The 466521-nt window shown below is 40.0% G+C and overlaps 3 protein-coding genes and 1 pseudogene across 13 annotated transcripts; 3 read left to right on the plus strand and 1 right to left on the minus strand.

The window, feature by feature from the left end:
- The first annotated feature begins 2784 nt into the window (after window positions 1–2784).
- On the plus strand, window positions 2785–44853 carry CCDC169 (coiled-coil domain containing 169). 3 transcript variants are annotated; one of them, XM_069467336.1, is made up of 8 exons: window positions 2842–2924; window positions 4184–4263; window positions 12300–12410; window positions 12493–12533; window positions 29357–29455; window positions 29696–29749; window positions 34845–34921; window positions 44346–44445. In XM_069467336.1, exons 1-8 carry the CDS (start codon window positions 2842–2844, stop codon window positions 44443–44445), a joined length of 645 nt encoding a protein of 214 aa, XP_069323437.1. The 3 variants fall into 3 exon arrangements, with proteins under 3 accessions (XP_069323438.1, XP_069323439.1, XP_069323437.1); XM_069467337.1 differs by lacking the exon at window positions 4184–4263 and having other exon boundaries at window positions 2785–2924; window positions 44346–44853; XM_069467338.1 differs by lacking the exon at window positions 4184–4263 and having other exon boundaries at window positions 2785–2924; window positions 12497–12533; window positions 44346–44853.
- Window positions 44854–56244: 11391 nt separating this feature from the next.
- On the plus strand, window positions 56245–102387 carry SOHLH2 (spermatogenesis and oogenesis specific basic helix-loop-helix 2). The gene is made up of 12 exons (XM_069466954.1): window positions 56245–56292; window positions 56384–56626; window positions 68975–69186; window positions 77320–77381; window positions 77462–77566; window positions 81044–81143; window positions 83167–83277; window positions 96784–96931; window positions 97090–97181; window positions 97838–97959; window positions 100584–100837; window positions 102367–102387. Exons 1-12 carry the CDS (start codon window positions 56245–56247, stop codon window positions 102385–102387), a joined length of 1518 nt encoding a protein of 505 aa, XP_069323055.1.
- Window positions 102388–140618: 38231 nt separating this feature from the next.
- LOC138382471 (histone-lysine N-methyltransferase SETMAR-like) lies at window positions 140619–145495 on the minus strand (annotated as a pseudogene).
- Window positions 145496–150585: 5090 nt separating this feature from the next.
- On the plus strand, window positions 150586–452511 carry DCLK1 (doublecortin like kinase 1). Of its 9 annotated transcripts, XM_069467341.1 has the most exons (17): window positions 150586–150961; window positions 165728–166074; window positions 297843–297942; window positions 365148–365264; window positions 379824–379918; window positions 395583–395667; window positions 398215–398323; window positions 405161–405218; window positions 405716–405835; window positions 409638–409784; window positions 419815–419948; window positions 421389–421466; window positions 421834–421930; window positions 424384–424464; window positions 434586–434699; window positions 439715–439788; window positions 452347–452404. In XM_069467341.1, exons 1-17 carry the CDS (start codon window positions 150586–150588, stop codon window positions 452402–452404), a joined length of 2190 nt encoding a protein of 729 aa, XP_069323442.1. The 9 variants fall into 9 exon arrangements, with proteins under 9 accessions (XP_069323442.1, XP_069323441.1, XP_069323449.1 ...); XM_069467340.1 differs by lacking the exon at window positions 439715–439788 and having other exon boundaries at window positions 452347–452511; XM_069467343.1 differs by lacking the exons at window positions 150586–150961; window positions 165728–166074; window positions 297843–297942; window positions 365148–365264 and adding an exon at window positions 378876–378894.
- The last annotated feature ends 14010 nt before the right edge of the window (window positions 452512–466521 follow it).

The following is a 466521-nucleotide window of genomic DNA, read 5'->3' on the forward strand; positions in this document are numbered from 1 at the left end:
TTGGGAACTGAAAGGATAGGAGGTTTTGGCAGACAGTAGTTTTTGAATATAAGGTGTCTAAGGTAAGGCCACACTCTGTGACAACAACATTGAGAGTATGGCTGTGGAAGTGGGTGGAGTGGAGATGAAAGTGATGAGAGTTGTGAGTTGAAGGGCAAGGTTGTAGGACAGGCTCAGCCATCTGGAAGTCCAATCGCAAAGAGTATGGCAAAACTTGCGGTGGAAAGGCACTTTTGTTGTCAAAGTCAGTAGACAAGCAGTAACTATGAAGTCTCTGGGTGAGGCAAAGAGGAAGAGTAGGTGGTGTCACACCAAGAAGGTATGTGGAACTTGGAATGGTGGCTCCTGCCTGTACTGCCAGCAACTCAGGAGGCTGAGGTGGGAGGATGTCTTGAGCCCATGCATTCAAGGCTGCAGTGAGCTATGACTGTGCCATTGCACTCCAGCCTGGGTGACAGTGAGAACCCCATCTCTGAGACATAAAAAACATATAAATTTTAAAAAATCAGGCATGTGGATCAGGGGAGTGGGTTTTTTTTTTTTACATGCAGTGCAAAAGCAGTAATTTGGAAGTACCATTAGATGTGGACACAATTCTTAACCCTCCTGACCCGAAGGAGCAGGAGTTTCTACAGAGGAACCAGAGAACAAAACACTGATTCTTGGCTTTTAACATTTCAGGGGCTATGGTTTAGATGTGTATCAGAAAGACTTGAAAGAATCTATAATACATGACTACCCCTCTACCCATCCCCAGCTCACTTCCACTCCACCTCCCAATGAGGAAAGAAGAACTAAGAACTCTGGCTGGGGAAGAAGGGAGGAAGTACAAGAGCAGAGAATACACACTGGAGACTGACAGTCACCAATAGGAGACTGACATGAATTCTTTAGTATTATACTTCTCTTTTCAATTAAACTGTAGGTTCATTGAAAGCAGTGAATATATTTATCATCTTACACATCATTTTGTACACAATAAATTATCCTTACTTGCTATTAGTTGAACTGATTCTGTTAGGTAGATAGGGATTCTGGGTCTCCTAGGGATGAAAGTGGGTGCTGCTGCTATTCACCCCTGCCCAATGGGCTTTCAGAGAGGCTCATGGGAGATCTGCATGTGCAGTAGGACTCAGGTCATGCAACTCCCAACTGTCCAATCAAAGTGGTTCCATGGTGAAGTCTGAGTCACTAGGGAGGTCCCAATCCAGGCACTATAAAACAAGGTGCACACCATGACCAGGCCTCTTTGCCCTTCTTTTGGCTCTCCCTTTGCTGCAACAATGGGTCCGGTAGTCACCTGTGGCATATGTATCACATTCTGTTAACCTATGTCTTGCTCTTGCCCTATAATCCTATCTTTCTCTCCTCAATAAACCTCATTTTCGTGCTTGCCTTACTTTGGTGTATCTGGTCATTCTTCGACCATGAGTGTGCCAGGAACCAACATTTCAGACTAAAACCTGAGAATTCGTAATGCTTCAAATTATCTCTTGCCTACAAATCTGGGTGATTCCTTTGGATATTAAACACGCTATCAGTCTAATATGCTATTACATTTCTGTTCTATTCAAACAAGTGAATTCCAAATTGTTCCCGTGCTTAAAGCCTTCCCTGGTACAAAGATTCTCTAAATTTCCTGATTCTCTTTTCTCTGTCAAAACCTACTTTCTAATGGAAGACTTTCTTTAGCTCCAGCATCTATCTTGCCAATCATTTTAAGGTTTATTTTCTACAAACTTTAAAGCAACCATAGATCCCCAATTTTTGCTATCAGTTTCTAATATTTTTCCCATAATTATCACTTTTCCAAAAATATTTGGTAAGCAGCAACCAATTAAGCATTTCACCAAATGTGCTTTTTATTTTTGAAAGATTTCCCTTCTATAGGCATATATTAATAATATGTTTACTGACTTCTAAGAGCCACTCTTCTCAGCACTAGAGATGAAACAAAAGAAAGGAATTAACCAAACAGAACACTTGTGCCAATTTCTGCCAGAAAACATGGTCCATACGCACACTTCTCAAATTAATTCAGGAAAATGTACTAGAGAAGTCATTAAGGTAAACGAAGTGAATCTTTCTACTCCAAGATGGATGGGGGAGCAGGGCGAGGGATATTAATACAGAGATGTATCGGGAGTAGAATGCAAATTTTGTGATTGAAAATATAAGGAAATTTCAAGTTGCAGAGGGCAACTTTGACATATGTCATGAACAGTACACAGATTCCAAAAAGAGTAACCTGGACTGGCGACTCAGAAGTCTTCATGTGTTCAGGCAGTACCTTTGTAAGCCCAGTTCTTTCTCCTTCTACACTCCCAACCAGAGCATCTCCTGCGCATTCAACTGAAGCAAAGAAAGGCGCAGCCACTCTTGGATCCAGCATTTCCCCGGTAAGGGCTAAGAGTAAAGGAGACTTCGGGCACCGGGCAGTGTTTAGGAAAGCAACCAAGGCCAACAGGCGGCAAGAAAAAGGCGATGGATATTCTCGACCGCCTTACACTCAGCTACGCAGCCCGAGCACATCCCTCCTGGCTGTGCAGAGCAAGATACGTCCCCTCCACCTTGTGAGAGGGCCGTTCTCCAGGGGTTCCCCGGGACAGAGAGCACACTCTTTCTGTTCTGGCAGCCCTGTCCCCTGCAGTAGGCAGGTGACGCCTTATGACGTCACCGCGCGCCGCGGCGGGCCAGACGCGGGAGCCGGCGACTGTGAGGTAGTTCGCCATGGCGACGGCTTATAACAACACTTTCTCCTTCTTCGCTTCTAGTTGTTTCTTCGTCGTCTGCTCTAAGCTGTTTTGAGGGGAAGGACACGGAAGTCTCTGACTTGACACTATGGGGGAAGGAAAGGGCGACAACTTCGACGGTGTGAGCACCGACCGTCTTAAAATGGAGTTGCTGGAAGAAATCCACTTGAAGTGAGTCGGAGGGCGGCGCGCGCGCCCCCGCGCGGTGTGGGGACCCGTCCGCACCCCGGGAGGCCTCACCTGCGGCAGCGCCAGGGCCAGCGGCGGCTCGTGCCGCTCCTGGCAAAAGCCACTGAGCTCGATGTGAGACTGGGCGACTTCCAAAAATAGTTATTTTATGCGAAAGATTCATTTGACTCTTTGGCTAATTAAACCTTTGATATTATAAATAGGCTGGTTTTGAGGTAGGGTGTTCTGCCGATAGGATCAAGTCAAATAGAGTGCGTCATGTCCATATACTGTAATGTACTTTTTAGGATACTTCCAACCCCACCCATAGGCCCCATGAGAATTAGACAATCCCGTGTGTCCCATTAGCATCCTATGTTTTCCTCTACTGTAGCTCCAATCACACTATTTCAATTGCCTATTTCTTTTTCATGTACCAAACTATAAACATTCTGAGGACAGGTTCTGTGTATCCCCTGAGGAAGGGTAAGAGCAAGTACGTTAGAAGAATCCTGCATAAATTCAAATCCCATCTCTTATCACTCAGTAACTATATGATCTTGGACAAGTTAATTAACTTCTTTAAGCCTCAGTTGTCTCAACCCTAAGATTGGTATACAAATAGTTACACCTCCTGTGGTTATTCCCAGGATGGAGTGAAATGTACTGTAAAGCACTTAGCACTGGCTTGTAATAAGCATTCCGTGGACTTTTGCTGCTGCGATTGCTATTTTTCTGTTCACTTGTTCACTGTAATATTTTTCAGCACTTAGCACAATGGCTTGAACATAATAGGCATGCAAAAATATTTATTGAATAGATGATTCTGTCATCATGATTAAATTAATGTGCTATTTACTGATGTCCTAAAGAGTTAACATTTTTTATTAGTGTTTTTTTTCTCTTTGTTTCATTTTGTCAGTTATTGCCTATTGCCCTAGCTATTCCTTTCTATAATAATTTGAAGCTCCTAATTTGCTGCATTCTGAAAAACCAGATAACCAACTCCTTTGGGATCATATTTAAGTTGAGAGTAAAGAGTTTCCAGTGGTTGCCTGGGGGGATTTGAGGTTTAGTGCACATTTGCATCCTTCTGGAATGGGCTAATCAGAAGCTTTCATTTGCCTGATTCCTGATTCTCAACCATGCCTTCAATAAATGATGTTTCATAATTGTTCCTGAAGTAGTGGGGGATTACATATTATCTTTCTTTTGTTATTTTTAATTGAGTCATAATTAACAAAAATTATTTTTAATAACAGGGATATAGTGCAACTCTCGATGCTTGAAATAAGACACAAGATAGCAGAACTGGAAGCCAAACTCAATAATGACAATGAAGGTATATAAGTAGATATTTATATATGTGATTCCTGTGTAATTATCTATTTTACCAAGATACCTATAGTGCATTAAATCTCATATATTGAATAATAGTACCAAGATTTCAGTGTTGCTTTTTTTGGTGGCATTAATAATAATTTTTCATACAGGTTTTAAAACTGATATTTCAGAATGTTAAACCTAGTACTATTTAATTATTTTTCTATGTTACAAATTCAAAATGTTTGTCAATTAGCAAAACCTTTGTTACATGACATAAATATATTATTTCCTTAGTAAATAATAAAATATCACTAGTTTTCTATTCAACTCAAGTCATACCCTTCACATCTTAACTTCTGGATTTAAGGTATAACTTTAAAATCCTTATCTAGGTTTTGGCTGTTTGTTTGTATGAGGAGAATGTGTGTGGGGAGGCCAGGGTGTTGCATAAACACACATCACACACATACACACTCATAAATTCCTAAAATTTTTAATGTATGCAGGATACCAATTCATTCCACAAATATTGATTGAGACCCTCCCATCTGTCAACATTTTGAATGGAAGTCCTTTCTTTTCCTGGTTCTAAAGAGATTCATGACTACTGGAAGAAAGTGTCAAACCAAAACATGAATAGGAGAAGTGATACCAGTTCTATGTAACGAGAACCTAATACAACATAGGTGAGCTAATAAAGACAGATTTTCCAGAAGAAGCAGTGCTTGAACTGAATGCTAAAGAACAGTAGGAGTTTATTAGGGTTATGGGAGTGGGCTTGGTTCTTAAACCCATTTATTCTCTTCCTCTATTGGGGAGCCATGAACCAAAAGGATTAGTAGCCAAAGGGGAAATTAAATGCCACTTTCTTTAAGTACCCAATGCTTTGTTTAAGCTTGATTGGAGAGTACTGCTTTGTCCCAAGGCTAAAGTAGCTTCCTATATCTGTATATCTATATCTTAAATATAACTGGCTCTGTAGGGGTAGATTCTGGATGTACTTAACCAAGTAGTTGCATTGGCAGGATGGCTGGAATTTCCTCATCTACTCAGTTACAGAAAAAACAGAAGGCATGCTCACAGGTACACATGCAATGCAGTAACTACGTCCACTGGTAAAATGTAGCTCAATAAGTCTTACTATCAACAGTTCTTCTCATGGGGAGGAGGTAGTATGTGAATACAAAGAGAAAAGGTCACAATGGTAGGAGAGAAAGTTCTTTCCTCAGTGGGCCAAAGGTAAGGCCTAAGGGGAAGGTCAGAAACATTTACCCCTTCCTTAACTTTAACTAAAGCCAAGAACTGTGTCAGGTGAGGTAGTTATTATTATTCCTATTTATGGAAAAGTGATATTCCGGAATTTAAATAACTTCTAAGGCTACATAGTCAAGGAGTGGCAAAGCCATGATTTGATCCTAGATCATCTATCTACCATTACTACTATTACTACTACAATTGCCATCTACCACATCAGCACTCAAAACTTTTGGTTGTCTACTGCTGCATAACAAAGTACCCTATAGTTTAGGAGCTTAAAACAATAAATTATCTCACAATTCTGTGGCTTAACTGAGTTGGTTTGCCTGCATGGTTCTTGATTGGGGTCCTCATTTGGTTGCAATCAAGTGTTATCTGAGGCTCAGAGATCTGAAGCTTCAACTCAGCTGGTTATTATTCCAAGATGACTCACTCGCATGGCTGGCATCTGATACTGGCTGTTGACTGGATCCCAGCTGGGACTGCCTGTTAGAAATGCCTCTTGTACCTTTTGCTTTTCACAGCATGGTAGCTGGGTTCCAAGAAGATGTATCCTAAGAGCAAGCATTCCAAAAAGCACAAGTAGAAACTTCCAGGCCAATTAAGGGCTACTCCCAGAACTGGCACAGGGTTATATCCACTGTATTCTGTTGGTTAAAATAGTCACAGATTCAACAGAGTGGAGAAATAGACTCTGCTTTTCAAGGTCACATTACATAACAGCATATGGGATGGGAAATTTTACCATGGTCATCTTTGGAGAGTACAGTCTGCCACAGGGGCATTAAACATAAAGCCATTTGGGGAGAACGCTATGTAATTGATAAAGATGGAGAAAGAATATGATAGGACATGAGATTAAGGCTTATGAAAGAGGTAAATCAAGAGTCTTGAAATATGACGCTAATGAATTTTCATTTATCTTGAAGGCAACAGGGCAATATTAAAGGAGTTTTAAAATAAATTTACCATTGTTTTAACATTACAAAAGAAGTACATGCACATGTGACAACTATGGATACACTCACTGTTTAGATAATTCTTCACATTTTCCACTTTCCTCAAACCTCCACCACCTCTCCCTGCCATTTTGTCAGCTAATGAGCTTTCCCTCATTTTTCTAAGAGAAACAGAGAAGCAATCAGAAGAGGATTCCACGTTTCCACCAACAAAGCTACCACCTACCTGTGTCTTTCCACATCTTCTTCCCTCTTATTCCTATGGATGGTCTGTCCTTATTCTTACCTTTTCCCCTTGTGCAGTAGATCCTATCTACTCTCACCTACTCAAGGATATCACTCTAGCCCTGGTCCCCTCTCTTTCCTGTACCATCTGTTTTCCCTGCTCCACTGGATCATTCTCAAGAACAAATGAAAAACCTCTTTTGGCCCCACCTTTCCCCTTCAACTCTCATCCTTTTCACTGCCCCATGTACAGCTAAAGAGTACTTTTTGATTTCCACTCTTTCTCATCTGCTTATTCTTATTTAATCAGGCTCATAACTGGATTAACATTTAGGTGAAACAGCAAACACAACCAACTCCAAAAAGCTTCACATTCCCATAGTAGCCTCTTGAAGTTCTTTAGGATTCACAGGAAACTATCTATGGAAAAAGTGGCTTTATGTTTTGATTTGAATTTTATCATCACAAATTTTAGTGACAAGACAAGAAAGAGAATGTTCAGGTGACTTTTTTGTAAAAGTGAGAAGAGTCAGTATTTGTGTAGAGCTTTAAGTGCATTTTTAAAAATTGAAAACACAATTATCCTTTGAAAAAGTATTATTACCTCCATTTTTATAAATTAAAAAATTGAGACAAGAAAATATATATGACCATATATCTGTCATGGATAAAGAAGGCTTTTCTTAGTTTAAGAGTAATAAAAGAAATCACTGAGGGAATTATATTTAGGTTTGACTTCAGAAAAAGTAACTTCCCTTTGATTAAAAAAAGGCACATATGAGAATCAAAAACAGCAATCTGGGAAAGATATTAGTAGCCAAGATGATGGACAAAAGGTCTATATTTTCACTACATCTATATCTTCTGCAATTCAATTAGGAAACACTAAGTTTCCAATAGATAAATATGAGTAGAACATAAAGAGACAATTCATGAGTATGGAAAAATAGCTTGTCCTTTAGCTAAAGAAATTTGATACAAACTTTGTTTCCTATCAAAGAAGAGATTTTTTCAAAGAGTGAAACAGGCACTTTATATATTACTGCTACCTCTTTGAAAATCACTTCTAGAATAAATTCCTTATAGTGATGATGATGATGAAAATGACAATGAAAACAATTTTTATAGCATTTTCTGTGTGTTCTGTAGTGTACTAAGCATTTTACATGTTTTACTGAATCTTCCCAATATCCTATAAGATAGGAACTTTAATTATTCTTATTTTACAGATGAGAAATTGAAGCACAAAAAAGGTAAGAACTTGCTCTGAATCACATAGATAAGCTAGTAAGTGGTTGAGACATGATACTTTGTACCAATATGTCCCCTCCCTTTTTGACATGTTGATATTTTCATGCTGTTCTCACTGCTTGAAAACCTTTTTCACCTTTTCTGACTTGGATCGGGGGTCATTTCCCTCAAGAAGCATTTTATAACCTTTTTTCAACTTTGATCTCCCCATCCCTAATTTCTTTCCACCACCTTCCAGATTGGTTGTCTGGAAGGTATTTCGCAGCATTTACTTAACAAAAATTTTTCTGAAATGTTCTGGCTGTATGTCTTTTTCTCTTGACTAGTCCTACTGCTGATTGACAGCTGAGACTACGTCTATTTCAGTTTTGTATCCCTAGTGCATAGTACAGTGCCACATTAGACTTTTTCCTTTCCTTATTAAAAACATTTTCTTCTTTCACAAAGTCTTTTCAAATTAACATAACTTCATTTCTGTAATCATTATAAATATAGTGACCAACAATTAAAACTCAAATGTTGCCAATATGGTGATATTAAGAGGTGAGGACTTTAAGAGGTGATTATGCTATGAAGGTTCCTTTTTCCTTAATGGGATTAGGGCCCTTATAAAAGAGGTTTCATAAAGCATTCAGTTAGCTTGCCCTTCTACCTTCTGCCACATAAAGACATAGCAAGAAGGCTCTTATCAGACAAATGCATGGTACCTTGATCTTGGACTTCCCAGCCCCCAGAACTGTGATAAATAAATTCTGCTCTTTGTAAATTACCGAGTCTCAGGTATTTTGTTATAGCAGCACAAATGGACTAAGACATATTATAGTCAATTTCCAACCAATTCAACTGTGGTTTTTTTTTTAACACTTTAAAATGTCTTACTTGGCATTGTTGTTTGGTGGGGCTTTTTTGTCTGTTTGTTAACATTGCTATTTGTCTTTGGTAAAATAAAAACTAAAAATAAAAATTCTTATCTAAAAGATAGGGATTCACCTAATTTCCTCCTGCTTTATGAACCTCCCCTTCAAAGGTCAATTCATGGAATTTTTCAATTTTTTGTTTGATTTTATTTTTCATTGTATTGTTCCTAGCCAAGGTCCCTCTATAAGATTATAAAACAATTTGTTTTTTTCTTTAAAATGTGCAATGCCTGTTTCTTGGGGGTTTTTTTGTTTGCTTTTAGAGTTGCTGCAGGAGTGATGGCTTCATGGGGTTATTGCTGAGAGTATTTTTTTCTGTTTTCCCCCTCTAAGATCCACAAATGTTTCTGATAAATGTTTATACTCACAACCTGTATTTTAAGTAATGGATTTTTGTAAGTGTATCTAAGACCTTGTTAGGTTGACTTGGCATGCTCAAGGTAAGGGATCATGTTTTTTGGTGTCAGGTTTATTGTAGCAATCTCAAGGTTAACACCACGTCTCATACTTGGACTGATTTCCTATAGTTCTGAACTACCTGTGGTATCAAGTCTATTCCAGAAACTTGCTATTTCTAATGATCAGTGTTATTTCCAGTTGAAAACATAATTTAAACATTATTGTATTTTAAAGACAGATGATGAATGTCGCAAAGATTACAAACCTTAGTATTTTCAGCACTTTTGTGTTATCACAGAATAAAGTGTGGTAAGGAAAGTAAAACTCAGTGGTCCATTTTTAGAAAAAGGAAACAGTTGATAATTAGGAAGTTGACCCGTTTTATGGGAGCCAATGCTGTTTTCTGAAAAGGAAACAAAAATTTGCTTAATCTCCAGTTTTGTGGAACTCCGTCCACTTGCTGAGAATTCAGAAATTCCCACACATTCACCTTATTAGTATTCGCCATGTAAGTCAGTCATGACTGCAGGTTTTGGTGAGTTATATACTCTTCATTTTTATGCAATTGCAAATAAGTGTCTTTTAATTAATGAATTGTTAACAACATACACATTATCTGACTGGGGTTAGGGACATAATTAACTTGGAATGAATAAGTGGCATTAATTTATTTGATAGCTCTCTTGTCATTTTCTGTCATTTGTGGGCTCAGTTACTTAATGCCTCCTAAGATTTCTCTAAAGCAGGTTCTTCTGTTTTATGTGTATCCCTCCTCATTGTAATTTATCAAAACAGCAATGCATTCTCAGATCAACTTTGGCAATGCAGCAATAATTAGTACAGGTCAGATAGATTTGATGTAGAAATGAACTATTTGCAAAATATCAAAGATATGCCAATTTAAAACTCTGGAAATCAGTCTCAGTGATTACCTATTGCCTAGATAGCTTAAGAGCAGATTATTCTTTGCTATGAACTCTGATTAATTTGTATTCTTTATTAGGAAGTTGACCTTTTATAGCTACCCAGGGGCTGACTTATCTCTTAAGCACAGTAGGCACATTATGTAGGGTTCATGATAATTTTAGAAGGCTATGAGTTATTTTAATTTCTTTTAAAATCAGAAGAAAAAAATAAATATGATCAGGCTGGATTACATTTGTCTTATACCAACACAGTAATAAAATAGAATTTTTAATAATTTTTTTATGGAGGAAAGGGCCCACAAAGGCGAAAGTGCCTAGAGCCCATGAAACTCATAAGGCTGCCTTACAGCAACCTAAGATAATTTTCTTCCCATTTTTTATGTACACTACTGTTTTTAAATTTTCTCCTTAATTCAGCAGTCCATATGCCTTTCTCTTTGTTCTTTTGTCTTCTGTAGTCTGTATTCATCTGTGTACATTGAAGGATTTACACATTTGAGTATATATTTGGAGATCAGTTCACCACATTGAGGAACATGTTGATGCCGTTACCTCTAAGACCTTGTACTCATTAACATTAGTATATACTTTTATGCTATTTGGCTTATCTCTATTTGATGATTTTTAGGTTAATAATATATAAAGTAAAATGGGATCAAAAGTTATAAATTGCACTCAGGTATGCCAAAAATAAATTGCATTTTTTAATTTTTTTTTTTTTTTTGTAATCATTCTCATCTTGCTCTGAATCCTCTATTCCCATAGTGGTAAAGGGAATACAATGACAAAGACTTCGGCTAGCCAGTTGTAGAGATGATTCCATCTATTTGGGCTCTATGGTATCTTACGGATAAATGTTCAGTCTTTCAGTGCTTCTCCTTTCTTGTTCCCTAAAACATTTGAATTAATGACTTTCAGTTTCAGTTTGGGAGGGTATTATTTGGGCCCGTTTCTTTCTTTTTCTTTTTCTTTCTTCTTCTTTTTTTTTTTTTTCCCAGTAGGGTCTTGCTATATTGCCCAGGCTGGTCTCGAGCTCCTGGGCTCAAAGGATATTCTCTCCTCAGCCTTCTGAGTAGCTGGGACTACAAGCACATACCACCATGCCCATCCAACCTCTTTCTTTGGTAGGCCACATTTGTGTAGAGATGAGGGTGTAAGGGAACCCTGTGACAGGGTTGAGGAAGTTGGCAGTGGTGTGTGTAGTTATTCTCTCCTTTGACTCCTCCATCAACTATAATGTACCAGAAATTATCTCAAGATATGTAAAAAGCATTTAAAGCCAAAAAAGAAGCTGTCTTTTTTCTCTCTACAAAGCCTGACTTTCAAGACTCAAAAAAACTTAGCTTTGGGTTTTGAAGCTGAACAAAGACTTTCAATTCTAGGCTGTATTTTTCCTTTCTCCCAGACATAAGATAAGTGCTTTGGCTTTAATAGCCAAAGGGATTTAGCGAAAGAAAACTACATAAGGTTCAGAGAAAATGCCTGAGAAGACAGCTAAATGTGCACAATGTTACCTTAGCTTAGCAGTTAAGAGGATATGATTTCAAAGTCAGAAAAAACTGGGTTTAAACTCCAGTTCCCCCATTTATTAGTTTTAGTCATCTTAAGAATGTTATTTGACATCTCTGAGCCTGGGTTTTCTCATCTGTAAAACAGTTAACTAACTTTTTTAAAATGAGAATTAAATTAATTAATATTTAATATATGTAAAGCATTGTATGCTTTACACATGGCAAACTTGAACATGATATTAGATAGAAGATTAGTACTGTTTGGGATGTATATATGGATATTTCAAGTTCCAAGGGAAGGAACATGTTCCTGATATTCTCTGTAATGGAATTCATTATAAGAATACATGAGGAAGTAAAGGATAAAAGGGGGTGGGAGTAAGGAAGAACCAGAATCCCAATAGTTGTGGTGAAGCCTGGCTGTGTGGTAGCCTGAGTGTGGGTCTAGTCTAGTCCCTGCAATCTGGAAAATCCTGTCTAACATAGAAATACATACTTACTAATTATTTCCTTCTAGTTCATCTGTATTGCTAATGAAGTCAAGTACAATAATGAATAAATGAGAGGTAATGAGGTGGTCTTGATCTTTTTCCCCCTTTTTACTAAGGCTGTGAATGGAAAACCCGTTATGAGACACAGCTTGAACTGAATGATCAACTAGAAAAGCAAATTGTTTCTCTCAAAGAGAAAATGGCAAAAATTCGTGGCAATCCTTCAGGTACACAAGCAATCGTATGCGTGTTTTATAAGTTGAGTTAAAACTGATAAAATATCAATTGCTCATATCTGTTTCATTGTAGATAGACTATCTGCTATTCGTGTCTATGAACAAATGCCAGTGGTGAGTAAAAAATGGTTAAACAAACAAAAAAAAAGTTGAAGAAAATTATGTACCTTTCCCCCTCAACCCCCAGACATACGCCAAACAAAAGTTAAAAGACTGTGGCAAGGTCTAAATAAAATATTTTATACAGGGGAGCTGTTTCTTGCATATGAGGAATCCTGTAATAAGATTGTCAACTTAATCTCCCCTGTATAAAGCTGGGCAGGTATTCTGGTGTAGGTAAAAACAAACAAACAAAATTGAAGAAAAGGAATCTCAGTAGTCAAGCTGGGTGGAAACCTGAATGTATCTTTTCCTTGCAACCCTAAGGAGCCTGTTTAACAAGGAAATATATCTTCTACATATCTAAAAACATTCTTATTCTAGTTCCTCTGTAATATACGTATACCCATGTACATATGTACACACAATACTCACATACACGCACATCTATATACATAAACACACTCACACATAAAATATGTATAAAATGCAATAGGGAACCCATAAAATTACCCTGCAAGAAACATGAAACCTCATTAGGCTGAGCTATCTACTTTTTTTTCTGGTTGCCCTTAGTGATATCTTTTCCCTCTTTTAAGAGTTCATTTTAAACCCTAATAAATTACTTAAAATTTATATGTTTTGTACTTTACAAAGCACATTCATTTGCTTTTCATTCATTCAAATATTTATCCTTTAAAATGTAGAGAAGGTCCAAAGCATGGCTTATGTTGGGTTCAAAGCATGCTTAGAAGTAGCCTTTTCCTCAGAACTCTTGCTGAATTTTTATTTTAAGAATACTCAGAAAAACATGGAAATATTATGAAAAACCAAGCGTACTTTTTATAAAAATGAAAATATAATACTCAGCTGAATTGATAGGACTTAATATCATAATAATGTCTTTAATTAAATATACATAGTATACAAATTAAATTTATGTGCCTTATCTTAGTTTTGCAACAACCCTGTAAAATAAAATTTAATATTATTCCCTTTAATGCAAGTGACACTAAGCTTAAAAGAGGGGAAGTGGTTTGCTCAGGCTCACACAATCTAGAGATGTGGAACCAGATTCTCTCCCTCTGACAAAGCCTGCACCCATTTAACTATACTCTGCTAGACTAACAGCCCTTCTATACTGCTTATCAGAAATAACAACAAATAGTTTTTGAATGGCTATAGGTAGAGTACTAAGTTGACAGCTATAATGAGGACCTGAGCATTTATGAATATTGCTCTTTAAATAACTGCAAACCTTTAGTGAAAAATATAAAGAAATATTGCATTTTTGCTAATAATGAATCAAGGAAAAATAAGTTGGTTTTTTTTTTTTTTTTGCATATCTCTCTGTTATTTTTAGCCCAGAAATATCCTTATTTCTATATATTGGAAAGTCAGGAAAATATATATATATATATATTTTTTTTTTAATTGGAAAACCTATAAAGTGTTTTTTCCCTCCCCTTCTTTCTTAGAGTAATATCCCCCTCTTGTGGCATTTAGAAATTGTTGCTAGGGCTATTTTAAGCTTAGTGCCTTTTCTTAATTACAGGTAGAATTTTAATATTACCTACAGAACATAAAGTATAAAATACTACCTATAAAATTTAAAATATTCTGGCTACCTGCTTCTTGTTAACCCAGCCCCAGTCTTAGCTCAAGAAATTGGGTATCACTAGTCTCATGGAGAATAGCAACAAGTGCTGGCATGATATGGTAAAATGCTATATAGCATATCTAAGGAGGAGCATTTAATTGGTTTTCTGCCTATTCCCTGAGACTCTGTAACATATTCATGTTGGCAAAAAATACATTTATTTTCCTTAATGGATTTGTGTTCTTCTTGAAGAAAATGTGATTCTCTGAGAGGTTTAGATCCAGAGGCAGAAAATTATATTTCTTTTCAGTAAAAGACTGAAGAAATATTAGAACAACCAAGAGTGGGGCCACAGACCAAGCAGAAAGGAAAGAGAATGAAAGTTCGGCATACATAGAACTGGTCCTCTATTCTGTAGGCAGATGCCTTGCACAGTATTTGAGTTTTCTCAAACAGTGGAATCCAGGAGGGGTTTGTCTGAGCAGCAGGGATTAGAAATCTAGCCAAGGGTTTTGGTGATGGAAATATTCAAATACCGAGCAAAAAGCACTGGGATCCAAGAATCCTATATCCAGTCAAGACACTTCTCTTATCTAATGATATAAGATGTACTAAGTCTTATTCTTTGATATAAAGAACAATATTTATGAAATTCAGACATATAATATTGTTATAATGCAAATAAATTTTTGGTTTCCTGTTAAACTGATAATTAGAGAAAAGGGCTTAAATTCATTGTTTTTTGTGGGATAGAGTATGAATTTGAATACTATTTGTAAATTTCCTGAAGTTTTATCCTTGTAGTGGGTTGCTTAATCTTTAGGAGTAACCTATGTAGACATACTTATGAAATTGATGTTATGAAATTGATACTAACTTTGAGTAACTTCAAACTGCAGGTTTGCTTATGGGTAACAAAAAGGATGGACACTACTTGTTGACCAGTATATTTGTAACATTTTAAAATGCTATTTGAAAAAGTATATTAAATGTTAAGTTATTTTCAAACCAGGTCATTAAAGTGGACTTGATTTTAATATTTTTGGAAAAATTAGTCACTCAAGTGATATTAAAGCTCTGATCTTTGTTCTGAAATAGACTAGCTTGGAGCCTTCAACCTAGTTTTTGAGATTCACTTTTCTCCTTTAAGGTAGTATAGATTATATAATATCTTGAAAGTATCTTTCAGTAGTATAATTTGTTAAAATTTAATTTTACGGTGATGTATTAGTTAAGGTCTGTATTTGGCTGCACATAAAAGAAAGGTTTAAACAGGTAAGGGTGTTTTTGTTTTTTTTTCAATGTGACAGGAAGTATTAGCAGTTTGCCATCCAGGGTTGGTGCAGCAGCTCTATAATGCCTTCGGGAATCCAGGCTCTTCCTGAGTTTCCACTCTGCCATCCTTTTGTGAGTGGCTTTTGTTCCCATGCTTGTAAGATGGCTGCTTCACCTTCTCACCTGCTTCACATTCTCATTTAAAGAAAGAAGTAGGTGAAAGGATATAGGGCCAAGGAGAAGACCAGTCAGGTCTACTTCCTTTCAAGAGTTTTCCAAGATGCTGCACCCAGCAATTTCCCTTTGCATCTCATTGGTTAGAACTATATCATATGGCCACCTTCATTTGAAAGAGAGTCTGGGAAATGTAGTGTTACTGAGCATAAATAGGAAGAAGAGGAGAATGGATATTGGGTATGCAATTAGCTCTATCTGCCACACAAGGTCATTTAAAGTATTGAGTAGTATTTCATTTCAAAGTAATATGTATTCAGTTGATATTATTTGGAAAATAAAAGGCAAAGAAAAAGAATATCATAAAGTCAAACATATCTACTGTTGACAGTTTATTTTTTAAGTAATTTTTGTATGTATATGTGTTGACAAAAAGAACAACCCAGCCAGGTGTGGTGACTCACACCTGTAATCCTAACACTCTGGGAGGCTGAGGTGGGAGGATCGCATGAGGTCCAGAGTTCAAGACCAGCCTGAGCAAGAGCAAGACCACAAAAAAGGATTGCACTTAGTTTTTGTTGTTGTTTAAAATATAATTGTAACCTTACTGCATGAACAATTTTGAATCTCATACTAATAGAACAATCACTTATTTCTTATGTTTTCTTCAGGCACATTTTTAAATGTTACATGATATTCTATTGTGTTGGAATGTCAATGTTCAATAATGTTTCTCTATAATTGATATTTTAGGTTATTTCTGGTTTTAATTTTGAGTAAAACAAAACCCACGGAGTCTATTATGGCAAACAACCATATACTGTAGTATTCACAAATCTTCAGATCTTTGTCACTGTTTTACTTTAAATGTTTTAATAAAAACAAATTATAGAGTTGAGGTCCATTTTGTTCCCCTCCCTGTCTCCCTCCTTTGGTTCTTTATAGGCAAGTACTATCATGGATTTGATATGTCATTCCAGTTTATTTTTTAATATCTTTACACATATATTATGTGTCTAAAAATGCTTATAAAAAGTATCATACTGTACATATTCTTCTACTTGTTATTTCATTCTATCCATATTAATACATAAGGATCTAGTAAATCTTACCTGTTTAATATTTCATTATACATGTATATCTCAATATATTCATTACCCTTTTTACATACATTGAGGAGTTTTCAAAATTTCACTGTAACAAGCATTGCCACAGTGAACATCCTTATACATGTCTCCCAGTACAAAGTGTTCCTCCAGGCTTCGCAAACTTTTCTGTAGAGGGCTAGATAGTAAATATTTTCAGCTTTATAGCCATATGATATCTGTTGATCTCTGTTGCAGCTTTTCAATCCTGCCACTGTGCAAAAGGATCCATACACAATACCTCATAGGTGGGCTATATTCTAAAAAATCTTGGTTTACAAAAACAGGAAGTGTCTGGATTTGGTCTTTAGGCTTACTTTTCTGGCCCCTGCTTTAGGGAAGTGGTCCTTAAACTTTGTTGAGTAACAGAATCACCTAGGGTACTTCATAAAGTACAAAGGCTGAGCCCTATCCTTCAACCAGCTTACCATTCCCGTGTTCTTTATTAACCCTCTAGGTAATTCTGATGTACAACAAAGTTTGAGAACCATTTCTATAAACATACATCTTATTAGAAATGGAATTTGGCAGTAGGGGGTGGAGTGCAGGATCTTGCTATGTTGCCCAGGCTGGTCTGGAACTCCTGGCCTCAAGCAATCCTACCTCAGCCTCCTGAGTGGCAGGGACTACAGGGCTACTAAACAGCCAGCCTGGAAGTAAAATTTTTTTATTTCAAAATAAATTAATTAAGTGGGTAAAAGTGTTTTTGTTACAAGGTAATCTTATATAATGCTTAAGTCAGAGCTTTTGGTGTGCGTGTCACCAGAATAGTGTTCATTGTACCCAATAGGTAAGTTTTTATCCCACACCCACCCTCCCACCCAGAAGTAGAATTTTTAAATCATGGAATATGTACATTTTCAAATTTTCAAGTAATGATAAAGTCCGTCTGGATCAATCTATCTAAAGATACCCCAGATCTATAATTAGTTCAGTATGTCTGGAATGAATAGGAGTAGTGATGGGAAATAAGGCTGGAAATTTATGCAGGAACTAGATCATAAAGGATTTTGTATTTGTGTTAGGGAGTGTGAATGTTTTTTAATATGTGATAAGAGGCTATTGAAGTATTTTATATAGAGTTTAAAGGCTGCCCCCACCACCTCCCATTCCTATGGAGAAAAGATTCCTCAGGGGCAGGTTAGAATGGAGGCAGAGAAACCAGTTAGGATGATTTTGCCATAGTCTAGGTAAGCGAAGGTGAGTTTTTAGCTTGAGCAGTGTTATATAGGGATGGAGCTGAGGAGACAGATTAAAGATATATTTGGGAATGAGGATTTCATGAATACTTGGATGCTAGGGTGAGACTGGGAAAGAATTTAAGGACAATTGAGGGGTTTGGTTCAATAACTTTGTGGATTACAATGAACAAGACTATAGAAATCAGAACTAGTTGGGATGTTAAGAAATGGTGAGTTTAGTTTTGTTTGTGTGTTTTACACAGATGATACTGGTCAGGAAGCAACTGGAAATAATTTCAGACTATGGAAAGTTGTATCTCTGAAAATAGAGGTCATGGAGTCATGAGTGTCTCTTGAAGTCATGAAAGTACAAGAGATTGTGCAAGAAAATAATATATAGTATGAAAAACAGGATTGACGATGGAAGGCTGGGGAATAATAACATTTAAGGTGTTAGCCAAGGAGGTGATTTGGTGAAGATAATTGAGAAGAAAAAATATTAAGAAAGGATGATGGGGACAACTGGAAGAGTGGTATCACAGAAGCCAAAGAAGGAGAAGGTTTTATAAATGTTCAATAGAAGAATGTTCTGCAAGAAAATTTTACTTGAGGGTAGGATACAGCACATGGTCCAAAGTTCAGGCAAATTATTCAAAAATGAAGAAAATACACAAGTGCCAATTAGAGGCCAGGGACATTGGAAGAAGAGGTAGTGTAGTAGAAAAGTAGGGGTGAGAAAATGGAGTGAATGTAACCCTACCTTACCTAGAAACATAGCTTTTGGAATCAGACTGTCCTGGTTCAAATTCAAACTATGGAACACTGAGGAAATTATTTCATCTCTTTCAGGTTTAATTTCCTAATCTGTAAACTGGAGTTAATTAAGCACTCTTGCAAGGTTGTCATGATTATTAGTGACAGATTAAAAAAAAATTGTGTAGTACTGTGTTAGTTCCCTTCCTGTCTTCCCTTGATAAAAGAGAAGTAAAACTTTATTAAGACATATCTGTTGTGAAATTAGCTGTAATCCATTGTAAGGAATAAGAGCAAGGCCCAAAGACGTGCAATCTGTTTTCACTCAGTAGGCTGTGCTGTTATGTAAGCTGCGAAACTTCTTGTACCTTTTCAAAACTGTAATATAATAGAATTTCATGGTTCTTAGTACCTTTCCAGAAAGCAGGGGCTTCAGCAGGTATTTAACACTCTTAATTTAAAAAAAAAACATAGAACCTTTACTTCTCTTGGGCTAGCTGGGTGTACATTTTCTACCATCTTCTGTTTGCATTCACAAGAAAAAGGACCTAGCACTTACCTAACATTCTTTCCAAGAATTTCCAGGTGTGCTCAGCAAAGACCTGTAGACATTCACCAGAAGACTAAAATCTTTAAGGATTCCAAATAACTAAAAGTTCAGGCTAATTAGGTTTGGTTGTCTCTGATGAGCATTAGCTATTTTTCAGGTTCTGGCTTGGTTTCTTCGTTAATCTCTGGTTAGGATACAAAGCTGAGGATTCCACTAAGCTCTTTATCAGAACCCAATGGCTCTGAGTGTGCAGCCGGTGGATGGTTACCCAACAATATTTTGAGTAGTATTTCAGTGCTTTACTGTCACTACTAGCATATGGTAGTGCATGTCTTCTTTCTTAGAGTGGCTTATTTAGGCCGGCGGCAGCTCAGAGGCTATGACATTGTGCCATAAACAGAAAAGACAATTGGCCAGTCTACTTCCCTACTCCCCTGTGCTGTCCAATACCACCGTGTCCTTAGTTGCTGTTTGATAAACAGAGTGGCGGTTCTTCCACTTTCAAACTGTATAGGAATCACGTGGAGCATTTATTGAAAGTATGAATTCTGGGTCTTACCCCCAGAAATCCTCATTTGGTAAGGCCTGGGTGTTTATGTTGTTGTTGCTTTTTGGCAGGCATCTCAATAGGCCCTACTGCAGAGCACAATTTGAGATCAACAAATTTAGGGGATCTATATCCCTCAGAGAAAGATGTGCAAGATAGCCTCTCTGTGACAAGAGTTACTATAAAGTTTCTATAAGCAAGCACTACCATACCCCTGCAGTCAACTCTGTTTCTTGACTCATTTTGTAACTCCAAAGTCATAAAACTGATTACTGCCATTTTTGTCTGCCTGTGATTTTCCTGTCAGTGCACTCTCCCTTGTCCTACTACATCCAGACAGCTTTGATCCTTTAGGGAAATCTCTCACCGGTGCATACGCTCTGACAGTCAGATGGATCCCGCTCCTAAATCCCACAAGACTGGCTGGTGGTGGGAGGCCTGGGGGAGAAGGTGTATAATAAAAACAGAGAAACATTGTTGAGGAAAATATTTAGTTTCACCTCAAAAGTTCTCTGGAAAATTCTTGATCAATTCATAGGAAGACAATTTGCTGAAGTCCAAATTCTTGAATATGTTCTTAACAATCTAATTTTATTGGTAGCATTTTAAGGAATATTTAATTTGTTAAAAACCTAAGATCCATGGAAATGGCTTAGCATTTAGTATCATCATTGAAAAATATATTCAGAAAAAGAATATGTTTAAGTTGTAAGTTCACATATATAAGGATTCTTTCTAAAGCAAGTTTTTAGTAAACTAGTAAATTTGGAATCCGAGGTAAATTGGTCTGTCTGCAAATTAATCCTTTGATGAATTGACTTTTTGAAATTACAATTTTTGGCTATTTTTCTAGCTTCCCTTCTGACATAGGTTTTAGCTTTCCATAGGACAAACAAAAAGAACCTCTCCTTGCCCTGCTTAACAGGAGAAGCTTGAAGGAAGAGACGGTTTTAAGTCTCAGGAAAATTCTTTTTAACCATTGGGCCATTTTCTTTATCACACACCTGGCACTTCAGAGAAACAAGTCTCTCCTCTCTATTATTCTGTACTTTGGTCCATTTTATGTTCCACACTCTGACGTCTAGTCTTATTACTCACTGACCTACTCTATCTTTTCTTCATCCTGATGCCCCATACCATTTTCCCGACTGTGATATTTATTGCTCTCCATTATTATGATTTAGAAATCTTTTAGTTGTGCAGCCTTATGGACATCCAGCCCAATTTGAGTCTTCCTGGGACTCATTACCTCACTGCGCACCCAATTAGTCATGCTCCCACTGGGCTCACTCTGGTGGTTTCCACCTTCAGAACATTCTTAGAAATTTTGTTTTAAAGGTCGTAAGTATACATTTTAGAACCTGATAACCAGGCGTTAAAATTAATGACCCTAGAGCACTATTGACACCCATAAGTATATATACATGCATGTATATGTGTATAGATGTGTGTGTATATATTTAAAATATTGAAGTGGTTAAAGTGGTATATGAATCAATCGTATGGTGAAAGGATTAGTGAAAGGATCTTGGATTCTCAAGAGTGTGGCATAAACACAGCGAGAAGTAAAATCCCCGCTGGCCATCTGGCTGCTGGTAGATATGTAGAATCAGAGACTGCCTCCCGGTGTTTTGTCACAGACCTCACTGGGTTTATGTTATCTCCAAGATCAGAACGGTCAATTAGGAGACAGGTGTTTTCAAATCAGAGAGAGAAAAGTGGAATAGGTTTTATATATAAATCTAATAACAGTGCTGTCCACAAGGGGGCATTTGGTATTTAAGTATGCAGAAGGCTGTGTTCTTTCATTGTTGCAGTTGCCTTTATGGAAAACTACTGTATATCTAGGAGCTGTGATTAACTAAATTGTTTTCTCATGATTTTCTTTTGTAAGCATTCAATGTAGTGATTTTTTTTTTACTTTAGTTTTGTGTGTGTGTTTGTGTGTGTGTGTGTGTGTGTGTGTGTGTTTTAGCAATTACCATTTGTTTAAAAAAGAACAGGTAGCTAGCTAATAGAGCTTCCTTTCTGCTTGGGATAAAGGTGAGGGCCTTTTTTTTTTTTTTAACCTAAATATATTTTACTTCAGGAATGGAAGTAATATCCTGAAATTTCGTACTCTTACTCACCCTGTTCTTTCAATCTACTCTTAGAAAATGACCTTTTAAAAGCAAATTAAAACAAGAATGTAGGTGAAATATGATACTGCTTGGAATGTCAAGAACTGATTAGTATCCAAAACAAAACAGCTCTTTCATGATAGTAGAAGAATTATATTTTTGCCTGTGATTTTTTTGTTGTTGTTAATGTCAAGTAGAGTTTTCAATTTAGCCTACGGCTTCAGTTTGTCTTTCCAGGCTGAAGTTTTCTCGTATGTGACCATTAATTATATTATCAGCTAAAAGCAGCTCCTTGGGAAGATCAAGGACATTAACTTATGGGTCTTCTAGTGAAGTGGAAGTGATGAAATCAGAAGGTCTGTTCCTCTGATAAAATTGTTTTTAAAATATTTAGTTTATTTTGTAGTCAGTTAAAGAATCAAAATCTAGAATGAACCTTAAAATTATTTTACTACAATTTTATAATTTTTAAGAATTTCTGATAGGTATATTTTATAAATGGATAATCACAAATATGTTGTTGCTAATACTCCAGAATATTTAACGACTAGTGTAGTTTTTGCAAAATTTGTAATATATTCTTATCTGCTCCCCAGGATAATTTATTTTTATGCTGGTCTTATTCCCATGAGATGCCACAATGAACCATCCTAATTTCCGGAGTTATAGTATACTTTCAAAGCATAGTGTGTCTGAAAGTCAACTCATAGGAAGCAGGTACCGGGAATGAGAGTGAGGTAGGTAGGTCCCAGGAATTCTGGGCCATACCAGCTAGAACTGCTTGTGGGGGAAGTGCTCAGGCTAACCAGAGAAGATAAAATACTTTGTGTCTCTATGCTGAGCCTGGAGGGAATGAACAATCACAGAGCTGGGAGGCAGAGTGTTATGTTAGAGGCTGGAAGAAGAAATCAAGGTGTTAGGAGATGGTAATGAAGAAAACCACAGGACAAGACACAGGGACCGCAGCTGAAGTTGTTAAAACATTTTCCACATGGTACCAATAAAATTTGTAAAATTAGTACATTAGAAAATTTTTAAAAAATAAAATTGATGGAATTTGTAACTCAAATAACAGGGCAGGTTTTTAACAATCTCAAATTTGTTCTATTTTAGAATTCATAGTGTTTGAGTATAGAATTATCCAAGAAATATTGAAGTAGTAGTATGAATATGCTTTTGAAGCTGTCCTTAATTGGAATGGTTCTTATTTTAGTCAAGACTACTTTGGTTTTGAAACTAATAAGGGAAGTAGTATGTGTCTGGAGCCTCAGCTCTTTTAGGAACCTTCTTTTCAGATGACTACCACAGTTAATTATTTGGTGTGTTCACTCTTACATGCCCCTGTCTCATAAACCCATATGCTTTTTCTCATGTACAAAATTTCTAAAGTAATTCCACCTAACCAAATTCAAATAGCCCATGTAAAATTGGAAAATCAGTCTTGGTGTCATTAAAATTTTTTTTTATTAAGGTACAATTTGTGTGAGTAAAATCATAGTGTTAATTTTGGTAAAGTTGAGTTTGAAGTGTCAAAAAATGTTAAGAATAGGCACTTAGGGCACTATTTTTAGTTTTGGATGTGATATTTGTTAGCAGAGAAATGATAGTTGATAATTAAAGTAAATGGGTAAGGAGAATAGGGAAGGAAATCTCAGCAGGTAGGAGATTTGGGTAACTCATCTCTGAAGTAAAAGCCATCATAGTGTAGAAGACCGAAACTTCCAAAATTGTTCCCTTTGCCAGACCAAAATAGTAAATCACAAACACTCTCTTGCCCAGGGAAGACAGTAGGGATTAGTATCACAATTAAAGACCTAAAAGATGCAAGGGTACAGGTGCGTATCACAGCTCTGCTTAATTTGCCAATCTGACCCCTGGAGAAACCGGATGTGTCTTGGAGAAAAACTATATGTTGATGCAGACTTAACCAATTAATTGTTAGCCTCAATTACAGCTGCTTTGCCAGATGTATCACTGCTAGAGCAGATTAATAAGGCTTCACATACAGGGTACATATTCATTGATTTGGAGAATGCATTCATTCCATTCCAGTTAGAAAAGAGGATCAAAACCAGTTTCTGACTCCCAGATTCAGCTCCAACATGTATAGAGCTTTGAAGTCATCAATCCTGTCATTATAGCAAGAAAAAGTGCACGAATTGAAAATCAATAACTTTTCTTGGGTCCATTATAGAAATCTGGATAAACAGACAAATGTAGGCAGTCACAACCAAGATCTGCTTACCTGGCACAGAAGCTGCTGGAACTGTGAACCAGTAGGAACACTTAAATGATAATTTTGATGAATTCTGGGAGGGAAAATAGGCATATCCATTATAAAACTTGTAGACTTCAACACCTCAGTCAGTAATTGATAGATCAAGCAGGCAGAAGATCAGTAATGACATAGTTGACCTGAACAGAACTATCGGGCAACTTGATCTAATTGACATTTATAGAATATTCCATCCAACACCACCAGAACACAGATTCTTCTCAAGCTCACATCTAGCATTCGCCAGCTTAGGCCACATTCTGGTGCCCTCATTAGACTCTCAGCTTCATGAGGACAGGGCTGGAGTCGTAATTCTCACTGTTGGTATCCTTAGCACAACACCTGACACATAAGGACACATAAGAGGTGCTTGATGAATATTTTTTGAATAAATGAATGAATAATTGTAAAATTAGCCTACAAGAAAAGGAATCTAGTCAGGATGGGAATAGCAGCAAGATACCATCTAATCATAAAGAAAAGTACAGGTATATGAAGACTTTTTAAGCCTCAAAAGTTAGAACTGCAAATTCACACCAATAAATAGCAGAAAACGTCCTCTGTCCTAGAGCATGCCATTTGATTAATATTCCTAAACCCCTGTTTTCATCATGTCACTTTTTTAATAACTTGGAATAGCTCCCAATGCTTAGACCCCTGAGCCTAACATTTTAAATCTTCTGTAATACAACCAAATTCTTCCCTAGCTATCTTACCTTCCCTCTTACATGTTGCTCAAGTATTTTGCATCAGCTCTATCACTGCCATTAAGCAATCATTTCTGATTCAAGCCTATGATCAATGTGTGGCTCCTTTCAGCCTCTTTTTTCCCCCATCCAAATCCTTCCCAATTAGGGGACCCTGTATGCTCACATTGATCTACCTCTTTTTAAAACTAGTGAGGTATTTATTGCCTATTTTTCACATATTGGCATTTAATCATATACTGCCTTGAATTTTAACTGCTATCTTATATGTACATTTTTTGTATGGGCTCCTAGGGTTTTGGATCACATCTCATTCAGGTCATCTTTAATGTAAAAATAATTCATATTCCAGTAGGTTATTTGTAAGCTAACTTCTTTTAGAACTTAAAGGGCATTTCCCATGGAAACAACATTTAAAAGGGTTAGATTCTCTTTTACATCTATAAATGTATTTAACAAATTATGTAACTGATCCATATTACTATGGTAGCCTAAGCTTGGAATTGTTGGAGCAAAATTTCATGCAGCAGAATTTTGAACTACTTTCATCACTCCCTATCAAAAGCTCTTCATACTTGAGCAGTTTATTTCATAAGGGCTTAATTTTTGATAAAATAGGTTAGCCTCTTACATATGTTTGGTTTTATTGATTTTTTTCTGGAGCAAGTTTGAGTTTGGCAGAAAGGAACTGAAAGCCATTCATGATGCTAGTACATAATTAATTTTCAAAGAAGAATAATGCCTGCTTAAGAAATATCACCCAATTACGTTTTAACAGGAATGTTAATCAACTATGCATAGTGGGGAATCAACACTTCTAAGGGATTTGTTTTATCACTGGTATTATTTTGAGAGACCAGAACTTGCCCTGTTTCAGCTGACCTAATTATTCTCCTAATACAATTTTTAAAATTCTAATAATTATTAATAAGTATCTATGAGAGAATAAGTAAAGTGTTTAGAGAATTAGCTGTGTTTCAGGAAAGTATGAGCTCTAAAATATCTTGCAGTTTTGTTTTGTGGAGATTAAATCAGCTGCTTCAATTTTTCTTTGAATGATTCTTTTAATAGATTTAGTGACCTAGATCATGACCAACATAATTGAGATAATTTGACTTGAAGATTTTTTCTTTAATTTGCAAGAAATTGAGAAATAATTGGAGTTACTGAAAGTTATCAACTATTAGTTTTAGGATTAAAATTCTAAACCAAATGGCTATAATACATTATTGCTCTGGCCTCTGGCTAGTCCTCTTCTTTTCTACTCTCCTACCAATATATCAGGGAACTTAACTGTAAACAATTCAATGAATGCTATAGCCTCACAATTCTTTGAACTTCTTAATTTAGTAATGCCCCTCCTCCCCTGATCTCAGCAACCCAGATACCATGGCCAAACCCTAGGCTAACAACTCCTTTGTAGAGGACACCTTTATTTGGCTTGATTAGCATTCCATCTGCCTTTTTCTAAAACAGAACTCCCCTTCTTCTGAAAATTGTATTTTCTCCCCACTTTTAATCATACATTTAATACCAGAAGAGTTTTCACTGCCTTATATGTCTACAGAACTCATTAGTCCAGAGGTGAGGACCTTACATAGACTGGCCAACTACAGTATCTCTTCTCTACTCACCCCCACCAAAGTTGATTGATTCAGAGCTGGGCACAGATACATAGTTCAGGAAACCAAGCCCAACATAGACTGGCTAACTACCGTATCTCTTCTCTACTCACCTCCACCAAAATTGATTGATTCAGAGCTGGGCACAGATAGATAGTTCAGGAAACTAAGCCCACTAACTCTAAACCTATGGTGAGATGGTCCTTTTATGCAGAGTGCAGAGCCCAGAAATTTCTTCAGTAAGAATAGTTCTTTAAGGTCACTATATTGGGCTATCCAGTATTCACCAAGCCTCTAGCCACATTTTTCCTTTCATTTGGGGAAGAGAATCTTCAGGATTTCATGATTGAAGGATTGAGCCACAATTAAGAGCATGTTTGAAGCAAGACTTGAATTCCTAGCTGTAAAGGCTAGTAGCACCTTCATTTACTTAGGTATTGAAACTAATCTTTGTGTAATTTCCACTCATCTCCTTTTTGTCTGAGGATGAGATCACATACTTCCCCAAAGGCTGTGTATTTGGTAATCTGGACACTATGATGTCCAGAAGTGTTGGTGGCAGAGGAGATTTAAATGTCAACATAAGTAACTTCTGGATGATAGATTTGAGTTAGGCAGGGTCAAGCATTTCTGGGCAGTACTAGGGGGTGGACAGTTATTCCTCTATATGAACTTTCTAAAAAATGTTCTGATTATGAAAGTCTCCCAGGAGGGGCCCCTGTTAATGGTTTTCCAAGAGTATAAGAAGGAACTAAAAAGTGTGAGATGGTTAAACAACTCAGACCTAAGCAGGTTTAGAGTAAATTGGCACCTGGGTCTATTGCACTAAAACCAGCTGATGAATTTACCTGAAGCCACAGATCTGCATTAAGTTCCAATGGCAAGTTCCCAATGGCATGTGCCAATGTTCAGTTCTGTGATCATGGGGCAGGGGCTCTGGAGACAAGTCTGGCCATAAAGAATCCAGCTTTCCTATAGAATGGACACAATTTGTCTTCTAGCGGAAGTATGAATTCCCTTTGTTACAAAGGTTCAGCCTTATGCCCAGCCATTCTGCTTTCACCTCGTATACTTTGAGCCACTACTTATGGTAGACTGCCAGTCTTGGATATCAACCAGTTGATTGTCCAGCCAGGCCCTGCTGAAACAGAGTGGTAAGCTTAATCTTTTGCCTTAAGGAAATCTTTGGGTAAAAAACCATCCTTCCCTCTCAGAACTGATAGATTACCAAAATATGTTGCTGGCTGAGGCACTGTGGTAGGAAAGGTAAAACTGTATCAGGAACACACATCAGGATGAGTAGTTGCTCTTTCTAGGGTGGAAGGCCTTTTATATAATCAACTTGGCACTAAGCAGTTGGTTGATTTCCTTGAAGGATGGTACCATATCAGCGGTTCATGTTAGTGTCTCTTGCTGGCAGGTCAGGCCTTGAGCAGCAGCAATACTAGATCAATCTTGGTGGGAAGGAACCCATGCTGTTGAGCCAATGAAAAGTCCCCATCTCAGCCACTGTAGTTGCTCTGTTTGTGAACTTATTGTCCAAGTAGTGGAGTGACGAAGGGCAGAAGATGGATGATAATCTCCTGGTCAAGTCTCTGTCCTACTCGGTTTAATGCCTCTTCTGTAATAGGTGCTTTCTGGTGAGAATTGCTATGCAATACAGAGATCTTACCCTTTGTTTCTACTTTTATAGGGCCATCCACATTCCTCTTCCCCAGACCTCCTTGTCCCGCAATCATCATGTCTGTACAGATTTCTGCCCTCAGTAACATGTTGGCCAGGTAGAGGGATTATAAGAGTCTTGAAAGCTTTTCTACATTTCTATATGTGGGACCCAGGAAACTGCACATATAGGTCCTCTCTCAAAAGCTAACCAGATGGGGTAGAAGGCTCTTAGGAAAAGTAGCATTCAGAAAACAAAGTTCTGCAATTTGTAAGGGAGAAAAAAAGAAAAAATATATAATCAGGAAAATGAGATTACTCATCAAGCCGCAGAAGTGAGAGAAGTAGAGTGGTAGAACAGGCAATAAAGTTGATAACCAGGAGAATTGTGAAAATATTACAGAACACAATAATTCTGGATATTAAGACCCAGATATCCCTCATCACAAATATCTGATGCTTTTTTACATAAGCATTTGCTTATATTTATTTCACTAATGCTGGAAACTAGTATAACTCAGGATGAAAGATATGAATTATACATTTTAATTATATACTTCTCTAATAATTTATAATTATGTATATGTTCAATATTATTGGTGGGATTCAAAATAATTCACTTTATACCCTCCTTTTTATGAAAAAGGTGCCATAAACTTTTTCCTCTATTTGGATACCTGTTCCATCCTGTTCTTGTAGCTCTCTAGATTAATTTTCACCAGGAAGTAAAAATTGACTTAAATTGTACAGTTAGCAATAAGACATACTCTTTAAATGTCTTTGCTGGTACCTCTTTTTTTACAATGGTAGTGATAATATGAACACATATATAGTAATTGTATACATGTGTGGCCTTTGGAGTCATTTTACCTGGGTTCCAATTCCATCTCTACCATTTATTGTCTGCATAACTTCGGGCCAATTAAATAGCCTCTATAAGCTACAATTTTCTCTACAGTAAAATGGAAATAAATTTATTAACCATCTCAAGTTGTAATAAGGATTAAATGAAATAATCTATGAAAAGCATTTAGTACAATACATGGTATATTGTTAGAGTTCATTAAATATTGTGATTATTACTATTACTTAAAAAGTACACATTATAGAATTATGAAATCATAAGATGTTAGGTATAAAAGGCATTTGCTAGTGAAGAATTGATGGTCATTCTTATTGTTGTTTAGAACATGAGTACATATAAACGTTTACTGTTTATACTTTCAGGAATCCTTAAATGCATTACTTAAACAGCTAGAAAAAGAAAAAAGGAGTCTTGAAAATCAAGTGAAAGACTATGCATTTAGACTGGAACAAGAATCAAAGGTTTGTTTTTATTCTATACTAAATGATTCCTTTGAAACTGCCATTATTTCTTGTGTTATCTACAAAACTACTATATAATTATCATAAAATGCTTACAAAACTATTTCCTACACTATTTTAAAAAAACACAATAGAGACATAAACCTGAACTTACTAATAGTCTTGCTAGTATTACTAATCTCTTATGTTGTATTCTTTACTTTTACTTTTTTACTTTTACTTTTCTTTGCTTTCATGTAGGCTTACCACAAGACCAACAATGAACGCCGTACATACCTGGCTGAAATGTCTCAGGTAACTTTTTTTTCCTCCAAATTCTAAGAGTTTGTTCTTACTGTAAATTATGTTTTTTTACTTTTCTAGGCTTTTTTTTGGTTTGGTAGAGAAGCAGATGTTGCAATTATGGGAGAAAAGGTACTAAGTTTCTAAATGTGAAGGGTGGAAAGGAAAACATAACTTTTATAAAGAGGTAAAAAGAGATAAAAGTTTCCCAAACTAAGAGGTTATTTTGCATATTTGCTTCCTTAGTTATCCCTTTAGTTTGATCCATAATTGCTAGAATTTAAAGAGTTAAGCTGCTATCCCTCTGCTATCATGAAATTCAAGGCACTTCACTTCATTATTATTTGTGGAAACGTCTAAGATCAGAATTGCTATTGGTAGAAAGTGTGTACTTAAAAATACAGGATAGGAAAATGATCAGTAAATTATGAAAGATGTACATATTTTCCAGTTTTTCATTTGCCTTTCAATTTTATTTATGATATCATTGGTACTACAGAGTTTTTGTTTTTATGTTGTCAGAGCTATCTTTTACTTATGATTTCTAGTGTCAGAGTTAGAAAGACCATGTTCATCTTAATGTTTCATAACATTCACCATATCTTCTTTTATATTTATATGGCGTAATATTTGACATTTAAATATTTAATCTGTATTAACATTATTTTGGTATATGTTTTAAGATTAGGATGTAAATTTAGTTTTTGATGTGTGTTATCCAAATGGAAGTGTCCAAAGAGCAATAGATATATGAATCTCAGGAAAAAAATAAAGACTGAAGATAAAGATTTGGAAATTATTAGCATATAGATAGTAAGTTAAGTCATGAGAATGAAAGAAATGCATCAGGGAGAATATACAAGGTGAAAAGAAAAAATAGTCTGGGACATAGCTCTGAAGAGCTTCAATAGTGATAGTCAAGGGAAGAAGAGCCAAAAAGAGGCTTGGAGTTCTCAAAACATAGCCAGATTAGACAAGGAGGTAGAAGATTTTGAGGATGAGCTTGACATAAAGGGTAATCTGCTAATCACTGATCTAGAGTATCTAGAGAGGTCAATGAAGGGTGGAAAGGAAGGGAGTTAGGTTTGGGGATTGCAGCTGATAAGGGAATGTACAGAAAAATTTCAGAAAGTAAATCAGGGCTACAGTGGGTAAAGGGCTTGGACTTGTAGTATTGACTTAAGTAATTAGGAAATTGAGACAAGATAGGATCAGTCCTTGTAGTCTCTTGTCCACATAATAGGCAATCAGTTCAAGCTTCACGGTCCTTGTTATTAGGTTAGCAGTACTGTTTCCTCCTGCAGCAGAGGCCCGATACCTTTCTGCAGACTACATACTTGGAATATGCTCCTTCTGCCACATGCCAATTCCGCTTCCTTCAAGGTCTAGCACATGTTATGAGGCCATGACATGATGAAATGATGAACAGACTACCGACTGTAGAGCCATTGCAAGTTTGAATTTGAATCCCAGCTCTGCACCTACTGCTGTGTAACCTTTCAGGCCTTAATTTCTTTCCTCACCACTAAAAAAGAAATATCAGTATCTTAAGCGGTTTTGTGAGCGTTTAAAGGTATAATGTGTATGAATTGCTGCGTGAAATGCCTGGCACATAATAGGTTCTAAATTCCAGTAAATGGCGAACATTACTGTCCTGTTTTTCTTCCCTGATCTCCCTGGCCCCTCTCTCTGTGGCAAAGGCATCAGAATTTCTACTTGCCTGACCCTTCCTCCTGGTCCCTTCATGCTGGTATATTTGTTTGCTTCACTCAGCGGTAGGTTCCTCCCTGAGGTCAGACAGGGCACCTCATTCTTTCTATTCCCTTACACTTAGTACAAAGAGTGGCATATAGAAAATGTTCAAAACAATTTACTGAACATAATACAGAAATTTATATCGATAATAAGCCCAAATTATTAAGAAAAAGGTGACATATAAAACATTGTTGGATTGTTTTTGCCCTCAAAGCATTCATTTACCTTTGTTTATCTGAAAAATTCATTTAGGTGAAATAATCCTACTCTCTGACTATACAGGATCACTGAACATGCAGTAAAAGCCTATTTTAACAGCTTCCCAGGAAGATGTTAATCCTGTCCCCAGTATAAATGTTAATAAGGATTTTCACTCTGGAGTGAATTGTTAATCTTTATAGTGAAAGACGGTTCTGACCATGAGGATACTACGGTGACTGGAAAGGTTAATGGATGATTTGCAGTTCCGTCCATGCTGAATACATAAATAATTGATTCTTTGGTAGATAACTAGAGCTATTTGCTGAGTCTGCTGTTTATACTTCCGCTGCTGTCTCTGTGGCTTTGTCTCACTCTCAATTCGCTGTTTTGACTGAAGAGTTCCCCCATCTCAGGAATCTTCTGATTTGCACAATATGGTATGGGCGTTGCTTTTTCTGAATACACAGGTACACTAAATTACTTAAAAGTCAGGCTGAAAGCCTAACTAGAGCTTGTTGCAACACATAATAAACTTAAATTTTAGCTTCTCTTCCTGTAAACACAGAATTTTAGCAGTGGCTCTGAGATATCGTTGAATATAATGTTTTTAGCTTACAGTTAGGAATCTAAAGCTGTTCTGTTTCATTGTTGGGGAGTTCTAATTGTTAGACATATTAAAGCATCATATGATGCTCCTTATTCTCTTTTCTTGAAAATTCTTTAATTTAGTTCGATCCTCTGAAGAACAGAGAGCAAGTCTACACTCCTTCTTTTTTTTTTTTTTTTTGAGACAGAGTCTCACTCTGTTGCCCAGGCTAGAGTGAGTGCCGTGGTGTCAGCCTAGCTCACAGCAACCTCAAACTCCTGAGCTCAAGCGATCCTCCTGTCTCAGCCTCCCGAGTAGCTGGGACTACAGGCATGCACCACCATGCCCGGCTAATTTTTTCTATATATATTTTTAGCTGTCCATATAATTTCTTTCTATTTTTAGTAGAGATGGGGTCTCGCTCTTGCTCAGGCTGGTCTTGAACTCCTGAGCTCAAACGATCCACCCACCTCGGCCTCCCAGAGTGCTAGGATTACAGGCGTGAGCCACCGCGCCCGGCCTACACTCCTTCTACATGATAGTTTTTCAAAGATTTATAAACAACTCTCAGTTTTCCCATAGTTTTTTTTTTTGTTTGTTTTGTTTTTTCTTAGCTAAAATATTAAGTTACATTAGCCATTCCTCATGACATATGTTCCAGACTGCCCAGGTATTTCCACTGCCTTTCTGGAGAACTCTTTTTTGTTAGTGTTCATTTAAACATGGAGCTCCCAGGTTTAAATTTAGTACTTAAGATATAATCTCAACAGCATAGCTATCAAAGTCTTGTCTCCACCACACCAATTTTTCTTCTCTGTTGCCTTAGTGATCATTCTGAAATACATATATTATGGTATTTTTTCCTGTTAAAAATCTTCAGTTTGCATTTCCCAAAGGATCACAGCAAAACTCCTTTCCAACATGGCTGTGTGTGTCTCTGCAGCCTTATCCCTCCCTGCTAACGTAGTATACTGCAGCTAGACCAAATGCTATGGGCAATTCCTGAATATATCATGCTGCTTTATACCTGAGGTCCTTGCTGTTCCTTCTACTTAGAATATCCTTTCTCTATTTCTTCCATGTGAAGCCCCGCCCATATCCTGAATTAATTACATCTCCTGTATGCTTACAAAGCACCTGTGCAATCCTCTATCAAGGCACTTAATTATAGTCATCTGTTTATTTTGCTGTTTCCCCAATTGAACCATGACTTATTTGTCTTTGTACCCCAATGCCTAATGTAGTGGTGGCACATATTAGATAATAACTACTGCTGAATGAATGAATGAATTTCATCTTCTGTTCAGTGCACTCAAACCTGTCACTTAGCAAATGATCTGTTATTTGAGCTCAGAAAGAAAAAGAGTCTATAAGTTATACAATCCAATTGTCCTCCTTTTTACCTTCAAATTTATTCATATTTTTACCTGCCATTCCTGTTCTTCTTCCTGTCTTAAAGAAAAAGTCCCAGACTTCTTCCCAAGTCCACCCACTGCCTCTAGGGCTCACTTAATAATTATTTCATCTTAAATTTTTAATCTCTTTTTTATTGGCTATGGCTTATCCTCCTTTGCTTGCAACGTGCCCGACTCTTCCACCAAAACAAAAACAAACTGTTGTTTTACCCCAAGTGTCCTCATAAAACTACTACCTTGCTTTCTTTTCCTGAGCCAAACTTCATGAAAGAGTGAATATACTCACTGCCTTTGCTTTTCCCTCCTTGACCTCTTTTCATCTCGCTTTTGACCCCACCATTGTACTCTGGTCCATTTTATCTCTTAATAGCCAAATACAATGACTCCTCTTCAAGCCTCCTGGTATTAGAGGTCTCTAAGGCATTTTACACTGTGACTATGCTCACTGCTTTGAATACTGCCCCTCCCCCACTTGATTACCGTGCCAGTATTTTTTCCTGGGTTTTCCTCTTGTTTAAATGATGGCCTTGTTTATCTTTGATGATTCTTCTATCCCTTAAAAGTTGCTTTTCCAAGTTTATATCATTGATTCTCTGTGCCCTTAATGAATGATTCATTCACTTGTGGCTTCAATTGCCATCTCTGAGGCCAGCAGCCTCAGTTGTTCTGAATTGCAGATTATATTTACACCAACCACAAGAAGTCTCTACTTTTATATTCGAGAAAAATTTCAAAATAGACAAAAATGAGAATATTACCGTATCTTTCTATTTCTGCCTCAACATATCTACAACTTCTGTTTTCTTATCTACCCCAAGGCAGGCTGTATGTATTATGTATTAATATATTTATTGTCTACTACAAAAACTTTTAATGATCTATACCATATGGATGGTATGGTTTTTACAGTATTATTCATATTTATTTTAAAAATCATATGGACTGTGGGGCTGAGATAGGGAAATTTCCAGAATCTTTAAAAGCTTGATAATACTGGACAAGGCCAGAATTTTCCATTTTCTTCAGCTTCTCTTATACGTGCTCCTAAAGGACCCGGTTAAGGAAGAGATAATTAAGAATTGACTATTCCTCTTATCTCTGAAATCAATTATGAAATAAGTGAATAAACACTCAAATTTTTATATTTCAGGTCTCTGGCTCATATCAAGTTTCTAAAAGGCAACAGATGGATCAACTGCCTAGAATGAAAGAGAATCTAGTGAAAACGTAAGTCTAGCTATATCTTTTTTTTCTAATTAATTATATTTGCATATGAATGCTACTGACAAACAGGTGTCCATTATATTTTAGAAGTTGAACTTCTAGATTTTATAGCAACAATATAAAATAGCAGATGGTAAGAAAACTTAAAGAAGTTTGTGATCTCTATCGAGTGTAAACACTTTTATTATATCCCAGAAACATTTTTGGTCTTCAAACATGATACGATCTTATTTTTTAAACTAAAATAATACTATGCCAGAGAAGAGCTTAAAACTAGACTATTAACAACAATATAAATGTAGGCATACCTTAGAGATATTGTGGGTTCAGTTCCAGACTACCAGAGTAAAGTGAATATTGCAATAAAGCAAGTCAGATGATTGTTTTTATTTCCCAGTGCATATAAAAGTTATGTTTAGGCTAGAAGCAGTGGCTCACGCCTGTAATCCCAGCACTTGGGAGGCCAAGGCAGGAGGATCACTTGAGCCCAGGAGTTCAAGACCAGCCTGGGTAACATAGCAAGACCCTGTCTCTACAAAAAATTTTTTACAAAATTAACCAGGTGTGGTGGAGTGCACCTATAGTCCCAGCTATTGGGGAGGTTGAGGTGTGAAGATTTCTTGAGCCCAGGAGTTTGAGGCTACAGTGAGCTATGATCACATCACTACACTCTAGCCTGGGAGACAGAGAAAGATCCTGTCTCTAAAAAAAAGAAAATAAAAATTATGTTTACATAATATTGTAGTCTGTTAAGTATGCAATTACATCATGTCCAAAAAAACCATGTACATATCTTAAAAAATACATTATTGCTAAAAAGTGCTAATGATCATCTGAACTTTTTAGGTGAGACATATCTTTTTGTTGGTGGAGGGTTTTGTCCTGATGTTGATGGATGCTGACTGATCATGGTGGTGGTTGCTGAAGCTTGGGGTGACTGTGGCAATTTCCTAAAATAAGACAACAATGAAGTTTTCTGCATTGACTGACTCTTCCTTTCATGAAAGATTTCTCTGTAGCACTAGAACTTCTTTCAAAATTGGAGTCAATCTTCTCAACCTCTGCCTCTGCTTTATCAGCTAAGTTTATGTAATCTTCTAAGTCCTTTGTTGTCCTGTCAACAGTGTCCACAGTGTCTTCACCAGGAGTAGATTCCATCTCAAGAGACCACTTTCTTTGCTCATCCATAAGAAGCAAAGTTTTTATCCATTCAAGTTTGATCATGAAATTGCAGCAATTCAGTCACATCTGTAGGCTCCATTTCTAATTCTAATTGTCTTGTTATTTCCACCACATCTGTAGTTACTTCCCTTACTGAATTCTTGAACCCCTCAAAGTCATCCATGAAGATTGCAATCAACTTCCAAACTCCTATTAACATTTCTATTTTGACCACCTTCTATGAATCATGAATGTTTTTAATGGCATCCAGAATGTTGAATCCTTTCCAGAAGGTTTTCAATTTATCTCGCTCAGATCCATCAGAGGAATCACTATCTATGGCAGCTATAACCTTAAAAAATGTATTTATTAAATAATAAGACTTGAAAAATTGAAATTACTTCTTGATCCATGGCCTGCAGAATGGATGTTGTGTTAGCAGGCATGAAAACAACATTAATCTTCTTGTACATCTCCATCAGAGCTTTTGGATGACCACGTACATTGTCAATGAGCAGTAACATTTTGAAAGGATTCTTTTTTTCTGAGAAGTAGGTTTTAAAAGTGGCCTTAAAATATTCAGCTAACCACACTGTAAACGGTTGTGCTGTCATCCAGGCTTTGTTGTTCCATTTAGAGAACATAGGCAGAGTATATTTAGTATAATTCTTAAGGGCCCTAGGATTTTCAGAGTGGTAAATGTATATACTGGCTTCAACTTAAAGTCACCCATTGCATTAGCCCCTAACAAGATAGTCAGCCTGTCCTTTGAATGTTTGAAGCCAGACATTGACTTCTCCTTTCTAGCTTTGAAAGTCCTAGATGGCATCTTCTTCCAATAGAAAGATGTTTTGTCTACATTGAAAATCTGTTTTTTAGTGTAGCCACTTTCATCAATTATCTTAGCTAGACCTTCTGGATAATTTGCTGCATCTTCTACATCACTTGTTGCTTTACCTTACACTTTTATGTCATGGAGATTGTTTCTTTCTTAAAATTCATGAACCAACCTCTGCTAGCTTCAAACATTTCTTCTGTAGCTTCCTTACCTCTCTCATCCTTCATAGACTTGAAGAGAGTTAGAGCCTTCTCTGGATTAGGTTTTGGCTTAAGGGAATGTTGTGGCTAGTTTGATCTTCTATCTAGGCCACTAAAACTTTTCTCTGTATCAGCAATAACAGTATTTTCCTTTCTTATCATTCTTGTGTCCCTTGGAGTAGTACTTTTAATTTCCTTCAAGAACTTTTCCTTCATGTTTAAAACTTGTCTAACTGGTTGGCTCGAGAGGCCTAGCTTTCTGCCTTATCTTGGTTTTTGACATGACTTCCTCACTAAGCTTTCTCACTAGCTTTTGACTTAAAGTGAGAGAAGTGCAACTCTTCCTTTCATTTGAACACTCAGAGGTCACTGTAGGGTTATTAATTGACCTAATTTCAATATGTGTTTTAGGGAATAGGGAGGCCCAAGAAAGATGGGTGAACGGACTATCAGTGTAGCAATCAAAACACACACGAACTTACTAAGTTTGCCATCTTATATGAGCACAGTTTGTGGTGGGTGCTCCAAAACAATTATAATAGTAACATCAAAGGTTTCTAAGCACCATAAAACATATAATAATGATGAAAATGTTTGCAATATTATGAATATTACCAAAATATGACACAGAGACACAAAGTGAGCACATGCTGTTGGAAAAATGGCACTGGTAGACTTGCTCAACACAGGGTTGTCACAGACCTTCAATTTGTAAGAAATGTGGTATCTGTGAAGAGCAATAAAGTGAAGTGCAATAAAACAAAGTATGCTTGTGCAATTAAAGTGTCAGCCTTACCCTTTTTAGTGAGGAAATATGTTCATTGGAGTGGACACTAAAATAAATATAGATGACAGTGCAGTTTAAACTATATTTTCCTATGTAAACAAAACCACTTTAGGATAGATAAAGAACAGAGGAATGTTTCATGGGTTGAGAAGGTTATATCTACACACAATTTTTCCTGGTCCTGTACTAAGTACAGAAGAATTCCTCACATAATCCTTGTCTCATGTAACCTTATCCCATGTAGGGGAATATTCATATGTAACTTAACACTATAAAAATTGAACCAAGATATAAATTAGTTTATAAATCAGAGAATCCTTTCCAAATATAGGTCAAGGCAAGAGGCACTTGAGCATATGCAATATAGAAAAATTCATTGGTGTAGATTAATGATGTAGCAACATTTTGTCTAATATTTGGCTGGAAGAATAAAATTGTATTCTTTCTTGAATAGTCATAAATGCTTTAAATTATAATTCATTATCTTTATACATTTTCATCATTGGAAATATAATGTAGTTTAAATATTAAATTCTGATAAAGGGCTTCCCTGTAAAGCTTATCATACCACTATGTCAGGTATGATAGTGGTCACATGACCACTCCCATGTTCAATGATTTGCTAGAAGGATTCACAGGGATTAGCATCTATTTGTATTAGTGGCTAAGATGTATTACAGCAAAAGAATACAAAGCAAAATCAACAAAGTCAAAAGGTACATGCGACAAAAGTCTGAGAAAACTAGGTGCAAGCTTCCGAAAGTCCTTTCCAAGTATATTCACATAAGACACACTTAATTCCACCAGCAATGATTTGCAATAAGTGTTGTGACAGCACATGAAGTTATATCTATTATACCAGGAAAGCTCATTTGATACTTAGCACTCAAGGTTTTTATTGGGAGCATATCAGGTAGGCATCCTCTGCCTACATATAGCAAAATTCCAGACTCCTGGTGATCAGTATAAACCATATTGTTTGTACAAACAGTATAGGCGTAATCATTCTTATTATTTAGGGAAAGTTTTATATCAATGTAAAGAACTGTCTACCAGTAAGTTCCCAGACACCAGCCAAGGGCTAACCTTGCAAGCAGGCTTTGCTAAGGACAGCAGTCTCAAGCCTGCTATGTAACTCCTTTCTGCACAATCACGCTGAATAATTTTTCTTTTGTTTTGATATTTATCTTCCAGTTCAAACCTCTTTTTAAAAGATATTACCTCTCTCGTTCAAATTTGCTTAAATAGTAAAGGAGGAAATATTTTGAAAATAAAAATAAAACTTCTTCAATCTAATTAAATATTAACACATACAAACATATATATCACTAGACTGTAAGTCCATGAAAGTAGTTTGGTTTTCCATTGAATACTATTGTGAGTTGGATCTCTCAGGAGTAGACTCTGAAATGGAAATCAACATGCAGGAAGTTTATTAGTGAACGTTCTTAGGATTGGCACCTGTGGGAGAAGGGAAGGAACCAGGTTTAGATAGAGGGAGTAGGGCCATAGTGGAGCCGCAGTCTCACATACCAATCTGATTCATCCATGACCCAAGTGGGGGCTTTTTCTTCCTCTGGTGGAATAATCCAGACCCTTATGCCTGTGGAATCTGAGTCCCTGTTTATCCTGTCTTTTCCAGGCCATTGCTAAGGTACTTGGCCACTTACTGTCAAAATTGGGCAAGTTAGTACTAAAGGACACTGAAGTATAATGGATTACCCAGGTGCCAAACTCATTCCTCCTTGACCCCTGATATAGCAGCCGCCGTGTATCACACTGATGATCAGTTTCTCTGTGGGGCCCTCTATGCCATAGGTCTGAATGGAGCTTGAGGTGTTGGTGCATAGAGATGGACAACATGATGTAGGGTACCTGCTCATTCAGCTGGTTTGTGCCTCCAGCACTGTTCATGCTTGATCCCAGATCTGTCACTTCCATATCTGATGAAGCTTAATGTTGAATCCAGTGCCTAGCATAAATTGGTGTTTAATAATTTTTGAATGAATTCATGAGTAAATGAATGGTCAAATGGGCAAAAAAACCTCTTCACTTTCTGAAACTATAAATAATCCAAATAACTCATCTAATAGGAACATTTCTATATACCTGTAATCTTCCAAATTAGCTATATGTAATTAGTACTACCTTAAAATTGTTTTTTTGAATTAGTGACTTACCTCTAGAAGTATTCTTCTTTTATTGATGATTCAAATTGAGTTTTAAAACCAAGTTTTTGTGTTAGGTACCTACAGAATAGGATATCCAAATGGCCAATGGACATATAAAAGATACTCAACACCATTACTAATTAGCAGAATGCAAATTAAAACTATGAGATACAACCACAAATTTTAAAGATTGATGATTTCAAGTGTTGTCAAGGATGTACAGGAATAGGGGAATCTCATGCACTCATGGTAAATTTATACAACCACTTTGGAGTACTGTTTAGCATTACTCCCTGTATTTAGCTGATCATACACCTTCTCTAGGACCCACTAATTCTACTCCTAGTTATACACCTAACAGGATGGTGTATACATTTACACCAGAAGACCTGTACAAGAATGTTCATGACAGGTTTATTCATACCAGTCCCAAATTGAAAACCATCTAAATGTCCATCAGTTGTACAATGGATAAAAGCTATATATATATATGCATAATAACAAAATAAAAACAAATATACTATAGTTCATACAACATTATGGATGATTTTCACAGCATTGGGTGAAAGAGGTCAGAAATAAAAGAATATATACAATATGATTCCATTCATATAAAGACTAAAGACAGGCAAAACTAAACTGTGGTGTCAAAGACAGGATAGTAATTACCAATGGGAAGGAGAAAGGAAACAATAATTGGGCAGGACATGAGGGGGTCTTCCAGTATGATGGCAATATTCTTTTTATTGACCTGGGTGCTGGTTATAAGAGTATTTGTTTTATTATAATTCATGGAATGGTGCATTTATGTTTTGTGCACTTTTAATCAAGTTTTAGTGACTTTTAATGTTTATTTTGGTTGGTATTCTCATATGTGCTAATGTTAAAATATTGACTTATGCAGTTTTTCTAATGTTAAAATAAATCAGAGCATTAGAAAATACCCATTTAAATGTGAAATTATATTTAAAAATCTAGCAAATAGGGATAGTTCCCGATTGAATACTAGCTATTATTTTCCTACTATGGCCCAAAATGTACAAGATTTCTATACTGCCATTGAAAGATATAATATATTCTACAGATCTTTACATATACTTATTTGAAAAAAGGCTCTTTAAGAAAAATAGAAGAAATAGCCTCTTTAGGTTGAGTTTTGAAAATTGCCCAAAAATGCCTAGACCAGTTAATAAGTAACTTTATTGACAGTGACCCATGGCATGTGTTAACTATGAAAAATCATATTCCTGAAAGCAAGGAGTTCAAAGCTGGTACTACAGCAGTGGTTCCTAAAAGTAGCAAACTGTAAGGTTATTTTTTTCTTTAGTGCAAAGCCTCATTTTTTTCTGCTTATGAAGAGTTTTAAAGTAATTAAAGGCCCTAGAGGAAAAAAATAACAAAGTAGTCCTTAGTGCCCTGGAATAAAAGAACCTGAGGGAAATTGATTCTAGGACTCATTAAGAGACAGATTGTTAGGGGAGCCTCCTTTGTATTAAAAAAAAAAAAAAAAAAAGAAGCTAGAGTATAAAAAACACAACCAAAATATGCAGCATTAAGGGAATAATTCAGTAAACTATGATGGTATTATGAAGTTGCAAAAATTACGTTCCAGGAGAATACATAACTGACATAGAAAAATGCTTACCTATATATAAGTAAAAATTATAATACAAAATAGTATATTGAGATTATGGAAGAATTATTTTTATACCTTTTAGTATTTTATGTAAGAATATATGTACTTTATAATCGTTTTAAATAACTTTATATTAAAAGAGAAAAACTCTTCTGTTCTTTTGATACCTCCCTTCGGAGGATGGGCTCAAAGGCACACTCCAAATCATGATTTGGGTGTGGCAAAGTCATAACTTGTATCCAAAATGTTTGTAACCCCATAATATCCTGAAATAAATAAATAAATAATAATAAAAGAGAAAAATTAAGAGAAAGTCCATCTACCAGATAGACTATGGAAATCCTCAAGTCAAAATAGCAATGTAAATATTTTTCTAAGTAATTCTGTACAGTATTTTTAAAAAATAGTAGTCCCCCCTTATCCGAGGGGGATACATTCCAAGACCACCAATGGATGCCTGAAACCATGGAAAAGTACTGAATTGGAATTATATACTATTAATGTGTTCTTTCCTATACATACATACCTATGATAAAATTTAATTTATAAATTAGGCATATGGAGAGATTAATAATAAACTAGAACAATTATAACAATATACTATAATAAAGGTTATGTGAATGTGGTCTCTCTCTCTCTGTCACTCAAAATATCTTCTTGTACTGTACTCACCTATTTTTGGACCACAGTTGACCACGGGTAATTGAAACCACAGAAAGTGAAACCATGGATAAGGCAGACTACTGCGAATGAAAATTTGTACTGGCTTTGGAGCAGACAGACAAATCAATTTTTGCCTCTACCACTTATTATTTAATGTAGCTTTAAGTAACCACTCTCAGGCTCAGTTTACTCACCTATAAACTAGGAATGATGAAACCCAAATAGAATGGTTGGTATGAGAATTAAAGATTATTGAAAAATCCCTAGTTCAATAAACATTAGCTATTATCATTACCATTCAATGTATAGTACTTTATTGAATATAAAGAATCAGCAAAGTGACAAAGTATCAATAGAAAAATACATATGACAATAATTTGAAATACAAGTGACAAATCTACAACACTGTTATGCTAACATAATCTTGCAAAAGGCTTAGCCATTATCATTTATTTAAAAACCACAATACTCAGGAGTGTAAAATGGTTTCCAAATTTTGTTCGCCATGATTGATAGACCTAGTGTACCCACATATAACTGAAACAATTCATGAAGCAACACTTACCCTTACTATGTGTGATGCATACTGATACCTCCTTTTCTTTTCATATGTTCTTTTTCCTTTCCTGTTCTGTTTCCTTTCATGTTATTTTTATATTGCTATTGTAATTCACCAAATCAATCCACTAATGAGTTTCATTCTACTGTTTGAAAAACGTGCTCTAAAATACATCTAGGAGAGTAAACATATCTTAACAGTGAAGTACCTCAGCTTTGTGATTAGTGTCATCATGTCAGTTAGATCTTTTAGAAAGGGGTCATATTTAGGAAGCTACTTAAAACATTCTTAAAGTAATAGAAGAGCATTTAGTATAGTAAACAATATTTATAATGAACTAACTATTAATTAAATATGATATAATTGAATGATTTTGGTTAATTCCATATTCCACCAGGGGAAGAAATTATTCTTAAACATTGTTAATTAACTAAAAAACATTTTAACAGGAAGTGGTTTATTCCCAAAGCACATTTTTAAAATATTTTTATTGAGATATAATTCACATACCAAAAAATTCACCCTTTTAAAGTGTAAAACAATGATTTTTAGTATATTCACAAGGTTGCACAACCATACCACTAATTCTAGAACATTTTATCACCCCAAAAAGAAACCCTATATTAATTACCAGTCACTTACCTTCCCCCAGACCCCTTGCAATCATTAATCTGCTTTCCGTCTCCATGGATTTCTCTATTCTTGTTATTTCGAATACAGTCATGTGTCCCTTAACGATGGGAATACTTTCTGAGAAATGTGTTACTAGGCAATTTTGTCATTGTGTGAACATCACAGAATGTACTTACATAACCCTAGATGGTACAGCCTACTGCACACCTAGGATATATGGTATAGCCTAATTGTTCCTAGGCTACAAACCCGTTCAGCATGTTACTGTACTGAATACTGTGGCAATTGTAACAGAATAGTATTTGTGTATCTAAACATATATAAACATAGAACAGGTACAGTAAAAATACAGTACTATAATCATATGGGAAGACCATTGTATATGTAGTCTGTTGTTGACCGAAATAATGTTATGTGGCACATGACTATAAATGGAAGCATACAGTATGTGAACTTGTGTGTCTGACAAGTCTCAGGGCAAGTATCAGAATGGTCCATTTCCTTTTTAGATAAACCTGATGGGCTGCTTCCCAGTCTTTGGACTATCTACCCTTGACTTGTATGCCTCTGTAGCTGTGGTGAGATGATATGGTATAATATATGGCTGCCTAAGATTGCACTGTAAACAAAAAATATGCACAGGAAGATTTTCATGTGAAAGACTGTGGACCGGGCGAACTAGGTACATCTTATAGTTCTCCCTATGTGGCATATAATGTTTCTGTTGCACATACACAATGGTGACTCAAAAATCATGATTAACACTTATTTTATTTCAGGGGAAAATATAATCCAGTTAATCAGAAGATAATGAATGCCAAGAGAGGACCAGTAAGAAAGATTACAAGATCAAACCATCTTCCAAAACTCAATCCATGATTCCAGAACTCGTGGATTTCTATTTCTTTTTTTTTCCATCTATAATATTCAACTTTTAAAGTTAATGTTCAACACATTTTCCAGGAAATGAAATAGATAAGAAAGAACAGCCAAACTTCTTTTTAGATCCTTTTCCAGAAGTTTGTTCCTTTGTATGCATAATGTAATTTTCTCTAGTGACCCTAAAATATCTAATAGAAGTGTTTATGATTTTTGAAATATCCTAGGAAGCCTGAAGGTTCGCATTACACTTGCTTTTAATAATATATGCATGTTCTGCTCTGATAGTAACATTGCTATTATATTTGGTTTCTAGTTGGCTGTTAGCTAAAAATGTAAGTTCATGAAAACTTTTTGTTATTTCAGGCTCTATCATGCTCAGTTTTTTTAAACCTCAGGTTTAAACAACTTGAACAATTTTAAAATTTGACTTGAAATATCATGGTATTGTGAAAACAACCCTCAATCACGAATCAGCTGCTTATGATCCGCACTCTGCCATGAATGTAGGAGATCTAGGGCGAGTCCCTCTATCTCATCTTGATTTCCCACACCTGTAAAATGACTGCGGCACACTATGCAATTTCTAAGTTTTCTTACCATTCTGGAAAACCAGTGCTTATTTAATCACAAGGTCCTGCTACTTAGCCCATGGTAACTTAACCCATGGTAACTTAAGTCATTTTGTGATGTTTATTAATTTGTAATGATAGCCTAGTCCTTTGGACCAAATTTTGCAAGTGTTCACAATACTCAAGTCCAGAAGTGGAGACAGAATGAGGATAAGAGAGGGGTTCTTTTTAAACATTTATAAAATTTATTGAATTCTCCTATTCATATTTAGACTGTTTTTGTCATTTAGATGATTTTTGTAACTCTCACCTAGGTCTGGAACATACAAATAACTTATTTACCCACTTTAAAAAGTGAAATTATTGGACTTTAAATTTGCAGAAATTACTCAAAGATAATATAATTTCCAGCTAATGGTGTTCTTACCTTATCTCTGGCACTAAATCTAAATTCCTTTCAGTATCACCAATAATGAGTACCAAATGCATTTCTCTAATTACCCCTCTAGATGTTTACTTTCTTTCTTTAAGGAAGAAAGCATAAATTTCATGTAGCCAAAAAATTCTTTTATGTGACTTTAAAATGTGATGCAGAAAAATATAAAGTAACTTTCTGTAAATTATTCTACATTGGAACTGGAAATATTTTCTTCTGTTCTTAAGCCAACTACAGATATTTAGGTACCTTGACTCATATTATTGGTCAAATATGAGATTTTTCTGCTTTATACCATCTTAGCATTAGAAGAAAATTAATAATTTAAATATTAGTAATAATTATAATTATCAATGAAACATAAACAAGTTTATTTCTTTCATACAGAGGTAAGACATTGTGGGAACTGGACTAAGGAACATTTAAAGTTATCTCAATCACTGGGATGGAATATTAATTGAACACCTTATCACAGGGATTCTATCACATTTAAGTTTTAGTTCTGCAGGACCTACCTTGGGATACTTCTCAGATGTCAGAAACTGCCTATCTCAAACAGAAGGTTGGGATGTTGGTGGGATAGTATACAGAACTAAAATGGGAGACTCTAAGCTCTATGTTCTAATATCAGTTTTGCCACTTTTAAGCTTATTTTGAGGAAATAGCTTTTCATTGCCTCAGTTTTATTGTTTATAAAGTTGGGAATATTTATCCTAACTCTGCCCTCGGGATTGCTGTGCAGATAAAGGGTACTTACCACATATTTATTTGTTTACTTCTGTATGCTATACTTCCCTCTAAAATGGATGTGAGTTAACTTTGACTAAATATAGAGGTATAAAAACAATGCCTACAAAATAAAAGCTAAAATTTGGTAAGAATTCCCAACTAAGAAAGGCTCTAGCTTTAAGCTTTCCAGTGGCCTGTGCAAAGAAAGAATGAGTTATATACCTCTCATTTTTATTTTTTGGTAGAAGGAAAATGTATGTAGAGAAAAAGTTTTATCTAGTTTTAAGCTCTGAAGGTAACTTGTAATGTGAGGTTTGATAAGAAAATGCAATTATTTATTGTAATAACTGGAGCAAAAATGACAGTTTGGAAATCTTTATTTTGTTTGATACTCAAATATGTGTTGATATCAATATTTTTTATTAGAAAGTTCAGAATTCATAAAGCAAAAATCAGTAAAACAATATTTAATGTATTTCAGAATTTAAAATGTCTAAATATACTACCAAATGTCAAGAAAAACCATTTACAAAAACAAATGTTGGTATAAATAAAAAGACAGGTAATAGTGAGTATGGTGAGGATGTGGAGAAGCCAGAACCCTCATGCGTTACTGGCAGGATGTAAAATGGTACAGCCACTTTGGAAAACTGTCACTTCCTCAAAAGGTTAAACATAGTTACCATATAACACAGCATCTCCACTCTTATGTATACACCCAAGAGAAATGGAAACCTACATCCACATAAAAACATATACATGAAGGTTTTTAGTACCATTATTAAAATAGCCAAAAAATAGACATAGCCCAAATATCCATCAACTTACAAATGAACAAAGTGTGGTGTATCTAAACAAAGGATATTATTTGGCAATAAAAAGGTATGAAATGATGATATATGCTACAACATGGATAAACCTTGGAAACATTATTGTAAGTGAAAGAATATGATCACAAAAGACCACAGATTACATAGTTCTGTTTATATGCAATGTCCAAATAGGCAAATCCATAGAGACAAAAAGTGAATTAGTAGTTGCCTAGGGTTAGGGGTGAGGGGAAGGGTTGGTGGTGGACAGTGACTGCTAATGGGTAGAAGGTTTCTTTTTGGTGTGATGAAAATGTTCCAAACTTGATAGTGACAGCTGCATAACTCTGTGTATATAATAAAAAACTATTGAATTGTATACTTTACTGGGTTAATTTTATGTTTTGTGATTGCTACCTCAATATAGCTTTTATAAAAATGTGTTAAATATACATTAATGTTTTAATATGTATTAGATAAATTTTAATGAAGCATTAATTGATCCTTTTCTGAAAATATGATCTTAAAAATTAAATGCATCATCACAAGTGCCATTATTGGGTCAAGAGCATATTTTTTAGCAGAATTTTTCAACTAAGAATTTTTCCCAGGTACTATATTCGTCAGAACAATAATGAAGAGATAGTTATATGCTAATTCCCAATATTTTCCTTTGACTTCTTTAACTTTGAACAGTCCATCTCCTGCTTAATAACCTTGTGCGGATATTTATAAAACACTTTTTGATTTTTGACTGGGACTATATTTTTTTTAAAAATTTATAAAGAGCTATATAGTTTTTGTTCTAAATAAAGTATTTCTATGTTTTCATCCTCTTCATTAGTTTTATCATGTATATCTGGAGATTACAAAGCAGAGCCACCTATATAAATTTTAGTACTATTATGTTCATGTTTTACTAGATAAAAATTCTTTATTTGGGACCAAGAATTATTCTTGCAACAGAAGTTTATCAGTAACACTATTTCGTTGCTTTTTGCTCAGTGTGCAAGTAAAGACTTGTCTAGACTTGTAGATTATATGTCTTTTATTCATAAATTAAATGAGTTTAGATACTTATTCAATATATAAATAATTTACATTTTTGATTTTAAATACCAGAATAACACAATTATGACAAAAACAATGCTGGGATTTTGCTATATAAAAAGAGTACAGTGGCCGGGCGCGGTGGCTCACGCCTGTAATCCTAGCACTCTGGGAGGCCGAGGCGGGTGGATGGCTCGAGGTCAGGAGTTCGAGACCAGCCTGAGCAAGAGTGAGACCCCGTCTCTACTAAAAATAGAAAGAAATTATATGGACAACTAAAATATATATATACAAAAAAATTAGCCGGGCATGGTGGCACATGCCTGTAGTCCCAGCTACTCGGGAGGCTGAGACAGGAGGATCGCTTAAGCCCAGGAGTTTGAGGTTGCTGTGAGCTAGGCTGACGCCACGGCACTCACTCTAGCCCGGGCAACAGAGTGAGACTCTGTCTCAAAAAAAAAAAAAAAAAAGAGTACAGTATACCAGGATACTAAAAACTGGTTTTAAAATCACTAAACATGATTGAGATATGAAAAAGTACCATTAAAATAATAAAGCACTACATAAATATGAGATCACATCATTATTGACAGTAGGGCACTATTTTTATAAGAAGCTAATATCCGAATTAGAAAAATCTTGAATTTTAGAGTCCTTTTAACTTTTTAAAAGCAATTTCATATTTACTATCTTAGTTGTAGAAATACCAAAAGTGTTATTGTTTGGAGAACTACCCAACAGTAAGTTATCATCACTGAAATTGTTTATGCAGAAACTAGGTGACCCTTTGTCAGGGATATTACAGGATTCCTGCAATGGTGAAAGTCTGGATTTAATGACTGCCAGAATGCTAAGAATCTGTGATTCCCTATACGTTGATTGCACCATATGGGCTGTGTGTGTGTGTGTGTGTGTGTGTGGTGTGTAAACAGGCTGTAAATATGGGCTTTCAAAAACATTGTTTTACCATTAGCTAATAACTAACAAAATTAGGTGTAATATTATTAATATTAGTGTGGTTTTGTGTTTATATTGCAGTGTTCATTGAGCTTCTTGTATTTGTTGCTTTTAAGTGTTCAAATTTGGAAAAATTTTGGCCATTTTTATATTATTTTTCTGCCCCCTCATCTCCTTCTGGGACTTTAATTACAACCTGTGGCAGACTATTTGATTCTTTCTTTTTTATATCTTCTATCTTTCTCACTGTATTTATGTTTCTTTTAAATTGAATATGGATATATTAGCTGTTTTAACATGCTTATTTGCTAATTCCATGATTTCTGTAATCTCTCAGTTTGTTTCTAGTGACAGATTTTCCTCCTGTTTATGGGTCTCATTTTCAATGGCTTGTCATATCTACTAATTTTTTATTGGATACTTGGCATTGGTGAATTCACATTGTTGGTTATAGATTTTGTTGAGTTTTGTTCTCATAGGCAGTTAAGTTACTTGCAGTTCAGTTTAATCTTTTTGAGCCTTTGTTAGGATAGGTATAGAGTAATCTTTACCCTAGAGATAGTAGCACCATTACTAAGGCATAGCTATTGTGGGATTGCTAGTAAATTCTATGAGTGATCAGCTAGGACATTCAACTCTGGCTGGTTGGAGCTTGAATGCCTCCCAGGCTTGTGTGGGCACTTTGCCTGGTCTTATAGAGCTTCCCTCTAAGCTTGTGTGTCTTAGTATCCAGCCAACACTCAAGGGGTCCCTATGTAGATTTCCGGAGTTCTGTTTTTGCTGTCCCTTCGCTCTCTGGTACTCTGCTCTGCAACTTCAGCCTCCTGAACTCCAGCTTCTGTCTTCTTGACCATGTGAAACTACCATGCTTTTGCTTGGGATCCCCCACCCTACTCTGAGGTCTGTAATGTACCTCCAGGCAGAAATCTAGAATCATGGATAAGGCTCACTTCATTTCTCTCAGGGATCACAGTCTTAAGGGATGTGTTGCTCAATGTCTGCAGTTGTTTCATATATTTTTGTCCAGTTTTCTATTTCTTCACAGCAAGAAGCTACATCTTTCCCCTGTTACTACTCTCAAGGCCAGAAGTAAAGCATCCATCCATTTAATCTTAAAGTGTCAAAAAAAAAAAAAAAAAAAGCAAAGCAAATGTTTTAGAAATCCAATATAAAAATCCATTTTGCTTTGCATCTATAACATCTCTTTATGTTATCACCTAAATATGTTTTTCTCACTGTAATCACTGAAATTTGCACTGGATAAAATGACTGTATGGGGCTTTGTCTTGTCTTCTCTGGTGAGGAGGTAAGTATATTTGGAGAAGAAAGAGCAAAAGGGTACTTGATGATCAAATTGATGGACTCTGACGAAGACCGTTACTATACACTCACCAGACTGTTTCCTCTTTCTGTGGAACACAGAAGTAGGCTACATTTCACATGGGTGAAGCACTTTGCTTACTAGTATGTAGTGCGCGTACTACTTTATGTAGTGATATATGTGTGAAACACTCTGTTTAGTAGTGTGTGGTACGTATGCTACTGTGTTTAGAGATATAGGTGTGAAACACAGTGTGCAGCTAGTTGTGACCCCGTAACTGACCTCAGGCCAATATAACCAAGGCATAAATGATATATGTCATTTCTGTGACTGGCCCATAAAAACATCCCAGGTGATCCTCTTTGGTTGTGCTCTTTTTCTTTCGTATAAACTTGTTTTATGGGTGGAGGTAGAGGGTATAGAAGCAAGACCTTAGGCGAAAATGTATCCACAAGGCAGAAGAAACTTGGGTCCCTGAATCACTGTGTGTAGCAGATCTATTCTTCTCACTTTGCCATCCCTCATCTGATTGTGGTGTAAGTGAAAAGCAAATCCTTTTGTATATATCTATATATGTTAAACCACCAAGATTTAGGTTTTACTGGCTGAAGCAATTAGCCTATGCTAACTTATATTGTATCAAACAATGTTTTTAGTAAGGCTTACAGCTATTTTGGTTTTCTTCAGTAAATATCTATCTTTGCAACTACACTAAGACATATTCAGCTATTCATTGATAGTGATGACCCCTGGCCTGCTTGCATCACTGAGTCAGACTCGAGATATTTTTAAATTGATTCTAACTCAGTACATTTTCAAGTCTTATGAACATAACTGTTATAGAACAATGATTTTTTTTAACTAAACAGAATTAGTGCATTTCTATCCATGTCTTTCTAGGAATGCTGCTCTTTTAAGCCTTAGTATAAATGCTATAGAATCTGATAGCCAAATATGGGCTGGGCCTAAACAGCTGTGGAATAAGCAGTCAGTGTCTGAGCAGGGAAGGACACCCACAGTAACTTTCACTCAGAAACAGAAGAATGCACAGCATCACTGGTCCATAGCCTTTATGGAATCCCACTGGGCAGACATGGTGAAAGCCCTCTTCCCTGGGAATGGGCTAGGTTCCTTGAGTAGGCTCTGATTCTGCTTCCTGGGAGGAATGTTTTTGTCCATTTTTCTCAGTGGCCTCTGGCTATACTCTATGGGAGTTTCTTCCTTTTCAGTCTAATTGCTCACATTTGAAGTAGATGTTGGTTGTTATGCCCTCCTTGGGGAAGCACAGCTTTCAGAGCTCATTTTCTGTTTGAACAAACTTAGGTGTCTGGAGGCAGCTTACAGTTCAGTCAAAGGCTTTTTAATCCTAGTTTATAGCTCCTTGGATAATATAATTCCATCAAAATGGTAGTAAGTTCCATGTATAATAATCATAATTCCAGAGCATGATTTGTTTCTTTGGCCCATACCTGTTGCTACCTAATGGCAGCTTCTATGCAGGTATTTAAATAATAGGGTGGTGTGAAGTTAACACCCATCATCTGACCTTTGCCACAAGTCTCAGTCTTAGTGGTCTTTTGTGGCTCAAAACCCTTCCTAGTCTTTTCTCCTTCTTTTTGGGGTCTGTAAGTAGTCAGCTTTTCTAACCTTTCAATGCCCTTCAATGCCCCAAATTTCTAGATTCTCCCTTAGATTCTCTCTATTCTCTTTCGTTTCTCCTTACAAACTAGTTAAATATATCACGAGCTTGTCTTTTTCTTCTGCCTTATCAAAGGTGGCCAATAACAGCCAGCACACATTATTATTTTTTTTTAATATCTTTTTCTTAACTGCAGACTTAGTAAGCACTTGGCCTGCTGTGGCATAACAGGGATCTCCAGGCCTCCAACCTCCCATATCTGTTTCTGTGCCTCCCACTACAGACCTGCTGAGTTAATGTCACAAATTTTAATATTTTGTTAAGGAAGCACCTAAGTTCAAGTTATCAATCTTTGCATTATGACTGTAAAAACAACTCTGAGATCTCAGAGGCTTAACATAAAGGGTTCCTTTCTTTCTCATGGCACAATTCATTCTAGTTTCCACATTGAGAAGTAAAAGTGAATAATAGTCTTTATCTCTGGGGAGAGAGAGAGGGAAATGGGAGTGAGACACACACATAAGGTGTTTAAAAATTATTGGTAGTGCCTGTTAGGTTGAGTAGTAGGTACATATACATCCATATTATTAAACATATAATAAATGTACTTTTTGTTGTGTATGAAATTTTTTAAAATAAAAAAATGAAAATTACTCCAGCTGACTTTTAAATGTTAGTATACACAAAAGTATTCCAAAGGAAAGTGTAAAGGACATTTTTTCTACTCCACCTTCACATACAAGAAAATTCTCCCCTTTAAGATTGCCTGACTCTGCTGTAGAAATTCCTCGTGTCTTCAAGTCCACTGTCATTGTGGTTAAAGGAAAATGAGCTACTTTATGTGATCTCCTCAGGCAATAGAGCTATAACCAGTGACTCCAGGGGAGCTGCTTCTAATGGTTCTCCTTGGGGGAGTGCCCTCAAAATGAATCCCCGAGGCAATGTCTAGCCCTGCTCCAGACCTTATGTTTATAGCCCCTTCCACAGTTAATAGTGTCACTTTGGTTTAGTTCCACATTCCCTACTACAGACTATAGTTAAATGAGGTAGGTTTAGTAAAAGTAAATGTTGGTTTTGAAAGTGAGTTAGTATTAATATATTGGATGATGATATATTGTCATCTTATTGCAATCTGTTGCAGGGCATCATTAGAAGTTGGTAATATTGACCTTTATCACTGCCTAAAGCCAATGGTTTCTAACTTTGAGAAAAACATGTATTTATTATTACCTTCCTTACACTAGACATTAGGATTATGAAGTCTAGTAAAACAGTTTCTGTCTTACCATGCCACTAAAATAGAGTTATAATTGTTGAGCAGAGGTATGAGATGGTATCTTAGTCTGTTCAAGGTGCAATGACAAAATACTACAGACTGAATATCTTATAAACAACAGAAATTTATTTCTCACAGTTCTGGAGGATGTGAAGTCCAAGATCAAGGCACCAGCAGATTCAATGTCTGGGTAGGGCCCACTTCCTGGTTCATAGATAGCATCTTCTTGTTGTGTCCTCACATGGTGGAAGGGGTGAGAGACCTCTCTTGGACTTCTTTTATAAGGGCACTGATACCATTTATGAGGGTTCCTCCCTCTTGACCTAATCACCTTCCAAAGATCCCAGATCCCATCTCCTAATATCATCACCTTGGGGTTAGGATTTCAACATATGAATTTTGGAGGGATACAAATATTTAATCTTTTGCAGATGGAATTAGGAGTACTTTGAAATTTTTCCTGTTGTCTTTTCAGATTAACCACAAAAGGAAAAGTGTGAGTCAGCATGTTGTCTGGGAAAATCCTAAGCCAGGACCAATGAGAATGTTCAGGAGTAAGTGTGCAAACCTTAGACAATGCAGCTGTCAGAAAGGTATTTTCAGGTTAGGAGGAAGGAGAGGCAGAAAGGAGGCATGCAAGCAGCAGGGGTCCTGGCCTCTTTGATGCAGAGATAGATAATTCCACAGGAAACGTTTTTAGGCTGAGGTCAGAACCAAAGGATAAATGACTTAGCAGCCCGGGAGGATCAAAGGAAATATCCAGGGCAGTTCCCAAATCAATGATCTGTGCTCACAGAGGTGTGATGGCAAATGCCATCCTTTAGGACAGCTCAGGGCCTCTTTAGGCTATAGGCGATTTATCCCACCAACACCACAGTTCCAAAGAAAGGAATTATTCTATTTCGCTGTGCAGATCTTACACTGGTGACTGTTGGGGAGACCTCAGGCCACTATTAAGGAATAGAAACTAGTCATGTGATGATGTTAAAAGCTAAGTCTAAAAAGCAAGATTGGGACAAGATAATTGGGGCCCTAATGCCACACTGAGGAATAAAACTTAGCTGTAATAAGCAGAGGAGCCCTTATATATTTTTAAATAGGGAAAGGACACAACTGAAACTGAGCTTTCCTTCCCCCCGTGCCACCACCCAACACAGTTTATACCGGTTCCAGCTTTGAGATACTGAGTTTGTCATTTTGGTGTGTGCAATATTTTTTTTCCTTTCCCCAACTCTTTTTCTTTCCACTACGTGAGATCCAAAAAATGTGAAAGATGGCAAAGAAATTAAATGACTTATATTCTGTTATAATTTGGAGGGTTTATAGTAGGGTTTCTCAACCTCAGCACAAATGCCATTTTGGGCCAGATAATCCTCTGTTGTAGAGGGCTGTCCTGGGCATTGTAGGATGTTTAGCAGCGTCCCTAAACTCTACCATGGAGAAGCCAATACACCCCCCCAGTTGTGACAATGAAAAATGTCCTCAGACACTGCCAAATGTCTCTTGGAGGGCAAAATCCCCCCAGGGAGAGCCATTGCTTTTATAGTAGATGACTGTACATTTGCAAAGTAAGCTTTTTTTTTTTTTTTTTAAAGGAGATTGTACATAGAAATATCTAAGTTGATATTTATGAAGCTTGGACTCATTCTGGATGCAGGAGAAATTTATTATCTTTTTTTTTTTCTTCCTCCAACACTGTAGTGATGACTTCCTTTCACATAATCTCAGGGGCATTTTTCACTCAAAAAAATGACTGTTTTAGTTTCAACAATGTCTTTGTCATTATTAGCATCAGACTTGCTAGATTTCTGGAGCAATGGAAACCTGGTTACCATTCAGGAAGACAATACCCAGAGCTGCTTCAATTCACACCCTATCCCAATGCCTGTGCATGACTCCACCTTTTTCCTATGTTGCTGCAAACCAACAGACACCGATCTAGATGTCAGTTCCCGATTAATCAGAAAAGCAACAAGGGTGAAATTCATTAAAATCTATTCACAAAATCTATTAAAATGTGTATATTTGCTTCCAAAAGTAATGCAGAATGATCCCCATCAGAAATTTATCTGCACCTTTTCTTTCCATCAAAATAGTAGAGAACCACAGCAACATTTCTTCATCCTTTCATAATCTAAATCAGGCCCCCAGAACATAGCACCAGCTGCCAGAAGCCAGGCTTGCCCAGGGACCACCTGCTGTGGTGGTTCCCTAGAGCACTTCTGAGATGCTCAAGTGACAGCAAGTGTCTACACAAATCCAAGGTAACCACCACACTTCCAGTAATGGAAAAGTCACAGTACAGTAGTAAAGAAAGACAAAAAGAAGGATCCTCTACAGGTCCCAATACTCAATAGATTTCAATAAAATGTCCAGTGAAGGTTGAATAAAGGGGTTTACATAGCCACAGCCACTACAAGGTTTCTTTATTGCTTCACGTTCTTAGTTGAGGAAATGGGGACAATATTTGTTAAATCATAGGACAAAATTAAGTGCTAAAATTTTTAATTTCTCGGTGGTTTGGAAAGAAAGCACCACAACAGTACTCACCTTCCCTATCCTCAACGTATGTCTGTCTAGAAAAGAGGGAAAAACCTCAAGTGTTTGCTAATACTTAATATTTGAACTTGAAAGACTGCCCATAAGAAAAGACTTCTTAAAGTTTGCAGACCAGCTCTAGGGGAGGTCTTGCTCCCCCTTTCTCCAGGCGGAGGGCCAGTGGCAGCTCCTCCTGAGGCCTCATGTTGCGAGAGCTGCCCTGGGAGGGAACCTGACGTGGGCAGGGTGCTCATGACACAGTCTCCTAGGGGCCCAAGGGCAGCTTCCAGGCCCTGGCCCGGGTCACGCGGGACCCCGCGGGCAGCCCGCTGCTCCCCCGCGGCAGGGCCACTTTAAGGGCGGCCGGGCGTGCGCGCCCCAGCTGCGGCCTGTAGCCATTAGCGGCCGGACGCGGCGCTGCGAGCTCCCCCGCGGGGAGGCCGTCCCAGGACCGGCACGTGTGCAACGGGCCATGGCGGCCTCAATTACCTGCCAGGAGCCCGGCCGGATCTCGGGCCAGGTAAGGGGCGGAGGAGGAGGAAGGGGAGGCAGCTGCGTTTATAGCCGCGCCGGCCCGCCCGGTTGTCCCCTCCGCCGTCAACGTGGGCCAGGGAGTCTCGTTCAGGGGACCGCGAGGTGGCGGCGCGAATGGCCAGGTCCAGGGCGCGAGGCCATCACCGCCGGGTGCCCAGAGCTGGGCAAGCGCGGCCCCTGATTCCGAGGGCGCCCCTGGTGCTGCCCGTCCTCGGCGCCCCGAGGTTGGGGACAGGGCAGATTTAGCTTTGGAAAGGACACCGAGGAAGAAAGTGGACTCAAAAGCCTTTCGTAAAGAAACCCCTCTCCTAGGTCTTAACGTTTGTGAAATTTAAAATCCTTTTTCAATTAGAAGGTCGCTTGTAGAGCAACCTAAGAGCAAAGTTTAGTAGACACTTTGGGGCTGGTGGCAGGACAATATGTGAATAACGTTGCTCTTAGTTTTAACGTAGGAAAGTTGCTATGTTAAGTTGTTGCCTTTGTGCGCCGTCTCTGCACAACTCGGCGTGCTCTTTCCCAGTTTGTGCACCTGCGTGGCGTCCCAAAGTGCCTGTCCTCAAGCTTGTGCCCAAACAGGCGGGAAAGGGACGTCCGCTCCACATGTCCGCCACTTCCATGGAAATTAAAAAGCCCACTGGTCTCTCTTAAAAGCACCTTATTTTTCATCCTCGGGGCGAAGCACAAAATCAGTTTTGTGACTGCTTTTGTTAAAAGTGAAAGGTGGCGATTACCCCACCAGGAAGAAAGCATAAGTGAGACCTCCCCATCCCAGAAAGCAAAGCCAGCTAATGTTGGCTTTCCTCTATTTCCCGTATCTTGATAAGTAGGAGAGGGCAGCCTTTTGTGCTGAGTGACGTTTTGTTACCCCTCAGAAAGCACGTATACTTAATCTCGCACTTAAGAACAAGCTTTCTGAAATGGAATTACCCTTTTGAAGTGGACCCTTTTAACAGATTTTAATTTTTTCTAGAGGACCCTATTTAAACTCCAAAAAAAAAAAAAAGGTATTTTATGATGCAGGATTAGCCAACGCTGCACAAAATGCAATTCTAAATATCTGATTATTTAGCAATGCGCAAATAATTATGGTTTCCCACCCTTAAGAGAGTGTGAAGCCCCAACTGACCCCCTTGTGTGCCTTTGTGAGGAGAGCTGCTTGCTCAGTTCTGCTGGAGCTGTATAAATCCCGTGACTCCTGGGGAAACTGCAGGCCTCTGACTGCAGGGTGAGAGCCTCAGCCCATGCAGCTGCTCCCGGTGATAAGAGTGACATAAATAACAACTCACTAAAATGTGGGAGTGATTTGCTTTAAGCACTTCAGCACCTGCTGTTACTAATTAAGGGTTTAGCCTGCCACCGATTGCAAATGGAAATCCAGTGTTTTTCAAATTGTAGAGACTAGAGTGCCCTGAGTGTTACTGTGATCACAGAAATCAAACGGAGTGGATGAAGATGTTGGTGATAATGATGTCAAGTTATAAAAACTGCCCACACTTAAAGAATATGTACCGAGGTGTTAATAGGGCTTACTCTGAGTGGTGGATTTATAGATGCTTTTTAATTTCCCTTGAGGCTTTTTTGAGTTTTTCCTGTATTTCCCAATGCATACACACTGCTTTTGTTTAAAAAGGTGCATAAGCAATTCAAATAGAAAGGAGATCTTCCATCAAATGAAGTCTAGCGTTGCTCCAAATTGTGGTGCTCACAGGTGAAAATCTTAGAGGTACTAAAAGGCAGTTTTCCAGGCAGAATATACTAGAAACTTTTATTCCTTTTTAAAAATTCTTATCAGTAGATCCTCATAGCCTGTGTTCATATTACATTGTCAACAAGATATTTTTTAACTGAATATTTAGATTTATGTTGTTTATAAGCTATTCAGTTAATTGCAGTTACTTTGGGATAGTGGACTTGAGCGGTGTTCTAATTCGTCTAATTAACTTTCTGAATATGCTGTGGCACTGATTTTGTAAGATAGGGAAAGAAGCCTTTGATAAGAGATCAAATTAATTCTTTTTGGAGCTTCTTTATGTCATGTCCTTTCTGTGCCATGGTGCAAAAATTTCAGACTCCTGTGCAGAACGGTGAGTTAATGGGGCTTGTTTTTCCCTCCTCCCTTTTCCACATCCAGCTTCCTACCTCCTCTCAGATTTCTCCCCTCTCCACAGTACCCATGTTCTGCCCTTTTCTCCACAAGGCTGAGAAATTCTGGGGATGTTGGGAGCTGAGCCTCTCAGGGGAACGGTACAGTCAGAATACCAGCTGCTAGCTAGGAAAAGGTTCAAGTTAGGCAGCTGATTTCTGTTATTCTAAAACTTAACCTTTCACTCTGCAGTAGGCCCCATTTCCTGACCTCTGTGACTCAGCCAATGCAGAGATCAATTCAATTCAGAGCTGTTTTTACGGCCCAGCATGGACACATTTTCCCCTCTAATTCCACCTCTCCCTTTACCCCTCCCCTGTCAGGTTGATTTGATATTGTCTCTGGGGTTTTTTTTGTGCTCAGGTGTAGTATTTCTTGAGACAACATGTCAATAACTACCACCTAGAAGGAATTGTACAACCCCTTCTCTTTATAACAATCTTGTTATCCTCCAGACAGGGATCACCTAAGTGTCTTATTCAAAGCCACTAATGTGTGGCTGAACTTAGTGACAGACTCTGGTCTCTCTGCTTCAAAAACCTTTGCTTCCCTTCCCGCTGCATTAAGCTGTTGAAAAAGTATCAGTAACAGGACTGAGGCTCATGCACTATTCTTTCTGTTTTCCAAGGATTGAAAGCCATGCTTTCTTATCAGCAGAGAAAAGGGCTATTAGAATATAAGTCCCATGAGGGCAGGGACCTTGTCTGTTTGTCCTAGCACCCAGCACTGTGTCTGCCCTGTAGAAGCGGATCAATAAATATCTAGGGAAAGAATAAATAAAACATATTTAAGCAGATGCATAAAGTGGCAGGATGTTTTAAAATAAAAAGAAAATCGACTTTTCTAATAGAAATATATACAGATTTATAGCTCAGGACACCCTGGTTTATACCTGTTATTTTAGTGTGGTTATTAATACCACACCCTTTCATTATCAAAAGTGTCTCAGTTTGGAAGATAGATTATGTGGTCACCCTGCCTGTATAAAATAGGTTATTTTTGGATATTCACAGGTTGCTTCAATTAATCAGGTTAATTAAAAAACTTATGATCACTTGTTAATGACTGTTTCAGTGCTTGGCTTGGGGTTCATGAAGGAATATATTGGTATAGGCGAAACCATGCGCTACAGCGCGGAGATTTGCAAACAGTCTGCAATCAGAGCGTCACAGTGGCTTAGAGTCCCACGTTGCTCCTAAAGTGCTACTGGAAATGAGGAATGTGCATAAAATAAAAAGGAAACATACTATCAGGGCCCCAACACTCTCTCCTGTAGAAATTCCAAATTTCAGAGGGTACTTAAAAGTGTTCAGTGCTGTCTTCTTAGAATGTAGAGAATTTCAGGGAAGCAGAGGGAAATAAGGTTGTAGAGGTAGGTTGATATCAGGCTATGAAAGGCCAAGCTAAGGAGTTTAAATTTTTATCCTGTTTAAAGCGGGATGGGGCAGGTGAGGGAGATTGGCTCATGATGGTGAATTGAGCACACATGTGAACCTCGCTGTCCACCCCAAACTCCATAGCTGGAGCTACTTTGAAATTGTGACGATGCCTTCCGCAGGTAAATATCATGGAAAAATAACAAGGTGGGTATTCCAAATTAAAAGAACCAAGAGACCTAACAACCAAATGCAGTGCATAGTCCTTAACGGGATCTTGGTTCAAACAAAGCAGGTTCTCTCTGAACGTTAAAGAAATCTACAGGAAAAACTTGAAATTAGGAAAGCAGATGAGATCAAATTACTATTAAAACAAAAATAGAAAAACTACAGTTTAAAAGACACAAAGAAATGCAGAGGAAAAACAATTTTAGTGATAGTTCAGGCTCAATGCTAGCAGAAACAAAGATGAAAGTGGCCCAAAAGGTGCTCACCTGGTTTGAATTAGTTGAATACAGAATACCTGGGCCTGGTGGGCCCCTGGATTTACCTCGGACTCTCCCAGCTCACTCCTATTAGAGCAGAAGCAGTGGCACTTTTAACTTTGGGATAAACCCCAGGAACTGCTCTCTGAGGACAATGAACTATACATGGCATGAGGGCTGCTGGTGTGGGTAATTTCCAGACCTCTAAAACTGAGATGGAGGAGAAAAGGAAAGTAGTTCTTCTCAGGAGGAAAATAAACTAATGTGCTTGTTTTTCAGAGTAAAGCCCCCAGCTTGATTTTGATAAGTAGCTTACTCCAGCCTCTCTGCTCTCCAGCCTCTGCTTCCACCCATCCTGCTCATGCACACCAAACCTGTAGTCAGTTATCCCATTAAAGCAGTGGTCCTGCACCGGGGACCGGTTTCATGGAAGAATTTTTTGGGATGGTTTCAGGATGATTCAAGCACATTACATTTATTATGCAGTCAAACCTCTGCGAATGATAATGTGTATTTGCAGCTACTCTCTGGTGCTAGCATCACTGCATCAGCTCCAGTGCAGATCACCAGGCATTAGATTCTCATAAGGAGCACGCAACCTACATCCCTCCCATGTGCAGTTTACAGCAGGGTTTGTGCTCCTGAGAGGATCTAATTCCCCCATTGATCTGACAGGAGGCGGAGCTTATGCAGTGATGTGTGCGATAGGGAGCAGCTGTAAATACAGATGAAGCTTTGCTAGCTGGCCTGCCGCTCCGCTCCTGCTATGCAGCCTGGTTCCTAACAGGCCATGGACTGGACTGGTACTGACTGGTCTGTAGCCTGGGACTTGGGGACTGCAGCATTAAAGGAAGTGGCTATCAGGGAAATACCATCCTAACTGTGGGGGAAACTGCTTATTCACATCTACTTAGTCCTTGATTCATATTTATGTTTGGATAACCAAGCACTGCCTCACATTAGCAGAACTAGACACAAATGGACAGATAGAACAATTATTCCAGAGACATATTGTTAAGGTACTATAGTCTGAATGTTTGTGCCCCCCTCCACCAAATTCATATGTTGAAATCCTAACCCCTAAGATAATGGTGTTAGGATGTGGAACCTTTGGGAGGTGAGTAGCTCTTGAGGGAGGAGCCCTCATGAATGGGATTAGTGAGACACCTCAATCCTTCTGTCAAGTGAGGACACGGGGGGGGGGGGGGGGGGGCGGGGAGAAATTGTCATCTGTGAACCAGAAATTGTGCTCTCACCAGACACTGAATCTGCCAGCACCTTGATCTTGGACTTTCTAACCTCCAAACTGTGAAAAATAAATTGCCATTGTTTATAAGCCACCCAGTTTATGGTGTTTTGTTATAGCAGCCTGCATGAAGTAGGACATAAAGGAATAGAAAAAAAAACCCTTTTAAAATTCTAGTTTGTATCCTTAAAGAGGATATCACATCCCCAAAAATAGCTGGTTATGAAAAATTATGGAAAAAGATAAATCTTAGAAATTAGCAGTTCATAGTATATTAAATTGTAAAAATCATTAAAAGGACTGAAGACTGAACAAGTGATCTGGAAAATAAGGAAGTCTCTTAAAGAGAAGTTGAGACATGAAGGATCAATTTAGGATGTCCAACATCTAGGAGAAGATTTACAAGGAAAGACAAAGACAGCAGAGAGGAGGAAATAATCAAAGAAATAACAGAAGAAAATTTTTGGAGCCAAAGATCCATTAGGGGCCAAGTAGGAGGAATAAGGTCCATACTCAAACACATCCTGGAGAACCTTCAGAACCCAGAGGATAAAGAGAAAAGCACCCAAGGAAAAACAAAGCAGCTTCTCTTTTTATCAGCAACTCTGGACCCTAGAAGAGAAATTCAGAGACTAAGTGATTTTGACCTTCGAAGTATTTGCCAGCTAAAACCAGCCCTGAATTGTGAGAGCACGATGAAGATGCTTTCAGACATGCTAAGACTCTCTTTGATGCTACCAGACAGAATTTCCTGAACCTGTATTGCAGTTCAATAAAATGAATCCAAGAAACAAGCAAATATGAGATGTAAGAAACCATAGGAATCAGAGAAAAAAATCATTAAGTATAAATGTTAATGAAAACATATAAAAACTTAATAATGGTTGGAACTAAAATTCCAAATATTCACATCATGAGACATGCATAGGGGGTCAGGGTATGGGTAAAGGGAGACCTGTTAAGGATGCTACCTTGTTTGGAGAGAAGCTATAGATTTAGACTACCTCTGTATCTTAATTGAAAATGGCTACCTATGCTTATTAAAAATTAAGTACTTCCCAGCCTCCAGTGGCCAAGTTGGAGTAATTTGGGTAATAAAATAAGCAATAGTGTTCGATTATAACCCAAAGAATAAAATAAATATCCATAAGTCCATACTAATATAAATAAATGATTGACTAAATAAATAGGGAGAAGGGACAAATCTTCCTTACATAAGAATTCCAAATAATAAGTGTAGAAGGAAGGAAGGAAATAAAAAAAAAAAATCACCTTTGGAATGTCACAGTAATAATTGCTGCAGACAAGAGCCACTGATGAAGTTAAAGGGCATAACTTTAAGGAGAAGTGGAATATTTGCATAGCCTCAAAGTATCTCCCCCAACATATTTATTAGTGTGATGGTTTTAACATACATTCATTGTTTGCCATTCCTCCTTCCAAGTGGTGGTGCTTGAGTCCCCTTCCATTGAGTGTGGCTGGGTGACTACCTTCTGAAAAGAGTGTGAAAAGGAAAAAATAGTGACTTTACAGTGGAGAAACCTTGCAGACACATCTTAATCAAGTGACCAAGGTGAACGTCCCTGGGAATATCTCGGTGGTGTCTGACATCATGAGAAGGGTACTTTGTGTCTATGGTATTCTTCCCAAAATCCATAGTCCCATTCTAATTATGAGAAAAATATCAGACAAATACCTCACCAGCATTCTTCAAAAGTGAGGAAAAACTGAGAAACCACTGCAAACTTGAGGATACTAGGAGACATCAGGACTAAGTATAACCTGCTATTGTAGATGGGACCCTGGGACAGAAAAAAAACATTAGTGGAAAAGCTGATGAATCCAAATAAAATCTGTAGTTTAGCTAGTAGTATCATACCAATGTTAATTGCTTAGGGTTTTTTTAAAAATTATTTTTAATTACTATGGGTATAAAATAGTTGTATGTATTTATAAAGTAGGGTTTCCTTTATTGTGGTAAAAAAAAAAAAACTCCTCGATTTCTTAGTTTTGATAAAAGTAGCATGGTTGTGTAAGATGTTAATAGTCAGGGAAGCTGCATGAAGTATACATGAGAACTCACCATACCCTCTTTTGCAACTCTTCTGTAAATCAAATTCACTAAAAATAAAAAACTTAAGGCAACTAACCACTTAAAGAATAGAAGTAAGGGATTTTACTTCCAAAGCATTGTAGGACCAGCAGGGTAGAAAAAGGAAAATTTGATCAGCCTAACAGAAGACACGGAAAAAACAAAAAAAATGACAGTAAATAGGAAACCTAAAATAATAAATGAATAAGGCCATTTTACATTAAATTGTAAGTGTTTACAATTCATATTAGCTAATTAATTATATTACATTAATGACATTAGTTTAATGACATTAGTGTATTAGCTAATGTCATTAATGTAATTACTTAAATTCATGCATTAAAAACAAAGCTCAGGGCAGGGTGCAGTGGCTCATGCCTGTAATCCTAGCACTTTGGGGAGCTGAGGTGGGAAAATTGCTTGAGACCAGGAGTTGGAGAGCAGCCTGAGCAACGTAGTGAGTCCCCATCTCTACAAAAAAAAAAAAAAAAAAAATTAGCCAAGCGTGGTGGCTCACACCTGTAGTCTCAGCTACTCTGGAAGCTGAGGCAGGAGGATCGCTGAAACCCAAGAGTTTGAGGTTGCAGTGACCTATGATGATGCCACTGCACTCTTAACTTGGGTGACAGAGTGAGACCCTATCTCAAAAAACCAAAAACCAACCAAACAAAAAGCTCAGATTGTGGAAAAAACCCTGTAAATTCAATCATATGCTATTTACAAAAGTCATACAAAATCAAAATGATATAGAAGTTTCAAAATAAAGGGATATGAAAAACTAACAGCTGTATAGCAGAAAAAAAAATTTCAGGTGAAAAGCATTCAAAGGGGCAAGGAGGTATATTTCACATATAGTGTTCTATGTAATTATCAGCATATAATATATAATATTTAATAATATATAAACATAGATCAGTATATAGTATGTTGTTAAATGTTATATATGTGAATTATATAATTATCATGAACCTTTATGTACCTAACTCCTAATTATAAATAGAGCCTTTAGTTAGAGAAATTGATGAATTGATAAAATCATAATTAGAGATATTTTAACACACCTCTGTCATAAACTGAAAGATCAAGTAGACCTAACATAAGTAAGAAAACAATTAACAAGTTTGCTCTAAAAGATATATAGAGCTTTAAGCCCAACAGAAACTAAGCATTGTTTTCAATTACCCATGGGACATTAACAAAAATTTGCTATGTGTTAGGCTATGAAGAAGATGTCAACAAATTCTAAAACGTAGACATTGTGCAGAACACATTAACTGTTGACAACATGCTAAAATAAGAAACAAGCAACTAATGTATAGCCAAAAAATTTAAAAAGCAAAAACACACTCTCCTCTTAGTAATTGAAAACAACTTTATGTAGGTGTTTATATGACTTTCAGGTTAAAATTCAAAGATAAACTGAAATTATAAACTATTTAGCAATGAATGAACATGAACACACTATATATCAAAATCTGTGAGGTACAGTAAAGTGCCATTTGGAGGAAAATATATATTCAACTATGCTGTCCAATAGAACTTTCTGCAACGATGAAAATGTTCTATTAATATAATTAAGCTGATAATGGTAGCCACTTACCACATGTGGATATTGGGCACTTGAAATGTAGCTAGTGAACTGAATTTCAAATTTCATATTTTAATTAACATAAGTTTAAATTTAAGTAGCCAGATGTAGCTACTATATTAGACCACATAGTTCTATAATCAAGCACTGTAAGATAAAAGAGAAAAAATTAAATATTAATTTTTAAAAAGCAAGAGGAGCTCAATGACAATATTATATATACGTTAAAACTGATACATTTGAAAATATAAATGGATTTTTTAAAACTTACATGAACAAAATTCACTTAAGTAGAAAACTTAAATTTACCAGTAATCAATAAGGAACTGTAAAAGGGAGTCTAAGACCTATCTCTATAAATGTCTTCAGGATCAGACTTTATAAATGGGTTTTACCTAAACTTCAAGAAGCAGATAATTTCTGTGTTTTATGAACTATTCAAGACCATAGAGTAATATTGAATCTTTCTATTTTATTCTTCAAGGCTGGCATAACCCTGATACCCAAACCAGATAAGACAATACAATAAAAAATTTGTAATCAGTTTCACTTATGAACATAGATGCAAAAATCTAAAAATGAATAAACTGAGTTCGTTATACATTATAATGGTTTATCCCAGCAATGCAATGATAACTTGACATTAGGAAATCTACTAATGTAATTCACTACCTAACAGATTAAAGAATAAAAAATAATAATATTCATATTGAAAAAATGCTTGATAAATTTTAACACACATTTCTGATTTAAAATTTTTGGCCTCCAAATAAAAGAAACTTTTTAATTTGATAAAGGATATTGATCAGAAACTTTCATTAAATACCATATTTAGTGGTAAAAATATTTGAAATATTCCCACTAAAGTCAGGAACAAGGCAAGAATGCTGTCACTTTTGCTATTCACCAATGTTTTAGATGTTTTCGCCAGTGCTTTAAGATCAATAAAAGGCATGAATTCTGGAAACAGACAAAAATGTCATTTTTTGAAGATAGTACGATTGTCTACCTAGGAAATTGAGAAGAATCAAATATATTGGAACTAAATAAAAAGTACCAAAAGTAGATTATTTGAAGCAAGTTCCTTCTACAGAAATGAATAGCACTTTATATATCAGCTATAATCAACAGCCCTTCTATATGTCAGCTCAAATCAGAAAATGAGCAAGAAAAGATATCCCCTTCACAGTGACCTCCAGATGTTGGAATATCTGGGTATAAATATATGAGGACACATACGATATCTATTTGAGAGTCTATAAAACTAAAAAACATAGAAGACCCAGATTCTCTGAGAGTCATACCTACTAAATAGGGAGATTTAGTACAGCAGTGATATTCCCTAATTAACTGTTAAATGCAACCAAATCAAAACTTTGACAGCCTTTGACAAGTGGATGCCAAATTCTGTCAGAAAAGAAATTGTGGGAAAATATTTAAGAACCAAATTGAAAAATAACAAAGAAGGAACCATGTGCTCTATCAAATATCAAAACACACTATACAGAGCTAGTAATTAAACAGTGTGATATTAACCAGGTATAGGTAAATAGATCCATGGATCAGAATGAAGTCCAGAAACACACATACACACTCACACACAAAGGTAACATCTGAAAACAGAGAAGTTTAGTCAATAATGCTATTGGGGCAATTAGCTCTGCATTTGAAAAAATGAAATCAGATATTTACTCATGTTAATTACCAAATACTAGATGGGATAAAAAGCTAAATGTAAAAAATAAAATTATAAAAGCATTAGGATATACTCTCATAGCATATTTTAACATAAACAGAGATGGCTTTGAAAGCAAGACAAAATTCACCAAAGCCATAAAGAAAATAGTAGATTTACTATTCAATATCAAACACTATGAGTGACAAGAGACTTGATAATCAAAATTAAAGGCCAAGTAACAGACTGGAAAAAAATAGTTGACTAATATCCAGAATATATAAACTCCTACAGAGAAAAAAGAAACCACAAATAGGAAGGTGGACAAAGGTAATAAATGGACACCGTGCAACAATGGAAGGTGCAGATTGCCACTGAAATGAAAAGACACTCAACTTCACCATTAATTAGAAAAATGACAATGAAAAGGAAAATTAAGAGGTATTTTTCAATATTGGCAAAATTGTAAAAAGATTAAGAATAATCAGTCTTATTAAAAGTGAGGAAATTGGTATTCAAATATACTATTGGTGGAGATGTAAACTTTTGTATCTTTTGGGAAGAACAATGTAAGTTGAAAAACAAGCAAAAGCTTTCTGATCTTCTAGTTTTTCTTCTAGGGTATATGCTTATTTGCACAAAGATATATTTACATAGGTGTTCATCACAGCATTATAATAACATCATGCTCCAACATTAAGAGAATGGCTTAATCAACTATTATAATATTGGAAATGAGGAAGACTGGATCGAGATGACAGATGAGCACATCCACCCCAGATCCCAAAAAATAATAGAAACCATATTTTTATGAGAATAACTCTATACCATCCTGGAAGATGAGAATGTTTCCAGTGAAACAGAATTTTTAAGGAATTGTTAAACTATATTGTTAAGTGAAAGCAACTCACTGTTTAAAAGTGTAATATCACATTGATGAAAAAAGCTATCTATGGCTATTTTATATGTTTGACATAAAAATTGTCTGGAAGGATACACACCAAACTGTTGACAGTGGTGGCTTCTAGAGAGGGGATTGTGGATTCAGATGTGAGAGATGATAAAGGAAGATTTACTTTTTTAAAAAAAAGAAATAAGGAAGAAAATTAGAAGGTGAGCAGATAGAAGTATAGAAGCTTTGCTTAAACTCTTGCTAGTTTCTTGCACCTCACCTGTTCTTTTCTGCAGCCCTTGAGGAATCAGGCTGAAGGAGGAGGGACACTCCAGGGGGTAAGAGGGCCACCTGTGCCAGCACTCTGCCCTGCGGAGTTGCCTCTTGGGCAGGCTGCCTCTCTCTTTGTACGAGTCTTCCTGGCTCCTTCAGCCACTTCTTTTGGCTTCAACTCTGGCCAACTCCCAGGTTTTTTTCCTCTTGGGGATCTGTCTATGGCCTGGCATTTCCAGTTGTTTTCCATCTGTTTCCATTGATTCAAGCATCCCCATTCTTTGGCATTTTTAGTGGGTTGAGTTCATTAGCTGTAGGGAATAAAACACAGAAATAAAAGGTGAAGATGGAAATTCTATTTTTCCTAATTGTACTGAAAAATACTCCCAAATGGAAATAAAGAACCCTTTTGGCTCCTAAGACTGGGATTTGAATAGCCTATATATTCCACTCAGACTTTATTTGAGCATTTCTTAGGATTTAGGGATTTAGATCTTTCTTTGTTCTCTGGAATGTGTGTTTCACCAAAATAAATTGTGTGGCAGAGTCACCAGTTTGGTTCTCTCAGCAGTAAACAGACTTTCCAGCAGGAAAACTGGGTCATAAGAATTCTGTCTATTGTTTAATAGGACAAGAGAGAAATTCACAGGAAAACCACAGTAGAAGAGCACTGGTTGGCAAAACTTTAAAAAATAACATGACCTTCAGATCCGTAGGCGCTGAGGATATGCAATTAATAGTTTCTGTCCTTGATGTTCTTATAGTCGACCGTCCACTCTGGCTATAGAATCGGTCATTGTGTTATATGTAAGCTTTACTTATTTTATCCTCTCATGTATGCCATTTTTTCTGTGCCTAGATATTAATTATGTGGTGCTATGGCTTCCTTCTCTTTCAGGCAAAAATAGAATTCTTATTAGTCGGAGATGTCACTGTTCACTACCTGGCTGATGCAGTCCAGAAAGTCTTCTCAAATGTGGCAGAAGTCACCGTCACCACTAGCGATGTGAAGAAGGCAGCAGCGCTTTTGGATGACTGCCCATTCAACGTGGTTTTCCTGAAGATGACTTCTTTAAGTGCTGAGGAGCTAGAAACTGTGAGGTTAATTAGGTAAACTTCAAAAACCTTGACTCTGTATCTTTAGATTATTAATGTTTTTTTTAAAAAAAACCTATTTCTATAAAAATCCTTAAAAGATAACATATTCCTGCTTAAAAAATTTTTATTTTTAAAATTCTTGGGCAGAATCTCTATATGTTTTTATTGCCAGTTTGACATACTGTTATAAGAAATTATCATTTGAACTTGAAAAGCAATAAGTATGGGTGAGAATGAAGTGACTTGGTCATAAAAATGAATTGGTCATAGAAATTTACTTGGTATATGATGCTTGCATTATCCCCATACATGCTCCTTTTTAATTACTACATCATTAAAATAGTGCATCTTTTCAGAGTTCATTGATTGTTACAGCAGTACTAAAGCAGGTGAATGAACACTCTTTGCTCTTTGTCGTGTTAGCTATGGACTGGGGTGTCTCTTGGAGCCATGAGGCCTCTGGATCCACTGAGTCCAGACACTACCACCTCCAGTGTTTTTGTTCAGTCTTGTAGCTCCGTAGTCCTGCTTCCTTGTCACCCACTCCAGCTCTAGAGAATTGGAGTCCAGTGGTGGGACAGTTAGGTTCTTCTTCCCTGCTTGACTGTATCAGATTTTGAGCTGTATAGGATGTGTTTGAACAGGGTTAGATCAGAACAGATTTGTTCCTTTTCTGTAAAACACTTGATAGAGAGAGTGGAATGGTAGATAATATTGGAACATATGAGAGCTTGTTAAAATTATATGACAGACCTTTCTATGCTAAAAGAGAAAGTTCAGAGACAATATTGTGATCCTTGAATAAAGGAGCAGGCAAATGATGTTAGGGGAAAAGAAAGGTTGGAATGAAAAGAAGCCCAAGCCATTGAGTCACTTGTTAAACAGAGACAGACAGGTAGACACTACCCCTGGGGTTTCCTAGAACAGTTCATCTTCTGCATTTCTTTCGGCTTTATACTAGGGATGCAGACTCTAGACAAACCAGGAAAACTGTCTACGTCAAAGTGGGTTTCACTTCCAGAACATGTTGTGAACTATCCTCCCGAGAATATGCCTATTTTATTACATACAATCTAGAGTTCTCCTGTTGAGGACTCATCGTAAGTTTTCATTTATATCATATTTTTAAATTTTTACAATAGCTGTATGAGACTGGTGGAACAGGGTTTCATCTTCCTTACTTGACACATGAGAAACCTGGGGCTGAAGTGACTTGCCTGAGACCACATGGCGTGTTTGTACAAAACTCAGACTCGAACTCTTTACTCTCCCCTTCATGCGCTTTCTAGAAGTGTGTAATTACTTGACTTTTGTATTGAACCTCTTTTTCACCTCCGGGGTTCAGTATAGGCCAAGCTCAGTGTAAACAAACGTAGACATGCTTTTGGGGGAACATTGGACAGATCAGTACAGCTGGTCTCTTTCTTTATTCCAAGAGTAGGATCCTGGCTGTGCCTCTCTGAATGGAGTAAAGCTTTGTACTTGCTCATTATCAAAGCTAAAGTTTGACCAGGATAAGAATAAAGTTCCGTTTAAGAACCAGCTTTATGTTTAGTTGCAGTTATTAAAACCTAGGAGGTTAAAGGAGAGAATTTCCTGTTACTTGTGTGGATTTTCCTCACTGCAGCTTTTATTGCTCCGAATAACAGAGCTTAAGACTTCTGAGCAGAGAAAAGAAGGTAGATGAAGGTACTAAGTGTACAGATATGCAGATGGTGGTTCTATTATTTTCCTTTAAAAGCATTTGTTTGAAAAGGAAAAAAAGGGTAATTTGTAGAGTACACCTGGATTTGTTTTTCTTGTTTGTCTCTTGTTGCACTATTCCAATATCCAGCATGTGTCTTGACAAACAGCAGGTATTAGCTTCCTTGCTGGAGTCGTGAGTGAGTGTGGTATGGATGAGTGGGAGAAATGCCATTCTGGGGCAGACACTGAGTTCTAGCTTTTGTGTTCCTCTCTGAAAAAGGGACAGAGTTTTTTTTGTGGAAGCTTTGCTTCGTGATGCTGGCTTCAGAGGCTAGGAACGTTTCTGAAATTCCCTTTCCTGCCCTCAGCACTGTTATGAGTTTATGATTAATGAGTTATTTAAATCCTTATGCAAGACATTTATAGTTTTCACCTGTAGTTTTTCTTAGGGTAATAAGTCCTCTACATGTTATGCCCCATTTATAAGGCATTTAAACTGTCATCTTTCCTAAAGCACGGTATCCTTTGAGTGTTGGCTAACATTTAATGACCAAACCAAAATGCAAAGTCTGGTTGAGCTTTTCGTCTGCTGTATTTTAGATTTTTCCCCTTAGATCTTTGTTGTATTTTTGTAATATCTCAAAATCTGGATAGGTTTAGGAAAATGTACAACTACTTACCTAACCCTTCTCTCTCTGGGAGCTTTGTGTCGACTGCCAGTGAATGAGGGATTTACCGTAGAATGAAAGTATCTGTATTTATTTTCAGTATTAAAGTGCCTGATCACAAATATGTAGGTCTGTAAGGCATCATTGAAAATAAGAATGAACTTTAGCCTATTAGCTGTAATATTAGATTTTAGAATAAAATGAAAGCAGCCTCCTTAAAAGATTCTTAAATTTATTCTTACAGAACTATGTCTTAAGCTTGGTACTAACCGTTGATCAACTTTAATCATTTATAAAATATTGGTACTTTACAGACTGACATTCTCAGGAATTATGGCACTTCTCAGTTATAGGTTAGTGTTCTTGATAGTTCTCCCTAATTAGTTTTCATTTCATGAATGTATTGAAAGAATATATTTTTATTGAGCAGATGAACTCAAACTTACCCAGTGGTAAAATATTTTAAGATAATCTTAGGATTCATTTGCTTGGCTCCAGAATTCCAGCGATATTTCACTCTTAGCTTATGTCAGTTCTCAAAATTGAGCCACACTCAAAGGGCAGATGCTTGATCATTCAGACACGTCCTGACACTTTATCTTCCGAAGGCAGGTAGGGAAAGTTGAAATATGTTTCAAACTCATCAACAATATATGGATCCAATATATGGAGTTCTGATTTTCCTTTCCATGAAATGGAGTTCTCAAAATTTGCAGTTCTCAAAGTTCTCAAGTTCTCAGTTCTCAAGTTCTCTGCAGTTCTCAAAATTTCATGATTCTCATGAGCTCAGAGCAGTTTAGCAATGGGCAAGGAATGCATGATGTGTTTCCATCTGCTTAGTCTACAAATCAAGTTTAGATCTGATTTCATTTTTCCCCATGTAGTTTCATCAATTAACTTATCACTTCACTAAGAAAACTCAATCTTGTGAGCCACAGAGATCTAACACGTTGTTCTTTTGTGTTTCCCAAAACATCCTTGACTTGATAATGTAACTCAGTAAATCTTACTATTATTGGTTTGCATGACTTAGTCCTCTGAATATTTGACGATAAATACAACAACAACAAAACATCTAAATAGTTTTACTAAAAACTTTCTCCTGGAAATTGGTGGTGGGTGTGAATAGGAACTGAGGAAGATTCTAGATCTTTGTAATTTCTCGCACCTAACATGGTGAATGTTGCAACAGGAACTCTTCTGTGCAGCAGCAAAGCGGGAGCAGGGCATGCCAGCCTTCACTGTTGTCCAGAATAAACCATCAGGGTATTATTACATTTTACTGCAGGTGCGCTATAAATAGTACGTGAACTCAATATTTCTTTATTTATAAGTAAAAGTCTTGATTTTCTTACTGAAAGAGGATATTTTAATTAATTAAGTAATTAACAAAGAACATTATTTGTTACAAGTCCCAAAGAGGCCATGCCAGGTTAGTTTGGCTGCATTAAGCCCATGAACAGAATAATGGATAACTGTACTCAAAAGGCCACAACCCAAAGATGACACTGGCTTTTGTTCCTGAAGTCCTTATGGCTCTACAGGAAGTAGGATTAGAAGTTTCTCCTGGCTTCATAGAAATTATAAGACCCCTTTGGCCATGTTAGATGATAGCTTTCAGAGGGCAGGACTTTCCTGAGACCCTTTGGTAAGCAGATTGTCAGAGTGTACAACTTGGCTCAAAGCACATTTATGTGATCTTTTGGATTTTTCAGCTACCAGAGACCAGAACTAGGGGTAGGGGCAAGACAGAGGGTGAGGGTGGGCACTGCTGCAGTCTGAGCTGATGGCTGGCTCCAGTTCCATAGAGCATTGAAGGGAAGGAGGCATAGGAATGGAACGTAGAGTATCGGTGTCCAATCTCATATTTGAGGTATAGTCTTAGGAAATATCATGACATTTAAACAGTATAATCTGTGAAAGAAGAAGAGAAAAGAATTCTCCCCAAATGAATTGCAGAAGTTTAAAAGACAAGAGACTTTAGTTGAGAGGATCTGAGAACCTGCAGTTTGATTTTGGCATATGGAAGATGAAGTGGTATCAGTTGGGGTGGGAAAAAGAGACTTTTGTTTTATTTTTGCGTTGCTTAGTTTTGTTTCAAGGAACATTCATTCATTAGAAAGCAAACATTTTCTTGTTGATCCTGGAAACTACAAACTCTTTTAGCATATTGATTTGTAGAGAATGTGAATGAGCGGCGAAGCTTAAGACCAGAGTGCTGGATTCTGGGAACTATATCGATCCTAGAGTCCCTATGCAGCAGGGGGTGTGTATTGGTAATTGATTCTGTTCCAGTGACAAAAGTCCAAGAATTCCAACTCTGTCTGCTGTAAAGCTTGACATTTGGAAGTCATCAGGGCATATAAATCCATATATCCAAATCTAATATACTTTAGTGTCTGTGAAATCAATTTGTATAATTTTTCAAAAATGGACATAAGATGATTTCTAAAAGTACCTTTTCGTCTCCTTTAATTCTAGAGTACTTTAACTTAAGAGAATTTACTTTTTTATAAATCTGTAAAGTACTTTTTAACAGTTAGACTAAGCCACCCAATAATTTTCTTTCAGTGGTCCTATCTATTCAGTCCATTTTCACCTTCCACCTGTCTTTCCTCATCCTGTTTTCCATATCTCCGTTATATTCCACACTTTCTCGTCACTTAAAAAGTATGTATGGGCCGGGTGCAGTGTCTCACACCTGTAATCCCAGCACTCTGGCAGGCCGAGGTGGGAGAATCCCTTGAGGTCAGGAGTTCAAAACCAGCCCGAGCAAGAGGAGACCCGTCTTTACTAAAATTAGGAAAAATTAGCCGGGCGTGGTGGTATGCGCCTGTAGTCCCAGCTACTCAGGAAGGTGAGGCAGGAGGATCGTTTGAGCCCAGGAGTTGGAGGTTGCAGTGAGCTATGATGATGCCACGGCACTCTAGCCCAGGCAATAGAGCAAGACTCTGTCTTAAAAAAAAAAAAAAAAAAAAAATACATATATATATATATATATACACACACACACACACACACACACACACAGGTACATACATACACATACTTGAAGGCCAGGTGCTGTAGCTCACACCTATAATCCAGCACTTTGGGAGGCCTTCACCAGAGGATCACTTAAGGCCAGGAGTTCAAGACCAGCCTGAGCAACACAATAAGACCCCATCTCTACAAAAAATAAAAAAATTAGATGGGTATGGTGACTACTTGGGAAGCTGAGGCAGCAGGATCGCTGGATCCCAGGAGTTCGAGGCTGCAGTGAGTATGATTATGCCACTGCACTCCAGCCTGGGTAACAGGGTAAGACCCTGTCTCTAAGAAAAAAAAAGTATATATACATATGTATATATATGTATATGAGAAATGCTTACATCATGGCAGACGTCATTCCGATCATTCCCACTGTGCCACCACGCCCCACCACACCAGTGTACTGATACGCCATCCTTGCCTCCACATTCAGCTGGCCCTCGCTCCCACATGTCTATATTTCTGCCGGAGCTTTGCATTAACTCATAGAAACTGTATATTCTTCCCTTTCTTCTCTTCCAGCCCAAACTCAAAATTCCTAGGACAGAACCAAACCTGAATAGACCTCAATTGGGTGAATGTCACATTTTAGTAATAATCCTACTAGTCTGAAGTAATTAACTTAGTAAAGATTCTGAATTCTTTATTTTTAGAGAAGATTCTCAGGTATGCCTGCTTTCTCTACCATCAGCTGTTTCCTGAATAACTGCCATATAGTCTCCTCAATCCATAGGCGGCAGAATGGTCTTTCTCAAATGCAACTATAATCATGTTCCTCCCAAGCTTGATAGCTTCCTGGTATCCATTTTAATTCAATTCCAACTCTTTCCTTTGGCCTAAAAGGCCTCCCTACCTCTCTGGTCTCATCTCATGCTTTTCTCTCTCAGAGGCTCTGTGCTAGAGCCACCGTGGACATCTTGCACTTCCTCAAACTCACCTTGTTCTCTGCTACCGCAGGGCTTGTGTATGTGCTGTTCCCTTGGCCCAGAATGTTCCTTGCTGCATGTCTGCTTTCTGCCCTCCCCCTCTTTGCAGCCCTTCAGGTGACTAACCCCTTGCTGGCCGCAGAGGCCAGTCTGCTGGAAGCCTCCCTGCGGAGGCACGTGCTCCTGTTGGCCCTGTCTGTGGCTTTCCTTCACAGCACTGGACACATACCGGCCACATGTTCATTTAATGTCTTTCCTCCCCAGGGACCTTGTCCATCTGTTCACCGTGATACCCCTGCAGCCTCACACAGAGCCTAGCACATAGTCTGGCACATAGTAGGCTCTCTGTATACGTGACTCAGATGTATAAATTATATATAATTAGTTTAAAATATAGAATAGTATATCCTTACTTTCAAATGCATATATAAGATAAACTAACAGTATTATGTAGTAGGGGTTCTTGTTTTAATGAATAAATAATAATCATATATAACCACATACTAATAATGATGTTCCTAGTATCTAAGAATATTTGTTTTTCTGGTAGTTTTAACCGTTCTCTTTAAAGTCTGGTTCACAGTCATATTCTCCTTGGAAAACATTTCATTTTGCCTAATGCCAAGGCTTAGTATCCATCAGATTATTAGAAATTCTGACTTACTGTACTCCTGAGCTTAGTTAACTGTAATGCCACAATTTTTTTTAAATAAAAGTTTTATTTTGAAAAATTTTAAGCATATGAAGGTAGAGAGTATAATGAACTTCCAGGTACCCATAATGCACTTTCATCAGCTACCAACATCTGGCCCTTGTTTCGTCTCTGCCCTCCCAGCCCTGGTGGATCATTGTAAAGCAAATCTAAGACACCATTTCATTTCATCCATAAAAACTTTAATAGGTGCCTGTCCAAGATAAGGACTCTTTAAAAAATAATCATGATACCAATATAATACCTGAAAATTAATAACAATTCCTTAATATAATCAAATATCCAGTATTCAAATTTTCCTGCTTAGCCTATGTTTTTTTTCTTTTATTTCTGAGTTAATGCAAATCAGGATTCAACTTTCCCTTCTATCTTTTTTTTTCTTTTTGTCTTTTAAATTATATATATATTTTAAAAGAAGTCGTTTGTCTTATAGAATTTCCCATGTTCTAGAATATGCTGATTTCTTTTCTATAGTGTTCTTTAAAATGTTCTGTTTTCCCCAAATTTCTTGTAAACTGATAATTAGATGAAAAATTTGGATAAGGTTTAGGCTTTTTTATTTTTTATTTATTTTTTTTTTTGAGACAGAGTCTCACTCTGTTGCCCGGGCTAGAGTGAGTGCCGTGGCGTCAGCCTAGCTCACAGCAACCTCAAACTCCTGGGCTTAAGCAATCCTACTGCCTCAGCCTCCCGAGTAGCTGGGACTACAGGCATGCGCCACCATGCCCGGCTAATTTTTTGTATATATATATTTTAGTTGTCCATATAATTTCTTTCTATTTTTAGTAGAGAGGGGGTCTCACTCTTGCTCAGGCTGGTCTCGAATTCCTGACCTCGAGCGATCCACCCGCCTCGGCCTCCCAGAGTGCTAGGATTACAGGCGTGAGCCACTGCGCCCGGCCGGCTTTTTTATTTTTTTTTTAATAAAAAGTGGTACATCTTTTTCCTCACTGATTTGAAGTGCTACTTTTACTAAATTTTCATATTAATGATACCATTTTAAATTCTAAAGAAATAAAGAAAAGCACTGTAGTTTAGTGCCTTCTAAACTAAATTCTTGAATTCTAATTTTTTGAATGAGGATTTTCCTTCATTTTAACATTTTTTTTTTTTTCCTTCTCAGATTTGGCAAGAAGAAAAACACACATTTGCTGTTTGTTTTTATAATCCCTGAAAATTTCAAAGGTATGTGCCTGTTGGATATAGTATTTGTTTTTTCTCCAACTAGAAATCATGAGGTCAGTATTTAATACAAAGATTCTTAGGTTGTATTTCAGGGCATGGAGCTGATATTACTTTAATAGAACCACTGACAATGGAAAAAATGAACATTGTGGTAACATACTGGAAAACATATTTGTCAAATACTGGTGAGTAAAAACTAAATTTCCAAATATTTGAAAATTCTAATTAAAATTCTGTGAAAACTGTGTACATTTTTAAATTGCTTTTCCACTTATACTTTTTATCTACTGAGGATTAACTGTTTGCTATGTGCTGTAAAGAACATGTAATCTTTCTTAATTATAGTCTGAAGAAAATAAATTTAAATAAAAAGAGAAATATATGTTCTTTACTTGTAACTAAAAAAATTAACATCTTCAGAGGTTTAAATGTGTTACACAAGGGCAAATACAGTGTCATGGTGGGCATAAGGTTGTGTATTTATTTTCTTTGGTAGCAGGATTGTGTTACTATTTTTTGAGGGGAGGAGGGTAGTCTAGCTACCATAATTTCTTTGTCATTAAAATGGAATTAATCATGCTGTGTCATTGTATGATTATCTAAAAGCCAAGGGCATGGACCTTGAATTGTATAGTACTTTCTGCTTTACAAAACACTTGCATGTAAATTCTTTTGCTTCTTTAAGTTAATAAGGTGGTTGTCCTTTCTGTTTTTGTCACAGAAAATTAGTGTCAATGCTTCAATTAGACCTCACATTTCTAAACTCTTAACCTGTTGCATTATGCATATCACTAGCATCTGAACACTTAATTAAATTAGCTTTAATTTGGCTCGTAAGAGGACAGGCTCCAATTTCTGAAATTACATTTTATTGGAATCATTATTGGTCAGTGACTACTTTTGGTCTTTCTAGGCCTGGGATACTAAGCTAGGAAATATGGTATTAGGTCATCAAGTATGAAATGTCCGATTTCAAATCAAAAGTTTAGTTTACTATATCTCAAACAAGCAGTACAATTAATCAACGTATGTACCTAAACTGTCAACACAGTTTTGCCGTCTTAATGGTAGCTTGTTTATGCCAGCAGCAAAGAAGCCTGGAGAGCAAGCAGTGATGAAATCAAGAAAGGCGTTTTCGGCCGGGCGCGGTGGCTCACGCCTGTAATCCTAGCACTCTGGGAGGCCAAGGCGGGTGGATGTCTCGAGGTCAGGAGTTCGAGACCAGCCTGAACAAGAGCGAGACCCCCGTCTCTCCTAAAAATAGAAAGAAATTATCTGGCCAACTGAAAATATATATAGAAAAAATTAGCCGGGCATGGTGGCGCATGCCTGTAGTCCCAGCTACTTAGGAACCTGAGGCTGTAGGATCACTAGAGCCTGGGAGTTTGAGGTTGCTGTGAGCTAGGCTGACGCCACGGCACTCACTCTTGCCCGGGCAACAGAGTGAGACTCTGTCTCAAAAAAAAAAAAAAAAAAAAAAAAGAAAGGCATTTTCCACAGCTTGTTGAGAATTGAATATTTTTCCTTGCAAGAAGTGGTCCAAAGCCTGGAAGAAGTGATAGTCAGTTGGTGCAAGGTCTGGTGAATACGGTGGATGACAGAGAGTGTTTAAATCCAGCCTCTGTAGTCTGAGCAGCGTTGTTTGTCTGACGTGGTTGAGCATTGTCTTGCAAGAGGATTGGCCTGTCTCTGTTGATCAATCTTGGCTGCTTAATTGCAACCACTCTCTTCATTTCATCCAACTGGTTGCAGTAGACATCTGCTGTAATGGATTGACCAGGTTTCATGAAGCTATAGTGGACAATACCAGTGCTGGACCACCAAACAGACACCATTAGCATTTTTGATGAATATTCAGTTTTGGACTGTGTTTCAGTGCTTCATCTTGATCCAGCCATTGTGCCAAATGCTTGTGATTGTCAGAAAAAATCCATTTTTCATCACATGTAACAATACGGGATAGAAATGGTTCACCTTTATGTTGTGACAGCAAAGAAAGGCAAGCTTCAAGACGATTTCTCTTCTGATGCTCATTTAATTCATGCAGTACCCATCTATTCAGCTTCTTTACCTTGCCCATTTGTTTCACATGGTCCAATATCATTGGAACGGTAACATCAAACTTTGTTGCTAGTTCACACATAGGTTGAGATGGATTCACTTCCACTACAGCTTTCAGCTCATCATTATCCACCTTGGTCTCAGGTCACCCATGTGGCTCATTTTCAAGATTAAAATCACCAGAACGGAACTTCTCAAACCATCCATGTACTGTGCGTTCATTAGCCACATCCTACCCAAGCATTTCATTGATATTTCGAGCTGTTTGCACTGCATTGGTTCCATGTAAGAACTCATATTCAAAAATAACACGAATTGTTTACTTATCCATGGTTTCACAAAAGTTGCTCTGAAAAGAAAAATTGAAAGATAATCACAAGCTAAAACATGCATTTGAAAGAATGAGGATGTACCTTCACAATAAAAAAAAAATAAGTGTCAAAGTGAAATGTCAGACATATCAACTGTCAAACTTAGTATGTAAGGAAATCATACATTCCATACTTAATAATCTAATAAAATCTAGATCTTAAATGGGGAGATGTTGGCCACAGGGTACCGAGTTTCAATTGTGTAAGATGAATAAATTCTGGAGCTCTAATATACGATAGTGTGACTATGATTAATACTGTTTTGTGTACTTGAAATTTGCTAAGAGGGTGGATGATAAGTGTTCTTACCACAAAAAAAGTGGTAACTATGTGAGGTGATAAATGTGTTATTAACTTGATTGTAGTGATTATTTCACAATGGGTATGTATATCAACTCAAGTTGTACACTTAAATAGACACATTTTATACCTCAGTCAAGCTGGAAAAACATTTTTTAAAAAATTAAGATACTATTTTTCTTAAAATGAGCCTAAAGGATACTTTCAGGATTATCCTGTGTGAGCTCAGATTCCCGATGACACAGGATTCAATACACCCCTCCTTTTTTTTATGTTCTTTTTTAATATTCAGATGAGTGAATCTGTTTTATAACATTCCAGTGGCTCCCACCCCCTGCAGTTTTAAAGTTCTTCCTGGAAATGGCTAGCCATGGTGACCAAGGGCTTTTGCAACCTCTTCTTATTTGGATCTTGGTGGACACAGAGCAGCTGCTCCTCACCTGTCCACCCCCTTCTGCTGGTCATGACCATGTCTGCTTCCAGTCCAGTTGTCTCATCTTAGAGGGTGAGCAGCTGCAAAAAATAAATAATAACAATAATTCAGATGCCATATTTTGATGATGCAGCTGCTATTGAAGACTCATGCATATTTTGTGTCTCTTGACATTTACCTATAAATAGGAGCTTGACAAATAAACTCAGTTGAATGTGTTTTCAGCATACCTGTCGCTAAGCTACTAGAATCTGTTTGAAAGAGGGTATCTTGGGGTAAATAGTATATAGTATTTTAGTTGTTGCTTTCTAACCTAGGTGGTTTTATACTTCACAGGCTGGAATCTATAAATTGCTTTCTATTTTAAAAATACTGCTCTGTAAGATCTATTGAGTAAAAGGTGACAACTGCTTTAAGGATTGGGGTTGTATGTTTGATTGGCATCATCCCCAGGGGTAATTTTAGAATTAACATGGTGCCTCTTTTAAATTTTTCAGTTAAAAATGAAAATGATATGAGCCTTGAAGAACCTGGATTGCTCCTGCAGAGTTCTTGCAGTAAACCCTTGGAATATTTTTCTACTGATCTATTTGCCTGGTTAGTTTTTTTGTACCTTTTCATAATGGTAATATTTACTGTGTGTATTTCATTAAAAATATTTCTAGGCTGGGTATGATGGTTCACACCTGTAATCCCAGCACACTTTGGGAGGCTGAGGTGGGAGAATCCCTTGAGTATAGGAGTTCGAGACCAGCCTGGGAAACATAGCCAGACCTTGTCTTTAAAACAAAATTTAAAAATTAGCTGAACATAGTGGTACATGCCTGTGGTCCCAGCTACTCGGGAGGTTGAGGCAGGAGGATCGCTTATGCCCAGGAGTTGAAAGTTACAGTGAGCTATGATTGCACCCCTGCACTCCAGCCTGGGCGACAGAGTGAGACCTTGTCTCTAAATTGTGGAACACTAGCACAAGTGCTGGGAGTGACGTGAAAGAAAGAAGAGGCTATTTTGTGGAAGAGAGATGCAGCATTTTCTGTATTTCCAAATCCTGAGCTGGCACCCATGGGCACACAGTACAGAAGTATTCAACACAATACAAGGAGGCACTTCACAAACAATTTCATCTGCCCACAGGGAAGCACGCTGAAGTAGTTAAGTTCCCCATCACTAGGGAATTTTATCAGTGTTAAGGTAGAGTCTGGGTTATCACTAATCAAAATTAAAAAAATGGCAGTGGTATTCAGACTTTTCTAAAACAGTGGATTCCTTTCTTCAAGCAAAAATTTTATAGGGAGCCCCCAATATTTCAACAGACAAGAGCAGCCTCGCCTGTTATCTACCTATCACTCAGCTTCTTCCTGTTGTCTTTCTCGAAGTCATGAACCTATCCCTCCAATTACTGAAAACTTCTACTAAAAAAGGATTTAGAGTTTCTTTTACATACCTCATGTAGCTTTTAGAGTAGCTCGCTGGTACACAAGGCGAGGTTTAGTGTATCTCTCCGTGTCTGTCTGTCTCATAGACACAGGCATTCAAACTTGCATTAGATATAAGGCAATTGAACTGGGGACCAGACCCTTCTAATGCCAGCATTGTATGCTTATAAAAACTCACTTTTCATGGATTTCTTCCCTTTAAGCTGATTTCCAAGGAGGCTTTAAATAGAGCATAGGGCTACAAAGAATGCTGAGGACATGGGTACTGATGATGGTGAGAATTTTGAGTCAGTCACTTCCGGAATCTGTAGAATGTGGCCACCTACTATTTTGAACAAGGAAGGGACTTGGCAGCCAGTACGTGTGGTTAAACCAAAGATGAGCTCACTTAGGTAGTGCAGAAATAGCAGCAGCTTTCTTGGTCTTATTTTAACCTTAAAGAGACTTACTGAATTAAACCTTATCTGGGATATGAGGTTAGGAAGGGTTTTGGAAGGTTTCATGGTTTTCTTATATTACTTGCAACTGCTTTTCGATCTCTACTCATCTGGAATATTTCTGTCTTTCCTCAGAATCCTGCCACTGTAAATAAAAGTAAATTTTCAAATCAAGTTACGCCCCTTAGAATAAAAGGAATAGGGTTAGTTTGCAAGTTTTTTAGATTAATAGTTTTTTAAAAAATCAATCAAAATGCCTGAGGAAGTCCTAGAAAAATAGTAGAGCCAGAATATGTCCATTAAATGACCAATTTTGAAATGGAGGGAAGCTTCTCTTTACTGATCAAGGTGGATAGGGTGTATCTTGGCCTTCTAATCCTTTATGCTTTTTTCCTGTAATATACCTTTCCTTCTGATCGGTAGATACAGTCATATAATTTGATATAGATATAACAAATGGGGTCAGGATGTTTTAGTCCTGCGTGTATCTATTATTACTTAATAGTATATTTTAGAATTTTGATCGCTCATTGAATTTATGATGATTTTGATAATATCTTCTTTTGAAATTTTGAAACAAACATTCTGCACCAAATGTATAAGATAACATACTTTGATATTTATTGCCACTTTATATGAAGCAAGAGACTTAGAAAAGTGCTCTTTGAGTGGTATATTGATGCTTATTGTTTAATATTGCCTGACAATTTTCCTCTTTAATGTAGCATGATTTTCTCTTGTTTCTAGCTCTGAATCTCTAAGAAATGACAATGGGCTTGAATTAAAGTCTCCTTTGTCAGAGTTCGAGAAAACCAAACAGATTTCTCTTCTTCATTCAAGCAAGGAAAAACTGAGAAGGTGAATTTTAATACAGCCCTTTTTAAACATTATTCCTTTGAAAGGAGAAATTACTTTCATAAATTTTGTAATTTTTTTGGTAATATTATTAAAACTAGTTAACTAAAACTAGTTAATCTGACAATCAAATAGATGCCACTCACTCGTTCAGTCATTCATTCAACAAACAGCTCTGAGTCTGCACTGGGTGCCAAAGTATGTTTGGAGAATTGAAATAAAAAAATAAATCCCTGCCTTTAAAGGCATTCTCAGTCTAGTGTTCAGACAGACTTCTAAGAAGGCTACTAAATAGAAAATTATGTTTTAATATATGTCATGATGAGAACACAGAGTAAGGACACTGGAAACTGGGAAAGGTATCTGAGACAGAATAAGGGGACAGAGAAGGTTTTTTGAGAAGGCAATAGCTAAATTGAGCTTTCAACAAAAAGTTGCTATTAATTTGGTTTAGAAATCAAGGAAGGACATTTTATACGGAAGGAGTAATAGGTACAGACGCTGGAAGTATCAAAGAGTACAGGGACACTTCCATATGGTTGGCTGTCAGGACACAGGTGGGAAGGGGCCAGAGATGAGAGGTAGTAGATAAAGGCTGGTATGTCGTGCTGTGGAATTTGAATTGCAACCTGGACCGTCGGGGAACCACTAAAGGATTTTAGCAAAGGAGTGATATGATGAGATTTAAACCTTAGAAGGAACACTGTCACAGGATGTAATAGATTGAATTGAATGCGGAGGCCAGAGAAGTCTGCAATAAGAAACGATGAGATCCTGAGTTGTCGTGTTAGGAATAGGATAGAGAGGGATAGGCCAATTCTAGATGTATTGACTGGGTAGGAGCAGTATGAGCGTGACTGAAGGAGGAGTGAAGCGTAACTCCCAAGGGGACAAGGAAGGATGATAGCTCGGCAGTGTGAGGGGTGTGGGTTAATGTGCTTTTGTTTTCATCCTTGTTGAGTTTGAATACCTCCAGGTTTAGATGGAGTGTGGAGTTGGCCCTTTGATTCTAGAAGGTCTAGGCTAGAAGTACAGACTTAGAGGTGTCAGGGCACAGCATCTATTTGAAGCAATGGATGGTAGGGATGGATGCATAATAACGGCGGAAAACATGTAGGAAAATGACGAGTGGAGAAGCGAACCTTAGGAAAATTTCAGTATTTAAGGTCCAGGCAGCAGGGAGGGAATCAGGGAGAAAGAGTTACTAGGGGGATAAGATTACCAAGAGGGAGCGGGATAGAGGAGACCAGGGGAGAGGCATTTCCTAAAGGAACGGGGCACAGGAGTACAATGTAGTGCGGAGATTAAGTACAGTAAGAACTAATCGTTCGTTGCCTGTTTGTATCTAGCCAGGCCTAAATGTCACTGATCTGGCAAAAATCATTTGATTGGTATGGTTAGGGAAGAAGGAAGCACCACAGCAGAAAGATGGGAAGTGAAAGGTGGGAACATAGGTGAAAGGAAGGAGCAGATGAAGGTGTGAGTTATTTAAAAGAGGACTAAGGGCAAAGTGAGAAATTTTGATTAGACTGGACCAGACTTGAGCATGTGTATGTTTACATTACAAAAGCAAACAGCTTGGAGAGAGAAGTGTATTAAAGATATTCATGTTCTGGTTATCTGTGGCTGCCTAAAAAATGAAAAGAAAATTTACTGGCTTGAAACAACCACCATTTTATTGTGTTTCATGATTTTATGGGTTAGCAGTTTGAGCAGAGCTCAGCCAGACAATTCCGCTGCCTACATGACATTAACTAAGGTCACTCAGTAGTCTTCAAGCTGGCGGATGCTACAGTCGGGAGGGTCCAAGACCTCACATGTCTGCAGCCTTTGCAGGGATGGTTGGAAAACTGAGCTCCGACTACCGCACTGAAGCTTCTCCAGGATGGTAGTTTTAGGGTTGTTGGACTTCTTATGTGGTAGCTTAGGGTTCCTGGAGAGAAGGTTCCATGAGACGGGAAGTGTCTTCTGCCATGTGCTGTTGGTCAAAGCAGTGGCAGAGCCCACCCAGACCCCAGGGAGAGGGGACATAGACCCCACCTCTCAGTGGGAGGAATGTCAAAGAATTTTAATCCCCCACAGCTGCTGAGGGGTGTTAGTGGAGTTCGCAGGGTTAGCACCCCTGAGGAGGCAGAAGGCAGTGGGGTCCAGAACCAGGTGGGAGACACCTCTTCCACTGCAAAGGGAGGGGGGGAGTCAAGGCTCAGTGTGGGTGCAGATGAGGTTTCTGATGGGGCTGGGCAGGGGGAGGAGTTGAGCAAGTTCCGTGCTGAATGGCCTCAATTATCTGCTGAAGGCGAGTGGGAAGATGGTGGGCCTTACGGTTTGATGAGGTGGGATGGTGGATAGGCCAGTCTGGCCCAAAAGGGCTTCACCCACATGACTGCTGCCTAGGCCGGGTCAAGAGTTAGAGCCCCCTGGCCAGTGCTGTCCCATAGGTTTCACTTATCTGAAGCAACATGAGAAAAATACTGTGCAATATGTATTTTTCAAGCTAGAATTTATATCTCAAGATATAAATTGTATTCTCCATACTTTATTTGTTGTTAGAATCATGGTGATGTTAGTATATGGTTCCAATGGAATGATATTGGGAGACATCTGTTCATTATTTTTCATGTCCAGATCTAATGTTGGGAATCTCTTGTTGGTCCCCCAAGGTTATGTGTTAGTTTTGTTTTTTTAATTTTAATGGTTGATGAAAATAAAAATCTAAGAACCACTCATCTAGGACACTAAAAAGATGCGGCATTATTTGAAGGACTAGAAATCTTTGTTTCCCAAAAAGAAAAGCTGTGACAAGGACCCCCCCCCCCCCCACTTCCTCTTTAGATTTGCTTGGAAGATACCAGAAGGTAAACAAGCCATCTCTAATCGGTTTTTGCCTTTCCTTCTTCTTACTGCTTCTGCTTGTGCCCCTGAACCTGAAAATGGTTACTTCTAGACTAACCTTTTTGCTCCTCCTCCCCCTGCTTTACATATAGTTTTAGGGGGTTTTATTTTGTTTTTAAGCAGCTCAGGGAAACATGCTGTTTGCTAATGTTAAGAAAATGATAGTTCTGGCTGATGGTTTTGAGTATTTGCATGTGGGATTTTTTTTTTTTTTTTTTTTTTTTGAGACAAAGTCTCTCTCTGTCGCCCTTGCTGTAGTGCAGTGGCATCATCACAGCTCACTGCAACCTCAAACTCTTGGGCCCAAGAGATCCTCCTACCTTAGCCTCCAGAGTAGCTGGGACTCCAGTTGTATGCCACCACGCCTGGCTAATCTTTCTATTTTTAGTAGAGACTGGTCTCTTGCTCAGGCTGGTATCAAACTCCTGAGCTCAATCAATCCTCCTGCCTTAGCCTCCCAGAGTACTATGATTACAGCTATGAGCACTGTGCCTGGCCAGGAATTTTTTTCTATATAACAACTCCAATACCCCTGTTTTCATTAGAAGAACAGATTAATAAAAATTAGCTAACTAATTCTTATATTCCTGGTGAAATACCTTTCATTGTATTTTTAAAAATGCATAAACGTGTTTTTATGGTGCACGGTATGTACTTTTCTAAATAATACCGTCCTTTTTTGTGCGTGCCCATGAGACTGACATGATGGTGGTTTAATAATTTTCAGGGTGTCTGCTCACTTGGAAAAAAGTGAAAGTGAGCTTTGCCATACTCTCCCACAGATGAAGGCTTTTCCAGCACTGGCAAGTCTTAAAAATTCAAGGAAGATAGAACAGGAAGTTCTCAGAGGGTCCAAAGTTGTGTCTGGCCCAGAGACCTCTCCCTCTGAGTCCTTGTTTGCTTGAGACACATTTGTACAGAGGAGAGACCCAAGTAGACATCCTTGCCTTGTTCTAATCTTGGAGGGAAAGTGTTACCATTACATAAGATATAAGATCTAGGTTTTTGTCCATGCCTTTCATCAGCTTAAGAAAATTCCCTTCTAGTCCTAATTCAGGTTTTTATCATGAATAGATATAAAATTTTGTCTGTTTTTTTCCTGTATCTATTAAGATGATTATATGATTTTTTTCTATTTTCTGCTAATGTGGTGATTACATTTATTTTTTAAAATGCTAAACTCTACTTTGTCCTGATGTATTGTCCTTTTACTTTATTGCTGGTTTAGATTTGCTAATATTTTGTTAACAATTTTTATATCTGCGGTTATGAAGGCTGTTGGTCTATAGTTTTTATAAAGTCTAATTTCTGTATCAGGGAAATGCTGACCTCATAAAATGAAATGCAAAGTCTTCTCTTCTGTTTTCTGAAAGAGTTTGTGTAGGAATAATATATTTGATAGAATTCAACAATGAAGTCATCTAGGCTTCGAATTTTCTCTGTGGGAAGGTTTAAATTACAAACTCAATTTCTTTAATGATTATAGAACTCAGTATTTTATTTTCTCCTATGTCAGTTTGAGTTAATTTATGTCTTTCAAGAAATTTGTCCATTTAATCTAAGTTGTCAGATTTATCGAACAACTTTGTAATACTCTTTTATTATCATTTTAATGTATTTAGATCTGCAGCGATGGCTTCTTTCATTCTTGATATTGATAATTTGGGTTTTTCTGTTAGTCTAGCAAAAGGTTTTTCAGTTTTACTGATTCTCTCTGTTGTTTGCCCATTTTATATTTCATTGATTTCTGTTTTAAGAGGGTCTCACTCTGTGGCTCAGGCTGGAATGCAATGGCACGATCATAGCTCACTGTATCCTCAAAGTCCTGGCCTCAAGCGATCCTCCTGCCTGGGCCTCCCAAAGTGCTGCGATTATGGGCGTGAGCCACCGTACCCGGCCTACTTTGTTCTTTTTATCTGTCTTCTTAGGTAGAAACTTAGATAATTGATTTTAACTTTTTCTTCTATAAGCATTTAAAACTAAAAATTTCTCTTTATAAAAGTTTTTCTCTAAGCAATGCTTTGGCTGCATCTCATAAATTTTGATATATTTTCACTGAAATATGAATCATTAAGTTCAAAATATTTTCTCATATCCCTTGTGATTTTTTTTCTTTTACCAGTGAAGCATGTAACTTAATTTCCACATGTTTGGAGATTTTTCAAGTACTGATTTATAATTTAATTATGTTGTCATCTGAGAATATACTCTGTAAGGTTTCTATCATTTGATACTTCTGAGACTTGTTTTATGGCCCAAAGTATAGTCTCTCTTGATTAATGTTCCATGTGCATTTGCAAAAAATGTATAGTCTGCTATTTTGGGTTGTGGTGTTGTATAAATATTAATTAGGTGGAATTGGTTGATAGTGTTTTTCATATATTCTGTACTCTTACTGATTTTTTTGAGGGTTAAATTCTTCAGTGATAACTGTAGATTTGTCTATTTTTCCCTTTATTTCTGACAGTTTTTGGTTCATGTATTTTGAAACTTTGTTGTTAGATGCCTGTCTTCTTGTTGAATTCACCCATTTATCATTAGGAAATGATAATGCTAATTTATCTATTCTAGTACTCCTTATCTTAAAATCTACTTTGATATTAATATAGCTTTCTTATGATTAGTATTTGCATGGTTTTCTTGTAACCTGTATATGTCATTATATTTAAAGAGCATCTCTTGTAAACAGCATGTAGTTGAATCTTATTTTTATTTTTTATTTGCCCATTTCTTACAATCTCTGTTGCTCAGTTGTTTAGTCCATCTACATATAATTACTGTTAAGTTTGATTTTAGGTTTATAATTTTTCTATTTGTTTTCACTAGTCAAATCTATTTTCTTTTACGTTTTTTTTTCTCATTTTCTGTCTTCTTTTGAATTTATCAAGTATACTTCAGCATTCCTTTTTATCTCTTCTATTGCCTTTTTAGTGAAAACTATTTGTTTTATTGGTTGCTTTAGGGATTCTAATATGCATCCTTAACTTTTAGTCTACCTTGAATATTATGGTATTAAGGGTATAAATACCCTTAGAATACAACAGTATATTTCCATTTGCCTTCTTCCATTTTTTATTATTGTTGTCATACATTTTCACATGTGTTAAAACTCTGCATTGTCATTAGTTTTGCTTTAAACAGGAACCTATTGCTTTAGTTATCTATTACTTTCTAACAAATTACCCCAAAGTTTGGTGCCTTCAAACAACACCCTATTTATCGTATCTCACAATTGAACAAGTCATCAATTTGGGCAGAGCTGTGCTCTGTGATTCTTCTCTACATGGTCTTAACTGTGGTCACTCCATGGTGTTCAGCAAATGGCCTGTCTGGAGAGTCCGGCACAGCTTCGTCTGCATGTATGGTCTTCTGATGGGGATGGCTGGAGGCTGTGCTCAAATGGTCTGCTCTCTGCCCTGTGGTCTCATCACCTCTCCCCATGGTCTCTCCAGCAAGCAAGGCAGACCTGTCACGTGAGACCAGGGTTCTGTGAGACCAGTGTTGAAGCTCTGTTTTCCAAAATGCTAGTCCCAGAACTTTCATAGAGTCACTTCTCCAGATATCTTTTGTTTAAAGCAGGGACAGGCCAGGAGAGATTCAATGGGAAGGGGAAATAGACCCTAACTCTTCATTGGAGAAATGATAAATAATTTTCAGTCACTTCAATCTGTAACTGTTCTTTTTTTAAACTCAAATTTTAGATTTTTTTTCTTAACTGTTTACAAGGTTATTTGTGAGTTGCAAAACTTCTCTCTCCATGAATTTCCTTGTATTACCATGTTTTACTCCTGTTTTCTCCCACTCAGTCGAGGCTGCTACGGAGAGACAGAAAGCACCAGGGCACTTTTTTCCTTGCATCTGTAGGGAAATCTTAGCAGCAAATAATGCTGCTCTAGGCCTGTCACATATATGCAGCCTCTTGGCTTTTAAAATGTTAATAAATTAGAAAACTACTTTTATGTATGCCACCATATTTATCATGTCTTATGCCCTTCACTTCTTTGTGTAAATCATACTTCCATCATATATTGTTTCTCAACAGCAAATAGTGAGATAAAGACATTTTCACATAAAAGATAACTTAGAGATTTTGACACCAGCAGATCTGCAGGGTAAGAAAGCTGAAGGAAATTCTTCAGGTTGAAGGGAAATTATGCCAGTGAAAACTTGGATTGCTGGGAAGGACTAAACAGTATCAGAAATGATAAATATGTGAATAAATATTTTAAAACAGACATTTTTCTTTTTAATTTATTTAAAATGCTTAACAGTATTATAAGCAAAAAGTATAGCATTGTATTGTGGAATTTGTAATATGTGTTTAATGTACATAGGACAACTATAACATAAAGAATGAGTGGGATAAATGTACTTACGTGACTGCAGCATTTATACACTTTAGGTGATGTCATAAAATATTGACCCTAGACTTTGCAAAGTTCATATATTTATATATGAATATATATGAACTATATACAATTTTGAAATATATATTATATATATATATATTATTTTAATCCCTGGAGCAAACTAAAGAGATACATAGAATGCCTAGCTGTGAAGCCAAGTGATAAATTAAAATTAGATTTTAAAAAACATTCAAAAAGAAGGCAGGAAAGGAGGAACAGAAGAACAAAAAAGTCAGAGACAACAGGAGAAAAAAATTGTAAAATAATAGACCTTTATCCAACTATATCCAACTTACAGGCAGAAATTTTCAGAATAAACAAAAACTAAGACTGGTATATTTGCTGTCCATAAGAGACAAACTTTAAATATAAAGACATAATAAAGTAATAGAAAAACATCCACTGTGGAAACAATAAGTGTGAGAAGATCAGATTGGCTATGTTAATATCAAATAAAGTGTTCTTGAAGACAAATGGTATCATTGAGGTAAAGAGGGGTATTTCATAATGAGAGCAGTGAGTGTCAACTTATCTCAATGATATAAAAATCACAAAGAGCATGTGATTATAATGGAGCTTCGAAGTATTCGGATCAAAAATTTACAGAATTAAAGGGACAAATATAGACAATTCTACACCCATTATTGGAGATTTAACACCTCTCTCTCAGCAATTTATATAACTAGACACCAAAAAATCAGTAAGATATGGAGATGCAAACAGTATTAACCACCTTGATATAATGGATATTTGTAGAACACTACACCCAACAATTGCAGCAGAATACTCCTTCTTTTCAAGGCCATATGGTGCATTCACTTATACTGTACACCGGGAGATATAAGAAGTCTCAATACATTTAAAAGGGTTTAATTCATAAAGAGCATGTCCCTGACCTCAATTAAATTAGAAATCAGTAAAAATAAGATTTAAAGGGAAGCCCCAGGTATATGGAAATTTAAAAAAACACTTCTAAATAAATCCATGGGTAAAAGAAAAAAAATGACAAGAAAAATTAGAAAATATTTCAAAATGAATGATTATGAGAATAGACTATGTCAAAATTTGTGGGATGAAAGTAAAGCAAAATTTAGGGAAAACACTGTGGCTTTAAATGCTTATATTAGAAAAGGCAAAGGGTCTAAAAATCAGTGATATGAGGTTCCATCTTAGCTAGAAAAAGTAACAACAACAACAACAAAAACCCAACGTAAGTAGGGAGGTTGGAAGGAGCCTAGGAGAGAAAATAAACACAGTTTGTCAATATCATGAATGAAAATGGGGTTATTAATATAGATCCTATAAATGTAAAAAGTGTATTTTGAACAATTTCAGGCCAATAAATCCAACAGTTTAGACGAAATGGACAAATTCTTGAAAAACAATTTGCCAAAACTGACACCAGATGAAGCAGAAAATATGAATAGTCCTAATAGTCCTATGTATTAAAGAAATTGGATTTGCTATCAAAAACCTTATCAGAGAGAAAAATACCACATCCATATGGTTTTACCAATGAATTTTATCAAGCATTTAAAGAAGTAAACCAATCTTAAACAAATTCTTATAGAAAATGGAAGAGGGAACACTTCCTAACCCCTTTCATGAGGCCAGCATAACCCTAAACCTAACAAAAACATTATAAAAAAAGAAAATTACAGACCAATATCCCTCATGAACATAAGGACAAAAATATGTAACATAATTTTAGAAAATTCCAAAAATACATAAAGACACAGTGTATCATGACCATATCAGGTTTATCTTAGGAAAGCAAGGCTGGTATCATATAACATTCAAAAAGCAAACAATGAAATTCACCATGTTAACAGAATAAAGAGAAAAACTATATGATTGACAGATTAAGAAAAATTACTTGACAACATTCAATATCCTTTCAGGATTAAAACCTTTCAGTAAATAGATATGGAAGAGAACCTTCTCAGTCTATGAAAGGGCATGTATAAAAAACTTCTAGCTAACATTATGTTTAATGATGAAATTCTGACTGTTCCTTAAGAAGGTCAGAACCAAAATAAGAGTGCCCAATCTTACCATTTCTATTCATCATCTAAATAATCTTACCATTACAGTTAGGCATGATAAATAATAGATAAACAGATTAGAAAGGAAGAAGGAAACCCCTCTTACTTGTAGATGGCATGATTGTGTATAAAGTCCTAAGACATTTACAAAACAACTGCTAGAACCAAAAAATGAATATAGCAGGGTTGCAGAATATAAGGTCAATGTGCAAAAATCAATTGTATTTTATTAACAGCAAACAATTGTAAAATAAAAATTTTAAAAGTATGACATTTATAATAGAATAGCCTTAGAATACTTAGGAGCAAATATGCAAAAAGACACAAAAGATCTGTATATTAATCATTCAAAATGTTGCTATGAGAAATTAAAAACTAAATCATGCATTATATCATAATCATGAATTAAAAGATTCACTATTGTTAAGATGTCAGTTCTCACCAAATTGAAATATGACTATATTTGAATCCAAATCAAATCCCAGCAAGTTGACAAGATGATTTAAAAATGTGTGAAAAGGACTTAGAATATCCAAAACAATCTTGCAAAAGTATAAGAAAGTTGGAGGCTTAAACCATGTGACTTAAAGACTTATAAAGCTACAATCATCAGTATGTAACTGGCATAAAGATTGACAAATAGACCAATAGAACACAATAGCCCAGTACTGGATCTACATATTTATGGTCATTTGATTTTCAACAAAAGCACCAAAGCAAACATTTGGGTGAAAAAAAAGCCTTTTTAATAATTGGTGTTGGAACAACTAGATATCCATACAGAAAAATAATTTACCCCGCCCATTACCTCACACCATATAAAAAATTAATTCAAGATGGAGCATGGTCAGAGCTATACTATAAAGCTAAAATTATGAAGCGTCTGGGATGGCACTGTTTGGTCAAATTTTCTACAGTGTTAGAATTGCTTATATCTGCATCATCCAATACAGTAGCCACTAATAACACGTAGTTATTGAGTGTTTGAGATGTGGCTATTACAACTTAAGAAAATGAATTTTAAATTAAATTTATTTTTAATTTATATTTAAATAGACTCAGGTAGATAATGGCTATGGTATTGGACAATACAGTTCTACAAGAAGACAGTAGAACATCATCATGAGGTGAAGGTAGGCAGATGTTCTTTAGAGAGGAAAACAATAACCATAAAAGAGAGTAAATAAATTACATTTATCAAAATTTAAAACTTTTGCTATCAAAGGACACCTTTAAGAAAATAGACAAGCCAGAGACTGGGAAGAAAGATTTGTCAAACAGATATCTAACAAAAACTAGTATCCAGGATATGTAAAGAACTCCAAAAGCTCAGTATAAAATACCAGCAATTGAATTAGAATGTAGGCAAAATGTTTGAGCAGACACTTCACAAAGGAAGCTATACAAGTGCCCAGTAAGCACAGGAAAAAGTGCTCAACGTCCTTAGTTGTCAGGAATTTGCAAATTACAACATATACATATATACTATAAAGGCCAAAATGCTACAATTAAAACTACTGATAATATTAAATATTGTCAAAGATTTGGAAGAACAAGAAGTCTCATACATTGATGGTAAAATGATGCTACTTTGGTAAAAGTTCTGCCAGAAACCCATCATTTCTATTCCTGGTTATTTACCCAAGAAAAATTAAAACATGAATTCACAAAAAGATGTCAAGGATGATCTAGCAGCCTTATTTATAATGACCCAAAACTGGAAACAGCCCAGTGTTCATCAGTAAGTGAATGGATAAATAAACTATAGCATATTTACGCTATGGAACACTATCGCTCAATAAAAAGGAACCAACTACTGATACAGGCAGCCACATGGATAAATCCCAGAACCTCATTCCGAGTGAAAGAAGCCCTGCAAAAGAACACATGCTGTAAGATTTGATTTGTATCAAATAAATATAAATCAAATTTATATTTGAGGACAGGCAAAAGTAATGTGGGATGGAAAAATGTCAAAAATGTAGCTGCCCTGTGGGCCCGGGGGATGGGATTAACTGGGAAGGCACACAAAGGACTTTCTGGGGTTGTGACGATGTTGATTAGGGTTTATGTTACACAGTTTTATTTGTCCAAACTCACAGAATGGGACCCGTAAGATTTGTACATTTTATCTTATGTAACTTTTACTTGAAAATAAAATAATTTGAACTCGAGCTAATGATGTTTTTAGGGGTATAGTGTATTGAAGTCTACAACTTACTCTGATGTGTTCAAGTGGGTTGATGTAAGATCAGGAGATGATACGTATGCAATCAAGCAAATAGATTGACCATCCTTCATCTAAAAATCCAAAATCTGAAATGCTCCAAAATCTGAAACTTTTTGAGCACCAGCGTGAGAGAGTGACACCTTTTCTTGCTGATGCTTCAATGTATGCAAACTTTGTTTCACACACAAAATTACTAAAAATACTGTATAAAATGACCTTTGGGCTATGTATATAAAGTATATATGAAACATAAATGAATTTTCTGTGAAGCTTTGAGTCCCATCCCAAGATATTTCCTTATATATGTGCAAATATCCCCAAATCCAAAAACGTCTGAGATGTAAAACATTTTGGTCCCAAGCATTTTGGGCAAGGGATGCTCAACCTGTGGAATAAATGTTAATTGTAGTGGACTCTCAACTTTTCTGTATGTTTGAACATTTTCCTACTGTTGAAAAAGATGTTCAATAGGATTTTTCATTATGAAAGTGACATATACCTAGCAAAAATATTTGGAAAATATAGAAAATGAAAGGAATAAAAATTATTCATAGTCCAGACAACCAGAAATAACTATTACTTGATGTTTTTGCCTTCAGTCTTTTTTTATGCTTCGTTTTTCCTTTGCTTAATGACTGCAGTTATATTTTACACGCTGTTACGTACCCAATTGTTGTCCAGTAAGCTTTATAACATATCACTTCCACTGCCAGATGATATTGTACTACACTACTATACTATAGCTTACTTAAGGCATTCTCCTATATCGTGTGTTTGGGTTGTTTTCCATGTTTTACTAATGTACTGCCGTAATGAGTGTCTGTGTACAAAAAGTTGGCTCTTTGTTTTAGATTATCTCCTTAGGATAGATCTTTGTAAGTGGAAGTACTATTCCAAAGAGAAGAGTTTCAAAGCCCTTCGTACACTTTGTCAAATTGTTGACTCTTCCACCCTTTCTTTCCAGAATAGTTCCTGAGACACTTCCGCGGAACCCACAGAGCTCCTCAAAGCTCAATGAGAACACCACTGATATAGAATATTTGAGTTATTCACTGGCTATATGTCAAACTGTATGTTTGGTTTAATTTCTCTGCCATTCTGAGGTTTAGAGAGGTTTAGTAGTTTGCCTAAGGTCCCAAGCTAGTAGCCAGCAGAGCCGCCGTTCCACCCCATATATGTCAAGGCAGCATCCAGCACCAAACAGGTGCTTGATAATGTTTATGAAATGAGCCCATGAATGAATGAAGACACCAGGGGCTTAAATCAATTAGATCTACATTGCCTATCTATTTCCCTTCAGAGCTATGAAAGACTTAGGTTAGTGTCTGATACTAGCCTGGGTGTTGTTCTCGTTTGCATGCTGGTTTATTCGTTCTGTCTCTACCTCTTGTAAAGGAAGCAGCTTTCTGATTTTCCCTTGGCTCCAGAGCGACATGTAAAGCCGGTCTGTTACAAGATGCTAATGGAAATGCAGTCCAGTTCCTAGTGTCTTGAAGTTCTTGACTGCTCTTTGCTGTCTAGGTTTCTAGTGTGAACCACAAAAGGATTGATATATAGCGTGCGATTCTCTTCACCAAAGGGCAGAGTGGTCTGTTGGTTTCCATAGGCGGCAGTGGGCAGGGGGAGGCGTGTTTGCCTCTAGTGTCAGGGCATCCTTGCGCTGCAGCAGGCCTGGGGCCAGCAGCTGGGGCTGCCGTCAGCACACAGCTCCTGGTGCGGCAGTATGAGTGGGCGCCCAGGAAGTTGTGATTCCCGGGGCTGTGAGGGCCTCTCTGGCTTGTGGGGACACAGCTTTTCTCCGAAACAGAGACTAGACTGGGGAGGGTGGGGGCAGTCCTTTACAAACATACCCAGGGGGAAGGGTTGTTTGTCCTTGGATACAAGGAAAAGAATGAGACTAATTACTCCTTATTTGTTACAATTCTCTGTCCAGAGAAAGAATCAAGTATTGCTGTGAGCAGCTGCGCATTCTCTTGCCGTTTGTAAAGGGGAGGAAGAATGATGCGGCTTCTGTTCTTGAGGCAACAGTTGATTACGTGAAATACATCACAGAGCAAATCCCTCCAGCCGTCATGGACCAGGTATTTGACTCTTAAAGCCTTGAATTTTATCCTTATATACAATGCTTTAATGCTACAGTTTTCTTTTTATTTTTCTGTAATTGGAAATGTATGTGTCTTTGTATATCTGTAAAAGTATCTATATCTATCTAAATATATTTCTATCTCCATGTTTTCAGATTGCAGAAGTACTCCAGAGCAATAGGAGGTTTTCTAAGAAACAGCAAATGCCCATCCACCTGTCTCTCCCAGGCACCATCCTGGCACAAAGGTACGATGAGGCCTCTTGTGAATCTGGAGTCTGCTTGTTGTTTTCCTCCAATGCCGATGCTAGATGTGTAGACAGAAACTGAACCCATCCTCAGTGAAAAGTTCAGAGATTTATTAAGGATCGGTGAACTCTCCCCAGGGCTGACGTGTATCACTTCATTCCAGCGATAAACATGTATAATATTCCATCATTTGACTCACCCTCACTTCTCCTTTTGTTATTTCTGAGGATCTTAAAATGGAGCTTGGCTGCCTGTGACTGTAGTGACCATGGCAATCCCAGCAGGGGCACAAGGGACTCCAGTGTTCCTCTGCCTGGGAGGTTTACAGGCCCTGGAATACTCCAGCCCCATTTCAATGAGTGATCCTTAAAGCATCTCACTAGTGCAAAATGGTGACGTGCCAAGTGATCGCTTCCTTATGTGAATTGAATAGAATCCGTAAACACAGAGAAACTATAGAAGAAAAGCACGTCATTCATTCCTGCACATCCTGGGTCATGTTCAACTCTTTGTTCATATGTAAATAATCCATAGTTGAGGCTCTGTCAGTGTGTTTTAGAAGTTGAATGATGAAAGAGTACTTGAACTCAGCAATGTTCATATTGTCTTCCTTGCAAAATATACAAAGTATTTTTTTCTTTTCTTTCCTTTCAAGGGAAAACAATGTGTTGACAAGCACTTACTCACCTGTGAGGGGAATCCAATTCCTGGCTAACAAGTGCGTGAATATGTATTCTGTTCCTGCCGCAGGGGCCTCCCTAGATGAAGCTGTGAGAGGTGAGCTCTGCCTAACACCTGTGCCACTTATGCTTGGGCCTGCGTGGCTGCCCCCTGCACCCCTGGGCTGCTGTGCATTCCTGCAAGCTGCCATAACCTCCCCCCATAAACATAACGAAGGGGACTCTGCTGGATTTGTCTTCATTGCCCCTACCCACTTTCTAATATCCTTTACTTGGACGTTTTGTTTGTTTATTGCCTATCTTCTCCTATTAGAGTGTCAATTCCATGAAAGCCAGGATTTATTTATTTATTTATTTATTTGCCTGTTTTATTCATTGCTGTGTTTCTAGTACCAAGAACAATGACCAACACACAGTAGGGGCTCAAGAAATCTCATCATATGAACATTCATCACAAAACAAATGTTTACCCACTGGCAGGCATTTTTGTTATACGTGTCATAGAAGCCTAGGCATGCCCACATACTTGTAGAAATAAGAAGGTGGAAAAAAATAGAGCCAGGGAAAAGAACACAGCTACCAGTTTGTGAGTTTTAGTATTCCTGAAGGCTACTCCCCTTGGAGAAACCATGAAGGTATGAACCTCCTAACCTGAAAGTTAGATGCAAGATGACAGGGGCTCAGGTCTCCCTTCTGGCAACTGTCCCCCGAGGGGTTCTGCTCTCACACCACACTCCTCTGTGCCGGAATGTGCTTCCCCTCACTCCCTGGTTAGCTCCACGTCTATCCCCAAGTTCTCAGCTTAAATGTTCCTGCCTCAAACATGGGGACACAAGGGTGAACAAGACGCAGTTCTTGTTCTTACAGAGCTTACAAATTAGTGGCAGAGGGGTTGCAAAAGCAAAATACGGTTCACGTGGTACTTTAAGTGCTGTCGTGGAGGTACTGTGCATTTGTAGGGATGTAGTGGAAGCCATGGAAATCAATGGGGATGGTGTCCACGGGCAAAAGAGAATGGGGTCCAAAATAGAACCCAGTCCTCCTTGTTCATATCATCAAACAAGCCTCAGCGAGCTCTATTAGTCAGTTTAGACTTTTCTCCTGACTTAGGGGAAAGGAGATGAGAGTAGAAAAGAGTTGCCACGAGCCATGGTTAATCTACTTAAAGTAGCTGTGGCTGAATGTGACATGGAATGATTAAATCAGCCCAGATTAAGTCAGATAGAGGTCAGGCCAGAGGCATATGCCTGTCAGTGTTATTTCTTGCACATACAATACTATTTATATCCTGCAAAGTCTCTGAAACACTCTTTTCATGGCAGCGTAGTGAGCTCAGGCCTTTCTGTGCCCCAGCACCTGTGGCATTGCACCTCAGGAGACCGCTCTCGGGACACACGGATATACTAGGACCGTAGACTTAGGGCGTGATCAGACCGGAGGAGACCTTGAAGGTCATTAAGGTCAATGAGTCAAAATCCCCATTTTAATTGTGTTTAAATACATTTTTGCATTTGAAAAGCAATGCTGATCCTTTACTAACCGGGCTAAGATAATCACTGTGTTCATTTTTTATGCATTTCCTTTCAAGTCTTTTTCCAGGTACATTTTTCTAAATCATAGTGGAAATCCCATTTTGTCTCCTGATGTGGGGTCTTAAATATTTTAATTTGTTGTTATGTAGCCCTCATCACCATTTTAATGGTTTTAATAGTTTTTCAGATGATTTATAGAGTGATTTTCTTAGCCATCTTCCAGTTGCTACGTTTAGCATTTCCAGGTTGGGGCAAGAGTGGTTTTATAGGTCATGTGATAGGAAATACTTTCCCATATGTAGGATTTTCTGTATTTTAGACTATTCCTTGGGCTGGATTCCTGGGAGTGTGTGATGAATGAGTTAGAGAACAGAGAACATGAGTGTATGGATAGCTTCTGATGCACGTTGCCAAATTGTTTTTGAAAGAGAACTGGAAGAGTGGTCATCGGTTAAGTCTTCCAAATTTCACTTTCACCACCCACATCAGAAAGTTGAAGGCTAAAGAAGTTAAATGACCAGCCAAGGTCCTGAGATTTCTGTGCTAAGCCTGACCTGTGACACAGATGTGTTTAGACTTCATCAGCTTGACTTTTGTGTTCTTTTTCATAAATCTCTGTGCACATTTGCTTAAATTATTTTTCACAAACATTTCAGATACATTTGTATTTAAAGTGGACATAAAATTATATCATTTAACTTTCATTATTATTAATGTCCAGAAGAAAATAAATATTTACAGTATTACTTGAGATGATATTGTTAGCATTGTATATTTCAAATTTTTTTCTTCTAGTTACGTGCAGACTATAGATATGTAATGATATAACCTACTTCAGTGATAGAAAATCAACCAAACTTTATTTTCGACTGAATGGAATTGTTCTTGCTTCATAGGAATGGTCAATTTTGTTTATGCTAAAAGCCAAACACACATATCAGAAGCCACAGAGATCTGCTGCTTCTCTAAAATCTTTTAATGACACACAAACACTAATTTATAGTGTATGCATTGCACTAAATGTCACTATTAAAAAGTTTGCTTTGTTTTCCATCAGCATTTGAGTGTAACAGTAGTACAGATTTGTAACGTGAAGAAATGAGATAGAGGACAATTTATTTCAAATATAGTAGTTTGGAGTTATAGAATTGTGCAGACTGACAGATACTTGTTTTCTTTCTTATTAAAGGTCAGTCCGCCTCCACTGCAGAGAATGCTGTTGGTGATCTGTATAAAGCTTGCATTCCCAGTGCAGCTCTCTCTCTGAATTCCTTCCATGTCAGATATTATTCTAAAGTCATCCCTTCCTATGATGCAGCTGCCGTAACAAATCAGAACATCTCAATTCATTTACCTTCAGCTGTGCCCAAAGTCTCACAGTTCCTTCCTCAGCACTGCAATTCTGTGTTGGGCCAGACGTGCACAACACATCCCAACTGTCTGGTAAGTCTTCAGGGCTCCACGGATCAGATCGGGCTCTTTCGCGCCAGCTGGCAGGGGCCCCAGACTCGCATTTTGTTGTTATTCATTTATTTATTTTGCATTTTGTTGTTAATACTCTGGTCGGAAGACTGGGACCTAGGACCAGAGCTGGTTTCTAAGTTACTCTTCCCCGATGAGTGAGAAGGAGGTGCAGTTAGCGCGGGCTCTCACTCCCCGTGCTGCAGAGCTGGTATCTGGATGTCCAGAATCAGTGCGTCTGGATGCAGCTCTGCTAGCTTGACCTTAAGTGACCAGATGGAACCTGATTTCCTCTGGAGCTGATTGCCCCTCCCTTCTACCCCCAGCTTCTGCTCAGAGCTTCTGTAATGCCACCTCCCATTTCACCATCATCCTAGACCGGCTCCGTGACCGGCTGCTGCTTATCTTCAGGCCGGCAGCAACTCTCCTACTATCTCAGAACCTGTTCTTCCCATCCCCAGCCAGGCTGATTTCAGATACCAGAGGTCCTCCTACTGCAGGTATTCACTGAGCACCCCTGATATTCCGGCATTGTGGTAAGAATGTGGTGTGTAAAGATAGATATGATCTCTGCCCCTATGAAGCTTTAGGGTCATGGGGATGCAGACAGAGAAGCAGGCCATCTCAATATGGATGGGAGCAGGTAGGAGCAGCACCGCACCATGTGTGATACCATCTAGACTCGGGAGCAGGCAGAGACTGCTGGTACCCTGGAGAGCACTGTCTGTGCCAAGATCTAAAGACTAAGAACCAGCCTGGGAGAGGGGTTAGGAGCCAGGGGTATGGGGGGCAGAGCACTCCCAGCAGATGGAATAAGTGGTGTCTGCATTTTTTTTGGAAGAACTGTCTAGTTCCAGAGGAAGACTCAAACCGGACTGGCCTGCTTAAAATGGACTTCTGATAACTTTAATATGGTGGCTGATACTTTTGCATTTTGTTAATAGCTAACATGTTTTGGGTACACAATAAGTAATGTGCCAAATACTCCGTGCACCTAATGTGGATGATCCAATGAATCCCTGAAGCAATCCTTTGAGGGTAGATACTGTTATGATTGCCACGTGACATCTCTAAAATGGGAATAATAGTGACCTTCCCAAAAAAGACTCATGAGAAAAAATATTCTAAAGAGAAACTATAATTTACAAAGAAATGTTAAAATGTGAAGTGTCTACAGATGTAGTAATGTTGCTAATGATCATCTATATTCCAACAGGAAGACCAGGGTAAATGAAAGAAAGGATGACAAAATTCTTCTTTTTTTTTTATTGTTTACCTATACTTACTTTGTGTGATTTTTGTTGGAGAATTGTTGTAAGATAGTAATTACTTTTAATAACACTAAATAATACATATTTTAAAACCTGTAGGTTTATTCACCTGAAGATTACACATGGTTTTACACATCATTTACTATTGTTTTAGGACACAGAATATATACTTGTGATATTATGAGTAAGAACAGACCAGGATTCAATTAACATATATATATATATTTTTCTTTTCTACAGCAACAGTTTTGGGCATATTAATAGCACATGTTTGCAATTCACACTCTAGACCACCTACTGGGCACAGTTTGACAATATAGGAAAAGTAGAACAAAGAATGATTTTGAAAGCTCCACCCAGAGACCTAATATCAAAAGAGTTGGCATTGTCTGACTTCTGATAAGTGTGCTCACAGCTTCTGCAGATGGAAAGACCAGCAGCAAAAGAGCCGGCCACACACTCTCCCTCATCTTCATACGCACTTGGATCTCCCCCAACCAGACAGAAACGGCCTCCGTGACCTACACTCTTTGTTCTCCAAAAATATTCCACAATTTATGAAAAAAATGTACGCTCTAAAGAAGATCCATGTAGACTCGATAAAGTGGTGAGATCGGGAAGGTGATACCTTGTCACTGAGTACAGATATTGCAGCTTGATTCTTATTTTTAGTATCCCTGTGAATTACTGTCACTTATTTCTAGGTGGTATCTTTTCCAAATTTGACATTTTAGGGAGTTTCCTTCTTTATTCACCACCCAAACTAAGATATATAGAGAGATGCTGAAAGAGGTGTTTACCTGCTCACTTGACTACTAAGGAATAAACTGATGTGTGTTTGCATTTCACGATCCCCTGAGTGGAAATGATAGCTAATAGGTAAATTTTTCTTTCTGGATCTTTAGTTGCAGACTAGCAGGGCCTTGCTTTCTTTGTTTTTCATGTCTTCCTCCCTATGGGTATTAGAAAAGACTATTGAAAATAAGGGGAGAAAAATGTTTGTTTTATATTTCACTGAAATGTTCTTATGTATATGTTTTATTATTAAAGAAAATACTCAGTTTTGACCCCGAAATTGGTAATCCATGTTTGTTTTGTTTAATAAATATATGTTCCCACTTTTAGTAGTACCATGTAGGGAATTTAATTTCCTCGAGTTTTATTTGAGAAGCTTAAAAATTCCTGTAGGCATAGCCTAATTTTCATGTCAAATTGTATAACTTTTCTTTGAGGATGCCAAAAGGACGAAACCTGTGGATGTTTGACATACTTTATAAAGAAACTGGAAGTTTCCACCTGAGGTTCTATGCTTATTATCACACACAGGTGCTTTGTTCTTCATTCTCTTGCCTTTAGGGTAATTGTTTTGACATTGGAAGAGAACCTGTTGAGGTATTTTGGGTACTGGGACCGGCTGCGTTTGTTCCCAGCTGGTCTTAATTGCTGCTGGGGCTCTTGCTGGTATTGGAGTTGCCCTGTATCTAGGCGTGGCCTGGGAGAGAAGCCTGGGGCTGGGAATTCTGCAGCAGAGGATGCCTAGAGCCAGCTCTGTACTTGGTGCTCTCTCGGTCCCCTCTTCTTTTCAACATAAAGAGGAGGCTACCAGATCCATTGTCAAAGTCCTGTTTTTTTCAAGGCCAGTTCCCATGATCCTGAACTTCATGTAAGTTTCCAAATTTGTTTCTAAATATGAGAATTTCATCTTTAATAAATTATCCTTTTCCAAGTAAGCTAGCTGTCAGCCAAGGAGGAAAGGTGAATTGGGCTTCAGCTTGTAGAAAAAGAGCAGGATTTTCTTTGTAAAATTAAGTTGGCTGGTCCCGAGACAGTTGCAGCGTTACGGTCACAGTGAAAAAGATGCAAGGAGCTTGTCTGGGAAGGATGACAGCCTGTAGGTTTCACACAGATGGTAGCAGAATTAGCAGGACATGGTAGATAATCCGATATAGGGGTTGTGAGGAAGGGCAAAGAGAGAATGACACCCAGGTTCCTGGCTTTGGCAGCTAGGTGGACAGTATCGACATTCACTGAGAGAAGGCAAAGAAAAGGGCATGTGGAGTGTTGGCACTAGAATGTGACAGCTTTACTTGGGGACATGTTGCATTTGAGGTGTTTGTGGGATATCTTTGTGGAAGTAGCAAAAATATATTCAGGTGTTGTAGCACAGGCAGGAGATACGGATGAGAGAGATGTGGTTTGGGGCGTCGTCAGCACCGGGGTGGGAATGCTGAAGGGAGATTCCAGCGTTATGATGGCAGTGGCCCTGGTGACCCAGAGGGACCTTGCAAGCCTGCAGTTCTGTCATCCTGTATAAGGCATCATAGGTTACTGGGCCAGGCTCCTGATGACGCATGGCATCGCACACTACCAGAGATTCAAGGTACGCGGGTAAGACCCTCAAAGGCAGAGGGTACAAGCTGCCAGGGCAGCTGTTTGTTGACTGGCTGTTTTTTGAATTGTGGGAAATTAAACTTCTCTGAATGCCTGGCTTCCGAAAAGTTCAAAACATAGGCAATACTGGATCTGTTTCTAGTAGGGCAAAATGGCAGCACAGTCTCAGGCTAAGGGGTCCCTACTCCTTCCTGTGGGGCATCAGCTTCCCTTTGTTCACTGTCCCCACCCAGCCGGCCTCATTCACTGACGTTACCCCCTGGTCCCTGTCGGTATTCCAGTTTGACTCCAAAAGGGGCATTGTTTCTCCTATATAAGGAAATCACTTCAGGATTGGGGTGGGGGGGGGGGATGTTAAAATGCAGATGCCCAGGCCATGCCCACGGGGTCAGATCTGGTAGACTTGATTTGCTGGTACCCGGGAATCCATTTAACAAACATTGCCAAGTATGTTTGCTGGTATCTGATTATCCCTCTTAAAAACTGATGCAGAGGCCAGGTGTGGTGGCTCACACCAGTAATTCTAGCACTCTGGGAGGCCAAGGTGGGAGGATCACTTGAGGTCAGGAGTTCGAGACCAGCCTGAGCAAGAGCGAGACCCATGTCTACAAAAAATAGAAAAATTAGCTGGGCGTGGTGGTGCGTGCCTGTAGTCCCAGCTACTAGGGAGGCTGAGGCAGGAGGATCACTTGAGCCCAAGAGTTGGAGGTTGCAGTGAGCTATGATGACGCTATTGCACTCTGGCCCAGACAACAGAGCAAGACTGTGTCTCAAAACAAAACAAAACAGATGCAGATACCCATGGGGGCAGGACAGATACAGACTAAAACCACCCATCATTGCTTTCCAAACCTGACAGTGCAGCGGAAACATTTGTAGGTTTTTTTTTTAAAACCATACATTTCAAGACTCTCTCCCAGAGATTTAGATTCCATAGGTCTAGAATGGGGCCCAGTACTCTGCATAGGATGATTCTGCTGCTCAGCTGGTTCTGTGAGCCCCTGTCGATTGCCGGCGCGCCAGTCAAGCACCTGCTAAGGGCTGACGTCAGGAGGTGAGGCAGGAGACGCAGCCCTCCCCAGCCTAGCCAGGTGAGGATGGAGAGAATAAGGACTCCCAGGCCGATCAATTAGGAAAGGTTTTGCTGAGGTGTGGGTTCTGGAAACTGCTCTGGTAGGTTAGGAAGCTAAATAGATAGCACAGTCATGGGGAAATGCAAAGGTGGGAGGGACCCAGCAAGTTTTGAGCAGGTGTACCTAAGGACAGGGACAGCCAGGAACGTGAGGTGGGTTTGACTCACCCTAGTTTCTCTACATGGCAGTGGAAACTGCATGAAAGGAAGTGCTTTGAATTTTTATTAAATCTTCCATATTTTATAAAATTACTCTAAACAGAATGCCTCTTTTGCAAAACAATGAACATTGGAAAAGATCTGTTGTTTCTCCGAATGGCATTGACATAACGAAATCTTGAGACCAGAACCTGAGCCTCTGGGTATTTTTCTAGCCACCCATCAGCCACGCCTCTGGCTTTCTCCTTTCTTCTGTGTGTCTCCCTGTTACAGGGAAGGAGGAAGCAGGAAGCCAATGGATCACCCTGATTAATCGGGTATCAAGAGCTGATTTCATCACCATGGTAACATGATACTCCCATGGAAGGCAGAGAAACCTCTTATCTTTGTATTTTTCAGGATTTTTTTACATCCTAGAATAATATTCTTTCTGAAAACAAAAAATAGATTACATCCACATACGCATATAATAATATAATATCCTAGATGCTGCTGAATTTTTCTTTCCTGGCTCTAGTAAAAATATTTTTCATTTTTGCTCAAAGTAAAGATTTCTGGAAGTCAGATTATAAAATGGAAGGGTTTAAGTGCTGCTGGGAGAAACTTCAAGGAAATATACTTCTAAAATGCACAGATCAACTTGTTCTGAAAAGTGTCTGCTAGACCGTGTATCCCAAGACGTCTTTGCAAACAGATTTTCCCTTCTACTTGTTTCTCCCCAACTAGTCTTAAGGCTGTGTGAGGGTGTTAGGAGTGGTGTATCTTAGAAAACACTGAATTCTTCCTCCTCTCAGCCTGTCCCAGGCTATTTCCTTGTGTCCTTCAAAACAATAGCCAAGTGGACTGATGAGACCCAATAACAGAGCTCAACATTGCAAGCACCTTGCAGATTATTTTCCCCACAGTCCTGAAGTAGGACTCAATTTTGAACTAGAAACTATTGAAAAGCCAAAAATCTTTCCCATAGCCATGTGTATATTAGGGGAGGTTCACAGAAACAAGAATAAACTTACTGATATCCTTCCCAACTGCTTTGGGCTAATACTGGTTCTCTCACCTGTTGGTATTCTAATACTCCTGAATCTTTTGTTTATAGAACATTAAGTAACGGGTGAAAAACCTGTAAGATTCACATCCCTGGGGGTAATTACTTGTTTCTTTAATATTTGTAGATTTTATTTGCTATAATTAAAAAGAAGGCCAATGCATTTTTATCTTGTAATGGAGAACTATAATTGAACTACCCTTTTGTGACATTTAACTGGTAAATTAATGATTTTAAATATCTCACTAAAGGAGACATTCTAGACTTTTTCTTTTTTTTTTTTTTCAGTGCAATAGGAAGTTCTACTCTTTTATAGGGTTAGAAGGTCAGGAGCTGGATGAAAATGCCCCTAAACTGTTGATAGAGTTAAGGAAAGGGAGGAGAGCTGAGATATCAATTAAACTACTTTTTTTTCTTTAGAAGCAGAAAATAGTGTTTGGAAAAATTTGAATATGAGCATATTGTCATGACATAAAGGAACTTTTTAAAGGGTTCTTAATCCTAATCTTACGCAACTGAGAAACTGCTACAGGATTTACTCGGAGCTCAGAATAATACTCCCTGGCTTTCTTGTGAGCGTCATGTGAGAATAATTGTACTCGAGGAAGGGAATTCCTTTCTTGACCGCCATTGCCCTCACCCTATGAAGCAAGCCATGAGTTTCAATATAAATATTATTACTGGCCACAAGACTTCCCAGCTCCTTTTTAAAAAAACTTAGCCAAAGAATTTGACTGACAGAGAATGTTTTTATACTTAGTATCACTATCAATTCTCCCTAAAATGAGAAACCTGACAAAGGATGCAATAAAATGCTGCTCCCGGGGGCGGGCTAATGTCAGCACAGGGGCAGTTACAGGGAGATCATGTTAAGGGATTTGCACTTAGAACCTTGGCTCTGGTCCAGCCAAGGCTGGGAAAAATACTCCGGCTCTCTATCCTGGCAGCTAATGATAAATCCGCTTTGCAACGAGGCACGTCCACTGGCCTGGCGTGCAGAGGTGAATGTCAAGGTCCTTGTATAAATGGTTTGCTTGTTGAGGCCCAAAATAGTTTATGTAAAGGAGGCGCTTAACCAGCATTTTATCACAGGTTAACTGCATTAGAGAAATTGGGTTAAAATGTTAAATCTCAGCTGCTAGGATAGGCTTTGTGTCATTTGGGTATTTCCTTCAAATGCTAATGAAAGCTCAAGAATACTAATCAGATCCCACTGGCAAAGCCAAGCCAATCATGGCAGGCTTCCAGCTGAAAATTATTTTTCACTGTCTACCCTTGGACATTCTGCTACCCCTTAAACAAAGGCAAGGCAAAGCCATTGGCGATCGTGTTCCTCCCATGCCCAGTATTGGCCTCCCCCAGCATGTCCCTGATACTGCTCTTTATGTTTCCCAGGCCCTTACCTTTGTAACAGATACACTTTTGCCTCCACCTCCTCAATGTCTGATGCTTGAACAGACACTACCTGTTCACTGCTCAGCTCTGGGCACTGATTACCTTACACACTGGCCTCAAGCAGCAGCTTCACATTTTGGAAAGAATGTAGGTTGGGAAGTCAGAATGCTGTCAACAGAGCCTAGCTCTACCACCTATTAGTTGCATATATTTGGGTAAATTACAGGCCTTCTTGCATTTGCTTCCTCTTCTTTAAGATGGGGGTAATAATATTCATTTACTTATTCAAATGTGAGGGATCGAAGCTAATGTTTGTCAAAGTTCCTGGCACGTAGTAGACCTTTGCCAAACCGTCACTGCTATTCTTATCTTGCCACCTTCCCTTCCTGCAGCCTGTCTACTCACCAAGACATGGTCTGCACAGAGGAAAAAGAATCACAGTCTCAATGTCATTTTATGCCACTCTTCCCAGCTCTGTAGGGACCCACACAGTGAGGGTGTTTGGGTTCCTAGGGGACGTAGGGGGTTTCTCCAGGCTGATTCAGCTACTTGGCTGCTGCTGTTGTGTAGGCAGAGATTTAATTGGGGTTTCACTAAGCACCTTTAACAGGGGAGATAAGGTCTAGGGAGTAAAAGGAATGTGCAAGAGAGTCATACTCAGGAAGACCCAGAGACTCTTGGCTTTACAGCTGAGGAGGGGTGATGGGCCCTGGAGAGTGGGTCAGTGGATGGAGGGCTCAGTCCCTGTGGTTGAAAATTGTTGGTGTCAAAGTAGGTAGAAGGATGAGATGTGAGGATCAGATGGGGGTCACAGCAGATGCAGCAGTGAGAGAGTGGAGTACTCAGACTAGTGGGTGTGGAGGGGGATACTGTCACTGGTGTGACCATGGGAGTGGAGTGTTCCTTCTCCTTTGTGGAAAAGGGAAGTGCGGTCATACAAGGTTATGGAGAGAACACAAAATCCCATAACCACAGCAAGGCTCATCTGTCCAGCACTCTCAGCAGTTGGGAATCCCATCCATAATAACATTCCAGAAGACAGATACTTGAAGCATATACTTCAATGATTTTGATAGAATTCTTACTGATGGACAGTTTACCAGAAGTTTCAATGATATTACTAAAGGAGATTTTACTTGAATAGAATAAATACATGTGCAGAGAAAGAAATGGCATGAGAGATTGATAGAATATGCGAGCACTTTAAGGAAGAGTATAATATCGGTCAGTATTTTCAAAGATCAGCTATTTCCAGAGAGTTCCAAAGTCTTCAGAAAGTAATAAATTTGTATTTTTATGACAGAGATAGGAAGGAGACCCTAATTATTTGCCGATCACTTGCCTTTTTCTAGTCAAGTAGGACCTTAATGTATTAAAGACACAGAAACACACTGAGAGACTCAGATCAGAGTAACCCCAGACACAGAGTTCAGAACTGTGGAGTGAGTGTGAAGTACTTGATGTGCTGAGAAGGAAAAAGGGAAAGTCTTCAGACTGATGGAGTGTGACAGGATCCAGATGAGCCCTCTTCTTGAGTTGAATTGTAAGTACTTTTTAAACTAGGGAGGATAAAGTTAGCATTTCAAGTATGTTAGGGGAAAGCAGATTATTCCAGAAACAGCAACGGGAAAGCAAGTTACAAGAAAAAAAACAGAAGTAAAGCTTCATTCCTACCTCACCCAGCAAAATACTATAAAATCGTCAAAGAAAACAGATGTATATTGTTATAAATCTGACATGGTAACTTCTTTTAAAGAATGACAATGAAACCCAGACCCATACGATTAAACGCCCCCCTATATTTTCAATTAACATGACTGGCACATGGCTCATTTCCCAAACATGCAAAGAGCTCTTCAAATCAATAAGGAAAAGACAAGCAACCAGAGAGAAGAACAGGCCAAGGTCATGAACAGCATTTTATAAAGAAGAAACACAAAGAAAATAAATATATGAAAAGATGTTTACAGTAATAACTGATAAAACAATGAGCTATTTTTCACCTACTGGATTTGACAAAGATTGTGTACTGTGACACAGTGTTGGTAAGGGAGCAAGGGAAAACTACCATGCATATGGATAGGAATTTAAATTTGCATCAATTATTTGGCAACATCCATCAAGATTTTAAATGTACATACCCTTAATTCCATGAGTCCATATCTAAGAATTCATTATGAGTTCAGGACCTCTCTTCCTTGAGAGGTAAATGAAAGCCACAAAGAAAACCATTGATTTTTCCTCGCCGTGCCAACACAGTCTGCTCCACCACTGTAAGCTGAAACCAATCCCCAAAGAGGATATAGTTAGAAATGGTTGCCCACCTTCCCCTAAAAGGCCATGGGGACTAGTCCCTTCACTGTTTCCATGCCTGTCTAATTCTCTCACCACCAGAAGTCAAAGGTTCTCATGGCCATCCCATAACTCCATTGGTGAACATCTATCTGGGACCCAATCTCCCACCTGCCCTGAACCCAAACACTTCTCTGGAATTCAGTTAGCAACAGCAAAATCCTTTGTGCCCTGCTCCTTTCCTGGCTCATCCTCCACTCCCAGATTGGGTTTTGTCCCCTCTTGACTACTCAAGGACATTCCTCGAGCAACTGTCCCCTGTCCCTTTTGAACACTGGGCAGGCCCTTTATATAGGACCGATTCCAGAACACAGTAATCATGCTTTAATATCTCCCACCTAAACAAACAAAACCACCTATCAAGAATGCAGCCATGGAAAGAGTGAATGAGAGACTTCCAGCAGCCTACATGCCCACTGTGGAATCATGCAATCCTGGCCATAAGGAGCTCCTCGACCCTCCCAACCACTGAAACTAACATAGGGAGGTGCGGGGAGACTGTGGCACAGAACTGCTTCAGGAAGGGAGCTCGTGCCGGGCCCCACACTTTTTCTGAGACCTAACTGGCTGCAGCAAGGTGCCATTTTCAAACTTAGCCTTTGGCAAACTACACACTGTCCTGGGGCCCAGCAGTGCCAGGACAGAGGTGTTAGGGAAACTTGGGCTGTCGCTGCTGGGACTGGAGCATGAACTGGGAGTGCTCCTGCAGCTGGGGCTAAGAAGCGAATGACGTGTACGCTGTAGCTGCCAGTACCGGAAAACAAGTGCTGCCAGATTGAGACTGGGACATGAGCGGGGTGGTGGGTGGGGGGAGATTTGCCACTGGGACTTGATAATGAGCTGGATAGGGGCTCCTGCAGCCTGCGCTGGGGTGCCAACTAGGCGCAAGCTACTGCTGCCAGGACTGGGGCATGAGAGGGATGTGTGTTCCCCACCCACCAGCCTAGACTGTGGCAACCAAGGCAGGCCCCACCCTCGCCAGTCGTGGGGCCTCAGTGCAATTTCCACCACCCCTCACCTGACCATTCCACCTGGGAATTGAGGATCCAACCACCTGCCTCCAACCACCATGGCTGGTGCCTGCTGTCATGACTGGGGGGCCTGTGCACAAGCATGCCCAGCCTGGCTTCACCCCTCCCCTTTAAGACAGAGCACATAGCCTGGAGTCTTGGGGATTGAGCAACCCAATCCATCACCTTGGGCATCTGAGCACTTCACCTGGGGTTGGTCCTAAACTCACTACCATCCTATCTGGCATGTACCTGCAAGTGGCACCTGTAGGCCTGGAGACTGGATTGCCCTGCCCGTCACAGCCACTGCCAACATCAATGCACACTGCTTGGGACCTAGAGAATTGTCTTACCACTGGTATTGCCATCACCCATGCTACACTGGCTGCCCAAGGCCCAAGAACTCATCCACCTGACTGGTCCACTACCAGCATCTGAGCAAGCCACCTGAAGGCATAACTATCAGCCTGGCAGTAACCACCAACACAGGTACCAGTGTACACTATCCTGGGGCACAAATATAGTCACACCCAGCATACTACTGCCACCACTGGGGCCTGAAGACTTGCCCACCTGGCATCCCAGTCCCCAGCACCACCTCACCACAGCCTCCACTAATAAGCACACCCTAAGCCACTGAAGAAATCACAGATACCACTAATGCTATTTATAGCCAAAGAAACCATACAGAGACTACACTACTACATGCACCTGGAGTCAAAGCCAAAGTTCTCTACTGAACCAACACCACAGACACATGTAAAGGAAAAAATACTTTCCTGTGAAAGTAAATTCAAACATAGGAAGAAGTGATTATTACACCAGAAGCACAGATATCAACCTAAGGACACAGAAAATATAAAAAAGCAAAGCAATATGACACCTCCAAAAGAACACAATAATTCTCCAGCAGTAGATCTTAATCAAAAAGAAAATTTTGAAATGCCAGGTAAAGAATTCAAAATATTTATTTTAATAAAGTTCAGTGAGATACAATAGAATTCTGAAAAATAATACAAAGAAATCAGAAAAACAATCCAATATGAGTAAGAAATTTACCAAAGAGATAGCTATTTAAAAAAAGAACCAAATAGAAATTCTGGAACTAAACAATTCATTGAAGGAAATAGAAACTACATTTGAAAACTTCAACAATAGACTAGATCAGGCAGAAGAAAGAATCTTAGAGATAGAAGACAGGTCTTTTGAAATAATTCAGTCAGACAAAAGTAAAGAAAAATGAATAAAAAAGAATGAGCAAAGCCTTTGTGACATTTGGAACAACATACGGTGACCAAATACTCAAATTTTCAGCATCCCCAGGGACAAAGAGAAAAAGAAAGAGTTAGAAAACCTATTTAATTAAACAATAGATGAAAACTTCCCAAGCCTAGCAGGAGATTTAGACATTCAGATACAGGAGGCTCAGCAGTCCCAGGCAGATACAATGCCAAAAGTTCTTCTCCATGGCACATTATAGTCAGAATGTCTAACATCAACGTGAAAGAGCGAATCCTGAAAACAGCAAGAGAAAAGTGTCTAGTCATCTATAAAGCAAGCCCCATCAGATTAACAGCATATTTCTTAGCAGAAACCTTACAAGCCAGAAGAGAATGGGATAATATATTCAAAGTGCTAAAAGGAAAAAAAAAAAATAACCCACCACCGAAGAATACTATATACAGCAAAATTATCCTTTATAAATTAAGGAGAAATAAAATCTTTCCCAGACAAGAAAATGCTGAGGGAATTCATTACTACCAGACTGGCCTTATAAGAAATTCTCAAGGGAGTCCTAAACCTGGAAGCACAAGTATGACATTTACCATCATGAAAATACATGAAAGTATAAAACTCACTGGTAAAGCAATCACACAAAGAAGGAAGAGAAAGAACTCAAATGGTACCACTACAGAAATCCACCAAACCACAACTACAAACAATAAGAGAAAACAAAAAGACCAAAGAATATATAAAATAACCAGAAAGCAATTAATAATATGACAGGAACAAAGGCTCATATATCAATAATAACCTTGAACATAAAAGCAAATTAAATACTCTACTTAACAGATATAGAATAGCTGAATGTAAAAAAAAAAAAAAAAAAAGGAAAGAAAAAAAAAGCCATGATCCAATGATATGCTTACAAGGAACTCATCTTACCAGTAAAGACACACATAGACTGAAAGCAAAGGGTTGAAAAAAGATTTTCCATGCAAATGGAAACCAAAAGTAAGCAGGAATAACTATATTTATATTAGATATTAATAAAACAGACTTTAAGTGAAAAATAGTAAAAAAAAAAAAAAAAGGCAAAGGAGGTCATTATATAATGATAAAGGGATCAATCCAGCAAGAGGATATAATAATTCTAAATGTATATGCACCCAACACTGGAGCACCTAGATTCATAAAGCAAATATCACTAGATCTAAAGAGAGAGATAGACTGTAATACAATAATAGTGGGGGACTTCAATACTCCATGCTCAACGTTAGATCATCTAGACAGAAAATCAACAAAGAAACAGTAAATTTAGACTAGACTTTAGACCAAATGGACCAAACAGACATTTACAGAACATTCTATCTGACAGCTGCAAAATATATTTTCTTTTCATCAGTATGTGAAACATTCTCCAGGATAGGACATATGTTAAGCCACAAAATAAGTCTCAACAAATTTTTAAAAATAGAAATCATATCAAGGTCTTCTCAGACAGCAGTAAAATAAAACCAGAATTCAATACCAAGAGGAACTCTGAAAATTACACAAATACATGGAAATTAAACAACATGCTACTGAATGACCATTGAGTCAAGAAAGAAATTAAGGTGGAAATCAAAACATTTCTTGAAGCAAATTAAAATGGAAACACAACATACCTACAAAATACTGATGAAAGAAATTGAAGATGATGCAAACAAAAACAAAAACATCCCATGCTCATGGGTCAGAAGAATTAATATCATTAAAATAACCATATTGCCCAAAGCAATCTACATATTCAATTGAATCCCTATCAAAATACCGATGTCATTCTTCACAGAATTAGAAAAAAATAATCTTAAAATTTATATCAAACCAAAAAAGAGTCTGAAAAGCCAAAGCAATCTTGAGCAAAAAGAACAAAGCTGGAGACATCCCATTACCTGACTTCAAACTATATTACAAGGCTACAGTAGCCAAAACAGCATAAGGGTGGTGTAAAAATAGACACATAAACCAACGGAATAGAAGAGAGAAACCAGAAATAAAGCCACATACTTACAGCCACCTGATCTTTGACAAAGCAGACAAGAACTTACACTGTGGAAAGGGTACTCTATTCAATAAATGATGAAGGAAAATTGGATAGTCACATGCAGAAGAGTGAAAGTGGACCCCTGCCTCTCACCATATACAAAAACTAACTCAAAATGGATTAAAGTTTTAAACTTAAGACCTGAAACTATGAAAATGCTGGAAAAACCTAGGGAAAACTCTTCTGGACATTCATCTAGACAAATAATTTATGACTAAGACCTCAAAAGCACAGGCAACAAAAACAAAAATAGACAAGTGGGACTTAATTAAAAAGCTTCTGCACAGCAAAAGAAATAATCAACACAGTGAACAGACAACCTATTGAATGGGAGAAAGTGTTTTCAAACTATTCATTTGACAGGAGGCTAATATCCAGAACATACAAGGAACTTGAAAAAAAATAATCCCATTAAAAAGTTGGCAAAGGATATGAATAGACATTTCTCAAAAGAAGACATACGAATGGCAAACAGGTATATGAAAGGCTGCTCAATGTCACTAATCATCAGAGAAATACAAATCAAAACCACAATGAGATTTCATCTTATTCCATGAACAATGTACCCACTGTGGAAAACATTTTGGAGATTTCTCAAAAAACAAAAATAGAACTACCATTGAATCCAGCAATCCCACTACTAGGTATCTACCTAAAGGAAAATAAATCAATATATCAAAGAAATACCTGTACTTATTGCAGCACTATTCACTGTAGCAAAGATGTGGAATCAACCCAAGTGTCCATCAATGGATGAGTGGATTTAAAAAAGTGGTATATATACACAACAGAATACTATTTAGCCATATAAAAGAATAAAATCATGTCATTTGAAGCAATGTGGATAGAACTGGAGGTCATCATATTAAGTGCAATAAGCCAGGCACAAAAAGACAAACATTGCATATTTTCACTTATATATGGGAACTAAAACATTTGATCATGAGGAGGTAGAGAGCTGAAAGAGAACAGAGGAAGGGTGAGTGAGGCAGGGGGAGGGAGAGGGTGAAAAGAAGTGGGTTAAAGGGTACAAACATACAGTGATATAGAAGAAATAAATTGAACGTTGGACAGCAGAGTAGGGTGACTGTAGTTAACAAATATGTATTGTACTCAGGTGATGGACACTCTAAACACCCTGACTTGATCACTATGCATCATATACAAAATTTTACATGTCCCCCATATTTCCATACAAATAAAAAATAATAATAAATTTTAAAAAGAAACAAATAGAACCAAAAATCCTCTTTTGACTCCATCTCACTTCCTTCCAATTACCACTCCATTTCTCTGTTCTCCTTTAGAGCAAAACTCCTTGCAAGCATTGCTTTAGGCATGTTTTCTTCACTTTCTCACTTCCCATTCTGTCTCCTATAAGTGATTCACTGAAATGTAATTAACCAGCTGGAAGGTGCACAAATTATAGGTATACAACTCAATGAATTATCACAAAGTGAACACACTACGTACCAGCACCCAGCTCAAGAAATAAAACACTGTCCACACCCTGGAAACCTAGTTCCTTCTGCTGACTACTACCACTCCTTCCTCCCCAAAGACTACCACTATTATTCCTTTCAACACAGTACACTATTTTGCCGCATATATTTTTGTGTGCATGATTTCTTTCGCCCAACATTATGTTTGTGAGATTCATTCAAGTTGTTACACATTGCAGGGGCCAGAACACACAATATAAGGACCTTTTCATTTTTTTTTTTCTGCATGAAATGAAGCCCTGGGGAGGTTTTTAACAGAGGAGTGACATGATATGATCTTTGCATTAAAGGTTCACTTGGCTGCTACCTTGAGAATAGACTGGGTAGAGGTGAAGGCAGAGAGTCTCCGTAGGAGGCTATTGCAATAATCCAATCACAGCATTAAACTCTCCGGCTTTAAAAAGAAAAGGCATTTTAGGTCAGTCCCTCGGTGGAACTAAATCAAAGCAATAATAAACCAAGCTCGGTGTTGGAGCTGCAATAATTAGGCCAGCTATCACAATTTAGGCCCAGAAAATAATTAACACCTTCACAACAAAAATAGCCTTTGGAAACAACTGTAATTTTTAAAATTAAGATAGGATAATTTATGGCTGAGAATAAATAGACGCTTCACTGTTTTGAAACCTTGGGTCCCTAAAGTAATAATACTTCATCAAACAGAAAGCATACTCAAGGCCAGAAAATCAAAATAATTTCAGCTCCAAGGGAGAAGGACAGGGTAGGAATGACTCATCAAAAGTGGGCTGATAGGTAGTGGAAAACCTATGGATTGATTGCCTGGATATAAATAATTGGAGATGACAGTAACGCACCATGCACCTGCCAGGTTTTGCTGTACTGTTTACATTGCTCCTTGCTATTCTTAGCACTTGTGACATCACAAAGACTTGTTTTCTTGGTGACAAGTGATTTTACATGATTCGGCTGAAACCAAAGATTATATGTGGTTGGGTTTTCATCTATGACTGCACATTGCTCTTGGTCCTGAGAATTCCAAGCTTTTGAAATGAAAGTTTTAACATTTTTGCTCATCCACATACTCAGTTTTGTGTTGCTTTTTACAGCACTCTGGGCAGAAAATGGGGCTGGAAGTTGGTGGATTCTAAATCTAGAAGCATGACAAATAATGCCAGACCACTGCTCTATTCAATTCTGTAATCTGTCTAGGGCAGTTAACACTGATGGATATTTTTGTGGGGAAGCCTGGTTATCTCACAGAAGGTCAGTGTCAAAAGATTAGAGTCATATTAAATGTAATCTTGCTTATGGACCAGTTAAAGGGCTATTACTAATGCATTTATTTGGGCATCTTGTTTTAGCCTACTTTACTTTCAGCTTCTACCACCTTTGAAGAAATGTTCCCCTTTGGACCAAAGTTTTTCAAAAGCGTTTATGCCTGTCTCCAATTACTTTCTCAAATTCTCTTTTGAACCCACTCCAACAGGCTTTTGTCCCCAATACAGTCTTGTCAAGGCAACCAAAAATCTGCACATTGCTGTCTTTACACCACCCACTCAGAATGTTTATTTTTTCTACCAACCTTCTGAAGATAATTTCTTTGCCTGTATCTTCTGACCAAAAAGAAAAAAAGAAAAAAAAAAAAGTGATTCAAATGAGAGTTTGGAGCCAGGCTAGAAGTGAAGACAATAGTGCAAGAACTTTGGAGTCAGACAGACAGACATAAATTGAAATCCAACCTGCATCATTTACCAGCAGGTGACCGTGAGCAGGTTCCTTTACCCCTCTATGCCTCAGTTTCCGAATCGGTGAAAATAAAGAGTTAATAGAACCTGCCTTGCAAGATTGTGGGAAAATTAAATGAGAGAATGGGCCTGGTAGGGACTGTTCATTATGTGTTAGCTGCTATTAGCCTTGTTGTTGATGTTGTTAATGTTGTTGTTCTAGTCTGAAGCCAATGGGGGCAGATAAGTTTTGTGCCAGTCGATTCCCTCCCACAAATCCTCCTGGGTAAGCAGCTGCCTCTGCCTCTGCCTCTTCCTCAGGCTGCTTTGTTTGACTTCCTGTCTGCTCAAGGCATAAATCAATAACTTTGACAATAGCCACTGTTCCTGCCATGTGCCATGCGGCGGAGGAAAGGGATTTAGGAGAGGAGGTGATCACTGAAAAGAGTAGTGTTCAGCCAGTCTATAAACTCAGACCCCCATGGATGTTGGAAATGCTGGCATTAAATTGCCCTTTGTCTCTTTACATCTGGAATCCCTAACAAAATTGTAAGCTCTGCAAAGACAGGGACAACATCCTCTGTTTCTTCTGAGCCCCTCCACACTGCTATCCTTAGGCAGCTAAGCCTGCAGCCCCCAATTTGTTTTTCTGCCAGTTCATAAAAATGGATGCCATTCATACCAGCAGTCACTCCCGTGGGGATGCCCCAGGTTCGGTGAAATTCCCAACACACGAGCAGCAATTCCAGCCTATTCTCTCTCTAGAACACAAGGGAGAATCACAATAATATAGGGATACAGTTTAGCTTGCTCCAATTCACTAATAATCTGCCAGCTTATCTTTATTGTTAGTAATAAGTTACTTTTGACACTTGACACTGTTCTCCTTCACCATTTTTTCATGCACTATTTGAACAAGCCATCATCAAACAGTGATGCCCGGGAGCTACTAGGAGATGTGTATCGCGTTTTCCAGCCAGTGTTATGGGGCCTTTATTTTCAGCTTGGCCCTCCTGCAGGAGCAGAAGGTTTCTTGCCGAAAAGGACTTAAAGGTCTCTTCCTTTCTCTTCCTATGCAGGTTAGCAGATCAAAATCTGCGTAGAAAACAGGAAATAATTGCTCAGGTGAGAGCAGTGATTTTCAATGGCTGGCATCCAAGATAAAAAGGATGTTCCCAATGTTTTGATAGAACCTGACCACTTCACTCCAGCTGCACGGTACCCATCCTCACCCAGGTTACTGTAACGGCCTCCTAACCAGTCTTCTGGCTTCTTCCCTTGCCCCTCTACAATCTTTTTGTTTCACACAGTAGACAGAGTGGTCTTTTGAATATTTAAATGAGATCATGTCATTTCTTTGCAAAGCTCTGATGGCCTCTCATCTCATTCAGTGGAAACCAAACTCTTTAGGAGTCTACAACACCTTTTATGACCTTGATCCTTGCAGCCTATCCAACATCATCCCCAAAACTCTTCCCCTTCCTCACTTGGCTTCACTCCCAGTGGTCACCTGGGTATTCCTTGAACAAGCCTACCTCAGGGCCTTTGCATGTGCAGTTCTTTCCATATGAAGTATAATATTTTCTTCCAGAAATCTGCTTGCCTAACTTATTCATTCAGGTTGTTGCTCAAAGGCTCATTACAAAAGAAGCCTTACCCTTCTTTATGGGCAACTTGATCACCGGCGCCTGCTCCAGCAGTCAATGCCTGGGAGCAAATTGGCAATGTCCAACTCTGCAAAATTTCCGAAAGGTTTTTTTTTAAGGACATAAAATGGAAAATTTACGTCTCAGAAGTCAAACTTTTTGTTCATTATCCTCTGCACACGGCTGCATTTCCATTACAAGCTCCTCTTCCCTTGTTTTAAAGAATGGGTAAGTGGGGGACTTTGGGGATTTAAATCTATTTTTAACATGGGTATACGTTTTTGTAACTATTGTTTTTTACATTGGCACGGATTGTATTTTATCGGCTCTTAGTTCCAGAGACCCTTAATTACAGAAAGCTGCCTGGGGAAGCACAAAACCAAGGCAACTGTATTGATGAGAAAGAAAAAAGCAAATTAATAGACCTAAAGACTTGGAGTCTAAGATAATCATGAAAAGCTTCCCCCCACCCCCAACTTCTTCAAAACATAGGTTGGTGCAATGTTAGGTGGAGTCAGGGAAGTCGTAACTCATTTTGACTATTTAAACCCCCAAAGCTATTTATTTATGAGGCTTGGATATTTTATATTCACCTAATTCAATCACGCGGTGAAAATCATGCTCGGGTGTGAATTCCGGCATGAAAATATGCATCCCTGTATTGTGTTCGCACAGACCTTTGCATCTCAAGGGGAGTGGGCAGGGCCGGGGAGTCTGCAGAGCGCGTTCAGAGCCTGGTAGCGGCCCTGGCGGCGGGGGGCCCGGGGAGAGGCCCCGGCCCGGGTCACCGCAGCGCCTCGCCTGCACGCGGGCTGGGCTGCCGGTTCGGGGTCCCCTGCGCGCCTCCCCGCGAGACGCGAGGCTGCACAGGGCGGGTGAGGCTGCACCTGCCAGGGGCCCCTCCCTCCTGCTCCGGGAGACCCCGCGCTGACCTCTGCCCTCCCGCCTGACAGCTGGGCGCCGAGCCTCCCCCGTCTCTGCTGTCACAGGGCGGTGGCCAGTGATTAGTAATCGTCTCCAGCATCCACGCGGGAGGCGTGACACAGCTTCACACTTGCAGCCTGTGAGCCAGCGCCTGGAAACCCCGTTCACAGACTGCTTTTGCATCCAGAAACCCAAAGAGATTAAAGCGATCTGTTCAACTCCCGCCCCCGGGTCTGGGGAGAGTGTCATTATACAGTAGCACTGCTCCCAGGGAAGAGCTATTTCTTTCTCTGCCACCCTGGCACGGTGTCATTCCCGCAGTTCTTTTCCCCTTCCTGACCCGGGAGAGCACGACAGGAGTAGGACTCTCATGGCTGGTGATAGCCAGATTGGGGAGACAACTGCCCCAGGCGCCACTGACACGATTCCTCAATTGTAAAATAAGGCATTTAACAAGTTGTTTAAATTTAACTCGCTTTCTGAGCATTCATCAGACTCCAAAAATTAAGGCAGTTTCTCAGACTAATATCAGTAGCAAGTCTATCGCTATTTCCACATGGCAATATCCTTGATCAGTTTGCCAGGTATCAATTTTGGAGGCGTTTCTACAGTCTTGATTAGACATATTGCATTGGAGTTCCCCAGGTCACCCCAGCAGGGACAAAGGAGGAGGATTATAGTCACTGTGGGTGTGGTTGTATTCGATTACCTCCAGCCCTCCACTTTCATGGGCTTAGTCCTTCCTGACTCTCTGGCACCGTCCCTGCCCTGGGCACGTCCCCAGGGGAGGAATGCTTACAGACTGAGTCACATGTTTTACCTTCCCCATTTGCTCTCCGGAGTGGGGTCTCCATCTTCTTCTCTCATTTGTTAATTTCATTACTTTCAGGACCCCCAGAGCCAAGTCTTCCTCCATCAGACAGGAGGAAGGCTGAGCTTCCTCCAAAGCAGTTTTTGCGAAGTGGCTCCCACAAGTGCTTGTCTGAGTCAATCCTTAAGGGGAAATCCCTGCATCCACCATCTCTTCTTTATTCCTCTAGTTCATCATCTTCCACAACCTCTGTTTACGTTCCCTCAAGCATCTAACAGCTTGACTTTCTGGAAAGGACATGGACTTGGGACTTGAAGACCTAATTTCAGGTCTCAGCTCTACTGCTCCTCTGTAAGATGGGAGTTAGAGTTTTACAGAGATCAAGTAAAATAATGTATGACAAAGGATTCTGTGAACTTCAAAGCACTATGCAATGGTTTCTGTGTGTGTTTGTTTGAATGAGGAGATTGTAGCACTGAGAAGCATGACTTTGAAGTCAGACTTCTGTTTAAAGCCAGGCTTCACTATTTACTGGCTCTATGACCGTGGACAAGTGACTTGAATTTCTTTATACCCCAACATCATCATCTGTAAAATGAAAATAACAATAGCTATATTTTAGGATTGTTGGAACATTAAGTGAAGTAATGTAAGTTAAGCATTTAGTGGTGTTCTTAACATATCATAATAAATAGTAGTTGCTGTTGTCATCATGATGATTATTTTGCCCTCATTTTAAAAACATTACTGGCCTTAAGGATGCTGTTGGCCTGAGAAGTGGGCCCTTTAGACTTTTAATCTACCTCCTTTTGTTATCCATCAGAATTTTTATCTTTAGAAATAAATATATATAAAATTGCCGTACTTAATTCCAGTGTTCAGAAAGTATTTCTTTTTCTATAGCTTGAAAATGCATAAAAATCTAGTGCACCAGCTTCTTATTTCAGCAGTTGAAATTATTTCATTTAACCATTGATTCAACCAAGAATTTTCCAGAAAAAAAATCATGGAAGAATCAACCCTCAGAGACTGATGTTCCAAGGGAAGGCCTATCTTGTGGGAGTATCAGACTCCATGTGAGTATTCTGTGAAAAACAGTTGAGCAAATGAAACTAACCTAAAGACTTTTGCCTAAACACTTTTGCTGATATACCAAAGACTTCGCAATTAGGTATGAATGTCAGAGTTGTTCAGGAGACTCCTTGGGGAGCTGTAGCCCTGTGTTAGGATGGGAGCTCCAGGAGATGCTTCCACGGGGTGTGTCTTGTATGTTCTGAGGAACATGAGATTTCTGAACTTGAAACATTTGCCCTGGACTAGAGAACTTACTATAGTGACTTCTGCTCATGCTTCTGTGGGCAGCTGCTGGGTTGGCTGGCTGGTCTACCATCGCCTCAGCTGGGACAGCTGGTCCCTTCATGTGATCTCCTTCTTCAGTAGGCTTGTGCTCTTCTTGCAGGAAGCAAGAGAACAAGTGAAGGAGCTTAAGTACTCTTAAGACACAATGTCTCTTCTGCTGCATTCTATTGGTAAAAGCAAGAGAATAGACAGAATGGAAGGTCAGCCTAGATAAAAAGGGAGAGGAAATAGACTCCACCTCTTGATGAAAGGATGTGCACAATCACATTGCAAAGAGTGTGAAAATGGGAAAAGTGAAGGATCACGGCCATTTTTGCAGTCTACCACATATGGTAGGCTGCCCTGTTGCTCTCTAAATAAGCTGCAGGCCATTTATGTCCCTACTTGCAGTGTGTGGGAGTTTCTCTTTCCCCACAGTCTTGCCAACACTTTATAGAATACAGTTCATTTTTAAAAATTAAGAGGAAGGCAGGCAGGAAGGAAGAAAAAAGAAAAGTAGAAACAAGAAAAAAAGTTAAGAGTATGCGGAGAAAAAATTAGGCAAAGAAAACAACAAAGGTCTATTTGAGAAAAGGCTTGGCACCCCTGGGAAACTAAAAATACGTTATTAAGGCTGTCATGTTGGGTTCCAGGTGGTGAGAGGAGACCAGAAGAGAGGGATTGGGCAGCAGAAAGAGCAAGAAGAGTCTCAGTGCTTCTCAAACTATTTGTGGAGAAAGACCAGGTTTTTGTTTTTTGTTTTTTGTTTTTTTTAACTACTTTTAATGTTGCCAACCTACGCTTTTATAAGTTACGGACAAAATGAATGACTGATCAGATGTTTGCATGCCATGGCAATGTCGAGTGACCATAAAGGTTCCCGGCAGCTCACGCTCCAGTTCTGCACTCACCTCGAGGGGGAGCAGGAACAGCGGGCGGTCCAGGGATCACACTTGGAGAGGACTGTGTGGGTCCTGACCTGCATCCCCACCCTGAGAGGAAGGGTTGAATCCTCTGACTGTGAAATGTCCAGCACTCCTTGAAGTGTCTCTTCCCCTTGTGATTATCTTTATCTCCATAGGTGGGTCAGATTTTCTTTCCCGTAAGTTACTCCTCCCAGCCATTCTTGAAAGGTGAGCACAGTAGCAACCTCCTCCGGGCATGGAAATTGCTCTCATGTGAATTGCTCCAGAATCTGCTCCCGGACCCTTTGTGATTATCTCTAGCATTTTCACTTGAATGTAGGGCTTCCGGAGTTGGCTTGGGGTGTGGTGAGGCTCAGGGGTTTGTGTCTCTATTGAGAGTTCTGTATCGGACAGGTGACATCTGAAGGGTTTCTGCTCTCTCGGGGACAGCCCTTCTCAGGACGCCGCCACCTTTGTGCAGAGCTAGGATTTGGGAAGGATATGGAAATTCCTGAAAGCAGTTATCACACTGTTCAGTAGCAGTGATTGTACAGATTTCTACAATCTGGAATTCTAAATTTTTTCCTCAGCAGGAATTAAGTGCCATTTAGGCTCAAGATGAGAAATCAAACACTTTTTTTAAAAGATATTATGAAGGACGCTTTTAAATTAAAATCAACATAAAGGAGAGGAGACTTCTTGTTAGAATGTAAAAAGTTGGAGGAGACCGTCAATCCGATACTAAAAATGAGAAAAAAAGGATAAGCTACCAAAAAAAGTAAAAAAATAGTCAGAGAACTGAAAATGCAAAGGAACCTCAATGAACTAATTCCAAAAAGTCTGAGTCATTCCCAGGAGTCAAGATCCACACATGCTTTCATCCCTGTGGCGTGGTGGGAAGGTAAGAAATATACCATAGATGAAGGGAGGAGAAATCAGTTAGGTTAACTTTTGTTTATTTAAGCAGAAACAATTCTTTATATATTGAGGTATAATTGACATAAAGTGTACATATTTAAGGTATATAATTTGATAAGCTTTGAAAAATGTATATACCTGTGGAACTATCACCACAATCAAGATAATGAACATATTTATCCATCATCCACAAAAGTTACTTCCTGACCTTTTATGATCCCTCCTTCTTGCCCCTTATCCCATATCAAGGAAATCACTGATCGGCTTAATGTTACTAGCATTAGTTTGCATTTTCTATAATTTTTATATGAATGGAATCATGTAGTGATTTTTCTTTTTTTGCCTGGCTTCTTAGATTCATCATAATTATTCTGATATTTACCCATGTTTTATGTATCGATATTTCATTCCTTTTTATAGCTGAGTACTGTTCGACTATATGGATGTACCACAGTTTATTGATCCATTTACTTGCTGATGGACATTTGGCTTGTTTCTAGTTTTGGGCTATATAAATCAAGCTGCTACAAACATTCTTCTACAAGTCTTTGTATGGAAATATGCTTTCATTTCTCTTGCATAATTAACTAGGAGTAGAATGGCTGGATCAAAGGGTAGGTTGTATGTTTACATATTTAGGAAATTGCCAAAATGTTTTCTAAAGTTGTGTTATAATTTTGAATTCCTACCAGCAGTGTATAAGAATTCCAGTTCCTCCACATCCCGTCAACACTTGCTATGGTCAGCCTTTTTAATTCTATCCATTCTAATAGATGTTAGTGGTATCTCCTTATGGTTTTATTTGCATTTACCTAATGACTAATGAACTAATTTGTCCTGAATATATCTTCTTTGTGTGCATCATATCTTTTGCCCAGTTTTAGTTTGAGCTGTCTTCCTATTATTGAGTTTTCAGAGTTGTTTACATATTCTGTATTCAAGCCTTTCATCAGAAATATGATTTGTAAACATTTTCTCAAATCAGTGGTTTATATTTTCATTCTCTTAATTATTAATTGGTTAATAACTTCTTTCAATCTCTTAATTCATTTCAATCTGTTAGTAATTCTCTTAATTTTCTTAATCTCTTTAATTTTGATAAGATATAATTTCTTTTTTTAAACAGTTTTGCTTTTAGCATTGTATCTAAGAAAAATTTGCTGATCCAAAGTGACAAAGATTTCTCCTATATTTTCTTCTAGAGGTTTTATATCTTTAGACTTTACATTATGATCTATGATTCATTTTAAGTTAATTTTTGTATGTGGCATGAGGTATGAATCAAAGTTCTTTTTTTAAACATACAGATTTTTACTTTTTCCAGCACTGTTTATTGAAAAGTCTAGCCTTTTCCAATTGAATTGCCTCTGTACTTTTGTTGAAAATTAGTTGCTCACATGTATATGGGTCAATTTCTGGATTCTTTATTCTGCCCCATTGTTCTATTTGTCTTTCTTTACTCTAATACCACAGAGCCATGGTTACTGTAGCTTTATAGGTTCTGAAATCAGGTATTGTTAATCCTCCACTTTGTTCTCATTTGGCAAGGTTGCTTTGGGTCCTCTAGACTCCTTGCATTTCCATGTGAATTTTAGAATCACTTTGCCAATTTCTTCAAAAAGCACTGCTGAGATTTTGATTGGGAATGAATTGAATCTGTAGATCAATTTTGGAAAAATTAACATCTTAACAATATTGGGTATAATGACCCCTTAAGTCAATATCGTAATATATCAATCTATTTATTTAGATCTTTTACTTTCAGTGATGTTTTGTGGTTTTTCAGTGTACAGGTCTTGTACATCTTTTATTTTACCCTAAGTATTTCATGTACTTTGATGTTACTATGAATGGTATTGTTCATTTCATTTTAGCTTCTGATTGTTTGTTGTTATGTTATTAAGTATAAACCCAGAACAAACTGATTTCTGGGTTTTGGTATTATTTCTTTACAAATACAAAAACCACTGTAGGACAAATTCTCTTGACATGTTTATTTATATTAGTCCTATTCCAACTGTGAATTACATTGTGTTATTCTACTCTTGAGTACATTTCTTTTTTTATTTTCCCCATCTCCTTGCTTCCTATTCATCTTTCCTGAAATGCGTTTGCTCTCTGGGCACTTTGAACTGTGCCACAGTATCAACTTCGTACTATAGTAGAAGCAGCTCTGGCTTTTGAGGAAGATTTGCTCCCAAATCCTTACTCTGCCACATTATAATTATGGCACTTTGGAAAGTTATATTACCTCTCATTAAGCCTAATCTTTTCTTAATAAGTAAAAATGGAGCTAAAAGTCCTATGTTAACGTTATTGCGAGGATTAAATGAAAGAAGATACACAAAGTGGTTACCCTGTAGTAGACCCTTCGTAAATCTTCGTTCTTTTCATTTTGTGATAATATAGCCACTTCGCTGGCAATCATTCACAGGGAGGCCTTGATGAGCTTCCTGTGGATGTATTCTTTTTTTTTTTTATTTTATTTTTTTGCTCCTCCTGTAGGTCTATTCTGGCAGCACCTTGCCTAGAGCTTCATGACAAGTGCGGCTTACTTTTTGTCCCAGAGCTTTTCTGCCTCAGGGAGTTGGTTGCCAGAAGGAGTCTGCTCCACACTCTGCCATGTGCAGCCCAGACTCAAAGAGTGTTAAAACCCTGGACATCCTTGACAAATTGTGGATAGAAGCAATGGACAAATGCTTCTGAAGGTGTTTCATACGGCTCCTCAGATGGTCCAGTGGGATAATGCACCAGTACTGGCCACCTTGGTAACTTATCCTTTTTTTTTTTTTTTTTTTTTTTGAGACAGAGTCTCACTCTGTTGCCCAGGCTAGAGTGAGTGCCGTGGCGTCAGCCTAGCTCACAGCAACCTCAAACTCCTGGGCTCAAGCGATCCTCCTGCCTCAGCCTCCCGAGTAGCTGGGACTACAGGCATGTGCCACCATGCCCGGCTAATTTTTTCTATATATATTTTTTAGCTGTCCATATAATTTCTTTCTATTTTTAGTAGAGATGGGGTCTCGCTCTTGCTCAGGCTGGTCTCGAACTCCTGAGCTCAAACGATCCGCCCACCTCGGCCTCCCAGAGTGCTAGGATTACAGGCGTGAGCCACCGCGCCCGGCCATGGTAACTTATCCTTATACTGGATTTTTTTCCTTTCCTCTTTCTTTCCCCCTCTACCTTACTCCTGCTTCCTGGGCTCACTTCCCAAATAAACCACTTGCACGGAAGGCTTTGTTTCAGGCTCAGCCTTGGGAGGAACTCAGGCTAAGGCAACATGTATTATATACAATACCTGTGCTAAATACTGGGGAAACAAAGTTAAGGAAGATAAATGCCTATCCTAGAACACTTCACAGTGTAATACAGGAAACAGGTATTTAGACATACATTTTTAAAACATTATGTTTATACAATTTATATTTACTGCATACTTACCACTTAACTAACTCAAAGCTTAAAGCTTAATTTACTAAATACATATCAGTTAAACAACGGGAAGCTGGTTTGCTTTTTTTCTCTACACGTTGTTTGTGAGAATCATCTGAGTAAATGTAGGTAGTTATAGCTCATTCATTTTCACTACAGTATAGTTTGTCATTATAAAAACATACCACATGATTTATCCTCTTTTGTGTTGATGTACACTGGATTATTTACATTTTTTATAGCTTTTTCTGTTATAAATAGGAACAGAATGTTCCAGGAATATTCTTGTACCTGTCTTTTGAAGTACGTGTGCAACAATTTCCCCAGGGTATGTATTATTTAGAAGTAGGTATTCTGGTACATAGAGTAGGCTTATTTTCAATTTTGCTATATAATACCATATAGTTTTCCAAAATGGTTATGCCAATATACACCTCTTCCAGAACTGTATAAGATTTCTGGTTTCTCTACACTGTTCTCACACTTTATGTTATCACGCTTTTCTATTTTTGCCAGTGTGATATCTGTGAAATGGCATTTTGTGACTGTAAGTTGCATTTCTTTGACACACTAAGAGGATTGAGCTTTTGTTTATGTTTGTGGACCATGTTCATTCTTTTGTGAAATTCTTGTTCAAGTTTGTTTTTTGCTTATGTTTCTACTGAGCTGTTATTTTAATTTTCAGTTTAGAGGCTGTTTATAACTTGGATATTAATCCTCTGTCAATTATATGGCTTGTAAGTTGTGTCTACTCATAGTTTATGGCTTATCTTTTTACTTTTCTTTATGACATCTTTTGATGAATAGAGATTCTTAATGTGATACAAGTTATTCATCTTTTCCTTTACTCTATGCATTTTCTGGGTGGAATGGTAGGTCTACTTTTAGTTCTTTGAGGACTCTCCATACTGTTTTCCACAGAAGTTGTACTAATTTGCAGTCCCACCAATAGTGTATAAGCATTCCTTTCTCTCTACATCCATGCCAGTGTCTATTGTTTTTTTACTTTTTAATAAAAGCCATTCTAACTGGGGTAAGGTGATATCTCATTGTGGTTTGAATTTGCATTTCCCTGATGGTTAGTGACATTAAGCATGTTTTCATTTGTTTATTGGCCATTTGTCTTTCTTCTTTTGAAAAGCTTCTGCTCATGTCTTTTGCCCACTTTTTAATGGGGTTGTTTGTTTTTTCTTGCTGATTTATTTGAGTTCTTTGTAGATTCTGGATGTCAGCCCTTTATGAGATGTATAGTTTGCAAATATTTTCTCCCATTCTTAGGTTGTCTATTTGGTCTGTTGATTATTTCCTTAGTTGTGCAGAAACTTTTTAGTTTAATCAAATCTGATTTATTTATTTTTGTTATTGCTGGAATTGCCATTGGGGTCTTCTTCATCAATTCTTTGCCAAGACCAGTAACTAGAAGAGTTTCTCCTACATTTTCTTCTAGAATTCTTTTTTTTTTTTTTTTTTTTTTTGAGACAGAGTCTCACTCTGTTGCCCAGGCTAGAGTGAGTACCGTGGCGTCAGCCTAGCTCACAGCAACCTCAAACTCCTGGGCTCAAGCGATCCTCCTGTCTCAGCCTCCCGAGTAGCTGGGACTACAGGCATGCACCACCATGCCCGGCTAATTTTTTCTATATATATTTTTAGCTGTCCATATAATTTCTTTCTATTTTTAGTAGAGATGGGGTCTCGCTCTTGCTCAGGCTGGTCTCGAACTCCTGAGCTCAAACGATCCACCCACCTCGGCCTCCCAGAGTGCTAGGATTACAGGCGTGAGCCACCACGCCCGGCCTTTCTTCTAGAATTCTTATGGTTTCCTTCCTTACAATTAAGTGTTTTATCCACCTTGAATTAATTTTTGTGAGTGGTGAGAGATAGGAGGGGTCCTGTTCTATCCTTCTGCATGTGGCTATCCAATTTTCCCAGCACTATTTATTGAATAGGGATTCTTTTCCCCAGTGTGTGTTGTTGTCTACTTTGTCAAAGATCAGTTGGCTGAAGGTAGATGGTTTTATATCTGGGCTCTCTATTTTCCATTGGTCTATGTCTCTATTTTTGTACTAATACCATGCTGTTTTGTTTACTATATCCTTGTAGTATAGTTTGAAGTCTGGTAATGTGATGCCTTCAGATTTGTTCTTTATGTTTAAGGTTGCTTTGGCTATTTGGGCCCTTTTCTGGTTCCAAACAAAGTGTAGAATTATTTTTTCTAGATCTGTGAGGTATGATGTTGGTAAATTGATGAGGATTGCTTTGAATTTGTAAATCACTGTGGGTAGTATGGATATTTTAACAACGCTGATTCTACCGATTCATGAGCATGATATGTTTTTCCATTTGTTTGTGTCTTCTGCGATTTCTTTCCTCAGTGTTTTATACTTGTAGAGAAAGTACAAGGAGCACCTGCTGAACCTTTGAATTTCCCAGACTTTTGTCTTTGATGTTTAGGCCCCCACTTAAAGGGCTCACCTAATTAAGTTGGTCCCATCCATACTCAACAGGAGGGGATTATATTGGTTGTGTGTACAGGATGCAGAAATCTTGAGAGCCATCTTAGAAAGTTTTCTACCAGTAGTTCTCATACTTATCTTTTAAAAAGTCTTATGTTGGCTTTATTCTTTTGTTTTCTTTCCAACCTCTGAAATTAAATGTTTAGTACATTGATTTTCTAAAGTATTTTCTAAAATCTGTTATGATTTCTTCTTTGAGCAATGTACTACTAAAAGAATATTTGAAATCCTTTAAATGTATGGGTTTTTAAATTTTTCCTTTAATTACTCATTTCCTACTTAATTGCATTGTAGGGGAGAATATTGACTATATGATATCAATATTTGGAAATTTGTTGAATTTTTTTCTATTACATATTTTCTTTTTATAATTCCTTCAATTTTTGCCATATATTATTGAGGTCATGTCATTTTGTGCATACCAACTCATCACTGTTACATGTTCTTGGTCAATTCTCTTTTATCACTATGGAATACCTTCTTATCCCTAGGAATTTTTACCCTAATATAATTATCTGAACTTTATTAGTGTTTGTATGGTATAATTTTTCCATACTTAAGTTTTAAATTTTTGTTGTATTATTAAATTTTAGATGTGTCTCTTATCAACAGCATAGAAATAGATTTAATAAATCAAGTCTAGAGGCTGGTGCTGTGCTGTGTACCTGTAGTCCCAGCTACTCAAAAGGCAAGGTGGGAAGATTGCTTGAGCCCAGAAGCTTGAGGCTGTAGTGTGCTATGCTCATGCCTGTGAATAGCCACTGCACTCCAGCCTGGGCAACACAGTGAAACTCTGTCTCTTAAAAAAAAAAAAAAATCAAGTCTAGCAACTTGGCCTTGATAATTGGAGTTTTCAGCACAGTGGCACATTTGTAATTATTGACGTATTTGGGTTATTTCCAGCATCTTATTTTGTGTTTTGTAATTATTCCATTTGTTCTATGTTTGCTTTATTTCCTTTTCATGTCTTATTATAATTAATTTAAAAAATAATTCTATTATTTTTTGTGTATTATTTTGGAAGTTATACATCCTATATTTATTTATGTATTTAAATTTTCTTATTCTAGAAATACATTTGTAAAGTATTTCTTTAAGTGAGACTTTGTAGGAAGTAAATATTTTTGGTTTTATTTCCTCTGAAGACTATCTTTATGTTGCCCTCATTCTTTTTTTTTTATTTAAAAATATTAAGGGGGTACAAATGTTTTTGTTACATGGAAGTTTTTATATGCTTAAGTAAGGGTTATTAGCATGTCCATCCCCCAAATAGTGTTCATTGTACCTGTTAGGTAGGTTTTTAACCCTCCCCTCCTTCCCCCTCCCCCCTTTTTGATTTCCAATGATTTTTACTTCTCTCCATGCCTGTGTGTGCCCATCAATTAGTTTCAATTTCTTAGAGAGTACATGTGGTGTTTGTTTTTCCATTCCTAAGATACTTCACTTAGGATAATGGTCTCCAGCCCCATCCATATTGCTGCAAAGGAAATTAATTCATTTATTTTTATGGCTGAGTAGTACTCTGTGGTACATAAATTTATACCACATTTTGTTAACTCACTCATGAGTTGATGGGCACTTAGGTTGATTCCCTATCTTTGCAATTGTGAATTGTGCTGCAATAAACATTTGAGTGCAGGTATCTTTTTGATAAAATGACTTCTTTTCCTTTGGGTAGATACCCCCAGGAGTGGGATTGTTAGGTTGAATGGTAAGTCTATTTTTATTTCTTTGAGAAATCTCCATGCTGTTTTCCAAAGAGGTTGTACTAATTTGCAGTTGCACCAACAGTGTATACATGTTCCTTTCTCTCTGCATTCATGCCAGATCTATTATTTTGGGACTTTTTAATAGTGGCTGTTCTGACAGGGGTAAGGTAATGTCTCATAGTGATTTTAATTTGCACTTCCCTGATGATTAGTGATGTTAGGGATTTTTTCATATGATTGTTGTTCATTTGTCTATCTTCTTTTGAAAAACTTCTGCTCATATCCTTTGCCCACTTTTTAATGGAGTTGTTTGTTCTTTTCTTGCTGATTTGCTTGAGTTCTTTGTATAGTTTGGATATTAGCCCTTTATAAGATGTATAGTTTGCAAATACTTTCTCCCATTCTGTAGGTTGTCTGTTTGCTCTGTTGATTATTTCCTTTGCTGTGTGAAAACTTTTTAATTTAACCAAGTTCCATTTATTTATTTTTTTTTGTTGCTGTAATTGCCTTTTGGGTCTTAGTCATAAATTCTTTTCCTAGGCAGATGTCTAGAAGAGTTTTTTCTACATTGTCTTCTAGAATTTTTATGGTTTCATGCTGTATATTTAAGTGTTTTATCCGTCTTGAATTAATTTTTGTGAATGGTGAGAGATAGGGGTCTTGTTTCATTCTTCTACATGTGGCTATCCAATTTTCCCAGCTCTGTTTATTGAATAGGGCTTCTTTTCTCCAGTGTTTGTTGTTGTTTCCTTTGTCGAAGATCACTTGGCTGTAGGTAGCTGGTTTTATATCTGGGTTCTCTATTCTGTTCCATTGGTCTATGTCTCTGTTTTCCTATCAATATCATGCTGTTTTAGTTACTATATCCTTGTAGTATAATTTGAAGTCTGGTAATGTGATGCCTCTAGATTTGCTCTTTTTGCTTAAGATTGTCTTGGCTATTTGGGATCTTTGTTGGTTCCTGGAGACAAAGTGTAGAATTATTTTTTCTATGTCTGTGAAATATGATGTTGATATTTTGATGGGGATTATGTTGAATCCATAAATCACTTTGTGCAGTATAGACATTTAACAATGTTGATTCTACTAGTCCATGAGCATGAGATGTTTTTCTGTTTGTTTATGTTATCTGCGATTTCTTTAATCAGTGTTTCATAGTTCTCCTTGAACTCTTAGGGAATGTTTTCCTCATCTATCTAAGACCAAATTTTGAGACAGGCACCCTTTCTCTGAGAGTGTATCTCTTAGTGGTCGCAGCTTTATCAATAGGGTTTCCTATTCATTGTTTCATGTTGGGCACATTCTAGGCTTCGTCTCTGGTCCTTATGCCTCAGGAGATTATGAAAACTGAAGCTCAGTGCCCTCGGGATAAAGCCAGTTTGGGTTCCTTTCCCTCGGTGTATTTGTTACTTGAACTGTACCTACTGATCTTTTTAAAAACAATGTATTCTGTCATTTGGCCTCACATTTTATTAGAACCAAGAAGAGTAGGACAGTTTTTCAGAGCATAGTGTCCCATGCATGTACATTAGATTAGTATTTGAAAGCTCTGAACACTAGGAAGGAAAAAAAGAGTATGCTTCACTGTGTGTATAATTTTGAAAACTAATTTCTTGATTTTCCTTTTCAAACTACAAAAGCAAAAAGTGTTCTTTGCAATACGGCACTAACATAGAGATACATAAGGAAAAGGGCAACAGTCTCTCTCCCTCCTACTTCCATGCAGCCAATATTTAAACTTTAAAATGTATGTTTTTGGCTGGGCGTGGTGACTCACGCCCGTAATCCTAGCACTCTGGGAGGCCGAGGCGGGTGGATCTCTTGAGATCAGCAGTTCGAGACCAGCCTGAGCAAGAGCAAGACCCCGTCTCTACTAAAAATAGAAAGAAATTATCTGGCCAACTAAAAATATATATAGAAAAAATTAGCTGGGCATGGTGGCACATGCCTGTAGTCCCAGCTACTCAGGAGGCTGAGGCAGTAGGATCGCTTAAGCCCAGGAGTTTGAGGTTGCTGTGAGTTAGGCTGACGCCACGGCACTCACTCTAGCCCGGGCAACAAAGAGAGACTCTGTCTCAAAAAAAAAAAAAGGAAAAAAAAAAAAAGATATATGTTTTTGGTGTATGTGTTTGTTTTTATTTTTTGAGACAGAGTCTTGCTCTGTTGCCCAAACTGGACTGCAGTGGCATGATCATAGCTCACTGCAATTCCAAACTCCTGGGCTTAAGTGATCCGGTCACTTCAGCCTCTTCAGTTTCTGGGATTACAGGTGTGAGTCACCGAGCCTGGCCCAATGTATGTTTATCTTTAGTTCTCTAAACTAGTGCAACCATATACAAACAGATACACAATACAGGTTTTCTTTCTTTCTTTTCATTACCAAATAATGAGATCACACTATAAATATTTCTGCAACTTACCTTTCCATATAACAACATACCGTGTTCATTCTTCCATGTCAATATGCATAGATTAATATGTTATTAATAGCAGCATGATATTCTATAGTATGTATATATGGACTCCCATTTATTCAACATTTCTCTATTTATAGGCAATAGTTCCCACCCCCGCCATCCCCAGATTTTTAATGCTGAGGGTAGGCAAAGACCAGAAGTTAACAAATTTATATACAAATCTGTGAGTACTGGTGCTTTTATCTTTGTAGGATAGATTCTGTTCAGTCAAAGACTCTGCTTATTTGCAATTTGCTCTCCAAAAAGATTATAGAAGTTGTATGAAAGTCTCCTTTCCTCTATAACCTTGTCAGCAATACATTTTATCAGTCTTTCTAATGGATGCCAAACTGATGGGAGAATGCATCTGATTTTTGCCTTGCTTACATCGACCTGAATTTTCAGTAAAGTTGAGCATCTTTTCATATGATTAATATCCATTTACATCAACTCTAATGTGAAAAACTGCATATACTTTGTTAATTTTTCTATCAGATTCCTTGATGTTTACGTATAAATTTCTATGGCTCTTTGTTAGTTAGGAATAGTAACCTTTTGTCTGTCATATCTATTTCAAACATTTTCTCCCAGCCCATCATTCACCTTTTGACTTTTCATTTGATATACAGAGATTTTTAAGTAGTTTCATAGAGCTATAATTTACATACAATAAAATTCACTAGTATTAAGTGTACAATGTGGTGGGTTTTGACAAATGGGTACTGTCCTATAACCACCACCACCACAATGATGATATAGAACAGTTCCATTATCCCATAAATTTCACTTATGCTCCTTTGTAGCCAATCTTCTCCCAACTCCAGGCCCTGTGACCACTGATCTGCTTTCTTTGTCTTTTCTGGAATTTCAAATAAATGGAATTATGCAGTATGTAGTCTTTTACGTGTGTCTTCTTCCGCTTAACATAATGCTTTGAGATCCATTCCATGTTGCTGTGTATCAGTAGTTCTTCCACTTTTTAAATAGCTGAATGGTGTTTCATTATATGCATATTCCACAATTCCTTTATCCATTCACCAGTAAATGTACATTTGGAAAGTTTAATCTAATATGAATAAAGCTGCTGTGACAATTTTAATACAAGCCTTGTGTAAATGTTCTTCTTTCTCTTCTTTGCACACGTAGAAGTGGGACTGCTGGGTCATAGAGCAGGTATATTTTTAACTATATAAGAAATTGGCAAACTTTTCAAAGTGGTTGTATCATTTTGCATTCTAACCAGTGATGATGGAGAGTTCCAGTTGCTCAACACCCTCCCCAACACTTGGTATCATCAGTCTTTTTATTTTTAGTTATAATAGCGGGTGTGTAGTGATAGCTCATTGTGGTTTTAGTTTGCATTTCCCTAATGACTAATGATGTTGAACATCCATATGTGTTCTTTGGTGTTGTGTCTATTCATATCTTTTGACTTCTGCCCTTTTTTGTTCTTCTTCCTGTTGTGCTAGAAGGGATCTTTATTCTGGATGCAAGATTTTTATCAGATACATGTTTTGCAAATATTTTCTGCTACTCTGTGGCTTGCCTTTTCATTTTCTTAACAATGTCTTTTGAAGAGCAAACGTTTTTAAATTTCATAAAAACCAACTTACCTGACTTTCTTTATGTTTCATGTTTTTGGGTCTTCTCTAAGTAACCTTTGTAGGTAAAGGTCACAAAGATTTTTTTCCCATATTTTCTTCTAGAAGTTTTATTGTGTTAGTTCTCACATTTAGATTTATGACACATTTTGAGTTAATCGTTAAATGAAAAAAGTTATACAACATTATATACATTAGTGTAACTGGTCCATGAATAAATTTCATTGACCCCTATGTGTTTTTTCATAATCCTCTCCCTTAACTAACCACTTGACTTTTTGAGTTGTTTCCCAGAAATGGAGGATTTTCTTCAAAATAAAGTTGCTGAAATTCTCAAGGCCCCTGGGCAGACTTCCTGACTTCTAGATCCACAACCTGCCCTGCCAGGCACAGTAGCCCTTTGTTAGTTATATCATGACCTGCCCCAAGGTATGTGGCCTCTCCTTTAAAAGCCCATGATCTCTGTTTAGTCGCAGAGACAGATTTGAGGCAGCTTCCGCCATTCATTTGACAAAATGTCTTTCATATTAAAAAATTCCCCTTTCCTTGGCAATCCTTGTTGTCTCAATAATTGGATCTTTGTGTGAGGAATAACTGGACCTAGACTGAAACCCCTTGTAGTTTTGATAACATTAGCATCCTAGTTTTTGTATTTAAAATTATATTTTTTGGTATATGTACATATGCATGAAAAAGTTTAGAAGAATACATATGTTAGGTAGATAGCAAGGGATCTCTGGCTCTCCTAGGGTCAAAGGCAGGCCCCCCACAGCTTGGTGCTGCCCCACCTTAATCCTGCCCCAAGCGGCTGCCACACCTGGGAAGAAAGAAGAATGCCCTGCCAATCTGCAAAAGAATGCAGGGAATTCCCCAGCGCAGGCCGGGCAGCCCAGGTACAATAGGATCTGGAAAGTGACCTAGAGTAACCTAAGGCTAATTACCTTGTTGTTAACTGTCCATAAGAGTGGTTCAGTAGTGACATCTGAACTACAACGGAGGCCCAATCTAGACACCATAAAACAAGACACTAGACCATTACTAGAGCACTTGTATGACAGGGGAGCCTGTTTGTTGCCTGTGGCAAACGTATCTTGCTCTTGTTCTTGTTCTGTACAACTATATCTTGTTCTTGCTCTGTAAACTTATCTTGCTCTTCTTCAATCAACCTCGCTTCACACTTGCCCTACTTTTGGTGTCTGGTCATTCTTCGGCCAAGAGAACACCAAGGACTGAGAATAGACAACTATGACCCAACACATATACACCAAAATATTTTTATTTTTTATTTTTTCACTTAGAAGAAGATTGTCAGTGGCAGCGTTACCAAAGTCTGGCACTTGTCCCCGAGGCCACATCAGAAGAATGAGGACAAGTGGTTTGAGGAGAATAAAAGAGAAGTTTATTAATTTGCTGACAAATAAAGAGATTGGCAGACTCCTGTGTTAATATGTCAGGTTTCAGTCTGAAACATCTGTTCTTGAAGCGCTCATGGCCAAAGAATGACTAGATGCACCAAAGTAAGGCAAGCATGAAAATGAGGTTTATTGAGGAGAGAAAGATAGGATTGTAGGTCAAGAGCAAGATGTAGGTTTACAGAGCATGATACACATGCCACAGATGATGACCAGACCCATTGTCGCAGCAAGAAAAAGAGAGCTTGGTTATGGTCTGCATCTTGTTTTATGGTGTCCAGGTTCGGACCTCCCTAGTGGCTCAGACGCCACCGTGGAACCACTTTGATTGGACAGTTGGGACTTACATTACTATGTATGCGGGTTGTTCTAGGTCAGTTTCTGGGCTCTATGGTACCTATCCGGCTTGGCCATGGGCTAGAGAGTCCTCTGCATTCTTTTGCAGCTGGCACGCTAAGTTCTGATTGGCTGATTCATAGGGCATTCCCTCCTCCCCCAGGTATGGCAGTACCTCAGGGCAGGATTAGGGTGGGGCAGGACCAAGATGGGGGCTGCAGCACCCACTTTTGTCCCTGGGAGACCTAGAATCCCTCTGTATCAACCTAACAAAAGTACCAAAGTCCTGCCTCTAAGCAGAAGTGCAGAGCTTTTAAAGGTTCTGATTAATCTCATAATCCCATCCTCGGCTAAGCCAATCTTGTGACCTGCACCTGGGCAATTCCCTGGAGCCATTTCCTGTGGCACAAAGAACAAAGGATACTCCCCTGCCCCTCCCGACCACTGGCCCGAGGCAGGGATGTAGGTTTTAGTTCTCAAAAAGGGAGAGGGGGTTTGAAGAGTCATAAAGTATTTTTACCATTTTTCAGGCCATTCTCTCTGTTACAGCAGCAATTTAGTAAGTTTTCTTTTTGTTTAAGAGATACCTTCACAAATCCACTTCCACAAATTAAATTAAAATTTAAAAGACTCCTTGGGATATATCAAAAACTTGCCAAAGACTCTTTGACTTTATTGATGAAGTTATTCAGTCTGCAGGCACATCTGATAAACGGACAATCACGATTATCTTAGCCCTAGGTCAGAAAAATCCTAGGTGTTTCTGGAGAGTTCTGCTCCATTCCTAGAGGACTATTAAAAATAACTATTGTGACTTCCTAAATATTTGTGTTCCATGGAATCAGTGAAAGTTCTCAGTATATGGTAATTTACAAAGTAGTGTACAGTATTTTAATATGTGTGTTAATGAATACAAAAAGTCAATTATTTGTCTCTAAAAAAACTTTTGGAAGGAAGAATGTGGCTAAATAAAATTCTGTTCAAATGCATTTTAGCAAAGATGACTATTTTTAAGGTTAATTTTAGCATCCTTAAGTAAAATTTTCATTATTTTGGAGGGACTGCTCCATGCCTTGGGGCAGTGATAGAGGGAACAATGACATACTTTGAAATTATTTTTCTGAAATGATTGTATCAAGAACAATCTGTGATTTTACATAATAATATTTTTCACTTGAAGATGTCATATTTAATCCATGGACCTTAAAAAACTCTGTGGATTTGAAAACTTTAGTAAGTTCAGATTCACATCTCGGAGAGAACTATGGTAGGCATATAACTACTTGAAGTTTCTTTCCCACCTACTGTGGTGCCCTTCCACCCTCTCCAAGCAAGCCCTTGGAGTAAAATTGTTCCTATTCCCCTGTCCTTCTCCAATGTTCTCCAATAGCAGCCAGAAAAGCTAGAGGAGCTTTTAAACATGCAAAGCTGATCTTGCTACTTTTCTGCTTAAAGCTCTTCAGCGATTTCTCTTTTCTCTTAGGACAAAGTCTTCATTCCTTAACATGGCCCTGGGCGGTGGGGCACTGGCCCCTCCTACCCTCACAGCAGCCTCTCTGCACTTTCCCTGCCCACCTGCCTCAGCTGTTCAGCCCGGCTCTTGATCCTTAAACAAGCTGCTTCTCACTCATAGTCTTCACACGGCTATTGCTTCTGCTTGGAATAATACTCTTCCCCCTTTCTTGCCTGGCTAACTTCAGGTCTCTGCTTAAATGTTACTTCTTCAGGGAAGGGACACTCTCCCTGAAGCTCTTTGTGTTCTTTTCCTTTACAGTACTGATGTGATTATTTGTGTAACACCTGTCACTCTACAGGGTGTCAGTGCCTAGACTCAGGATCCTTCTAACTCTCTCCTGATTGTACTACTCCCACCTAGCCTCATGTCTGGCACGTTGGAGGCACTGAAACGTTATTTATCAGATGAATGGATGAATAAATGAAACTTTGTGTGGTCTATAAATACTCATGACCTCAAAATGGCATCGAAGTCAAGGATATAATCCTAGATGTGAAAATGTGACTTTTTCCTATCACTGGATCTCTAGATATTTATTAACTGCAGAGAACATGTTAACCTCTGTAATTACTCAAGTACATTGAGACAGTCATTTGCCATCAACTATCAACCTGGAGAGAGATCGTGGACGTTGAGGTTATGGAGGCTGCTGTGACCATGTTCTGTTGAAAGCTTTTTTCAACAACTGAGATGAGGATGTTGGTGTGGTGTTAATCAGACTGATAGGATACTGGAGGGATCGCTCATGAGTAAGGTGACCTCATCAGGGTCCACAAGGATCTCGCTCAACAGGTCAGAAAGGAGGATCAAATAACAATACACAGCTTAATAAAGGAAAATTCTGAGAGAGCACTGGGCTTAGGCCCCGCAAATCTAATTGAACAAATACAGAATGAGGGACCTTGAAAGCAGAACCTGTGAAAAGCATAGAGATTTTATTAGGTTGGTGCAAAAGTAATTCCGGTTTCAGACTGTGAATTTTAAATCATTATAACTAGGCTCAAATACATTTTTGTTGATCAAAATAGGAACCACTACAATCAACACCTTTTTGCCAACGAGCAATAAATTTGTTTATTCCTGTAGCATAAAAATCCATTCTTCCAGATTCAATGAACTCTTGGAAAGCATTTTCTGCATCCTGCTGGTCGTGGAAACGTTTTCCCTGCAAAAAGTTGTCGAGATGCTTGAAGAAGTGGTAGTTGGTTGGTAAGAGGTCAGGTGAATATGGAGAATGAGGCAAAAGTTCATAGCCCAATTCATTCAACTTTTGAAGCGTTGGTGGTGTGATGTGCGGTCCGGTGTGTCGTGGAGAAGAATTGAGCCCTTTTCTGTTGACCAATGCTGGCTCCAGGTGTTGCAGTTTTTGGTGCATCTCACCAATTTGATGAGCATATTTCTCAGATGGAATGGTTTTTCCAGGATTCAGAAAGCTATAGTGGATCAGACTGGCAGCAGACCACCAAACAGTGACCATGGCCTTTTTTTGGTGCAAGTTTGGCTTTGGGAAGTGCTTTGGAGCTTCCTCTTGGTCCAACCACTGAGCTAGCTGGTCATCGCCAGTTGTCATATAAAATCCACTTTTTGTCACACGTCACAATCTGATCAACAAATGGTTCATCATCATTGCATACCAGCAGAGAAAACAACACTTCAAAATGACTATTCTTTTGATTTTCGGTCAGCTCATGAAGCACCCACTTATCGAGCTTTTTCACCTTTCCAATTTGCTTTAAATGCCGAAGGACCATAGAATGGTCAATGTTGAGTTCTTTGGCAATTTCTTGTGTAGTTGTAAGAGGATCAGCTCCGATGACTGCACTCAATTGGTCGTTGTCAACTTCCCCTGGCCGGCCATTGCACTCCTCATCTTCAAGGCTCTAGTCTCCTTTGCAAAACTTCTTGAACCACCACTGCACTGTATGTTTATTAGCAGTTCCTGGACCAAATGCATTGTTGATGTTGTGAGTTGTCTCCGCTGCTTTACGACCCATTTTGAACTCAAATAAGAAAATCGCTCGAATTTGCTTTTTTGTCTACCATTATTTCCATAGTCTAAAATAAATATAAAATAAACAGCAAGTAATAAGTCATTAGCAAAAAAATAAAGTGAGAAATGCACATTAAAATGATGTATAACATAATCACATTTATTTAAGAATGTATTCCAATATCAAATGGCAAATTTCAACAATGCTAAAACCACAATTACTTTTGCATGCCATGCTGTTAACTGGGTGAGTCAATAGCATGGCATGACTGTCAGAGACATTTATTTGATGTTAGATCCCTTAATGGAAGCAGCATGTCAACAACCAAGGAAGTCATGGAGTTTCGCCAGTCAGACCACCTCTGCCATACCATGTCCGGTTCTGGGAGGCAGATGCGGAGGGAGATACTGACGGTTGCACTGTTGTGGGGTTTCCCAGCTATGTCATATGAGAAGCAGTTGAAGAACTGGGTGTTCCTAGTTAATGCGGAGTCAAATTTGGGAGAATATAATGCATAAGTAAAAGGCAGGGTCATTAGATTTGTTCTCTGTATGTTCAAAGGGTAGACCGGGGGCCAACAGGAAAATCCCAGAGTAGTAGATCTCAGTTGAATTTGAGGAGCTGTCCAGAAGGGGAGTGGGTTGTGCAAAGTTCCCCTTTACTAAAGTTGATTATACTTAGACAGCAAAGGGAGAGACGAGCTTTGAGACGCTCTCTGTTGGTTTATGGAGGGCATACCCGAGTGGTAGAGGCCCTTTTTCCTCTGTGCAGAACCTAATGTAGTTTGGACCTCAGTATGTTTGGAGTGCCAAGATAGAGATAAATGGCCACTTGAAACAATTATATTTTAAAGATCTCATCTACTATATATAGAATCTTGTGATCTATTCTAACTCTCAGAGGGATGATCTTATTTCTCTTCACTTTCGCCGCATGTGCCAACTTTAGAAGCAACAGAGTGGATGCCGAAAGAGCACTTGTTGTGGCAGGAATTCATACACTGGGTAAAAATCGGATATGCTACTGCTAAGGTCTCTCATCACTGAGTTTCTGTGGTTCCAGTAGAAGGCAGAAGTATGTGTTCTGCAATTAGGGGGAATTTGGCAAACTGTGGGGAAATGCCATAAAGAGCCTTCGTATTGCAAGAAATACAAAGGAAAATAAGAATGATGATCATGTTCTATAATATTCTCATAATTGTGGTGGCCACTAAATATGCACAGTGCCCCAACCCAGGAGCACTACATGCCTATGGCCGCAGAGGAGAGGTTATGAATGGGCCAGAGTAAATTCTACCTCTTAGAGGGAAAAACAGTAAGTGCATCTCTTCCTGAGAATGTCCCTTATTCTGTAGTTCTGTCTGAATTATGTGATTAAGCATATTTTCTACGAAGACGCAACAAAAGGCACCTGAAGAGAGATACATGGTCAATTAAAAGGCATTATTCTTTGGTTCTCTTTCTCTCTCCTGGTTTGCACTGAAAACTTACTTTCAAGAAAACAAGCACACCTAGGTAAGGCTGCCCATCAGTGTTGTGTCAGAGGTTATAGTATAAATGTTCTCATGAAAAGTTTAGTCCAAAGAAGACACATTGGATGGTACTCATCACTAAAGGAGGCAGTGTTCACACTAGCAAAGAGTTAACTCTCTCTGTTATGAAGAAATAAACTCTTTGATTAAAAGACTGCATTTTCCAAAAGATATTACATTTTGCACTAGAATTTGGTATTGCCTATAAAAAGCATATGGCCATAGTGATTGGAAAACTGACTTGAATTTAAAACATAGTGATTTGAAAAATTGGACTTGGGCTTGACATTTTTTAGCTGCATGACTATGGGCAAATGACGTGAACTCTGTGTCTAAATTCTTTTATCTGTAAGACGAGGATAATAATATCTACCTTGCATGGATCTTATGAGGATAAAATAAGAAAATGTATAAAAGCCCCAGCATGGCAAAAAGCAAGCACTAAGTTAATGGGAGGCACTGACAGAGCCTTGGCCAAGCCGTTGTCATCTTGTAGGATGCAGATGTGCCTTCTTGGGGCAGCAATTGGGGTACACAGCTTAAACAACCTTAGCTTTGGGGGGCTAGAGGGAGATCTCCACTAACTTCAGATGTTCATGGGAAAAAGGATGCATTAATTCAGTCACCTCTTTGATCAATACCTTAGTGACATAAAGGAAGTAACATCTGTTTTTGAAAATTATTTGAATCAGAAGTTTCCTGGTCAAATTTAATTTTAATAACAGATTATTACTGAATATGAGTTAGATTTGTCAAAGGCTTAAGCTAGCCTGGAAGTAATTTAGGCACTTTTGTAAGTGGCATTACTTCTGTCACATTACTGGGTGCCATTTGCTACCAGTCTGCTGCCCTGGACCAAATGATACTACCACAGTGTAGTGGCCAGTGGTTATTGTTTAATGTCCACATCTATTTAATTATCAGTTGCCCCCTGGTTTCCTGAAAGGATTAATGATGCCCAACTATTTCTAGTGGGAGCACTTTGCTGCTGAGAAAATCAAACACAAAGGTGTTTCTTTGAACCCATTATCTGCATGTGCCAGGTAGAACAGCTAAGAAAGAGGTAAGACACATTTGAGTTACTTAAAGCTCTTAAGAAATGACCCTGATAGAATATCCATAGGGGTTAAGAGATGGAATTTATTAAATATTTCTTGGTTTAGCATTTTGGCAGAAATCACTTGGCCTTTGTCACTGGCAAGATAAAAAGAAGCTCTGATTTCTGTTCTCAAGAAGATATACTTGGCTTCTTCCTTTCTCTTAACTTACCCCTTGGCCCTCATTTTGCATCAGAATTTGAAGGAGCAGGCTCAGTGCTTTGTGTTTAATTTGGTGAGTTCATTGTACTCTCATCCCTGGGCTATTAAATAGTTCAAAAATAAATATTGCATCACTTGTTGAATATGTAACATGCATCTCATTTGAGCTGCAATTTAAAACAAATGGTAATTATTTAGTATTTACATAATACTTTGAAAGTATTTCAGAATAGCACTTATCAATAATAAATAGTCAAACACATAACTGGGCTCAGTGGGCAGGAGAAAAATAGAATTCTGATTTTCCATTGAAAGCTATGGGCTCAGGAAGGGAGAAAAACACATGTGTGTATTTGTATATGTATGCATATTTGGGACAAATACATGTCCCAGGTGACAGGACTGAAAGTCAGGAGATTAACTGGACCGAAATCCAGGCTGCATACTGAGCCAAGCTAAGGTTTCACGGAAATGTGGGGCTGCTCCCATTCCCTAGACTTTTGTGTAAAAACTGGAGGAAGCTGTGAACAGCCTGGGCTCTAAGAACATTCCTGCCCTGGGAGACAAGGCTTGTGTGAGCTCATGGGGCTTTCCACAGCCGACCCAGCCTTGGCAGCCACGAAGTGCCCAGTAGCGAAACCTGGCCCTTAAGTTCTCAAGGGCCTGTTGTAAGATATTTGGCTCTAAGCAGAGGTCAGTGTTTCAAGGGTGACTCACACCTTGGGGGCCAGTGGGGATGATGGGTGGGATCCATGAGCAGATCTGGCCCTTCCCAATGAAGGGGGGCGCTGAGGGAACCACCAGAGTGCTTGGGAGAGTCCGGGGCTCGTCCTCCCTGGAGGTACCGCGTGGATGGATCCTGGACGAGAATGAGGAAGAAGGGATCCACTGACTTCCATACCCTGGGAAAGGTGGCAAACTATGAGGTCACATCAAAGGGTGTGGGTGTGGGTTGGAGGAGAAGTCCTGTTTCTCTTGCCTCCCCCGAAGGTGGGGACCTCACCTCTGGGCCACGCCTCACCTCCCGGCCCTGCACACTTCCTGGCTCAGACCCAGTCCTGTCCACATTCTCTTCCTCGGTCCCCAGGGCCACCATCCGATCTGCCCCCAAACCCAGACGACCACTTCTGGGGATTAAGGGAGGTTTAGGGGTGTAGCCGAGCTAGATGCTCTGAGGTCCCTGCGGCGGGAGCGGGGCGCGGGGAGGAAGGAGGGCCCGGGGCGCAGCCGTGGTGGCTGCGTCCTGCCAAGAAGGGCGGGGGCGACAGGGCGCGCACGCGGAGGAGGAGGAGGGAGGGCCGCCAGCGAGTGAGACCAGATAAGGGAGCGCGCCCGCCGCCGCCGCCGCCGCCCTCCTCGGGAGAGAGAGGCTGGAGTGAGGCTGTGCGAAGCGCCGCATTTCAATGAGGACGGGCCAAGGCACATCCCTGCACTAGTGGCCGCAGCCGAGACGCCCGCGCTCCAGCAGCTGCTGCCGCCCAGCCCGGCCCCGCCGCCGCCCCCAGCCCGCAGCCCCGCAGCCCCGGCCGCGCCCAGCCCGGCGAGGACAGCACCAGGAGGCGGCCCGATCGAGGCCACAAAGACCCCCGGCGGCATCTCTCCGCGGACCGGTGCGTGGTTTGCCTTCGCTGGGGAAGGGAGCTGCGGGGAGGGCGGCCCGGGAGCCCCCGCAGCGGCTGCTCCGCCCGCAGCCGCGGGGCGCCGAGGGCAGGGCGGGCGCCCAGCTCGGCCGCTGCCGCCCCGCCCGCCGTTCCTCGAAAGGCGGCTGCCCTGCCCCGGCCGGCCCCGGGGGCGTTGCGTGCGGGCGGACCCCGGGCTGCTGGCACCTGCCTCTTTTGTCTGGTGCCACCGGGCTTTAAACCGGGAGTCGGGCGAGCGGGGCCCCAGGCTTTTCGCCGCGTTGTTAGTGGATATGGAGAGCCAGGGCGGAGAAGCCGGGAGAGGTGCTTGTCATTGTCGGAACTGGCTGCGGAGCGAGGACCAAGTCTAGTCTGAGCCTAGAAGGAAGGAGTGGCCGGGTCGGCCTCTTATTGTGTGTGTGCCTTCCCGTGTGCCCGGGAGGGTGGTGTGTGTTTGAGGATGGAGGTGATCGGGCATGGTGGTGGCTGCAGCGTGGGTGTTGCAAGTGGGTTTGCAGGGTCTCAAGTTCCTTCGGGGACAGCGAGGCTGCTTCGTGTTCGAATTAGTACCTGCAGTGCTGAAAGCATGCGGAGAGGAAATGGCATTTTCCTGCTAGTGGGAGTGCACGCACAGCCCCTCATTGCCCCACAAAAGAGGCTGCTTTTGAAATCCAGGTTTGTGCAGAATTGCTTCTGTATTTGGCAAGGATATGCTTGTCGGTGGTAGAGCAGATGAAAGGTTTCATTCAAACCGGTTCCCTCTCAGCCGCACCTGAGAATGTGTGTCCAGGTTACGGTGCACACGCGTTCAGCAGCCACACTGCAGGGTGTTCCATGAATACGTTTTATGACTGTTCCCAAATATATTGCCTTTCAGTGGGAAAGGAAAGTAGGACAGCGTTTTAACTATGAAATGTCACATGGATGCGGGTCAGAAGGGATTTTAAGAGAGGTCATATGGAGGAAAATTATAAAAGATATGCACACACCCTGTGACATCTACGTCTGTGGTGGTGCACACACCCGAAAGGTATGTGTGTGCCTTTTATTTCACGCCTGTGCATCTACCTGAATCCTAATCCCACTGCTAAAATATGCCCTGGGACTTCCAGGTTCAGCATCTGTTTAGATATGGTGGCGTTTGTGACAATTATTTTTCTTGGGGTGGGTGTTTGTAAATTTCTGAAACAAGAACCCATGTGGGTGAACAGAGCTTCCCCCAAATGGTGAGAAATCCCACCAAGAACAATCATGGATGTTGGTTTCCTGGCATGGCAATATTTATAGGAAAAGCTCTGGTAAGAGCCAGTACCCCTTCTTCCCCACCCAGGGTCTGTGGTCTCCGTGGCTGAGTCCCAGTGGCTTCGCTTTTGATGCCACTGCACATGTGTACCCAGGCCCTTGGCCACCTACAGTCCATGAACAGGGGGCTGTGTGTTCTAGCAGGCTTCCTGTGCAGAAAGTGTGAACCTGGGGGAGGCCAACGAATCTTTTTCAGGAGCTCTTGGTTGAAACGCATGACTAAGCCAACTGAAGAGCTGAGACAGCGAAGGCCAGGGAAAGAGCACCTATTTCGATGCTGTAAATAATTACCAGAACACACTAGGGTGTGGAGTGTGGTTTTTTGACATTCATTTAGTGGTAGCTGTAGTCTTGAAAATGATCTGACTTTGAGTGTAGTTTTTCTTTGTCGACAACATCACTGCTCACTTTTGGACAGGTTCACTGAAGAGAAGTGAAAGATGGGGGCCCTGCCTTTGGAGGAAGGTGTGATGTAGTTGGAGGAAGTATGTTAAAAAAAATAAAACAAAATAAACTTTCCTCTATTTTAAATTGTTCTTTTCTTTCTTTTATTTATTTAGTTTTCATTTGGTGTGGAGTTCTTGGTACTAAAAGCCTGTTCCCCTTAGGGAATTCAAACAATTGCCAAATTATTTGGCTTTTGCCAGTTGTGCGTAGCTGACAGCTCTTTAGAAGTAGATTTGCACTTTCTCTGGTAACACAACTGTACCATCCTTTGCTTCAACCCTGCTTGTTTTCTTTTAGTTTATATCAATTTGGGAGGAAGCCCCAAAACCCCTAGGGTTAGAAGAATGATCACTGCCTTTATAAATCAAACAAAACCGTCAAGAGCCACTTTGGCCTTTCTAATTTACAAAGTTCTGAAGAGCTTTGTGAGTTTGGTTTGAGTACTGGCAGGATCCTCTGCCTCATCCCCAAGACACACACCCCATTTGGAAGACAGGAGAGCTCACTTTAAAAATATATACATAAAAAAGTAGGAGCAGTTACCAATATCATGAGCAAAATATTGGTTCTGTTAAATAATTAATGCCTGCAGGATTAGATATCAAAGTGGTAATTGTTTTAAAGTTTCCTAACTTCAAAATCAATGAAACCAGTTCATAGCTACCTATATATGGTATAATACACTGAACTCATAATCACTCTAGGTTTTAATCACACTCCACTTGCTCCCCGCAACCCCCAGGCTTCTCAATGGCGTCAGCGTTAGACTTGTGAGCAGACAGAATCATGAACATTAGAGGCCTGGTGACCACCGCTCCCTCTGTGTTCAGACAAGGTGTCGATCAGTGAGCTGGCCTGCCCAAGGTCACTGAGCTAGTTTGGAGTGAGGTCCTTAAAACCCCCTGCTTTCTGTGCTGCTGATGGGCCAGTCAGGGGAGCTGGGGATGGAGAGCATCTGTTTTGGAGTCATAGTAAATCTAGATTCAAATCCAAAACCCCTCAGTTACAACCTGGGGACCCTGGATAAATTCCATGCCCACCCCTAGTCTTGATAATATCACCTGCCTTGTTAGATTAATATGAGGCCTAGAAGAGAATTTTTAGCATATTATACAACAAATAATTGATGAATAATAGTGTCAGGCACATGCCAGACATTCAATAAATATTGGTTTCTTCCACTTCATTTCAGGAGTACCAAATCTCTAGCTGTGCTTGGGGGCATGAAATTTTAGCCACTCTGAATGGATCAGAGGTCAGTTTACTGAGGGTAAAAGAAAGGTCAGGGACCAGCAGCAGTACTTTCGGTGAGTTTTGGCTGACTTTCAGAAAGGTGACATCATCTAGGTGGTGGGATTTGGGAAGTACTTGTAAAGTTCTTATCCCCGATTTTCCATTTTCCTTATATTTTATTTCAATGTGCCTGAAATTTTGCCATTAAAATTTCATTCTTTTGAATGCAGAGGTTTTTCCACTTTCTAGATTGTCCTGTTAAACCACAGATCCCCCCTTCAAGGGGCAACGCCACAAGCAACCCCTTAGCAAGGATGAATGGATCCCCCAGGCGGCTTGCTGAAAAGTAGTAAAATGGAAAGTAGGTGTACCTTTCCAAAGGTGGTGAGGTGGAGATCAGGAGGACCCAGGAGTCTCCCTTGCCAGAAGAGAAAGACTCTGTTTCCCCTAGTTCATTTTGTGCCAGGGTCAGCAAGAGAAATGCAGATTTTATTAATAAAAAAATCTTAATACTTATCACATCCTTAATACTTATCACTATCCTAAGGGCTTCATGTACGTTAACTTATTTAATGGTTACTATTAACTATGAGGTGTAGATACTATTCTTATTTCTATTTTGTGGTTGAGGAAATCAAGGCTTAAAGATGTTGATCAAGTAGGTTTCTCAGGGCTACACAGGTAGTACCGGGGCAAGTCTTCATCACCATCTTTAAGCCTCGATTTTCTCAACCACAAAGATAGTGAGAACCTTAGCGGAAGGAAGGGCAGAGTCCTCCAAAGAAGTAAATGTTTTCCTTTCTTCTTCTTCTTCTTATTCTCCTCCTTTTTCTTCTTCTGCTTCTTTTTTAACCCAACTTATGTGAAGCACTAAATGTAAATACATGAGGTATGATGAATTTGCTTTTAAAAATACTGAATATGTGAATAAGTTGGGAAGGCTTCCTTTAGTCAGTACAACCTACGGATTGATTTAATTTGCTCTCCATCTGGCCGTGGGGAGCACAAACGCTATGTAAAGCTTTTGCAGTCTGACTGTTAAATGCTGCCTGCCTTCTCTTTTTTTTTTCCTGGGCCACCAGGGCCACTTGTCTTTCCCTGTATAATGAGACGAAAGCACATTTTCTACCTGTCACCAGGTAGGGTGCCCTGCAAGGAGTGATGGGCTCCAGAGTCAGGCAACCCTGGGTCAGAATTGCTGGCGAAAGCATTTCTCAACTTGCTTGAAATTTAGGCGAAGTTTTTCTGTGCCTCAGTTGCTTCATCTGTAAAGAGGGATGATAATACTCTGAAAGTCTGTTGTGACTACTGGAAATAAGATCTGTTTGCAGCCTGTTACGTTGTAGGCAGTGAGTACGGAGGCGTTGTTTCCAACAAAACTGGGGTTGATTAATAAGTGGTTTGCACTGGGATCGCCCCTTCTTTCTCTCCCATTTGATAACTTCTATTAAAGAAGCCATCAATGACAGCATCTCCACCCAGCCGTTGCGAAGCAGAGCCTTTGAAATCCCGGTCTCAAAATAACATCGGTGTGTGTGTGTCTGCTTCTGTTTCTGGGGCTCGCAGGTCCGACTGGAAGTCCATCATGTCCTTCGGCAGAGACATGGAGCTGGAGCACTTCGACGAGCGGGATAAGGCGCAGAGGTACAGCCGTGGCTCGCGGGTGAACGGCCTGCCCAGCCCGACGCACAGCGCGCACTGCAGCTTCTACCGCACGCGCACGCTGCAGACGCTCAGCTCCGAGAAGAAGGCCAAGAAGGTGCGTTTCTATCGAAACGGAGATCGATACTTCAAAGGGATTGTGTACGCCATCTCCCCAGACCGCTTCCGATCTTTTGAGGCCCTGCTGGCTGATTTGACCCGAACTCTGTCGGATAACGTGAATTTGCCCCAGGGAGTGAGAACGATCTACACCATCGACGGGCTCAAGAAGATCTCCAGCCTTGACCAACTGGTGGAAGGTGAGCGCCATGGGATGACCCCCAAGTGACCCCACAGGTTCCCTTCTCAGATGTCCACACTGTGGTAGCCTTCTCCCACTCGCCCTCTGAGAGTTTGCGTGCAGCCTTGTGGCTACCATCCTCGTTTCACACGTTTGCGTTTGCTGTGCTGTAGTGCAAAAAAAAAAAAAAATTAATGATACTAGGTTAGGTAGCTTATAACAATGGCCTGAGGGGAAACATGCCTAATTCTATAGCATGCTCTATTTTCTTTCTCACACCCATGCTGCATTAATTTTAAAAGTCCATTTTTGTATCTTCAATCACATAGTGCATATCATTTCTAAATGCAAATTGAACTTTTGCTATCACTATGTCTGAAAGTACTTGAACTGAAAATGACTAATGGATCATGAAATTTTAGAGTTGAAAGGAACCTTAGATAGCCATCAAACCCATTAATTTTATCTTTGCACACTGAGGCCCAGAAAATTCAAAGGACATGGTAAGATAGTCGTGACACTGGACCCAAAATTAGTTTTTCTGACAGCCCTTTCTGCTGTGATGCTTCCTTTTAAGTTTAAAGGATTATTGTCTTTCTATGATATTTGAGGATATGAAGGGAGTAATCGGTTTATTTTATAAGTCCAATTTAGGTTAGTAGTAATTATCTGCTTTAGACATTTAATGTGGAAACAGCATGCTTTGGATTCACAGATGAGGCCTGGTATCTTATGCAAGCGGAGTAGGTCATCGCTGCTTCTGGGCGACACTTTTCTCAGGATGGACCCTTGTTCGAACAGGACATAAAGCCTCTCATCACCTTAGAACTCATAATTGAATTAAAGTGAGTTGGAGAGAAATAATGAGGTTAAATGTATGCTAAGGTGTGAACGAGGATAGCAGATCCTCTTTGAAGAGTGGGTTTTTCTGAGATTGAAGTCTCAGGGCCCTGGTGAAGGAGTCAGGGGCGCCAAGGGGCCCAGGAAAGGAAGGTCCTAGTGTCAGAAGAGCTGGATTTCACCCTAGGTCATCTTTACTCCAGAAGTGTTCACCCAGGCCCTGTTGTCTAGCTGGGTCCAGGAGGGATGCCACGTAATTCCCTCCCTCTCCTGTGCAGGTAGCTGGAAACATTCCTTTCGGCCCCCTTGGAGTCTGGGTTTCCTCTCCCCTGACTGCGCACTGACAGAGCCCTCTTGTCCTGCTCTGTAGCCAGTCTGTATGGGATTCAAGGCGAGGACTTCTCCCTTTGTCCTTGTCTTCATTCCTTGGCAGGAAGGCCAAACCGGTCTCAGTATGACTGGACTTGAGAACATGCACAGGAGCCTGGACTTGGTGTGTTTGTTTTGTGGGAATTCACATTTCTTTTTGGTGACTTGTCACTCTGCCAAGATGCCTGTAGACTTGGCCTTTTTTCCTCTATTCAGGGGTTGGAGCTTCCAGTAAATTAAAAAGGAAGAATGAACATGAAATCTTTGTGTATCAGCTTTGATTTCTAGGCCCTGTCCTTTGCATGACCTTGGAAAATACAAGGATTTATAAAACATTTGGTGGTATATTCCAAGGGATCTGGATAAAGGTCAGATGCAAAGTCAGGTGCATGCCCAGTCACCAAGCCATCCCTTTAAGGGCTGATGGTATTGTGTGGAGAATATGCCAAGATCTCAGAGCACGTCCTAAGACAGCCATGGGGTTGATGCCTCCCTCTGTTCTAGAGTCACTTGTGCAGCATCTCCGGGGACAGGGGCACTTGAGTTAGTTTCCCACCCAGAATTGATCTTTACTGAGAAATGGCCAGAGATATTCCCATAACCCCCATCCACCAAGGAGAAGGTATGAGAGGTGACAGATGAGAGTACTTTCATGTCTAGGGACCAGCAAGATTGTGGCATGCTTCCCACCATCTTCTTTGTCCTTATCTTTTACCACAAAATAGTGCCAGCTCTGAAAGACTGCTGTTTTGACTGAAGATAATGATGATGATAGCTCACATTTATTGAGCATGTGCCAGGCACTGGTTGGAGTTCCTTGCATATATGAATACATTTCATTCTCACAATGGTCTTGGGAGGTAGGAACCGTTATCCTTCTACTAAGATGAGGCACAGCGTGGTTAAATGATCTGCTCAAACTCACACAGCAAGAAATGGTAGCGTTAGGGTTTGAACCCATGAAAGGTGGTGCCAGAGCCTGAAGTCACCACTGCTACTAAGATATTGTGTGCTAAGAATTCAACTCCTACAAAAGGCACTCTTGTGGCTAGATTTAACACAGTGGATTATTTTCTGATTTAGCAGAATGTTAGACGTTTTAGTGTAAAGGTAGCTACCAACCATAAGTTGTTCCCATTGCTATTAGTAGCGTTTAAATAAAATATTATTGTATTAACTTCTTGAAAACAAATGTTTTTAATCTTGAATTAATTCCAGGAAAGAAAGATGCTGATTCCAGAAACACTTTATTATTTTCATTTGACTCCAAATACTTTTTTCCCCAATCAGTATGAAGTAACTGCAGAATGAATATTCTGATGCTTAAAAATTACTTTCTTGAAAAAAATACTCTTTTCTGATTGATTGAATGGTAACTTCAGTACAGTGTGTGAGTTCACATATTGGCTGCATTTATTTTTTGAATTTTCAGTTTAAACAGATTTTTTTTTTTCTAATTCATAACACTGACAATTAGCATGCAGCTGCACTTAGTGTTTAAATAGCTGGAAATTCATTTAGATTGGCCTCTTTGTCAATTACATTTTTGCTTAGTCTGTTAAAATGCAAACCGTTGCTTCATATTCATCATTAGGCTCATATCTCTCACTTTACATACTAATTTTATGTAAACGTCAATGCATGTTATTAGCTTTTCATTTCCACTTCCAATGTGATGATGTTTGAGTTTTAAATTAAATCCTCTTAGTGGGTGCAGTGACAAGTGTATTTGACTTCTAATTATTTTTTCAAGTTTGTTCTTTCTCACTTGTTCTCATACTGAAATTTCTGAATTACAATGATATATGTGAATTTCTTTATTTATAACAGTCTCATGGTCACTTTCACTGTTTTATTATTATGTACTGATCATTATGCCCAAGTGTGGTTTAAACCCATTGATAGAGCTGGCTATGAGCCCAAAGAATATATGTATGAGAAAGTGTGTGTGATTGTATGTGTGTCTACCTATGCATGTATGTAAATATACACACGCATACATTTAAGAGTATGCTAAAGGTGATGTTCTTGTTTGCTGTCAAAATGGCCTTAATATGTTGTAAAAAATTCATGATACTTAATAAGGAAAGTTGAATTGCAGGCCTATTTCTGCAAGTGATTCACCTTGAGACATGGCCTCATTTTCCCCAATTTTGTACCATTTATATTCTACGGTGGGTATGCAGATGTTGGAAAGATAAATGAAGGTAAAACATTTAAAGCCTTTGAATGCTTAGGAGAGAGATGTAATGTAAGTTATGAGCATTGATCTATTGATTGATTGACTGATTTGTCCTTCTTTTAACATCTTGTGTGAATGTAGGTATGGGAGGGCTGGGACGTTTCCCTTAAGCATTAGGTTAAAAACCAGGGAGATATGTCATCTTCTGGATACAAATAAGTTACTTTGTTTATCAGACCTGCACTATTAGAGGCAAGTCCCTGTTACTCCTCTGTTCTCACGCATGCCTTGGCCCCTTACCAACCTGCGATGGACATTGCCTGGCTCTGCAGCTGTAGTTTTCATGAGGGCTTTTTCCAAGTTCCCATCAGAATTCACCTCTTTACCCCACAGTTAGGAAATCTCTCTCCTACCATGGCTGCTGGATTACCCATGTTTTCCTTCCCGAGTGTCATCCTCTACTTTCTTTTCTCTAATTCACTAGCTTCCTCTATGGCTCTCTCTGCTATATTGAATTTTTAAAAATTAATTTTTGAATAGTTATAAAACATGCTCTCCCTAAAATTTCCCAGAGGTAACCACTTTAACTAGATTTTTTGAGGATGAGCTCAGAGATAGCAGTGCCTGTGAAGGATATACATGTACAGTAGCCCCCCTTATCCTTGGAGGACACATTCCAAGAGCCCCAGTGGATCCTTGAGACTGCAGATAGTATCAAACCCCATAAGTACTGTTTTTTCCAATGCATACATACCTATGATAAAGTTTAATGTATAAATTAGGCATAGAAAGAGACTAAAAACAACAGCTAATAATAAAGTAGAACAATTACAACACTATACTGTAATAAAAGTTATGTGAATTCAGGCTGGGCAACATAGCGAGACTCCACCTCTTAAAAAAGAAATAGTTATGTGAATGTGGGCTCTCTCTTTTTCTCAAAATATCTTATTGTACTGTAATCATCCTTCTTGTGATGAAGAAAGGATGGAGTGAGATGGTGAGAGATTTCAGCACACTACTCAAAACAGCACGCAATTGAAAACTTATGACGTATTTATTTCTGGAATTTTTCATTCAATATTTTTGGACCACAGTTGACTATGGGTAACTGAAACTGAGAAAGATGAAACCACAGATAAGGGAGTAATTTTCTGTGCTTACAGTTCTGCATCTTGCTTTGTGTACTTATCAATATATCTTGGAGGCCTTTTCATGTCAGTACATCTAGAACTACTGTGTTCTTTTTACTGACTTCATGGTACTCCTCTATACAAATGTACCATAATTTATTTTACTAGCCTTTTATTAATGGACTTTTAGGTTCTGTGCAATTCTTTGTTACTGCGAACAATTTTGCAATGAATATTTTTGCATATGTTTTCCACTCATGTAGGAGAATATCTTTAGGATAAATTCCTAGAAGTAGTATTGTTGGATAGATAGGTACAAACATTCAACTTTTAAGAGCTATTGCAAAATTCCTGTCCATACAGGTGATTCCAGTTTACACACCAACCAGTAATGTATGAGAGTGGCTGTTTCTTTACACCCTTAACGAGATAGTTTGTTATCAAACGTTTTGCCATTTGCCAACCTATTAAGAAAAGCAAAATGTGTATCTTGCTATAATTTTAATTTTCATCCTTTCAAATGTTTAAAAGGCATTTTCATTTCTTTTTCTATGTATTGTCTCCCCTTAGCTTTTGATCATTTTTCTACCAGGTTGACGTCCCGTTTTCTTTTAAAAATATTAACTTTTTGTGATAATAGTTGAAAGTATAGTCATGTGTGCTTAACGATGTTGATAACATTCTGAGAAAAGCTTCACTGGGTGATTTCATCATTGTGCAAACATTGTAGAGTGTGCTTACGCAAACCTAGGTGGGATAGCCCACTATACACCTAGGCTATATGATGTGGCCTACTGCTTACCTAGGTTACATACCTGTGCAGTGTGTTACTGTATTGAATACTGTAGGCAGTTGTTACACAATGGTAAGTATTTGTGTCTCTAAATGTATCTAAACATAGAAAAGGTACAAATACAGTATTATAATCTTATGGGACCACTGTCATAGGCAATCTTTCATTGACCAAAACTTCTTTATGCAGAGCCTGACTGTATTTTTTCCATATTGCCCTTTATCTAATGACTTTTGTTTATTGTGTTTTTTGTCATGTAGATTTCCAAAAGAAAAATCCATAATCAAATGTATCTGTCTTTTCATTTTTGGGTTGTTTTTCATGCCTCTTGGCATGTTTTTCAGCCTCTGTATGCCGAGATCATAAAGCAATTTTTCCCAATCTTTTTGTAGTATTTTTATGTTCTTATTAAAAAATATTTGAAAGAAAGTCATATTGTTATAATACGTGATGTAGGGATTCAGTTCAACTTTATTTTTTTCTGGGCTATTTGCTTCATTTCTTTAATGTTTTATTTTGAAAGTAATTTGGACTTACAGAAGTATCACAGAGATAGGAAGTTCCTGTATACCCTTCATCCAACCTCCCTTAATGGGACATCACACAACCAAGGTACAATGAACAAAACTATCAACACGTTAACGTTGGTACAATACAGTGGCTAAACTACAGGCTTTATTTGGCTTTCATTACTTTTCCCACTGATGTCCTTTTTTTGTTCCAGAATCACACATTGCATTTAGTTGGCATGTCCCCTTCAACAGCTGTGATAGTTTTTCCATCTTTTCTTGTCTTTAATGTCTTTGGCAGTTTTAAAGAATACTGGTCAGTTATTTTGTAGAATGTCCCTCAATCTGGGTTTGTCTGATCATTAGATCGATGTTATGCATTTTGGGCAAGAATTCCACAGCAGTGATGTTGTGTCCTTCTTAGTGCATCATTTCAGGGGATACATGATGTTGTTATGTTCTATTGGTTATCCGTGAGCAGTTGGTTAAGGTAGTGTCTGCCAGGTATTCTTTCTCTAAAGTTATGATTTTCCCCTTTGTAATTAATATTATGGGGAGAAACTTTGAGGCTATGTAAATATCTATTTCTCCTTAAGCTTTTGCCTATGAATTTTGGCATTTATTGGTGAATCTTGCATAATAGCAGTTATTACTATAGTGTTCTAATGGTGGTTTTCTATTTCCCTCTTTACTTGGCACATTTTTAAAGCCTGGGTGTCCTCCATTTTCCTATCTTTGGATCATCTATTGTGATCTCTTCAACACCCATTATTGTAACCACTCTTCTAAGACCTGTTGCTCCCAAATCATATCTTTTCTTCTACGCTCCAACTACCTTTATGTATTTTTCAGATACTCTAATCCTTAGTCCTTTCAAACTCAACATATATGAATGTGAACTCATTCTTTTCTATTTTCTAGAATTCATTCCTCCTCTTGTGTTCAGATCTTATTAAACAGTGTCATCACCTGCTATGATCCTAATGTTTGTGACCCCCTAAAATTTGCATGTTGGAACCTAATCACTAATGTGATGTGTCAGGAGGAGAGGGCTTTAGGTGGTGATTACCTCGTAAGGGTGGACCCCTCATGAATGGGATTAATTGCTTTATATAAGATGCCCCTCAGAACTGCCTTGCCCCTTCCACCCTGTGAGGATATAGCGTGAAGGCACCATGTGTGAGGAAGGAAGCCCCCACCAGACACTGGATATTAATGGTAGCTTCATCTTGGACTTCCCAGCCTCCGGAGCTGTGAGCAATAAATGTTTGTTGTTTATAAGCCACCCAGTTTATGGTATTTTGTTATAGCAGGCCAGAGGGGCTAAGATACCACCTAACTTATCATCCTTGACTTCTCCCTCTCTTACTTCCTCAAATCTAAGCTGTTACCAAATTCTGTTGTTCTGCTTAAGATATCTCTCCAATTTGTCCCCTCCTCTCCATCACCATGATTGCAGCTTTCAAATCCTCATTACTGTTTAATAAGAGGTACTTCTTGTGATGAACGAGGGATACATTTTTCTACACTGAGCATTGTAGAAAATTTTGAAATATGCAAAAAAGTATAAAAATTAAATAGTAACTCATGTTTCTACTGTTTGATTCTTGTCTTTTTCCTGTACTCTGACAATAGGTTCCTAAGCTAAAAATACATATCTTAGTTTTTCTTTTCTTTACAGTATCCTTGCATTTGCCCCTGCTTTTCCATTCTCATTACAACTTCTCTTATATCAGCTCCTTTTGGACCCACATGTGCTATACAGTAGTCTTCAAACCAGTTTTCCTACCTGTAAACCTGGCCACAGACAAACCACTTTATGCCACACTTTTGCTTAATAACGGCTCTCCTGTTTACTTAAAGAATACAGCCCATAGTCTTTAATGTGCTCTTCTCAGGAATTCCACACCCACCCCTGCCTCGTCCTCTGGCCTTGTCTTCTCTTACCCATTGGTGTACTCAGCCCTGCACCTCAGCTGCTCTCTCTTGTGTTACCCCATCTGTGGGCTTCCCTTATCTCCTGTCTCAGGGTAAGGTGGGTTCCCTCTTCTGAGAGTACGTAGCATCCTGGCTCAGAGCACAGGCCCTGGAGTCTGACCACCAGCATTTGAATCTTGGCTTTATCTTTATTAGCTATGTGACCTTCAGCAACCTACCTACATCATTGTGCCTCAGTGTGCCCTGTGATAAGAGATATGTTGATACTTACGGGGCAGAGCTGAGGATTGCAGGTAAGGTGGCCTGTGTTAGGATAGATCTGCCACGTGACAAACATTCAGATGACCTGTTCTACCAATAGCTTCTCAATGCTCGCCCTCCTCAGACTGTGGGAGCAATCATTTAGATCGAGTCTCCCACAGTCTAAACAATTCTTGTCTTGATCTTCCTGAGTTCTCCACCCCATGAAAAGAGATATCTGCATTTTCTGTCTCTACTTTCTCAACTTCCAATCATACTTCAACTCCTTGGTTAGCTTCATTACACTGTAATATACTTATTTATTTTACATTTAAGTCTCTGCAAGTCAGGGAGCCATTGGAGTCATCACAGCTTAGCATGGTAGTTGCAAGTACTCAAAAAACATCATGGGAAGAAAGAAGAGAGAATGAATGAATGAAAGCAATCCAGCATCACTGCTCACCCAAAGTGGCCATTATGGAGCCATGCATGGTCTCCTGCTGGCCAAACCAGTGATCTCTTGGGAATCCTTATCTTCCCTGCTGTCCCACTGAGACACTGATGTCGGGATCTTACCATCAGGACTCCATAGCTCTAGGCACCTCACTTCTCTCGGTTCACTTCTATGGTTTCTCCCTCTTTTAAATACTGCTCTTGCCCTGAATTTCATCTTTTCCAACTGGGTGTGGGCATTTTCCCTGAACATTGTCTTCAATTCCCGTGGCTGCAGCTGCCACATGACATCTCGTTCCCAAACTCCAGACCTTCATTTCTAACTGCTTGCTGGAAATCTCCAACTAGTTGGCTCCTAGGAACTTCAGATTCAATATGTGCATAGCCAAATTAATTTCCTTCCTTACCGCCTAATCCAAACCTATTCTCCTTCTTATTTTATCTATTGTGGTATATGGGAGGTGGGCTCAAAGAGCATTTCCAGTGTCATCATTTCGGAGTCTTTGTTGAGTCATATTCCCTTGGGCCCAACATCAAATCAATTGCCAATTCTGGCTGACTGTATCTGATCAATACTCCTCTGAGGGTCTACTCCTCTGTCCCTAGTGTAGATGTGTAGCATCCTGTTCTCCATCTCCTCTCCCGGCCTATTGTAATGTCACTCTAGATAGTATCTTGACTTCTGTCCTCTTCTGTTCCACTTTCACCCCTTGCTTCACACCGTAGCCAGTGTGACCTTTTCACCACCCAAGGCTGATCATGCATAAAAACTTTGACCTTGTTGCCTACTACACTGTCATCAACTTGTTTCTCTATGGAACCATTTTAACTTTAATTTTATTTTTTTGAGAAAAATGTATTAATATCTCAAAGAATATCTTTTTCTGTACTATGCAGTAAAGCATAGTATTATTTTATTTTTTATCCGGGGTGTGCTCCTCTGTCTGTTCTGTCAATGGAAATCTTACCCTTGCTTCCAAGGCCAGCATGAATTCCATTTCCTTTTTATTGGTAGCCCAATAGGGAAGTGATTTCTTTCTCCTCTGAATTAGGATTGTCTGGACTACTATTTAGCAATTATCACTTGCTGCCTTGTGGTGGAACTTTTCAGATACACATCTTGCTTTCTAAGCTATTTGAAGACAGTTCACAACTTAGGTTTCTTTTACTCCCTTGAGTGGCTAATTCAGGTCTTGCACCTATTCTTATTCTTTTTTTCTTTCCTTTTTCTTTTTGGTAGAGATGGGGGTCTCACTCTTGCTCAGGCTGGTCTCGAACTCCTGAGCTCAAGCAATCCTCCCGCCTTGGCCTCCCAGAGTGCTAGGATTACAGGCATGAGCCACCATGCCTGGCCCTTGTACATATTGAGGATTCGGGAAGTTGTTTTAAATTTTTAGGTTTCATTGCTAATGCTGTATGCACTTGTTACAATTTTGTTATTTGTCATTCTGTTATTTTCTTAGGATAAATTTTTAGCAATGAGATTATGGGTTGGAGATATAAAAATTGTCATGGCTCCTAATACACTTCTCTATGTTGCTTTTTAAATGGATTATTACGAATTTAATATCTCTAGTGGTGTTTTCTATTTGTACTTTATTTTGTTTTTATCCTTTGTCATATATTTTGGTACCTTGTATTTTGTTGCTGCAACCTCAACACTACTTTATTTTCGTTAATTTTTTGCTATTAGAGTAGGTACAGAAATACATCTTATTAATAAATCTTTAATTTGGATTTCTCTGCTTGCTTTTAGAGCATCTTTCCATATGTTTTCTCTCTATTCCCTATTTTATTTTTACCCTTTGCCATTATTTTAATACTTTGTATTTTTGTGAATTATAGTAAGCCTTCCACATTATATTAACCCATTGTCATATTATAGGTCTTCAGTCTGTGTTTTTTTCCCTTTTAATTTTAGTTTCTCTGTTTTTCAATTTCAAAAAATTTGGATCTCTCAATTTTTTTCCGTTATGTTGTTTTTCTGTTTCTTTGGATTTGAGAAGTTGACATTTCCACAGATCTGACACACACATTCAAATTTATTTCTGTGTACGCTTATTTTTATGTGCTATCGTATTATGAAAGACTTCCATGGAAGAATGACCCATAAGTGCCTTTGGGAAATCTTTTTTCTTGCCTTTAACAGCACTGTCAGAATTGTCTTAAACCAGTGACTTCAGGTAGATTATGAAATGTCACTGTACATAGCTGAGTTGACTCATAAAATGTAATATCCAGAAGGCACTTTATGATATTCTATTCCATAAATAATCTCTCATGTAATTTAACCAAGTTCAGTTTTAGAGGTTTCAATATATATTTGAGTCTTTTCCAGATTTCACCATAATTCATAATAGTAAAATTTGATTGCCAGAGTTTTCAATAAGAAATCTTATAGTATGGAAAAATGAAATATATTGCAGATATCATCACTTAAGATACTTTTGAATATGCCATTTTGATCTTAAAGGAATACTAGGGTAAGTATCAACTAGCTCTAGTAATGTGAAGGATGGCGATGAGGACATTTTTAGACTCAAGTCTAATAATGTTAGAATTTACAGGTCACAACTCTTAGTCAATGGAAAAACTCCAGCAATAAGGGGATCAGGGTAAATTTCTAGAAGCCCCCAATATGGAGTCTTATGGAAGAACACTTTTATTGCTGATACACTACACAGGTCCATTCGACCAGGGAACTAGCACCATATTGCCACAAGTTTTCTATAATGCATAGAGAATTTAAGTGGAAATATTCTACTTTCATAATGGGAGCTAATGGCAAAGTGGAATTACCTTTGCAGATTTTTTAAATTATAAAGCTTGCTAGGGAAAAATTTATTCATGTACTTTGAAGAATAATGGCAAATATGATCATTTAAAAATACATACGTGATATGATCGTTTAAAAATACATAGGTGAGTTTTTGAAAAGAAAATAACATTTAAGTATCTTAAAAATAATCTAATATGATTACATAGAAATTATTTTACCCTCCAACTTTCTGAAAATGCTTAAATCTTTCAGGGAAGAAATTATCATATTCTGACATTTTAGTATTGGTTGGATCCAAACATAATTTCATGCTTTATTTCCCTACCTTTTTTTTTTTTTTTATAACTGTCATTTTCTTTATCTCTCTCTTTTCATAAAAGCAAATATTAGTTTTTGGCCTTTGCAAATGCCACAACAATTCAGGAAGATGCTGCTTCATAGTTTTTGCTATTTGTTGGGGTGTCTTGTACACCCAGAGGATTAAATTTCAAGTGAAGGATCAGTTTTATTATAGAATTTTTTGGCTTGAACAAACTGAAACAAAACTGGTTGTATGATTACCAACCAATAAGTTCTTATGTTTTGTAATTTTCAGTACTACCTCTGAGATCTTTGCAACCATTCCATCCTTGTTTAAGTTCACTTATAGTGAGTAATGCCAAACTCTCAAAGCAAATTTTGGACTGTCTTCCTGAAATATATCTTGTTGTTTTTTTCTGTTGTTTGTTGTTTGTTTGTTTGTTTGTTTATTTATTTTTTGATAAATTCACTTTAGTTTCATTGCTACAGAAGTTACACCAAAAGACTTTGGATGGATTAGTGTATATACGAGGAAATATATTACAGTAATTATAAGTCTTACTTTATCTTGCTATTTTTAAATGGCCCTTCACACACATACCTCATGTCAGGACTTAAATGCAACCTATAAATGATTCTCTAAACAAGATTATAACTCATCTCTTAACTCTTGGTCCCACTAAGGAATAGATTAGGCACTGGTTACCCAGAGCTATTTGACCAAATCAAGACTATGTATTCTTCCTATTCAGAACAATCACATTTGTTAATTTGCAATTATTGATGATATTAGCACATTAATTGAAAGTTATTTTTTACAAAATCAGAAAATACAACCAGCTTTAATTTAACTGAGTTAAAGCAGGGACCACATCTCTAGTGGTGGGGAGAAGTTCAGAATTATGATTATAATAAAAGTAGTCAAAATGTGGAGCCAAATAGATTTAATGTAAAAATCATTTGCACGGACAAATGGAAACTTATTAGCATAAGGAAACCCTGAATTCCTGAATATGTAGTAGACTCTACATGACTGTGGTGTGTGATCTTGGATTTGGTGGCAGCTCCTTCTCCTTTCTTTAGCTGTTACTTTCCTCTTAGCACAGTATTATCCTTTATTGGAGTCTCACATCTTTCTCTGAGATTCTCATTCTGACAATCGAGGCAGAGAGCCTCACAGTTACAGCACAGAATGAACACTGATTTTTTCTGATTGTCATGGCTTGAGCCAAACCAGCATTACTTTCTCAAAGTTGTCATCAGAGGACTTTTGCATGGTTTTAAAAATTTTCAGTGTGCTTTACCTAAGAAGATGTAAAAAAAAAAAAGTGTCCATTTTTCCTTTTAACAAACCCATTCCATATTGTTATATTCTTTAAAACTCTTCCCTCATCTAATTCAATTTTTCATTTAAAAAAGTTTTGTTTGTTGAAATTTAAGCCACTCTATATTTTTATTTTGATTTTCGTTATTAGCTTGCTATATCAACTTACAAATAATCAGATGATTGCATATGTTCAATTAGCACAGAATTTGCCAGCTCAATTATGGGCTGTGTGCCTTGTTGGGGAGTGTTTAGGACATTCATTCTCACCTTGAGATGGACCTGATGTGATCGTCTAGTGGTAACTATGTAGTCAGAAAAAATTAACACCTTATAGCATAAGATCTGCTTACCGATTTCTAGTCACTTTGTTTTTAAGTTTTCCTTTCAGGCTTCCTGCATGATCAGGGTAATGTGGCCTTAGGTCATTTTCACTTGCATTTAAGGTGGCTTTGATTTCTACTATCTAATTTGATCTTCATAAAAAGCTGATGAAGTTCCATTTTACAGATGAATGAACAGCACCCAGGAGTCTAGGGGACTTGTCCATGGTCACATGCTTAGAGAGGCCAGGTCTTGAGCCAGAATTTCCAATTCTCTCTTTCCACTATCACATTCATGCTGTCACTCTGTAAAGCCTTCAAAAACACCACTGTTGTTGTAGCACCCACTTATGTATGTTTGATATCTACTTAACTCCTGAGAAAAGCATAGTTGTGACAAGTTATGATCTGCCAGGTGAATAGAAAGAGGGTTGGTTAAACTTGCACTATTTGTACAGCTTCTAGTGAGGCATAATGTATATGTGTATACATAAAAGTGTATTTTTAAAACATCTGGAAATAAATGTTTAATAACCTGTATAAATGTTATTTTTTAGTTTTGAAACCCTGGTTCAATTATTTTTATATGAATACTTACTCTGTGGCCTTGGATGTTTATACTGTTAATATAAAAATAAAACAAAGATTTAGATAAAAGCAAATGAGCTGTGTTGGATTAGGTAGGTGTATGTCACTTTACCTGTAATTAGAAAGGGTTTTTAAGCATTTTTATCTGTTCCTGGTTACAAAGACATATTAACACAGAAAAAAGCCATTATAAAATCTTTAATTTCAAAATGCTTGAACCTAACTTTATGAAATATGTATTTAGAATCAGTCATTTTACTATTTGTCATCCCTTGGCATATCTCTTTTGTGTGTGATCCACATCTACTTAATAGTCTGAGTATTTTCATTAAAAAATTCTCTGTTCAGGAGTCATTTTTAATAAAAATTTAATTATATTTATTTTAGAATCCACTTATGAATCTACAGTTTTTATGTTGAATACTTGTAAAACCTTTTACCTATGAGCAAGTATGAATTGACTTTCTCATTGTAGTCAGCACTGTGTATACATGGGAAAAAAGCAAGAGGCTATTTTGCTTTCTTTTGGAATTTTATTTGACTTTACAAAATGTTTAGCATAAACTTGCATCCAATTTGTAAATTGTCTAACTATTTTAAGATGTGTTCTGATTCATCTTTAGTTTTTAAATAATCTCAGGTAGCATATGTAGGTACTCCCAATTTTGAAGTTTCTGCAAATTTAAGTATCCCTAAATCCTAAAGAATACTTTCTATTCTGAATTCAATTTCATACCTCTCTGAGGTCTATTCAAGCATATCAATATTTCTGTCACCAATCTGAAAATGAAGAAATGATGATTTTTTTTTTCCAGGATTCCACTCTATTGCTGACAGAGGCAGATAAAAGCCAGAAATTTTTCTTTTTCATTAATTATTAATCACAGTTCCATTGTTTTAAAAGTCAGAGCTAGCTCTCGCCCCTCAGTAGAAAAGGAAAAATCGTAAACTAAGTAGGAAAGAAGAAATGAGTCTCTATCAGTATAAATTTAAATGTATTTCTCTCTTCCTTAGGAGAGAGTTATGTGTGTGGCTCCATAGAACCCTTTAAGAAACTGGAGTACACCAAGAATGTGAACCCCAACTGGTCGGTGAATGTCAAGACCACCTCGGCTTCCCGGGCAGTGTCTTCCCTGGCCACAGCCAAAGGGAGCCCTTCGGAGGTGCGAGAGAACAAAGATTTCATTCGGCCCAAGCTGGTCACCATCATCAGAAGTGGAGTGAAGCCACGGAAAGCTGTCAGGATTCTGCTGAACAAGAAGACTGCTCATTCGTTCGAGCAGGTGCTCACTGACATCACCGATGCCATCAAGCTGGACTCGGGAGTGGTGAAGCGCCTGTACACCTTGGACGGGAAACAGGTGAGAGAGGTGTTGGGGGCGCGACTTCGACTTTTGGGCAAGAACCAGAGAGTGGGGGGGTGTACGTGACGTGTGGTAGGGACCTGAGGCATGCATCGCTCAAGTTGTTGAGGGAGTTGGGTCATTTAGTCAACAAATGTGTGCTTGCTGGTCTCACATCAGGCAGGATTATCCATAGGAATAAAGAAATAAAATAAAAAAGCCTATCTTTGAAGATGAAATGATTACTCAGGAATTTCTACTCTGTTTCAGTTATTATTTTGCTACATATAATGGTTCTTTTCAGTTATCTGTTTTCAGTTTTGTCATATGTCTTACAGCCTTAAGCATGACTGAGGCAGAAACCGTGACCAATAGAGAAAAAATCTAACTCATTTCTTTGACCTAAATAATATTTTATGATTTTATGTCCCAGGAGTGTTCACTAGTGAGATTTATTTAAACTTTATAGGTTTTAAAATATATATCTAAGGAATGACATATTTCCATCTGGATGGCTTTAAGAGACATATTTCTAGAACATTATGCATCTTGTATTTAAAACATAATTTCCAGAATTAAAATGAAAGGGAGGTTTCTTTAGTTATGGAACGAACATCAGCTGACTTGGATGGGTGAGGACATTTTAATGTGAGTTGGTCAGATGGGTCCAAAAAAAGCATTACTTTTCAGTGTCATGTGTGGACTTTTGTAAAGATTTGACAGAACCCTGATGGTGAGCTAAATAAACACACACTGATTATATGTATAGCATGATTTGCTAGTTATTCAGAGCTTGCCAGTGTCTTTTTGTTTAAGATTATATTTTTTAGCACACTATCTTTGCTGGAAATTTAGTTTTTAATGTGGCTGTATCAAAATTCTTTTTTTTAATTTTGAGGGATAATTTGAATGATTTATAGTATAGTGCATATTAAAATCAAAACTAGATTCATAAATTAAAAGATTGATCTTATTAAATAGAAGACTCATACAAATTCTTGGAGTCTGACACATTCGAACTTCATGAATTAGAAATAGATGCTAATTAATACTAGAAAGAGTGTTAGTCATGAAAGAATACCTCCCTCAGGGATCCATTCAAATGCTCTAAATTGTAAAATTCACTAGGAAAGAAGGAATATGTGCCTGTTGTTCATTTATATTTACCAGTCTTCTGCATGTCTCAGAACACTTGTGCTAAGCGTCGTGTGTCTAAGGATTCAGAGGGATGAGGTTCTCAGTCTTCTAGATCTGAATGTCATCAACATATCAGCGACCAGAAAGTCCACTGCTGGCTTTTGAATTATAGTAGCAGTGATGTGGCAAGCTTCACATGGAAACATTTAAGCCCTTCAGTGGTTCCACTTCTAATGAGTTACTCAATCATCTTATAGTTTTGCATTTTCATGTATTGAGTTTTCTCAAGACGGGAGTTTACCTATTTTCATAAAAAGCAAAATTTAGAATAAAGAATACACATTGCTAAATCTTTTTCCTCCTTCCTCATGTCATAATTTTGGGAGTTCCAAATTGCTATACACTGAATATAAAAATCACCTTTTCCATTTACTATCAACAGATCATTTAATTCTGTTTATTCTAAGAATTAATTCCTAGAATAGGTAGGATGTTCTCAGTTGTTTTCTTCCTTTCTGAATTTATCTAGTGTGGATATTTTATAATAGCTAATTTGCTGTGGTTTACCTATAAATAATCCAGTGTAATGGGAAAAAGTCCCAGGTTTAGTGAAAATCCCAGGTTTAATGTCCATCTTAGCTCGGCCATGGATTAGTTACGCTTTTAGCAAACACTTGACTTAGCCTCATCATACTCATCAGTAAACCATGGATAAAATGATCGCCGTGTTATAGAGCGATTGTGGAGCAACTATGATACTACACGTGAAAACAATTTTGAGCTATCATGATGACAGCTTTATTCAACACTATTCTAAGTGCTTTGTATGTATTAGCATGTTTAATCCTCATAAGAGCTTGTTTATTCTCCCCATTTAACAGATTAGGATACTAAGGCACAGAACTTGTTAAACACATGCCCAAGACTGCACAACTGTAAATGGCAGAGTTGGGATTTGAACTGGTCTCGCTCCAGAGCTTGTGCTGCCGGTAACCATGGAACCATAGCAGTTTATGTCAAAGCACCAGACAGATGTAAATGTACTGAGAAAGAATTGTCAAGGGGTGATTTGTCCAAGGAATATCATCTGAGAGATTTCTGCCCTGTGCTTTTTTTTCCTGCAGTCATTCAGCTGACTATTGTACTCAACTGTGTTTTGGTCAAGCGTTCAGTTTGCTGTTGTGGCGTTTCCTTCTATTGTCGGCATGTTCTCATCATAGCAGGGGCGGTGGGAAGCTGCTGAGGAGTTGGATGATAAAGTGGAAAGAACATAAAGACGTATTGCTTGGGTTCCCAGTGGGAACAAAGATGCTTCCTCATGGACCCCAGGAGTCTTTAGAGTTGTTTTGGTTCAAAAGAGAAATCTGCCCCATAAGCAGTTTGTTAGAATAGAATTTTTTGACAGCCCTGGCAGAGGTGGAGGCTTGATAAGCCTAAGAATAAACCACTTTCCTCCAAGCCACCCTGCGGAGTGATGCTTGGCCATAGCGGCCATGTTGCCACCCTCTCTCCCTGCCCATGTGATTTTGGGGTCCATACACTGTCAACAGGACATCACTCTAAGATCACTTGTCCCACTTCTTTTTTTTTTTAAAAATAGTTTAACTGAGCCCTCACCTCAACTCTGTAAACGATATGGGAAATCCAATGCCCAATAAAGTATTTAAAGGTAAAATTTCTTTTTGAGTATTGAGGAAATAGAATTGTTTAAAAAGTGAATAGCTTGAGTGCTTTGAGTAAATGGGTAGAGAGGATGATATGCAGGCAGGGAAGGCTCTTCAGACGGCCTCTGGCAGCCTGCAGATGTAGCCATGGGGGAAGCAGTTGACGCAGGGATTTTGCTATGTAATGTGTTACCAAGAGGAGATGGCCGCTCTAGGGCGTGGACCACATGCTGTTCTCACAGTTTTCTACCACCATTCCTTGCTCACTTGCCTCCTGGGTTTGCATTAAGCCCTAACTGAAGAGTTCATTGTACAGCACTTTTTTGAGGTTTTTTTAGGCTGAGTTAAGGAAATCAACATATTGGAAAAGCTGCACCATTTAGAAAAGCTTCTGCAGGAAGCTGCAGCTGGTCAAGATGCCCGTTGTGACTGAGGAGCAACCTATCTGTGAGCAAACCCTTTCTAATGATTTCAAGGCCATTCTTTGTTCAGGGCACTGAAGCTTCGGTAAAAGGTTGCCACAACCTTTCTCCTCCTTCCAACCTTTAGGGTGAGTGCCCACCATATACGTCATCAGGCACTTTGCTGGCATGGCTGGGGAGTTCAAGGAAGCACTTGTGGTGCTTATTTGCAGTGATGCATTTTTTTTTTTTTTATCTGGGCCCTGATTAAGGACCCCCAATGAAGAAAAGGAAACATTTTTTCACTGACAGTTAAAATCACATCCCCTTCCTCCATATCTGAGGGGAGGATTTGCAGGATCTGAGAGCCTGAGCATCTCTTCCTCTTGCCCCGGTGCAAACTCTGGATGTTGGGGCTTTGCTGTGGGTTATTCACTCGCCCTGCCAAGCAGCTACTCCTAGAGGCCGTTAGGAGTATGACTGTTTTTTAAGTGATTAAAATAAGCCCGAAGTTACCAGATTTGCTACAAAGATACCCTTGCATATCTCCTGACTCCTTTTATGGGAAAGCAAAGCTGGCTGTCTTGAGCTGCTAAATCTGCTAAATCTGTGGTGATTGAATTCTTCCTTAGAAACGTAGAACAGCAAGTCTTAGAACAGCAAGTGCCTAAACAGATAATTTATACTGGAAAGATCATAAATAAGGCACTTCCCAGTGATCCTCCCTTCCCGCTGAAATATAGCAGTGATAAACTAGATTGCTTTTTAAGTAGAAAATATATGCATGTCCCTATCTTATCTACTCTTCAACATTGCAGGTCTCTGCAACACTGAAGCACACTTCAGTAGAAGAGTAAAACTCAGGGATGTTATATTTTTATCTTACGGACATTTCACACAGGTCATGCACTTTGTAAAATCCACCACTGCTGGCATGCTAGAATGATTCAGGAATAACTCACTGAAGTAAGGGTATTCCTAAACTGATTTTGATGGTAAACAGTGAGAAGAGGCATCATGGCTGCCATGTTGAGGACATCCCACTAGCTGTCAATAAATTAATATGTTACTGTATCTTTTCTATATCTTTTGATCATGAATCCCCATTGTCTATTATAAACATAAAGATAAAAAGATGCTTGTAAATGAGTCATAATAACTGGAGCCATTTACTTTAGGTGTTTAGTATAGGAGTTTATTGAAATTCAGGATATGGTAATGATGATCCGTAGGAATCTATGAATCAGATATCACAAAATCATCTTTATTTTTTCCTTTTGGTTTTTAATATTTAATTCTAATCTGAAGTAAAAATAATTTGGTCCACCCTTGAGTTTAGAGAGCTTAGAATATGTCTTCCTCTCACAAGTTAAAAAAATAGTACACATTACTGTGACATCTGAACTTGGCTATAGCAGTTGATGAGTGTAGAAAATTTGAAAACCAGAGGTTTACAAATAAAAAGTAAGGCATTTAGGATCTGATAGAATTTAGTTGGAATGGAAAAGGAGATTTTTTCTATAGATGTCAGTAATAGTGGCATTTTCCCTTTTTTTATTAATAGAAGTTATCTGTGACAGCTCTAATTAACTTCTGCAAGCATATTAAAACCCTTCATTCTCAATATAAAGATTGTGTACTGTTAATATTATCTATGTTGTGAAAGTGAATTAACACTTTTTAGTTTTGTTTGCAATTGGTGTAAAAAAAACAGTTGATACAAGTAATTTAGCTTACATTTTAAAATGTCAATTAAAATTTTCTGCAAAAGCACAGAGCACATGTTAAGCCTTCCTCATGATTTATTAGACCTGTCAATTGATGGAAACAGCTGATTTCAAAGAAAAAGAATCTTAAAAATCATTATGACTTCGAAAATTCAAGCGTTCAGAATAGAATGTGCTATTTTAGGTTCTATATCCTTTGGTTGATATTCAGGACTTATGAGCTACACCTGTCCTTATGTAGATATTAATTCCTCTAAATTGGGAAGAGTTAAATCCTTTTTTTCCAGTCTGAGCTCCTCTGAGAATGTAATCAATTATGGGTGCCTGCAGAGATGTATCTTTTGAGGCTTAGATTAGTTCCAGCAAAAGTCAGTTTTCTGTAAATTGAATTCTAATTTGGTGTAAAATGAATTCTAAGTTCTCTTAGTGTTCCACTGCAGTACTGAAGATGACACTTTTCTTGGAGTTTGCGGAGGGCATTTGGGGTACTTGTACAACTCTACTGGCTTTAGGATCGCCTCCTAGTGGTAATTTCTGCAGAGGCTGTGACGAGTGGGAACCCTGACCTGACCTGGGAATCTCCTATGCCTGGTGGGAGCATGTTTGGATGATGGGAAAAACTTGGACTTTAAAGTCAGCTGATCAGTCAGTTCTCCCTGCCAAAAAAAAAAAAAAAAAAAGAAAGAAAGAAAGAAAAGAAAAGGAAAGGAAAAAAATGTCAGCTGGGCTTAGATTTTCAGTGTGAAAGATCTAGCTTGAGTTTTGTCATCCAGGCCTGGAAAAATAAGTCAGTGTCCCCATCTTACTCATTATTTAAGTTTAAAAAAGTCCTGTGCATTGAATTTACTTAGAAAGAGGAAATTTGCCTGTGTATGCTGTAATTTAAGCATAGATGTATGTGGTAACTTGATACAAAGGAAAAATGTTAGTTTCATAGACTGATAGACTTGAGTTCCAATCTGTCTTCTACCCTGGGCACAGTGAAATCTGTCCTCCCATTAGGAACAGTTAACTCTCTGATAATCCTAAGTTTTATACAATAATCTATATTTTGGGAATAATAATAATAATGCCTGCTTTGTAAGTTGTCATGAGAACTTAGTGAAGCAATTCATGTGACAAATTTAGCAGTGTTTGGTGTCTAATTATTGATAACCGTTACACTGGAAAAGCTAAGACTTTGAATTGTTTTTGAAAAAAATCATATTTTACATGTGCTGAAGGAACTCACTATTTAAAATTATTCATTAATAATGACTTATCAGGCTGGGTGCAGTGGCTCATGTCTGTCATCCCAGCACTTTGGGAGGAGGATCACTTGAGGCCAGGAGTTTGAGGCCAGCCTAAGCAAGAGTGAGACCCTAACTCTACAAAAAATAGAAAAAAAATTAGCACGGTGTGGTGGTGCACGTCTGCAGTCCCAGGTACTCGGGAGGCTGAGGCAGGAGGATCGCTTGAGCCCAGGAATTTGAGGTTGAAGAGAGCTGTGGTGATGCCACGGCACTCTAGCCTGGGCAACAGAGAAAGATCCTGTCTCAAAAAAAAAAAAAAAAAAAAAAATGACTAACCATATCTTCCTTTGTAAATGTGGCTTTTCATGTGGGATTGCTTCATGGTAGAATAAAAAGAGCATGGAATTTAGAATGAGACATTTATAAAAACCAAATCCTGACTTTAGTACTCTTTAGTGGCATGACCTTTGGAAAGTTAAATAAACTCTCTGAATCTCAATTTCCTCTTCTTTAAAATGGCAATAACAATGCATACCTCATAGTATTGGTGTGATAGTTAATTGGCAAAATATGTACATAAAGGCCCTAGTTTTACACATGGTAGTTTCTCTATAAGTATTACAGATATTAGTCCTTCTCCTTTCTGATTTCATTTTCCATGCTTTCTTCATGACAGTGTCTTACAGGACACTTGTATAATATCATGGATGTAGAATCGGTTATTTGCATTGGTTCCAGTATAACTGAACTGCTGTAACCAAAATACTAATGAAAGTATTTTTATCATCCCATTTATTGTCAGTCAGTTGTGAATGCACCTCAGATACTATTTTCTTCATTTGCTTCTTCAATTGTGCGAGTCATTCCTTAGGGGCACCTATCTATTGGCAGTCCACCCCACCAAGAAAGTAATATTAATATTATTTTTACTATCATTTGTTACATACCTTCTCTGTGCTAGGCACTGTGCTAGTTGCTACATGTATGTACATTGATGATTCAACGTAACTTCACTGAAGCATCCCCACAGCTCTGCAAAGCGAGAACCTACCCATTTCTCAAGATTCATCTCAATGAAACATTTCCTGACCTCTCCTTGTAAAATTGACCACTCCCTCTCTTGGAGCCTGTTCACTGTCATTGTATGTAGCCATGCAACTCTTGATTATGCTGGTCTGTTGTCATGCCTGTCTCCCCCTTCAGATTTCATACAAAGAGGCTAGGAAAGGTATCCTATTGGCTTCTGAATCTCCAGAGCTTGACCTGGTAAATGCTTGTTTAATAAATGATTGAATGACCAGGTGACTGGACGATTGACCAGTTTGGGCTATCTGCTTGTCATTAGAACATCACTTGCAGTGTTCATCGAGGCACATACAGGTCGTGACCATGTAGGAGCTGACTTGGTCCCTGTGGGCTGTGGTCATGTGTAGCTGTAAACAAGGGTGGTGCTCTCTGCAGCATAAACGCAGATTGTAAGGCGCTCATCGTGGTGTTGTTTTCTAGCTCGGGCTCCTTCTTCTTGAAAGTCTCTAGGATAATTTAAAAAAAAATGCAACTGCCAATTTTAGAGCATTTTTGCTATTGAAAGCACTTTTATTATGTGGGGAACAATAGATATTCTGTTAGAAACATCTCGCTGTCTGAGTTAGGAGAATTGCTCTAAATCTGACATTGCCTCGGCCAGGCAGGGTACGAAGAGAAGAGCTGATCAATACGTTCTGTGGATTTAAGAATTGGTGATGGGCCAATAAGAGATTCACATGAAAAGCATCTGGCCCAATTATTATGGAGACACAAACCTACAGTATTCCAGGGTGTTTGTGGTGGCAGAGTGCAATATGTTGCAGCAGATTTCTCTGATCAGTTTAAATCCTTGAAACTAAATTAAACGGAAGAAGGCAGTTTCAGAAATTAAATGGAACTTTAAAATTCCAATTTTAAATCTGAACTATGTTGTAAACAACATGCCCAAGAAACAAAAGGACAGATGGGAGATTTATTTTTTAATTGGCTTTTTCCTTTGTAAGATTAATATATAATCAATGTAAAGGATTTTGAAGCAAATGGGAAAATATTAAGATAAATTGAAATTACCCACAGTCCCATTGACAAGATGGCCACCGCTCATACATTGGAGCTATTTCCTTTTCCTCTTTCTTTTAAAAAGTTCACATCCTTCTGTGTATACAGTTTGGTTTCTTGCTGGTAACTTGACATGATAGTATGTCCATTTGTGTGGGAAATGTGTTAAGCTATCCTCTTTCTATCTTTGTTATTTCACTGCCCAGTGTAAGATCCTCTGAGGCCAAGTTGCCCAGTGTTTGTCTCTCTGGTATAGAACTTCTCTTGTCTGTGTTCTGATTTACAGCTGATAGTAATAGTGTGACAGAGTCAGACTGAGGAGCAGATAGTATGTAAAGTAGTGATTCTTCAGATGCTATTCAACATAATAAGTTATTGGAGGTTAAAAATATCTCAGAATTCATCCGCCTTGTCTAGAATCCCCTTAAAAAAATTCACATTTTTCACAACCTGTCTGATTAAGTAAGTGTAGTATTGTTCCATAAATGCCAGATAACAGGTTTTTTAGGTCAATAGGAACGTGGTCACCATGATCCTTTATGAGTCCCTGAGGGAAAAACACGAGGTAGTTCTCTTTCTGTGCGTAATCACTCCTGCTTTGTGTTATAACCATTTGTGCACCTGTGTGAGCCCAAAATACTCTGGAGAAGGAAGACAATGCTTTAATGATTTCTGTATTTTCAACTACCCTCATTAAATGCTTAAAATTTGTTGAATGACGTTTCTAGATTTTAACTTGCATATTCTGATAAGAAGAGTCATAGAAATATAGGGCTAGGAGTGCTCCTACAAGAGGTCTTTTTACTTTTTTTGTCTACTTGGAAGACTATAAACTAAATTTACCTTTACATGTAGAAAGATAAAATTGATATTTTATTTTTTTAAAAAAAATCTTCCAGGAGAAGAAAATAACTCAAGGTAAGCATTATCTTTAAAAAAAAAAGATTAGACATTTTACTTCTGATGTTTCCCTAATAGACTAGTTACATAACAGAAACAAGTTGTAAAGAGTCCTGCTGTGTGCTTAGCAATATACTTCATGTTCTTAAGCTTGTACCAAGAGTGGCCCAGGGCTGGCAGCAGCAGTGCCACCAGGCAGTGTGTAGAGATGAGACTCTCAGGCCTCACCCAGACCTACTGAGCCAGGATGTGCATTTCAGCAAGATTCTCGGGCAATCTGTATTCACATTAAAGTTTCAGAAGCACTGCTCAGGAGACTAAAGAGTATGAATGGAACATCAGAATCCAAAGACCTGAAGATGGCAAACCCTGGCTGCCGTTGCACGGGAGATGGCATGAAACATTAATTTTAGCTGAGTTAGCAGTTTTATTAGCATCCTCCCACTGCCAATGCTGACATCAGATGGCAAAGTATGGTTGCCAGCAGGAACGTTCTGGAAAGCAGCCAGTGCATTAGTAAGAAATGTGTTCCCACTGCAGTCTAGCCTCAATGGGTCGCCCACGTGTGGCGTCCTGTATGGAGAAGAATTGAAGGTTAAGAGATGCAGGGAAGGCTGAGCAAATACTGTGGAAATGCTGATCCAGAGAAGAGATTAATGTACACGGTTGCCGCAAAGTGCCCGTGCTGTTAGGAGTCGCTGTGTGCTCCCCTCTGTGCGCTGCACAAATTGAGTATTTTCCTTGTGCTGCTTCTGGCTGTCTTCTGTGGGAGTAATGGGAAGTCATTAAAACTGCTCCTGAGAGCGGATTTTAGATCTTCAACTGTTACCAGGTGGTGTCTGTACGCAAGAGAAAATGCCTAACGTGGACAGTGCCTAGAAGGACATGGGGACATTTTTAATGTGTGCAGGAAATGGAGGGGTAACTTTGAAAATAATTTCCAGTTAGCATGACTAGGGATTTAGTGCCCAAGTGTCTTATCTATGACACACTCAGCTGCTGAGAACAGTAATGGGTGGGATAAACTTATGTGCAGGAACCACCTGGCGATCAGAATTGGAGTGGTTTTCTTGTAACACAGCCTGGGAGGTTAAGAGACTGAGGAGGTATCGCCAAATTAATTCAGCTCTCATCTGGCAGTGACTGCACACTGCTTAGGGAAGACAGGGCTTTACAAACAGCCATACAATGCCCAGTGACCCCATCAATACGGACTCTCTTCAATGGGAAGGTCAATTCTATCTCTGGGATTATAGCTCCAAACTAGGGGCTATGCTCTAGAAATAAGTGGAGTCTCTCTACAAAGAACCAGCAAAAGGTTCATTTCTGTCATTGGTCAATCCTATGGCCCTGGGAAAAACAGAATTACTTACACATTTCTCAGGCCATTTCTGGGTTTGCTGTCCTATGAAAGGAATAGCATAGGCATGTTGGCCATTTTGTTTCTTGGTGACATCATCATTTTCTTCTATAGCAAAAATTCCTTTTCCCCTTTATTTACATTTCAGATCAAATTGGTAGATTTATCCACTGTATATTTTAAAAAATACACCTGTTTGTAAAAATTCTTGGTGCATTTGACAATAGTTATTAACCTTATAGAAAAAGGGAGAATCTCAGAAGATCACGTTCTGATGCCTTTGGGGTCCTGTCAGCCGGAAGAAATCTAATCTCATACACTATTTTATTGTGCAGAATGTCCATTGCAGATAGTGGCCATAACAAAGACCTATCACAAAGTCTGTTAGGTGAACAGACTACTCACAGAGTAAGTTGCCTTTGGTTTTGCCAAATTGGATCAAGATGGTTGTGCTTTAACGTTTTAACATTAAATGCCTTTTAATGTTGAGAATGTGCATGTTTTCTTAGAGTTGTTAGATCAGTAAACATCTATTGAGCATGGACTCTGTGCCAAGCATTGTGCCAGGTGTTGGTAATATCTCAGTTCTCTTTCAGAGGTTAGTGGGAGGGCTTGGAAGAATTCCTCACAATAGAATCGTGAGGGGAAGAGGCCTCTGAGGACTCCCTGGATTCACTGCTAGAGAAACTTGCATTGTCACATTTGTGCATTCATATAAGTAGGAGACGATTACTATAGCTAGTCTTATTTGAGGATGTCCTTGTATTGTTTGGAAATATGACTGCCAAGACACCTAAAGCAACATTGCCTTCATATTTTAAATAACTGAAAAGCATGTTTTACTTTATAGTTTAATTAATAACACTTCTAGGGCATTCAGAATCGAAATAATATTAAAAAGCCTACTTTTGTACATCAGCGTGCTAGTAAATAGATTTCCATTAAAATTAGTCCCTGTGCTCAAAGCTCGTGGCATGTCTTAGAAGCCATGAAAGTAAATAATCAGTGTACGAGCCCTCGGTTTCCTGAGGCTGCACTTCCCTTTGTGGTATGTGGTTGGCAAGCAGGTCGAGAAAGTTCCCATTCATTTTCTCCCCTCAGTCGAAGGAAGAGGGAAGTTATTTTCAAAACTTTATAAGATTATCAAACTGTGTGGGAACTTGCCTGGGCATTTTTACACCCACATACATACCTTCTGGGGCACAAGAGAAATAGAGGAAGAACCAGAGGAAATGTGAATCTGCTTTGAGGATTGGCAACATTAATGATGCTATGTTTTCAAGGTCTTAAAATTACTTTTTTTTTGGAAGGGAAAAATGAGGCCTTATCCTGTGTGTTTAAATTATTGCCTATCTCTATCTCTGATGTCCCTCTCACCTGGAAGAACCGTGTAAATGGCCCCACTGTAGATGGAGTCTGCTCATATGACTTTCCTTTGTCCTGTTTGCTTTTTAATTTGGTTTGATATCAGCTGAAGAGAGTATGTCAGACCAGTTCTGGGATATAGCACCAGCTTGTGCCAGAAGATGAGCGATAACACATTGTGTAATGCATCAAAGTTGGAAGATATTTTCTGTTACAACAGCTGGAAACACTTTCTCCAGTTGGCATGAACATTGCTGAGTAATTGGCTTTCCAGGAGGGTAAAGGACTGGAGCTGTCCCTGGGGGTGAGGCTTTGTAGGAAAGAGAATAAAATCATCCTGTGTATGTTGAACCCAACCCAGGGATAATAACATCAGTGAGAACAGAACAGCAGTTAGCATTTCTTACCATATGCTAGGCATTAACTGAAGTTTTCCCTTTTACCACATTAGCAGAATGATGTGGTAGATACTATTATCATCTCCATCTTACGGATGCAGAATGAGGCGAAAAGTAACTGGCCCAAGTGATTAGTACCTGGTCGAGGCAGAACATTCCTAACCACCATACTTAATGCTACGTGGTGTTTTCCGAATGTTTAAAGTATATAAAATTTAGGCGCATCCTTTTTTTGTTAAGAATGCTCATGATTTGTTGCTAAGCTTTATCAATTTGGCCGACTGGAATTTAAAAATACTTTTCTTCTGAAATGATAAAATTCAGGTGATCTTTCAGTGTTTAAATACATTAATGTTAACATACTGTTAGAAAGGGCTTGACTGGGTTGCCAAAAGAGTAGTAAATGTTGAGAAAACTACTGAAATATCTTCTTTCAATTTCTTTAAGAGTTTCTTGCTATTTTGGTTGTTATTTGGATTATTAATAATTATGAAGGTAATTCATTTAGAGGAATTTAAAAAACTTAAGAATCTTATTTTAGATTATCATAAAAATTTATATTCCCAACAGTGGAAGAACATCATTCTTGATGTAGCTAAACTCATCACCGAGAAATACAGTACAACTATTTTATAGAAAGAGAATATTGTTGACTTGTTAAGCCTGTCAACTTTAAAATTAAAAAAAATGATTGCAGCTTTACTAAGGTATAATTTACATACCATAAAACTTACCCATGGTAAGTGTATTATTCAGTGATTTTAATAAATGTATAGAATCATGCAGCCATCACCACACTGCAGTGTTAGAACACTTGCACCCCAGAAAGTTCCCTCTTGTCCATTTGCAGTCAGTCTGTGTTCCCACCCTCAGCCCAGCCACCGCTGATCTGCTTTTTAATCACATCGACTTTTAAATGTTGACCTCATTTTTCTATTTGCATTTATAGAAAAGACTTTTTTCTACCTTCTAAGTCATTTGTGTAATTACGGATTCACTAAGTTGATCACCTCTAACCTTGGCGGTGGTCTCCATCCTCTCCAGCCCAGTTTGACTAGCACGGGGTTGTTCTGAGGTTTTGTAAGTTTTATAAGCTAACAATGCAGAGAAGATTATGCAGCCAGTTTTAGCACAGTGAACCACTTATTATCTTTGCACTCTTTGCACATATGGTACTTCTGAGTTAATTCCAAACTTAGGTATCCAAGAGGAAAAACATTTCGTGTTCATGGCAGGGTGGAATACTAATTGTTGTCCTCTACTGCCCTCGGGTTGTTCTGCAGAGAGCTGTCTTTCATTGCCACCTTCTCTGTCCCCCGTTTGGTGATACTTTCTTTGTTACAGTCCCAAACACCATTTATGGGCTGATTAGGTTTCAAATGATAGTAACATATTTCAATCTATGTATCTTTTTGCTTTTTCATCGTTAAAATACGGTTTCTATGTGCTTTGTCTGCTTCTTGGGTGAGATCCAATTATTTTATAATCTCTCTCTTCCCCTCTTCATGCCGGGCCTCCCACTTGTCCTTTCATCACTTTACTATTCAAGATCTTTGAGGACTTTTTTTTTTATTACCTATTTCTTTCTTCCCAAGGAAAGAGACTTCATTGTGCATTTTAATATCCTGCTGTACAGTAAAGCTGCACCTGGGGGGATTATGTTCACTGAACCAGCATTGAATGCCTTTGTAATTCAGTGTTCAGATGCTGCTGGCTTTTGGATTCCAGGGAAAGTTGTATATTCAGTGTCTAGCTAGCTCCTTTTTCTTGTTGTTCAAGGACATTTCTAAACCAAGGACAAGGGTTAGTGTCTCCTGTGAAGCATCTTGCAAGGTGGGAAAGAAAAGCTGGTCTCCAGCTGAGAGTCAAAGGCCTTGGGCTTATTTCTAGGCATGATTCTGAGGTTGGTGAGGTCCTGAGATTGCTTCCCAGGTATTTCTCCCTCTAATTTCCTGTCTTGGTGACCTGCCCATCCACAGAACTAAAGGATTTTTGGAGGTGGGTAGCCACAGTGGAGAGAATTATGTGCAGATGACCCTTTTCAAAACCAATGGAACTGATTTATAGTTTTTAAACCTCCTTTGGGAGGCTTTATTATATAGGTTTTATTTTATTTAGTTATTTAATTTACATATGAATTTATTATAATTCTATTTAGTTTATTATAATTCCTGAAAACAGAAAATAATAATAACAAAATGGAAAAATTCTGTTCATCCCAGTGATTAAAGACAAATAAAAACCTTGTATCTTTAACTGACATTTTCTTATTTTATCTACAACAGTGGTTCTTAAATTTTGGGGGTCATGTTCCTCTTTGAGAATCTTATGACTGCTAGGACTGTATCCTCAGGAAAGTTACACTTCTCAGGTGGGAAAGCATTTAATTTTTCTTTTATGTGCTTATCAGTGTTGAGTCTTTGATTCTCTTGTTTTTTGAGGAGAATTTACACGTCTTTGATATTTACTGAAGTGACATAAATCAAATATTGTTTTAGATCATCTCTAATTTCGTTGCATTTTTAGTAGTGCTTTTCATGAAGCAACCAGGAGACTGAGCCCAGAAAGACAGATGAGAGGATACATTCTGCCACCTGTGCTCATTCATGACTTTGATTATCAAAAGAAATTTCTGGTTCTTGACAAAATATTTCCTATTCATAGAGAAATTATCCAGTTCATCTGGGCATGAGTTTGCTTTCTTTCACTTTCTGGGACTTCTTTATCACAACAGAAAGTCTAGAGCTTCTGCACAAAGGAAGACACAAACATATGGTCCTGTTTCATCCCATCCCTGCTTCCTTTTTTCTCCTCTTTCTTCCTCTACACCTTAATTTATTCCTGTCATTTGAGCCTTTAATAAGTGCCAGACAATTCCACTTTTCTTCTCATTTAATTTTTTCACCTGCAGAGAATCATATTCCTGGCTTCAAATGGTCCCTTGTTGTACAAGAGATGCTCTCCAAGCCTCTTCATCACCTTGTCCTGGGCAATGCATTTTCAAAATGGAAAGTGCTTCCCAGCTGATGGTTCTGGAGCCTCTAGGGGGTCCATGAATGTGTTCCAGTAATGGCATTTGTTTTAGTATCCTCGAAAAACTATAAGTAAAGTATAATTATTGCTTAAAAACTTTTTCCTTAGAAAGGAATCAATTTTAGAGCCAGCAAGCATGTAGCAAGTAGCCATGCATGGCAGTTAGTGGGGATCAAGTGAGGGTCCCCATTTCTTAGCTGGTTTATCACTCAGCAGAACACCCAGAGCTGAGAGCTTCTGGTTTCAGCCATTATGTAGTTTTAAATAGGCTTTATTCTAAGCTATATATTGTTAATTTAATATTCATGACCATTGGTTAAATATAGGAAGTTAACAAGAAGCGGAATACAAAGTGATGATAATGCCATTTTTTTATAAAGCACATCAAGGTGTTTCTAGCACTTATGAAAATAATATTTAAAAGAAAACATAATGATAATTTTATCCAATGTAGTTTTTATTTATTGAGATTAAAACTATCTACTTTGGCTGTTAGTAAATAAGACGATTAGGGAGTACAAAATTTATATCAGGTTAATAGAGGCAGATTTTTAAAAATGTTGTAACATATATTTTAATTTTTCTACATTTTATTATAGATTTGACTCTAATACCAAATAAAGTATAGTCATTTAAAAAATTTAAATGTAGTCACAGCTACTCGGGAGTCTGAGGTAGGAGGCTCACTTGAGCCCAGGAGTTTGAGACCAGACTGGGCAACATAGTAATACCTTGTCTCAAAATAATAATAATAAAATAATAATAATTTTTATGCACAAATCATATATTTACCTTATAAATTAAAATTACTTGAAAATATATAACACATTGATTGGGAAAAACAAATTTTATTTTTATATTTCACAAATATTATCTAAGTTCTCTAAGTTCTATTAGTATATTTCTGATTTAAAATATTTTATTTAAAATAACTATCATTAAAAAGTGTCACAATTATTTTAAAATTCCTCAGGGTGTTCAAGAGGTTAAATAGTTCTGTGAAGAAATTCTTGGGGGGAAAAAGAGATTGCAAACACTAGGATCTGGATTATAGTAAGGCAATTGAATGCTGATGTACTGGCAATGAATTTGAAAATATCATGGACCTCAGGATCTCTATCTTGGTACTTTGCTTTTATCAGGTGCTTCGTAAATGTTCATTAACGGAATTTATGTATCATATATAGTAGTTTAATCATACAGTGTTTTCTTCATTTAAGAAAATGGAAGTCATCCTCCAATGTACGGAAACTTAACTGGGCAACTTGTGGCCACCATGGGAGCCCTTGGCTGGGAGATTCATTGTAGCAAATATCTTTTCACAGATCCAAGACATAGTACTGAATGAAGTGTTGGTTTTATTCACGTAATGACTTCTGTCAATCTAAATGAAAAATGTGCCTACTTTCTTATTCCTAGCCGACTTACATAATTTGCCAGTCTGTTCCAAATAGGGTACACCGCCAACTTTCAAAGTTAGCTATGCGAGCAGTCCTTCCTCCACTGTGTTCAAGAATAAGACCAATTATATATTTAAGGGTTTGATATAGAAGTGGGGATTTTAAGAACATCTTGTGACATAGTCTGTTAATAGTTTTGAGACACTGATACTATTTTTGTTCCTTATTCAGGAAGGCTTAATTATCAGTGATATTGACAATACCTTTCTCTCTAAAGCCACATTTTTCTTTCTTTTGACTTGCCTTATTTTCAAGCTTTCTTATTCAGTTCATGCCTATTTTGTGTGGCCTGGGTTCTTGACCAATGTGCAAAGGATATGCAGATGGCAGAATTTATAGAATTTAGTGACTGGTTGGTTGTAGGGAAGGACAGGGAGAAGTGAAGAAAAGGAAAAGGAAAGAAAAGATATCAAAGATGGCAAGGGATATACCTTCGGCAGCAAGGTGGAGAATAGTGATATTAAAAGTTAAATAATATAATGAGCATAACAACTACTAAGGTATTCAGCAATTTGCCATGTGCTAAGGACTATATTAAGCCCGTCATATACATTATAAAATTTAATCCTCACATTAACCCTATGAAAAATTTATATCAGGTTAATAGAGGCAGATAGAGATACTTATTTTTTCTCTTTTACAGATGAGGAAACTGAGATTTAAACAGGCTATATAATATGTTCAATATCACACAGCTAGAAAATAACTCAAGAGCCAGAACTCTTATACGCTATTGCCTTCCAGTGGGAAAAATGAAGCAGATTTGGAGGTGTATACAGTGAACAGTAGCACATGCTGCTAAGAAATTAAATAAAATAAGGACTGTTAAGTATTGGCAAGTAGGAAAGATAGTGAGAGGGTAGTCTAGGCAAAGGGAACAGCATGGGATATTGCTCTGGGATAGGAAAGCTGAGTGATTCATCCCAAATGATGATGGATATGTTGCATTTGGGGAGGGGTGGTGCCCAGGACATAGGAGCATGGATAAATATGAAAGTAGGTGGGAAACAATGCCAGTAGTAGGGGGAGTGGATAGCTAGCGACGGGAATGGGATGGAGGACCTAGGAGAACAAGACACATAGCAACCTTCACCTTCTTACTGTCAGCATTGAGGGCTTTATCATGTGACACACGTCACACTGGCAGTGGTGACTATTTTCTTTATCTGCCTTGACTCATATATCATACATATTTATACCTCTATGATGTCATGACTGAAATAAATTTTCTAGACTAACTTTATCAATATATAGAGAAGCAAACAGAGGATGCATCTCTGAAGTTTGGTTTGCCATTTTCCATTTTTATGCCCAAATGTAGATTAACAGTTGAAGATCAGCCACTTGTCACATAGCAAGACAAGATGAGTAAGGTATGGGTCCTGCCCCAAGACACTCACAGTACAGCGCAAGAGACCAGCATTTCAAGAAATGTTATAATGCCCTGTCTTGAGTGCCCATGGAGGTTTTACTGAGTCAAGTAACAGCAAGGCAGGAGAGGGACTGGCTGTTGGCTGGGGTGGGGTGTGGCTGGGGAGCAAGACCAATGCCATGATCAGGGAATCCGTATCACCCACCCCTGCTGTTTCTCTCAGCTTTCACTCGCCTCGTGGGAGCATCTGCCTGCCATCTTCCCTTTTCCTGCACTGCCCCTCCGTCTGGTGAGTCATTCGATGGCTCACCCAGTCTGCCCCAGAGATGATCTGGGAATCAGTCCATTTCCCCTTCTCCTTGCATGTGCTCAGCCTCTCACTCTGGGTCTGGACCTTTGCGGGGGTTCCCTAGCTGGTCTGTTTGCTTCTTGTCTCTTTCCCCTCCAACCTGTCTTCTGTGCTGCCTCCAGAGGACTCTAAGACCCAGAGCTGATTAGATCATCGTCCCGCTTTCATCCCACCTTGGCATGTAAAATCCTTCGAAGTATGGGCCCCTTCTCTGTCTCCAGCCTCATTTCTTGCCATTGTCCCCTGCCCTTTCCTAGTCCCAGTTCTCCAAATAGCTCACTGTTTCTAACCCCAAGTGTCTGTGCATTCCCTTGCCCTCTGCCTGAATGCCCTCCAGCTGGTCTTCCTGGTGACTTTTCTCAGAAGACAAGCTCCCTGGCGTAGACAACATCCCTATGAATAGAGAACCAGCATCCTCATCAGGCCGTGGGCCGAACATCTTGTGCTCTGAGAATTTTCATCCGGAAAGCCCTGAATGTCCAGACCCAAAGAACTATTTTCCCTTTTGCCTTTATACTTCACCAGACCAATAAATGTTGAGTAACTTTCCTCACCACATCGATAAACCTATAACTGTTATATCACTCCATTCTTAAGTAAAGCCCCCTTTATTGTGTATTGTAGAGCATTTCACAGTTTATAAAGGCAAAGTGCATTGAATTTTTCTTTTTAATAATCTTTTTATTTATTTATTTTTAAATTTTTTTTAAATAGTACTAGGTTATCAATCTAATGTTCATTCTCACAAAGCATGTGGCACACTTGGAGAACATGGTAATTGAAAACACACATCTGGATTACTAAAATTTGTTAATCCTCTCCAGTTGATCTTAAATAATGATTAGTCACCAGCAGAGTAAAAAGCTTTGGTTCCCTCATGCTGCCAAGGAGAGATCAAAGTGCTGTCAAACTTTCCCACCAGCTTTGGTTGGAGTCACTCTTGTACCAGAGGAAAGAAGATTTTGTCTTGTGTTGTATTTGCAATGTTGGAGAGAAAAAAGAAAATCAAACTGGGCTAGATGTTATTAGTGTGAGACAAGAGTCAGTCCTCAGAAACGAAAAGGACATTAAGAGAAATTAAATAACCAGAACCAGAACATGCCTATTGCATGTTTCTTCGTACAAAGAAAAAAGATGATGCCTTTGCCAGAGAGTGGAGGTGGAAAGAAGAGAGTGATGGGAAACTTTAAGCAAATGGGGTTCCTGTTGGAGGACAGTCCTGCAGAGAAGCGTCATGAGGGAATGGAATGATTGAGAGTTGCCCAGGAAAGAAACGTAGACAGGCTGAACTTGGAATCAAGATGCTGTTTCCAAAACCAGAGTGACATTAACTGCACAAAGCACATGGGAAAGCGTGTGCTGCTCTCTGGGCCTGACAGGCCAGTGGGTCCCCACATCGTTGGGTCTGTGTCTCCCGGGTCTCCCAGCTACTTACAATGTGCTGTTTCCCAGTGAAGCAGGGAAGAGCTTGCATATTGAGTCACAGAGGTACGAGATTTTCCACAGGAAGAGTGATTTGAGGTGGGTCTGAAACCAGGTCTGTGCAAGATACTAGAAAAAAATAATGAAACTTGCTTCTGAAGCATATGAATGAGTCTGGCAAAAGCCATTTTGCACTCGTTTCAGACTTTTTTCTTCCAACTTGCATATATAAATAGCACCAATGGTGGTAAGTAGATTGAGAGAGGTTTTTTTTTTTTTTTTTAACAGATATAGAATAAAATTTTGTTTCTTTTATTGGCTATTGATACTTCTTCTATTTTTTAAAAAGTATTCTGAAAAATTTAGAAACTGTAGGATCATTGAAATAGCTATGAGAGCTGGGAAGGAGTATATTGTGCTGAGGAAATGGTTGCACTAGAAAGGTAGGCTAAGAATAGTTAGCATTCTCACGTTATTATGAGCTAAGACACAAATGGAAATGTGGTTGTCATGGGGATTATTTGCAGTAGAATAAAGTATTTTGGCTTGCCAAGAGATACAGATCTTTTCCTAGCGCTAATGTGAAGGTTCCACTCTCCGCAGCGTGTCAAGGTACCTGGGGAACCTTGCACGTCCCGCAGACCTGCCAGCTGGCACTGCCCCTCCGCCGGCTTGCTGGCACGATGCTGCCCGCTCTCCTGCAGAGCACGTTTGCCGTCTTACAACTGCCTTCCCAGGGGGTCCTGGAACTCTTTCCTTGCACCGATTCTTCTCCAATATGGAAAAAGACCTTGTCCTTTCCTTCTCCACAGCACAGATAAGGCCGAATCTTGACATTCAACTAAGCTTTCCGGAAGGCTTTTACGTAAAGGAAAAGTAAGTCTGGACCCTGTGCGTGGGGACACTCCTGAAGTCCAGAAGGCACTGTGGTGGGGGCTCACCTGCTCACAGCGGGAGCGCCCCTCATGCCCTTCACTGCCTTGCTCATCCCTCCCTGGGCTGGGGCCCCGGCCCCCAGCGCCTCCTCTCCAAGGACAAAGGGAGTTTGCCTCCAAGCTGATAGTCCGCAGAGGATAGTCCGCAGAGCTGCAGCTCATCTAAGACACCCTTTCATTCTTTTGCGGGGCGGCTCCCTCCTCCTGGTCATCAACCCCCCATTCCAGAATCGGCGGCACATTCGCTTTATCTCTGCACAACCACAAGGCCCTCAAAATGTTTCTCTACCATACCTGAGCAGTCGGTTTCCAAAGGTGGATCTGAGTCTTCCTTTATGAAGAAACAGGAAGACCACATGTAACTTGACCGTTTACCTGCTCCACGTTTTAAAAATATATTGTTGTTTAGACCTAGCCAGAGCGTCCTTTACACATGGGCACTCTGGTACTACCCAAGGACTCCCCTAACATTTTTGGTAAAAACAAAGCCACAGGTTTTGTGTCTCGTGCTCTCCTGCCCCTGACCACCTTCGCTGCCTTCACTGCCTTTGCCTTGTGTGCCAGAGGGGCTTTGTCATCAGCGCTGACTGGGGAATAGTGTATCCACAGCACAGTGGATGTCTCCAGTATTGATGATTCAATTTTCCCTTATCCACCACCAACAGAGCCCTTTCCTTGTAAGACAAGAGCGAGGGGGAGTGAGCAGCAGATAGCCTCTAGGAGTCTTCCCGGTGGGGAAAAGGCATCATATCCCCCGGCACCCAGCAGTCCACTATGGCCTGTCTCCCAATCGCATCTTTACACGTCTATACTGTCATTCGGCTGCAATTTCTTACAGGCAGAGGATGGGTCTTTTCCGTGTTTCTGTGCCACACAATGCTTGCCTCTAAGAGATGCTCAGAAATTGATCACCAAACTGATACCTAACACTATTTCCTAACTCTTTGTTATTTGCAAGATGGGGGAAGCGATCACAGGCCCCTTTGCAAGGGCTTATTTTCCTTCTAGCAGCACCTGTGCTGAAAGATTAATGTTCTATTTTTTTGTGTACTTTGCATTCCATTTGTGTGAGTTGCAAACAATCTCTATCATGTGGAGTGTTTGAAAAGCTGTCCAGGAAGCATTTCTTTAAAGCTGCAGTGGGAGGCACGGATGTTGTCTGAGGCAGACTTCTTCTGGGACTGATTCCCTCTCCCTGTCTGCTTTGTTGCAACACCTGAGTTCAGCTGAGGTGCTCTGGAACCCAGGGGACCCCAGATTGTATAGAAGTAGACTCCAGAGAGCTGCTGCGGGTAGTGTTTTAAATCACAGAAACAGCTCCCGACACTGACCTGGTTTGCTGAAGGAACTAATTAAATAATGCTAATAACTGGCAAACAGTGATGTCAGATGGGTAAAGTCACCCTGGCTGCTGAGTTGAATGGGGAAGAAAGAAAACAAGGAAAGTAGCCCTAATTGTAGCTGACGAAGGAGGAGCCTTTTATAACTAATGTAGATTAATAATAATTTTTATTAAAAGCATCTAATCCTGTACTGAGTACCACAAGATTTGGTTTGTGTAGAGACTTTTCTTTAAAAAGAAGTAATCTATTTTATTACTGAGTAACTAATTGAAAATAAACCATATGCAATGAAATATTTTATTTTGGATTCCTGACCGTTCAAAGTTGCCAAAATGCCGAGAAATAGGACTGCAAGGCAAGAGGAAGGAAGAGCTTCAGGAGTGAGTGTGCTCCTGTCCTGCCATGTGCCCCTCCACTCTGCCCTTTTCAAACCTTCCATCACCTTTCCTTCTCGGGAGCTGGCTGTGCTTCTTGGTCCTTTCTTGGATTACCCCAGCTGTAATTGTGCTTGATTACATTCAGGATACTGGTAGTTGTTTCCTCAGTTACAAGGAATAGTGTGCAGTAATTTAGGAGCTTGGTTTCTGATAGACAAAATTAGGGTAAATTACAGCCAACATGAGCAGTCATGGGAATGTCATGGTTGAAGCTTTAAAGATAATTATTGATGGACTTTTCTGCCTTTGGGGACAGTGGTACAGAGCTGGCTTCCAAACTTTATTCATGTTAGTAAATTTTATCTTGATTAAAGCAATGTTCAGAGTATGTGCAGCATAATTTTTTTTCAAAATTAAAATAAGCAACTAAAGGGCATGGTGGCTCACGCCTATAATCTTAACGCTCTGGAAGACTGACTCGGGAGAACTGTTTGAACTCAGGAGTTTGAGACCAGCCTGAGCAAGAGCAAGACTCCGCCTCTACAAAAAACAGAAAAATTAATCAGGTGTGGTGACATGTACTGGTAGTCCCAGCTACCTGGGAGGCTGAAGCAGGAGGATTGCTTGAGCCCAGGAGTTGGAGGTTGCAGTGAGCTACAGTGATGCCACTGCACTCTAGCCAAGGTGACCGAGTGAGACTCTGTCTCGAAAAAGAAAAAGAAACCTATGGATTATATAAGTTATGGAAAAAGATCTAGAAAGGACCCCAATAAATTGATAATAGACATTAAAAAGTGAGATTGAAATCTATAAAGGTCCGTTTGCTTTATAGCATTTGAATTATTAACAATATAAATGTGTTTTAAATATAAAGATTAAAGGTAAAAGTATCCAAAGACAACTTTTAGATTATATAGGCTTTTGTTTCAAACTTCTCCTATGGGAAAAAAGTAAGTATATTTTATTTATATAATTTTGAGATAAAAATAATTATTTAATAGAAAATACTACTGTAGGCATCCTTGGGCATTTTTAGAGTAAGTTTTCTAAAAGTGCATACTTTAAGAAAACATCAGTTATTAGTTATTTATTTTTGGCAATAAAGTGATAATAAGAACTTTGTTTTCCTTGAAAGATGATACGTATTTGTGGGGTAGTTTTGTTTTCAGAGTCTCATCTTGATTTATATAACCACATGATATTTTTTCAAAATGGAATGGTAATTTTATTTTTGATGGGGAAGTGGTATATATAAGTCTATCCAAGGAACAGTTAAAGAGCTAACCTGGGTGGCATATAACCGATAGTAGGGAAGACCATTTTGCACTGGCTTGGTGCCCTCCCATCAGTTTTTACGCACCTGTCTGGTTTTCATTTTTTCTTAAATGTGACATACTGATCCCTTGTTCGTAGTCTTTCTAACAGAGATTTCGTGGGAGCATAGATAATGGCAGAATGATTGTAGCTAACTAACTGCAATAATTAACTTCTTGTAAAGTACAGTTCTTCAGGACAAATCTTGAAATAGAGTTACTATTTCCAGATCCAGGCTTTTGTCTCCCGCCTTCGTGATTCAGTTCTTTCCATTCCTGAGCTGTCAGCTTAGCAATTCTTCTAAGAAGGCTTCCAAAACTTTGAATTTATTTATTATCTCTTCTTTTTAGCCATTTCTTTTCATCGACCATACACACACACACACATATATATATATATAAACATTTTTGCAATTGCTGTAAGATTTGACCTCTCTGTGCCCAGTGATGTTTATCAGGCATTTGAAAAATTAAACGCCCAGCTGTTGTCCCTGTGGTCCAATTTCTAACACCAAGAATCATTAGCTGTCTGGGATAAGAGATATGGAGAGACAAATCTAGTTACTGTCTGTCTGGTGATTCTTGCATCTGGTCTTTTTCCTTATCCTTTTCATTCCGCCGGGGGTAGGGGGGAATCATTCATGGATGTTTACTGACATTTCTGCCTCTGTTTTTGAATGCCTCAGGAATTATTTGATTTTTTCCTTTATGATAGTCTAATCCTACATGTCTCTTTGCCCTAATCTAGTTTTAATAGCCAAGAGACAAATACATTTAGTTTTCTTCCTTTTGATAAGAACAGTTGTTTGAGAAAGGGAAGTATCAATTTGGCTCATTTCTATTATTTTCTAGCACATTCTAATTATGATGCAAAAAGAACAACAAAGAAACTTAGAGAGATCAAGGAGGAAATGAACCTGTAGACTTGGAGACCATATGTCTCCCTAATCCTGTGTTTGACGGGCCAGAGCCTCTTACAGAAGCAAGTTTCTATGCCTAATTTAGAAGGCAAGACCACGGGTAGGGGTAAGAAGCCCCTGCTAAGCACCACAGTGGCCTCCACAAATATTTCTTGAATTTTTAAAAAAATGAATGAGAAGACCGAAGGAAAAAGGTTGTTTCTAGAGGAGTTCCATAGATCATTTATTTATTATTTGATGATACTACAGATTGGCTGGAATATGAGTAATACAGTTGTATGTTTCTTAGAATCTATTACAGTTTGACCTTTTTGAGTCATATTTGTAAGGTTTACAGTACCTATATTTTGATGACGGCATTGGGCATCAAGAGACAGGGCAGTTCTCCCACATTTTATTACAGCCATTTAAATCGTAATTATCATCTTCTGGTGAGTGAATGCCACTCCATTTGTTCCGCAGGCTGGTCTGCCACTGTGAGGACCAGCATAGAACCGACGAGGGACCTAACAGAGTAATCATAAGATGGAGAAAAAGTTGCAGAGACTTGAACACATGGGGCAGTTAAAAACAAACGACATTTGCAGCATATTTTAGAGAACTTCCGAGCCCTTCGAGGTCACTGCGCTAGGACTTAAAGGCTCTGATAGGAGGCAAAGGCCAGAGGTGGCCAGAGGCCACCGTCTTGATCTGTTAAGATAGGCTGGTGTTTTTCTCCTTAAATACAGTGCTTTCGCATGGCCTCATGAAGAATGGATTGGTTACTCTTGGAACCTCTCTTCCCTAAGGATGTTCTAAACATCAGTTTGAAATGGGCGAGTGCATTGTTTAATACTGCACAGGTGGTTGGCAAATTCAACTGAGATTTCAGAGATGCACAAAAGATATTTAAAGAAATAACTTTTGTGGACAGAGTCCATTCCTTGTAACTGTAACTTTCACTCTCCAGGAACTGGGTTTCTGAGGCAACTTTTGCCTTTTTCTAACTGTGGCCATCTGCTTGTCTATCCCTTCCATCCACAGGGGAGCAAGGGAGCCAAGGGAGAGAGGGAGAAGATAAAATTCTAGACGGGCACCTGGGGTTCATCTGGCCTAGGCGTTTGTCTAACCCAGTGCATGAATTTGACTCTTTTTCATATGAAAGTATTTTAACAGTTTTTAGTACTTTCTGCCACTTCCATATCAGTGAGGTTTGGGAACTGTGCTCTCTTAGGGTGGTCTAACCAAGGACTGTATCTGGTCACCTCCAGGAGAGGAGGTGTTGGTGGCACCATCAGGCCTTGATGCAGTGAGTCTGGGGGAAATGACACTGCACACTCTCTTTTTTGATAATTTAAGTGACAAAGGACATATCAAAGTACAGTTGGTTCTTGAACAATGTTGGGACTAGGGGTTGTCAACCCCCTCTGCACAGTCAAAAATCCACATATAACTTTTGACTCCTTCAAAACTTAACTACTAATAGCCTACTGTTGACCGGAAGCCATGCAGGTAACATGAATGGTCCATCAATAATATATTTTGTATGTTACATGTAGTATATACTGTATTCTTACAGTAAAGCAAGCTGGAGAAAAGAAAATGTTATTAATAAAATCATAAGGCAGAGAATGTATTTGCTATTCATTAAGTGGCAGTGGATCATTGTAAAGGTCTTCATCCTCATCATCTTCATGTTGTAGGCTGAGGAGGAGAAAGTTGGTTTTGTGTCTCAGGAGTGGCAGAGATGGAAGAGGTGGAGGAGGTGGAAGGGGAGGCAGGAGAGGCAGGCACACCTGGGGTAACTTTTGTTGAAAAAAAAATCTGTGTATAAGTGGACCCACGCAGTTCAAACCTGTGCTGTTCAAGGGTCACACTGTAATTGCTAAAAGAGCAATGCTGGAGAGAAGATTATCTGGAGGGGGTAGATTGCCGGCCTCTCCACCCTCATTAGCTAATGCATACCCAGTGCCTGGTTTGCAGGATGTTCAAGTTCTCTTCAAAGTATTGTGGTCTTACAGCATTAGTTGACTAGAGTAAATGAAATATTAAAGGAAAACAAAGATTTTTCTAAAGAATGCCTGTGTAAGTCAGCCTCTCTGTTTAATTTCTACAATCTTTCTACTTAAGTTGAATAAATGTTATTTTTCCTGGAAGAGGTGAGAGAGCCTATTAAGCACTGGTGTGATGCAATCCATTGTAATTGTGTGTGTGTGTGCCCTGCAGGTGGACGCAGAGGTAGAGATCGAAGTCCCAGTGTTTTCTACCCAGACTCGGGTTGGGATTCCGGAACAAGGAAACTTTCCAAGAATGCTATTTCTTGGAAATACTTGCTTTTTAAGGCCACCTTAGGCATGACTTTTAAATTGGAGCTATTAAAATTTGCATTTCAAAGCCACCTAATCTGCCCTCTATTCTTTTGAACTGTGGGCGGTCTTAAGTAGATTTTGACTTCAGCATACTTAATTTTTTAAAAAAATGTGACTTTGAATTTTTTCCTGTTTCGTTAGATCTCCCTATAATCTGTCCAAAAAGTTACTTAACAATGCGCAAAGTAATGAGATTGTGTCTTCAAAATTTACATTGTTTTTGTAAGACTTTATGATATTAGACTATATTTAATGAGGTGTTAGGAGAAGGAATAATTTGGGGGACATATTCTTGAGTCAAATTGAGTTCTTAGCTTCATTATATTAATAATCATTTAATTTTGATTTTTTCCCTTAAAAATTGCTTTCACTTTAATTAATGTTACACTAAATTATTATTATGCACTGAAATAATTATTTTGTGGTATGAGTGATGCAAAACTTCTATTAATACTGAACACGTAAGTCCGTAGTTATTTAAACAGAGTTTCTCAACCTGCACTATTGGCATTTTGGGCCAGATGAGTCTTTGTTGTAAGGGGCTGACCCATGCATTGTAGACTGTTGAGCAGCAGTCACTAGATGACAGTAGAGCCCACAAGTGACAAATAAAAATGTCTCCAGACATTGTGAAATGTCCTTTGGGAGGCAAAATCATCCCTGTTCAAGAACTACTGATGTAAAGTCAACAGTCTTTCTTCCTAATCACAGAAAGGGACTCCTTACCTTATAGGAAGAAAGCAGAAACAGTGTGGGGGTGTAAAAATAACTATGGAAATCTGACTGGAAACATTGTATTGTAGATCAATGTCCTGAGTTAAGTAAAACTCAAAATCAAAGGCAAGCTAAATATTGAGATAATGCAAGAATCAATAAATTGTTTATGTTTATATAAAATGTTTCTGGATTAAGATTAATATAAACTGAAATAGGACATGGAGTACCATCTGGAACAAGCTAGCAGTTGAATTTTAGACGACTAAAGGAACCTGACATATCACATTCAGAATGCTGTTGTCCTTGATGCATATTTCCTGAGTATTTATAGCATCCTTGACCTGTGTAAGAGAACATAGGGTAGACTGGAAGCTTTTCGTTTAGTGTATTTGCATTCCCTTCTCTCTGCATCCATGGCAGCATCTGTTGTTTTTTTGACTTTTTAATAAAGGCCATTCTAACAGGGATAAGGTGATATTTCATTGTGGTTTTAATTTGCATTTCCCTGATGATTAGTGATGTTGAGCATTTTTTTACATGTTTGCTGGCCATTTGTCTATCTTTTTTTGAAAAACTTCTGTTCATATCTTTTGCCCACTTTTTAATGGGGTTGTTTATTTTTTCTTGCTGATTTGCTTGGTTCTTTGTGGATTCTGGTTATTAGCCAATTATTGGATGTGTAATTTATGAATATTTTCTCCCATTCTATAGGTTATCTATTTACTCTGTTGATTATTTCCTTTTCTGTGCAGAAGAACTCTTCTGTCTAGAAGCGTTTTTCCTACATTTTCTTCAGAATTTATATGGTTTCATGCCTTATATTTAAGTCTTCTGTCCATCTTCAATTAATTTTTGTATATAGTGAGAGATAGGGGTCCTGTTTCATTCTTCTGCATGTGTCTGTCTCTGCCTTCATCTTCCACGATGCCATATTCTCTTGGTTTTCACACTGCTTTTTTTGTCTCATCTCTCTGCTTTCCTTTCTTATAACTCTTCACCCTACCACTGGTTACCCTCCACAGGCTAGTTGAGGTGCTCCTTTTCCACCTTCCTTTCCTATTAACTCCCAGTTATCTTAAATTCAGGCCCACAATCCCTTTTCTGCTGTTCCCAATCCCCCAAAACTATAGAGACTGAAATTTTTCCATAACTCATTTGTCAGCAAAACGTGACCCAGTTGATGCAAGGCTTTTAGAATCATTATTAGTCTCACCTAATGTGGATATGTAAACATGTCACTGTGGAATTATTAATGTGCTGATCATGAGATCATGAGCTGTTGCCCAGACACCATTGTTGGGGATAAGTAATGTGTTATCTATGTACTATACTATTTTTCTAAAATCTGAAAAATTCAGAATTCTAGTACATTTGGCTTCCCCAGCATTGAGTAAGTTACAACTCCTACTTTTATGTGCAGCTTCACAAATTGGTAGCTTTTAAGGGTCTCTTCATTGCTTTCCTTTGTGTATCTCCAGCTGTCGGTGTAGCATTCTTTTAATGCTTGAAAGAATTTGTTTAAAATAATGGCAGTTCACTTCCCTTGCTTTAGGAAACAGAATATTTTTGATGGTCTTGTTGGTACTGAGTACTCCAGTCTTTAAAACTTAAGGTTATCTTAATGTTGCCTTTTGTCTACTTGCCCTGCCCATTAAATTCCCAAGGTTTTCTAGATCCTCATGCCTGAGTTTCTTTTCATTTCCATGATCACTTCCAGTGGTTTTAGTCTTGAGCTGCTGCATCAGCCCACATGGCCATCGTATCTAACGTTTCCTCTACCTGTGACTTTGCAGAGTAACACAGGCATTTCCACAACCACCCTGACATGGCCTTGTCTCCAGCCATGTAGCAACTGGTGCTTTTCTGCACCATCCAGACATACAGGCTTTTTAATGTGATGTGTTTTGATGCCACATCCTGTTTCTTGGTTGACTTTCTCTCCTTGACTACACTGCTCCTTTTCTCAGCATCTATCCATCATTCCCCTCAGTTTCATTTTCTCCAAACAGCCTCCCCTTCGTGCAGTGAGGCACGTTTTAGAGGACGATTGCATTCTCAAAGACCTAGTGAAAAATGCAAAATTCACAAAAATCAGGGCTAATTTTTCTTGTGGGAAATAAGTCACATTATACAAAATTGTAAGTGAAAAGTGACAACCTTTTAATGTTTTTTTATCACTATTTCAAATTCCCATAAAATAAGGCCATTTTGGAACTCTACCAAAGCCAATCTGACTTTGTCTTTCCATCATCACTCGGACTGCAGTTTGTGGTGTTTCATTATCTGCTTGCTCCAGTACTCAGATACTTCACCTATAGATAGCTCATCTCTCTGAACACCCTGAAAATGTTTCGGTATATACAACTTGTAAGCCACTTTTAATAGTAATTTGATAAAATCTTGTGGTTTTCTGTTGACTGAGATGAAAGAATAATGGGAGATTTCTACTCAGTTGAAGAACTCTATCCGACTGGTGCAGATAACGGATCATTGCCAACTTGAAGGGGTTTGAGTGGCACATCCCAGGCTTTGATCCCGTGAGTATTACCTAGAGCTACGCTTTGATCTGGGTGTTGAAAGAAGACATGAGTGGTATGCTTATGGTCTTTGTCAGTTTGGCTGCTGTAATAGAATACCACAGACTGGCAACTTAACAAACATATATTTCTCCTAGTTCTGGAGGCTGGGAAGTCCAAGATCAAGGTGTCAGCAGATTCAATTCTTTATTAAGGACCCTCTTCCTAGTTTGCCGATGGCTGCCTTCTTGTTGTGTCCTCACATGGCAGAGAAAGGAAGCTCTGGGGTCTCTGCCTTGTTTTATATGGATACCATTCCCATGATGGGGACTCCACCTTCATGCCCGCATCTAAGCCTGACCACCTCCCAAAGGCCCCATCTTCAAATACCATTATTATACTGGGGATTAGGGCTTCAACATATGAATTTTGGAGAGACACAAATATTCAGTCCATAGCACTGTTTTACTAATGTACTGGTTAGTGAGAGAATCAAATACTTATGACACACTAAAATGATGGATCAGACCTCACAAAGTCATATTAATACTGCGACATTGCAAGTTCTGCATTTATGTCCCCAATATCGGTTATATAAGAATTGCCTAGGGCAATAGGTAGACATTATAAATTCATGGAAAATAATGTAGATTTTGATAGCCTGAATCAGCCAACCATGTTTGTTAAAGGAAGCACAGAACAGGATGTGTGTCGCCCTCAGGAGGTGGCCGTAGCACTGCGTTCCTCCAAGTGATCAGTCTGTTAGCTGTGTTGACTGCGTCTGACCCTCCTTTCACTATCTTACCATTGCATCTTGTTCAGGCCTTATTGTAGCAATTTTGTTTATATTATTTTTTTTCTATTTGCAAGTCTTTTGCACTAACAGACTTTTAGCTGCCTAAGAACAAAGGCTGTCTGTGAATCTCTCCTGTCTCCAGCATTAGCAGAGTACTTGGTACTTAATACCTTCTCAATAAACAATTACTCAATTGCCTCAGTGACCCATTTCCAGGGGGATGGTGGCAAACCAGTGGACTTCCAGAAGGGAGGGTGGTGAGTAGATTGCTGAGACTTTTTGAATCCAAATGACATAAGGAGTAGTTGATGGAACTGGGATCGTTTAGGCTGGAAAATAATTGTTTGCAAAATACGTTATACTTCTTGGAACACAGAGCACAGAAAGGAGATAAAACAGTGGTTAAGAGTTAATAGTGGTGTCACCTTGGATAGGTTTTGGTGTATCCATTTGTCAAATGGGGCAGAACAGAGTGATTACTTCACTGGCTAGTTGAGAAACATTAGCGCTTGGCGAGGTGCTGACACTAAGTGTCTGGTGAGTGACATCACTGTCACTGCTCCTGTATTTCTTCCTCCTCCACTCTTTCTCCTTCCCCTTCTCTTCTCCACCTTCCACACGGGGATTATTATATCTATTTTATAGACAAGATAAGATTAAAAGGGTTATGTGATTTGTTTGAGATTTCTTAAAAAGATGGGAGAGATGAAGTGTAACCTAGGATTTGATCCACTGTTATTTTTTGGACAGAATGGCCATCTGCAAACATTTGAGAAAGCATCACATAGAACGTGGAGGTGATTCAGTCAGTGTTGTTTTTGAGGCTAGAGCCAGGGTTAATGGGTGGCCATTACACGCTTACTACAGGGTGGCCGGTGCAACCGGAACTTGTAACCATTGGAGCTGATGTAAGAAGCAGGAATTCCCGGCTGTCAGGAAGGTGTCCATGCAGAAGCTGGGCAAGCCTACGGGGCTGGAGTGAGGGGATTTCACCACTGGGGGAGAGAATTATACCAGATGCCTCTAAGTTCTTTCTAAATGCAAAATTTTCCTATTTATTCTGAAATTAAAATATACTCTTCTCTCCTTCCCTACTATCTGGAATGGCACTTCTCGGATCATATTGAGTCAACAAATCATTGGAATGATATAATTTCACCACTAATATAAGAATCAGGGTCTTTTTGTATTCTGCCAGAGAAAATAAGGTTTGAAAAGTTTTTCTTTGGTTAAAATATGTAGAGGGTGAGTTCTCAGGCATAATCAGAGTGGCACACGGAAGCAGAGATGGAGGAGGACTCAGGTACAATCGGAGCTTTTTCAGGAATTCAGCAAATGAGTACTTGCATTAATTCTCAGGCCATTTTTGAGAATTGAGTGTTCAGCAGTTTTTAGGAACCGGTGTTATTCAATAGGGAAATAAAGATGATATTTGAAAATAAGGTCTATAATTGTGACTGTGCCCATAAAATCCTGGTGTAAGGTCCACCTAGTCCAAGGAGGGAAGAGAAATAGGACATATTTTACATTCTCAATATACTGAATAGGTAACTTTGCCACACTCAGCATTTCCTTGAATAAATTTTTAAACGCAATCTTCTTATTGTTAATCATTTTGTTTTTCTATGCAACAATTTCTATTCTGCTATTCTTAAGAAAAAGAAAGTTGTCTTGTGGATTAAAGAAAAAAAGCATAATGAGGATAAGAAATACAAGATATACTGAAGAGGAAGTCAAGAAGACAACACCCGCATTTCTTTCATGCCTGCACTGTGGTTAGGCTACTATACGTATAATCTCATTTAATTCTTATTAATTCTGTCCACATTTTACAAGCATGGATTTGAGGCTCATAGGTTAAACAACTCACCCAAGCCTCTGCAGTACAGAAGTAGTGATCTCTCTTAAGAGGCAGACAATAGAGAGAGATTTTTCATAGAAATGGTTCATTCACTTGTCTTTGTGAAATTGTTTGGGAGCCCTAAATTATAAGGCAGTTGGTGGCAAATGACATATGCTTGATTTCTCAAAATACTCAGATGTACCTTATAAGTAATAGCTACGTGTTATTGGTTTCATCCTCATTCATATTTTCTCCTCACTCTGTGCTCCCGTCCATTACCTGCTACATGAGAAAGAAAAGTATGCTATTTAGGAAGCCATAGTAATTGTGTATCAGAACTAATGGAAACAAGCCTAGCAAATATGTCTACTTGTTTTCTACAGGAGTGCAGTCAATAGAATTCTGCTTGTGAACTGGAAGGAATTTAATACCTTGCCGATGACTCTAAAAATATTCTTCACCTTCAGAATCCATCTATTTTTGTAAACACACATTTTTGATGCTGTCCTTCATTTAAATCCTAAAAATGTATTTGCCATCCCTTTTCAGAAAGATGCCGAGGTCAGGGGGTAATACAGTATACTTTAAAGATTAGGTTTTTTTTCCTTAAATATTTAAAAATAAAATATTTGTGTCATTTCACTGGCAAGAATGCAATAGCAATGATAAGAATGGAGTTAACTTCTGTGTCTAATGTTGCCTTTACAGTTGCTTTGTTTCATAGTTTTATAAATTGGGCTTTCTGGTTTCCTTGGAAACCCAATTGTCGACATTGGTTGCTAAGGAGCAGCCTCTGCTGCACAAAGCCTAAGGAGCTGCGGGTCTGCTACCAGCGAGTTCGTTCTCAGCAGTGACAGGCGGTGGGAACCTCAGGACTCATTCAGGGGAGGCCTCCATCTTGATTTTCAGCCTGAAGGATTCCTATGGATTTTCCTGACCTGCGGTCCCCTGGCAGTCACCACAGCTATAGATGCCCATCAGAGCTGAGAATTGTGCAGCGTTTCAGAGCATCTGAGTTCTCATCTCTGTTGCATCCATCACTGGGTGTCAGTGATTTATTCAACAACGGAGAATCTATTGCTGCATTTATAGGATTCCCAGATAAGCTGAACTGTCTTCTTTCTTAAATTTAGCAGTGAGCAATAATGGAAGGAAACTCACAGTTGTTCATCTTTGCAGTGGGGTAGCGGAACACTGATGTTGGATTGTGTCTGATCTACATTTTCTAATAGTCCGGTTTGAAGAACTGGAGATGATAGTCTATGCAACTGTACCACAACCACATGATCATCCAATTGACACAATAAACAAATCACTGTCACCAACCTTTTCTGTGTTGACATACAACAGATATTGTAGTTCTTACATTCCTCACTTGGGTTATACAGATTTTTGACTGTGACTTTATAAGCTATTTTAGGTATAATAATTCAGGTGCACATCTGTCTGTGGTCATGGTCCACGTGCCTATTTCATTGGTACGTGTTCCACCAGGAAGTCAGTGATGCCCTAATCTTTGAAATCAAAGGTAGCAAGGCCCTTATTTTCAAAATAGCTGCTAAGGACAAGGACTAGCTCCATTTCCACAGCTCAGGTGTGAGCCAGCCAGCTGGCAGGCTGTAAGGTTGAGGTGTTATGGCAGACGGTGATGGGATGAAACCTCAGCTGAGCACCATTCATCCTCCTTGCTTATTTTGAGTGCTAGCAGTCTGTAAACTCATCATATTGCATGAATTTTCTATTGAATATCTTCAAATACAGGTCTTCACAGGTGGTTTATTTTTTTTCAGCCCAGGTGGTTAAGTGAGACTCTTGCTCCTCCTTGGGCAGGTTAGTTACCTTTCCTGAACCTCGTGTCTGTTCTCTATAGAACTGGGTGAATAATAATACCTCGTGTGGTCACCGTAGGATTGAGATAACATATGTGAAATGTGTAGTTAGGTATCTAGGCCATAGAGACCCTTAAAAAATAGTGTCTGTTTTCCAGAAAAGGCAAATCTAAAAGGTAGATTAGTGGTTGCCCAGGCTGGAGGTGGGGGTGCAGAATGACGGCACACAGGCATGAGGACTCTTTCCGGGGTGATGGGGGTGTTCTAAACCTGAATTGTGGTAATGGTTACCTACTGTATGTATTTACTAACAATCATTGAATTGCATAATTAAAATAGGTGAGTTTTATGGCATGAAATTATACCTCAGTAAAGCTGTTTTAAAAAGCAATAGCTATCAGTAGTAGTAGGGAATTAAACTTTGCTTCTCATAGGCTATTTTGGATGGACTGTTACTGTCTTACAGGATGTTGTATAAGCCAGGATATCCTAGAATCCGTGTAATGATTGGCATGAATCATAACAAGATCTTGTTGTATGTGTATATATTGTGACACAACAGAAGATAATTGTTCTTTGTGATTACCTTATATTATACAATTTCCAGTTCTTTAGAAACCCTCAACATTCATGTCTGTGAGGGAAACAAGATTGTTACTGTGTTTTTGTAACTGACTCAGGCTAATCCCCTGTAAGGAAGTTAGAGATGCTGCAGATTCCTTTGAGACTGTGATGCCTTTGAGACTCATCTTCATCTGGCTGGGCTGTGTCAACTCAGTTCAGCAGCTGTACTGAGTACCTAATGGGTGCCAATGATTTTCTGGATATTGGGTGGACCAATAAAAAAGAGAAGAGTTTGGTTTTAGGCTTGATAAATTTGGGATGTCTTGTTAGTTGTACAAGTGGAGACGCTGCATAGGCAGTTAGATCAAGTCAGGCATTTAGGAGAGAGGTCTGGCCTGAAGATATAAGTTAGGAAGACAGATTATATTTAAAGCCATAAAACTGGATGAGATCACCAAGGAAATGGGTGTCATTAGAGAAGAGAAGGGTTCCAAGGACCAACCCTTGGTTGCTTCAAAATTAAGAGGCTGAGGAAAAGAAAACACCCCTGCATAGAGGACTGGGGAGGAGTGAGTGGTTAGATAGTGGTAAAGTCAGCAGAATGGGGTGCCCTGGAAGCCAAGCGCATCCAGGACAGAGAGACACCTGGGCATATGCTGCTAACGGCTCAGATAAGATGGGCCTTGAAAATTGATGATCTAATACAATAACATGGGGATCACTGACAATCTAGACAGGAGAAATTTTGACGGAAAGATGGGGCCAAAGCCTGATGTAGGTGAGGGGGTGGGGTTTAGGGAAAAAATTAGGGGAGAAGTTGGAACAAGCATAGACAAGTCTTTCGAGAAGAAACGGAGAGGGAGCTGGTGAAGGAAGTAGGATAAGCATGGCTTTAATCTGAGATTTGAAATCTATAAATGTTGAGAATTTGTTCTATATAGACAATTTCGATTTTAATTTCTTTGGTATGCTTCTCTTGATCAACACATATTCACTGGTATTTTTCAAGTTTTAATTTGCAAGCCATCCGTTTCTACAACAAAATTCAAGTTATGTTGTATGTGGCTCAATTAATATAAATTTTCCTCCACGACCAAAGGCAGTGCATTCTAGTGGTAATGTATACAAAGTGTCATTCAGACTGGAGTGTGAGTCTCTCTTCTGCTCCTTATTAGCTGTAAGAAGTTTTTAGTCTTTCTTAACCTTGATTTCCTCATCTGTAAAAGTTGAATGGTGGCATTCTTGCCTTTTAGAGTTGTTATGAGACTTAAAATGAAACTGAAGTGCTTAGTCTAGCATTTAACACCCATATAAACTGTGTAGTAAAGATTAGCTATTATTATAGCTATCAATTTATATGTATGTGTATATATATATATATATTTTTTTTTTGAGACAGAGTGTCGCTTTGTTGCCCTGGCTAGAGTGAGTGCCGTGGCGTCAGCCTAGCTCACAGCAACCTCAAACTCCTGGGCTCAAGCGATCCTACTGCCTCAGCCTCCCGAGTAGCTGGGACTACAGGCATGCGCCACCATGCCCGGCTAATTTTTTCTATATATATTTTAGTTGGCCAGATAATTTCTTTCTGTTTTTAGTAGAGACTGGGTCTCGCTCTTGCTCAGGCTGGTCTCGAACTCCTGACCTTGAGCGATCCACCCGCCTGGGCCTCCCAGAGTGCTAGGATTACAGGCGTGAGCCACCGCGCCCGGCCTCAATTTATATTTTGATATGAAGTTACATAGTGTACGAAAAGAATGTGAGATTTGGAATTAGTCATACTTGGGCTTCTACCCCATTCCTTCTCCCGCTATCTGTACGTGCTACTTAGTATTGGTGAATTTGTTTCCTCATATCTGAAATGGGGAATTTGACACAAAGAAGATTAAATGAGATATGTATAAAATCACATTGTCTCTTAAAAATGGTGTCAAATATTAATTTCATTTATTTAAAATGAGGTCTTCTATATAGATTACATCTCTTCCATTAGGCTTATGTACTAAAAAAAGAGGAAATCTTAATATACTTTAGCAGTTTTAAGTTTAATTTCATGGGAAGTTTGGGTTTCAAATAGAATTAAGCATTCCAGTGGCAGTATAAGAAGATATGTTAACATTATTTTTGGTAAAAAAATTTTGAAGTGTTAAAATGCTATAAGTAGAAGAGAAGTGTGCACCCTGTTACACACATACGCAATTAGTTTAAAAACTTTCCCCCCCATATAGACTGGCTCATTTTGCTCCAAGTAATCTAACATACTTGGGACCAAGCAGGTGTTTTTTATTTTTCTGCCAGAACATCATGTCTCTTAGGTCTCTTTATAAACATGGGAAAAAGTGATACACAACAGCTGGTGAAAAACACAGATGAAGGAGAATGAGGTCAGCCAATCATCTAAGAAACCTTCCAAGTAAGAATAACCTAACGGGAAAAAAATGAAGCTAGTGTGTTCTGGTTTGATAAAAATCTAACCTGACCTCTTTCTAATTCTATGTCCCAAAACTGAGGTGACTCGGGTCACCTTTGAGCCCTCTCAGTCACCACCCTTTAAGGATGTAGAACAGCTAGTTCTAGTGCTGTGGCTGCCAGTTCAGGGTACTCAGGCCTTTTCAAAATATTTCCATGGCCTTTGCTGCCCATAATTGTCAGAACCACCCTGTGAGGTAGGTTTGGAAACTAGTGTTATGCCCTTCTCAAAAAGAAACAAACTGGTTTCCTTGGAAAATTACGTTGTTGCCTATGGGTCAGACCAGGGACTGCAGCCACTTTAGGAAGACGTTGAACTAGAGATTTTTGTTTTTCCTGTTTTCAGGCATGATGCAACGCATGTGGATGGTCTTGTTCTCAGCTTCCTTGGACACTTGAGGGTTTTATTTTTTTAATAACACAAGCCTCTTGGGTCAAAATTCACTTCTAACTTCACTCTCTTTTCACCAGACATAAAGTTGGCCCTCAAAGAATCTTTGTTGGCAACCCGATTACTGCCGCTTGCAGTAAAGGAAGGCATGCAGTTGGAGCGCGTGTGGTAACATCATTGGTTTCTACTGCTGATGGATACTGTGGCTCTGCAGTTATGTGAAAGGAATAGCACTAAATTCTAGCATTTAAAATTTTTAGATAATGTGCATTGCAGGTTGCTATAGAGCACAGCCTGATGAGTTAAACATTATCACTGCTCTGAGAGCGAAAGGGAGGGGACATCCAAACAAGAGACAGTCAGATGGCAATTCCAAAGCAACATGAAGATCAGGGTTGATGTTGTGACACAGCTGGAGTGAAGGCGAGGACCAAGGTGGGAAGAGGTGAGGGGTTCAGGGACAGGTGGATGGACCTGTCTTTTGGAGAGCAGTCGGATTTGATGGGTGAAGAGGGTGGGAAGGTACCACCAGCGTGGAGGACATAAAGCAGAAGTTGTTTCCCATCACTTTTCTTGTTTGTATTTTTCTTTTTCTTTTTCTGAGAGAGGGTCTCCTCTGTTGCCCAGGCTGGAGTGCAGTGGTTTGATCATAGCTCACTGCAACCTCAAATTTCTGGGCTCAAGTGATCCTCTTGCCTCAGCCTCCTGAGTAGCTGGGACTATATGTGCATGCCCCCATGCCCAGCTAATTTTTTAATTTTTTGTAGAGACAGGGTCTTGCTATGTTGCTCAGGCTAGTCTCGAACTCCTGATCCTGAGCAATCCTCCTGCTTTGGCCTCTCAAAGTGCTAGGGTTACAGGCATGAGCCACCGTGACGGCCTCCCATCACTTTCATAGTGACTGGGTGTTGCCTTTTGAGCAACACTTTATAAAGTGTTGCTTTCACATGACCTAAAATACGGGGAGCCTCAGGGTAAAAACCTAAAGTTCATTTTAACAAATTAAGGAATGTTCTCACTGAGGAAAGAATCATAAGTCGTAGTGTTTCCTTGGTTTCTTCACTTCTTGTCTTTATCTCTGTGGCATGTTGGCATAGTTATTGAGCTTAATTTAAACTTAATTTAATATCACTTGGATTCAGGAAGAGGATTGTGTTTTAAAAGAATCAAAATCCCTTGGAAGATTTTTCCTCCAGTTTAATAGAGCTCAAAATCATGTTTGCCAAGCATTATTTTCTGGACTCTACTTTTCCAGCCAAGCTTTGTGCTTCGTTCCTGTCTCCATCGGTGCTCAATCCCTGTAGAACTTCAGTTTCTTCTTCTTACACTTGGAAATTGGTGCTCTAATGGGATTATTAGAAGATTAAATTGCTAGAATACAATGTGAAAACGTGTACTTGGAAGATGCTTTAGACTATGCTAAGGTTATATTACATTACTGAATGTAAGACTATAACTTACCTGGCTGCTCTATTTGGAAACAGTAACATATATATTTTTTCCCCTTGGTCTTGGCTTCGCCTCACAGTATCCTGGAGTTTTCAGTTCATCTAAACTAGTTTAGTGTGTTTTGAAAGACTGCAGCACCCATCACTCATGCTCTTGGAAGGAGCATTCGAAATGTCCTCGTTTGAAACCAGTGAAATGAATTGTGGATATTTTCCCCTTGCATTTCTTAAAAATACTCAGAAGTTTATTGTGGAGAGTACATTTAATTTGAATTATTGTGTCTTAGGTCATGAGGAGTTTTGTTGTTTTTTTTTTAAACTGTCTCTGTTGATCAAGTTAACCAGTTATTAAATATAGATTTTTTTAATAAAATAATTATGAAGATATGTATAAAAGGTTGTGCTCTGCCAAGATTCAGATAAAGAAGAAGCTTAAGAGTAGAATTAAGAAAAAAACCTAAGGATTTAATTTTTGGCCTGTAAAAACTATATTATATGAGTTTTACATAGAAGTTATCCAAAGCTGAGTTTAAGATTTATTTAGAGAGGCCTGTATTCACTGAATACCAAGCAGTTCTTTTTTATGTGGCTTTGTGTAAAGAGTTTAGGAGTGATTTACATGGCCTCTTATTTATAACTTGAGCCCAAGACAGTGTAGTCAGCCAAAACTATGTATAGTGTCAAATGCATTTTAACTAGACATAGAGAAATTTATCTTTGTTGCCCAGCGTGAAGTCAGCCAGGTCATTTACTGCCAGAATAATGGGAACAGTGTGCTTTTACAGGCTTAGCAAATTTGGCACTGTTTTTTCATAGCCATAAATTTTCAAAAATCACCATAATAAAATGCTGGAATTAAAAGATGATATTGTGGATTTTTAAAATATTCATCAGTTTGGTCATATTTCATGATAATGTTCTTAATACTGAATTTTTTCTTTCTACACTTTAAAAATGTAAACATGTTCGTATATCTAGGTAGTTCTTTTTGTTCCCCAATATCTAGACTGGTAACTTTTTGTTTTTCACCTAAAGCAGATGTCCAGCACTGCTATAAAGCATGCAGCTAAAGACAAAACAGATTTGTTTTCTCTGAGGAGCAGGAGACTCCTCTCATTTGGTGGAGTGATTTTGGAGGGAGTAGCAGGGAACATTCCTGTTGTGTCATCTCCTAGGACAACAGGGAGAACCTTGGAGAAGCAGATTGGAAACCTGGTTGGCAAGACAGAGCCACGGTATTTCGGTGGCCCTGTGACTACCCCAGGGAGGTAGAGCTGTGGGAATATGGTAGCAGGACCCACACTCCTCAAGACCGTTTAATGCCTTAATTTCTGAATTATGATGCAAAAGAAAAGAAAAGAAACTTGTCATTAGCACAGGATCTTTCCAGACCTTCCCGTCTGTCACAGAAGAGGAGGCATGTACCTGATTTATTTGGGGCCATGCTTAGCTCATTACAGAACCTCTAAGTGAATGAAAACTATCGAGAAGAAAGTACTAGTGGTTATTTCAAAGGCTAACTACAATTTATTCATTCATTTCTTTCTTTCTTTTTCTTTCCTTCTTTCTCTCTCTCTTTTTTTTTTTTTTTTTTTGAGACAGGGTCTTGCTCTGTTGCCCAGTGGCAACAATCATAGCTCAGTGTAACCTTGAACTACTGAGCTCATGAGATCCTCCTGCCTCCTCCCAAGTAGCTAGGACTATAGGCGTGCACCACCATATCTGGATAATTGTTTAATTTTTTTGTACAGATGGGGTCTTGCTGTGTTGCCCAGGCTGGTCTTGAACTCCTGACCTTAAGCAATCCTCCCACCTTGTCTTCCCAAAGTGCTGGGATTACAGGCATGAGCCACTGAACGCAACCTAAATATTTTGTTTCTTACTGTGAAAAGATCTGTTAGGGAAAGTGGTGTCAGTTAAATTTGTTTTCCAGCCCAGGAAAGAAGTGTTGTTGCCAGTGACTAACTAGGTAGCTATACCCCATGGATTGTAATATTGCAGGTCCATTCTCTTTCTGATAGCACTTGTGGGAAGAACTCTAACCTAGCTCTTCCTTGCTGCCTTAACATGGGAAGTGACTTGACCTTTATGATCATCAGGTGATATTACAGGAATGTTATGTGCTCAAATACTTAATGAGATTATTTGAGCTGCAGGTGATACCATGTACATTGCAGCTCTTAGCAAATTACAAAATGCTATTTAAATTGAAGATGATGAAGTTGTTATTGGTATTCTGATATCTGGGACTTGTATTTTTTTAACTTTTTTTTTTAGATAAATATAGCATTTGGTACAAAGAGGAAAAATAAAAACCAGCCGTAATTGTATACCTTAGAATTTTACCGTTGCTGTTAGCATTTTGATGTATTTGCATATAAATGGTTTAGAATGTGCATAACTATCCAACTGTATATTTAATTTGGTATCTTCTATTCTTTTGCTGCAATATAATAGCTTAAGTGTTTTTCATTTTACAACATAATTTCAATGATTATTTAATTGTTGGCTATTTAGAGTTCTGTAAAATTTTAAAACAATGTTTCAAATTAGCCATGTGAGTTTTTACTCTGCCTAATTGTCTGAGGGGCCTTGGGTCTCCCTATCAGCCTTTGTCTGCAGAGTTGCCTTCCCAAGCCATTCTTCCTTTCTGGTTACGTAGGAAGAATGACCCAAATTCCAAGTCATTGGAATACTAGCTACCATTTACTGAGTCCTTATTCTGTGACTGACACATGTTTAGCATCATGTCTCATTTACTTCTCACAGCAACACTGTAAGATGCATGCTGCCATTATTCCCATTTTATAGATAGGTAGGCTGAGGCATACAGAGGTTAAGGAATTTAATTAATATCACATAGTAGGTAGCAGAAGTGGAATTTAAACTCAGATAATTGCTCTGGGAAATTCTAGATATTCAATGGCACATGTAGCTGAGAAACATATTCATTCGCCTGCCATATCTGTATATTTTCTTCAACTGTTGTTACATATCTGCAGTCTGTTTGAAGTCAAGAATTCTAGAGAAAGCATTTTTTTTTTAAATAGAAGAGTGGTGGTTTGGAGAATAATTCCACCATTATATAGGAATCTATATGAATCCTAGTACCATTGCCTTTCATTATTTAATTGCATTTGAGACAGGGTGATAAAGTGAAAGTAATGGCATTGCAACTGGTTACTTGAGAATAAAATCCTGATGACAGGAGATAGGTACCATTATTACGGAATAAATATGAAAATTTTACACATAATTTTCATGTTTCATTACTTTCATTTTCTTTTGTACAATAGACTGTGTTATTCCTTATAAAGAGTATAGATGAAGTTACTCATTTCCTTCTTTTCTTCCTACCTTCTTATAGACGAAATGGACCTTTGTCTTATCTGCAGCTAGGTGGCATTTGTGTTGAGCAAGAGCAAATTTATGATTAACAATTCACCATACATATTTTTTTCTGGCCACTTGCTCTATTGCAGTATATTCAGTGATGCTTAAAGTTTTGTGAGTTTGCAGATTAGTGAATGCTTCATTTTATCTTATTTGTTAAATCCAGCCTCTAATCAGAGTCTTTTTTTTTTTGAGACAGAATCTTGCTCTGTAACCCTGGATAGAGTGCCATGGCATCATCATAGCTCACTGCAACTTCAGACTCCTGGGCTCAAGCCATCCTCCTGCCTCAGCCTCCTGAGTAGCTGGGACTACAGGTGCACCCCACCATGTCCAGCTAATATTTTCTATTTTTCGTAGAGATGGGGTCTCACTCTTGCTCAGGCTGGTCTTGAATTCCTGACTTCAAATGATCCTCCTGCCTCAGCCTCCCAGAGTGCTAGAATTACAAGCATGAGCCACTGCATCCAGCCTATTCTAGTCAGAGTCTTGTTTATAGCAAGAACGTGATGTATGAGTACTATTCATTAATGTGAGACTCTTCCCAGTGTTCTCTTAACTTTTATTGTGAGAGCTGTTTATCATACCTTTATTACTTCTCATTTTTACCTCATTATTGTAGATTAATTATAGTTGTCAAAGTGCTAAAACCCACCCTGCAGGTCATGTTTAAAAAATGCAATAATCTATTTAATGGATTTATGAAACTCTTTGTGAAGGTTTCTTATAACAACCCCAACTCATCATTAATTTATTCATGCAGTAAATATTTATTGCCTGCATTCATCGTGCCTAAGTGAGTACTAGAAACTGAGTATATGCTAGTGAATAAACCTGTTACTCGAAAGCCTTTTAAGAAGGTTGAATTCCTAACTAGCTGCTCTAAAAAATACACCAGATATTATTGTGCAATAAGAGGACAGTTCTATTTAGGTAGTTTCACATTTTCTTCAAAAGGGATACCAACAGCCTTTCCCCTTAAGGTGAAAACAAACAAATTGCCCTTTTCTGACCAGTTCCCTCATTCCCACCTAGCAAGGGGAGCGAGTGTTCTGGCAAGCGTAGTCACTTCTGAAATATCGGGCACACCTGTACTCTTCTTAAGGCCTCTTTGCCCCTCTCCCAAGTGACCGATGCCACACTTTCTCCAAAAATAGGAGTCGCAAGGCCTTGAAGTTACTGAGAAGCAGAGTAACCGTGCACATATTTTTTCTCATATGTTTTCAAAATGATCAGAGTCTAACTGAAGCTGTGATCTAGCGACCTGACTTCCTCATAAGGCAGAGAAGACATTTAGAGGGAAGAAGGTCGTGAAGCCCCCTGGTTCTGCAGTTCTTTCTCTTCTACTGCTTGTGATGTCCCTGCGACCCCGGGGGGAGGGCACTGGACCTCCAGCTTGATAAACGGTCATCTAGAGTTTTCCAACGTGTCTAAGAGTCAAATTCAAAGGCACTTTATAGTATCCTGGTGATATTGGAGGAGCTTTCTGCCAAAAGGTAATAATTTTTATCATAGCTTAGATGATGAAAATCATGGTCAATATCAAAATCATTTCTTTTCCACATCCATGTTGTACTGTATTGGCTCCAGGCAAGTTGAATTAGACAGACATGAGTCCCGTTCTCATGAGGCCACTGGTAGCATGTTACAGACAAGCAACCGAAGGACATCCGGTGCAGACACCAGCAAACAAGTGCACAAAGACCTTGCATCATTTGTGGTCATCTCAGGAAATATTCTCATTAAAGTTGCAGATGACAATGAGTCAGGATTGTCGAGCTTTTGACATTAGGAGACATTGCAGTGAACCAATCGTATTGTCAAATTGGAATATCAAATTGGAATGGTGGCTTGTATATTCAACTTTTACTTAAGGTAGGTCAAGTCTAGCCTGGAAGAAGTTTCCAAAATGACTCCTATCTGTGGTCAATTTCTTCTCTGTTGCTTTTTAACCTGCGCCATCAGAGTTTGCGTTTACCTTTAGTGGCTGTCAAATCATCATCCTCATAGCTATCATTGGGGTGTCTTGATGTGTTGGGCAGGCACTTTATATAATTATTTCTAATTCTCATGAAAGCTCTGCTGCAAGGTACCACTATCCCCATGTTAAAGATCAATCAACAGGTTTGACATTTAAAGGGGGCTGTTGAGTGATAGGTGAGATTCAAACTGGAAACTGTCCGCGCCCAGTGCCCATGCTCCTCTCCCTGTAGCACAGGCGGGGCCTCTTCATGCTTCCCTGGATTGCTCCGCACTTGCTTTGTGTTTGGTTGTGAACCTTGGTTGCTCCTTTGGGTGGTTTAGAGCTGATCCACTTATATAATGATTTGACAGTGATTTACTGGGTTCTTGGCATTGGCAATAGAGCAATAACCAAGACAGGAAGTCCTGCCTCCACCATGTGCATTCCGGTGGATACCAGGCAACACCCATTTGGCCATGGGGAGGCTTGGGCACAGGGAGGTGATTTAGGGTTGTCTGAACCTTTATATGAAGAACATTGATGGGTGAACTTCCAAAACAATTCTGTCATCCGTGGGCTTCTCAAAGTTCAGTACAGTGTTTCTTAAACATCAAAACCACTCTGTAAATTAATGTGGGTGTTCCTATTTATAATAAAATGGGAACACCCACATTTATTTATATAAAAACCCACAAGAATGACATTTTACAATGACAGGGAGCTCAAGCAAAGTGTGAATCACAACCAGGCCTTGAATAGAATTATACCTGAGAGAAGCATTCCGGATTTGGATAGCGTTCTCGGAAGGCTGCTTAATAGATGAAAAGTCTGAAAAATAGGACTCTCGGGTTGCCAAGGAGTTATGGTGACTTAACTGGTATTTTATGAAAGATGACACATTGATGGTGGATATTAAAATTTACTATGCTACGATTTAGTGCCAGGAAATCTCTGGCTGCCACTTAGTTCTGAGTAGATGCAAGGTAACTGTATTAAATATTTGGTTGTTTTGGAATATTGATGTGTTGGACTGTCTGTCAAGCACTAAATTGAGCCAAACTACATTTCACGCATTGTTACTTCACTCCTATCTGATGCAGTCGTTAAACTAGAAACTATTTCTGCCATTTTTCCCAGATATAATATTATTCTTATTAAGTGTCATGTGGACTGGTATATCTTGCCAGAATTATTTGTGAGTCACTCCTTGGGTGGAGGAAGAGACCGTAGCTAAAACAAAAGACTCCAAATGGAAATTTGTGGAGAACTGGGACTTTTAAAGTATTTTGTTTGTAGTTTAGTGCCTTCTAAGCCATCAGAAGTGAAACCATTTATGTGCTGTTAACAGCTACCTATCTAATCTAATTTTGGAAAAGGAGTAAACTTTTGTCTTTACTTATTATAAAAAGACATGTATAATAAGGTATGTTTTTCTTCGTGAATGCGCTGGGGCCTGCTTCAAGATCGGAACTTGCAATTGGCCATAGATGAGAAGAAATCCAAGTTCTCAGTTTAAGAAAGTCAGGGTGGCGTTAGTTTTCTGTTGATCTGAATTTGCTGCTATTGTGCACTAGTGATCTCAGTTTTAGGAATTCTATCCAGTCTCCTTGCCTCTCAACCCTGCCCTCAACACCCCCACTGTCACCAGCACCACGTGCTCTCTTGGTCTTCAGAAAGATCTCCCTGGACCCACCCTAACCTGGGATCTTGGTTGTGTTATGATCAATCCTCACACTTCCTCCTTTGCATGGCCTTGCACAGTTTTACACGTTATTCCTAACCAGGTATTGCATTCATGACAACTGACATAACAGTTGCTTTCTCTTCTAGCCTGTGGACTGTTCCTGCCTGTCCATGCAGTCACTGCATCCTGGGGGGGGGGGGGGGGACATGGGGCATAGAACAACTGCTCTCTGGGTCTTCCTGCCCACATCTGCATCTTTGGTTGTCTGAGTTATGGCTACAGCTGCATAGTTTTTTGATTGGCATCTTATTTTTACCAGTTTATGTTACTAGTTTTTTTGAGAAAAATTTTTGTCATGATCTAGTTTTTAACAAGACATCCTTTTTATTATCTCATTATTAACTATTTGCTGGTTATTTTGATGCTGTATGCACTTAATGAATGCACCCAAGTATAATGTAGCAGGATTTTTAAAAATCTGTGTCACTCAACACACACACATGCGTGTACACACCTATAGTAGCACATAAATCAAAATTAATGATTAGATACTTACCAGTCGAGTAGAATATGGAGTGTCTATGTTTGATAAACATCTGTAATTCTATTTGCATAACCAAGGAGGACTCAATAATTGTTCTGATCATGAGGCTGATACAATAGGAAAAAATATGCTTTCTGGGAAGGTGGTATTTAAAAAGAAATCAGTGGTGGCACGCTATGAAAGACTAACCTGGTACAGAGTACATAATAAATGGTTGAATTAATTGTTAATTTATAGTCATTTTCTTTAAGAAAAATGAACATTAGACCAAAGCACGTGTTCATGTATAGATAGCTCATATGAACTGAATATTGATATCCTACACATAGAGAGAAGTTTTAAATTAAGTCATCTTTATTATGGAAAATATTATGTACTAATGTGGATACTTCTTCAGGCTGTAGTGTGTTCTGAAAATGAGAAGGGAATGGCTGGGTTAGAACAATATAGGCAAGATGGGTTTTCTCTTAGCCCAGCTACGTGCAGTCTATCTGCGTACCCACCACCTGTGGTCTCTGGGGTTACGGATTACACTGGAAAACCAGCCAGGAGCCACTGTCAGTTCTTCCCCCCACTTTCCATTGTTCAAGCTCTCTGCAGTCTGGAGTTAAATCCCTCAAGGAAAGGTAAGTGGTTTTCCTTTGTGCTTAAATTCTTTGACCTGAAGCTGGCAGTTGGCCACTGGGGTCTAGTGGAGAAAAACAGTTTCCTGGAGGGACAAAGACCTTGATTTTATTTCCAGGCCCACTGTGATGATTCTACAGAATACTGGCTTATGAAGGGTTTTTGGCTTCTTGGGAGAAAGGTATTATTTAAACGCCAAGTTTCTAACATTAAGATTTCTCTGTGCAGTAATAAAGTGTGTGTTTATATTACAGTGTGAAGGAGGTAATGGATGAGAAAGTGGAGCAGTGCTATAGGGAATTGAAAGACGAAAGCTTTTATCCTCATCCGACTTCCAATATATACAATGGCATTATCCTGGGGTGTAGCCCCTAATTCTAGGGGTTTCTCATTGCCAGTGAAGCTGTATGGCCATAGCACCATGATGCATGGAGTTTAATGATGGGCTTTGTAAAACACGATTTGCCATCTCATTTGCAGGGGTCATTCTAACAATTCTAAATCAACAGTAGTCTTCTTCCTATGGAGGTAGAGTTTTGTGGGTGGAAATTTTTTTAGAAAAGTATTAGAATCAGTTATTTATTACCTTATCTACCCCCTTTGGCCCTGGATGCCAAATGAGAAGTCTTATGGATATTCTGATCATTAATCACCCATTCCTGAGAAAAATAAGAGAGACTGGACCTCGTTTCTGATCTCTGCAGGGAGTTCCAGCCCTATATCTTTGATTGATTGAATTAGCTGTTGGCCTGGAAGTCAAATTCAACATAAGCAAAATTGAATGCTCAATCAAGTTCTCTCAGTGGCCTTCCTTATCAAGGAGGCCCTCATTTTTCGAAGCCTCCAATTCTTGCAATGATTTTTTTGACTTCTTTCTCTCCAAATAGCTGCTCAAGTACCAAATCCTGGGTCTAATTTTATAATATCCTTAAATCTTTCCTGGCTGGCATGGTCCCATTTTAGGTATTTCTTATACCCGTGGACCTCTAACATCCTCATCTTGTTCTAACCTATATCTAGAATTTTTTCTTGAATTGCATCTTAACGTATACCTAGAATTGTTGCAGCCTTCCAGAATAAAAGCCTTATTCCAGACTAACTTCTGATGTTGGCTTCCCATTTCTTATTTTGCCTCCTCCTTGTATGTCCCTCTCAGCCCTGAGTCTCGATGCTGCCTCTGGCACTAATATCTGGCTTTTCATCCCCTACTAAAATCCATTCTTGTTCCTCACACAGCCTTGCCCTTGGTAACTCTGGGAAAAAACTCCCTTTCTCAATCCATCAGGCTCTCAGAACCCTGTCTTGGCTCAGACACTTGGGGCCATTGTTACAGGGAAGACAGCCCTGCCCAGTGAATAGGAACGGGACTCAGTTTCCCTCCACGGAGATGGCTCCTCCTGCGTGCTTGTCTACATTCCGCTCTTCTTTAAAAACCTAGTTCAAATCCCACCTGCTCCACTAAGTTTCCACCAGTACCACCAGCCCACAGGTGTCCTCTCTCCTCTGAATGTGCTGCAGAGTACTTACGAACTGTCCTATTCTCCTGACATTTACTGTCATTGCTCAGGGTATATCTGTGCACAAAAATGGAAAAAAGTTACTATTCTATTTATGTGCAACTTGCCTTATTCCCCGCCCCAAATCTATAAACATTTTGAGGGCAGAAGTCATATTTTGCATCGTCACATTCTGTGTGGCTTTATCACAGGCTGTACGTTGAACACACAAGTATTCCTGACAGCTGACTTTCTAATCTAAGCCCGTCTCAAGGTGTAGTGGTCCTAGGAAGAAAGGTAAGCTCAGCCTGAACACAGAGGGTTGAAATCCCGCTCTACACCCTCCATGTTTCATCCTGCAAGCTAAGAGCCCTGCTGGCTGCAGAACGTGGCTTTAGCCCATTCTGTAAATTTAATATCCTGAATCTGGCCCTCATCTGAACTCTGCACAGGCTGAAAGCACAAAAAATTTTTCACGGGTGCCTCACACAAAGCAAGGCCTGAGCAAAGACCTAGATCTTTTCAAAGCGGTTTTGTTAGCAAGCAAAATATTGCAGCTCATCTTCCTACCCAAAGGGCTTTACAGCAGAGTTTTTATTCTTTACTTATCAACCTGATTGAATGATTGACTGATATCTGCCTTAAATAGCGCGCATTCCCAATGTGGTGTTACATACATTTAAATAGCAATTGGTAATATTTTCAAGATTAAGCCCTCTGGAGCTTGTAAAACCTCACCTATATCTTCGGGTTTTAAGAAAAGGAAGTAGAAATTAGAGTGAATTTACTGTTTTGAAAGAATAAATCATTTCGAAGAGAAGGAAAAGGGGTGGGAAGAGTGGTGTTGCTGTCCATGGTTCTTATTTATGTTACTGTAAGAGAAGAACGATTCATTTGGAGAACATACTGCAGACAGTGGTTTACTGAGCCATAATAGTAATAATAATAATAATGAATGCTGAAATGCTGAGATATAACTATTTTGAAACTACACTAGAATTTTAAATATTGTCCCTATTTCACGTGTACGTGTCTGAGTGTGTGTGTGCTTGTGTGTGCTTGTGTGTGCGTGCATACCTAGGGGTGAGCTTGGTGGTGGTTTTAAAATGGTATGTTTTTAATCTTCAAAACTTGTATGATAAGTTGTCATTTGTGTACAAAAGGAGAACATACTATATATATGTACACACATGCATAAACACATGTTTATACATTTATGTAACATATATACATATAGATTCATTATATACTTTTCAATATGTCTTGATATTTAAACAATATAATCTTATCACCTATTCAACAGTTAACTTTTAAAAGTTTATGCCTTATATTTTTAATACTCTCTTTTTAAAAATTTCTGTAATAAGTTAGAACTGTTTCAAAAAAGAAATAAAACACTTACTACTGACTGTAACCGCAGTGTGTTCTGGCAAGCTTTAAAGAAGTTAGAATGAAGTTTTGACAGTCCTGCAGTCACCATGAAGGGACACAATGTGACATGGATTTATGCCAGTGTGGTGTCTGAGTTTGTTATATTTAGTATAAGTAGAGAAGATCAATTGAACACCGGTGTTCTTTGGGAATCCATGACAAAGAAACACTGGGAAAATGCTGAGAGTTTTCCCCTTATTATTCCAAAATCTCCAAAAGGAAAGAAAAATGTAAAATCTACTAAGAAACGATAGAGTCTGAGTTCACACCTCAGTTTACTGAAAGAAAAGAACAAACAGCACGGGACAGTTAATTTTCTCCTGCTGATTTGTTAGCAGGGCCCAGGGGCTGGGATGTGACTAGAGTTTGCAGACGATAAAAGCAGCAGCAGAGGGCAGAGGAGCACGGTCCATGGTATCTCCACCATGAGGGGAAACTTCAAAGCCTCTTCTGCTAATGCAGCAAGGTTAGAATGTCAGAAACCAAATCATTACTTCTCCTTTTATCCATTCTCCCTCCAGCCCAGCCGCTCTTCCACGAGGCCCTGTTTCTGGTAACGGCCACTCTCCCGGCCATCCACCGGAGGGCTCGTTCCTCTCTAATCCCTTCCTCTGCCTTTCAAGTGAATCCGGTGGCCGGTTTTGTGAGACCTGTCTCTCCTCGTCTTTCATGTCTGCCCCCTTCTCATAACTCCTGTTGTCTCCCCATCATTCTGGTCCTCATCTGCCCTTACAGGGTGAGCATACAGGGGGCATAGTGTGGCAGGATTCATGAAGCCAAGGTTCACATCCTCACTGCACTACTCGTTAGTCTAGACAAGACCTTAGCAACATACAGTCTCTCCTGCCTTTAGGTTCCTCATCTCTTAGATAGACATACTCATCACAGCTGCCTTATTATTATTATTTTTTTTTTTTAGGTCTCTGCTCACATTTACCATTTACTTCTTCAGAGAGACCTTTCCTGACCATCGTGTCTAAAATAGCATGGCCGTTACTTTGTCTCCCTTTTCCTTGCTTTATTTTTCTTTATAACATTTCTGACCACCTGATGTTCTTTCAAGTGTTCGTGTCTTTGGTTGGTTGTTTTCCTGTATTGCCCTAAATGTATTACCACGAAGATAAGACTCTTGCCTGTGGTTTTCTTCATCCTTGTATCCCAGTGCCTAAAGAATTCTTGGAACATAGTCGGTGCTCAAGAATTACGTGTTGAATGAGTGGATGAATGAAGATGTTCTCCTATTGTGAGGATTAAATGAGATCATTTGTCAAAGGGCCTGTTCAGAAAGTGTGAGCTTTCACCGTCCCCACCACAGTTTTCTTCTCTAGTTGATGCTCATGGTTTAATCTTACTAACCATCCCTCTACTTAAAAGCTATCACTCGCTTCCCATTGCCACGTGGAATGAAAGTTTCTCAGCTCACTGTTCAGCTGTCACCGTAGGAACCCAGCCATGGGTTTGCTCTACACATATATTGGAAAAGGTAATCTAGGACAAAAGTTGTCACCACATGTAGAAATATCATGGAGAATTACTGCCCAATTCTACGTTTCTATACTTAACTTCCATGACTTTTACACGTATCCTGTGTTACACCAAACTACAGCACGTGCCATTTCCTCACTTTATGCCTCAGTGTGTGCTTTTCATTCTAAACTCTCCCAGGTAGAACCTAATCGCATCTTCAGGACCCCAGATACCTGCGTAGCTTGTTATTCACTTCCTCAGGTTTGTGCTTAAAATCCCCCTTATCACTGAGGCCTTTCTCTTATCTAAAGTAGAAACCTGTCCCCCGGCCACAGTATCCCCTTCATCATTAGCACCTTCTCTGTCTCTCTCTCTTCCTCACTCTCTCTTCCCCTCCACAAACATAATTGTCTATGGTCTTTCTCCCCCTCTAGAATCTCAGCTCTTTGAAAGTGAAGACCTTGAGTGTTTGATATACATAGTGCTATCACCTCGGTCCCCCAAACAGTACCTGGCACACAGTAGATGGTAAATAAATATTGATTGACTCTTAATTTTGTATTTTACTTTCTCCATGACAATTTCCAGGTTTGCTAAGTGGCATGAGTTCCTCCATCTCTGAACTTGCATTCTGCTTGACTTATGCTCTATGCTAATGCTCCAGTTCTACCCCTTATTATGGACATATATCTCCCCCCTCATAAGACTGTGAACTTCTTAAAGGCAGATTCTTTCTCTATTCTAGTATCTACTTAGCAGTACCTCACACAGTTCCTTTAATGTTGTAGGCACTCAATAAATGTATATTGTATTTAATTGTAAGTGAGGAGACCAAGTAGCCTGAAATACAGCATTCCCTTTGTTACTTGTTTAGTTAGCTTTGCATCTTGGGTAATTGGAACACATTCTCTAACAGAATTTGGAGGAAATCTGATGACAATTGGTACAAGCTAAAGCAAAAGACATTTCAGCTAAATGTAAGGAAAAACAAATGGAACTTTCCAAAGATACTGCCTGTCCCAAAGATTGTAAGCACTCCATCCATCCCCAAAGAAGCTCAGTATGGAACTCAGACTGGGGAACCTTAGCAGAAGGTTGGCAGCAGATTCAAGCACAGAACAACTGTGGGATGGGGGGTGGTTTGCCTAGGGGTTCATAGAAGTCCCTCCTACAAGTTAGACTCCATGACTTCTGTGTGCATGTGTACTCACTTAGCCACCTAGCACATCATGATGTGGAGCAGCATTTTCTGAGCCTAGAGGTACAGTTTTCTTTCCATCCTTTTGGGTTGGGCTCCAATTCTTTTGTCTTTAAATCTCACAACAGCTTGAATGTATCTTTTGTACTTCTCACCTTTTCAGTATTTGTTTACATATATATCTTTCTTGGATACTGTGTATCCCTTGCAAGCAAAATTCATGTCTTATTTAACTTCCTACTCCTAGTGCCTGGCCGAGAGTCTTAGAGCTCATTGGATATTCATAGAATGAAAGAATAATCCAATCAGAGTTGGCCTTTTCTATGTTATTAGTACTCAGATTTGGGGGCTGTTTGCTACCTGGACTTGCTGAGTGACCCAGAAATATTACCTTTCTTTTCCAAATGATATCCTCACTACTTTGCTCCTTCTACAACAGATTCAAGAAAGAATTCGTTGCAGAGTGATGATGTCGTCATTGCTGAGAGCAATCCCTTTCTCATCCTCTAGTGCAGTTCTGTTATCAGATCGAGCAAGAGAGCAAGTTATGGAGTGCCAAAAAAAGGGAAACATCTCAAAAGGCAATTACTAATTGCACCACAGAAGCTCAGTGCTGAGAACAAGTTCAGTGACAGGATATATGTAGGCACTCGAGTTTCTCAAGAAGAAAGACTGTCTGAATGCTGGGGGATATTTTAGAAATAAAGTGGCAACTATTACTTGCTATCTGTAAAATAATAGTGATGAAAGGTGGAGTTGTATTCCAAATCACCTTGGGGGCTCGGTCTTCCTGAGAATGACAACCTTTAATTCTAAGGAGCAATTTAACTCTGATTAAAGGTCTCTTCCCTGCAGCATAGCATAGGGCCTCCTTCTGAACAGATTCATTCCCTTCTAAGATTCTTTTTTTATGATTAATCAGTAAGCATAGCTTTCTAGATGACTATCGCCGTAATGAAGAAAGTATTGAAATTCAGCAAGTTGCTGCTGGGGAAAAAGGGTCATTGTACTTTCAGTCTAAAGAAAGGTGAGGCTGAACAGTACCTTAGTGTTCATTCTCAGCCTTACTGTGATTTCTTACTGCTGTGAAGCAAGCTACCATTCTTCCGTTTAAATCTGGGTAATTTCGGAGGGAAAGCCAGGGTCATGTGCTGGGTGAGAGTTAGTGAATGAATGAACGGAATGAAAAGAACAGCAAATTTCAAAAAATTGTCATGATTATTGACAAAAGAGAGTGCACATGAAAATAAGGATAGGGATTAAAAGACCATGCAAAGGCTTTTATGATTTAAGCTGGCAAGAATTAAGTGAGACATACGGACCTATGTGTTGTTAAAGAAAAGAAAATTTACTTTACATAAAGGGAAATAATCTTTTGCCAGCTGAAGGTGTAAATATGTTTGAGCAGTGAAGTGACAATGAAGCCACTTATTCAAGTGGGAGGACTGGTGAGGTTTGGCAATTGGGGAATCGCTGGGCTTTTTCATCTGCATGTGTCAAAGCACTGAAGAGTCTCCAGGGACCTTGATGACCAGATAGGCAAAAGACGAATCCTTAAAGATTATGCAAACATGAGCTGGAAGGATTAGTGTCTAAGGAGAGGATATTAGAAGAATATTTTGATTATGGATGCTTTCATCATTTCCCCATTTTCTAAATGTCTAAATATCTATTTAGTTATTTTGTAGTAAATAATGTGAAAGGAAATACGTTGTTCTTTCCTGTTAAACACTTTTAGTGTTTTGGATGGAATGAAATGCCTTTTAGCCTCTGTAGCATCCTTCCTCCTTGACTGAGGTATCATCGTTGTGGATGACTTGTGATATGTCACTGGGCTTATAGGCCTAGTTTAACTTTTCATGGTTTTTCTATGACCTCTTGGCACTCCTCACTGGGACTGGTTCTGAACTGGTCCACTGGACCACCAGAGAGCGAGGGATCTGTCCTTGAGCCTCTAGGGATCCTCAGGGCCTGACACAGCTCCTGACAGGTAGAAGACACTTGGTAAATATAGAAATGAACTCAATCAGATTAGTCACAAGGGACACTGGTGTGCACCAGTGCAGATCCTAAAATTTGAAGAAATACTCGAACCTCATGCATAATGAAGGAAGAGATTAACTTAATCCTTTGCTATAAAGGGAAAGCACATTTAAAAAACAAATGAAATAATGTAGCTTAATCCTCACATGTCAAGACTGCCTGAATGGGTAGATTTTATGGCAGGATAAGGGAATTGGCATTGGGATTTTTAAAGGTTACAGACCAAATTATGATTTTGTCATTTTCTGGTGTTGGTTGGCACTCTGTGGGTAAGAAGCAATGCTAAAAGTAAAATGGATTCTTCCTGACCCTCCCTGCTGAATTTAATTCCTGCTACATCCTTCTTGTTGTTGAAGTCCAAGAATTTAATATCTATCAGTGAACACCAGATTAGTATAATATACCTGTGTTGTTGAGACTTTTATTCAATGATGTGCTTGTTATTTAATTCATGTTTGCTTTCTTTGGGTAGATATTTAGTATACAAAGATATTTGAGGTTGACTAAGAAATCTTATTTTTCCCTACTCCTCAGGGCTAATTATTTGAAAGATAATATTAAAAATCAACTATTAATAGAACAAAAGATTCTAATGATGATAGCAGACATGTGAAATTGCGATTCAATTTTAAAATGAAAGTTTAACAGTGCTTTAAACATAGTAGGCACCAATTATGTGCTGGGCCTGGAATGTACCAGCTTGCTTGAACTGATTGCTACAATTTCAAGAATTTTCTAAGCCAGTTGTTAAATAGTTTGTAGTTTGAAATTAGCCATAGATTTCGTGGAGTATTTATACCATGGAAATCAGCAGTTGCTACAAATCAGGGCCTCCTCTCCTCCCCAAAAAGCCAGTTGTTAAACATTTACCAGCACAACACTGGTAGTCAGTCATATTTTTATTGAATGACTTTAAGCATAATACATCAGAGTACTTAATGTTTTATTTTTTATCATGGCAATCTACCATTATTGCTACTTTTGCTATCTTTCTATAATCAGTTTTATAAGAGTAAGAACTTACACATGTGCTTCAAAAATGCTCTTTAAAATGTGATTTTTAAAGAAAAATAAATATAAAATTGAATAATGTAACAGGGTTTTTTTTGCCATTTTTAACTTAGGATAAAAATTTTGAGATGAAGTCTAATACACAGATCATATAAAAAGGTAATAGATAATTAAGGTAGGAAACATGAATTTTTACGTAATTTTTAAAATAGTAATTGGAAAAGTGTTCTGTTAGATCATGTGGTACAGCCAGGAAGCTGTGTTAGAAGGACTCGAAGCATTAGAAAGTAGAATTGGAAAGTTTATTTTAGAAAATAATACTTTAATGGAAGGGATCTATGGAGCAACCAGTCTCATTGGGCCTTAAACGTCTCCTGAAGTTCTGTTAGGTGCTTTCAGATACGCCTCTACTCTTCCAGGTCTTTAAAGTTTGGGGGTGGATTGATGAATCCTTAGAAAATAATCAGAATGTGCTCATGTTTCTTAAGCAACTGCACTTGTTTGAAACAGTACAGGTGCAGTACAAAACAATCTAAAATAATAAACAGGCTCTTCAACCCAGCATCTTAGAAGCAGGCAGTCCAGACAACAAAGGCTTCCTTTTTCTGCAGTGCTTTGTTCCATTTTCTTGGGCTTGCTATTGTCTTTGGAAAGTGGTGAGGAGAAGGATAAGATGGAAAGTACATGGAAGTCATGAGATAGAGTTTAAAGGGAGAAGGAAGAAAGAGAGTGGGATAAGATGAGGAGATAGGGTAAATAACTCACGGTAGGAAATTATACCACTCCCGGTCTCCCTCTCCTTCTAGCCTGGCAACCGTACTGAACACATTTGCAGAGCCAGGCTGTTTCCGGAGGGGAAGGAGACAGAATCTGAGTTCTGAAGACTTTGAAGCAATTGCCCACAGGTTCTGTGACCCCGGCTTATCAATGTCAAGAATAATTCAATCATAACCTTGAGTGCTATGACGGATCTTGGCCATCACAGACAAGGAAAGAGAGAAGTTGACTTTTGTGAGAGCACACCATTTATTAGTAGTAAAGCTGAAACTAAAATCTCACATTTCCCAATTTACTGCTATTTCTAATATGTTGTGCTTGGACTTCACTGAATTGAAGGTACAGCCTAATTTGTTTTAAGGTGACAAATACCCTGGAAATTATTGTTGAGTTGAGCGAGACAGTCTGCCAGATGGCTCACAGAGGCTCAGAATTTCACCACTTGGCAGAGAACACAAGACTGAGAACATACAGTCTTTATCAACAGGGGACTGGCCTGAGATCGGAAAGTTGACATACACATTCTATAAGCATGCAAAGGGAAATAGAAACAGAACTACTTTGTGTATAGTAAAATAATATTGTCTTTAAGTACCTATTAGGATAAATAATAGTTATTGATTTGATAATCAATATAAAAAGAATAGTCTATAATATTTTCAGTTGTTTCTTTCTTAGGCTAATATTTAAAATATCATCAAGAGCTTTATCAGAAATGCTTCATCCCTAGTTAATGGTTTCCACTTTTAGGCCATCCCATACCCAGTGCTGAGTATGTATCAGTTGGCTCCAGATTGGCTTCCACATACTACATATTTACTTATTTATTTTTAATCGACAAATCAAAAACTGTAAATATTTATGTTTTGATATATGCATACATGTGGAAGGACTAAATCAGGCTATTTTCAATATGCATTACTTCACATACTTTTTTTTTGAGGTGAGAACATTTAAAATCTACTCTTTTAGCAATTTTAAGATATACAATATATTAGCTGTAGTCACCATGATGTATAGTAGAACTTTTGAATTTATACCTCTTGTCTAAGTGAAATTTTGTGTCTTTTGACCAACAGCTTCCCAATCCCCTCTACCCGCTAACCTCTGGTAACCGCCATTCTACTCTGTTTCTATAAGATCAACTATATTAGATTCCACATATAAGTGAGATCATGGGGTATTTGTCTTTCTATGCCTGGCTTATTTAACTTAGGGTAATGTCTTCCAGGTTTATCCATGTCATCGCAAATGATAGGATTTCCTTCTTTGTTTAAGGCTGAATAACGTTCCATTGTGTACATATACCACATTTTCTTTATCCATCCTTGATGGACACTTAGGTTGGTTTCATATCTTGGCTATTGTGAATAATGCTGCAATTAACATGAGAGTACAGATATCTCTTTGACATACTGATTTCCTGTGCTTTGGATATATACCCAGTAGTGGGATTGCTGGATTATATGGTAGTTCTGTTTTTAACTTTTTGAGGAACCTCCTCACTGTTTTCCATAATGGCTGTGTTAATTTACAGTCCCACTAAGAACGTAGCAGGATTGTTCCCTTTTCTCCATATCCTCACCAACACTTGTTATCTTCTATCTTTTTGATAGTAGCCATTCTAACAGGTGTGAGGTGATATCTCATTGTGGTTTTAATTTGCATTTCTCTCATGATTAATGATGAGTATTTTTACATACATCTGTTGGCCATTTGTATGTCTTTTTTGAAAAATGTCTTTTCAGGAGGTCCTTTGCCCATTTTTTAGTCGGATGATTTGTTCTCTTGTTATTGAGTTGTTTGAGTTCCTTTTATACCACAGACAGTTTAGACAAAGAGAAGCCTGGTAAGGGGCATGAAGTTCAGCTGCCCATGCAAAAGTGCCCGCGGTTCTGGCAAGCCCTCCCTCCCTGGAGGCGGCTGTCTTTGCGCTGGACAGCTGATTTTCACACTTGCTTGTAAACTTGGTTCTGACTTCACTCACTTGGCCTCCACTGCGGGCCTTTTTGTGCTGTATTTATGGGTTTGGAGTTTCAAATTTCAATTTCATTCTGTTGGTCTGGTCTCATTAGTCCCAGTCTTTCTCCCTGAAGTTAGTTATTTCATATATTTTAAGTCAGGAGTTACTAAAAATAGGCAGTGAAAAATCATTAACTTGAGAGGAATGGGGTCATAACACACTCCGCTGAGGGCCCTGAGTCTGAGGTTTATCTGTGAAGAGATTTGATGCAGCCGCTTTGTTATAATGTCCCACTTCAGTTTCTTGGCTGTCTTTTGTCCCTCGTGTGCTCTGTGCTGGCACAGATTTCAGAGCAAAGGGTTAATGAAATTTTAAACTACCAGTTTACTTTTTTGGCTTCCTTGAGGATGTGATTTATGGATCTGGGCAGTGTCACATAGTCATGGAAGTATTTTAAGGAATGCACTACATTTAGCATTGTCTGTTAAATCACAGTCAAATTGTCACTGTTCAGGCACTCTTGGACTGTGTATGTTATCATTTGTATCAATTCAGATGCTGTTGGATGATGAGAGAACCACAAATTGCCATTAAAATTACTTCAGTAATTTGCATCATGACATTCAAATTAGCCACATGTTCCTAACTAAATGTTAGGCCATGAAAAAAGTGTATGTTTGCTGCTGCAAGCTTATTGAACAAGGAGGGAAATTATTATTAGAAAAGGAAGGAAATGTTCATCCCGGCTAGTTCTTATAACTTTCTTTACCAAACTAACATTTAGGTTTTTTTGATACTCTTGAGGAATCTTATTATTTAATTATAAACCTAGGGTTTCTTTAGAAAAGCCACACTGTAAAATGGAAGCTGATCATCTTTCCTAGAATTGGGTCATGAACTAACCTAAACTGTACTAAGAAAGTTGAAATTTCAATCTACGTCAACATACCTTTACTCGGCTCCTTTATTGAGCATTGAGCTTGACTTTGAGGAACATTTATTTGATGACAAAATTTGAAAGCTCAAATATGAAAAGTCAAATTTTGAATGAGAAGACTATATTATACTCTGGTTAACTTTATTTTGTTCATTAATTTGCTTGATTTTTTTTTGTTTCTTAGATTATTTTTCTAGAACACATATATATTAATTTATGTGCATATATGTGTGTGTATATATGTATGTATTTGTATGCAGAAGTACATAGAAGGAAGTCCACTGATGTTTGCAATTTACTTTGAAATATATCAAAAAAGAAGATGGATTTTGAATACATAGAGCAATGGGTAGATGGAGAGACATGTGATAAGATGAGTATTATAAAATATTAATGGGAAAGTCTGAGTGTTGGATATACAGATGTTCACTATAAACATTCTTTCAACTTTACTGTGTGTTTGAAAATTTCCACAATACAATTTTGAAAAAAATCATTAATCCTCCTACTGAGCTTAAGAAATAGAATATTATTACTGCTTCTGAAGCCAGTTTGATTTTATGGTAAGGAATACATTTATTTTTATTTGTAGCAAATTAATAAATACATGTACATAGAAATCAAATAGTACTAAAAGATGCATGACAAAGCAGAGGATTTGCCTGTCCCATCTTTCCATGCAAGTCCTGTTCCCTAGACTTTCATTTTTTCAAAACTATCTGGGGATTTACGTCCATATTTCTTAAAAATATACGTATTCTGCTATTTCTCAGTTTTAGATATTATTTTTTATTTTTTTGACAAATAAGGATTTGTCTTCCTTATATCTCCTGAATTCCTCTCCCTCACCCTCCTGCATCCATATCACATATTTTTGTATAGTCAGTAGTCAGCGTTTATATTATATTACTGAGTCAAGCAGTATACTGTTATCATTTCATTTGTTACACAGTTTGCTCTTTTTGCTTGGACTTAATTGCTTCATTTTAAAAAATTTGCTTGGTTTTCTATGTATCTACCAAAGATTTTTTGAGGTACGTTAAATACTAGTCAATATTATTTTACATTTACTTAATGTAACAGAGGGTCTACCAAGGACATTTTAGGTGGAAACTTTCTTGGAAACTTCCATTCTCTTGTTTATTAGGTTGAAATGAACTCTAGACTTTCTGCACAACATGATACAGACCTTCTTTTTACCATTTTCTTGGGAAAGAACTTTCTTTTGACCCTATCTATTAATATTTTCTAGTTTTGGGGGAGGGTCCTATCTATACTTCTTTGGAGGAGACTCTGTGGTTTTGAGAACTTGTATGTCTGCAAAAAATTTTTTATTCTATCCTCATTTATAATGCTTATCCAATTTAAGAACATTTGCCAGAATTTTTAAGGTTTTGTAGCTTCCTATTCTCTCTCACTGTATTGTAATGCTATTCTCTCTCATATTTATTTCTGTATAACCTATTTTTTTGTTTCTCTCTAAAATTTTTTAGGAGCCAGTTTTTATCTCTGGTATTGTGAAATAATTTTGTGATATGTCTTGGTGTGAATCTTTTATCATTAGCATACTGGGCACTCTTTAGGCCCTTTAAATATTAAAACATTCTTCTATTCTGTTAATTTGTCTTGTATTATTTCTTTGGTAATTTTTATCTCTGTTGTTTTCTCTTCTTTAAAACTTCTGTATTACAGATGTATTGATTGTCTAAGTTTCTCATATTTTTTCTTATGTTCCTCAAAAAAGTTTTTCCCTACTTCCTGGGAGACTAATTTGATTTTACCTTCCAATAAAGTTTTTTTTTTTTATTTTCACTCATTTTTTTTTTTTAGTTTTTAAGAGCTCTCAGAGTTCTTTTTTCTTTTTTTGGTGTTTCTTTTTTAGAATAATCTATTCCTCTTCATGGATATAATATCTTCTCTTAACTCTTAGGAAATTAACATTTTCTGTGGTTGATTAAACTTTCCAAAATTTACTTTTAATTTTCCCATTATAGGTGCTTTTTAAATCACTGTATCTTTACTTTCTAACATTTTCTAAAAGTAACTTCAAGAATATTTAAAAAAAATTAATAGCTTTCTTATTTTAACTGCTCTACAGTTAAATGGGATGTAAAACAAACTTACTCCCTGAATATTAAGTGTGGTAATGTTACTCCATCTGACTTGTAAGTGGGCCGCATATTTAATATGAGCTAACAAATACACACTTTTATGGAAGAAAGTGAAAAACTAATCTCAATAATTGGATATTAGATCATATTAAATGAGTATTTAATTAAATACTCATACATATTAAATTTGAGTATTTTCTCACCAGAACTCACTTAGAGAAAAAGTTAATGAAAATGGAATAGCATAGACAAAAGATTTCTTGCTTTGACTTCCTCTAAAATAAATGCCTTTGAGTTTCCAGTGTGATCCCTTTTGTTTCCTCAAGAGGCAGAATGCAAGAGTTACAACTTACATTGGTGGCTCCATCAGATGCCTACTGGAGACCCCTTTCATGGAGGAATTAATTGAAAGCCTCTGGCTTGGCAGTGTTGACCTTAACATTTAGTTGTGTTTCATGAACTCGTGGCTGTTTGTGCCCTTTGGAATCCCTGATCGCAACGTTGTTTGAAATTCTGTCTCCCCGATGTTTTAGAGAAGCATTAAGAATTGCCTCAGTCGGTAGCTCTTGTCAAAAGTAAGGGCTTGCATGGAAGAACAACGGCTGCACTTCGGATGGGAGGTAGAGAATGTTCGTTGAGGCTGAGTAATTGTGACTTTCCAAAGCCAAGTGGTGGTTTCAGATCCAGCCACTAGTTTCTCAACCAAGTTAGTAAGCAATATCCCTTCTTTAAATCATGTTGCAGTGAAAAGAAAGGAAACATGAAAGTACTTTTATCCGTGCTGTATTTTGTGAGAAATACATACACAGACATAATTTAATAGCCATGTTTGAGAAATTCAGGATATGCTTGGAAATGGCTTGTGACAGGCACATACTGATTGTTCGCAGTCACTGTGTAACACTGAACAAGATGCCAAATGCTTACATGTGACCCATCCTTGTTTTGTGTGTCACCATCCCTCTTGGGGTGAAGACCCGAGCCACGGAAGCAAAGCTCTGGCTCTGTACTTTGCTCACAGCCCCCATCTGTCCAGTCCCCAATCTGAATTGTTCGAGTAATGGGAGGAGCAGAGTAGCCAAAGCAATATTTCCCTTGTTTTTATTTTAAAATGTGGGGAAAGACGAGCAGAGAAAATAAAAAATTCTTGTAGGTGAAGTCATCTCTGAGAGAGTGAATTTATATTCTTACATTCTTTCAAATGCATAATTATTTACTTAAAGATACAGTTTATCTTACTAGAAGCTAAAATATGAAATATTTCAACATTTAGATTTATAATAAGCTCATTGTAGTGAATGGATTTAGGCACGCCTGTGTGTGAGTGTGTGTATTATAAGCCCCCTGAATAAACTCCATGGCCATAGAATTTAAACAGAATGTTTAAAATACTTGAGAACCTAGAATAAAATATAATTGTGTTTTAAATATTCTGGCATCTAGAATAAAATGAAGCAGATTAATATACTTAGCTTCCTTTTCTTTTTAAAGTCCAGTGGTTGTGACAAAACAATCTAACTGTATTACAAATGTATGAAGCAACCTCACTGAAGGGAGTGGGGTTAAAGGTGCTGACCAAAGTAGCTTTGGCAATGAGTGGAATCTATAAGATGATGGCCAAAGAAGCTGTATATTAATATAATCACTGTCTTGTAGTTTATAAAGTTGTTTCCCATGGGAGTATGGGTTAAGAGTTTTGATGCCACTATGTATATGTGCTGGAATTGAACAGTTATGTAAATGGATGGCAGATGGTAGAGCCAGGTGTCTCACTGTTGGAGTGGGAGGATATAGCTAAGCAAGGGAGAAGGCTAAAGTGACCCAAGTTGTTATAGATCAGCGTTGGAGACATCAGTAAGAACTCATGTTTAGTTTAATATGGACACACATGGTTATATATGGAGATATTTAGAGATATGTGCATATACTTGGGTTAGTATCTTTCTTGTCTCTATCAGCTGAGAAAGCCTAGAAGCAATGACACCCCAGTAGTGATGAGCACACTTAGCGCCCAGATCTTGGTTTCTAATACCATCTCCAATAAAAGGAACTAGGGCTCCTTGCGGGAATGGCTGATTCTAGAGCAAGGGCAGGAAATATACAAGGTGAGCCTAAAGTATCTTGTAGAGCCAGAAAGTAAGCAAGTGCTCAAAATACAAAACAAACCCACAATGATAGAGATATGTCAAAGGGAAATGGATGAACCCAGGGGACATTATGCTAAATGAAACAAGCCAGGCACAGAAGGACAAACACTGCATGATCTCATTTCTCTGTGGGATCTAAAAAAGTCGAACTCATAGAAGCAGAGAGTAGAATGATGGCTGCCAGGGGCTCGGGAGATGTTGGTCAAAGTGTACAAAGTTTCAGCTAGACAGGAGGAATACCTTCTGGAGGCCTAACGTACAGCGTGGTGACGGGAGTTAATACTTGTAAATTGCTAAGCATGGATCTTACATGTTCTCATCACCAAAAAAAGTATGTGAGGTGATGAGTATGTTAATTATCTTGATTTAATAATTTCACAATGTATAAACATATCAAAATATCACATTGTACACCACAAATATATAAAATTTTTATTTGTCCATTATACATTAATAAAGATGGGGAAAAATTGAAAAAAGAATATTGGTTCATTCATTCTAATATAATGTAAGATGTAATACTAATGTAAGATATAATACTAATATAATACTAATATATTAATAATAGGGGAAATAGGGTGTGGGGTATATAAGAACTCTATTATCCTTGCAGTTTTTTATAAATCTAAAATTATTCTAAAAATAAAATTTATTTTTTAAAAAGGTGAGTGATTAGACATTCATAATAAAAATCAAACAATGGATGTACACTTTTTTAGTTTATATCTGAGACTCTCTGTCTCATTTAAAACTAGAAAAAATTGTTAAAGAGTATTGGGAAATCTCATCTAGAAAATTGTGTTCTGGAAGATGTTCACCTTTCCTGAGATATTCTCAGTATAATAGATGAAGTGATTTAAATATTGTCATTTTGCTAAACCAAGGGGTGGGAGGAGTCTGAGTTTTCTAAAATTAACTTCTTTGTCTGAATCTAATTGATATGATAAACTTAAAGAAAAGTTATTTGTGTTATACAAATGTCTGCTACTTAAGTAGAACAATCTAAATTTTAAATTGAGGGTAAATAATGTATACTTTATTAGACACTGAGTTCAGAAGCAAAAGTTTGCCAGTAAATAATCCACTTTATGTAGCAACGTATTTATGTCTCTCAGTCACACTTTAAAGATTTCACGATTAAATGAGGCCTTTGTTTAACTGAATCAAAGATTTTTTTTTTTTTTTTACCTTGTAGCTTAGTTTTGGAATGTAGAAGGGCTGTGTATTTGTGTGTATGTGTGTGTGTGTACATGCACACATACTAACCCTGTCTATGCAACACTGTCAACAAAACATTTTACCAAGAAAATCGACAGGAATTTAAACAAAAAAGGAATTTTTAAAAGTCAATGTTTGCCTCTCTGATGTAGCTTTAGAAGAAAGTAATGCTGAAAAAATCACCGATGTTCACACATTTTAAAGAGTGTGAATTTTATTCACCAATTTGCTTTTTATACCAGAGGCCAGCTGCTACCTTTGGAAGAGTGAAACATTACAGCCAGAATTGTCTACAGCTCAGTATAGCTCTAGTGGCAGAAGACATCTTACCAGATTATGTCCTTTGATTTTCACAGATTTTGTTCCGAGGATCTGGCAGTGGCTTGCAGTTTCACACTTCAGAAATACATGGTGGCCAAGAGTTATTTCTGGAGTTTTCTTTTAAAGCCTTATCTGCTCTTGAGATTCTCTGTGTTCCTGAATCCATTCCCTTCTCATTCCTTACCTGAAATGAGATATTTATATCTTTTTTTTTTTCAACTATGTCACCTTTAAAGTTGAAAACTGCATTCTCTGCAACAGCGAAAAGATCACAACACTCGCTGAGCATTTGAAAGGTTCCTCTGTTGGTAGGTACCCTGACCAATGACTACTGAACCCTGTGAAATGTTCCTTAGTCACAGAATGTAGTGCAGTGACTCATGAAACATTAGACATACTTTCTACATACAGGGGGTTACCTCCTAAAACGAGTGCCTGAGATCATCGGCTTTGGAATGAGAGAAGCTTCTTGAAAGTCTCGAATCTGCCTGTTCCCAGCTTTGTGACCTTGGGCACATTCCTCCTTACTTCTCTACCCCTCAATTTCCTTATATGCAGAATGAAAATGAAAAATAGTGTCTAACTCACGGACACCACTTGTTTTTAGTATTAAAGGAGGTAACCTCGTGCTGGGCTAATCAGAGTAAAATTAAATGCATGCTCGCTATTTTCATTATCATGCTAGCATTTAGGGAAAACATGCCAGCACCTGCCTGAATAGTGCCACCAAATATGTTGCTTCTCAAAGATTGGTTGCATGTAATTGCTTAGGAATAGATACTAGAGAAGCCTCTGAGAGTATGTGTTTGATTAAAACAAAAAAATATATGTGTCAAGAAATGCCAGTGCTTCTGTGGATCTTGACTTAAAATACAGCTCTGTCCCTTCCATCCTTCCATATTCCATCTCTCAAGTCTCTTCCTGGACCAGAGCTAGGCTCTGGAGCTCTTGTCATTGTCCTTGGTCCTCCAGGATTCTCTGCCCTGCCCCTGGGACACTCTCATCCCTTTAATCACTCAGCAGACATTTTGGGAAACCACGCCATCTCCTGGCCCTGAGATGAGCCTCCGGGGCAGGGATGGACTAGTGACCAGAGGCCTCCTTTGTTCTTGCAGGACAGCGCCCACCCCTGCCTCTCTGCCCCACACCCAATGTGAGGGACTGTTACCAGCTTACCCCAGGCAGATCACTGAGCTCTTAGCCAGCTTCCCCTTTTGTATGAAAGAAAATGGAAAGCTACACAGGATGGTGTTGGTGGTCTCTTGCCACTCCATCATTCTCTTAGCTTCACTAAATTATTAGACATAGTTAGTAAATATAGATGACAAGGTCACTGCCTTCAAGAGGCTTTCTTTCTCCATGAAATCTTCTTTTCTTTGTGCTACTCAGGCCACTGTGAGCTCTACCTTTAAAACTCTTAATGTGTCTTTGACACACAATTTTATATCACAGCATATATCTCAGTTCTCTAGTTGTTTCAGGAGTATAAGCCATATTTATGGAACACTGGAAGTTCTTTTTTATGTTGGGAAATTAGATTTTCTTCTTTGTTATTGATATGCGTTAGAGGTACATGCCTTTGGTGTACATACATGTGATCATTTATAATTTGATACATTCATATAATGTATAAAGATCAAATCAGGGTACTTGGGATATCCATCATCTTAAATATTTATCTTTTCTTTATGCTGGGAATTATTTGAACTATTCTCTTCTAGCTATTTTGAAATACACAATAGATTATTGTTAACTATAATCACTTTACTGATCTGTAAAACACCAGGTCTTATTTCTTCTATTAACTGTATATTTGTACCCATTAGTAAACCTCTCTTCATTGCCCCCAAGCCTCCTACCCTTCCTGGCCTCTGGTAACCACCAGTCTACTCTCCGTCTTCATGAGATCCACTTTTTTAGCTCCCACATATTAGTGAGAACATGTGATGTTTGTTTTTCTGTACTTGGCTTATTTCACTTAACATAATGACCTCCAGTTGCATCCATGTTGCCACAAATGACAGGATTTCATTCCTTGTTATGGTTGAATAATATTCCATTGTGTATATGTACTGCATTTTCTTTATCCATTCATCCATTGATAGGCACTTGGGTTGATTCTGTATTTTGGCTGTTGTGAATAATGCTGCAATAAACATGGTAGTGCAGATATCTCTTTGATATATTGATTTCCTTTCTTCAGTTGTGGAATTACTGGATCATTTGGTAGTTCTATTTTTAGTTTTTTGAGGAACTTTTTTTAAGGTAGAGATAATATGCTTTTTACCTCCCTAAAGAGCCTTACCAAAAATGACATTCAAAATTAACTTATTCATTAAAACTATAATTCTCTCTATAGTACATAAATGTTTAGCATATACAAAACCTGATAGCTTAACAAGTAAATTAAATGTGATTTTTTATGTTATATATCATTTATACTGTATATGGTCTTATACCTACACATACACACATATTTTTTGGCTCAAAAGCACATAAAAATATAAGGAGTCATTGTTATCAAAATCTGTAGCAAATGGTGGTGTAGTTATGTAGAAGATCAAAATAGTATTCAACTTGCCATTCAGCAATTCCAAGAATCAACGTATTGTACCCATGGAAATATTATCTATTCAGATAATATTATCTTTATAAGTATCAGCATGTGGCCAATGAGAGAGATAATAGAGATTAATTTCTCTGATACCTTTTCAATGTAGTTTAGAACTCGAACTGCCCTAAAATCCATATTGATGATAAGTGACCACTGCTTTTCTAGGAATTGAGAGGACACATAAAAATAGTCAATGGTGTAACAACCTGATTTCCTTTTGCAACAAAATTATGTGAGCACAGACTGAATATTAGATAAACAACTGGATTCAAGCTTTAAATTATTTGTATTCCGCCCCTCCCCAGTACTGCTTAATAGCAATATCAATGAAAAAATGCTGGGAGCAGAGGAACAGGATATTTAAGAAGCAGCGAGTTATCCATGGCTTCATTTGTGGTTACAGTGTGGGTAGTAAGACCTAGGTTTGTGTTCCAAGTTAAGCTTTCAATCTTGGGGGGCCATGAAAAGATGACTCTAAAACATTGTGAAATAGATATCATAGAAAAGAAAAGAATGGCAGGGGGAGGAGAGGAAGAGAGAGAAAGAGAGATGAACAGGAAGAGAACGAACTAGATTCAGAGGGAAGAAATGCAATAGCAGACAAAGAGGAGAGGTGGGCAGCGATGTGCTCTGGTGCAGGAGTGGGTGCAGATGGCAGGGTTTTGTGCTACCCCTTGACATTTGGCTGATATTTTCATGGTCAGAGACAAGAGCAGGTTTCAGCAAAGGAGGAAAGCACAAGTGGTTTGATGCCCAGCTAGAAATATGCTGCATGTGTGACATTTCCACCTGTCTGAGCTTTTTGCTTTTATAACTGGCTCCTTCCTTGAGCTCCCTGGGCTCCCTGTCCCTGAACTTGCTCTTTACCAATACCCTTTCCTTCCATGGTAAGAGGCAGTGTGTGCAGGAACTCACGCTCCCTGGCTCTTGTTGAATGTAGAGAAATTTTGTGAGCTGGTGGTTAAACTGTTGGTAGCTTGAAATCAGCCATGGTGGGAGTATTTACACCTTGGAAATTGGCAAATGAGAGGTTTTCTCGCCCTCTTCAAGAGTCAGTTTGCCAGCTTACCACTGAGAGAGTATTTGGCTAGATAAAATTTGCATGAGGTTTATGTTGTTTTCCTGCTCATTCATATTTGTTACTGATGCTATGACTTAAATCCTTCAAAATTTCAGGAATAGAATTGATCCTTGGACTAATTTTACAATTTAAAATGGCATGTAAATCGAAGGCCCAAACACCTGCATTTAGTGTTTAACATTATTAATAAATGCATACTTATCAATTCCAGGAGATCATCCCAATCAGAGCTGAGGAAACTTAGGAGAACTGACTTTTGGTGTTTGGAAACAAAAACAAAAGACACAGGAAAAGTGTACTGTACAAATGTATTCATAATAAACCAAACTCACAATGCTAATTTTAATAGAGAATAACTTTAAAATTCCAAGTTAATTCGTATTGATTGCAGTTTGGGTGAAAACAACCAAGAAGTTTCTATCATCCTTAACTTCTGTCTGTTTCTTTTTCATCCTTATAATTGCATTAATATACATGACACTTCTTTTTATACTGGAGATTAATTTGTTTTAAATTTTTTTATATTCATGACTTCTGTGATAAAACATCGAATTTTACTCTAACTGCCTAGTTTGCTAGTGGCCAGGTCTGCACCAAGACCTTCCCCTCTTGCTCCTGCTTTTTCCAGGATATGTCACATAGACTTGAAGGCTGGCCTATTGCTCATGTATTTATCAAGCTTATATGATTTTTTGGAAATGTGCAAATTATATTTGATAAAGGTGTATATGTTTGCCTGGAACTAATAGTTACTGAATGTCAACTCTGTAACAGACTCTGGTTGGCACTTCATATATTTTATCTTTCTGGAATCTCACAGCCATCCCATATGGTAGATATCATCACTCCCAACTCAGAAAAGTTAAATTTAACTTGCCCAAGGGCACACTAGTATTAAGAATCAATGGTTTAAACTGTTTGATTCCAAAGCCTAAGTGCTTTACACTCCGCCACGCTGCCTCCCATATATGATATGATTTTAATCTTCCCATTACTCTGTGAAATGCAGAGCAGATACGATCACTACTTTACAGATTAAGTTTTAAAGAAGGTTTAGGGGCAATGCGTGAAATAATCAGCTAGCTGGAAAGGTCCTCTGACTCCCGTCCCGTGCTCCTCCCCAGATGGCCAAAATTATGAGGGCAATAACAAAATTAAAATAAGGTCATCTTATCTGACTTAATGTGAAACTTTAGTAGGACATTATTTCAAAGTGATAAAAGCTTCTTCTGGATTGAACGCCAACTGCATATAAATGTCTCTAAGTGGTTCATATTTTAAAAGCATGAATATAGGCCAAGAAAGGAACCTTCAGCCGCTGTTCTGCTTCCATCAGAATGATGTGTTTGGCGTGCAGTGTGTTTTGTGTATCTGTCCGGTTGTTTATGGGAAATACCATTTCTCGCCCCACCACACTCCTTCCCACTGGGCCCCCAGCCACTGCCTTAGGAAAAAGGTGATGCTTCATTTTTGTGAGTTCATTTGTTTTTGTTACAAGGAATTGTTCTCAGTGACATTGAAAATAATTCTCTCTCACCCAAGGAACTCTTAGTCACCCAAGTTTACACTTGGTGTTTGCAATAAAAGGAAGTAGGAAAGTGGAGAACAGACCACATTCAGAAGGCACCAAAGGAGCATTTGCTGAGTGAGGGTCAGGCCAGGCAGCCCACAACTGCCTCCCCGGGGGAAGGGGCTGAATGAAGGGGAGCCCCTGCACCACTTCCCTTTCCTGTTGTGGCTCAGAGGAGCACTGCAAAAGAGGACTGTCCCCTCTGGGAACAGGAAGAGGCCAAATTGGAAGCCAGTATCCTCCAAAACTGCCCAGCTGATGTAGGGGTTTTGTTAGAAAAGCAGTTATAAGAGCCAAACAGAATGTCACGGTACAAATCTTCATATTTATTTCATTTTTATTATGAAAGTGGTAGATGCTTTGACTGAGAAGAAAAACTGATTTGTAGAAACAGAGCACCTAATTTCCAGTTGACAACTCACTGTGGGGTTCCAAGCCACCCAAGTGCAGTGGGAGAAAGATTAATTAATGGTTTAAAAGGCACCTGCCCCACAGACCCGTCCTCTTCCTTTGTTCTCTTTTTCTTCTTCCTAAATGTTGGGCTGGGCTGCCAGCCTGGTCCTCAGCTTCTGACCCCTCGCACCTAACAGGTGGGCCCAGCAGGGATCAGGGTGGGAGGCGTGGTGAGATGCAAGGAGCAGCCCTGTGTGCAGAAGCCACAGCAGAGCAGTTCGTCACCACGGTGACGCGGCAGTCGCACATTTCAGCAACAACAACAAAAGATAGCGGAGGGACCAAAGGATCACGCTATGCAATTGTACACTAACCAGTTAGCAGCAGCCCACCATTAAATCACCAAATATGTCGCTGTAAATAAGACCGAGGGTGACAAAATTCATCTTTACAACTTAACAAATGATATTGTTAATTGCCTGGTAAGAATAAGGAACCTCCTTATATTATCAAATGTATTACCAGGAAATAATTTAGGGCCTACTGGCAATAAAGTCATAGGACTGATCTTTTAAAAACAGATTTGATGTTGGGTAGGGTGGTTCACACCTGTAATCCCAGCACTTTGGGACACCAAGGTGGGAGGATCTCTTGAAGGCAGGAGTTTGAGACCAGCCTGGGCAACACAGTGAGACCATGTTTCTACAGAAAAAGTTTTTAAAAAAATTAGCCAGGTGTGGTGGTGCACACCTACAGTCCCAGCTACTTGAGAGGCTGAGGCAAGAGCTTGAGCTTAGGTGTTTAAGGTTACAGCTATGATCACCACTGCACTCCAGCCTGTGAGCAAGGCCCTGTTTCTAAAAAAAAAAAAAAAAAGAAACAAATTTGATGATATATATACAAACACATGCACATACATATATATTAATGTATGTAATTCATGTGTATATTATACACATATATCTGAGTGAGCCCTGATCCTTTGAAACCGTCCCGACTGCAGAGTTCAAGCTTCTTGCAGTCGTGTTATGGAAAAGCTCCTCCTTTTCTGTGGTCGACATTTGAGCCAGTCCATGAGCCCCATAAGAAAAATCACCCTTTAGTATTTAAGATTTCTTAGCCTAAATGGAATTATCCAGTTGGATCACGTACATTATGTGCTAATTTGATTATGGCTATTTTCCAAAATCAAATCCAGATTCAGAGGACGGTGACTCACTGCTATTTCGGGTTTTTGAGGAAATGGGACGAGGCTGTAAAGACCTAAAACTCCAGGGATGGGGTTTGAGCAGTCCTGGTGGTGCTGGGAAAAGCGTAGGGGTGACTGTTTTACACTAACCAGTTAGCAGCAGCCCACCATTAAATCACCAAATGTGTCACCAAGGTGTAGACCATGCACGTTTGTACTTGCAAATTGTTTAAAAATAGGTCCTGTGGCTTTTGAGTTGTATCTGCAGAGCACAGGGAGTATCCTGTCTTCAAGGTGCTAAGGGAACAGTACCTGCGGAGGCAGGGAAGTCGGAATAACCAGCTGCTGGGGGCACAGTGGAAAGTTTGCTGTGGTGAGATCACGTGAACGAGTGGCGGGACGGGAGCTGACGGACGGAACCTGCCTCTCTGCTGCCAGCAGAACGTCTGCGAAAGGGAGTATAAAGAAGATGCCCTTTGCAATGCTCTTGTGTTCTTTGTATTCTATGTCATATATTAATAGCCTTTCCTCTGATGAAAAAGTTTGCTTTTAGTATAATATTTATTTTTAGAGATGTGCTTTCCCCAAATTTGAATAACTGAGATACTGTTTTCCAATGGTTAAGTACTACCCAGATTCAGTTTGCTAGCGAGAAACGAGGAAACAGAAACAAAGCAAAAGACCTTTGGTTAGCGGATAACACTTAAGTATTTGTATGAACTCTAACAGAGTGACAGTATGGTTCAGATAGAGACATTATTTTGGTCTGAATGAGATGCTAAATAATGAAAAATCCAGTAATTATTTAGCACTCTGCTTCATTCAGTATTTGAAAGATTTTGAATGGGTGAAGCTGCCTTTGAATGTGTTCCATTTTCAAGCACCTAAAACTCAATGAAAGAGTTCCTGGCGTCTGCATTTGTAGATCTGGGTCAGTGCCTTAGTTTGGTGCTGTGCTTGCTGTGTTACCTTGGGCAAGTTACTTAACCTTTCTGAACCACATATGTAAAACTAGATTAATTATTTTTGTCTTTATGGGTTATTGTGGGGATTACATGAAATCGAATGATTTGTGTAGGCACCTGGCAATGCCTGGCACGGAGAAGGCATTTGGGCAATATTGATCCAATAAAAAAATAGAATGTAGATACCACTAGAGACAGGAATACTTTAAAATGGTATTTGAAATGAAAATTCTGTTTAACAGCTCTTATTTTTCTGTTGGTTTCCAATATACCATGGAAATAAACTTTTAGCCAAAATACCCCAAATAGAGCTGGGCCTCCTAATAGCTGTCTCTCAATCTGACTCTCTTAAGCCTTTCCCTTTGCTATGATTATGTCTCAAAATCAGGTTCTTGGAGATCATTTGGAACCTGCCTATATCTCAAACAGAAGCAATTTGAAGTTGCTTTGTTTAGTAGAGTATAGCATTTAACATTAAAAGTGCATTTAATTTTCCATGGTACAATGCTAATCCAAATTTTAAGATAATAGAACATTATTAGGTGTAATACTCATTTAGCAAATATTGTCGGGTACACTGCAAAATACTGAGGAAATGCAGTGAAAAAAAAACGAGACAGATCCAGTCTCTCCTGTAAATGGCACTAACAGGCTCTTGGGGAAAGCAGATGTCCATCAGATAACCACAGAAACACACGTGTAATTGTCGCTGTGACTTGTATTACGAAGGAAACATATATGGTGTCGTGAGAGTATGCAATACAGAGTTGTAACCTGGCCAGGGAGGTCAGGAAAGTGATTCTTGAGCTGAGAACTGAAGAAAGAGTAGGTGTCACCTGGGTGCAGATAAGATGAGTGTTTCTAGGCAAAGGGAAGAGCTTGTGCACAGGCCAGAGGAGGAAGCAAGGCAAACAAACAGAGGAGATAGGGAAGTTCAGTGGGGCTGGAACAGGGTGAGGGGGGGCCCTCAGGTGAAGCTGGAGAAGTCGCCAGACCAGAAAAACCCCTCTGCAGGAACAAAGGGACACGTTGAGCATTGAGGCCTGTGGGCCATGTGATCACGTCAGCATTTCCAAAGACCAACCTGCAGTCTCCACTAGGGCTGTTCGGAGAATCACAGCAGAACTTAATCAAACATCCCATCATGATTCCACCATGCAGTTGGATTTTAGAAACATCGCATCTTAATTGCATATGGTGTATCCATTGCAAGTAGCCACTGAATGGAAATTTTTTATAGTCAGTAGGTAAGTCTGCCAGAAATACAGATTATATCTCATAATAATTTAAGGTAACCTGAGAAACTGAAAAGCAAGTCTTTTAAAATATCAACTTAATTAACTTACAAATCCTATATGAATTAGTGTCACCACAACCATCAACAAAAAGGAGGTATTTGATTCCCCCGATATTTTTTTTCATGTGTGGAAGTTCATGGCACTTTAAATACTTAATGCATCTCTTCCATGTGCACCCCAGAACTGCAGTAATTATCTTGGAGGGTCAGCAGTTGATGTGTTCATCCCAAACAGGCACATGTTTGAGCTATTCGATTTATTCACTCATCAAAACTCAAGTAATGTTTCCAAGGTCATGTGTTAGCAATGCATGTCCAGTTTCATTGCATTTAATGTTGGTACAGACAATAATGTTTCAGTGAAAATTTCTCTATGAAAATAGTTTGAAGGCTTAGATATTGGCCTCATTATTTTAGTTAGCATTTGAAAAGGTAAGATTAGAAAACCAATAAGAGAATTTTAATATCTTTTAAGGTTTTTTTTTTTTTTTTTTTAGTAAGTAGATTTGATTATCATATCCCAAGGATGGGTAGTTCTCTATATCAATATACATTATTTTGGGTTAATGAAGCTAGTATATTTTTGTAATAGTGTAGTAATGTTAGAAGCTAATATATCACTTCTAACCTTCAACTGCATTATCCTAGTTTATTATTATAATGCCTGAGAAGCTGTTGACTAAGGGAATGCCTGCTCATAATGAATTTGGAACAGTTATGTTTCCAAGGAAACCAGCTCATTGTCAGCAAAAGATGTGCCCAAAGCAGTGCAAAAACATTTGCCCAAAATAATACAACCTTATTATAAAGTGTGAATTCAAATGTCCTCCACAGCCCTAAAGCAATAATTAAAAGAGGTTTACAGGTTTTAAAGAGTTGACTCCATTAATAACTCATCATAAAATGCATTTCAAACAAAGATTTATGTAGTAGAAAGTAAATGATTCACCTTCAGGATGTATCCAATATTGAAAGTTAAAGTCTGAGATGTAGTATGGATCTGCTAATGAAGAATTGATTCGATCTTTGCTTTTTCTGCTAATAAATATATAATTGTATATAGTGAAATCTTATCTGTCTCAAATTTGTGACAATTGGATGTGGGTTGGGTTGTAATTTGTTTTTTTATTATATATGAAGAAAGTCTTTGCTAATGTAAAATTCTTGACTTATTTGAAGACATTTTTTGCATGACCGGCATTCATTATTTACTGCTCTAGGCGTATTTTTTTAAAAAAGAAGAAAACGACCAATGTCAGGTTATTTTCAGCTCAGACCAACACATTTCCTCTGCCCGGTGTTAAAATAATTGAAGCAAAGCTCTCAAAATACCTGGTTCACAGGCACAATCTAATAGGCTTCATATTTTATTTGTAATCATATATGTAGTGTGAATAGATGAATAGGTAACATGACATTTTAATTTAATGTGTTTAACTTTGGGCAATTTACCACTCAAACTGAGTTGGTGGGAGTTTGGTGAAGGAAAACTACATTCTCTGATCCATCCATCTCTTTCCTCTCTTCCCTCTGCGACCACTTGAGATCAAGCTGGAAGCAGCTCTGACTTAGATTTTTGGATTGTTACAGTTCCAACACTTGGTGAACACATGCAGTTCACCTCCATGTTGTTGCCAGAATGATACTTTGGAAACATATTTGATCATGTCAGATTTTAAAAAACATTTTAATTTGATTTTCCTTCAGATCAATATCTAAGGTACTGAATCATGGTAGTTAAAGCTGGTCCCAGCTGTCTTCTCCTTAACACTTCCTTTACCATCCTAGGCATGAGCTGTGCTATAATGCTAACCTCACCCAAATATGCCTTACACTTTCACATATTCTGGACATTTCATATAAATGGAACTATGTAATATATGCCTTTTGGGTTCCCTTTGCATTCTTTTGCATGAAAACCTAGCATGTTTTCATGGTTCATGCATGTTGTAGCCCATTATCAACACTTCATTCCTTTTTATGACTGGCTAACAACCCTTTGGATAAATCTGCCACATTTTGTTTATCCGTTAAATCAGTGATGGACATTTGGGTTATTCCCACCTTTTGGCTATTAGGAATTATGCTAACCATGAGCTTTCATGTATAAGTTTTTGTGTGGCCAGATAGGCTTTTAATTCTCTTGGGAATATGCCTTCATTCTTTTGTATGTGGATGTCTAGTTGTTCTAGAACCATTTGTTGAATAGACTATTCTTTCTCCATTAAATTGTCTTGGCACTCTTATAGAAAATCAATTGACCATAAATGTATGAGTTAATTTCTGGACACTCAATTTTATTCTACTGATCTGTATGTCTGTCCTTATGCCAGTACCAGACTATCTTGATTGCTGTATCTTTGTAGTAAGTTTGGAAACTGGGAAGTGTCTGAGTCTCTACCTTTATTCTTCTTTTTCAAGATTGTTTTGGGCTATTCCAGGTTCCCTATATTTCCATAAGAATTTTAGGATCGGTTTGTAATCTCTGCAAAAAAAAAAAAAAAAAAAAAAAAATAGTTGAGATTTTAGTGGAGATTACATTGAATGTATAGATTAATTTGGGGAGTTATTGCCATTCTAACAATATTAAGTCTTCAAATCCATGCACACAGGATGTGTTTCCATTTATTTAGGTCTTCTTTAAATTTTTTCAATGGAGTTTTGTAGTTTTCACTGTTTTCTTTTCAATTAAATAGACATTTTCTAGTATGTAATTTTAAACCTTTTATTATTTCTTTTGCTACACTTTTTGGTTATTTTAACTTAAGACAATCCAGTTTGTTAGAATTCCAACCTAATTTCAATTGCATACAAAACCTTTGTTCAAATACAGCTCTTTTCCTTCCTCTCTCTTTTGTTCTATTATTATCAAACAAATTATACCTTTATACATCAAGACAGTTTTATAATTATTGCTGTATACAGTTACATTTTAGATCAATAGAAGAAAAGTGTTATAAACAAAAATACGTTTATACTGTCTTTTCTATTTTCCTACTTTTATATTTACCCATGTACCTGGTTAGCTTTGCCAATGCTCCTTAGGTTTTCACGTGGATGAGAGTTAGTGTCTTGTGTTCTTTCATTTTAGCCCGAAAAACTCTCTTAACATTTCCTGTAGGGCATGACTACTAGTGACAGATTTTCTCAGTTTTTGTTTTTGAAGGATAGATTTTCTGGATATAGAATTTTTTGTTACGGGTCTTTTTCTTTCAGCACTTTAACTGTGTCATCCCACTTCCTTCTGGTCACCATTGTTTCCAATGAGAAGTCAGATTTTAATCTTATTTAGGATCCTTTGTATATGGTGAGTCACTTTTCCCTTGCTACTCTCAAGCTTCTTTGTGTTTGGCTGTTGACGTTCTGAATATCATGTGTCTAGACATCCAACTCTTTGCATAAAATATCCTACTTGGGATTACTGAGCTTTTTAGATGTGCAGATAAAAGATTTTCATCAGTATGGGGAAATTTTAAGCCACTATTTCTTCAAATATTTTTGTACCCATGTCTCTCTCTCCCCTCCTTCTTGGACTCCTATTATGTATATATAATAGTTATGTACTTGCTGATGTCTCACAGGCCACTGAGGCTTTGATCATTTTTCTTCATCATTTTTCCTTTTTGTTTCTCAGACAGGATAATCTCAGTTCACCTGGGGAGAAACAATGGGAATAGGACAAGCAAAATGTGACAAAGCTCATTCTTCTTACCTAGAGTCAGCTGTTTTCTTTAATAAATGGTCCCCATGTTGGTGTAAGCCTTTGATTCGTTTCCAGACACCTAAAAAGTTGATTTGAATAATTTTCGTCATTGTTTTTCTTATCTCTATGGAGGATCATTCCAGAAATGCTTCCCACCTTATAGTTTTTGAACTCAATGCCTCTTCTCATGATTCTCTCAACCTAAATATTATGGTCATCCTTTATGAACATTATTTCAGTAACTATTTATTGAGTAATACTATGAGCCATATATCGGGTGCTAAAGGTTACAATATGCTTTTCACTGTCTTTTAAAACTAGGTTCTGCTTATACTACTTCCTTTCGTAGATGTAATTTTTATATCATCAAGAAGAGTCAGGAGGCATTGAATACAAAGCATGTGAAGACATAAATAGAAAAGAAAATCTCTAGCATAATTCACATCTAATTTATACGTGAAACTTTGTTAATAATGTTTGGAATTGTGAAAAATACTCTTAGGTACATGAGTGCTCTAGGGATATGACAAAGATGTCACATGAACAAAGAAGTAAGGTTACTATTATGTAAGTTTAAATACATAGAAGTATACCTTAGTGATATATATATGCTGTATAGTAAGCAAAGAAATAGGCCGATTTAATACTTTTGATAAGACTCAGGATAAATAATCTTCTGTTAAATCTATCAGTTATACTTTTTCAGGTCCGGCCTTTGGGGCTAGAAGGAGATGTATTTGAGTAGAAAGGTCCAAAACTTAAAATGACAGTGGCCAAAACATTTGAAAACTGAGTTCTGTTTAGTACATGGGCTTGGATCTGGGGAATTCAGAATAGTTTGGTTTTGATCATAGGAACTATCTTATCAGCTCCTATAATAACTAAAAGATCACAAGCCGAGAAGGTTAAGAAGTAGCTTAATTAAAATGTTGGAGAAAATGACAGAAAAAAATTAATTCAGAGAATGTCTTTGACATTAATCATGGAAAAAAAAGCAGCTCATTTTGGTGAAGTACTTAGAGAAAGCAAAAAGAATAAATTTGCATACCAATTAGATACAGATATACCACATATACCTCAAGATAAATTTAAAATCCTGAAACAAGCAATTGTGTTTATAATGTTCCATAACATATCCATTTGGACATGTGCTATCTGCATTTTTAGTGAAAGGAAATGCATTCAGTCAAGGGCCATAGAGAGAGAGCTATTAATGATATTCTAAGTACAAAACTAAATTTGGAGAAGATTGTTCAAGTTCACCTATAATGTATGTAATTTACATGAAAGCAAAGTAAATATGAATGAAACATTCGAATGAGAAATGTAATCCCACACTTTGGGAGGCCCAGGTGGGAGGACTGCTTGAGGACAGAAGTTCGAAACCAGCCTAGGCAACATAGAGATACCCCATCTCTACAAAAAATATGAAAAATTAGCCAGGCATGATGGCACACATCTGTAGTCCTAGCTACTTGGGAGGCTGAGGCAAGAGGATTGCTTGAGCCCAGGAATTTGAGGCTGCAGTGAGTTATGATTATGCTACTACGCTCCAGCCAGGGTAACAGAGCAAGACCCTGTTTCAAAAAAAAAAACAATCATATTCTTCCCTAAATAATTCCACATGAGAAAATCCTTATATATAGCCTTATAAAATGTCTATAGTAAATTAGCACATTTGAAATAAAAATTGATAGGACCTTTTGGTGTATAAAAGAAGTGTAAATTTTGATTCATGAAATTTGTTCAATTGAGCAACCATGTGAAAAGTAATTACACAACATTTGGCAGACTCAATTTGAGGATGACTAAAAGATGATTAATAACTTTTAAATCCTCATAGAAAAATATTTTAAACTGATTTCCTAGGAATGCTTAAAATAATTATTAGTTAACTCCAAGTTATAAACTCCACAAGAAAATGGAATTATACATGTTAAGCTATAACTCAAATTTGTTCCCTTAAGAGAAAAGATTTTCGTTTATATTTAATTGAAGAAAAAGAATGTGAATGAATAGGTTATATACAAAATGTGATTTATATGTAGGGATGTGTACAAACTATGTCCATAGGGTGCACAGGACAATGGGCTGTAATTTTACAATCGTAATTGTGTAGTGTAGACAAATCACGAGCATGGAAGAACCACCCTAACATATTCAAGTAATTGCTCAAATACAAGAGATTCTCCTGTTGAATGACAGAATTTAAAAACTTTTGAGTGGCAGGAGGCATTGGTAAATTTTCCTGGCAATGACGGAAATTATAACCCAAGATGAACTGTGCATTATCATTAGCAGTGCAAACAGAATAAGAATTGCCAACATCTAGAACAGATCTGGTGTGCTCAGGAAACAATCTCCTAGCTGTGGATGGCTCTCACAAGTCAGAGAGATAATGTTGGGAATGGGTCAGTGTTGTAAACTCTTTTCTTATGATGAAAACTTTTCTCTGTGTGTGTGTGCGTGTGTGTGTGTGTGTGTGTGTATGTAAGTGTGTGCGGGGGATTGGGATGGAGGGGTGTAAAAACTAAAATGCAGCTGTTTCTTTGTATAACAAACAGAAAGCTGGGTAAACAGTACATTCTGAGACCTATGTAGGTAAGAGGGAACTCTAACAATCCAACGTGGTCAGTGAAACAGCATCATAAACACACTAAACCGATGACTAGTTTTCAGAGATTAAGAATACAATCAAATACCTATTGTAAAATGAAAGTGAACACCATTTAATTGCTTAATGATTTTGAAGTCCTATTTTGATCATATAATACCCCAAAGTACTCACTACAACATTAGCTATCAAGTCATACATTTATATAGATATGTTAGTTAAAAGAGAATTCTAGTTTACAGAATGTTGGATATCAAACTATCTACTGCCCTGGATTTTATTTAGTTCTAAAGGTTGTGGACTTTCCTAGTTGTGTTACATTCTGTCTTCATCAGTCTGACATGACATTTTGTTCATGACATTCTCTTCTTGTGTGTCTAGCTTTGGAGTTTTGTTTTTCAGTTACCCTAAGGATATGATCCCTTCCTTCTGGAAGGTTATGGAAATCATTATTCCGTGTATAGAACCTGCAGTTTGGAGATACCGTCAGGAACTCAAATTTCATATTAAAAATTGCTATGATAATTGTCTTCTTCTTTTTGTCTTATTTCTAAAATTCGTATTACCTTTCCAAAAGAATACATCTTAGCTTTCACTTGCATTCATGTACTATTTTATCAAGCTTCTTAGTCTTCACCTTCTTAAGGTGTTAGTAGTTTCTGGTATTTTTCTGCGAAGCAAATAGACTAACCTTTCTCACTTGGCTAGATTTTTATTTGGAGTTGCTCACTCTGACGTGGTGCCGCTGGCCATATGTGGCTTCCAGTGTGGCTAGTCTGAATTGAGTTGTGCTGTGAATGTAAAATACACACCCCATGTCAAAGACTTCATACAAAAAAAGAATATAAACTATTTCAACAATTTATATATTGAGTATATATTAAAATGATAATATTTTAGATATAATAGATTAAATAAATATATTATCAACATTAATTTCATCAATTTCTTTTCACTTTTTTAATATGGCCACCAGAACATTTGAAATCACATATGTGGTTGGCGTTATGTTTCTATTAAATACCTGAGATTTAGAGGGTAAAGAAAACGTGTTCAGGTTATTGCAGAGCCCATGATGAAAACTCATGGAGTCACCTCCTTAACGCAGTGCACTTCCCCTGGCATGGTTTTTTGGTGAGACGAATGGTGGAGAAAAGGGAGTCCTGATAAAGGAAAGTGACTTGTTTAATAATTATTGGCCATGCCTTTCTTTTCTACCATTATGCGTATGTTCAGTCAGTTAGCCTGATTTGCTTTGTTTAATTGCTGGGTTGGGAGGGCTTCTTGGTAGTGGAGGAGGGAACAAAATCACTGGGCTATTTAGGACTCTTTTTAATGGAGACCCTTTGACTCTTTGATCATGAATAGTTGACTCATACAACTCTGGAAAGCATATAAAAAAGGAATATAGAAAGTTAGCATTAAAGTATGGCTAATGAGAATATAAAATGTGCTGCATTTTAATGTACTATAGATTAAATTTTCACACTGTTCTGTAGAGTTGACATGCAGCAGTCTGTATTGTTTTCTGTGAGTCTGTGCCTGGGATTATATGTATGAAATAGTAGCTCGACCAGACTAATGGTTTTAGCCATTTTAACATGAAATGTGAATTTTACTGCATAATTGATCTGGTTGCTTATATCAGTATCTCTTGGCAAGGCACCTAAATGAAGTAAATTGTCCATGTACTAACCTTCTGGTTACTCTGTAGTTATTACCCTCATAAATAAATGCAAGCATTTAGTGTCCCAGCTACTGAATGATTTGCTAGTTAACCAATTCTGATTTCTAAACCGATTTATACTTGGATTTGCAGAAGTGTGACAGAAGTAATATGGTCATGTGGAAAGTCTTCTAAAAAATTGATAGTATTTTTCATCTATAGTGTAAATAAATATAATGAGGGCCTGAACTGGACAGTGAGTGAGAGAGATGGAGAAGACAATTAGAGCAAGAAACACTTAGGCAGTAAAGTCCTTTGGGAATGATCAGCTGTGGGCAGGTGAAAGAAAGGAATGCATTCCAGGTAAGCCCAAGTTGGTAGCATGGGCTGACAGGTGAAGATCGCGGTGCCTTTTGAAGAGTAAGGGCCACTTTAAGGGGAGCAAGATTGAAGAGAGGCTGTGACAGTCTTAGTGTTAAACACGTTGACATCATAAAATCATAGAAGCTCTGGTTTAGAGAATCCTAAAGTCCATCTAGTCCAATAACTTATGGGAATATTAGTAGTTTTACATAATAAATATTAAATGCATTCTGTGTCCAAAGGTCTATGCCAGGCATACTTTTTTTTTGGAAAAAAATTAAAAAGCTCTCTCATTCAAGGGTTTCTGTTCCTAAAGTGTTGGTTTGCCAAGGTTTTACTGTGAAACAACTTTGGATGATTTGTTTGGCGCTGAGACTTGTCAGCAAGGCAGGACCACACACGGGGAGCCATTAACACTCCAGCTAAACAGGGAACTTTCAGAATGCACAGGCTTCAAACTCACGACAGATGAGAGGTGGCACGTCATGTTCCTGAAGAGATTGGAGGATGCTGGTGTAATTAATCCTCAGTAATGTATCGAATATCTGCTATATGCCAAGGGCTGTGGATGTATTGGTGAATGAAACAGGCATAATCAATCACTACCTCTGTGGAGCAGACACAGTCACATCAGGGAACGTGAGAAGATGGTAGGGAGAAAGGACATTGGAGCCAGGATCTGAAGGATAAGAGGAGGCACCACGGAGTCGTGCGTGGAACATTCTTCTGTGGGTTACTGGAAAAGGGCAAGATTGAAAATCTGTGAATTTCGCTTGAAAGATCCATTCAGATGAGTCTGTAGTTTAAATGTAAACATCTATTTTCTTTTTGAAATATAAATAAACATGCTATTATGTGGAATAATTTGATTATTTTTTTCTCAATAATAATAGTATTTGTTCTTATTATAAGACTAATTTATTTTTACAGGTTAGAAAATGATCAAGAATTATGATTAGTTTGTACCTGACTTACCTGTTGCTTTTGTTATTTTTTCCCCAACCATTCCAGGGGATTGCAAATGCTTTGATAAAATTTCTCCTACAGATAACTTTTCTGAAAACAGTTCATCAGGATTGGGCTTTCGTTTATATTAGATTTATTAGTCATTCACAGGTTATTAGGTGACAGTCATAGGTGGCAAGTATTTTGGGTGTGACAAAATAAGGTAAACAGCTTATTTGCTGTAAATGCAGCAAAAAAGTTGCTCTCTGAAATATCGTGACTCTGAAGCACAGTGCAAAATAAGCTTCATTTGAATTGAAAAGGAGCAAATGTTCAAATGGTAAAAATTAAGCCTGTTCCCTTTTTCAAACATGCATTTTTTTATATGACCTTCAGCTCTCTATAAAATACTGGGGAGAAGGTTAAAAATAGCATCTTGTTAGTAGTTAGGTGATTGGAAATGATCAGAATTGCAATTAGATATAATTGGAAATACAGTTAGTTCATAAGAAGGAATCTAAATATATATATGTGGATTTTTATAAACCAATGCTTTTATTAATTACTCCTCAGGATTGCTTTATAGTCTAGATGATTTGGGGTTTGTCAATGACACATAAAATAATGATTCTTAACTTCTTAGAAGTCAAAGATGTACTAAATATGACAGTTAAATATTTTATTAAATTTTATCATATGCTAAAAGTGATTGGATGCATATGCTCTTTGGAACAAATCTGTTTCATTAGTTATTTGAAGGCAGTGATTTCTTATAGATTTATGTTTCAATGTTTATGTTTTTTATTTTCCTCTTTCACTCCGTAAGAGTTTCTTTACTCATGAATAGTATTGATTTAGAAAATCTCCTAAAGGAAACATAATTTTAAGGAGTAGAATATGTTCAATACCCTTCCAATACAGAATCTATTCTAGTTCCCTTTGTGTAGTTCATCTGTTGCCCTGTGTCTTGCTCTTCTTTGAAACTATTTAGATCTTTCCAGTATGCGATGTTCATCTCTATTTGCAACCCCAAGACATTCTGAGTATTCTCCAATGGTATTTGGCTGGGATTTTGCTGGGGATATAGAAGGCTTGGACAAAGATTTTGAAAATTCAAGACTGTATGATTCTACCTCAAAATGTGTTAATACAGCCTTGTAGCCAACTAGCAATACTCTAGATCACTCACATTGCATTTGCTGGCTGAAGCTTCTGACTGTGAAATCATAATAATCTCTACTAAGCTTTATCAATAAGAAGGCACTCTTGGCATTCATGGATTTGATATTCGTGATTTCAGGTGTCTGAGGCTGTTCCCAAAGGTCCGTGATATGTGGTCATTTGAAATTTCGTCGGGGTCAGCTGGAATGGTGAGCAGTCAATCCGTGACATCACTGGGCTGATACATGCCACAGAGTTGACCAGTGAGCCTTGCTGGCCACCAGACATCATTCTCCTCCCGTGCACTTACTTTCCCAAAGTGTTAAAAACTTGATTTCTTTGTGTAGACTTTTCATCAAGATACGAATCACTGTGGAAGTTGAAAAGTATTATGCTATGAATCTAAGCATAGGAAACAGCAATTCAGACATTTCCATATTTACAAATACTTTAAAAAGGCACTGAGACATATTCTTTCAAATGCACTCTATCTTATTTGATTCTCTTAGTAATATCATGATTTTATTTTACAGATGGGGAAACTTAAGCTAAGAGTCTGCAAGTTACTTGACTGGGGTCAGCTAGCTTGTGCCCTAAACCAGGTCCTCTAGGTGCAAACTTCATACTCTTTTATCTTCCACAGTTGCTGCTGGATCTAGGTCATCCCAAATAGAAGGCTCTTTGCACAAGCGTTTGCAGGTCAGTTCCTCAGACAACAAAGTGAAGTAGTAATTTGTCCTCAAAAGCATCATCTGCTGTTGGGGACGTGCCCTGTCCTTTGCCCTTTCCTGGGAAGCCCTGGCCTCTCATGTCTCTTTAAAACACGGAGAGCTGCCAAGCAGGTTTTGGCAAAAACTGTTTTCACCAGAGGGGCTTGCATTGTTAAAATATAAACACAAATTTGGTCATGTCATGGTACAGCGTATCATGTTTCGTGCTTTATTTGGTATAGTTTTGCACACAGGTGTGGCTTTTGTGGTCCTTCCTTGTTCCATTTCCCAGTTTAAACCAGAGATTCCCATAGAATTTCTCTAAACCCCGTGTCTGTCTGCTCCCTGGTTTACTGGTCTCCCAGCTCCTTGGTGCTGCTCCCTGGAAGATATGCTGGCCCTCGTTCGCCCTTCCTTCCTGTTTCTTCGTGCGCAGTTTCCCTAGAAGTTTCGGTGTCATTCTCACTTCTTTCCCACCGCCAGCAACACATGTGTTGCCACCATGCTGCTGGGTCATCTCTGCCCTTTGCTATACCTTGGCCTTAGCCATTGGCTAGAATATCTTTTTATAACGATTTCCAGAGACACCTACAGAGTGTTAGTCCATATCCTCATAAAAGCATTTGTCCTTCTTTTTAGAGTTTTATTACTGTTTCTTCTTTGACCTTAAAACAAAGTTAGTAATAGTTTGACATATGCCTTTTGTGATGAAAGATGATTTATTCAATATTCTTTGTTTGTGATCATCACTATCTTACCATTTGCTGGCCTCCAAAATGGGAGGGATAACGTGTGATAACTGTTTTTTGTGAAGTTTTCTTTTTGTACATATGTGTGTGTTTGTTATTCTTTACATTCGGAAGAGACATCCTTTGTCAGAATATTCAGCCATTCTTTCCATATAATTACTCGTATAAGCACTTTTAAATCTATTGAAATCAGCTAGCACCCAAACTTCTTGTGTTTTATGACATATATGAAAGTTATCTTATTTAGAATCACTACATAAATGTACCTTTTAAAATTTGTATTCTGTTCTTTTACTGAAAGGATCATATGGTGGCGTTTTGTTCAAGCCCTGTTGGCCTTACCAGGCTCTTTGTATTAGTTTTATGCCAGTTATACAAAATTACAGTGCCACAGTTTTCTTCACCTGTGAAGACATTAATATTTAGCAGGACTGTTGTGTACATTAAATTAGATAAAGTAAATAAAGCATTTGGCACACAGACAGAAAATGGTAGCTCTTATTACTATTATGACCAATTTTGTTCCTTTCTGAGCATACTCTATCTTCTCTTAAGATAACATGACATTTCCTGGTTTTCTTGGTATATCTTCTCCTCATATCCTATTTATTCGCCCCACTCTCGGCCCTGGACCCCTTCAATTATTCAGCAAACATTCATTGTGTCCCACATATATACCAGGTCCTGTTTTAGGCTGCGGAGATTCTGCAGGAAACAATAAAAGCCTCTGCTTTCATGGAGGTAATATTCTAGAACCAGTGCGTGTTACTTTTTTGTCTTCATAATTTAAAAAAAAAATGTCTGTAAAATGTGCTAGGAGCCACATTTTTAGGTAGTCTGTGGAAGCCCAAACACAGTGGAATCATTTTGTGACCATATGCTGAATTATTAACAGTTCAGAAAATGATGTTGCCTTCCAAAAAATAAGGTGACACCAATTCACTGCCAATCAAGAAAGGACCCATATTAAGGCAAAACATCAGACAATTTCATTATTTTGTTGTTCTGTCATTTACATGATTTTTTATGTTTAATTCTTGTTTTTCATTTTGCTTCTTTTCAGAACCACTAGTATTATTATTTCAGAACAAACAAAACACTCTATGGTAAAGTTAACACAAAGACATACAGTTTTATTTACTCATTGCTCTTTCTTTAATAAGAAAACAAAATTTTGATTGCAAAAGCAATATGTACTCATTATTAGAAAAATTAGTAACAGAAAATGCAGATAATTAAATTTTGAAAATCATAACTACTACAAAATCTCCATCACAGTGTTCCAAGCTTTTCAATGCAGCCATATATCTTTTAGAAAAGTGGAATCATAACGTATAGGTTGTTTTGTAACCTTTTCACTTATCTACACATCGTGTCATTTTTCAGTCAATATTCTTTAACCTAATTTTTATAGGGTATACAGTTTTATATGAATCTAACTTAATTTATGCTGCCAGTACCCTATTGTTGCCTATTTGTTTCCAGTTTTTTCATTATTTACAAGCAATCTTGCCATGAATTCTAGTCTCAGCAAATATTTCATATATCCTCAAATATTTCCTTATGATAAATTACTAGGAGTTAAATTGAATAGGCTTTTATGGTTCTTGATATGTATCATAAAATTGCTTTCTACAAAGATGTTTAAAATTTACATTTCTCCAGCAATGTGTGAGAACACATGTTTTTCCAAACCAATAATAATACAGGGGATGGAAAATAGAATGGATTACATACACACACACACTCATACACTGGTCCTATGATTCTTTGGCAGTAAGTGTCTGTGGCAGAATGAAAGACTTCAAGGTCACTCTCTCCTCCCTTATCTCCAAGGTTTAGTGCCAGGAACATTCTGAGCCTGGAAAATTTAGTCACCAAAGTCACATGAAATTGATCAGAATCATCTTGGCATCAGAATGTTCATACAACCGGTTTGTACAACGGGCTTTCCAGTCTCAGATTAGATCCAATTGTTTAGAAACTATGGGCAGATAGCTGAGAAGAGCACACAGTGCTGGACCTGCATGGCTCCCTGGACCAGTCCCACCAGCTTTGACCACTTGGAGAAGGGATGGGGAAAGAGCAGAGGCCAGGGCAGGGGGCTGCAAGTTATGATGAGGCTTTTCCAGAGCTCGTGGTGCAGCCAAAGCTTTCCTTAGAGTTGGAATGGTGCCTTTTTTGATTTCTTAAGAACTGGAGACCTTTCAGAATTTATAATTTATTCAGTTAATTTCCCACAAGACTTAAAACAACAGATAATGAAAGAATGTGGTGATAAGTTGCCACAAGGATGCTAGATGATTGAAAGGAACAAAAATCCTGGAAGAGCACTTTCATGCACATGCACACAGACACACACACCACACACATGCACACACAGACACACATGTACACACACACATTTGTAAATGAGCCGAAGATGACATTTTTCTACTGCCCTCAATAGTTGTCTCATAATTCTTGACCCTCCAGCAAGTATAATCTTCTCTTTGTGTCTCGATGTAAAACTATACTCAAATGCTTCTTATCCGTCTGTTGCTTAAAATGCATTATTGGAAAAACAAAATTTTGACGTAGCATTAGCATTTCAATAACTTTTAAAACCTTGAGAAAAAAATTTCCATCTCTCCAAAAGAATCTGTCTGTTGATACTTAACCTTGAAGGGTAAGCTTATCTATTACTTAGGTTATTTTAGAATACATTTCAAACACATTTTATTTGCTAGCATGTATTATTCTAGCAAATATTTGTTGCTAGATTTTACTGAAGAAATCCTTTGACTTAAATTGGATGATACCAAAATTGAAGCTCAGAACTATTTTAAAAATTTAGAAGTGCCAGCACATTGAATTGACTCTATTGTACTTGTTTTGGGAATAATAATCACCTCACATGACTAAAGTAAGGAAAAAGGTTGAAAAGACCAAAAAGCCTATTCTTACATATTTTGAGTCTTGCCGAAACCAAGCCTTGAGTTGGCCATCACCAAGAATAAAAATTGGATATTTCTTATCACACATTATACCTGGCCTTGTGAGTACAGTTGTTGTTTTTAAATTGTTTTGTTCTCCCAACTTCATTATACTTCTAAATGAGAATAAGGTGGATAACCAAAGCTAAAACAGTTCTTTGTACAATAACAAAAAGACAAGAGTGCATCCAAGCTTCCTCTAGCTGATACTGAAAAGAAACCAAGCAGAGCTTCCAATTAGCTTGATCTGTACAATGATGGGCTTTCATTCCAGTTAATTAAGAGGAATTCAATAAGATCCAGTCCATGGGTTCTGGCCTTTCATCTTCCAAGAAAAAAAATTACCCACCAAATAAAAATAAGCTAAAAGGAAACCTTTGTTTAGAGATTCTCCAAGGTGATGAGTCTTACATTTTTTTATCTTGTATTTTCAAACAGTCCTTCTTTTGTGTCTCCTAACTGTCGCTTTGTAGAGCACACCTCTGCGTATACGGGGGATGGCAAATCCGATGGGTTATACACACACACAAACACACCCACGCTAGTCCTGTGATTCTTTCATCACACGTGTCTGTGGCAGAATGAAAGTCTTCAAGGTCACTTTCTCCTCCCTAGTCTCCAAGATTTAGCTTCAGGAACATTTGGAGCCAAGAAAATTTAGCTCTTAGTCAAACCACACATCCTTTCCATTTAAAACCCAACGTGAAGGAGATGTCTTCCAGCAAACGAGGAACGTGGTGTCAGTGTTCCATGCTGAGGGAGCCATGGCAACCCGAGCATGTCAGAGATGGAACAGAGCTGAAAGCTCATCTGGCCCTGGCCCCTTTATTGTGCAGATTAGGAGACTGAGGTCCAGGGGAATGAAATGACCTGCACAAAATCACATAAGCCAAGAAGGTTCTGGGACCTGATTTCCTGAGTCATTGGCAGCTGGTTTTTTCCATTAAACTGTATTGCTTTGATGTTGCTGGAAGAATTACTGTCCATTCACAAAGGCAGCACTATTCTTTACTATTAGATGTTTCTTTCAACAACTGTGTTCTGTCACAGCTCTTAAGGAATTAGTCATGTGTACCTTTACTTTTACAGCAATGTGTAGAGTACATACTTAATGTATTCAAAATATGTGTATGTGAATAAAATTCATACTCATTCATTCAGTTAAATAACTTATTCAGGCTTTTTGGTTTTTGTTTTCTTGGAAGACTTCATGTGGTTAACATGATGTGATTATTCTAAATGGCTTTATTTTACTTATGATGTCTAAATTCCTCAATAACATATTGCAAATGACCTTTAAAAGACTTTGAAGTTATATTACTTTCAATGATTTCAGTAATGGCATTTAATGGTATTAAGTCATATGCAATGCTAATTTATATGATGATATTTAAGAACGAGATATTTTTAGATATAAAGATATGGCATCCTGTCCTTAATGCAGCTTTGCAAATGAGAATTGTTGCAAACCAAGAAGCCGTCAGGTTATGGAGCTTGTCCCTGCAATGCCTGGTGCTGCTATCATAGCCAGGCTGCTGGTCCAGCTCAGTCAGCTCAAGCCAGACCAGAGGCCTGGCTTCCTTCATCCCGCCCCCCTAGAACCACCGTCAACTGGGACATCCCAGAGAGTGTTCTAGCAGCTTGGCATCCAGAGATAGCTGACGTGGTTTCTGTCCTCAAGCTGTGAAAGGAACTGAAGGACTCACAGGCAAAAGGAAAAGTGACAGTAGAGTAAGTGCCCAGTGAGGGTTCTAGGAGGAACAAGTCGCCACTGAGGGGCAGGGTCGTAATGAAGCCTTTGGAATTATGTACGGTTTGGGATTAGCCTTGAGGATAAAGAGCAAGGAGCAGGGATGGGGTGGGCTGGCCACGTGGCGGAGGGAGGGGAGGGAGGCTAGTCAAGGTAGGGAGTGAGGTGGGGGAAAGGCCTCGCTTGGCTGGAGGCCTGCAGTTACCCACCCTCCTCCCCGCTTCAGCCCCATCAGGCAATTTGTCCCTCGTCCCAGCGTCACTGTCCCAGGTGCAGAAGCTCTGCTCCCTACAGTGTAAGGTGCTTTTTTTAGGCAGATTGGGAGATTTTAGCAATTATCGCTGTTATTTTTCTGTAACAGTCAGTAGTTCTGTAATCAACAGTGTAGGGTTAGCTCTGACTGGAGGTCGCCGTCCTCTGGGCATCATTGGTCCCCACCGTCTCCCAGCGGGGCTTCTCTTCCCAGTGTCCTCCTGGAAGGGTCGAGTACGGGGGCATAAAAAGACTTCAGGTAGCAGGAACCAGGGGAAAGGAATTTAGTTTATTTTAATACTGCTATTTTTGAATTCCAGCCTCGTAATAGTTCTGTTTACCTCAAGGAAACAAAGCCAGAAGAATGAACGTCGGAGGCCCCAGGATCCAGGTCCTGTCTCCCTGACAGCGGGGAGGGCGAAAATCAAAATCTCTTATCATCATTAATATTAGTGATTATCTTAATCCCATATATTTTGGATCCACTGCCTAGGAAGTAGTCAATGTTCAATATATTTTTGTAGCAAAACCTGTAATGATTGCAACTTTAACTGTAACTCTTTCTGCCTAGGACATTTTCATTTCATCTGGAAATATTTTAGGGTGTAGTCCTAAAAGCATAAGGACACATTTTTTTAAAAGCACAATGCCAATATCACAGATATGTATTAAAGATTTCTTAAAGCACAACCCAAATACCATAGATATTTATTGACTGCTTACCTTAATCAAGTTTCTGTTGGGAAAACAAAGAGAACCTAAAAGATAAAGGGAGAGGGAAGAATTTTTTGGTTGCCCAGAAATGATCAAGAAGAGAGAAGAGGAAGCCTGTGGTCAGAGTGGATCTCAGAGTTTGGCTTAAGTGTAATGATGCTAAGTGGCTGAATTGGAGGGGAAGGAATATTGGTAGAGTTGGGGCTGGAGACAGGACACCAGGGGGCAGGAGAGCCACCAGTATGAGCTCTGAGGTACCTGCCCTCGCGTGGGGCAGTGAGTACAGGCGAGGACCAACCACTTACTGAAGGGCTCTGTTTTTCTTTGTAGGATGTTAAAAAGCAAAAGTGTTCAAAAGCATTTCTACTTGAATCATTATTTCTATTATTTAACAAAATGTTTAGTATTTTCTGGCTATAGGAGTGCATTATGTCATATTTTTCTACTTAAGGACATTTTTAGACAACTTTACTTGTAAGATTTTGACAAATTCTTATAATTTTTTATTTTATTTAAATTATTTAAATTATCTTTAAACTTAGGGGCAGTTGAAGGGATACAAAAATACTCAAAAAGAGGGTCAGTAAGTAACGTCGCTGAGGAAGGTGGGAATGATGAAACAGCATGTCAAAAGACTGTGTTGATTGATGCTACTTGAACAGTCGTCTGAATCAGCTGCTGGAACAGGGGAAACTGTTGACCACACTTAGCAGAAAAGTAGACCGGTTGTAGTTTGGATTAATTTTCAGTAATAAAGCTTGAAGCAAAAATGCTAAACTTTAGACTCCTGGACCAAGCTAACCAGAATACCCCAGGATCTATGCATTCTGGTTAGTTCCAGTATTTCTGTATAATGGTAAAAGAAATTGACAGTAATTAATCCATAAGAAGCATACTTTGCTTTTTGTTTATTTGTTTTTGCTTGGTTTTTGGTTTTGGGAAGGTTTTCTTTTATATCTGATTTAAAGACCATTTTATTGCAAGTCTCATGACTTACAACCTTTTTGGAACTTTCTGAATAAGAAAGAATGTTTTCACTGCAAATCAATCATTTTCAAGGCGGTCAGAGAGCCTAATCAGTCCAACACCACCTTGTGACCATTGGCATTGAAAACCATTGATAGATGCAAACATGTGATTGGCTGTTTGACTGTTTTCCATTGTTAGAATGAAATTAGCCCTTGAAATGAGAGCCATGCTTTTTCTGTTCACACTGGAAAAACCCAGGAAAATGAAAATGTCCTTTGCCCCCAAAGCAAGTTTTTCAATCTTCTGTTTGACCATGATTTTTTTCCCCTTAAAATGAGAAATATGAGAAGAGATTAGAGATAACCACATCTGCCTAGATTTTGGTTGGATTGGGGCCTATCTTCATCACTAATAAATCTTATGTTTCCTCATCGTTAAAAGGAACTTGATCCAAACAATATGTGTTCCTACCCAGTGGAGAGGATCATGAGATCATCCAAAAGGGGCTAGCCTTGGCTTTGCATTTGGATTTAATTTCAAATCACAAGGTGTAGCCCCAGGAGAGAGGAGCCATTCTGGAAACTGATTAGCTTTTTCCATCCTACCTTCAACTCAAAGCTTCATTAAACTCTGTTCCTGGCTAGGAGGAGACTATTTTCTGTCATGCAAATGTAGGGAAGTGGTTATGGGGCTTTAAAAAGCTTAACTGCAGGCAAAATAAATAGCATATGAATCAGAGTGTTAAAAAAATAAAGCTCTAAGTAAATAGCTATAGCTTTGTGGCCAACAGATTGAATATTCACTCTCAGTATTAAATGGGCAAAAATAAAGTTGCGCTGTCCGTAACAATGAAAGCAAAACTTGCACAGAGGATGATGCACAGCGTGGATGTACCCTTCTCATTAGTGGTGTGTTGCTCAGGGTTCTCCAGAGAAACAGAACCAATTGGATGTGCGTACGTATAGAAAGGGCATTGTTTTAAGGAATTGACTCCTATGATGATGGAGACAGGTGAGTCCAAAATCTGCAGGGTGGGCCAGCAGACTGGATGGAGACCCAGGGAAGAGCCAATGTGGCACTTCAAGTCAGAAGGCCATCTGCTAGCAGGATTCCCTCTTGCTCAGGAGGTTAGTCTTTTGTTCAATTCAGGCCTTGAATTGATTGGATGAGGCCCACCCACATCCGAGAGGGCAATCTGCTTCGCTCAAAGTTACCAATTTAAATGTTAATCTCCTTGGAAAACATTCTCACAGAAACATCCAGTATAGCCTTTGACCACGTATCTGGGCACCATGGCCCAGCCAAGTGGACACGTAAAATTAACCATCACAGGTGGGAACGGAGAGCATTGCACATGGTGCTGTTTGCACAACTGAGTGAATTATAAGGAAGAGAGAGGCCCTTCATCTATTTCTCCTACTTAAAGCATTGATGATTTTATTTAAAATTAAAATAGATTGAAAATACTGTTGGCCCTAAGTAAAGTCTAAGACAGAAGATATTTTAGGAAAACTGTTTTAATCTGATTGCTTATGTTTGAAACATTTCTACTAGATTTGCATTTACAATACCAGCAAGGAAACAAAGATTTATAGTAAAAATGTATGATCTCATATACCTGGGTTGGTTTATATTCTTTCAGGTTGTCTATCACAGCCTGTCACTGAAAATAACAATCTTCTATTATTTGCTCACCTGTGACTTCGTCACAAAAGCCAGTGAATTCTAATGATTTAGGAAGAGGGGAAATTTTCATTGAATGATAATTTTCTGTTAATCATGATTGAAATTCAAGAGCCCTCCAGATTATTCTTCAACATTTGAATTGGCCTCAGTAAAAATAAAGGAAAACAAAGGAAAATGTATATAAAAGTACAAATGTTCTTATTCTTTTTGGTTTTGCTAATACAGCTACCAGATTGGTTTCATTCTCTCTGTTCTCACATTTATCTTCATTCCTTTTAATATATTTTGGTATAGCCCATTAAAAATATTGCTCCATGTTAACCGGCATACTGAAAATGTATAGAATTAGATTTAATAAAGTGAACTTAGTTCACTCAAACATGAAGTCATTTCCCCCATTGAATTTTTGTAGAGACAGATATTTGGATTGTAGTCTTCCAATGTGATATTGGAGAAATGAGAGAATATTGGCAATTTGATGTAAAAAAGAAAACTCTTATAGTTATAATTGAATGAAGAGGCTTTGTCTGTTTTCTTGGAGAAGAGATTTAAAAAGGAAAAGGACAAAATCCCACCACTACAAACTACCTTTGAGAACACTTGCACAGAAGTTGCTTAGAGCATATGCTATTTGGTGAAAATTCACAAATTGTTCTTCATAGCTTTCTAAATCCATGGCATTATCTGCATTTTCAAATTGGATGTGCTACAGTTCCAACCTGTGTGCTTGTGAATGGATCTTAATGATGGGCCATTTCTGGTTGCCATCCTCTGTGCCTTTCATCACTGATTTATGTCAGTTGCCTTTAAATGCATTGTGGTATTTGGGCAGTGGATAAGATAGTAATGCCATCGCATGCTGGTTGCTTAATGGTGCAATTGCTTGAAAATTTAAAGCCCATAATAGCTTCAGGTCAGGTTCAGAAGTTCATTTACTGTGCCAGACATTTGAAGACTGAATCAGAGCCTGAGCGCTGCCAAAATCATGCCACATTTGTCAAGCCAGGTCTTGGGCAAAAGCTGCTGGAAGCCTCCCATTCATCCAAGCCAATCACTGATAATGAAGCTCTAAGGAACATGAAATATCTTTTCTAAAGGAACAGACAACTGCACCAGTTGGCTGCCTTCTTTTATTTTTAGTGTAATTACCAGGGGCAAACTGTCTTGCAAAATTGGTATCTTCCATTAGCTTAGAGTCTGTGTCCTCTCACGCTGACGCAAGGAAGTTTTATTAGTTAAGAGTATGTGGTTTGAGGTTGGTTGGGCATTATTCTTTCAGGATTTTTTTGTGGGATGCAACGTGATTGACTATTCTGTAGTATGGGAAGCTTACAGCAAAAAAAAAAAAAAAAAAGCAGCTTCAGGAGAACCATTTCCCTGCCTTTCACACTTGCACTTTATCTGACTAATTTACTTGACTTCTGCCACGAGCATCCATCAATGCACAGATTTTTGCCACATGGAAAGTTCCAGAAGAGCTGCTTAACTGGAACACCTCAATCAAGCCTGGAACTGAAATTATAAATTGTGACTGATTCCAAAACCACCATGCCCCCAACCTACTTCTACTAAATGGCTTAGATTTTTTTTTTCTGGAGGCTGCATGCTACTTTTTCCCCTTTCTTCTTTTCAAAGGGCTCATAGTACTGCCTCCAGCATCTCAAAAGCATGTTTTGCAGATGAGAGAAAAGGACTTAAAAGTAGTCTGAAATGCTGGAAGGACTAGAGATGTGAACTGGTCACTTTCCCTCATTCTTTCTGCCTTTTATATTCCACAGTCAGCTCTTAAAAGACTGCAGCTTTGAAAAGAAGAAATGAAATATGGCAGCCTCAAGGCTGACACTTTTCCTAGCTCCTTGTTCATGAGTATTGAGAGAAAGCAATTCAGTTCGAGTCCTGTGTGATACCTGCCTGGGATGCAGTCAGCTGGGTGCTAATATGTCTCTGAAGCATCGTGGGATATGCAGTTTTGCTTAGGCGATCGCTAGCTATCTTTCTCGTTACCACGATCAAAAAATGTTGATTAATTTCTCATGTGTATAGGACTTTGCAATAACAGACCCACTTTACCTGGTCCTCACAACCACCTGCTAATGAAGGCAAGGGGGATATTATCATCGTCATCCCCCATTGTGCAGATGTGCAAACTGAGGATGAAAGGTTAAACCTTTCCCAAGGTTTTACAGTTAGTAAGTGGCAAATCCAAGACAAACCACGTGAAGTCCTGTGCTTTTCCTCTATTTCATGTTGCCTCCTGCCAGCTGTGGGCAGACTTTGGTGGCTGTTGGTGGGGAGAGAGATTTATAAGAAAAGGTCTCTGCTTTTGGTGATCTTAAGGTCTATTTGGAGAAACAGAACAGAGACATGAAAGAGACAAAGAAAAATGCAAGGTGGGCCATGCTAAGTGCTAAATGAGTGGTTCTGAAGCTACTTGCTGCAGAAGTGCCATGTAGGACAGGGGATGGATCAAAGGCAAGGACAGCAGAGAAAGCTCTAGGGAGGAAGTGAGACTGGAGTTGGGTCTTGAAAGGAGGATAGGTCTCAGATAGGGAAAGCAGAGCAGATTGAACAACTGGATCACGGAAGCAGATGCCTAGGACAGTGCGTAGGCAGTCGAGCAAGCAGTTTTGCTGGACCCACGTGTTATGCCAGGGAGTAATTAGAAACAAGGCTGGAAAAACAGCATAAAGGCCAGGAAGTGAAAGATCTTGAATGCCTGAGTTTTCAGTTTATCTATTAATATTAAATAATAGGAAGACGCTGAGGGCTTTAGAGCAGTAGCTTCATGTGTATAATTGGTTAGAGATTGGTGATCACTGACTGGGGAGTATTATATCAGTACAGTTCATAAAATTAGGAGAATTGACATATTGAATGACCAGATTACATAAAGGAAAAATCAACAGGATTTTTAGGAGAAAAAGGAAAAAGAGTAATCATATAATTTATCATCTAACCTAGGACTTTTCTAGGACAAATGCTAAACTGGTCAGGATGCTGGGAAAATAGGCATAAACTGGGACTGTCCCGGGCCAACAGGACATATACCCGTATGGTCAAGAATGCTACTAAGGTTTGGAGACTGAGGCAATTTTGGTGTCATTGATAGAGAAGGAAAACCAGCCAGAAAACTTAGTTTGTGGAAAGGCCAATGATTTGGATTTTAAGCTGTGAGATGATGTGGGAAGTCAGGAACAGAATGCCAGTAGAAAGTTAGAAAGGCACACGAGTTGTCTGTATAACTTTCTGACTTCACTTTTCACTCCTCTTTTAACCCCCAGACTTAAAAAGAACTTTCTCTTAAAGAAAGCAAGGGAAGTAAGGAATGGCAGCTGCTTTCTAGTATTGCCAACGTGTTGCACTGTAATTTCTTCATTGTAGAAACTTGAGTCTGGATGTACTGTCGGAAATGCATCATCTTCGTCAGAGTTTGGCTTGTGAAAGCCAAGCCTTGCACATTTTCCCGCGCCGGCGGGGATTATTTGTCTCCTGAGTGCTTTCAGACGACTTCAAGTTTCAAAACAGCAGAATTGAACATTGTCTGTCAACCTGTGAACAGTTGAGGTTTTCGGGAGGCAGAAGCATGAACTAGAAAGCTGTGAGTGTGGGAACCACTATTATCTATGATTCAGTTATAGATCAGAAAAGATTTGGCCATTTGTTATCGGTTGCCTTGAGACTTCTCAGAGAGGCGATTAACCCAAAATATACTCAGCCAGTGAAATCATAAAATATAATTTTTAATATTAAAATTGTCATTTAGATTTTTATTTGACATTTGGGTGATTTATGTGGCACTTTCCAGGCATTTAAAAAAGCTTTATCATTGCCATGTTTAAGGTCCTTCTCGGATTCCTCCCAAATAGATGAGTTGCTTGTGATATGAGGTTAGAACAGGGTGGTCTGGTTTGAGCTCACAAAATGATCTTGAACCAGACCTGGATTTGCTAATGTAGGGGAAGAAAAGTCTTTTCCTCACCTGTACTAAGTTTGTGACTGAGGCGCCTATAGGGAAAGACAGACTAACAAGAGAAAAGTTTACAGATTTTCTTAATGTAAGTTTTATGTGACACGAGAGCCTTTGTAAGGAAATGAAGACCTGAAAAAATGGTTAAACATGTAGTTTTATGCTAGGTTTGTCGAAGAGCGGACAGTCACAGAGAAATATGATTGGACGGAGGGCATGCTGTAATGCTAATAAACAGGGGGAGACTTAGCGAGGCCCATTTGCAGATGGTTCTTAGCGTCCGTGTGTCTTACACTCCTCTTTTCCAGGTATAGGGAGGGCACCTCTCACAGAAGGGTCTTATGACCTGCTGCAGGGGAAGGTCAGAAAATCCTCCCTGCGTTTTATGGTCTGTTTCAGGGGAGAAGGAGAAGGGTGGGGGAGATGACAGTGACCTTCCTGCTTCTGCTTTTTCTCAAATGCCAAGGTGCCATATTTTGGGGTAGCATATCCTAAACCCTGTCACCAAGGAGGGGATATGTCCACTCACCCCATCAGGAAGCTGGTCCACTGAGAAGCCCGAGGCAGTGACCATCCATCGCGGGAGTTTGAAAGTGTCACTCTCCATAGTCAGTTCTGTATTCTCCAGGCTTGCTTTGTAGACATTATATATAAGAGAATCCATCAGATTCAAAATAACTTGGATGAAATATTCAGAAATACCTCCCTTACAAAACTTTCCCAGCATTGGATATCTGTTTAAAAAGCAACAAAAATAGTATCCTATGAAGTCTTGCTTGGAGTTCAAAATGAGCTTAGAAACCATCTGCCCCGACTTAATCAAGAGTGGTTCACAGAGTGTCGACGGTTCTACTTAGGTGCCATGAGGAATCCAGAGATTTCTAAGCCAGGCTGAAAGTCATGCACACTGAATCAGTGAACCATGTGGAGAAATGGTGTGTGTTGTACTCACAGGCGCTGTCTCCAGGTGTAAAGCAAGTTCAGAGAAGGGTAAAAATAAGTGTTTGGGATTGGCCAGGAATAGCCTGCAGTGGAGAGTGATCCTGAGGGCCTTGCAGCAGGTGCACAGAGGGACCACGAGAGGCCAAGCAGGGAGTAGAGGCCAGGAGCCCAATGGGACTGATGTTCAGGAGTGCCAAAGAGCGCCCCCTCTGGGAGAGAGAGGCGTTGCAAAGGCCCGGGCAGCGTGGAGGCTTTATGTGGGCTGTTGCCACCTTGCCCACCATAGCCAGGTGTGAAAGGTGCCTTCTCTCTCAATAACAAAAGTGGCCCATTCCCTTTTCTATCTGTTGCCAAATCTTTTCTGTTGTTTTTCAGGACTTTAAAATGTGTTGCTTACGTTTAAATTCCTTTACTCCCCAGAAATGGTCCCTGGCCTTGATTTATTGACTAAGCTGCTGAACTCTGGGAAATCTTGGGCTGCCTTTAAAAGGCACACAGCCTCAGCGTTCTCCGGGGCAGGATGGGAAAGTCGGCTTCAAAATATAAACAGTGGTGGCGGTGGGTCTTCCATGTTTCAAAACATAGGTGATGAATAGATGCTGTTATTGTAGTGGTAAAAAGCATTACTTAAATACACATGAATACTATTTTTAATTGGTATTTTTGTATTTAATATTAGTATAGATTGTACTCTGATATTCAACTGACTTTTATATGCTTGGGGACAACTGACACATGGTTTAAATAGGGAGACATTGTGGGGAACTCGAGGACCTAGGACCATGAATATGTTTTGAATGCTATGACAGTCTCTTCATGAGTGTGCCGCCTGTAGGCATAATTTTCATATTTTTAATAGACATGTGTAAAAGAATGTAATTAAAACTGGCTACCTGAGGAGTTGTGCTTTTTTAAAAAAACAAAAAGCTATATCTGGCTCCTGTCAATTCTTAGTTTATCATATATCAGTTGTTTTTTAAGGTTAAAAACTATTTTCTTTCAAGATGAAAAATGTGAAAAGAAAGTCTCTATAAAGGTCATGTTTTGAGATTCCAAAGCATAGATCTTCTACAAATATTAAATTCACAAACTTTTCAGGTGCACATGCATCACAAGGGAGTCTGTAGTGGGGAGAGAGTCAAGGAAAGAACAGCGTGCAGCAGGCATTGGAGAGAGAGAGTATATTATGAGTACTGTACCCCATTATCCTCTAGATCTGCGGTCCCCATCCCCCGGGCCAAGGACCAATAAATACCAGTCCGTGGCCTGTTAGGAACCAGGCCACAGCCGCTCCCCATCACTTGCATCACTGCCTGAGCTCTGCCTGCCCCCCAACCACTCCACCCCCATCCGTGAAAAAATTGTCTTCCATGAAACTGGTCCCTGGTGCCAAAAAGGTTGGGGACCGCTGCAGTCATGGGATAATCTGTAAAGTTCCTAATTTATCACTTGTTGAAAATTTATATGTAGACTGTAAAAGCTGTTGCTGCAGGTTAAGAGCGCATTAGCACGTAATTTCTGAAGGTTGCGTGAATCCTGGCGCTGGCTTCCCTCGTGGCGTGTGCCTCTGGTGCCCTGCGAGCTGTTCCGGGCAGCCATGACGACTCAGGTCTTCTGAAAGGTTCTGGGCTGCAGCCATTTCCTTACTGCAAATGAATAATGAATGCGCTATGGGTGAAAGCTAATGGTTCAAGATAAAATCAGAGGCTCCTTGCAACATGGGTGATGTTCCTTTGTCATCACCATGGAAACCGCTATTTGTCAAGCCACGCTAGTATTTCAGAAGACAATGAGGAGGAACCAGTTTCTTCTGTAACTCCAGGTCAGCTGTTGAAAAATAGGTTTAAACAGCACAGATTGAGTACAGAGGAGGCCATCTGCATGCCATGCGGGAGCTCTGTTAGGACATTCCTTGGGAATTTTAAAAAATAGATCATAAATGGTGTAATAAATATTAAGCTCTGACTTTCCCCTGCCCCCAACACTATGACTTGGCATCTGGGTGGGCCACGTGGTGAAGAGTGCGCAGACCTCTCCCAGGTGGCATTCCTGGGACATGGGGAAGGGCTGGCACTGGGGTAGAGAGAGAGGGAAGCAGCTGGCCACGCAGCACCGGTACAAAGCGGGAACCCCAGCCTCACACATGCAGCAGGGGTGCCACAGCCTGGGTGTGTGGTCCCCTCTGCGGGCACCAATGTCTGCATGCTGCTGTCACGTGGGAGGCTGGTCTCACACCGTGGCCCAGCTAGCAGGTGGGCCGGGGGCCAGTGTGCCCCGAGTCCCGAGGACAGTGGCGCTCCAGTCCCTCAGAGGTGGAGAGAGGAAACACAGGGGCTGGCAGTTCTGGCCCAGTCAGGACTGAGCTGGGAGGTGCTGGGGGAAGAGGGAAGTGATAAGAAGGGACGGGGAACACCCAGCAGTCTCCTAAAAGTGGGGCCAGAGGCAGGTCCAGTAGGTGGCCAGAGCTGCCCTGACCGGCTGGCATGCAGGGGGCTGGCCTGAGACAGGATCCCGAGGGTGGCGGATGCTCCTTGGCTCTAGTGGAACAGACACACGTGAGAAATAGTGAGGAGACCAGGCCATAAAAGCCCCAGAAATGTTCAGACATCAGTAGTACATGAGAAAAGCAGCTCCTCGCACTGCAAGCTTCTGGCACTTAAAGCAGACAGTATTGGTTACCTAAAATCTGAGGGAAAAGAGAATAATTTTATAGATCTGGCCTCAGTCCTTGCACCCCCGTCAGTGTGGGTTAGGTGTCTCCTCCCAGCCTCCTTCCAGTTCATCTGTGAAAATGCCGGGCTGGGGCCCTCTCGGGTCACTTTAGGTATGAAACGAGACCATGCATGTGAAAAGGAGCAGGCCAGTGTCCAGCACCTCACGGCCAGAAGTGACAAGGAAAAGCATTTCTCTTCACTGAGGCTGTCAAGCTCCCCCTCCCTGCAAAAGAGGGGCAGGGGATAAAACCTCAGTTTGCAGCTGGAAGCAGCTGGACCAAGTTCAGAGGTTGCAAATCTGATTTTTTGAAAGTTCAGATTTTTGCAGATTTTGCAGGAATTCCCTTTGCAGAGGAAGGAATGGTCATGGCACCCTGGCAGGCTGCTCATCGGGGTCAGCTCTAGTCTCTCGGTGACCCTCCAAGGCCTCCCCGTGCCTTGGCCTGGCAGCCTGGGGGTGCAGGCAGTGGAAGACTTGTGTCTTCTGTGGTTGTGTGACAGGTTGTTGGTGGGGCGTCTGCATGTGTGTCAGTGCCTTTGTGGAACAGTCATCGATATTTAATTCTGTCCCGATCTCAGGCTCTGTGGAGCACACTCCCCACCCCTTTCTCTGCTCCGTTAAAGAGAGCACAGGGAGGGGAAAGTAATTGTATAATAAAATGCAAAATACTTTCTATGCAGAATATTTTCTATGCAAAATATTATCAGGAAAATGGAGCTCTTGCGAGAACATTAAACCTCAGCGCAAACAGAAATGCCTTTAACACCATTACCCAGGCTTCCCGGAGGTGACGAAGCTTGTCCCCGTACCATCTCCCCCCTTCTCTGCAGGGCCCGCTGTCCCCTTCCTGACCTGTGTCCTGTGCTTGGCACACATCGTGTCGTGTGCGCTGTGACCTGCTAGTTCACAGCCGGAAAAAGCAAGGTGTGGCTCTACATACAGGTGCAGCTTGTTGCTTAGGGAAGGATCTTGGTCTGCCCATGGAGGTCATGAGAGTCTCGTCTGTGTCTGCATTTCTGCAACCCCACGCCCCCGCCCCCGGAGCCTTTCACGCAGAGATGCAAAAAGCTGTGGTAATCGGCACAAAAAAACATATCAGGAAGCCAGTGTCAGCCGGATCATGAAAAGTGCTGTTTTTTTGAAAGAGATGATGAATTCTACACTCCTCAATGTGTGCTTTTGATCTCCTACGCTGTTTAGCTGGCTGTTCAGATCTGATTGAAAGCATGCGTACCAGCCGAGGCAGAGCAGTCAGCATCCACCTGTGAAAGATGCAATGCTCGGATTCTAGGCACTCATTTGCTAGGTGGGGTCAGGACCAAATCCTTCACTCCCCACTTCTGTAAAATGGGGATAATGCTGCTTCATCTATCTGCCTCATTGGCTGCATGAGGTCTTGCTATCTTCTCCAGCTCTGTAACTATGATTATTTGGATTTTTTACTTCTCCTTAAACCTGGGGCTAGATACTGCTGTGCTGAGGATGTGGCATTCTTCCTGATAAAATATCTGTTTCTTCCATTGGGATACATTTTGATTTGGGGACAGGTGTCCATTTTAGAATGAACCCTTAATGTTCTGCTAGTTGGCGTTACTGCCTGGCCAGACAGGAGGAAGATTCTGGAAAGGAAGGAAGGAAGAGAGTGCCTGGAAGAGGCAGCAGGGACTCAGTGGGCCCCCCCAGTTGCCTTTCCCTGGGCCCACTGGCTACCGAATCCCTCAGCCCCAAGGGTCAAGGCCACCAAGGACCTCTCCTTGGAGTAACAAAAAGGAGATGACACCATGTTATCACTTACTGGTGTCTAGAGAGTTGTCAGTTACCTTTTACTCACTTACCCTTTGTTAATTGCAAAATAAACTGAGTGCAGCCAGCTTTCATTCACAACCTGGTCTACTGTCCCGGTATTTGTGTCTTAGCTTCTTATGAATTGGGTTTCATTATCGTTTCCTGAATACTCACTCTTCTCTTTTGTATTATAAGTGATCCAGTTGTTTGTTTGTTTGTTTCTTAGATGAAAAGAACGGGGATCAGTGTTAGATTTTCTGAAGAGCCTGCCTGTGCCACACCTGCTATTGTTGATGCTCTTACCCTGCAAATCCCTAAGGATGGCTAATCCCCTTTGCAGGAGGCATTGTTTCAGGGAGCAGGGGCTTATTGGCTTATCCACACCTCTGTAGGGAACAACGGTGGAGAAGGGTGATGTGGAAGAGAAGTCAGCTGGTAGTAGGGCTAAATGCATCCGTATTCAGAAAGATTTCCAGATTTCCCTAATTGCTGTTTTTATTCGCAGAACTTCTATTTTAAGCACACACACTCACATGTGGATTGACAGGCACCAGCCACAGTAATGGCTCTGTCTGTCTGTAGTGCCTGCAAACGCTCGTTTCCATGGTGATGGGAGGCACCGCAGAGACACGATTATGGTGCTGCGGGACCAGGGCTCTGCCACGCCGGGAGGCCTCTCAAGTGTGCATGTGCTGGGGGGACGGGGTTGTGTCGAGTGCCCAGTGCGAAACCAAGGGGGGAAGGGGTCTGGGAGGGGAAGAATTGGCTGGTAGCGCAGCCTGGGCGAGAGTGAAGAGAGGTGATCAGGGGAATTCTAGAAAATGGAAGAAGAAAGAGAATACGGATGGAAAAGGGCAAACAGAAATGGAAATTTTCTTTCTGCAGAACATTTTCACCCCTTCCTTTGAAAGGTTTATGGTGGCAGAATCATCTCACGTAAAGACGGCACATAGAGACACGAAATTTAGCAAGTGGAGGCAGAGGGTTCGGGCAGGTTGGGTGTCAGAGTTTTTCTGAAACTCCAGAGTTGGGAGTTTGCTGCTTCCAGCCCGACAGCCCTGTCAGGGAGAGACGGTGAACGGCTCTCCCCCCGGCAGGGTTTTCTGGGCATGTGAAGCTGTCCCCTCTCCTCCGGGCTTGGCCCAGACTCTCCCCGAGGTGGAGGCACTCAGCGTGGTCTCACCACAGTGTCATTTGGTCTCACAGAAGGTTCAACTGGTTTTCTGAGACCTTGAAAGGATGTCCAGAACATTCCATTGTGTTAACTCTGACCTTGTCAATACTGACTGAAGCCATGTCCTCTGCTGAAACACAGACACCCACCCCAGGTCTGGGCCAGCGACCAAGAGGCAGCTTTCTGGGATTATTCTGCTAGGCTCTGATTGTCACAATCAGTAGTCCCTGGATTCCAGAGTGTGCATTTATTGACAGCCTACTGTGTGCCGGTGGTTTTCACGGATGCCAGCCCGCACCACTGGTGGCACGTGGTATCAGCCCCATTCTATAGTCGAGGGCATGGAGGCTCAAAGGGGTTGAGCAGTTTGCCCACAGCCAAGGGGGTCGAGTCCAACCCAGATTTCCAGACTGCAGGCGCTGAGCTTAATATTCCACTCGTGCCTTGGTAGTGGGAGGACTAAGAAGTGGTAGCCAGGCCCAGCGGGAGTTTGGCCAAGCTTGGCTCCTTGGCAGACGTGCTTTCCAGAGACTCACTCTTTCCACCAGCCTTAGGAACAAAGGCTCTAGTGGGCAGGGATCTTCCTGTGCACCTCTTGACTTCTTTAAAGAGTTCTGGACCCTACGGGAAGCTTGAGAGACAAAGCAGATGGAAAAGCAGTTCACTCTAATGAACAGGCTTGGACACCTCTGAGTTCCTTGTGTCTCCTCCAACAGATGTGACTTAGCAATCAGGTTTTAGATTTTTGAGAAATCGTGTTCCACATCTGAGCAAAGCATTCACTTGTGTTACTTACGATAATTTTTGTTTTGCATTTTTAATGCTCGGATTGTGTCCTCACTGTGGGCCCACTTTAGCTTTAGAAATTAGTGGAACTTCATGAATTCTGACTTTACTAAGTTGAAATTCACTTAAGTTTGTGGCCGTGACATAGGTGGTTAGACGTCTGGTTCTCTCTTTCCCTTGTGAACAGTGATGCCCCCCGGGGGCTGTGACCCCAGCCTGATTCTCCTCCTTTCTGACCCAGCATGCTTCCAGGGGATGTGGTGGAATCTCAGAAGAGTAATGCCTTTCTATAGCCATGAGGTACTACTGCAATATTTCATAATCAGGGCTTTAAAAAATTCATAGAATTTCAACCTTGGGAAGAGTTTTAAAAATACATAAATGGATTCACCTCACACCCACGAGGATGGCTTATGTAAAATAATCAGAAAATAACAAGTGTTGGTGAGGATGTAGCAAAATTGGAACCCTTGTGTACTGTTGATGGGAATATAAAATGGTTTGGCCACTATGGAAAACAGTATGACAGTTCCTGAAAACATTAAAAATAGAATTGCCATGGTCCAGCAATTTTGCTTCTGGGCAAATATACCCAAAAGATATAAAAGCAGGGTCTCAAAGAGATATTTGTACATCCATGTTCATAGCAGCAGCATTCTCAATAGCCAATGGGTGGAGGCAATCCAAGTTTCCATCAACAAAAGAATGGATAAATAAGATGTGGTATGTACATACAATAGAATATTATTCAGCTTTAAAAAAGAAGGAACATAGTGGATTCTTAAGGTCAGTGAAACTCCTCTGTATGATACTATAATGGTGGGTACATGTCATAGATTTGCCCGTAGAACATACAACGCCAAGAGTGAACCCCAATGTAAACTATGGACTCTGGGGGATAATGACGTGCAGTGTAGCTTCATCAATTGTAACGAATGTGCCATTCTGGTGGGGGATGTTGATAGCAAGAGCTGTCCTTGTGTGGGGACAAGGGGTCTATGGAGAATCTCTGTACCTCCCTCTCAATTTTGCTATGATACTGAAACTGCTCTAAAAGAATAAAGTCCATTTAAAAAATGCAAGGAAACTCTGACATATGCTACAATATGGATGAACCTTGAGGACATTACACTACGTGAAATAAGCCAGTCACAAAAAGACAAATACTTTCTGATTCCACTTAATGAGGTACCCAGAATATTCAAAATCACAGTGACAGAAAGTAGAATGGAGATTGCCCAGGGTTGGGGATGCAGGGAGTGGGGAGTTAGTATTTAATGGGTACAGAGTTTCATTTTTACAAGATGAACAAAGTTGTGGAGATAGTGGTGAGAGTTCCACAACCTTGTGAATGTACTTTACACTCCTGAACCATACACTAAAAATGGTTAAGATGGTAGATTTTATGTTATGTATATTTTCCCACAATATAAAAAAATGATTTTCTCCTATTGGTTCCAAATATATGAGATTCCATTATATTCCCAACAGCAAACTTTTGGTTGTGATATGTTGTGCTCAGAACGACAAAAGGACCAGTGTGCTCAGCTCCAGCTGACTTGATGCCAGAGCTGCTCAGAGAACCCTTCATGGCCAGCAGAAGGGGGACCGGGCCGCCCGCATGTGGGGGCCTCTGCAGAGACAAAGGCCATTTTCAGCCCTTGCTGCAGAGCAACACATTGCGAAAACAGCCTGCTCTCCAGCTGCTAACATTTGAATGAGGTAAATGACCATGATTGGCCTCTGGCCACCGGGATTTGTTCGCAGTGAATCATCACCACTTGACCGAGAAGAGAAGCCAACTCAGCATCTTTTTGAAAGAAAAAAAAATCTAGTCCATTCCCTTTTAGCCAAAAATGCTCTGAGTCAGTACTTTGACGCTGGGAGAGGAAAGCAGTGAGAAATGGGTGGGCCCTCGGGGATCTAACGGGAAAGGATGGTGCTGGGAACAATATCGCTTATGGTTTGGCTGCTGTGCATTTGCCAAGGAATGACCTGTTTTTTTGGAAGCTGTCGCCCCTCACCCTGTTCACAGGTTCTCTTTCTGGTTGTCTTGGTCCTGCGCCCCCTGCAGGGATCAGCTGATGTCCCCATCTTCCAAAAGGCCTCACTGATCAGTCCTTCCCCGAGCCTCCTGGAGCACAGGCTGTATTATTTGGCTGTTAATGGTCGTTGGACGCCGCTTGGCACTTAGTTTACAGCCTTGGGCTGCTGCCTTTTCATGGATAAAGACGGTCTCCATCCCGACCAGAGACTCAGCTGCCCCCTTTTGGTGACCTCATTGCTTAGCAGAGAACCCTCCCCGAGACTGGGCACGGGGACAGCTTGGCAAGTTGCTAAACTCTGCAGGGCTCAGATGCCTCATTTTAAAAATAAAGACATATAACTACCATTTGAGGAAGAGAGTGTTTTAAGGATTAAATAAGACAAAATAGGTAAAGCATTTAGCACTGTGGCCGGCACTCAAGAAAATGATGGTTATTACTCCTACTAGTGTTGTAAGTCATAGGTGTGTATAATGTAAGGGAGTTTACAACCTTTCTGGAAGATAGTTCCATCATTCTGCTAACTCATACCATTGTCATTTTATAATACTTTTGCACAAAATGGGACATTTAAAGAAAAAAAGGTATGGACATCTGAGGTAATCTCTTTGGTTTAAGCGTAAGTTTGAGTTTCCTGGCATTGTAGTGACCCCACGTGGAGAAATGTGATATTACATGTTGGTTGTTTGAGGATTTTCAAATTCTACCTCATTATTAAGATAGCAAATTCTTCTGTTGTATATAATTTCTGAGTTTTTCTCCCTTCATTGTAATTGGTTATAAGGAGGAAGAATGGAAGTCATTTTGTATAGTGCATGTAGACTTATTGGATGAAAAAAGGGAATTTTTTTTTTTCTTGCACAAAGCAGAAAATCAGTTCTAATGGGCAAGCGTTTTCTTCGTGTGTTATTTATATCAGGTCAATACAGTGACATACTCAAAATTGACACCAATTTATAATCTTATAGTGAATCATTAGTAATAAGTCTTTAAAATTTTGTTCAGGAACAATGACATTCTGCTCCATATTATCTATGCCAGTCTGTAAAGAGGGCTGGCATTTGAATACTCACAGAACTCTTGCTGACTGGGTAACTGTACACACGGTGTGGAGGAGGCTAGTCCTGTTAACCCAGACTTGTTTCTGAACTCTTTCTTCCCCCCTTGACTTTCTTCATGGAGAAAGAGATTAACAACATTTCATCATTTCTTATACTTCTGGGACAACATGTGGGCCTGGATTTAGTCTTTGAGCATGAAGCCGAACTTGTGGGCTTATCATACCCTTGTAAGTCAAGGAAGAGCATATCAGTATCGGTGAGCTGGCATTTTCTCCTTGTCACTGCCCACGCCCATCTCTGGCCATGGTTTGACCTTACTGGTGTTTCCTCACTTGTGTCCCAGGGAACAAAAGAGACATCAGCCCCTGAGCATGCACCTGGTGGTCAGTATTGAATGCACGTGTTTCTGTGCTTTAATCCAGGGATACCTAATACTGGCGCATTGAGAACAATGTGCTCGAGTCAAAAGAGCTTTGCAATAGTCATTCACCAAAGTGTAGTTCATCAGAAAGAAGTCCTTCGACTCACCAATCCTTTGCTTGCCTTCAGGGAACTTATTTGGGGTAAGCTGTGAATGGCCAACATAGCCTTCCCTCTGGCCCATCCCAGGGAGAGAGAATGGAGACAGAAACGGAGACGAAGACACAGGCTGCTGGGGGAGGGGGCGGGGAAACGCGCCCGGTCTGCTCAGACACTGAGGGAGAGTAATCAACTGGCTCTGATGAAGCTCAGTGCTGCATTCAGCTTCCTGATATGCACGAAGTGACTTATAGACGTGGAACAGCTGATAAAACTTGAATTTATATATATACACGCACATAAATATACACACACACACAAAATACAGCATTTTATTTTTGTCGTTTCTTAACATCTGGAGAGGGTGCAAGTTTCACAAATGAAGCTCTTAGAATATTTCTGTTGCAATTCCTTAACTAAAATCCAGATTCTGCCCAGGCTTAAACGCTCTAGGCCCCTTCTGAGGCACTGTTCATTCTTTTAGGACATTGTGCCCATGATTATTAACGTCACGGTCTGCTCGTTTGAGTTGACTGAGTTACCCAGTGCAGTGTCCAGCTGTGCCCTGATTAAAACCTCAGGGATGTTGAAGTGCTGGGTGGACTCTTCTTGGGATCACTCACAAAATTTTGCCTCAAGTTCATAGGTTCAAGCCTCATCACCGAAAGTTTCAACAACAGCAGTGCACAGAATGTGGCAGAGGCTGAGGAAGGATGGTGGTGCATTCTGGAAGTTTCCGAATCACATCAAGTAAATAAATAGCCACTGACTTTTAGGGCAGGCGGAGCTCACTTCCCTGGTGAGTTGGCGTAAGAAGGGTGAGGGAGTTTGGCCCAGAGGTCAATAGACATCAGGTTTCGACTGAGCCCTGGCAGGAAATCCTTGAGATGATGTCTTCTTCTCCGATCTTGGGACTAGGAATAGAGGTCTTTGGATTCCCCATACCTAGCCCAGTGCAAAGGAAGGTGCTAAGTTAATGAATGAAGAAAAGGAGCAAACAATATAGACTCTTCCTCCAAAGGTTTGGGTGTGAAAAGGAGAAAGAGAAAACTCAGTAGCTGAAGGACAGGCAGGGCCAAGGAAGCACATCTGTGGAAGGAGGAAGCTGAGCCTGAGGTTAAAGAGAAGGAGAAGATGCCAAGAGACTGAAGATGGAAGGAAGAGGGCACAGTGGGGCTCGGGTCCTAGAGAGAGGGGGCCGGGAGCATGGAGGAGCGAGTTACCTGGAGCAGGGACAGAGAAACCCCCTTTCTGAGACTGGAAAGAAAGAGGTGATGTAGGCAAGGTTTGGGCGATGGAGAGGAAGAACCATCTGCAAGTTGAATGAGTTTGTGCTCTGGGATCTCATTTTTCTGCATAAAATATAGGAAGAAAGTTCATTTACTAAGTAGCACACAGAAACAGAAATAGAGAAAAAGAATAGAAAAAGTGAGAAAAGTTTAGAATAACTTCTCAAGAAAAAATAACTAACATTTACTGAGCATTTGTTATACACTAGGTGTCACAGGCCAAATTGTGTCCCCATTCCCTTAAGTTCCTCTGTTGCAGTCCTAACCCCAGTACTTGAGAATGTGACTGTATTTGGAGATAGGTCCTTTACAGGGGTAATTAGGTTAAAATGAGGTCCTTGGGGTGGGCCCTAATGCAGTCTTGCTATTGTCCTTATAAGAAGAGGGAATTTGGCCACAGATGGGCAGAGGGAAGGCCATGTGAGGACACAGGGAGAAGGCGGCCGTCCGCAAGCCAAGGAGAGAGGCCTCAGAAGGAACCAACCCTGCAGACACTTTGATCTTGGACTTCTGGCCTCCAGAATTGTGAGAGAATAAACTTCTGTTGTTCAAGCCATCCAGTCTGTGGTGCTTGGGTATGGCAGCCCTAGCAAACTCAAGCACCAGAAATGGTGCTGTGAACTTTAGCTCAGTGATCTCGTTTCAATCAACAGCCCTTTGAGGCAGGTGCCATTTCCACGCTCAGTCTGCAGTGAGCAAAGTGAGCACAGGGCCTGGTCTCCAAGGGCACATCACCTGCACACAACCCCGTCAGTGTGACTCCAGAGGCCGCAATCCTAAATGCTGCACCACCAAAGACCAGCTCAGGGCTTCTGTCAACCCATCTGTGATTAGAAACCCCCAGCCCCTGGAAACCACCATTTCCCTCTGTCTTTATGAGTTTTATCACTCTAGGTAACTCACATAAGTGAGATCACACAATGTTTAACTGTTAGTAACTGGCTTGTTTCACTTAGCCCAACGTCCTCAAGGTTCATCCACGTTGTACCATGTGTCAGAATTTCCTTCCTTTTTCGGGCTGAATAGTAGTCTGTGGTGTGGTCAGACTACATTTTGTTTATTCGTGCATCCATCCACAGACATTTGGATTCTCTCCACCTTTTGGCTGTTGTGAACAGCACCGCTATGAACATGGGTGTGCAAATGTCTGTTCAAGGCCTTGCTTTTTTTTTTCTTTCCATTCTGTTGGGGATCTACTCAGTGCTGGAATTGCTGGATCATATGGTGATGCCACCTCTAACATTTTGAGGGGTCACCGTGCTGTGTCCCACAGTGGCTGCACCTTTTTACGTCCCCACCAGCATTTCACAAGAATTCCAGGTTCCCCACCTCCTCACCCACACTTGTTATTTTCTGGGTTTTTTTGTTTGTTTGTTTGTTAATAATGGCCACCCTAATGGGGGGCAACTCATTTCAGTTTTTAAATGAATTGTCTGCTCACAAAGTTCTTCCTTATGTTTTTTGTGTTTGTTATTTTTAAATTGTCCCCTCCCTTTGAGCTGTTTCTCAACTGTTCCTTAGCCCCTGTAATATTGTTTCTAGCCTCTGTGAACTCTCCCCATGGCCCTCCTCCCTGTGGGACGAGAAGTTCAGATCCCTTACAGTTTCTTACTGTTCTGATTTTAACTCATTGTTTCATTTTTCTTTCTGTGTGGCTCTGAGCAGTATTTCTAAGGTTGGGCACAACACAAAAAGCAACAGTTTAGAATGACAGAGGGAGAGGGAGAAGAAAGCAAGTGCTCTGCCCACCCCCGGGAGTGGAAGGGGGCTTGGAAACAGGCATCAAGTGCAGCTGAGGCTCAGCGGCTTCCAGCCAGTCCTGCAGCAGCAGAGGGAACAGTGTGGCTTCTCAGCTATTCTGTAGCCACTTTCTAATGAACTTTGCTTCACGGGAGGACGTTTCAAGGTTTCGCTGAACAGGAATTTCTCTTTTTGTGCTTTGCACAGAAACTGGTATACTGAGATCCCCCAAAAAGTAAATATTTTTAAACGTGGAAACATCACATACAACCAGGCGAGTAAAATTTGGCTAAGAAAGAGCATGGCAGTATCATCAGATGGAATCAGGGCCATGTGTACCCAGCACGGAATCTCCAGATACTGCTGCGAACTCAGTTAAATCCGAGTCACAGAGTCAATGGAGCTGGTCCTTCGGATTAACTGCTCGTGTGAATACGGATGCATGGTCAGCACACGCCGGCCTGGCTCATTGATCAGAACAGAATAGCGATTCGTTGGCATATACCAGAATGTTCTTTCCCCAATGAAAGATGGCTATGTGTACTTAAAAACCCCACCTTGAGCATTATATTAATACAAGGTATCCATGTAACAAAAACATTTATTTGTACCCCCTTAACATTCTGAAATAAAAATAAATAAATAAATTTTTCTATCATTAAAAAAAATGTAGCATGACGAATGACACATTTATGCAGTACCTACCCCCTGTTCAGCGGGCTGTGAGGAGGAGAAGGAATGAAGAACTGCACTGGTCATCTCAGAGCGGTGTCTTCTAGGGTTCGACATAAAGGAACTTGCTGATTTCACGTCAAAGCAACTTAAATTATGACTTAAGTCAGTGGTCATCAAACTTTTCCTGAGAAGGGTCAGGTAGAAAGTATTTCGGGCTTTGTGAACCATATGATCAGTGTTCCATCTCCTCAACTCTGCCTTCGTATCTCGAAAGCTGCCATAGACACATGTTAAACAAATGAGTGTGGGCAATGAAACTTGAACTTCCTACCGTTTTCACCTGACACAAAATGTGATTTCTTCTCTCGATTTTTTTTTCTACCATTTTAAAATGTAAAAACCAGCTCAAGGGCCATACAAAAACAGATTTGGCACATGGATCTCCGTTTACTAAACCCTTGGAAGTTATAGCTTCCAAGAATGTTTCTTTCTGATGCTCACATTTTTTTGTATGTGTAGGAAAACTTGGATGCAGGCAAAATAAAAAATATGTTCGAGTGAGTCGTTTACAAAGATGTGAATTTGTGAGATGAAAATAAATACTTCCGGCCACATGCCTCAGTGTAATTTGGTTAGCTGATTTAGTGGCTTCACGAAGGCAGAATTTTAGGTAGCAAAGTGCCAAGTAGGAGAGGAAGACGGAGGTTTTAAAACTCCAGCACTGCCTGTGAATTCGTAAATCCTGCATTCATGCAATTTGCATACTCATTTCCTCCTTTGCAAAATGTTTGCTCCTGGAATTCTTATAGTTTCATTGTTAGTTAAAATTGTTTCCTTTCCCCCCCCCCACAACCCTGTATTATAAATTCTGAAAACCTGGCACTGCACAGCGTATTCATTTTGAATGTCTTTAATTCTGCAATTTCATACACCCCCTTATCTTCTAAATTTAATTCATTTCCAGAAGTTCTGCAGAGAAGATGAGCCAAAATAATTCCTGATTATTCCCAATTAGCTTCTTATAATTTAATACAATATGATTTTAGTGCATTTTTTAAAGAATTTTTTAATCTGTAAAAGACGGTCTTCCCCAAGTTTAACTTTATAATAGAGTGGGAATAATTTAACTACTGTATACTGGTTCTAGAAGTATTTTTCTCTCTAAACGAATTGTTTTTCCCAAGTTGTTAAAATACCGTGATAGTAATTTAACTATTTCATAGTTCTAGAAACACCTAGAACGTTGAAGTTTTAAGTTATCATTGTCCAGAACAATGCCAGAAATTTAAAAATAACCTTTAACTTCTCAGCATAAACCAATTCTTGACAATCTCAGTCTTCCCATTCACAAAACGTGCTAAACAAAGCTTCCTATTAGGTCTCCTACCTTACTGAAACATTCAATAAGAGCGTCTGATAAATTGTAGGATGGAAATACTTCCATTGTTCCCCACTGTACTAACTGTGGGAGCTCCTCAACCTGGTGATAAGGATGCATTCTGTCGGTGGTGCCTTGGTCACAGTAGGCTCACTGTCAACATCTGCCCCCTCAGTTTGTCCTTGGCATGTGTCCTTTGTAAGTTGTGAAACAGAAGAGCTAGAAGAGGAATTGGTCATGTGGTATCAAACCTCATTTTAGAGAAGACAAAGCTGGCACTCAGAGAGACGGAGGGTGGCCCTGAGAGTGCAGGGTCAAGGTAAGGAGACTCCCTCTACTCATTGGCTTGTTCTTGGGGCATTTTCATGACTCTTGTTTCTATCTTAGAAGTCAAGGAGGTGTCCCATAAAGGCCTTCCTGTTCTTAGCTTACTATTCAGTACATATAATATAACAGCTGATGTTACTAAAAAATCTCCAGGTTTCAGCTTAACAATAATCTGTTAGGTTTTAATCCTTCCTTCTTTCCTTCCATCCTTCTTATCCTTTTAGTCCAACTGAGATAAGTGTGTTTTACAGGAAAATTTTTGTTTTTCTGTATTTTTCTGTGCATGAAAAATACACACCTGTACTCATTTGCTGAAACTTCTGTAACAAAGTACCATGATCTTGGTGGCTTAAACACAAACATTTATTGTCACACAGTTCTGGAGGCTAGAAGTCCAAGGTCAAGCTGTCAGCAGGGTTGGTTCCTTCTGAATGCTGTGAGGGAGAATCTGTTCCATGCCTCTCCCCTAGCTTCTAGTGTTCGCTGGCAATATTTGGTACTCCTTGGCTTATAGAAGCATCACTCTGATCTCTGACTTTAGGTTCACGTGGTGTTCTTCCTGTGTGTGTGTCAGTGTCCATATTTCCTTTTTTTGGCTGGGCGCCGTGGCTCACGCCTGTAATCCTAGCACTTCAGGAGACTGAGGCGGGAGGATTGCTTGAGGCCAGGAGTTTGTGACCAGTCTGAGCAAGAGCAAGACCCCATCTCTACAAAATATAGAAAAATTAGCCAGACATGGTGGTGCCTACCTATGGTTCCAGCTGCTCAGGAAACTGAGACAGGAGGATCACGTGAGCCTAGGAGTTGGAATTGCTGTGAGCTGTGATGATGCACTGCACGCTAGCCTGGGTAACAGAGTGAGACCCTGTCTCAAAACAAAACAAAAACAAAAAACAATTTTTTTCTCTTCTTATAAGGCCACTAGTCATATTGGATTCGGGGCCCACACAACTCTAGTATGACCTCATCTTAACTAATTACATCTGCAGTGACCCTATTTCCAAATAAGATCCTATTCTGAGGTACTAGGAATTAGGACTTCAGCATAAGAATTCAGCCCATGGCAACACCTTTCACAGATATTGCAAAAAATAAGATAACTATTTTGTTCACTCTAAAGTTTCATATAAAGACATTTCTTGAGCTGAAAAAATTTTGTTAACAGTTCATGTGTTGGACACTAAAGGGCAGCATAACACTACAAATAAGGTAAAAGAAGTTTCTGACTTAATTACTTTAGAAAGTACAGTATTACGATGGTTTTTATTTAAATGCATTTATAACCATAGCTTGTGCATGGTGATTTTAACCTTATTTATATCTGATGAGACTTAATGTTGGAGTTAGAGTTACTGCAAGCCAGGAAGAGAAGCCTCACCAGACACTAACCCTGATACCACCTTGATCTTGGAATTCCAGCCTCCAGATCTGTGAAAAAATAAATACCTCTTGTTTAAACTAAAAAATTAAAATTAAAAAAAAAGAGTCAGACTTAACACTTGTGAATAACCTATTGCAGTTTGTCTAAATGACAAACAAGGAGTGAACCTCAGTTTTGAGATTTACGTTGGATGGTTAGGCCTTTTTTAAATCGTTTGAAAGCTTTAAATTGCTATTCATTGTGGCAGTTCATGCTTAGATTTCATTGCTTTAGCATCAAGGAAGGTACGATGGGCATGGACAGATGTTTCTGCATGGAAGGAATGTTCAGTCTTCCACTTGTCAGGTACTTCAAAAGAATATGATTTTCAGGGGCTGCAAGGAGTTCGCTTATATTAATTTAGTTATTACATTGTGTTCTTCACATATAAAAGAAAAATGGATAATATGCAGAGGGAAAGAAAATGTTATTGTATTTTGGTCAGTGTTGATTGTAGCTTTAATGCCTTATAGCTGTTTGAAGTTTGACTGCTGTTAGACCAAATAATTTTCAGAGTAAAAATGGTATAAGGGAAGGACAAACTGGAAACTGCTGATTTATTTTGTCTTCTTTTCCATGATCGTTGATTCTTTTGAGAGGACTCTTAAAAGTTTATGTTTCGCCAACATTAACTTCAGGACTATATACTATCATTTGCCCTTTCCTGAACACTTGCATTGTGCCTGACACATGTCCATGCATTAGCTTATTGAATTCTTTCTACCATCCTGGGAGGTAGATGCAATAATATCCTCATTGTGTCCACTAAGAAATGGGGGTTTCCAGATGTTGAGTAAGTGGCCCATGTCACTCATTAATGGAATTAAGTTCTAAACCTGAGTTTCTCTGACTCTAATATATTCAAAGCCACTAGTATATACTGTTCTATATTGGTGCATTGTTCAACACAAATTAGAACATTAAAATATTAATATATAAACATGAGCATGTTTTCATCCAAGCATCAAGAGCATCTCCCTGTGCTAGATAGACGTCCCCTATGTGGATGAGCTGGACCGTTAGGCACACTCAGAGCCAATCATGACATCATAAGAGAAGGCCATCAGTCATGGAAGACAAGTTTGTGGAAGGAAAGAAGAATCTTGTCAGCAACTCACTCCTGATTTGTGAGAGACCAAATAAATAAAAATCAACCATTAGAAACTATTTGTGAGGCCGGGCGTGGTGGCTCACGCCTGTAATCCTAACACTCTGGGAGGCCGAGGTGGGAGGTTCGCTTGAAGTCAGGAATTCAAGACCAGCCTGAGCAAGAGCAAGAGCAAGACCCTGTCTCTCCTAAAAATAGAAACAAATTAGCCAGGCAACTAAAAATAGAAAAAATTAGCTGGGCATGGTGGTGCATGCCTGTAGCCCCAGCTACTCAGGAGGCTGAGGCAGGAGGATTGCTTGAGCCCCAGAGTTTGAGGTTGCTGTGAGCTATGATCACACTGCACTCTAGCTGGGGAGACAGACCGAGACTCTCTATCAAAAAAAAAAAAAAGAAAGAAAGAAAGAAAGAAATTATTTATGAAAAGGTCTGATTTTTATCCTCTCCCTTTGATGTCTTAGGCCCCAAATCTATTTCCCCAGATGGCTGAGTTTTATTTACTCTGAGTTCTTCCAACTAGAGCTAACATTTCTAATAGTTTTTAATGGCCCTAGTAGTTTGTTCACATTTGGGCAGAGAAGATGTGGCCAAAAGGAAAATTACTGCATATGATTGATTTTTTTATTTTTAAAGAGAGATCTTTTACTTTTAAGGCGAAGTTGGTAGCTTTGAAACCATGATTAGCCATTGCAGCCCGAGGATGGGAGGGGGAGGTGGAATGCACTGCTGGGCTTTCTCGGAGGGGGTTAGTTTTGTTCTATCAATACTGTACTGGTAACATTTGCTCTGAAATTTCTTGTTATCGATTCTCCACACTGTTTGTCTCTTCTCTCCCAGGAAGGCGGAAGGGAGAGTCATGTGACTGAGCATAGGGACAAAGAGGAATTGATCTCAGGGGACGAATCCACCCCTTTCCCAGGACACCAGTGTAAGCACATGTGGGCGCTCCCATGCACACGTGCACACAAACACATATGGACACGCACACATGCGCATACATGAGACTCACTGTATTGATTTTCTTCAGGAGCTCTAATTTCTAGACTTAGTGGTTCTCGACTGTGCCCTACCCTTCCTTTGGCAATGACAGGCACTGGAGTCTGTCATGAAGCCTGGTAGTCTCCTTTGAGATTTTTGACACAGCCCCGGGTACTGGCCCTGCACATAGTCACCGTGGCTATTGGCCACTGGGTGGAATTCTCCCCCAGAGGTTGGAAACTGCCCGCCCAGAGGTTGAATCTAGGACATAGGTGTGTTTTATTTGGAGTGCACAATGTTTTTTATAAAACATAAATTTATCACCAACTTTTTAAAGGTCAGGGGCTTTCAAATAAAAATCGGATTTTACTTTCTCTTAGGGAATTAATCAATCAATCTGGCCTGCTTCCCTGCACGACAAGAGTTGAGCTGTCCCATTTAGGTAGCGAGGGCTGTTCCAGTTCAGTGCAGTCCCCATCAGTTCCTTCCTGTCTGCCTGTGTTAATGGCCATTGATCGCCCTGTTTGCACCGTGTGCTGTTATGCTGTCCCCTTCCCTGCGCATGCTACCTGCCCCGCCTCCGTGGGCACGTGAAGTCACGGTGCTTCATTCCAGGTGTAGCTCATGCACTGTGGGGAGATGGCAGCCAGCCCCGTGTTATTCACTCAGCGCTATGTTTAGATAAAAAAGAAATATAGATGCTCTGATGTACATATATATGATGAAGACAAAGAGGAAATGTTGGCCTAGGGTGTTTTAGTGACTATATATAATTTTTAAAAAGACCAGTGAGTAGAGAATATCTCCAAGTCTGTATTCATAGTTGTGGACCCGTATCAGCATTTATTTATAAAAATATAATGTCTCAAAACCAGGCCTTCATTTTGAACAGTAAATTTTTTTATCTTACTATTGCCATCTCTCTCTCAACCTTTCTGTCAGCTGTGTTTAGATATCTCTTAATGCAATTATGCAAAAACAGTATTATTATTCAAACAATTCCAGAGAATGTTTCCATTTACAATTTTAAAAGCTGACTTGGTCTCAAATATATTTTTGGAAGAACAAGTATTTTCTCTAATAATATTTTCAAAGCCATGTAAATGTCTTTATTAGCTGCCTTTGAGTATGGGTGAAAAAAGTAATTTATTCATAAAATAATTTTAGAATATAATTTTAGGTTGCATTTGTACTGTATATTACTGGGATGATTATAATCAATTAGGAGTGATTAAACACCCAATGAGCAGAGCACTGACTAATATGCTACACAGAACGAGTAAGAGACAAAAGGCCCTGCCCTCAGCTCATTTAAAGAAAAACACTGTAAAGTTTTATGAAGGCTCCCATTGTGGTGATGGTGGTGGTGGTAGTGATGGTAGCGATGGTGGTGGTGATTGTGTTGGTGGTAGTGGTGAGAGTGGTGGTGGTGGTGGTGGCGGCGATACTGGTGATGTTGGTGATGCTGGTGGTGGTGGTGATGCTGGTGGTGGTGGTGGTGATGCTGGTGGTGGTGGTGGTGATTGTGATGGTGGTAGTGGTGAGAGCGGTGGTGTTGATAGTGATGGTGGTGGTGGTGGTGGTGTGGTGATGGTGGTGGTGGTGGTGGTGATGGTTGTGGTGGTGGTGATGGTGGCGGATATAGCGGTGATGATGGTGGTGATGGTTCTAGTATTGGTGGCACTGAAGATGATGGTGGTGGTGATAATGGTAGTGATTATGGTCATGGTAATGGTGATGATGGCACTAACAATAATTTTAGAAATACCAGCTTTATGAGATTTTCATCGTTAGAAAAACATCGTTTACTTGATACAACTAATTTGAATTGTATAAAAAAATCCCTTTTAATGTCAAGCTATATATGCAGAGAAGTAGATTCAAAATAGAAATAGAAATATTTAAAGTAACCAACTTCCATACTTTAATGTCAAGCAACCTCTACAAATATTCCTGGCAGAAGCACTCTTCCATGGCTTTGGGAAAATTATTTTATGCAATCTGAGGCAACAAGCCAGTGCACAAGAACATACAAGGCAAAGTGATTTATCTTTAGGTTTCTATCTCTCAGATGTATGCCAATACTTTGGATTATTATTTTCTCGCAAAACTTCTAAAAAATATAATTTTACCAAAGGTTTCCTTTGAGAAATAAATGTAATGTTGTGTGTCAAGTCTCTCTCTTAGGGCTGTGGTGCTGGGCATGGGCTCCTTCCAAAACCTCTGTCGGAAGACTCAGAGCGCCAGGATTCACTGGTTGTGTGGATGTCGAGTAGGAGTCAATGGAATTGTAAGAGAGCAACTAGTTTCTTTAAATACATGTTTAACACCTGACTCAGATAAACTCTGAGGATGTTGCCTCACACAAATTTGGTGGGTTGAGTTTGAAGCCTTGTAACATCACTCGCATGTCGAGACCCCTGCGGAGCACCTTACGCCGGCTCCTTAGTGATTCCTTTCCTTTCTCTAAGTTCATTTTCCCCCAAACCTCTCCATGAATGGTGTTTTCTGAGCTTGTGAACATTAGTAGGAGCATCTCAGAGTATCACTTCTTTGTCCTTCCTCTTGGCTTTTGCAAGTGGTGACCACCCTAACACAAGAACATAGAATAAACTTATAAAAGAGTAAACTTTTCAAAAATTTTTTGAAGGTGTAGTTATTTTTGAAACTTTATATGTTTGTAGATCATAAGTTGCAAGAACTGAATCCAGGCCAGAGGAGCATTTTGTACAGGCTTATATAGCACTGCTGATTTTTTTTTTAATTGGGGATGTTAAAATTAACAACAATTCTTATTGTTACAAATTTAAGAATAGGATAATATGGGGACACTGTGCCTGGTCCAGCTGCTCGCTTTAGGTGGACATTTATTATCCAGTTTGCCACAGTCCCCACTGATGGGTTTTTTCTCTGTCCGGCCTTTGTTCTTCTCTGTTTCCCGCCTCGACCCAGTTGGTCCTGCGTTTGTGACTCCTGCTACCAACAGCCAGAGCACCTCTTGGCATCGGGGATGAGAGCCTGAAGCATGTCTGAGTCATATGAAAGTAGCATTATGCCCAGTGTCACTCTCTAAACGTTAAGCAGACAACCAGCTATTAGTTCCTAGGGCTGCATTTTACCCCTTAATAATTTCCTCCTTCTTCTACTCCAAAAGGCTCTGTATTCAGTGGCATCATGTTTCTCTTAATAGTTTTATTTCTTCTTTTTTCAATTATCATAGTAACATGTTTCTACCTAATTAGAAACCGTGCCATAATCTCAGCTACCTACTTGTATGCATCTTTTGGGAGATCCTCTCAGCAATAGCATGTAAGTGTAATTCTTTTTCTGCCCTGAAAATAATGAACTCAGACTGTTCAGATAAGCCAATGCTTGGACTTGGCCACCCTTAATCTTGAACACTCCTCTTAAGGTAACTGACTTAGGTTTGCTTCTGAGTTCAGATCAGAGATTATTTGTACCCTCTTCAAAGAGACTACTGTGTAACAGTTTTCATTTTCTTGAACTATGCTTTAGTTCCTTAAGTGACAGAGGGACAGGCAGAGTAAGTTATTCTAGAAATGTGGTAGACAGAAATAAAAGATGTCTTAGGAGGAGAAACCAAACACAGCAATAGGACTGATGTAGTTTTAACTTCGCAAGAGACCAGGATTGGAAACTTTTGAAGTAAACTCTATTCTCCACGCCTCTCCTTTCCAGAAAGTCCTAGAGTTTTTAGTCTTCTACTCTTAGATGATAGCCCCAAATCCCTCAGAGTGGTGCCCAACACAGAGACCTACCTGCTGTGCCTTCCCAACACCAGCACTAATCGTAGTAGCTCCTCGTCCCTGCACTCTGTGTGAGCCAGGCATGGTCCTGAGTGCTTTACGTGCATCCTGTCATTGAATCCTCATGGAAGCACTGGCAGCTCCATTTTACATATGAGGAAACTGAGGCATGGAGATGTTAAATAGTTGTCCAAGGTGACATGTCTATTAGGTGGTAGGGCCAAGGCGCCTGGTCAGTATTTGTTACTAGAGGGTCATTTTACACATTGCTATGGTTCGAATGTTTGTTCCCTACCAAGATTCCTGTGCTGAAATCTTAACCTCCAAGGTGATGGTATTAGGACGTCGGGCCTTTGGGGAGGTGATTAGGCCATGAGGGCATGGCCCTTATAAATGGGATCAGTGACCTTATAAGAGGCACCAGAGAGGTCCCTTGTCCCTTCTGCCATGGGAGGCTGCAGTAAGAAAGCAGGTCCTCATCAGACACTGAATCTGCTGGTGTCTTGATCTTGGACTTCCAGGCTCCAGAACTGTGAGCAATAAATACCTGCTGTATATAGGCCATGCAGTCTATGATAGTTTGTTACGGCGGCCTGAATGGACTAAGACACACATTTTTTAAAAAAGAGGGAGAAATGTTAGTATTAAAAAAATAGGATAAATAATGAAATAGCAATCATTTAGAATAGGTTGCAGTCCACTTAGGTACATCTGAGTCCGTGAAAGACGGTGATGTGTTACACATAAAGGGTGCGCTCCCCTGTCAGAGAGTATGTTCCACAACACGGCTGATGTCCGTGTAGACTGGAGCAGCTGAGAACACCTCCACGGAATGAATGTACTTTCAATTCCACGTGGTTTCTTTCTGGTTGACCCAGCAAATGATTAGCTAACATTTCAAAGAAGAAAGCTTTCTTTTTTCTAATTCTTTAAGCATCAGCCTGTTATTCCAATGTTATCTACTGGCCTATTCTGAATTTCAACAATAGTATCCACTTTTACAAAAAAAAAATATCTTAGAACTTCATGTTTGAAAACTTGTAAACAGTAGTTTGAGGATCTTAATTTTCTCTCTCTGTTTTTTATTAATACTTATTTTTTATTACTACATCTATTGTTCTTTGGCCAAGAATCAGAGTTTCTTTAAAGGATTTTTTAATAGAAATTTCTAGCTAGAGAAACTGTTGTAAAATAAAATATCCCATGTAGAAGTTTATTGTCTAAGAAATGAAAAAGTGAAAAAGAAAATGCAAAGGAATGATGGAGAATGTATTTTTATGACAATAACATAACACGTTTCTAGTGTTTGGCTATAAAACTAACTGTAGATGTATTTTAGAACCAGAATCATACAAAATTACATGATTATAGAACAGAAAAATTTATAGTGGTTGACTTATAATATCATGTAGCATAAAAACGCTCAGCGCTAAGAGTGGAGAAAAGAAGCCAAGTGTGGAATGAAATTGGAAGAGGAACCTCCTCTCAACTCAGTTTTGGCAGGACGAGGAGGCCCACACGTGCCAAGTTTTAACTGAAAGCTAATTATAATGGTCACATTACGAATTGTGCAGAAAGAGGAAGGTTGTCAACTTGGCACCTTAGATACATAGGTGCCTAGATTTTTTTTTTTAATAAACAAAGGTATAAGCATTCCTTTTTGATAAAGAGTATCTCATTAAAATGTGAACAACAAAGCCTGTAAGCCTACCATCTTCAACTGGTATCAAGAAGAATGAGAAATTATAAATAAGCATTTAATGAAAAAGAAAATTAAAACAGAAAGGATATGCCCTGCTCAGAGATCCCAGTAAATGGGATGCATTTCTTGGCTTTTATTTGTATGATGGTTTATAATCTCACTTCAAATATATTAAATGAATGACGGCAAAATATTTTAGTATCTCGCACACAATGAGAGACACCTGATAAAGGCTCAGTGGCTTCACATGTGGCCAGGGCTGCGGAGATATCCCCTGTTCCGTTTGTAGAGGGCGCTCTTGTAAAGAAAATATCCTCACCTCGGCCCTGCTGAAAAACTGGCCCAGCTCCCTGAAGCCAGCGTCACCATGGAGATCTCATTCCAGTGAGGGGGAATGGATTCCACGGTTCTGCTTTGGAAATGTGTAAATAGCAGATGCTTTTATTGCCTTTGTTCGAAGCTCTGCCCTTGCAGAGCAACTCAGGCCGGAAGCTCAGAAGAGAGGAAGTCCATATTTGTCTGTAGTATTTTGTCTCCCCTGCAAGCAGCCCGGTCTCCCAGGACGAGTATGCACAGTAACGACAAGTTAATGGAAAAGATAGGATTCAGATTTCACATAAAGAGAGTCAGCAAAAGGAATATGTTTTTCTTAAGCTAAAGAAATTAGTCAAACTTCCTTTTTTTTTTAACAAATGTGTTTTTGTTGGACACTCTTTTATTATATACTATTAATGTACAATATATGTGATAACTATTGATCATATGGTTTTAACAACTGAAATTTATCACACACAAACGTCAGGGCATGTGTTTCTGTACATTTGAATAGACTTGTTTTCCTGCATTTGGTAGTAAGAGCCTTCATGTGAATTCTAACTGACCTGGTTTCAGATTCCTACTGATCTTCTGTTTAATCCAGCTATTTTTTATCCATAAAATGGGGATATTTGACTTTTGTCAGATAGAGTATGTCTCCTTCATAGTGAAAAGGATCAAATGTAATAATGTATATTGAAGATGAGGTGCAGTAATACTTATAGAACTGTTCTTGTTACATCACACCTCCAAAAGAGAATTTTCATCTATATATCTTTATCACATAATTACTGTGGTAAGACATATTAGAACTAATGCAGAAACTGGTAAGCAAGAGAATTTAAGTAACTTGTCCAAGTTCATACTACCATTATGGGAAGTGTGGTCTGAGAACCCAGGTATCCCGATGCTTGTTCAAGGGCCTTTTCCAGCACATCTGGCAACTACAATCGCCCGTGTTTAAATGAGATACCGTGGGTCTGGCATTATGCAAAGCACCATTTGAGGTAAACTCTGGCCCAATAAATGGAATTTTTTTTTTTTTTTTGGAGTTAGATTTCCCTATAGTCATCAAAGCACTAGGTAAGAACTGAAAATTAATTGATAGAATATTAAGGACTGTGTGCCCTAAACAGATTACCTCCTTTATGAACTGTATATATTCTACATATGATTTATTTTCTAGTGGAGGACAGTTTTCTCAGAGGACTACACATCTTTGGTTTCCACAAAACTAAAATTGGTGACAGATCCCAAGAGGCCCTGAGTTAAGACAATGGTTCATAGAACTATACTTGTAATATCAGGTAAACATACTTGCAAATGACTTTTTACAGCATCATTCTTTGGAAGCCTAATGGGAATCAGAGACACAGACCATGCCCTACCTTTGTGTTAGCAACTTTGACTGACTAGCTTTGCCCCAATTCACTGATGCTAAGTCAAAGTATGTTTTTCATCAAAATAAGAATACTGGTAGAATCCTTGTTCCCAAAGCAAGAAGGGACAGCATGTTGGTATAGTGCCTACGTGCTACATACTGTGTTTGCTTTTTTTTTTTTTTTTTTAATTTTTGAGACAGAGACTCACTCTGTCTCCCTGGCTAGAGTGCAGTGTGATCATAACTCACTGCAACCTCAAACTCCTGGGCGCAAGTGATCCTCCTGCCTCAGCCTCCCAGAGTGCTAGGATTACAGGCATGAGCCACTGCACTGGGTCTGTGTTTGCTTTAAAAATTTTATTTTCATTTCTATTAGGTATTCATTTGATTTATACTCATTTAGAAGTAAACATACATTTGGGCTGATAAAAATACTGATAGCTAAAATTTATTAAAGACTTACTCTTGCCAGATTCATGCTCTTCACTCATCTAATCATTAAACAACTGATATGGTACACTGAGGCACGAAGAGATTAACATCGAATTTAACTCAGAACCTGGGCTCTGATGACAGTGCTGTGCTTTTGGGGACTAGAGCCAGAGCAGACATCTCTATGGTGCCAAAGAATGGCACCCAACAAGAGAGACTGCCTCTTCCATGACTGGATTTAGGGTCTTTAGAAACAGGACTCATTTCAAGATCGCTGACTGGGGTTTCCTAACTGTCAGCGATGGTGGCAGAGCAGAGGCTGGAGTCACAGCACTTGACTTTGGGCTTTGACAAAACCACTAGAAGTTAATGTAGGCTGCTCTCTGCTGAATTACTGAGTCACAATACTATGTTAGGAATTCTTTGGATCATAAGTCTGTAGACATATATACTGGAAAAGAAGAGGTGAAGGGTGAAGACATTCATATTCTCCATACCTAGCATAGTGGCTGGCAAATAATAGGTGATCAGTAAACATTTATTGAATCATGGTGAATGATGGATAGTAGTTCAGAGCAGGGATGAGTTACTTTGGATTGGAATGGTTAGAAAATGTGGGGCTTGAATCTGCAACTGAGCCTTGGACTACAGGAGAGATTTGAATAGGCAAAGAGTAGATGGAAGGGATACCAAATAAGAAAAAAAATTAATACAAAAACCCACATAAGTAGGAAAGAACAAGCATTTTTTAGATAATAGGTAAAGCAGATAAATTGGGACATATTTCAGGTTAGAACATAGTCCATCCATCCATCCATCTAACAAATGCTTCTTAAGTGTCAGACACTATGTCACAACTCAAACAACCGGAAACGTGAAAGGTAGGTTGGAGCCAGATTTTGAGGCATCCACAGTGCCAGGCTCAGAAAAATTAACTTGAGAATGGTAAGACTGCTATGGAGAGAGATTTTGAAGGTTTGCTAAGGACAACTAGACTGATAGAATTAAACAGGATAGATTAGAGAGAAAGGAGGTAGGGGCGAGAAAATCCACGAGAGAGAAATGCCAAGGTCCATGGGTAGGAGGATGAGCTCCGTACTGACATGGCACTGGGAGAAGGGCAAGGGCAGGGGAAAGGCCTGGGTTTGGGAGATGTTGCAAGGGCAGAATCCATGTCCATCATGAAACCACTGAGAAGAGCAGGCCCTGGCAATACCAACTCTCCTGGGAGGTCCAGGAGCATGAAGGTGAAACAGGAAAGCTCAGAAAGGTGCTTCTCCATAGGTTGGACATCTCTCATGTCTCAAACTTGACACTCTGGCTTTGCGTCTGGCCCGTATCTAATCTTGATGAATGCTTCCAACATCTGACACCACTGAGCAGAGATTTCATGATGAAGAAAGAGGTCCTTTGTCACCATCCCCATCCCCTCGTTACAAGAAGCACGTTTTTTTTTTTTTAATCCATAAATGGAACTTTTCTTTAAAGCTGCTAACTACACTGAATTTTGAGAACATCAGATTTAAAAAGGAGTAACACTGTATATAGATATATAAAATCAGATTATTATGCAAAACATAGCTTTTCCATTTTTCCTACCCTTTATAATCTCTTGATATCAGAATGTACAGTAACACTTCAAGGAAAATTCTCAGAGTGTATTTGTCTAGAGAAGAAGGTTATAAATCTTCCTCTGTTATTATTTTTTGTTAGATGGAATGCACTACAGGTACCTTTGGGTCAGTGGTGGAGCGTGAGGGCATGGATAATTGAAGTGCACAGATTATCCCAAATCCATCTTTATTGTAACCTTGTGTTTAAGCCTCCTTTGCTGTCAACTGTTTTACCAAGGCTTCTAACACGGAGCAGTTTTATAAATGTGAACTTGATCTACTGAGCTTACCTACCTTCTCCAGTGGCAAGTTGTGAGCAGGAAAGTGTCGAAATGATGCAGAGCGGAAAACACAGAAAATATCAGAGTTTCTCATAGTTCAACAAATTCTTTGATATCAGTCACTGAAGATTGAAAGAGAAATGAATACATGTTGCTTGGCACTGAAATGACTTCCCCCTGTCTTTTTGTGCTGGGTGCTGACAGTTATTTTTCCTTAACAATCACTGTGTTCCTTTCATATTCTTGGAATCCCGGGGTTGGAAAGAACATCAGAAGTTCCTCATGTTTCATTTCCCTCTTCCAACAGAATTATGCCTAAACTATCCAAGATGGATAGTTGTTTGTTCTTTAAGTCTCAAGCTTAGAGAATGGTCATGAGGAAAAGGTGGCAGAGAGTTGGCTGGAAACCTGCTTGTAACATGTTGTAGTTTTGACAACAGTTATTTGTCCAGGTAGCACTAGCATAAAACATGCACACGTAGATGAACGGGATCTGGTGAGTAATCTGATGTTCTCAAATGACAATGGTGGGGCTATGCAGAAAGAAAAGACGATTTCCTTTAGAAAACAGTATTTTTCATCTATCAGAGATTTGTCATCATGATATTTGGCACAGAGCCTGGCACGAAGTAGGTCCATCATGCATGTTTGAGTGAGTAAATAAATTAACAACTAAATATTTATCAGCTAGAGAAACATGGCTGCCTAGGAGTGTGGGTAACTGGTCTCTCCTTCGTGTGTCCCCAGAGATCTCTTCACCTATGGATGGCTGTCAGTGCAGTTCCAAAGAGAACTCTGTAGAACTGCAGTCCCCAACCGCCGGGGCTGCAGACCGGTACTGGCCGATGGCCCTATTAGGAACTGGGCTGCATAGCAGGAGGTGAGCAGTGGGCGAGCTAGTGAAGCTTCCTCAGCATTTATAGCCGCTTGCCCGCTCCCCATTGCTCACTATATCCTCACCTCCAACCTGGTCCATGGAAAAACTGTCTTCCATGAAACCGATCCCCTAGGTTGGGGACTGCTGCTGTGTGATGCTGTGTGAGAAAAGAGTTCTGGAATCAACTAAGTTTGGGAAATACTATATTTTTCTATCTCTTCTTTGGAGTCATGGTGTACATTAGCACATTAAGGGTTGTGAGAAGTTTGGAAACAAAGGAACCTGTTTACATTGGATAAACTCAAACCTATTTGGCCTTAGAACCCTCTTTTGCACAAAATGTATTGACTATCCACTCTTTAGGAAACACTGCTCTGGGTTAATGGTTCACATTTTTATTGAGGAAGACATCGTATCTTCTTCATTTTGCAATTTGCTAGCTGGCACACAGTAGACAGTCAGCAGAGACTTACACATGTAAAATGAAAATGGCTGTGTAGAGTTGGTTGGGATGATGCCACCTCGCATAGAACCAGCTAGGCCGCCATGAAGGTAAAGATGAACGGGGTCGGGTTGGAGTCAGAGAGAGAGAGAGAGAGAAGAGTGAAACGGATAGTGGACTCTGATTTCAAAGTGCCTGCTTTTAAACCAAGGAGAAGATCAGAGCTTCAGACACCACTCTTGAAGCCCTTCGGTTCATCTTCCTCAATGATTACGATGCTCCTCCTAAATCACTTGTGTTTTCAAGCTTTCACGGCAAAATAAGCACTGACAACCACAGATACACCTCATTCATGCTTAATGTTGGTTATCAAACTGCTATAGAAATTTCATTTTTAAAAACTTCAGCCAAGTAATTATTTGGAAATCAGACATTATTTTGGAGATGATCTGAAGCCCACACATCATGGCATGTGGGGACTCTCGAAATAATGCTGTGTCCTCCCAGCGTCTTACTCTCAGTCTCACAGCACGTGCGATGAGCCAGGGTCGTGGGACCAGGGATTGTCAGGAAAGCAGGACTCTGAGGGGCACATGGATAAAGCGGCAGACAAATGAGAGAGGAGCTAATAGTCAACCCAGGCCACAGGAATCTCGCACTCCAGAGAGGTTTGTCTCTGGCCCTCAAATATCCAGAAGCAAATGCTATTAGAAAGTCTATTTTATACGGCCCTGAGTGGGTGCCTTCAACTGGCCGCCTTCTGATTTGCCCCAGTGGCCAGAGGAAATTGAAAATAGATAGAAATCAGCAGTGTTCCCATGTTGGTGTTATACATATTACAAACACAATAGTACACAGCCTATCCAAAGACAGAGAGCAACGTGCTTGAAAACTATTCATTTTGACCACCCTTACTTGCAAAATGATATTTAGCTCTCTTAGAGTTCTCATTGGAGAATACATTGAATCCAAAGTTAGCTTTAGAAGTTTCTTTTTGCATGACCATAAGAAGGTGGGTGGCCTGGGAGGTTTACAGTTGAGCAGAGCTAGGGCGGTGGGCACACATACAGTTACCATAATCTCTATGTCTAAGCCTCAGCAATAACTTAATTTCTTTATTAGTGCTTCAATAAAGAGTTCCATTTTTCTTTCAGCTAGAGGTAGAGTGGGTCTCAAGGAGATTATTGCATTCATATTATGATAGAAATATTTTTTTTCGGTGATTATCGTGTGCATACAACGGCATCAATTACTAAAAATCGTATTTGTTGTTAAAACTATATGCTAACTTTTGTTGCTATCCAGGGGCACTCCATCTAGAAGAGCGCAGGGGAGCTCCTTTGCCACGTGTGGCTGCATCCACTCTGTTATGGAAACAAAGGGCTCTTACCTCAGAGCCTATTGATATATCAAGTAATAAACGTGACAGTTACCGGTTCTATTTTCCTTATCCCGTCTTCCTGCAGAACTGAAACAGAACATGTTTCTTACTAGGAACAGATGCTCGAACCCCTCTTTTGAAATTCCTCTGGAGAAGCTGCCCAGTTGATCCCATTAGGCTGGAGGTGGCTGTATGCAGATGTCTCCTTCGGTGGGGGTGGGCGCATTGTTGTAATTGCTGTGCTGCCACCCCTTGCTGAGTGCCATGCTTTTCTCTTGTAGGTGATGTGCCTTCAGGACTTTTTTGGTGACGATGACATTTTTATTGCATGTGGACCGGAGAAGTTCCGTTACCAGGATGATTTCTTGCTAGATGAAAGTGGTAAGGAAAAAAAAAAAAAAAAAGTTCAAAACCAGGGGAAATTTGAGGCAGCTTTCCAAAATGAGCTGCGCCAGGCCAAGATTATGTCAACTCCAAAGCTACCAAATCAGTTTCAGATCCTCACCCAGCATGTCTTTTCCATATCTTGAATTTCTTTGATTTTTTTAAAATATAGAAAACAGATGAAATGATAATTGGAAAGGTTAAATCATTTAGAAGAATACATTACTAAAGGCTAATTTATAACCACTTAATAACTAAATTGATGTTTTATAGAAAACCATGGTATACATTTCTACATTTTTAATTATATATCCTTCTCAAAATTTATAGCTGAAGGATTTGTAATCATAAAATTATTGAGTATGTGTCTAGGCCCAGCTTTCATGTGGGCTCTTTTAATTCCTAACTGGGAACGTGGTTTGGTATCCCCTTTCCTTTAAATACTTCAGAGTTTGCATGTCATTCGCATTGGTGAGGGTGCGTAGCCTCCTTGCATTAAGAAACTAAATGTGATTCTTTGTAATCGACAAAAGGAACAATTCCTAAAGAGGGAAAGACATGTCTTAGGAAAGAAATGAACATGAAGGGTTGTGACTTTAAGAATGATTTTTTTGATACTATAAATCATCTGAGAATCTTAACACTATCACAGGTAAGATTATTGTGGCAAACAAAGAGACTCTTCTCGATAATATTACTTCCAATTTAATTAGGATAATATTACGTATTTATTGACAAGTCCAATTCTGTCTCATTGGAAATGGTTTTTTTTTTTTTTTTTTTTTTTTTTTTTTTTTTTTTGAGACAGAGTCTCACTCTGTTGCCCAGGCTAGAGTGAGTGCCGTGGCGTCAGCCTAGCTCACAGCAACCTCAAACTCCTGAGCTCAAGCGATCCTCCTGTCTCAGCCTCCCGAGTAGCTGGGACTACAGGCATGTGCCACCATGCCCGGCTAATTTTTTCAATATATATTTTTAGCTGTCCATATAATTTCTTTCTATTTTTAGTAGAGGTGGGGTCTCGCTCTTGCTCAGGCTGGTCTCGAACTCCTGAGCTCAAACGATCCGCCCACCTCGGCCTCCCAGAGTGCTAGGATTACAGGCGTGAGCCACCACGCCCGGCCGGAAATGGTTTTTGAAGAGACAATGAAATTTTTGCCTAGATGAGTGCAGAAAAAAAACAAATTAGTGAGCTTTTGAAAAACTAGATGGGCAATACTTGAGCAGTTATGATAGTAGGATAAGTGCTGTGATGTAGTGGTCTCACCCTCACACTGCAAATGTATGTTCACACATGGTATCTATATTATATGCATATATACATGTTATCAGTTATATGAGTTTAAGAATACTATAATTATTTCATATTTAAAATGACCTAGGGTTTGTGTAGGGAGGGATAAGAATATGAAAAATTGTCCATTTATCATGAAAACTTTCAATGCCCAATAAAAGTATATATAGATATATCATTTAAAGAGATTTATTTTGGTTTTCAAGGAACCCAACTGGAAAAGTGGTTTGGCATCTCTTTTCCCCTACATAAATTTTCTGTAAATGCATTCCATCTTTATCTCTGATAGACATGCCCTTTGGGACAAAGATTTATGTAAATATATCAGAAGTCCTCAGGGAGGGTCTCTCCCACCCCACCCGTTTTTAAGGATGAGACAGTCTTTGCCATTGTGTAGAACAAGTGAATGTTAAGAGTCAGGCGGAAGAGCTGACAGCACCGTTTTGAGAAAAATAAACTGCCTGGACTTTCAATGTGAAGAAAATAGCTGCTCGTGATAGAATGGTATGAGAGAGCAGATGCGTTCTGAAATGAAAGTCCATTTGTTGCTTTGATATAGAAACAGCCTGTCAAACTCAAGCTGGAACACAGCTCAGTTTCAAATCAGCAGAGTAGGCCACGGTTCCCAAGCCCTAGGGTCTGTGTCTAACCCCCAAAGTAGACTTGGGACTGATTCTCCCACCTGGCCAGGCTTGCAGAGCCCGCAGCTGGGCTCCCCCTCCCCACGGACAATGTGCTCTCCGCTGGGATGCTACAGGCTTCTCCGTGCACCTGCCACGACGGCAGGGGACGTTCTGAGAAGTACAACAGAAAACTGCCAGAAAATCCCTTGCAATTTCCCCTTAGGATCCTTTCTCGTTAGAAAGAATGCACACAGATATGCAGAGATGTGTACACAAGCACGAACACAAACACACATACACACCTGGGACACCTTGCCCATCTTTTGTGGTTTGGCCCTGTGAAAGACCACTTCAGGCTACTTTTGTGAGAACTTCACATCTTCTCCCTTGATGAATATAACCATTTCTTGGTGTGAAACACATTTGCTGAGTAACGACGTCCTCCCCCATTCTAAAAGAAGCACGTGGACAGGGGAGGGAGGGGGGTCGGGTGGAAAAAGAATCTAAATTGAGATTTTACTTCCTTGGATGAACTTACCCTGCGACTAAATTCACACTTTGACAACTGCAATTTTCCTGTTGCTTGTACAGCCTGTTCCAGTGCTAATGTATTAACATTTGAATCATTTTTAAGTGCTCTGAGCACGATTTAGCCCAGCTTATCTGTACTTACTAAATGGTATTTGCACATCGATGCTTCATTTGGCCTGTTCCATAGTAGCTTCCTTAAAAGGGGTGTCAGCAGGGGGTACAGAGATCTTCAGAATTAATACTCTGGCCCTGCACAGGGCCGCGCTTGATTTAATGGTGCCAAGAAGGGGCCTTTTGCCGCAAGGCAGCACTTTTATTTTATCTTTCAAAATTAACTCAGCTCCCAGTGTGTTCAGGATTAGCAATAATACAGCCCCTAATTACTGCTGGGAAAGCTCCTAGGGACGTCTCTTAGGTCCTTCCAGGGAGGAGCTTTGCCATTACAGACGTCTATTTCATGGGGCCACATTGGAACCAGATCGATGCAAGAAACAGCAAGGGAGCTTCCTTCCTCCCCTAAGTTTGCACATGTGGAAAAATACGCCTTCCTTGTTTTGGTTCAGAATGTAACCGTTTTAGCAATATCGTCATCAATCAGTGGAGTCTTAGCACCTTGGAAATGGTGGCTAGAGCTCTATAGATAGACAGGCCGGCAGATCCTTCCCCTGCACTGCTCGCTGTCTAATTTAGAATGATGAAAAATAGTCAAGGAAAATGCCAAGTTGGAGACAGGAAGCTCAACATGGTTTTGCTTATATGTCGATGACAAACTGATGAATCTGTGATTTGTTACCGTTAGAAAGTGACAGAATTTTCTTGAGAAATGTCTACCTACCTTGCACGATAATGGATAATGGACTCCTTGGTGATGAGCCTGACACTGCATGCCACCTTTGGTCCAACCCCTCAACCCAACACCAGTGCCCTCAAAACTGCTTGGCTAGTTTCTTCACCCACTCCCCTCGCTGAGATCTGATCTGAAGGCTCAGCCCTGCTGTGCCTGCTACCTGCTCAGGAGCCTAAGTGTCTCTCATCGCTCTGCAGGTTTTTCTAACATCCATCTTGTTTTTTTTTTGCCACCCAATTCCTAAGTGCTCTCGATGCTAATGTTAATAGACATTACTTTAAACTTAAATATGTTTGCTTAGATGTTGTGTTAGTTTCCTAGGGCTGCCCTAGCAAAGTACCACAAATTGGGTGTCTTAAAACAATAGAAATTTATTGTCTCACAGTTTCGGAGGCCAAAAGTCCAAAATTAAGGTATGGACAGGACTAGGCTCCCTCTGAGGGCTCCAGGGATGAATCTGTCCTTGCCTCTTCCCAGTTTCTGATGGTCGCCAGCAATCCTTGGCATTCCTTGGCTTGGTGCAGCATCGCTCCAATCTCTGCCTCCGTCTTCATGTGACCTTGCTCTATGTGTGTCTGTGCGTGTGCCCAAATTTCCCTCTTCTTACAGGGACACCAGTTAGTGGATTAGGGCTCACCTTAATGCAGTGTGACCTGATCTTAACTTGATAACATCTGCAGAAACCCTATTTCCAAATAAGATCCCATACACAGGTACTGAGGTTAGGACTTAAACATTTAGCCCACAGCAGATATTGTTTAGAGCTGTCCAGATTTTATTTGAACTTGGGTTACAAGTAAACTGATTTCTATTTGTTTGTTTGGATCTGTCTTTAGAATTTGATGATTACAGCATTATGTTTGTTAGTAGAATGCATAAGCAACAGAGCTGCAACCAGGTTGCCCCCTCATCTTACTTTTCGTAGTTAAGGAGAGTCCCTCACCTGAGACATCAGAGGGATAGTGTCAGACAGTCTGGGAATTTCACAGTGCACTTGGCAGAGCCCCTATTGAAATCCCTTTGAGTAAGATGAAATGTACTGTCTGAGTGGTATAGGTGGTTATATTTTTCATGGATTGAATTGTCCTGTCCAAAAGGAACTGATTTATAGGTTGATGTCAAATGTGCTGGAGGTGATCTCTATTAGAATTGGTCCATAAAGTCCCTAAAGGTAGGGACTATATTTATTCACTGGGAGTCCACACCACAGGGTTCTGCTTTGGACTCCATATGGTTTAGTTTGGTCAGAAGTGCCCGTTTGAGAATGTTAAAGGTGTGTGGATGAAACCACGGGGAGGGGAGCCAGTGTGGCTGAAGACAGAATGAAGATCCACAAGGATTCTAACAGGATGGATTGTACTAAGAAGATAAAATTGAATTGGTGTAACCAAAAGTAGTGCTCTAGGGTTTAAAAAAAAAAAAAAAAAAGGAAAGAAGAAAAATCCCACCCTACAAGCTTGATTAGGAACAATGCAGTTTTCACAGCAGCACGTGTGAAAATTACCTTTACTTGACTACAGGCTTAGTGTGAGATGTAATGTAACAAGCATCATTTTTTGCGTCCTTGTAAGGTTGTCATGTGCCATATTGTAAGACATTTCAGCCCCTCTGATTGAAGATAGCATATGTGGACTGAAACAAAAAATTAAAATTAAAATGTATTATTTAACATTCACAAAACTAAGTATAGAAGAAATATAAATAAGCTTTCAAATGATTTTTTTTACAAGTTTAAAGCGTTTATCCTTCTGGTTTATCCTTCTGAAGTCACTAAAGCTCAAAACTACAGTAAGACTTTTGCCACATGGTGTGTGCATGTGTGTGCGCACACTTGTGGGTGCATGTGTACTCGTGTCCTGTCTCCGGGGATTACCAAGCTAGTTTCTCCCAGCACTAGACAGACCTGTCTGGAGTACAGTGTTCTTCTGGGGTATGTGATTCTAAAATGGACATTTCCTCAGCTTCTTTTATAGACTCCCATGGTATTGGATGGCCAGGATCCACTTGTTAAATGTTTCTAGAAATATTCCATCCTGCCCACTTTCCTGGGATGTTTTGCCTAAGTGAGATAAGACAGAAGCTGTATCAGGCACCGTTCACCACAGGTCCTGATTGCTTTCCCTAACTCTGGGTGATAAGAAAATAGGCGAGAACCTAGAATAATAGAAACAGTATTGCAATCGTGTTAGGAGACACGGGTCTCATCCAAGCTCTGTGTCTGACTTGCTGTGTGGTCTCTGTATTTCCAAGCCTGCTTCCTATTCTGTAAAACACCTTTTTTCTCTGGGTTGTAATGGACTATAAATGAGATAATAAATGTCAAAGCACATTCAAAACTGTGTTCCTTATTACTTAGTGAATGATGTTGGTGAATGACACCTCAGCTGAACTGTACCTCCTAGTGAATTGCAGCTGGACTCAGCCACATAGATTCATTTACAGGACTTAATTGGAGGCAGATGACACCAAGATTTGCTTTTGGTGCTCTTTAGAACCAGAAAGTGATTACTGTTGCTTTCTTCCACTCTTAACTTTTGTTCCTATGGTGGAGGTGAGAGGGAATTAAGGGTCCTTTGAAGATAGCCATTCTTCTCTGGAGGGAATCTCTGGCAGATTAAATGAAACCACATTTAGAAGAACTAGTCAGACTTCTAAAAATGACAGCGTTCAGGCATCCTAGCCCTTGGGAAACATCTCCCTCTCCCTGTGTCTGTGTTGGTTTGGGTCAGAGGGATTTCTGATGGCTCTCCTGCTCTGTCCTGTAGCTGGTGATGCTAGGACACCAGAAGTCACTGGGAATACCAGAAGATATTTGGAGTCTGGACAAAGACCAGGCTTCCTCACAAAGTGGTTTTTGAGCCACTGCTAACAAAGCTCATTCATTCTTTTACTTATCCAGTCATTTATTTAATAAGCTAAGCTAACTTTCTATGTTCCAGGCAGTGTGTTAATCACAAATAATTGTAGATAGAAACATGTACATAAAATACAACCCTTCTCTATTGACTTTTAATATTATTTATGTCTAAAGATGTCAGAGGATCTTAGGTTCTGAACCTTGACCCAGAATATTAAATATTGCTAATTGTTCTAGTGGATTTTATCTCTTAGGAAAAATATTGTGGTAAAATGAGTAATGGTTCATAATAGACTGACAATTCTTTATAGATTTAAGTTTTAATTGGATTAAAAGGCCAGTTTACATTGTATCTGTAGGCAGATTTCTTTGAGATTCATGGTACCCGTTGGTGCTGGAATATATTATTATTTCAAAAGTTGTTAATTCTAGGAATATACAGTTCTTATTTTAAAGAAATATGATAGCTATCTTGTTGAATAGCTGGAAGTTTTTTTGTGTGGCATTTCATTGTCTAAGTAAAGAAGGATATAAAATCTGGTATGATCACTCTTGATTGCATTGATTTATAGAATTCAGATTGATGATTGAAATAGAGGGTTTGGGGTTTTTGTTTTGCATTTTGAGTAGAGAGACATTGGCGAAGGTGCTTTGCTCTTGTCAGCAAGTTCCCGTTTGACTCTCAGCAGGGAAAGGCTGCAGGGGGTTCTGGAGACTTTCTTGATCACAGCTATTTTTTAGCTCATGCATAAATATAAAGTGTTCCAGAACATAGTGATACTTCAAATTTAATCAACTGCAAAGCTATATGGAAACACATAGAATATTGTACTTTGGAAAAAGAATCTAACTCAAGCACAGATTAGTTCTTTTGCTATAAATAGATAATTTCCTACTTAGGAAATCGAGGCATTGTATAACACGTGCGATCTTTACATTTTCTCTTTAGGTTCTCACGGGCTTCTCTCTATTGTATTCAGTAGCAGTGACACATGAATTGTGGGCATGGAAAACCCTAGAAAATATAGCATTGAATGTGAATCCTGGACACTAAGAGTCTTGGAGGTCGTCATCCAGCCTCCCCCTCAATGCAGAGACCCTCCCCCCTGCATCCCGACCGGTGTTCATCCCCAGCAAGAACCCTCTGTCGGCAACAGCTTACAACGTCACGAGAAGGCCAATTCCACTGTCCTCTAGCGCTGACTTTTAACAAATTCTTTCTTGTACTGAACCCAAATTGATCTCTCTCCAGCTTTTACACAGCAGTCCTAATTCTGGCCTCCGCAGTAGTAAATAGCACCCCACTGCCATCATGTGTAGGGTAGCTTTTCTCCTAGCCCCCCGGGATGATCAAACTCATTCACTCTAAACTATTTCATTTTCCTTTCCTCCCAGACGAAAATGCCCCTGTACCTTCCCTCATCTTCTCCCCTGCTTCCCTCGTCTTTCAAAGGAAGAAGAGTCTCTCTTCCTTGCTAAAACCAATGACAGTGCTCTTGACTTTGTCTTCTCCCTTTCTCTTGGTGGCCTTGCCGTATCAGTGTTCCTGTCCTGTTGTTCTAGTGGATTTGCTGTTTCACCGTCTCTGTGCTGACTCTTTCTCCTCAGCCCACGGCCAGGCCTAAATTCCTCCTGTCCTAAAAGGGCCTTTCATCATTTCTGTCATGTCATCAAACCATGGTGCCTAAATCTTTCTCTGCCGAACTGCTAAAAAATAACAAGAATAATAATAAATTACTGCCCTTGAAGCCTCCACTTTCTCATCCTGACTCATTTTCTATAGTTTTGGGTAACACAGAGCACACAAGAATTATGTGTGGGGTTTTATTTTATTTTATTTTTTTAATTGTCTTCTATGCAGTCCTCTTAGATCTATATAGTGGTGGAAGTTCCTCTTTTGCCACTGGATGGCACCTCGACAATCCCAGTTTTCCTGGTTTCTCCTAAGAGAGTAAGAAGTGGTCTGGACTCTTCCAGCTACAAATGACCATCTCAATTCCAAAGTGAAGATGTCTAGTCACATGATAGTCATTCAGAATTGTTCTTCTTTCACACCTATCCAGGGCCCTATGTAGCCAGTCCCCTTGCCTGAAGGACAAGACAAGGGAAAGGGTGATGGCTTTTCTCCTGTGCACTCCCCTCCTCCCTGCCGTTCTGACCCTCCAGGATTGGAATTGGGGGGCGAGGCGGGTGCAGCTGATGAGAAAGGAGAGGTGGAAAGTCCACGCTTGCCTGTTCTATTGTAAGTTGGCTTTAAAACTCTCTGGCCAGCAATTGTTATTTAAAGCCAACTTGTCTTACGGGTGTTTTCACGGGTTCTTCAGGGACTCCCACCGAGAACATTCCACTCTTTGTCGATGTGGTCTGATGTGGTCTGTTCAGCTGCTTCCAGCTTGGCTGTGTCTCCCTCAGTCCTTGTTTTCCAAAGCTCTCCCTGCCGGCCTCAGATGATGCTCTTGGGAAGAATTTAAATTAGCTCCAGGCCAGCTTGCTCCCTCAGATCCCTCAGAACACGCATACATCCTTCACCCCCAACCACAGGCCACCAGTGCAACCCAGCTGCCCTTCGTCTGCTGCCCCAGATTCTCAGGTGAAAGACAAACAGGTAAACACTGGTCTGTTATTTCTGCTCTTCCCCTCTGTTCCCAGAGGACACTGACCGGGCACTTGCAGTCTGCCAGTGAAGCCCCTACGGAGATGAAGGGAAGCATCTCTCAGAATGACGGAATTCGTAGCACAGCTCCCCCTAAAGAAATCCTTTTCACAGATCCCTCTTCTCTTCTCTTCTCCTCTCCTCTCCTCTCCTCTCCTCTCCTCTCCTCTCCTCTCTTCTTTTTCTTTTCTATTCTTTTCTTTTCTTTTTTAAAAGACAGGGTCTCACTTTGTTGCCCAGGTTGAAGTGCAGTGGTATGATCGTAGCTCACTGTGACTTCCAACTCTGGGCTCAAGCCATCCTCCTGCATCAGCCTCCCCAGTAGGTGGGGCTACAGGACATATTAGCTACCACATCTGGCTAATTTTTAAATTTTTAATGGAGACAGGGTCTTGCTTTTTTGTCCAGGCTTGTCTCAAACTCCTGGCCTCCAGCAATCCTCCTACGTGAGCCTCCCAAAGTTCTGGGATTACAGGCATGGGCCACAATGCCCAGCCATCTTTTTGTGCAATAACTTAAGCCTTTTTATATCCTCAAAGTGGGTAAGAAGACTAAGACCTGTTAACTATTTATATACACTTTGAACTTTCTGGAAGGTGATCCATCTTATAGCTCATTTTGGTATCTGATACACATCTCCTTGGAGGCTGGGTGCAACTTTGATTTTGAATCCTATTACATTTACAACTGGCTTCTATGCCCACCATATGTGATAGTTCCCCTAGCAAGGATAACCTCCAAATTACTACCTCTAACGTTCTCTCCTTTTTTCTTCTTTATCCTCCTTGACTACTTTGTAGCATTCAACATTTTTGATAATTATCTCCGTGAAATTTTCTCCCTTTGGCCTTGCTGTTGTGGTCTTGCTGTTATGGTCTTCCAGCTGCCCCTTTGACTGCTCCTGAGCTTATTTCAGGTTTGCTCTCCTGCCATATATCCCTTGATAATTGTTTCCTAGGATTCAGTCCTCAGTCCTTTTTCCACTTAATTGCTCTGTGTTCCTAGCCACGTTCATCTCCTCTAACGGCTTCAGCAGCAATAGTTTTGGTAGACAGTGACGGTGACAAATGGTGACCAGATGGCCTGCAATACGCACAGCCTTTGAAGCACGTATAATTTTCCCAAATTTACAATTAAGGAAATTAAGGCTTAGAGATGATAAAAAAAATTGTTCAAAGCCACACAGCAAGTATTGAAAGCAGAGTTCAAGCCCAAGTTTGTCTATGTTTGACAACACGTTCTTAACCTCTGATGTACCTCCTCTGAAATCCACATCTCTGACCCTGACTGTCTTGTGAGCTCCAGAGCCATGTTTTCAGCCTTCTATGATGAACTCCCTGGGACTATTCCACAGCCACCTGAAACTCAGCACTCCCTGCTGAACTCATTATCTCCTTGGTCAGCTTTATTCCTCCTCCAGGGTTTCCTGCATTGGTTCATGGCATCAGCAGTCTCCTTAACACAAAGGTTGCAAAACAAGGAGCCGTCTTTTATTCCTCCTCTGCCTCACTCCACATAGCCAGCATTTGTCCCCTTGCTTTCCAGTGCCACTGTCATTATCTTAGGTCATTAGCATCATCTCCTGCTTGGGTTCTTAGAGAGATGCTTTAACTTGCTTTCCTAGTTCCAGTCATTAGCCTTCCCACACCCTGTTTGCACACAGATTGATTCTCCTGAGTTCACTTACACGGCCCACCGCCGCCCACAGGCTCCTTGGTGTGCCATCTCGGGCAGTCGTAATGAGACTCTGTTGTGTCTTTCCGGCTGTTATCGTTGCTTTGTTCTTCCTCTGCACTCCAGCCACTGTATTATTGTTTGGTCTCCCAAAAGCCATTTATTTCCAATATCTGCACCTTTGCTCATACTGTCTACCCAACATAGAACACTCTTCTGCCTCCTCCCCTTCCCAACCCACCAAACTCCTCCTTGTCCTTTGAGGTTCAATCCAAAAGCTGTCGTCTTTGTAAAGCCTTCCCCCGTCTACCTGGTTTCAGTCCATTTCTGATTTCTCATTCCTTTTCCAGCTCTTTGCTCTTTTCTTTTGTTATAACATTTTATTAATTCTGCCTTGTGTTATGGGTTTCCCTAAAAAAATGCATATTGTTTATGAATGCTTATCACACTTAATTCTTAGGAAACCTCTGCAGTGTTGCTTTATAAAGAAAGAAAGCCCGATTAAGAGAAGTTAAGAAACTGCTTATGGTCACTATATTAGTCAGGGTTCTCCAGAGAAACAGAACTAATTTTTACATATATCTGTGTATGTAATACACACAGCGTATATACCTATGTATAGAGAGATATTTATTTATTGTAAAGAGTTGGCTCATCTGATGATGGAGGCTGAGAAGTCCCACAATTGCTGTCTATAGGCTGGAGACCCTGGAAATCCAGTCTGAGTCTAAAAGCCTGAGAACCAGCCTAATGGTGTAAATCCAAGTCCAGGGGCAGAAGAAAACAAAATGAGATGCCCCAGCTCAACAGTGAGGCAGCAAAAAAGGGAGTAAATTTCTCCTTCCATTGCCTTTCGTTCTATTTAGGCCCTTGTGGACAGATGCTGGCCACCCACAATGGCGAGGGCAGTCAACTTTATTAAGTTCACCAATTCTAATGCCAAATCTCATTTAGAAACATCCTCACATAGCACTCTGGGAGGCCAAGGCCAGGAGGATTGCTTGAGCTCAGGAGTTGGAGACCAGCCTGAGCAAGAGTGAGACCCTGTTTCTACCAAAAAGAAAGGAAACTGAAAAAACAAAAACCCAGCTGGGTGTTGCAGTGTACACCTGTAGTCCCAGCTACCTGGGAGGCTGAGGCAGGAGGATTGCTTAGAGCCCAGGAGTTGTAGGTTGCAGTGAGCTACAATGATGCCACTGTACTCTACCCAGGACAACAGATGAGACTCTGTCTCAACAAAAGCAAACAAGGCATAAAAGAAAAGAAAAGAAAAGAAAAGGAAAGAAACACCCTCACATATACACCCAGAAATATTATCTAGTCTGGGCACCCTGTGGCCCAGTCACATTGGCACACAAGTCCATTATAGTTTCATACAGCAGGTAACAGAGTTGGGGTGAAAACCAAGGATCCTGGACTCCGCATTCTATTTTCCTTAATTGTAAGTGCCTTGAGGTTGGCCTGTGCGTCGTTAATCTCTGTATCCCACAGCACCTGTCGGGGTGCTCTGAGTGTAGTACAGGCCCAGGAAATACTAGCTGACTCAGCCGAAGCAGAATCTACTCCACCTGGCAACCCTTTAGGTGCTTGAGGCCTGGAGCCTGGTACTTCCCAGAAGCTGGTGTTTCCAGGCAAAGTTCCTCCCCCTATGTTTTAAGCCCACCCTACTATCCTGGCTACGATTCTCAGGAAACTTCTCTGGACATCCAATGCTGAATATTGGCAGCAATATCCTCCTTACAGCGCTACCCAGAACTGAGCACAGTACTCCTTGGTGGCTTCAAAGAGCATCAAAAAAACAATCTTACTTGATAGACACATCAAACTTGTGCAAGTGCAGCCTACAAGTGATTAAGATTTCTTTTAGCAGTTGCCAAGCAGTGCAGGCTCATGCTTAACTTTTGGCCAGCCGACCTCTCTGGGGCTTTCTGAGGTGATGTCAAGCCAGGTTATACTTACTTAATTGCATATTTGAACCTCCATCCAATGCTTTAATTATATTCATGCCAGATAGCATCTTATTAATTTTAGTCATTAATTCTGGACATTTAAGAGCCTTAAGCATCCAAATTCTGCCTGAGGATAAACAACGGCGGAGGAGAGAGTTGAGATAAGGTCTGTCTAATTTCCAGGCCCTTACTCTTCCCAGATAAGTTATGCTGCCAGGGGCCTGTCTGGCCCCAAACTAACAGCATAGCCACTTAAAAGCGCTGTGACAACATGGAAAGGAAGTGGAAAGCTATAATAACCCCCGTATGTTTCCTTGTGAGCAGCAGCGATAGGGTAGCCTCAGCCTCAGTGTCCAGCTCTGTCTGGGTCATTCTCTCTCTGCATCTGGGTAATGAACTGTTAAAAGATAAACTTAGGCATGTTGAAATTTTAAAGAGTTTATTTAAGCAGGCAGTAATTCATGCATCGGGCAGCACCAAACAGAAAGCTATTTGGCCTCCAACAAAAGAACACGTGAAGAAGGGTTTTATAAGCCTTATTGAAGCAAGGGAAAGAAAGTATTTGATTGGTTAAAGGAATCAGTAGCCTTATTTGGGTCATTTCAGTGGAAGGTTCCTAGTTAGAGATTAGTTTGCAGTGTCTGATTGGTTAAGTTTCATTTTACCTTTTACACTGAGTTGGGTTTCTTTTGCTTACATAGGAACCCACGGTGCTGGAGCCTTCTCAGCCTAATGGACTCCCAATTAACTTTTTTAAGCAAGTCCTACAGGGGAAGACAACAGATTCTTTTGTCCCTTGCACTGACCCACACATGCCTCTGAGTACAGGAGGGTACTTTCGGGCGTTCCTTTTAATGTGGGTCCACAGGGCGTATGAACTTACAGTTTTGTTTCTGTTTGAAATCTGCCAATTTATTTCCCCACACCAAGAGGTGTTAAGAGCCTACTACGTGTCAAACATTCTTTGGGTTTAAACGAAGGAAACTCTGGAAAGTTAAATATCTGCCTACAGGAAAGCAGATAAAGTGAAAATCTCTGTGGAAAATACCAGATGTGAAGGTGATTTTAAAATCCAGTTTTGAATTTGGAATATTTGATATGTGTGTGGATATAGGCTGTCTTTATAGATTTTCGTTATTGTAAGTGTTCTGAATAACTAAAATATAATAAGATATTGATATTCTATGACTCTTCACCACCTAAAGCTAGATTTTCTCTTATCAGCTCTAGAAAATAAACACGTGGATAAGCTTTTAGTAAAAAATAAAATGATTATGTGGGTGACATCTTCATGTTTCAATAAATAGGCAGAATCACTGTGAAGTCATGAGTCCCATTTTTCTTGGAGACCTAAAACAGATACAGAGTTTCTCTAAATTCACATAAATTCTATTCAAACAATCAGAGAACAAAGCCAAAGGAAAACAGTAGCCCTATCAAGAAATGCCAGCAATTGGACTAGAGCAGCGGTCCCCAACCTTTTTGGCACTGGGGACCGGTTTCATAGAAGAGAATTTTTCCACTGACTAGGGATGAGGGCTGCGGGGGTCAAGCGGGAGGTGCGGTGCGGAGCTCAGGCAGTGATGCACGGCCTGTTTCCTAATAGGCCACGGACCGGTAATGGACCATGGCCTGGGAGTTGGGAACCACAGGACTAAAGGATCATGTTAGCTCAGAGGAGGGGAGTGAGGAAAGGCAAACCATTGTCAGAAGACTAGTATGGTCTTATCCAAAGACAATCTCTACATTTAGTTTAGTTTTGAAGGTACCCTAGGGCCAGCTGCTTCAGTGATTGCCTTTTGTTCATTGGCTGATATCCCCCCAATATGACAGCTGGGATGCCTCAGTGATGTTACCACAGAGTCCCCTGCCCAGCTATTGCAAACTAAGGTTATAAAGCTTTTGAGTTTATTAGCTCTGGAGGGAAAAAAAGTCTTCTTTCATAGGTTTTTCCCTTCAATCTTAATGTCCCCTTAGCCAAGTGTATTTTTTAATACCTTTTGTTGTTTGTTTCACACTTGACAGCCTTTCAACAGAATTATTCTGAGAATGCCATCAGAAGTCAGTGTACAATGTCACTAGTGTACATTTTTTAAAAAACTATGGGAAAAATGAGTATGATGGCTTCTTTTTGCTCAAGTGAGATATAAAATGTTACCATATGCAGTAGGGTTGCCCAGTATGAAAATTAGAATAGCTTAATGTGCTACAGAGGGGTGTTTATAGGCAATTAACAGGAATTCAATTAATTTATTATATCACAGGAGCTTGATTTTATTATATGTGTATACATGCAGATAGGTATAGATTCAGCTCAATTCAACTAATATTGAGTGAATATCTACAATGTTCTAGGCACTGTTCTGAGCAGTAGGCATATAACAGTGAACTAAAGAGAGAAGTTCTTGCCCACCTAGAGCTTACATCCTATCAGTGGACTATATTTATTAATAATGTGCGAACTCATAAACAAATTACCTAGTGTATCAGAAGGTGAGTGCTATGAAGAGTGACATAGGGAAGGGAAACAGAGTGTGTGCAGGTGGGATATAAAGGGAGGATGCAGGGGAGAACTCTCCAGTAAGAAGGTGACATTTGAGCCAAAGGCTTGAGGGGGCGATGGAGCCAGCTACGAAGGTCCCAGAGCAAGAATGCTCCAGGGCAGAAGGAGCAGTCAGTGCAAAGGGCCTGAGGCCGGAGGGTGCCTGACCTGTCCCCAGGCAGAACTCTGTCGTGGCGGGCAGGGTGCAGTGCTGCAATGCAATTCCAACACTGACTGCCTGGAGTCAGCGCAGACCTCATAGGTTAAGGGCACTGTTGCCAACAAGGCTGCCCTCACTTCAGGATCCGCCATAGACACTCCTGTCACTTGGACCTTCCAAGGGTTTAGAAGCGCCCTGCTTCTCCCAGGAATAAGACCAGACATATTTTTCATTACACAGCATGAGCTCTGTCAAGATCTGGGGAAAACATCTATGCTAATTCTGTAACGACAATGATGCCGACAATGATGCCGAACACTTTTAATGAGGAGAAATCAAGCAGTGTGACAAAAACAATGAACTTATCAGAGACTTTGGATCTTTGCGAGCAGAGGAAGGCAAAATGACTAGCTCCCAACTCAGCAGAGGCAGGCTGATCACTCTTGTTTGGCACTCTTGTCTCAAAAGTTTGATTTCTGTAACATTCATTGGAAATCAAGCAGGTGGGAGTGGGGAGGAAGGGATGGGTAAGTTCTCACCTAATGGGTACAGAACACACTATCTGGGGGGTGGGCACACTTATAACTTTGACTCAAACAGTACGAAAGCAATTTATGTAACCTAAACATTTGTATCCCCATAATATTCTGAAAACAAAGTTTGATTTCTGCATAAGAGTCATAGAAATGATAGTTTTAACTGTGCACATGGTCAGCCCTTAGTTAATTAGCTCTTAGCCAGTTGAGAGGGACCCAAGGCACAAATCATCCAAAAGTGTGTATAACGCCAAATCCCTTTCATTTGGTTGTGGAGTATATGTATATTTCCTTCAGCTAGATCATCTGGGAACCAGATTACTTTTGCTCAATAGAATTCCTAATTGTTGGAGTTGAAAGAATCTTAAGGAATTTCTTGTTCAGTTCTTTCATTTCACATATGAGGAAGCCAAAGCCCAGAGAGATTAAGTGACCGGCCAAAGTCAACCAGCAGTGTTAGAGCTGAGGCCTGAAGCTTCTGACTTCCAGAAACTTCAGACGTATAGTCTGGGGCTCATTGAAATAGCATCATTCAGTCAGTACATCAGCATCAGCCTAAAGTGCATCCTCAGAAAAGCACCAGCCCTGGAGATGGGGGGTCATGGGTCACACCAGCTCTTGCCCTTATCACCTATGAGATCCTGGAAAAATTACTTAACCTCTGTGGGTCAGTCGTACCGACCACAAAACATTGTCATGAAGATTAAACAAGATACTACTTGATGTTATTATAATTGGGTTCTGAGGAACCCTCATCTCTTGATTGAAGTGGAACAAATTTTATATCATTGTTTTGAACTATTTAACAAACATTTATCTGAACAATATACTATCAAATATGGGGTATGCTAACTTATGAGACATCTTGCCACAAACTCACAGGAAGAGGCCATTCATGATTGGCAGCCAAACTTAGTAAACTCAGACAGGGAAATGGTACAAGGTCTGCATTGCAACCCAAAGAGGACAGCTCAGAAGTTCCAGCATGGGACGCACTGTTGAGTAGAAGAAAACTCCCAAGAGATTCCCTGACGTTAAGATTACATTTGCAAATATTTCGTCCTCTCTGGCCATGAGACTCTCACTCTTAGCTCCAGACACCTAGCTTCATATACAAACTGCGAGTTTAGGTAAAGCATACAGGTCTTGAGATTTTAAGTGTGGATGATTCTAACAGAAGAATGCTGCATAGCTTGAGGTGCACGTGAGGTCATATTTGCTGCAGTGCATGCTTGCCTTATTCTCTGCGTACTGGATGGGGAATATGCGCATGTATAATTAAAGTCCATGTACATAACCTCATCTGCCAGGAAAGAGATCAGAATGATGAGAATTAGCCAACAACAAAACATGCAAAAAATGGTTCTTGGACTTAAAGGTAATAAAAGTAATATAATACATTGTTAATGAAAAACTGCATTGAAAATGGAAATAAGTAACTTAAAACACATTAAAATGGAATAAGACTTTTGGTTAACCAATTTTGTAGCCCAAGAAAAGTATTCTGTCAAACTGATTGATATCATTATTTTTTAAATACCCTGAAGATGTTCCTTTTCATTTGGACTGATCCTAGGCTAGTTAATAGATGGCATCGTTTCTGCAGCTTTGCCTTACCATGGTGAGAACATTAGCATATTTAATATAGTCTTTTAAATGCACCACTGCTAATTATATAATTTCTCATATTTGGTTTGGAGCCAGCAGCAGGATTGTTTGAATTATTTAGAGTGATGATACTTCTCTTGCCTGACTACCTCTTCTCCAGTATTTTGCAGGAGAAGCTTGGCTTGGGATGCCTGTGGCAGGTAGCCTTGGAGGAATTCTAACTGGTTTCCCTCTTGGCTACCCCTTTGTCCGGTAGACTTCCAGGGAGGCCAATCTGTAGTGATTAATCAGTCTATGAGGTTGCAAATTAGAGCAGGGAAACTTTGATTCTAAAATCATTTGCTCATTTTTGGATTTTGGTGGTGACTTACCAGCCAGCACCTGCTCAAATGTAGTGGATGGTTCTAAAAGATATTATTAAAACTTGGGGTCAGCACCCTTTTTCTGTAAAGAGTAAGATAGTAAAAAGTTTAGCCTTTATGGGCCATGCGGTCTGTGTTGCAGCTATTCAGCTCCACTGTTGTCGTGGGAAAGCAGCCATATAGGTGCACCCATAAGTGTAGCTGTGTTCTAATAAAACTTTATTTATAAGAACAGGCAGTGAGCCAGATTTGGCTTGTGGGCTACAGTTTGCTGAACCTTGGTCTGAACCACTGATTTTTAGTCTTGTAGGGAATATATTCCTTCACAAAAACTTAAGGAGAGATACGGACCCTACTCCAGATAAATGAACATATTCCTGTACAGGGGTATGTACACACACAAAACCACACAAAATACACTAAGCCTTCAATTTCAAGAGCTTATATATTCTCAAAAGTCTTCCACGGATCCAGGCCAGAACTCTTGGTCTAGATGGTGTTTTCCTGACTGAGGCTTTTGTGACGGGTGTTGGATGCTCCAGGACAGCTGTTCTTTTCAACTTTAATCAGACTCTGCACAGAGGCCTTGAGCTAGACCGAGCAGCAACACACGTCAAGGGGCCTTAAAGGGAAGATGCCGTGGACACGTTGGAAGGATGGGCAGAGATGGGGTCAGAGGCAGTTCAGGTGGGACCCTTGAGGGAACAGTGGGTGACCTGGCAATTTTAAACACAGTTTCAATACGCACATGTGTATGCCCCCTCCCAGACTGTCCCAGTCCACAACGCCCTTTCCTTTTGCTAGAACAGGGTCTAGTTTAACATGTACATTTTTTCTGCTTCTTATTGTCTCATGGGTGTTAAGGTCCAGATTCCCAGAATTTATTATAACGTTCTTGAAGACAAGGGCTGGCAGACCCCCAGGGTTTCTTCTGTCCTCCAGGGGCATTCTTCCCAGAATTGGCACCCTCTGGGACAGGCTGTGAGGCTGGTTCTGACACCTTGATGCCAGTAATCCTGCAGAAATACCTACTGTGGAAATAGTGCTGCTACCACTGCTGCTAATAATGAACTAGCCATTGTCCTTTCTTGGATATTGGATATTCAATATTGTGTGCTAGGTAGCATTCATTTATCTGTGACATCTCAAATTTTCTCAAGATGAGCGGAAGTGAGGAAGCTGAGTTCCAGAGAGGCAGCGTAGCCGCCCCAGGATTGCAGGCTCGGTACGTTGTGGCAGAACCGCAGCCGCGTGACCCAGCTCTGCCTGCCTGGCCCCGTGCTCTCTTTGCCTGGAGGCCTTTTCTTGCTGGGACCAATCATAGCTCTCAGTGATTGAAAAATTGGCCTAGATGTACATGACGTGGCTTTTAATTAATATAAAAGTTTGGCCTCTGTTTAATTGCTGTTGTTGTTGATTGTTCTTTTTGCTTCTGGAGACAAAAGAGAACACAGAGACCTTCTGAAAGTTTACCTCATTGCCCTTTTCCAGAACACAATTGCAGGCTGTGCTTCCTGCTGGCAGACGGTGATTCACTGGTGAGTCAGGAGCTGAGCCAGCATGTGTCCTTTATGTTCAGTGCCACCAGCTTATCATTTGTCCTGTGGCCTCTCCACCCCCCACTGGTCCCTCGTAAGCCTCCCAACACCCCCAGAATTGGTCATCTCCTCCCTCACATTGCTCAGGCCCAGGACAGCCCCCTTAGCCCTGGCTTTCTCCCCAGTGACTCAGCTGCCCTTAAACAGCTCAGGGGAAAGATGGTAAGATAGAGAAGCTGGTGGCATGTGGGACGCTGCTCCAGTGCCTGGTGGGGAGTCTGAGCTCTCTGCTGAGGCAGACTGGAGTGTGACTTAGGCAGGTCACTAAGCATCTCTCACCTGCATCCCGGTACATTGGTTTCTAAGGTCGCTATGGGTTGTCATCATCTGGTCACATTTCTTCTTCCTCTCAGTGCAGATCACTGGGAGATCTTCCCGGGCACCTTCCCAGCCTGAGTTCTCTTCCAGTCTTTCACTGGTTAGTTTGCTGGCTGGTCAACCCATGCACTTCGCTTAAGTTACTCCAGTTCTTTAAGGTGCCAGTGTAAAAGCCGAGTCATTTTCAGGAACCAAGGAAAGGTGACTGGGATTTTCATGTCTTGAGTCATGATTTTCAGGCCCTATTCTAGTGCGTTGTTCCCATGAGACAGCTCTCTGGGCCGCTGCTTCTTCAGGCCTAAAGCAAATGGGTGCACAAGACAGGCTCAGGTCCCCTGGGACGGCAGCCGCTGTGAAGTCAGACACCCACATGGCACCAGTAGGGCTGCTTGAAGCCGTGTGACTTGGGTGAAGGGTCCAACAGCTCAGACCCCATTTCTTTGTAGGGTTATTGGGAGGATCGAAAAAACTATTAATAATATGTATCAGGTGTTTGCCATAGTCCTTGACCAGGACTGATGCCCAATAACCGTCAGTGCCCTTCCATCTCCCCCAACTCCTTGCAGTGCTGAAATTCCAAGCCGTGTTAATAATAACGGAAAGCACGACGTTTTGTGTTCTTTCCAGTTTGCACAGTGCTTTTATGTGTGCTGTTGCCTTCAGTCCTCACAACGGCCTTATACAGAGATAGAGGTTTTTGATTACACTGAACAGTCAAAGAAATGGATTCAGAACCTGGGTCTGACTTTCAGCCAATGCTCTACGTGTATCTAACAGGCAATCAGGAAATGTCTGTGGATCATCTGCTGCATGCTCAACACCGAGCCTGGTGCCATGCAGAGGGTGGGTGAGGGGGGAGGTCATGGGTGGTGGGGAGAGGGAAGGTGACAGTTTACTTGGTGCCAACTGTGTACAAAGCTGTGAAATTGCAGTACTTACTAAATTTTTTAAATGCAATTCATTTTTTCAATCACTATCTCATAATAATCTTAAGAGAAACAGGGTTTGAAAGTGAGATATGATTCAGCTCAAGTTATCATTTTAAAAAACAGACACAAGCACCCTACCTGTCAGTTTCTCAAGGTCGGGGCAGGGTTTCCACCCGTGATAAACTGTTTTCATTGGAAAGAGCTTATCTTCATCAGCAAGGTCATATGGCACATTCAGGGTGGTGGGCACTATATTCCTCTATTCATTTGTACCTCGACCCCAACATACGAAATTCCCACCATCATCTGCCCCATCCATGTGTCTTGCCAAATGTCTCCAGATCCTTCTTTCATTCTCTGAGTTACTGCAGGAGCCTCCTTAGTGCTCTTCATGCCTCTCTTCACTCCGTCAACAAATACTTCCTGAGCGCCCACTCTGGCCGGGCACTGTTCTGGGTGCTGCTAGCACATGACATAAAACAGACATGGTCCCTACCGCATGGACGCTGAGGTCCCATGTGAGGTACAGACATTAAATGAGTGATTACAGGAATGGTGTGTGTCATGAGAAAGGACATACGAGAGGCTGTGAGGCCATGCACTGTGGGTCTAGGGTTTAGGTTTAGGAAAGGCTTCTCTGGGGAAGTCGAATGTGTGCCGAAACCTGAAGGAGTAGGAGGTGTTAGCCAGGCGCCGACAGTGGGAGAGGATGAGTTGGTGGGTGTGCGGGTGTGGGGGCTGGGGGGATGAGAGAAGCGTGTTTCAGGTAAAGCGAGCACACGCTTGCATACCAGGCAGTTGAGGAACTGAAAGAAGCCCAGAGTGGCTAGACGGGAAGGAGGGAGAGAAAAAGTGGCAGGAAGCAAGGGAGGGGCCAGGCTGTGGTGAACCTTCTAAAACCATTTTAAGGATTGGGGATATCCCGGGAACACTAGGATGTGATCCCAGCAGGGTAAGACATGATCCTATTTGCATATTTTAAAGATCTCTCTAGAAGCAGAGTTGAGAATGGGTTGGAGGGACCCGAGAGTGAACACAGGGCGACAGTTAGGTGGTGATTGAAATGGTCATTTAGAGGTGTTGGACCTACCTTGGGTGGTTGGCAGTAGGGACAGGGAACAGTGAACAGAATTAGGAAATATTTAAAGGCAGAAATGAGTGGTCATGGTGACTTGTGAATGTAGGGGTGGAGGAGAGGAGTGGGTGAGGGACAACTGGCAGTTCCTTGCAGGGTTCTGCTCCCGAGACAGGGCTACTCGGGAGCTGGGGGGGAGGCGGAAGAAGGTACATTCAGCTTTGTATTTGGGGGGCATATTGGGTAGAGATGCCCTGACCAGGTGTCCCCCTTCCCAGCACCTCCCACCCTGGGTCCTGCTACACACACACAGAATAACAGCCCTCAAACTCCAGTTTAGGGAACTTTCAGTGAACCCACATACGTAGAACCAAGGTCAACCTTCTTGGCCTCCCTGGTCTCAGCCTTGTCTCTCACTAGCCTCCTCTGCAAAGTTCACTGGTTTCCTCCGCAGCCCCCACGCCTTTTCCTCAACTCTGCTCACGTTCCTTTCAATTCCTGCTTCAAGCCAATCTCCACAAGAACACTCTTACCAGCCTGTTTACTCTGAGCTTTTGATTTTGCTATTTGTTTTACACTTGGAACACACTGCTCAGCATTCCCGTCATCTTCTCCTTTTATCTCCTCTGCCTCTCTGATTCACTTTGTCGTATCGTAGTCCCTTCCGCAGGGCTTTGTGCTTAGCTCTGCTCCCTAGGTGTCGAGGCAGGTCTGTGGCGTGGAAGGTGAGGCAGGTGAGGCCGGCAAGTCTGATGGAAGAGAGAGAGATGTGGGTACAGCTGCAGATACAGGCAGGGGGATGTCCATACACACGTAATCTAGGAGGAGAAGGGGTTTATAATTTATTAGGTATATAATAGTGAAGGGGGAAGCAACGTGAAGTTTGAAACAGGGGAAGACATATGGAATGCAGTAATTTAAAAAACAAAACAAAACAAACAAACAAAAAAAACTGTCCTTGGCATACGGGTGGACTTGAAGGGGAAAATTGCCGCTGATTAATGAGTTCATTTTATCCGCGAGGCTGTGTGCTAAGCACTTGACATGGGTGAATTTATGTAATTCTCACAACCACCCTCTGAGAGTGCTACTGTCATTATCGTCCTTGTACAGAGGGAGGAAATGAAGTCTGGAGAGATAAACTTTAATTGGTGGAAGCAAGTTGCACGTCCAGCCTGCCTAACCAATATGCTATAGTGACTTCTGGAAAAAGGGGGAAAAGCGAAGAGTCCGGGAGAGTGCTAGGAATAGAGGGTGAAGGTCAAACTGATTCAGGGCTCTCTGGGGTTCCAAGCAGAGCTCAGAGTCTGCAGCCAAAAGGACAAGCCCTCTCCTTCCACCAGGGCAGCCCCCCTGGCCTCTCCTGTCCAGTCGGGCTCTACACAAGACTGGAAGCAAGGCTCCCTGCTTGCAAAGAAGTTTGGAACCACTGCATCCGAGATGCCGGTTGGTTTGTTGAAGATGCTGTAGCAACTCATGCCAAGCTCTGCCTCAGATGCCACAGGCCTGAGGCAAAGGAAGGGATGTTTGTTATTGCCAAAGGAATGAATCTGATAGCTGCAGATGTGGGGTGGGGGGTGGGGAATGCACTTTTTAAATTTAATCAGTAGCAAAACTTGTTTTGAAACTCTTGGGAAGGAAGATTTCTTTTTGGCCCTTTGACACATTAGTCAGCTAATTAAATGGGAGCACTTGTGTTGTAGACTGTCCCCATTTTCAGGATGTTTTCACAAATTTCTTTGAGCCTTACCGCTATCTGTGAGGTAGGTAAGCACAGTCATGATTAGCGCCTGTGCCGACACCAGGCTCAGGAAGGCTAAGCCATTTGCTAGGGTCGCTGCCTGTCTTGTTCGCTGCTCTGTCTCCAGAGCCTAGCACACAGTAGGTGCTCAATGAATGTTTGTTGAACAAGTTGAATGACTGAACATAGGTAGTAAGTGGTAGAGCAGGAATCTAAACCCTTCAAAATCGGGGCTGGTTTTATGATCCCACTCTGCCTTTGATATGGCTGGAGAGTCCAGTCCATGGGCATAAATGTGACATTGGAATCAATTAACTTTCAGTGACTGATCTGTCAATTAATATTTCGAACCCTCTGTTGCATTAACTTGAAAAATCTCCGTCACACAACCACATTTCAGGTCTGAACCTGTGCAGCCTCGCAGATGATGTGTCTGCTGGGCATTAACTATCGCGGCCGCCTATGACAACATTTTATTATAAACTTTGCTGTAGTTTATAGAACAAATTGTACCTTGATTCTTGGGGAAGAGTATATTTATTCCAAATTTATTATTTAATGCATTTTAGAAGGAAAAATAAAAATTCGTGTATGTTACATGAGTCATATGAGAGTCTATAGAATGGATTCATTCTTTCTGCTTGTCACTCGAAATTATCACATCTCAGTGGGCCTGCTATCAGTACGCATACCATTTGACTGTAACAGTATTTACAGAATAGAATAACAGACCAATGGTGGGGTTTGGACAGGGTCTCTGTTTGTTTTCTCTTCTGTCTGGTTTCCAGGGGCGTGAGCTGGCTGCTCTCTGCCCTGGCCATGGCTGGCTCACCCTCTGGAAGTCTCCCTGAATTCTGAGATGTGTGTTGGGCCAATTGTGCAGTCTGCAGCCACTAGAGAACGCCCCCCTCCCACCCCACCCCAAGTCTCCCCTTGAGAAATGCTGTCCTGAGCTCTATTTAAAATATTCCCAGTGTAACGAATGATTTTAAAAATGCACATTGCCACGGTACTGGAAACATGTAAGGGGCTCATGCAGCTGTGATTCAAATTGAGTCCGTCTCCAGGTTATAAGCTTTCATTTTCTTTCTGTTTTCGGTTTTTGTTTCATTGAAAACATGGCGAGAAGACAACTGGATTTGCACGAGGCGTGGCTCGCCTTCTCTTTTGCTTTTCCTCCTCCTTGCAGCTTTGTCCTCCACTTCCTGAGCCCCTGCCCGGCGTTCTCTGTTTAGAGGTGGGACGGGCTGTTTGAAAGCACCCACCTCTGGGCACTGGGTGTGTGTCAGGCCCCAGCAACCTGCGCAGCATCCCTGACCACAGGACATGCTCACTGAGGCCCCAACACAAAACCAAACCAAACCAAACCCTGTCTCCATCCAGTGTGGTTGTTTCAGTTACATGCAGTTGTAGGGGAGGAAAAGATCTCTTTCTCTCCCATCCTAGGTTCGTGACTGAGGCCCCTGTAACAAAAGACAGACTAACAAGAGAAAAACATACACATTTGTTTAATAAAAGTTCTATGTGACATGGGAGTCTTGGTAAGGAAATGAAGACCTGAAGAAACAGTGCAACCTGAGCGTTATCGTGCTGGGTCTGATGGAGCGTGGGTAGTAGTGGGGAAATATGACAGGGCAAAAAGGATATGAGCTAAGTGTGTAATATGCTGGGGGAACTTAGCAAAGGCTGTTAGCTCAGATTCTTCCCTGGGACCCTGTGTCTTCCAGGTGTAGGGCGGGCACCTCTCACTTGAGGGTCATATGACCTGCTTCGGGGGAAGGTCAGAAAATATTCCCTGGGTTTTATGACCTGCTGCAAAGAAGCAGGGTGGGGAAAGGTCACAGTAACCTTCCTGCACATGCTGTCGCCCAGGTGCTTCCAGCCTCCAAGGTGCCGTATTTGGGATAGCGTGTCCCGAACCCCAGCACAATCTAATGATCATTTCTTAAAGACAGAGATAGACAGATATTCACCACCACATATATAATTAGGTGTGTATATAAATACGTACGCTTACATCTTATATTTTGACCTACCAGGGAAAGGATATCTATAGAGACATAGAGGGAGGAGAAAGAGGGAAGTGTAACCGAAGAGGAGGAAAAGGAGGAGGAGGAGATAAAAAGAATGAAGGCTTAGGGCAGGGTCAGAGGGTGAAAGGTAAAAGGCATTGAGCCTGTCGCCGTGTGCCTGTTCAAGGCAGGGTTGGCATCTTACCCGGGGCAGGACACCAAGGCCTGGGCGAGGAAGACGGCCCAGCTGGGGGAGAAGGGAGAGACAGGGAGGGGAAGAGAGCACCTGGACGGGCAGAGGGCATCATCCACCGGGATGTCTATGGTGTGTGGGGCTCTGGGTCACTCTGAGTGACCAGATTTCAAATGCTCATTAGCCTTTCTGTGCTGGGCAATAGCGGGTCCGTTTCTGTGTTCAAATGCAAAGGTCATTTATGGTGTTTGTGAGTTACGGGTGTGTCGGTTTTCTTTTGCCCATGGGATTCTTAGGGTTTTGCTTCCCAGCATTCTAGAAATTTAGTGTGAGCCTCCCGGTAGGCATCAGTTAACATACTAACTGGGACTGGAGAGTCCCTGGGCAGGCGGTGGGCACCTCACCCCCAGAACCTGCAGGTGATGTTTGCAGTGAGGGCTGCCTTTTGACCCGAGACTCCCCTGCGACCCCCGTCCTTAAAATCACATTTTCTTGATTTGTTTGCATGTTTAGTTGTTTGAAAACACTTACTCTTCCTCGCAAATGTCTGTGTCAGGCCTGGAAGTTTGAATGAGCTTTGAAGAAAAGCTGCCTCACTGTTAATTTGGTTTCAGTCTAGGCAGGTTAGCGATCAATCAAAACGTAAGGAAAACAGTAACTCAACATTTCCGGGAATGCTTAGGTTACTTACCCTTGAATAGCTCTTTAGCCTTTTTTTAAATTCAAACTTTCAAACCTCATCTTGGAATGGATAACCCTAGGAGTCAAAAGTAGGGAATATAGTTTGGGAGTAGCTGATAAAATTAAGGCTGCTGTGGTTTCCAGGAACCCCATCCCTGTTACAGCACTTATTACACAAGTTATTTGCTTCAGCATGGCTCATATTGTTCACCTAGAACTGTCCAACTTCTGCGACTTTGGAAAAAAACGATTTTTTCCATTTCTTCAATCTGCAAAATAGTGATATGTTCAAAGGCTTAACAAATTAATTGCTTCAAATGCTTGATATGATAGCATTACACTTGAGCTTAACTAGTTTTTGTGTTTTCTAACTCACTGAGTGGCATTTAACTTTCTCATGGGACATTAGGGTGCATTTAGTAAAGATAGCAAAGCATAACGCGACACTAAATGTTTCTTTTCAGTATTTATTTGCTCCTTATTGCCTCATAAAACCATTCCTAAAATCACTGACTCTCTCCAATTATCTTTTTTTCATTTTCAAGTAATCTCCTTCCTGTTTATATTTGATATTGAATTATGAGATTTTACTATTTGCCAGGCATTAAACTAGCTGTGGGGCTATAATGATGAATAAGCTATGATCCTTGACTTTAAAAACCTTCTAGTTTTTTGGGGGTTTGTTTTTTTTTTTTTTTTTTTGGAATATGGCTCATAACCCAGAATTTTGCAGCTTCAGAAAATAATAGGTTAATGTTTCATTTCTTTTTCATTAAAAATAATTTTGCTAATACATCTGTTTATTCCCTAAAAATTCCTACCTCTTTCCTATGCTGACATCACCAAATTTGAATAAAAATAATCCAGGCTAAAATTTTAGAAAACTTAGCCATCTCCTCTGGTCAGTGCCATGATCAGGTGAACGTTCCTTGGTGACCTACCAGTTGCAAGTTTAGTTTTCAGCTGCCAAGTTGCAGCCAACATAGTTTTTCCTACGTTGTGCTTTCTCTATATAATTTCCGTTCTTCTCAAAGCATATGCCTTAATTTTGTCAACATTTCTGAAAATCTCTTACACCCGGTATCAGAGTCTTTGCTAGGTAAAGCCACGTAGGAACAATGTATAACAAGAATTATATTTATCCTGTTTCTGCCTAATGTTGGGAGGAGTGTGGGCAGCCAGAGCTTTAAAGGGAAAAAGTGATTTGGTGGGCAACTTAAAACTATGCTAGCCACGGGGATATGCATATAACCCTTTTCTGGGTATTTCCATTGAAAGTAATTTATGTGGGAAGGTAGTTGGGAAGAAAGAAAAGAAAAAAATTTTCAATTCCTTACCAAAGGTATAAGAGAAGTGCCAAGTGATAAAGAATTGTGTTTGAGCATGTGTGGTTGGACAGTTTCAGGAAAGCATTCATTGGGAAGGGAAGTCAGGAGGAAATAATTTCAGGTATGAATACTGTATACTAAGGGGGAAATATATTTTATGTAGGCACTGGTGAAAGAATATACTATCTTCTTTTTTCTTTCTATCTAAGTATCTTGGTAGGTGTCACAGGACCTTGCTCTAATAGTGTTTTGGGGTCCACTTGGGCTATATTTTCAGCTGAAACTGACCTAACACAAGGCCCTGTGGGCAGACATTCATCAAAGCTACGTGGCTGTGGTCCAGGATGGCTTTCCATCAAGCCGTATGGTGTAGGGCACTTCCCTGGTATGAGTTACACCTCTTCGAAGCTCTTCAGAGTCAGCTTGAAGAGCTTCACTGTGGGTCACCCACCATGTGTAACACATTTCATTCAATTCTCACACCAGCCCTGGAGAGAGCTATGACGGTCCTTTGCTCCCACGGGAAGTGCAATTGGAGAGGTCAGATGCCTCTCCAAGGACCCCACGGCTATGAGGACAGGGTGGAGGGTCAGCCCTGGCTGCAGAACCCCTGGTATGTGCCATTACTGTCACACTCCTGCTCTCTAAATAATAAAACTAGCAGCCGGTTAACCTCAGTACAAGAAACTGTTCAGATGCATATCCTAGTAGCAGCTCTACTTCAAAATACACAGGGTAGCTTAAGTCAAGTTTTAATATTCTGGGTGGTGGAGGCATTACAACCCCTACTTAAGACATAAATACTGCCTTAAATACTTAAGGCAGGGTCATCCTAGAGTCTGGGCCGGAGTGCTGTAGCCTCACGTGTCTAGCTGATATTCAGGGTGTAGTAGCTCAGGCACCAGGGCAAACCTTACAGAGATCACTGCTTTTCTCCAAGAGCAGAGCTGCCACTGTGGCCCCGTGGGTGTCCTGCAATGGTGGACAGACATCCCTGGAGGGGCAGGGCCACTGCCTGGTGCACCTTCCCTTTCTCCTAGGTGCAGGGGTTGATCTCAGAGAAGGTGGCTGTTGCTGGCAGTATTTAATAGTCTCGATAGACCTGTGTTTTAACACATTAACTGCCGTGTGAGCTGTATCTAACTCACACTAGTTTTGAGCCCGGGGCCTCATGAAGCATATGTAACTCACATGTCTCTTCTCCTTGGGAGTCAAGAGAACTATTTTTCAAGTTGCATACAACTTATGCACAGAAAACAATTAAAAAATAACATATTTTCCATTAAATTAGTGAGGATAGTTTTGTTTTTGAAGTTTTTATTCTATTTTTGTAATAAGACACTGTGGCCCCAAGGAAAAAAATTTTTTTTCTAGCGTGGCAGTCAAATGTGTTAAGATTTGAAACCACTGATGGTTTTCCAAGAAATGAGATTTGAAAAATTCCATCTATCCCCATGTCCCTCTATTGGCCAATGATGAATCAATGTCTTTTGTTAATTTCTCAAAATGATTAATGGCACAAAGAACAGAAATAGCATGTTTGCGTGAAGCGCACTCTTCTTTTTTGACACCTCGCCTAATCCCGCCTCCCTGCCTCCAGCAATTTCTGGCCTGTTCCCCATTCCTCAGCTTATTGCCACACTAGTGTCTTCATTGCACCTTCTGTGCTAGGCAGGTGCGGCCACAGGGGACCCCAGAAAGTCAGGATGGTGCTAGTGTTCTCTGTAGATCTGTCAAAGAGAGACCTGTGGAATTGGAAAGGGATTTGGTCATCCCAGACACAATCTAAGAAACTCTATGTTTGAAGGAATATGTTTACATCAACCTTTTTTTTTTTATTTCCAGCATGGGAAGAAAAAGGGAGAGACTGTTCAAATTATCTTGGGGCTGCCCTCTTGTTAATATTTTCATGTGGTGCAAAATCGATAGTTCCCTTTCAAATAGTTACTGACCCAACAAAAGATTGTATGTACACAGGCTGAGTATTATCTCTGATTTTATCAAATTCTTTTGTCTTCTATGCACTTTCATTCATTTCCTGTGAAGAGGCAGATCACAGATTGATTTTTTTTTTAACCACTGAGTAAAATGGAGAAAACACGGATTGATTTTAGATGTAACAATGTCTCCTCAATCCTCTACAGTATAACATTTTGTCATTGTGTTGACAATTAGTTGCGTTTTGTTTATTATTGCTGTTTCCAGAACATGTAATTTTTATCTGAAAGTAGGTTACAGCTGCTAGCGTGTCTTGTCTCCATGGTAAATAAAACTGATAGAAGAACGGAAGAACACGTGCTTGAGTGTGTGGCTCTACTGTTCCATCTTGAGTAACCTCAAGAAACAGCACCTGAGGAGACAAAGGATGTCTGCGTGCAGGTGTCTTTAGCAAAATGACAGGTGGCGTGAGGCAGGTGAGAACAGAGGAGGGTGGTGCTGGTTGCTAGAAGCTTCTCACAGTCAAGCTGTAGAAGCAGGCATGTTTCTGGTGGGATTGGCAAAGTCTCATGCCCAGGAGAGATTTTTATTTTAAGGAGTAATAAAGTCAGGGGTTCTTTGTGTCATTTCACCTTTCCTAGGAAGTGAAGGATTAGTCCTCATTGAAAGATGCCGAGATGCCCGTGAATCAATACTCTGCCTTCTTCCTCACCCTTGACTTAAAAAACCCTGCCTGATGCCTTCCTATGAAGGCTTTGGCATCCTTTATAATCTGTATATATTTGTGTGTATGTATGAGTTTGTCCTTCACACATGTCACATTTGCAAGGTCTTCCATTTTATATGAAAATATTCATTTGTAATAGCCTCCTTGGAGAGAGACAAGGTTGAGAGAAGGAAGTGGTGGTAGGTTTCAAATGGGAGCGCTCACACACTCGAGTGTGTGGTCCACAACCCCTTCCATGCGGCCGGTCTGCGGGGTCAGACCCAGGAGACCCAGCAGTATTCCGTAGTATACACATACCACATTTTGTTAATCCACTCGTGAATTGATGGGCACTTGGGTTGATTCTACATCATTGCAATTATGAATTGTGTTGCAATATACATTTGAGTACAGGTATCTTTTTGATAAAATTACTTCTTTTCCTTTGGGTAAATATCTAGTAGTGGGATTGCTGGATCAAATGGTAGGTCTACTGTTAGTTCTTTGAGGAATCTCCATACTGTTTTCCATGGAGGTTGTACTAGATTGCAGTCCCACCAGCGGTGTTGTACAAGCATTCCTTTCTCTCTGTGTCCATACTAGCATCTATTGTTTTTGGACTTTTTAATAAAAGCCATTCTAACTGGCATAAACCGATATCTCATTGTGGTTTTAATTTGCATTTCCCTGATAATTAGTGGTGTTGAGCATTATTTCATGTTTATTGGCCATTTGTCTATCTTCTTTAGAAAAACTTCTGTTCATGTCTTTTGCCCACTTTTTAATGGGATTGTTTGTTTTTTCCTTGATGATTTGCTTGAGTTCTTTGTAGATTCTGGTTATTAGCTCCTTATCAGATGTATAGCTGGTAAATATTTTCTCCTATTCTGTAGATTGTCTGTTTACTCTGTTGATTATTTCTTTAGCTGTGCAGAAGCTTTTTAATTTAATCAAGTCCAATTTATTAATTTTTTGTTGTTGCTGTGATTATCATTGGGTCTTCCTCATAAATTCTTTGCCTATGCCGATATCTAGAAGAGTTTTTCCAATATTTTCTTCTAGAAGTCTTATGGTTTAATGCCTTACATTTAAGTTTTTTATCCATCTTGAATTAATTTTTGTGAGTGGTGAGAGATATGTATCCTGTTTCAATACATATTTTTTATTGCAAAAATCTTCTTGGTTTCTTGTTCAAGAAAAATGTGAATCCTATCACTCAGCACAAAGTGTAAGAAAAAAAACCTTTGCCCCCTGAAATCAACAACAGAAGTTGATTGCCTAAATCATGCGGCAACAAAGAAGAACACCACAAGAAAGGACACACAGGGAGCCTCTATTGTCTAACCTGATTTAGAACTAGCATAATCCGTGTCTTTTTTCTGTGTTCTTAACCCAACATTTTCTCCTCCTTGATTTGAGTAACTAAATGGCATGATCTTTTGGGTAATGAGAAACCTTTTGCCTTCCACTGAGAAATGATGGGGAGTACTGGCTGAGACTTGTTTCCTAATTTCTATGCCCTATTCAAAATATCTTAGATATTTTTTACTAATTTCTGTAAAACATTTTATTTCCTTCCGTAATTTATCTGTTCTGAATTATCCATCTCCTACTAATTCAAACTTCATCAGGAAAAAGGGAGAAACAAATCCTACCCCAACCATTATTCCTTCTTGAGTTTTATTATAATGTCAGCACAGTCCTATTTTAAGATCCTAAACTCAAAAGTTCATTTTTAAGGGTGTGAATTTGTCTAGTCTAAAATCTCAAAGCAGCCCCAGAATGAAGAGAAGAAAAATTAAATGTTCTTAAAAATGTTATTTTTAGACTTAAAGATAATTTATATAATAATAATACCAATTGTTTATTCTGATAGTTCTGACTTATATTAATAAATCGGTATGCTTGATACTTTTGTTTTCAAGCTGTTCTTTTGGGGAAAAAATATTTTTCCATAGAAATGACACTGAATGTGGTGGTATGGGTCTGAGGCTGGCTCACAAAAGACTGTTTAGCCCTGAGCCTGAACCTCTAAACAGCAGTGTCCTCTGAGCCCTGGCCTGGGGACAGGGTAGAGCATGCTGGTGGCTGGGGATCTGGTAGTACCAACTGTAGTGCAGGGGAAAGGGATGGCTTTGGGGCCTGTGGTGGCCTCTGTAGGCTGTCCCAGCCCCTCCTTTCCCCATAACCTCCTGTCAAAGTCAAAATAAAATATAGAGGTGAATCACTAAATTAAATGTTTTATTTGGGAATCATAGAATTACAATTTGGGGCACACACACTGACTACGGTGGTCTTTGTTATGTCTGAAGAACAAAGAAAAGTTTGGGAGTTTTACTGTACAGAGAAGTGTTACACATTGTTTTGAGAGAAGGCTGCCTAGCATGAGAGAAGCTTTCAGAGCTGGCAAGCTCTGACTGGTGAGTGGCGGTGGTGGGTAAAACCAGCCTTGGAGTCATGGCTGGTCGTTTCAGCAGCTACTACATGAAGCTGATTTTAGGGTCACAGCAGGTCTTTCAGCAGCTAGGCTTTCTTGGAGCAGGTGCTGTGTGTCCTGAGTGCATTTTTCCCTGGCCCTTGGACTCTGATTTAGTTGGGAAGGACAACGATGACCCAATTTGTATGATACACTTTCACACTCATCCTGCTTTCAGCTTCTGTGACTTCTCCCCTGGACTATATGTCAGGCCACTGCCAAATCGATCTTTCCCACAGCCCAGCCCTGGCGACATCATCGTCTTACTGAGAGGTCTTCAGTGATTTCCCAGAGCCAGCTGAATTGAGACAGAGCCTCCCAGTTCTCCAAGTCTGCTCTCAAACCGTATTTCCAGACTTCATCAATAACTTCTTCCCCCACCTGCACATACCCTGCATTCACATCCAGTGGGGCCACTCCCCGTTTTCCAGGCATAATTTAAGGTTTCATTCCTTCCTGCCACCTCTGCCTGTTGTTGCTCTTTCCCATTCTTCAAAATTTAGCATGAATGTAATTTCTGTGAAGTCTCTTTAAACCTTCAAGTCAGAAGTTATTCTCTTCTCTGAAATCTCACAGCTCTTTTGAGTATATTTCTTACACATTTTTCTCACTCTACTTCATATTCATTCCACAAGTATCTTTCAGTTTTGCTACGGCTCTGTTTTCCTTGACTAAAAAAAGGAAGCTATTTGGCCAACTAATAAAGTGAAAATTAGAAAACACCCACTTCCTAAATTTATTCCAGTGACTTTTTTTCCCCCTTTGTTTTTCATATGAGTCCCACGTTTAAAGATGAGGAGGGAAGTTGGAAGCTGTGTGGTCGCAGGCTCACTCTCTCTGTTTTGCTGTCTGGATTATTTGGTAGTTGGGAATGGGGTAGAGTGACCCGGGAAGTTGGCAATGAGTGTGGTGTAGGGAGGAAAAGAACAATGCGATTCCACACCGAGTTCAAAAACGTTCTAACGATGAAATATACAATTGGATCAGCTTCAATTTTTAAGTAAAAATACTCTCTGGAAGGGATAAAACCCATTTAGATCATGCTTTATTCAGTTAATTAAATGGCACCTTGCTGGGATAGATGATGGGGAAATGAGACTTCTGGCGGGGTGGGTATCAGGTAAGAAATCCCAGCTCCGATGGGATTAAAAACGAGAGCATGAATTAGCTCATCTAGGTGGAAAATCCAGAGGGGAGTCTTTAGGGTTGACTTGAGCCGGAGGAGTTTGAGGTGTCAGGGTTGTCGCTCAATATCTTTGAAAAGCTCTTAACTTTGTCATCTTTTGTGTGCGAACTTTGACCTCATGGACTTTGACCTCGTGGAAGTGAGCCGGCCACAGAGCACTCCCAGAGCTATGTGCTTCCAGGCTCCAGGGGGGTAGGTGGGATCTCTTTCCTCAACCATTGAACACAATCCTGCGCTTCTCTCTGATTGGACGCAATTCAAAGTCTATCACATGTCTACCTCTACACCGGGCCAGGACACTAGGATTGGCTCAGGCCGATCAAGGCCCACCTCTGGAGCTGGGGGCGCTGTTGATCCCACGCAAGCGCCACGGATATTGTGGCGAACACAACGCCCACCCAGGCCGGGTAGGGCTGATGCGGGTCTTTGACTAAGCTCAGGGCAACATGAGGTCACTGGATTGTAAGTTGAAGAGAGGAGGCAGAGGGCAGGCGAGGGGGTCCTTCAACAACCTCGTACTGAGTCCTACTGTGTGCCAGGCATTAGTGGTCTAGGTGCTGGTGTGGAGAGGTGACTGACACAGACCAGGTCTCTGCCCTCCTGGAAAGTACAGTCTGTTGGGAAGGAAAGCAGACAGTTAGGTACGCAGATAGTGTCAGGTTGTGACAACTGGTATGAAGGGAATAACCGACTGACTCGCGGAGATGGGGAGGAGGGTGCCTTAAAAAAGGCAAGTAGACTTCAGAAAGATTAGTAGAGGGGCAAGAAACCAAATGTCGCCCCTTTGCAGTTTTGCTGAGGACTCTGGCTGACTCCTGCCGGCTCCAGGCTGTCAGTGCCTGAGCAGAGGTGTCGAGACTAATTTGGAGAGTCACAAAGCTCCCTTCCCTTCCACTTGGTCTTCACAGCCCCAGCTAAGCCAGATCAGCCTTCCTGGCTCTCCCAGTGACTCCCCGCCTTTGGCCAGCCCTTCTTTCTGAAAGCCAAAAGCAAGGGAGGTAGAAGTAGAGGAGAAGATACAACCATTAGCCCTTGCCCAGACAGGGCCCCGCGGCTTTCCCCACCCCCCTTTTCCCGTAAGGGCAAGTGCAGTGTTTAGTAGAGCCCTCTGCTGAGCAGGATCTTTACAAGATTTCTCTATTAAAAGATACTATTTAGTGAAATGTCCCCACTCCTGGAAATGTTGTATGATCCTTTGGGCTGCTTAAATACTGTTTCAATAATATTTGGCTTAGGATGGGGCACGGTGGCTCACGCCTGTAATCCTAGCACTCTGGGAGGCTGAGGCAGGAGAATTGCTTGAGCTCAAGAGTTGGAGAGCAGCCTGAGCAAGAGCGAGACCCCACCTCTACAAAAAATAGCAAAATTAGCTGGGCATGGTGGCACGCGCCTGTAGTCCCAGCTACTCTGGAGGTTAAGGCAGGAGGATCTCTTGAACCCAGGAGTTTGAGGTTGCAGTGAGCTATGATGATGACATTGCACTTTACCCAGGGTGACAGAGCAAGACTCTGTCTCAAAAAAAAAAAAAAAAAAAAATTTTTTTTGTTTAGAATGTCCATAGCTATGGGATGCTCTTTGTACGCCTTAGCACATATATGCACAGCTTTAAACTTTATAAAAAATATGGTAATTGGGATCTTTTTCATGAGTTTATACGTATCAATAAATATATCAGACCATGTTTGATGTTTGCTTCACTGGAAACAAAACTAACCATATGAAGAATTCTTAAGATCAAAATATTCTTTCATGTGTATAATTCATTGAAGTGCCAAGAAGAATTGATATTGTTAGGTCCATCAATGAACGTGAGGGCTTTTTTGTGTTTTGTTATGTTTTTGGCAAATGGATCACTAGTGACTTTATGCTTTTGAAGAATTTATGTGGATCTGTGGTTTTTAGCAGTTTGTTGTAAAGCATATTTGAATTTCTTTTTTGTATTTTGTGAGCTCATAAACCAAAACTTGACTTTGGAGGAGGTGGAGAGTCTCCATTCTAGAACATTTGTGTGTGTGTGTGTGTGTGTGCGCGCGTGTGTGTGTAAGTATAGACTTTAATATTTTTAAGATTTAAATTAGTTTTGAGAGCATTAAATAAAATATCCTGTTGCTTAGAAAATATTAAAGACTCTTTGGCTGACATTAGCCATATGGTACCAGAGAGGGTCTTTATAACTTGCCCAAGACATTCATAAAGTGGATGGCAATGAAATAGGAAGAAACAAACTAAAGGGGGAAAAAAAAGACTAAGATGAAACATATTAAATGCTAAATAATAGAAAACACGTCTGTTTTGAGGTTAGGAAATTGTTCAACAAGTTGTCTCTTAAGGTTTCTGTGAGCAGTACCGTGCCTGCCGGTTTTGACCAGACGTTTCCCGTGGCTTTCTGTTTAATTTGCCATGTGTGCCTGATATAATGAAGTTTAAGGAACATCGTGGGGATGATAGAAGCCCTTGCGCTTTTAATCTTCTGCTGAAGGGCTACTGATAGAAGCCACTCACCAAAACTTCCTTTAAATCAAAACATCTTGTTGTGATTAAGCACTTAAGGTTTAGTACTTAATATAGTTTGTGAAGGTTTCATAGAAATTGTTCATAATCCTCATCGAGAAAGCTGTTTGAAGAGCCATTTTTTCCCTGTCCCCTCCCCATTTAAATATATCCTGGTACACAGAAATTTAAAATTGTATTATTTGCTTATTATCTGAGTGGTAAGAGAATTTTGTCGCTTTGCAGAATGATTTATAGCAGTGTCTTTTAAATCAGGACTTTGGAATCTCCTTATTTCATCTTTTCTAAAAATGTCTGGGTAGTAACTTTTGGACACATGCTTTTAGGATCCACAGTTGTCACTGTGGGCCTGAAATCACTAGGCGTGTTAGGAGGCCCCGACTTTGTGTTCCCGTGAGCAGCCTCCTTCAGCTACGGTTGTGACAGCCCTCCCTGCCGCTACGCAGGCAGCAACACGCCTAAGACCACATTCACCGTATTACAGCTCTGCTGCTGCCCCCAGCTCCATTACCTCTGTTAATAGTGTCACCATCCCTCCGTGCTATCGCCCAGGCGTAGGTCCTTAGTCATTCTTGATGCCTACCCTTTTCTCTTTCTCACACTCTGCCCCCACAGCTGCTGAGTGATAGTGGCTCTGCCAGCACATCATCCCTACCATTTTCTCCTTCTTTCTGTGGGAGCGGTGGCGTGGTACACTGCCAGGAAACAGAAAGTTGACTTGGGGTAGCTGTCTGGAGCCCTGTGTTCAGAAGGATTCTGAGGCCGTATCTAAGCTCTTAGCAGGAAATTGATTTGCAACCTCTGTGGTGACAAAGGGAGACAATCAGCACACATGCTGCATGTTTGTTGTGACTGGTATCATGATTGAAGCCTTAGATTTTGGAATTAAGGAGACTTGGGTTTCATCCTTAGCTCCAAAACTCATTAGCCCTTTAACTGTGGGCAAGTCAGTTAACTTCACTGGGCTTTAGTTTCCTTATGAGTCAGATAGGGATCATCAGGAAACTTAAAATGAATTGAATCGGATTACACCAAACTAGTATTTATTAAATATTTCCTGTGTGTAAAGCAAATCTAGATTTGTTGTTGACTGTTACAAGGAACAAATAACATATGTTACCCTTCAAAGTATGATACAAAACGTCAATAGTTCTGTTATGTTCAATGTCTTCTGCCAACGCCCTAACTAGGCTATCATCACCTTGTGCCTGAACAGTTTGCTTCCTTACTGTTCTTCAGGCAAATGCTCCTTCCAAAGAATTTGGTTCTGGATAATAAAGCAAGGCTTCCACCCTGCCATTCCCCCATTCCCAAGCCTCCCAAGCCTTCTGTGGCCATCATTGCTGGCCTCGAGTGAGCCCCCTCCCTTGACTTCCAGGTCTCAGGGCAGTACCCCATCAAGGGCTAGGGGGCCGCAGGAAGAGGGAAGACAAGGGCAAGCTGGGTGGAGAAGGCCAGGCTGGGGTCTCAGAGGCCTGGAGGGCCGAGAGAAGCTCCGTTTTTAACTGCCAGTCTCCTCTCTTTCTCTTCTAAAGTTCTATCTCTGCCCCCCGGGGGACCCTACCTCTGCCATCTTCCCTATTCTGCATTCTCCTACTTACGTCCCCTCTATTTTATCTTTCAGTTTTCAGCTCCCTATTTAAATCATAATATGGAGCTGAAGTATATTTTTGTCATCTGCACTGTTTACTGAATTAATTTTATTTCCTCTGTTCTTAATTTAAGTGAGAGAGAACATTTCCTTATTTCTTTCTCACTCTCTCAACACCTACCTGAAGGAAAAAAAAAAAAAAACACACACTTTGTTGAGTTTTTCCTTTTGATGAGTTTAATTTTTTTCCTGTGGCTTAATAGTTTTCATCAAAGTTCCCTATTCTTATCTAAAGTAGTGATTTATGTTAGTGTCTTCCAATTAGGACTCCATTAACAGAATTTTCTTTTTTTCCTTTTTCTTTTTTGACGAGAAGGAAAGAGAAGTTTATTAATTTGCCAGCAAATGAGGAGATTGGCAGACTCCCATCTCAAAGTACCAATGTCCTCCATTAACAGAGTTTTCATTTCCACATTCTCTAAAGCGTATTTCTCAACAGGGGGAAATTTTGCCCCCCAGGGGACATTTGGCAATGCGTGGAGATATTTTTGGATGTCACAGCTGAGGGTGAGCAGTGATCCTACTGGCATCTAGCAGGTAGAGGCCAGGGATGGTAGGGAAACATCCTTCAATCCACAGCCCCCCAAACGAAGAATTACCCAGCACAGTATATCAATAGTGCAAAGGCTGAGAAACTGTGCTGTAATGTTAGCCTGTATAGTGCTCATACAGAAAACTTGGTGAATGCTTTCTACAAAATGTTTATTTAGTTGCACCTAAAACCTCTTAAAATGAAAGCAATCAGCTTTATCCTCTCTCCATGACTTCATGTTTTTAGCCTTATGTTGCATTAGCCAAATTATCCAGATATTTCTATTGTTCATATTCAATAATTCCTTCTTTCCTATTTATATTAACTTTACTTCATTTTAATTCCAGTGATATATTTTTCCAAGATGTTGTGTGCTAATTAATGAAGAAAAAAATTCCTAGTAAATATATTTAATACTATTTGTAATTGAATAGATAGGATTTTAGAGAAAACTGTGGATAGTTTTGATTTTTTTATTTGGTTTTTGAAAAACATCCTGTCAAATGTTCTTTAGGAATTTGATTATAAAATTTTCTAATATATCCACTCTTTTTAAGCTATGAATACATCTAAGGTAAATTTAATTTAGAAACAGCCTGTAATGTAGAACAGCAAGCACATCTCTTACTGATAACCTCCTTCTTTTCCTCATTTGTATATACCATTTTTCCAAAATTATTATTACTTTAAATATTCATTTAATTCCTTCCTCAGCTGTCATTTCTTATAAGCTTCCAAGATGGTAAGTTATGGGCCAATGACCATAGTAGAGGACTGATAAATTATGAAAATGGACTAAGTTCAATGTTGTAGTTAAAATGTGCACAAGTTAATCCGACATTTATTTAATGATTTACATATTCATCACTCTGCTGCATGGTAGTTAGGCATGTGGTAAGCAGTCCCGAGAAATTACTGTGATTAGTATTCCTTCTACACAGCCAAACCACATTTTTATAAGGTTTTTTTCCTCTGCTTGCTTAGTTAGTTCTCTAGTGCCTGTAATCAGTGTCATGGTGGATAGCCTCCCTTGTATAGTGCTGTGTACATTTTATGTACGCTTTAATTGTCTTCTCTCTCTCTCTCTCTCTCACACACACACGCACACACACACACACCTTTTCTCATTCACACATACTTCCACTGAAAGACATGCAAGCTGCTCCTTGGGGCTTGGGAACGTTAGGAGTAAGGGAATGATTGGGATCAGTGACACTAGTGTCTCCAATTTTTGTTATCATTTTGATAATATGGAATTTAAATTATTATTCTTGCTTGGGATAAGGGACTACACGAACTGGAACCCAGAGGTATCTGCCAGTGTCGGCCACTGCACATATGTGCCCCCTATAAGCGGAGTGGCATTTTCTGCCTGTCACTTAAAGAATTAAAACATCATGTTCAAAAGTATGAGAACTTAAAGCTGTAACTGGACCGTGACACACAAACAAAATGGCACCAATGGTCTGGCAATTAAGAACTGCCTTGTGCTTTTTACCCATTCATGCCTGGGTAAATTTTAAAATTATAATTTTTACTTTCTTTTCAACCAACCAGGTAATACTCAGTTTTTTCCTTCAGTGTTGTTGCAAATATGCTAAAATAGTGAGACTGTAACCAGTCCTGATTCTCATTACTTACACATGAAATCTTTAGTATAGGAAATGTTTACTGCGAATGTTTCCTCTCATTCATTAGTAAGAGCAAGTTTCTCAGACATTTCTATTTACACACCATACTCACATGATTTAGTTAATTAAATATCTTTCCAAGAACTTAGAGTAATGAGAAATATGTTTCATTTCTTTTGCAAAGCTTTTCCTGGAAGACTGGGCTGGAACACTTAACTATAAAATATTGAGCTGGCAATTGAAGAGAATTCTTGCTACAGTGTACTTTTCTAGGATAAGACATTTATAGGCATTTTGTAGTTCCAGGAAATAATCTTATACCTGTAACTGGGACTTATTTAGGCTTTCATAGACTTCTTAAGTGTGTGTTTAAAGTAGACCCTTGGAAGCAGTAATGGAGGAGAATCAAAGAAAACCAAATTCAAAGAAAGGGATTAACCTAATCAGTCGCATATGCCCCGTGCTATTTTAGAACATATATTTTAGATCCGAGTAATTAAATGTTTTCATATATATTTGAAAGCCTCTATAATATTAATAATCTTTTTTGTTGCTGATGGAGATCATCTCTCAATTCCAAGTGAAATGAAATTATTGTAAACGCAAAATTTAAGATGAAAATTTAAAATGTTTATGAGCGCGATGCGCACTGTCTGGGGAATGGACACGCTTGAAGCTCTGACTCGGGGAGATGAGGGGGCAAGGGCAATATACATAACCTAAACTTTAGTACCCCCATAATATGCTGAAAAAAGATACAGCAAACCAATCCGCTCGGCACTTGAGCATCAAATACAGTTTTATCAGTTTCACTCTCCTTGATCAGGTGTATGTCTATAGTATTTCCTCAATCGAGTGTGCTGTTGTTCTCAGTTTGCTTTTGTCTTTCATAACCGGGTGATTTAGAATGTTTTAGAATGTTTCCCTGATGCGGGAGGGGAGACTTGGCCTACTCCCTACCGCCACCACCAATAAAATACCCCGACTAATGATAAAAGTTGGTTGATGCGTTGCTTTAGAAATGTGTCTATTTCTCATTTTGCCTTCTATGGTTTAATAAATAGCCTTTAATAAGAAAAAAGTTTTCCTAGAATATGCCTTATTGTGACTGTGTGTGCTGTAGCCTGAGCAATGTTGCCCAGTGTTCATGCTGCATATTGGTTCGTTCATCCCTTTGATATTTATTGAGCTCCTGAAAAGTCAGAGCCCTGTGATCTAGCCAGCTTTATCTCGATCCTGGCCCTGCCTTCTGTTCTTCTGCAATGGCTGGGTCCAGGCACTTCTTGTTTCTCACTATATCAGGCGCAGCCCCTGGCTGGTTCTTGCCTCTGGCCTCGCACCCCTAGCTCTGTCCACACTGCCTCCTACAGTTCTCGCTAAAAGGCAAATCTGATCAGGTCCCTCCCATTCTTTAAAATATCTTGCAGTTTGGTCGGGCATCATAGCTCACACCTGTAATCCTAGCGTTTTGGGAGGCCGAGGTGGGAGGATCACCTGAGGCCAGCCTGGGCAAGAATGAGAGCTCATCTCTACCAAAAAAAAAAAAAAAAAAATTGTCTGGGCAGTAGTCGCAGCTACTCGGGAGGCTGAGGCAGGAGGATCACTTGAGCCCAGGAGCTGGAGGTTGCAGTGAGCTATGATGATGCCACTGCACTCTAGCCCGGGAGACAGGGCAAGACCATGTCACACACACACACACACACACACACACACACGCACACACGCACACACACACACAAATCTTGTAGATTAAAGAGCCTCCTTTCCACTCTTTTCCCAGCCCCTTTAAATGCTCCCGAAGACCCTACGTCATCTGGCCCTTACCTGCCACTTGGACTCCTCTTTGTCCACCTCTGTTCTAACGGATGGCTCAGTAGTCAAGAACGGCTGGCAGTTCTTTCCACACTCTCTGTGCTGCCTGAGCCCTCTCCCGCCCTGGACCGTGCTGTTCTGTAGCCTGGGGGACCCTCTCTTCTCTTCACCTAGTTAATCACATTCTTTAAAATGTACCTAAAGTTTTACCTTCACCATGAGCCTGCACTGACTCACCCACCCCCAGCTGGGTTCAGTGTCCCTTTTCTGAGCTTCCAGAACCCCCTACACACACCTCTGTCTTCTTCCCAGCACACTTAGCACTCTATGTTGAAATGATCTACGTGTGGATTTGTCCCTGCCTGTCATCGGAAGGTTCACCTGAGGTAAAGACTGCAGCTTCCCCACCTTGGCCTGCCAGCGCTGAGAGGGGAAGGGACACAAGAGAATCATTTCTTTGTGGAGCTTTACTAGATTCCTCGATGAGAACATTGCTGTTTTCTGTATTCTTTTAAACAAAAGAGATCATCTTCACTGTTTTTTTTTTTTTCCTACTCACTGAATTCTTACAGCATATTTTAAAAATTCCACCTACCTTTAATTTTCTTTGTGGTTGCTGTGTGCAGTCTAAGCAAAGTCTCCTGGAAAGTTGTGTGATCTGGAAGACATGTCATCAATTTTCTACTCTGTTTCAAAATAAGTATTCAAAATATTTCTTTCCTTTTGGGGCATATGTATGTTTAATATCTCATCCCTGAAGTTTTCCTGAACGATTATGTCAAAGTAAAGCACTCTAGTTGTATTGTTCTAAGAATTTTGGAGGAGAAAAAGAGCAATTTTTGTTAAGGAGAGTTTTAGGTTTATGTGAACTAGAGAAAAAAATTCATGAAAACATCAATGTGGTATTTATAGAATTTTTTAAAAAATTTGTGTTGGTGGTAATGGATGTAATAGTCCATTTTTCCCATTAAAATTGACTTATTTTATTATACTTTCACAGAAAACTGTATTCATTATGCTAAAAGAGAATTTATCCTCAAGTTTATACAGTATAGGCAATCCCTGATTTTGTGCTATACTATTAATATTTGAATACTGAGTTATAAAGAATATCACTCTAAAATGGTTACATTTTCTCATAAAATAGTGTTCTTCCCTAAAATCTTGACATAAAATAACTTATAGAGATAGCTACCTGCATGCCATAAATGCAAAGACATGACTAACCATCTCTGATAATCATTTCAAGAAGACAATTTACTCAAAGAAAGTGGGAATAAGGGTAGGGTGTACGTTGATTATGACCCACTGTACTTTAAAATAGATACAACATAGAAAAATATACCTACATGGTAACTTAAATCGAACCAATTGAAAACTAAATGCTGTCCCAAAGAACTGTGGAACATCTAACCATTATTAGTCTTCACTTGTTCATATTTATGAAGGTATATGAAGGATAATTCTGAATGACCAAGGATATTTTAAAAAAGCCTTCCAAAGAATTTTATCTGAAGTTGTTTTTCTTTCCTGTTAGAAAAATATACATTCAAGGCTGTTTGAATATGATTAACTTTGTAGTCATGCCCCAGGTTGGAGTCAGTCTTTCTGTCAATCGTCAGTACAGTATCTGAGTATTTGGTATTGAAGGTCATGGTCTGTGAGTGCTTGGAGATGAAATGTTACTGAAAACCTGAGCCCTCCTTCGTCTTCTCTTTGTCCTCTCTGCTCCTTGTGCCCATGTGACAGTGCAGACTCAGGAGGGAAGAATAATCACAAGGGAAGAACCCAAGTGTGTGTGTAGCATGGCGCACGGAGCTTTTCAGGCGGCCTCCCCTCCCCTGAACACTTCCTGGTGTGGTTCTCTCTTAGGCGCATTGGTACCTCTCCATATGCTGTTCCCTCTTTTCCTTGAAGAAACTCTTACCGCTGCCTCAAGGCCCAGCTCAAAGATAAGAGTGTGTAGAGACAGGTGCCCAGTGCATATGAGCTTTCCTCCCCCCGTTCCCAAGCTGCAATGATCCCCCTTCTCCCTGCTGCGAGAGCCCCCCCAGTGCAGGGTGCCAGTCATACTCTGGGGCTCTGGCATCAGCCTCAACCAAGTTCAAGTTCTGGCTCAGAGGCTGTGTGGCTGTGTGGCCCTGGGTAAATTTCTTGCCATGCCAAGTCCTGAAGTCTTCATCTTTAAAATGGGGTTGCACTTGGACCTCGCTCATAGCATTGGACAATAAGATTGTGTGTGTGAAGGAACTACAGGTGCTGTATCCCATGTCTGAAATGCTTGGGACCAGAAGTATTTCAGAGTTCAGATATTTTTGGATTTTGGAATATTTGCATATACATAATGAGATATCTTGGGGATGGGACCCAAGTCTAAACACGAAATTTATGTTTCATGTACACCTTATACACATACCCTAAAGGTAATTTTATACAGTATTTTTAATAATTTTGTGCATGAAACAAAGTTGTGTACCTTGAGCCATCAGAAAGCAAAGATGTCACTCTGTCAGCCACCCATGTGGGAAATCTGTGGTTGTTTGGCATCACCATCACTCCCGATGACTTTGTATGCTACTGATCGGCAATCATTTTCTTACAGTTATTCACACGTAAGTACGTAGGAAAAAATGAGACATACCATTACCACCGTGAAAAGTAATAAGGTGTTCAGGGGAGCTGAGCAGCACAGCAGCGTCACCAGGATACCTGTGCCAGCTGTGAGACGACAGCAGCGACAACGACAACAGCGGGCTGTGTTTTGATTGAGATGTCACTGTGCACTGCACAGCAGCCCCTCAGGCACGCTGAGTAAACTGTGTTGTGTGCCTTCATTTTGACTGCCAGCTGTCACATGAGGTCAGGTGTGGGATTTTCCACTTGTGGCATGATGTTAGCACTCAGTTTTGGAGTTTGAAGCATTTCGGAGTTCGGATTTTCAGATCAGGGATGCTCAACCTCTGTAGCATCATGACTGGCACTCAGGACGTGCTGAACGAAGGGTCATTATCCATGACTTGGTCGAAGTTCTTAATGTGTCTGCCTTTTTGTAGAGATAGGCTTCTATTCTTCTTTGTATATCTACAGTGTCTGGCACGAAGTGGATGTTCAAGAAGTATTTGCCGAGTGGATGAATTAGTAAATGAATTTGCAGTGGAGCTGGGAGGCAACAGCAGGAGTCTTTCCAATCCTTCTGGAAAAGCTGCCTCCTCTCCCTTTGCCAGCTGGAAGCCCTGTCCCCCTCCCCACTCCAGCAGTTCAGACCCTTGAAGGGAATTAACCAAGACAGGGTCAATGCCTTTGGCTTTGTCTGGTTTCTTCATTCAGTCTTGATTAAACAAATACTACTGGGCTCCTCTTGTGTGTCCAGGAATGAATTTCTACCTGAAAGCAAGGTTCCACTTGGACACCGCTGCAGATGGATGTGTTTGTGTTGGTGTGCAGTCATGGCGAGAGCTGAGTCCTGTGTCCGCATATTCCAGTTGTGCCTCTTTCTCCCTCGGGGGTACCAGGGACTTTCTCTTTACGTTTCCAACCAAGGAAAATGTCCTTGAATCATGAAAGGCTGTTTACCTTATGCTGAAATCTACAAGTGAACAGGTGAAGACCCTGAGGTGTCTAGTAGGAAGGGCCCCAGACAATGTTGCTTGTAGAGAACGGGGAAGTGAGACATGGTCGAAGAAGACACTGCCCGTGTTAGGGGACTGTCCCTTTGCCATAAGAGAGTGTGAAGGTGGACTATTACAAAACACTTTGTGGACTGTGAACTCCTTGAGGGCACAAACTGTGTCCTGTTCAGTTTCTGGGCTCCTCCAGAATACTTGGCACATTTCGTTTAATTGTCTGATCATTGTCTCTTGGAAACTAACATCCCACTTGAATTTTCCTAAGTCTCAAGCACAGAAACACTTCACAAATATGTTAGTAAATCAGATAGAAAAACTTGACAATGTTTCCCCAATTATGTGCGTGAGGGCTGATTCCACTAAATTAAATTAGTTTTAGAGATCCTTGTTCATCAATGACTCATTTCAGATTTGTGAAAAGAGAAAAGTGATTTACCTTGACTTTGACTCATACTCTGGGGGTTAAGAATTTAATGATTAAGGTAACAGTCATCAAAAGCTGTAGGAAATAATGCAATAATGCCCATAGTTTTATTCTTTGTGTTATATTTTAGTGAAAGCTCTTACAGAATAAAAGTGTAGAAAGCAAAAAAAGTCTACCCATGAATAATCAGTACAGGTATTTAAGGAGAGAGGTGAAACAGATTCTCTAAGAAATGGTGATTGCATAATACAGTGTGTCACATACTCCTCAGTAAGGGGAGGGCACATGGAGCACAAAAGTCCCCATGGTAGGTAAATTAGCGGTACCAGCCAAGATAACTTCTTTGAATCATTCAAGGCTATTTACCTTATGCTAAAATCCACACTGTAACATGTGCTGTTACAGAGCATCTGCACTGATGTGAAACCATATAATCCCAGGGATCAGAACAATGACAAAAACACAGAAGGGAAAGTAGAAAACTCCCCCTCCATCTGCCCTGCTCCCTACCCCAATGAAAAGAGTGAGAGACTTTGAAAAGGACAAGAGGGCAGATGACAATAAACAAGGAGCAAAGGGGGTCTCAAAAGACGAGTCCATTGGAAACCTAGTCATGTTGCTAGTGTTTCCCAGTGAAGCTGTTGCCTAGCTGGTGCAGATGCTGCTGTGGCAATGCGGTGACAAACCACAGTGCTTTATGTCGCACACACCTCTGCTCAAAACACACCACACTTTATTTTTTGTAGCAGCTTTATTGAGATATGATTCACATGCCATAGAATTCACCCACTTAAAGGGTACAATTTGATGGTTTTTAGTATAGTCACAGATTTGTGAAGCCGTCACCACAATCAATTTTAGAACATTTTCTTCACCCCAGAAATAAACTCTGTGCCCATTAGCAGTCCTATAATTCATTCTTATTCAAACAGAAAAAGAAAAATCCTATATTTATAAACTTAGATTTACAGTCTAGTCATTTTGTTTTGCAAAAGTAATGCTATAATTGGGCATAAAACAACTAAGACTTATTTATAACTCTTACAAGGAAATAGTAACTTGAAAGCTTGAAAGTTTTTAAAAATTACAGATAATCCAGCTTGGCTCTTTGTCAGCATTTTTATGTCTTTAAAAAAATTATGAAATTCAATATTTTGTGCTATTTCTTTGACACCAAACTCCACTGTACATTTATCTAAGTCGTGCATATTATTGGTCATTTCCAGAACCTATAATGTCACCCACCTAATATGAACATTCCTTGAAAATACTTTGTGACCTTTTATTTAAATATCATATTGGGTGTTCTCCCTACAATAATTAATTCCCAGAGCCTGTAAAAGAAAAAGTTGGCCAGTAAGAATGTAAAACAATTAATTCTGTATGGCAAAACCCTGAAAAATTAAAGTCAAGAGACAAAGAAGAAATGCTATGTTTGTAAAAAATGGGTCCTACAAAAGGCTAAATTTCATAATATACAAAGAACATTTGCCAATCAATAAAGAAAAGGAGAAACAACAGAAAAATGAATGAGGGATACTAACAGGCAGTTCACAAGATAGAAAGTCCCAATGGTTTATTAAATATATGGGAAAAAAGTTTTCAGTTTACTAACTTGTAAATGTAAACTAACACAACAGTGAAATCCCATTTTTACTCAACAGGTAAAGAAAATGTTGTAAAAGGGTGTAGAAACTCAGTCTCACACAGTTTCTGAGAATTTGAATAGTTCCAAACACAACACCAATTTATAAACACTTTAAAAGCACGTATATCTTTGATCATTGATTCAGCAACTCTGTCTCTAGAAATTTTGTGCACAAGTATACAAAAGTATATTACAAGGTTTATTGTAATTTATTTGTAATCACAGAAATCAAGAGAGAAAAAATAAAAGCCATCAATAGAAGTCAGGCTAAACAAAATATGATATATCCATTTAATGGAATATTATGCTGTCACTAATAAGAATTAGGTCAGCAACCTAAATGGGCCAATATTGTAAATTGTCCTGTATGTAAAAAAAAAAATCGAGGTGTCATTATGTATTGTATTCCATTTTTATACCAGAATACTGCCCCCAATGCGTGTAGCCCCTTGTTAGTTACTCTACTTCCTGCCTCAAGGCATGTGGCCCCTGCTTTAAAAGCCCATGATCTCCCTTAGTCCAGAGACAGATTGGAGGCAGCTTCTCCTGTTCTCCTGCAAGAAGTCTGTCATGTTAAAAATTCCTTTCTTCCTTGGCAATCCTCATTGTCTCCATCGTTGGATCTTTGTGCGAAGAGCAACTGGACCTAGACCAAAACCCCCTGTGGTTTTGACAACATGCTCACTTTACTCTGTTTTATAATCTACTTTTTGCACTCATAAATATTCCATGTCGTTAGATATTCTTTTATAATATATTTTATTAGTCTTCGCTCTTTTTTAAAAATTTTGTATGCCTATTTTTTAGAGATGGGGTCTCACTATGCTGCCTAGGCTGTTCTTGATCTCCTGGCATCAAGTGATCCTCCTGCCTCAGCCACCCAAAGTGCTGGGATTACGGGCATGAGCCACCATGCCCGGCTAAATAAATATGTCATTATTAATTACATGGCTATGATAGTTGGTTAGGGCACTTTGCTCTTCATTTTCTTTCATAAATTGGAAGAAAAAGGTTTGGGAGAAAGCAGTAATCAAGGTAGTAAGAGAGGTTGGTCAAAGTAAATGTTATTGATGAAGATTGGGTGATGACCCAGAAAATCAAAAGCCAAGCTCTTTCTTTAAAAATAGTATATATCACCAAATCTTAAAAAAAAAAAGAGAGAGAGAGAGTCAGAATCACAGAATGTCTTCTACTGTATTTCTAACAAAATCAACAAAAAGTGATTTAAATAATTAAAAGAAAAATGAAAAAAAAAATATATCAGGAAATCACCAGCTGACTCCAAAGAAAGAAGGAGGAAGTCTGGGTCATACACTTTAAAAAGTGGTAGCCAAGGAAAGACACAGAAGAATCTTGTGTGACACAGCCTGGCTTAGCTGCTACCTTGTAATTTCGGGTGATTTATTGCTTTCTTCTTTTAGCTCTTTTGCACTATTTGCATTTTTATAATGGTATATACCATCTTCACAAAAATAATAAATCCATTACAGAAACCTTTTGATAGATTATTTTTGAAGAAAAAGTGAGAAGTTATGTATAAAATGTTTAGATTTTCCGTGTATGAACATGGTTTTCTAAGTGGGGCCCGGCAGACCTCACTAGAGATTGCCTGCTGTTGCTAAGAGACCACAGTGTTTGGTGTCTTCCCTCTTGGCCTAAAGATGTTCTTGGTTTCTCTAATTTTTATCAGGTACAAGATATGCCAGGGAGGATGAAGAGAACAAGATTATTTCTCTATTTTCTAACAACTAGAGCATATTTTAAAAAATTATTTAAACACATTCTCTGCTAATATTTCGGAAAGAAAAAAAACCTTTCCTTGTGAAATTGTCTTTGAACATGGCTGGACACTTTACTCTTTGTTTTGGAAATAAAGGGTCAAATTTGCAATAAAAATGTAAGATTACCTTTCAATTTACATACAATTGCCATTAATCAGGTAAATATTTGAAGAAGATAAGTCTAGCCACCAAAAGCAAGTTATCTATTGAAGTAATTTTGTGAATTACTTTCCCAGAGATAACTGCCTTGTGGATTGCACTAATGACGCATTTGTTTGGTGGCTGAGGGCCAAATGCAAATAGAGCATCATCTGATTTCAGACAGCTTGGCCAGAAGTCAACTCTAATATCTCCCTTCTAACCAGACCCTTTTCATTGAAAGACCACAATCCCTCCGAAAGCCCATATACTGTCGTTATTAGATGGCTGCGTTCATATGACTACAATATTTATTATCCTTGAAATGCTATAACCCAGGGACTTACACAAGTACCGCATGGGGAATTCATTTCAAGCCACATTTGACCCCTTGTTGTAAAGGTGATCTTCAAATAGGCTTAAGGGGAATAAATCAACTTTTCAACCCAAAGTCTGCTTTCTCCTAATAAAAAAGAATAGAGGCTTTAGATGTTTCTAACCTTTTTCTTCTTTTCTTCACTTTGGAACTGAAGATTAATTGCATGTACCCAGAGATGTAATTTAATGTCTGTCATTTGGAGTAGAAGGGAAAATAGATAAATGGCTCATGAAGAGGGTACCTTAAAATTAAACTGTACAACCAAGGATTTTATTAGGCAGTTGATGCGAAGGATACTTCTCATTAAAAGGAAAGTCAAGTAATAAGGGAACATGAGAAACAGGATAATAAATATTACGCTTTTTGGCAAAAGTGAGGAAAGGAAATCTTAAGTTTTCAGAGTAAGACACATAGAATTACCGTCAAGAATTAACTCCCTCTTAAAATGTCTCCCTTACATTGTATGAATGTAAAAGAATATAGAAAGAAGTTGTTTAGAAATTTGTTTGACTCCAGGATAACTTTGTCATTCATAACTTTACATTGCACATGTATGTGTGCACATACTTTCCTCTGAAGACTTCTGTTTTCACTATGTTGCTCAGGCTTGCCTTGAACTCTTGGGCTTCAACGATCCTCCCTCCTCAGCCTCCCTAGTAGTTGGGACTACAGGTGTGGGCCACTGCACCTGGCTTGAAAGTTTCTATTTTTATTGGTATAACTCAGTCCTTATAAAATAACCTAACTGCATGACATAAGAGATTAAATTATGCTCACAAAATGAGTTTCTAGATAATTGTCCTCCCTAGGTTTTCAGAGAATAGAAAACTGGAAATTTTGTTTTAAAAATGATATTAATGGCCGTTCTCTCCAAACCAGAGCTTCCAAAATTCTCATTTGCTCATCCTTCTTTCCCACACGATCTCTTCCTCCTTGAAAGTGACTTACTCAAAGCAAGGTGAAAGGAGAGGGTTGAGAAGTGAGTGCAGCTTCCCTCGGGAGTTGTGAGCAGCCCAGATCCCACAGCCAGAAACCCAGAGGACAGGACAACAGGTCACATAAATTTTGGCAGATCCTTTGGCTGGTTGTGAACTATTTTAACAGTTCCGCCCTGTGCTCGGAGACCTTTTGGAGCTGCTTACATGTGTGAGTCCAGCCTAACACTGAGACATTCACCAGGAATACCCATTTCTGCTTGGTTCACCTCACCTCCTCGCCCACTCGGACGGGTCACCTGTGGCACTTGGACCACCTGTAATTTCCCCAAGCGATTTAGTAACATGTAGCATCCTTAACAAGTGTGTCATTTACATGCTTGCCAATGTAGATTGCAGGATTTATCTACAGAGATAAACTCTTACTTTTCCAAAAAGATAAGCAACTCAGAAATCTGTTTTCTTTCCAACGGCACTGCAAGCTGTTTAAGGGAGTTGGCCTCCAGCTGAAAGCACAGTTGGTTTCTCAGCAAGGCTCGGGGAAGGATGGAGGAGGAGTGATCATGGTGAAGCTTAGACTATAAAGTGTAGCTTCTAGAAATTTATCTTTTACTTATATCTAACCTGCGAGACTTTGTCTCTGGGTTTTTTTTTTTTTAAATGTTTTATCCTATTTAATCTGTAAATGCAATAACCTAACTTACTGTTTTCTCTGGAGCAGCGGAAGTGTCAGGAAAGCTACTGACAGACTCTGCAAAAGCGGCCCGAACGTGTGGGCGTTGTCTGGTTCATGTACTGAGTTCTAACAAAAAGGAGAGACTTTATTTCATCCCTGTTTCCGTAGTTCTTTCATGCTGCTTTCTTCAAAGAGTACCCTAGAATCCCGTCGGCATAACTGATTCACCAAAAACTAATTTGTATGCAGCACTTAATTTAATTTCTCCGTGGATCTCCCAGGTGGCCGTCTTCCTAAGGCTTTTAGAAAAAAGGCTTTGCTTGTGCAGCACCAGTGGGGGACTTCTGCGAACATCCTTTGTTTCTTTAGGGTAGGTACTTCTGTGATCCCCCAAGAAGTCATTAATTCCAAAGCCTGCCGATATTTAGGGCAATATCCAAACCATTGCGGGGAAACACGATTGGCTGCCGTACTTTTAAGTATCCCTTGAAAGGAAATGAAAGCTTTCTTAAGAACCCATTCCGCCTTTATTAGCTAGCAGCTTTCCCTGATGTCTAAGGGAACTTCCGCTACAATTTGAATTCTCTCCATTTGGGGGGGACTATTGTTTTAGCTACACAACACCTTTTTATACTATCACCATAATAATTATTTATGATTGAAAAACAATCACAGAGTATTTCCAACGTTTTGCTTCTTCAGACCATAGAATCATTACTTGATCATTCCTTTTGCCTTCTAAAGCCCTGGTAATTTTCACCTCTAGATGATGGGCTCACAGACCAACAGCCTGAATTCTTAGTGGGGTAAGCCTAATTCAATTCCTGATTTTTTGTGTTCTGCCAAACACACATATTTGTGTTACCCGTCTCTTCCCTGAAACAGCCAAGTTTGCTGGCTTCTGCGATTGCCTCTGTTCCTGGAGGGTAAAACGTCTTGATTAACTTCTACCCCAGTGAGGCTTTGCTCAGGAGGATGTTCGCATCACTAGTCTTTTCACTCGGTCCCTTTAAAGTAACCAGATAACTTCAGCTTGTCATTTATTGTGACATTCTGATGACTTTCTTCCGCCCAACAATCTGAATGTGTTATTCCCGGTCTTAACAGTTGGAGGTTTTATTCTTGGTTTCCCAATTGAATTTTTATTTATGTTTTTCCTTGAGAGGATAGTGCAAGCTCAACGATGATTTTTGTTGGAGAGTTATCTTCCCAAGTCTTGTCTTTACCTCAAGACAAGGACACAGTGACCTCAAAGTCCCATTCACCCAACGTAGACTTAGGTACGAAGGTCCTTTCTCAGGGTGAGGCTCGGCTGACCATTTACACATGGACGGCCCTTCCTCATAGGAAGTCTCTGTCCCCAATCAAGATTGATGCCCACTTCACAGGACATCTAGATGAGGACATGCCCTTCTGGAAGCTTCCTTTATGTAGGAGCCCTTCCTTCCACCAAGATCCTGGTCCTTCTGTTTTAACTGACCTGGAAACTACCTGACAGGCCCACTTTGCTCTTCTTAACTGGCCTGTGGAACTTCCCTTGAATATGTGCCTTCTAGTAAAGCAATTCCCCTAAATCTCCTTAATTATAAGAAGCACACGGGGTACTTACTAAAAACATACGTTCCCAGACCCACCGTATCAAAACCTCTGGGGATGGGGTTGGAAAGTTGAGTGTTTAACAGTACCCCAAAGTGATTCTTGTCATCGGGGAAGTCTAGGAACATTACCATAAAATATCACTGTCTAAATAAAATGCTTAACTATGTCCATTATGTAATCCTTTCTAGAGTTACTAACTTGTATTTATTACCATCTGTGGCCTGGTTTCTCCAGTTATTCCTTGAGAATGAGAGGAGCATCATAGTCAGTTTGTTTAAGATCCAGAGGCCTGGCCTTGGGGGTGGGAACCCCTGGGGACTGGGCCCAGCAACCTTGTTTTCTCACCTGCTTCTGCTGGTGATTCTTATGCTGACTAATGCTTGAGAACCACTGATCTAAGGTTCCCCTCCAAGGTCCTACAGCAGTGCTTCTCAAGCTTTAATGTGAATAGGAATTACAGAGATGTTGGGAAAAAGCATGTTCTGATTCAGTAGGTCTTGGATGGGGCCTGAGATTCTGCAAGCGCCCGGATAATGCTGAGGCTGTTGGTGCGTGGACCCCATAGGCAGCAAGCTGCTAGAGAACTTCCCTGGCCAAAATGGACAGCTATTGGACAGCACAGAGCCTACAACTTTGTTTTCCAGGAAGAAGAGTGGACCCCATTGTTAACCAAGCTTTGACTAGTCATAATCTCATTCAGGGGCCCAGGATAAATCAAAACAATAATTTACCCTTTGTGAACGACACACCTGGAGTTCTCAACTATCATCACTATGTGCTCCCCAGAAACTGCAAATGTTTTACTTTTTTAAGAGAGTCCTCCTCCCCCTGATCTCCTGACCCCTGACTCTCTTGGGCCTGTGTTAGACACCTGAAGTTTTGGGGCCCCTGGACCAAAGATGTACACCTATCCTTTTTTCTGCATGAGTGGGATAAAGTCAGGCATAAAGGAGCCTTACCCAAGAAGAGAGATAATCAATTTTTTATTTCCGTTCATACTTTTGTGCTCTTTTTATGTTGGTCATGGTTTCTTTTGTGTCCTTTTCTTTCCTCTAGGAGGAATTCTTACTCATTTGCTAGCTCTCAGTTCTTGAGTAATTTATCTATTTTTTTATTTCTTATTGTCTTTCAGATCCTTCCCATCCTGTAGCTAATGAAAACCAGGTGGTTGTGAGTTGTCAATAAATATGAACTCTTGTTTTTCTTCCAAAGTCTGCTTTCGGCTGGGTCTCAGGATGATAGTTTGTTGTTTTTACAAACTTGAGTTGTGACAAAATCTGAAGTAGAACAGGTATTTGCTGCTTTTTCAAGACTGATTCGTCTTGCTAATTTATCCCTCATTGTTTCAGTTTAGTCCTTTTTTACAAATGTCACATTGCACAATTACTTAAAACCCTGAACGTCTGGAGATTCCTCAGTAATTTTCTTATCCATATACCAGAGAATGGCAAAAAGCTGTCTGGTCTGTGGACTCACACCATCAGGATCACTTTGGTTTTTAATTTTTTTTTAAATGCTCCAGGTCCCACCTCCAGTGATTCTGGTTCAATACGTCCAGGGAAGCACAAGGAATCTGCGTTTTTAAAGAGCTGGAAAGTCTGCCCTTTGTCTTGCAGGAAGACCATAGGCCATTCTAGACTCTGGGTCTTTCCTGTACTTCGGCACATGAAGTCAGGCCCCTCAGCAGGACTCACCCGTATACTGACAAAGAGCACAAAGACCCTGTAAGCTGAATTGTCCTGTCCCTGGTCCCCATACAATCCATCCTCAAGCTTTGTGGACTTATCTTATCCAACCCTTCTCTTCTATCCATTTCCATCACTTCTACCCTAGGCCAAGCCTAGATCAGCCCCTTTGAACTCTTTCCTCTACACATCAGCCAGAGTTATCTTTTAGACTCGTGAATCAAATTACATCACTGCTGTCTTAGCCTGTTTATGTTGCTATAAAGGAATACCTGAGGCTGGGTAATTTATAGAGAAGAGAGGTTTGTTTGGGCCACACAAGAGGCATGGCACAGCATCTGCATCTGGCGAGAGCCCCAGGCTGCTTCCGCCCATGGCAGAAGGGGACGGGGAGCCGCGTGTGCAGAGATCTCATGGTGAGAGAGAGAAGGGGAAGGTGCCAGGCTCTTTATAACAATCAGCTCTTGGGGCAACTCCCGGAGGAACTCTTATGGAGAACTAACAGGGAGAGAACTCATCATCACCAGGAGGAGGGGAAGGAGGAAGGCACCAAGCCATTCATGAGGGATCTGCCCCCATGACCCAAACACTTCCCATTAGGCCCCACCTCCAACGCTGGGGATCACATTTCAACATGGGGTTCAGAAGGTCAAATATCCAAACTATAGCAACTGCCTTTGCTTAAATGCTTCCTGTAACTTCTCATCTTGCTTAGAGTAAAACCCAAGTCCCTCACTTGGTCTTTTCCATCCTGACTTGATCTGGCCCCTGCCTATCTCTCTTCCCTCGATTTACCCATGGCTGGCTTCCTCCTGTGTTCAGAGCTCAGCGTCATTGTCCTCTACCCCAAGAAACCTTCTCTGACCACCAACAGAGAGAAACCACTCGCTCAGCCACTCACTGTCATATTATCCTCTTAATTCTCAGCAAGCACTTATAAAATCAGCTCTTGTGTTTATTTGTTTAAGGCCCGTTTCCTCCACTAGAATATGAATTCTGTCAGAGCAGGTACCCTGTCTACTGATATACTACTGGATCCTGGCACCTAAAACAGCAGGGACTCAGTAAATATTTGCAAAATAAATAAATTTAAGTTGATCAGGGAAGTATGACAGAAGTTAAGCAGGTGAGGTGGTGGTAGGGAGGAATTGTTCCTTGTGCAAAGAAATGAATGTTCCAATGCCCACAGGCAGAAAGATACCTAGCACATTTAAGAAACTAAAATAAAACACCCAAAGAAAAGAGAAGAGAGGCACTGAAGTGGGTAGGGGCCTTATCGGCTCTGCTAGGAATATTCTCAAAGAAAAAACAAGAAGTTCTGGAAGGATTCTAAAAAGTAGAGCAACAAGAGATTTCATGACAAAAATTCTCAAGAAAGGCTTGTACCACAGTTTTGTCCTATACAATGTGGTAGATTTATGTAGTAGCCATCAAAAGAGACCAACTTTGAATGTTACCTTATGTGGGAAAAGGGTCTTTGCAGATATAAGTAAGTTAAGGATTTTGAGATGAGGAGATTACCTGGGATGATCCAGGTGAGCTGGAAATGCTATCATGAATGTCCAGGTATGAAAGGTAAAGGAAACAACACAGGCACACAGAGAAGTCCATGTGAAGATGGAGGCAGAGGTTTGGGAGATGCAGCCACAAGCCAAGGGATGCCTGGAGCCACCAGAAACTAGAGGAGACGAGGAATGGATTCTTCCCTGGAGCCCTTGGAGAGACTGCAGACCTACCAACACCATGATTCTAGACTTCTGGCCTCTAGAACTATGAGTGGTTACATTTCAGTCATTATAAGCCACCAAGTTTGTTGTGATTTGTTATGGCTGCTACAAGAAACTAAAACGTATGCTTTGGAGAAAAGGTAAAGTGAAACAGAAATTCAGACGATGTGCACCATTGTGCACCTGAGTCCATCCAGTGAGTGTGGGCCCAGGGTAAGTATGAGCTTGGAGATGTCCATCTGCTGTTCCCCAGTCTGCCTTCTTTCCCTTGTGGGCTGTTGTCATATTTTTAGTAGACAAAGGTAAGCCTGTTTCACATGACCTACCCCTCAACTCAAGCTAGCAACTTTGCTTTATGGTCAGCTGAAGAAATAGTGCCTATGACAACACTAGATGACTAACTGGCAGAGAGACATCATGCCAGTCTCCAAGGTGGCACATAAATATGGCCACGAGGAATCTGAGATACGAGTAGCTGAGGAAGAGAAGTTTTCCACGCCTTAGTGCCCAGTGCTCCAGTCACAGCCAAGGGAGAGTCATGTGAGCTATGGAAATAAACAAAGACCAACCAAATGAGAACAAGCCAAGGCTATTTACTCAGAGCTTGCTATAGCAGGGAGTCAGGCACCATCGCTGGCATTTTGGCAGAGACTCAGAGACAGGCAGAGGAGTGGGAAAGCTTTAGAGTAGAGAAAAGGGAAGGCACAGGTGCCCCGATGGATGCTGTTGTTGTGGGGAAGCTGCAGGCAGGCTACCCAGAAACGGGGCATCGTTTGGGATTGGTTAGGGATATTTGGCTTTTCTAGTTGGTGCTAAGTTGGAAGTGGGAACAAAAATCATGGAAGCTGTCGGTTATTAATCAAGTCCTGGCCATCTGAGGCTGATTCTTAGAGGGGCTATTGTTTGGCTTCCTGCATTGTTACTAGACATGGCGGTCTGATTTTTTGTGACTTTACAGTGTATGGCCTTCTTGGCTGGCTGTCATAGAAAAGGGTTGGTTTCCCGGGCGGGTTGCTGCAGGCTGTGGGTCAGAGTTCTGTCTTTCTGTGTGGTCCAGCTATTGTCTATCTGTAGATTCAGTCTCTCAAGGTGATCAGACTTCAGTGAAGACTCAGCAGGCTTTGCACGTGGGCTGAACAATGTGGAACATATGAAACATTGGGAGGAAAGGCCCTCGGCATCTGTCGTTTGTTTAAGCTCTCCCTGAAGATGTGTGGGTTTTTTATGAGAAGCAGCTCAGAGCCAGCCAAGGAGGGGCTTCTCCGTTTCAGTAATTGCTTTACTTTCAAAAAAATGAAGATTGTTAGTGAAGCTGCGTAGGCTAATGAAGAGGCAGCAGAGCCTGCGCGAAGAACAGCTGAGGACAATCTACAATCTCAGAGAAAAAAGGATGCCTCCGGGAAGTGTTGTAATGCTGGGGAGATTGGGCTCTTGTGGGGAAAACAAACATACCAACTACTTACATTTCAAATTCAGAAAGACAGGACCCTGACTCAAAAGCAGCTAACGCGTACATGAATGTGTTGTTTTGAGGTGTTGCTGCCAGGCTTACGAGTTGAAAATGTTAACCAAGAAAACTCAAACTCTGTAAAATAAAGAGGCTTATTCTGAGCCGAACATGTGTGACCAGCCCAGAGCACATGGCCTCAAGAGGTCCTGAGAAAAATGTGTCCTCAGTAGCCGGGTTACAGTTTGGTTTTATACATTCATGGGGAAAGGAACTACACGTAAGACCATAAGTCAGTACATTTGTTTTGCCCAAAAAGGTGGGACATCTGGGGAGGGGGGACTTATAGGTTATAGGTGGGTGTAAAGATTCTTTAATTTGTAATTGGTTAAGGAAATGAAGCTTTTTCTAAAGGCTTGGAATGTTTTAACATAAGATTAGGATGTCTGTTAATCAGAGACAAGCTGCCTAGACGTTTACCAAAACTCAAGTGATCTATTAAGTAAGTTGATGGCCTGCAGATGTGGTTTAAGCATTGTCTTGCACAGGCCTTAGGCCTGTTAATGATTTATTAATAGTATCTTATTGTTACGAAGAATAACTCCAAAAGGGACAGGGCATAACTAGGCGTGTCTGACCTCCCTTCTCCTCATGGCCGGCAACTCAGCTTTAAGGTTTTTCTGAGGTCCCCTTGGCCAGGAAGGGGTCCATTCAGTTGGGTGCTTAAGATTTTATTTTAGTTCACACAAATCCCCAGGTCTCAATAGGTAAGAACAGTAATCTCCTGCATTGGTATTTGCATACAACTAAAAAGGCTTAGGGAGTTTTGGAGTTTGTGCCAATAGGGTCATCGCAGAGGTGAAGTGGTACCTGGAGGGAGAGGACCTTACTCAGAGTGCAGCCTGACCACTGGCCATGCCCGGGGCCCTCCTACGGTGTTGTGTTTGGCACAGGGCAGTGTGGAACTCATCTTTCTCTAACCTTGACCCCATGATCATGACCCCATGACCTTCCCCTATCCTCCAAACTCTCAACTAAGAAACCACCCGCATTTCAAGGCTCCGTGTTCCCATGTTCTCAGAGATGGTTAAGCAATGGGTGCTGAGCCAACTTTAACAGACTATTGGAAGATCTTCAGCATTGCCAGTTGCCTCACCTGCACTGCAGTGGATGCATTAAAGTGGGGAACTGTCAGTTTATGTTGGCCAAACTTGCAGAAAGAATGTGCAGAGTGCATTGTTAGATGCTCAGGCAGGTGGTTTGTGGGGGTTTCATTAACACCATCAAGGAAGAATTTAAGAGTTAATTAAAGGCTCCATCTGGAAACTTGGAAACATTGCCTAATGAGACAATCTGCAGTGGTTCTCAACCAGGGGCAATATGCCCCCCCAGGGGACATTTGGCAATGGGTGGAGACATTTTCAGTCACCTAAGTAGGGAGGACCTACTGGCCCGTTAGTGGGTAGAGACCAAGGATGCAACCACTAACTGTCACTAAACAGTGCAATTGACATGTGGGAAGAAGAAAAGAACAGCATCAATTTCAGGAAATGAAGATCTGGTAGAATAAGGCACAGTGTCTGGAGGGCTTCCTCTTTTTCTCCTTTTCCCGGGGGCTGAAACTCAGACATGGCAAGATGAGCCAACTGGGATCAAGCGGATGAGAATGCCTGGGGACTCCAGAAACAAGACAGTAGGAACCTGTCTTGCCAGGCAATCTCTTGCATCAAAACCGCTTGCCTCCTCGGGGCCCCTGCATACCTCTGGACTCTCATGTAGGGGAAAAATTAACTTTTCTATTACTTGACTATTAGGGAAAAGGAAAGTATTTGGAAAGGAGAATCATTTCTGCTATCAAAACAGTAGGTCTGAGCAGTGACTCTTGAGATGTTAATACAGAAAATCCCAGCACCATAAAGCAAGCCTTCTGCAGATGTTACATAAGGGTTCGGCTATCAGCCTGTGCCTCCGAGCCCCGCCGTGCAGGTGCAGGGACACGTGGGTGCCATCTGGAGTGCTTAGCTGGGTGTTCCGAAAGTTGTGGGCCAGTCGAGGTGCTGGTTTAGACATACATGCCTATATTTTTAGAAGGTACTTTTAAAATCTCAGTTTCTGGGACTTTGCTCTTCAGCTAAGCCACTCCAGCTGATGTCTTTGCCTCCAATTCAGTCTACTCCATACTTTGTTTTTCAAAAGCTGTGTTTTAGAGTGTTTCAGTCTTGATTGCTTTTTATCCCAGACAAGCCACATATGGCGCTTAGGGAAGTAGCACTTGTTTGGACCCCACAGACAGTAGCATGGGAGTCTTAACTGTAGTGTCGGGGTTGACTCAGAAAATGGGTGGAGTAGAAACAGAGGACGGGCCTCAGGTTGTACTGGAGCAAGCAGCTGGCGCCGGGTGGGGGGCGGGGGGAGGGCGGCGAGGGGAGGGTGCAGGCTGACCCCTTCTGCAGGGAGCCAACATGCAGATTCTCCTGCAATGCTGCTGGGAAGTATGAAAATCATTATGCTTCTATAGGAAGCAAACTTTAGTTGTCAATTATACCAGGAATGCTCTGTTCAGCTCACCCACACAGACAAGCTGGAGACTAATTGAGGATGGTGAAAGCTTTAAAAGCCGTGAGGCAGGAGACAGTGAACCCCCAGGCACTGGAGGTGCTCAAGGGAAAGCTGGACAGCCACTGTGGAGACAGGAGGTCAGAATATTCCTGCACTGAGGAGGGAGCTGACAAGGTGACCACTGATAGCTTATTGGTATTCTAGGAGCGTGCCTTTCACCTTGGAGAATATGGATACGTTAAGGGCAACTTCTTGGAGAATTATAGAACCAGAATTGTAAGTTCTTGCTCTTTGTCATTGAACGGGTGCCATTTTTATAAAAAGTCTCTAGAACTGACTGTGCTTCCTCACTCTCTTTTGCATATAGCAACAGAGAGGAATATTGTTCCATTTGGAGACTTTGTACCTTTGCCAAATTAAGACGAAGCTTGTCTTTGTGCTCGGAAAGCACGAAGCATCTACTGCTCATGATGGATTCGTCCAGATGAACTTGCCCTTTTCCTTAACAGTTCAGAATTTAGAGTGGAGACCTATTGGAAGGCCTCTGCCTGAAAGTGCTTTTATTCTGGTTGGTTTTAAAAAGAGATTAGAGGAGTAAAAGCACTCCTTGTTTAGAAGAGTATTCCCTAGTCAGCATGCAGCTGTCTAGACACTCAAGGGACTTCACCTTTGCCTTGTTCAAGATTCTCCAAAAGGCACACGTGGGTCCTTTCGAATGCATGAGCACTTTGGGAGCTCAGGTGAGCTGTTGGTGCCGGCGGTTGAATTCTAACCATTTTTATTCTTCAGCACCTTCTATAACACTTCAGCCTACCTACCAACTGTTTCTGAGTGGAGGAAGGATCTGCCTAAGTGGTGGTTCTCATGCCACCGGGAATGTGGCCAAAGAATATGTTCCACCTCCTCCCTCTACATCCCCATCTGGGTTGTCTCTCTAAATCTGTCCATCAAAGAATGCCCATTTCTTGAGGTCAGGTCCTAAGGGAAGGTGAGAAACATTTTAACTTCTATCTTAACTAATCCCCAGAACTTCTGTAAAGCTAATGTTGTACAGTGTTAGACAGTGTGGAGAATAATGCTTTTCACTTCAAAGAACTGTGACCATAAGTACTAAAGCAGAGGTTTAATCAAACCTTGTTTGCTTGCTTGCTAAGGGGGGTTCAGTCACCAGAGAACCAATTCGTGTGTTTGATCTTGTTCCCTGGACTTTGGGTAGGCTGCAACCTTTAGTGGCAAGAGGTCCGGCAGCTTCTTTCAAATGGTTTACCCTTTGCAGTCCTTCAATATCATCTTTCTTAAGAAGCGTCTGCACTGTCGAGTGTCTCCACAGCCAGAGGAAACTATGATCCTCCTAGGAAACTAGTCCATGAATTATAGGGGTGCCAAGAAGTATCAGAATGACGAAGCAATTGCCCCCAAAGGCAAATGCCCCATGTGAGAGAGAAGGTGGAGGGTCCTGCTTTCTTCCCTGCCTGAGGCTGTGAAAATGTCCTTGGGTGAACAAAAAAACCATTTCAATCATATTATTCACGATGTTTCAAAATTGTGGTTTTAAGCTGACAAAGATTTTGGCATTCTCTCTAAGTCAGCATCAGTTCTTCCTCACTGTGTTTTGCTATTATAAAATACAATTTCCACTTAAATTAATTAAAATACTTAAAATCTAAACTTTAATTGGAAAAATGGTTGGAGTTTTTTGTATTCATTTTTTCCTAATCTATGTCTTGGCACTGCAATATTCTCCAACTGGGTTTATTTTGACCCTAGGAAAAAGAAAAGCAGTTACTATAAATTATTTACTTCTGTTTCTGTTAGTCAACCCAAGCCTTTCAGAATTATTCTAATCCCCAGTGTGACTCATGAAGCTCCACTCTTATCCTGAAGGCAAGTGGTACAAGATTTGTAATATTTGTAATTATCTTTCAGACTCCACCATCCTCCAAGCTATCACTTCATTAAAACTTCACTTCTGAAAGAGCTCATTGTTTCTTTTTTTTTTCCCTGACACAATAAACATCTTGATAGAGAGGTAGCTTTAGTATCTTGAATTTTTAATTTAATGTTGTTATGAGAACTAGCTATTTGCAGCCCTTCCCTTATCTACCATCTCTCGTTTGTCTGCCCCCACCATGGGCACAGGGAGAAATTTCCCAGGCTTTATGCACAAAGCAACAGCTTGCTAAGGCCACAACATCAGATACTGGGGTGGTGAGGAAGCCACCACCTACTCAAGAGACCTGGCTTCTGATGTACGTCATTTAGTCTCTCAGAGACTCAGTTTCCTCATCTGTAAGATGAGAGGTTGGATTAGCACAGTGAATACTAAGAGTCCACACAAGTCGTAACAGGATCAATAGCAATTCAGGCCAATATTTATTGAGCACCTACTACATGCTTTTTAGTATGCCAGGAACTGGTTAGTACCCAATAGAGTATGGGGCGGGGGGGAGACGGACTAATACATGAATAAATTTGATTGATTTATCAAACTCAGTTCAAGAGAAGCAAAGGGAAGTTTGGAAGCATGGCAAGAGCCCACAAGTTCTTTTCAATACTTCAAAAACCCAATGAAACTCCTACATTTGGTCTGATAAGACTAAGCTGCCTAACGAAAATACCTAGTTACTTTCCAGTAGTTGGAAAAATGTCAACTTAGTGTGGTAAGATTGGTTCTATTATGGGGACCCAAAGTCCTGGTTGGAGGTCCAGGCCATAACTTGCAATTCTATTACCTGTGCCAAACAGGATGCCACAAACCCTAAAATCAACTTTTTAATTCATGTTGCGGCTCACAGATGGGTGTTATTAACAATGTGCACCATCTGGTAGCTTTCTATTTTAACGATGCATTCCTGCTAACTAGATGCTTAGCTTTTTAAATTATTGTTTTAAATTTATGTGACCTCTCAACATTCATGACCTGGAACAAAAAGTTCTGGTCATCTGCCCTCCTTATAGTCTTGATTTTGATTTAAAATAAGAAAGTGGAATGTTACTTAAGAGTAATTTGTTGCATAAACCTACATTTTTCAAACATGAGGTCCATGAAATAAAAATTAGCAAAAAGAGGTCTCGTTGGTGAGAAGACTCCGTGCACCACTACCAGGTGGTAAGTGTTTTGAGTTCCAGAAGTTTGTCTTTTTCTCCATAGTGCCTGTAACTCTCAATGCCTGGCACAGAGTAGACACTAGATAAAAATGTAGTTGCAAGCAAATGTAGTTGCAAGCCTGACGGACCAGAACATCATGGCCTTCCAGTTTGGTTGCTAGAGTTCTTCCAAAAGTCTAGGCAGATGTCCAAAAGCTAGGACAAACTCCAGGGTGTGTTGTCAGTTGTGTGGACAGAGCCTTGAGCTAATTTGAGATCACACATTTTAAAGCTCTGTTTCATGAATTAAAATCTCCAGCATCTACACCCTTAGGCGTGATCGTCCCATGCAAGTGGTCTTGGCTTTTCTGATCACATCTTCTGATGTTATTAATGTTGTTTCTTGGTTACTCCTATCTTTTAATTTTTGCTAGTATGGCCAGGTGTGTAGATTTTGTTTCCTTTTTTTAAGAAATGGAAATCTCTTGCAGGGCCACTGGGGCAGGCCAGAACAGCCAACAGTGGCCCAAGTAATTGTTGGGGAAGACTGGGTTGGCTCTGTGATGCCCCGCTTCATTTCTCTCTGCTTTGGGCTAGGAAAACAGGCAGAGGACGCCACAGCTGCTAATATTTCAAGGCAGAATTTCTTTCATCTTTCTTTCTTTTTTTTTTAAATCCTCCCTCTTCTTTCACCTCAGTTCAATTCATGAGACTCTCCAGGAGACGCTCTTCTCTATGCCTTATCTCCTATTTCTAGTCTTTTAATATCGACATTTCATATACACTCACATCCCTTTCGTGCTAAACAATATAAATGACTTTGTTGGTTTGGATATTAGAAAAATATAGGAAAAGATGTTTATATAAAACCATTCAGAATGTATAAAAGAGAAAAACATATTTTGAACTTAGAATATTTGAAGTTGCATGGATAGGGAAGAAAAACTTTGAAGTTAAAGTCAGGCCTCAGAATTAGATCTGGAATTATTATGAATGATTTGTTACTAAAATATAAAATAGTTTTAAAAATGTATAATGGAAAAGTTAGAGTAGTTTAATTTTAAACTACCGTACTTAGAAATATCACTACTTTAAAAAGGCTAACATACTTCAATAACTACCTACAAAGATAAATATTTATAACATGATAGATTTTAATATAGGGATAAATTTTAATATAGAATATATTCTTACAAATGAATAATAAGAAGGAGATCTCAACTGCAAATAGGCAAAGGACATAAAAGGTAATTGTAGAAGAAGAAATACAAATGGATAATATGCATGTGGAAAAAAATGTACAACCTTACTGGTAATCAAACAAATTCAGATTTTAAGCAATGAAGTCTGATATTTGTTTAGAAATTAGCAAAGATGTTTTTGAAAATATAATACCTAACCTCAGTGAGGGATTAGCAAATGACCACTCATGGTCTAGAGAAAGCATAATTTGGGTCAGACTTTCTGGAGGGCAATTTGTTAAGAGTTTTTAACACATTAACTGCCATGTGAGTTGTATTTAACTCACGCTAGCTTTGAGTCCGGGCCCTCGTGCAGCATATGTAACTCACATGTCTCTGCACCTCGGGAGCCGCGAGAACTATTTTTCAAGTTGCATATGATTCACGTACAGAAAACAATAAAAAATAACAAACTTTTCATTAAATTAGAAAGGATCATTTTGTTTTTGAAGTTTTTATTCTATTTTTGTAATAAAACACCATAGCCCCAAGAAAAAAAATTTTTTTTTTAGTGTGGCAGTCAATGTGTTAAAAAGTGCTTATCTTTCAACTCCCCAAACCCACTTTATTTAGCAGATTTTTTTAGCTTAAATTTTTTTAGTTAATTTGGAAGAAGAAGAAATTGGACTAGAAGGAATGACTATTTTCCATCAATAGGGGAATGACTGAATAAATTGTGTCATAAACATATTGCAAAAGATAATGAAGGTCTTAGAAGAAGGATTTTGATTGCTATATATTGACCAAGAAAGAGAATTATAATATATAATAAGTAGGGAAAATAAATAACATATGTCAGTATCTTGCCAATTCTATAAAAAGCAAACAAAAAATTGTTTATGTATATATACGTGTTTGTATAAGTTTAGAAAAACTACTGTAGGATCCACACACTATTAGAAATGGTAGTGATATTGGAGGGGAGAGAGTAAGTATATTGCTATTTTTTCTTTAATTTTGAACTTATAATTTTTTAGAAAGAAGAGGGTCAGAAAATATTTTGGAGCACCTACAATATGCCCTTGGTTTCTATTAATAGTTACTAGAAACTAAATTTTGAGTGCCAGGGACTAAATCTATGTTAAGGAAATAAGTGGATAACTACACACTCATTTACAAGGGTGTTATTGAGTATTTATAATAGTGAACTACTGAAAGCAAGTTACATGTCCAATGGTAGGAATTTGGTTAAGTAAATTATGGTATTCCATGCAGCCAAATGCTCATCAGCCATTAAATGCCAGCATGAAAATGCTCTCAGGATATTGTAGTGTGAAAAGAGCTAATAACAGGTCAATATGTGCAGATTAATCCCAATGTTGTTGACATACATAGATGAGTAGAAAACATTCTAGACATTTGTAGAGCCCTCTCCAAAAAATAAAAGTATCTCTTAATCATGAGTTATTTGGGGTGTTTTTAAATATATTGTGTATTTTTCTATCTATAGCACTTTATCATTACAAGCATACAAATATTTTTTAATTATTAAAAGTGGCTTCTTAAGAATAAGATGTGTGTGTTTCACAACATTATAATTGGTCAATGCAGTCCATTAAGAGAAAAATCAAAAGCTCTTTGCAATTAAAGGTGTTTAGCGTAGAACTTAAGGAACACAAGCACTGAGGATTTAAATCTAGTGAAAGTGAAGTTGTTTCTTATCCTCAAGTTGAGAACCATTGTACAGACACAATACAGGCTCTCCCTCGAGTAGCTTTCTGTGGTGGCGCTGGCTCACACCATGCACTTGCTTTGGGAAATATCACCTCTCCACCAATTTTACCTTTTCTGAGCAAATGCTGTCACTTCCCACACATCATAAAGACCCACAGCTATCACCGTGAGGACCTCCAGGACCATAAACTTGGCCCTGTCATGATGCATGGAATCTTCCATCACCACATTTCTTGGTTTATGAGGTTGATCTTTCTTCTAACATTTTTCTTGGAAAAAAGAACAATTTATCCTAAGAGAGACCCACATACACAGATAAAGAGTGGGTGGAGAGAAACCCAACAAAAACACCTCTTTATCAGCCTATTACTCCCAATCTTCCAAAATGTTATTGTAAAAAAGGAAAAAGAGGAGGCTTGGAGTATTATTTACTTCCACGTCTAGGAAGCCCATCCTACCCTTCCTCATTTTCTTTGTTCCATTTTCATAAACAAGCATTCAGTTGGCAGGAAGTAGGTGTGACTGAGGATGGTCGTGTATTTCTATTTCCAGGTTTATTGTGCATTTTGCGCGGGGGTGTGTGCTGTTACCCAATGATGATGTGTGGTTGTTGTTCTTTCCCCAGAATGTCGAGTGGTGAAGTCCACTTCTTACACCAAAATAGCTTCATCGTCCCGCAGGAGCACCACCAAGAGCCCCGGACCCTCCAGGCGCAGCAAGTCACCCGCCTCAACCAGCTCAGGTAAGGCAGCAACGGAGACTTTGAAGAAACTGCCTTGTTTCTGATGCAGGACGAGCAGAGGGTGTGTGAAGCTCAGAGCGTGAGGTTTTTAGGATAGTGTAGGTTCCGGTTTATAATTTTAGAACATGTTGGAACGGTGGAACAGATTTGCTGGAGTCTAGCATGTTGGCTGCAAGAAAAAGCATCGAGTTTGAAAAAACCTGCTTAGTGAAGAGTCAGGAAACCCAGATTTGCCCACAAATAGAAGTGCATTTTGTATCATTTCTACCATGGAAGTTAACCTTTCAGGCTCTAGAAGTTTCTGTTAAGGAATTTATTCTACCTGGGATTGGCTTGTGAAAAACTTCCAATTTGTATTTGCTGAACCTTTAGTACACTCTTGGCTGTAGTCTCAGTTTCCTTTCATGGCTCTGGAGCTACAAGCAGTGAGATTGAGAACGCAGAGCAGGGATCACTGCAGTGACCCCGGCCGGGGTCTGCCTCCCGGTGCGCGCTCGAGAGCTGGTGTTGGAGCAGGCTGTGCACTCACCAGTGAGCACCTCGGCAGACCTGCCTTCTCCTTCTTTGGTCTTAAAGTTGGCATGAGTCAGTCAGAAGGTGTCTTGCGTGTGTGTATGTGTGTGTGTGTGTGTGTGTGTGTGTGTTTGATCTTAGGTGTAAGGTCTATGTCATTAATGAAGAGAATTTATTAAATAATCTAAATTGTTGAGTTGGAATTATTAAATGTTGCACACATCAGAGTGATTGTTGCCTGATTTCATGAAGACAGAGATGCTCTTATAAATAGGGCAAAGACATTTGGGGTCTACTTGGAGGCCTTCCTTTCCTCAACAGTGTGGGCTCAGATATGGAAAGAGCTGTAGGCTGTAGCTGGCTCAGAAGGAATATGGCCAATAGGCAGAGTCATTATAGGTCATTGCACAGCTAGACCACCCGGCCCAACCTGGTTCTCTAAGAGTCACCGTCCTCTTGGGGTTTTACCACTTACTTCTGTTCCCAATAGTAAAGGTGGTCCAAAGACCACCTTCTCCTCTGACACTCACTGTAAGGTGGCAATGATGGGCTGCCACTGCCTCTTCCCACAGCACAGGCTGCATCACAGCTGTTCAAGGAATAAGTCTCAGAACACAGCTAGAACTTGGGATGTGGCTTGTTTGCCCCTCTAGTTTAAGGGTTTACCTGAGAACTCCACCCTTAATGTGGCATCGCTTGTCTAGATTGGACAGAACCCTAAAATGAAACTTTGCTAAAGGGTAAGATACCAAGACTCAAAGTGTAGGTGCATGAAAGTCACTTGAGAAGTTGGTAAAGTTTGTCATCCTGAACCCCCATGCCCTCAGATTCTAAGGACATATACCTGGGTTTTAGCAAGTACTCCAGGTGATTACGATCGGGTAGTCCATGGCTCACGTTTTGAGAAACAGTGGGTGAGTGCTGCGGTTCTCAGACTAGCAGCATCACCATCACTAGAGCACATCAGAACTGCAAAATCTTGAGCCCCTCCCTACACCCACTGAATCGAAAACTCTGGAGCCGGTCCCGGTAGTCTGGGTTTTCCCAATCCCTCCAGGTGATTCGGATGCACACCCGAGTCTGAGAACCACTGGGTTGTGGATAAGAGAAAAGAAGTAAGAACAGAAAGTCATTTGACTCCGGATAATCAGAGAGAAAGATATGACTTGCTCATCTTCGTTTATTGGCATGACAGAAATGACTTCCTTTCTACCTCCCTGCTTGCCTCCACATGACAATGTCCATCTTTAACCCTTATAACCCAAGACCAGACCTCTAGCTACCTTGAAGTGTAGACCAAGAGAGCAATGAGCAAAGGAGAGTACCAGACCCCACCTCCCTCTTATACCTCCTTGCCTTCAGAGAATTAGTCACCTGGGAGCAGAGGGAATCTATGAATCTGTCTGGAGGTCATCTCTTCCCTGGGGTATTGGGGAAAGCCCCTCCCTTCAAGAGCATACCACGGAAACACAGAAATGAGGACCTCCACAGAATGATAGAGTGATCCTGGAATTGCTGCATGGGAAACTCCCCTGGAAGACCTACTTGTTCGCTAACAGGCTGATAGGTGAAAATTGAGCTCTAGGGAGGGTGTACAGCCTTGACCAAAGGACACTCCTCATTTCCTCTCTTTAAACCTGGGCTGTAGGATGAACCCTCATGGAGCAGTAAGGGAGAATGTCATGGGCCTAGCCAGCAACTTGCCCCTAAAATTTTGACTGTTCAGTACAATCATGGCAGGATATGAACAAGATATGAAAGAGAAACAGGTCCCATATTAACTGACACATTATCAGTATTATTAAAAATCATCAATATTAAAAAACAAAATTAGTTCCCAGTCCAAACAAACTTTGACACTGGCAAATTTTACTTACTCTTTCCTCTTAGTATGTACCATGAATAAAACAATCAGATGTGAGGGGCTGCATCTAATACAAAGTAGTTAGCCAAATTATTATGTCTTATACATTATAGATATTCCAAGAGAAGCGATATGTACTATAGCTCTTAACTTTTTATTGTTGTTGTTTTTAGCAGTTTTGTTTGTTTTGAGACAGAGTCTCACTCTATCCCCTGGGCTAGAGTGCAGTGATGTCATTATAGCTCACAGCAACCTCAAACTCCTGGGCTCAAGCGATCCTCCTGCCTCAGCCTCCCAAGTAGTTGGGACTACAGGCAATCACCACCATGCCCAGCTAATTTTTTTATTTTTAGTAGAAATGGGGGTCTCCTCTTGCTCAGGCTGGTCTTCAACTCCTGAGCTCAAGCAGTCCTCCCGCCTCGGCCTCCCAGAATGCTAGGATTACAGGTGTGAGCCACCACGCCTGGCCAGCAGTTTTATTTTTAAGAGCTGTAGGCAACAGTTAAATACTCCTGGGTTTAGGTGAGACTTTTGTTTACTTTCTTTTTTTTTTTTTTTTTTTTTTTGTCTCTATAAGACAAGAAAGGTAAAGGACAAATCACTTTATTGGGCACATGTTAAAGATTGGAATTAGGAATCTAATTTTAAAATGATAATTATGAATACAGGCAATAATTTCACTTTAGAATTGTCTAGTAATGTATTCACTATTCAGCATTCTAAGATATATATTCACTTACCAAAAGTAATTTTGGAAACTCAAAAAAGCAGATAGATAAATGTATTAAATGTATTTGTATGTCACTGCCAATACTTAGGATTATTTTTTTAGAAGTTTAAAATGGATAAAATGCCTGCTTCAAAATCAACAGGTTGCTTCAAACACACGCTTTCACTTTCTTTTGTTTCCCTGAAGCACTTTTAAACTCTAGTTAAAACCTGGTTGATTTGACCAGCACTGACCTGTAATTTGTGATAGGTATGTCATGCCAGGTAATATCATTTCCATAAAGAAAGTGGAGTCTAAATTCATTCTAAAATCAGTATGTTCTTGAAAAAATTAACACTTCAGTGTATCTTTAACTTCAAGGTCAAAATTTATTATATGGCAGTGATCATATTTAATGTGAGCCTTTCATGTATATAAAATTTTCAACGTCCTGCATTTTGACCTAGAAGAGATGACATACAACCATTTCCTGGTTATACAGCAGCTTAGAGTATGCAATGACTGTCTCTTGATTCTGACCTGCTACCAAATCTTACCACCTTCTTCTGGATGATTCCAATTAGAAGAGGTTTTACAGAGCGGTCACCTTGCAGTCACAAATGTGTGGTTTCGCCAAAGACCTCAAGAACACTTGCTTTCCCTGGGACCTGAGCCCAGGGTTTAGGAAGTCCAGCAGTGTCACCGTTTCTCACCAGGGCAAGTACAGCTGCTGGGTGTCTGGGGGGCCCTCCCCTGAGCCCCTCCACTGCTTAGACCCAGGTCTTCCCTCCCTACCCAGTTATGGCTTTTGAAACCAGTGGAAGGATGTGATGAATCATCTCTATGTTGATTGCTTCACACGTCCTTAAAGTAGCCTGTTCAGTATTTTTTTGTAAATCACAGTCACTCAAATGTGAATGATTTTATTTCAATACCCCTTAAACATTGATGTTGTCCCAAACCCAATTACCACCACGAACCTGACTTTTTAACGTCAAAGAATCTTTGTTTTCCCTTCTGAAACATTAAAGTTTGAAATGATTTCTACTTCACTTTTTAAGTTTCTACTTCCAGTATACCTATATTACACAGAAATTAGAGCATATTACAAAGTTAGTATTTGCTCAGTTTTTAGACCATGCTGCTGTTAATAGCAACATGGTTAACTTGTATGTAAATGAAACATCATAATTTACATAGGACTTTTATCTTTTGGGTTTTTTTTGATCCTCCTATTAATCTCCTAACAAGAAAGATAAAATATCATTATCTCCATTCATAGACACGAGGAAGCAGAGGCAGGGCTGAGGGAACTGCTTGGCCTGGAGTCACTGAGTCAAGAGTGGCAGCTCAGGGCTTGTATATGGGACTTCCAGTGTTCTAGACCCACTGGACTGGCAGTCCTTGATACCTGTTTCTTTACCTCCACTTACTAGAGTTTTGATCTCTAAGAAATAACAAATCTAGTACCTGGTTTGAGATTGCAATTTACAGCATCATAACACCTGGCAGCATAAGCCTGAGTATTAGTCTCCTGGCACCATCGATCCAGGAGGTAAATGATTCATCCCAACTTAGTGAGGTACATCAGGGATGGACAGAAACTTTCCTTTGTAAGTCAACCTTAGAACAAGCACGAGAATCCTCTGTAAATCTTCCCTTTGTCTCTTACACGTTCCTCTCCTTAGGACTAGAAGAAATTCAAGGTGATTTATTAATGTAAGGTGTTCATTTACAGGTTCAGAAATATCAGTTGCAGGCCCACGAGTGTCAGGCATTTGCTCGGCACTGATGATGCAGAGATGAAAGAAAACAGCCCCTATTCTCGAGAGGCATAGAGGTCAAGACCCCCGAAAGAATTTATAGATGACATAATTCACATACCTGTTGAATTACTATTAGTCTCCATAACAGAAAAGGCTGAAAGAAGGCAAGTGGAGCGAGAAAAAAGAGAAACCAGAAGCCTCAATAATGTACAGAAAGAATAACAAGCCCCCAGATAATTGCATGCTGAGACATGGGGCGCAGAATCACTAAGAAAAGGGAAAAATGATTTTTAGTTGCTTCTTAAAGAAATGAGAATATATAAGAGCATCATAAAGAGTGCTTAATATGGGTTGACTCTTCTTTATACATGTGTCTTTGGAACACAGAGGTCTTGTAAAATGTGTCATTTAAAGTGAAATTCTTCCAAGCAAATTCCTTAACCTGCACAGGAAAGTTATAACAAAATATCTCCCAAAATAAGAATATAATATGCATTAACTTGGTTTAAATAAAGGCCGATAAAATTTAGTTTTGCTTTATACTATTTTCTTAATAGTATAATATTAATGTTAAAAGTATAAGAAACCTGTGTTTCCCTAGCTTGAACGTTTTTTTGCTGCAGTCCTCCTTAAAACTTACAAATTTCAAAATTGTGACTTCTTGGGGGGTCTAAGGAATTGTGATTCTTTAGAAAAACTGTGGGATTTTTGCTTGTTTGTTTTAGAGTTTTTATTTTCATTTAGATAGATAACCAACATTTTCGCATAGAATGTCACCCTGTATTTAGAATCTCTGTCTATGGAAGCCCTGGCAAACGTAACTGAGCCCCCCCCCCCCCCCCGTGGGAGCCTCACACCCACTGATTCAAGCACGAGCTAATGCACTTTCTTGCCTTCAGAAGCATGTAGGTTAAAGTAGAAACACTCATGGCAACAACCATTCATTCACTCAATATGCATTGAGAACCCACTGTGGACCAGCGATGCTGGGTGCAGGAGATGCAAGCTGAACATTTGAAAGAGGGAAAAGCCACATGCCTTAACTAATGAACTTCTAGCCGACTGAAGCACCACTCTGCGTTCCCCAGGCTTAAAACCTATTTGTATGTGACTCCGGAAATCCTGAAGTCTTTATTCATGCTATTCAAATTTTACTTTTTTTTACAGTTATATAAAAATCCTTTATGCAGCATATGCAGATCAGACAAGAATCAAAGCTGCAGAAGCAAAGAAAATTTTAATCAGCTCACGAGTCCAGTTTGTCAAATTTTTTTGATTTACATCAAACACCTCCAAAGGCAGATTGCTAACTTATTATTTTTTAGCTCAGTCTTTTTCTTTAGTGTAGAGAATTCAGCCTTATACTTTCTATGGAGGATGCTTTTTGCTTTGAGGTGCCATGGGAATTGTTGAGAACAAATGCATCAAGAAAATCGTAGAGGCTGGTGATTCATCCTTGTGATTTTAGCATTTCTTGCTGCATGTAAAGCTCATCCCTCCTTCCATTCTCTTTGTTTGCACCCACCAAACCCCCTGGTCCTCACCCCAGCAGGATCTACAAAGATACTCATCAAAGCATTGGGCCATTATCTTGACTTACTCTCTCCTTGGGGGCAGCACCCTACATCAGCTGCTTGTGTAAACGTCTCACTGTTATTGCCCCAGGTTATTTAGATATTTCCTGAGTGTCTACTGTGTTCCAGGCATGTATTAGGTCCCAAGGATAGAAAGATGATTAAACTACAGTCCTTGCCTTCAAGTTGTGTACATTCTAGCTGGGAGACAAACATATACAGTCATGTGTCACTTAACAATGGGGATATATTCTGAGAAATGTGTCATTAGGCGATTTCATTATTGTACAAACATCACAGGTGCACCTACACAAACCTAGATGGTACAGCCTACTACACAGCCAGGCTGTGTGGTGGAGCCTGTTGCTCCTAGGCTTCACATCTGTTACGTACAGCATGTTACTGCACTGAATACTGTAGACAATTGTAACACAATGGTATTTGTGTATCTAAACATATTTAAACACAGAAAAGGTACAGTAAAAATACAGTCCTATACTCTTATGGGACCACTGCCATATATGTGATCCGTTGTTGACAGAAACATCGTCATGCAGTGCATGACTATATACCCGCTTACTATAATAGTGTAAAAAGTGCCACAGTGACCCAGAGGAGGCAGGGGTTAGATCTCATTAATAGAGGCGGAGAACACTTCCAAGAGAAAAGGACTTACAAGTTGGGACTTGAAGAATCCTGCTAGTCTAAGAAGGGCCAGGAGGGCATTCCCTCCCAATGTGAGTTAAGGCACAGAGACATGAAAGCATATTATTTAAGGAACAGTTGCTAGTTCAATAAAAATACAGAACAGAATTCTAGGAAAGGGCTGGGGAAGATGGGGTTAGCCCAGTTGGTTGTGGTCAGATGCACGGGGCTGCGGAAGCGTGTTTATGAGATGAAAGGGGATTTTCTGCAAGGCCGTGAGAGGTCACAGTGGAGTTTTAGAAACAGTAGCACAGTGGTAGAAAAGATCGGCACACATGAAAGGCCAAGGGCCAGGAAGGCTTGCTGGGGCTGCTGCAGTCATCCTGCAAAGAGATGGTCTGGACAGAACCCAAACGGCAAGGAAATGAGAACTTGAGCTGGATGTGAGGCCAGAGGGAGAGAGAGGGACCAGCGGTGCAGAGAGGGTGTGCCGGGTGAGGAGGGAAGTGGGGAATGAGTTCCATTTTAGACATGCGGAGTGCAAGGTGCTTTGGAAGTGTCAGTCGGCCATTAGCAATAAGTAAGTGTGTTTGAGTCAGGAGATTTGAGCTGACAATATATATTTGGGAGACCCTGGAATATCCTAGCACTGTGTGGGAGGCTGAGGCAGGAGGATCACTTGAGGTCAGGAGTTTGAGACCGGCCTGAACAAGAGGGAGACCTCATCTCTACTAAAAATAGAAAAGTTAGTTGGGTGTCATGCACCTGTAGTCCCAGCTACTCGGGAGGCTGAGGCAGGAGGATGGCTTGAGCCCAGGAGTTGGAGGTTGCAGTGAGCTATGATGATGCCACTGCACTCTAGCTGGGATGACACAGCAAGACCATGTCTCAGATAATAATAATAGAAATGTAAGATACCTCCCCACTCCCCACTGAGAGATTTGTAAAGATGAAGGTGGAACCGAGGGTAATGGCTGTGATTGTAAGAGCAGATCAGAAGAGGCAGGAGGAGACCAGAGTGAAGGGACAGAAGTCCAAGGGGCCGAGAGTTTCGAGATGGAGGAAGAGGCCAGCAATGTGTGATGTTGAGATGACAAGTAGCATGAGAACTGAAAGGAGGTCACAGGGTCACAGCGAGGACACCACTGCAGCCTGTGAAGGAACCGTTTCAGCCGGCGAGACCAGATGGCAGCAGGCAGCAGGCCTCGTCTGGGAGAGTCGCCCACGGCCATCCCTGTGGGATGCTCCAGGACCGACGCCAGGAGCCACTCTGCGGGGAGGGTGTCCTGCAGCAGCTGGTGGGGTGGGGCTCGGCCCAGGCCCTCGTCCCCCCCAGCCCAGGGAGCCGCAGTGCCTGAGTCCCCCTAATATCCACCACTTCTTCTTGGATCCCAGCTGATGGGGATCCAAAAATGTCATAATTTTCCACCAAAGGAACACTAGGTGATACTGCTTTATTGTTGAATTAATTTCTTTCTTTAATTCAAAATCATCTCTGACTCCTTTCGCCCCTCCCGGTCCATGTTCATTGTGTCACCGGCCTCCCTGGCTCCTCCTCGGTGCTGCCACCACGCTCTCCATCCAGCGAGGGCCTCCACGCTGCTCTGGGACGTTTCTGTTTCTCACAGGCTCCAGACGCTGCTTGCCAGCTGGCCTCCTCCCCGCCTCTGTCTCTGCGCCTCACATCTGCCCGATGTCCAGCCTGCTGCCACGACTTACTGTCTGCCAACCAGAGTCTGGACTCCGTGTTCTCGGGCAAAGGACGGTCTTCCTTTCCAGCCATTTCTCCCACCTCTCCTCTGGACTCGTGCTTCCTCCTAATTTAAATTGTCCCCAGATAGTGCTTGGGCTCATCTGCCTCCTGCCTTTATTCTTGTCACGTGGCCTAAAATATCTTCCTGTGTCACTTCAGCAGTCAAAAGCCCATGCACCCAGTTTGGCCCCGTTGATCTCTGCACATTCCCTGCACCTCACCATTGCGGGCCTTCCCCACTCCTGCGGTCCTGCGGCAGTTGATTCGGCCCCCGCCTACAGATGACGTACGTACGTGCCACCCTGCTAGGGGGTGAGGTCTCTTGAGAGCAGATCCTTTTCATTCTACAGTGACTGCAAGTTCATGGTGACCATCAGGCAAATGTTGACCATGTGAATGAATTGAGAAATCCCAGCTGTTCAAGTTGCCTAGATTTCCTGAGGTTCAAAACCTTTTTATAAACATTTATTAAAAAAGTTAGTTCACAGAGTCATGTCCCTTTATCCCGCTCTTCCCATTGTTCTCTGGAGATGGTTTCTTTGAATTGGAGCTATTGTCTCAGTGTAAGAAGAGAATACAGACACGTGGAGGAAATCAGGGCTACACCTCCCCGACGACGTGAGCACACACGAAGCTAGAAGGAGGGAAAAAGCACCTTTTCTTCCCTCTGTTAGATAGTTGTCTCTTTTTTCTTGATTCCATATGCTTTTTGCCCTTTTTTTGTTTTCCTTCTCAATAAGATGGCCAGATGTGGACAAGGGCTGGGTAAAGAGATTTTTAGGCACTCGACAGCCTCCTCCATGATTAGGGAGTTGAAAGCCAAATCTCCCTGGCAACGTGCCCGGATTGCGGCTCCTCACACCCAAGGACACACGCATATATGCAGGCGCGCTGCCTCCTCTCATCCTGATTAAGTGCAGCACCAGAAATAAATGAGCTGCCTTAAGTGTTAAAAGATAGGGAAACCGCAAGGTGGATTTCATGTCCAAAAAGTTGCTCTCCTTTTAATTAGGTCTGGCTTGGAGGTTTCTCTGACTTCAGGACCAGTTTGAGACACTTAAAAACCTTCAGCTTTCACTAGGTGCCTGAGACTTTTAGGAAAGCAACTATAAAGAGAAGAAACGCTTAATGTTCACAGAGGGGTTCCTAAATTAGCATACACACCAGTCTAAAGTCTTATAAGAGGAGCAATGAATTTAGTCAAAGTAAGCCAAGTATTTCCAAATCCTAGAACTTTTAAAGTAACCTTGATATTCCTTCATAAGCCTCTTAGGGACAGGGAACAGTAAGAGGCTACTATGTACTAAGTGTGGGCTATGTGTGCTGATTGGGTGATATGCATTATATGATAGAACCCTGGACTTGTGGCTCCAATTAGTGAAAAAGAGTGGTATCAGCTGTCTGAAATGATGAAGGAAAAGGTGAAGCCGGACACTTCCTGAGGAGTATTATTCAACAATGTGCTGTAACCAATAAATGCTCTTAGATCCCTGATGGGCTTAGGTGACAGCTGAGTTGAAAAGGAGAAAGGGTTATGGACCGGGAGTCGTAGGTGTCAGCGCTGCGGTTGGATTTCTGCCACGGCACTTTGGTGGCCAGTTATGTAATTGATCATCACAATATCTGTGAATAATCCATCCTGAAGTTGAACATTTCTCATTCAAGAGGTAACAAGCACAGCAAGGAGGTACAGGATTTAAGCAAAATGTACTCAGACAGATCTGAGCAAAGGAAACCAGACCTGGGTATGAGGCAGTGGTTCTGATGAGTTCTTTACTAATTCAGAGGTTAGTGAATTCAGATTGAAATAATTAATTGTTCCATCTGCTTGGCTATTTAACACCCATATTATTAAGTTGAGTTTTTTTCCCATTCAAGGTAAAGGTTTGTTTAATAAGGGCCTCTGAAATTTTAGTTGAATTTTAAGAAGTTCTATTAAATAAGTAACAAAGCCCTTTTTATTGGCACTTAGGGACTTGTGGTGTTATGGAATAGAAAACAAGCGAACTCAATACATCTGTCAAACTTACTTATGAAAGAAAATTATTTATTCCAGCACTGATTCAACGATAAGGTGTGTAATGCTTTCTGGATGTCAAGGGTCGTTTTAAGAAGTTGTTAATGCTTTGAGAGGAAGAGTCTGGGCAGAGCTCTGACCCTAAGAATACAGGCTGTTCCCAACTTTCAGGCAGGCTGTGTTCCAAAAGTGCTTGATTGTAAATGACTTGTTTGGCACTGGAGTTTCATTTGTCCAGAGAGATGGCAATGCAAGTAGAAGCGCTGAGCCTGTGGCTTTCAATAAAGTAGTGGTAGAGAAAGAAACCTAGATGTCCTGAGCCCTGCAGGTGGGACAAGCGTTCTGGGAGTGCCCTGAGGTGCCAGGACAGGCCACTCATGGGAAAGCGCAGAGTTTTTTGAATAAGACATAAATGAGATGCGGTTTTATCTCTGCCACTTTCTAGCTGTTTGTCTTTGGGCAAGTTACTCCTCTGAACCTCAGTTTCCATCTAAAACAGGAAAAACTGCATGAGCCTACATTGCAGAATGGATGTCACCTGAGGTGCTTCAGTTCAGTGTGCCCAAACTCTCTTTGTCCTGCCAGACTTGCTCCCTTTTAGCCTTGCTCTTCAGTCAATCAATTACCAAGCCCTGTTTTTACCTCTTAACTCTTTCTGGAACATGTCCATTCACCTCCGTCCCCCGGCACTGCCCTAGACCACTCACACCAGCATCCCTACCATAGGATGAATACATGTGCTCCACTCTCTCCTACCTCAGCATTCTCGACGTTTGCCCGAGGGATGTCCCTACACCCAGTATCGTTCTCCTCTAATCCGTTCTTGACAGGGCAAGAACTCTTGAGAGCTTTTTAAAATGCAGGTCTGGTCCTGTGGCTCTTGCTTAAAATCGTTCAATAGGTTCTCATTGCCCTTTGGATAAAAACCAAACTTCTTAAACGTGAATGTTACAGCCCCGCACACCATGTCGCCCTTGCCACACTGCCGATGCTCTAACCCCTCCGACTCCACAGACCTGCTACTCTGACTATTTAGGTCTTTTCAACTCACCGCACTGGCCTCCTCTCCCACCCGCAGCCCTGACACAGGTGGTCCCTGGGGCTGGGAACACTTCTGCTTCATTGTCCCCTCCGTGCCTCACCAGGCTAACGACGCTACCCATTGCCTTTTCTGCAGGGTGGCAGGCCAAGCTTGACCCCGCGGGTTATTAGGATTCCAGGGGCAGCACCCAATTCTTCCCTTGTTGGCATAGTTGATTGTAATTACTAGTTTAGTTCTCTGATCTCCCTGTAGGCCAGAAGGCTGGTGCAGTACAGGAAGGTGATGGTACAAGTGCAGGTTTTGCACTGCCGAGGTTAGATTTGGGGCTCTGCCTGTATTTTCTTGTCAGATTGCTCATCCATCTTTGTGCCTCAGTTTCCTCATTTGTAAAATGGGGGGAAATAATACTGACTACCTCACAGAGTTATTGTGAGTTAAATGAGTACATATGTATATATATGCATACATACGTGTGTGTGTGTGTGTGTGTGTGTATATATATATATATATATGAAAGGTTAAGTGCATTGACTGGTGAGTAGAAAATAAGTCTTCAATAAACTGAGACACACATATAATGGGTACTCACTAAATACATACAGGCTTTTTATTGTTTTGTTTTGCTTTTTAAACAAGGTATTCCTAAGACTCTGGTCCTGTGAGTCCACTTTCCCTTTTTCTTCCTTGTCCGTTAGGTTGGTGAGATTGGAGCCTCGGAAGTAAAAATGCTGTGTTAGCTTCCCTATTTTCCCAATCCGTGTAAACTTTTGTTACAATGTAAAGACATAAAGTAGGATACAAGTGGGCAAAGGAAATATTATATTCATAAAACATGTTCTGCAGCCAACCAACAGGGCATCCCTTACTCTCTGGTTGTAGATTCTGCCTCTGCTGAGATCTCTGTAGTCCTTGCCTATTTTAGAGCCCTTTCCTTAGTGGCCCCGGCTGGGAAGTCCACTGTGGTGAGGCCGGAGCATGAAGCCTGTTTGGCACAGACAGGACTGCAGCACACAAGCAAATTAAAGCGCTCTCAGCTTTTCATTTCACTCTGAAAAAACCCAAACAACAGCAACAACAAAAACCTTTAGTTTGGGGGCTTATTCTAGAAGGAGTCACCAAATACATTTCAAAGGCAAAACTACAAATTAGTACAGCATGGGGTAGGTGACATTTTCTAAGGTCTTTGGAGGGAATGACAAAACAAGGAGCTTCCCACTTTCATGGGCTGTAAGTTTTTGTGAAAACATCCTGTCTGAAAATAAATCAATAAACACCGTACCTTGCTCCTGCGTTGTGTGGGGGTGTTATTACCTGGTAGATAGCAAGCTTTAGAAGGGTTATTGTCATTTCCATGTTCAGATGAGTCACTGGGTCTCTTGCCCCCAGAGGCACCTCATTATGATTCAGTGCAAAGTACTGAAAGCACTGGGGCTTCCGGAGGGAGCCGGGTGGGGCTTGCGGTGGCTCCTCCGTTGGCACAAGGCTTAATTGACACCTTTGATGTAGCCTAAGACAGAACCCGCACCTCCCACTGCTGCTTGGGAGACGTCAGCCTTACGCAGAAAAGGCATCTGCTGATGAATCCTGCATCTCATTCAGCCTGCTCTGGGAGCAGCCTTAGCCATCCCTAGCTAGTCCAGCCTCTCCCACTCCGGCTGCTGCTCGGCTCAGTGCTGAGAAGAGATTCACCTCTTGGCTACTGTCAGGTCCAACACTAAGACTGTGTCCATGTTAGAACTCATAGAAGGTAAGTGAAATGCACTGCCGCTCTCCCTCGTGGAGAGCATTTATTATGCACCCTCAGGAATGTGTGTGTGTCCCGGCTAGTTCTACTTCACTGACTGTGGAACTGTAGTGTTGTCATTTTTACAGGTAAAACAGAGGCACCTCATGTATCTTTATAAAATCATGTCTTTAAGTGTTTTACCTGCTCGTGGAGGTGATGTTACTTAGAAAAAAGCATTGCTTACTGAGTTCTGTGGCTTTAATTCAGTTCAGTGAGAGTGGTGTATGAAACTCTTGAGACTCGAGTAGAATTCCAGTGATTCGAACCTGTTAGAAAGCAGCTTTTCTTTTCAATGGCAGCAAAGACAAACTGTGAGTTGTTCCTCAGCATCTGTGGCCAGTTACTTTGTCCTGTTCAAGGCAGGTCCGACAGAATCAGGCTAGGGTGGTGGACGGGGCAGAAGCGTATGCAGGAACTTTTTCCAGAAGTAAGTTATTAATTATGGAAATACAGTGATCTGTTAATCAGGTCACTGGGGATGTCACTAGTGAGCTGTGCTAATATCTACTCCTGCTGGGTAGCACTGGGCAGCTAAACTAAAGAATTAGGGATGAACCCCGTTGAAAGTGTCTCAGGACCTTACCCACATTCCCGAAATCCCCGTTGGCACAGTTAAAGGCATCGTTAATAAATTCATCAGGAAAGTTGTGAAGAGTGAGTGTATTTAAAAATTCTTTTTGTCATCTGCTGCTGTATTAAACACAGGATTAACAAAACGGTGACTTTCTAAAGAAGGCTACTCCCCGAGGCTCTTGTTGATACAGATGAAAGGGTGTCTAGAGTTTTAGCACATGCCCGTCTATAACTGTTTATTTCTCGGAGAAGATGATTTGTCATGAAATTCTTTAACGTGCCGTTTTTTCTCTCTGTGTGATTCTTTGTGTTTCTAGTTAATGGAACCCCCGGTAGTCAGCTCTCTACTCCGCGCTCGGGCAAGTCGCCAAGCCCATCACCCACCAGCCCAGGAAGCCTGCGGAAGCAGAGGGTAAGGCAATAAGCAAGCTGCCCATTGCAGACCTGGCTCAGCTCGGTGCAGAATGGTACAGGTGCCAGCAAATAGTGCTGCTTGTCTCTAGGTGATGACCAAGCCAGGGCAGCAGGTGACCAAAGGTGGGTCACTTATTATTGCTGTGGTTTAGCTAGAACTCGGGGCATTTAATTTCTTTGTGAACTTATCCAGATCTTAACTGTGAAAAGAATGTGCCTTTGCTGCTTCACTTTTAAATACCCTCCTCTTTTTGTTCTGAATGCACAGACTTCATGAGCTCTGGTTTGTAAGCTGTCACGATTGTAATGAGTTTTATTAGTTATCATCATTGACCAACAGGAAAATAAGAAGTGCTGGTAGTGGCAGGGAGGGCCCTGGTGGGAGTTGCGTGTGGCATGGAGTGGTGTTCCAGAGCAGCGTAGGGTCCACAGGGCAGGGGGTGGGGACATACGGCCTGTGTTTTTGTGAATGAAACTCACATCAAGCACCGTCTCTTTCATCACTACTTGTACTTATTTTTAGCCTCTTGGGTAATAATGGAGAAATTGGCTAAGCTTAGAGACCATAGTGAAAAAGTTACTGGAAACAATGTTAGCTTCTCCACGCCAAGGAAGGGGGTGAAGAGTAGTGCTTCTTTCAAGATGGAAGAACTATTGTTCTCATCCCTTCACAACTTGTATTGTTTGTCTTTTCCAGTAACAATGAGGCAAGGATGAAAGGAGTGGGAAGGGAGAAGGGAGGGAGGTACAGTGGAAGAAACTGAAGGCCCTTCATGGTCCTGATTTCAGAAGTGCGGAGTTGTCCTGAGTTGCTCTTAGGAGGTTTTACGATGGTGCTCACCCAATATTTTAATAAGAAAGGACTTTTTGCAGGCTACTATACTCAAATACTGGACTTTTGAATTTTGTTCTTTTTATTATGTGTTTTAAAATAAGGTTTCTAAGTTCCATAAATTTAAGCTTCATCCAAGATGGAAGGCCCTCTCTTCAAAATTCCTGCCCAGGTTGTGTCTTTAGGCCACCAGAGCTATCAGCTGTCTAAAAGTGGGGGGCAGGGAGACTCAGTCAGTCCCCAGTTCCTTCAGAGCCTGTTGCACCAAATATCAAGTTTTATTATCTTTTTTACTGGTTCTGTTGGCATCAGGTTGAGCTTGCTTGGTTTGTTTGATGAAGCCTGGGGTTTGGCACCAGCTTGTCCACCCAATGGCTTTGTTATCTTAGATGAGTCTATTATCTTTTCTGGGCCTCAGTTGAAAAAAAAAAAAAAACAGAGCTTTTTCCCATATAGAAAACTCAATAATTCTAGTTCCATTTGAGTGTTTTCACTATGGTTTCTTCTTGGCCACAGTCTGATTTGGCATTTGAATGTACAGAAATCCTTAGTGAACTACTCAAAGAATTGGCCAAATTCATTTAATCTCCTAGAGGTCTATCCTTGAGTGGAGGAAGAGCTGGTGTGGTCATTCTTTTTTTGTAAATGTTAACCAGGAAGGCTCCAAGGGACAGCCATTAGGCATGGCACGGGAAGGGCCCTCTTTCAGAGAACATTCTCTCTCTTAAAGTGTCTATCTTGGAGAGTACACCTCACGTAGCAATCCCTCTTTAATCTCTGAGCTAATTAAACTCAGATTAAGGATTTGTTGGTGTAGCCCATGCTTAGTTGTTGAGATTAAGAGTGATTGAGGGCCGGGCGCAGTGGCTCACGCCTGTAATCCTAGCACTCTGGGAGGCCGAGGCGGGTGGATCGCTCAAGGTCAGAAGTTCGAGACCAGCCTGAGCAAGAGCGAGACCCCGTCTCTACTAAAAATAGAAAAAAATTATATGGACAACTAAAAATATATATATAGAAAAATTAGCCGGGCATAGTGGTGCATGCCTGTAGTCCCAGCTACTCGGGAGGCTGAGGCAGGAGGATCGCTTGAGCCCAGGAGTTTGAGGTTGCTGTGAGCTAGGCTGACGCCATGGCACTCACTCTAGCCTGGGCAACAAAGTGAGACTCTGTCTCAAAAAAAAAAAAAAAAAAAAAAAAAAAAAAAAGAGTGATTGAGAATCCCTGCTACAGATGGGAGCTTCTCTCCCTTCTTGTTTGCTGTGGAGACTTCCATCTTGGGATGTAATGCTTTGCTCAAATGTCCCTTTGTTGGTAGAATGAGGCTAGAATTTTCTTCTTGTGCTCTCTTTGTTCTCTGCTTCATGATAATTTTGTCCAATCGAGGCAAAAAATTTCCATCCAACTATGTGGCCACTGGCTTATGTAATTAACATTTCTAGCACTTCGGAAATGATTATAAGGTATGGATCTATTATAGATTCTTCATTTTGCCATTTAAACTACCATAGCACACACTGTACTTGAAAGAAAACACAATCCCATTTGTTTTAGGGGGACACAGGGTTTATCACCATCTGAAAACATTTATTAAGCACATATTGTGAGCAGGGTACTGGATATATTCAAAGATGGTTCAGTTTCCAAGCTTTTGAATTTAAGCCATAAATGAACATCCCCCATCCATGTACCATGTCAATGCATAGAGACGTTCTCAGCTGCTTTAACGAGAGGCGCTTTCATCTTGGTGTGTAGGCAACTGCATCAAATAAGCCCTCCCAGTTAAAATGGGCCTAGAATATCCCTAAAAACTGATCCTGTTTCAAATTTGGTTAATGTTCTTCTCAAATGGTTGGCTATACTCCTATGCAGGAAATACTGAAATAAGTGAAAGATGGCATGTGCTAAAAGAAGACACTTCAAAGAATAAATTAACTCTCTTTATTGCAAATTGGAAAACAGTAGCTACTTCTGTTTTTTCCCTTCTCTGTTGCCTAGCAACATGGCCAAGAAAATGAGTTGACTGCCCCCACCCCATCCCAACACACATACACACACACAAACACACACACAAACACACTCATACCCCATTTTAAAATACAAGAACATAAGCTATTTTCTTAAAAGGAATACTGAGACATTTAACTAGTTTCTTTACAAATAAAAAAATCTATATTTTTATTTGTATTAATTATGATGATTCAGTCAGCTTTTTTTCTTCTGTTAAGATCTTATTTTCATGTTACCTCTTTTGACATTTTAGAATAGTCTTACACAATAAGAGTCTGCATGCCAGACATTTTTCTTCATAAACATATTCATGGCGATGTACCAAGTAACCTATTTTTCCAAAGCACAGTTATTTAAGTTGCTGTCTAGAAGCGTTTGGTCACAGAAGCAGATCTTGGAGGCTCTTTTCCCACCCATGAACTTTTTTTGGTCCCATTTCTTAATCCATCAGGAAGAAATGTGTTGTGTTGTGTAGGTTGAATGAAGCTCCCCATTATACTCCCACATCCCTGACTTTTGTAGATTATCTGATCAGTCAGATGATGTGAGGAGTGGGTGGTACGAAATAGGAGAAAAGCCAACTCTAGACACTCTCTGCAGAGCTGAGCTGGTTGCCTGGCTACCAACAGAGAGATCTAGTAGCAGGAAGGGGCAGGAGGGAAGAAGAGAGGAGGTGATGAGTTGAGTGTTTGGAGAACAGGGAAAGAGCATTGGGAAGGGATGGCAGGGGGGTGAATATTGCACTCTTTCTGTTGTCCAAACATAAAATTTTGAAAAAGCAATTCGCATTGGGTTTATGTTCCATGCAAATGCAATGCTTGAGTTGCTGCTCTGGGACCAGAATTTGCTGAATGCCAGCTGGGGCTCCCAAGAAATTATTTTATGAGGTAGGCAAGTTCCATTTCTGCCCAGAATGGGAAGGAAGTGTTCAAGGAGGAATTGCCTAGACTCATGGTAGCAGAGCTGGCTTTGACAGACCTCAGGGGCCATCAAACTCCGCTGGGCACCAGTGAAGGCAAAACCTCATGAGTAGGTCAAGCAGCATTTTCCTACCAAGAAGGCAAAATCAGCACCATTTTGTCTGTTTAGATGGTTTCTCTATTATTATTTTTTCTCGTATCCCAAGTTGGTGACATTAAAAGGTCTAATGATATTAGAAACCAAAGGATACCCATTCATTGTTGCTTCCAAGAGAGCAACAGGGCACCCAGAAAAGCCAAGTAAACAAATCTATACTGCCCTTCATCTTTCAGGACCTGTACCGCCCCCTCTCTTCGGATGATTTGGATTCAGTAGGAGACTCAGTGTAAAAGAGACAATGGAGCAATGTATATGGTTTGTGATTGGGTGAAGGTTTCACATTTCCTAAGCAAAAGTCTAACAGCAGCATACACAAAAGAGTTTTGCATACCTTGACATGATAAAGACCAAATCATATGAAAGTACTTGTGTAGGCATTTTATATTCATGATGTTTATCCTTGAAGGAGAGATTTTTCTTCTAAATATCTCCTGCATTGATTTGGTTGGGGAGAGTTTGAACATCAAACCGCTCAATTGCTGAGATTTTCGTATGAGGCCTGGCTCTAGATGAATTTCATACGTGAACCCCAGATGGAGTAGAAGAACATGCTAATGACATAGCAACAGTATAGAGTCATAATTTCTGTAGATGGGGATATCTTTTTAATCATTAGTAGGCATATAGATTTTTCTGTACTTTCTGTAAAGCATATTAAAATGGCATTAGCAGGCATTTTTTTTCTTACAGTTATATTCTTTTTAAAATTTGAATTGCAAAATAATAAAAATATTCAGTTAGATTTTTTCTTCCTGAATAGTAGAAAAAGCTATTTATCATTTTGTGAGTTGGTATATCTTAGGCGAAAAAACTCATGACCAGGACACATCTCATGAAGACTCTAAAATTAAGCATTAGGAACTTTCCTTGTTTCTGTTGTCAAGTAAATTTTATTTTTTGTTAAAGTTATCTTTGATTGGAAACAGCATGAGTATAGCTTAAGCTCTATGCCAACATGAAAAACTTGTCCAGTGGCATTGCTATAATATTCTTCGTGTCCAATGACTACAGTCATTTATGTAATTTTTCAAATGAGCCACGGCTGAAGCTAGGATTTTTTTTTTCTCACATGCAGAGCTAAAAAATTTTGTCTGGACTTTTTCCAAAAAATCAATTTGAAAAGCAAAATTATCTTAAATGGTGCTGTATAAATCAGGCCCAGAATATTCAAATCTCCATTCTGATAAATCCTGGATCTTGCTGGTGTTTTGGAAATTTCCATATGCAAAACTCCTTTTGTGTTAAACCAAGTAAGTCTATAATTATAACCCGTTGTTAAACATTAACCTACTAATTCTGCTCTTCTAGTCCTCTGTTTTAAACATTATAGTCAGCTTTGCTTAGAAATAAAATAATCATTTTAAAATCTGAATGTTAAAAATTAATTTAATGTGTATGGTCTGTTGTATTTAAGCCATAGCCTAGTGATCATTTACTTTTACTAGTTCAAACACTAACAATTTAAGACTTGTGAAGCATGCTTTTGATATTCTCCAGGCTTGACATATCTCAGTAGGTGATAAATTAAAAATGTTTGATGCCATTTGGAGGATTTTACGTGATTTTTTTTTCAAATTTTGCTTGAAAACTGAATTTAAAAATGTTTGATTCAAGATGGAGAGAAGTTCAGTTGTCATACACTGTTTTAAATGTTATTGATTTATCTCCTTGATAAATTGTTCAACTAGCAAATTTTACCATCTGGTTTGTAGTTACATATGTTACCATCTCACTTTACAAGTGAATAAAATATTCCAACCAAAAGAAGAAGAAGAAGAAGAAACGTCCAGGCAATCTAACAGCATTTGAAAACTTAGCCTTATAATAATTAGTGCCTCATTATCCTGTCTGTTGGAGAGAAAGACACTTCTCTGGCAGGTTATTTGAGAACTGCAAACTGAACCATTCCATCTTGAAAGAACAGTTCATAATAATACCTGTTCCAGACTTCAGGTTTTAAAACTGTTTCCAATAGAAATGACCAGAGACTCCTGCTGAGATCAAAAGGCTGCTTTGTTTTAGCTGAAACAGTAAACATCTGTGAGGTTGCCTATGCTGGTGTCTGTTTTAGTTATGTCTTTGTAAAATGCATTACTTAATACAGTCGAGTCCATAAAAGATTAGTATGTATTTGACTAAACTGTCAAAAATGCAAAGAAAGCAATGGAACAGTTAATTTAAATCTGGTGGGGTCAGATGGTCCAGAACAAAAATAAATTCCAATAATTTTAACATCCCTGCACTGTCAATCTTATGGACAACTACTGCTTAGAAAGGCCCAATAAATGCTATTTGTTCTGGATAAGTGGCAGATATTGCCAATTGATATAAAGCCCCTGGCTTTGTTTAGACACGGCAAAAAGAAACTGGACTTGTACTAATTGCCGATAGATATCATGGCCAACTTTCCATTCAAGCAGTTCCAAGGGAAATGCTATTCTCCAGCATTTAATCTTTTGAACATATGATTTTTATTAAAGGACTGTTCAGGGGCTATATATATCATTTACTTTTTGAAACTAAAGTCCCTCAGAGATTGAAACACCACACCATTTATAGACTTTGAGATCTCTTTCTATGCAGCACATAATTCTATTATACTAAAGAAGAAATAAAAAATTCTTAGCAACAAACCAGAAGTTTTCAGTTCATTGGTGAAACTGAATTGGTGATTTATAGGCACTTAAGATTTACTTGTAGAATTCTTTATAAAAAATTAGGTACTGAATTTTAAAGTTGTTCTACTGAGCAGGAGAGCACTTCAGCAAAAGCCGTGCATTTTTGTCCTTATGGTAATCCTTAAATGTGTTTTGAAGACATCGTGCTGTAGTTGAAAGTTTGACACTTTTTAATTTGCACTCACTTTTTCTCTTTGACCTAGACATTATAGAAGAGATGTTAGAAATATTCTCCTGCTTTCAGCATTTTAGAAATGCAAAACTTTAAAGTGTGAAGTTCAGTATGAACTCAAAAGTCTGTGGTTCTAGAAGCCACGTGGTATGTTCTTCTTTGTCTTGCTTAATCACCTAAGCAGGAGGGAACATATATTGGCTGTGTGCATATGTTGGCTCATCTAAATATTAAGAAACCAAATAACATTTTCTAAAAACATTTGACCCAGCATTGATGTACTGTGTGTGTTCCCTGCTTTAACCAGCAGGGGTACTATGGCTGCAGCCATTGCAGATCTGTACACGATTAGGCGCTTTTTCTTTTTTTCTACTTAAAAACAGTGAATTCTACAAGCCACGTTTCTTAATAAAAGTGAATGAAAATATAGAATAATATTCCTGAAAAACAATTGCATATATTTTAACTAGTGGACTGCTAAATTTCTCATATGTGGCCATATATCTATACAGGTGTGTGGGTATTTATGTACATTTGCCGGGCTTGGTGTGTACGTGGGTCTGCTTCTGTATTTGTGTATGTGTACAGACCATAAACAGTGAAGTATGGCATTTGTGATACAGCCTTATAAGTTACTGGCTTTTGTGGAATTGTATGGAATGAAATCTTCATGTCATAAAGTGTTACTCTGTGACATATTAATTGGGGCACATTTAAGTTCAAGAGCAGTGTGCTAAACTAGTATGGCAAATGGCTCCAAATATTCGTATGTACTGATTTATCAAAGAAATGAAATCTAAATAAACAAAAAATTTGAAATCCAGCCAAATCCAATATTATGTTAACTATTAAATGTAAGTACACATTAATGTTTAATATTGTTATGTCTTGGTGCTCAATTATTAAAATGATTGAATACTCTGATTTTTTTCTACAGTGTGTCAGTGACTTGTAGTGATTGTCAATCAATATTCACTAAAAAAGAAACATTGAGTTGTGAGTAGTCAAGTATTATGTTGAAACATAAATAGAAGAGAATTCAGAGTATATTTGATTTGAAGTAAATTTAATAACAAAGCCAGATAACCTGTAAGGCAATTCTGTATGTTCTTTCAAAACACTATTCTAAACTGTTGACACATTTTGAATATACTTGCTATATGTGTGTATATATCTACATAAATATATATACACTTGAAAATGTTAATTGAATGAATTACTCCATATGCATACTTTTGCTCATTTATGCATATTTGCATTAGCCTTGGTAGCATTTCTAATCGTGCATGTTAGTGACAACTGTATTTGACTGAGATATCCCACAGAGGTATAGTGTGAAAATTAGAGGTATATTGAATACAACATACCAATTGCCTGAGATAGTGTGTTATACTGTCAGCTGAAAAATATTTGTAATTTTGTGCCTGTAATGCATGTGGAAAAAGTACGAAATCAGAGGCTCTCACCATAACTTTTAAGGGTGCATGACATATGGTGTCTTTAAAATGTGGTTCATTTTAGTAAAGATGATGGATAAATTCCAAGATAGTATAAATGATGCATGTAATACATGAATGTTTGTATTATATATGGCCACAAAATGTCTTTGAAGACAGGGTAGTAGATATCTGAAAGTTATAGGCGAATAATTATGAGTGTTAATTTTCTTGTGTTTTTTTTTTTTTTTTTTTTAAGAGTTTGTGCTCTTCACAAGCAAAGAATTGAGTTTATTTTTTCTAAGGACTCTTTTTTTTTTTTTTTTTTGTTGAGACAGAGTCTCACTTTGTTGCCCAGGCTAGAGTGAGTGCCGTGGCGTCAGCTTAGCTCACAGCAACCTCAGACTCCTCGGCTTAAGCGATCCTACTGCCTCAGCCTCCCGAGTAGCTGGGACTACAGGCATGCGCCACTATGCCCGGCTAATTTTTTCTATATAGATTTTTAGTTGTCCATATAATGTCTTTCCATTTTTAGTAGAGACGGGGTCTCGCTCAGGCTGGTCTCGAACTCCTGACCTTGAGCAATCCACCCGCCTCGGCCTCCCAGAGTGCTAGGATTACAGGCGTGAGCCACCGCGCCCGGCCTCTAAGGACTCTTTACTTTGAAATACACTATGAATGTTGTAAATTTGGCTACAATTTTTATAAAGAAGTTACATACTTTCTGCTTACAGTTTGAGTTGCTTGGATGTGTATTCTTCTCTTAAAAAAACCAGTTGGTGTTAAAATGTTTTAAACAGCAATATATTTTTAAATCCATCCATTGAGGCCATCAGCAGAGTTTTATAGAACTAAGGGTTGATGAAATGTTTCATTTAACTACCCAGTTTTGAAAGTTCCATCACTTTGTGCTGTGGTTTCATTGTAAAATGTTGTATCTTGTGTTTCACACTGGACCATGTTATTCCTCTTGAAGTTAACTTTGTGATGCCTAACACCTTAGAGTAACTATATAATAAACAGGAAAAACTGCCTATGTTGTTCAGTGAGTTTCTTTCAGAAAGCTTGATAAACAGACACTGAAATTAAAATGACCGTGTGGGGTCAGGGTTACCTCCATAATCATGTATATGGCATTCTTGTGTTGTAAATAGCATCAGCAAGTGACCCTTGAGTTACTGCAGAATGGTGCCACATGACATCTCAAGTATAAAATACTGGCAGTAACAACAAAATAAGATTATCTGATGAAGAATTCTGTTTTAGTTGTTTGTATTAAAATCCATAATATGCCTTCCTCTCAGGATTGCCTTAAGGATGAATTTGTCAGACATACTGGTAACTGGTTGAAAAAAAATTAGCATGCATTTTTAAAAGCATACTAGATGTTTCCCGGGTTTGAAGGCATTTTTCCCAAGATCATGTAATTTGCAGGAAAAAAAAATGTGCATGTGTATGTGTATATGTCTGTGTGTGTATGTATACATGCTATTTACTTTGATATCACTGGATAATTAAATACATAAAAATCTTAAAATATTATGAAATTAATTAATTAAATAAATAATAATAAAATATTTAATTCCCCAACTTTAATTTAGAACAAAAAAATCATAATCTATTTCATTCATAATATGATAGGGTATAAGGGAAGAGAAAAAATTCTGCTAGTCAAGTTAGAAAAAAATATTTCACATTAAATTTATTATAGAAGTTCAGAATTCTGGTTTTAAATCTAACATTTTTACTAGATTCACTTTAATCTTAAAATTACAGTTTTCTTTAATTGGTTCTTTTTATTATATCCATAACTGAAATGTAATCAATCAGTGTCCTTAGCAATAATGGTACAATTGGAGGGAATGTTTCCAAATTTATAAAAATTCCAAATTGTGTTTATACTTTCTTGCTTTTTTTTTTTCTGTTATGTCGCCTGGGCTAGAGTGCAGTGGTATCATCATAGCTCAATGCAACCTCAGGCTCCTGGGCTCGAGTGATCCTCTTGCTTCAGCCTCTCCAGTAGCTGGGACTGCAGGCATGCCCTCCCATGCCTGGGTAATTTTTCTACTTTTTGCAGAGACAGGGTCTTGCTCTTGCTCAGGCTGGTCTTAAACTCCTGAGTTCAGGCAATCCTCCTGCCTTAGCCTCCCCAAATGCTAGGATTACAGGCATGAACCACTGCACCCAGCCTATACTTTTTTAGTATAACTGGAGTTTAAGATAAAATGTAGCAGGTGCCTGGAAGAGTCATGAGTTTCTCTCATTATAGATGGGGAATCCCATTTGAGAAGTAAATCATGGAAAAATTATTCTATCCAAAGTAAATACACTAGATGGCTTCCTGGCCCCCTTCCAAACTATGATTTCAGGAAGAGTAACTTATGAGAGGAGGCGTGTGGCTACCCAATGGTACAGTCTCTTCAGGACAAATGGCTCAGATTACGAATTTATACATCTTGGCCTGAGTATAGTGACTGGACAGTAGATGCAAGTATAGATCTAGTTGCAACTGAATGTATTTATTTTTGAAATCTTAGCTCTCGTGGCTTCACTAACATAGATGTGATACCATTGTTTCCATTTTCATTTTCTCTTCCTCTCAGTAAACCAACTTCATGAGTAACAGTTCTTCTGTCTTTCAGAAAATGTAACCACATCTTTATGACAACATTTTACCTTGTTCAGTATCCATTCTTAGTTTTGCTCATGCTTGTCTGTGCTGTAAACTTTATTTAAGTTGAATATGCTATGAAGGGTGCAGACAAAGGAATTTGGAAAAAGGAGTTCCCTTTGTGCCTTGTTTCGAATAATGGAGCCTTATTAGTAATTGCAGATTGATGTCGTCAATTTATTATTCCATACCCACATGGGAAGGAAACAAATGTATGGCTTTTCTACATCACATAGACACATTATGGGACTGAAGCTTTTTACATCAAGATTATTATTTAATTTTGTTATATGAGGTCATCGTTAGAGCTTCTGTAGCCCTAAAGTCATGATCATCACCAAGACAACTGTTTAAATGTATTGGTTGTGTTTCCTTTATAAAATTGATCTAGCAATGATGTGATAGTGACTACTTGATTTCTAAATTCTTTGTAACCGTTTTCCAAATCAGTATAAATTCAACAAAGTAATAACTACATGCCATGACAAAATGTGAAGTGGAAAAAGTGCAATTATCCAGCCAAAGCTAAAGTTATCTGGGGAGATTTTCTACCTTTATTAGATCAATTTTGTCTATTGGATATTTTCAAAATCTTTATGCAGTGTGGACCCCAGATGAGTGACAACATTTATACAAATGACAGGAGTAACTCATGCCATTTAAAATGAGCTGTTTTCCACTACATAGTCATCAGATACGTCTTGGTAAAATGTGGCTAGAGCTGTTATGTCAGCTTTCTCACTTCAAAAGGTGTGATATGTTCTCCATCTGTTATATGATCCCAAGCTAAATAGCTACACTTAGGATGTGTTCTTACTTAGGGCCGTGCTTTTATGAAGGTGTGCCATAAAAGCATCCAGGTGCCGGCAACCTGCCCAAATGGTTTCCATTAAATCAGCTTGGGGGTGATGATATTTAAAATGTCACATTTCTCAGAGCAGCTAATTGCTTTAAATTCCAAAATAACTGTATGTTTCGTACTGTACACCCGGATGCCTTGGAATTGAAGCAAACATAAAATCTTATCAGCATGTAGACTATAAAATGGTGTATCTGTTCAGAAAACCAAAGGAGGTAAATCGATTTCCTTTATAAGCCATCAAAAATACAGGTGGGCTTTTCAGCCCCTGTTGGTCATAAACAAAGGCTGATTAATCTCACTAGGTTAATTCTAAAGAACAAGAACTTACACATTTTTCTTTACTATGTTCAAAATCCTTCAATCAGACTATGGATAATAATCAACACATTCTAGCAAGGTCCGAGTTAGTGTATTTAGGTGGATTAGTAACAATCATACTCAAAGAGCCATGCTGATTCCTGAAATGACTTCAACTGGGGGAGAGAGCAAAAACGTTAGGTGACCAAATCAGAATCCAAAAAATAACAGGCTGGAAGGATACGAATGTAACAAATATAACGTTTAACGTGCGTAAATGTGAAGTCCTGGACTTGATCCAAAACAACAACTCTCAAATACAGATCAGGGAGACATTACACACCTGTGAGCTCAGTGTAAGGTTAAAATACTATGGCTCCATCCATAGTATTTTGGATGTAAAAGAAAGAAAACTCTATTCTTCACTCTGTGCTGGTCAGAGCACACCTAGAATATTGTATTCACTTTTGAGCACCAGCTTTAAAGAGAGATACTGACAGCTAGCTTGGGTCCACAGGGGTGTGAGGACATGGAGTCCTGCCCCACGACAAGACAGTCAGCCAGAGAAACTGGGAACATTCAAATGGAAAAAGAGAAAACACAGAAGGAGCCCAATAGCTATTTCCAAATATCCGAAGCACTGTCATGGGAGAAATGGATTAGACCTGGACCGGGTGACTGTAGAGATGAGAGATTGGACCAATAAATGGAAAATGCAGGGGGACATAATTTCGACATAACTTAAAGTAAAACTTCCTATACTTTGCTTCCCATTAACAATGAAAAGCTGCCTCAGGAAGCAGAGTGTTCAGTACTGGAGGTGTTCAGACAGAAGCCATCTGATCGCCAGCCGGGGTTCCTGCAGAGGGGAATTTAGTCTCTGGATGGAAGTGGGTGGAATAGGCAATATTTAAGGTCTAACCCAGTCCCTGAAATTCTGTGAGTCCATGAATGGTCATTGTCTTGGAAAAATATTCAGTGTTAACGGTCTGATTTCTTTGGGAAAAAGAAGAAATAACGCCATTTGAAGTTTAATATATTTATTTTACTCTATTTCAGCATAAATAAAATGAGAACTTTTAATTTTCAGAGTTACCCTGCTTGTCAGTAAATATGTTTTCCTCTTAAAATTGTCTGTCATCTGTTACTCTCAGACAGCAGGAAATTTGAAATGACTTGGGGTACATTTGCAAAAGCAAAAAGTTGAGAATAAGCAGTCATAAACATAAGCAAACTTGTATTAACCATACTTTTTTTTTTTTTTTAAACCAGAGCCTAGAAACCTTGAGAAGTTTTTGTTCATAAAGCAGAGAAAACACAGCTGGCATTGTGGCAAGAGTTCAGGGTATCAGCTATTTGGTGGCACTGTTGAAAAGGCAATTCATTTGGTTGATAACGCAGTTAGTGAATAATACCCAGCAAGTTTATAGAATGTTACAGTTTAAAAGATGTTTTCATATATCTTGGATCAGAGCTCTGTATTGAATATCTGATGTTCTTATTAAAAGAATAAGCTTTTGGATTTGAGTATCTAAATTGTGGACATCTTTGCTAGGAAACACACTACTGGTCTATTAATTTGGGTGCTTGATGGAAGAATGTGTCTTTGTATTCCGAAATTTAAAATACCACCTGACAAGGCAGCACCTGCCACCCCAAACCACAGTGTGTCTGCTTTATTAAACACCTTTTGTGATGCTGCTGGAAGAAGCTCAAGGACCAGAAAGCCCAGAAGAGGTCTACATTTTAGACATTTACTTAGTACTTTTCTGCTTGGAACACCATTATGTCTACAGCAAAAACAATGACACAAGGGATAAAGGATCTCACTGTTCTGGAAAACACACACCTTCTCCTCAAATGGGGTTATGTTAATGTTTATTTTCTCCAGTCATCGACATAATAAATCTCCCTTGTCTCGGCCTCATATTGCAATATTATAAATACAAGGTTTTCACAAACAGACATCCAGCCATTAAAGTCAGCAGAGCATGGCCTAGAAGCTCAGATGTTTACAGTCCCCTCGACAGAGGGGGTTATGAATACATAGTTAGCGTCACACTAAGAAAACCTCTGTTTCAACATTCCGATCTGAATCCCTCTTTCTAGCCTGCCCTGTGACAAATGTGTGCTGCTGGTCACAAAAGGTGGCTGGATGAGAGAAGACGGAAAAATAGCTCGAGTCATCAGGCTTACTGAGGGGGGATTTTTATGATATTGGAAAATAATGGGCACATCGCACAAACTGTGTGGCAATCACGGGTATACAAGAATAATCACACAACTTCTAGAATGTTCTGTGGGAAAGCAGATGCATTATAACTATTACTTTAACTTTCATCCCCATGGTGTCAACTGTCAGCTTGGACGGGCCCGCCAATGGGACATGCTCATGTTAGCCACACCCAGGCGCCTGACTCACATGGCCCTGCAGTGATGTAGGTAGCACTTCCCCAACTATATTAATCTCTTTAATGCAAACTAAAATCTTTGCATGTCCTATGCAGGATACTCTTGGGCACAATGAAATTATATAAAATCTCTCTTCCCTCCCACGTCGTGCACAGTTAAGGCTGGATGGAGTGGGGAGGAGGTTGAAGGGACACAGGTAAGCAGAGGAAAAATAGGTCAACGCTGCTTCTGGCCACCTCTTCATTGTTAACTCAACTACAGATGCTCTTTCCCTTCTCTCTGCTCCACAGACAGCCGGCACCTGAGCCCCTGCCGCCCCTCACCGCCTCCCGTCAGGCCAACCGCGTGGATTAACCCAGGGAAACAGAAGGAAGATCTTTTAGGACAAGCTGTGTTCACTATTTAGAAATAGCATGGAAATGTGCAAATTGTTTTCTCAAGAAATAGATGCAGAGCTGGAAAAATTCATTGTTAAAGTACTGCCCCGCAGCCAGTCATGATATTAAATATTTGATATTGTTTGGTCCTCTGAGCTCTCTGATACAGTTGTTACCCTGTTTGCTCTCGTGGGTCTTGGGTCAAAATTCATGAATAATAATGAGGACATCACCAGGCCTAGGCTTTTATTATTGTCTTTACCTCAGACGTATTATGTAACATTTAACAAACCGGTAACTTGCTTAGTGCTTGTGTCTTTACCTCAAAGTGGAATTAACAAACCCACTCTTTAACCTTTCTCCCAAAGTTGTGGTAAGGCTTAATATTTGTTTCTTAGGATATTTTATAAAAACAACCTGAAGAGAAATTTTGCTCTATTGTAAGACTAGGATAAAGTAGTGGATAGATCAGAATGATGCCACTTTAAGGCCTGTTTGCTGATAGACTGTGGAAGAGTGAGGTGAGATGCCTAAAATCTGTGAAACCCTAACAGTGGGCCGAAGGATGCTCATTTTGAGAAAAAGGAATAAGAAGTCACGGAACATTCAAGTTTATGATAATTAGCCTGATCCCGTTACCACAGCCTATTCTTAGTAAACGGAGGGAGGGAGACGTGGTCCTAATGGAATATCCCAAGGACCTCTATAGCCAAGCGTTAAGACCAAATCCTCCCTGGTAGTGGGCGAAGCTATCTCCCGAGCTTCCCGGCTGTGCGTAGCAATGGAGTCGCGGGCAGTCTGACCCAGTTTTTTATTCTCTGTTCCTGTCCCCTCACAGAGCTCTCAGCATGGCGGCTCCTCTACCTCACTTGCGTCCACCAAAGTCTGCAGCTCGATGGACGAGAACGACGGCCCTGGAGAAGGTGATGAGCTTGGGACTTGGTATCTGAGGAGGCAGAGGATGGGTTGGCTAAATTTGCTCCAAAAAACTATAACTTCTCAAGCAGAATGCCACGGACAACCGTGAACAGCTCTTGAGGGTTGATTGCAAGAGGATAGGGTTGCATGTGGCTCCCTCCAGGGACTGGTGTCCACTCTGTGGGCATGAGAAGAGAGAGATGTCCCAATCTGGAGTCCTTCTTAGGATCCGTCTAAGTATCCTAGAAAGGCCAGCTATAGCCTGCTGTGGAAATGAGAGCAGATAATTGCTGCCTTTGTTTTCCCAAACAATGTTCACTTTTAGTATATTAAAAACAATTTACTGTCTTGACTGTTCCAGTCCCATAGATGTATTCTAACTTAAGATATGAAAATATGACTTTATAAAAAGGATTAATTGGTGGCAATTTCAAAAATATCCTTGAGCTCATTGACTTCAGTGTTGTGGTCAAATGACCTGGATTCCAGAACTGACTTTTCACTAACTCACTGGATTGTTTTGGACAAGGCTCTTCAACTCTCCACATCTTAGTTCCTCTTCTATAAAACATAGGTTGTAATACGTAACTATTTCCTCCCTGGGGGTTGTTATCAGGCTCAAATCAATTATGGGAAAGTATTTGGAAAAGTACAAAAGTGATACAGTCAAGCTACAGTTAAGCTCCTCTTAATTGTCTTAAATGACATGATTTAATTTTTTCCCCAAAAATACCCTTTGGGGGAAGCACTTTTATTATGTTAAGTGAGATATGTGATTTACATAATAATTATTTCCTGACTACCAAGCAATATTACCATGCAATATCAGACGTTTTTACATTTCCAGAACTATGAAATTCAGCCAGAAGTCTGTTTTGTTCCAAGGTGTTATGTATTCCCCTAATGAAATGAAATGATTCTTGACCTAAGCCTTTGGCTTGGTCTTCTTAGCCAGAAGCCTAAAAGGTACCTTTTATCAATCGCTAAGAAAAAAAAATCTCAAGCCATGTGCTTTGGATGGGTGTCTCAGCAAATGCTCCCACAGGAAGTAAATATCCCAGGGATATTTACTTTTATTGTCCATGCAGTGAAGAGCCTTAAGATGGTGTCCTCTGGGAGATGTTTTGTAAATGTGGGTGCTTTGCAGTAGACAAAAATCCCCAGGCTGAGTCCCGCAAACAGAAGCAAGATCATGGCTTCTTTGGGGGTGAGATGGGTAGGGGGCTTGGCCCAGGCCATCACTTCATTCTGGAGGCCACCGAGATGGTTGCTAGTGGGGTAAGAGTGAAATGTCACCTATAAGGAGGTGAAGCGCCCACACAAATGCCCAGGACAAAAGTAGTGGCAGCGAGTGTGCTCTGTTTGTTCAACACTTTCCAGAAATTCCATCCACTCTAGAATCCAGAGTGATGCAGACCCAGCATCATCACAAAGCAGGAAGGAAGGCTCTAATACAGGTATCTGACCATTGCAAGTTTGCGTTTGTCCTTCTCCAACAGTACAGCGTCAATGTGAATACAAAAATCACCAAGAAAGCCCATTCACCGCCTAAGGTTTTAATTTTATTTTGAGGAGAAATGTTTAGGCTTGGTTTATGATGAAAGGTCAAAAGCGGAGCACATTTAGAAAACACACGAGGCTTCCATCACATTTTGTATTCAGGTTGCCTGAGGGAGAGAGCTAGGATTTATAACTTTAAAGCATGTACATTTTAGAGCCCCGCTATAAAAGGCTTTTTACACCCCTGAGATGTTAAAGGTTATCCAGCATATTTATGTGACTTAAGTGTGGCTTATTTAGTTTTATGGCCTTAGATATTTAAAGCATTATTAGGCATTTGTAAAATATTTCAAAATGCATTTTCAGGGGGAAAATGTGTTGTGTTAGTGGCACTAACATAATTGAAACTACAAAACTGTTCCGTTCACAGACATAATAGATATTATAATTTTAACTCGACATCTGCTACGCAGGTTGCTGGTGAGAACATTTGTCTGAAATCTGCTCACTGAGACTGGGGAGGGGTGGCCATCAGGGCTCGGTTCGTAAGGAATTTTACGGAGATCTCCATTTCAGGATGTAGTAAAGCTAAGTGTCCAAGCAGCAGGCATTTTTCATGCTTGTACAATGCCAAACAGCCCAGAGTCTCTTGCGAACTGCATTTTCCTCCTGCGCCATACGTAGAAATGTCATTTCTCTGTACACAGTGGGTACTCAGTAAATGCTATTGATCAAGTTGCATGAAGTGGAAAGAGCGAAACTTCCTCCTCACTTCTTTCCTTTCCCCACTGCAGCAGAAAACCTAAGTTGCTCTTGTATGGGTCGGGGTAGATTCCCAGACATTTCCTTTGAGTTTATCATTTGTCTTAGTAAAAACTGTTGAGTATATACAATTTCAGCGAGGGGAGGGTGACGGTTGCCTCACTGTACAGAAAAATGATAGATTGATTCTGAATCAGTTCCAGTCTATTAGATGATACTTCTAAATGTTTCCTTGTGCAACATCTGTGTTCCCTTTTCCATCAATAAAAAAGTATTAATGATTCTTTCAGAAGTGTCGGAAGAAGGCTTCCAGATTCCAGCCACAATAACAGAGCGATATAAGGTCGGAAGAACAATAGGAGACGGCAACTTTGCTGTTGTCAAGGAATGTGTGGAAAGGTGAGAAGGATATCATTTGCATTGAACTTTAAAGGTAACATTTGGCGTTACGTTTTCCAAGACTGTTTCTCTATTTGCGGTCTGTGGCACATACAGAATAATTTATTGTCTCAACTCCAGATGCAAAAAAATTTTTTACAAAAAGAAAAGCCCATCTAACAGATTTGAAAAATGTAGTGGTTCCTGAAGACAGTCTATAAATTAAGGACTTTGATTTTTTTGTCAAATGTACTCAGCAAAACTTTGCCAGCTCTTTCAGGTAAGTTTTTTTATTTTGTTAAAGAAAAACATATCGAGTAGTTTCTCCCCACATACTTTTTGTGGCATATTTTGTGAAGGTCAGATCGTTCTCGTATAGAGTTTGTGTCTGCAAAGTGTACTATCATAAATTAAATACATACAATAACCTTGAAGAGCTTTAAAAATGCATATATACTGCCCCCAACAAAAGTAGTGTTTAATACATTAAAATGTATTAAAATGAATGAGCCAGGTACTCTGGGCCAAAGGGAAGGGTTTAATCCCTGGGTTCTTGGCAACTAATTGAGGACAGTAGCTGGTGGCTACTAGATGGAGAAGTGACAACTAATAAAGTGACAGCCCAGACTGAGGCAGCCTCAAACCTGGATTTCTTTTTACAGGCAGTTGCTTGCTTTAGGGGGCCTGGTCAGCCAGCCACTGCTTCTCAAAGCTGGGTGGGCAGGCTATTGAAAGTCCAGGGGAACTTGCCTCGTTCCTTGAGACAGGAACGAGGTTTTTCTGGGGGCTGGCATGGGGTATACGCACTTGCCTATTGCTTCTTCTCTGCCTACGATGGGGCTGGATACCCTATCAGCTCCTCACCACTCTGTAAGAATCACGTTCTACACTCCACTCAGAGCAGATGACTGGATCTAGAAGACAGACAAGAAGGCTTTGGCCTACAAGATCCAGACCTTGTTCTCTTCCAAGGGCTTTGATTTAGAAGCATGGATTCTTGCCATATTAGAGCTGGACATCCACCAGGGCCTCAGATACCAAGAGGGCTCTCAGTTTGGCCAATATCCACTCATGTGCTCCCTGCACCCCTTGCCACTTTTTAGAAGATGCTTCCCCAGCTAAGGTCGCGGAACCCTCCTTAAGCTACCCTTGGGCAGGGGAGCTCACACTTTGCCCCACTCCACTATGTCAGCTAGGCTGGGATACTCCCACAGCGACAGAGACCCATGGCACAGGAGTAATAGGTAGCTGGAAGAATCCCTCAGTCAATGCTGCCAGGCCACCTTTCTCCTCTCATTCCTCCACCACCGAGCTGGACCATTTGGTGCACGGGTGCCACACATAGACAATGTCCCATCACATTCCTGGGCCTCACACTTTCCAGAACAGAAGCAACCATGAGTTACTGAGCACAGACTATCTACAAAGCCCTTCACTTATGACATTTCATTTAATTAATATAATAACTCCACAATGTCCATATTGTCTCCATTTTATAGATCAAAAGCCTGGAGAAGTTAAATGCCCAAGTTTGCTCAGTTAATAAGTACTTAGCAAGACATAGATCCTAGCAGTACCCACACTTTTAACCACTCTACTCCACTGCCTCTAGTAGGGTGTCTGTAGTAAGACTCTGGCTTAGCTGAGCCAAAGTCATACTCATCGCATTTGGCCTTATATAAATAAGACAGAAATTACGTTGGGAAAGCCATTCTTAAGGTAATGGATGGAGGCGTGCATGCAAGTATGTGTGTGTTTATATAATTTTTTATTTCATTGATACTTTTACTGATAGTAAATCCAACTCATTTTAACTTTATTTCCACTGTAGCAGAAAACCCCATTTTTAGCAGATTGCCCTGCCCTCGCACTGTGGGGTGTCTGGGTATTCGCCAGTGTTCGGCATCTGTTAGGTCTGACACGGTGGCCATGTGCTGTTTCTCCTAGCTAGTCCGCGGATCGGGATGGCATCTCAGTCCAACAGTGTTGGTCTTCTCACAATAGACATTTCCCATTTCTCCATCCAGAATTAATTTGTTTCTTTCTAACTTGGATTGCATTCGTCTTGCACGAGTTCACATCTCGGGTCTCACTGTATGAAACTTCAGAGCCAAAACACCAGATTGCCCCATGAAGTGTTCGTGTTCAGCTCCTGCTGGAAAAGGACATATGGCATGTGCCCTCTCTCCCCAGAGATATCACAAAACATTCTTTTAATATTTTCCAGAGGTCCGAGAAAATAAAAGCAAGCTAGGAATGTTATGAGGAGCACACATTGCTCGCGGGTGCACTGCCTTGTTCTGAAGGATGAATATGTATGAACAAGGGCGAGCATGTTCCTCCCCTGTTAATAATATGCTGTCGCAGGCAAGATTTTCCTACAGCGATGGACATAATTGCAATGTCTTTCTGTGGTCCTGTGCCAGCATATTCTTTAGCTGATATAGATCCATCTAGATTTCTGTCTATGCTCCAGGAGCAACTTCTCAGGGGGGCCTCCGGGTCCCCTAGGACACGCTGAAGGAAGTGAGTGGACTATGACTTCAGCTGGGAGAGAGATGCTCTATTTTGAAGCTGTTTTTTGGAGCATTTTGAGGCCCCAGAGCAAACTGAACGAGCTGAAAAGCACAAGTAGAGAGTTGATATGAGGTGCCCGAACCTTCCTGGCTCTGGGTGGACCAGTTACCACGTGAGCCAAGGGGACGAGTGATGCGGTTGTGAGCAGAGCTGGTGTCCCAGGTGGCCCCTGGCCTTCCTCCCGCCTGCACTGCTTGCATTTTTTAGTAATGTAGGCAGCTGAGCTGTCTCTCCTCGTCTACCCATAAGCCAAAAGAATTGCATAACAAAACTGCTGGCTCTGGGCATGAACATAAATAGGTCAAACCCACCAAAACAAGGTAAGAACGTAGTATCTCCAAAATAGGTTGCTTCCACCTAGGAAATCCTCAGAATTCTCAATACCCTTAAGAACCATGTACCTGCAGTTTATAGGCCTTTCCTTTGGAACTGGGAGTTGGAGGACGAGTCAGTGCGAAGAAGCCTAGACATCTCTTGGCTACCTGATTGCTGTTCCTCCTTCCTTCCTTCCTGAGGCTCCCCTGGCACCTGACAGCCGTGGGGCCCTTGCTCAAATCCAAAGTAAAACTCCACTTCGGAAATGTTGGACAAGACACTCTGGGCTGCCTCAGTCCTCTGCTCTTGGCAGTTACCTCCTTATGGAAGAGGCTGAGATTGGGTTTTATCAGGATTAGCTGGTAAACAAAGGGTGCAGTTCACTAACCCCTCTTTACTGGGGTGGGGGTGGTATTCCTGTCATTGCACTGACTGCCACCATGCTCTGCAGCTTCCACAGCTGTCCAGCAAGTGGGGAGCACCTGCTAGTTCAGGCCCCTGCTGGGCAGTTCTGGTGCAACAGAGAGAGAGAGAAGACACAGCCCCCGTACACAGACCCTTGTCCATAAACAAGGGGTGCCAGGAAATTCAATGGATGCTATGGTAGAGGAATGCCTGGGAGCTGTTTTTCCTTCACATACTCTTTTCAAAACCTTTGGAACATAGCAAACAACAGCAACAACAACAAGAAAACCCACATTGGCCCAGAGCGTCCCAGTCTTGCCAGCCATTCCGCCCTTGATAATCATTCTATGCTCCCTGGGGGAGGGGTGCCGCGGGCCGAACCCAGCCGGGGTTGAGAATCACTAAGTTAAACTAGACAGCTTTCACCAAATCACTTTCAGCACAAACATAAAAAGTTAGATTCAATTCAGTTTTGTAAAATTTGGAAATTTCTCTCTAGTAGTTTGGGCTCTAACCCAACCTTAATAGGAAGGTGACTTTACAAACTGATTTCCTGTGGACAAGAAAGAAGACAAAGTTTTCTGTCACTGCTTTTGTTGTGGCATAGAGAGTTCCCTAAAAGGTCAAGAATATAATTCCAGGAACAAGTAAGCAAATGGCCTGTATTTTTACCAGAAAATTTCACCCGCTTCTAGTGTCCCAATACACCACACTGTAGACTCCTCGAAGACCAGGTCGCATTCACCTCTGAACCCACCAAAGAACCAGGCGTGTCACTGCTCAGTGACTAATTACACAGGCACAGCCGTCCTCAAAGTTCCAGGAATGTCGGAAGACAAATACGTTAATTAAGGTTTTATTTCCTGCCAAGTGTTTTCACTTAAAGCAAGCACTTACACTTTTATTCCATGTATACATTTAGTTCTGACACCTGTTTGCAGGCTCATTTGCCAGACTAGCCGCTTTCCTATAAACCATGTGCTTCTGGTAATTAAGGATTTTATGATGTGACTAGTTCTGCCCTCGAGGACTCAAGGAAGAAGTTGCAATATTAATTTTGCTGGTCCTCTGTGGGGTCATTGTCCAATATAAAATATGGGTAAATGGAATGGAACATTCAATCCTATTACAAAATGCTCTGTGTGGGAAACCCACATGGTCCTTCTTCCTAGTGTGCCCCAGGGCCACCCCGGCCAGGTCCGCTCCCCGCTGCCCCTCGGCTGTAGGCTCAGGACAGACGCTGCCTGCTTGGCCCCCTGGGAGCGAACACAGCCGCTCGGTCACTCACCGTGGATTCTGTTCCCTGTGCGTCTGGCTGTAGAAGGCGCTCTGCACCCTCTCTGTGCCCTACACCAGCCCGTGTCCTCCAGTGCTTTCACGTTACTCGTTCAGGGGAGGCGAGGACCAAATGTCAAGCATGGAGAATCACAGAGCTAAGAAAGCCCCCTCTCTTCTGACCAGCGTGGCCTGTCCGTCCGTCCCCTTGTGGAGGCGAGGAAGGGAACACCTGTTTTCATTTTTGAGCCTCCCAAACCTCCAGCCTCGCTCTCTGTCCCTGCCTGGGATGGCTGGTGGCTATCGAAGCTGTCAGGGCCATGGTCTAGATTCCCCTGCCATTGAATGAAGCGTGTTGAAGCAGATAGGAAATTGCTCATGTATTCCAATCTCAGATGTGCTATATCATGATTTTTTAGTGATTTAAAAAAGCAGAATCCAGAAACACCTGAGCTTTTAGTTTTCCTCTTAAGTATTTTCAAATTTGCAAACAAACTCTTCAGAAGCCCCTTAAGAAGAGGCTACTTAAAGGGACCCTGTGGTCTCATGTCTATAGCGTGAGGAATGCCTTTGTATATAATTCCACTTTCTCATTTACATTTGCCCGCACATTCTTAATTTTTAATGTTAAATATTTTGGTTTACCTCTTACTGCAGTGCTTTCGCTCCACCCCTCCCCCGGGGCCTTGCTGGTGGTCTGGTGTTTGCGTGGGAACATCAGCACACCAAGCCTGCCTTCAGCCAGGGCCCCGCTCACTCCTCCCTCCCTCACGGCCTCTCAGCCAGCCATGGCATGGTCTCTGTTGAAGGACCAACAAAGGCAGAGCGGCAGCGGCGTCCCTGGGCTCCCCAGTCCATTTCCTCGTGGAGTTAAGGCAGTGTGGATTTCTCCAGACACCCACTTCTCTGCAGGAAGGCCGCCCTGAAGCAAAGGGTTGTACCTTCTCCCATCTGAACCTCAAAACCCTCTATTGGAGAAAAGAGACTTCACAGTGATTCTCTTATCCTGGTTTTATTCACCAGATATAATCATGACAATTCAACGTTTGTTGAGTGTCTTTTGCAGGAAGTGTACTGGGAGAAGCATTTTTAGAAGTAAATGACATGAACAGTTTCTAAAATGCCTTTGAAACAGATTTTTAATACCTGGCCTCTTGATTTACTTATAGGCAAATCATTTTCTTGCTCCAACCACATCACTAGGAGATCCCATTTAATTCATCATACTGAAGATTTTAAAACTCTCTTTTTAATTTTTTTTTTTTTTTTTTGAGATAAGAACTCACTCTGTTGCCCACGCTAGAGTGCAGTGGCGTCATCATAGCTCACTGCAGCCTCAAACACCTGGGCTCAAGTGATCCTCCTGCCTCAGCCTCTGGAGTTGGTATTTGTTTTTTGTGCGTGTGTGTGTGTGTGTGTGTGTGTGTGGAGATGGGGGTCTTACTGTCTTGCTCAGAGTGGTCTGGAATTCCTGGCCTCAATCAATCTTCCCAACTCAGCCTCCCCCAAAATGCTCGGATTACAGGTATGAGCCATCATGCCTGCCCTAAAATTTCTTTCTTAATCAACCTGATTTCCCTTATATCCATTTGGATCCATAAAATTGACTTTTATTTATAGGTAAAAAGCTAGGCTCTCTTAGTTTCACACCAGACGTGAAATGGCAGTGCTTGGAAAGTAGTGGTTTATTATGATTAGTAAGTAGACATTGTGTCCTTTGATAATAGATGTGTCCTTGTGTTTGGCGCTGCAGTATCTTAGAAATGTTAACACAAATTACGAAGCTATTTAAAGGTAGCAACACGGCTACACCCTCCCTCCTACACCTGTCACAGATGAAGAGTGATGTTGATTGTGCTGTATGGGGAGCAGGGACCCCAAAACCAAAAGCCCTTGTTTTAATGGTGCCATGTGACTTTGGGACAGTGCGTTTGTTTTAATTGTCACCTCCGTTTTCTTTCTATGAAATAAAATGAGACAGCCTCAACCTCGAGGCAAGAGGAGTTCAGCACCACAGTAGCCACAGTAGTGTTTTTATAACAAGCATGGTGACATGAACAGCTCAAGATTTTTCCATGCTGGCGTATTTGTTGTCCTTACATTTGGTTAATCCATAAACATTTACATATTTCTTTGCTAAAAAAAAAAAGGGAAAGGAGAGTCTTTCACAAAATATTTACACCATGATGCAAGATGTATGGGTAAGAAATTAATCCCTAAAAAAAATGATTCAATAGATCTGAAATTCAGTTTTATTTTTTAAAAAAACAAACTTTCTCTTTGCAGGTCGACTGCTAGGGAGTATGCTCTGAAAATTATCAAGAAAAGCAAATGTCGAGGAAAAGTATGTATAATGTCTGGTTTTATGAAGTATAGTGTTGAGGGGGGTTAAAGGAACACAAGTTCAGCTCCCAAATAAACATAAGTTCACCCTAAGAGTTGCATTTTGGTGGAATAGAGTATTATATACTTATTAGACTATAACTTTTTTTTTATAAATATCCCTGGAATAAAAGTTAGTTAGAATGATTAGTTATTATTTTTGTTCCTTATCTTTGTTTGCTTATTTGTTTGTTTGTTTTCTTCCTTTACTTTTGTGGTCTAAGTTTCATTCCATCCCTGTATATGAAATTATAGTTATAATGATAGGTTCTGAATTTACTAGTATCATCTAAGGACCTTCAATATCTTTTGGTGATTCTAGGCTATCTGAATATCAGAATATAAGATATACTCATTATAGTTTACCAAACTACATCTCTCTTGATCCTCAAATATTATAGTTGTACTCGTTTGAGTTATCTGTTTTGTGTATATTAAGATAACTTCTCCCTTGGACAGGAGCACATGATCCAGAATGAAGTGTCTATTTTAAGAAGAGTGAAGCATCCCAACATTGTTCTTCTGATTGAGGAGATGGACGTGCCAACTGAGCTGTATCTTGTCATGGAATTAGTAAAGGTATGTATTTTGGAAAAGAAAGAAACCTCTATTCAAGGCACCTTACTTTCCTATATTGTAGAGTTCCTTTTCCTTATTTTCTCCCACCAGCATTCAGTTACTCATTTCTGGGCACTGGCACAGTGATTAGGAATATTAACCAGAGAATTGTACTCTAAGAGTTCGAGTCCCAGCCTTGGTGCAGATAGGCCCATGACCATGGGTATACGTCTCTATGCTTTAGTTCCCATGGATGTAAAATGAGAATACCCATATGAATAGTATATTCCTACTTCCTAGTGTTATTGTGGGGATAAGGAGGGATGGCTTCCACCAGTTTGTGTGACACAGAAAGCATTAGATATCAGTACAGTTATTGTTGTTATAATAGAAAAATTGACCACTTTTTTAGGAACTACATCCAAGGGTACCAACCATTTTGTAAAAACAAGCTTTACACTTTTAGTCATCAACATAATAGAAAAATAACACAGACTTATTAATAATGTGAATAGTCTACTGCCTTTTAGTGAATGTTGTAAATCTCATCTTGTCACAAAAAAAAAAAAAAAAAATTACCTTTTTAATCTATGAAAGCATGGAATACAGGAATAGCCAAATGTGGATAATGGTTGAATGTTGCTGAAAGGTATTTTACCTATTCTCTACTTCTGTACATTTTAAAATTTTCAGGAATTAGAAGTTTTTAAACATGGAATGTTTAGTTTTCATGAAGTTATTTTTTCTCAAGCCTTTCATGTTATGGTATGTTATTCTGACTGAAGGTCTGAGTAATTTCTGCTTTAGTTGCAGAGTGTTGTAGATTAGTGGCACCACCTCCTGTGGCAGCTGTGTGCCCCGCCGGTGACAGCTCTGGGTTCCAGAGGCTGTGTTTGGAATCACACACCCAAGCTAGTGACTGTGCCACGTGGGATTTCTTTTTTAAAGATTTAAGATAAGGAAAGCATTTAATAAATGAGTCTGTTATGATATAGAAACATATTCATTTCTAGGGCTTTTAAGCTTTCATTTTTCAGAGTTGCTTCACTTTAGATATGTTGGCATTTTTCTTATTTACTAAGTGGTTATTTATATTTATAGGTGAAACCTATTTTTTTTTCTCTGAATCATCTAAGGACCTTCAACATCATTTGGCAATTCTAGTTAGAACTTGTTTCTTTTGGAACATGGCAGTTTGTTAGCAGTAACACAAGGTTATTGTCGTGTTTGAGGCTGAGGGAGGTGGACATGTTAAACTGTTATTCCAACAAAGAAAGATCCATTTTATTTATTCAGAAGATTTTCATATTGGTACTTTATTATCAAATTATCTTTTTACCAGCATGGTAAATTACCCTTTAGCACCAAGGATAGTATTTTTACAACAGCATTAATTTTAGACTAATAACTTGAAACCATTCCTATTGCCCCTCTGTGTGCTGTTAAAAATTGATTAACCCTGTTATTATTGATTAGCTGATTTTTGGAAAGCTGAGACTAAATTAAATTTGAAGATGGCAAAGGCTCAAGTGTTCAGACCACATTTTGTGGGCAATCTTAGTCTGATTGTCAATCATATGCCTAGGTGATTCTAGTAGGGTCCTTGTTGTACTTAACTGCCTTTGTGAATTCTCCCTGCATCACCAAGGTTTCCTGACAAGGCCAGGGAGGGTCTATATGGCCCTGCACTGGAACTCCTCAATCGTGCCACTAGCTTGTACTCTTGGATTTAGTCTGACCCAGCACTGCACTGAGGCCAGGTCTGGAAGCTTCCCAGGAAAGAAGGGCCAACCCCAGGCTTGATTTGAAAGGCTCCCATAACTTCCCCTGAGAAACTGAGATAAGGCTGTGCTTCTCAATTCCTAGGTGCCCAGTGGTGTAACCAAGAGTGCCTGAAGCTATGGGACAAGCAAGGCCTGTGTTCTGGAAAACAGTGAAGTGGCAGTTCTTAAGAGGGAAATTGCATGATTATTAGGAACAGGACTTGAGACTTCTGCCTGCCCAAAGTGCTGCGCATGCAAACTGCCTCTGTGTCCGCGGAAGGCAGCCTCGTGGGGAGGTGGCCCTGCTGCTGGACCCTGAGAGAGCAGCAGGCGCTAGGAAGGCAAAGGGGAGTGTTGGGGGGGACACTCCAGGAAGGGGGCTGTGAGGGGGACAGGTTTGGAGCACAGTGATCTTGGCCTGTTTTAAAGACCAAGGAAGAAAGACCCTACCTGGGGCATAAAGGGAACTGTCCTAAAGTCGTGGCAGGAGATGGAATTGGACAGGGTGGAATGAGGTTGTGGGAAAGGATTGGTGATGTGTTGAAGAGGGAAGAGAACGGTGGCATAACGTGTGGGAAGGTAGCAGTCGGTGTGCGGGCTGCTTTGCATAAGGAGCCGGAGAAAGGAAGCAGTGCGGTTGTGAGACCACACAACACCCCAGGATGATGCGGCGGGAACGTTCCCTCAGACGGCGCAGTGGGTGGCCCAGACGATGTGTGAGAGAAGTGCTGACGGCTTTGCTGAGGATGCAGAAGGAAGGAGATTACAGGATGCCTGGAGCCCAGATAACTGGGACAATCGTGGCGTCTTTGCAGGGTCTCCATGTGCAGCCCTGCACGTCCTGCTGCGTAGCTCCAGGGTGCTGTTCACAGAGACCACAGTGACTGTCCTGCCGCTCCCCCAAGTGGCACAGAGACAATCTGAAAACCTGTGTGTAGCAGCCTTGCCTTTGAGAGAAACAGAAAGTTGAGAGAGAAAATGTTCATTTTGAAAAAAAAAAAATGTACATGCTTAGTTTGAGAACTGCTGAGGCTTAAGGACCAGTGAAAGATCTCTAGAGTGGAGATTGCACAGGGAAGCAGAGGGTCCAAGCCGAATGGTCATATCTGAAAACATACGAGGGCTGTATTTTGCTTTTGCTAAGAAAAATTGAGTCCTTTAACACATCAGGTAACAAATGAACACAGTTGGTTTACTGTGTTCAACTGTTTGGCACACTGTAGGCAAAAATGAGGCAAATAGTGTTAATAAATCAGACCCAAATTCTCTGAAAGGGTTTCCGATAGATGGCACCAAGATTGGAACCTAAAATCATTCTGTTTCACCAAATAGCAACATGTTAGCAAGGATCAAGGGAAGCCAAGGTTCAGATGAATAACAGTCATAGAAAACTTTCTGTGAACATTCTCCACTCTCCATCTCTCCTTCTCTCTCTCATCTTTGGAATGACAGTTTCTGGTCCTTTTCTCTGTTCCCTGCAAAGAAGTGCAGTATTGAAAAAGAAAACACTACACCCACTCCCAGAGAGCTAAATCTAGACTATGAAGGGGATATGTGTGTGCACGTGTGTGTGTGCACGTGTGTGTGTCTTAATAATGTCACAAGGCAGTAGGACATTTTGTTAAGTGTGCAGTTTGCAGCCTTACCTGTTTCTCATCGTGGGAGGCTGAGGATAATGAATTTGAACTTCAGCTGACAGTCGGTTCGGGACAAGTAGCACGTGCCTCCTGGTTACCCACGTGTCACAAGGCCTCTTCCCTGGAGACCCAGCTCCGCCTCCTCCTCCCTGGCTGGGGGTGTTGGAAATGGCCACGTGTCTCACGTGTCCTCACCCCACTCCTTTCTTTGAGCTCTAAAGGAAATGTGACCAGCTTGCACCGTGGGCAGAGAAGTCACCATAAAGACTTCGGGGCTTTGAGAGGGAAGCGGCAGGGAAAGCCCTTAGGAACCTGAAGATTCCGGTCCATTCTTCATTTCCTTTCTCGTGTGTCAGTGGCCTCTGCAGGCGGCCCGCTGGCCCATCTGCTAATGTGCTGCTCTGCCTGCTGCTCTGTTCTCAGGGAGGAGACCTTTTTGATGCCATTACTTCCACTAACAAATACACTGAGCGGGACGCCAGTGGGATGCTGTACAACCTGGCCAGCGCCATCAAATACCTGCACAGCCTGAACATCGTCCACCGTGACATCAAGCCAGAAAACCTGCTGGTAAGAGAAATTCCCACTGCAGGGCATCCTGAGTTCCAGGCACTCCCAAGTGAACGTGAATCTTTCCTTCTTTTCTTTTTTATTGTGTTTTCTTTCTTCTTAAAAATGTGTACCTTAAAAGCTAATTTCCAGCCAATTGATATTACAACACTTTTATGTTAGAAAGATTTTATTTGGTAAACAAAGGAAACTCTTTTAGACTTTCTCATCATCTCTCAACTTTGCATCTCAATAGTATGATCTAAAACCTAAGAGAAATAAATCATAATGGGTTTTAAAGACACCAACCCCTTGGAATAAAAGTAATCATGAAGAAGACTGATTTCAGAAAACAGAGTGGCTAGTTGGTTTGCTTTCTGCGAACTCCATATCTCTGGGGAAATATATTGAGAGAGTTTTCCTAGCCCAGTTACTTAGGGGACAGTACAGAAAGGAGGGAGGAGGCAGAGACTAAGCTTGGGGAACTGTCACTGGTAAATACGGGAGCAACATAAATTTTTCTGGCTCTTCAGGCTGGAATTTTAATGAAATATATGAAATTCTCACCCGAAGATGCTAGTTGGTCTTTTACTCTCATGATCTACTTGTAAGCATCATGGATCACATGTGACTCCCGTTAGTGTGCCCATGTCTTCAGAAATCTGGTAACTGAAGATTCTCTTTCCAAAGCAGTGTTTCTTCAAGGGTGGTCCAAAGACTCCCTGAGTCACAATTACTCCCAGATGCCTGTTAAAAATGCAACTTTCTGGGCCTGGATGCAGCCCTACCAAATCAGAATATGGTGACTGGTGACAGTGTGCAGAAATCCACATCACAACCCCTTCTCCCAGGTAATCTGCATGCACACTCAAGTCTAAAAGCCAATGAGCAGCCCAACTCCCCCTACACGGATAGAGGCTGAAAAGATCTGCTATTAGGAAGAGCCACCAATGTGCTCAGCCCATTGAGCTGAGCTAAGGGCTTTACTGTCATTATCTCATGTAATCCTCACAACAGCCTTTTGGGATAAGTTCTATTACTGTTTCATGTCACAGGGAAGAAAACTGGACACCTTGAAGTTAAGTGACCTGCCCAAGGCTGTAACAGCTCATAAGTAGAAGAGCCAAGATCTCAATCTGCTTCTGACCTATTCAAAAGCCCAGCCTCTTACCTCTAGACTGCAGTAAACTCTGAATTAGGGAGAGGTTAATTCAGTGCTTGCCATGTGCCAGGGGACGAGAGCGACACATGCCTTCATGGAGTTGACGTTCCGGCTGGAAAGATAGGCATTCGAGATACATACGTGCACAATTAGTTCATTGCAATTATGTTGGTAATCTTGTAGCTAGTGACTAATAAAGGCAGCTGAGGTCAAATGACAGAGCCCCAACTTAATTGCACCTCAAATTCCACATGTCCGCAGTAGCCTAAACATTCTCTTCTGCGTAGTTGCCTCCATAAACTGCAGCAATTTTCTTTAGTCTGCATTCATTATTCCTGTGTCCTGAATTATGCAGGATGGTCTCACGGGAACAGGCTTACAACTGGGCCTTTGTTTAAAAACTTCTCTAAGCTCTGAAACTTCAGTGATTGAAAATCAAAGTTTCATTTCCCTTCTTTTTCTTTGCAGTTCAGTTTTGTGTACCCATCGCTCACTTGCTTCTCACCCGTGGTACCTATTTCTGCAAATGCCGTAGCTGACTATATAGCAGTGTACTTTTACTAAAATTACAATTTGCAGGATGCTTTTAAAGTATTGTGCTCATTAGAATGTATTTTAACTGTAAATTACCCAAGAAGAAAAAAATCTCTCCTTCCTTTTTCCTTTCTTATCTGAAATATATAGAGAAACCATTACAGTCATTCCTAATATAGTTTTAAAGTATCTATATGAAAAACTAAAGAGATTCTATTCTCCATTGTAGTAATTGCTTACGATGGGGGAGCGAGGTTGGTGAATTTTGCAGGGATAAAGCTATTATAGGATAAAATAGAAGAATAGAATAAGTTTAGCAAAATTAGGATGACATCACTAATTGCACATGAGACCTTTGTTAATTTCACATTCTGTTGAAGTTTCCGTGGAAATAAGAGAGAGGTAAACCTTCACATACTCAGGATTTATAGCTGGATGGACAGAAGTTCAAAGCCAAGTAGTTCACGCTTCCACCAGCTGGTCTTACGACCTTGAACAAGTTACTTAACTCCCTTAAGCCTTCTTCAAGGAGGATTTTATGAAGATAAAGAGACAACATATAACTATTAGTTCTCTTTTTTATTGCCTTCTTATTTGTAATAAAAGTTAAATTATTCCTAAAAATAAAACTGCTTAACAGTAACAGTGTATGTAGGGAAAATCATTTTTTATCTTTTTTTGACATTACTTTAAAATTTTTACTATTCACCCATACATGGATTTGCTACCTTGTCGCAAAATGCACAGCAATAGACTATTTTTGGAAAATGTTATAATAAAGTTAATGGTTCAAAGGTTTTGAACCCATGTTCTTACCTCAGGGAATCTTACTAAATAAATAAAAAGGCCTCATGATGCACTTTGCTTTACTATTACATTAGAAGACCTCAGAAACCTTCTCAATTGTTAGACTGCTAGTGAAATTTTTGCTAGTTAAATGAGTAATATTTGTTATAACTAACAAAGTGTTTTTTATAAAAGTCTAATTCAGCTATCTATTTTATTTTATGTGGTAAAATTGTGTACGTAGAAATTCCAGCATTTTTATTTTTAATTCTTATAGAACAATATAAAAATACAGCTCGGCCTTAAGGATCTATATTGATCATATAAATGATTTGTTTAACTCTAAGTTTTTGATAAGGTCAAAGTATTTTAATGAGAAAATATATTTGACTTACAGTGATGTTTCCAGTCACATTTTAGGTGAAAATTGGGAACTGACCCAATAAAAAGCGCTTCTTATAAATTTATTATTTTATTATTCCTAAGGTTTTTTCCCCCAAGTTAATTATGCCCATGATTTTATGTGGTTCTTTTTGCTTTACTTGTTGTCAGCCTGGTGCTTAATAATTAGATGGACAGGTGGATGTCAGAGGGGATGAGATGAGCGAGTGAGTGAATGAGTGATACTTCTTCTTGGAATAGAGGACAGAACCCACCTGAAAAGCCTAAGCCGTTTCCCAACTCATCTGTCTCACGGAGGACTCACACTGGCTTCAGTGTAAGCCTCACTGAGCAGGGAGAGAAAGCTCAGTGCTTCCCAGTGTATGCACAGGACCACTACGTATGTATGTGTGTATGTGCATTTGTATACATGTGCCTATGTGTGTGCATATGCCATGATCGTTTATGACTGAAGGAACTTTTTGCTTTTCTGAAAAAAAACAAAAATTTAATGCCTTCAGTTCCCACGAGTCACCACTAGATGGCAAGATTGTATCCTTGGCAGCAAAACCATCTGTAGCTGCTTGTGTTTCTTCCAGGGAGCTGGGGGGAGGGGGGGGTCTTTTAAAAAATGTGTACACAGATGCCACTTCCTTATGAAAATTAAAGTCCTTCCTGGCAAAAATATAACTTACACCACTAGCTTTTATTAGATTCCAGAAATACAGTAATTTTCTTCAAATACAAAAATGTATGTTCAAAACCTTTTTCCTCCCAAACCCCCCAGTACTCTGTAGAAGAAATAGTTTCTCAGAGGAACTGCCTCTCTTGGTCAGAATTTTTTTTCTTTAGAAACTCTCTAAGTGTCTGTGCCTGCTCCTAGCTGCCCATCAAAGTGACACACGCAGCTCATGAGCCTCATTTTCCCTCAATGGATAATACCCAGCAATCAGCTATTCCTGCTCACCCCAAGTGATGATCGTGGGTTGTGCTCCAGCTCTTCCTAGTTTCCAGTTCAAGCCAACACCATGCTCATAAAACAACGGATTTCCTTCTGCCTTGATCCCATGACTCTTAATCCCCAAATAAATCCGTTTTGTCATAGGATAGCTATCTACACTGGTAGACAAGGCAAGTGCCACAGACAGAATGTGTCTAGAGGTCATGGATAGATTTGTAGCCAGTCCCCTATACTGTGAACTTGAGCCATCACAGTGTGTTGACAAATGGATTGGGGGTTACCCAGAGGAAGGGAGCCAGTGATCTTCCGTGGGTCTGTCACCAGCCCTGCCCTGATCAGCATTACCAGTGACCTGAAATGAAGATGTATTATACCAAATGACAGGGTTGAGATCCAGAAATACCTTTGGCTCAAAATTTCATAATATGAAATTTAACAAGAGATAAACATGAATCCCTATGGACTAAGTGGTTTTGGTATAGTTGGTGTAGTTTGGTGTTATTGACGATTGTAGAAAATGGTAATGAGAAAACTTGTCTCGCTGCAGGTCAAAAGGCTATTAGTTGACCTGTAAAAGGCTATTAATTGGGTGTGAGTCTCAGTGTGACCTGGCTGCTAAAAATATCAGTGTGTCCTTAGACTTCTTTCCATGAAAGAGTGTTGCCATCAAAAGTGTCTTCAGCCTGGCTCATACCACATCACCCCTATGGTAATAACCTGACCGTGTCCTGTCTGGGACCTGGGGTTGGCCCAGAGAAGGGATAGGCCACATGGGGCATGGTGGCTCTCATCTAATACCTGAAAGGCTGCCACATGGACGACGGGAGGACTTTTTGTGTTGTGTGTGAGAGTGCTGAACTAAAACTTAAAGAGAAGACATTAATGAGCCAAAGATTTCGGGTTAACATAAGGGAAAAAAAAAATTTCTAATCATTTCATTTGTTTGAAAATTAAATGGCCTTTATTACAAGGTAGCTTGTATCCATTGTAAGTATTCAAGCTAAAATTGAATGATCCTTTTTTCTGGGTGTTTAGAAACAAAAGTCTGCTTTCTGAATTTGGATGAAAGTTGAGGGAAAACAGAAGACACACAACATTTTCCCAAAACATTATTTAGTGCAATAAATACTAAAAATACTCAACTACTACCACTGCCATTTATTGAGCACTTTTTCTGGATGTCAAGATTATGGGTGAGTTTAGTTCCTTTTCCTGTATAATGATCTGTCTTTTCTAATTTTTCTCCAGTGACATATTGGGTAATAACTGTGTGACAAAAATGTAATAACATTTTTAAAAATTGCAATGACATCAGTTCCCACAGTTTTGGCAAAATCCTAGGTTGTATAATTCCTAGCAGAATCCGGAACGTGTGTGTTTTGTGTATCTCACTGCAGCTGCATAGAACTCTTTTTAGATAGTTTTATGACTATTTTAAATTTAGGGTGAGAATCAGGTTTCCTGGAGTTTCCGTTCACTTCTTTATCTTCCCAGATATCTCCAGTGTAACACTATGAAAAGAGATTTTTTTCCCTTTAATATTGTTGCCTCTCTTCTGACTTACTCCTTTCTGACTTCTATGCAACTTTCATTGTTTTTATTATTTAATTTAACTTTTGAGTTCATAAATGTTTTACATGTGGGTATAAAATGTTTTTTTTTTTATTAGAGTTGTTTTCTTCTCCAGGAGATCTAATTCAAAAGTATGTGGGCCATAAAGTGTATTTCAAAAAATAATTCCCTGCTTAAATGTTGTTATATTTCACTTCTTAAAGATTCAAGATTTAAATTTAATCCATTTTCCTTTGAAAACGTCATAAAGGCCATATACCATGGCTGGAGGAAAATCACTATCTTTTTAAAGGGATCTCATATATGCTAAAAAAGTAAATTGACCTTTTTTCATGCCACTTTTGTTCCATTCTATTTGGTGAAATAATTTTTAGTATCTATTGAGTGCCTCTGTGAAAACTATTTCAGTGGTCACTAATGATTCATTAGCCAACGTTTCAACAGGGCTATCCCCAAATTGATAGCAACATTATTATGTTTGTTCCAACACATCTGTTCTTTTAGTCAGCTTTTAGTGCTGTATTATGGGAATCTCAGAAACCATTTGACTGGATTCAGGTTATCTGTGAATTTCCATATTATTTTATGGCCACCGGCTGCATTTTATGACTGTATATTAAATGTTTTATTTTTTCAAATAACTTTTCCAAATGGTCTCAGTTTCCCATCCAAGGGAAGTCAGGCATATGCCCAAACATCTACTGTTCATCAAGTTGCAGCTAGTGCAAAACCCCAAATAAATGAAAAAGACACAAAAATAAAACCCTTCTTTAAAAAAGAAAAATCCTGTATAAAATCCCAGTGTGCCCCAAAAATTCTACATACCTGACCTTTCACTATATCTATTCTTGGTAGGATGTGCCTCAGCTTTTAATTGGAACCTTTTTCATAATTGTTGCCATTTAACACATTTAGTCTGTCAAATCATGGGATGTCTTTATAGCTTTATAATAAACCCTAGAGAACAACTTCTCTGACTGTAGCCATCTGCAATGATCACAAGAGTAGCTTACAAAATACTGACAGTCTTTATGGTAATAGGATACATATGGCAGCCCACAATTATGTGTAGCTGCATTCAATTAGTGTTGTACAATTACACAGTTTTATTGCTTAGTTAAAACAGTGAAAGCACTACATACTGGGTAATTTGCACTAATCCCCGTCTCTTTAATAGCCCCTCGGTGTTTAAAATGTGGGGGAACATCTATAGTATTTAAAGGGCCTGGGATGAACATTAAATTATATCTCATGTTGTGAATACTCCTTGACTGACAGTTAATGTACTCCCACTTTACATGTGGGTCATGTTTTATAGAGGCTTTAAAATATAGTTATAGCAAAAGGTTCTCCTTACACCAGAGCTCCACTTGCTGGACCAGGCTGTCCAAGTCTATACTTGCAGCTCGCTAATGTCCCTTCTGAAGGATGCTCAGAATGAGGAGAAATGCTGAGGAACACAGTCAGCGTTGATCCAGAGAGGGGTGGAAGCCAAGGATTTGGCATTTTAAATGTGAACCCGTTAGAAGCCTTTCCGATTTCTAACTTTTAATTAAAAATTTAGTTCAAAGTGAATTTATAGCTGCCATTTGGAAAAATACGTTTTGGAGACGGTTTTGGGAGGATGTGTGTGTGTTTTTGAGCGCGTGTGCGTGTGCGCATGCGTGCTTTAAACAGATGCATTTAGCAATCTGTGATTTTTAGCAAAGTTTTAATTACATTTTCCAGTGGCCTCACAAATGCCCCTGTGTCGTTGGCTCGGTAAGAGATAAGGGTGAACATAGCTCAGCTTGCAGCAGGTGCTGACGGTGGGCTCCAGTTGCAAGGTGGTTCCTTACACCGCTTGGGAAAGGGACTCTCCCATTGGAGGAGAAGAAACACTGGAATATATTCCTCTCCATCCTTCTCCCAAAGTGTTGACAGAGAAGAACCCAGGTAACCTTGTTTACTGCCCTGCCTGACAGTAAGTTAAACAGAATTCCAAAGTAGAGGCCTGGACATTTGTTCACCTGCAAAAACATTTTGCTGAAGCATTCCTCATGTACTTGTGTCTAGATATGTTTTCAATTACATGGCGTCAGCTTTTGTCTCTGAGCTCTTATTGTCTATCCTAAGCATCACTTGAATCTCTTTATGTTGATGAAAATTCTACTATGTGGTTTCCAAAGCAAAAAAAGGGGGCCGTTGTACAAGTGATTAAAGAGAGAGAAAAAGAACATTAAAATTGTAGTTTCTATGTATTTTATTTAAATGGTTTTGGGGGTTGGGGGGAAGTATTATTGTTTTTAGGTACTCATTTTATTTATTTTAGGTAGAATTTATTTTTCCTATGTTGCAACAAATTTAGGTAGAATTTTTAGTGCTTTTTTTCTTAGTTATTGAAATTTTGGGCTTATTGATCATCTATATTAAATAGAATTGGTATATGGCTGTATGTTAGATGGAATTTCCACTAAAATGGACATGCTCAAGAGTAAAACCTTTGCTACATGTAAGAGAATTACATGGTCATGTACAGAACTAAAACGGGAATTATGACTAGGTCTGCCAACATCTGCTTTTGTCAAACTTTTTGAATAAAGTTAGGTGATATAGATACATTTAGGAAAAAGCTACAAAATTCCTGCATAATGGGGTTTGAATAAATCAAAATCTGCACCACCTCACAAAACATACATCATGAATGTTTGGTCCTAGCAGAACATCAAAGCAAGAGATTATTTTGCATTTTAGAAAGGTTATTGGTAACAAAGTGGAATTAAGGAAGTAAACAATTCTGTACTGCCTCGGAAATAAACTAGACGATCTACTAGATGTTTGCATCTCAGATTTCTTTTCCTGAAAATCATTTGCCTGTCATTTGAATGACTAGAATGGCTGTCATGCTAAGACTACAATTTAGGAATTTCTTTTGCCTGAGAACATTTAGGCCAGGGTCAACTTTGTATTTTGCAGCTGCGATGCCTCGAAGTTTCTGACAAAAAGTTTATGGTGAAGTTTATGGTGACCAGGGCTGGACAGCTGCTTCATTAGTGAGGGAAGAAATTGTCCATCCCAGATGACAAGCAGGCAAAGCCACATCTGCGAGGGACACATACTGTCTTTGCCCTAGCAACCCAGGTGTATGTGACCCCCCCAAGTCTTTGGATACCTGCCCAAGGGCAGCCCAAACTTGATCATGACCACGAGCCCTTGGGGGGTATGTTATGGGTAGGGAGAAGATGTAAAAGAATATTTTGTGCCCAGAAAAGACACAGTCTCTGCAGAAAGGAGGATCTGACGATTGGCCTGTGCCAAAACAGTTGGATCTGAATGATCATTGCTGATATTGCAGCTTAGCTGACCAAACATCTTCACTTCCTGCTGCAGTGAAATGCAAAGTTACTCTACTTTTTCCAGAGGAAGGCAGCCATGGCGTGTGAACGGTTGCAGCACGCCTCATGCGTGGAGATGTGTCTTGCTGTGCAAGAGGTTCAAACAGTGCAGCAAGTAACAGATGATCACAGAGTGATAACAGAAGAACACACAAGCCTGAACTTGCTGGATCAAGTATTTTGATGTACGTGGAAACTTCGCTATTTCCTTGAGGCATCTCCTGAAGATTGCCCTTGCTGGAAATGCTAGCCTCTTACTGAAGTTTTCCTTTCTGTTTCCCAGTGATTCTTACAGGGTACTGAATTAGAATTCCTGAATGTCCTTTCATCTTTTCTTTGAAATAAAAGAAGTTGTTTGGGATACTTTTTGTAGCAGATCCATTTGTTTTGATCATGGCTAGAATTAAAGGAGGGTAAATACTTGCCTAGAGTCACATGCATCCTTTTCTTGATTTGTTGAGTGAAAGACTGGAGACTTTTACTGCCTTAATAAGGACAGCTGGCCAGAATGCCGGCTCTGCACCCGATAAATCTCTCCAGACTGCCACAGGTGAAATGAAATGTTCATATTCCTTTCAATTATTAATTTGAGAAATTTAAATAGATCCTGTTGGAAATGTAAGGCACTGAAAATAAAGTATTTTAATATATGTGTAGTGGTTTTTCTTGTTCAGTTACTAAAAAAACTGCATTTTTAAAGCTGCTTATATGTTGGAATGAAGACGTAATTATTTTCCTAAATTGGAGACACTGCACTAGAGACTTTCTATACTTCATTTTATGATGCAAATCAATTTTAATTGCAGAAAACATCAAATGCAGATAAGCAAAAGGAAAAAAAGCCCCAAAACTTCCCATAATCCTACCACCCAGAGACAGACACATCAACACTGTGTTCTTTCAGACTTTTTCCTTGCACATATTTTTTTCTTGTAATGGACATTTTATACAAACAATGGGAAAACTGCTATCCTCATTTCCCAAACATAATACATTTCAATAAATATAAACCCACATCACCATTTTTAATGGTCATGTAGCATCTCATTATAGGAATGTATCATAATTTATTTAAAGAATTTCCATTTGCCAGGTATTCATCATGTTTCCAATTTCATAGCAATCCAAAGAAAGATATTTTATATATATCTTTGTATTATTGCCTGATTTTTTTTTTACTTTATTAATATATTAAGTTTAAACCAATGTCCCTCATCTCTTCAAGAAAAAGCCTTTCAGCCCTTGATTTTCAGGCAGTTATGATTTTTACCTTGATTTCAGGTGTATGAGCACCAAGATGGCAGCAAATCACTGAAGCTGGGTGACTTTGGACTGGCCACCATTGTGGACGGCCCCCTGTACACAGTCTGTGGCACCCCGACATACGTGGCTCCGGAAATCATCGCAGAGACTGGGTAAGCGCTTCTCTCCCGGTTACGTACGATGCTTGCGGAAGAACTAGCCTGCTTCGGGAATAGGAAACATAGTACTGCTCTGCCCCATCCAGACAGAATTAGCTATCAGGTTCCTTTCACTCCTTTTTAAATTTTATTTTATTTTTTAACTTTTACAGTAGGAGCCATTTTCTCTGTCTTCCCAATCAAGTTGCCAATGACTGTAATCTTGTGTAAGACTTGCATTTGGCCTTTATTAAAGATAGGACAGAAGTTATTAACCTCAAAGTAGAAAATGTTCAGACTAACAGAGAAACACACAGCGATGGTAATTAACTTGCATGTGGAGATAAAAGAAACAGACACCACGGTACAATGATTACAGTCCACTGTGGTTATTTCTCTCAGCCGCCCTCTTCCTCCAGTCCCAGTCTCATCTTATCCCCCTGGGGGACCCATCCATTTTCTGTGGGGTACAAACACCCTCAGGCATCAGAGGACCACTGGGAATTTGCTGGGTTCTGTGTGCAGCATCAGATGAATGGGGAGGGCAGGGTGGCCAGGAGAGACAGCCCTACTTTTGCTTCTCATGGGCAGTTTCAGCCCACACCTGGGATCTAGGTGGCACTATTCCTGTGACTCAGTAGCGAGTTTTGTTGCTTGTACCGTAGACCACAAGAGCAGGAATACAGAACAGAGGAGAACAGAATCCCACTAGGGAAATGCCCAAGTGAGGTGAGAGGGAGTGAAGACTTTTCTGTTCTTCAAAATTTGAGTGAGCGGGGAGCCCACGTCTGTAGACTTCCCTAACCTCCCTCAGACGGTGCTGCCCCTGCACAGCCACGCTTTCTGCTGGGACATTCTGTGACCGCTGCTGGGAGTGGTGGGGGGCAGAAAGAGGATTGGGGGGTTCCTAAAGACCTTGGCTGGAGCCCAGCTCTGCCACCGACTGGTTGTGTGATCTTGGGCAAAATTATTCACCCTTCTGAACCTCAGCCTTCTCTTCTGTGAAATGGACAATGCTTGTCCCTCCCAACCTGCACAGTTGTTGGGAAAACAAAATACAACAATGTATGGCAATGCTTTAAAAATTGGAAAATGTTCTCTAAGTAAGTATTATTCCTAAAATTTGGGAGTTAGATCATCTCAAGGGTCCCTCCCTATCTCAAATAATAAACCTTTTTGCCGAAACCCTTTGCTTACTGATACTTGAATATGAGCCCAGGCATGCTTTACTTTGATTTTTATTTATGTGCCTCAGTCTTTTTAAAAATCATTATTACTTTTTTATTCTTTCCTTGAACTCCATTTAGCCTGTGGGTTTTAGTTCAGTGTTTGTCATTAGGTTTTTTTGTTTTGTTTGGTTTTATTTTTGGTTTGGAATAGAAGAGTCGATTTTACCATGCCCCGTCATTTGTCCTGGGCTGACTTTGCTAACTGTAACATCACTTATTTTTCCAGATATGGCCTCAAGGTGGACATCTGGGCAGCTGGTGTGATCACTTACATCCTGCTGTGTGGCTTCCCTCCATTCCGTGGGTATGGGCAGCAGTCCTCTATGCAGCACCAACAAAGCATTTCCCTGTTCTCTGAATGATCCATTCTCCCTTCTTGCACAAAGGAGCCTGGAGCAGGAAAAGAACATGAGAACTTTACTTGCAAGCCCTGTTATTTTTTTTCCATGTTGTGCATGCTCATTTATATGCCTCCCGTAAATTTTCCTCATATAGTTTCGAAACTCATTCCTTCTTAATTTACCAAAACGGTTCCATATTGACATTTTTCAATTGCTTAAAACACACATTTTACATGCGTACGGGGAAAGGATGGGCTCCAGGGCGTAAGAATGAGGAGAAATATGCTGAGATGAATCTTAGTGCTGTGTTTTCCTTGTTCACGTAAACAGAAGCGGTGATGACCAGGAGGTGCTTTTTGATCAGATTTTGATGGGGCAAGTGGACTTTCCTTCTCCGTATTGGGATAATGTCTCTGATTCTGCAAAGGTAGGTTTTCGGTGCCTTCCTCTTCCATACATATAGCCTGGGTGACTTAACAGAGTTAGTGATTCCAAATCATGGTGTACAAAGAGTCTCATGCCATCATAAACATGAATTCTGTACACATTTTAGTCATCATGACTAGGTTTTCTAAGATTTCACAGTGTCTAAGTCATCTGTTCATTGCCATCCCAGTAAGTGCTTACCAAGTGCTTCCACCTCACAGGCGTCACCTCCCTCTGTTGTCACTCCAGTGACATTGCTGTGTCTTGCTGTGCCCCACCCTTGCCAAGCTGAGCACCTCTCAGATTTCTGTAAAGCTTATTGCTTCACCTGTCTCAGGTCTTGACTTAATGTCATCTTCTCGGTGAAGCCTTCCCAGGCCATCCTGTTTCCAGCTGCAGCTCTTACACCCTACCTGGCTTGCCTTAGCCTCCTTCTCACCTTTATTTTTCTCTATGGCACCTAACACGCTTATGTCCATCTGATATACCATCTAACCACCTGTCTATATCTACCTACCTCTCTAGAGAAACGGATAAATATAGGTATATGGGTGGGTCTTATTTAGAGAGTTTATATCCAAACTCTCCCCACTAGAATGCAAGCTCTGTGAAGGCAAGGGTTTTTGTCTATTTTGTTCATTGCTATATCATCAGTGCTTAAATTATGGCAGTGCCTAACTGGTGCTCCATATATATTGAATAAATCAATAAATATATTAAACATCAATGAGTGAATCACTCAGTCGATCAAACAGAAGAACACTGAACTTCAACGTAGGTTGGAATGATCAAGAAAGACTTTATGGGGAAGCTATGATTTAAGTTGAACCTTGAAAGATAGCCAGGATTTGGAGGCAAAGGGGAATGGGGCATATGGTTTTTATCCACTAACTAAGAGCTCAGCCTCCAAGATGGATGGTGGTGATGACTGTACAACAGTGTGAATGTACCGAATGCCACTGAACTGTGTGCACTTAAAAATGGTTAAAGTGGTAAATTTTGTGTATATTTTACCACATTAAAAAAAATGGTCATAATAGGTCAACCTCTAAGAAAACCATACAAATCTCACATTGAGATGTTAGTAGACCTTGGAAAAGAAAAGGAAAACCTTTTAATTACTGTCTTTTAAATTTATATTATGCCTTCAAATGCTGACTTAAATTTTTGAAAATGTGATTTTGAGAAATAAGTATCTTTTGGCAGCTCAATGTGTCTGTCTTTCCTCTTGGCCGAGCGTGAGTTCAGTTTCAAACCCGGTGCCTTAGACTTGACCGCTTTGCATAGAAAATGATGTGTATTGGGCGCAAGTCTCTCGTTTTCTTCCACTGTCCGTGAATCTGCCTCGGGACGTAGGGAAACGTATGAAACTGAAAGAAGTGTCCGAGGAAAGGCACAGGTGGAAGGAGAGGGGATGATACAGGTGCAGGGGTGAAGGTGGAGGTGTTCTTACCAGTGAGCGGGCACTTCCGGAACCTGCCCGGCTGTCAGTGCCATCACTGCTTACCTGAGGGCTTGCAGCTGTGGCAGATGGGACCATCTCCTGCACCTGCACAGCACCTGGCAAAGGGCTCCACACACAGTAGTTGCTGTAGTAAGTCCCAGTCCAAGTTAGAAAGTGAATGAAGAAAGCTAAAGTGGACTCTGTACACCAGTGAAAATAAATCATTCCCATCCCAAGTGGTTAAAGCCTAGGAACTTGATAATGCATAGCTAACCTTTTTGTTACTTAGGAACTTCTCATCCAAAGTGGACAAAGGTATGACAAACTCATCATTGAGACCAAAGCCGTGCCTTCCCGGTCCAAATCAATTTGTGCTCATGGGGAAGTTTCATTAATTTCAGGATCATCAAATTATTTACCTCTTAATAGTTCTATTTTCTTTGTATTGATTAGTCTGGAAAATTTTGAAGCAGTTTTAACACATTTCTTTAGAATTCTTTGGCTACTATAGTTCTCTCTCTTTTACCAACTAATTGTTGGCAATTCTATGTCTTTCCCCATTCCTTTCTTTCAAACTTAAGTACGCTGTCTTGAAATTTGAATAAAAAAACAACTTTTTCTTTCAGCTGACAAAGTGAAAATTTAAAGTGTTTTAAAAATGTGACTTCTTTGTTAAACTAATTAAGAACTCTGTCTTAAAATTGCACAATCCTAGACAAAGAAAGAAATATTAATTCTTTAACTTGTATAATTTGTTCCTTTTCTACTAAAAACATTTTTTATGAAATTGACTTTAATATTAATTTGATTTTTCAATCAACCAAATGTTCACCTTTCCTTTAACTTTTGAAGGTGTTATTCAGGGAGCCATAGGTAAGTGGAATTGATATATTTAAGATTTAGAGCTTTTATAAATGCCTTCCAAAGTAAAAGAGAACTGCTGTGTTTGTAAATGGCCAGCTTTTCACCTTAAAAGTGAGATAAATGGAATCTAATGTTCCCCTTCGCAGGGGCTCATCACCATGATGCTGTTGGTGGATGTCGATCAGCGATTCTCCGCCGTGCAGGTCCTCGAGCATCCCTGGGTTAACGTAAGTGACTGGCTTGCTTCCCTGTATTGGCTACCAATGCTCCTTTTAAACATCATCTGCAGATATTTTAATGCTAGATCACCTCCTTTTTAAAGTATCGTGTTTGGGTTTGTTCCTTCTCTTGAAATGTGCCAGGACAGGTTACAGGATCTTTGACTTGTTTCATAAGAGCATCTGATGTACCCGTTTCATTTGATTCTGATGGGATGGCCTTGTAACTACCCTCCAGCCCACAACCTGCTTCCTGTGGTCCAGATTAGAGCTGAATAATCATCCATGAGACAGAGCAGACGTTCTGAGTTAGTGCTGCTTTTGTGTCATTTCTACCAAAAGTACAAGTGATCTAAGGGCTTCTGCACACACCTTGGAGGACTCCAGTGCAGCGCTGCTCACACTTGAATGTGCCCATAGGTTTTGGAGACCTTGTTAGAATGCAGATTCGAATGCAGTGGGTTGGAGGCTCTGCATTTCTCAAAGCTGCCAGGTGCTGCTTCTGTGGCTGCATCTGGGAGCTCTGAGTGGAAGGATCTAGTGGTACTTCTCCAGTGCAGAGTCATTAATTTTTAACCCTTTATCTCTCTACAACTGATGGATAAGATTTTTTTGATTGATAATGATAATAGTTAATACTGATGGAGTACTTAACTTCTAGAAGCTGCCAGCACTATTTTCAGCACTGTACGTACATTAGCTGCCTTGTGTTTGTATTGGTTGTGTTCTTCCCAACAACTGTATAACTTTATAACCTAGTCACTTTGCCATCCCCATAGTTAGATGTAGAAGCTCCATAGCTAGGTTTAATGGTTCTTTCTGCCAGAATGGAAGACAGACATATTAATAGATTTGGATATAGATACAGACATGGACATGTACACAGAAATGGACAATTATAAAATTGTCAGCTCATTGACATAAATTTTGCCAGCCTTGCCACTATGCTGAATGATTGGGCTGTATGTTGCAGGCAACAGAGTGTTCGCTTTCTCTGAATTGTTGCCTTGTTGAGTGGTCAAGTAGTTGTTTTCCAAAATAATTAATTATTGAGGACAAGGCATGATTGAAAGCACAGTCAACACATGAGGTGACAAGAGCTTGGGATCTTGGTCATGTTCTGCCACTCGATGGCCATGGGTCTAGGTTCCAGCACTTTACGTGTCTGAGTGTGATCTTCACACTGCAGTGGGAGGTCACACATATATGACAGGAGAGTAGATATGAGTATGAGCAAGTAGAGATGTGCAGCTAAGGTTTAAGTCTTTTAATGTGGCAGAGTTTTACAGCTAGTATACAGATGTGCCAAGGTGTTAATTCCCTCAGCCCCTGGGACAGTGGCACAGGGCAGCCACCATCCCCGAGTGGTCCCTCCCAGCCTCAGTGACTTTGCATTTGCCCCATGGTGCTAAGCAAAAATTATGTTTTTCTATGAGACAGGAAAGCTTAGGAAACATCTTATTTGAGCCTAAGAACAAGCCTACAAGATAGTCAGCGTGGGTATTATCGTACCCATTTTACAGATAAGGAGACTGAGGCTATGGGCAGTGATTTGTCTGAAGTAGCCAAGCTTACAGTTGAGCCAGAATTTGCAGCTAGGTATCCTCACTCTAAGCCCAGATGCTTGAAAGTCCTGTGCTCCCCACCACATCTACCCTCCCTTTGTTCAGCATGGAAGCACTGTAATATTTAAAAGGGTGCATGCGGTATTACATTGTCATCATTCTAATGATTATTAGCTACCTGGGTCATGGTGCCTTTCCCTCAGGTGTGCAGGGTGGAAGAGGCACAGGCCAGCTGCAGGCTGTCTTGGTGGCAGCAGTTGGTTCTGACTGATCTACGTGAGCTAATGAAAAGCCAGCCGATGTTTCCCAAATTGTCAAATTGCATGAGAGCCCTGGAAAGAATGAGACAGGGTGACCACACAGAAGAAACCGGAAAATCTGAATTGGAAATGTGGCCCTCGAAAGGCTCCTGAGGAGCCATAGAGGAAAGAGATTCATAGATGACAAGTAACCATTGTAGATTGCTAAATACAATGTTATCAGAGGACCACTGCCTGCCAGCCCTGTCCCTCCAGGAACAATGTCTGATACAACCAGCCAGTCACAGGGCTGTGAGAAGGGCTACCCCAGCCCACCTGTGTGGGGAAGCTATCATGGAAGGCTTCCCAGAGGAGGAGATACCAGAGCTCAATCCTGGAGAAGACGGGGAAGGAGTCAGCTCCGGCAGGGTATGGGTGTCTGCTAGAAGATAACTTGGCGAATGTGAGCAAATGTGTCTTTATACATGCGGGCTCTGCAATGCTGTTGGAAACAGCATAATCCCTTCCCCTGATTCCAAGCCAAATGGCCCTGTATTAAGAATATCCTGACTCAACTGGGATAAAGAAACAAAATGAAGAAGGCTTGTGCCGTTACCTGTGAAAAACTATGTTGATTATTTTCCTAGGGCAGCACACACATGTCTCAGCAGTAACTTTCTGCCTTCTCAACCTGCTTTGTACACGTTTTCACACATGGTCCCACTTTGCTGATAATTAGGTTCCATGGCTCCCTCTGGAACTTGGACTTCGGCTGTCACTTTAGTTTTCGCTCTCGGATTTCTTAAAACCATTTCCTAAAAGCAAGGATGGCATTTAAGTAATCATCTAGGAGAGTCAAAACTAAAAAAAAAAAAAAAAAAAAAAAAAATACCCTTTATATAATTCAAAAAGACTTTACATTCTAAAGGAAAAAAAAAAATGTACTGTTTCCGGCAAAAACGTTTTAAAACTTGATGGATCAAGTAATTGCTTAACTTTTAAAGTAATTTTTATGTAGTAACTAAATCTGAAAACTGATTATTTTCTTTGTTTCAAACCAATATGTAAAAAAAGTAAGGTTTCACAACCAGCATTCGGTATTTGTCAAGGTCTCCGAGTACAACAACTGAAGAAACACGCAATCGAAATAAATAAGCTAGGAACTTAAAAGGATATCCATTTAACGAGACATTTTGCATTTGGCAATCAAACTATATCTGATCACCACAAAAGACGCTACCTAAGGGGGAGAAAAGTAATAATTATGTGAACCCTAAGGAAGTCGTCAAAAAGCTCTTCCTGTGCTCTCATTAGTTCTAATTTTCTCTATTGCTTATACAATGACCTTTTCACCTGGCACACTTGGAATTGAAAGGGCAGTCTCTTAAGAAACAGAGAGAAGAGCGCAAGGGCAATAGGATAAAAAAAAATCTAGTCAGCGGAAGTCACTTGTTTTAACCTGACTCCAGGAGCTTTCGCTAAGCCCACATTTATTTTTCATACACTCGAGTACGAACCGCGCTGTGCTCCTTGGTATCCTTGTCCTCTGTCCTGTTGCTGGAAGAATCCGATGAGCAAGATGAACAAAGGCATTGTCCGTATGCGGCCACATGTCTAGGAGAGGGATGTAGATGCATCTCTCCTTTGAACCTGTTTTCCTGTCTGTGAAATGGACAAAATAAGATTGCCCTCTCCGCATGTTATGAGGCTGGAGAGAGGATCATCTGTTCGAAGGGCCTGAGAGGACAATCCTAAGCCCTAGCCCCTCATAGGGACTTAATACATATTTGGTGAATTTGAGTCTGAGCAAGACAACAACTCTATCATCTGTTGCTGTGTGCTGATAAAACCTACATTGTTATCAATGTTGGTGTATGAGAAGCTTGATTAAGGATGAAAGACTCTCATCCAAAAAAGTGACCCTGTTTGTGCACCACGATCCATATAGATAGTGCGTGTGTCACCAGCTCCGTTGCCTTCTCCAGCATCACAGCTACTTCCTTTAATGTAGTTGTAGAACTGTCCCAGCTAAGTTTATTTACCTTATTACCCATCTAGTGGAGAAATATGACTTAGGCACACTTATTGTAAGAATGGCACTGTGGGAGGCCAAGGTGGGAGGATCACTTGAGGCCAGGAGTTTGAAACCAGCCTGGACAACATAGCAAGACCCTGTTTCTACAAAAAGTAATGATAAAAAAAAATTAGCCAGGCGTAGTGGTATGCATCTGTAGTGACTTGGAAGGTTGAGAGGGGAGGATCTCTTGAGCCCAGGAGTTTGAGGTTACAGGGAGCTATGATCACACCACCGCACTCCAGCCCGGGCAACAGGACCCTGTCTTGAAAAGAAAAGAGAAGAAAAAGACAAAGAGTGGAATAGGCAATGATCAAACATTTTGATCATTCCAAAGCACAGGAGAGAGTTTGAGTCACTATCCCCCAAAATGATGTTTTATTGATAGAAAGTGTAGGTTGGTGAGAAGTTCATAAATTTTAAACGGATATTTCCAAAAAAATTCTTATTTGTGATTAGGATCAAATTATTACCATTATAATATTTTGAACATATATTGCTATCATTGCATTTTTATTTTCCAAATATTGACCTCCCTTATCCTGCTGCTCTAGGATGCTGTCACTTTAACTAATCTATGTTTTACCTCAAATTATTTTGCCGATTTCACTAATGAAGAAACTGAGGCTCAAAGGAGTCCGCAGGAAGCTCAGTGGAGTTTCTTGCACAAGATCTGAGGCCTTGGGTTTTGCCCCAAGAGATTCTGATTTAATGGGCCGCACCAGTGGCATCTGGAAATCAGGAGTTTTAAAAGCTCCCAGATGATTATAATGTGAGACCGAGTTTGAGAACCTTTGTCCTGGTGGAAGGGACTGGTTTAAAGAAGACAAGTGTAGCTATTTAGCCAGTTCAAGACTTTCCCTCACCTTCCTGGACCATACATCTTATTTGACCGCCTTTAGCCCACCTACCCTTTTGGAAAGATACTGCTAAGCCAAAATACTGAAAAAGGAAAAACAACAAGAGAAAGAAGGAAAATCAGGAGGCTGGATAATCTCCCAGGGTATTTCATGCCAACTAATAAAAATCAGCCCTACCCACACAGAAATATGTACGCATTCATCTTATTGTGCTAGTAGAATTTGTTAGAAATTTAGTGAAGCCCAAGGACACTGTAATAATATATAAACCACTGATCTATATTCACAAATTGTAAATGATGACGTGGAATTTCACTTTCCATGTGGGCATCGTATCCTCTCCTTGCTCCAAGGTGGATCTTAATCTCCTTCACGTTTGCTCCCCACTGTGCAGTGTGAACTGCAGGCAGGGAGCCGCAGGGCTGTGCTGAAGAGAGTCGCAGGGACCGGGGGTGCTGTGCAGCTGGGGATGGTTACCAGGAGTCCAGCACAGAACAATGGCATGTGAAATGGAACTGCTATTGCAAAGTACTCTAATGGATTTGGAATTGTTTAAAACTAAATTAGAATACTCTGGTAGTAAACCACTCAAGATTGCCCTGCTTCTCATAAATTTACAAATATTACTAATAAGAGAGTCTGGCAATGAATAGCCTGAAAACCAGATCCATGATTCAAAACCAAAATTCCACAAGGGGAGGAGGATTTTCTAAAGCATTACCCCTGGAATGGTTTCCTGGAGGAAAGCAGGGAATTCACTCTACTGAGTGACTTCACATTCCAGCCCCCACAAGCCTCCCTGGAGCTCTGTCCCAGAAACCCCTGGCAACATGGAGATTGGGAGGTGAGGTCTCCTACAGACAGCGGTGAGAGTTCATTTTCCATTTTGCAAACTAATTTTGTTCTTGTCAGTTGCAATGCTCTGCCAAGTGGTGGATGGGAATTTCTAAATAAAAAACCGCTAACCTCAAACCACAACCAGTCTGTGTCAAACTTCAGAAACTACTCCCAAACCAGAACGTATGGTAATAATACTACAACTATTTGTAAAATACTGCCAGGTTTGTCACATTTAGAAAATTCATAGCACATTTTTGGCACATAATCTATTCTGAATAATGGTGATAAAGATGTATATATAAAAATGTATGTTTTTAATGGCCCTATTTATTTTATTGATGCATGACAGTAAGTTAGCTAAATCTCCATCATCAATCTGTTTGGCTCAGGTAGAGATTAGATCCCCGCAAAGCCAGTTGTTTATGTCTTTTAATCCAATTACGCTGAAAGCCTTCAAAATTTATATAAAAATGCTGTAGACTTGTTTATTGTCATGGTGTGTGTGTGTGTGTGTGTGTGTGTTTTACCTACTCCAGCTAAGACACCTTATTTCACTGGGAAAAAAAAAATCCTAAAATATTTTAAGATTTATGAAGTCGACAGCACCTCTGACAACTTATGAGAGTTGTTTCGCTACTTGCATTGCTTCAGCGTGAACTAATAACCCAAGGGAATCTCAAACCTTCACTAGAATTTAAAGCTGGAGTCTTAACCTCCAGGTCCCTGGATCTGAAAGAGTTGCCAGGAGACTTGACAGGAGATTAGGACCAGGACAGGGCCAGGAAATGATAACGACGTCCAGGTTGAGGTGGTCAGAAAGCAGACTCTTAGCTCAAGAGCTGACGGGGGAAAGCCAGGTAAAGGTAAATTTCTGGCAAAGATAACAATGATGGGGAGGGATAGGGAGATGTGTTTATTCAGCAAGAGATGAGTTTCCCTCAGGAAGTTAAGTAGGGGTTGCTCTTACGGAGCATAATTGCACCCATAATTGCACCCAGGCTGGCACACACAGCCGTGCCAATCACAGGACCACACCACTGGCCCGGTGGAACTGCCTTTCGTCCGGCACCAGCCAGGCCTTTGCGGCGCTGCCTGCTGCACAGAGGATCCCAGGGCCTGGCTCTAACAGGTCACGTTGCCACATCCCAGATTGGTGGCTACCTTTTCTAGCCGTAGAAGTTTCTAACTGTGTTCCACTGTGCCCTTGATGAGCTCAGCATCCCTTTATTGACCTTCAAATGTTTCCCAGGCTCCATGAAGTCCTGTCCAGATATTCTTTTTTGGTTTTGTTTTTCTGTGTTATTTTTTGGTCTCCTAATTCAATTCTCATACCCCCTCACCATTGTGCAACTTTTCATCACAGAAAAGATGATTCACTGGGTATTTTCATTTAATACTCGTGCAGCCTTTTTGTAGCCAGACGCCGTGCTAGGGACCACTTTCAACTGACGCAGCGTGGCGTGGGAGAAAGCACAGAGTCTCAGACCCGGTTCAGTCCTGACTCCACCACTTGCTAGCTGGGTGGCCTTGAGCAAGTGATTTCACCTTGCTGAGCCTCCGTTTGCTCATCTTCAACATGGGCCTGATAATGCACATGGCAGATGGTAGGCTGCGGATGAAGGAGATTGTGCATGTAAACCGTTAGCACAGGGCCACGTGACGGTTCATCCTCTCGTCACCTTCCTCCCCTGTCTTTCTCTTTTAACTCGTCTCCCCTGCACCTCAAAACAGGTCTCTCCGGTGTCTCTTTGTTTCATCTTGTCTTGGGGAAAGAGGTAAGCCTACACCTCCCCAAGGCAAACTGCTCCCTTTCCACCCTCCATCCTGCCCTGCCCTTTCTCCTGTCTTTAACCCTCCCCTTCCTCTAGCTTCTTACGGAGACTACAAAATATGCTCAAGTTTCTTTCATATCAAAAAGAAAAACCTTCCCTCGAATTGCTTCCCCATCCTGTTTTTCAAACTATCTTATGATCAAATAGCCTGGACCTTTATGAAGCAATGGTGGTTAGAAGGACGAGTGTAATCTTGGGGTGAGGCCAGTGGGGCACCACTGCATCAGGGTGGCCCCTTTCATTCGGCCAGAACCCCGCACTCTGCCGCAGGCAGGATACTAAGACTTTTAAGACTTGCAGCATCATTTCATCTCTTGTCAAATGTTTACATACTCTCAAAAAGTCCAACAGGTTCCCAGATCTGTTGTCTGACTTGTATCCCAGGGATCTGTTGTTTCATTCACCTTTTTTATATACATTATTGACTTTGCTCTTGTATCTAGAACTCTGAACGGCATCATCCTAATTCTTTGCGATTATCATCCCACTTCTCTGTCACTTGCAGAGGCAGGAACTGGATAGTGTACCGTAAAAATATCTGAGTAAAGGGAGAGTAGTCGTGTACATTTCTGACACATCCCACTGATTAAAAAGCTTTGCTTTATTCCTGATTGAGACTAAAGTTTCAATCCCTGGATCTTTGCGGTACTCGTTTACAGCCCACCTTTTCTTGTTCGTTCAGCTTTCTCTGCCCTTACTCTCCCACATAAACTCTTAGCCAGAGATGAATTGGTTGACTGTTTGCAAACATGCCCCGTGGCTTCCCACATGCACGCACTGTACACCAGTATCACCTTCCTTCCTCGCTGCCTGTCAGCACACTTCCCATCGCGTCCCGCATGAAGTCTGCTGTGACTGTTCACAACAGAAACTATGTCCTTTCTCCTCTGAACTTTTTGGTGTTTCCAGCTGAACCGGGGAGCTGTGACCTGGTAACAGCTCTTTCTTATCTCGTTGACCTGTGTCATGATCTGCCGTGGTACGTGCGTATTCTGTCTCCCAGTTAGCCTGCGGGGTTCTGGTGCATAGAGATCATCTCTTCTTCCCGCCCCCTGGCATCGCCAGCATAGCCCTTGACATAGTCATCACTCCATACGGCCCTTTTTCTGTTCCCCAAGTCGCATCCTGCTAGAACTGATTTTCACTTTATTTCTGACTACTTTCCACAATGCAAAAAAAAAAAAAAATTAATTCTCTCTGTATCATTGGAAACCCTCCTCCCTCCAGACTTGGCTTCATATGTGTCTTAATAAGCATATTAGTTATTCCTTCTTCTAGTCATTAATCAGTAAGTCCAAGAATATCATAAATTCAGTATCCGCTGAATGCAGGACCCTGAACCAAGTGTTTGCATTAAAGATTACAGAAAATTTGGAAGACATGGTACAAAAGAGCAAGACTTTATAAAATCACTTAACACCAAACAATATAAATAGTGCAAACTGATATAATGAGAAAGGATTAGGGGTTTACAGAAGAGCCAGGAGAATGAATTGTGCTTAATTGGGAAAAACTGTCTTGGAACAAGTCATTCCCACCCAAAGTTTGAAGAAAACAGAGAGTCCACGTGGTCCGGAAGAGCAGGGCTCATGCCTATTTTGTTTGCCCACCTGCTGTAGTGCTTGGTCTGTGTAGACATGCAGTTCATGTCGATTGAATAAATGAATAGCCAAGTGCTGAAAATCCCACGTGGAGAGACCAGCTCATGCAAAAAGAGCAAGCACATTATGCTTGGGAAGAGCAGATTTATTTTCCCGGGTAGAGCCAAGAAATTACATGCAAAATGACGGAGAGGAAGGACAAAAGAAAAATGATGAGTGGCATTGAAGGTCTTGCCAGGATTTTGGTTTTAACAGCTCGTAACAAACTCTTTATTACCCATTGATCCATTTATTCTCCAGTTATTTATTAAGCATCTACTGTGTGCCAAGGCACTATGCTAAGAGCTGGGGATTCTGTAGGGAGCAAAACACAGTTTCTGCCTTGAAGAATCATGCAGCCTTTTCATCATGAACTAGTAAGTGGTGACACATACTGACGACCCTGGTTTATTGTTATTCTAACAGTATTTAGTACAAGAGAGCAATTTGTCCAGCCTCAGTCATAGATGGCTCCGGCAGAGAATAGAGGTCACAATAACAGATGATTTGAAGGCAGCAAAGAGAGTTTAACATTTAAGGAAGAACTTCCTGCCTGGAAGATTGTCTGGGATTATAGAATGGCTGATTGAGTAGCTGTGGAACAAGGCTGAGTTTATTTACAGGCCATGCAGCGGCCCAGGCCTGCCAGGTTCCTTGGCTTTGGGTCTAAATGATGGGCTAAGAGAAAGATGAAAAAAAAAAAAAAAGAGGATGTTCACATTGATTTTTTTTCTTTTTGGTTGTCCAGATTACCTTGCTCTTTGACATATGTTCCTAGAGCCATGGTTGAAATAGATTTTATTAGAAACCAAAAACAGAAATAATTTTTTTTTTATTATTTAGAAACAGACCTCTGAGGGTCAGATGACACAGGGTAAATTAATTTTAGAGCAGATGTGGAAATGAATGAAATCTTGGAGCAGTCCTTCCAACAACAGTGTTTAATGAGTAGACATTGGTTGGTTTATATCTGACATCTTATGAATTCTAAGATCACTGCCTGTGACTAGAAGATTTGGGCTTCATTTTCCATTTATCTCATTTTTTTTTCTCTTTTCTTTTTTTTTTTTTTTCCTCCAGGATGATGGGCTCCCAGAAAATGAGCATCAGCTGTCAGTAGCTGGAAAGATAAAGAAGCATTTCAACACAGGCCCCAAGCCGAATAGCACAGCAGCTGGAGTTTCTGTCATAGCAGTAAGCATCTGAAATATCCACCTATAACTTTTAAAGGCAACCCGCCTAAGAGACAGGCGTTACTCAGGAGATTCCACCCAGAGACAGCAGAATGGGTCATTTCTTTAGACAGCTCAACCACTTAATGCACTAGAGGAGGTATGGGGCTTATATATATTATGTGTTTTTGCGGATCATTTCCCTGGGCAGCACATCATTATCCAACACCTCCAGGGTGTCTTGCAGTATATATTAATTTCATGATTTATTTTTTAAAGCAGAAAACCTCCCTTGCACTGGACTCTGTGCCAGTGCAAACTTTTTGGCTCTAAGGAAAGGAGTTTATAGTGTCCTTTTGCCAGGACCTAGAAGAGGAGGGAAGCCAAGAGAGACAACGTTGCAGAGAGAGATTGGAACACTACAGATCTCTATACTAGACCTAAACGAAAGCTAAAGCATAGCAGAAAGCTTACACAGTAAGATTTTCAGTGAAATTGAATTGCTGTGAACACCCAACTAAGTCATGATATCTTTCTCCTTAGAAATTTCTGTTCTTAAAGTTGAAAGTCTTTCAACATTTACCATTTTATTGATGCAGCTGCACAAGAATTTTTTTTTTCCTGTTCTATACATGCAGACATACACTACATGCAATTTGATAGCAGCTCTAGGCAAAGATTAAATTGGGCCAAGGAATAATGAAACCTCATACTTCCTGGTGTCATATTCTAACATAAATATATTCAAGTGCCTGATTACTTGAATTTTTAATAATTTCTTCTTTTTTCAGAGTATGGAAATTTTAACAGCATATTTGTGAAAATCACTTGAGCTGTTTTTCTTTTCTAAACAAAAAACTTAAGACACTATGATGTAGTCTTTTTCAAAAGTATTTATGCTATTCAACAGTACCTCTCACTCATGAGCAGTACTGAATATTTAATTGCTTCTATGGGTGTTTTTATTTTCTTTCTCTTTATCTTTTTGGTTTGCGCTAGAGCTTCAGATAAAGCTAAAGATAAATAAGTGACCTATTTGATACCACCAATCCCAGATCTGGGTTACTAAATATTTGATATGGGCTTCCAGAATTTGTAAATGGTACAAATGCATGCATACAGGCTGTTGTACTGTTTGCATTTCATGTTTCTCAACACTTTCAATAGTGACTTACATGCGTGTGAGTAACTGGCACATGAGTCAACTGACGGTGCTAAACAGAATGTATACGCTTTCAGATGTTCCTCAGTGCCACTGAGGTTTTTAAATTTCAAGTTGTTCTTCTTGCCCTCTCTCTTTAGTTCTTCTGAGAAAATTCAGTGTAGAAGTAAATTGTGCTCCATGTCTTCCATAGATGGTCAGTGTTCTTTGTTATGAGCTGATACTCAGTCAGTAATTTTTGCAAGTAACAATCTCATGGTGATTCTCAACTAAACCAGACATTCTGTTTTCGTTGTTCATTCAAGAAATAAGTCTATTCCAAAATGTTTGATTCAATGTTTTCTTTTGGAATGGACTGCCAGCACGCTTGTCCATGAAAAGGACTGCTGAGGGCTTGCAGCTGCTAGAGAGGATGATGCCTTTCCACCTCTGTCATTTTGTTTTTGTTTCCTTTTTTCTTGGTCTTTCATTTTAATGAGTCTTTGGTTAAGTTTGCCTTGGTTGCTCAACATTGGTTTGTTCACAGTATTCTGGGAGTCTTGTAATGACTAAGAGCAGGAACATCAGGGCAATTTTCCAATTGACAGATAACACATATTTGAGGGGAAATCCTATTTTAATCAAACTTGGATAAATTCCAAAACCCAATCCATATAAATTTATTAAAACCTCATCTAAGTGGATCTCAAAACACTCCAGTTAGTATTTGAAGATCAAAGGTCCACTAATTTTTTTTCTTAAGTGTCATGATTGGACGACTTTGAATGCAGTTTTAAATGCAAGTTTCTCAATTCATCACTAACATATTTTCCATGGAAACTGCAGAAACTAGTAATATAAATTGTAAAGTGGGCTGTGTAATGCTGTGTTATGCATTAGTTGTGTGCTTATTTAATCTTTATCCACTAAAGGTTTTTTAAAAAATAATTATCAACTTAAATTCAAAATAATTGACTGTTTTTGGAAAAGTATATCTTAAAAAGTGCCTTATGAGCTCTACAGCACAATTGAAATGTTAATTGCCATCGTTAATATTTCAAGCATGGAAGAGAATATCAATGTAAATTTCAGAGGTTGTTTCAAGAGAAACTGGGCTACCATAACAGGTTCATTTATGCACCTTCTCCAGAATGCTTTTCCTTCATAAACGTCTCTACCCTCCACAAGAAGCCCGGGGAGGTCTCCAACTGTAGGGCGGGACTGGGAATTCGAAAGTGGCCATTTTGGCTGCCTTTGTTATATAACTTTCGGAATAACATTGAATAAGTTCGTTTATGTCCCGTAACCACTTACTTCTTCATTCTTAAAGAGCAAAGACTAAGTGGCAGGGGACTATCACAAGAAAGAAGTCCTGGCATTAAATAATATTCCAACTCAAACAAAAGTTTGACTGCCAAGGAGTAATATTCCGCTGTGGGGTAGAATATAAGTGGGAGGTAGAGGATATCCTGATAATTTAATAATTTAGTCTATTAATTCACCCACACCATAAAAATTCCTATAATTGATATAATACAGTAATGACTTCTGTTTGCTAGATTTAGAAAAAAACTGATTTCAGCATAAATTTCATTCAGACAGAAATTCCCTTGACATATATACTCTCCCCTGAGGCTATAACATAATGTATTTTATTTTAAACTGCCTCTATCATAGGGCTAATTTTTGTAGAAATTGTGTACAACACCTAAAATTTTTTAAAAATACCATTTAGAATGTAGTGTCTTTTTTTAAATAAGGAAATCAATTAAACATTAGTTTTTAACTGGTACTTCCCTTTCCATAGTTAGAAACCTAACTACCTGCTGGAGATCACCGATACCTTAAAGAAATCTGTGATACTTTTTCTATCTTAGAATGACAAAAGAAAAAATAGTATACTGTCATAACCAACAGCCTCTATTCGCAGGTGTAATTTATGACATGAGTGTAGTTTAACATGTATTCATGGTTCTGAGCCAAAGTGGTTTTTGTTCATGTTGTCATTTTTTTTCCTTCTCTGCTTCCCACCCCCTACATTATTAAGACCAAAGAAAGGACAAATGATAACTTTATCTGAAGGTTGCAAGAGGGCCTCGAGTTGGCGAGGAGAGTAATTACCAGCTGGAAGCTCACAGGGATCACACGCCCTCCTGGAAGGAGGGGAGGTGCGCTGACATTAGGTCAAGCCATGTGATTAAGTGGAAAGCCATTGCTGCCTTAGAGCTGCAGCATTCTGCTGCTCAGGAAGACGCCATTGTCCCTCTGCTGCCTTTCCTAGTAGTTGGGGGGTTAAAAAAAGAGAGAGAGAGAGAGAGAGAGAGAGAGAAAGGGAAACAAAAGGTTATTAAAATGCAATTTATAGACATAAAATGGATTAGAGATGACATTTTAACGGTGGACTTTTTGAGAGCTGAGGGAGGAGAGAGAGGCATTATTAGATTTGCTCAGCTTTGATGAAGAACCGATGACTAAGATGTCAGTTCCAATTTATTTTTCCTCATTTAATGCTGTTTATTATTTTAACCGATAATTTTCCTAATGCTTTAAAGTTCTTCTTTTGCATTTTGCTCATGCAAATAGAGCATTTCAATCTAATTGAACAAATCCATACTAATCAGCGTGCATATTATAATTGTGATACTGGGAAAGCTTAGTTCTAAAATGAGAGACCTGATATATGGCACTTTGCCTGTAGATGGCAATAGAGAGCTAATTACTAAGCAGCTGTCTTCGTGGGCTAAAACAAGCGCACACCTTCATCTTCCTAAGAGCAAGTGCACTTCTATTTTTTTCCTAAATAAAACAAAACACACATTTTTAAAAAGATTAAAACCTCACATTGCTTTCCATGAACACTGGGATATCCTAATTTATAATCAGAACACCAAATCCTCCAAGCAGTTTTTAGTTTAAATGCCTGGCGCCCTGGCATGTTTTTGAAATGCCTTTGTGAATTGAGAGGTAGAAACTGTCACCAGCATCACACCAGTACCGCACTTGAAAGAACTCATGAGCCTCTTTCTAAGGAAAAGCGTGCAAGTTGCATCCTGTCATGGGCAGAATGAGGAAGCGGGCATGCAGCATGATTACTGTTCTTCAGATTTGGGGGTTGAATTTTTTATTCCCAGGTAGCCAAAGGCTAACATCTTATTCCAGGTTGAACAGCTTTAAGAATGTATCCTGTGTTCTATTTATTGTCCTTTTTGTTAATCATAAGCACTTAACTATACATATGCATTTTTAATATACAGTGAAAACTGTTTTTATTTGATTTTATGTTCCATATTTTCATAGAGAAATTTTATTGACTGCTTTATATTATATCATTTTAGTTTAGAAATGTAATTAAGATTCACCTTTAAGAGTAGCTCTGCTTTTGAAGAATTAACTCTTAAAGAAAGAAATTCAAATTGCTGTGATGGGTGGGGGTCCAAAACCTGACTCTTTTCCTCTTTCATTTCATAGTTATGAAGCCCTCAAATTTAAGCCTTATGGGGTAATACTTTTGGGAGTCCAATCTGCTTTCTCTTAGGTGGCTAAAGCTTATTTCAGTACTTTATTTAATTGTAAATCATTTTCCATTTTATGCCATATGAAGAGGTGTTTATATCTTTAGAAATTGAAAGGCCACGATTAAATGTGCATTCAAAAAATTGTTTGACAAACTAGATCTATTCTAACAAATTGGCCTGTGAGATATTCATGAGGGATTAGTGTCTCTTCTTGCCTCTTTATTTTCAATGTGAAGATGTAGGATATTAGCTAGTTACCCTGCAGAAGAGGCATCGTAACTATAGATACATATATAGTCAATGCAGAACAGCTTGGTCTGGAGTCTTAATTCTTTAGCACAATGTTGATCCACTGAGTTGCCCCCATTTCTCTCTGCTCAGCTGGACCACGGGTTTACCATCAAGAGATCAGGGTCTTTGGACTACTACCAACAACCAGGAATGTATTGGATAAGGTATGAGATGGTGCAGCTCAACAGTCAGTGTTTCCATGGCAACGTGCTGGCAGTCTCCATTAACCAGTTCCTTCGGTGGATAAACATGCTTTTGATTTGTTATCCAGTCCATATGCTGCTTTATCAGTTTCATTTTAATCTTGATTGAGATGCCACACCCCCTCATTCCTTTTTTTCACCCATTATTCACACTGACATTTGCCAGCTTTCTTTCCATTGCACATGCTCAGTATCAATTTTCCTTCCGGTTAAAAGGACAGTATATTTAGTGCTAATGCCAAAGCATTTTTCCTGATGTTGCTAATTAAAACAATGATTTCCAGTGCTCTTCTGTCCCTTAACAAATGGAAGAACAATAGCACATTAGTGTATGTGCTATAGAAGTATATACTGTCATTTTAAAGTCATCAAGCCCAACCTTGACCTGATTAGATGGATGAAACAATGCATTTACACGTTAGTAGTAGCAGCGCCTCAAAGTACAATGGGCTATAGAATGCATTGTGTGTGTTGGTAAGCTTGTGTTTTCAAATTCTCCACCTTTCTGTTTTGTTTTTGTTTTAGTGTTACCTCTCTCCCCCTGGAAATCCCTCTATGTACTAGCTCTTGCATGAATTTATTTTTCAATATTATGTAACTGTCAGATTACTTAGCTGGCTTATCTGCTCAAGCAAAAGGGACTATGGGAGGTATCGATTTTTTTCTAACTGGGTTAAGAATTCTATTCCAATCGTTTTCTATTCCAGTCAACTGTCCTGGCATTTCCTTCAAGGGGCATTGTTTGTGTCTCTTTAAGTTATCCACAAGCAGGATGGTTTTTGATGGTTTGAGAAATGAACTCTGAGAAGTCCTAGGGAACTTGTTTTCTCCGTCTTAATGTTTCTGAAATGATCTCCAGGTAAAGCTCCGCGTCTCAGCATTTGCCAAAAAAAAAAAAAAAAAAAAAAAAAATTCCACTGGTTTTGGCATTTGTTTTCTCCAAATTATAGAACCTGTCTGTAGCAACATCGTGGCTGACATTGTTTCATGGATGAGACTGCTACGTTTTACAAAAAAGAAAAATATATATGTATATGTAATATATGTGTACTTATATTTCATATACATATAATTTTAGCCCCTAATTATTTTTCTGTAATTAGACACTCTAAACAAAGGCCACAAAAAAGCAGAAAAGGGCACACCTTGACAAACCATCCAGATGCAGTTATACTGAGATCATGATAATTTCCAAATGTTTCAAACAAGAAAACACCCAAACCTCAATAAAATGTTTTAAAGTCATTTTTACAGAGAAGGCTATTTGTATCTTCTCCCCTTGACATGCATGTAGGAATTGCATGTCAACCTTTTTATTTACCTAAGTCATTAGCTTTATAGATGTAGAAAGAACTTTATTTTTGACCTTTTCGTGGAGGGGGGAGGGTGAATGAATCATAATTTGCCTTCGTGCCGACTCTGCTTTTGATTTTTTAACATGGAGGCTGATTCATCCATCTTTTACTCTTTACTGGAAGAATATATACTTCCAGCATAGCACACATACATGAATGTGCAACTCAGCGACATTTCAGGAGCCAAACATGCCCCTGTAAAGCAGCACCCAGGTCAGGCACAGAACATTCCTAGCACCCCACGAGGGACCCCCCCCCCGGCCCTTCCAGGAGGGGTCACTTCGCCCCAAGGGTAAACACTGACCCCAGAGTCTGTCCACATTAATTAGCTTTGGCTGGTTTTGTACTTTCTATAAATTGAATCACACCATGCTCCATCCTTTTTTAATTGTATGTCTCCTAACCTCAGGCATATTAACCAGATATATATGTGTGAAGTTGATATACAATTAAAAATAGGCATCAAGTATGTCTAATTACAGTTGTACATCTTTGTATCATAAAAATTACACATATAAGTTCATCTAATTTTGCAAAAAGACAAACCCTCAGAAAATTAAATTACTTCATTTGTAGGATTAAGGGTGGGCACAAAAACACCAAGTAAACACAATCATTGATAAACGTAGCCACGTATAAAAAGGCCATTTAACTAAAATCCTGGTGCTGGTTCCCATCAACAGACAAAATGACACATCCCTGAATAATGGGCAGGAGCAGATGGGAAATAATCTCTTTTTTCTTCCACACATAAACTGCTCTGTTTTCCAGCTGGGGGCAGTAACAACAATGTTTATAGTTAATGCCGCACTGAACAGCGCACCCAGTATGCGCTGCTAAATTGGAGAAATGATGCTAAAAACTCATCGGCATATATGCTTAATTAGGAAGTTTTATAATGCCATTTAGCCCCAGAACGAACACGCTCTCCTCACTGATTGCAAATGCTTGCCTTTTATCTCCACGGAAGTAGGAGCATTTGTCTGAGCACGGTGGCAGCCAACTTTCCAACATAAACAGTCATTACAGGCGAACATCCCCACGCCCCACTGTTGTGTTTAAAGTGCTCGTGGCTGTTTCCACGACGCTGAGCAGAACACTTGGGAGTCACGTTTGCTTTTTTGTAGAGCAGTTCACATCAGAGCACACAGGCTGAAAGAGCCATCTTTTCGGGGTGCCCAGAATTGGCATATCCCTCTTCATTGTCTTTTTCGTGATGGTAGGGAAATAGTGGGGGGTCCATTTTCCTCTTTTTGTCCTTCTTTCTTCTGCCTCTTAACAGAGAGCTGCTTCCAAGGGAGTGGTAGTCTCCACTTAGCCCATTTATCCAGGAAACTTTGTTCCTGTCACCTGGAGTCCAGCGGGGACTCCGTCCCAGAAATGAGCTCACTGGGCTCATTCCGCACCCTCCCAGCCCAAGAAGCCATCATTTTTCCCTGCTGCAAGCCACTGGAAAACATTTACATCCCGTTACATTTCCTGAAAATATGTCCTTATTGAAAGGGGACACGGTCACACACATTGCTACCTTTCCCAAGTGAAGCTGTCACCGCAGCAGGTGCTGTGACCAATAGCACACGGAGAAGAATTCTGCATCTTCAGCTTGCAGAACAAGGCACCAGCCAGAACTGGGTAACCCAATTAAATAAGACAAATATCAAAACAAGACATAAGCTAAAAACGCTAAATAAAATAAAACAGGGAGGTGAGCCAGGACAAAAGGGTGGTTGAGTTCCCAGGCATGACGTGACTAAAATGTGCATATTGGATTCGAGCACCATCCCGAAACAGTGAGTAATGAGGCAGAGCGGTGGCAGCCGTGTGCCATCTCCGCAAGGCTATTAAAAGCTGTCATGCTCGATTGTTAAAAGGAATGGGGTCAGTTAAATGCATCTTGCTCAGCGCAGGTTTGAAAGAACAGTTCCCGCGGAAGCCAGGGAGGAACCGCAGTGTGGAGTGAGGAGGGCTCTGGGGCCCGCCTCGGCCAGTCGCCCCCGAATGCACACGGCAAGGTGCAGTGCATAGTGGGTTGCTTGGTGGCAAGTTGTCTTGGCCTCGCTCGGCAGGCCAAGAGCTCAGTCCCTGCTGAGTGTCAAGGCATTGCCAGAAGGAAGGGCAGATGCCTCTGTCCTAGCGAGGGATTAGCCACCCCACTCACCTGCTCCTGAGGCTCCCTCTGCAAAAGGAAGTTTGGGAGGTTAAGTTTAACGCATAGGAAAGGCACAGATCTAAACGTCACAACCACTTAAACTGCGATCAGAGAGAAGTCTCCGGAAAGTAGTAAGGTTTGGTTTGCAGTTTTAGCTTGATACCCAAGAGTGAATTATTAGGACAACAGACTCAAAAGATGAGCGAGATCCCTGTGCCTATTGCAGCAGAAAGGTCACCAAGGGGGTCATTGAAAGAAACTAGGCAATAGCGAACCATCTGAGTTACATTTTACCAAGTCAAACAGGTTGCTCACTGCCGGAGGTTTGGTTTTGTTTTGTTTTCATAGGTCCCTTAATAGAAGATTCCAACAACATATATGTGTCTTTTTAAAATTTAACTTACTTCTTATTAGACATGACAAAATACCATGGCATTCCAAGTCTTACTCCTTGGGTGCAAATTGAAGTGAGATTTTAACATTTTCCTGAGATTCTTGATGATTCTGTGTTAATTGAAAATTATGTGGTGTCATATTTATTGTGACCTTGCTTCAGAATCTCTTTCTCTAGTTTTGATTTAAAAGTAAACATCTAACTCTTTGCCGTACTTTGTGAATGTTCCTTAGTGATGTTCATCGATACGATATAGGCTTTATCAGGGTAAATGTGTACGAGAGAATACATAAAGAATTATAAGATATTGGCATGCATTTTATTAAGAAAGTAAACAGTGATATGCTGAAGTCAAACAACAGTTCTCACAAACACATCAAAACACATAGCACTTTGAGAAATTAAAAAAATCTTGAAAATTGGAGAGAATGTGGCTTTGGAGTCAAGAAGTCCTGGGTTTGGAACTAATCCAACCCACTTCCTGCAGTGTCCTTGGGCAAGTTACATTCTCGCTCTGATTTTCAATTTCCCCATCTATAAAAAGGAGAAAAGTATTATCCACCTTCCAAATCTGGGGTGACGATTAAATGAGCTTCCTGTGCAAAAGTGCTTTCACAGACCCCAGCCCACAGAAGAAACTTGGAAAAGATTGCTTTCTGTTCCTCCCACTTCCAAGAGCAAATCACCCACTCCATAGGAGAGGCAGATTTTCCTGGGAAAACTGATCTCTTTGCAGATTGAAGCATTTGTTATTAAAATAGAGTCATGAACTTTTCTGATGCTCTGATTAAACATCTCAGTATCTTATATGCTATCTTTTTTGTGAGCATTTGTGGCATTAAATTTCACGTAAGGTACTTATAGTCAAACATCCTGATGAAGTGTAAGTTTAGAATGTGACCTTCTAGGGCAGGGATTGGCAAACCATGGCCCATGGGCCAACTCTAGCCTACTGCCTGTATCTGTTAAAGTTTTATTGAAACATAGTCACACATTCACTTACAATGTGTCTAGGCTACTTTTGCCTTACAGAGGCAGAGTTGAATAGCTGTGTCAGAGAACCATAATGGCTTACAAAACCTATAATATTAACTCTCTGGCCCTCTCCAGAAAAAGTTTTCTAATGCTCGTTCTAGGGGGGAAATGTGTCTAAATTAAAAGGCACCACCTATAAGAGAACAAATCCATGAGAACAGGGATAGGGCTTGTTTAAAACTGTATCTCCACTGCCTAGTAGAATGCCTGGCACATAGTAGGCTTTCAGGAAATATTTGTTAAGTTACTGAATACATGACTGCATTCTCCAAAAAAGGGACCATTCTTCCATTGCTTTTCAGGATAGTTGTGTTTTTGAAGAGTTTGGGGGTACATCAAAGTTTGCACAATCAAATCACAGATGAGATGCTCTAGAACAACATCCCATTTTTAGCAATCCAGGAGTGAGCCTTTTGGCAAAGCTAATTTTTTTTTCTGCAATAAAAGAGGTTACCCCCTAACTTATCTTCTTAGAAAGTACAAAATTTTCAAGACTTTCTTAAGACAATCTATGCCTATGGTTTTTCTTTAGTTTGCTAATATGATGAACAAACAACATGGAAGCTTCGTTGAGCTTCTGTAAGAAAATCAGGGGCTGTCGGGTGGAGGAAGCACATGAATTTTATCCTTTAGAAGCCTGAACTCAACCCCCACCAACTGGCTGTAATTTTAACTCTCTGATGGGAGGCCATCAGAAACCCACCGCAGAGCTAGGCCAATTTAAGACTCTATTAAGAACCAAGTCAGCAAGAGAAGCGTATGTTTAAGATTAGTAGTGCAAAAGTGTAGTCAACTCTCCCAGCAAAATGGGGAATAATATTGAAGATAGTCACACCTAGAAAACAGCTTGGAAGGCTACTCAGTTGCATTCCTCTTTTTGCCATTTTAGTGATCATCTTTACTTTAAGAAAAAAAATCATGCTATGTCTCCAGATTCTGTGCAGTTCCTGGCCAGACACCAAAAGGATATGAAAGCAAAACAAAACAGACCCACAATAAGCCTGACAGTGATCCCAATAAAATGAGAAAGGTGGATATTGCAATCGATTTGTCAGTTTAATTTTACTAGCAAGCAAAACATTTCCAAAATGGCAAGCAAATCGTAACTTTGTCCTGCAGAGTGAGGGTAAGCAAAAGACAGGGTTCCTGAGATTAATGCCCCAGCAGCTGCATCCCCAGTTCAGTCTCCTAGGTAGTATGAATAATGGATGGGCTAAAAGGCAAAACGCACAATAATGTTCTTTTATTAATGAAATGAAGACTATTTGTGATGGCTAGCAATAAATTAAGAAAAGCAAAAAAGGAAAAGCAGTCAACGTTTGCCTCTGAAAAATGCAGTTACTTAAATCCAATAATTACTGCCATGACAGAAAACATTGCCTCACAACTAAAATGAGGTACATCCCTTGCAAATCCTGTACATCTTGCAGAACAGAAATATTTTTTGGACCATAGACTGTTAAGGCCTATTGTTTGCTAAGAGAAAAACATAACCCATTATAATAGATTGATGGTGATATTAAACATATTCATAGAATTTCTTAGGTGAAGGTGTCCCTGGGGATCACGCACAGTAGTGCCCCTTCAGTCTGTGGACCTGGAAATTGGGGCTCGGTGTGGTTAGAAAACATGTCCAAAGTCACATAATTAACTGAGCTGGGGCAGAAAGCTAATTCTCCTGATTTCCACCTACTGCTGCTTCCAAGGGGATTAAGCTAAAGCTACCAGACAAGACAAGCATTAGAAGTGTGGGGTGACCCAGACTGGCAAAATCAAAGCCAGTGCCTCAGTTCATACTCTTGATTTATTCCTGACCCTCCTCCTCCATGCTATGTTCTTCCTTTAACATTGCATAGATAGACCAGATGGATACTTCATTCGTATTTATGCTGATTTCCAAATTTAATGTCAGAAATAAGGACTTAAAATATCTGAGCATACATGGAGGGTAGTGTCCTTTTACTGTAACAGAAGAGGCGACTGGCCAAATTCATTAGACGTAGTCATCTTTGGAATAAATCTCCTGACGTTAGGCGAGCACTGCCTTTTATTTAGGGATGCTGGGTGCTATGGCAGGCACCAAACACGGTGGGGATTGATTTCCTCAAGCTTTCCAGCTACCACATGTGTAGCCCCCCGGGTTGCTGAGATAACTGGCATTATTTGACCATTCCTCTGTTATCACACTTGATCTAGCAATTGCTAAGGGCTTTGTGATAACCAAGGGTTCACAGTTTGAGGTAGGAATACGCAGTGTTTATCTGGGTTGGACAGGTTTGTATTAGTACCTTTCTCCATATCATTTTATTTCATCAACTATGTGTTCTCCTTACTAAGTTCCCCTGGCCAATGTTGCTGGCTCTCATCCAGTACACAGTATGGCAATCACTACTGTGTACATGTTTGAAGTGACTAGGTTACAGCTTCAGCTTTGGTTACCCCTGGTCAACTCCAGAATCTCAAAAGATTTCTTGCTCACCTCTAACCTTTGATCATTAGCACCAAAATGTGATAATGCACTTCTCAGATTCTCTTATGAGCTCTGAATGAAGTGGTGACTTTCTAAGGAAACACTTGGGAATTCTATTGCAAGCCCATTCATGTAGGTTTCAACAAAGCTACAAACCATGAAAGCATAACTAATAAAATAATAAATCTGTTACAAATTCTTAAGTGTTCATGGGGCATCAAGCCAGTACCCAAGGACATCCTTACTTCACAAAGATAGGCATTAAGGAGGTGAGACCCTATTTGCTTGACATCTGGGAATTTTTTTGTGATTGATAAAAGAGTAAAGCTGCCTTTCAGAAAGTTGAAAGGACCCAGAATTTAAATTTTTGATGCAAGACTTAAGAGAGTAAATTACATTTCAAATACCTTTCTTTTTTTGGGGGGGGTGGATTATTAGTTGGATTACATATTTTTTACTTTATAAAAATTACATCATAGCATATAGTCTATTTCTTTGCTGAATTCATCTGTCCTGAAATGCATATGGGAGCTACAGAATTCAGTTGCAAAAGATGAACTTCACGTATTTTAGAGTCAAGTTAATTTTGTAGCCACAATTAAAATTCTAAAGATATTATATATGACAGGGCTTACCGTGATAAGAACTTGGACCACGATAAATGTCTGTTGAATGGGTAAATGCATAAGCATAAGAGATTAACAAATATTTGAAACTTAAATTGTATTCTTAAATATTGACTCAATACTTTTAACTTCTTACTCTTTTGTGTTATAGAGTTGCTTTGGGTTCTATTTTTTCTTGTTATTCAGAAAATATACAATCTCCTAAAATAACCCTGTATTAATTAAGAAATATTTAACACATGCCTAATATGTGTGCCACAGTCTGCTAAGCATTCTGGAAAATGCACAGAAGTTTCAAATTCTACCCTAGAAGAGTTTACATGGTATTTAGGAAATATGCAAAGAAGAGACAATAGGTCAGTTATCAATATAGTGCCAAAAGTTTGGTTGAGACAATTCTTGCCCGAGGAGTTTAGAAAGAAAAAAGTGTGATACAAGAGGTAAAATTTGATCTGGTCTTGGAGAATAAATAAAATTGAGTAGGCAGAGAGGAGGAGAGGTCATTTCAAGTTGGTGAACACCTTGAGCCAATATGTAGAGGTAAGAATGATTAAAGTATATTCAGAGATAGGTCAGTTGGGACTGTTTTCATGGCAGGTGAAGAAAACCCAAACCAAACTGGCTTAAGCAAAAAGGAAATTTATTCTTTCACATAACCTGAAAGGTCTACAGGTTGGGTCTGGCTTCAGTGATGGGTGGATTCAGCACTCAATCGAAGCCTGGTTTCCCTGCCCCGCTGCCAGGGCTAGGGATAGGGTCACCTTCACTGGAATCACGGAGCATAGGATTGGGGAGGTGTCCAAGGGAAATTAAGCTTTGTTTAACCACAGGCGGAGTAAATGATGCTGTGCTAGAAAATCAAGTGTCAGATAGAAAGAGATCATGAGCCTGCTGATGTCACAAGATCATTTTGAGTCATAACAGGAAACAGACACTGGAAATTTTTATGGTAAGCACATTGCAAAGATAGGGCAAGGAGTTGGGCTTTCTGAGGAGTTATAAATAAATTGGACCTTATGGAAATTGACCTCTCAGCTGCGTACAGGATGGAGTGGGGCTTGGGTGCTCCGGAGAGAAACAGACAACCTCTGTTGTACTTCCCCATATTCCAAAAGCCACAGTGCATAGAGTAGCTGTGGTGTGCAACGAACTGTGGGAAACACAGACAAGATGTCCAAGACTTGATCTTGGTCCTCCAAAGAGTCTACAATGTGGCAGGAAAAACAGTTAATTAGAGTCACTTATGGTGTAGACAGGATGTGTAGTGATACCAGTGCTATATTGTGATGGGAACAGAGAAGGAAGAAGTTCCTAAAATAAGTTCTGGAAGCAGAGTGAGCAGGGGCCCAGGGAAGAGAAACCTGTGGACAGTGACACCACTGGAACGTCTGTGAGAGCAAGTCAGTTGTGAGCCCTCAACATTAGTCGCAGCCTTGGAGAATATTACAAGGAGCTTGGTGGATAGGAAACTGCATCTTTGTCATCAGACCCAGGTCTTTCTAGAAGTTTACAAACCTCCCAAATCAGAATGGGATCATACACGCAGGGGTCCCTGCTTGCTATTCCTAAGAGAAGGCTCTCTGAGCATCAATGCCTGTTGGCTTTTGATGCTGCCTGTGGTCAGTATCTTCTCCCCAGCTCACGTGGGTGGGAATGGAACAGGGGTGAGCAGCTGGAGTGCAGTGACTCCAATTCATCCTGCTTCAATAGACTTCAGAGTAAATTGTGCAGAAGAACTGCGTTCTGTTTCTAGTTAGTGATGCAATGTGTCAAGTCTTTCCACATGCCTGGGCCTCAGTTTCTTTGCCTGTAAAGGCAGAGCATTGAAAAAAAAAATGCTTTTAAATCCTCTTTCAACTCTAGTGTCCACAAATCCAGTAGAGACAACCACCAAACCTTTATTCCGTGACACGTGCTCATGACCATGATATGTTTCCAAGAATAAGTGCCTTGAGGATACTGGGGAACCGTGCACCTCGGAGCTCAGGTGCACCTGGGCACGAGTTCTCATCTACAAAGGTGAACACTCAGAAAGCTACTAACTAGGGAAACAGGCAAGAGTGGCAGAACTGACTTCCTAAACAGGGGCAGGGCAAGGACTCTCCAGGCAGAGGGACAAGTAAGGAAGAGGATATGATTGGAAGGATTTTCAGAAATGCAGGTGAAAATAAGGACATTGGGACTATCCAAGCATGAGCTCAATATTAAGTGCCACTGGCTTCTGCACACGCTGGGCTATGATATGCGTGGAGAAATGGCATATTTCAGTGGCTGCAGCCAAGGGTGTAACTTGAAGTAATTGAATAGATTATGGGGAGGTGAGATAAATATCAAGCAGGTGCCAATGAAAGTGAGGGAAGGAAAGTCCTCTGAGTGAAGTTCTAATCTGGGCTTTGATTGCATTGCTTTCCTCTGACTTGCAGTTACTCCATTTTACAACAACATCTTACATCAAATTGTAAAGAAAAGAAGAACACCTTACGTTTCTGGGAGTCTTGGTTGTTTGGAAAGCATTTGCACGTCCATTTCCCCCCTAGCAGCTCTATAAGGGTGGGAAGGAATTATTCCCGTTCCTTATTTAGCATACACAAAACCTGAGTGAATGATTCACACAGCCACGTGCTGGCCGTGGTCAAGGCAGGAAACAAAATTCCTGACGACAGCCCAGGGCGCTTTCCTTGCCCACAGCTGACTGCCTCTGCTCACGAGTCAGGATTCAGTCCGATGCCAAAGACTCTTTTTCTTTCTCAAGAAGGTAGAAACAGAAAGTTTTTTTTTTTTTTTATGGCCAAGGGAAGAGTTTATATTACTCTTGGATTAACTACAGAATGTTTTTTATGTCAGGCAGACTAAATAGACGTCTGTTTTTTTACAAACATTCAGCTCTACACAAACAGAACATTTTCAGTTTGCTTTGAAAGCAAAATACCATGTGTTGTAACTTTACAATGTTTTAAATACAGTTAGGAATTTGGGTTTATGATGCCGAAAATATCATAAAATCAATGGGTATAAAACCAAGAACTATATAAGGGTCCTTAAAAATTCAACAAGTAGAAGAATCAAAGGTAGACATTGCAACAACCCAGTTATTGAATCATTGTATTAACAATCTAGTAAAACGAGAAGTGAATTATTAAAGTTTATCTTCCTTATTGGCCTGTAACACTGTTACTCAGTGTGTGGAGAGTTTTTAAAGTAGAGCAGTTCAGCCTAACGAAGCCATTTACTGCACTGATTCTACACACTGCCTCTCTTTCTCTCTTTATTACTTCATTGTGGAACTTTGATTGCCTATTTTAGATCTGAGATTGCTCTAATGCTATACCACAATTGTATGAGGGGCTTAGTTTTCACTTTGTTCTCAGAACCAGGCTTGCTATAAATTTATCTCTGTTCTTTGAAGAAGCTAACAGTAAATTTTCAAGAGGAAAAATGGTGGCATATATCCCTGTAGAGGAAAAGTAATCTCTTAAAAGCAGAAAACCTCCAGGCTATATCCTTTTAAAGAGGGATTTTCAAACAAGAATGCCTTCAACTTTTATATGTGTTCTATATTTTTCTTCAGACTCTGTCCCCGCTCTTCTGCTTTCTGTGCAAGGTTTCCCTGTAATGATCCAGTTCCTCCCACACCCATTAAATCTATGATAAGTCACGCTGCCCCCAGTCTGATGCCGTAATAACTTCCAGAGCTACGGGCAGATCACACAACCAGGAGGTCATCTGAGGTTTCCTCAGGAAAACGAGGCATAGAGACGGGAGTTGGAATAGCTACGGAGCTGAATCTCGATTTCATGAACTACCACATACTACGATGAAAATGAACGTTGTAAAGTGAAATCGTGGGAAGGTTTCCATTTGATTTCATTGCATTCAAAGCACTGTTCAGTTGCAGGCATTGCTTTCATTAAAATTAAACCAATCCTTCCCCGAGATTCAGCCACACTCCCTCATCAAGGGATAGTAAGATCATTTAGGGTGAGGAGGTGAGCTTGGACAGGGTGAGCTGGTGGCTCTGTGTGCAGGTCTGATAATTGCATCACCTCTCGTCTTTATTATAGGACTTCCCCGAGTTACAGTGTTGATCCAGGCGGCCCGTGCGTGTTCCTACTTGTCACAGACACAGGACTGAGGCTCCCGTGTACCCCGGGGCTGGGGGGGCGGGGGGTTCCCTAGACAGCCTAGGAGCCACCAAGGGCAGACAGATGTGGAGCTAGCGGGAGTCTGGGCAGGGCTGGGGCGAGGCCAAGCCCGAGACATCATCCATCCTGCCTGTGCCTACTGATGTCATGACCAGGTCCCCCTAAAGAGCTGGACTCAGGGGGAGCCGAGAGCTCCCCAGGCGGGGTGCCTGTTGTCCACAAAAGTGAGCTATGATGGACAGGTGAACTTGGCCAGCAGATTTTTTTCCCATCTCAGTACGTTCTAGAGTGTGTTTTGCCATTTCCCTCGGCCTAATTGTCCTCTTTCTCATTTTATGCCCCTGCTAGACCACCGCTCTTGATAAGGAGAGGCAGGTTTTCCGACGAAGACGCCACCCGGATGTGAGGAGCCGGTACAAGGCGCAGCCCGCTCCGCCGGAACTCAACTCGGAGTCGGAGGACTACTCCCCCAGCTCCTCCGAGACTGTGCGCTCCCCCAACTCGCCCTTTTAATAAGACCCTTTCACTCAAAGTCCTGGCTTAACCCTTTGAGACTCTGAGATTTTTTTCCCCCCAAAATTTATGTAAAAACAGTTTCATCTGATCTATCTAGCACTCGATGCTTGAACGGCAGAACAGAAAGTGTGTTTTCAGGTATCTTTGTAGCGTTTTCCCTCTACCGAATGGGACGATGACACGTGGTGTTTGTGAAGACGGTAATTTGCTGCTAACAGGGTCCTCAAAGGGTTAAGGCTAATTTGCAATTTTTTTTTTTTTTTAAACATAGAAGCAATGAATGTTTTCATCAATCAAGCTAGGATCTGCAGTAGGTAACATAGCACATGTTAACCCTCTGAGTGCATAGAACTTTATCGCCAACCCTCGTTGGGGAATTTTTCGGGCCTTTGGATGTATGGGCACACACGTTTCCTGATTTTGCTGCAGATCACAGGGTGTTGTGAGACTCTGAAATGGCCAGGCAAGAAGGACATCTAGAATGCTCTCTTGCTTGTCCTTTTCTGTGGGTTTAGAACGTGGCAGATTTATAACTTCAGCATACGTACCCCTCTTTCTTCTTCACAATCCTATTAAGAAAGGGAATTTTTCTCATCAGAGATATGACTGTGTCAGCTGCAGTGAGTCCTGGGTCCCAAGTGGAGGGAACTGGGTTTGTGGTAAACGAGAAAGGGATGAGCCCCCCACCCCAGTTGTCTCCATATGAAGATGTACTGACCACGCCCCAGAAATGCTGCTTCCACACCAGCTGCTGCTCGAGCCAGCGCAGACCCTCAGGGAATCAGCAGGGCTCGTCTTGTGCTTGGTGAGTGAGGGTCTGTCTGCTCAGTGTCAGACATCTACAGGAAAGAAACAACCGGTGGAAAAGAGCAATAAATTGCCAGGTGCTCTAGAGGGCTGGAAGTTCAAACAGAAAGAGGAAACAAGATCCTGTGCTTTTTGTCACCTGCTTCTTCATGCACTGTGGTCATCAATGTGCACTCCACTTTTAGTATGAAATCCCTGCAGGAGGGTGGGGCCCAAAGGAGCTAGAGACAAGTGCTTTGCAAGGTGGCCCAGGAAAAAGCACAGTGGGAACACAATCCAGAATGTTCTAAAAATGGGTAAGAACTGGTGCACTTTTAGGTTACCTACATAGTCTCTCCAGAAGAGCAGGATGCAAGACCTACACAATAGCCCTGAGGATAAAACTTCCATTCCCTAAAATGGTTGTTTTTTTTTTGAGACAGGGTATCACTCTGTTGCCCAGGCTGGTGTGCAGTGGCATCATTATGGCTCACTGCAACCTCAAACTCCTGGTCTCAAGCAATCCTCCTGCCTCAGCCTCCCAAGTAGCTGAGACTACAGGCATGCCACCATGCCTGGCAAATTTTTCAATTTTTTTTTTTTAGATATGGGGTCTCACTCTGTTGCCCAGGCTGGTCTCAAACTTCTGGTCTCAAGCGATCTTCCCACTTCTGCCTCCCCAAGTGCTAGGATTACAGGCGTGAGCCACCGTGCTCAGCCTAACCTCTCGTCCACAACTACACTCCCTGATTTTTTATACCACTGTCTTTCGCTATCCAGGAAGACATACTGTCTTTCTGTCTTTGAGCCAAGTCCTGTCTGAGGCCTGTATTTTCACCCCCGTTACCAAATCTATTTCCCTAGCCCTCTGTCTCCAGGCCAGAGTTTCTTCTGGAACATATTGGATTTCAGAACGAGGGCCCAAAGATTCTGTAAGTTACTGCAGTGCTCAGAAAGGACTATCCCAGGGTGTCTTGGAGGCAGGTGCCCATCTCAAATATACTCCTGAGATGTGCTCAGCTCTGTGATCCAGGAGACAACCAGGGAGTGATGGTCTCACGAAATTTGCATCTGGATGGCTGAACAGCACTTATTTTCTCTGTTTTGAATATACTTTAGTATCTGAGAGTCTTGAAATTTCTGAATGGTCTTTCTATAGTCAGTTCTTTATTTTCAAATGCACATTGATCTTCAATTGCTGCTTTTTTACTCTTCAACCCTTAAACTATGGTCTACATTAATATAGATTTTTAAATCACAACCTGTCATTACCTTTTCAACACAGTTTCCCAGATTTTTTGCTCTTCCACATTTAGGTTTATCTCCGTGGTCTGTGTTGTCCTGACATGTAAATAGTATACCATTTATTGAGAGATCCCTCCCCCCTTTTAGAGTGTCCAGAAATGGTTACACACACAAAATCACAAAGTAGCATAAATCAGTAAATTGGTTGAGTTGTTTTTGGGGGCGGGGGCACAGAACACCGGGAAAGGCTTTGGTGTGAAGGTCGATTCCATATTATTAATAGTAAAGGACACTGAACTAGTCAGAAATCACCGCTTTCTGTAGATCTATAAAGCAAAGTACTATTCCAGGGCTAAGGAGTGGCTATACAGCTTGGCCTTAATTCTAAATGTGTGAAAAATCCTTTGGGCGGAGACCTACCTGCAGCAGATTGTCATTTTCCTTTCTTTTTCTGAATTATTGCTTTTTCTGTGGGCATTAAATGTATTGCTGCAGCGTCAAGTGTGCTGAACCTACAGCGCAAGGCTCAGGCCTTTTCCCATCGACGTGCAGGGGGGCTCTGGACCGTGTGAAGCTGTGGAGTGTTTCTCAGCACACCACAGAGGGGCAGCTCAGAAGAATGCAGGGCCCATTCAGCATGGGGATCCCAGTGCACCACTGTAGAATTTGAGTGATCTATGCTGAATAAGCAGTGGAATGTGACCTGTCAAGTAGAAATGTTGAGTAATCAGATGGAATGCAATCTCGCCAACATTAAGCTACCAAGATCCTGAACGTCAGAGATGTACTCAGAGGGTTAACAGACAAGCACAAGGCATGCTGATTACGTTGGTGTATCCAGATTGCTTTGCTTTTAGACAGTCAGTGCTTTCTAATTTTTTTCTCGACATTCTTGGGATAGTTCAAGTTTGAAATAATTAAGTGGTGGTGTTCTTTAAGGAATTTCTATAACCAAATGGATCTTATTTTTGATTTCGCTTATAGAACAAATATGTACCATTATGGCAGTGTATCTCTGTAATGATCGATTTAATCATCACCACAAGTGTTTCCATATTTCCCCCCCCCCAAGTATTTAATATAGCTCTTCTGGTGGTAGCCTGGTGATGGGGGCTGTCTTTCCTTTACTGACACCTGACCAACCATATGGTATTTTCAAGGGGAATTTTACGATTTCATCTTTTCAGTTTGATAGTAGACTAGTTAAGGAAGAACTCCTTCATGACTTTCATCGTGTAAATCATCTTTGTAGATATGCGTTCATATTAATGAACACACTTTTTCTTGACATTGTAGCAGAAATCATTTTATTCGTCATGATCAATGAATATGTGAATTTGCTCCAGATCGTTAGAAGGAAAAGTTAAGATTTCAGTCATCGAAAATGTTTTTACCGTAGCCCTCATCTAACTTACACGTGGTGCATATTAAAATAAGCAGAGAAAAAAAAATGTGAATAAACTGCTGAAAACACTCGGTGTTTTGTATTCAATGAGACCTTCCTGTAACTTGCTTAGCACCCCCATGGGTAGTGGTTAACAGGCCCGTCAGATATTGTTGAAAGAAAGCAATGTATCCATGAATGAAGGCTAAAATGGCAATCCTTTACCCTTTGAGGCATATTTCAGTCGAAAACAAAAGAAAAGAAAAATTGGCTTAGAGGGTCACGGAGCCACCGTATGACCAAGTCGCAAGCACATTAAATCACGGCTGTTTGCTGGCCAACGGCTCCATTAGACAACTCTGTCCCTCGTGCTGAAGTTTGATTGTGCTGAGGGAGAGCTTTCCTAATGTTACTGTGCTGCCCCTAGCCCTTCTCTGGGTAAGGATCTGTCAGCATTTCCATGATAAACTCCCATTCTCAAAGGTTTTTAATTTGACCGTAAAAATGTGCCCCAGGCCGAAGTTTGCTATCCAGGGCCTGCACCCAGGAGTGAAGGTTCACTTCCTTCTCTTGTCAACTTCTTCCCAACTCTCCCAAGAAAAGAACAACCAAAAAGTCTGGTATGGCCCGTCCTTAATTGTGATTTCAGAATTTTGGAAAGCACCAACATCCAAGATGTTAGTTTTTACATAATTATTCATTGGGGGGATGTGGGTGGCTTTTTTTTTTTTTTAATTTAATGCGTCACCTGGCATAGATTGTTGATAACATACCTTTTCTATAATTTGGAAGTTATTACGTTTTTAAACTGCTACATGATTTTTTTTAATTTATTTTTTTTTGGTCCAAAGATTTTTTTTTTAAAAACTTGAAGTTGGTCAGTTCAAAAGTCAGTCCTCTCCACATGTTGTCTGCCATTTCCATTAAGAATTTGGGAAAAAAACTCTCAAACCAGACCCTTACCTTGCATGCAATTTAGAGGGTCAGATATGTGCTTCTTTCCGAGATATAGATTTCCTTATTTAATTGTCAAATGTTATGAAGCCATTCTAGTCTGTTGGGGAAAATAGCGATTAAAAGCACTTCCAAATTAACAATTTTGTCAATTCAGATAGGATAAGAGCATAAAATAACGCACTCTACACTTTTTTTTTTTGCATAAAGGCAAATAAATCATCAAAACTTGAGGACGCACTAAACATTTGGTAACTGCAAATGTGCTTTAAAAATTGGTTCAATGGTGCTTATACATGAAACAGTGACAAATGGGGTCCCTAGGACTGTCAGAAGGAATCTTTAGTTTGTATGTAATTACATACTTGAGGAGGAGGTGCTTTTAAGCCAGTCTTTTATTTTTTAATCATCTCAAATATGCAACCATCCATCCAGTAACATTAAGGGTCGTAAACTGGTGGGAAACAGGAAATTCAGTGTAGAGACTTAGAATGCCTCTGAGTGAAGTAGTTTTTTTTTTATTTGTTTGTTTTTTGTTGGGCTTCCACACTGAGGCTCTGGCGATCATTTTTCAGTGAGCAAACTTCTAACTGGCAGGTGTTTTGATTATGAGGTTTGCAATATCTTGCCCATGAAGACAAATGAGAGATCTAGTTTCATTGTTTTCCCCCTTAAAGAAAGAGCAATCTATAAAATGAAACCATACTTGTAAATTTCCTTAATATTCATTTGTGGCTAACTAAATCGAGACCCTTAATGTTGCTTTAATGTAAAATTGTATATTTTTGTCTGTGATATACTTTCTTAATTTAGAGTAATAGTTCTAAAGCCTTCACTGTTGCTACTAAAAGAAAGTAGAATTTTTAAAATGATGATAAAGATGCTCTGATGTCACTTCATTCCAGTCCAATCGAATGTGGTAAGAAAAAGTCCTTGAATAGTCCTCTAGGGACAATTTCTAACTTGCCATTGACATTAATCTTTGGTGTATTCTCAGAAAAAATAAAAAGAAATTGAAACTGGTCCAAGGTTATAGCCATCCTCGATAACTTTTAAAAAAATTTTATTAGGAAATTAATAATAGCCTTTTTCATTCTGGCTGAAAGAAAATTATTAAAGGATTAGTTGAGTGTGAAATTAAATAGCATTTTGCTCATGCATACTAAAAAGGTGAGCCAGGAACTTGAGGCATTTAAACAAGTTTCTGAAAGGTTTCCATTTGGCGTGAGAAAAAAAATTCAATGTTTCCTTTGAAAATACTGAATTTATCACTTGCTGCATGGATCAGATGGCACAGGTTAATCTTTGATTTTCAGAATCCTAATGAAATAACTTTCAAATGATTTGTATCCATGATTCAAGGTGAAATGAGATCCAATTTTTGCCCTAATCTTTCAGCTTAAGATAATAAATGTAGGTTAATGTGGAATGAAATCATCTGTGATATATTATGTTCATTTATCAACTGAGCTTTTTTGATGTTGCCTGTTTTTATGTAAAACATGTTCTTAAAGTTAATAAAATAATAGTACTTGGTGTGTGAACTACTACATAAGACGCTAGCTGCAGGGTCCACCCCTCGGTTCCCTTTGCCATAATGGAGTAAAATTTCGTTTTAGTTCAATTCATAATTGACACATTCAGTCCACGAAGGAATATCCCAGCTGTGTTCTTGGGGGGAATTCTCTCTATGCAAGGCTTTAAAAATTAGTCATGCAGTCAGAGTGTAGCTTTCCCACATGTCCTTCATAGCACAGTGTGTATTTCATGAGCATAATTCAAAAACAACTATTCCAAAAATGTCCCTTTTCATATATTACCTTCCTGCCTGGGCCAGTGACTTGGATAAACACAAAGAAATCAAATACCATTCAGCCCTATTTTATCCTTCAACCTATGTGCACAGGCTCTCCAGAGAAGAGTGTTGTTTTATCCGCTAACCTGTAATTAGCTGCCATTTTTATAGCAATTTCCCATTAGGCATTCCACGTGCAATATTGACCTTAGAGAAAATTGCGAAACTGTACAATGGCATACAGTTCTTGCCTATCGAGCTTTTCAATGCTGGGAGATTGAAAAGTCAGCCAGCAAAAGTGACTGCAGGTCCCCTGGTGTCCTATGAAGGTGCCAGAATATCTCCAAGCGCTTGTAAAATTAGCAGTCACCTTCCCTGCCATCCACAGGCTGCTGCTGCAGCTGCTGTTTTCCCTTTTGCTCTACTGTCCGTGAAGTCACTGGGTCCTTTCTGGGCTCTCTGGCAACTGCTGTGAAACAATAGCTAAAGTAATTGCTTCCTAAAGATCATTACCTTGTTTTATGAGCCTGGCAGCTCCGCCAAAAACCTGCCATCAGAAACCTGGGCCTGGATGGGAAAACCTCAAGCACAAGTCTAGGGTTGAAGATGATAAAACTGCTGCATATGGGAACTGGGAAGGAAAGGCCTTCTAGGACCTCGGGCCATTTGGATTGGTGGTGGGGACAGTGGCACTTGCCACACACAGGGACGGCAGTCATGAAGACGGAGGGAACTGGGTAATGAGAAACAGGTACAGAAGCAGCCTGCAAATCACAACTCCTACAGGGAAGAAAGGCTTTGCTCTTTTTTAGAAGGTAGCCTGCTGCCCCCAGCTCCAGGAGGAGCTCGGAGGGAAGACAAGGAACCACACCCAGCCAGCTGCACCAGCCAAATCCACGCTGGCCATCGGCACTGTGACAGATGTCCCGGCCAGCTTGCCTGCACTTCCAAATCATTCATTCAAATGCTTCTTGAGTGAGTGCCAATGACATGGAAGGCACTTGATTTGGGTTTAGAAAAGAAAAGGGAAACTCTGTTGTCCACTTTTATTTTTACGAGGGATTAGAAGACTTTAAGGACAAGAAAATGTATGGCAAGCTGGAAGGTTTGCCGTTGATTCTGAGGGCCTTAGCGTAGAGTTTAGATGATACAGACACCCTCATCTTGCAAGACAGTGTGTGAACAGCAACACCAAGTCTCTAACGTGAGGATGTGTGTTTACCATCTGCCTGTTCAATGGTACACGCACCCCCATGGTACTCTTGGCTTGACTTCTGGGCTCTGGGGTAGGTGGCCTCCCAGGGTCCTCTCTACCATCTGTAATTAGCATGAGCTTTTATCCCCCATCATACACTAATAGTGCACTGTGTCCATTAATCCAACAAGCACTAGGAGGACCTACTCTGAGTAATGCATGCTGGAGGCTGAGATAAACAAGACACAATTCCTGTTCTTAAGAATCTCATCTAGCAAGAGATCTTTTACCCTGGCTGTCCATGGGGAGGGGTGACTGATTTATCACTCACAGATGGCCAAACACCAGTTTGTCAGGGGCACAGCATCCCCACCAGCCCGAGACCGGCTCTCAGCATGTGTAGACCGTTCAGGCTGCCTGCAAGCCAGCCGTCGGTCACATGCAAATACATTTGTGGCCCTCTCTATCACAACTCAAATGTCACCCTTAGAAAACCCGTAGAAGGAAAAAAGAGAGAAAGAAAGAGAGGGAAAGGGGAGGTGGGAGAGAAGGAGGGAAGAGGAAGAAATAAAGGCTGATGAGACCAAAATTGCCACAGTCCTGAGACCTAGTGTATCATTTGGAGAATCTAAAAGGAAGGGAAATATCAATGTCTCTCAAAGCGTGTTCCTCAAAACCCACCCCAGGAGATGTTATGTGGGAATCATAGGAAATCCTTGGTATGGATGTAACATGGCTCTTGGTCCCTTCCACATTCTTCATCCAAGAGCGCAGCCCCCTGTGCTGGGGTTAATAAGGATAAGATGTCATCAGTGCTCCATCCGTGCGTTCCTGCTGGAAGCAGGAGGTAGAGCATTCCCCAAGAATCTGCTAATTCCCACACTTCATTGTCCATTCTCTCCTGGACTTTCAACATCCTCCTGGAGGACCTGGTCCCATCACCTGAAAGGACATACCTTGAACCTGCACTGCGGAAGGGAATTTCAGCCCGGGGAGCCCCCTACTCCCTCCCCACCACCTGCCTCCCCAGGGGAGTGAGCATCCACTCCTACCTCCAGCAAGTTCCTGTCCTGTGCCTACCCCTCTGCCGGGGTGAAAGACCGGCACAGGATGACAGAGCCCACAGGATAAAAGACCTAACCACTGCCTCTCTCGTGCTCACAGGCCTGTGTGGGAAACAAGTAAATAGAGTTGCCATCTAGCATGATCAGGGTTGTGACAGAGGAACACACTGAACGGGACACTCTGGGATAGTTTTTGAAGTTCATCTAACTGCCACAGGGCAATCAGAGGAGGCTTCCTGGAGAAAGTGCCCCTCAGTGAAGGCCTAAGGGACAAGCAGGAATCAGCCAAGAGGAGGAGGAGAAAGGCACTCCTGGCCGTGGGAACAGTCATTGCAAACACAAACCTGGAGAACACAGCAGAGCTCAGATCGGTGAGAATGAGGCCAGGATACAGCCCAAGGAGTTGGCCCCACTGCTAGCTGTGCAAATGTACTGAGAGTGTGTTAGATAACCATAAAAATGAAACAGCACCCGGAGCCAGGGCCCCAGGGCTGGCTAAGGAGGAAGTGGAGCACGGAGGATGGCTCTTGAGGGAGCACTAGAGACCCCAGGCACTTCCCGAAATATCGGGATCCCAATTACTCCTGCAAAGAAATAGCAGAGGACAACTTCCTTGTGCAAGTAAAGGAGCCACCATATGTTAATCCTTTCCTGTAAAGCACAGAATCTACTGCTTACAAAGCTTATCAGCTCTCCCCTCGCAGGGGAAAACCACCATTTGTCTCCTATGAGATGCTCTGGGGGAGAGAGGGAGAGAGAGAGAGAGAGACACAGCTATCCACTGACCCTGAAAATAGCTCTCTCCCTCCTTCTTCCTGGACAAATCCACATTGTCACCTTTCCCTTACAGCAGGGTGATAATTAATGTTCCACCCTGAGAGGTTTTGTTATTCCATCAGAATTACCTATTAATTTGCTGGACTCTTCTGATTAAGCGGTGAACTTGTCAGCGCTGGCTCGCGGTTCAGAATGTGAAATACCCTTTCGTTCTCAACAGGTAAATCAAGGCCCAAACCAACCCAGACATTTTCAATTTCCTCTCTTGACATGGTCCCCTCTGTTCCCGCAGTCGTGAATGTTCCATTTTTTAATAACATTTTCTAGGTCCTCTGCTATCTTACTGAGCAAACCATTTTTTTGCTTCATAAAAAGATTCTATTGTTCCTACTTACTTTATAGAGGAAGGTAGCGTTCACATCGGTTTCTTACATTGGAGAACTGAAGATTTTCTGCTGGGGGTGGAAGGGAGGCCTCGCTCTAACACGTGCATCTGCTGATTGCTCACAGCCCTCGTCCTGCCCCGTGGTTTTGTGGGGTCTCTGAAATGCCCACATTTTGTCATGTTTTTCTGCAAAAATGTTGCTGACAGGTGTGTGTGGCTCAATCCTGCTGCCTCTTGGGACCTTCTCACAACAGAGCCTTCCTCTCTCAATATGTTTGCACCAGAGAAGTAAGATGAAATCCACCAAGGGAAGGGAAGCAAGGAGCACCTGTGTAACCTGGGTCTCCAGAACGCCCAGAGATGCACTCAGAAAACTGGGAGAGCCAAGACCCAGGGGCCCGCGTGATCAAGCTGCCGGGCCGGTGGGGGCGGGGAGGGGGTTGTCTGTTTATCTGCTGAGCCTTAGGTATCTTTGGTGTCAGCTGATCAGAGCTCCTGTGACCCCCTCCTAATGCCAGCCTTCAGGGGGCAGTGGGTGCCTTTGGGCCTAAGTGATTGCTCCCTTTAGTCACACTCTGAGGATTGTCACACTAGCTCTGTCCTCAGCCTCTCAGCAGGTGCTCTAGTGGATGGGGGCCCTCTAGGTAAAAGAGAGGCCAGGGGCTCACTGGGCCAAGTCAGGCCCCCGCCACTGGCCCCTGCTCCCTCCCCATGCCCGATTCCACCTGTCTGTGTTTTAGCAAAAACAGCTACGTAAACCACCACGTGCCTGACCAAGTTCATTTAGCTCCAAGCTTTAACCCCTCTCTCCCCAGAGGCATATCCACTGCCTGAAACCATGTGGCTGCCCCACCATAAACACTGGTAGTTTCACTCCTCCTTAATGCTGCCCTAAATCCAGACTGGCCTCTGGACAAACTCTGGCCTTGGCCTCCATCGTGTCTCTTAAAGTCTGGAGATTTTGATTCCCAAGAAGGTTAACTTTCACAGGAGAGGCCATGTGCCCCTGTTAGAGGACCAGGTACCATCTCCAGGAAGTCAGAAGCACAGCTGGTGGGCGGACTGTCTGCTGTTGACTTTCTCAGCAGGTCATGAGTATGTCCTGAGAGAAGTCCCAAATGCAGCAGCTCATCATAAACCCAGGGAACCTCCGAAGTAGAGGTGGAGCTTTTCCGTTCTAAGGGATGATGCATCAACATTGAGCTTTAGAGCTCGGACTCCTGTGCCACCAAGAGTCACCCCACCATGCAACAGTGGCTCATGGGCACCGCTGCAAGAGTTTCCAGTGGTGTCACTACCTTGTCATCCTGAAAGTGCATGTGTGTATGTGTGCGTAAGCATGTGTGTGCATGGACGTGTAGGTATGTATATGTGTAAGTGTATAGGGGTGTGTGTGTGTGTATGTGTGGGTATATCTGTGTGTTTGGTGTATGTATGTATGTGTGTAGGTGTGCATGTGTGTATGTGTACGTGGTGTGCATAGGTGTGTGTATAGGTGTGTATGTGTGCAAAGGTGTGTCTATGTGCGGATGTGTTGCTGGGCCGCGGTGATTAGAATGTGAGCCGGCATCCTACCCTGCAGCTAGCCGGCTGCCACGGGCGGCTTCCCTGTTTCTGTGTTTGCCATCTTCTTGTCCTCGTAAAGGTCATCCCCTCTCCCACAGTGTCAGTCTTAATAGTCTGTTGCAATTGGGCCTAGTTCCTGGCCAGAGCCGGCCTCCGAGAGCTCTGTTTACTCTCCTACGTTGTCTTCCACTTCATCCTTCCACACCAGCACGGAGGCAGCTGCGGTAACTTTAGATTTGAGTCCTCGGCCTCCGAGTCCTGCCGTAAATCAGGAAGGCGCGACCGGCACTTGGAGAGTGAGGGCTCCTTTCCCCAGTACAAGTTACCATATTTTCTGTGCGGGGGAGTTTCTTGTCTCCCAGTCTCCCCCCAAATGCTGTTGCTCTTCACAGCTACGTGCTGTGAAAGGCCACCTGCTGGCTATTGGCATCTTAAAAATGTTTACACGTGAAATCACCAGACCATTCTCTCTCTCTCCCACAAGAGGCTCAGCTTCAGCAATCAGCCGGTTGCCGCCGATATTGACTTTCCTTCTTCCCGCTGGGCCTGCTGACAGGGGATCGAGGCCGGGAAGGGCCGTGTCTGGGGAGCAGGGAGCCTGCTGAGCCTTCTGTGGTGATGTGGAGAACGTGGCGGGGCCACAGGAAGGAAAGGGCTGCATTTGTAAGTCTAAGCAGGGATTCGGTGTGTGCGGCAGACGGAAACTGCTGGGGCAAGAGTTTGAAATTCCCCTTCTTCTGGGAAGACCTATATTGTCCTCCATTTAGTTTCAGCCATATCTAAAAGCCAAGTATAAACCAGGGCTTCCAACAGAGAGAATTCTGAAGTTCAAGAATCACGGTAATTCAGTCCAACGTTGTCCTCCAGGCAGCTGGCCACCCGAGCAGAGATCTCTCCACAGGCATCAAACAGGGGGCCATAAATGTGCCCTGCAGACTCCAAGCTAAGACCACAGGTCACCGGCAACCATGCAAGTGAGAATATCATCGGAGCATTGACACCACCTGGGGACACGCTCACATCTTTACACAGTCTCAAAAGTCTAAACAGTGTGATGTGTCTGCTTAGAACATCAAGTTCAAAGTCTTGCATGGCAGGAGCTATGACTGATGCAGACATCTGGGGACTTGTCTGACATGCGAAGTAATGAAGAGGCATTAAAGGTTGTAGGCAGGGCATGACGTGTTCAGATGTATGTTTTGAAAAGATGACTCTGCCAACAGAGTGGAGGGTTGTTTGAAAGGGGGCACGTCTGGCAAGTGAAAGCCAGTTAGGGCGCTCTTGTAATATTTTAGGAAGTGATGGTGAGATCCTAAAGTGGGCTGTGGGAATAGAGATGGAGAGGAGGAAATGCACCAAAGAAATATTTAGGAGGCCAAATAAGCCAGCAGAAGTTAATTATTTGACTTGGGTGATTTGGTGGGCATGGTATGATTAGCAGAGGAGAGAAGGGAAAGGCAGGCCATGCTTCTGAGTGGGGGACATGGGTGGTGAGTTGGCTCTGAATATGTTGACTTTAGGTGCTTGTGGAGCATCTGGGAGGGGACAGAAGGAAAAGTCTGAGCCAGACACAGTGATTCAGGCGTCGAGCACAACAGTGGTGCTTAAAGGGTGGATGCCACGGCCGGAGGAGGCCTATGAATTGATTAGAGAAGAGGGCTGAACCCTGCAGGAAGAAAAAATGTCATACACACGAGGGACTGTGAATAGGGGCTCAGGGACCAAGGGAAGTGGCAAATTCCAGGAGGGCATGATCAGTAGTGTTCAATGCAGCTGAGTGATTTCCCAAGATAAAAAGTGAAGGGTCATGAAAATAAACAAAGACCAACCAAATGAGAAAAGCAAAGGCTATTTATTCTGAGCCTGCTGTAGTAGGGGACTCAGCCACCAGTCAGCAGAGATTCAAAGGCAGGCAGAGGAGAGGGAAGGCTTTAGAGTAGGGAGAAAGGAAGGCTCAGAGGTGCCGTGATGGAAGTTGTTGGTGTAGGGAGGCTGCAGGCAGGAGAACCAGGAGCCGGGCACCCCGTGTGATGGGTCAGGGAGCACATTTGGCTTCCTCTGGTTGGTCTCAAATTGGAAACGGGGACAAAAATTAGAGAAACAGAGCTTCCAGATTGGCAGACACATCCATGCACCAGGAGGGCGGCACACCTCAACTCCACAGGACAGAAGTTCCTGCACGCTGGACCCTTCCAGACCTCACCCTGTGTATCTCTTCATCTGGCTGTTCATCGTATCCTTTGTGATATGCTTTGTACTAAATGGGTCAATGCAAGTACAGTGTTTCCTGAGTTCTGTGAGCCATCCTAACAAATAATTGAACCCTATGAGGGGGCTGTGGAAACCTCAATTTATAGCCCATTGGTCAGAAGCACAGGTCACCGCCTAGGACTCACTATTGGCATCTGAAGTGAGGGCAGTCTTGCGAGACTGAGCCCTTAACCTGTGGGATCTGTAGGTAGTGTCAGCATAGAATTGAATTATAAGGCACCCAGGTAGTGTCCACTTAAGAAGCACTTGCTGTGTGGGGAAAAACCCACACATTGTGTTCACAGAAGTATTCTGTGTTGTGCTGAGTGTACAATTAGCAAAAACAATTTGGTTTTTCTTATATCTTACATCATCATAGCAAAATCTTTGTGCAGATCAACTATTTCCTTAGTATAAATTCCTTAACTTGGAATTGCTGGGATAGAGTGCTATGGTTGAATGTGTCCCCCAAAGTTTATGTGTTGGAAATTTAATCCCCAATGCAACAGTGTCGAGAAGCAGGACCTTGACGGGGTGATTAGATCATGAGGGCTCTGACTTCATGAATGGATTAATGTCGTTATCACAGGCTTGGGTTCCTGATAA

Source organism: Eulemur rufifrons, chromosome 4 (genome assembly GCF_041146395.1).
Source record: "Eulemur rufifrons isolate Redbay chromosome 4, OSU_ERuf_1, whole genome shotgun sequence".
In the NCBI taxonomy this organism is placed as follows: Eukaryota; Metazoa; Chordata; class Mammalia; order Primates; family Lemuridae; genus Eulemur; species Eulemur rufifrons.

Coding starts and splice junctions, on each gene's coding strand:
- CCDC169 (XM_069467336.1), top strand. CDS start 2,842: ATGGGGGAAGGAAAGGGCGACAACTTCGACGGTGTGAGCACCGACCGT. Junction 12,534..29,356: donor TCTATGAACAAATGCCAGTG/GTGAGTAAAAAA, acceptor TTATACTTTCAG/GAATCCTTAAATGCATTACT. Junction 34,922..44,345: donor AAAGAGAATCTAGTGAAAAC/GTAAGTCTAGCT, acceptor ATTTTATTTCAG/GGGAAAATATAATCCAGTTA.
- SOHLH2 (XM_069466954.1), top strand. CDS start 56,245: ATGGCGGCCTCAATTACCTGCCAGGAGCCCGGCCGGATCTCGGGCCAG. Junction 56,293..56,383: donor CCGGCCGGATCTCGGGCCAG/GTAAGGGGCGGA, acceptor AACGTGGGCCAG/GGAGTCTCGTTCAGGGGACC. Junction 100,838..102,366: donor CAACACATCCCAACTGTCTG/GTAAGTCTTCAG, acceptor TCTTTTCTACAG/CAACAGTTTTGGGCATATTA.
- DCLK1 (XM_069467340.1), top strand. CDS start 150,586: ATGTCCTTCGGCAGAGACATGGAGCTGGAGCACTTCGACGAGCGGGAT. Junction 297,943..365,147: donor TTTCTTGCTAGATGAAAGTG/GTAAGGAAAAAA, acceptor TTCTTTCCCCAG/AATGTCGAGTGGTGAAGTCC. Junction 409,785..419,814: donor TCAAGCCAGAAAACCTGCTG/GTAAGAGAAATT, acceptor CCTTGATTTCAG/GTGTATGAGCACCAAGATGG.